Source organism: Paramormyrops kingsleyae, chromosome 7 (assembly GCF_048594095.1).
Source record: "Paramormyrops kingsleyae isolate MSU_618 chromosome 7, PKINGS_0.4, whole genome shotgun sequence".
Taxonomy (NCBI): domain Eukaryota; kingdom Metazoa; phylum Chordata; class Actinopteri; order Osteoglossiformes; family Mormyridae; genus Paramormyrops; species Paramormyrops kingsleyae.
In genome coordinates, this window is record NC_132803.1 from 25911647 (window position 1) to 26463380 (window position 551734).

Consider the following 551734-nt stretch of genomic DNA (forward strand, 5'->3'; position numbering starts at 1 on the left):
GGATGTCACCAAATCTCTTATTAAAGTGATTACATAAAAATTGCTACATGCTGAAAGCTCTGGTAATGGGTCGATTTCGTTTCCTATCAATAAAAACCTTCCTAACACACTCAGGTGGCATAATGGAAAACCAAATACTCTAAATACTCCGCAGATGGGTTAATTGCATTAAAAAAAATTTATCCGATTAATCATGATGATGAATTAATCCGCATTAACCAATTCATTTTGACAGCCCTAATATATATATATATATACATCCTGATTATGACACTACAATTTAATTTGGTTAGCACGTTCTTTAGGGCCAGCCTGGAATATTTTGGGAGAACAGTACAACTGTTTTTTTTTTTAAATGGCTTAATATTCCTTGGCTGTCATCCAACAATGCGGGGCAGTCATCAAACCTAATGACTCCCAAGAGATGGATTAAAGGTCCCTCACGTTGTGCACCGAAGGCGTCCTCTTTTGCTATTTTACTGCATTTTATTTGGATAGAAGTGGTTTCTGAACAATAAACTCCTGCTGTCTGAATTTTTGATGAGGCTATTTGTTAGGCCACATAGATTGATTCAGTTTTGCTTTAAATTTTGCGAATTGTGTTTGTGATTAGCAACTATTGTGTTAGCTGTCTGGCTACCTCTTTCAGTGAACTTGGATTTCCTCCATACATTTAATAATTTCACAGTTTTTGTGATGGATGTATCTGTAATTTCGGCACTGACTCCTTGGCTGCTGTGTAATCTGAAATTGCATTGAAAACTATAATTGCTCATTGTCAGGCTTTTGTTATTGCTGATGCAAATGGAAAGCAACATAATATGGCTCGCCATTGTAGCTGCATTTGTAATTTAGTTGCTTAAATTTAAAGTCCTTTTCCATCTGGTGTGTCGGTCTTGTATAAATGTGTCTGTATTTGGAAATATGTTAATTTATTTTTGCACTACATATGCAGGGAAACTGACAAGGGACTTAGCAGTTCCCACATTATTGTTTCACAGATGTCATGCCTTTTCATAGAAATCTAAGCTATTGAGCAGGGGACCATGGACTCTGGCACCAGTGGTTACTATTGGGTTTCTCTGTGTTATGTCTCATTATCACAATAGAGGTATGTGCTTACAAGTTCATTCAGGTCACCTGACACTCCCCTGTAATTTGACCTATGTCACTCTTGCCAAATAGAAAAGGAAAGAATACTCATTTAATACTGATCTGAGAAGCTCTCATCTGAAGGGCAAATTTTGCACATTATAAATTCTGTGGCTAATAAGAAACCAAATCTGTATGTCTTTAAAAATTGTTCTTAATTATCTCGAAAATGTTTAATAAGTATTTCTGAAGCAATTTTTCTATGTATGCTGAAAATTATGTAATAGTACTAACATTTACATTCTGGTGGCATTTACCTGCTTTAATTTTCCATCATAAATGTTCGTTTTGCTGTCTGGGGGCTGTAGCCTACCACTCACAAAAACAACTTGGCACGCTAAGATGACTGACTCATCCTTAATGGAGATACACCTGACTTGTATCAAATATCGTTGGTTTAAAACCAGGGCAACTGTTATGTGCAATGTTATTTTTCAAGGTAGAATTTCGATGCTGTTTCATTCCCCATTTAGCCTTATGTTATACAATGTTTGATAATGAGCTAGCATTGTCAAACATCTCGAACCACCACCATATTCAACTAAGGTTCGCAGTAATTATTAGCGATGCAACAAGTTGGGCAACTACATTATTATTTATGTCTTAGGGTTCTGTGTGTCTCCAGATGTTCAGAATAGCATAGAGTGTGAATGGTTACACCAGCCATTCAAGGTGGCGCCCAGTTACCATTTATGGCTCGAAGCAGTGTGCCGCCGAAAGCAGTGAGAAGCTACAAGCCTAATTTTAACGAGACGGTGTTCATGTAGGGCTTGAGAAATAACACAGTTATGCAAGGAGAGCATCTCTGCAGAGAAGCAAAGTTTAGCAGACTCTAGGATACAGGAAGCATAAATGGGAGAAGAAAACATATCAATAGCATCAACAGAGAGACACATCAGCAACAGGTCAAAGGTGAAGTGAACAAATGGGTTTTAACATGCCACCGCCCGGATCTGGGGCACGTTAATGCCTCTCCCTGACCAACACCATCCACATTTTACAATATACAATACAATGTTTTTTTTTTTTACCATTTTTAAAAATATGTTTCAAGGCATTCAATACCACCCACTAATAAGAGACCCATATATCACGATTCGGAATGATTCAGTGGAATCCTGCTAGTGTCACACTCCACCTGTAAAAACACCTGTCAAGTACTTACATGAACTGTACGTCTTATTTAACGGGGAGAATATATATATACAAAGTATATATATATTATAATTTCACTTTCATTTTGCCGGTGATTAAATATGCAAGTTGCTTTAAGAAGGACTTCCTGACAAGAATTAGGACATCATGGAAATAGCTGTAAAAATTCTTTCTGTTGACTGTGCAGAATTTAAATTACGCACACGGTACTAGAACAGTATGATTAATAGCATAGATACCAAGGTACCAGCAGATACATCATAAATCCTTCTGAAATATTGCCTTCTAGGCTATGACGAAAATATTGTGCAAGAATTTGTATATAGGACGGAGGTAATAAACATTATGTTTTAATTATACAAATATCAAATATATAATATGTGATATGAAATTATATATACAAATTTTCCTTAAATAGTATTATTATGCTGCCAAGAATGAGAAGCATTTTTTTTTTTTTGTTTTGAACACATTTCCAAAGACATTCTTATGCCTGAAAAGTGTTCCAGCAGCAGAAGTGCATAAATTTTAGATAAATTATCGATTATGTGCTTTTCAGTACAGTAATGAAATCAAAATTTCTGCCTTTTCCAGCTGAATAAGTTAAGGGCATTGTGTTCTGTCGGTTTCAAGGAGAAGAGAGTAATACTTCTCGTTTTGGAGTAGGTCACTTTTCTTGTGCACAGCAATAATATTGTATGCTGAGCAGGTAATTTTTGCAGAACAAAGCCTTGTTCCGTGTGCCCTGAATGAATGGAGAAAAGGGGTATTTAACCATAACCAAAGTCATTTTTGCCACAGCTGCCATCATCGCACTATTATTGGGCAAATTATTGCTGATTGTTATGATGCACACAACTAAGCTGGAACTAAGGTTCAAAATATCGGTTTGTACATCCATTCATAATTACTTATTCAGTGCAGGATTGGGCTAAGAGAGAGAATATTCTAGAAACCACAGAGCAGAGTTCACCTTGAAGGCATGTCTATCACAGGGCACATGCAGTTTAGAAACCAGTTCACCTAACCTGTAGGTTTGGGGGGGGGGGTGGGGGGAGGTTAAGAGAAAACCCACGCAAGCACAAGCAAGATATCTAAGCACACATGCAATACAGAAATCAAGCCATTACCCTGGAGGACACCTAGTGACATCTACAGTTGTTCGATGTTATGTAATAAATCACAAAACGCTTACATTATTGGTTATAATTTGTTGTCCCATCTAGTCTATCTCAGATTTGTAGTCTATTACGTTTTCCGTGATGAAAACCTGGTTTACAGCAGTTGTATTATTGATTCCATAATGTGGTAGTTGCTGTTTGCTAATTGCATTTTGAAAACATTGAATGTCAGAGGAAGGTAGTTTTTAAACACATGGACTTGGAAACTGGAAGTAAGTTTAACCCCTGGGGGAAGTGCTATAGCCATATTAAGCAAGGTACATTGCTCAGGAGAATAAGCAGGTTCATGGCTGGGTAAAAATATTTAAATTGCCAAGTTCAACAGAGCTGTCAGAGCAGCCAAGAAATATTGTTGATGCCAACAGTTTTGGGAGAGAATACTATAGCATTTCATCGAATCTGCAAGTTCATCTTCAATGCAAGACTCAATTTGCACCTACATTTGAATATGATATTCCAATAACCGCCTATAGAGGGGCCTGCCTTTCAGCCAGGGATTGGCATGAAGAGTGCACTGTGTAAACAATGTCCCATTATTTTGCAATAATTGATTGTGCACAAATGATTCACCAGTATGTTAATCCATGGTACATAAACAAAAGCTGCAAACTGTCGGGCTCGGACTCTGTGGGCTGGAGCAGCTGCACATGACAGATGCAAGATGCATAAAGTACAAAAATAAACGGGATGTAACATTCCATGAAAAACATGACTGTTTGGGTTGGAAAGGTGAACATCTACATTTTAGTTTAACCTAAAATTGTACAGGTTCATGGTAGCCTATACATGGTAAAGTGGATACATATGCAGTGGTACCTCAGAACTCGAATTTAATCTGTTCAGAACTCGGGTTTGAATCCCAAAGAGTTCTGATCGAATTTTCCCCATAAGAGATAATTGAAAACCAATTAATTGGTTCCTGGCCCCAAAACATTACACCTAAACGTGTTTTTTTTAGCATTTAAACACAAAATGACCAGGATAAAACAAGAAGAGTATCTTTTTCTTAATGGCTTCCAAAACGATAAAAAATGTACCCCAACACTACCCCTGTCCTGCCCCAATCGTCCGCTCCTTCCGTGTGCCACGCCCCCTGTGGAATCCCCGTGTGCCAACACTAGACTATGCCATGCGGTCCATTGTTTATTTTTAGTATCACTCTGTATTCGTTCATTTGTTTGTAAATCGCAAACTTTAGGTTGCAACATTTGTACAACTATTGCGTAATTAACTTTCTGGTGAGCAATGGCTACCAAAATGATATAAAATACAGTGTATTACCTGATACAGTATTTTCAATTTAAAAAGCACTATCACCAGCAAACAATGCTATCACAGCGAATGCGAGGCTGAGACTGAAGCATTATACCCTTTGTTTCCGCTGTGATACGTGCCGCGTGACTCATTTCCACGCGCGTACAAGTTATCTTAGGTCGGCGTTCACGGTTCGACTTCTGAGATTCAGATCTAATTCTCGATCATTTTTTTTTTCGAACTGATTGGTTCGACTTTTAAGAAATTCGAGTTCTAATGAGTTCGAAAAGTGAGGTACCACTGTATTCTCCCATTTGTTTTTTTTAATACAATAGAAAAGTTAGCTGTATGTTATTGTAATTAGGTGATGCCATTGATTTGAGGTGGCACCTTGATGAGCTGTCAGAAATCATTCTTTGGAAATGTCAAGAGTCAAGTGAAAAAACAATGTATTCCTAAACAAGAATCCTGTAATTTTTTTGTCATGTGATTTTAAAAAAATCTCAAATTTAGGAAATACAGTATAGCCTTCAGCCCCCCGGCTGACAAAACTGGCTCCTCCTTGGATTGCCACCTTATCGTGGTGGAGGGGTTTGCGTGCCTCCGTGAACCTGGGGGCTATGTTGTCGGGGGCAATAGCCCCTGGTAGGGTGGTTTGCCCTCTTCGGGTCCTCAAGTGGAGGAGTTTAAGTATCTCGGGGTCTTGTTCACGAGTGAGGGTAGGCGAGATCGGGAGCCGGATAGACGAATCGGAGTGGCGTCTGCAGTTCTGCAGGCGCTTAACCGGTCCGTCGTGGCTAAGAAAGAACTGAGCCAAAAAGCCAAGCTCTCGATCTATTGGTCCATCTTTGTCCCTACCCTCACCTATGGTCATGAGCTATAGGTAATGACCGAAAGAACGAGATCGCGAATACAGGCGGCCGAAATGAGGTTTCTCCGCAGGGTGTCTGGGCTTTCCCTTAGGGATAGGGTGAGAAGTTCGGATATCCGGGAGGGCCTCAGAGTAGAACCGCTGCTTCTTCACGTCGAAAGGACGTGGTGGTTTGGACATCTGGTGCGGATGCCTCCTGGGCGGCTACCCGGAGAGGTTTTCCGTGCCTGTCCTACAGGGAGGAGGCCCCGGGGCAGGCCCAGGACTCGCTGGAGGGATTATATCTCTCGGCTGGCCTGGGAACGCCTCGGTGTCCCCCCCGAGGAGCTGGTAGAGGTAGCTGGGGAGAGGGAGGTCTGGGTGCCTCTCCTGAAGCTGCTGCCCCCGCGACCCGAACCCCGGACAAGCGGCAGATGATGAGGATGAGGATGAGTACAGCCTTCATATAATGAAATGCAGTGAAAGCAGGCTTAATGAGTCACAGAATTGTCACATACCGAAACATAATCCCAAAATCAGGGTGGAAACACAAGCCAAGTTCAGAAACCCATCCAGACCTATAGAAATACCAAGTTGGAATCATAGTCAACACTGCAAACAGGCAAGAGGTCAGAATCTAATAGATGTCAACCAAAGTCACACCAGGGTTGTTCCACAAAGCAAGATTTCTCAGTTAGCTGGATTAACTTAAGCTAGAAGTCCCATGGTCCCGTAGGAATGCTGCTTGCTTAAACTCTTATTAGACAATCATGACTTCTAGCTTAAGTTAACCCAGCTAACTGAGAAATCATGCTTTCTGGAACAACCCCCCCCCCTCCCCAGCTCTCCACTACAACGGCAAACAGACTCAATACCAGACAATAGAGTAATATCCGAGGTCCCAATGTACCTTTGCTTTAGTCAGGGCGTGTGCTTCAGGTTTGTCTCGTATTTTTGTGCGGCAGGGACCGGTGTGCTTGGACATGGCTTCAGGAGCTACAAACTGCAGTTATGCAATAAATGCTTAATATAAACCCCACCTGCATAATATAAACCCCACATGCATAATATAAACCCCACCTGCATAATATAAACCCCACATGCATAATATAAACCCCACCTGCATAATATAAACCCCACCTGCTTAATATAAACCCCACCTGCATAATATAAACCCCACCTGCATAATATAAACCCCACCTGCATAATATAAACCCCACATGCATAATATAAACCCCACATGCATAATATAAACCCCACATGCTTAATATAAACCCCACCTGCATAATATAAACCCCACCTGCATAATATAAACCCCACATGCTTAATATAAACCCCACCTGCATAATATAAACCCCACATGCTTAATATAAACCCCAAATGCATAATATAAACCCCACATGCTTAATATAAACCCCACATGCTTAATATAAACCCCACCTGCATAATATAAACCCCACCTGCATAATATAAACCCCACATGCTTAAAATAAACCCCACCTGCATAATATAAACCCCACATGCTTAATATAAACCCCACATGCATAATATAAACCCCACATGCTTAATATAAACCCCACCTGCATAATATAAACCCCACATGCTTAATATAAACCCCACATGCTTAATATAAACCCCACCTGCATAATATAAACCCCACCTGCATAATATAAACCCCACATGCTTAAAATAAACCCCACCTGCATAATATAAACCCCACATGCTTAATATAAACCCCACCTGCATAATATAAACCCCACATGCTTAAAATAAACCCCACCTGCATAATATAAACCCCACATGCTTAATATAAACCCCACATGCATAATATAAACCCCACATGCTTAATATAAACCCCACCTGCATAATATAAACCCCACATGCTTAATATAAACCCCACCTGCATAATATAAACCCCACATGCTTAATATAAACCCCACCTGCATAATATAAACCCCACATGCTTAAAATAAACCCCACCTGCATAATATAAACCCCACATGCTTAATATAAACCCCACATGCATAATATAAACCCCACATGCTTAATATAAACCCCACATGCTTAATATAAACCCCACCTGCATAATATAAACCCCACATGCTTAATATAAACCCCACCTGCATAATATAAACCCCACATGCTTAATATAAACCCCACCTGCATAATATAAACCCCACATGCTTAAAATAAACCCCACCTGCATAATATAAACCCCACATGCTTAATATAAACCCCACCTGCATAATATAAACCCCACATGCTTAAAATAAACCCCACCTGCATAATATAAACCCCACATGCTTAATATAAACCCCACATGCATAATATAAACCCCACCTGCATAATATAAACCCCACCTGCATAATATAAACCCCACATGCTTAAAATAAACCCCTCCTGCATAATATAAACCCCACATGCTTAATATAAACCCCACCTGCATAATATAAACCCCACCTGCATAATATAAACCCCACATGCTTAATATAAACCCCACATGCATAATATAAACCCCACATGCTTAATATAAACCCCACCTGCATAATATAAACCCCACATGCTTAATATAAACCCCACCTGCATAATATAAACCCCACATGCTTAATATAAACCCCACCTGCATAATATAAACCCCACCTGCATAATATAAACCCCACATGCTTAATATAAACCCCACCTGCATAATATAAACCCCACATGCTTAATATAAACCCCACCTGCATAATATAAACCCCACCTGCTTAATATAAACCCCACATGCTTAATATAAACCCCACCTGCATAATATAAACCCCACCTGCATAATATAAACCCCACATGCTTAATATAAACCCCACCTGCATAATATAAACCCCACCTGCATAATATAAACCCCACCTGCATAATATAAACCCCACATGCTTAAAATAAACCCCACCTGCATAATATAAACCCCACATGCTTAATATAAACCCCACCTGCTTAATATAAACCCCACCTGCATAAGATAAACCCCACATGCTTAATATAAACCCCATCTGCATAATATAAACCCCACCTGCATAATATAAACCCCACCTGCATAATATAAACCCCACCTGCATAATATAAACCCCACATGCATAAAATAAACCCCACCTGCATAATATAAACCCCACATGCTTAATATAAACCCCACCTGCATAATATAAACCCCACATGCTTAAAATAAACCCCACCTGCATAATATAAACCCCACATGCTTAATATAAACCCCACATGCATAATATAAACCCCACATGCTTAATATAAACCCCACCTGCATAATATAAACCCCACATGCTTAATATAAACCCCACCTGCATAATATAAACCCCACATGCTTAATATAAACCCCACCTGCATAATATAAACCCCACATGCTTAAAATAAACCCCACCTGCATAATATAAACCCCACATGCTTAATATAAACCCCACATGCATAATATAAACCCCACATGCTTAATATAAACCCCACATGCTTAATATAAACCCCACCTGCATAATATAAACCCCACATGCTTAATATAAACCCCACCTGCATAATATAAACCCCACATGCTTAATATAAACCCCACCTGCATAATATAAACCCCACATGCTTAAAATAAACCCCACCTGCATAATATAAACCCCACATGCTTAATATAAACCCCACCTGCATAATATAAACCCCACATGCTTAAAATAAACCCCACCTGCATAATATAAACCCCACATGCTTAATATAAACCCCACATGCATAATATAAACCCCACCTGCATAATATAAACCCCACCTGCATAATATAAACCCCACATGCTTAAAATAAACCCCTCCTGCATAATATAAACCCCACATGCTTAATATAAACCCCACCTGCATAATATAAACCCCACCTGCATAATATAAACCCCACATGCTTAATATAAACCCCACATGCATAATATAAACCCCACATGCTTAATATAAACCCCACCTGCATAATATAAACCCCACATGCTTAATATAAACCCCACCTGCATAATATAAACCCCACATGCTTAATATAAACCCCACCTGCATAATATAAACCCCACCTGCATAATATAAACCCCACATGCTTAATATAAACCCCACCTGCATAATATAAACCCCACATGCTTAATATAAACCCCACCTGCATAATATAAACCCCACCTGCTTAATATAAACCCCACATGCTTAATATAAACCCCACCTGCATAATATAAACCCCACCTGCATAATATAAACCCCACATGCTTAATATAAACCCCACCTGCATAATATAAACCCCACCTGCATAATATAAACCCCACCTGCATAATATAAACCCCACATGCTTAATATAAACCCCACCTGCATAATATAAACCCCACCTGCATAATATAAACCCCACCTGCTTAATATAAACCCCACCTGCATAAGATAAACCCCACATGCTTAATATAAACCCCATCTGCATAATATAAACCCCACCTGCATAATATAAACCCCACAAATGCCTTGTATTTGGAATTTTCATAAGCTGGGAAAAGAGCAGTATCATTTAATCTCAGTAGTCACATAAAGGGAAACATCAAATGCATGAAATTATATCCGTACTGCATCTCAATCTGAATCCTATCAAGATCCTGTACAATGGCTGCGAGGTAATTACAGTTTTTCTCCATTGGTTTGGCTCATTTCTTGAAACCGAGATGACATTCTCAAAATAACATGGACAAATCTCCAAACCACCTTGCAATTGTTCACAACAGAATGTCATTTCTCATTGGTTTCATCAAATTGCAAATGCTTTAGTACATGTCTCAAGTGACTCTGTGCTTTTTTTCAAATGATTATGTACAAGTAGCTACAGTTAGCACAATGAGCCCACATTTAGCACATTTTCCAAATAAATAGATCTTGCTGATCTAAACTGATTAGCTGATTTTCAGTCTAATGGTTGTTCTCTCCAAAACATGTCAGCATGATTTCATCGTGTAAGTCATCACATGCACAATAGTCTGTTCAAATGTCAAAATTAGTCAAGAACATAATACCATGAACATCATATATGAATTTCTTGGAAAATTTGATTTCAACCTGGCCAAGGGCCGCAGACGTGGCCGTAACATCATTGGTCAGCGGGCCACGGTGGATGTCCCAGGCCAGCGAGGGGGCAATTTAACAATGTGTGCTGCCATATCTGAGAATGGTGTGGCCACTCACATCCCCAGTCTTGGCCCATACAACACACACAAGCTCCTCATCTTCTTGGATCGCCTTTATACCGATGTTATCCCAGAAAATGAGAGAGGTCTCATAGGGCCTCACCTACCCATTTATGTAATTGTGTGGGACAATGTCAATTTCCACCATAGCCCACTCATTAGGGGCTGGTTTGCAACGCATCCAAGGATGGTCATGGAGTTCCTACCACCTTACTCTCCTTTCCTCAATCCGATAGACAGTTTTTCTCTGCTTGGAGGTGGAGAGTGTATGAGCATCATGCTCAGGATCAGCCGTCCCTGCTCCATGCTATGGACGCAGCATGTGACGACATTACAGGAGATCAATGCAGGGGATGGTTGCGGCATGCACACCGTTTCTTCCCTCGTTGCATTGCAAGAGAAAGTATCCGCTGTGATGTGGACGAGAATCTGTGGCCAGACGGACAACAGCGTGTAAATAATCAGGAGGGTGAAGACAGTGGACAAGAGCGGGAGAATGAGTACAGCGACCACTGAATAAGTCCTTGTTTTTTGATTTTGTGTTTATACAATTTATTACTGTAATGTACATTTTCTTTTTACATATGTATGAAACTTTCTTTGCATGTGAATAAAAAATGGTTATAATTTCCTTGGTAGTGTGAGTGCAATCTGTGATGTCAAACCTTGGAGGCTACTCTTTTCTGTTGTATATTGTTGGTCCTCTGCCATAGTGACAAAACATCTAAACATTTTGTATGGCAGTACTCACACAATGCCAAAGGGACGATGCATTTTGGGGGCACTGACTAAGCAGATTAGAAAGAAATGTAGTTTTGACACATGAGTGAACTGTTTTAGGAGAGCTATGAGCTTTTGCAGGTGAACCATGTTGTTGTGATCAACCATCCAGGTTTATTTTGACAAAAGCACCAAGAATGATGAGAATGTCCGATCTGTGTCGAGAAATGAGCCAAAGCTATTGAGAAGGATCTTTGCCATTTTGGAGACACTGACTGTTTAAATGAGAAAGGGATTTAGATTGAAGCCTGAGTGAACAGTTTTGGAAGAGATATGAGCTTTTGCAGGTGAGCTATAGTGTTGTGCTAAACTGTAAGAGTGTTTTGCCAAATGATCTTAGAGTTTTGAGAATGTAATTTCTGTTTCAAGAAATGAGCCAAACCAATGGAGAAAAACTGTAAGAAAATGTAATATGGATTTTACTGAAGTACAGATTATGTTGGTAATTTATTAAAGACATTTCTGGTTTCTATCCTAATACAGCAAAATTAAAAATTGGAGAAAAACATTAGAAATGTACCACGTGGCAAAATTTAAAAGTATTTTCCTAGAAATGTTGCTTTTAATATTACTTTAGTCCAAATCATATACTATCTGTCTCACAAAATGTATATGTTCTATTTTCACTTTGATATATATCTGCTAAAAACAGCACACATTTTAACAGATGATTCAATATCTTCCATAGACATACCATACACATTAACCTTCAGAAGCAAGTTGGGGGGCAGGGAGTGCATATGAGGACGGGGGGGGGGGGGGGGGGGGGGGGTAATATCAGCTAATTCCATCTGTCCGTTTTCAGTTCAATAATCTGAAACGGTGGTATGATGATCCTGTCTCAGGAACTACAGGCCACAATGTGGGGGACGCCATGGACAGAGTACCAGTCTCTCATAGGGCACATACTCAGATATACTGAGACATCAAGGGGACGCCATGGACAGAGTACCAGTCTCTCATAGCGCACATACTCAGACATACTGAGACATCAAGGGGACGCCATGGACAGAGTACCAGTCTCTCATAGGGTAGATACTCAGACATACTGAGACATCAAGGGGACGCCATGGACAGAGTACCAGTCTCTCATAGCGCACATACTCAGACATACTGAGACATCAAGGGGACACCATGGACAGAGTACCAGTCTCTCATAGGGTAGATACTCAGACATACTGAGACATCAAGGGGACGCCATGGACAGAGTACCAGTCTCTCATAGCGCACATACAGTACTCAGACATACTGAGACATCAAGGGGACGCCATGGACAGAGTACCAGTCTCTCATAGCGCACATACTCAGACATACTGAGACATCAAAGAGACGCCATGGACAGAGTACCAGTCTCTCATAGGGTAGATACTCAGACATACTGAGACATCAAGGGGACGCCATGGACAGAGTACCAGTCTCTCATAGGGCACATACTCAGATATACTGAGACATCAAGGGGACGCCATGGACAGAGTACCAGTCTCTCATAGGGCACATACTCAGATATACTGAGACATCAAGGGGACGCCATGGACAGAGTACCAGTCTCTCATAGGGTAGATACTCAGACATACTGAGACATCAAGGGGACGCCATGGACAGAGTACCAGTCTCTCATAGGGCACATACTCAGATATACTGAGACATCAAGGGGACGCCATGGACAGAGTACCAGTCTCTCATAGGGTAGATACTCAGACGTACACAAACACTTCTCAGAAGTAAAGCGTTGTGTCTTGAAAAGTGCTATATATAAATCTAACATTCATTCTTTCAAAAGAACACCAACCTGGACAAGATACCAGCTTTGCTTTGTTGATTGCGATTTCTCTGGTGATCAAACGGCTGCTACTTCTACAATGGTCCTTGATATTGTGCCCTTGAGTAATTAAAATGCATCTAAAAATCATCTATACCAACAGCATGATAATGGGCCTGGAATCTGAAACATTATTTAAAACATCCACTTTTCTAGCACACAGAGCTACTTTAAATTTCCAGTAATTAAAGCAACAGAAATGATACAGTTTTTAATTGACCTATCCTGCCTCATTTCAGTTGTTTGGTTAGGTTGGGTCACTGAAAGAAAATATTATATAACATGAGGGTTCTGTAAAGGAAACAATGAATCATAGGAAACTCTGAATCATAGATGGAGTTAATATCAGTGTATCAAGTGGCTCATACAGTTATATAATAAAACATTATTCAATAGCTTTTACAGATATACACTGTTTCACATGAAGTGTCTATGTAACAATAATGCAGGTTCAGTCAATTGTCCTCTTTTCATGAAGAAGCATACAGAGCAAAAACCAGACTAGTAGAACAGTTTTAGTGATTAATGCTCACCATTTCTAAAAAGTCCCATAAACAAGTTGTTTAGTATGTTTTGACAAACTGGCAGACTGTAAAATACAACTGAACCTGGACCGGAATCATCGGGGACCCCTGCTCTAGAGTGTGACACTATCACTCAAAGAAGATCTTACCCTCTAAACTTTAATGTATCCTTCAAAGTGTAAAATAATACTTTCCTGGTAGCTTTTGGTGCTCTGCTCTTGCTATAGGAAAATGCTCAAAGGAGACTACTACACTAAACTATTTTCAAAAACTCTCGAGAAAATTAACTATGAGAAAAGAAAGTGCATGTAATTAATGTAGGCTTTGGACACTATTAACTGTCATTTATAAAAAATGATTTGTAGAATAAAAAAATATTTCTGTTGATTCTGTGAATCAACCTAAAATTGGTATTAGGCACCCAGGCATGTCCAGTAATACCCAGCAGGGTCTGTAGCTTTCGTTTTGACCCACCATTTGATTAACTGAAGTAACGATTTAGGTAGAAAGTAACATCACCTGGGTTTGCAGGTAACTGGATCAAAAGAACTGAGCTACTTCTGAAATGTTCTTATTCAGCAATGATTCACACCTGCAAAAGCCTGGGTTATGTGATTTTTCTATCCAAATGTTGACTTTAATTAATCAAATGGATGCTGAAATATTTTTTACAAAATTGCAGACCTTGCAGCTTTCTCAGAGAATTATTGAAATACCCAGAACTTCCTAGTTTTGATGGTGGTGATCCATAGCTAATCCCCAAAAAACACATGGTGCTCCCCCATCTGGCTTTCAGTTCATCGCACTTAACCTTAGGAACATGTCTGGTAACCAGCTCAACAAGAATTAATTTAACAAGCTAAGCTACTCTTTTTTCATTGTTTTATTGGGGTCATATTTTGCATGCATCATTCCTGTGTATATGCTATCTATGCATCCTAGGAGTGTTTGTTAGCCTCCTCAAATCACCAGTAACAGGTGAAATATATAATAGTTTGCACATTTTAAATATAGTATATTCAGATTGCAGGTTGGTTAACATATAACTAAAATGATCATTTTAAATTTAAATAAAATTATAGGGGCACTTAGTACAAGTGTGTCAATAATTACCTGAACCAGAGCTCCCCAGTTCCGGTCTTGGAGGACCAGAATCCAACAGTTTGCAGATTTCCTTGCTGAAACACACCTACTAAACCTGTTAATTAGGTGATTAAGATGAGTATGGAAATCTACAAACCATGCTGGATTCTGACCTTCAAGGACCGCAACTGGGGATCCACACCTAGACCCTAACGAAGCACAGTTTTTCAAAATTGCTATTTCTTATAGCTTTTCATCATTAATTACAGCTCATTAATGTATTGCTAAGAAATGAGTGTTTGATTAAAAATAAATTCAATGACCACTTGCTCGATGGGTTGTTTCTGATGTCACGCGTTACTGATGTTTTCAGTTCCATAATGTACTGCAAAATAGCATTACTATGAAATTACAATTGTTTTAACAATAACAAAGATGTTATCTTTCTATAGTATATAGATAGTGTTTTACTTGGCCTTTAACACAAATATTACTTTTTGATTTTACCCTAAATTAGTGTCACAAAGGCGGATATAATTCATTTTTTGCATCTGAGATTACGTGCCCAATTTACACGACCACTATTAAGATGACAAAAAAATACCATTGATAAATGTCTATTTTTATCAGCGTTTCTAAGAGTCACAACACCTTCTGTTTCTAAACACAATCCCTTCTGTTTTCACATTGATTCCTTGCAGCTTCACCTGCAGCTTGGCAGTGATGAATCACAACATTGGCCTAGTTATTGTATTGTTATGCTTTATAGCTTATGGACCAAGAACTGTGTAATAGCTTATTATGTTTAAGTCTCCTGATCCTCTGGGCTAACCCCATTTACATAGATTTTTGAGCAGTCAAAACAATATTTCTATTGACTTTGTCAATGGCAGAATTCTGTGAAATGATCTAGAAAGCAGAACCAGCTGACAAAAGAATTGATCAAATAAGTGTTTTTTTTTATTATGATGCTGGGAATGTGATGAGTAAAACACATGCATGAAACTGAAGAAACTGTTTCAGTCAAACTGAAAGAATACATTTATATTTGTGTATAACCTGTTGTTGGGGTTAGTGGCTAAAACAACAAACAGCACCCCAATAAAAATGCATTGGGAATGAGGAACAGTGGAAATCTACGTAACAGTGGAAATCCCACCTCAAGTGACTCTTTCCGGTCCTCATTTGTGTTAATAAAAATGAAGGAAGGTGACAATGGGGTTCACACCTTGGGGTTTAGGGGTTTGACCTTGGGGCATCTGCATGTTCTCTCCATGTTATGCAGGTTTTATCCCATAGTCCAAGGACATGCAGTTAAGTGAATTTATTGGTCTGTCTAAATTGCTCATCATTATGTGTGCATGTGAGTGTCCTGCAGGAGACTGACAGTCCATCCATCCATTCATCCATCTATCTATCCATTTTCTGTATTCACTTGTCCTATGCAGGGTTGCAGGGGTGCAGAGCCAATCCCAGAAGCAACTGGCACAAGGTAGGTAGCAACCAGGATGGGGCGCCAATCCATCACAATTACTGCAAATATGAATTACATGACTCTCTATCAAGGGGCATAGGCAGGAATTCTGGGACCCCTTGTACAATATCAGTCTGGGTCCCCCCACAGGGGTGTTCCAGTCCAGGGCCCAGGGAAACATAATTAATGTCTTCAGGTGGCCTATAGTATATGGGCCCTGTGATGGACTGATGTCCCATCCAAGGTGCCCCCAGCCTGTGTTGCCTGGGCTCGGCCTCTTGGGTCAACCTTTGGAAGTTGGATGGACAAAAAAAACATTATATTAAGGGATGAGAGTTGATGCTACATCAAATGCCGCAACCCTGGAGGTTTGTGGACACCGAGACTGACACTTGACAAAATTATGTTGAGCATAGTATTTGTGCAGACGTACACAAAATGGAAAGACTCTAAACATAAATGCAAAATATGCTGATTCTATTATGGGAAATTACAAGGCAAGATTATACGCACATGACAATGCACGGTCACTAAAATACCTGAAAAAATATTCAATTTACTGCTTTGTGATTTTCAATGGACTTTTTAATTCTGTTTAATGAACTAATTATAATTACATTCTAATGTTCACTGATCGCTATTATGACAGCGTGCCATTTAAATGATACATTATTCTACACTTTCGTTTTTAAGCATTTTCAAATAGAGAAAGGCAATTTTATACTTCAGTAGTTTTAAAAAGAACCTGAAAAGTACATTCAGAATGACATAAACTGAAAAGGGTATATTCTTAGCAAAGTCTTCTGTGAATGTTGTGTTAGTTGGGTTTCAGAGTGATTCAGATACATGAGAAGCTCTAGGTCTTGCAAAAGTACCATGTAATAAACAATGGGATTACTCACCTGCATAGATATATAAATAGAAAGAAAATACTACTATGAATGCTTATGACGATGCTCAAAAACACACTAACTTTAATAATTCGATTAATGACTACTTTCCATTAAGCTCCGCCATAATTAATTAGATATAAACAGCTCATGATTTCTTACGGGGGGGGGGGGACTATATACAATACACTATATTAATAGGAAAATGTGAGTATAAAATATTAAGGTATTATTGCACAGTGGCGAGTACTGTTGTGCACACTGCATAGTAATTACTTTGACATCTAAATAATGCCCATCAAAATCCTAAACCAAAATCCACACAATCATTACATTGCACTTAATAAGGTTGTCAGTTACTCCTACATGGATTGTTCCACTATTCATGAGAATAAAAGCAAAAAAGGAACACATTATTTTTTTAAATCAGATGTGACAGGTTGCACACATTGACATCCAGCCACTAGAGTAAAATTTTCATGTGAAAAATCCTTATTAAATTATGTTCCGATACATGTATGCAAATGTCCTGTTTTCTCATCTAAAGTGACATCTACTCTTTATACTGAGTATAATTATACGTAATTATAAAGGTTTTTGAGGTAATAACATTTCTTTTCTCAATTTCACCCAATAACCACTTTATTTCACCTTCTTAAACCTCTAGATAGCCTTCTCAACTTTCTGCTGATGACTGCAGAAAACGGTGTCATTTTTGCTCTCTCAGGTAATGCTGAAATTTCCTAAGAAAGCCATGCGACATAGTTCTCTTTTGGTTGTTGTTTTCTCTTTCCTCTTCTTTTTTTAGTCCGAATGTCATAGATTCCAGGTTTCTCAGGGTGGTGCCTTGTCACTGGGTAATGTGCTTACAGAAAGTTGTTTGTTTTCCCTGACGTTCTGTAAATAATCAGAATCTTAATAGATTTTTGCAGAAAAAAATGTTCCAAGGAACTACGGGATTTTGCTATTGTGTGCGTTCATGACATGAATGATTACTGAAAAGCTGAGGTCTTCTGTAGTACGCATGAGATATTCCACACCTTTCTTATCAGCGTACACTTCTCACAGATCACATGGGCGTCCCAGGGAACTCGTTATCAGGCAGCCCAGGTGACCGTTTTCCTCATTGCGGAATTAATCCATCTTTATCGAAACAGCTCTTCATGGCTCTTGCTGGGACATCACCAACAGGACATTCAGACCCACACTGTCAGGTCCACTACCACAGCCACCTGCCCTTCAAGGGGTCTCACTTACCCACAGATAATTGTACCTGTTTACCTAACCCTTAGTTTGTGTGGCTGTGTGGATTACATACTGCGCAACTCCCACTACCTCCTGCTCTTTAATTCCCTCATTAATGTCAACGATGTGATGCACAGTATTGCTCATTGCATTTTTAGGCTTTAACGATGTGGAATGTTATTATCATTTACACAGAGCACAATTCAAACCACAGCGCTAAACGAGGATGCTAACCACTGGCATGGTTGTGCAATAGTTAGCACTGTTGCCTCATACCTCTGAGACCAGGGTTTGAGTCTCCAACATGGCTCCATGTGTGTAGGTTGCATGTTCGCCCCGTCTCGTTGTGGGGTTTCCTCTAGGTACTCTGCCCCCCCCCCCCACAGTCCAAAAACATACTGAGGTTAAATGGAGTTACCAACTTGCCTGTAGGTGTGCTTGTGTAACTGAATGGTGTGAGTGTGCCCTGCAATGAGGTGGTGCCCCATCCTGGGTTGTTCCCTGCCTTGTGCCTGTAGTCGCTCCCCCCCCCCCCCCATGACTTTCAATAGGACAAGTGGTTACCAAAAATGCATAGAATGCCATTACATTGTGGACCAAAGATGACAGGGGATATCTTCTAGCATTGTACAGTAGATAGAAAATTAGCAGGAATAACAATTTTGTATCAGCTGATTTTAAATAGAAATCATATATACACGTTAACATATATGAGCTGCAGCCGGGGCATGGAGCCTATTACAGGAGACAAAGGACATGAGATGCAGGTATAACTTGGATGGAGGCCCAGAAAAGTAAAGCCAGCTGTATATCAGCAAGAGGAATCCCCACACAACATACATGTGGACTGTACACTCACACACAAAGAGCAGAGGCGGGATTCAAACCCACAGCCATGGAGGGGTGAAGAGCCAGTGCGGGGTCCAAACTGCCTACACGCTTTGGAAAGAAAAGAAAAATAAAACAATGTTTTCAAAACTTAAAGGTTACTTTTTCAGAAAAAAACACCCAAGCTTTAAAAAGCATTGGAAAGAATTTTTAAACCTATTTGTGATGCAAAAAGCCACAGCTGCATAGTAAAAGGAAAGCACTATGCAGTAGTGACCTTTCTTTAAATGTTTGTCTTATGAGAAAAAGAGTTGTATATTAAGTCATATAAACTGCTTACCTTTTAGACAACATTAAAATTTTTCACATCCATTGGTGGTACTGTAGCTGGACAACTCCAGGGTTGAGGGTTTGAATCCAGTGCTGTGTGAATGACAAATCCTCTTTTTCCTATTGGCAGAAGTACATAGAATTATTCTCCTTGCCTACCCCATCTTGCTCTCCATAGCTTGGGGTCACAGCACAGGCTCAGCACCCCTGGAGCTGGGGGTTAAGGGCCTTGCTCGGGGGCCCACAGACATGCGACTGCTTTGCCAAAGTCGGGGTTGAAACCAGCAATCTTCTGGTCACAGGCACAGAGACTCAACTTTACTGTGTTGAGTTAAGTTGTTCTGGATACTCCGGTTTCCTGCTGCAGACATAGGACACAGTGTGCAGGACTGAAGATAGGTGAACACACTGGACAAGAACCAGAAGTCAGGAACCGACCACATGTCGGGAATAAGAAATCTAAAGAGGAGAAGGAAATCAGGAAAAAAGCAACTAGGCATGAGACTCCAGCAAACTAGGGATTAAGAAAGACAACACAGCAGATTAAAAAGGGCCATATTTATTTAACATATTATATTACTATAGTTAGACTATATGGACAAATGTATTGGGACACACCTCTCATCATTGAATCATTGAATTCAGGTGTTTTCATTCTGACTAATTGCCACAGGTGTATAAAATCAAGCACTTAGCCATGCAGTCTGGTTTATAAACATTTCTGAAAGAATGGGTCATTCTGAAAAGCTCAGTGAATTCAAGCATGGTGCTGTCATAGGATGCCACCTTTGCAATAAGTCAGTTTGTGAAATTTCTTCCCTGCTAGATATTCTGGGTCAGCTGTAAGAGGTATGATTGCAAAGTGCAAGCATTTATGATCAACAGAAACTCAGCCACAAAATGGCAGACCATGTAAAGTCACAGAGCGGGGTCGTCGAGTGCTGAGGTGCATAGTGCATAAAAGTTGTCAGCGCACTGTTGACTTACTGTAATAGCTGCAGAGTTTCAAACTTCCTCTTGAATTACCCCCCAGCACAAAAACTGTGCGCCGGGAGCTTCATGGATTGGGCTTCCATGGCTGAGCAGCTGCATGCAAAACCAACATCACCAAGCGTGATGCCAATCATCAGCTGGAGTGATGTAAAGCATGCTGTCACTGGACTGTGGAGCAGTGGAAACGTGTTCTGTGGAGTGATGAATCACACTTCTCTGTCTGGCAGTCTGATGGATGAGTCTGGGTCTGGCATTACCTGAGAACATTACCTGCATGACTGCATTGTGCCAACTGAAAAGTTTGGAGGAGGAGGGATAATGGTATGGGGTTGTTTTTCAGCGGTTGGGTTTAGGCCCCTTGGTTCCAGTGAAGGGATCTCTCAATGCTTCAACATACCAAAACATTTTGGACAATCCTATGCATCCAACTTTGTGGGAACAGTTTGGGGAAGGCCCTTTTCTGTTCCAGCATGACTGTGCCCCAGTGCACAAACCAAGGTCTATGAAGATATGGTTGGGTGAGTTTGGTGTGGAAGAACTTGACTTGGCCCTGACCTCAACACCTTTGGGACGAACTACAATGGAAATTGGGAGCCAAACCTTTACGTCTAACATCAGTGCCTGACCTCAGAAATGCTCTTCTGGATGAATGGGCAAAAATGTCCTCTGACACATTTCCGAGTGTGTCTGTGTGGCACTACATTGCCATGTCACATGGTTATACTCTGCTTAAGTGATCACCAGGAGACAAGCTGTGTTATTTGGGTTAGAAAAATGTCTGCCATACCAGGGGATGCTGGTCTTTCAATTACCTGATAAAACAAGGATATACCTTGCCACATGAATAGTCCCATGAGCCTTTTAAGTAGTTCTTAGAAGGATTTTAATTTTAATCACATTTTGTGATTTAAGAGCTTTTTAATGTAACAATGCCTCATGTTTACCTGAGGCCTATAACTTTTTATTACGGCAGTCCTATTAGTCCTTGATTAAGAGTGTTTCAGTGTTTTACCAATTACTGTTACCTCATATTTGATTACAAACAAACAAACAAATGTATTTTTGTTTAGTGCGTTATCACAACATTACATTGTCTCAAAGCGCTTTACAGCATCCCCACCCAAAGCCCCCAGTGAGTAAGCCATAGGCGATTATGTAAGAAAATCCCAGAATTACCCCCTTGGGTCAATAAAGTTTATCTAATGTAATCTCATCTAATCTAAGAGCAATAGTTAGTCAGACTATCGATATTGTCAGGCTGATTGAATCTGCAGCTTTTAATACTTATGTAAACATACACAGCCGCTCCCTGGTTACGATGATCTGTGTAACGATATTTCGACATTACAATGGGTATTCAAGTTCCATCCTATTTTATCTTTCAGTACATTATTCAATAAATTACATGAGATATTAAACACTTTGATATAAAATACGCTTAGTGGTAATGATTTTGCCCATCTATAGGCTAGCATAAGTGTTTTAAGCATGTTTAAGTTAGGCTAAGCTAGGCTATGATGTTTCTTAGGTTAGGTGTACTGTACTAAAATGCATTTTTACCTTACTATATTTTTTGCTTTAAGATTATGTGAATGTAACCCCATCGTAACCCGGGGAGCGTCTGTATATATACTGTATATGTCTGTGTGAAATAATAAAATGCTAATACTGAAATATGGCAGCTGATTGAATTAAATAGTTTGCTAATTACTGGTTACTGGGCAACACTGTAAACAGTATCTATAGACTACAGGACCTATGGAGACGGGATGGGGTTTGAGTCCAGCTTCTGGCCTTGTGTGTTAACCAAAGGTGAACATAATTTATTTCTGGGTACAGGCCTGGAACTGATTACTGTAAATTGCCTACGTGTGAGACTGCATGCCCTGCGATGGAGTGTGCATCCCAGCCAAGGTGTCCCCTGCCTCGGGCCCCCTGCTTCCTAGGATAAGCTCAAGGGTCACCGTGACCCCGTAATGGGATAACCAGTTATGGAAGATGGATTGCCCATTCCTTAACAACCCAGATTTAATTTCATCACAGTAAACAATTTTGCACAGTTTATTGCATCAATAAAAACATTACTTTAAACACTGCTAATATCAACGCGTACATGTTAAATAAATGAGAGATTAATCAAAAAATTTTGGGATGTTGTGTAAAATGTAAATAAAAACAGAATGCAATGATTCGCAAATTATACAGACCCATTTTTTATTGAGAAAAAATAACAAAGACAACATAAAATATTGAAACTGAGAAAAATTAATTGTTTTATGAGAAATATATGCTCAATTTGAATTTCATGCCAGTAACACATTTAAAAAAAGTTGGGGCAGAGGCATGTTTACCACTGTGTTGCATCACCTCTATTTTTAACAACACTGTGTAAATGTTTGGGGACTGAAGAAACCAGTTGCTGGAATTTTCAAAGTGAAATTTTGTCCCATTCTTGCCTGATACAGAATTTCAACTGCTGAACAGTTAGATATCTCCTTCGTTGTATTTTTCATTTCATGCACCAAATGTTTTCAGTGGCTGACAGGTCCGGACTACAGGCAGGCCAGTCTAGCACCCAGACTCTTCTACTCAGAGCTATACTATTCTAATAGGTCCAGGATGCAGTTTGGTATTGCCTTGCTGAAATATACAAGGCCTTCTCTGAAAAAGACGTTGTCTGGATAACAGCATATGTTTCTCCATAACTTGTATGTATCATTCAGCACTAACGGGACCTTCCCAGATGTGCGAGCTACCCAAGCCATGGGCACTAATGCACCCCCATACCATCATGAATGCTGGTAATTGAGCTGTGAACTGATAACAAGCTGGATGGACCCTCTCCTCTTTAGCCAGGCGGACACTGCGTCCATGATATCCAAAATCTGAAATTTTGATTCGTCAGACCACAGAACAGTTTTCCATTTTGCCTCAGTCGAGCCCGGAGTTTCTGGATCACGTTTAGATATGGTTTCTTCTTTGCATGGTAACATTTCATTCTGCATCTGCAGATGCAGTGTTTACAGACAATGGTTTTTGGAGTGTTCCTGAGCCCATGCAGTGATTTCTGGTATAGAATAGTATCTGTTTTAATGATAATTATTTTGCAATTTTATGCTGTGGAACATTATTCTTACATTGTTGCACTATTTGCCCATGAGTCCTTCACAGAGTGGTGAACATCTCCCCATCTTCACTGCACAGAGACTCTCCCCATCTTCACTGCACAGAGACTCTGCCTCTCTGGGAGACTCTTTTTATACAATCATCTTACTGACCTGTTGAGAATTAACTTAATTGGTTGTGAGACATTCAACCAGGTGTTTTATTTTAGTATTACATAACATTTCCAGTCTTTCGTTGCCCCTGTCCCAATTCAAATTGAGCGTATATTTGTCATAAAACAAGAATATTTCTCAGATATGTTGTCTTTGTTCTATTTTCAATTAATTATGGATTTATATGGCTTGCAAATCATTGCACTCTGTTTTTATTTACATTTCACACGGTGTCCCAACTTCTTTAGAAACTGTCTTAAGTGCTGTCTTAAGTGTATCCTGTATTCAACACTGATTTTTAATGAAGCTAAAAAATACATAAACTATAGAAAATATATTTATATTGTTTTAACAGAACATCATTTTCTTTATTTTTTCTGGAATAGTAAAAACTTTCAACGTCCTACACTACCTCGTCCTTTTCATCTTGATTCAATCATTGGCCTTTGTCTTCTGTCACACCGGATTCATTTTACTGCGCTCTATTCATATGTAACATCCATCAGTCTTCCAGCCTCTAATCCTGGTCATAGGGAGACTGTTATAGCATAAGACGTTTTATGGAAATGAAACGCAAGAGCCCGCTAGCGCCTGCCTGGCAGAGAAACCGCAATGCACGGGGGGTCAGGTTGTAAAATGCTAACAGTAGATGGCGGTAACCCAAGAAAGCTGATCTGACAGATCCACCAGAGCCCCCTTGTCTCAGTTTGCATTCGCAAAAAAATAGAGGCAGGGAAGCCGAGCAAAGCTGAAGGACATCAAATGAAACGCGATCGCTCGCAGCGGCTCCTCTCGAGTTTTTCGCAGAACCAGGAGCCGGGAGTCGGCAGGTCGTGAAAACATGGAAGACAAATCCAATTCCATCTCCAGCAACAAGGACGAGAAAGCGGACGGGAATAATGTTTTCCAGAGGCAAGACTCGATACAGAAGAATAACACGGGGAGCCAAAACATGAAAGAGCACGCCAATTCGGTGGGCTTTAAGGGGGACAGGGAAGAAGCCATGGTGGGCTTTGAAGATTTGGAAGGGACGTCGAGGCAACACGGCTTCATGCAGCGACAGTTTGGGGCTATGATGCAGCCCGGGGTTAATAAGTTCTCCCTGCGTATGTTCGGGAGCCAGAAAGCCGTGGAGAAAGAGCAAGAAAGGGTGCAAACGGCCGGATACTGGATCATTCATCCCTACAGCGATTTTAGGTAAGACATGGAAAGTCACCTTCTCTCAAGTCTGCAGCACATCACATTTCCATCCAGTCCTCAGCAGGGGTGCGCGGTACCCTCAATGCAGATACCAGCAATCCCTTCTTAATCCAGAAATGCAACATAAAACAATGTCAATGTGCTTCTTTTAAAATCACTCAACTTGGATTTTACGGGTTTAAATCTATAATAATCAATCAGAGCTCCATGCCCTTGCGAAACGCCTAGGTGAATGTCATGTCTGCCCATAATTGTCACATTGTGAAACACTGAACCAGTTGAAATACCTTTATCTCATTTGGTTCCACTTGTAATATCCTTAGGATTTCATTACTTGCACCTTAGATTTTTTATAATCTTACGGTAATATTGAGGATCGTACTCAAATGAAATGTGAAAGCAGCTACATGACGATAATTGTTATGGAATTATTGGGAGAAGATTCAGTGTGACTCATTTACAAAGCTGCTACGCTACAATACATTTGTCTCTGAAACAGTTTAAAATTTAAAGCCATTCAAAGCATTTGAAATCAGCCCGGGAACCATATAATTAAAACAATTAAATTGGAATTTTTAGTGTGGCTTGATGTTTTTCATGCAGCATTTACCATTTGTGTGGAGGACTGCATGGGGAAATGTGTTAACAAACCTGGAAACCAAATAAAATGTTGAATACCATTTTAAACTATGATTTCCAACGAAGCATAAATTTGCACCTGTGAATTTCCTGAAGCGCATAGTATCTAGATTATGGTCGTGACCCAACAAAAAAATAATATATATCGAGCATTTGACACGTTTTTTTGTTATACTGCAGTGAAATTCTTTTGTATAACATACAGTTAAAATCTTTAATCCTGTTACTTAAGTGTTCAGTCAAACAAATAATTTGATAAAACGTGACAGTTCTGCGTTATCTTGGACGAATTCAGACGATTAACTTGCTTTCGCGACCCTTTGAGTCAGCGTTGCATTGCAGGTTTTTGTTAGTGCCGCGGACGCAGCGCTTCTCTTTCCATTCTCATTTCATCAGGCGTAGTTTAACAACCGTTTCACAGTCGTAAAAATTTAGTCAGCTATTTTTTTTTTCAACAAAGTTAATCCGCACTTCGTACAACATAGTTGATAAATGAATGCCTCGGCGTGACGCTTGTGCTGTCGGTGCTGGTAGTGGGGGCGGTCAGGCAGGAGGGAGGGGGGAAGAGGCGTAAGCGTGTCCCTTCACCTGGCCATGAAAATGGAAGATATTTTGCATTACATCTCTCTATTCCTCTAACCCTTAACGGTAAATGTGTTACTATTTATGTCATAAAAGGTTAATGAATAATTAACAGGCATTGATTCCGGCATATAAAAAGATCAAAGCATTACTATAAGAATACAAAGCGCTGTTTTTTTAGATTTACATTTCTCGTGTATCAGTGGTTTGCACACCCATTACAAAACCCTGGTTTTTGACCCTGATCTTACCCAACGCTGTCCGCGGTGCTGAATACATGTCGCTGCATTATGGTAGAATCCATTGACAGGTCGTAGCAGAAAATACAGGATATATAAATAGTTTGCTTGCCTGCTTGCTTGTTCTGTATTTAAAAAAAAGATCAATTTTATGACAGCTATGTACAGGTTTGATACGTCACTGGTTAAATTCAGTCTCTCCTCTGTGATACCATGTCTAAGGTTAGGGTTAGGTACTCTGTCCATTCCTTGACACAACTTCAACTAAAGGCAAGTACAGAAAAGCATTACTACCTAGCATGAATACAATTACTGCAGGCTTTTAAACACCAATGGGCATGTCGTTTGAAAGTGATTTTGACAATAATAAGGAACAGATCTATGTCGAAAACTAATTATGATCCACGAAACATGCTTTAGTCATTTGTATTGATTAAAAGTCAGTGCACCTGCCTGCCAATACTACTTGATGAAGTACACACACACACACACACACACACACACACACACACACATATATATATATATATAGTGGAATTATGTACACTGAAGCTAAATTGAGATTGAGAACAAACAAATGAATTAGTTTGCTTTGCTTGAGTAGTTAAATCTCTCGGTCTATGTATTTTCTGTAATTTCTCTCTCTGCATCACCTGGTGGGTCAGTGTATATGTAACAGGACTGGAGAGTCATCATTGCTGTCTGTATCCAGGCCTCATCCTATAGCCATTCTATTTTTACAGCATATTCTGCAGCGGTGACTGAAATTCAGGAGTTTTTTTTTTTTTGTGAACCAGGCTAAACAGTAGTCATTTTCTGATTGTCAGTCCACCCATGATTTATAATTATGAGTTCAATAGAATTGTTAACGTTTCTTTCGCGATTTCATTTCAGTCTGTTATTCAACATGGTAAAACTCTCCATCCACCAAGCAAAAAAAAAATTGCAACAACATCAAGTTAAAAAAAAAAAACGGAAGAGCAAATGAGTGACAACTGTGTTCACATGTTCTTTGTGTCCAGTTGAAAGCTTTTGAAACTCAATATCCAACAATGTCTTAATACCAAGGCTCCTTAAAGATTAATGCCACGTTAGTAATATTTATTATTCATAGATTTGAGGGCTCCAGAGTAGGTGTGGAGTGTTTTCCGGCATTATTCGTGAAACTCTTTTTGGTAATACAAGGCGTATCTATAATTACTTATGTTATAATTACTTGGAGGGCCCTTTAAAAAGTAAAACCCAAAACTTGATTTCTCTTTTCTAAACTCTTAGGCCTCAAGTGCTCGCTGTTTTTACTAATGTTTAAATAGGGTCATTATGAGTACATACATTTTTTTTGTGATTATATTATCTGTTTGTACCAGCAATAGACAATAGAAAAATGTTCTGCTCTGCAACCATAGATTTACACAAAATTGGTGAAATAGTATAAAACATTATACAGTATAATTATATAGTTCCTGAATTACAGTCTGTTTTATTTTCAACACACAGAACTTATGTTATTGTTTTTGATGTCAGACAGGAAATGTGTGAATAATACAACAATGTTGTCAATGTGTTTTGCTTTGAATTTACTCTGGGTTGTGCCTGCAAGTGTATGTTCTAGACACACGTTTTCTCCTTTACCTGACCTCATTCTGGTTTATGAAGAATAAAAGCCACCATTCAGTAGAAAGCAGTTTGAGATATTAAAATAGAACCAATTAGTGATGCAGGGAATGTCCCAAATGTCTGAAAAAGTAAGACCTGTTATAAAACGACTACTGATGCAGGGAACATTTTATTAAATTAATATATTGGTAATATTAAAATGTTGTTCTGTCCATATGTTTCCATCAAGTAGGCCTATATTCCTGCTATTCTTTGTACAGATTTGTGGTTGTTTACAGATATCTGTTGTTAATACATGTTTGATATTCGATTTATGCATTATTGTGTTATTATTTTAAATCTTTTTAAGCTCGCTAACGAATTGAAAAAAACTTTTATGTGGCGGTCAGAATTTAGAGATATGAGAGGATTCTTAAAAGCATCTATTTTAGTTCATGCATGTACAGTACACTGTTATCAGTGCCTAGGAATTTCAATGAGTTCCGTCTGATTGCTGACCCTAGAAAGACTTGCTTTTCCCCATCGCAGGATGTATATTAGCACTTAGAAAGTTTTTTGGAATTCACTTGGGGCTTAAAATTAAATGGCTTGTCCAAGCGAAGTTTTCATAGGCTATTTTTAAATTGTCCAGAATTAATTCTTATGATTTTTTTAATCAAGCACCTCTGATTTATTTTCTCTTTTATTTTGGTGTTTCATGCATTCTTACATCCTGACTGTCACTGGAATTTGACAGATGTTTCACTGATGTTTATTGATATATAAGGGAAAAGCTTCCCTTATAAACATAGGCATTGTGAATGTTTATAAAGGCAATGTATCATGCACACTCTTTAGAACCTAAAAATCTATTTTTTATTTTAAAAAGCAAGAAAGTATTGAACTTTAATGGACATAAATTTGTGTTTTCAAGGAAGTGTTTTTGTGGAAATTTATGCTAGAAAAGTTATGGCAAAAATGAAGTAATGTACCCCAGGAAGATAAAACATCTGCAGACAAGAAGTGTTCATACCTCATGTTGCATATTTATGAGTAAATTGTCATTTAAGTCGTGTGTCACAGCTGGTTGTGTCGCAGTCATTCAAAGTTTGATCAGATGCCATAACTAACTCTGAAAGTGCTACTTCAGTTCCCAAAGGTAACTGTCCAAGCTGCAGGAGCTGATTACAGTGGTGTATTTAGCAAGCATACTCAATAATGTATGTAAATAACCTCAACATGTTTGTGTTCAGCTGGATATAGGCCAAAATGAAATATCATAAAGATGTTCTGGCTGTATAGTACTGATTTATCAAAACTGACATGGGTACATATGTTTGTGTGGTTTTGACCTCACCTTTGATTAACCTTAATCTTATACAAATGACAACCAACTTCGTTAAATCAGCAATGACCTCCCCATTTAACAGACGGCTGTTTTATGAAAGTAGATTAAATGACGTATTTAGAGAGGTTACATTAGATGAATATGTAGGATATAAGAGGCACGAGGCATCATTCACAAAACTTTGTCTATTTACAATTCATGACTCCGGTCAGTTACACAAAATGCCCTCGCAATTCTAATTGTCTCCTCCAGTGCTGCACGGAAAGTTTTGTATTTATTTGTCAATAATATTTTGGTAACATCTTTTACTAAATTATTCACGAGTATTGAAGTATACTATGGAGTGTACTTCAGGGGTAAAAAAATTATGAAAGATCAAGGGATTATTAAATAGGCCATAAATAACCATAGGAAAAGACTGATCCTGTCATAAATGCTGCAGAAAATTGTTTATCTTGATCTGCAATCATGAATTAGAGGCAGAGAGATGCGAGCACAACAGTGACAGAGAGGAGCGTCACTCACGTGGAGCAGGCAGGACAGTGACAGAGAGGAGCGTCACTCGCGTGGGGCAGGCAGGACAGTGACAGAGAGGAGCGTCACTCGCGTGGAGCAGGCAGGACAGTGACAGAGAGGAGCGTCACTCGCGTGGAGCAGGCAGGACAGTGACAGAGAGGAGCGTCACTCGCGTGGAGCAGGCAGGACAGTGACAGAGGAGCGTCACTCGCGTGGAGCAGGCAGGACAGTGACAGAGAGGAGCGTCACTCGCGTGGAGCAGGCAGGACAGTGACAGAGAGGAGCGTCACTCGCGTGGAGCAGGCAGGACAGTGACATAGACCGTCGAAGAGTGCGACAGGCAATTATATAACTAAAAAATTGAACCAAAAACAAATCAATACAATATCAACACAGCCAATAAAAGAAGGGAACAGCAGCATTGAGACTAGGTGATATTACATCTATATTGTTTGAATTATTCAATGTAGCCTGGGCCACATTTTGTTTGAAATCGACAGAAGCTATATTCAATACTAAAGTCAAAATATCTGCTATACAGGCATAAAATGAAAAAGACTACAGCACACTCATTACCAAAAAACATATTAGTATGGTCATTCAAAATCTAGATCTCCTACTAAACGCACCATTGCCAAAAGTTTGCAAGTGTTGTTCTATGATTTAATAAGGAAAAAATATACATAATACAAAAATAAATAAGGGTTATGATTTTGCTGCAGGATTTATAAATCAGAAGTACAAGTTACACATCCTCATCCTTTTTTGCTTTTTCTGTGAACATTCTGAGCATGAATGCTTTTGTATCTAGTGGATCTATTGCATCCACTCATCATGACTGTGATTCAAGAGACTGAGATTGTAACAACAGAGTAACCTGGTTTAGACTGGTTTAAGAATCAATAAACATCTAAATTCTGTCTGTAAAATACAATGTTGACTTTCATTTGTTGGAGCAACAGTCCCCAAAGCATAAAAAAACCTACAATTCTGTCCTATTAATTACCAGGTTCATATCTCTAAATCTAACAAGAGTCACACAAATGCTACTACTGTGCATTCTAACATAACATTCAGAGTAAAGGAAATAGAATTATACCTGCAGCATATTTTTCCCATGTAGTCTTGTCCAGGGAAAAAGTTAATCAAATTTTATTTAAAAACTGTTTTTGTATTGAGTTTAATGTAATGTGGTAATTATACTGTTTGTGTTTTGCAGCATGCTGGGTTAAAAAATACATCAGGCATAAAATCCAAATAAAAAAAACATCAAATGTAATAAATTGTAATTACTATAAGGAAACTTCTGCCCGATACCAATAGCCGATTATTCCGAAAACTTAATATCCATACCAGTTATTTGGAAGGTTCCGTTCAAATTAGTCTAAAGGGACACTCCACCCAAATAAATAAATAAATAACATTCCAAAAATATGAAAAAGTATTTATTTTTGGTGAGAAAATGCAAAGTCTGGCATATAACAACAATTCTAGATCACTATGTTTTATAACCGTATGCATCTCATATGTTTTTAACATTTATAACTGATACAGGCTGATCATCAAGTGTGATAAACTCCGTAGTTTATTATAGTAATATATAAAAAAAATAAAATATATATAGTAATGTATTTTGATTTTGCACTGTCTGCACTGAATTTTCTATTACTACCAAACGCTTGCATTACTGATGGAGTAGCGTTAGTACTGTGGCCTTCTTTACTGGGATGGATTTGTTTATCAGAAACACTTCATACTCTTCATTGTCTCGCCTTAAGCTGAGCAATCAAATTTGTTGTGTTGTAATGCTTATTAATAGATCGTCCTCGTGAAATTATAGCAGAGCAATGTTTGCAAAATGCATTTCTGATGTCGTTTTCTTTAACATTAAAATAAATTCACACAGAAGCATCTTTATATCTGTTTAGTACATGGGAGTGCAAAGTAATATGGGTCACCATTTTAAAGGGAATTATTAGCATTAAATATTGGCTCGTTTTTAACCATCAACTGATGGCCTATCGTAGCTGTATCGGCTGATACTGATAGTTGCAATCGGTGCATCTTTATTAATTATTGTTGGTCTAGCTTTGATTGTCTTTTATTTGTTTTGCAGTGTGGTCTGTTTCTAGACTGTTCATGACAAAATGTTTATTATTATTCTCTCTTTCTGCTCTGTCTGTTGCAGATTTTACTGGGACTTGATTATGCTGATCATGATGATGGGGAATCTAATCATCATTCCTGTCGGAATAACATTCTTTTCTGAACAAACAACCACCACCTGGTTAGTGTTTAATGTTGCCTCAGACACCATCTTCCTGGTAGACCTGGTCATGAACTTCAGAACAGGGATTGTCAATGAGGAAAGCTCTGAAATCATATTGGATCCCAAGGTGATCAAAATGAACTATTTAAAAAGCTGGTTTGTGGTCGACTTCCTCTCATCTATACCAGTGGATTATATCTTTCTAATTGTGGAGAAAGGGTTTGACTCTGAAGTGTACAAGACTGCCCGGGCATTGCGCATCGTGAGGTTCACAAAAATCCTCAGTCTCCTGCGACTTTTGCGGCTTTCACGACTCATCAGATACATTCATCAATGGGAAGAGGTGAGAACATTTATACGTGTGGCTGTGTGAGAGAGCGGGAGACGGGTGGAGAGTGTGATGTCACGCTACAGGACCCTAATTAACCTATAAAGGTGTGTGAGCACATGTTATGCTAAACTGCTGTTTCTCCACCCAGTCCTCGTGGGACCCCTGCAGTCCACGTTTTCGCTCACACCCAACTCCCTATACCAGGAGTTCGGTATTCATGATTCTTTGGTTTGTTTTTCATTATTTGCTTCACGTGTTTTGGGAGCTGGGAGGGAACAAAAATGTGGACTATCTGGGGGTCTCCCAAGGCCTGGGTTGAGAAATGGGGTGTTAAACCATTGTTATCTGGCGGTGATGTTTTTGAGAAAAGGTAAAAGCAACAATGTATCAAATAATACAGTAAGTAGAAGCTAGGAACTGTGGTTTCAAGAAGGTTTATCTGCTTTTAAAGCAGACATTAATCATTGGTGTTTGCTAAGAATTCTTCATTAATTTGAATGTTGAATTCATAAATTTGTTTTTAAAGATCAAAAATTAAATGGAGTTCTTTATATCTGTAGCTAGCTAGCAAGAATTTTGTAGTAAGGTACATATGAAGTATAAAGATATTTGAAGATACTGGGATTGTTCCAGAATGATTTTTCTTTTCTTTTGTTTATTTGTTGTTTTGCTTGTGTATTTGTGTGTCCATGTCACAACTGGCAGAATGCATAGGCAATATTCAGTGAAGTCTGAACTTTCAGGTTGGTTGGGAAAAGGGACATAAATACCGAAAACTTAAATAAGTCAGGTAGGTAGTGAGACTTATCTGTGGATTAACAAAACCTGACCTGCAAATGTAGTTGCATTGATATTAAAAATCTATGTGAAATAAATGAAGCTATATTAATGTGGTGAACTTAATGCAACATGGACCCTACACTGAATAGATCAGGAATAGTTTAAACACTTAGTTTAATAAGTACAGCCTAATAAAAATTTGATGTAATCTAAGATGACAGGTAATCAGACTGTGTACATAAATTACTGATTTACCATTCTTTTTCAGTTAATTAATGACGATATAGCCTCAAATTTTTATTTAGATTTTTAGTTAATTAGATCATCCTTGACTTGAAGGTAAATTTAATCCCATATGGTTTTGGCGTACATAAGCGTGACGCAACTTGTCTTAAACATATAACTGATTTTACCATTTGTTTTCTTGACAATGAACTGATCATCAGATACAGTAGCTGATGCTCCTCATCCTTTCAGTAAGTTTAGGACCAACATCGCCTCTGACAAGTATTAGCATTAGGAATCTCTTCCAAATAACTGCCCAGGATTAACCGACAACAAGCAATACATTTGAGAATAATTTTGTCTTACTTATTTGCAATGAGTGACTGATCATCTTTCAGGAGAAATGTAAGAAATGCTGGGGAGCCGTTTTTTTCCAACGGTGCTCAACAAGGGGCCTGTATAGTTTTACAGACACAGCAGTAATGAAATTACATTTAAATAAGTTTTGTTTGAATATGAATTATTTTAAGAATTACTTTTTTTGTTAAATAAAGAAATAGGGCTTCTGAGTCCTTGGCACAGTGTATGTGTTGAGAGCCATGGGTTAAACCTGGTGATGTCACAGACACCATATTTACAGGGATATTTATTCTATTTTTGAGCATTTTAGCTTGTTTTTAGACTAAAGGCCTATGATGGATATCAATCTTTGGACCTTTACGGAGATACAAATGCTGAGATCAGTAATCTCTGTGCTGTGTGTGTTATGGTATTCATGTAAACAAACAGGAAGTGCACCGTACCCCTAGTGACCATATTGAAACATGTCTATGACTGAGTCGAATAACAAGGATGACAATTTTTATGATGGTCTCAAAGAGCGCATGCAGAGCTCACACAAAAACGATGAATTTCTTTAACATATACTAGATAATGTTCAAAAGGAATCATCATTAAAATTGCAATGCTTGCAAAAAATTTTTTCCTGTGACTGACCAAATATGTTTTAGTGCAACTATTTGATGGTTTGAACCTAGCAGACTTTTGCAGTCATTGTATGTGCACAAAATGTCATGCCAATATTAACATCACACATTGTGCAAGCTTAGAAAGAACAGCACAGTGCGGTGGGTAAGGCTGTCCACACACGTCCACTTTGTGTGTGTGTGTGCAGTTTGCATGTTCACCTGGTGCCTGTGGGTTTTCAGCAGATTCTCCAGTTTCCTTCCACTGCCCATAAACATGCAACTTAAATGAACTGGAGTGCCTGAATTGACCTTATGTGTGACTCAGAGTGCACCCTGCAATGGTTGGTTGCTGTCTCATGCCTATTGCAATGTGCATATTATATTATATTATATTATATTATATTATATTATATTATATTATATTATATTATATTATATTACATATAATCAATTACTCAATGAATTGTCAGTTTAATTGGTAGATCACTCTTTTATTAATATAATCAATAGTGACAGCCCTAGTCATTAATAATTTTATTTAAATTACTTTATGTCTAGATAATGTTTTTTAATGTTTGGAAACTCATTAATATAATATAATTTGTTATTATAATTAATATAATGCGTAATTATATTAATATAATGTATTAATATAATTTGGTCGCTTTTGGTCAGATTTTTTTTAATGTTACAATGTTTTGTTTTATTTAAGAACTAGCAGTGTTACAGCAGATGGGTGGATTGGAGGCGGGTTGGCCTAACGGAAACTAAAAAGGGAAACCTCTTTCCGGAGGCCAAATATTTGTCTAAGCAGGCCACATCTGGGCCACTGGCCACCATCTGCCGACTTACGCTGCATGTATGTGATAGATAGATGGATAGATAGATAGATAGATAGATAGATAGATAGATAGATAGATAGATAGATAGATAGATAGATGGATAGATAGATGGATGGATGGATGGATGGATAGATAGATCTCATCTGATTATTTCACTGTTCCATGACAAATATTACAATAAAAGCACATAACATTTATAACATAATCAACTGCACCAATTTCAACCAAAATAGAAAAAAGGAAAGAGAGTGTGGGTCCCTAGAATGGCTCTCGGCACTCAGGAGGTCCCATAATGGAGACACTTTCTCTCCAGCTAAAACTGAATTAGCATTAACTGCAGCAAGTATAGCATGGGCAGGGCAAGATTTTACATTTGTCTGTGTTGCACATTTGATAAACATTTCATGATTTTCAATAGTAATCATTTTAATTCAATAGACAATAGATTTTCATATGTCACTCAGTTTTCATCTGACAAAATATACTCCCAGACTCCCAGCGGTCCACAGCGTCGCAGTGTAAGTACCCCGTGAGAGACTGGCTGTGCCCCTGTCTTCTGCCCCTGTCTTCTGCCCTCTGCTGCCCGCAATATCCAGGCAACCTGGACAACCTGCTACTGGAGAAGTAGCTGGAAAATGGGTGGATAAATCTGTCCTGCTAAGCACTTTGCTTATTGTAGGATATATGCAGCATCGTCTATTTTCGTACCTATTCGCATTTTCAGACTGACAGTCACCTTTGAAACGTTCTTGTAATAATATAGCATTATTATATTATATTATATTATATTATATTATATTTACTTGATCTGTGTATTGAAGTAATTAACTGAAACAAATGCATAATATAGCTTTTTAGTTTTTTATTTGTTTAGTGCAACACAAAGGAGCAACTTAACTAATTTTGTATTTATTATCTAGCTCTAGTCTAGACTTCACCAAAATAATTAAATGTTAGTTAGACTTCATTTGGGTTGTGTTTATACTGCTTTGAAACAGAAAATTACATCCAGAAAGTGAGAAAAAAAACCTGCAGTGGAGGCGTCCTGAGTAAACCTGGTATGGATTAGTCCAGGCTGACCTGGGGATTATATTCTTGTCTAATCCCACCTGATGGAGAATGAGTCACAAAGTTTCAGTGGTTTGGCAGACACTCAGCAGTGTGGTGTAAATGATGTATTTGTAGCTGCCTGTGTAGTACTGTAGAGCATAAATAGTATGTTTAGCAGGCTGCTGATAAAATGCAACCATTTGCTGAACTTCTGCTTGAATTTCCCCATTATATTTCAGATGTGTGGCAGTATGTCACCTGTAGTTTCTTTTAGATTCTCAGGCTAATCATACTTTCAGCAAGAGAGAAGACAGGGAGGAATATGTGAATGCAAAACTGGACACTGGACGTTATTAGCAGATGTTGCTGGGCACAACATTGTGGATCAAGAATATTTATTTATGTCGCATATAAATAAGCATTAAATTAATTGTTAATGAAATTGCACGTTGTGTCGCTGGCTTGAACCTGGCTTAATCTTGAATGATCATTTTTAATAATTTTCTTTATCATGTCATAAATCCCCTGTGTACTACCGATTAATTTTTAGTAGGAAAGGTATTCATAGGTTGATTGGTTAAATTTGTGCATAAACGGAATTTGAAATAAAATAAATAATTAGGAATTTCATCGTGTCCTGTGTTTAAACATTATCTGGAAGCAAAACATTAACGTGTAAAAGATTGCTGTAGTTAAACATATAATGTGGATGTCATCAGTCTGTGATAGCACCTCATTCATTTTCAGGATGTTAGAAATGCAAGAATACAAGCAAACAAATACTTTGATATGTATGAGTTTGGCTTTGCAGAGCCTTCTAGAAACTTACCAGATGTGCAGTACCAAGCAATCTGCTTGCCAAATAACTCAATCAATTTCCCAGCTACACATGCATGGCAAACAAACAGATATCAGGTGACAAAGTCTTTCTTGGTATAGACACAGGGCAGCTTCCTTGGATGAAGCGAGGGCAGCCTGCCAAACTCGAGAGTCGTGCTTTTTTTAACACCTCTTGGATAATCATCCCTGGAGCTCATCATGCAAACTTACAAAAATAAGGAGAAAATGTTCCTGAGCGCAAAAGACATTGGTCTAATGTCCTTTACAAAGTTATTTCTCTTATTTTAGGTAAGATCATATATGAGTAAGGTACAGCCAGAGGGATTATTGTTATGGTTGTTGTGGTTGTTTTTGTTGTTGTTGTTGTTGAATTCATTTCAGGAGAAGAGAACTCTTAATGGAGTAGGTTTTACAGCAGAAAGAAGATGGATTGCAAATTGCTGAATAGATTTGCTAGTGTGTAACAGTTAATTAGCAGGGAAAAGACCATTTGAAGGTGATAAGTGGACAGATTAGATTAATCTGGGTTATTTTTACAGCCATGCCTATCAGTGATGAGGTTTGCCAGTGGCAGGTAATCCCCATTAACATGTCATCCTCCAGTGATCTAAGACTCAGACTGCCACTGCAGGCATTCCTGAAGCGGCTTCTGCAAGACACACAAAATGCACTACTGATCATGCCAGAGTGATTCTTTTGAGCTTCATGTTTAATGATTTTCAACTTTCATAAATAATTTAGTGGCACAATTATCTTCACGTCATTAGCATTTTTTTAGCAGATAATTTTGAGAGAGGTACGCCAGACAGGATAACAATAAACACTGTCAGTATGGCACCTCGTGAACGAGCTTAATGAAACATCGCAAACGCTGGACAGCTTGGCAGGTCAAAGCACTGCTGCTGTTTTTTTCCCCTAATTTTCAGTTACCCAAAATCATTACTTTTTGACTTCAGAAATTCTTCAGAGTTCTGGAATTTACACAGGGTACACAATTAAATATTCCTTAGATAACACTTCAAATGACTTATTATTAACATTTGTATGGCTAGGTGCCATACTCAGGCTATTAAGTATAATTAAGTTGTAGAGCACTGCTGCATGTTCCCTTTCTACTACAGAGCGAGTTGCCTTCTGATTATACTTCAGTAATCATAGAACTAGATGCAGCAGTGAAAACATCAGGACTGTCAGGTATCAGATACCTAAGACTGGGGCTCGCTTCCACCAGAGGACACTGTGTGGCGGGGGTTTGTGTCCCCTTGCACGAGTACCAGAGAGGGGGACCCCCACAGTTACCAGAGAGGGTGGTCTACAGTCCCCTACCAAGAACGTAGGTGGTTGAAGTCCCGTGCTTGGGTGGTTTTATTTATTTATTAGTTTGTTTATTAAAATTGATTCTTTTTTTATTTTCTGTGCATGCTTATTTTAATTCCTTTCTTTTAAAGATCTATAAAGCACTTTGTAAACCCTTGTGGTTAAAACAGTGCTATATACTGTAAATAAAGATTGATTGATTGATTGATTGATTGAAAAGCACATATTTTCTGACATAGTTTACGCTGTTTTTCATTATATAATGACTTTATATTTACATTATATAGTGACTATATAATATTTTCATTATATAGTGACTTATATAGTCAGTAAAACAAACACCTATTTACTATGGTGGTCATTTAGCAGGGACATGATCATAATCACTACTGTATGCTCTTTATGGTTAGATACATCACTGCATTATTCATTTTTAATATAGGCTTACTACCTGTGGAAACATTTCCTGATGAAAGCGTGAGCAAAATGTACAGCCCTCCCCCTTTATATAATATGCACTTTTATGTATATTTTCATATGGTAAGAAGTAGAAAATAAGTAGCACAAAATGTTACATTTCCATGTCATCTTTTCTTGTTGTGTGTAAGACAATTTTCAAATGTGTTTATTTGTGCCTAGTAATGTCGAGCATTTTGGTGTGAAGGCTGCTGTCGCACCTCATACGACTCACAGTGTGTTTGTTTGTTCGGACCTCATGGCACTGCCGTTGACGTATGCATACATGCCGTAGGTTGAGGTTTACTGCAAAATTATGACTATTTTTCTGATGACATATTAGCTTTATCCATCCACCCATCAGCTATCCGCTTGTAGTGATCAAAAGGCAGGGGCTAAAGGAAAAGGTCCATATTATTGTTATCAGTTCTGAACATTGTATTATTTTTTAACTCAGTCAGCATTATAATTTCTCGATATTATTTGACACTTTTCAGTTCATCAAAAATATTTACTGTTGCATTAATAAGTAATAGCTAAGTAATATCTGATAGCTAAAAAAATACTAACAGTAAATTTGCAGTCTCTATAATAAAAAAAATGTACTCCGGTTATTATTTGAAGAAATGGTCTTTTAAGATTTTAATACAGATTTGTTTCGTACACACAGATTTGTGTGATTTTTAAAGGGAATTTGTTTGCTTTTAACCTCCCAAGACTGCAGATGTCATCTCAGCAGTGTCTGAGCGGTCTTTAGTGAGCCTGATGAAATGCACAGGTTGTGCAGCAACCTTCCTCAACCAAGAGTGCACCTTAGGGCATCACTGTTCTTCTCAACATGGTCTGTAAAGCTGATTAACATAGTGTAAGGTCAATTTAAAGTCAACAAACGGCTGATTCCTTTAAAAGCCATTAGCCTATCCTTGTATGTGTCCTTCATGAAAAGATGTTGTCTAATGCTTAAAGCATATAGTTATTGCTGTTATGAAAAAAAAAACCATTTATTTCTAAACCTATTCCTATTTATTTGTAGAATTTGTAGAAAGTCATAAAATATTTTCCAGAATAATCATTGTGATTACCAAAGTTGAGTGTACAATTGATTTTCTTTAAGCGGACGTAAAAATGACATTGATTATACACGTAGTTGTAAGAGATTGAATTCACACGGCATAATATGCAGAAAACATTTATTCTTTTGCTTGCTGTGTTTCGAACACAACCAAGCAATGCAATATGGGCACTTCCTGCAGTGTCCAAATCTAAAAGCACAATAATGGTGGTGAGGCGATGAAGAGCCGCTGACCTCTTCATGTGATGGGGGTGACTAACAGCTGAGGATTTACAAAAGAGCGAACATTTTTAGTAATCACAGGCGTGTACACAGATATACACAAAACAAAACCACCTAACATGACAGCAATAAATGTTTTACCTTTTTTTTGTCGCAATTTTATACTAATAATGCCATAAATTAACTACCAAATCTGCAAGCTGAGTTTTAGGAGAGGAAGTAATGTATCTGTATTATGGTTTTTGTTGATTTGTGAAAATATGACTGCATTATTCACAACGTAGTCGATATAACAACCACTGGATTCTCTACTTCCATTGCCAAATAAGGCATATAGGCTAAGTGTGTCATTTGCAGTACCATGCTGAGTAACAAGACACAAATAAAAGGGAAACATACTGCATTTATTTATTCATACTGCAGTTATTTACTCTTGTGTAGATATGTATGTAGACTATAACGTGAACACGGTGTACCTTACTAGTACCAGGCAGAATCCACTTTTGCCTCCAGAACTGCTTCGGAGGCGGACAAATTGTGCTTTCTGAGAATACGTTCTGCACTCCGCTGGTCTGATATTTTTGCCTTATTTTGTATCCTTCTTTTTAGGTTTAACGAGAGCCAGGGGCATAGTTAGGCATGGATGGATGGGGAGGCTAAGCCTACTGGGGGGGGGGGGGGCGATGGCAAATATATATAAGTTTATATATATATAATATAAGTTTATATATAATCTAAATGACTATTATGGCTTAAGCCCATAAATAGACATTTATTTGGGTGGGCCAAAAATCACTTTAGGGAGGCTTTCCCCCCCCCCAAACGTAGGCCTAGGGGCACCCCTGAGTCTGGCCATCTCCTCCGTTTGCTTATATTAACTATCCTGTTTTCACTGACAGAACTTCTGGTAAATGGATGTTTTTTGCTTATTGTGCTTCTCTGTATAAAGTCTAGACACTGTAGCGAGTGAAAATCTCAGGAGAGTGGCTCTTCTGAGATGCTGAGCCCACCACACCTGGCACCAACAATTACGCCGCATTCAGAATCACTTACATCACACGTTTTAGCTGTTAATGCTTAGTCAAACAGTACCTGACCCTCTTCACCCTGTCTGTATTCAGTTGTAGTCAGTGATTTACTGTTCAGAGGAGCAAAGCTGTTTGAGTTAACAAACAGGTGCCTGCAATAAGCTGCTCACTGTGTGTATCTACATTGTAGAGTTACGATCTTTCTTAGATCTTTCATTTTTGAAGTATGACCCACATTTTGAAATAACCTCTGTGTTGAATGGTATGTGAATGTTTAGCTAGATAGAATATTATAGCTTTGCGTTACCTGCAAAAAATTAATTCTGCTTTAAATGGTCATTTCTGCTTTTGGGGCCTGGAAATGGTAAAGTATACGTATCTAATCCATATCATGAGCAGGAAATTCCTATTGCTGGTCAGAGGATTGCATCTTTATATTAGGTTTAACTGCATCTACAATATATTATTTAAATTGATATCCATTGTGCATTATGGGTACTTTTATATGCTACTTTGCTAAATAACCTCTGCTTTTCAGTGTCCCTACATAGTACAGTTACACATTATAAATTATTTATTGATACTAGATAGATAGATAGATAGATAGATAGATAGATAGATAGATAGATTTCTGTAGCCTTGAAATAACTATCAAGTATTTTAAGTATATTATTCAAGGGTCACAATCCAACAGAAGGACATTTTTATCTGTTCTGATCACAGGTGCAATTTTACGTCAAATCATATTCACACAGCTTTTTAATTTAAAATCACCTACTAGCTCAGGGGTGGCCAATCTTATCCGCAAAGGGCCGTTGTGTACACGGGTTTTCGCTGAAACTGCCTAATTAGATTACTAATTAGAGGACTGATTGGCTGAAGAGTTCTCACACCTGGGTTTGAAGAGCTGACCTGCAGGTTATCCCAAAAACCTGCATACACACCGGCCCTTTGCGGATAAGATTGGCCACCCCTGTACTAGCTTATACGAGTCATCTGTCCCTTTGGGTGAGCACAGTTTGCTGATCACATGCAGTGAGTTTTGGGCTGCGCTATAAAATAAATCTGACCAGCCAGCAGTTTTCTTTAATCATTGCAGGAAAGTCTTAATGATAACTTGAATGGCATTTCAAGTGACCAAGTGTTGAGTAAAAAAGGTGACTATTCCCTATAAGAGGTGGGAAGGCGATTGGATTTTTGCTTGATCATCCAGTTGACACTACAATTTAATGCCCTCCTTTTAAATATTTTACGGGTGGTAATTTCAGCTGCTATAATTAGGAGTGGTGGATGGCCTCTCAGACGTCTGTGTCGATGGCAGGACCAGGCGGCGGTGACTTGCATTAGTGTTCTCCATGTAATCCATCTCCTGTCCCCCATTACTCCATCAATGGCAGCAGAGGATTGATCCATTTATGAATAGGCAAACAGCTTTGCTACTATGATAAGCATATGGTTTCACGGTACAAAGTATGACTGTATTATTATTATTATTATTGTTATTATTGTTATTATTAGGTTCTGATTAGAGGGCAAATATTTATGGCAATAGGTAAGATAATATGTATAAAAGATAAAATGTATCAAATATGAATGTGAATTGTTAATTGTGATGTGCAAAAATCTTTGGTAGCACCACTTGAAGCTGTCATTTATAATGCATTATAGATTCCTTCATAGTGAATTATAATGGCCAGTATAATGATTAATAAAGCATGACAGAATCTTCTATTGACATTCATAAGGCATTACAGTGTTGATTATAATACTTCATGAGTTCCAATAAAGCTCTCCATCTCCATCTGATCTACAATGCACTAGACATACCTTCCTAATGTATTATGATTATAGGTATAAGAAAGGATGCTTTGCACTGCATTATGAAGGTAGACTATGTGGACAGAAGTATTGGGACACCAGGCCATTGCACCAACAGGAACTTTTCTGGCATCCCATTCTAAATCCATAGGCATCAATATGGAGCTGGTCCCCCCTTTGCAGCTATAACAGCTGCCACTCTTCTGGGAAGGCTTTGTTTGCCTATTCACCCAGAAGAATGTTTGTGAGGTCAGACACTGTTGTTGGACGTGAAGGCCTGGCTAATCCCAAAGGTGTTCGGTGGGGTTGAGGTCAGGGTTCTGTGCAGGCCAGTCAAGTTCTTCCACACCAAACTTACCCAACCGTGTCTTTATGGACCTTGCTTTGTACACTGGGGTACAGTCATGCTGGAACAGAAAAGGGCCTTCCCCAAACTGTTCCCTTCACTGGAACTAAGGTGCCTAGCCTGACCCCTGAAAAGCAGCCCCATACCATTATCCCTCCTCCACAGAACTTTACAGTTTGCAAAATGCAGTCAGGCAGGTAACGTTCTCCTAGCTTCTGCCAAACATAGACTCGTCCAATAGGCTGCCAGACAGGGAAGTGTGATTTGTCACTTCATAGACACATTTCTACTGCTTCAGTAGTCCAGTGGTGGCGTGCTTTATACCACTCCATCCAACGCTTGGCACTGCGCTTGGTGATGTGAGGTTTGCATGCAGCTGCTCGGCCGTGGAAGCCCATTCCATGAAGCTCCCGCGCACAGTTTCTGTGCCGTGGTTAATGCCAGAGGAAGTTTGGAACCCTGCAGTTATTGAATCAGCAGAGACTTTTGCACACTATGTGCCTCAGCACTTGGCAACCCTGCTCTGTTACTTCCACTTTGTGCCTGAGTTTCTGTTGTTCCTAAATGCTTCCACTTTGCAATAATACCACTTACAGTTGACTGTGGAATATCTAGCAGGGAAGGAATTTCACAAACTGACTAGTTGCAAAGGTGGCATCCTATGACAGCACCACGCTTAAATTTACCAGTCTCTTCAGAATGACCCCGTCTTTCACAAATGTTTGTACACCTGACTGCAAGGCTTGGTGCTTGATTTTACACATCTGTGGAAATGGGTCTGAATGAAGCACCTGAATTCAATGATTAAGAGGTGTGTCCCAATATTTTTGACCATGTAGTGCATTTAGAGCGCATTAGAGCTTCATAAAGCCTTCCTAATGAATAATAAACATAGCTATAATGTGTTATGGCTTTCTTATTAATATTTCTAACCATGTTTATAATCCCTTAAGAATGCATTATAAGGTGGTATGAATGTTCATAGATTCCTATAAACATGACATTCATTGAAAGTGTTACCAAATCTTTTTCTATTGTCTGTTTTGCAGTCTTATGGCTGGGCACAGAAACAAAACACACACACACGCACGTGTCGGGTAAACATATCCTTATGGGGACCACTCATTCATTTCTATGGGAAAAATGCTAACGCTAACTATGACAACCTTAACCCCTACCCAGCCCTAACCATAACCATAAGTAACCTAACAAAATACAAGAGTTTTTGCATTTTTAGTTTTTTCGTAGCAGTCACCGATTTTTATAAAATAGAGTTTTCCCAAGGGAAAAAAAAACGGATATTTATATTCCCCATATGGATAGGTATACCCGCTCGCACACACACACACACACACACACACACACATTCAATGTTATCAAATCTACTGTAATTATACCTATTTTATTATTTTAGAGCTTTGCTATTTTTCACATCAGTATAAGTCCTGTTGTTTCTTGCAATGCAGAAAGTGACACCATCAAGGACGACCCACAGTCCTGTACATGGTCATATGGAGATGCTTCAGAAGGAAATGCACAGATTAGGGAAGAACAGAAGTGTCTAGGTTATCACGCTCGCAGGACAAAAATAGCTCCAGAGCCTGGAGGTTCAGTGTGATGAGAGAATGAGAAGCCTTCAATGAAGTCCAGGAGAATTCACTGGCAAAATCCTTAGTGCTGAAATATGATGCTGATGCTAGCAAACAGTATGAGTGTACAGTTCATTTATCAGTCTGAAGGTTCTGCTTGAGATAGAGTTTTGACTGAGAGTAAACAAAACAAACCTACAAATATGTTTTTTTTTTTGCCACAAAGAGGTTTCTATTAAATTAAAAAGATGAAGCAACACTCAACTGACACCCACTCTAAAATACTGTACCCCTGAGTTTGTGCCAGGTATGTAGATATAACTAGATTTATATAGGGACTGAGCAGAACATAGCACCCCATATTCCTGCAGAACCGCCCACTGTGTGCTGGGGCATGCAGCCTTACGCCTTCCCGTGTGCAGACTGCTTTAGGACGCTCCCCAGTACGCTCCCCAGTACGCTCCCCAGGACACTCCCCAGGACGGTCACCAAGCTGCCTGAGGGAGAGGAGTTGGTTCATTTTTCCATGGGCAAACCAGAATCTCTATCCTGTAGCATAAATCCTAGATGTTACCATCAGGTGGCATCTCCTCCAACTTCACCCAATAGTTGGCACATGCCTTCTGGTTCCGCTTTTTCACAGTTGGGGCCAACATCCCGTTTCCAGTCCCAATGACATCACCCCAAACAACATCCTGCACCTTCACCATCTCTAGGCACATGTTATCTATCCCAGTAGCCTTTACACCAGGGATGGGGAACCTGATCCACGGAGGGCCTGTGCGGGTTTTTGGGATGGCCTCTCAATCAGCCAGTAATAAAGCAGTGGTTCTCAACTCCAGTCCTGGGGACCCACTGTTATTGGCTGATTGAGAGGTCATCCCAAAAACCTGCACCCGCACCGGCCCTCCATGGATCAGGTTCCCCACCCCTGCTTTACACCATGGAGGTCTCCCCCACCACCTTCAACTGCAGTAATAGGTTCTAGGAGTTTTCAGCACGGCCTCTTGAATAGAGGACCTTCCCGCCAGGTTAAGGAATTTCAGAGTATTTTTTTTTTCAGATATGGCCAGACAGTATGCCCAATGTCAGCACTCCCCCATTGCTGCTGAAGAACCCCTGAATAAGGTCTCACCTCCCCCTTATGCACCTTGGAATAGTTTGCCAATGCAATAGTCCCTCCTAATGGCCTCTCCAAACTCGGCCTGAGTATGATTTTCCCCTCCGCGACCTTCCTGGTTTATCGCTCCCTTTTAACTTTCTCCAAAGACCCCTGAGTAACCTTCGTCCTGAAGACCTTCAGGAGCTTGACAGCTCCCCCCTTCCACCGGTGTCCATCAGCGCCTCCTAGGGTTGGCACCATTACGGGCACTGTCCGCTTTCTGACCCCAGCTCTTTTTCAATACAGTGGCCTTCAGAGTGTCCCTGCCCTCACTCAGCATGCAAGAAGTTGAATTGATTTTGTATGGAAGCTTCACCCAGACCTTCTCAGCAAATCCTGAGTGTGCCTCTGGGGCTCGCTGCCCCGTCGCGTGTCCTCTCCATGCACCAAATCTAACTCAGCTCAAAGTGTCTATCAGCTGACAGTCCTGCCACTCTTTTAGCCTGGTTGAGAAGAACCTTTACCCAGTGCTTATGCAAAACATTGCCTGTCAGATTCATGTAAAATATTGGTTGATGGTAAAATTTATACTGTGTGACGTGTGACATGAATGATGACGAGTCTTCTGAAAGAGGGAATTTGCCTGTTATGCCAAGTGTGATTGCAACCAGGCTATTTCTGGGACCTGGGTAGTCTGTGTGATTAGTGCTTATTTCCCTCAAAGTTCTTGGGAAGTGTGAGGTCTTTGGTGTTGAGCTAAAAAAGACATCAATATACAAGGTTTTGGGACAGCAGATTTCAGTATGCCAACAACATTTTTTTATTTTTCATTATGTCTGATGCTGGAGCAGGATATTTTTCAGGTTAATCACATGATTTTAAAGTAATGAAAACGGGGTAGTTTAAACACCATTGAATGCCCTCTGGTGGATAAGTGCACTGGTCATCTGTTAATGCTTGTATAAATGCATGTCATTTCACTTTGCCCATAATAATAATAATGTGAATTATTATTGTAAAATGGTACATTGTAAAACTTGTTTTTGCATCATCTCACATTACTCATATAAAATCTGATTAGTAATGTTTAAAATAAGTTGACAGAAATGTGATGTTGGATGGTATGTGTTATATTACAACCAAGCTGTCAACTTTATGTTGTATTTTTAAGTTTTTTTTTGGATAAGCATATGTCTTTAAAGCATGTTCAGGGTTACTGTCATTAAATACATGCATAGAGCAAAAGGCTGGAATAAAGAACAGATTTAATTTCAGTCCAACACAGTTACCCACTCATACAGATGTGCGGGGAGATGGACTGTGGGAGAGTAAGCATGTTACACCATGAGAACGTGCAAACTGCACACGTATAGAGCAAAAGCCGGGGTCCAGCCCCCAACCCTGCAGATGCGAGTCACCAGTGCTACTGTCATAGAGCCAGTGCTGTCCTGCACAGAATATGTCCATAATAAGTTTAGTCAGGCAGGTAGCTACTAGCATTAGCATTTGGATCAAATGAGAGTTAAACTTACGATTATTTCTGACCGAGCAGAACCAAAATATTCCCCTATATGATCATTTCTATAAAAATGATGTAATGAATGGCAGTAATTAAAAGTAGGTTCAAATTAAATAACAGGCATATCACTTTCCTACTGATGACAAATCCAGCTAAAAATAACACAGCACCTGCAATAGCAGTGGTGAAATAGACCTGAAATACAAAACCATTTCCCCCCATCCACAAAGTGCACATTCTTGACTATTCCATTGTATTCTCGCTTATGAGTCCTCTGGGATCCACAGGAAAACTGCAGTTCTGTAAAACATTATAATGGGGGTGGGGGAAAGTTTTCAATATTGCAGAAATATGGAGGATTTTTTTTTATTATTATTATTATACTTTCCATAAGGCATTGTAAAGCTGCAATACGTAGCGTACACTAAAGAGGAATAAGAGGCTTCCAGTTAGGATGCACTGAAATAGCTGTCCTTTGAGCCAGCTGCTAATTTTAGATGTCCTGCACTATATCTCTCCATAGATTAATGGAGCTAAAACTCCTATCTTCACTGTTCTCCTCCTGCTTCTTCTGTACTTGTACCATTGGTGTGTTAGTCATTGCCATACTATTAAGAAGAAGTGGTTAGGTTGAAAAAAATGACAAAATAATGATTACGAATCATTAAATAATTAAGTCAGGCTAATTGGGGGAGCTGATTATGGGCAAATTCATCCCCTTGCTGCTGTTTTCTTGGTAGTTTTCTTGTCTGCGTTTCTTGGCTCCCGCCTAAAGTGCACATTTGCACACACATCTGTGCTTTTTCTCACAATGTTTTCTATCCATCTCACCAGGCAGAATTTTTCAGCGTTATACTGCATAATCGCCATATCTCATAGGACAGAGTTGATTAGTTCATTTTATTCGTTGTAAATCAGATTGTTGTTGCCGTGTAGTAAAGAGAGAAAAGAGAAAGTTATTGCTACGTCAGTGCACTGGTAATCATAGCACCTCACACCCCAAATAACAGCACAAACGACACACATTTCTTATACTTTACATTGTTCTCTCGCACAAGATTTATAAGATCCTCCATATTTATAGAAATGTTAAAGAAATATTCTAAATTTGTGTAAGTACATGACAATAATAATGCTTGTATTTTACTATTTACTTATTTATGTTGGTCTATCACACTCATATTCCATGGCAAATTAACAAGGTTAGTTTGTCACAATTAGGGAATTAAACATTAAATATTAAACAAATAAAATTTGAGCTGGATGTTGTGATCAAGAATATAATGGAAACTGCAAGTCCACACCTGGCAATTTTCATTTTATAGACAGCATAAGAAACAGCTGACACTGATACCATGTTGCTATGCCTTCCACAAACTACCAAAAACATACTGCAAAAACCAAGCATTGTAACTGATTAGATATTTATTTATGTAGTGTATACTTCACCCAGAATATGCATGTCCAAATTAATAATGAGATTTAATTAAATTATATTCATTTTACAGATATCTTGGTCACATAATATCTTGTACAGGAAGAAAAAATAAAATTAAATTCAAATCAAGTACAGTTAGACATTACTTTAAACATGTGCAGATAATATATTGGTGTTCGGACTATGCATGCTATTTTATTAGTGTTTTTACTTACATTGTGCCCTGTAAGGGTTGGCAGCCCATCCTGGGTTGTCCTTGCGCCTACAGCCTCTGGGATGCCCTCTAGACCCCCCATGACCCTGAATAGGACAAGCAGTTTCAGATGGATGAATGGATTGGGGTTTCAGAAAACTTTAAGCTACAGATGGTGGAAAGAGGGTGGTTTATTTAACTGTAAATCTTATCTATTCTAAAGAGAGGCCTCTAAATGAATTAATAACCTTGTGTTTGTTATTCCTGGGTTTTATTTATTTATTTAAATTGTCTTCTATAAGAGTTTTGTAACTGCATTATTATTATTTACAGTATTGAAGATCCATGTATCAATTGAACTGAAAATGTTTATTTATAGTTATGAATCAATAATGTCTGTATTGTGAATAAAAAAACAATATGTGATGGTAATACAATCATATCGTAATAGTAGCACTGAGCAGACCTTATACTTTTATTGGCTGCATTGGTACAGTAGATGCACAACCCACATGGATCCTGGTTATTGTGAAATATAAAAGTGGGCCAGCTATTTACTAAAGAATTTTTTTTTAAATGTACAGTAAGAGCAATTCCTATCAATATGTCCGTAACGTTTGTTTCTTAAACACAATAAAACATTAGAAAGAAGCAGAAACATTAGTGAATACTTTTTTTCTTATGAATGCCATTAGCCCATTTCATAAATTTGCAAGATACAAATAAAAAATGAAACAGAATTTCACAGTATTTTAAAGTTGAACACACATTGACTCCGAGCACTAACCAAACCCTGCCTGGTGTCTCCGCAGATATTCCATATGACCTACGACCTGGCGAGTGCCGTGGTAAGAATATTTAATCTCATTGGAATGATGCTTCTTCTTTGCCACTGGGACGGTTGTCTGCAGTTCCTGGTTCCCCTTCTCCAAGATTTCCCGCCTGATTGTTGGGTGTCGCTAAATGGTATGGTTGTAAGTATTGTACATTTTTCATGGTGTTTGTTTGTTTTTTTCCACCTTTTCACATTTTAGAGTTCTGTCCTGTATGTCTTAGTGTGTCCTATTTTATAGCTTCCAAAACATGATGTGCTAGGGAAAATTTGGAGATAGGTGACTAGGTGATTGTTTCATCTATTTTATCGTATATGCATATCGTGCTTTGACAGTAAGAATTTCTGTTAAGCGAAACATATTTTAATATGACTCGGTACCATGTGTGTAAAAGCAAGACATGATCCAGGTGAATGAACAGACCATGGCATGGGAATGGATGGAAGGTCTAGTGACTTTATGTTTATATTCCAGGGAATATTTGCCACCCGATCCGCCCCCACACACACACACACACACACACACACACACAGCCATATTTCACACACAGATAACAAGCAGCAAGCATGCTCTTCTCACACCAACATCGCCTGCTCACATCAGGAAGGCATTGACTTTAGCTTTGAAACAGCTACATAATTCAGTTCATTTTGAACATATCTGTTGTTCGCAATGCTGACAATAAGTATGCCAACATATGAGGATCCAGTCTTAAGAAATACATTATTATTTTTTATTATTATTATTATTGATATTATATTGACATCAATATTGCTTACATAACGCAAGCAACAATAATACTAGTATTTTTCTACCAATTTTTCATTGAATGCATTGTGTGGGAGGCATGACATCACAGCATTTATCAACCTTTTTAACAATACATATGTGTGTGTATATATATATATATATATATATATATATATATATATATATAAAAACACACACACACACACACACACAAAAATAGAAAGTAATGAAAAATATTTTTTTTAAGAAATTGACCCCTGTCACTCTTTAATATTTGTTTTCTCATGTAACCTTGGACTAAGTTTAGAGAAACTGTGGAATTCTAAAAATAGAAATGTCTGATTTCAGTTCCCTCTTTAGGAAATTGATGGTGTGTCAGTCTGACTCCGAAGTACAGGGAAAATCAATCAGATGTGGTTTGCTTAGAAGCTGGTGTCCCTCCATGATAGCAGGAGTGACTTAGATTAATCTTAATTTAGCTGGACATCTTCCCGCTCCCACACAAACTGTGAAAAAATGCAAGGCCTTCTAGATTTACTGCTCTAGAAATGCAAAGTGTTCATACCTTTTCATTAGAGAAGTATAAAACGACATTTGTATTTGTATAAAACACTAAGAAAATATGTCATTTTCAAAAAAATAAATATCTATAAATAAGTCTAACTGAGCAAACTCAATTTAAAACAACTTGGTCTGAAAAAACAAATTTGATATGTATACAACAAATGTGTCACACACCTTTCTCATAAGTTACATGCATTTGCTACTATCTGAGTTACAAAATAAGAATAATAACTACGGGTTTAAAGATACATCGATGCATCATGATGACTTGATTATTAAGGTTGTGATTCAACTGCATTGGTCTGTAACATCAGAATCAATTATAATCGATTATAATCAGCAAGGTTCTTCTTAAAGATACTCCTGCTTCGTAAAGATACTGTGCTTCTCACGCTCAAGTGCTGTAGATAGATGTGCTAAGTTGCAGCACTGGAACATGAATTTATGAAACGCAGGATGCAGAGGGGGGGGGCTTTTTAATATTTATAAAGGAAGCACTACTTTATGATCTCTGCATCGCAATGCTTTTGGGACACATTCCCCTGTTTTGCAGCGCAGAAAAGTCATACCTTTTACAAGCTGTGGTAGCAATGGTCAAGACACTGAGGAGACTAACTAAGTAAAAATTAGTTATGGTTTAGAGATGCACATGTCTGTTAACATATTGTTTTCAGCTGATATTCAAAAGTTAAAACATAAAGATATCGGCACTGGTCCTATATATAAGTCTCAACTGATATTTCTGGCCAATATTTTAACCTCAGTATTGAAATAGCAGCAACTGAACTAAAGACAAAAGTTCTAAAATAATGGAGATGATTCCATTGAACAATCAACCATTTTCCATAGGAGAAGATGAGGAATTTCATCTGCTTACTCACCACTCAGAAGTAGCCTCAAAGTATTGGCCCGCAGCATTATATAATTCACTATTAAATCTGGCCCATTGGTCAATTTTTTGTTTTTACTCAGAATAAATAAGTGCAACGTCATTCCACTAATCTGTGCCAGCAAGCTTAGCAATATTCACCACCAGCAAATTTCCACATTGATGCACCACTAGTCAGCCAATGTGAAAGCAACCAATCAGATAGTGCTTCCTTCATGTGTTTTTTTTCCTGTGTACAGTTCAGTAGTTACCCTTTTTGACAGTTTACAGTGACTTATTCTCCCTGTTTCATAATAACAATAAAAATTCATGTTCTGAGGTTATACTTTTTGTATTCCATTAGTAGTTTTTAAGTTTTTATGGTCATATTTGTGATTTTTTTTTCAGCAAAGTTAAATAAGCTATCAAAATAATGAACTAATTGATCAATGAAAACAATTCTTCTTCTTAAGGATTTCCTATGCACCAAATGGTTCCTTAAATAATTGTAATCGAATCGCCTTGTCAGCAAAGATTTACACCCCTACTAACAAACCCTCTTTTCTACTCTACAATAATGCATGAAAGATGAATAGTCACTATATCGGAGTGTTAGAGGTCTGTGTCCGTATTTGAAGGTTGTGGGTTTGAATCCTGTGGCCAGTGGAGTAATCATGTTACCATGGGAACTTTGGACAAAGCCCTTAGCCCTTAAATGGCTCACCTTGTACTCTGATCCCCAAGGTTCATTCACAGCTGTATATGCTTTTGTGTGTGAGTCACATAGGGGTGCTGGACTCTGGCTGACCCTGCACTAGGGGTGGGTGAAAATGAACTATAAATGGATAACAAAGTCCATTGCCATTGATAGTCTGCAGAGTTCATTTGACTTCCTCCGTTGGCCCCCGGATGATGGGCTCCCCCTTTGAATCTGGTTCCTCCCAAAGATTCTTCCTACTAGGGAGTTTTTCTTTGCTACTGTCACATCTGGCTTGCTCACTGGGGGCTTTGAGACAATGTAATGTGAAAATGCGCTATACAAATAAAGCTGAATTGAGACGTTGAAAAAAATCTTCTTGATGGTGGAAAGCTCTGATTTTTTAGACATCAGTTTACATGTAGGTTACTGTAATTGTGTTATGTTACAAATGTTACAATATGTTACAAAATGTTATAACATTTGTTACTGCTAATATATTGGCCTTGCTGTGCACAGGGGTGCACTGGTTAGCATTGTTGCCTCACACCTGTGGAACCCAGGTTTCAGTCTCCGCCAGGGTTCCATGTGTGTGGAGTTTGCATGTTCTCCCTGTGCTGACATTGGGGGGTTTCCTTTGGGTGCTCTATTCCCCCCCACACACACACAGTCCAAAAACATGCTGAGGTTAATTGGAGTTACCAAATTGCCTGTAGGTGTAGGTTGGCAAAGTGATTTCAGGAAATGGATGGATGGATGATGCACACGGGCTGATTTTGTCCCACGCTGTAGTGACAACGCTAAATGGATAATGAAGTCCAGTGCCATTGATAGTCTGTAGAGAATTTTATTTATTTAGTTGATCTTTAGTAAGACAATTTCCAGTTCGCATTTTCAAGTTGTCAGTTCAGACTGAATTTTTATACCCTGCTTGTTCTCAGTAGTGTACATATTGTATACTGTAAAGGTGGTCATTTAGATATGCATGACACGTGCTACATTTTTAGTTCCGAATCCTAAATTGCTAAAAAGCAATAAAAATTTGATACTGCTGTAGGTACTGGAGTTTGTACTGTACTGTTTTATGTTAATCATTTTTTGTTTTAGGGTTTATTTGTTGAGTTGAGCTTAATTAAGGCTCTTTAAAGTGAGAAGATAATTTTTACTTTCAATGTAGACCTGAAATGCTCAAGAGGAATCATGTTAAAAAACAACGAACAAGCAAAGCAAGATTAGCTTCTCTTCAGCAGTTTTTTTTTTTTAAAATTGCAATGTCACTTTCAAAATTGCGATAACTCTTCAAATCAGAATCAGATTCTGGTTTATTTGGCCAAGTATGTTCTTACATACAGGTGGATCATCACTGATTGTCAATGGCTCTCAATCATACTGCAGATGCATACACAGATAAGAGAAGACAGTGGTCAAAAACAGTCCAGATGACAATGTGAATGTGTTGTTGATATATATATATCTCTGCCAATTCTCACCCCAACTGCACTTTGACCTCAAAACCTGATGTATGTGCAAATGACTTGATTTGCTCACAGAATGAATAAAATGCCTGCATTCTGTTCTATTCTACATCAAAATGTCACATAGAAATAGATGACCTGGGTTGCAGTAAACGTAAGAGGTGGCATTTATATTGCAAACAGAAATGAACTACATTGATTTTTTAATATCACTTTATCAATGCATTTCATCCACTATTTTTGCATTTTAATAATAAAAATCAATATACTGTCATCAGATTGTTGACATTTGCCATCTAAATGAATAGATATTTTAAAGCCAACAACAGCCTTGAAGGGATACACCATAAGAGGGGAAAATACATTATTGTAATGAATGAGTCCAATGATCCGAGAGCAGAGCAATTCCTTTACTGGGACAGCTCATCAATACCAAAACGTAATCCACTATTGTTACACAAAAGAGCAGGCTAGGGTCAGACAAGTCTGGTAGACGAGTCCAAATCAAAAATCCAAAAGACGTGGTCAATAGCGCAGGCAAAACTTAAACATGATAGTCAGACACAATCAGGTGTATCAAAAAAGACAAGTGGGGCTGGTCAAAATAAAATTTTGATTAACCTAGTTGTCACCTGTCATCTTTCTTCCCATTCTGACAGGCTGATCAGATGGGCGTGGTCCCTGGTGGGATCTAAGCAGCCTCTTAGTTCAGTTATGCCTAGGACAAACCCTGGAGACAGACAACAGGTGTGACTAATATTCTAATATTCTGGTGAGGCATAAGGCAGGGCATGGTTCCACTTGGCGTAGGTGCAGGGAGTGTTGACTGGCGGAAGGTGTTATAGTACCCAACACCCTGGAACGATGCCCAGGTGGGTGACAACAAGGGCACAGAGCAGGGGGATCTGGAAGGGCACGATGGAAGTGCTTGTTCAGGTAGTGGCTGAGGATGTCAAGTTCTGGAACCCAGGAATATATCCCTCCCAGTTAACTAAATATGCCAACGGTCCCCTGTGGTGTATGGAGTCCAATAAGACATTGAATGAATATGCTGGTTCTCTGCCAGCCTCCGAAAGAGGAAGAGAGGCACAGCTGGAGTAGAGGTCAGGAACATGGGACTTAAAAAACAGGCTTCGGCGGGGAGAACTGATTTTTGATGGCTGGGTAGTATCTGTAAGTGATAGAAAACTGGGTTAATGCATTTAATCAATAGGCGTGCATGCTTTGACCAGAATGGAACAAGTCGGATGGCACCAACTCTCAGACCTTCGAAGTTGAAAATGGGCCGCTTCCCAGACTTATCCACTCCGACAAAACTATTAATACACCCCTAAAACCTCTTCTGACTCCATTTTCCAAGGAAACAATGGAAGGATCCTCACAAAATGCTGTTTGCATTTAAATTGTAAATTGTTGTCCTGATGTGAACTATATGTTTAAAACAATGTCCTCAGGAATTCTGTACAACCTAAAAACCTGATTGAATAAACATTCTCTGAGCTCCATGGCAGAGGACAAACTATGTAGAGAAACAAGACGACACATTTTCGAAAACCAGTCCACAGCTACTCTATTACACTGAAGCTGTGATATAAAGTTCGTGTTAAAATCCATTCTGATAGGCTTTATGAGGTTTTGCCAATGGTTCTAACATACCTGGAGGTAGACTGAGAACTGAGCTCATAGAGGGCAGGAGAAGACATAGTCTCAGACTTCATCAGGAATTGATTTATCTGAAAAGATCTGAATGGTCTAATTCAGGGGTCTCCAACGGTCCTGGAGAGCTACTATCCAGTAGGTTTTCTATCCTACCTGTCTTCTGATGAGCCACACCTGTTCTCAGGTAAATACCAGGGCCAGCTGTGGCTCATCAGAAGCCAAGTGGGACAGAAAACCAACTGGATAGTAGCTCTCCAGGACCGGAGTTGGAGAACCCTGGTCTACTTTATGAAGCACTGAAACACAGAAGGAGCATTTTGAATCCCAAATGGCATTCTGAAAATCTGTAATGCTTCCTGTGGGTGGCACAAGTACTTACTGATGGTCCCCCCCCCCATTTGGGGGGCACACAAGACACTCCAACTAGTGATGTACAGGTTTCCCACAATATAAACACATAGGAAAGGATGCTCAACCCAGTTGAACTGGTTCAGGGTCAAAGAAGGCTAGAAATGGGAAACAGCAACGGACCTATGAATAGTGGGTGAAATGGTTCTGACTCTCCATTGCTCAAGAAGAAGACTGTCAATGGAGAAGGACTTATGAATGTATTGATCCAAACTGGAGATGGAGTGAAGTTCTGAATTTAAACCATGGTCATGTGCTGTTAATAAAGCTGCCTCAGTCCGATAACTACCCTCAGCCAGTGTGCAAAATTCAAGGGCGTTCTCAGCCACAGAATGATTTTCTTGATGAATGTCACAGAGTAGATGTACTGTGTTCCTGCCTGCAGCCAGATGATTAAGCAGTTGGTGAAACAGTGTGAGAAATTGACTCTCTGAATTAAAAAGAGGGCTATTCTGATGCCATGAAGCCTTTGCGTACTCCAGAGCTCTACCAATCAATAGAGAAATGAAAATGAATCTTGTGGTCTCAGATGGAAATTTCTATGGGTAAAGGGTCATATATAGGGAACACTGCGTCAGTAGCTCATTGGGGTTGCCATCATACCTCTCAGGTGTGACAGTTCCAGTTCATGGCTGGGAAATACTTTTGTGGGCTTGAAGGACCAGCTAATGTGTCTGATGATATTTCACGGGGGTTGCGGGAATCAAGGGTGAGTGGACCATCTGAACAAGGTGAGTGAATCTTTTCACTTGGCCTGGCCACTACTCCTGGAGCTCTTCTGTATCTGTCAGGATGAGCTATTCTGTAGTGAATCGATGCAGTGATCGATGTGCAGAGCAAATCTTTTACTGGCACATCAAGGTTCATCAACAGTCATTATTCTGAAGGGCAGGTTATGGTCAGAAAACCAGTCAGATTTCAAGCCTAGATCAGCATTCCGAAAAACAGGGTCAATGTACCAGAGAAAAATTAGAGGACCACAATAGGCAACCAGCACAGGCACAATACTTCACAAAAGCTTATATTACTGTTGACCTAATTAGGAGATAAAGTAATAGGGGTGCCTAATACACAGGTGAGGCAATGTGTGGTCTGGCAGTGTGTGGTCTGGCAGGGTGTAGTCTGACGAGACATGGTTGCAAGGAGTGTTGAACGCTGGCAGGTGTTAAAAACACTGGAAGTGATGCAATGGTTTATGGAATATCAACAGGGAATATAGAAAATCATGCAGTCTAGTTAAGATATTATACCATTCTTTCATAACTAGACCCATAAAGTTAAGAGTACATACAGTAGGTTAAGTAGGTGCTTTATTTTAAGAAACCATAGGTCAGGTATGCAAACAGGCATGGAAATTGCAATCAATTAATTGAAATTTTTGCTTCATGTAGTTCATTAATAACTAACTAACCTAAAAATAGGTTAATATAATTTACAAATGCTTCACATGATTTATTGTGCTTCATTATCTGCTTGTATTGATATTCCTTGTGTCTTGATGTATTTATTGCTTTGACCGCAATTTCATAACGTTCATAATAAAGAACTGTCGCTGAACAAGGCACTTGCATTTGGTGACATCACAAGACTGTGATGTGTCTTACAAAGCAATGCAGTATGCATCCTTCAGGTTAGTGTAGGACAAGTCCATGGTCCTGCCTTCTATTGTCTTGTACTTCACATTCTGTGCACAGTTGCTCAGTGTATTGCAGAGCATGGAGTGTTCAAAGTTAGCAGCGATCTCCATGAATGCATTGGAGTGTCGTCTTTGAAAATGTATGACAGACAAGTGAATGACCTCATAGAGCATCTGTGTCAGCTCTGTCTAACAATTTAATCTGAAATTAAATGGGAAAAATGAGAGTCAAGTACGGTGCAGTTTTAGGCACATCTTTGTAATAATCAGTGTTCTGCTCCATGTGTCAGTGCTGAGGATCTGAAATCACATAAATAATATTATTTTTTTATGCAGCTCTAAAGTATCACATTGTATTGAATTTTTAAAACAATCACATTTATCCTCACTGTTTTTTTCCAAGATATAAATATTTACATTAAATATCTTTAAACTAGTTCATAAGCAAAAAATCACAAGTAGTCCCTTATGCTCTTCATGCTGTTGCAGATTGACATAACAGTATTTCAATAAACAGACTCAAATCCATGATTCTGGCTCACAGGGACAATAATGTTACATACTGAGCTAGCTAGCACACCATTCACCTCACATCGAGCTAGCTAGAGCACCATTCACCTCACATCGAGCTAGCTAGCACACCATTCACCTCACATCAAGCTAGCTAGAGCACCATTCACCTCACATCGAGCTAGCTAGCACACCATTCATCTCACATCGAGCTAGCTAGAGCACCATTCACCTCACATCGAGCTAGCTAGCACACCATTCACCTCACATCGAGCTAGCTAGAGCACCATTCACCTCACATCGAGCTAGCTAGAGCACCATTCACCTCACATCGAGCTAGCTAGCGCACCATTTACCTCACATCGAGCTAGCTAGCGCACCATTCATCTCACATCGAGCTAGCTAGAGCACCATTCACCTCACATCGAGCTAGCTAGAGCACCATTCACCTCACATCGAGCTAGCTAGCGCACCATTCATCTCATATCGAGCTAGCTAGCACACCATTCATCTCATATCGAGCTAGCTAGCACACTATTTACCTCACATCGAGCTAGCTAGCACACCATTCACCTCACATTGAGCTAGCAAGCACACCATTCACCTCACATCGAGCTAGCTAGCACACCATTAATCTCACATTGCTGGAGTGAGGGGCTTTGACTCCCCCCCCAAGACAGTTGAATAGTTGGCGTATCTGAATTTCCCATAGTTTCATACTTTGTGAGTGTGTATGTCCTGTGATGGACTAGAATTCTGTATATCCAGTATTATAATCCATGTATTTTATATAATTCCCCACCCCCCTGACTAGGATATGAGGTGGGTGTGTGTAAAATCAGATTTGTGAGGGTCTATGCAAGAAAATGTGATTTGACGTTTGTCCGGGTCAATCAATAACTATCTGATACTAGAAAGAAAAAAGGGAATCAAAGAATCACATGAGAAAAATTGCAGATTATCCAAGGCCCAGTATGACATAGTCTTGCCTTTCTATGTTTAACATGATTATTAACTGGCCAGATATATAAATGAAATAATCTGCATCCATTTAGGAATCAGTCATTACAATCACCAGAAATGTCAGATTTAAGTAGATTTTAGAAAATGTTTCATGTAAAAATTCCTTTTACCTTTTCTAATTTTATTACCTTTTACAGACCTGTGAGCTATTGTGTGGCTTTACAAAAACAATCAATGTAATGTTTTTTTTCTTTAACTCCGGCATTTATGGACATCTTAAAGAATAAACTCTGATGGTAATACTCTGAACAGAAATAACCGTGTAAGCTAAATTAAAGCAGATGAAATCCCTGCTTTTCTGTGAACAAGCTTCAGATCAAATACTAAATTTGTCCTCTGGCATGTTCTCTAAATACAGTGTATCATCTGCTGAAGCTTTGAAAATCACTGTTAACCACAAGACAAGTTCATGTTAAAAGGATTTAATACATTGTAACATTATAAAACTATGCTAACTGTAATGTGACAATGTACTGTATTTTGCTATTTTACAACCAGTTCCAGAATTTTCCAAATATACTGCAATAAAATATATCTTTAAACTTTTTTTGTTTTGGTAGCATTTTTTCATAATTAGTAATTTATCATACAAGCATCACATTTCATTATATTTTATTAGACTGTCTAACAATATATGAAATGTATTGCTTACATCTATCACATCCTATGTAACATGGCTCCTTAATAGCTTGACAAACAGAATGTCAGTTTCCTCTGTCTATTATATTTCTTTCAGATGGCATATAGATATAACTATATCAGAAATTGGCTGGGATTTTTGTGTACATGTCTGCATGTCTGAGGTTTGTGTAAAGTGCAATAAGTGTCAGTGCAAACTCAGTGGTGCCTGTACTAGAAAGGCTTTGACAGGCGCTCAAGCCCGGGTACTAATAGACTGGTTCTGTGCCAATTCAAGCAGATAAGTACTGTAACTGGTCTATTATACTAGTGTTTCCCAGTCCGGTCCTTGGGGACCCACAGACCGTCCATGTTTTTGCTCCCTCCCAGATTGGGAAATATACTGTATTATCCAAATCAAAAGGAAAATGTACAGGGTGACATGACAAGACAGAACCCCTGTCAACTAGAATGAATGGCTGCTGTGAAGTCAGGTAATAGGTAACTTATTGCTGTGTTTTTAATGAAAGAAACAGAGAAAATATCAATTCAACTCTGATTTTTAGTTGCACCTGGCTGACTGATGGCCGCTAAACAAGTGAAAATTTACACACAGCCTGTTTACTTTTATCATCACAAACAGAAGGCAAGCTTTCTAGTTTATTGTCTACAAAGCCAGTTATTATGGTTTGGCATTGTGAAATTTAATTATTATTATTATTATTATTATTATTATTATTATTTTACAACACTAACTTTTACTGAAGAAAAAACAGGATGATCATCCTGCTAATATCTGATCATTATTATGCTATCAGTGAAAATAATATTAATATTAATAATTAGCTTATGAAAAGGAGACACCATTATGGAACAAATCTATCAGATGCTAGGCTTTAGTACCAGGAAATATTTTATATGTACAGCCTTTGATAACCTAGTATTGTACACTGACAAACTGTGTAAGTGTTTTTGTATATGTATTATTTGCCTATTTTTATCTATATATTTAGGCATATGCGCAAATGTTTGCATTCACATTAGGTAAGATAAGATTAACAACTGTGTTTGATTTATTTTTTTCTATCCCAGGCATCCCATATAGTAGATATAAGATGAACAAATTAATAATGACAGAAATCATGCAGGCATTATCAGAGGTGGAGATTTCAGGTCCGGAGAGTACAAATCCAGATCAAGATTTTGTTTCAACCAAACAGTTGAGTACTCTGGGACTGTGACTCTTTATACTCAACTGGGTGGTTGCAGCCAAATCCCGGTCTGGATTTGTACTCTCTGGACCTGAAATCTCCACCTCAGGGCACAATTCACCCAAGCCATTTTGTTTCTGTCCACTACAAAATCCATGTGTCCAGGGGAAGCTATGAATCAGCTGTCTAAAATGAATGAATGTTAGTGGTGTTTATCAAGGCTTATAACCATTAATTGCTTTGTACATGCCAGAGAAATAAATAATAAAAAAAAACAAAGATTTACTTCATGGACAGAAAGCTCTCAAGCTTGAAGGGTATGTCGGCAGGATGTTTTTTGGGTGATGCGGTGATCCATCAGAAAGCCTCGTCTCGGAGGTTGCACCCGATAACCTCCTACCTCTACTTCTATCTTTCTTCCAGAACGACTCCTGGGGGAAGCAGTACTCATACGCCCTCTTTAAAGCGATGAGCCACATGCTCTGCATTGGCTATGGAGCCCGGGCGCCTGTTAGCATGTCTGACCTGTGGATCACCATGCTCAGCATGATCGTGGGCGCCACCTGCTACGCCATGTTTGTCGGCCATGCCACTGCCCTCATCCAGTCCCTGGACTCGTCTCGAAGGCAGTATCAAGAGAAGGTAAACCTCACATCTTGTTTGTACCTTGCATACCTGTTTTTAGATGTATAGTTCTCACACAACACAGTATACCGTTTCTGAAAGATTTTCAGCTAGTATTTGACATGAATAATATCTGTTTTGCTGCTTTTTACTTACAGCATTATCTAGGCACAGCTATTGTTGATTATCTTACACCTGAAAACGTTTGTGACAAGTGATGTTATCGGCTGAATTTAGGCTATACCGAAGAGAAGATATCAAATTGACAGTCCTTCCCTTTGTGTGAAACAGATTCTGGGCAGCATCCATTAAATGCTTTGCTGTTTTGCTGAGGGAGTTTAATAGCTAGATTTACAGTCATTGCCATCATATATTGTTTTAGCACTGAAGCCCGTCGTGTAGGTTCTTTAAAAGCAATAAGACGATGATGTTTTATAACTGCTTGCTTAGTAGATAACAATCAGTTACTTGCCGCATTTGAGTTTGGCACGAAAATCTGAACTATTAAGCCTTTTACGAATAAGGCAAGATTGTCTGTAATTCTGCCTTATGTTAAAGCTGATTAACCTTGTACATTTTAATTAGACATGACATACTAGAAGAGCCTTTATGTAATGCAGAGAAGATCATTTCTGTGTGCCCGTTGAATGTTTGGTTGCTTCTTCAGCATCAGAAAAGCACAGAATCTGTAGTTTTAATCCCCTGCCGAAATAATCTCCACAGCTGCAACAGAAGCATCTCTGAAACCATCATAGATGCGTTCCAGAGACATGCTGGATTCATGACAGCTGCTCAGGCTGAGGCCAACAGTGATTCAAATATGTCCCATATGCAAATGATCAAGACGGCATCTTAGCAAGTCACTTTCAATGACTGAATTAATATTCATTCATGCATATTCTAAATTGCATTTGCTTTTTTATTTATGCCATGTCATGCTCTTTGAGAGGAATGACTTATGTATGTATTAAAATAGAAAAGTTTTTGGAATAGTTGACTGACCCATGCAGTTAAGGCACTGAATTTGAGCTATGTGGCTGAGGGCCTAAATTCTACCTATTGATTGACAGTAGGGAAAGCGAAGTCAGCTGAGGAACCATTATCGCCTCCTACAGGCAAGGCAGGGAGCAGCACATTTCCAGCTTATGCTGTGACTGCTACACCTACTGATGCTCCAGTTAGTGGGAACTGTTCTTCTTCAGCGACTTAGGGGAAACCCATGTAGGACGGGGAAAACACACAATCTCTACACTCCTCAGAGGAGTGGGATTTACACCCCGAGCATTCGAGATGCCCCACTTTCCTCTGGGTGCTTTGGTCTCCTCCCACAGCCCAAAAACATGCATTTAAGTGAATCTGCATTCCATCGGGGGGGGGGGGGGGGGGGGGGGGTACCTCTGCTTCGCTGCTTGCGATAGGCTGCAGGCCCCAGGGTCCCAGTGCTGGGCAAATGGTTTTAAGGTGGTTGAATGCAAAACGCACTGTTAATACATGCCAGAGGATGCTCAAGCGATGAATTAAAAGAAAAGCTGCTCCTGTTTTCATAATCATATTCTTATCATTTGTTATCAGATTAGTTTCCATCACAGGGTTATCATGACCAATGTAGATAAAGCATCTTACAACAAAAATAGCAACGTTTAAGACAAAGGACTTTTATTAACCCATTTTTTAAATGCAAAAGGTGCAGAATCATGGAGTTACTTTCCAGTGAGATTTTGTATGCCAAATCTTTGTTTCAGGCAGTGGTTGTCATTGTCATAATGTGGCTCAGTTTGTTCAAGATAATCACATTGTAGTTGCGTATGTGTACATTGTACAACAATAACATTTTCAATCAATGTAATTCAAGTAGACAGTATTACTTGTATGCATTATCTTTATCTTAGATGATTAATTCAGTTCATTATAGCAATTAAACAGTCTGTTCTTTCTTTCCTCTACAGTACAAGCAAGTGGAGCAGTACATGTCCTTCCACAAGCTACCTGCAGATATGCGACAGAAGATACACGATTACTATGAGCACCGCTATCAGGGCAAGATCTTTGATGAAGATAATATTTTAAGTGAGCTGAATGATCCACTGAAAGAGGTAGAGTGACTTTGAGAATCCTTTCATTTGGAATTCCATACAAAACGACGTGACATGGAAATCAGACAGGGGAGGGTTACTTAAGGCAGAGTAGGACAAGGAAGGGTTATATACAACACATGGAAGCATGGGGGGGGGGAGAAGCAATGTAGTCAAAGAAGAACAAAATGGTTACATGTTTCTAACCTGTAGCTGGGTTTTTCAATGACACAAATTATGAAACAGTAGTAAGTAGATTTCCTGGAATGAGTGACAAGTGAGACTAATGATCATGAAAACCTCTTTCTTCTGTGACAGGCTGCCCTTTTTCCGATGGTCACCTTCCCCTTGAATGGCATTAATAAGTGTTTTCATTCATGCTTACCTACTTAGCCATTGTGGCATAAGAAACACAAAGAAGAATGCTCTGTATACACATACTCTCAATGGCTCGTTTGCTTGGGTCACCTTCCTCCGCCAAACAGAAAATCATGTCACTGTAACTGAATACATACTGTACAGCCGGGGTCAAGAGGTTCAGTTACTGTTTATCTAAGCATCGGAACGGCTCTGATGCATGATCTAAGTGATTTCACCTGTGGTGCGGTTGTTGCTGACAGACATGGTGGTTTCAGCAACTCTCGGTGTTTAGCATTTTCAGAGAATAAACAATGAAAAAAACATCCAGTCAGTGACAGTTCTGTGGGAAACAAACATCTTGTTAATGAGAGAGGTCAGAGGGGAATGGCCAGACTTGTTAAAGCTAACAGGAAGGCCACAAGTGCAAAAACAACAGCTCAATATGACAGTGGTGTGCAAAAAGGCCTCTGAACTCGTCTACCTTGAAGTAGGTCCTAAACAGTACTACCTACTGTATGTGTGTGGGTCAGATATACAATACATTGTGTGTCCCCTGAATGTGATAAAAACCTATTATTTTGACGTTGTGGGGACCATTTTTGGTCCTTTTTTGGTCCCCATAAAGGGAAATTCAATTTTATAGAAATATGTAAATGCAATCAAAAAACTAAACATACCAAAAGACTTGTATTTTGTTTGGTTTAGTTACTTATGATTAAGGTTAGGACTGGGTAGGGGTTATGGTCTTCATGTTGGGATTAGAGTTTTCCCCACAAAAATGAATGGAGAGTCTCCACAAAAATATAATTACAAAGCTGTGTGTGTGTGTGTGTGTGTGTGTGTGTGTGTGTGCCCGTGTGTGTGTGTGTTTGTAAACACTGAATGGGATGCCAGTCCATTTCAGGGGCACATACATAACTATGGGTAATTTAAAGATATCAGTTTGCCTAATTGCAAAATAAACCAGAGAACCCAGAGGAAACTTTACACATAGAGCAGAAATGAGATTCAGAGCCTCAGTCCTGGAGGTGTGAGACAGCAGAGGTACCCACAGAGCCAAGAGGCCTGCCTGAGAGATGTCTGCGGTGGGAAGAGAGTTAGCTGAGACAGAGCTCATTATCTGCTTAAGGGGAACAGCGGAAGAACGAAGCGTTAAATTCCACCTAGGGAGCAGGACTCAAGCAGCTCTTGGTAACAGAGTCACTTGACTTAATTAGAGGCAGTAATCAGAGACCAGTGATAGGCGAGTTTATTAAGTATGTCTGACCTGTGGTATTAAAACACAACCTGCTGTTCTCTGGCTAGGATCTAGTGGAACGATGCTCTCCTTATACTGAGTATAGCAAACTATTTATGGAATATAAAATCAATTTGGTGCCTCTTTAATGTTTAGTGCAAATCATGTCAACTGAAGTTCATTATATTTTAAAGAAAAGCAACAAAAAAAATCTACATTTTTGTGTTCACCAGTATCTTTTGTCATTGAGATTCACTGCATAAAAAAAATCAGTTTTGCTATCGTACTACTTGCATTAATCATTGTCTATTTTTATTTTACTTGATTATGCTTTAACCTGTCCAGTTGTATTAAATTAGAAGTATTTAATATATAGTATTATTATTGCTTTTTGGTACATAACTATTGATTGTGAAGAAAGTACTGCACATGATATACAAACACTGTGAAAAGTGCAATAGTTTCTCATTTTTTTCCTGTACACTGAAATTAATAATTTAATGCCTGAACTGATTTATTGACAGTCATGTGTATATTTCATTCTGAAGTTCAGGAAAACGCTTAGTAATTAACAAATAACTTCCTTAAATCCATGCGTTTTCTTTATGTTTCATAAAATATATGTTGGAAATCCACATTACACAGCAGATGCACATTTAATCATGACTTACTGCAATGCAGGAAAGGGACTAATGCTATAATCGGTCTCTCCAGCACAGTGACCAATTAGAAATGGTTTCTGTTCATGAAGAGCCCTTTGTGGAGCACAAGTCATCGGTCTCGGTTTCGGTAAATTAAACAGCTAATGATGCAAGGGACAAAAAAGAGTGATGGGGACTAACATTCATTTACTTTTTCCCATTGAGGCTCAGCATGCATAGGTTGAATAGGGCACTGATGACGCAGTAAAAGGTGCCTTGAGAAAGGGTATAAACAATGATTAAATTAAATTAAATCAACGCATGAATGAATGCGTAAATTAATATATAGCTAAAATCTATCTGTCTGTCTGTCTGTCTGTCTATCTATCTAATATGTAAGATGAGAAATAATTATAAAAATACAATTAATCTAGGCTAATAAATCAGATACAAAGCTCTTTAAAACATGAATGTGGATTGAATGATGAGAACAATGATTGTATCATATCCAATAGCATAGTTTTAAGAGTTAATGGTGCAAGGAATTAAACCAGTTATATAAAATTGTGTTATATAAGGCATAGTTTGAGTCATATCCATTTCAGCCTCCCAGCTGTGTGTATAATAATGATGCCCCGTGGTTTTCCAGCAAATAATATAATTGTACATGTAAGCAAAACTCAAAAGGTGGCAGATGACCCCACATATACAAATGACTTCCTCTTCCGCGCCCTCGTGCAATGAGTCTGATTTGCTTTTATTTGCATGAGAAATTATGTCCGTGTGCAATGACAAATTGGATAATTTAGTAGAGACCAAATCAGGGAAAAAGAAAAAATCTTGCTGAAATAGAAATGCTTCCTTGAAGATGGTATTTAAATGATACTATTTGCAAAGTTATGGGAGAGTTGTTTTGTTTTTTTCCATAATGGAAAAATCCATCCATATATCATCCAGCCACTTATCCCAGTTAAGACCATGGGGTGGACAGAATAATATACCATTTAGCCAGATGATGCTGTTACAGCTTTTGTAGACTGCCCGTTTATAGGAGTCTGTATGGCTCATCTTTCCTGGCTCCACTGATAGCTGTTTTCTCTTGCCTAGTAACCTCTGAAAAAACTGTTTCTGGCATGGCATGGAAATTGTCAAGACAAAAGACAGGTGAGAAGGATCAGCTAAAACTGGTGTTTTTCTCACCAAGGCTAGGCTGTTATGACATTTTGGGAAAAATATAGACCGTCGTCTTCTATATTAATGTATAGTGCCCACTGAAAGCTTACCCTGCTCTAATACACGTCCTCTGATGCAAATATTCAAGTCAGCTCTGTAAAGTGGCATCTTGCTTTGACGGCTTTGGGTTTTGTACTCTCTGGAGTTGCTTTTGTTTCGTTTGTTTTGGAGGACCTGTTGATTAGGCAGTGGCTATTTATTACCATAAGCAGTTAAGGGATGAGTGTTGTAAGTGTTTGTGCAGAATCTGCATCTTTTCCCTTTGTTCATGTGGATTACCTTTGGGTATCCAGTTTTCTTCCACGCCCTCGGTTTAAGTGATGTCTCTAAATTGTCCTTATGGTGTATAGGTGTCTACCCCGTGATAGCTTGACATCCACGCTTGGATGCATGTTGTCTTCTTCCCAATGCATCCTGGGATATACTTCAAACTTTCTGTGACCATGGGGGGGGCAGTTTATTGAATGTGTTCAATAGTTATTAAATAGCCTCGGTTATAGATAGTCTGCTTGGTGCCATATTTGTTCATTGATAACAATAATGCAACAAAAACCATTGAAAGTATTTCTGTTCATTATTAAACCCAGCTGTATGGTTATAGAAAATCAATCAGTACTCTATCAATCTGACTCAAGGCTTCTTAAACTGGTTTTCTTGGGATAGCAGCATTTTTTAGCAGCAGTTCCAGAAATTTCCATGCAAATAATGTTTTATTAGTTTTTCATTTATAGATGCATATGCCCTTTTAAGGCCATCGATTTTCCACCGAGCGTAATGGAATTTTTCAGAAAATGACCCTGGGAGAATCAAGCTATTTGACACAATTTGATTAATAATTGTTAAGCCAAAGGAGGAAGCCTAATAATCAGAAGTATGGCAGAGTGCAAGTTAAACATGTGACAAAACATTTTAAAATGAGACAGACTTAATATGCTTGCAAGAAACCTATTAAAATTAATTATTAATCAAATAAGACAAAATTCTTGAACGTTGAACAGAGCGGAAGCAAGAAGATTATCATTAAGACAGAAAAAAAGCTAAAGAAAATAAAGAGGAGCAGAATAATGGAGAGAAAACATGAACCTAACAAACATGTTTGCAGATTTTTTTATGATCTTTGTACAGATCTTTAATAAATCTGAAATATTTACCTGATTCACTTTCAATCACTTGATAATCAAACCAATACACTAAACATTTTGTTGTAAAACTATAATATTGTCTTTCAAAGTGTGTCAGCATAACCATTTCAAAACCTCTCTTAAAGTCACCCCATACAATACAACCATGTATTTCTTGACTCGACCACTAGCGCACCTTGTTTGACTACTCAGTACTTAGTTATTTAACTAATCATTGTTAGAAATATTAAATATTGATTATCAATTATCTGAGCTGGTGGTGAAATTTAATGAGTGTGGCTGCGGTGCCTGTTATGTTTTGTGAGGAATGACATTCTTTTCTACTACTTTTCTTATTCAGACAAATCAACACCAATTTCTCTACATATTCTTCCATTTTTTTCTGGTATTTGGGATGAGTTTACAAAAAGGAATCTCTTTATGGAAAATCAATCATTTAGTGGAATTTATACTTGAACTTTGCACCTTGTAAAGCAGAGGAGGGGAGCTTTTCCATGGAGGACCGGTGTGGATGTGGGTTTTTGGGATGACCTCTCAATCGTCCAATACTGCAGCAGTGGTTCTCAGCTTCATTCCTGGGGAGTCACTGTTATTGCCTGATTGAGAGGCCATCCCAAAGACCTGCACCCACACCGGCCCTCCATGGGTCAGGTTCCACACCCCTGTTCTAGAAAAATTAAAAAATAATAATATTTGATCTATAGGTGTTGTCAGATTGTTTACATGTTTTGTGTTTGTGTTTTTAACTAATTCCGTGCATAACCTTTGTTTTTCCTTGTAGGAAATTGTGAACTTCAACTGCCGGAAGCTGGTAGCTACAATGCCGCTGTTTGCCAACGCTGACCCGAACTTTGTGACGAGCATGCTGAGTAAACTGAAGTTTGAAGTGTTCCAGCCCAATGACTACATAATTCGTGAGGGCACTGTGGGGAAGAAGATGTACTTCATCCAGCACGGGGTTGCCAGCGTGATTACAAAGCACAATAAAGAGATTAAGCTAACAGATGGATCTTATTTTGGAGGTATATGAATCGTCTCTCTTAATAGCATATAAAGAAATGGATACATTATTTTTCAACCTGCTTAACAATAGGAATGCAATGTATGGAACATATTTCCCAGAGTACACTAAGTTATTCAGAAACAATTTAAAATGGACATACTGTACATTTAAACAGTAGACGTAATGTGCCAATCAATGTCATCAATCAAAATGCTGCCAAACCTAACCAATGATTAATAATCATCATAAAAACAGTTACGGCAAATTTAAACTTTATTAAATCTTATTTGAATACTTCCGTATTTTGTTTTTGTGTTTATTATATGCTTAGCTATGTTTTAACTGTTATCAACTTTTGTCCAGTTGTTCTTTGTTCACATACTGTACTTTCCTTTACGATTGTGATTTAGGTATTCTGCCTGTGTCCCACAGTTCCGGGCTGGAGAACTTCTCAGATGTAAAATGTGTCTTTTTTTCCCAACAGGCATTAAAACCAAGACTGGAATCTGTATTCATTTAGCAGGAATTTACTTTTTTATTTGTTTTTTTTTATTATTGTCATGAATGGAATGTCCTTAATCAGAATGTGTCCCTGAATCCTTTTTTTAAAAAATGTAATCACACATGCCCCAATTCATGTCTGATACTCAAGACATAATTGACTTAAGTATTGTGAATATGATTTGTATCAAGACAAATGACAGGACATTTTGGCACATGAGTTGCATTTTTATTTGGCAAAGGGCACAGGCATGGCTGAAAAAATAACACATACATACATAGAAAAAAATCATTATCTGTCGTTATACCCAGTAGACATGAGAGGAATTCTAGTGATGTAATTTAACTGCTAGATAATGGAATTAGATGCTGTTGTTACTGTCAGTGTTTTTAATGTTTGTGTTTTTTATTGTCTTCTCTAAAGAATAAGGAATGCAACTGAAATTTGTGGTTCCTCAAAAAAAGATATAAATGATTTCACTTCCTATTGTTTCATATCATATCTTACCATGTTCTGATATTTTCATTATTGCCATATTACTCAGTACTAGTTCATGTACACAGTTTTACTTAAATTCTACCTGTCTGGTAGAGAGTCAGTGTTTAAATCCATTCACATTCCGTCAAGTGCATCAAAGGATGTTATTCAAAACCTTTGATTCAGTTACGCAGACTCAGTAACTTCAACATTACATAAAGGGACTTTTGTACTACAGTTAGTGTAAAACAACTCTGCATATTGCAAATTAAATTTGGATAAGGTTGTGGCCTGGTTTGTATTGATTTGTTAATTGTAATAATGAAAGGCTTCTGTTATGTCTCACACAGAGATCTGCTTGCTGACTAAAGGGCGCCGCACAGCCAGCGTTCGCGCCGACACCTACTGCCGTCTTTTCTCGCTGTCCGTCGATCATTTCAACGAGGTGCTGGAAGAATATCCCATGATGCGGAGGGCTTTTGAGACTGTAGCTATCGACCGGCTCGACCGCATCGGTAAGCTCGCCCCCCCCCCCCAACCCCCCGCCCTCTGTCATGTTGCCTGTATGCGTCACGTTCGTCCGCCTTCACTGCACCTGTATGCTGTTGCCCCGCATGACTCGTATGCTCTCCACTGTCTGGACACAGAATGACAAAAGACAGCATCAGTCTGTTGATAAAAGGCAGTGCATGCCATTGGCCAGGAGGAGATCGGGTTTCCCTGATTTGTTGTTTACCCCAACTGGCTCTGCGGAGTGGATGGAGGCTAACCTCATCAGCATGTGCATTGGCTCCATTCATGTGCACACCTGGCTATGAGCAGAACACTAATATTGACTCCAGGCGTAAACTATGCAGTGGGCTCTCAGCTGGAGCTGTGATGTCATAGAGGCGTCCATAGTCTGGACCCATAGAAGGGATCTTGCTGTAACCATTAAAGGTCCTTCAAGTTCTGCTTTTTTTGTTATGATGGTTTATGTATTCGAAAATTCTAGCAGAATGGAGACTTGTTTATTGTTATTTAGAAATACGTACAGCATCGTGGCAAGAAAGAAGCACATGTATATAAATCAGGGAGTTCATTTACCAAATTTGTTTTGATTTCATCTTCCTCTTTAATGAGAATTCTGTTCCAACACATTGCACAGCAAATCCTTATATTTCTAGCAAGCAATTTAAAATTGCCCGTTAAAGCACGGTAATTGATCGCTCCAGGCAAAAATATTATTAACTACCCGGTTTTATTAGCTATTTTTCCACATCTAGCATGATCACGCATAAAATTCTGTATCCATTAACATCCACACATAGTCTCATCCAAATCAGTGTTTTGTTCAGTTTTATCCATGTTTCCAAATAAGTAAGACTTCAGAAAAAACTAAACTAGGGAAAATGACATGTAGATACATGTGCTGGATAATTGGTATATAGAAGATGAATAGATATTTATACGTGGGTTCTGTTTTTGTGCATTTTATTACATTACATATTGAGTCTTCAAACTGCCTTTTTGTTACTAAGGAATAATGCTAATTTATTTTGTAATGATAACGCTAACGTAGCTGATACTTTTAACACAGTAACTAATGCGGATATGAATGGAGATCTTGGGCATAAGACAGCAGGCAAGTCACATTTTTGGGGGGATATAAGTGTCCGTAAGAGTTTCAGTCATCCCCAGATATTTAGTTTTTATGTTATTGCACAAGGGATTTTCTACATCCTTCATGTCTTTCTGCACATTTGTGCACGTTCAAAAGTAGAAAAGTACTGTTTTCAGAGTGGTCTCAAGCCAGCAATAAAATTGTTCACATAATTTCACATAATTTGTATAATTAGTTAAGTAGTTAATGAGGTAGACATGTAATTAATCCCATGTAATCTGCGTATTTAATTAAAATAAGCTGTGTCTGTAGTTCATTTATTTGATTTAACATTAATTTTAAGTTGCTAATATTGACACAGTGTCTTTCTGCTATCTTAATACACATTGTTTGATTCGTAACACATTTTTGATGCCTTTTACTGTATAAATTTGTGAATAAGAGGTATTCATAAGCAAAAATATTATCTGTGTAAATCAAAATACAAGATCAGTGAATTTAAAGTTAAGGCTACAGTCAAATTAAGGAGATAGGAGGAAGTCAGTTAGCCCATCTTGCGCATTTAGATATTTAGCAACAAAGCTGATTTTATGTTGATTGCATTGAAGCCAAAGACCATGACTCCAGTCTCCCATGCTAAGTTGATCCCAGATTCTCATCATCTTCCATGTATAGAAATGTTTTCTTTATTGTAAGATAAACTGGTTTCTAATTAATCCCCATTAATGACCATTCTTCAGCTACTAACAACATTAAAACAATCCATGAACCTTTTTAAGTCCTATATGGTACATGATATATCTACGCTTATCTACCAAAAACTGAATGTACTGCCTGTTTGCACATTAATTAGGTAAAAAGCAATATTAAATAACAATGCCACCTTACCATTATTTAAATTTAGATTTTGCTAGATTGAATGCTTCACACATTTTTTCCCTTTCATCTCTAGCCTCCAGTAGCTGATGGCAAATGTCAAGGACTTTATTAAAACCTACAAAAACTTTCAGGTTTCAGGGTTGCACATTTAATGGTCATTTTCATGCCTCAGACCATGACAGCGTTTGAAAGTATTTCTGTGACTGTGACATTGCTTTTCAAAGCAATTAGTCATTTATGTATCATTTGGACTGACTCAAAATGTACCAAATACGTCCTACTCTGAAAAACTGTTACTTCCAAGAACACATAACAAGTACACTAATCTACATTCTCTTAACATTTGAATTAGACTTGTAATATTTCTGTATTGATCTTAATTATTTGAGCAGATTTATAGAGATTTTACATTAGGGATTGTAGAATAGTTTAGGTATTTCCTTAGGTGATATGTTCAATAAAAACAGGTATAGCTGTTAAAACTGGCATTTTGATTACAGTACACATCTCACAACTGGGACTCCACTTACGTTTTCAGAGTCTACCATGATTGTGAGTTCACTGTAGTAACAAAGAAAATAATTTATATTTCCTGTGCCTCATGACTCAGGCACCTTTTGTGCATTTCACATGCAATAGCAATTCAGAATTTCGAGTAATACAAGTATAACATGGTATGTTTAAGAAATTAGCTATATGAAATGAGAAGAAATAATGCTTTTCTGTTTCCTAAATAATTAATGTTCTGCAAATTATTTAGAAAAAATGCTTTAAAGCACTATTTAAAACAAAAACTGCGACAAAAAATACAGGATAATATAATATGAGAAAAATAAGGAAATTTGTGAATGTGTGGCCCTTTCACCCAGGAAAAGGTATACTTTACGCCATTGTAATGATTTGTTAACAAGTCATCTAGTTATGTAGATAACCATGCACCTCTACTTTGACAGTACTTTTGCAAAAATCCATTGTTATTGAAAAAGTACTTATAAATTTAGAACACTGCAAGGAATTACTATGCAAACATTAGTTCAGTGTACTGCTTGGGTAGGTTCTTATTCTTGTTTTTTGAATTTTTCATTTCTACTTGCTTTTAAGTTTTGGTTTTAAAAATGTGTGGTTGCAGGCGTGCTCCTAGAATTCACCACAAAGTGAAAAATTCATTTAAAATTACAATGTAATCAGAAAGTCAGACTCGAGGAAGCTGTACATGTTATTTTAGCTGGACCACTTAATCTGGATCTCTTGATTCTGATCGTCAGTCATGGACATCATCGATCATAAAGGGAATATCAAGGGGGACAGTGAGTGGCCTGGAACTGTAGCCTCACTCCTCTAGTGATGGGGCTGAAATCCTGACCCTGCTCTATATGCGTGGTTCAGATGTCCTCCCTGCATTCGTAGGACTGGGACGCTCATTTTAAAAAGGCATTTGAATTGTTATAACAGATTTATCACTTGAAGAATTTCAAATATTGATTATACAATTATAGTACTGGCCAAGCCCATCATCGTGCTATAGCCTAAGCCAAAATGATTAAGGGGCAATAATGTATATTAACACATTTTTATTTACCCACAGGACAGGGACACCAGCCAACAAGTGGTAGCCTATTCCCAGTTTACTGCTAATAATCCCAAAATCCATGTAAATCTGCAGGAACTAGCAGTCGACTATAGCATATCTTAAATGACCTGAAAAAACAGCAGCAAAAACAAAGTTGCGTGAATTGTGGTGTGAAATTAAAATGAATCAAATGATTGACAATGGACATCTAACATAGGCCATTTATTTAAAATCCAAACAGTTTCCATACTATGCTTTTTAAGTGTTCAGGAGTGACTATATCGTTGCATTCATACATTATTTCACTAGTTTTTTGCTGACTAGCTTCAGCCATTCTGGCTAGCGGAATAAGGGTCATTAGAACAGAATAGAATAGAATATCCTTATTCTAATTGTCCATGTAACTCTGAAGGAAGTGGCTTCAGTTAGGGGAGCTGCAGAGACTGAATGCTCCACCATCGTCCTGAATTAGCCAAAACAAAAACGAGGAAACATGTTAGCTGACTAATAATAACCTACATAAATCTTTTAAAATTAGAGCATGAATATGCCGTTGATAATGGAAATATTTTTCAAAGTAATGAATAATGAAGTTCTGCCTGCTAGGCCTCGTGTTCTGTGACGTTCCTCATGCAGTTACGTGAATCGATGTCTCTTAACCGCCCATAGCTGTACTCATACTCCTTGGGATGCGCGGCAGGATCCCCATCATTCCTTACTCGAAAGCACCTTATACAAAAGATCCTGGTGTAATCATACAGTCAGTAAGCCCGGCTTATGTAATATCCAAACAAGCACAAACACTATTGCCGTCTGTTTGTGCCCAGTGCAGTCCAATCGGACATGCTGAGCATGGGCACTCACTAAGACTTTACAAGGATGAGGGGAAAGAAAATGAGTTTTTGTTCTTTACTATGATTTCTTTTTAATTCATTTAGTAATGCTTCAGTTTTCATTTTTATAAAGTGCTTATTTCAGTCATTTCATTTTTATAGGTTGGCTTTAAATAGAGATGTTCATTGGTTTATTGCTTTATTTGACTGGGACAATGCATATTATCAACATAACTGTCAATATGCCAGAGTTAGCCAAATGGTAAATTTTCACCTGTAGTCCCTATATAAATACAGATAAATATATGCTAATAAAAATTGTGTTTGATCACAGACTATACAGCATTTGGATTGTCTGCATCCCATAAAGAAATTAAAATCACAGACTAGTAAGACTGAAGAAAGGTTTACTCTTTATTCAAATAAACAGGCCGTTATAATTATAATAATCTTCTGTATTTGCTTATGTACAATATAAAACTGTACCATATAGAGTAGTGTAGCACCTCAAACTTTTTCAACATTAGTATTTGCCTACATTGTTCACAATGAATAATCAAAAAAATGCTTTTTAAAAGCTGACTGAATATTGTAGTGGTCTAATAGAATTAACTATGAAACTGGAACTAAATTCTGGTTAGATTTATAATGAATAACACTGTCAACTTACATAGCTACATTTGTACAACCTTAATAATTCCATCATTCATCAAAATTTATTAGATATCATTTGGACAGATGAGGTTGCATGCATATTTTATAATGTTGATCACTTCCTGCATTGAAAAGTGGTAAATGTATGCATTTGCATATTATGGTATATGAACTGTCTATTTATATAGATAAATAGGAATACCATAGTGGTGGCTATGTATGCCATAGAAAGGTTTCAGGCTAATGTAAAGAGACAGTCACCCATCCCACAAAGGTCATCAGTATGACAAGTCCACATTCAGTATTTGGTACTAAGGAGTAGAGGTCACCTCTGCACTCACAGCTCCTTGGCAAGGCAAATCTGGACGGTTGCATGGAACTACTGCTCTTTGAGAAGCCTGGGGCGAAATTATTATGGATTTTTACTGTTTGAAAAGATTAGGGCTTCTAAGTTTCACAATCCATGCTTAAGCATTCCAGAATGATCGGCAACAAAGCAGCACTCCCCTCTGAGACGGCAGCAAATAGAGAACGATTCAATCTACTTAACCAGGTAAGCTGGTGTAACCAAGTTTAAGTCGTGCAGAAACCGTCCTGGGACTTGAAAATGAATCCCCCGCCCCCGCGAAAAGCTGTCTGATGTGGAACAAAACTTCTAATTTTAAGAATGGTACTTTAGCCCTTTTTCGAATCATCAAATGAAATAACCTAAGTATTATTTTTTCAGTTGCACTCTCTTCAATGATTATAATGTACATTCTAATAATATTCTTATGCTATTTCAAAAAGAAAGAAAACATTATAAGATAAAAGATCTTTTGATTTCTTCTTGAAGTAGTCACTATTTTTTTTTTTTAATTCACATGAGCCTTTGGTGGAATTTTTAAGTTGCAGGTAATTTTTGTTAATTCTACACACATTGTTATTGGTTTAAAGTAATTGCAGTTATATCTATAAGGGATATTTCAGATCTGGACATATCTGTAATGGAATGTTTCTGAATAAACAGTTTTTTTAAGCTTCGGAAGTAAAGCAGGGAGAGTGAATGTGCAGTGGTTTACCCCTGTGTATGCCTGTATGTAGAAGGAGACTCTCAGGCAGCTAGTTAGTGAGACTTATGTTCCTAGAGTATGTGAAATGTCATTTTTTATATATAGCATAGTATTGTTACATAAAATGGATTCCATGCAACATCCCTGAACAGCGTCCTAAGTGTGTCAAAGGCCAGAACCTTTGATCGTCATTCTGCTGACTTCCCCGTTTAGCTCCTCTGCCTCCCACCCTGTAAGACGGAATTAGTGCTGATGGCAGGAGCGTCACACTGTACCTCCCCCCCCCCCAAAATGACAGCTGGCAGGGCTCTGGCCGACATTTACTTTGCCACAACGTTTTGTGTACTTCATACATTTTGTTAAAGATGTGCGATGCATGTCCTGAGGGTAACATCTAACATCATCAGAATATGAAATTATCGTGAGGCCGGTGAATTGTTCATTTGTGAAATTATATAATTTTTTACATTCTCCCATGTAATACCTAGATGTCAGTGTCAGTTTTGTTTTACTCAAACCATGCATGATTTTTATATGGGCTGTATAAAAAATCCAAATCTGTATAAATTTTTTTGGTTTTCTGCCCCCTGCATGCCTTCCTTGGGGGGCAGCATGATGTCATTGTGATGCAGTGGTCAACACGGCCATCTCCCGCCCCTAGAGACCAGGGTTCAGTTCCTTGCCTTGGCTCTAGGTGTGCAGAGTGTGCATGTTCTCCCCATGGGCTGTTTTCCGGTCCCACCCACTCCCCCACATTCTAAAAACATGAGTTGGGGCCCAGTAGTCTGTAGGTGAGAATGGTGCGTCTGTGCCCTGTCCCGGGTCGTGCCCTGTCCCGGGTCGTTCCCTGTCCCGGGTCGTGCCCTGTCCCGGGTCGTTCCCTGTCCCGGGTCGTTCCCTGTCCCGGGTCGTGCCCTGTCCCGGGTCGTGCCCTGTCCCGGGTCGTTCCCTGTCCCGGGTCGTGCCCTGTCCCGGGTCGTTCCCTGTCCCGGGTCGTTCCCTGTCCCGGGTCGTGCCCTGTCCCGGGTCGTTCCCTGTCCCGGGTCGTGCCCTGTCCCGGGTCGTGCCCTGTCCCGGGTTGTTCCCCGTCCCGGGTCTGTTGTTTCTGGCTCCAGACCTTTGCGACAATGTACAGGACAAACAGTATGGACAGTGTTTGCCCTTTTTTTATAATATCCATACCTTCAAATAACAATTAATATATTAAATGTAAAATCTCATAAATATTCTTTTATCGCCTATAATAATAAAAAATGCATTGACTTCCATTGGTTATTTTTTTTATTATTATTATTGGTTCCATTGATGTTTGATAAATTGGGGGAGATTTATGAAAGGTTATCATCCAGCAATGGCAGATGGCTTCACATTGTGTGCTCTTCATAATCATCTTATTTACTCTTATTTACGTCTAATTTACGTCTTATTTACGACAAGCCAGCTTCAAAATGGAACCTGACGGCACTTATCAAAATATATATATTTATGATACGCATGTCATTTTTAGTAAGAAATCTTCAGTCTTGGTACGATATGCTGAATTCATCTAAATATTATAACATAAACATAAGAACATATACTGTATTATGTCAATAATGTACTATAATCGGTAGTTTGAAATCTGAATTATTCCTTATTATTGATCGTTAAGCACTAGTAAACTTTGTGCATATGTTTGATTTTCAATTTAAAATGTACATTCTGTTTACTTCATAGTGATTTTTTTAAGAGAACCCTGTTTTAAAATTGACAGTATAGAGTATTGAATTGCTTATTTGCAATTTTTTAAGATTTCCCTCCAAACAGGTTTATTTTATTCTGTGATTGCAATACCTTTGATGCATGTTGTACTCCCAAACTACAGAAAATCAGCATGTGGCACCTGTATTGTTCAGTGACATGTAAGTCTCTAGCCCTGTATTTTCATTACCTTTATTAGTAGATCTAGTAACTGTGACTCTCTCCATGTGCTTCCATTATAGCAGAAGCTATAGAATAAATGACTGACTGCAGGTCAGACTTCTCTGCTTCTAGAACCAATTTGTTCTTATAGGTAGTCCTATAGGTAGTTATAGACATAGTTAATGGTTATACAAAAATATATGTGTGGGTGTGAAAAATGTGTATGTATAAAACAGGGAAACCGCAAAATACAGTTTCATAAATAGGAATCTTTTTTATGATGAAAGTGTGTGTGCATGTATGTGTCAACGTGAAGCAATATACAGTAAAAAATCTCATTGTGTCAAAGAAGCAATCATAATCATTTCAGATATGATCTTTATGCTATTTTAAGGATGTCCTGATTCCCCTGATGCTTCATTTTTTCCAGCCTAACCCATATAGCATGTGCAGATAGACAGTACCATCATTTCAGTTTGACTGGTTTTGTGACTAACTACATACTGTAGATGTGTATGTTTTGGACTTTGTGATTAATTCATTGTCATAATCTGTACTTCAGATCAGTCTTCTATTAATATGTTTTAATAGCTTGTTCTTTACACCAATCGCAAAAGATAACATTAGCGGAAACAAAAATTGTTGTTGTACTGCGGTAATAATTGTTGACCTTAGCAGTAAAACACCCTTAAGGCCTTCAGAGTTTGAACTCCCTTAAGAGGGAAGTGCTATCCACATAGTAAAATAATGAGTTCAAAAACGCCTTCAAATTCATTTCTGGAAAATTTTGAGGGGCATTCAAACTCACGGTTTTACTCTCTGGCTATGTGCCTTGCTGCAGTACGAAATGTTACTTGAAAATAGTTAATGATGGCAAGAAAAAAACTAAAAAGAAACAAAAATGTTTCTTGGATTATATGGCTAGGATATGAATGGCTGTATCACATAAAAATCGAATATTTAGTAGTTTTATTAAAGGATATCGTAATAATTACCTTATATGCTTAAGAATATTTTGCTCCTTTTAACACCCAGTAATTTCTTCATAGGTGAATAAAACACATCACAACTGGTTAAAATAATTTTCATTATCATATTATTCATTGTAGACAATTCTATTCTTATACTGGAATAAATGCCTTGGCTTATTCAATAGCAAACTGAACCAAAATCTCAAACAAATTTTTAAAGAAAAATACATTTTATATTATGTAGTTTTATTGAAATAAAAATGAATATAGAATCAACAATTTTTTGCAAGTAATTTTTAAATGAGCATTAGATGAGCACCATGCACCTGATTTTGAAATATAGTTTTCTGTTGTGGCCAATTGTTTTATTATTGGAAAATATGGAAACAAGTCAATAACGATACATAAAACACTGGTATCCCATTTATGGTGTCATTTTAAGTTACTTAAATAAACCTTAAAAATTTGTTTCTCTCATGATGTCTGAGAACGGTGTACTTTCCATTGTCTTGAAATTAAATTTGACATTATAGTTTTAAAGGGAGCATTTTTGTTCAAAAGTCTGTTCTTTGCAGTAAACTAGAACATACAAAAGTACAAAAGTAGATTATGACTGTCATTCACATTCGATATTTAAGTCTTGCATAGGTCATTTGTTTTCCTTTTCACTTTTTACTGCATTGGACAGTGTGTGGTAAGTAAGGAGAAATGATTGCGTGCGTGTGTGTGTGGGGGGGGGGGGGAGGGGGGTTTGCTTAGATCACATTTGACGACCAAATTGTCCCCAAAGTGTAGTAAAACCTGAAATTTCCCTACTTTTGGGGACATCTTTTGAGGTCCTCATTTGGATAACCTCAGTTTTATAAAGATCTGTGAATGCAATCAAAAAAGTAAAAATGCCAAAAGTCTTGTATTTGGGTTGGTTACTTATGGTTAAGGTTAGGGCTGGGTAGGAGTTAAGGGTGTCGTGTTTGGGATTAGGGTTTTTCCCATAGAAATGAATGGACGGTCCCCATTTACAGTAGATAGGAAGACCAATCGTCATGTTGGGATTAGAGTTTTTTCCCCCCATAGAAATGTATGTGTGTGTGTGTATGTGTGTGAACAAAAAGTAGTTAAGAAAGAGTTAATAGTGAGTGTTGAATTTGATGGTAGATATCATCATTTCATCTGCATGGAATTTATTAGCGATTATTATTATTATTATTATTATATGAACATGTCTTAAACCACATTCATGGCGCCAGATGGCGTGTAACTCAGCAGGTTAAGGATCCGTGAGGTTGTGGGTTCAAGTCCTTTAGCTGCACTTCTTTCAGATAAACAGTAACTCATACTGTACGTTTGCTTATGTGCCTTTGAATTTAGACATTTCTCTTGTTCACCTCTCAACAGGGAAGAAGAATTCGCTCCTGCTGCAGAAGTTCCAAAAGGATTTGAATGCTGGTGTCTTCAACACACAGGAAAACGAAATCTTGAAACAAATTATCCGCCAGGACAGGGAGATGGTGATGATGGTGGACCGCAAACAGTCAGTCACTGGGATGAATTCCACTCCAGCGTCTGGAAACTCCATCATTAACTCACCAGCTCAGCCGTACGCCACTGCCCTGGTCAGCAACCAGTTACAGCAATCTAACCTTTTGACCTCTGCAAGCATGGCACAGCCCCCCCGGGTCCTCTCTGCCGCAGGCCAGGCCATCTACGGCGTCTCCAGTGTATCCCACGGCAACCTCAACTCCACATCCCCCAACCTACAAACACCTCTCCAGCAGCAAGGAGCAATTATATCCCCCTGTTCCTTTACCACAGCCATGTCCAGCCCCACGGTGCAGACGCCACTTGGTGGCGGGCGAACATTTCAGTACGGCTCACCTACTGCCTCCCAGCTCTCCCTAATACAGCAGCCAATGGCACCTTCATCAACACAACAGGCACAGCAAACAGCCCAGTCTACACCCCAGCAACAGCCACAGCAGCAGCAACAACAGCAGCAGCAAGTCTCGTCTCCGCAGAGAAGCGACATGCACAAAAGCACGCAGGCCCTGCAGTCCGGCAGCCTGAGCAGAGACATCCGTCACCTCTCTGCCTCCCAGCCGTCCCTGCCGCACGAGACCACGCCGCTGTCCCGGCCACACCCCACATCCGGAGAATCCCTGGCTTCCATAGCCCCACCTTTGTCCACGGTGCAAGGGCCGGGAGTGCAGAGTGGAATCCGAAACACCGTCCCACAGCGAGTCAGTCTATTTCGGCAGATGTCCTCTGGAGCGCTGCCCCCGGTTCGCGGTACGCCCTCCACAGCCCAGCACAGAGATTCCACAGGTTCTCGAAGAGAGTCCACAGTCTTAAGTAGTACAGAAACAGAGCAAGACAAGATGCGCTTTGCATCAAATTTATGATCCCATTTTCCTTTTTAATATTATGTTTTAATTCATTTTTATGGAGACAAAATAACAGAAAAACAGAATGGATTTTAATATTTTATTTTTTTTCTCCAGTTTATTCAGAACAAAAAAAAATCTATAAATATCCTGTACATATTTACCTTGTATTATATTTTAGACACATTCCCCTACAACTTAAGAATGTATATTCAAATATATGTGTACATCTACTTAAAATATTTGGAGTTAATTAACTTTAAAACTAGAATAATAACTAGTCTTCCTTTCTGAAGTATATGAATAAAAAAAAAGATTTTAGCTTGTTTATTTTTTGTTACTGGAATGCAGTCATATCATCTTTCAGATTTTCCTTTTTTTGTGGGGGGGGGTGGGGTGGGGTGGGGGTGCTAGATAGGAAGGGGAAAAAACGCAGCCATAGCATCACTGTGGAAAGAATAACATGGAAACATTAACACCAAAAAAACTGGAAATTCATAAAGGACACATGTAAAATGCGCTGTTGGGGGAGCAGGGGGGCAGTGACTTTTAGCAATTCATTGTGTTAACATTCTCAAATAGTGAGAACCTGACAGCATTATGGGTGCAAAGGGAATACATGATTTACTTGCTGCTTCAATGTTTTTTAGAAAAAGAAAAAGAAAAATGTTTGCAAGGAGTAGGTTAGCTGTTTTTTTTCTGATTATAATTTCAGATGGAAATGGAGATTATGTAATGTTTAGTAAATAAATATATACATTTGTAATATTTATAAACTAAAACTTATCACCATTATGCAATAGACTGTGATAACAATTATCTATATGTGTGTTGTAAATAGTTTTGTAGATGTAGTGTGTTACAGTTACTCTGTGGTGCATTCTCAATCATGACGTGTCATTTCTGTCAGGAACATAATATCATCAGCGTATGCGTATTAAAATAATAGGGATGTAACAAAAACACACAAAATGCACAAACTTAGATCTTAGTAAACCTTGAAGCAATTGCTCATTTTTGCACATACCTTTTCTGTGTTTGAGGTAGGGCAAGCCTGAGAACAAAAGTCAACATACCTGACAGAAAAGCATCTTCACTCAATGCACCATAAATTAGGCTAATTTGGTCCAATAGTTTCAGTGATATTAGAAATGTGTTCAGACCGAAGTTACATACAACATCTGAGTGAATTATCTTGATAGCTCAACAGCCTTTTCACTGGAAACAGAAACATCTGCTGAATACTGAATGGACCATCACAATTGTGTACAATTGTATAAATAAAAAAGAAATAAAAGATTAGCTATTTTTTTTAAAGACCAACATTTACCAATAATTTACTTGAAACAATGAAAAGACAAGTCTGCTTAATAAAAGGAGCTGGTCTGTATTAAGGTTTATCTCTTCTATCTGTGTATCTATCATACAGTATAATGACACCAAGCTGACTAGTTACTGTTTCATTCTAGTTTGTGTTTTCCATGTTTTGAAGCAAATTACTGAAATCCATACCAAAGAATGGCACCAGTTTGTCCATTCAGTACACCTGAACAAATTAGAACCTTGATTATGACAACCAATTTTGATAAACAGTATATATTAATGCAATTTTTCGGCAAACTTTCTTTTCTGTAAGCAACTGTTGTTTCACAATATTTTAAAATGAGCTTTGGTTATGAAATCATAATTAAACTAAGTCTGGCCATTTTTTCAGTAATATTCATTCCATTAATTCCTGAGACTCAGCAGTGTCAAGTAATCAAATGGCTTTGGAATAATATAATAAGATAAACAGACTGGATTTCAGGGTCAGCTTGTGGTGTCAAGCAACAGAAAGATTTAGAAGATTTCAACCCATGTCAATCAAATCCCATTTTCATATGTTGAAGCATGCATTGTCACAAATATTACAAAATACTATTTAAAATGTTGACGTTAATCGTATTGTGAAATTATGTTTTTGTTTGTTGCCTAGACAATATGTAGACATTATTTGTGTGTATCTGAAGCATTGAATTGTCACAAAGGACATTTTAAGTATTTGTGCCTAAACTTTAGCCATGTTTCATTCTTTTTTATGAGTGTGAGGCATATATATGTACATATGTGCATGCACTCAGTCATATGTGTAACAGTATTTTTGAAGGATGATGGCAAAAAAGATGGCCAAATATATATTATCATTTATAATCGATGGATATTAATGAATATCAGTAAGTGTAAAAGATGGAATGAATCTGTTTAAGAATTCCATTTGTCTGCATGAATTGACATACTTCAAAAAATTACGAAACATCGTGCAGATGACAAATTCTAGTAATTTGGCACTTTATTACTTGTATCTAGTCACTTCAGTGGATATAATAATGTGTGAAATGAAACTGGCCAAAGCAAACCACTTAAAGTATATATTTATTGAAAATTGCACTTTCTTATTAAAAAATATCTGCTGTTATCAATATTTAGTTTAAGATTGTTATTAGAGATATATAATATAGTTAAAAATTCCTTGCCTTACATGCTGAAAGGTGAAACATTTTTTAATTTCAACCAATCTTATGCTATTGCCATAGTGTGTAAAAATAATACACATACAGTACATTCAACAGCAGTGCTATACTGTTTTAACATTTGCCTTCAGGTATCGCCTGTGTTTTCCCTATTTTTTTCACGACTTTGACTACCGCAAGCATTCTGTAAAGGGCATTATGTTATTTATTTATGATCAACTCAGTAAAAACAGATAGTTTCATGGTATGAAGATATTAAACGAACCAGCAGAAAATAAACAGTAACTGGATTACAGGAATACAGTAGATTTAATTGGCATGTTTGGTTTACAAATTTACAGTAGAATGTTTTAATTTATATACCAAGTGGGAAAAGGGGCAGACAGAATAAGTCACATACTCTTCTTAATAACTTGCTGACAATTATTCTTGTGCTCATTGATACAGTGTACACTTGATACAGTGTAAGGACCGATAAATGCTTCTTTCTTAAACAATATGCAGACGAACGGTGTTTGTCAACAATTTTTTTGTTTTATTTTGTTTGTAAATAATAAACCTTTCAAATAGAGAGAAAAAAAATAAAAAGAAATATTGTCATTTAACACTGTGCCTTTTGCATTTTTTAGTTTGTGTGTCTTGTCTTTTGCTCATTTGGTGCATTGGAAAACAGCAGAAAAGATAAAGGGAGGGGGATTTTAGAAAAAGCATTGCCTTAATCATGTAAGGCAATGATGAGAGAGAGAGTCTGAGTGTTTTCAAGCATTCAAGCACATTTAGTTAGGAAAATTAGCATCCCTAACCTCTCCTTGGTGTGCAAATGACACCCCAACCAGACTTTGTGCCCTGTACTTCCTGGGGTATGTTCCAGACTCACCGTAACACTGCACTGTGTAAACAGTTGTACAAAATGATTTACCAACAGCTGAAACTGGAATTATAATCGTTAGAGAAAACCAAAACTGAGAACATTTTTGTAAACTGCCAAAAACTAAAATATGAAAATAAAATAAATAAAAAAAATAAAACTAAATGAACACTATAAATATTGCGTCTGAAACAAACAAAAAAACAAACGTAACATTTCCAATATCCATATAAAATTCCATTTAGCTACAATAATTATTTGTTTACCTTTTTCTCCTTGATAGAAATTATTCAAGGATATATTGCTTTTAGGTGACTATTAATATAATACCTGGAACATGTTTTGCCCATCTGGAGGATGTTAGTACATACTGTACATTGTATATTCATGCAAGATTTTCTAATGATCAGACACTTGAAATTGTCCTACAGCTTTTGGTTTATCGCTAAAAAGAAAAATACTAACTTAAACTAAAATGGATAAAAACTATATATAAATAAATCTTTTAAATAATAACTAATCCACCACACTAAAAACTAAGTAAAACAAAATTGTATTTCAACTAAAAACAATACAAAAAAAAAACTAGATTAAAAAGCCAAAACTAGAAGAAAAAAAAAGATTTGTTAAATAAACTGTGCATGAGTTCAGAATCTTGCATGGATGGTTTTTTAGGCATGAGATATGATGATAGGGATGGTCATTTTTTACTGAACAATTCACAATTCACTCCCCATTAGAATGTACTCCCATCATCACTGAGGTTTGCTCACATACTTTGAACATGATTACTAAAAAGACCTTTGAATTCATTGCCATTTACCTAACCCTCTTAGGGATTGAATGGACTTTAATTTATTCTAAGAAAAAGCACATCAGCACCCAGGACTGTGGAAAACAGGCACCACCAAGCCTGTGTACTTCTTCTGATGTACGCCTAACAAGTACTCACCTGCGTGTTGAGAACACTGTTTATGTACAACAACCAGGCCGTAAAATCCCCGTGTTAGGCTCTTGACTAGACTTTACTTTGACTGTTGCTTGAAACGAACATTTAGAACATATCCTTTTACAAGTGTCTGTTTCATGTTGTTCCTTTAAAATGAACTATAAATGTTAATTTGTAATAGGTTATTCTACAATCAGGACCATCTTCGAGTGGTCTTGAAAATTCAAGATTCGGGCTGTTACATATGACAATCATGCACAAGAATCGGAAGAACTTGGAGTTGCAGGCAATTTCCACTGGAGAGCCATCACAGATGATGGGGTGTATAACTCCTGTCTCTCCTGAAGTCTTTAGCAATCTCCTTTGCTTTAATGATGTTCAGGATGAGGCTGCTGTTACGCTGCTTTATGAAAATGCATCATTCATTAGCACTGTAGAATCAAGGTTATGGATTAGATTTTTGCCTCCAGCCACATGTATGTATAATTTGCATATTCTCTCATGTTTGCATGAATTACCCCTAGTGTGCCATGTGTGCCCTGTGACGGACTGATTCAAGGTGCCTTCTGCCCCCTGCCCTGTGTTACCCGGATAAACTCCGGGATCACCTCAACCTTGCACTAGATAATCAGTAATAAAAAATGGAAATATGGATAATAATATATACCTCAGCATATTTACATTCAGCGTTTTCTATATTACAGTATTTTCCTAGAATGATTTGTATTAACTAAAATAAGTATGGTGTGGAAATACATTGCAAAAATGTTTTACAGAAAAAAATGTGCTTAATTGATATTACAAAAAATAATCACCTGTATCATTTCTATCTAGCCCCCTTATTTATCAGATTAAACGGCGTCATTACTGAAATGTAATGTCAGAGGTGAGGTTCTACCAACACAATGAAAGGTTAATGAATGCTATTCCTGCACAGACTGTATCTCTGGTCACAGGAGACTCCGGTAATGTGTTACTTTTTTAAATGTTACAACAAATCAGATTGTATTACATTTAATTAATTTCCCCTTCATGCCAATGGGGTTACAAAACTTCTTTTTTTGGAGCCTAAAATAGAATTGCACATCGGGTTAAATATTATACAAACAAGCTTGTAAAATATATGACCTACTTCAAACCATTGTACAGTATATGATTTAAATTCTGTACAACTGCCTATTGACACTGAAAGTCTGTATTATTGACCTGAGTCAGAATTTCAGATGACAACATGTGTGTTTCTGACTATCAAGTGAGTACGAGGCAATTTCATGGTCTGGGGTTGCTTCGGAGGTGATAGAGTCTGTTATCTTTATCATACCCGTGACAGCAAAACTCAAAGGCACACAGGCATGAGGATTACAGCTGACTGATCAGGGCTTCATTCTTCAGCGAGATAATGACCCAAAACACCAAAACAACTCAAAATCAAGAATTATCTGCTAAGAGAGAAAGTGACAGACAAGGCAAATGGTGCCTATTTTAAGGAGTCCAGCACTTAGAAGATCTTCTCCTGTTTTCCTTTGTATATTATAATGTGGAACATATTAATTAAAAAATATACACTGTAAAACACTAAAAAAATGCTTGGGGTGTGTGTGTGTGGATTAGATTTATATTGCATTGTTGAGATCAAATGTGATAAAAACCTGTTCTTTTTATGTTGTGGGGACCATTTTTCAGGTCCCCGCAAAGATCTGTGAACACAATCAAAAAACAAAAATGCCAAAAGTCTTGCATTTAGTTTGGTTACTTATGGTTAAGGTTAGGACTGGGTAGGGTTTAAGGTCTTCATGTTGGGATTAGAGTTTTCCACACAGAAATGAAGGGAGTGTCCCCGCAAAGATATATTTACAAACCTGTGTGTGTGTGTGTGTGTAAATATGCCTACAGTATCTGCTTATCGTCTTCTGCAGTATTATGCATCACTTCATTTTATAAACAGAGGGGTTACAAGTATTCAGATTAGATCACAAAAGAAATCCTATAGGAGTCAACCCCTAGGCACCTGGTGTTTAGTCTGTAGTGGCAGCTTGTTTCCTTCAGTTGAGCCTCAGGGTCTTAATCTGCCACCAGGGCTTACAATCTGTGGTTTAGCCCAGATAAAACACAGGGGAGTGGGCTCTAGTACAGGGGTATGGGAGAATGTGCAGCCGGAAGATAAGACTGGACAGAAGGCAGACCAATACCAGAAAGGCAATAGAGGTCCCTAAGTGCAGCTACATTTACATTGCATGCACATTTACTTATACCACTAAATACTATTTTCTTATTGGTCCAGACATGTCACATGGATGTTGATTATTTTCATGTAACCATACAGGTAGTTCTGGCAGCCTAATAACATTTCTATATTAATGCATTAAAATATTTTATAAAATATGCAAATATAAAAACCTGTGCAACATTTTACTCATAAATAAGCAGTCATCCTTAGCATAACTTCCCTTGGTTTTCAAAAGCGCATATCTGTTGATGGTTTCTACGGTAACTTGCCGCTTCCATTGAGGAGCCTGACCAGACGTTCTATACTTACTGTATAGGGACTATATTTTTAAGAGCACATTGGAAACTGTGACTAATTAATTCTATTACACTATTTCTTTTGTTAGCTGTGGTATAAGCCGGGCAAACCACTTCGAGGGGTGTGGTCATGTGAAAATTGCCGTTGATTGTTTTTGTATAACTGCACACCTTGTCATGATTTATCGCTTACGTATTTAGCAGATGCCTCTGTCCAAAGCCATGCACAAGCGAGGCAAATAGCATCCATGCTATCAAGGAGTCTACTGGGCATATGTGCAGCTAGGCTGAACTTCTAATGAAAGCCCAGGAGTAAGCAGTTTTGGAGCAGTAACTACATGACAGCTACACAAAAACACTTAGAACTATTAACAAAGTGAGAACCTAGTAAGACTATTCAAGGAGGACTATTCTCCTCAGTCTGCCAGTTCTCGCCCTCAGACTCCGGAGGCGTCTACCTGAGTGCAGTCACTGAAACAGTGTATGGCCTGGGTGGTGTATTTCATAATACTACATGCCTTGGACCTACATAGTCTGATGTACATGTCCTGCAGGGTGGGCAATTTTGTCCTGGTGATTTGCTGGGCGCACCATATTTCACTCCACAGGGTTCTGTGGTCCTTGGAGCTACAGCTGCCATACTAAGCAGTGACGCTCCTGGATAGCACAGATCCCACAGTATCACGGTGGAAGGTTTATTGTTAGGCATATGTGATCACTTGATAACTCAAACTAGATCATATGGAACGCCAGTAACTATTTTTCCAGCCTCCCTTCTGGCAGACAGTAGGATGAGAAGCACACTCAAAATACTCAGGGACATTGTTAATCTGCAGGCAATTAGTCTGTAGTCTCAACAAAAGATTTTACCCCATATTCTACCTCCAGTGTATCTGTCACACACAAATATGCTGTGTTCATTTGTCGAAGGTGGTGATGTATTTTGTCATATTTTACATACAGATGATCTTCACTTTACCACAGATGAGCTTACGATATATCGATGTTTTAATGTCAAGATAACGATATACAATCCATAGTCATTGTTGAATTGTTATCTATTCCTGGGCTAGTGATACGCAGTGCGATACTTTCTAGTGATGCTGGGCATCGGCCAAATCCACGCAGACATGCTTCCAGTCTCTGTAGTGATTGCAAGCATAAACATTTCATACAGTTTTTAACAACTTATCATATAGTATTTTTTTCTGTGTTATTTTCATGTCACTTACTGTATTTAGTTGCTGCTAATTTTTTTTAATTTACTATTCAGTGACAATAGTTTTTTTTTTTACTTATCGTATCATAGTCATGTTTGACATGATATTTTCTACTCATAATGGACTTGTCAGAACGTAACCCCATCATAAGTGGAGTAGCGCCTGTAGTGGTTCTTTATTGTAAACTGTTGCACTTGTCTTACATTTATTGTATAATTTGGTCTACATAAAGCACACCATTTCACACATGACTATAACACCATGAAACCTTATTGAAGGCCACAAATGGTCAGAGGGTTCAAACATTATGCACCTATCTTGCACCCTGTGGCTCATCAAGTAAGCTCTGGATCGTTGCAACTGTAATTGGTCGAAGCATCCATCTAAATGCAATTTCACCGGGTCTGAAGTTGACAAAATTTCATTAAAATTATTTTTAAATTTGCATGCTCAAGACATCTTATCTGTAATAATATGATGATTACCGAGCTTCAGATTTCCCTGTGAATTATAGAAGTATAACAGTAAGATGTAACACTTAGTGCTTAAAAAGTGCAGAAATATTTTCTGCTCACACTTTACTTGAAAGGACATGAATAATGTAGGAGTACAGGATTACTTAATGCATTAATTAACCAGTAACTAGTAACCAGTAAGTTACGTATTGATCCCTTGCTTGTTCAGCATCAATCAATCATAACAGTTCATGTATTCCATTCAGGCACTGCATTAGTTAACAGTTAACTAATTAGATAATAATGGTAAGACCATTTGAGGGGGCAAAAATTACTTAACTCATTTACTGCTCAAGAACAAAGCATGAATTAATATAGGTTTCCCCATGAAATACATGAACTGTCATGATTATGAATGAACATGGGACCAGTACTGAACACTTTTTTTTTTTATATAAAATCAATGGATGGATGGATGTTGCCTATTTTCCATTAATAAGTATTAACATTTATAATAATGAGGTTCAAATTCCAGGTGGAGGTTGGTTTTTGTATTACAAATCATGGCAGCAGCTAATTTGGCAGCATTACCATAATGTAAGTCTTACTCGTGAAGACAGGAGGGAACTTTCCCTTAGGATCCAATTTGAACGGGCAACATAAACTATTGTCCTCATAATAATGACAGTGCATAATATAACCTTATTATGGAATGGAAGGAATCTGGGTTATGAGCTGGTTGTGGGGCTCAGGGAGAAGGTCATTAGAAGGGTCAATGATCCAGGGGTTTATTAACATTCAGCCTGCTCACTGAAGATATTACAAATCATCCCTAAAGCACTTTGCTACATACAAGAAGGATGTGACTAGACTAATAAAAAATATCCAGTCCAAAATAATTTACTCACACCGAAGGCCCTAACGTACTCTAAATGGACTAACAAACCATGCCTTGAAACAAAGTCAAGCTATCATCAGCTAGCTATACTATCCTGCAGATGACATCATAACTCTGCAACACATCCATTCGTCAGCTTGCTCCAATTTAGCTCGAGATCACAGGCATTCACAAAACACACAACCAACTATTTTTTGGTACTTATACTCAAAATCAAGTTAACTGAAACTTAAAAGATTTTATTGCAGAAATTAAAACTGAATGGTTGCACAAATTGCGATGTCCCTTGATGCCATTAGTCAGTGAACTTCAGTGCTTGCAACACGTGACCTTTATTTAGAAAGGGGAAAAAATGCTCCTGTGTGGAAAACAAGGAGCTGGGGGGGGGGGGGGGGCACTCAGGCGTTCGCTGATGTGGCCCCCAGTAGATCAGCACAGCCAGTCTACACTGTCAGATGTCACAGGAAATGCACATAGGTCCCATTTAATCAAGTACGTGGCTCACCAAAGTCCAAAGTGGACTACATTAATTTTCACTACATCCTTGCGAAAGCTATACAATGTAAGCAATAGGCTCACCTTAAGCACTACACAGCATGGTGCTTCCAAAGGGACGGGACTTCTATGACTCATACTCTGGTCATTAGTCACCCAACAAACACACTGACCTGGACAGAGCGTCGGTCAAGGAAATCCAGTTCATCACGAGTTTGTTGGGTCACCAACAGCACATTTTGATCCATCCTCTGCCACCCAGATGGTAGCTTTGCAGTTGTTGACCCAGCAAACACAGGGTGAACTAGACTTCCTTGCCCTGTCCAGTTCCCAGGTGATCAATGGTCTATCGGTAACCTGATTAATAATGACTTCACTTAATTTCCTTGACTTCTCCTCTGCTTGGACGGTCAGTGGATTGTTTGCATTCAGCTAAACACTGAGAGAAGGGACTTCCACTGACTCCTCTGACTGAGAGCTCAGGGGCTTTCTACTGACCTCCCGAACTATGTGTAGCTCCCCACATAAAGGCTTATCAACTGCAAGAAACTATGGAAATGCCAGGTCAAGCATCTAAGCCAGATGAGCTGAGAGATGCAGGATTGCTTGGGGTTTGTGTTGAAGGGGATCATTTTTGGATCTTTTTTGGAGTTTGAAAGCTTGAAGTGTAGCACCATCACACAGCTGGTGGCAGTTTATTAGGTGTGAAGTCCGATGGCAGCGGCTGGGAATGTTTCAGCTAAGGAAAATTAATCTGTTAGGAGGCATAAATACCAGTGACCTCAGAATAATCATTCCAAGTCATCCACAGCACAATAACTTGCAAGTGTGCTAACCTTAGTGAGGAACTCATGTTGCAGGATCTCTCCTGAAATGAAGCGATCGTATGGATTCTTCTGCAAGATCCCAGGAATTAGCTTCTGGACTGCTGCAGATAGGCTCTTTGGCAGGGTGTACTTCATTCTGTAACATGCCAGTAGATCTTCTGCACATCCCAGCCCCAAGAGGGTGATCTTCCGATGAATATTTCCTACCCGGGTTGAGAGAAACAGCAAAGGTATTTGCATTTCCCTATACGTTTGGAAGAAAATGTTGTACTGGTGAAAATTTCAGAGTATCAAGCATGAGCATGACATCCATTGCCAGGGGAATCGTCAAGCAGAGAAAAATGCATCACAGAACCCACTGTCCAAACGTCTGACTCTGGTCCATTCTCTTTTCTGTCCCGAACATATGGAGTAATGTAGTTTGGGGTTCCACAGAAGCTTCTTTAATGTACACAAAAGGAAAATGTAAAGAAACTCACATCTGCTTTAGCTTGCCGTGTAAGTGACTTGGTAGCTTTGCAGGAGAATCTGAATGAAGCACCTACTTACACCAGCTATTTTCCCCCATTGGATCCAGCTTTACTGCCAATCCAAAATCCCCCACTTTCAACATGTTTTCATCCAACAGCAAATTTTCTGAAAGACCAATGACTTTCCATCAGCTGTATATTCAAATATTTGCTTAAAGCAGATGTTAATTGTGTGTGCTGTTGCCAGGGCACAGAAATCCATATGAATTACTTGTGCTGCTAAAGCACTGTAAAGAGGAGAGGTAAGGAGCATGCGCTGATACAGTAAAGCAGCCACATTAATATACAGAGCACTTAACCAAGCAAAAGCGCATGCACACATGCCCAATTTGAAGTCTGTGTGGAGGATTCCTTTCTTGTGCATGTGCTTTTACCCTGATATGAGCTTTTAAAAGTAATACTGCACTTTGGGGCAGGTCAATTTTTTGTGAGCCTCCACGATGCGCTGCAGAGACTGGAAATGGGGGGGAGGGGTGAAAGGGCAGCTTAACTCATAAAATCTTTGCCTTCGTAAGCAGTCTGCAAAGGCCAAGTACTCTGGGGCTTGCCTCCCTACTGCACAGCTCCATAAATATGTACATGAGTCTCCAAGCAGTGTGAGAACTTCACAAGGTGCTTGTGATGCAGCCTCTTTTGAATTTCAATTTCATACATAATCTGAGAGAAATCGCAGACACACAATCTCACTAAATACAAGGCAAATGCAGCTCAACTGCTTGGAGGTTTGACATTCAGCTCAATTCTGACCATTCACTTGGGGCCACTGCAGGGGGTTTTCAGACTCCCTCTAGGGGAAGAACCTCCATAGCAAACGTTTGGTTTGTGCTACAGTCTGTCATGTGGTAACATTTTCTGAAACAACCCTAAAGAAACATACAAACTGTAAGGAAATGCTGCATTACGAATTTCTCTCACCTGTAGTTCTGACTGACCATATTGAAGGACCTGCTCTAGGGCAAAAGTAAAAACAGGCATCGTGCTGCTACAACATCACATAACAGATACCTTTCCCAAAAGCTTTTCTATGCTGCAGCACATTATGGATCTGGCAGGAGTAAGTATAATTTCCGATTTTTTCCGAGGTTGCCAATTATGGGAGTGAGAAGCACTGAGGTCTATGATTGAGACGCACTGATCTGTACCTTAGTTGCAGAAGCTAATGGTGTGACGTTCGCAAAGGACTCATTTGCAGGGAACTCACAGTCCCTCACTGGAACTCTGCACTGACGTTCACTTCACAATTTGAGCTTTCCGTTCCTCCGCTTGTCCTCAGAAATGTGATTTGAAAGCTGCTTCCCTCCTCTGGTATGGCCAGTGAGATCCAGTGAGGCATGTAAGGGCGTGCTTTAAGCAAGCATAAGCTTCACTGGAAACTCTCTCGTTCATCTATTCACTCACTAATTCAGCCATTCCTTTGGGTCTCCAGTTCTCATTCTGAATGAGTCGGTGAATGAGGGGATGAATGGGAGAGCCATTATAATGTCGCAGCGATACTAGCATTCATTACGGATGCAAGCAGTAAAAGGTGCAGGTATGTTATGAAAAAATCCAAACCCCCCATATAATAGAAGATTTAACTGAATTTGATATAGAACTAGATAACAAACAGAATGACACCAAAATCATTGAAATATCTTGAGAAATAAGGAAGTTATAGCAATTACAGTGCCGGAGATAAGTGGTCATTTTTTCTTTCTTTTTCTTTTTCTTTTTTTTTACACTAATGAGTAAACAAAGGCTGTGATCTTAAGTTGAAGAGAAATTTAAAGAAATTGAATAAATTATGTGATCTTCAAAAAAATTTATCAATTTGTTTTATAAGCTGTTTTAGTGAAAAAAAGCTCTGCAGGAATGCACAAAATATCAGTGAAAGATCTCTCATAACAAACACACTTGGTCATCAACAATGTAAACAAACGCGCTTGACGAATCAGGTTGCAGTATAGCAGTCACGTGACCTCATGAATAAAATCTGGGGCACCTCATTACCGTGACCGCTCAGTTGGGAATGCTTTCGTTCGCAAGCAATATCATTGACTTCGACACTAAGAATTGTCACGAAATTTCACACAGACATGGTTGAATAAATGATATATCAAATCTATAGGATTTTATTAAAAATCTACTTACCTCTAATGATTTTGAAGCGATGCCTTTGAGAAGTAATTTATCGGTAATTTTGCAACGGGAAAACGAAACACTTCTGACCAGTCAAAAACAAAAATTCGAAAACGAGTTTGTGACGAAAAATGTGATCTACGTCATCTATAAGCGTGTGCTCCTGGAACTTTAAAAATAAACCCACCGTTCAACTTTTCCCGCGGCTATGCTATTCCCCGCATCCACCAAACTCTAGATGACGTAAACACACCTGCGCGGAAGAGCGGCGCAGCGGGAATCGGGAGATTGTAACATACCTTTAAGGTGTAGAACTATGTACAGTATTTCATGCATTTGTAACTTGAATTATTAAAATCTGCCCATAAACAGTGTATGGAAATATTTTTTGAGAAAACATAAAAAACATGTCTGTATTACCAAAAGAACACCGGTATGCGTGGCAAAAAAAAAATGTGTCCGTTTATAAAATCTGCATTAAGCCTGTTTTACCCATCAAATATTGCCAGACCTATGTGGTCAATATTAATAAATAGTTCGGTTGTATTGTTTTGCCCTAATTAAAGTTTCTAGATTATGCCATGTTTGTGAATTTTCTATACATGGGTTTTCTGTATAATTAACTTTCAAGGTTGAAGCTGTGATTCTTCTTTTAGTTTGCAGACGTCTGGTGGATGCTTTTATGTCAATAGGCAGATACATTCTGACCAGTGCTTCCATGTAAAAACAACAACAAGCTGCACAGCATCTAGGTTTCTGCTCAAGACCCCAGTTGACATGAACTTTATATAAATTATTATTTTATGGGGGAAAACTCCAAAACAAACAAAAATATCTCTGGAACAATTCCACACATTTTTGCCATGTGTTCCTCTTCTTGAGGGTGGTCTCTAATATGATCTGGCTTAGTTAATCACCATCTGAGTGAAGCTGGCTTAGTTAATCACCATCTGAGTGAAGTGAAGCATCTGCTTGGGATCCATCCCACGGTTTGATAGTTTTTCCCCAAAGGTAAGACAAAATGAAAGTTACCTCTATAAATAAATAGACAAATACTTCGTCCTGCCCTGACTTGATATTCTGAGCAGCTTTTCAAGTGATGAGTTACTGAGTAGACAAGAGTTTATACGTAGTTCATTCAAAAGGTGCTCTCCAGAATGACCCATTGTTTTGCAAATGTTTGTAAACCTGACTGCATGGCTAGGTGCTCGATTTTATATACCTATGGAACTGTGTCCAAACGAAGCAGCAGAATTCAATTATTAAGAGGTGTGTCCCATATATATGTATATACAGTATGTGTATCTGAAGTCTTTGTGCTTCCTCAACATAATTTCTTCTGGCATTTACAAATTCGTAGCTTCACATGAAACACAATTTTACAACTTCCCGAATAAAACATTACTGGAATCATTTCTTAAACCAGCGGTGTTTCTGGGATGTCATCTTTGGGTGGGCATTTGGATTATTTGGGTGGGGAATAACAAACATTTTGCAAAATTTTCAAACTCAGCTGTGAAACTATACGAGACTACTAGTATTTTCTAAGAACCAGAGAAAACAATGAATAATAATCAAAGATGTTAACGGTTTCAGTTTGATTGCTGAGTACAGCTAGCTACAAACTGGTTTTGCCGTTCACTTAACCATGTCTGTACCGGATGTGTGCAGAAGTGTCATGGTTGGGTGATGATGTGAAGGTGGAGCAATAACTAAGCACCCCCACACATTCAAAATGGCCAACAGGAAAGCAGTGCATTTTTAAATGACCAATGACAAAATTACAAAAAATTATGAACGTTCAAACAAATAGCTATAATGGTGATTTTTTTATTGGATGGGCAGATAATTCATCTGGGTGGACAAAGCTTATCTCTGGGTGGGCACTCCTCCACCTTAAACCAGCCCCAACTCTTAAGGGTATCTCATATTTACATGCAGATTTTTTTGATACGTCTCTGAGAAGCAGAATTGGGGATGAAAATGCCTGAGAATCTCTGGCTGGGTTCCTTGAGAGGGTGCCCAAGTCATCAATCTGTGCTAAACATGGCCTGACTCATGGCAAAATTGTCTATAGTTCCCATGTCATGAAAGTAAGACTTTCTAAGATTTAGAGATATTTTGACCTCAGAAGGAGAGATTTGGACCTCAACAAGGAGGTGTATGATCATGAACCAGAAGGTGAATTGTTGGGATTCCTACACCTCTCAGGCCACATCCAAGAGCCCACAAGGGTCTAAGAGAGAGAGAGATCATGAGGTTCCAGTTGCACCCTTCCTTGTCTACCACCCTCCGGAGCATACGTTTGAGGGTTCGGTCGAACCACTCTACCAGGACGTCTATCTGTTGGTGGTGGACCTAGGTCCAGAGATGAACCCAGAGCAGCCGTGATCTAAGCAATTTTCATCAGGGTATAACTTTTTGGGCAATACGAGGTGGTTCCACCATCTCAGAAACAGGCATGATCCTCTGATTTTCACACACTATAGTGTCTTCTCTTTAGAGGGAATGGTGTGATAAACAAGAAACATGTACTTGGTGGCAATTCTGTAGCTGAAAATATCTTGTTAATGAGAGAGTTCAGAGGAGAATTGCTGGAGTCATTAATGCTAACTGGAGGGCCAAAAATAACAGCTCAGTCCAATGGTGGAGTGCAGAATGGTTACTTTGAATATACGACTTGTATACCCTTCAAATGGCTCTGGAGGTGAAAATACTGTAGATCCTATCCATTACTATCTGGGTTTACCCAGTAAAGTGGCCACTACTTGCAGAGTGGCATATCTCATCTGCAGAGATCACATTTTTTCTTTAACAAGTGACAATGCCTATAGAGTAGCATTTATTTTTTCATAAATAGTTACACCTCTGCAACCGACCAATACTTGTCACTCCAACTGGTGGCTGTACCCCCTGTGTGACACCCTGGACACTGGCCACCTGTCAGACCTTCAGGACAGTATTTTGGACAGCTGGTGAGCACGTGGCTACAGGGATCTAACCCTACTACTCACAGCAGGGGGCAGATGATTACACAAGCTTCCCGGGATCCCTGCCTCCCATATCAGAGCTCCCCTGTTAAATTTACACAACGGCAATTAAATAGCTATAAAAATCTGGCCATGACCAAGAGGACCAGACGAATTATACCTTGGCACTACCCTTAGGAACATAATTTCTATGGCAGTGCAGGAGCCCTAAGTGGATATGGGCATCAGAAAGATGTACAGCAGGAAACTGACCTCCAGTCATAGTATGTTATCCGGAACCAAACCACGCAGTGAGAGGCTGGATCTCTGCTACTCTGGATTTCCCAGTGGTGAAGGACCTCGGCTGAAGACTCCACGTGTATTATTAATATTATTATTATCATTATCAATAATAATAATAAATTGTCCATAGTGTGGCATTCCTGCATGATGTCTCAGTCTTACCCAGTACTGGTTGATCACAGTATTCATGAAGGAAAAAATGCAATGTAAATTTAAACTCCGCTTCCATTAACAGAGTTCCATCTTCTTGTGAAAACTTCCAAAATAATTATTTTGCCGTGTAATTAGATATCAACTAACTCTAAGAATAAAGGGCTTAATCATTTCGATATTTCATCTATACCTAAGCGACATGTGACAGATTAACCGGAAAGTTAATTACTAAGAAAGATGAATCACTGTCCTAATTAAACATAACATGATGACAATTTTTGTGCCTATTTACTATTTTATAATATTATAGTTATTTACTCCATTTTGAGAACATCGCTGTACTTATGGATATTTATGTTTTAAACAATCTTTATTAATTCAATTAATTTCCATCACTGTCATAGTACCTGTGGTTTGTATCATTGTTTACACAAGCACTATATATAAAACTAAAATATTTCGCTTTAAATGTCCTGGATATGACGTTAAGCTATATCTGGCCCTGCAAGTGGTCCGTCAACTTGCAGGGAAAAATTTGGGGGTTTGTGTTATATCCAGATACCAGGAAGAAGCGATGATTCACACATTGGTGTTGGTTTTCATCAAAAGAAGTTTTATTAATGCTGGTATAGGCATGAAACAAACATAAACACAGTGACACACAACAATGATGAATCTAAGGAAGCTGGCAAGGACAAACACATATATACATAGATAACAAAGGTGAGATAGGTGCCGATGAGCTTCTGGAAGCACAAGCACTGGCAAAGCTTCTCTGGACCAGGCACTGGAGATGCCGGCTCCTCTGGGCCAGGTGCTGGAGCTGCAGCATGTAGGTGAAGTGGCCCTCTCTGGGCCAGGAACCTGAGACACAGGCAAAATGGCCCACTCTCAATCGGGAACCTGAGACAGGGAAGAGGCATCTGGCGGGGCAGATGCTGGAGAGCTGTCTGGCGGGAAAGGCACTGGAGACACTTCTGGCGGAGGTGGTTTCCTCTGGACCTGGGACTTGCTACCGACGGAACAGCGGCCGGTGGAGCGAGCACTGGAACCAGTGGGGCCAGACCTGTTGATGATTAGAACTGGTGTGATCGCCTGTTGCACAACAGCACTCGGGTCCTAATTAGAGGGCCCATCCGGGTAGATGCTCTCTGAGGTACGCAGACCAGGGAGTGGCCAGATTTCTGGAGGTGGGTACATCTATTATCGGTTTGTTCTCTCTGATGTCTGCCTTACTCTGATGGTATCCCATGTCACTCCTTTCAACAGGCTTACTATGAGACTCAGATTAAGGCTCTCTCTGGGTGTTTTGTCTGTTGCACCTTCACTCTGTGATTAATGGGTGCCCACAAGGTGACACTCCTTTGGTCATGGGTAACTTCAGTGTGACCACCGGCACTGACAGGGCTGGCTATGACGACTGCATCAGTCTCCACCGGTCCGTTGACTGTGGTGGAAGTGGCTCCGTGTTCGTTGACTCCAGGGTCAAGTCAGGGTCTGCGGATCACTGGATCCTGGTTCCAATGCATTGAGCCGCATCGTCGACTTGGTACTCCAGAACTGGTGATGCTGAGATTGATCACATCCTCATGGGCAGGTGCTGGAGGCTCTTACAGAACTGCAGGATCTACAGAAGTGACCAGGTTCTGAATTCTGACACAGACTTGTTTTTGCTACTCTGAAGATTCAGCTTAGGTCCAGTCGGATACAACCTGCAAGGAGAATGAGGCTGGACTTAGCCAGACTCCAAGATCAGGCTATTTCTAATGAGTTTTTATGCGGTTTGTGTGAAAACCTGGGTGCGACTGCTGATCATAATGTGATGTGTGAGACCTTCCGTGATAAGACCCTGAAGGTTACTGAGGGTAGTGTTGATGTTGCTGGTGTTTCCAGAAGGATGTGCTTCATCTTGCAGGGCAACCTGTATATTATTGAGGTGTTTCGCGGCACATAGCTTTATGGAAACTCTAGTCTGGACCGGGATTAGGAGGCGTTTGTTAGAGGAATCTGTGAGCAAGTGACACACCATCTGCGGTCTAGTGACCCTCATCCTGCTTACAGAGGAATTGAAGCACTGCACACATTCAAATCTGTTTCTTGGAGAGTCATAGTCAGGGCAGTTGATGGAATGGCTCTTATGGATGACACTGCTGCTGTGACCCACTGGGCAAGTTAATTTAAGCAGCTGTTGAAGACGGATCTTCCAGCTAGGATGTTGGACTTCTCCAGCTGGGGGTAAAGAAAGTTGCAAGGATCTGTGGTATCCAAAGTAGAGTTCTCAAGGCTGGTGTACGGCTGGCTGTAATCTTCGTGGTGTTAGAAAGGAACATTTGTATCCATTTGGGAGACAGGTGTCATCCTAACCCACTGGAAAATGGGGCCTTGCTGTTCCTGTCTGGAATGGGAAAGATTATTGCCTGGATTGCAGTAGTAGTACCTGAGTTACTACTAAGTATTTTTGCCCTCTCATATAAAGCATTACTGTAGCAATTACAGAAAGATAACACTGCTCTCAGTTTTGGGCAAGGTCCTTGCTAGGGTCATCCTCAAGAGGATCCATGATCACTTACTTGCCCACCAGCAACCGGAGCAGTCTGGTTTTATGCCTCAGAAGTCTACCATTGACCACATCCTGGCACTGAGGGTTCTCATCAAGTGCAAGCGAATGTCGACAGGGTTTCTTTGCAACCTTTGTTGAGCATTTCATACGGTGGCCGATAAGGGCAAATCAAATTAACTTTTCAGAAAACAAAATTACAAAAGTCAAGACAAATTAACAAAGCTAAGGAAAAACGAACACACTTACAAGTGCCCAAACAAATTTACAAGCGCGGAAACAAATTTACAAGTTCCAAAATAAATATACATGCGACGAAACAAATTTACGAGATGAGAAACACTTTTACCAGTCCTCAAAACAAGTTTACAAGTGGAGAATCATACGGAAAGGGTAGGTACGCGCTGCACAGGAAGTGCCTAATTATTGCTTGCCTTTTGTGTCAATCAAGCGGTTTCGCGAGGGGAAAGTTGATTTTATTTCCAATAAAATCCCTTTAACAATAAACTAAGCCACATTTTCCCAACCTAAGTGGTGCAGTCCTACCATAATTAAATTGCAAAAGTATATAGTAATTTTGGTGGCGCTACAATTGATAGGAGCAACGTTATTGCATTTTATTTAATAATAATGATTTTTTTTCACCAAACTAAGTGTTGTAATATGACCATGATGACACCCTAGATGTGTGTAGTGATTTTGGTGGTAGTACAGTTGATAGGAGCAAAGTTATTGAATGTTATTCCTAATATAAATTCTTTAGAAATAGACGTAGGTACATTTCACCAAACTAAGGGGTGTAGTATGACCATGATAACATTCCAAAAGCCTTTAGTGATTTTGGTGGCTCTTCACTCTTTGGAAGCGAAGTTATTGACATTATCCGTTGTCGATTTGCACTTTGTAGACGGTCCCTAAGCTCTCCTCAGACAGCGGACTGCTCATAGGGAGCAATGTTATCCGTATTTCTGTAAATGCATATTGTTTGTACGAAAATCCGGCTGTAGCTCATTGTCTACCTTACCACTGTTAAATAGACCCGTATATTGTATTGTAAGAACGTTTTGTTTAAGATTTATTGAGCCGCGAAGTTCGAATCTGCCAATATCGTTCCAACTTTACCGAACTATTGCAGTTGATCATTTAGCCGATGTACTGTACAGAATCTCTGGTTTAAGCTACTTCCAGGATTGGCGGGTAGGTGCCTCTCTACTGTATCTGAACGTCACCTGCCACTAGACCTGCCACGGGACCTGCCACTACCGGCAGGCACTGTTCCCGAACGGCTCCTGTCACTGTTTAGCGCCACTAGCGACAGCACAATCATTGCTTTTGATCATTTAGCCGATGTACAGAATCTCTGGTTTAGGTTACTTCCAGGAGTGGCGGGTAGGTGCCTCTCTGCTGTATCTGAACGGCACCTGCCACTAGACCTGCCACTACCGGCAGGCACTGTTCCCGAACGGCTCCTGTCACTATTTAGCGCCACTAGCGACAGTAATAATATAATTCGTAGTCATATAAAGATTAAACAAGTTCTCAATTTATTTCCGTATCCCAGTTTATCGTAGCCGTGCACAGCATCTCGGGTTTACTTCCACGAGCGGCGGTGGCTGTCTCTGTACCCCGGCAGGCACTGTATTCGAACGGGACCTGCCACTGTTAAGCGCCACTAGCGACGGACAGAAGTGGCAGCTGCCATTAAGAACTGGCAGCTGCCAAGCTCCTTAGTGGCAGCTGCCGCTACCTTCTCATGATGTTGTTGCACTAATGTTAACTCCTGATGAGAGTTTGTAAATGTGTGCAAAGACTTAATAAAAAAAAAAATAAAAAAAAAGCTGCCGCTACCTGCCTTGGCGGGTGCCTGAGACGTCACTTCCTCCTGCCAGCTGCCGTTTCAAGACTGAACCATAGATGGGCCCAATCCCAAACTATACCCTCGACACTCCGCCTTCATTTCGAGTCACCCTCACAACACGCCATATGCACTTAAACTGAAGGAAACTGTCACAGGAAAGATTTGAGACAGACTTGCCCTCGCAGCGCCTTTTTACAGTCTTCTTTACCGGAAAGAGGAAATGCATTACGTAGTGATTTGACGAAATGGATCCATCAAGAAGCTGTATTGTATTTTCTTTAATGACATATCAGTTATTTTAAAAAAGCACAAAGTTTATCTAATGCGAGAAGACGACGGCTACGTCGTCTTATTGCACTGAGCAATTTTAAGTATGTACACGTCATATTGACGATTGTACAATTTCTACCATGCGTGTAAACTTAATTAGTTTACACGCATAAAACATTACGCATTACTTCTGTACCAAATACCAGATCCAGATCAGTAGAGGAAAAAACAGGCAAATATGAAACATAAATTGTTATTGCTGGTGTGATGTTGATCGAGTTTGCGTACGAATGTTTCTTCGCGTGGTTTCTAGTTTGAAAAGTACACAAAATCTCTCGTAATCGGATCACGATAAAATCAATCTGTACTGACCACCTATAAATAACTGCTTTCCTAATTTTTTTTCTGCAGCGATGAATTATAACATGTAACATAGACTTTCTATATGTATTTCCCAGTGCTGTTAGAATCCAATTATTAAATTATCGCGCTGTTCTGTTTCCTGTGCGCTAGGAATTGTGGGATATGGAAGTGGTAGTGGAATCGCGCGAGCCACCATCGTTGCTGACTCGCTAAAGGAGGGCATAATCGACCACTCCCCCTTAGCCCTTACTGCTTTGAGACACACTTCAACATGGCGACGGGTCTCGGGAACGCGCAAACGAAGGCGGAGTGGTGAGGCGGAGTGTGTAGGGACCAGTTTGGGATTGGGCCATGGACTGAACCCCCTCAGCAACTTTCCCCTCGCGAAACCGCTTGATTGACACAAAAGGCAAGCAATAATTAGGCACTTCCTGTGCAGCGCGTACCTACCCTTTCCGTATGATTCTCCACTTGTAAACTCTATTTTGAGGACTGGTAAAAGTGTTTCTCATCTCGTAAATTTGTTTCGTCGCATGTATATTTATTTTGGAATTTGTAAATTTGTTTCCGCGCTTGTAAATTTGTTTGGGCACTTGTAAGTGTGTTCGTTTTTGCTTGGCTTTGTTAATTTGTCTTGACTTTTGTAATTTTGTTTTCTGAAAAGTTAATTTGATTTGGCCTTATCGGCCACCGTAATTTCACTCAGTTGTCAAGCTGCACTGTGGGACATCCCACTGAAGTTTCTGGATATCATGGCTGGCCTGTACAATGGCACTGTAAGTGCTGTGCAGAGTGGAGGTAGAACCTCTGCATTCTTCCCAGGGGATTCAGACATTCATCAAAGGTACGTTCTTGCTTCTACTCTGTTCAGTGGTTGCATGGACCAGGTGTTGGGCAGGGTTGTGGGATATCTGTTGGTGAGGAAAGATTTACCGATCATGACTTTGCCAATGGCGCTATGATCTATGCGGAGTTAATGGAGGCTCTGATTGGGGCTCTTGAGAGACTGAACAAGTTGAGTCTGAGTGCCTCGGTTTGCAAATGTCTTGGATCAAAACCAAGATGTACGTCATTAATGACCTCTTAGGCAGAGCCGTCAAGGGATTGTGTTTGTCTGTGGAGAGAGTGCCGACCTTGCTGAGATTTTCACTTACCTTGATAGCGACATTCATGTCTCTGGTGACTCTTCCTATGAAGTCATTAGACAAACTGGGAGAGCATGGAGGGTCATGAGGTCGCTGGCAATGGGTGTGTGGCGCTCCTTATATCTTTGCAAAAGGGCAAAGGTCCTAGTCTTTAGAGTCCTGGTGCTCCGTCTTGCTGTATGCCTGCAAGACATGGATGCTATCCAGTGACCTGAGACGAAGACTAGAATCCTTTTTTACTGTGTTTCTTTGGAGAATCCTTGGGTACTGCTGCTTTGACTTCGTGTCAAGCGAGCAGTTGGTCAGGGAGTCCCTAATGAGGCACATTTCCTGCATTGTGAGGGAACTTCAGTTACAGCACTAAAGCCATATGGCACGTTTCCCTGAGGGTGATCCGGCTCACAGGATCCTCATTGCTGGGTACCCAAACAGCTGGATCAGATCAAGGGAATGCCCTCGTAACACCTAGCTATGGCATAGGGGTAGGCACTTGTGGGGGGTGGGGCTGGACCAAATATTGGCCTTGGCACTTGTCAACCAGGACCCTAAGCTGTTTCGTCATGTGGTGGGCAGAGCAACATCTACGAGTGCATGTTCCCCAACCTGACCTGATTGCATGTGGGTAACATAAAGCAAACAATAGGAATTATGGCTCAAATGGTTATGTGTTGAGCAATATTTTGGAATATAGTTTGAAAAAGTCCATTAAAATATAATAATGAGCTTTAACTTGCACTGAAAAACTGATGTCATACAGAAGCAGGGGCGCCGCTAGAAATTTTGTGCCCGATGCGTGACTCAGGAGCCCTTTGGAATCGCCCTAACTGTCCTCTCTTTACAGCACACATTAACATAAGTAATGGAGATTTCTTTTTTAATATAGAATATTAATTAAAACCAAGAAACTACCCATGGGTCTAGTCAGTACTAAAAGTCTAAATGTGTCACCTAAAGTAAGGAGATACCATGACCATATACAAATTAAGTAGTTTTTGTTAATTATAATGCTAAAACTTTTGGTTAGAATTTTTCTGCCAAGTTTATGCACAGCCACTACTGATAGATATTAACACAAACATATTTAATTATTATAAGCATTATGCTGCATGACAATAACTGGCCAGATGACCACTGCAGCTCATTCATGCCATATGACCACATCCTAGGCTGGATGCCCTAGCAGCAGCTCATGCAATCATCAGCCCTGCTTCATGCATCATGGCAGGAGAAAAGCTCTCAGTCGGCATAAATTATGCTGTATTTATTGTAATATTATAAACTCTGCATTTTGGTATTTACTTTATGGTCAAGATACAAACATTAATGTACTAATATTTATGTTAATAATCTGCACTGAACTACTTTGCATTTAAATTGAATTTTTACCCTAGGCTGATTACTTACAAGACCTCTTTTCTTATCAGTGGTCATAATGTTTGTGATGATGAGCTAAAATAGCGTTTTATATTAACAATAAGTACTTGTTAATATGTATTTATTTTATAAAGGCAATAACGGCTTTGAAAACCCAGAACCCAATTTAACATTTACATAAACACTTCATTACTTGTATTGATTATTAGAATGCTTAAATCATTTTAGGTCATTTTAGGTCAGGGAGGAGGTAAAATTTCCTTGCTATGTGAGACACAACCATCAATATCGAGGACACTAAAGTAAAAAATTTCCATTCATTATTTTATCGAACATTGTGTGTTCTGTGTATTTTTGGGCTATACGATCATAAACAAGTGTGTTCTTTGCAGCATCATGCAGATAGGTATACACCACAATGTGTGGTAATTTATGGGCTTTTTACTTTATGGGTGGATGAAATTACCCTTGAGAACCTAACAGTGTTTTTGCAATGAAAGTCAACCTTGAGTCCATAGTATTGAAAGGTATATCGGATTTTTGCCATAACATCACACAGTAATTTCTCCTGCCAGCCCCGATGCTGTATCTCAGCGTTCATGCTGCAGTCAGAGGCAGCACCATCGCCTCCCTGCCCTCCATTTGGACCAAGTTAAACCAGGATTTTGCCATCTTGTTCATTTAACGTCCTCGGCCGGCCCCTGCAGGATGGGCTCCCCCTTTGAGTCTGGTTCCTCCCAAGGTTTCTTCTGGTGCGTTCCATTTGCCCTGGGAACTCGGATTCCGAGTTGGATTCCGAGTTTCAAAGCCGGAAGTGACGACATGCGCGCTCCCGTTTCTCGGAGATCCGAGAATGATCTCGGATAACGCAGAGGATCCCGAGTTCAGAATCGAAGATGGCTGCGCCCTTTATCAACAGAAGGGAAAGTTGTAGTTTTATCCTGTTTAAGCACTACTTCTCATTTCTGGCTCATTAAATCGGTCGCACACACTATACCGTCCAACTTATCTGTGGACGTGTTGCTACGGAGTTTTATACGTGAAGCACCGCGCGTAATGTGTTATCAAGTGATATGGCTAACAATGGCTACCAATTAACCGGTCTAGAATTGGATTTCATGATTAGTCGGATTATTTGTCGGATTTAAGGTAGTTCGGGCTAATTGTAAGTGAACGAAAATAAAGGCCATTTAAACTGAGGTACCTTAAATCCGACAAGTTGTCCGGCTAAGCAAAAAATCTTGCTTTTTCATATGGGTCGATGGTATTGCTACTTCTTTGGCAAATGGAACGTATCCAACTCGGTTTTTCCGAGTTTTTACCGGATGTGACGTAATCTCGGATTCCGAAAATCGTGGGAAACCTGGGGAGGTTTTCCTTGTTACTGTCGCCTCTGGCTTGCTCATTGGGGGCTTTGGCTGGGGATAATGTAAAGCGCTTTGACACAATATGATATTGTGAAAACGAGTTATACAAATAAAACCGAATTGAATAATTAGCTATTTATCTCCCCCAAAAGGACAAAATAGAATGTGCAAAACCAAATGAATTTGCTAAGCTCACATGGGAAGGTCTTTAAAAGTGAAAGACATTCTAGTGACTCAGAGCCTCGTTCTCAGAAGCAGCCAATGGTGTCTCAGTTAGATCAGAGCAATACTGCTAGTGTTTCTCTGGTGTTGTATGACTTTTTTTGTTTGCAATACTTGCCCAGAAGTATGTTTATGGAAAGCTCCCATTAGTAGCTTACATAGTCAGACCCATTCAGTTGCAACTATGCTTTTGGCAAGTGCCCCCCGGGGCAGACAAAAGCGCTCACTGCCTAGCCCTCCCCTGAATGCCCAGCTCCCACAGTACCACGGCTGCAATGCCAGGACCACATCACTTGTTGCATCCCTTCAGCTATCATCTATCAATGGAGCCATCTGTTGCCCTTCTCGGAGTCACCTCTCATTCAGAGTACCTGGAACTGCCCCCCCCCCCCCCCCCCCCCCGCCAACCCCACGTTTCCATAGCAGCAACTGGTCTCTGCCACTCTCCTCCTTTTCTTGCTTGCTGTACATAGTAATCAGTCATGTTGTAGGGAACTGCTGTGTTTCACAGGAGGAGCAAATCGCTTTGAGATCAAACATGGCCCACATGGATAGAGGAGTAGTCTATGATACATGAGTCCTGGTTTTGGGCAAGTCAGACGTGCTGATTTATGGTTATGTCCCCCACATTGCCTTCCTAGCGTGGACACAGGCTCACTCATTACAGACTATAGCAAAGGTTCTCAAACCTTTTGATCAAAGGTCCATGTCGGATTTTTGTTCAAAGTCAGAGGTCCAGAACAATTTTCAATAACAAAGCAGCATTTCATGAACTTTAATGGATTAGCAATAACTTTTGATGTAGACATCCATATTATACACAAATGGGAATTTTTTAACGCTCGCTGATCATTTTGACTCTCTGTAATGTTGGGGGGGGGGGGGGGGGTAGAGTATGAGGAGAGGATGCAGGAGGACGGTCTGCTCAAGAAGAAGTTTCTGGGAATACTGCATTGTCATCTCACCACACCCTGTCCCATATGGATACCATGACATGCTGTTTCCTGGGCTAATAGTGCAACCAGTGTTAGCGCCAGAACAAATCTGACGGCTGGGCCCAGGATTTTCACTGGGGGCCATGTGCTAATAGGGTCATCTTTTTCACATTAGATTACATTACATTAGATGGAATTCTGGTGCGTACAGCAGCAAGGCAACCAGAGCACAGGTGAACTTACCAGGGCTGTGGAGTCGGTAGATAAATGCTCCGACTCCAACTCCGACTCCGACTCCTCAGTTTCTAAATCTTCCGACTCCGACTCCCCGACTCCTCTGTATGTACTGTACTGTATATACTATGCTAATGTATTTTCTACATCCATTGAAGGAAAGGAAGGCAACATACATGTCATTTCACCACAGAACTACTGGCTAGGAAGCCAACACTCTACTATAATGCCAGATTAAAGACAAACACAATGAAAACAAGGTTTCAAGGGTAGCGCATAGCGAAGGGGAGCCGACGGAGCTGAGAACACACCAGATGATTTTTCAGGCGTTTGACGCGTGATGACTCGTTGAACGGCCGAAAAATCGGCAGTGCATCTGTAAATGTATGGGGGGCTTTAGGCTAGGTTCACAGTTCCCTGTAACAGTGGAACACGACACAATGGAAAGCGGTGCCGCACCTTACCTGTGCATTACATCCCATATAGTGACGCATACAGTCAATGAAAAGCATGCTTCATGGTTACTTGACATGTTCGTTTTGTGGTAACATTATGCACTGCATGCATTGGGCTTTATTCTTACAGCAGAGAAGTAGTTCATTATGACTGTTTGTGAATTGGGACATTTCAACTTACTTTTTTAATTCCCATTTAAATTTAGTAGGAATCGGAGTCGGAGTCGGTTAACTTTTTGCCGACTCCGACTCTGACTCCAGGTACCCAAAATTGTCTCCGACTCCGACTCTTTGACTCCGACTCCGACTCCACAGCCCTGGAACTTACGGGTATTTACCGCAAAACAAACAAGGTGCAAAAATGGCACACAGAGTTTAAACAAGTGAGCATATAACGAACAAACATTAAACAGCACACTGCACACAAACAGAATCCGGAAAAGCAGAATATTATGGAATATTTATTATATACATACATTTTAAATATAAATATGAATATATATTTCAATAGAAATATTTTTGCATCTCTCTAGGTGTTTTTTTTTGGGGGGGGGTAGGCCCACCCACTGCCCCCTTTGGCCTGAACATTGTGTGAATCTTGTGATGAAGAAAAGATAAGCTAAAAAATAACAAACCTAGAAAAAGCACCTTTGACAAATAGCTGTAAATCCAACATAATAAAGTTAATAAAATACAATAAAATAGTTTTAATTAACAAATAGACTAAATATACACTTGTTAGCATGTGTATACACTATTATATATACATACATATTGCACAAGAAAATATGCTCAGATACATAAATTTGAGGGAGTGAGAGACGAGGTGTTATTGCAGTGGACTGTTGGAAGTTGAAGTTGAAGCTGAATGCTTAGAGAAGGTGTGGGAGGGGTTGTCAGGACCTGTATTAGCCCCTGGTGTATGTTTGGGGGCAGCAGAATGTTATGGAGCTGAACAGCCTGAAGGAAAAAGCTGTTTCACATGGGGGTGTTTCCGGCCTGGAGGCTGTGGGACCTCCTGCATGATGGTGGGGGTCAAAAAGACTCCCCAAGCAAGGATATGAACACTCTTACCATTCTGTTGGCTCTATGGATGCATGGATGCTGTTTTTTTTTTGTAGATTTTATGGTTGGGAGTTCCTGTGATATGTTGTGCTGTTCTAATAATCTGCTACAGAGTCTTAACATCGATGGAGCTGCACGAGCTGCTCCAGGCAGATATTCAGCTTCTGAGGATGCTCTTTGAGGATGCTCTTTATGGCTCCCCTGTAGAATACAGTGACACTCAGTGGGGGGAGTCTGACTCGTTTCAGCTACCACAAGTGTAAGTGATATCATGCTTTCTTAGCTAGAGTGGAGACATTCCAGCACCCGGTTCAGATTCTTGTGGAGGTGTATGCCAAGGAATGTGATCAAGAGCATAGATTTGGGTATGGATTGTAAGGGCATATCCTTACTAATATTGTAGGAGTACTGTGTATGCTTAGGCAGACAGGCGGTTTGGGGTTAATTTTGTCCCTGCCGGGTGTTTGTTGCCCTGTCTACAGTGGATCCACCAATAAACAGTGTAGGAAGCGCATCCCTTATTTTGTGCAACCTTGTCTTTGGTTTTAGTCACATTCAAGCACAAGTTGTTCTCTTTGCACCAACTTGCAAGCTGCTCCACCTCCTCTCTGTAAGCTGCTCCTCCTCCTCTCTGTAGACTGCTCCTCTTCCCCTCTTTAGGCTGCTCCTCCTCCTCTCTGTAGGCTGCTCCACCTCCTCTCTGTAAGCTGCTTCATCGTTCCTGCTGATGGGACCCACCACAGTGGTGTCATCAGCACATTTTACAATGTCATTTGAGTTTGTCCTGGCCTTACAGTCATGAGTAAACAGTAGTGGAATGTGCAGCCTTGTGGGACGCCCATGCTGAGTTAAATGGTGTTGAAGGTCACCCAACTTCACTCTCTGTGGTCTTTCGTGCTGTGTCCCAATTCGGGGGCTGCATCCTTCTAAGATGAATGCATCACAGCAACAGGACAAGGCTGTCCTATTTCAAAGGGTCCTTCAAATGCTGTCTAGAAATGTGACCATCTTTTGCAGAGTTGCGAAAGATCCATCCATTGAAGTTGTTCAGTTAATGCTTAGATACTGTACATGGAGGAACAATGGCCATGGATGGCTTTTCCGTTTTTCAGGCACATGTGTCTTCCCCAGCCTTATGGGAATATATATTGTTTTTTACCGGTCCACTGCTGCCACAGATACTTTGGTATGCGAGCCAATACCTCAAAACCATTTGATGAATCTTTTTTTAAACTTTGCACTTTATTGGTGAGGAAATAAAACTACTTACATTTTTATGAAGATAACCCCAAAATGTAACTAGTGCTGCAGAGTGATAGCAAAAAACTCCGCTTGATTCTGTCAAAACAATAACTCAAAAAGTTTTTGATGGATCTTTTTCAAACTTTGCCCAGGCATTGTATGGGTGAGGACCTAAAACTGATTATATTTTGAGACAGATTGTCCTGATATTGAAGCAGCACCACATAGTGAAAAATTATACACTTCACTTCGGATTAAAGTGTCTTCAAAATAAATGCAAATGTGCAATTGAGCTGGCAGTGCTGGGGCTAAAGGCACAAGCTTACATGGCAGCCTGCACCATGACACTACAATATTCCAAACAGAGGCTGCCTCAATACTCATGCAAAAAATCTTCCTAAAATAAAACTAATCCTCTAAAGCACAAACTCCACACTTACAGTAGCTTACAGATAAATGCCAAGTACTCTTAGGAATCTGAGCTTGCACAGTTGGATGATTTAAAAGCCCTTCTTTTTATATATGACTAAGTGTGAAACAGCGGTGATAATTTTTCCTAGAATATGGCGCTGTTATTTTTCACAAATAAAAAGGACAGCATGTGAAAGACCTCTCCTCCTACCTTGCATTAGTCCAGAAACAACATAATGAAAGATTAATACATTTAACTCAATTAGTATCTCTCAGCCAAAAGCCCTAATGGCCTCTCTCAGCAGGGTATACGGCAAGGTAAATATGCTGGATAGTATGGTGGGCAAGGAGGCATGGAAGATACTAGTGCAGAGGAAATACCTCTGGAGGGGCAAGGTTTCTATAAGGACACAGGAGAGGATGTAACGAAGGGGCTGTGTTCGCTAATTGAGTGAGGTGCCCTTCTTCCCAAAAGTGGGCAGGCACCCGACCTTTGGTCCCGGGGCATGCTGGTCTTCCTCCAGGCGGTCTAGTGACAGGGGAAGAGGAACGCGTAAGTGTACCCTGGACTTTCTCCCTGACCTTCTCTCCAGCTCAGGCGTTAAGCTGCGCTAAGGAAGATAATCCCACCCCCTGTTTGGGGGCAATTAGCGGCCACCAGCTGCGTCCTGTTAGCATTACTCTCGGGAGCTTCCGGGCTGACCGCGAGGAGCCCGCTGTTGCTGTCCCTCTGAGTGGTGCTGATCGACGGCTACTTGTACATGGCAGATTCCTGGAGGGCCATTGCATCACGAGAGATTATCTCCTTTTGCGAATTACAGTGCATACTACTGGGGTTGCTTTTAGATGATGCAATTAAAAAAATGTATTTATGCATATATTTACATCAGCTGTCAAAATTCTAATTTTATAGGCATAATAATTTATTTGACTGGAACACACCACATCCAGTAAGGAAAAATAGGGTATGCAATTTTAATACGATACACTTTTTGTCAAGTTCAGAAAATTTGTTCTCACAGTCCGCAAGCTGTGCGCATTGAAATACAACCCAGTGTTTCTACTCTGTAAACAGGGATAAACAAAGTGGTTTGGTCAGAGCCACACAACACAACCCATTTGCTGGAATTTATAAATACATCATCTCAGGAAATCACAGGATGACATGCAAATATCTTGGTGTCCTGCTATATTCCATGGAGGTCACTGTCTAGAGAAGAGGTCATGTGAAGGTCACGTGTTTCTGGTGTGGAGTGGGGCTCCAGTGGAGCTCTTATGGAGGTCCTGTGTATCCGGTCTGGAGTGGAGGTCCTGTGTATCCGATCTGGAGTGGAGGTCATGTGTTTCCTGTTTAGAGTGGAGGTCACATGAAGGTCATGCGTTTACGGTCTGGAGTGGAGCTCTAGTGGAGGTCACGTGTTTCCTGTCTACAGTGGAGATGATGTGTTTCCAGACTGGAATAGAGGTCAGGTGTTTCCTGTATAGAGTAGATGTCATGTGAAGTTCACGTGTTTCCAGTCTGGAGTGGAGATCACATGTTTCCTGTACAGAGTAGAGGTCACGTGTATCTGGTCTGGGGCCTCCTGCAGTCTGTAGCCAGACCCTCTCCCTGAAGCCACACCTGCTCCTCCTTTCTGCTTCCCCCATCTCCTCTGGAACTGGAGTTGGAACTTAAATCTCCCTGAAATTCAAATTCAACTCCAATTCTGTTCCCTGTAGTTTTTTTTCCAATCCCAGCTCCAGTTCCATTTCCTGCTTTGGACTGGAATTGATCAATGCATTCCGGAATGGCCCCAACCCTGATGTGCAGTCACCATGTGAAAATTAAAGAGAAGCATATGTAAAATGGGAATTATTGATTCAACGGAGGGGCTCTTTTTTTTTTTTTTAACTCGGCGCAGTTTATTTTGTCAGTTATTTTGTGTAACAGTTGCCGGTGCTCCTTCCTGCGATTATTTTCTCTGCAGCTGAGTGAATTGATCTTGTCAGACTTGCTGTCTATTTCTAACAAGTAAGTGATTCTAGATTGAGGGGTTTTATGTACAGAAGCAATAAATGCACTTTCTTTCACCAGCTGAAATACTGTGTTTGCGCTGGAAAAACATTTTAAAACTTGAACAAGATGATCTCCTTCATTTAATACACAGCATGTCACATTCAGTCAATATCCTGATTACAGAATACATCTATCAACTAATATTTAAATCTTTTGATCAAGTATAGGTCTGCTGCACTCAAACAAAGCTAAACTATTTATATGTATTTATTCCAGTAAAGGCATTGCAGTGTCAGTGTTATGTAAGGTGTGATGACCTTTTCCCTCTTCACTCATGCTGGAACGAGACAGCTTTGATGCTGCAGGTATCTCACAGGCAAAGATGCTTCCATCTCCTTTTTGATGTTGGCTTTGTTAGCAAAGTGTCTTCGAGATCAATAGCTGCTGGATTTTACAGGGAGGATGGACTCTTCCTGTAAACACTTTGTTTCAAATTCTGCATGAAGTATTAATAATATTTGTTTTATACTGAGATATACAATATTCATTTCACACTAATGGACATCTAATGTAATTTCCATAAGACCATACAGAGACCTCCCCAGATTTTTGCTTCTCGGAAGCAAGATCTGAGAAATGTGCCTTGTATCAGAGAAAAAGACTAAGAAACCAGAAATTTCACTGGTTTCGCTGTTGCTCTTAATGGATTAAACTCTTCTTTCCTTTAAATATGACTTTGAATAGATAAATTGTTAGGAAACCACAACTGACTATATTATGTTTATTTTTAAATATATAGGCTGTCAAGTATGATAACAATAAGGACAATTTCCTGAAAATTAAAATGAGTGTGGAAAATTCCATCCATCCATCCATCCATCCATCCGAGTCCAGTTCGCGGGGGCAGCAGTCTAAGCAGACATAGCCAGACCTCCCTCTCCCCAGCCGTCTCCTCCAGCTCCACCTCAAATATCAAAGACGCATTGGTTGTATCCCATCATTCATTGCACCCCGCGTTCGTTCTTGGGGTCTTGGCAAGACAAAGAGTACGATCTTTGTGTTCTTGGTATTGAGAAAAACCCATAATCTCCCCAGCATGTCCTGAGTCTGCCCTGGGGCCTCCTCCTGGTTGGACATGCAGAAGCACCTAACCAGATGTCCAAAATACCTCACCTGGCCGCTATCAATGCGGAGGAGCAGCGGCGCTACTTTGAGGTCCTCCTGAATGTCCGAGCTCCTCTCCCTCTCTCTGCGGCTGAGCCCAGACACCCCTGCGAACGAAACTCATTTCACCCCCTGCCTCCTCCACCTATTGAAGCAGGTATGATGAAATATAATAAAAAAATTGCTATCCTTTACCATAGTGAATTTGAATTGTTTCCATGTTGTTACCATAAAGGAGTTTCCACCCATGGATTTGTGACTGTTTATGATGGAGGTAATTGGACCCACTTTTGTTTTTCTTTCCCATTAAATCAGCTACAAGTTTGTCTGAAGTTCATTGTAGCAGAACTAGAGTTACTTTAATGAAATTAAATTGTATTCGGTGGACATGATTTTATAGGGAACCCAGGTGCACTAGCAGCGACCTCGTGGATAATGACCTAAAGTGTGGAGTCCAGTGGCTCTTCAATGACTAGAAAGAAACTGATTCCTTTTGATTGATCGATTGATTCATTCATTCATTTTTCATACATGCTTGCAGGGTATCGTATCCCACAAGAAGCAAACATATTACAGCCGCGATGAGTTGCCCCCCCATCCTGGTTTATTCCCCGCCTTGTGCCCATAGCTTATGGGATAGGCTCTGGACCCCATGACCCTGCATAGGACAAATCGGGTACGGAAAACTGATGAATGGATGTGTTTATTAAACGCAATCAACAATACCAGTCACTAACTTACGGGTGAAAATACGAAATATCACAAGGCATAAGTCTATGTTAAAAACATTCCGATTACATGGTGCATCCCTCTCTCATAACCATTTATCCAGTACAAGATCACAGTGAACCTTTCAATAGGATATGGCCAGTGCATCTCAGAGCACACACATATAATCACACATACAGGCCAATTTGAAGACAGCGGTTAGCAATTCCATGTATTCCCAAGCATAATTCCTGAGGATGTTATTTCTTATGTAACAAACAAGCAAACAAATAAATAAATAATTAAGCCTTTCTTCTAAACTAAGCTTACCAATATATTGTCATTTTCCATTCAAATATACAATCAATTTTCTACCCAAAAAGTTCACACAGAATGACTAATGGAACACACAATTAATGATGGATTTATACATATTTTCACTCACATCGTCAAATGCTAAGGACTAGTTAATTAGTTACCATTTTGGCTGAACCTGATTTAACTTTATGATGCTATAACATCACTAGTGATTTTCCAGATAACAGATTTCAGCTCTGTTGATACCCATCTAACCATTTTTATTTCTCCCAAGAGAGTAAATTAAATGAGTCTGAGATGCCACTAAATCAAGTGCTTCATTATTTGTTTTCTAGAAAGCATTTATACAACAAGCAGACTTTTCCTTCCTGCTGTGACCCAAGCATTACTATGCATCATAATGAAGATGATTCTGAAATAAATTCTAAAAATGTAACAATTTATCCATATATATATATATATATATATATATATATAGATATATATATATAGATATATATAGATATATATATATAGATATATATATATATATATAGATATATATAGATATAGATAGATATATATAGATATTAGGGCTGGACAATAATTCGATATCAATATATATCGCGATATAATTTTTTTCAATAACAGTGATACGATTTTTAAACACATTTCCGATATTTCGATATACATATATACTGTATCATATAATATACAGTATATGAATAATCAGCCTGTTTTAGTTTAAATGGAAATATATTATTGTTAATAAGCTGAGTCTGAGAGTTTTATTTATTTGATAGTTTATTTCACATTTCTTGTTTGTAAAGGCTAAATACAAATAAAGTGAACCTTATTTTTTTTTGTACTGTTTTTATAAAAAAAAAATATATATAATTTTAATAGGAGGAGCCTGGAGGTATTATAGACTTTGCAAATTCAGTTTGCAGACATCCATTGTGTGTGTCCTCGGCAGTTTTTTCCTGAGTCTTTTTAATATTGTCCATATCGATATCGGAATTATATCGTATCGACCAAAAGTAAGAAATATATCGTGATATAAATTTTTGCCATATCGTCCAGTCCTAATAGATATATATATATATATATATAGATATATATATATATATATATAGATATATATATATATATATAGATATATATATATATATATAGATATATATATATATATAGATATATATATATATATAGATATATATATATATATATAGATATATATATATATATATATATATATATATATATATATATATATATATATAGATATATATATATATATAGATATATATATATATATAGATATATATATATATAGATATATATATATATAGATATATATATATATAGATATATATATATATAGATATATATATATATATAGATATATATATATATAGATATATATATATATATAGATATATATATATATAGATATATATATATATAGATATATATATATATAGATATATATATAGATATAGATATAGATATATATAGATATAGATATATATATAGATATATATAGATATATATATATATATATAGATATATAAACAAACAAACAATAGAGGAAAAAGGTTCATATTGAACAAAATTATAATCCTATTACCTTGTTGTTTGAGAAGATGTAGATGAGTAATTTTGAGGTAATGTATTGTAAATGCATGTTCCTACTTTGCTGTTAATGGCAATTTTAGCACAGGGGGCATAGCTGAAAATAAGGGCAGAACCCCCTCCATTCCTAACGATGCTAGTTTACCATGATGACAGGGGACCCCACTGCCAAGAATCATTAGTCACTTCGAACACTGACTTCAAAGCTTTTAGTCCCATGAAAGCTCAGTGTCCTTGTATGGCTGGTTAGTCATTTGTTTGTTAATCAATCTTCTACTTTGATGAGACCTATTAAGGGCTCTGGTCATGAAAGGCTACCAAATTTGAATTGTTACATCATGCATCCATAGAGATGTGGTAAGCAACAATAAAACCAGTAAGTTTATATTATGAGCATACAACCATTGAAGATGTTATAAATCAACCAATCAACAACAAAAAATTGTTTGTTGAAACATTCACTTTAATGCTTATATAATGTTGCCCTTCACATTAGTGTACATATAAGTTTTTCTCCCAAATGGATTTAATAATCACTTGTCAATAAAGTATACAAGTGCCAACATTATAAGTATATCATTTTTCAATACAACTATTGGACTGATTATTCCCAACACAATTTAACAGCTAATAGTGCACAAGCTCCACGGCCAGCTCCCACACATCCTCAGCAATCTTGGAACAAGAAAAAAAGTACAAAACACACTAAAGATTACTTCTGAAAAACAATCTATATGTTTTACCCAACTGTTATACTGTACAGTAGATCACTGTAGAACATTATTGCTGCCTTTGAACAGAAGCTGGCCTGTTGCTTCTCTAGGATGTCGTGCTTCCACAAAACATTAGCTTTTTATGGACAAACAACAAGCAGACACAACTGCAGGATACAAGTAAATCATAGAAATTCAATAACCACAGCTTATAGCTTTGCCCATGTTAAAATGCCTCAGCACCCCTTTAATAATCTTAAAAGGGTAAAAAAGCACAATATGTTAAATACACTACACTCTGTTCACAGCTGCAGCAAGTTATAATATGAATTTAAGACTCAGTAATACCATTTTTGGCAAATAAAAAATAGCTTTGAGTATTTATGTGCAGGGCATTTAAAGATATACATTCAAAGATACAGCGTATTCTGGACAAATGTCCTCAGTGAAAATGCTTACTTGCAAAAACATGTTCAATATATGTACAGGCGGCAGATATTCTCATCTTCTTTAGCACCTTCTATTGTACCACAAGAAGCAAATACATTACAGACAACGCACTGAAAGTGTCAGGAGACCCTGAAAAAATGATAAAGCTGCCTGGGACTGGTGTCACAGAGCACACCAGTACCTTCATTATTTACTGTGTGAGCCAAAGTCAGGAATACTAGTATTTTTGCATTTGTGCGATCTTGCTTTTTAATTTCATTGCACAATGTTGCCAATTAAGGCATTTATTTCTCTAATATCCCACCATATGAAATGACACACCACTTTCCATTAACATAGTATAATTAGACCTCTACAACTCCATGCAGACACTCTGTAAATAAAGAATCTGTTTTCATTTCTCTGGCTAGCTCAGAAGCCAGTACTAGATAAAAGAACAGATTTAATTCTGTAACAGTGTACTTTTTAATGCACTGTCACCAGCTCCACTCATTTCTTTCCAGACAGAGCTATATTGCACCATAGAAAAATAATAATAATAATAATAAAAAAAAAAAATACAGTGATATCACTTGTGTTTTCAAGTAATTAACCATGTGTAGCTACTTTCTCCTCAGTACTCTGTGTCAGATCCTTCAGCTGCGTCTGTGTTGCGTGATAGCATGTAGTTATCCATGTCAATGGAGGGGCAGTTATGGATGGAGTAACGTAGGCGCTCGGCTAGCAATGCCTGGCTGGTATATGGCGGCAGCCGCAACTGGAAGAAGCAGGTCTGAGCTGTGGGGAGGCCATTTACAGGCTGCAGAGGGAGAAAAAAAATGAAGCATTTGAAAATAAGTCCTCTTTATAATATAATACATTTTTAGAATTAATGTATGTTTCAACAAGATTTTATTAACGTAAGAATTGTGATTTAGTGATTGAAAATAAATCTATTTGAAAAGTTAATGACACCAAAAGTTACAGTAGTGGCTTGGTTGATGAGGTTAAATATATCTATATAATCACTGGCCAGTTTGTTAGGTACCACCTGCTTACTAACACAAATCGACAGGTATTGCAGATGAATACGTGATAAACTGGCCATTCAGTGCTAATCTCTAAACTGGGTGTAGGGCTGCATGATATATCATTTCAGCATAGTGATCACGATGTCTGCATACGTAAAAATCACATCGCAGGACGGGTGATGTCAGGTAAGGTAAATTAAATCAAACACGTCATGCTACAACTTTTTTGCTGTTTGATAGAAATGGAAATCTCATACGGTTCTCATTTTCCATGACTAATCGACAAGAGAAGTCTGTCTGATATAATTTCATGCGATTTAAGGGTTTTTGGGAAAAACAGAGATTGGTGCTAGTGAGTGACATGCAAGCTCTACCCGTTACAGCAAACCACCAATCACAATGAGGCCTGGGCGATGTGTGATGTTAATATTGAGATTGCATGGTACGTACATCACAAGGACCACGATAGTCAGCTGGGTTGAGATCAGGCTGAATCAACCTTCATACTGTCCAGACATTATACTGCAGTATATGGTATTTTCAAAAACATCTTTTTTTTTAGTCTTTCATGGGAAACAAAACTTTGCAAGCTTTGCAATTTTAATGGTTGTTCCCTTTCAAGACCATCATATCTTTCCAAATCAATTTAAAGTTTTCCATTGCTGCTTTTGCACTCTTTGAGCCAATCATAATCATTTCCACCATTGCTGTTTAAATCACTCATAAGTAGGTATGTGAGAAATTAATTTACTTTGAACTTTTTTTTGGTTTATAAATATCGCAATATTTATCACAAAAAATCAAATTGCAATATCTGAACATTTCCAATATCATGCAGCGCTAATTGGGTGTTAAATTTACTAAATTATTTGCACAGACAAATATGATTGGATATATAAAGAATAACGTTTCAGCAATTCAAAAGAGGAAGCAGTAAAAAGAAACTGATTTAAAAAATATTTTACATAGTCTTACCCTGTCCACTTTGATGATCTGAAATTTCTGGGTGATGTCAGCGGGATTAGAGGGTAACCTAGAACGTCCCGAAACAAAGCGCAGGAAAAGCACCCTCTCCTCATTGGTGAATTCCTCCAGGCTCTGCCACAGCCACCCAATAAGCTGGTGGCTGTCCGTGATGTCACGGTAACGGACAACCTTCTTTAACATCTCCACGGAGACCTCTGGCAGACCACAGACAAGCTGCTCCAGCTGCTTAGCAGTGAGGAGGGACAGGAGGGGCACTGGGATAATGGAGGACATCCCCTCTCGTACTGCCATCACCTGGGCACAAAACATCGTGCGGAGGGCAGCTTTTATAAGTTAAACTTGAATTAAAGGAATTTGCTTTCATTAGGGTGATTATCATCCAGTGCGATCAGGTTATAATTCCTTATGAAGGGCAATTGCTACTATTAAAACAATCTTCATCAAGGGATACGTTTTCCTGATGACTACTACAGTACGCCCCTTCTAAAATACTACAGAATGAGCTTCCCAACCCTTAAAGTGAACTACAAACAAATGTGAACTCTGATTCACCTGCTGGTCCATTTCGTGCAATCTGTAGTGAAGGGCATGTTCCACATAATCATTTCTGTTAGCGAAAGTCAATGGGATGTTATTCCCTCCCGGCACCACCGGCACCAGCTTTCCATCGGCACTATGTACTGTGAAGGAGTCCAGAGGGATCATCTGCGGAATGACATGGAATATTTACTTGCATGATCATTTCGTATTCCCTAGTGTCCTTGCTAAAGCGGTTACGCGGCTCTGTTTTAGCCAGGATAATAAATCTTCCATATGTTCTGGGACTACATGCACGACTGTGCCACTCAGAATGCCTCACCACTGAAAAGTTCTCCTCTGTGATTCCACTATTGTCCAGATGGAGGATACCCTGCAACGAGCGGTAGGTGAGGAGGTCCACCTCCTCCAAGTCCTGACCGCTCAGAGGAATGGAACACAGCTGTTTCCACACCCAGGGTGCCAAGTGAAGGTCCAGCGGCTTTTTGGTGCGAATCGCCACTGCCATCAGGATGCCCAGAAATCGAAACTGGACCATGTGATCCTCGGAGACAGCGGCTGGGTTTAGCAGAAACCTGACACAGCAAATCATATTCCCCCATTAAAGCATAGATCTTACCATATCTTCCTTAGTTCTTTACCATTTCTTACCTCAGTTCCCAGCTCATTACAAGTGTCTAATTTCAAGCATCATTTATTTTACACTCCCTGCCAAATAGTGTTTATGAAAGGCAGAGGCACAGGTACCTGTCTGTATTGCTGCCCATATCTGCAGATCTGTTAGGAGTGTGAATGAGAAGATCCACAACCCCAGACTGCAACTCCTGAAAATGGAAAGCATAATAATAGATACAGTGTAAGAACTGCAGAGGAACAGGGCTCTTAGTCATTTAACTCATTAAAAGGTTTCGCAGACACTTTCATACTGGGTTAAAGTTAGATGCACTACCTTTTGGTAGGAAAACCTGGAAGATATTCATTTTATTATTAAGTCATTTAAAAATAAAAAATAGTTTTTCTTAGCATAATTTTAATGAAAATGACCCATTTTTGTGTCTGTATCTGCAGCAGATGGCTTCATATTTCAAAACGGCATACATATTTGGAGACGGTCCCTTTGTAGCCACTGGCTGGCATAGCCCAATGCTATATCTAAACCATCAAAATAAGAAATGCATACACACAATGGCCACTTTGTTAGTTACCCCAATACAGTGCCAGGCTTGACGAGATGTGCACTCAGAGAAGCTATTCTGCACACCACTGTCATACTGTGCTGTTATTTTTGCACTTGTGACCTTCCTGTTAGTTTTAATGAGTCTGGCCAATTCTCCTCTGACCTCTCTCATTAACGGGGAGTTTTTGGCAACCGAACTTGCACTGGCTGGATGTTTTTGCTTATTGCACAGTTCTCTGTAAAACTCTAGAAACTGTTGTGTCCCAGCAGGACGGCTGTTTCCGAGACCCTGGATCCATCATGACTGGCACCGACAGTCACACCACATTCAGGATCGCTTAGATAATACATCTTAGCTGTTCTAAATGCTTGCACAAACAGTAACTGAACCCACTGACCCTGTCTGTGCTGTAGGTATTCAGCTGCATCCACATTATTTGCTGTTTAGAGAAGCAGTCTTGTTTGTGTTAATTAGCAGGTATGCCTAATAAGCTCTACAGAGTATATACTGTAACAGTAATATTGTTTAGCTTCATATAAAATCAACATATTTGTCTGGTGGTATTGACCATGCACTGCATTAGCCACAATACTATATGCAGTGTTTGTATACAAAACATCATTCAAATACAAGTAAGTTTAACCAATTTTTGCAAACAACAGTAACTAAATGGCACATTTAGGACAAAGTCTGCCAATGTATGGAGTCTAACCCTTTCTGTGCCAACAGATGCTACAGAATTCCAGATTTCATTGAAGAAGAATAGAGAAACCAACCTGGCACATTTCTGTAATGGTGTCATCAAATACCCCACCTGCATCATCTGCCCCTTCGCCAATTAGCTTCACCTTCCAAGCACGGGATGGCAGCCTAAGCTCCAAAGGGTTCAGGCTCACCACCTGCCTGGCAATTTGCACAAAGATTGGCTTGCTGGAGCGCCCCCTGCAGGCAGGAAGCAGAAAAACTAATTAGCATTTTAACGCAAATAAATGAAGCTCGTAGCTACATCATACACATAAAATATGCCCCAAGGACTAAAATTCATTCTAGAAAGTATGGAGGACATTTTGAAAAATAAATTTGTTTAACTAGACAATCATTTGTGAGAAGCTCATAAATGGTTTAATGCCAATAATCAGGTTATTTTAAAGATACAATTGAAAATATTATAACAATAATCAATATTACAAAAAAATCTTGTCAATACCATACATACTGTGTGGCTGCCACACTCACATAACAAATACTAATATACTGCTAATAACATCGTAGTCACAATATGTTATAACAATGTAAGAATAGCCACTTTACATACAATAAATGTTCATTAAGAACCAGTAAACCTTGTACCTAGCAGATATTCTCTTGACGGTTATTTGAGGTCCGTAGGTCTTGCCCTGCGTCATGGTCCTTCCGATGGACCTGACCAAGGGCAGCGTGTTCACTTTTGGGGACAGCAGGCCCCGGAGCTGGCCCTGCACAATGGAGGAGGTCCCCAGACTGTAGCGTGAAGCAGGCACCTACAGGGGTGCAGATGTCACAATGATCAATAGTCAATAATGAAAGAGTCTCATGAGCCACGACGCAGTCTGAGGTGCCGCAGGAAAGGCACGCTACCTGGCTTCTGGGGTCGAGGTTTAACAGTCGCCACGACTTATACATCAGGTCAGAGAAATGGTACAGGACTCTGAGGCGAGCGGCGAGCATGTCAGGGCTGCAGTCCTTCAGGGCGTTGTACTGGGGGGGGATCGACTTAGGCAGGCCCAGCTGGACGGTGAGTAAAGCACCTGAGTAAAACCATTTAAAATCTATTAAAGAAGCAATATCACAGACCGATAAAATCAATTCTACTTTGTGTTTTGCATTTTAACTCAATAAGAAAATAAGTGAGAATTCTTCTGAGGTAATACACTTTGAATTACTGCGATTATGCATAGATATTAAATAAATAAAATCTAAGGCCACCAAATTAACAAAACAGGGATAGAAATTATAAAGCAATTAACCTTACAGTCAGATCATTTTCTCCTACAATGACTATTACTACAGGATAACTAGCCCATGCTACATCATTTAATGTAAGCTTGTTTCACTGTTTCATACCAACTAAGAATATTTTATACGCTGAATGCCACACAAAATAATAATAAATAAACAGAAGCTATCTAAGGAAGCTTAGTATGGTACAATATATAAAATTTTATGTTTGAAAGCTACAACAATTAATTGTAATCCCTCAGCTAAACATGTCTGTTTCTCTGAGATTGTATTTAATTGTTTACTCGATTCTAAACTATCTCCCACTAAAATGCCCATTCTTCCCTTTCCCTACGTGAAGCGTAAAGCTACTCCTGCACACATGAGGCTTCATATCCGATCCTTAATCCTATAAACAAGCACATGCACAAGTCTTAAAGGTCCCTTGTATTTTCCTCCTCAAAATTGTGTTCTACAAGCTTAGAAATCTTTCTCAAACTCAGTGTTAAACTGGCAGACAGCAAGTCTTCACGTCCATATTATTCTAGTTTGATTTTTTTTTAAATCCAGATTTTTGCTAATGATGATGCCCATTAACTTATGAGCAATAATTTAAAGGAGGGGCATTTTATGTTTTGCAGGTACTGATTTGCTGTGTGCCTCGCTTAACGAAAATAAACTTAAATGTATTACTGTGCTTCCTGTATGTACGTTTGGCCTGTTTGTTCTGAGCTGTGCAGGCACCTGGGGTTTTGGAGGTGGGAGATGGTGTGGTCCAGGCAGCGTTGTGGCACCGGCCTGCCGAGATCTGCCGGATGTTCCTGCCTTGCAGAGCTGTGACGAGCATGGGCTCCTTCACCGGGTTTGAGTGGCCCAGACCGAGCTGAAACAAGAGATTGCAGAAAATAGACCTTATTTGCTTAACTTTGGTTAAGTAACTTGTACTGCACCAGTGATACGTCACCTGCAACTGCCCATTTATAATGGGGTTTCTTACAATTTCTCAGCACCTCTGAAAATAGGTTTTTGAAAAGTGTATATTTAAAGCTGATTTAAACAAAAAATAGAAGAATGAGATTCTAAATGGTCTCAGGTTATTGGTGCAGTGTTTGTGCAGGATAAAAGCGTTTATAGCACTTAGGGATAAATGTTTTTTAGATAGGTGAAATATTTTAAAAAGTCAAGGCATGTCAGACTACCTCAAAAGTGACTGAGAGGCCTCAGACTCAAGAGGGTTAAATTACCATGGCATTAAATATCTGGATGGAATAATTGTAGCTTGTATACCGATAGTCACCTATTTGCATAAATACGCAAACAGATGTGAATAATGAAGTTAATACACAGCATAATAGACAGTATACTTAGGATACAAAATAGATTGTGTTCTATTGAAGTTCTGTAGTCAAACAAAATTCAGGTCAACAGCACAGGTGGGATCCTTCACTCCCCCACCTGTCCTTCACAGTTGCAGCCCCAGGCATAGACATCTCCAGTGGAGGAGAGAGCCAGGACGTGCTCCGAGCCGACAGCAATGTCTTCCACAAATACTCCCTCCAGAGCCGGAACAACCTGAGGACGATTGTGGTTCTTCAGCAGTGAGTCCGGGAGACCTATTAGTCTCTCTGAAAGGGAACAAGCTCCGTGACTGACTGAATCTTGGAAGAAACGTATAAAGACACATTACAGCCATTTTCTACTACCTTGTCCAAAGGTATATACACGTCCATCCATCGCCAGGGCAACAGAAAACTGGGTTCCACAGGCTACTTTCTTCATGCCTTTGTTGCAAATGTGGTCGATTTTCTGTAAAATACATAAAGATTTGAAGGTGCAGGAGTGATTTTAATTCATTACTTTCGCTTATCATGGAATAATAAAATGATTTGTAAGGAGGATACCTGAGGATAGCACTTCATAGTGCAAGGTCCAGTGCCAAGTTTCCCATAATCTCCATCTCCAAAGGCCCAGATGGTCATGCCATCTGAGGACAGCACCAAAGTGTGGTTGACACCACAGGAAACCTAGGTAGAATGTAATCATATTTATTTTTCTAAACCACAAATCCTGTTGTGAGTTCTGATAGAGTGCTGTTTGTAATAGTAATTATTCTGGCTTTAGGGAAACACAGTTTTTCCCCAAAGATTATGCTTGAAGAGGTTTTCAAATTTAAAAAAGTACATGTGGTGAGGTACACAAATAACTATTTACCCATCTAAAAGAGGCCCCTTTGTCATTGAGTTCTGAGGCTGAATCACTTACCTGCCCTACACTGCAAGTTTCTAGCGCCATCACCCTCTCTGGCAACATCTTGTTTGATGTTGACCTTTGACCCAAGCGGCCATAATCTCCACTCCCAAACGTAAAAAGCTTCCCATCTGCTGTGACTACAGCTGAATGCTTGAATCCACAAGCGAGCTGGAAATACACAAAAATAGATACACAGTTTACCTTAAAAAAATGTAAAGAAAAAAACTAACATTTTCATGCATTTGACCTGGAATTAATCTAATTGCCCACTATCAGAGTAGTGAATTACTGTAATCAATCATTTAACCAATCAATTGGCAGAGTGGACCTCGATGAGTTTCTCTGATCAAATCAGCGTACCTGCACTACTTCCTCTCCTTGGAGTGCTTCGATTTGCTTGGGCCTTCTCTGCCTCTCAGTGTTTCCATGGCCGAGCTTGCCATAGTCCCCATCTCCCCAGCTGAAGACCTCCCCTGTCTCAGTAAGGGCTAGGGAATGACCATCTGACCCACAGGAGGTGGCCAACTGGGTCACCACATACCCTGTGAGCACCCAGGGATTACAGAATGACATGTTACCCATGCAAGCAAATAAGCCTATGCCATCATAAACTGATTTCTCTGTTAAGCTTGTTCATACCTTGTAAGGCAGAGATGATAGTAGGGGTGTATAGATCATCTGAATTGCCCTGACCCAGTCGTCCATAACTACCTTCTCCAACAGCCATGACTGTCCCATTTGCTTGGACAAGAAAAGTGCAATTTTGTCCACAGACGACCTAAACCAGGCATGACAAACATGTCACACTTGCAGCTGGCTTCATAACATGCAGTCTGTACAAATACAACATGCAGCATATATTACCAATTCAATTCATAGTAAAATCATATTAAAATACAAATGACAGCTTGTTAGAAACACTGAGAAATCCCACAGAGCCAGGAACACTCCTTCTTCCAACATCCCCATATAGCTTTATGGAAAGGTTATTATAAAACACTCATCTTTATACTGTTTTATCATCTGTATTACAATGCTTCAATTGAGACTCATTCTCTTAGTTCTCAATTAATCAAAAAACACCCAAATGTCTACCCAACTCCAAAAATGAGTGGTAGATTCGGCTTCAGAGTTGTTCTGATAATATTCCAGTATAAGACTAAACTACATGATACAGACCTGCTACTTATAATCATTCATTTGCACATCTGACATTGGCGATTTCACACACCAATTTTATGGTGACCGGTTTGAACTTTAAATCTTTTTTTTTTTTTTTTATCAATCTAACAGGATTTAGTCTCAAGGTTTTGAATTCTGATATGATGCTTTTGTAACTGATACCAAAAAAATAATCCTGTAGTTGCTAAAATGCAATATCAAAGACTTAATTTTCAAACTGGATCAAACCAAATTTAGCACCTACAATTCAACTACAGTGGTACCTCAGAACTCGAACTTAATCCGTTCAGAACTCAGATCAAATCCTAAAAAGTTCGAGTTCTGATCGAATTGTCCCCATAAGAAATAATGGAAAACCAATTAATTGGTTCCTGGCCCCCCAAAAAATTACACCTAAATATGTTTTTTTTAGCATTTAAACACAAAATGAACTGGATAAAACAAGAAGAGCATATACTGTACTAAACACATCTAAGCACATTTATCAAAACAGTAATTTGTAAAGTAAGAAAATAAATGCATCCAAACAATGGATAAAGTTTAAAAAAAAAATGTGTCCTGCCTCGATCGTCTGCTCCTTCCGTGTGCCACGCCCTCTCGTTAACCCCGTGTGGAATCCCCGTGTGATCAGCTGTTTCTGGTTCTTGTCATTAGTCCTCTGTATTTCCTCTGCGTTTCAGTTTGTTTCCCTAGTCCGGTCATTGTATTGTCCGTCTGCGTTTTGCCTGCCTTACCTTTAATTAAACCCCGTATTCCCCGATACCCTGACATCTGTGCCTTTGTCCCCGATCCGTCCCCGCTCGGCACGACAATATTATTGTAATTAAATGTATTAATGGTTTATTATTAATATTAAAATTATGAATAAGAAATCTTTATTTTTAAATGTATTTTATTATATAATAATTACTGTTATTGTCTATCATTGTCTAAATGTATTTTTACTGTTTAAATATATGTATTCAGCTAGTGTAAACTTGCACGATGTTGTCGCAGCGAATGTGAGGCTGAGACTGTAGCTTTACCCTTTGTTTCCGCTGAGAGACATGCCGCGTGACTCATTTCCCCGCACATACAAATTATCTTAGGTCGGCGTTCACGGTTTGACTTCTGAGATTCAGATTGAGCTCTAGATATTTTTTTTTCGAACTGGTTGGTTCGACTTTTAAGAAATTCGAGTTCTAATGAGTTCGAGAGCTGAGGTACCACTGTATTTACAAAAAGAAAAAACTAAACATACTTAGCTAGCCAGCAAAAGTGTGGGTATGCTTTACTGCAATGTTAAAATAAATGCAGACACTCTGCCTAATATTTTTTAAAAATAGACCATCAGGGAATTAAAATAGCCTACATTTATATATGTAGTATTTCATTACTCCACTCTCCAGGCTATTAAAAAAGAACCAGTCGAATTGAAAAATTAAACATTAGTATTTCATTTATTAGATACACAAGTCTATACAATTTATTTTATTTCGTTAAAATAGTCAAGTCCCAGGGACGTTTTCAACAAGTAAGGTTAATAGGCTGCTAAGAATAACAGACACATGATGGTGGAATAATGTGCTAAAATTCTGTATCACTAAACAACAATGTAACACTTTATGTTATTATGTTATGATATATTTTACGTTGATATATTGTGCCGAGAAGGTAAAATCGCTAGTGTCACATGTCAAAAGCTTAACATTCAACTGAGGAAGCACAAAGCAGGAGAGGCCAGTCCATGGCATGGCACATGCACACACACACACACACACACACATACATTCATTCATTTCCATGGGGAAAACACTAAAACGCTAAAAAGTAAGAGGTCTTACTCTGAGTAAGGTACCGCCCCCAAGCCCTGCTCCCCGGGCGCTGAATTAGCTGCCCCCTGCTATGTCACATTGTCACATATGGGTTAAATGCAGAGAACACATTTCGTTGTTGTGCACTGTGTGCTGTGATGTGTCAACAATGACAGTTATTCACTAAATTCTAAAATTCTAATTCTAAATTTCATGATGCTGAAATGGTGGGTACTTGCTAGAGTGTTTCTGTGTGTGTAAGGCACAGTCTGCACTGAAATGGTGGGTACTTGTTAGACTGTGTTTGTGTGTAAGGCACGGTCTGCACTGAAATGGTGGGTACTTGTCAGAGTGTTTGTGTGTAAGGCACGGTCTGCACTGAAATGGTGGGTACTTGTTAGACTGTGTTTGTGTGTAAGGCACGGTCTGCACTGAAATGGTGGGTACTTGTTAGACTGTGTTTGTGTGTAAGGCACGGTCTGCACTGAAATGGTGGGTACTTGTTAGATTGTGTGTGTGTGTAAGGCACGGTCTGCACTGAAATGGTGGGTACTTATTAGACTGTGTTTGTGTGTAAGGCACGGTCTTCACCTGCTGTGTCTGAGACAGGGACGGAGCGAGGGTAGGCACAGTCAGGTTGGTCCCTGCGTCAGCCAGCTGTCCGTGCCGTCCACTACCCCAGAGGAACACCTCGCTCTTCCCCCCCTGCTGCCAATCCTGAAATAAAGACGCCACTTCAGTTTTCAGAGTTAGGAATTACCAGTGCAACTCAATTTCCATTTAAATATTTAAATGTTGTGGATCCCTCTTTCAATGACCTGAACACCAACTGAAATTCAGATTACTGTATTAATCCCCATAAGACAGTGTTTCCCAACCCGGTTTCTGTGACCCACAGACAGTCCACATTTTTGCTCCCTCTCAGCTCCTGGCCAGATAGGCCACATTTTTGCTTCCTCCAATAAAAACGTGGAGTGTCTGAGGGTGTCCAAAAACCAGTCTGAGAAACACTTCCATAAGAAAAATAATATGAAGACACACAATTTCTTTATATTACTGCTTACCAGTTTTACATGAGAAAAGGTTTGATATGAAAGATTTCATATTCAGGTTTTTTTTTTTTTAATTAAATAGCAAATCAGAGCATGGACATAGTGGAAATGTGCATTCATGCAGTAGTCCTGCCAGTTATTTACGCATTGTGTACTGTGAGTTTGTTTTATTGTCCATAGTCAAATCCCCTTTGCGGTGCATTAACTGAATGAATACACAAACAAAGTCTGGCTAAGCCTACAGACATATTTATTACCTCAGGCCTGGACGTCGCCCATGACATGAGCTGTTCATCCATCATGAAGCTCCACTTACTGTTATCCTGGAAAATAAATATGCCAAAGGCACTGCTTTGTGGTTACTGAAGTTCACATGATGTTGGAGAAAGTTCAGAGGATTAATTTGCCTTAGTTTTCACCAAAATGATACATATCAGTATTCAGAATATACTGTCACATACAGCAGGGACTGGTGACTCCATTATTTCGGAGCTGCAGGGTGTCCTGATATTGACTCTACCTTGCATTATTGAAGCAATTACTGACAATATGCAGACGCATCACTTGGGGTAAATTAGTGAGAACCGTGTCTCATTAACATCTTCCAAGTCATCTTCCAAGTTCATCATAAGTGCAGTTTCTAAAAGTGGATTTGCCAACCTCTGCTCTGAAATGACCCGTCTGCTTTGCCTTACCAGAGGACTGGGGATCTCGGTCATTCCGCTCTGCTGAAAGCCGGGAACAGCGAACGACTCTGGGAACATGGCTCCTTTGGCTAAGGCTTCGGCACTCTTGACAGTGGCAGCAAAGGTCGCCAGCCAGCTCCACTCGGGTGGGCAGGACCCTGATTCAGCACCGGTATGGTGGGGGGGTGTGGGGGGGCGACAGAGAAGCTGGTCCAGGGACAAGCCGACTGCAAGCGAGGCCAAGCTCTGCAGGAAGGCACTGTGGACCAGCTGGTCACCACCAGTCACGTGACTCTGCAAGCAGACGATGTCATTGCAAAAGGAATGACAAAAAATATTGGGCACGCTTACATTTTGTTAAAATGACAATTTAAATTGCAACTGGCTTTTATTTATGACTACAGAATGGTGTGTCTATAGTTAGATATACCTTCTCGTAGTTATACTGCTCTTGCAGGAGTGAAGGTAGCCTCTCTAAAAAGACAGCCATGCAGGAAGCCCGGTTTAATCCTGTAATTCCCTGACTTCTGAGCACCACACGGCAGGTGGCCAGGATGTGGTTTTGAGAAATCCACTCCGGACAGCAGCGGATCAGCAGCACGTCCTGGGAACAAGGCATTAAAAATGTATTGCTGTTAACTAAAACCCAGTAAAATGGGCCAAAAAAAAACTACTTCATGGAAGAAGATTTCTACTATGAAAGTTTATTTGTGTCAGGTCTAGAAGACAAAAACTTTTTCAAATTTCCCGAAAAAATCCACAGAACAAGTTGGTGTGCCTATCTAAATGGGGACCTTCCATTCATTTCTATGGGAAAAACCCTAATCCCAATCACGACACCCTTAACCCCTACCCAGCCCTAACCTTAACCATAAGTAAGCTAATAAAATACAAGACTTTTGGTATTTTCACTTTTTTGATTGCATTCACAGATTTTTATAAAATTGAGGTTATCCAAATGGGGACCTGAAAAATGTAAGGAAGTTTCAGGTTTTACCACACTTTGGGGACATTTTGGTCCTCAAATGTGATCTATGCAAATCCACACACACACACACACACAGACCTATTCACCAACTCATCACCTACCTTAGACCTCCCCGAGCAAGCAGCGACCCCCACATTCTCTATCCAGGCGGTAGAGACCACCGAACCCAAGCCTGTCACCACTGTCTGCAGGACTGATCCATCCTAATACAGAGGGAAAATCTCAGATACAGTTGACATAATGTGAGGCTGCTGCCTGTATGCAGCCTAAAACTGGGGACGAGTCAATATTGTCGAATATGCGAATATTCAAGATGGTGCAGAAAATCAAAATAAAAACAAAAAAGAACAATAAATGATCTATTTTAAAAATTACTTGGCAACAATATAATCCATTGCACTTTATCCATTCTCGAATAAGTCTGTGGTTTATTCGTTCAGAGCCCAGTCATAATCACTTTCACCCTTGCTCACTCCTGATCACCAGAAGACATTCCTCTTTCACTGAATGGAAATATTTCAGGATCAGGATATTTCAGATTCAACAGAAAAAAAAATGTGCAAAAGCAAGTGTTGGCACTGCTTCGTATTTATTTGCACAACTTGAGGCAACAAGTATAAACGAATCTGATTAAAGCTGCTAATTTTTAATGTACATTTAGGTTCTCATGGTTAGCGTTAAATATGTTCTCGAAATTCTCATTTTTTAATAAAATTTTAAATAGGGGATTTTTTTTTTTAGCAAACTGTGAGACTTTTTAGTGAGTTAACCAGAGTGTAAACTATTGACCCGCCTTTCCCAGTAAAGGCAGACTCTATTGCTAAATAATAACAATGTCTATTTGGCCTCAATTTGGGTAAATATTTATAATTATTTTTTCAGTTTAATTTGTTTTCAGTTTCAATTTAATTTATTCAAGCTACTTTTTTATTGTTTTACGTTATCCTTTTGCACCAATGAGTAATACCTCATTCTGTATGGAAGGAAACAAATATTTGGATCCATATTCCATACATGTTTCTCTGTGTGTGTGGCGAGGGTGGGTGGAAGCGAGGTTAATCTAATAATATTCAGACAATGAATGAATGTACAGCGAAATTCCACTAGTAATTCTGCCTGAAATGCGCATCCCTGTAGAGAACCCAAGTTTTCCAGGAGTCTAAGAGATACCCATCCATACACATTTAAACCAACTACCTTAAAAGCATAATCTGTGACACTATTATTATTTAATACAAGATTTAATACCAATGAGATTATTTCTGTCTATATATGACTGAAGTAATGCAAGAAGACACTGAAGTGCCTCTTCAGTCATACTGAGCGATTACTGAGTGTTGCAGAATGACGTCAGCTGCCCAGTCAGCTTGAACCTAATAATTACCATTACTATTAAAGGTAATTAAGGTTGCGATAATATTTTAATTATTTTTCTTTTCATCTGCCCCCCATGTGCTGAGCTGTGAAACAGCTGTCCTTTGCTGCCATTCTTTGCCACAATTTTCTCATACCAGTACATTCAAAATTAAAATTCCCAAGTTTTTCTCAGACCGTTTTCTTGAAGCAAAGCTGGACTGACACTACTTGACTTGTAAACAATGATCTTGAAGCGTGAAACCAATGGGGAAAAATGGGAAGAGACCTTTTTTAGCAAAATACTGTAAAGGAAACATGTCTGTACATCTCTGCTGTTGAACTATCTATGAGGACTGCTGTAGATATCACCTCGCATCGATTTATTTGAAAATTACTTTGCCAGTCCTCTACAAATAATACCTTCAGATAACATTAACAATAATAATAATTCTTATTCCTCCTTGTTATTAGTATTATTATTATAGCATGATAATAATCATCGACCATTTGAAATGCCAGGAAAAGCAGATGGCACGGCTATGATTCCCTCCTACCACACAGAATGTAATTTTACTGTTATTTGATATAATGGGTGTATCCCTGTATTTTAAAAATCCATTATCATATTAAATATAACATCAACAGATTTATTTCTTTCACTTAGAACTGTCAGCTTATGAAATATTGAAATGAAAAAGAAGCCTTAGTCATGTTACACGCCGTAAGGTGACCCCTAGACTGGGACGGGTAACACTCACTTGCAGTGACCAGATGTTCAGAAGCCCACCAATCCCTCCAGACAAGAGCGCCATCCCATTGGGGCAAAAAGACAGCGTCTTTACTGCGGTGACGTGGCCGTTGAGTCTGAACACACATTTTGCGTGTCCACGCTTAACAGGAAAGACAAACCGCATATACACATATCAAGCTGTGAACCAAATTTTTGAGAATATACTGAGTACATTAAGCTAATAATTTCACAGTAAAAACCAACAACAATCTGTAAATTTTAAAATAAAATATTTTACTTTAATAGAAATTACCTTCATATCACTCATCTTCTCTTGGCTAGAAGTGCTGCTCAAAATATTGGGACTGGATACAATGGTGCCCCCTTGTGGCACAGTCCACACACAAACCACACCATTTTGGCACCCTCTTTTAGGAGAGAAATAAAGAATACATAACATTTGCTTATCCTGTATTCCAACTAACAGTACAATTATAATCAATTTGATTTGAATATTTATACATATTGATTTAAATATATTTTACATATTTTATTTACATTAATTTATATGATTTATATAATAAAACTGTTAATGTCTCAAAATGACAGCCTCAGCTTCAGAAGAAAAGTATGTTGATTTACAAAGAAATATTACCAAGGTCAAAATGCATCTGTTAATTTTAATGCACTAATTCGTAAATTTTGCATATTTAGCATATAAAATATTTAAACTGCAATCAACCTATATTTAAAGAGATTATAACATTTTTTAGAAATAGCTTAAATTTTAGGTACTATCCTGTCATTTTATAGCAACTCCACTTAAAAATGAAAAGAAAAGAAAAAAAACTTTACATTTAGCTGCAGGTGCTCAATGTTGAACGTTATACAACAGGGGAGGGATGACAGACTGTTCAACAGGGGGAAAATGCCTCAGTAACTAGCACTTTATAACATTTGTTGTATTGCTGGCCTTCATAAAGGTGTGAGAGGTGTGATGCAGCCCCTTGCAGCCTGACACACTGTACTCACACAGCCATCATGAGATGAGGCTCTGAGCCTGTCCCGGGAAGAGGACACCACTCTGTCACATTGACAAGGCTGGTGTGGAAGAGCGAATAGAGCGCAAGCCAAGAGCTCCCAGCACGGCCCCACACTTTCACCACGTCCGAGCGCCCTGTTGACAGGAGCAAGTGTCCTGTAGGGTCCCACTTCAGGCCATTCACGCTCTCCTGAAAAAGAAAGTCATCACGGGAGGGGGACGCTTAGAAACACCCATGACAACAAACCCTTAGAAATAAAGCAGTAAAAGCATTTTTCTTACAGGAAAGGCAGACAAAATGAGAGGCTGTTTTGTGTCACTGGGCTCCACAGTTCCCAACAGGATCTTTCCATCCGAATACCCTACGGCAAAAGGCTTGTCCGAACTGTGCCAAGCAATGCATTGAGGTGCTAAATGGAGAAGAAAATGACCAAAAGAAGTTACATTACGAAGCATTTGGAAATGTGGAAATAGCATACTAGAAACAAAAGTTACTTCATACTAGAAACAAAAGTTACATCTAAATCTACTGACTTACAAGAACCAGTAAATTTAACAGCATGAAATGTTCTAATGAATAAATGAGAAAAGTAGAGCTCACCTTCCTTTCTCTGACAACAGATCAGCTCTGTGCTTTTGACTTGCAAATCCTCAGTGACCTCCAGCCAGCAGAGGGTGCCATCGAGCCTGCCCACCAGCAGGCTTTCTGAAGCATTGGGCTGGCTGGCCACACACGGAATGGAGTAAGGAGTGAATGTTTGAACCCAGGACAGGGCTGTGACCCAGGATGGCTGCATTGCAACATTAGCCTGGGGGCCTGAAACACAAAAATAACATTTAACAAATTTATCAGACAAAATTGCAGTAGCAAAAGTACCAAGCAGAAGTACGATTCTTCACTGCCATACTCATCTAAGATTTAAAACAACTAATAACATGATGGCAACATATATGTTACTCACCATTTACTGCCCAAATGTTGACCAATCTATTCTGGAAAGCAGCAAGAAAGGTTCCTCTTGCACTCCAGCCAACTGGAGATACACAATGAAGATTTCCTGTGCCCTCTGAGTTTTTGCTGTCGCTGCAGAGAATAACAGCAAATCACAATTAACCTGATAGAAAAAAAAGCCAACAACAGTGCAGCACGGCGGCACAGGAACTGGCCCTGTGGTGCTCACCTTTCGATGCTGGTATGAGCACTGTGGAACTCTGCTGCTGTCTGTGAAACATCCCAGATTCGCACTGTCCCGTCCTGAGCTCCAGTCACCAGCAGCCCTTGCTCATTGCTCCAGCTGCAGCTCGTCACCTGAGACAGAGTTCAGGAGTTTCACCGTGAGCATGGTCAGCCCCAACAATTCTGGGCCATGAAGCTAAATTTGATTAACCAAGATGATTTTTGTCATCTTCCTTCACATTCTGACGAGATGATCAGATGGGGCGTCCCCTGGTGGCCACTGGGCCATAAGCAGTAGTGATGGCCAAACGAAGCTTCATGAACCATTTTCTGTATTTTGTGACCCCACTAGATGTCGCTATTGGTTTGCTTTGGGGCATGCATTGAGCGCTGTTTTGAATAGAGAGCACCATCTAGTGGTATCAGAAAACACAGCAAATGGTTCATGAAGCTTCATTTTGCCATCACTACTAAGCAGTCAGTTAGTTCCATGATTACTTGGGCAGGCTCTGACTGAGATTTAAGAAACCGTTTGTAGCTAAAAATATCTTTGGATTATACGCAAAATCAGAGTAATACATGCCGCAGACATTTAGCCCATTATTACGAACACATTAGTTGTGTGTTTACCCTGCTCTGGTGTCCCTCTAGTTTCTTCACTGGACACTTGCGCAGGTCTCCCGTCATGTCACTGTAGGTTTGCGGCCGCACAGGGCTGTCGCTCTCGGAGGCCGCGAGGGCCTGCACCAGCTGCTGGGCAGCCCACTGCCGGTGCCTGTTTGTCAATCGGCCTGACAGGCAGCAAGCGGCAAGGGCATTTGCCAGCTCCAAGGGTCCTACTCTTGGCACAGTTGGGGAGGGTTGAGGGCCCATACCCAATGAACTTTCATTGTCTGAAACAATCAATAATATCAGTAAAAACGCATTTATAGTAGCTAATATTTTGCATGCTACCACCCTCTACTGGATAATCGGTGATGGATGATGGATGGATGAACAATAGGATGCAATTTTTGCATATAAACTACCATCAGTTCAAAAAAATACAAACATTTTAGCCGAACTCTTCATCAAACACTTCCATTAAGAAGGCTCATCATGTTCATGAGAGTGTTGTAATAATACCTCTAAGAAATTTATATTTTAAAATTATACATACCCTTCGACTCGGCCTCCACTCTCTCCAACCTGTACCGATAACGGACGCCCTTCTCTGACAATAAGGACACCAGGCTTTGGGTAACCAGGAAGGTAGGGGACATGGGGTCCTTGCAGTCCTGTTGGGCTGTCTTTGCCGTGGAGTTGAGACATCTTCTCTGCTGAGGGTCACTAATCGCCCCAACATTCATACCAGTGGCGGCTGCCATCAGATCCTGAAAATGAATCACAGAATATCTATTTACCAGTATATTCCTCAAAATGATCACTTCACCCAATGCAATCTCTAGAGCATATTTACTAGAAAGATTAATCAAAAACATGTTAGCACCTGTGGCCTTAAATGTGTGTTTAGAATGACAGGGAGAGGAATATGGCACCTACCTGGGTACAGATGTCCACCAGCTGACGGTAGGATACAGGGCTACTGGAGACGAGGCAGCCAATGGCGGAGCTGAGGAAGGTGAGGAAACCAAAGCCCGTCCTTTCTGCTGTCAAGCTAGCGTCGGAGCCCAGCTGGCCCATGACGGTGTGGACCCGCCCTGCAGCTGCCAAGCACATCAATCGCACCAGGATACGAATGTCTGCTAAGCCCAGGGCTTCCAGTCCACACGACTGGCTGCAGCTAGAGGTACTGAGAGAAAGATGGTGATCAAAAGGCATCCAATCAGAAAGCAGCTCCATTTGGTATCGATATCAAACCTTTTAAGCAAAGATACCACCTTAAATAATGTATGTCACACATATACTGGCATAAATATAATGTCATCTATACCCCATAACCAAAAATTATCTAAATATATTACTTTTATACTATAAGTACCCTCACAAGATTTTCCTAAAGCGGTTTGCATTTTGATAATGGACCAAGAACCAAAAAAGAACACGAGAAGATTCTTCTTGGCCTTTTTTATTCTACGACCCTCTTTAAAATGTGCGCAAATGCCTTGTGCTAAATACAGATGACAGATTCTTACAGTAGCTTAAGGCAGCTATACAAAGCGAACTTCCCATAGCTACAAGTATACTATATTATCTGCACGTAACTATACACAGAATACGGAAAACTGCAGTGTCCGGTTATGTCTGGCCAGTATCACCTTGAGGACGTCTGAGAAAGGGCGTTCATCACCATGCTGTAGGCCAACAAAATCTGTGCTGTCATGGTGACTCGTCTCAGGGCCTGCAATCGGTCCTGAGGCTCATGGAGGGAAGCAGCCTGTTCCCCCAAACTGGGGCTAACAGGCGGACTTTTCGCTTCAAAAACAGGGCCTCCTGCCGAGGAAAAGTGCCGTGTACTTTATTCCCGTCACTGTTATGGTGATACAGATGCTTGCGTTTAACAGCGGCGCAGTATTGCCGGCGATACGACCGCAGGAATCGGTTACCTTTACAGAAAGCTGCCTTGCCATGGCTGACGGCACTGGTGACTAGCGCCCCCAGGGGGTCGTTCTCTATGAAGGGGATGGGGTCTGGGGTCAGCTTCTTCTCACTCAGACCCAGGGGTCGCAGTAAAACCCCAAAGTCCTCCAGACCCGTCAGCTTTTCCGTGTCACACTCTTCGCGCTCCCAGTCGTCTACACATAACGAAACCATAAAACCGTTGCATAAAGACATTTACACAGACATAAATTAACCAAATCTTTATAATGACTGATTGAACCACCAATGGGTAGTAATGAGGAATTAAGCTCAAACCTACCATCAGAAGTGCTGTCTAATCTTCCAATCAAACCAGAAGCCACACTTTTAATTCTGAAAAATAGTGGAATATCGAATGAAAAACATACATCTATTTTGATGAAATTACGCATTACGCATTGATGAATAAGTCAGAAATTCAGCTAAAATAAAAATTCATAATTGTGATTTTTTTAATTTTGCCATTCGGAAAACTGAATGAAAAATTATGAATTTTGTAGTTAAACATAGTTGGTGGATGGTTGTGGAAGTATGAGTCTCTGACATAAAGAGAAAAGTAATGCTTTACATACATGTGTACACAGACATAATAGACCTGCCCTAGTATAACTGGTGAGTTGCAAGTTAGCTGTCCCCCATTCGCTACCAAGGATTTCAAAACTATATCTGTGTTATACAGACCAAGCTTTCTCAACGGGTGCGGACCGCAAGCGGCCTGTAAGTGGGCCACGGAACAGTGGCACGTAAATGCGGCTCAATCCTGAATGGGCCAGCGCACGGACGCAAACCCGATCGTTACCTGCGAAAATTCCCCAGTCAGCGAAATTTAGCGACGCGATTGGGCTGGGAAATATAAACGATATATCGACTTACCATTAAGCAAAATTTAATTGACAAAAAAATGGAAAAACTCTGATAAACTGTCAATAAGAAAAAATGATTGATAGCACACATCAGCCTATCACAACGCACCAACTAACGCAATTACAGCATGCTAAGAATTTGGTAACATCATAGAAGAGAGAAGCGCTTCTTCAGAGGAAGCTTCAGTTTTCAGTGAAGAAGATGACAGCTAAGCAGCCACAGCAGCTTTTATTTTGGGGATATTGTAGATGTCTGTGTTGTGGCGATACTTTTGCAGTTTAAAGTCTGACATGCAGCAGCTTGTTTTTTTGTATGAATTATTTATTAAAATTAGATTTCAGCTTGTAGCCTATTGATCTTCTCACCTTTTTATGTTCTGAATCTGTTTAAGGGCGATGTTAAGGGAATCTTAAGCAAAGAAAAAAGTAAAAGAGTGACTATCAGGAGAAACTGATAAATGATGAACGGGTGGAACGGCTGAGAAAGTGTGACATGGGCTGCAAACCTGCAGGAAAGTCCACATCCTTACCTGTCGGATTTGGAGCCCAGCTCACCCGAATTGGCAGCCAGGTGCTTCTCGCGGCACGAGCTGCAGAGCAGGTAGTAGGGGCTGCCGGAGCCGCACTCCCCGCCGAACCAGCCGTCCACGTAGGCGCCGTTGCTGCGGTAACCACGCCGGCCGGCGCTCTGGCCGCAGCCGGGATGCTGCCGCTTCATGTGGTTGTTGAACTGCAGGGTGAGGGTGCTGCATAGCTCACACTCCACCATCTCATGAGGCTCCGGGTGCTCCGCCCCACTCTGACGGGACACCACAGCCTTTAATTATTAATTATCATTCATTTAAATAAGCAGGAGACAAAAAGATGACAAAACACCTCATAGCAAGACTGCACTGAAAACTTCTGAAATATCATTCATACTTTCACTGTTGCTGGGCGGTATACCGGTTTTCATTTCCCGTACAGTATTAATTTTATCATAAAAAGTGCCATCGATCGTTGTGCAGAGCGTAATGAGAGGGGAACCCCTGTTAGTTAAATATACCCTTCTTACTAACAGTTATATCTTTATAACGCAGCTATTCTCCATGTATAACTGTTCGAGTTATATAGCATATATAGCTCCTGCTTTAGTCTGTGCCTGAAAAGTTGAATTATGTGTAATATAATTAAGTCTGCAATTAAATGCATATCACTAAAGCAAAGTCCCTAGTGTTATCGATTTATCACATAATGATTGTTAAAATCATGCTGGTTAAGCAACCGTGTTGTTACCAAGCTAAATATACGGTAATATTTAATAAAACATGCCGCTATATAGCTAAATGTACATCATTAATCTAACAAAACAGCAAAACAATTTATTTTGTGCTAAGTACATGGTTATAATAAATAAATCAATCATATAATAAATATTCAAATCTAGAATATTGAATTAAAAAACACCTTTTTAAAACCTTTTTAAAAGCATCAGAAACATATTTTATTCATCAAATTGCCTGCTGCTGCGGTAAAGGTGAACTTGAAGGAAAAAATACTGTGATATACCGTGAATCTGCCAGAGTATTGAAAAATACCGGGATACAAATTTTCAGTCATATCAGCCAGCACTACTTTTTTACAAAAAAGAAAAGGAAAAATACAGCAGAAAGCATCTACAGTAAAATGCACTGCACTCAGTTTTGTATAATAAATCTGCTAAATAAAAGAAGAACCTCAAACAAAGATGAAAAGTTGCAAGAGCACATAACATAAAACTACAGCTAAAACTCGAAATATCATCCATACATACAATTTACACATAAAACACCGAAAGAAACAGAGATAGATAAGAAACAAAGAGAGGCAACACCTCTACCATCCAAAGTGTATCCCTCTCAGAGCCGATGAACTCAGGGGTTAGCAGATCTTCATAGGGTTCCTCTTGGTAGGTGTCATCCATGTACCCCAGCTCAGACTCCTCTTCTGCTGCAAAGGGGTGCGTCTCTGCCCGCTCTGCCCAGTCCAAAGCCCCAGGGTCCTGCCTGTACAGTGGAGGGATTGGACTGGGCGAGGGTGAGTCTGAAAGAGAAATGTGCGCATTTAACAGGACTGGAATTATAGCCATACTGCCCAACTCTTAAAGATCCATCCATCCTACGGACTTTTTACGACACAGTAGTGGCCTCAGTAGTTCTCTACGCTGTTGTGTGCTGGGCGGGGAGCAGCTCGGACAGAGACAGGAAAAAACTTAACAAGCTTGTTAAGAAAGCTGGCTCTGTCCTGGGCTGCACACTGGACACCATCGAGGAGGTGGCGGACAGAAGGATGATATTAAAACTGTCATCCATTATGGATAACCCCTCCCACCCCCTGCACCACACTGTGGAGGCTCTGAGCAGCTCCTTCAGCACAAGACTGCTACACCCTCAGTGCAAGAAGGAGCGCTTCCGTCGATCATTCCTCCCCACAGCTATTAGACTTTACAACACATCACTGCAGTGACCACATAATCAGTATATATATAATCCCTGTATATGTACATATGTGTGTATATATATGTATATCTGTGTGTGTGTGTGTATATATGTATATATGTATGTATATATATATATATATATATATATATATATATATATATATATATATTTCAGCAGCTGTTATCCATATACCTAGCATTGTGTATATGTTTCTTTTTTTCTTACATTTTTACTTATATATTTTTACAGTTTTAGAATTTTTTTTCTATTGTTTTTATTATCTGTATTGTTATTTTTTTGCTGATCATATCCTGTCCTTTTTTGTACTGTCTTTTTTCATTATTGCTGCTGTTTCTCAAAGAATTTCCCCATTGTGGGATTAATAAAGTCTAATCTAATCTAATCTAATCTAATCTAATCCAATACGCACATCCATCCATCCATCCAACACACAAATCCATCCATCCATCCATCATCCATCCATCCATCACACACATCCATCCATCCATCCATCCATCCATCCATCCATCCATCCATCCATCCATCTATCTATCTATCTATCTATCTATCTATCTATCTATCTATCCATCTATCTACCTTCTAACTGCTTATCCTGATAGATGTCAGCACAGGACACACCTTTAAGGTATACCCTAGATAGTGCCAGTCCATGCTCACACATGCAAGCACACATTACCGGCATTTCAGAGATGCCAATCAGTCTAACCACACATCTTTGAACAGCAGAAGGAAACCTGAGTACCCAGGAGAAACCCACACAAGACAGGGAAACCATGCAAACTCCACATAGACAGAAGGCAGAGGCGGGATTCAAAACACAAGCACTAATGCTGTAAGACAACAGTGCTACAGTACCTAGTGAGCCGGCATCAGCAAGAAGTCTTTGGGCAAATTCCTTATTATATCACACTAAGAAAGAATATTTAACATGCACAGTGTAAAATTCATCACACAACCCTCTACTGGAAAAATGGCTGGAAGGCAGATGGATACGTATAACTCATTTTAAAACCATAGTGAATAAATACCACAGAGAACTCTATCAGATCAATGCCTGTCATGAAAAGTGCCTCACCAGCTCTTCTGAAGGATGTCCTCTGTCCGAGACAGGAGCGATGGCGGCGGGCAGGGGGGGGCCTGTTCCTGGTCAGATGCACATCCAGGAAGTGTTCCCTTTCCACCAAGTCTAGGCCAGCTAAGAGACTGGAAAAAAAAACACATTCCTGACTCTCATTCTGGAGATATCCTCCTTCGTAAATCCATAACTTACATCTCACAGGTGCAATAGATCACCTTGGAAATGCATATAATGTTTTTACTGATGTCCTGATATGCATATACCTTTCACTAGGCTCACTCGTCTCTGGTAAGGGCATGGTGACTGGTGATTCCGGGCACTGCACGGTCTGGGGCCCTTCGGGGGACAGGCCGTTGGTGCCGCCACTCGGGGGGGCCTCCTCAGTCTGCTGCTCCGCAGTCAGCGGGTGCTCCAGCATCCAGCTGGCCAGCATTTCAATGGTATGGGAGTCCACCTCCCCAGTGACACCTGAGGAAGACCAACCCTGAGGTCAGAAATCCTGACAGCCCGGCAGAAGGTGCAAAACCTCTGCAGCCACTGTGAATCTGTGTCAAAGTTACGTTTGTAAAATACAAAGAAAGTCTGTAAAGCATCAATAGTTATTATTTGGACTTATTTCCAAAATTAATACTTAGAAGCCCAACTATCGCAGAATTATCACACAGTCCTTTGCCAGGCATTGAAATCCCTGAGTGAATGAATTTAAATGAATTGCTGGGCTGTAGGTTTGGCTGTACATTTTCACAGAAGCAATCTGAATGAGTCAATACCATAGTAAGAAACTGAGGACCAGAGACGATTATGTTAATTTACAATTATAGAAACTGCCATCACTGTTAACAAATGACACAGAGAAAAAATAAATAATAAGTTACACTACATTAAAATGTTTTGTTTTTATAATTTTTTTAAATAAAGGAATAACAGATAAAATGCTTAATTTATATGAAGATGTTCACAAATTAATACAGAATAACAGGTTTCTTGTCTTTTGTATATAGCTGATTTTAGATCAGTCCTTGACTGATAACATAACAGTGCCATATGTCATGAGACAACACAGGCAGGACTCTGCAGGACACACCTACAGCTATGCACTGTGGGCAATTAATAAGTGACAAATGATGTAAACCACATGTTTTTGGGCTGTGGGAGGGAATTGAAAGGCACTTTTGCGCGCGCGCGCGCGTGCACACACACACACACACACACACACACACACACACACACACATGCACGCACACACTCACGCACACACTCACGCACACACTCACGCACACACTCACGTACACACACACGCGCGCACGCACACACACACACGCGCGCACGCACATACACACACGCACACACAGAAAACCCATAGAGCAAACACATCACACTTATTCAAGCAATCAGTCAATTTGTGCTACTGTACTGTTACATTTTTGCATTGCATTATGAAAAACCGATAGTAATGTTCACCATACTTTTTTTTGTTATTAAAAGTTTATCACTGAAATGTTGCTGTTTATACTAACGACTGTAATACATATACAGGCATCCATCAACTTAGGTCCAGGTTTCGTCCCAGAAGAGGATATGTCTCAATCTTTATATATACGATATAACATCACATGCAATTAACTAAATCACTACAGCAGCAGACGCCTCTCTATAAATGTTTTAAGACTCTTATGGAACGTAAGCACGACCAGATGTTACTCGATAGGACATGAGTCAATGGATGACTGTAAATTTGCCCAAACTGCCAAAACAGTATCTTACTAGTACTATTACTACTACTGAGATGATCTAATGTTGAGGTACCTGCTGCTTCCATGGCTTTGTAGATATGTCTCATGGAGAAGCCCATTTCTAGTAACCGTGCCGGGGCAAACATTTGAGGACACTCTGGAATTTTAGGAAGAAAACAACATTCTGAATATAAAAAACAAAAATGTATTAGCAGTAATATTTCCTCATATATGTTTTTCATAACAGAACTGGTCCCAGCAGTAAATAACATCTTGCTTTACATGAACATCTCAATTAATGGCAGTGAGTAATAACGAAAAAAGGTTCTGTTTTGGATTTTTGTGGAATGCAGTTGTTAAAATAACATGTAAATATTGACAAATAAGCTTGACCCATGCATCAAACAGCACAGCATAACTACCTAAGGCCTGTCCAAGCACTAAGCTTTTCACAAAGCACAGAGTAACAGACAGCCATGGTACGCCATGCAACAGAAGACATTACCAGTGAGATATAATCCATATTGTCCATGAGCTAATCTTTTGCAAGATTGACTGTCCTACTTTATCATTGGCTAAATGCCTTACCTGCTCGATTCCTGGGGCTAGATGGCTCCAGGAAGATAGGTTGAGGCTCTGTAAAACCCTCACAAGAAAGAGAGCTTGCCACATTAAAGCCTGGATGCAACACTGGGTTATTCATCAGGCCAGTCAAGGTGGGGAATCGTGCTAAGACCATCTGCCTAAAAAAAGCCAAGACAATAGAGGGCTAGATTCACCTTCCAAGACAGCAGAGACACCCCAATTGTCCAGTCGTTTGGAACCTTTTCAGTAATTGGACAGGACTTCCAACTGCAGTCTATTGTTTGGGATGGGATTTTCAGAAATATTTCCAACCGTTATACCGGAATCTTGCAGATTTGAGACCATTGCCAACTAGTCATATTGACCTGTATGAAAAGACTGAGGTTTAAGCACACTCCAGGCTCATTATAAGAATAATGATAAACCAAAAATATATATATAAAAAGAATCATTTAGACTTGTGTGTATATCTGCTCTTCGTGGAAAGTAGGAATAGCTGTGGTTAGTCAGGCAGTGCTGCAGGAGGTACCAATCAGTGCTGCACACACTCACCTGTCTTTCCTTCAGATGAGCTGTTGACTGACAATGATCTGGAGCAAAAATTTCCCATACAATCATTAAAAAGCTGTGCTGCATGTTTTGCACAACTAACTATGAAAGCACTGCATTTGTGCTGGTACGTACGTGTGGTGTTTTTTTTTTGTCTTTAAAAAAATCAGCTACATCTGTAAAATGCTTCTGTTTATAGAACACCATAGGTTTTAAATTTTAACTTAATTTCAGAAAATCTTTATGGATGGACCTGAGATTATTGGAAGCAGTGTTAAGGACCAAATCATGTGTTCAAAGCATCCAGTCCTTGACGTTGTTGGATTATCAACATGAATATAACGGACATGTAAGGAACAAAGACTCCCAGTACATGACTTTGCATCTGTTAATACATAAATATACATCTAAAAAGATCTGCCACTGCCAATATCTAGTATAAGGAAAAACATACATCATACATGCATACATGATGTTCTTCACACTCATATTAACAGATCCTTCTCTCATTCTTTATGCAGATAAAACTCACTGTAAGAGATTGATTGGGAGAAATGGGTTGAAGTTGTCCAGACCATCAGCTTGCAGTGCAGACAGCAACGAGGCAGCCAAGTCGTTACTGGAAGACGATGCAGTGGCTCCGTTTGACGGGCAAAATATGGTGGTGCCTTCTGAGCCATTACTGTACAAAGACATGGTGCTCGAAGACTTGGACACGGGCTGAGATACAGGATGATGTGCAGACTCTGGGTGGGAAATGAGAAGGTTTAGTATAAACTCCTTAGTACAACATCACGAGAGCAAAACAAACCGTGGCGGAAAATAACCGATTTGTATTTTACCCTTTGGTTCTTTAGCCCCAGAATCTTCTTGCAGCCTGTTTATAGCCCCTTTGAAGATCATAATTTGTGCTCTTTCCAGATCGGCCAGTGATGCTTCCTGTTTGATGGGGCAAGTCCGGACGGCCCACTTCACCATGCTTCGGACAACAAACTGGAGGACCAGCCTCAGCTCTGCGCATTCCTCCATGCCGGCGCTGCTCCTCGCTGTACTGGGGCTTCCTTGGGCTGCGGCTTTTGACAGCAGGAGTATATCGGTAAACTTCCCACTGCTCAGGATTACTGACAGTGACTTTAAGGCACCTAATAAGAGGTAGGAGACTCGGATGGCATGCAGCTCTAGTGCAAAGATGTCAGCCCTGGCCTGCTGGCACGTCCCAGATGGCAAAGGGAGGACTTCCTGATACCCAAAGAGGTCTTTGGTTGGCATAAGAGAATCTGTCGCTTCAGGGAAGTCGCACTTGACAGGAGCACTTTGTCCGTCAATCAGGCCAGTACCGTCCACCCCATCCATCACGGCGCGAGCGATGTCCTCGTCCAGCCGACGTTCCAGCTCACTCTGCTGGCCGCCCTCCGTATGGCCCTCCCTGTGTGGTGGATGGCCATGGTGCTCTTGCAGCATCCCAGTCAGAAACATCAGGTCTAATAAGACAGAGGGTTTGAGGCCTCTGAGGCGCGTTAGGTCCACGGGGGGCATGCCGGTGGGCTCCAGGGAGGAGAGCGGCGTGTCGCTGGGTGACCAAGAATTCAGGAAGCTTGATTAGTGGAGTGGGGAAGCAGAACATGCAACACACAGATGGAGGTAAAGAAGGTGGATGGGGGGGGAGGGAAAATAAACAGAAGGAAGAAGGAAATTAAAAAGCAGGAAAGTAAACATAGAAAGAAAACAAAAACTTAAAATTGAAAAAGGAAATGTTAAAATGGCAAAAAATATATATACATGTATATACATGAATGAAGAGAATACACAAAGTTGATCTATACAGAAATACACTTTTGCTACTATAGTTTAGGCTTGGACAGCATTACAGTAATGCAATATACTGTGGCATTTAGGGTACAACATGGTGTTTTGAAGTTAGGTGAGTGGTGGGGCGGGGAGGGGGTCTATGAAATTTATCGTGAAGACTTTCCCCTACTTGGGAAATTCTGAAAAAAATTTCAAAATACTGTTATAGTGTAGCTTTTGAAAATACCGCCAAAATACTATATACCGCAATATAATGTCTGGACAATATGAAGAATTAGATATCACCCAAACCTACTATAGCGTATATATGTGTTTTATGGTTTTTAGACGTAGGACACAGTTAATACAATGATAAGATTCTACAGGCTTAGCTACGTGAGTAACGCGGCGTCGGAGAGCCGTGGTACCTGACAGTGAGGTCGGCCTCCTCCCACTGCAGCTTGGCCAGGGGGCTGCCCTCCTTCAGCACCCCCAGCAGGATGGCTCGTCGGCCGCTGGGCCGGTGCACACACAGCCCCCCGGCACGGAGCCCGTTGTCCACGCCACCCAGCACAGCCAGCACCGGCCACACCTCGCAGCTCAGCGTGTCCAGCTGCGCGCCGGACAGGGCCGACGGTCCCAGCGGCACGTCCCCCATCCTTCCGGAAGCACCTTCAGGCTCCCCTCGCACCTTCTGCTTCTCCTCTGGGAGCCTCTTACCGAGGCTTGTTCCTGTTCGACATCAAGCCACACAGCTGAGCGCTACGGCTTGTGAAGACTGGATCTGCATGTGACTCATCTCCCACAATGTCCAAAACTCAAGTGCTGCACTGCACATAAATACAGCCATAAAGGCAATGCCATGTTTTCATCTATACAGGACATATAATTTTTATTATTAAATTACTGATTTGCATGTAGCATACAGCTCTTTATACAATCTGACTTTCAAGAATAAAGGGCATGCAAGTGTGCCTGTATGCATTCCTTGTTACAGTTTAATAAATTTGTGTATCAATAATTCAGGCTAATACTGTTCTCAGTAAAGCGCAAGGATACTTTGCAGCATATTTTACAGGATGTAATTCATCATTAATACACTAAGGCTAACCTGTCCTGGCTCCGTCCTGGATCAGGGGTCCGATCAGTTCCAGCTTGGCCACCATATGCTGATTTATGTGGGCCGTCCAATTCTCATAGTGATGCAGGCGCCTGAGCAGCTGAACAGTGGCCTCCACCATAACCGTAGTGCGGGGGCTACACAGGGGCTGCCCAGGAAGGAGGTCGTTGGGCACACCTCGCATCTGAAGGTCACAGATCGCCACCTAGTGGAAGGCAGAAGCACAACATCTATTATTATTCTAAGGTCAACAAAATTAGCAAGACAATTCACAAATTCTAAAAACGGTCAAGTAAAAACTAGAAGCTAAAAAAAAGTACTTTTTCTCCAGGGTTGCTGCTGTAGAACAGCACACAGGGGTAGAGCTCTGTAGCATCGACACCTTCAAATGCTAGCTTTGGCTCCTGTAAATCAAAATCCGAGTTAAAACATCCATGGACATGCTGGATAGGAAGACAGTCTTAGTATTTGCCACAGATGTGGCCTTACCTTGTTGTTCTTTGCAAAGGAAATGGTTCTAGCCTCCATGTCAAGAATGCAGGTAATGGTATCTCCCTGGGTAAAGGAAGGCAGGACCCTGCCCAGTTCCCCCCCATGGTACAGGCTACCACTGTAAGCCCGGTACAGCCACATATCTGTGGTAGTACGGTGATTAAAGTCCCGGACAGGCCAGCGGGACACCCCAACACAGGTGCCCTCGTTGCCTTTGTTCTCCTTCATAATGCAGAACTGTGGGGAAAAGTTAACAGTAATAACAGCAACAATCTTTCACTTCCAAATAATAATATCAGCTACAAGCTGGGCCCTTCGAAGAGTTCAGCCAGAAATAGTAAGACGCTTTTTAACTGCATGACAATGGGCTTATGAATATCATTTCAACAGGTGGGAAAATCTGCTTGCTTTGCTCACCTTCCAGGTGAAACACCCGGACGTTATAGATGTCGTAGCTAAGCCGTAGCCTTTGCCCCCAGATCCGTGCGAAAGCAGGTTTCCACTCTCGAGTGAACAGCAGATCAGTTTGTGTGGATCAAATGAGAATTCTCCGATCGGAACGCATTCATCTTCACTTGCGGTTCCCTGAACAAGGCACAACGTTATATTCAGCCCACGTATGTCCAACGCAATATGTGGAGCAACAATGGAAATGTGTTTAAAGTGAATTTTAGATTGACCTCCAAGGGGTTTTCAGCATTCTTCTCTGGAGTAGCTTCCAAAGCTAGAGGCTCCTTCCACATACATTCTGACAGGAGTCCAAATAATTGATCAACAATCTGAAACATAAAGACAAATAATAATAATAATACTAATCAGTAAAATATTAAAACAAACATTCAAGGTTCCTGTACCTAATAACCGAAATATAACTAAAGAAAATGCCTAATATAAGAGATGATTTATTCACATTTAAATTTATTAACAGAATTCCAATTATTCCAATTCCTAATTCCAATTATTCATACAAAAATATATTTTAATCACAGGGAGGCATCAGCAGTTACCTTCTTCACTTGTACCGGGTCAGAACAGGTGGGCAACAAAGCTTCTAGAATGTGGAAGGTAAGCAATTTGGACCGCAGGTTCCTGAACTGAGGGAAGCCTGGGACGCAAAAATATCAAAACACAATATTACAAACATTCACAAAGGATTTTACATCAGTTAATGATCAAAAACCCATCAAAATGCTTCAAAGAAAATAGGTACATGACAAACACCTGAGGGGCTTCTGTGGGTTAGGATGGCCATAAGTGGATCAATCCACTTGATGAAGATGGAGACACTCTTAGTCCCCTTTGGGGACACAATGCGTCGCAGGAACACCAAGAAGTCAGCCAGCTGAGACTCCACAATGCACCTGTTTCTGGCCAGATGTGCCTCTGAACCAAAAGAGATCCACAGCAATAAATGCATTGCAATACAGTACAGAACTGTTGCCGCATTAAAGCTTTTTTTGCACATTTGTATTAATTCCCTGTACACAGTAAGATTTATTTCTAATTCTTTATTTTTAATGTCCAACTTTCTTTAGAAGTGATTTTTTTAATCTCTTTGTCTTTCTGTTTGCTCCTGTGACACCTGGATTTCCCTCTGGGGAATAGCTGATTGATTGATTGATTGACTGATTGATTGATTAATTGGTTGATTGATTGAGACTGACTAAATATAGTAACAGTTGACAGTTTCCTGCTTAGATCAATCTAAACATGCAGATTTGAAGACGGTGCATCTTGTTTATTATTTTTTACAGTTCCCTCCAATTTATTTATTTTTCTTTAACTGCAGATATATATTGTATTAACTGCCATTTAACTACGTATTTATCTATACAGTTCATTTTTATGCAAGTCCCAATGGTGATATTATTGTTTACGAATCAGACAGTATTGCTGTCATTAGGCTGACTCACTGTCGTGTTTGGGCTTCTTGCCATCAGCAGCAAGGTCAGTGCCATCTGTAGTGCTCCTCTCCAGCGCCTCCTGCTGGTGCACCATGTGCAAGAGGCCCTGCAATTGCTCAGACATGACGTCCATGAGGGCCTGTAGCACCTCCCAGGGAAGGGCGTCCTCACAGGAGCTGAAATCAAAGACAACTGAAGTCAAAGTCGACAGAGGCTAACAACAGCTATACTCACATTCATACGTATTAGAATCCTGCAGAAGGTTCCAGAAAGGCCCTCTTACCTTGCAGCAATGGCTAGTATCTGCAGCAACCTGGCACTAGCCAGTTTAACCGTCCCACTTAGCAGCATCTGTCCAGACACAGAGGCAGCTAACCAGCGCTGGTTCATCAGAACACAAGCGTTGTCTGTCAGCGAGGATAACACGTCGAGAATACCACACTTCAGAATGACATCCAGGTCCAAGGGCTGGTAGTTGAAGTTTAGTGCATATATTATTGCCAGAAGTAAAGGCTGATATGATCCTGGGCAAAGGACAAGAAAATCCTAATTACAATAATTATGGTTCACTTGTAGGAACATTGCGTAATGTCGCATAATGCTCTATGACAAACCTGTTTGTTCCTTCTCTATTAGCACTTTATGCCTCAGCAAACGGACCACCTGCTGGTAGAGAGTGTGAGCTGCAACTTGAAGCTGCCTCTGCGTTGATGTCTGTGCGGACTGCGTACCTGACTTAGAAAATAAATAAACAAAGCAATGTTATGCCAAGCAGTTATAGAGGCTGTTAGTCATGGATAAAATGATGCTTCATGAACCATCTGCTGTATTTTTTGATCCCACTAGATGGTGCTCTTGGTTTGTTTTGGGGCATGCTACTGTATGTGCCGTTTTTCAGCAGAAAGCACCATCTAGTGGAGCCAGAAAAATACAGCAGATAGTTCTTTGTCCATCACTAGAGTGTGTAAATCACAGCATTCTCAAACACATAAAACATTAAAATGTCCTGATGGTTAAAATGACCCCCTTCCTGGGTTGTTCCTTGCCTGATGCCCATAGCTTCCGGGATAGGCTCCGGACCCCCCGTGACCCAAAATGGATAAGCGGTTTGGAAAATGGATGAATGCATGGATCTTACATCACCAGAGGAAGAACAGTTTTATGCTACATACAAAATAAAAGTCCCCCGAAAGTGTGTGATGCAAAACTGAAGCAGATGGACATATATCTTACGTTGTAGTGATGAACTTTCTCATTGCGATCTAACGGGCTGCTGGTTGTGGGCATGCCCAAACCAAAGCAACCAGCGACGAATTGGAGCTGAACAGACTGCAACAGCCCTGGGAAGCGAGGGGGCACCAGCGAGCAGCTGCTCTTCTGCTCCATCTCAGACAGAAAGGAGGAGATCTGACAGAGAGCCTCCAGGCGTTCCTACAGAGAGGCATAACATATATAGTGTTTAGGAGCTCATACATCTCCATCAAACCTTCTCAATGTTCAAATTAGGGCTGCGCGACACCACATCGTAATATAATCCCAATTATATGATGCATGTATGCACAATAATCACAAGGGCTTTAGATGATGGACATAACATATTTGTATATTAAAATATTAATGATGATAGTGATGCCCAAAAATTAGTAATCTGTATAAATTCGGCGTACACTTATGCTTATTAAATTCGGTTAGTGGAGCACGCCACATACTGCTGCTTTGGTAAATCATGAAAGCGATAAGCACTGTTGGCGAAGAAAGGGACAGCTCAACAGCCACAACATCTTTTAAAAGAGGAGACACACTGAATATACACAGATTACTAACTACCAGGCATCACAATACACATCTCGAATAAAATTTTAGGCATACTGCTAATCTGCTTACCACACTGTGGGCGAAAGTAAATGTCCATATAGTAACGAAAAGCCAGCGTCCGGATAAATGTTTACATCCGTCATCTGAAGTCCAGAAGATTACTGCGCACGCGTCATATAATAACAATGCAACACCATGCAGCCCTACTTCAAGTAATGGCATTAAATTTCCCTGGCAACGGTTAAATGAATCCATTTTTATCTCCTCTTTTGCATATGCCCTTTGATGCTCGCAATAAAAGCAGTTAGTACTGAGCACTATAGTAGTAGAGACACCTCGGCCCTCTGCTGCTGCTGCGCCATGGCTTGGGTGATGGCCTTGGGGTCAGCGTGGTGCACTGTGTCCTGCTCCATTAGCGAGGGCATCTTGAGGAGGCTTCCACACAGGAAGTGGAAGACCTGGATGAGCACGGGGGAGCTGCTTCCCTGACAGAGCGGGGTGGTGGGACTGATGCACTGGCGCAGCCTTTCCCAGGCATCCTTCATAATACCCAAGGAGCAGAGCGGCAGGCCTGGGAAAGGGACACAAGAGAGGATCCTTTAATAACCAGCCTGGTTTAGGGAGCGTCACCAAATCACACACACATGCTTTGCTATCATACTCCTAGAAGTACCCAGAGGCAGGTACTGCCGTATCTGCGAGGAGGGAGTGTGAATTACAGAAAATATACTATAAATATATATCTTGAACTCCTTGGACATGTCTTACACACATAATTAAAAATAAAGCTTTATTTGACATTTATTTTTATAGGGGCAAAACAATGCTTGGAAAAAAAGTGAAATTGTGACTGAGTTGCAAGGGGCAAAAATATCACCATTCAATCAAATAATGTAACATGACAAACAGCACAATTATTTAGAAAATCTTTTAAAATATTTTGGGAATTACCCATCGTGTTAACACAGCCAGATGCATTTCTTGACTGGTGTGGCACCTAAAGGTAAAAAAAAAATGCAACATTCCAATGAGATGAAACTCGTTAACTCAACCTTAACTGATTATGCTTCTCATTAATAAATCAAATGTCATTAGCCAAAAACAATATAAAAATTTATTAGAACATAAGAATAAAAGTGTAATAAAATGTTTAATTTACAGAAAAACTCTTGCATTTTTTAGTGTGCATTTAGTTACTTACTTCTTTATCCCCTTGTCTTCTAGTTTCCGAGGCGAGACCAAAATCTGTCTTTGGGCTGAGCATGTATTGTGCTTCTGATTTCCTAAAGTAATAAAGAATAAAGAGATAATTATGTAGATGTTCATAAATACGATGCATTTAGAATTGAAGAGGGGAAAAAAAAAATTCTGCACTCAGACACACCGAGATCCAGGGTTTCTGACTTGCGTGTCTTGGGGTTCGTCTAGCTCCTGCCAAGCCGCCCGCACACCGAGGAGCAGGAAAACGCAGCGGGACACCACCAGGTGGCAGGCGGCAGGGAACGAGAGGCCCTCCTCCAAACCCTGCTTCCGGTCCCAGTACTGGTGTGGAGGCTCCCTCTCGGGGGTCCCGGGACTGTCGGTGCTGCTGGGGAGAGTGCTGGTCCCCGACGACTCGTACACCGTCTCATTCTGCTGGAGCTGCATGGCCTCACGGGTCGCTAGGAAGCACTGGAGCACCTCTAGGGGGCAGCAAGGGGCCAAAGATGGGTTCATTGCAGCCCAAGTGGTCAAACATCAACATCTGTACCACCGTGATAGAAATAAAAAAAAGCTTCATAACTACCAAAAATGCACAGTTTCAAATTGTACTGTATTATGCAAATACAATGTTTTATAAGGTACAGTTCTGCAATGTTTATAGGTACAATTCTGCAATATAGGGATGATTTAAAGCATACGACAGGTTGGGAATAGGTGTACATGCAAAGTAAATAGCCCCTTTTATAGAAGGGTCGTGAACGTGTGAGGTTTCGTAGTATCGAGGCGGGTTGTGGGAACAATTAACCACGTAAGATGCGGGAGCACAGTATTCATAATAAACTGATACTCTGGGGATAAAATTTGATGGTAAAATTCATGCAGAAGTACTATTCATTATATGCTGTTCAGGTTAATGCAATGCTCAATCAAAGAGAATATTTTTTAATAAAAAAGTAAAATACATTAAGTTGCTACTTTGTTAAATAAATGTAATATTTAAATCAAAGAAACATGCTTAAAATGTCTTTTGAAATGTATTGTAAAAAGTGTGTTTTTACCCGGAAGGTACATACTGCTGATGGCGGGGGGCTCCTCCTCAAGACCTTCGTCCTGGTTGTGCTCAGACACGACGCTTGGACTGTCCGTCTCTGCGTCCCTTACTGTGCGTTCCTGGGAAACATTGGCACAAGCTTCTTTTCTGTCTTCACTGGGACTCTGTGACACTAGGGAGCTCTTATAAAGGCAGAAGTAAATCACATTAGTCACATAAGAAGTCTGCGTTTAAACAGCGGTCACATCCATTACACCTGACGTGTTCTAGCAGAAACAACAACACTAAAACTACATTTGTCTATTTATAATTTTACAATAAAAAAACTACATATGAAACACAGAACTATATTTAAAATGAGCTGTTATACTGAACAATGTAACAAAGACAAAGTACTAATACAACAGCATAAAAAACAGGTTTACCTGCTTAGTGACAGATGGGGTGCCGATGTTTGCACTCATCCCAGGAGAGTCCTTGTGTGACAGTAAAGTACTTCGGATTTTATACACCATCTGATAGATCTCAATCAGCATTTCACAGGGTTCGTATCTTAGAAAAAGAGACATTATATTCAAATACTTATAGATGCCATATACTTATTACATTGTCTCGAAACGCAATACATTATCCCTGCCCAAAGCCCCTAATGTGCAAGCCAGAGGCGACAATGACAAGGAAAAATTGCCTGGTAGGAAGAAACCTTGGGAGGAACCAGACCCAAAGAGGGAGCCCGTCCTGCAGGGGGCAGCAGAGGAAGCCCTAACCCTAACCAGACCCAAAGGGGGAGCCCGTCCTGCAGGGGGCAGCAGAGGAAGCCCTAACCCTAACCAGACCCAAAGGGGGAGCCCGTCCTCCAGGGGGCAGCAGAGGAAGCCCTAACCCTAACCAGACTCAAAGGGGGAGCCCGTCCTGCAGGGGGCAGCAGAGGAAGCCCTGACCCTAACCAGACCCAAAGGGGGAGCCTGTCCTCCAGGGGGCAGCAGAGGAAGCCCTAACCCTAACCAGACCCAAAGGGGGAGCCCGTCCTGCAGGGGGCAGCAGAGGAAGCCCTAACCCTAACCAGACCCAAAGGGGGAGCCCGTCCTGCAGGGGGCAGCAGAGGAAGCCCTAACCCTAACCAGACTCAAAGGGGGAGCCCGTCCTGCAGGGGGCAGCAGAGGAAGCCCTAACCCTAACCAGACTCAAAGGGGGAGCCCGTCCTGCAGGGGGCAGCAGAGGAAGCCCTAACCCTAACCAGACTCAAAGGGGGAGCCCGTCCTGCAGGAGGCAGCAGAGGAAGCCCAAACCAACATAGATATTTTCTTTTTATTAAGTGTCATAATTTTTTTGATTGGCTCATTCAGTGTTGTTGCTGCCATTTTGCTATTAATGGCAACTGTAGTTACTAGCTCCCAAAGATTATTAAAAAGCACCCAGTGAGACTGTTATCAATGAACTATTTAACTCAGAACAGCTCATTTAGCACTACAATTTGGGTTTCTGTGAGCACTGTGTATTTTACCAATAGTCTATCCCCAAACTGTAAATCAATTCAATCGGGATGTTCATTAAAAAGACATGAGCAGCATCTTGGGGTCTGGCCAGCTGGCTGTTACTCACTTGTCCTGCCAGAAGGCCTCATCCTGCAGGTCGGTGTGTTTGAGCAGAGCTGCCAGACTGCAGCGGCACGCCGCCTCCAGCAGCGGGTCTCCTGATGGACCATCGCTGTCCCACTCTGCGGGGTAAGACAAGAAACGAAAGAGACAGAGTCAGAGAGACAGGTCAGAGAGACAGGTCAGAAGGCAGGGTCAGAGAGACAGAGTCAGAGAGACAGGTCAGAAGGCAGGGTCAGAGAGACAGGTCAGAGGGCAGGGTCAGAGAGACAGGTCAGAAGGCAGGGTCAGAGAGACAGGGTCAGAGGGCAGGGTCAGAGAGACAGAGTCAGAGAGACAGGTCAGAGAGACAGGTCAGAGAGACAGGTCAGAGGGCAGGGTCAGAGAGACAGGGTCAGAGAGACGGGTCAGAGGGCAGGGTCAGAGAGACAGGTCAGAGGGCAGGGTCAGAGAGACAGGTCAGAGGGCAGGGTCAGAGGGCAGGGTCAGAGAGACAGGGTCAGAGAGACAGGTCAGAGAAACAGGGTCAGAGAGACAGGTCAGAGGGCAGGGTCAGAGAGACAGGGACAGAGAGACAGGGTCAGACAGCGTTCCAGGACCAACTCGGATTAAAGGTCCCATTGCGAAACGATTCTGCTGATCTTCCAACCACAAACAGTCCTACTCCTCAGAGCCATAAGCCACCCCTAAAAACAAATAGGTTCCCGTTTGACTATGTGATGTAACAAAATAATAAAAAGCCTGTAATCACTCAATCTAACAAATTACTCCACTAAAGTTTTGCAAAGGTAACAGAAGTCATTTATCAGAACATTATTACAGACAAAACTTAATCTGGTACCAGCTTGTTCAGCTAAAGCCTGCGGGTTAAGCGGGCAGCCTCACCTCTGCTGACCGCAAACTCCTTCATCCTCCTCCAGAGTCCGCTGGCCGGCTGCCGGGGTGCGCCCAGCGCTAGCTCAACCAGCCTGCCGTTCTCCTCACTCACATTAAGCTCACACAGTTTGGTATCGGTGTGACCCGAGAGCACTGCCTCGGTTAGCCAGTTCATGGTAAAATCTACAGATGGGGCAGAATTGCGAGAGATGCTGCTTCCATAAATACAAACACAAACATGGTAAGCAGGGGAATCATTGGGGGACTTCCATTCAAATTCCATTTCTATACTGACATTAAATTAAAACCGATATAATTATTGAGATTTGCCAAAATTGACTTGTGTCTGGTGGCCACGGTCCCCAGTGCAGATGCAAATCGACAAATACCTGTAATGCACCAGAACGAATTAAGGTGAAATATGTTAAGGACACCCATTCAAATGCAGTCCAACTATACACTGGAAATAACGCAGGATTGCGGTTTTGTACCCAGTTGTTGAAGGTCCATCTCCAGGCCGTTTCTTAGGAGGGGGTTCTGAAGCCAGAACTCTGCAGAATTCTCCTGGACAGAAGGCGCGGTTCCCTGCAGCATCCCCCCAAGACAGCGGCCAATCACCAGCGCCACGGATCTTTCCAGATCTAAAAGCCACACCCAGCTCTCTGTTTCCATCACCATAGGAAGCCCTTCGGAGGCTTCTGAAATCACAAAGGCACCGTAAGAACATAATCTGTACACATACTGTACATGCATACTATATCTATCACACGTGCACACATACATACATACTCAATTACAGACACCAACCATTTTAGAAAATAACAATTATTCAGCATCTGTGTTTTTTATCCAGTTTGAGAGAGATCGAAAAACAGTTATAATCAGTTTTACCAAATAACTAATGTTCTAATTCAAATAAAAGGCATTTCTTAAGTTTTTTTTAACCCATCAAAAGGTCAAGGTTAGATAGTAATATACAGTGATTCACTGGTGTTCTCTCTACTTGCCTGCACAGAAAAATTCTGCATTTATTCCAGAAGACATACAGTTAAACAATATTGAAAGTAAACCATATGCTATCGTTATCAATATGCTAAATGCTAAAATATAAAAATGCATTTTTTTAGCCAGAATATATGAATTTTTGGAAAATATGACAATTTTGTATGCAGGGATAGGCAGTATTTACTGTATGATACACGCATTTAGAATAAGTATTTCAAATACAAAATTTTATTTTACTATTTGTATTTGACTTGAGTTCATTAAAAGAATTATGTAATATGAATCAAAACACTTTGATGTTCGGTATTTTCAGAACTTTGAAAATACAAGAAATATGTGTGATATGTGTGTGACGACATTATGTGTGCAAGACACTTCTGCATAAACAAGGGGGAAGTTTAGTTTTCTCAGACATTTAAATGAACAACAGAGTCAATAGTTGATCATTTGTGGAAAACCAAAAGACTAAAAGGTTCATTCAGGCCTATTCATGTTAAAAGTTAAGATGTTGCTCAGTGAAGAGCTTAAATTATGTTTGTCATTTTTCATTTTAAATTAGGTTTTTGCATCAGTGGTACAAAAAAAGGAAGCAGTGAAGCCAGTAGTTTATTCTGATAAATCCAGCTCTACTTGATTTTGATACTTTGTATGTTGGTTACATTTTGATACACTTAAAAATTGGACATTTTGTATTTTTCATCAAAATACATCTTGGTGTGTTTAAGTGCATCTCTGATTGTATGTTTTGGTGCTGCTCATTGGTTCCCTTCTGCAATCCCCATCCTCCCCACCTGAGGACGCCCCTTCGAGCTCCAGCTCTTCCAGCAGCCCGGTGTCTGGCAGGAAGCAGTTCAGTTCATTCAGGTGCTCCAGCAGTGAGAGCAAGTGTGACAGCAGAGGACGGACCACCTGCAGGGGCAGCAGCAGGAGCGAGTGCATCATCTGGCAGAGGAGACTCCCAGCCACTGAGCCATATAACACCACTAGATGAGAAGGAATGGAGGAAGAAGAAGAAGAAGAACAGGCTCATCAAACAACACCAGCCATTAGCTATGCTTTCAGAAATTCAGTACTAAGGTTGCCAACTTTGGTCAGCTGGCTGGCGTAAGATATTCAATTCGAGACAAGTCTGCACACGCATTTACATGTATGTAACAGTTTCACTACCTCGTAAATAGACTGTAGGGTTTGCAAACTACCCCAATGCTTTAGAAGTAGCGAATTTTAGGTTTATAATGGAATACAGTCATACCCCGGTATTCGCTAATTCACTATCCACTGATCCACTTAAAATTAAAATAATAATTTTTAAAATCAGAAACGACTTTTAAACTGCACGACATACCAAGTTTTAACTTGATCACAACAAGGTATAGGCCGAGGCTCGTTGGCCTGCCTAAGGTTTGTTTGCGCCACTCTACCCGTGGCTAAAATATTTTTTTCTTTTACAGGGTAATTTAATTGCTGTACAGAACATTTACTTTCTTAAGTGTTTAAACTACAAAAAAGGATGGAAAACAATAAACTTTGACAATACCTGGTGTTTATATGGCATTAAAAAGCAAATAGTACAATTATATAAGGTGTTTGCTACTATCCGCAATTTTCAGGATCCGTGGGGAGGTCTTTGAATCTATCCCCCGCAGATACCGCGGTACGACTGCAATATAGATTCGGCGTAAGATTTCTTGTGTGAGCGTGACAGTCTGAAAGCATCGGTGTCACACCACATATGTGAGCGCTGGCAACTCTGCATTACACACAGAAATGGTAGGAACATTAACTAGCCAGAAATTACAAGAACATTAAAGGGGGCATAAGAGCTTACTGCTGACAGCTATTATAAAACATTAATTAAGTGACTGGCTGTGGTTATTCTGAAGACAGCAAACTCTAAAGCAGAGTAATACAGCTCTTACTGTGCAACTTCTTGATGACATGCTTGTCGAGGGAGCTCTCCTCCAGCAGAATGGTCGCTCTCCTGAAGGTCTCAGCGGCGTACGGTAACAGAAGACAGAGGTGCTTGTGGAGCAATGTCACACTGCTGTCATCCTGAATGCAAAATGATGGACAAACAATGATAATCCATCCATTAACAGGGCAATATAAATATCAAAAGTCATTAATGTACTTTATAAATACACTGGCCTCTACTGATGCCAAGGATAACAGGAATTAGAAAACACATCACCCTTTAATTAAACAATAAATACATTTTCCAAATAACCATATATTTAGCTTGGTTGCAACATTGTAACGGTACATGCTGTATTATCAAACTGCTTGGTATGCCCCAATTGGTTCAATACCCACACATGAACCATGGTATTGCAATATGCCTGTCATTTTCCTACATGTTTTGACAGAAATATGACAGTGTTTCCCCCCCCAAAAAAACTGGGGTCGTCTTGTTTTCAAGGGCTAGAATTTAAAAATCATTATATAATAGCAGAACCGGTATACCGAATGGTTCGATAATGTACCGTGGCCCCAAAACCACATTCCATGACACATACCAAACCATGGGCAAATGGTATCGCAACACCCTTAATAAGTATCAGTGCCACCTTGAAAAATGAAGTTTGCTGATGATGTGTACTGTAACACCAAAAATTACCATAAAAAATACCTGCTATAGGTAGTCGAGGTGGGAACTGGCAGATACCTCATGTTATATAGATACTTGTTTGCTGACCTAATAAGTATCGAGGTTTTTAAATAGTTTCCGCTGAAGGGATTTTAAGGGTCTATATATTAAAGTAAAGACTAGGGCTGTGATGGTACACATAGTCACTGTGGCCTTTCGTTTACGTCGTATTCAGTTCAGATCACACAAGGAAACTAATCCGTTTGGTGGGGAATCTGGTTTGCCCACCGGGGGGTGGGGAGAGGGGGGTCCCCTTCCATAGATTCCGCCAAGGCCAATTTATTTGGGAGGATAGATATTTGCAGAGGTACATGTCCCGCCTCTTAAGAACTCAATAAATGTTTTGCCCCCAGTCCTAATGGGTAGAACTGCTACTGCATTTTTACACTGTGAAAAATTAAAAAATTTAAGATTAAACACTTTCTCTCTACATTAAAAAAGAATATGCATCGTTCCTCATGGTAATAACGAAATAATAATTAATGACTGGCTAAAAACAGGTGAGAATATATTTGACCTCTAACAACATCTAAAAACAACCTAAATCATTTCTGTTGGACTCTAATTGTGTTAAGATTTCAAGTTATTTCGGCACATTATGACAATTCAGCTTCGGCAGCTTCCTGCTTCCCACTGGAAAAACACTAAATGATTTTCCTGAGCGGGGAAGACAAACAGCACAGGAAGTCAGAACACAATCAGAAATTCTGTCCCACCAAAGGCGATCCTAGGAGATCCTGGGGTAGCTAAAATTCCCAGGCTGGGCGGGGGCAGGTATGCTATGCTGACTTGGTAACCATAGTTTCAATGGACAGTTTCAACTAGAACTGTAATCAGCAAAACTTTCGAGATAAGTACCATCACTAATTAAGTTGCAATGAGCCAATACAGGGTTCATTGCTACCTACAATTTACACTTTACAAATACAGTAATCTTATTTATATAATGCAATGTAGCTATTAAAAGCCTTTAAAATGAACCACACTGCAGTACTTGAGCAGTTTTAGGCCCAAAGCCTATCAGAACACACTTCTATCCTTGGAGACTGTCATCATTGCTGACCTTATTTTCAGATCCGCGCTGATATGTACACAAGATGGATTCAGGCTTTTATGCAAGAAAATTTATTTTCAAAGAGTCTAGAAGGACACATGTTAAAGTAGCCAAAAAACAAGCCTCAAACAAGCGTTCTGCAACTGAAGTCTGCATGAAGTCTTATCTTATGGCTATGGACTTGCCTTATACATTTCCATATATGTATATGGATTAATAAATTACACCAAATAATATTTTTGGCAAAATAACAGATGCCATATGTCTCCATAATGCAAAACACTACCTTCATTTACAATATAGAACATTTTTCACTCGCAATAAAAAAAATATTCTTTTTACTTGCATACTTCATATACAAATTAATAAAGACACTCAGAACAGTTTGTTATGGATTTATTACTCATTCACACATATGTAAAGTAAAACTGGTGCAAATATATATAAACGTAAACTTTAAAAATATAAAATAATTTAAATATATCTATATACAATGATATGAATCTAAACTAAGTAAAATATAACTCAAAGATGCAGTCCATCATTGTCCTACTGCGAGAAGCAATTCCGTTTTTGGCAGCAGATGCAGTGACGCTTGGCACCTCACACAGTACACAGGGACGGACTCTTTACTTTTTGACCGTTCCTTTGGCAGAGCTCACAAACTCCTCTATCAGCAGTGCTATCCCAAGCGTAGAAGTGTGGAGAGCAGACTTCGGCACTTCATGGGGACTCTAAAGGTCATGCCGGGGTATTCATCTTGGCCAAACAGACACAAGAGTGCCTGAACTGCTTCTGTGCAATAACGATCTGCCCACATGCCACAGCCAGCACCTTGAGCAGTGTGAAGATGTCCAAAATGTCCACAAAATGGTAGAACATTTTAATATCCTATGATGCATCTGAAACATTCACACCTCCCATATTTTTGTAGTAGTCCCTGACCAGTGCTGGGCTGGGGACCTGCCTTATATGGCAAACACCATCCTCTTTGATCCTCCTATTCACCTCGTCACTGTTACAGGCTTTGGGAATAGTGGAACACGTCGCCACCTCCCAGGTGTCCTTCCGCCTCACGAAGAGGCCGCTCCCATCACTAATCCAGCTCATTGAGACACTCTGCACATTTTTGGCAGGGTACCAGGGCTGCAACAACTAATCGATAACAATAATAGGTAATAAAAATAGTTGCCAGATTTTGTCATTGATCGGTTGCATTTTTGCGGTTTGCTGCGTAAATTGCGTATGACATTATCACCTAGCAACCTTAACGTCGGTGTGTTAAGCCTAGTTCATACTTCCCTTTTCCACATGCCTTTACTGCATATGCGTGCATAGACTCTTGTGTACATACTGCATTTGTCCATGGGCGCAGATGCCATGTGTCAGACCCATGTGAACAGGAATTATATTCTACCTGACCAACAGAAGGCAGATGTATTGCAACAAACACAAACACAAGCAGTGTACTGAAAGAGGTAAACTTCTAGGAACAGTTGTTAAAGTTGTTACTAGGCTTGGGCGGTATTAAAGTAACGTGGTATACTATAGTAAAGTATACTGACATAGTGAGAAAATTATCTGGGACTTCTGGCTTTGATTCTGTGCCACTTTGTCACCTTTAATAGAGATTCTCTACAATGTGTTTACATTTGTTTAACAACTAGCTAAATCAATTGATCATATGATTAATCGACGATCAAAATAATCGTTTTTAACACCCCTACAGGTTCCACACTGTGTCTGTGGAAAGCCCAGTCAGCTTGTGTTAATTGTCCAACAGGTAAGACGCTGTGCACTCTACAGGTCAGCAAAAAGGGTTGGACTGGTGTAAAAATCATCCATGTACTGTTTGTATCTCCTGGCAAGCATGGGCAGTCATTGGCCAGTACTTTGCCAGCTGCCATGGCGGTTTCCCAGGCCCAGAATCTGCCATCACAAGAGGCCTGCTACCCCATTTACTGGACCTGTCCTTCATGTTCTGCTCGAGTGCTATATGAGCCTTGGTGAGCACAATCCTTTCATCCACTGCTAGATGTCTATTGGGATGAAAATGTATGATGCAGGACGAAACAATATCTTTATAGAAGGGCTTGATTTTGCAGGGCCGGTCATAGTCTCACGTCCCCTTTCTTTGTGTTTTCTCCAGATCCGTGTCTGGGTCAGAAAGATGAAGGTTCCATGCGATCCAAAATCTGTCCCTGGATATCCCACGGCACAGAAAGACTACATTTTGCAGGCAGTTTTTCAACCAATTAGTAAGCAGTCGTATTCAGTTTGAAAAAGGCACATAAGAAGGGCAGTGAAAGCATACAGTTAGTTCATGGTGAGAGGAAGCCACTGGATTTTTTCCCCCAGCTTGTACTCTTCCCTCGGCATGTCTAATCGTCCACAATTGCTTTTATCTGGAATGAGGGGGGGGGGGGGGCAATCTTCGGTCCTTATGAGCTGCACACCTGGATTCCCCTTTAGTTGAGACCAGCAGAGGACAGGTCCGCTGTCACAGAATCTCTCCCACTTGACTGTGCGCCTGATGCTGTCTTTGATGGAGCACGTTACCCTTTTAAAATAAAGGGGGTAGTTTGTTTCCCAGACAGAGAGGCTTTAGGTGTTCACTGTCCTGCTGTGGGGGTGGAGGCAGACAGGCTGTTTTTCTTTGTATAAAATCACTCTCCTGACTGTAAAAATGAAAAAAGGTGAGACATTTCACATGTGTAACTATAAAACATTACACTGCATTAAAATGTCAAATTTTTTTCTGATTTGTATATTTATATTTTTGTTTGATAATTTGTGAATGAAAAATACATCCACCATTCAATTAGCAGAGCTATTTTAATATCACTGTAAAATATGTATATAAAATTATTTGATCTCACATGCAGATAAAACAATATATTTATACATACCGATCAAGAACAGGATCCATTCCTTCCATAAAGGCATAGTCTTCATCCAGGTCAAAAGAACACTTGCTTTCTGATTCTGTATTGGAATCACTGTCAACTTCAGGGTGTTTTATTGTTTCGGTAGCCGTACTTTTCTCTATTTTATTTTTTTTACAGATTATGTGCAATTACTATAGTAAAGAGCAGTGTTCAGTGTCCTTTTCGCTCTCCAAGCTTGAATTGCATGCAGACAGAGACTGATAGTTCAGATCGCAGCCCTTGATTATGCCGGGACATTTCTCAGGCTCTGATTGATATACAGCTTTCAGTGTATTGCCAAATAATCAACACTACTGCTAAGTGGCTTCACTTGAATCCACTGACAAAAAAAATGCTTATATCTCATACACACAATGTCATAGAGAGAAAAAGTGACTGCATTCCAGAGACTGTACACAATTGAACAACCCCATTATATGTATCATATGGGATACACATTTATTAAATGGGGTACACAGTGCATAACTTGTAAATCAGAAGGTGCTAGAACACGAAGGGCTCACGAGAGAGGAGGGGTGACGAGGCTGTTGCAGGTCCCGGAATGCGTATAAAACACGATGCTGAAAACATGCTATGCATGCTTAAGGATAAAACTAGTAAAGTATATGAAATTGCGTGAAAATTACATTTGTAAATTAAAATACATACTTAGGTTTTTTTTTTTTATTATTATTTAACATTTTTGGTCTTTTTAACCAGAGGGCTCGATCCGCGAAAATGCAGGTAGACAGTCAAAAAACAGAGGGGTCCCGGAACGAGTTCCGGCAGGGTCCAGCACAACTTAAGCACTGGAGATACACATATACTGAATGGGATACATATAGTGTAATAATATGACATACAGTTGCAAAACATAACACCACTGTTATACTGAGAATAACAAGCTAGATCTTGTTCCTGTTGAATTTATCAATAGTTTGGGATAATTCGCTCCCCAAAACGGAGATTCATTGGATTTTTTTGTTCTCTTTCACAGGAAGAAATGATGCTGATGAAAAAGCAACAGATGCTGCAATCATACCTTGGTACTGGTGTGGATGTAGCAGTGAGCTAGCAGGTGTTTATGCATGGCTGACAGAAGGTGATGGAAGTGAGACGGAGGCTCCGTTTGGCTTTGTGCTTGGCTTAACTGCTGCTTGTCGCTGTTCTTCTCAAGCTCACCAAAAGCACGCTCCTGAAACAACAGTCAAAGGGCCCATTGACATTGTCAGCGGAAAGAGAGTGTGGGTCGGGAAGGTTTGCAATCCGCACAATAACCACTCATAAAGTAGAATTTAGTGGGTTCAGGATTAAAAAAATAACCAATCTTTCAATCTTCCAAGTCAAATGCAAAGTACACGCACAAAGTAGGGGCAACGGTTGTTTGATGAGTTATGCATTTTCAAACACTGACCGTGTAGAAGCCAATGCTGAGTAGTAGAGTCTTGAGCAGAACTTCAGCCAGGTGTAAGTGGTCGTGTGTGTCTGGGCTGCCTGAAGATCGGTCACCTTGAGGAGCCACGAGTCCACCGGTAAATTCCCCCGGAGAGCTGTAGCCCAGCAGTGATGCTACATGTGACTGCTCCTGAAGGCTGCTTAGAACCATGTCCAACTGCAAGCGCTGGAACATTGCAGAGACACTCCTGCGTCAGTCTGTTAAATTAGCACATATTCATTCATGTATGCCTACTTACTGATGACACAAACAGGTTATTCATCAATGTCATGGTCTCAGACTACACACCTAGACCTATATGTCCAACCATCAACCCCTTTCTAAGACATAATGCTGTTTCATTTTCTTATATGCTTCCTTTATACTGAAACAAAATGGCTGCCAACTCTTTTCATTCCTCACTACCACTTTAACTTGATTGACTGACTTATTGATTGATTGATTGAGAAACACACATTAAAACACATGGTTAGTGAATTAATTGACAAACGGAAGGTAAAATCCATGGTTTAAAGAAACAGTTCCTCAGTTGATTTGCCTTTTTTTAAGTATCTTTTAAATTCAGCTTCTGTGTACTGCTAACACAATGCACACCACTAGCCTGAAGGGGGCGTCTTTATCACCTGGCCCTTTGAGAGGTTCTCCCAGCTCTCAGGGCCCTGAGGTAGAAGAGAGTGGAGGAGCTCGGTCCTCTCCCTGAGAGGGGGCAGCAGCAAGGACGCCCCCATGGACAGTGTACTCATGACAGCCTGCAGAAGACATGCTCTGGTGACATACTGACTCTCATATAAATCAGCATACAGATGCACAAACCACACGTGGAACACTCACCCAGCAAATACCTTCAAATATTAATTTTATGGTTTTCCATTAAAATTTTCCTTTACAAACCATTAAATGTTAAAGAGAAAGGTAAATTTATGACATAACCATTTATATTACCTAATATATAGGGCTCCTATAACTCAACAAGCAGAGCACTGTGCTAATAATGCAAATGTCATAGGTTCAAATCCCAAGCACACATAAATTGTACCCCTTCCATCTACTGTAAGTCACTTTGTGTAATAGTGCCATATAAATGCAAATATACACACTTCTCCCCCCTGTACCATCCTCTACTTGATCTCCATTGCCAACAGAGTACAGCCTCTCTTATCCCACAACACTGGGCGAGCAAATAAAGACGACTGAAGATACGAAATACGAAACGATGCTATGAGATCCCTCTGGAGGTTCCTGTTAGAATCAGCCACCAAAGCACAAAAGCTAGTCTGAGATTGCCAGCAGATGAGCACCGATTTGCACGGCAAGAGAGAATGCAACTATATTTTACCATACCTGCTGTATGGAATCGGGAATGCTGGAGTCAATAAGCCGGAAGAGCAGGTTTCGGAGGGGTCTTCCCTGGGAGCCCAAGACTGCAGCCCCCGTGCCGCCCGCATGGGCCAAAGAAAGGTGCACAGACAGCAGCTTCATGCAGAGGAGGAGGAACTGGTGAAGCTCCCTAAACAGCATAGGGATCACACAGCAGCCGAATGAACTGCACGCCGCACAGGAACAGGGTGCTTAAAAGCATAAAAGCGTATATTCTGCAGACATTATCCATCTGTGGTACAGTTTGTACTGCATGGTTCTGATATTATGTGCATAGCAACTAAACAATAAGGTAGATTCGGTGGGATTTACAGTATATGCCACTGCAGCATGGAGATAAGACAGGGGACTAGAACCTTCCTTACTTCCCTGGAGCCTTATTATGTTTTTTCTTACGTTGACAGGTTAAAAAATAAAAAATACCGTTTGGCTATTTTTTGATCTTATCGCATTAAATGGAATTGAAAATTATGTGTTTGATTTTAATGCTTAACAGAAACTTCATGGACATAAACAAAATTTGACAGAATATATACTCCGAAAGTATTTTAAAACACTAAAAATGTACTTGGTTAACAGTTTAAGTTATTAGAATTAAAAATGCTACGAAAGTGCTTTAAAATAAAACAGGAAAATACTAGTTTGGTTAACAGGTATTAAAATGTACAAAGTTATTACAGTAAGTCCAAACTAAAGTCTGAGGAAGAAAACAACAAAAAGACCCTTGAATTGGGTAAATATGTATAAGCACTGTATATGTATAAGCACTGTATATATAAGCACTGTATATGTATAAGCACTGTATATATATAAGCACTGTATATATATAAGCACTGTATATGTATAAGCACTGTATATATATATAAGCACTGTATAGCTTGATGGGCCGAATGGCCTCCTCTCGTTTGTAAATTTCTTATGTTCTTATGTTCTTATGTATAAGCACTGTATATATATAAGCACTGTATATGTATAAGCACTGTATATGTATAAGCACTGTATATATATAAGCACTGTATATGTATAAGCACTGTAGTATACCTCTTTGAGGGGAAGGGTGTGGGGGGGGTGTCGGAGCTTATGTCTTCAGAGTAACGCTCTAAGAAACTGCGCAGGTAAGTGAAGGTGCTTTCCTCAAGATCGACACAGAAAGGTCTGTGCCAAGCCACCAGCTGCCTGTGAAACCAAAGACGACAAGAACTGAACAACAGAACTGAAGACTGAGCTGCGAATGGATTTTCAAAATGAAGACAGTGCAAATTAATCCGTAGGCCAGAGTAAGATCTATGTCATAACAGCACAACACTTGCTGCATGTACAACAAATATCTGCGGTTGATGGCACATCAATCAGCCGAACATCAGTAAAACGTCACCTGAGACTGTTAGTACTGAGTTTGGCTGATGAATGGAAGGGATTCAGAAATGTATTTGCGACAACACTATATGGACAAAGGTGTGTGGACACCAGCTTGTCCAATATCTGGCAACTAGACTCAAAAACAAGCATAAAAATGGATTGATTCTTACAGGTAGTGCTGCAAATAGAAGAGCAAACAATAACATGGAAGAACACAAATATTTTTCCCTTTATGGTTGAATGGGTGGGCGTGTGTCTGCCATTCAGGTTGGGTATCGATGTTGGGCTATCAGGTCCCTTTCTCTAGAGACTGTGTGGCCACTTTGCAAATGAATTTGATCCCAGATCCTTTCACCTTCACAATCACTTCACTAGCAGGGCCGAAATGTGGCAAACTGACTTACTGGAAGGATGGTGTCCTCCAACGGTGCCAAGCAGAAAGTCACTAACCTCTTCTGTACAACCACCCATTTTGTTGCTACGGTTTCTTGCAAGAGATTGCTTTACTATGTGCTTAATTACACTCTTATCAGCAATGGGTGTGAATTAATTAGACAAATTCCTCTAATTAACTAGGCTGTCCATACACTTTTGGCCATACGGTGTAGCTGAAAATACCGGCATAAAAAATTTATATTGTTTTCAGCTTGCATGTATTTTGTTAAAACTAAGCAGCAAACATACCTGTCTGTAGGTACTGCAGTCCAGGCCAGGCTGTGCGAGGTCCCGGCTGTGATTTGCTGAATCGACACGCCCTCCAAACCAATCACCTTCTTGGGCTTGTTGACTGGTGTGGAGGTGTGACCCTGGCCACACTGACCCATGGCATTGTTGCCCCAAGCGTACACTTCATTTTCTACAAGATGAGCAAAAGAAATATTAGCAGTAGCCCAGAAGTGATTCCAAATTAAGCTAAATGTTTTTCCTTAAAAGACTGCACAGCTAAGTAATTGTCTTCAGATTTCCAAAATCAGAAGTTTCCAAATTAAAACATTCTTGAAACTCAAGTAAAATGCTGGGAAACTGCTGTGTTAATTACTTATTATGCAATGACTCATTGAAGCTCAATTGGACAAAATATATATAAATGTTCATCAAAGAATTAGACATATTTTATCCCACTCTATCTTCAACCGAGTTGTAACAAAAATCTTGACAACTAGCTATAATACAAGATAAAGATAAAGACATTCACATGCAGTAAATTTGACAGTGAACATTCTTCCAAAGTCATCATAAATTAAGAGATTCTGTGTTTGCTTTCTTTTTTGGTTCAAAGGACATGTACCACAAAGCAATTATCACTTCCTGCTATCGGCGTTTAGCAGACAGAAAAACATAAGGACTAGAAAATCAAAGGGATTTCTCTCACCATGTGAAAGGGCAAGACAGTGACTGTCACCACAGGAAATGTCGATGATCTTGGTCACAATGAGCTCTTCGATGACCCTCGGTCTCAGCAACGTCGTTTCGGAAGATCCCAACCCCAAACACGAGCCACAGCCCCATGCAAACACCTAGAGGAGAGTACACCATGGCTCAATAAATAGAATTCTGAGAAATAAAACTGAATTTTGGCCCTTACATGTGTACATGTGTAAATACAGGCAGTCAACAAAATAGCAGAAACACCACATTAAAAAAAGACTACCTTTGAAGCAACTAAATTGAAATTATGAAGATAGTTACAAAGGTGAGTCATATGAGGTCGGATGCCAATTTGGCCTTTAAAAAATAGGTCTAACGTGAGTTTTCAAAACATGACGCAACTTCAAGTTCATGAGAGGCGTACAAGTCAGTGCCTAAATTACAGGTGCACTGGTCACCACAACTGCAAAATAATTCAACGTGTCAAGGGCAAATGTCTCGAAAAAAATCACAACAGTACATGCCAAACATGGACAAAGAGGAGCAGAAGCTGCAGGCCAGCATACGTCAGTTTTTAGTAAAAACACCACAGAAGTACAGTCTAAATATACTGAAGAGAATCATATAACTATAACAAAGTTGTAATAAAAACTATACATTGTGAGTTTCACACAGCTGGAGTTGATGCGTGTCCAATATTTTGTTCACCCTCCCTGTATGCATGCATACAACCACATATATACTGATAAAACACTGCATCATATAAAAGCAGGATTAGTGTGTCTCAAGTTTTTTTTTTTTTGTATTCCAAATTTCTCTGCTTGCATTATTATTGAACGATGCTCTGGTTCTGTGCCCACCTGTCCTGCAGAGGTGAGAGCCAAAGACGACTGGCTCCCAGCACAAACCTTCCGGATGATGAACCCGTGCAGAGCCTCGATCACCTTTGGCCTGTACACACGATTCGTATCCCCATGGCCGAGTTTACCTGCCGCACAGGTGAGGAGGAACAGTCTCTGAGTGAGCATGCCGCATACGCCAGCTAGCACGCAGTAGCAGCGTGGCTTCGGCACACCCACCGTTGTCCCCCCCTCCAAATGACCACACGGTGCGCCCGTCCTGGGCCACCGCCACGGTGTGGGAGCTGCCACAGGCCACCTGGCCCACGCCGCTGATGTCCTTCACCAGAGTGGGGACGTTCCTGCTGTGGCTGTCACTGTGACCTGAACCAAAAGCTCAAAAGTCAAACCCTCAGCTTTAGCCGCCTTACTGCTAAATTTTAATTAGTCAAACATCAATCCATTTTTAATGTAGCGCTTCCTTATTACCGGGAATTAATAAAGTCTGTCTGTCTATCCACCAATCCATCTTTCTATTGCTAATTTTATCAATTAAATTATTAATATACAGTGCTCACAGAAAGTCTTGGGACGCTTTAATAATGTTGCAAATTTACTGATTTCATACAGTAGCAAAAGTCCATTGACAAGGAATGTTTAACATACCTGCACAAATCTTCCACAGAGACATGTGTGTATGTGTGTGTGTGTGTGTGTGTGTGTGTGTGTGTGTAAACAAATAACATAAAGATTTTTGTCGTAAAACCAATACATTTGTAACCAATACATAACTGTAACAATGTTTTATTAGTAATAAAAAATGTTTTATGCATGTACAGTAACAATATAAACTTCTGTACAGCTCAGGGGGGCAGAGAGGCAGCACTTACCCAGCCTGCCAAAGTCCCCCTCCCCCCAGGTGTACAGTTCTCCATCGTTAGTCACTGCAGCGCTGTGTCTGTAGCCAGCTGAGACACAAACCACCACCTTTGAGGAGGAACAGTAGCAGTGAAGGTCTTGGAGATAAAGCACCATCTTTAACAAACACCACATACCGCACATGCAATACACAAAAAGAGCCACTTTATTTATTTAGTGGTCACTTTTGGCCAAAGCAACATTCAAGTTAGAATCGGAGAGCCTGATCAGGTAGCATCCCAGGAGCGACTGAGGTTAGGGGCCTCGCTCCAGGGCTCAATGGTGGGAATACGCTACCAACCACAAAATCTGAACCAATGACATTCTGATCTTGGGTATAAGCTGCAAAACCACAGACCACCTCAACACCACTTACACTATAAGGACAAAAGTATTGGGACACCTGTAGTAACCACAGGAATGGGCCACATAAGCCACACCCACTGCTGACATACATGTGTATAATTAAGCACACAGTCAGGCACCCTACAGCATCAGATAATAGCAGCAGAACTGGTTGTCATACAGAAGAGGTTAGTCAGCCTAGTACCACCATTGGACACCTTTCCATGAAGATTGATTCTCCACATTTCTGTCCTGCTAGAGCTGCCCTGGTCAACCGCAAGTGAAGTGATTGTGAAGTAGAAACATCTGGGAGCAAGTTAAGCTACAAGGTGGGGGCCACACAAGCTCACAGAACCAGACCTGATCTCCCAGCGTCAATACCCAACCAGAATGGCCACAAATCCCACCAGCAATGTCCCAGTATCTAATGGAAAGCCTTCCCAGAAGAGTACAGGCTATTATAGCAACTAAGGGTTAGTCAACTTCATATTAATACCCTTTGATTCAGAGTGAGATGCTGGACAACTGAAGTCCCAACACTTTTGTCCATTTAGTGTAAGTATAATTACCTGGCCAGTCATAACAGACAGCAGTTATATGCCTCTTCTTCATACTCACCTTTCCCAGTAATGGGCCTTGGATTATTTTGGGGTATTTTTGAGTGGCACTGTTTCCATGGCCCAGTTTGCCATAATCGCCATCGCCCCAACTGAAGACCTCGCCGTCCCCTGTCACAGCCAGCGTGTGACCATCAGAGCCCTTGGAGGAGGACACCTTGCGCATGATGCGGGGCGGCTCCAGGACCAGTTTCTTCGGCACGGACTGATTGTTGGAGTCACCGAGGCCAAGTCTCCCGTAGCTGCCCTTCCCGCAGGCTTTGATTGAGCCGTCTGCTGACACGGAGAACGTACAGTACTGACCTGCTTCGATCTCGAAAGAGAAAGGACACGAGAGTGTCACAAAATGATAAGAGTCTCAAGTAACATTCTCAAAACACATCATTCCCATTCCCTCCTTCTCTTCCACGCTGTTAGGCTCCAACCCTAGACTTTCTTTCCTTTTCGTGTTTGTCTGGCGGATTTTTTTTGTGGCGGGGGGGGGTCTTGTGGTAGTGTTAGTAATGGCCCAGTTTGACCTCATCGCTTTCACCCTCTACCCCACACTCGAACGATTTGATAAGTGTCGTAAGGATGATCTGCTAAAAATTGCAGAGTTCTTTAATGTTGTGGTTCCCGCTGAGGCTTCTAAGCGGGTTATTAAGCAGATTCTGCTCGACGAGCTGATTCGGGAAGGTATTCTGCCTGAGTTGGGTGGGTCCCCGAGTGTTGCTGCCACCCCGGTTCGGTTGTCTGCTGCAGCGGAGGCCAGCAGCGACGATCTAGGGGTTGGACACCACATGGATCTTGGAGATCCGCGCTCAACCAGGGAGGACCTTTTGCTTACAATCAAGCTACGGGAGCTTGACCTGGAGATTAAATGGCAGGAGTACCAGGCTCAGCTTCTCCGTCTCTGGGCTGCGGAAGTCGAGGCTGATAAAGAGCTGGAGTTACGGCGGTTGAGCATGAGTGAACAAAAACCGGTGCCTCTTCCGCGTAAGGTACCCACACCAGGTACGACTCCACAAGCAGGAGGTTTGTTCCCCAAAATTTCAGAAAACTCAGTAAATCCGCCAGTCAAACCCACGTAGAGTTGGCACGCAAGAAAGCGGCGTTATTTGATAAGTGGTGCAGCGCAAGCAGGGTTTCCGATTTCGACCAGCTGAAAGAGCTGTTATTGTTATTGGGAAAGACCCAGTAATAGTCAGGACATATGACAAACATTTTTCTCCCTTTGAGCCTCGCCATAGCTAGTTAGCACAGCATGAGCACGACACTCTGAATTCCGTGGCGCGGCGCGAGTGGTGCCCACACCATTTGGGCATCATTAAAGCCCTGTGCCAGCTTCGGTTGCAAGATCTTCTCCAGCGTGCCCTCTGCTAGCTGGTGACTGCTGTTGCTACCCCACACGTACACCATGATGGCGTCCGTCTCCACGCCAGGCGAAGAGGAGCCTGTGCTGCAGCAGCACAGGCAGTTGGAAGCGAGGTTACAGATCTAAAAGACAGAAATATAAAAACATCACACCACAGTTGCATTTCCTCCAAAAAGTGTCTCACGACAGTTACACAAGATACTGATCCGACACTGCAAGTCCACTGACTTTCACAGTTTCTGACGTCTGCTAAAGACATTACAATATCCATTAGTTAGTATCAAACTGCGAATTTGCATGTAGATACTGAATAATGTCCTGTTTTTGAATCACGAGTATTATAGAGACATTCATGATACAAAGGATGGACTAAAGGCACGTTACAAAGTGCATTAAGGTTGTGACATAAAAAAAATAAATAAATCACCAACCTCCTCAAAGAGACTCAGAGTTGCATGAGTGAGACTGCAGTGTCCGTCCGCATCCTTTTTTGGCAACTGAATGTTCCCTGAATCACCACGGAAACCCTGATAGAGACAAACCCTTTATCTACATTTCATTAAGAATGCATTAATAGTCATTTCAAAGTCTACTAATTAACAAGGTCAACTATTTATTACATTGGTGTATTAATATCCACATTAAATAAAAACATGTAGTGCTGAAGGTCTTCTCCCAAGGATATCTCTACAAGGACAAATGCTCATGGGGGGTGGGGCTGGGGGGGTGAGGCCTATCCCAGGCAGAAGGCTGAGGCACAACCTGGACAGGATGCCAGTCTATTGCATGGCAAACACACAATCATACTCAATGGACAAATCAAACCCCAGTTAGTCTAATATCCATCCATCCATCTAATTATTTATTTATAGATATTACTAATCATTAGGACGCCTAGAATCAATCAGCATAACCAACACACTGATTATCTGCAACAGAACCAGCCAGAAACTCCACATTATACTCACTACGAAAATGGCAGAAACAATACATACCGCGTACTGCCTCATTTGGACCAGCGTCTGAAGAATGACCTCGTGCCCGATCCCAGCTTCAGCCAGGGGCTCCGATGACTCCGAGCAGGCAAAGGCCGAGGCCGCTAGCGCCACCTCTATCCACTCCAGCATGAAACGCAGGGATCCTCTCTGCACCGCTAGGCCAAGCAAGAGCTCCAGAGCCAGCCGGCGGCCCGCCCGGTCCGCTCCCATGCCGCTCACGGACGTCCGCTTCAGGAAGTCTGCCACCTGCGTCAGGCAATCCAGGCCCACGGGAGGGATCTTGTTCTCGTTCGCCAGGGATAGCGGGGGCAGTGAAGACAAGACGGAGGACGCAGTGGTCAGCACATCGTTGCACAGGCCCAGGCTGGGGTCCAGCCGGGCCTGGTGCCAGTTCTGTTGCAAAAGAGCAAAAAGCAGGCTGAGGCCTGTCCTGACGCCCATCTCAATAAGGACGTCGGTGCCAGACTTGACTCTCGACCCGGGCATCCAGGGTTCTGAGGCAGGTTCCAGGACCCCAGACTCGGCGCTGGTCGTGGCCTGGGGTGGAGGCGGAGCGTGAAAGCGGTTGTGGTATTTGCTGTGCAGGGCAAAGTAGATGCGCTGAAGAACCACAAGCCGGTGGTGCAGAGAGACGGCGTAGGGCGTGCGGGTCAACATGCGCTGGGCCAGGCAGCGCTGGCTGTGCAAGAGCGCCAGCAGGTACCCCTCCCGTTCATCCAGGGCGTTGGACTCATACTGAAAGTCTGGCAGCCTGGGGCCAATCAGGTCCTGCACAGGCTGAGCCAATCCCACCACCTCCTTATTCTGAAGGAGCTTGGAATAGAGGGCGGCGGCTCCGGGTCTGGTGGCGGCCAGGACGCTGTCCTCCGCCGCCCAGGAGCTGTTCAGGTGCTCCTGCCACTTCAGCATTACATGGGTCTGGCAAGGTACCATTTCTAATCATTATCATGTAGCACAGCAGGGGAGGGCTGTCAGGATATATAACAAAAGCATTATTAAGGGCTTTTCTAAGGAGGCGCATAGAAGGCAAAACACAATGTTCCTGGGATACTCTAACATCAATGGCAATAGTCAAAATCTAATACATAAAGTGCTCTCTAGGCAATTTCTGCCTCTCTTGGGGACATCATAAAGAGAGAGAGAGCAATTGTAATCATAGACAGCATATGCATATTAAGGGTAATGTTAAATGAGAGCGTAAATAATGGTAACCCCACAAATTAGACGAAGATGTATCAGAAGAATATTTTCTAAAGGCTAAAACTTTTAAAGCTGTTGGCGTTTTCAGTGTTTAAGCTCAAACAGATATACAGAAGTAGTGGCTTCATGTGTTTCGGGGCAACAAGTTCCCTGAGAAATATAATAAGTTTTTGACAAATAAATAACTGAAATCATATTTATCACAGTGCTAAATGGGATCCCTAGTTCTACACTGTTAACATTCAAAAACAGGGGAAAAGCAGCATTTTTATCATTTTCAGATTTTTTTTTTCCTAATTTGCCTCACACACACATCGCTTTAGACAAAAGCATGTGCTAAATATGTTAAAGATTACAGGTAAATTTTAGAAAGTGTCTGGACAGAATAGAAACCTTTCCTCCAACCATTATTAATTAAAATAAGGGCAGAGTCTCAGAAGTTAGTCTTCTTCAGCAAGTGCCAGCTTTGGTCGCTTAGCCTTTCACGCTGGGGCATCATTACGCAATAATCAGCAGAAATAACCTCAAGTCTCAGTGATTAAACTCCCATCATTAGTTCTAGTCAAAGTCATTTTAAGAACCATCTTCTCAATGTATCTGTACATGAACAGAACCACTTTTACAAAATACAATGAATATTAGCTACCTGATGTGTAGCTTACTGAGTATTTACACCCATTCTGCCATGATACATTTTTTAAAAGCTTTTATGACATGATCAAGTTTCAAGAGTATAGAGACTAGAGTGAGTAATATTATGGAAAGAAACTCTCTGTGAAGGACTAATGGAGATGGCAAAGCTGTTTTAACTTATAAATACTGTAATACTGTCTCTGCTCATGTGATCATGCTATACATCATATTCTCTGTTTAATTCCCCCTATCCTTGTGTTAACACTCTCAGTTAGAAACATTTATTTAATGGGCTTGTCAAATGATGTCACAAACGGATCATGTTTATTTACAATATAATCGCAATAAAATTTCACAGACACTTATTTGTGAGTTGGCAACTGCATGACAAGGCATCTCAAAATGGAACCAAAACCAGGCAACGAAACGATTTCCATAAGATATAATATGATAACCAATTTTCAGCTAGACAAATGACATGCACATTTTATATTTTATATTTTGTATTAAGGTTGCAACATCAACTCATTTTTCAGAGTCCTTTCCAACCTGTCACACACTCACTTATGTGCAAGCCCAACGATAAATATAGCTTAGGTTACAGGTTACTAAAAATACACGCAAATACTAGTAACTATCAAGCTGAACAGTGACCGACGCTGTACTTATTTCTATTCCAAAACCGTATATTAAATTACCAGATATAATAACTAAACTGGTTGTTTTGGAAGCAATAATACATACAATACTGAAACAATTTTACCACTTCTAAACTAACTAAACGATTTCTTGATGTGATAGCACCAATTGTTTAATCCCACAATGCAATGCTGGAACCTACAGTATGAATGATATACATATATGACTGGCCCTGTATTCGCCCTACGGTTTAAGAATGCCTGCAGTAGTAAAAAAGAAAAATAACAGTTAGAAAAACAAAAAAGCAGAAAAATACACCCACATATAAATATATCAATAAAATCTTTCAAAAATATCTCATCTATCTCAATTTTCAGTTCGGCAATTTCCAGACATTTGCTCATGTTTGTTGTTGATGGTTCCAATGCTACAGTATGATAATTATGAATGAAACTAAATAAATTCCACAGTGAAACAGATTTAATGGTACCAGGTACAAAATGTTAATAGCTACAATGAGACTTTTAATTTTGTTTTATGAATACTGCTTTCAGGATCCATAAACATAAATTTAATTGTGGAAATTCACTGATCTGTAGTCAGCACAAAGTCACTGAGCATTGCCATCCATTCAGATGTACCAGAGGTATTCTGAGGGCTATTTTAAAGTTATTCTTTTCCTAGAAGAATAAAATTATAGTATTATAATGCAGATGTAAATGAGGATGACAAGTGTGAATGATAAAGAACTAAATCCCTAACTAAATCAGCTAAAAGCCCTAAATCTGCAAGGCAGGGACAGGTGCATCATCTATGAGGTGGATATTTTGGAGGCTATTGCAAACAACTACCTAGAAAAACATTTAATTTAGAAATACTATTAAAATTAATTATTTACTATGTCCCTCTACTTCCAAGACAAGTGTACAGACGTTCTATCTACAAAGCAGAACATGTAACATCCTATACTCTGATCAGCATTAGGCAAGTATTACCTGCCCTGCAGAGACAGCCAATGTGTGACACCCAAGATAACCTTCCAAGTGTAAATCCAGTATATTTCTCAATCATAATGTCATGGATTGGGTTCAGTTTCATTACACGTTCCACGTACTAAACAAACCACAGACCCACCATATGTCAGTCTGAAGAACTGATTTTTGAAAACACAGAGAAGGCAATTTCTATTTTAAAATTTATATCCTAATATCTAAATTCATGACTTAGGTGACATCATTGATTTCTGTATTGGTGGACTAATACTAATTTTTTTCGTGAATATTTCAGATTTTGCAATTTAATTTAATAGCAGAATAAATAAGTGTCAAGATGGCCTGTGATCTTCTGTCAAATATTTCATTAGAGACAAATAATACGAGATATATTATGGAAGTAAATTATAAGCCATCTACCGTAGAGGTTACTCAACGTACGTCAGAATAAAATAACCGAGCAGAACAATTACCATGCATATTGGTACCGCTGTGCCACAATTTTTAATACAGCAATCGCTGCAAAAAATGCATACAACGATAAATAAGAAATAAATCATAGTATCGTACCTCTCTTTTTGTGTTATTCACATCCAGCGTGGAGATAATGTTACTGCTGGTGGTTGTCCGCTGGCAGCCTTTGACAGTACACTTTGGGCAGCAAACTAGAAAGCTAGTTAGCTACTGTAGCAAGTTGCTAAGACGTTTTAGAATGCCATAAATAACTATATGCATTATAATTATATTGTACTAACGAGATAAGATGACATTTAAAGATGTTAATCATTACAAGAAAAAGGCTGTCAAATTATTACGACATACCGGCGTGGCACTCAGTGCGCTATAAACGGCACAACTGTTCTGCCGACTGTTGCCATGAAAAACAACACAGCCCATCACGCATTGTACGTCGGGCTGCGTACGATCAAACGTCATGACGTTGAACCGGGCGAGTATTTAATGTTATACTGTGGGGGGGGGGGGCGGAGGTGGTGAATGTTATGCTATGTTTGGTTAATGTCATGACGTTACGACAGATGGAACACAGCTCACTTTAATGCATGAATATGATGTTGCAGCATTCAAACCGGCAGACCCAGGGAACACTGATGGTATTATAGCTGCTAGCCATCTCTGGAGATCCCCAGAGATAGATAGCACTGTCGCCTCATATCCATAGAGTTGTAGGTTTGAATCCCATCTCCATTATGTGTATGAAGAGTTTGTATGTGTCTCTAAAATATCCATTAGAGTATGACTGTGGATGCATGCATGTGCCCTGCAATGGACTGACATTCCATCCAGAGTGTACTCCCGCATTGTGCCCTAAGATGCCAGGGATATGCGCCATGAAAAGAAACTGCTCCCAAAGAGGTGTCCATTCTTTCTTACACAATTCTGTTCTTTCTTCAAGCCTCCAAACTATTTGTCCTTGTGAGGGTTCTAGCAAACACAGCAAATAATTTAAAGGGATACATTTTACAGTTTGACAGATTCAAATGTGAATATTTTATCATTCATCCTCAAATCGCTTATCAAGTACAGGGTCAAAGAGGGCTGGGAGCCTTGTCCCAGTAAGCCCAGGACACGAACACCATGAATGGGATGTGGCAGTCCACCACAGAGTACACATCCACACATTTTGGGCAATTCATCTACTCACATGTCAGAGAGTGTCTGAAACCAGAGAAAATCCACACAACACAAAGAGAAGCAAACAGCACACAGACAGTATGGGTAGGGTTATTTTAACATTGCGCAATTAGTTACCCTTAAGTACAAAAAATGGGACTACTCCCAATGGTGCAGTGAGAAAAAGTATGAACTCCTTGAAATTCTTGAGGACCTCTCTTGGGATATGCAACAATGCCTTAATTTCCTGGAGACTCGACAAGGCACAAATAATATAGTAGTACACTATCACTTAATGTATTACTTAACTAGAAACTAAGTGTTAGTTACGTACTGATCCCATGCTCGTTCATCATTAATCAGTCATGACAGTTGATGTACAGTATTTCATGCAGTTACTATATTTGTTCATGATTTATACATGAGTAGTAACTGTGTTACTATGTTACCAAAAAGCTTGTATGGTCACCGGTGTTTTCCCAGCTACTACAGGTGCACTAAGGAGTGCATTCTAGCGTGTGACGTCGCCATCTGGTAAAATCGGTAGTCCGCTGAAGTCCGCTCTGTACATTGCTAGAGTCAGTCTTCCTCCCACTGAAGACATTCACAGTCTTCAGTGCTTAAACAGGGCCAGTAAAACCAGGAAGGACAGTTCTCACCCCCTTCGGGTCCAGTCCAGTCTGCAAAGGACAGATCAGCTAAATACATGTCTTTGCACTGCAGGAGGAAACCCAGTCAAAGCAGAATAAACATGCACTCACATTTACAGTTACATTACATTTACAGTTACATTACATTATGGATTATGGTTACATTAATGTAGCAGATGCGTTTGTCCAAAGCGACATAGAAAGCAGCAGGGGCAGAATTTGAACCTTAGAGGTATGAAGGAAAAGTGTTACCAATCTCACCCTCACACATAAATATTAGAATACAAACATGCATTGCCTTTCCCGAAAAATGATAAATCGAAACACTTGCATCTTTACTACCTTAATTTCAGGGAGAACAATGTTCCTTTTCCATGATTATCTTACCATGTAACAATGGAAAATGCTGATTAAACTAAAACCCACACTCAGGTCATGTCCATAACTTAATTTTTCCTCTACTGGAAAGAAAATATAAAAACTCAATGGACCAAATAAATATATCATTAAATAGTGGCTAATTAAGATTAAATATCTTCAAATATATATGGTTGTATCATGATATGTCCACTCTTTTTCAGCATTAATTACCTGGTGTTAGGAAATCTCCCCAGATTAGGGACTTTATGCATATATTTATAAGATATTAGATATTGGCTTATTATCGAAATAACCAACAAACGTGTGTAACAAAAACCAGATGTATTAGTAACTAATAATAAAATTATTGTTATCATTCAATCTTTTCACACTTTTAAGAGCAATATTCCACATCGGGTTATTATTATTATTATTATTATTATTATTATTATTATTATTATTATTATTATTATCTCTGTAGGAAATACCCATATGATGCTGAGAGAACTAGGTATTGGGGTTCTTCGCGATTCAAAGGTCAGTTAAGGAACCAGGAATTGAGGGTCAAAGGAACACCCTCATATCGACTGCAACAACAACCTTAACATAACCGATGACATCACTTAGCACAAATTTCAATTCCTGGATGGCAATTCAGTGCTAATTCTACTTCCAAGCCGGATTTCTAAAACAAGGGGACAGGCTGGCAACTAGACAACAACACCGGATTGAGGAAATTGACGCGGGCAAACCATGTACAAAACAAACTTGTTTAAAACTGGAAAACATGCAACCTGATGCGATAACTCAGACATCCCAAGACTTCAGCACTTACCAGGCACCTGCTTCCCGTGCTTTCTTTCACAGCAGCTAGAGAATAGTGAAATAATTCACTTTAGTCATGCATGTGTTCATTATCAATATATTTCTTGTTTTGGTGCTACGAGAGGTGGAGCCTTGGGGTGCTGGTCCCAAATACCCCGCCAACTGCCCGTCGCGCTGCAACGTGGGGCTGTGCGGTGGCGCCCAGCGCTGTAAGCGGACGGTCCTCGATGACTGCAACTGCTGCCCGGTGTGCGCGGCGGCCAGGGGCGAGCACTGCTACCGCACCGTGTCGGGGATGCACGGCGTGAAGTGCGGCCCGGGGCTCTTCTGCGAGTTCTACAAGGAGGAAGATGACTACGGGGATGAGTACGGCATATGCAAAGGTATATCTTACGATGTGACCGAACTGCTTTACCGGCATCTTTGTCAATGTTGTTTTTTTTCCCAGCACGAATATCGTTAATATAGCCAACTTAAGTATAATACAGCGCATACAACACAATCCCAAACACGTATGGTATATTGCAAAATATACTTGAAATATTACTTATGTATTATTTAAAGCTATGTAACGCGTATACAACTTAATGTATGGAGAGCCTGCAGGTAAGTGTCAGCATACGTTGCCTCTACAGATTTGACGCTCCCAATATTCTTTGTTAATCGTGACTGATGTCAGTTTCTAACTGAAATACTTCAGAAGTATGTATGGTCGCTGAGGACATTTAGAATTGTGGCCCCTGGAAGAAGCAATGACAAGCATTATAATTACTTATAATACGTATACTGTCGCTTAATTGGTTGCCAGCTGAAAAAGCCTTGCCTTTATATATATACAGTATAGGTGGCATTTATGATACAGTCTGTTTACGGCAGTTCCCTAACCGTGTAAACCAAACGTTTAGGATTTTTAAATGCCGATCGATAGGCTTATTTCTCAGGACTGTATACAACTGAACGTATTCCACTGACAAAAGAAGCATGTAAATGTAATTTGTGGTCCGTCTTTGGTGATCCTTTAAAAACCTGCATGACCTCTTGATTTATCTATGTTTCCCACAGACTGTGTGTATGGAAAATATGGAGTTGAATGCCGCGAAACATGCAAATGCAAATCTGGAGGCATTTGCGACAGGGAAACTGGGGCTTGCCTGAATTTCAATTTCTTTGCGAAAATAGCATCAAAAAGAGCCAGTAAATTAAAAGAGCAGCCCGACTCCGGTGAGTCACTATACAGACCCAAATTGATACGTCAATGCACTATTGAGAGTGTTTTCTTATCATGATAGCAACGTATAAAGTAGTATTCCATTATGCGTCAGTCACGGAAATTGATAATATTGTAATTACTCCGTAAACAGTTTATATTCTTTGCTTATATAGTAAAGAATAGTTTGTATAACATAGCGAGCATAAGAATCTTCACATTATGTAGGTCTGTGTAAAGGAAGGATTCTCTTTAAGAGCATCTGTAAGGACAGATTTTCTCTTTCTTCTCATATATAATATCTGTTCTGTTTCAGGGACTGAGATGGGTTCTGGGGATGGAACCAGCAATCAGAATGCAGATTTGCCTAAAGAGAGACCCCCTGGTTCAAAGCGACTGAACCCCCGCTGACACATGTTCAGTCTATTCAGTGTAACTGCGGCAAAGTAGTAAATTAAATCCAATGGATATATTTAATTGTGTTAAAAACAAGAGATAATTATATTAAGTTTTATACTATGAAGATGACTTCTGTGTAATACTGTATACCAAATCTGCAGTTCTGTATATTATTTAAACATTATTGTAAAAGTAATTTAAAATAAATCCTGTCTTTTATTTTTTGTGTTGCTTGTTTATTTAAAAGCATCTAATAAAGTTGGATATTAGAAAAACATCTGGATGTATTCAGCATGGATGTAAAACATGTTTGATTATATACCACATGATACCATGCAACAGAATGAACTTGATAAATAATGCAGTCGTTTTCCCCGTCAATACATCATGGTCTCATGCATCTGCCCGTAGAAACCCCCCAAAATCATTAAAGCTGTACAAAAACAGAATGCGAAAATTCTAGTACTGATATATAAAACAAAATGAACTTTTTTTTTCTTTTTTTTCTATTTCCAGAGGAACTGATTTTTTTGGTGAATTGACATTGTACTTCAACAGGGAATTTAGTTGCTTTTATTTTTTTGTCTCAATGTACTGTAGCATTTTTGCTTTGCATACATTTAAAATCTGAAATTTCCAATTCATCCGTTTTCTGATGGATTAGCTAGTACAGGGTCACAGGGAGACTGGAGCCTGAGCTAATCAGCAAAGGGCACGCGGCAGGGGGGCGACCTGCAGGGGGTGCCGGTGACTTACATTTAAGTCATAAATCTACTACCGAAAAGAATTTTCTTCTTTTTCCTTTATCTAACTTCCGCATTTTTGTGTCTACAACATCACATGTTTATTAATAATCTCCACATAACAAGTCCTCTGTTAGTGTTAAAAATAACTCTTATCACCTTCACCTCAGAGACTTCTCTGTACAGTGTTGTTTTCCAGCGTCCAGCTTGTTTATTTCCTGTGTTTCCTGACACCTGTGAAATGGTCACACTTCCTGTTGTTGTTGTGTCTGCAAGGGACAGGAATTTAACAATTTGGAATTTATCAAGTGACAGACGTCACTGGAGGAGTCCTGGCAGCAAGTGATGCCATTTTTTACTTGCTTATTTGAATTCTTCCCTGATGGAAAACTCCAAAGGACACAACCATTGCTGACAAAGTTTAGCTCTGTTTTTGAATTCTTAGTTTAATAGTGTTGACATTCATTTGTATTTTTGTCACGCAACATATTAGTTATCAAATGCAAGACATCACTTATAATCTTAATTGTAGTTGCATAACTGAGTGAAATGCAAATACTGTAATTGTGTTAACCTTAGATGAAAAATCATAGTTACAAATTTTATTCCAGTTACTTCAAAAGCATGGTAGAATAAATGCCTTCCTGTCAAGTTCCTATTTTTAGGCATCTATTCTTGACATCTTATTTTTGACCTTCCTCGACTTCCTTTGACATTTCCTATTTATGACACTATTTAGTAGTCTTAAGTGTTTTCTTTTCCACCCAGTCTAACTGATTGACAATCATTAATTTTTTAGCACCGATAAACCATTCATAATCATTTAACAGCTTTCTGTCAAGTATCAAAGACAAGTGGAAAGTGACTGAAAAATGTAATAAATACTATTCAGTAGAATTAGAAATAAGATGCTTCAAAGATTAATAATACGCTAAATATGTCATTGTGACATTTAACTGAATGAGGTGAACTAAAACTGTAAAAAATATCCGTAATTATAAACTCAACGTAAAAAAATTGTTGCAGATGTCCAGTGAATCATTGGCCAAGAAAAAAAAAGTCAGCATGTGACTGAATTGCTAGAAATGCCATGAACACGAGGGACAATTTAAAATTTAAGTTCAGCCATACACAGGGAATCCCACCTGTGCTGATCCGCAAATCGTGATATAGGATGATGGGTGTTGATGAGAAGGATATTAGGCATCAATTTAACATTGAAGGTATGGCTCTGCAAGATGGACATCCTTGACATGGTCGAGTTATGGGTGCTAAACAGCAAGTCTTAAGGTCGCTAGGACAGGTGTAACGTGACAGATTGTCTGTGGTACAGGGAAAGGTGGGTCTAATAAGGTTCACGCCTACTTGTCCTTATCATTCCCTTGAGAACTGGGTTGCAGGGAGTTTGCAACCAAACAAAGGACCACAAAATAACAGGAAAGCGCTGGTGAGAAATACTCTTTATCTCACTCCCGAAGCACGTCAGCACAGCCCTTCAGAAACAAAGGTGCACGAACGCCATAGTAAATAGCCGTGATTTATGGCAAAAGCTCGCAGTTGTATTTATATTTGACCCAATTCGACAGGTTGTTTATCGACAGGGTCTAATGGATAAAAGGACCTACGCGCACTGACCTTCTAGGAAATTAAGTTATGTCTGGGTCTCTTACTAAATTAACAATGAATCGGAAGACTAATTCAAGTATTAAAAAAACTGATTAGGGCTAAAATGTAGCGACACCTAGCCGTTGCTAGCTGGGATATAATTCCTGAAATTCTTTGAAGTGACAAGCCACATTTTCGCACGCATATGATGTCGACTAGCTTTTTCCCAAGTGAAAACATCTACCAGACATGGAACGTTCCACTTTATGTGCAGGGGCCATATTCCATGGCCCTCTTAGAAGCACTGCATCATGGAAACAATTACAAAAGAAACCTTTAAGATAAAAGCACAATCAGTTGATTAAGACCATTTAAAAATTTTAATTAACACATTTTTCAGGTAAAGCAAAGTAAATAATGGAAGTTATGCAGCATAAAAAGAATGTATATATTTGTCTTTCATATGTATGCATTACTCAATAAACCTCAGTCATGCAAACTCTGGGACCACTGAAGATTAGCACTGCCAGACATACATTTTATTATTATTATTATTATTTTTTTTAATCTATTTTATAGGCTTCATAGAGGGACGCATAAATTATTTTTCTGGATTTTTGTTTTCTTCAAAATTTAGAGAAGTAATTGTGTGCTGGATAATTTTTTAAATAGTCATATTTAAAATAAATGACTTATTAACCTTTTTTTCAAAATCATTTCTGGCCATTCATTAAAAACTAGCCAATCAAACTTATTAGCCCTAAATTTAAACTCCATTAGCACATTATGATTTTCTGAGAAAAACAATGAGGAATAAATATATCCAACACAGACAAGAACTATACATCTTCCAGCCATGTATCCTGGTGAGCATGGGTGTCAATAGGTCCGATTATTCGGGGCTATAGCCCCAAATATTTTAAGCCACACCCTAAGTATTTCAGCCCCAAAGCCAAAAACTCAAGCCCCAGGTAAACAGCTATGCTAGTGAGGGTCATGGGGGTGCTGGAGTCAATCAAAGGTGGGATGCAAGGTATTTACAGGGCACACACACACGCACACACACACTCAGACACGCTTGTATTAATATCTTTGTGAAGACCGTCCATTCATTTCTATGGGCAAAACTCTAATCCCTTAACCATGCCTGGACTTGGTTTCCAGGTATATACATCAACGTAAATCCCAGATAATGTAACAAGAGTAGCATTTTTACAATAATTGAAAACAATTATGTAGACAGTTGTATGTTTTCTGCCCTGTGCATTGCGTGATAGTACTCTTACAATAGCACAAATAGCAAAATATGTTTGATTTGTTCTGATAACTGTCAGATTCATTCATGAGTGTCAGCCAGCGCTTGAGGGGAAGTCCATCCATTGCAGAGGCTTACTACTGGCACTTTAGGGACCAAAGTTCATCTAACTCCATGATTTGGAACTGTAAGTGGAAACCAAAAAATATAGTGAGAACATGTGAAGGTCAGGCTAGGAAGCAAAAACACTGCCCTGGGGGGGGGGGGGGTAAAAATGCAGTGCTGCCCCTTCTGGCACTGCCCCCCCCCCCCCCAGCAGGTGACATTTTAAGGCTTCAAGTCATCACTCCTAGATTTCTAAACTTATGATTAATAAAACCAAGATTAAGATTAAGGTCTATAAATATCTCTCTGTTTATGAATAATAAATTTGTGCATTGTTTTAAATATCAATGAATAATTCATTGTTCTAAGATCCTCGACAATTAAAGCCAGTTATTTGGGATTTTATCTGGATTTTTCTTTCTATAGTTTCCACTAAGAATCAAATAATAGGAAAATATTTCCATGAGACAAGTTTTTTCTCACTCTTTAGATTTATATATGAAACTCAGCTAACATAAATCTACTTTAACAAAATGTAAGATTAATATTAATCAAACCAGTATGTAAGTTTTTAGAAATAAAATAAATATCGTGCTCAAGAGAATAGCCCAGTTTTGTTTCTGCACACTGGTATTAGAAGTATATCGGGAGTATGCTGTTTCTGTAATTAACTGTTTGAAGTACATTAGGATAGTATTAGGAGTATGGGGAAATGGTCATTTAAAAACCTATTATCCAGTAATACGTGATGCACTGGCATCTGATCCAGACTGCACCACAGTTTTATGACATGTGCTGTCTGGGACACCGACACTGGGCCCCTGCACAACCCTGGACAGGATAGGCAGTTGGAAGATGGGTGAACAAGCAAATTATGAACCTTACTTAAGCTAAAGTACAGCTGCAAAAATCTACTGTTTAGCTTGTCGTTTTAGTAAAGTACCTTTGTGCTACCATATGCTACCTTTGCATCTGTCATTTTCACTTATAATATGTAAGACATACAGGGTGTGCTTAAATTGCACCATGATTTAGTGTGGCCTTTTAAAGAACTGCCATCCATGAAGTATAAAGGAGAATGGAAACTGGACCTGTGTGATGGCTAGATCTTCTAGATCTACTAGAGTGGTGACACTTTGAAGTACAGTATGTCTTCTGTAGTTTCCTGCTATCTCCCTGAACTTTGCAGCCCACCCATAATGCAGTTCTGCATTGTTTGCAGCCTCCACAAATATGCACAACAGCCCCCCCCCATCTCTCTGGTTGTTGGCCCTTTCTGGCTTGTAATGCTTTGGTTCTGGGCTGGTATTCATGACGAGTATCAGAATAGGAAATTAATTCTGAGTAAAAGTAATGCATTTTACACATACAAAGTACAACATATTTATATATATAAGAGAGATGGATAATGCCGCTTCTTTCAAAAAGATTTATGACCTAAAGGTCAAAAGGTTCACTGGGGGGGTGGGGTTGGGGTGGAGCCAGGTGACGTCACGACTAATGACGTTGTTGATTATTTGCATATGTTGGGAGAGGGGTGGGTTTTTTATTTATTTATTTATTTATTTATTATTTTTATTTTAATTATTTATTTTATTTTGACTAGTTTGGAGAGTGAATCAGCTCTGAATCAGCAGATATGGACGGAGTAACACCCCCTCCTAGACCCGAAGCCTTATTAGATGAAATAGACAACATCAACAACGCTACTAATGAAAATGATGCGGTTTATCAAAACTGCCTCGCTCAACATGACTCGCCACCCGCAATGTCTGGTGAAGCGAGGGTCAAAGACCCCTGTTTCCTACTGTCCTTAAAGACATTATTAAGCATTTTACATGAAAGGGGCTCTGAATCAGCAGATATGGACGGAACAACACCCCCCTCCTACTTGAATTAATAAAATTAAGAATGTTAACTAAACCGAATGAGCCTTTAACTGTTTTACATTAAAGAAAGCATCCATGTTTGTAGCTATACTTAAACACATGTTGGCATAGGCGCATGTAGTTTACTGTCCCCACGACCGTACGCTTCTCCATCACCTATCAAACACTAGGCCGACTGTGCTTAGGCAACCATACACAACATGCAAACCAGAAAAATATGCACATGCTTCTGGGGGATTTCAATAGTTTTATACGTTTATTTATTATTTTTTTTAAGGGTGATTAGGTTTTCTTCTAAAGCGTGTATGTACTGAATAAAAAAGACCAGCTAAAAATGTTATTGCTCGCCAGCTCCCTATAAGACTCAACAAAACCCTGACATTGACAGCAGCATTAAGCACAAATATACACAATCCTGGCTAAAAGTGTCTCGGGGATAGATAGCTGCACCTTAAGAATGTCAGAGCCCCCACCGTTCGCAGCGTTACATCAGCTAGCAGCTGGCGCGTCTCGTCGCGCCGCACCACGGACTCCCTCGCGCTCAGTGCCATTGTGTCCGACATATTATGAATGAATGAAATGCCTTTTTATTGTCACTATACACATGTACAATGAGAATAAAAGCAGCTCCTCCAGTGGAAACATGTATGTAGAACACGCAATAAACAAATAGTGCAAAAAGTGCAAAGCATTCTGCGGTGCTATATACATATGGAAGGAATAAATAACTGTATAGGTTACTGCCGCCTCCATTTCCCTTGCTTACCGATAGGTGGTAAAGAAAGAAAATGAAACTTCGTTCACTTTTCGCTCAGAAATCTCACTGCAAAGTGGATGACGACTGGTTCTGGTGAATTAGGCCTAAGTTTCATTAAGTGTCAAACACGGTGCAGCTCAGTTACTACTGTTAACTTAACATACCGTCCTCAGTAAACATCTCAAATCAGGCGCCCGGATGCCTTAAGCATAGGCCGCGGGGTCACCTTGTAGGAAAACCATTTACTGAAAAGGCATCTTTATTAAATAATAACTAAGGCTTTATTCTTTAAAGTTTTTAATGTGTTTTAATGTGACTGCTAAATGCAGTTTACAAGCTCCGACTGTTATAAAATAAAATGCTATTAACCAGGTGCACTCGAACTTACAGCTTTTTATGCTTCAGCTAAAAAACAATTTTGGAAAAGTCAGCATATAATGAATGGAAAGAATGGCTACAGATTCGTTGATACAGAAAATGCTGCTGGATTGTTCTTTCACAGTGGAGACATTCTCTTGCGATGGACCTGACCCTACACTGGGTCCATTGCTGAAGTAAGGATCTAATGCGTAGGTGTCGAGTCTCACAGTTAAAAGCCCCAGTCCCCATGTGGCTCAGGGTTCAAAAGCTAGTAAAGATTGGTAGATTCCATGAGAGATACCCCTTTAAATACGCTTTATTCCCACAACCCCCCAAAAATTATTACATTTTAAAAACATGACCGTGCTGCATACATTAATAATGTCTCTAAGGACAGTAGGAAACAGCCCAGACAGCAATTCCCTCTGTGCCGGATCCGTTTTCGAATCACTAGATTCGCGTAGCAGTCACACTCACTATGCACCTCTGCGCCAGCTTTGCAGCATATTTGTCCACAAGCTCTGACTGACAGTCCGTCAGAAAGGTCCGTATCTGATCCGGAGCAGCAGCGCAGACCGGACCCGCGCTTTTTTAAATCTCGCAGATGCGCGTGTACGTGCCTCAGTAAGAGGTAACTGAAGAGTCACACAACAACCAGTGAAGACCTGCTTGTGGTTCTTGGTAAGTGCATTATAAAACTATATTAAGACTGACATCAGATTGACATATAGCTGATAGTTCCATCCATGCGATTAAAAAACATAACTAATGCGAAAGTAGGCTTAAAGTAAGAATTGGCGATTGTGGTGAAAGCCTGTTATCAAAATTGGTGAATATCTCCGTTCGCGTGGATGTTATGTGCAATGAGATGCGGGCAACATTTTTGTACGTCTGCGTAAAATTCTAATTTTGGGTTCAGTGTCACCAACTTGGCAGTAAATATTATCTAAGCTCATTTCCAGCCTGTTTGTGTCTTCCAGTTCATTTATCTGGTTAGCATGCAAACGTTACTTAAAGTTGCTCAAACTTAGTATAGGCCCAGTTGATGGGACCCTGTTTACACGGTTTTTGGATAAATCAGCAAACATCGTTTAGTTAAATGTTTGCATAACGTTTATTGCTAGTGTTAGCATAAAATCTTTTTCAGATTTAATTTTGATAGTGTTTCAACAAATGTTTATTTAGATTTGAAGTGTATTTTATCTATTAGGTGAAACATTAAGTGTATTTTCCCCCCTTTTTTCAGTTTCTTACTTGTTCATTTCAAATTCAGATTCTCATTTTTGCAGCAGTGTTAGAGTTTTTTTTGAGTAGCTAAATATCTCCTATTTCTTTGAACTGTGCTCCATAGGTTTTGTTCCATTCCATCTGCTGATGCTAGTCAAGTTGAGGTCAAGCTGCCCATCATCTCTTGCAGGTAACCAGCTATATCACATACATACAGTCACATTTTGAGACACATAATGCACCTGTACCCTGATTTTGAAACTTGTTGCTTGATCTTTATTTCCACCTGATGCCCTGTCGAATAACACATTAAGATTTAGAAATGACACTCTATAGGCACCACCAATATCATCCAGCACAAATGTTGAATTCCTTTCCTCCTGAATAAAGTCTGAAAACTGTATTCCCAGTATACTTTCAGACGTGCTACTTCCTACTCTTCAGTGACAGACCAAGTAAGATACCACCACACACACACAAACACAGATCAATGTATATTCAGAGATTAGTAAAATAAATGTACTTTTTTATGTTCAGACCTGTACCCGGTTCCACTGGCTCCAACTTTTGCTGATCACCTGTTTTCCTTTAACCATCCAAACTATCATGTAAGTTGACTGTTATTTTCAATGTCTTGCTATTTGACACCTGGTCTCCGCACACACGTAAATTCGTTATTTTTTTTTATTATTATTGCATGATGCATTATTTTTTTTATAAATACAATTGATATTGAATTGAACAATTTATTCCACGCAAGCTTGTCACAGTGTTTTTGAATATATTTTTTACATTTTTCATATGACTGGAGTTTTTGTAATGACAAAAAATGTTATGTGTTCTCTGGATGAGATTGAGATTCAGAAATGTAAAATAAATAAAAATAAACTGTTTTGAAGATGAGAAATGCTTGGGGATTTATTTGGGCCATGTCTGGCCCAGGTGGTATGGGAGGTATTTTCTGCAAAAAATAAAATGAAAATGAAAATGATAAAAAGAAAATACAATCTCCACTTTGCCATTTAGTTTCCATAGTCTGTGCGCAAAAATCCTGCAAAAATGAAAAAGAAATCAAAATAACACCATTTGCATTTTCATTTTCCACTCAGGCACGAGTAATTTGTGCAAAAATTAAGTATAAAATTAAAAGAACACTTTGTCTTTTCATTATCTCTTTTGCATTTTCATTTTCAATATACTCGCGGTATTTTAGTGTCATAATTAAAATGAAATCGCTAATCGGTAAAAGAAAGAGCAATATCGACTTTGCATTTGCTTTATCTTCACAGCATGCACATTAACTGCTAAAATTAAAATGAAAATGAAATCTTTTCATCATATTTACTTTTCTGAGGCTTATCGGTACATCTATGACAATATTAAAAAGAAAACTCAAAATGGATAAACCGAAATCAAAGTGCCCGTTTGGATTTTCATTTTCAGCACAAACAGCACTGAGGCTGTAAAAATGAAAAGACAAACACAAATGAGTTACAGCGCCATCTACTGTACTTTGACTTTTCGTTTTCCATTTAGCATTTTCGTTTCCTACTTTTCATTTTCGTTTTCAAGTTCACATTATGCAAATATATGCTAATAAGGCGGGTGGGTCGATGGGCGTGTCTACGACTACAAACCAGTAAGGGTTCAGTCCCAAAAAGGCAGCTGGCAGGAGAAAGTGACGTCACAGGCACCCGTCAAGGCAGGTAGCGGCAGCTGCCACTTCTTAGCGGCAGCTGCCACTTCTGTCCGTCGCTACAGTGCCTGCCGGGGTACAGAGACAGCCACCGCCGCTCGTGGAAGTAAACCCGAGATGCTGTGCACGGCTACGATAAACTGGAATACGGAAATAAATTGAGGACTTGTTTAATCTTTGTATGACTACGAATTATATTATTGTTGCTGACTGTACATCTCTTTAAGATAGTATTTGAGAAAGCAATGATTGTACTGTCGCTAGTGGCGCTAAACAGTGACAGGAGCCGTTCGGGAACAGTGCCTGCCGGTAGTGGCAGGTCTAGTGGCAGCTCTAGTGGCAGGTGCCGTTCAGATACAGTAGAGAGGCACCTATCCGCCAATCCTGGAAGTAGCTTAAACCAGAGATTCTGTACATCGGCTAAATGATCAACTGCAATAGTTCGGTAAAGTTGGGACGATATTGGCAGATTCGAACTTCGCGGCTCAATAAATCTTAAACAAAACGTTCTTACAACACAATATACGGGTCTATTTAACAGTGGTAAGGTAGACAATGAGCTACAACTGGATTTTCGTCCAAACAATATGTATTTACAGAAATACGGATAACATTGCTCCCTATGAGCAGTCCGCTGTCTGAGGAGAGCTTAGGTACCGTCTACAAAGTGCAAATCGACAACGGATAATGTCAATAACTTCGCTTCCAAAGAGTGAAGAGCCACCAAAATCACTAAAGGCTTTTGGAATGTTATCATGGTCATACTACACCCCTTAGTTTGGTGAAATGTACCTAAGTCTATTTCTAAAGAATTTATATTAGGAATAACATTCAATAACTTTGCTCCTATCAACTGTACTACCACCAAAATCACTACACACTTCTACAGTCTCATTATGGTCATACTACATCACTTAGTTTGGTGAAAAAAGCCATTATTATTAAATAAAATGCAATAACTTTGCTCCTATCAATTGTAGCGCCACCAAAATTACTATATACTTTTGCAATTTAATTATGGTAGGACTGCACCACTTAGGTTGGGAAAATGTGGCTTAGTTTATTGTTAAAGGGATTTTATTGGCAATAAAATTCAATAACTTTCTTCCTATGTTACTGTTAAATAGACCCGTATATTGTGTTGTAAGAACGTTTTGTTTAAGATTTATTGAGCCGCGAAGTTCGAATCTGCCAATATCGTCCCAACTTTACCGAACTATTGCAGTTGATCATTTAGCCGATGTACAGAATCTCTGGTTTAAGCTACTTCCAGGATTGGCGGATAGGTGCCTCTCTACTGTATCTGAACGGCACCTGCCACTAGAGCTGCCACTAGACCTGCCACTACCGGCAGGCACTGTTCCCGAACGGCTCCTGTCACTGTTTAGCGCCACTAGCGACAGTACAATCATTGCTTTCTCAAATACTATCTTAAAGAGATGTACAGTCAGCAACAATAATATAATTCGTAGTCATACAAAGATTAAACAAGTCCTCAATTTATTTCCGTATTCCAGTTTATCGTAGCCGTGCACAGCATCTCGGGTTTACTTCCACGAGCGGCGGTGGCTGTCTCTGTACCCCGGCAGGCACTGTAGCGACGGACAGAAGTGGCAGCTGCCGCTAAGAAGTGGCAGCTGCCGCTACCTGCCTTGACGGGTGCCTGTGACGTCACTTTCTCCTGCCAGCTGCCTTTTTGGGACTGAACCCTTACTGGTTTGTAGTCGTAGACACGCCCATCGACCCACCCGCCTTATTAGCATATATTTGCATAATGTGAACTTGAAAACGAAAATGAAAAGTAGGAAACGAAAATGCTAAATGGAAAACGAAAAGTCAAAGTGCAGTAGATGGCGCTGTAACTCATTTGTGTTTGTCTTTTCATTTTTACAGCCTCAGTGCTGTTTGTGCTGAAAATGAAAATCCAAACGGGCACTTTGATTTCGGTTTATCCATTTTGAGTTTTCTTTTTAATATTGTCATAGATGTACCGATAAGCCTCAGAAAAGTAAATATGATGAAAAGATTTCATTTTCATTTTAATTTTAGCAGTTAATGTGCATGCTGTGAAGATAAAGCAAATGCAAAGTCGATATTGCTCTTTCTTTTACCGATTAGCGATTTCATTTTAATTATGACACTAAAATACCGCGAGTATATTGAAAATGAAAATGCAAAAGAGATAATGAAAAGACAAAGTGTTCTTTTAATTTTATACTTAATTTTTGCACAAATTACTCGTGCCTGAGTGGAAAATGAAAATGCAAATGGTGTTATTTTGATTTCTTTTTCATTTTTGCAGGATTTTTGCGCACAGACTATGGAAACTAAATGGCAAAGTGGAGATTGTATTTTCTTTTTATCATTTTCATTTTCATTTTCATTTTATTTTTTGCAGAAAATACCTCCCATACTGGTGTAGCTGAAAAAATTAATCACCAATCACAGACCAGGGCCAAATGAGCCCCAGATGTAAAGTTTGAGTCACGGATCTGAGCCAGATCCACACCAAATATCATAGCATTAATAACTGTATCGGGCCAGTACTGGCCAAGGTCTGTTCCTGATCCCCAATCCAAATCCGTGCCGGTATTGGGCCGTTGGAAAGAAAGACCCCGGCGCAAACCCGTTTTGCGGATCTGCACCAAATTCTATCCAATGTCTGGCCCAGATCTGCCACAGTTACCTTTTGCTGTCTGGGAGGGGTCTTTGACCCTCGCTTCACTAGACGCTGCAGGTGGCGAGTTGTGTTGAGCGAGGTAGTTTTGATAAACCGCATCATTTTCATTAGTAGCGTTGTTGATGTTGTCTATTTCATCTAATAAGGCTTCGGGTATAGGAGGGGGTGTTGCTCCGTCCATACCTGGTGATTCAGGTCTTTCGTAGATTTTATCTTGACCGGTCCGCGCCGTTTCTCGTAGAAAAAAAACCGAGAATACCTATTATTGGAATAAGTTATTTTAATGTATAGCGTTTATCATAAAACATGTATAAAAGAAATAATATACTCACTCTATGGAAGTCCCGTGTAGTTTTCTTTTTTTTCTTCTTTTTCCAGTGGGGTAGCCTACTTGTGTTTCTTTACCAAAGGAGGAAAACCCGTACGGTGACCGCTCTGCGGCTGGTTTTTAACTTTTATTTAATGAGAAATATACAGCCTGTCAAGTTTTAGGATACCGAGGAATATCTTATTTTCTTAAATTATGTCTATTTGATGTACGTTGCGGTGTTTTTCTTTTAACTCATATTTGTACTTACAGTATGCGCAGACGATACGCTCGACCCGGGATGACCTACCGGGGTGTAAATAATGGCTGTATCAGAAAAACCAAAACTTCAAACAAAAAAAAAACATGTTATATTCTGTAAGACAAAATGTCCGATTTGATGTGTGGCCCATAAAGTTGACCGGGATGACCTACGGGGATGTAAATAACAGGTGCATGAGAAAAACCCAAACTTCAAATAAGAAAAAAAGCGGGGACACCCTCACTCCCTACCACTTTCACAGACACACGGCCAAACTGCTGCTGTTAAGCGTTTATTGGAGGATAGCGTCAGACCCACCTCCTCCTCCTCCTCTCATTCTTAGCTCCAACTTTCTCATTTTCACACAGTTTCTTTCAGACTCGCGCAACACAGGTATAAGCTCCAACATCGCTCTCACAATCTCCGAGTCCTTTGCACAATGTCCAAAATCCTTATCTGCAACATTTACACGCTCCGGACCGACCGGGACCTTCTCACAGTACCGCACCACAGGCAGACCCAGCGTACGCTCACACTCCATCAGGTAACCAACCCGCTCAGCTCCGCGCTCAGCACCGTCAGCCATCACCCTCATAACACGGTGCTGTTTGTACAACTAAATAAAAAGATCAGTGTAATGTATTTATTGACCTCTGGAGGGCACTATTGAGCAAGAAATCGGGGTCTTCCATTTAAAAAATGAATAAATGTATCGAATTGCGGAATTGTACTGGGGTGGTGGAGACACTTGCCTAGGGCATCACATGGACTTTTGGGTTGGCACCCCTCCCTGGGTTGTTCCCTGCCTTGCATAGCCCCTGCGGTGGGCTATGCCCCTTCCCCAGCTCTATTCATAAATGGGGTTGATGTCTTTTCCCACAAAGTCCCATCCATCCATCTATGTCACTTACTGAACTTGTTTCCCAGAGGGACCTAAATGAGTGACCAATTCAGCTGTGAAAATATCCTGTACTGAGCTGGAAGGTCAGGAAGGCTATGCTGCAGATGTAACTGTATACAAACACGGAGACCTTCTGGATAAGGAGCTGTAATACAGAGCTGTTACTAAGCTTTGGAAATTTCCGGTGAATACTCCAGAAGATTGCACTGAATGTGAAAAGAATGGAACGAGAGTGCATTTGTAAAAGATCATTTTAAAAATTGCTAGATGAGCAAAACATTAATAAAATAATGTAAGATTATGGCTCTTCACCATTTCAAACATATTCATGGACTAAATTTGTTGTTGTACCTACAGTATAACAACAATCGCCAGAACACACTCCTATGTACTGTAGCAAAGCCTGTATGGATTGACTACAGAACAACGTAACACTGGGATTTGGATGACTTGAGCAGAATGTGGGATAAGATCCCTTTTCGGGCCATATCAGCGTCCAGGGTTACTAAAGAAATATGTCACATCCATGCAAATTACCTGCAACAAGGAACAGGTTCACAAGGTAAACAGTAATGGATGCGTATCACACTCTCCTGACCCTCGATGGCGCTGAAATGTAAACACGGAAGAATTAGCACAATATACACATGAATTGGAACATTAAATACATTATTTGATGCGTACATTCATAACAGTCGAGGAAAAAGTTATTTAGGCCTCAAATATATGATGCCAAAGATAACGAAAGGATAACAGATAAATTAAAAACATAAAAAAATATGCCTTGGGCATCACATGGACTTTGACTAGTGTTGGCCAGGTATGCTTTATGCGTTAGCAAAGACACACAGACTCACACGCTCATCTGAAATGCAAGTAAGATTGGTTATTGATATATTTTATAGGTTTATACTGTATGTATATGGTAGGCTGACAAAATAACAAATGTTTAACATTAATAATATTAATTAAGGAATAGGGCCAAGGTACTGTGCATGCTCTATATGTTCTCTGCGTGCAGCAGCAAAAATGCAAGAAGAAATTTCTTGCACGTGGCACTTCAGTCCTTCTCAGTAAGATGTCCTACACGTCCAGAACTGCACACAGTGGGATACTGGACCATGTTTCAAAGCAAAAAATAGCCTCCCATTCTGTGCTCTTGAACATGCTCACTGATGTTTAGATCATCATTGAACTTTTATGTGGATCATAGATCATCATGCTGTTATTGAAACCACTCCTGAATTTGTTTATTCATGTGAATGGGGGGATTATCTTCTTGGGTTATATGAAAATCATAGTGCAGTGTTTGCGTAAAGGGATGCATTTGGTCCTGTAAACATGGTGTCCTATTTCGTGGCCATTATACTGTATGTCTGTACAATGCTATCATACAGACCTAATGACCCCTATAGTTGACTTTCTCCAAATGTAAACCTGTCTAGTTGTAGGAAATGAATGAAAGATGATCATATCTCTTATTTGTGCACCTTTCACTAGGTTATGTACCCTTCTGTACTGGCCTGGAATACAAGCCGTTTCCTAATGGCAGATACTGACAAAAATTCCAGCTTTCTGAAGTTCAGTTTTTGATACTAGTTGATAAAGTTTCTAAATCATTTCTTTGTTTTTGAGGTTGCACTTTTGAGGAGCTTATCAGCTATCCTGTTACATACATGTCTGTCCCTGTTGGTGAGCCTCACCTTGATTGGCCTTATTTTTTCCACATTATCATCTTTCAGCTCATGGTTCAGCTTCATTGTTTATGTACTTGTGGAGATTATTGCTTGTCTTTTGCAAGCTTTAGTCAATGGCATCTCTCTGTAGTCCTACAGAAACTTTTTAAGGTAATTTCTGCCAAGATGTCTTACGTTGTCTTCCAGATCTATTTAACGACCGTGACTTGTATGATACGCTCAGTCTGAACACTGTTCCCCTCCCCACATTATCCTACCTGTGAAAGTAAAATACTGCTAACATGAGACACAGAAGGGCCAATGGCATAAGACTGTGAAGGTGGAGCCAATGGAAAAGCATTTTCCCATAATTCATCATTATCTCACCATTTCACTAAGTACACAGGGCACTAAGGCCACCTGCATGCGGATGAGGAGGACTTTTAAATGGGCAGCACAATGACATCCAGCTTTCTCAGAACTCATATCCTATCCTGGGCCATCCAAGCCATGCATCCCCATTCATTTTGCAAATGAATACCTCCTTAGAGGTACTTGGCACAGTTTTAGCTTAAGTACAGTCTGCAAAAGAGTGTATCATAGACACTGCAAATCACGGCTTAACTCCATTCAGTATAATGGAAGTCCCTGTGCCACAACAGGGATTTATTTTTTGCACTGTAGTAAGCTATGGTAGAGAAACCGAGGGTCTACTTTTTGGAATTTTTGGAAACGCTTCAGTAAAAATCTATGGGAAGATGAAAGCTTTCCCGGATTATATTGCTAACGTTGAAGCCACCATATTTTTGAGTTGGTCATTTTTGAATAAGTGTTTAGTAAAGGAAATGTCAGTGTCTGTGGTCTATCCTGGGTGCCCACAGACAAAGTGAAAAGTCCCTGAATGTCAGCTTCAATAGTGGTATCGCTGTATCTGAGGAACCAGGAAGAATTCATTTGAGCCTGACAGCTATGCGTAGCTCTCTAGGAACTGAGATCATCCCCGTGTTGGGGTAGGTATAACGGCTTTTGCTAATGACCCAGCCATCTGCTCTTCTGTGGGTCATTTACCAAATATCCAACAGAAATGGTGCGAGGCCTCGGCAGTGAGATCATTGCAAAGGTAATGGGGCAGATGAGAGTTGGAAGATGGCCTTTTCGTTGGCGTTGCCCTGAAGGAAAGGCACAGCAGCTGACTGCACTGCCAAAATGTCTTTGCAGAAAGATGTTTGACATGTTGCATATGTACATGCTTATTCTCCCCCACGATTATACACTGCAGCACCACAGTCTAACACATGTACAATTGTAGTATTGCCTTAGCACAGACCGTCATTTTCAGTTCCAGAATGTAGTCTCCTGCAGTTGTCGTGCTTCCCAGGACATCTCCACCACCACAGGTGGGTAGTCCAGATCCAGAGAGCAAAAGTCCGGAACAAAGTTTTGTTTCAACCAACCAACAAAACTCTGTATGCTTGATTTTATGAGGAATATTACCATCCATCTTCCAGCCCCAGGGGCCCAGGAGTCTATCCAAGGTCTAATAAGACACAAGGCAGGGGAACATAAATACCGTCTGATGTATCACACCGACAATAGACTTTAATGCCACATTCCACTGTCACTGTGATTTAACATATCACATGTTAATAAATCACAGACATGCAAGTGAAATGTTATTATAAAACCACAATAGTCATTTTATAATAAGAATTACTGACTCATATGTGCACTTTAATTAGATTATAGTTGAAGGCAGGCAAACTACACACTACAAAAATAACATATATTACAAAAGCCTAATTTCATAAAGGAATTGTAGATAGCATAGAAGAAATATAAAATCAGTACCACAGCTAAGAAAAAAATAGATTTTTACTGTTTGCAAGAACATTTCCTATTGTGCACTATACAATAGTGGTTGGGATGCACTTCAGTGGCTATGGGCTGCTGAGTATTTTAGGAGAGACATACCTCACAATGAGACCGCAAATCACTAGGGTAAAGCTCCATTCCAACTCCCTGCCAGACAGTCCACATTTTTGCAAAAACATGGACTGTCTGCAGGTCCCTAAGGACCGGATTGGGAAACACTGGTGTAACGTGTCTGTGGTATAATGATGCAGGTCTTTTTCTTGGCCAGTGTCTTCAGCTGAGAAGCATTTGCCAGGGTGCCGACCCCAGCGGGAGACTCAACCTCCCTAAATACCCGACCTTCTCAGCTCTTAACTTGATCTGCCCCAAGAACACCCTACATCAGTGTTTCCCAATCCGGTCCTCAGGGACCTGCACACAGTCCGCGTTTTGCTCCCTGGGAGCTCGGAGAAAGCAAAAATATATGGACTACTGGCAGGGAGCAAAAAAGTCAACTGTATGTTGGTCCCTGGGGACCTGGTTGGGAAACACTGCTCTACATTATGAGGTTTCTATCCTTAATGTTACTTTATAAAAATGCATATTTTAATACATAATTAAAAATAAGAATTTATCTATAAAAAATTTAACTTATCAGAGAGGTTTTGAAGTATACTGTATGTTGCACATTTCGTAGTGTTTTCACAATCATTTACCATTAGATTTAGTATATTTACATAACATGGCATAGATCAGTGGTTTTCAACCTGTGGGCCGCGGCCCCCTAGTGGGCCGCGACGGTATTGCAGTGGGGCCGCCAATTATTATTAATAGAAATTGTAATATTGTTAATATAATAAAAAATGTCTAGTCAAAATCAAATAAATCATAATTTGATATATAATTAAATAATGAGAAATTAAATAATAAACTGTTACTATGCGTTCACTATTCGAGCTCGCTGATTGGTTTAATAACAACCCGCCAACTTAGACTATCTAAAATAGTTTTGATTCATACATGCTGAAGCAGATTTAAAAATGGATAAATGGTTGACAACAGGATCGCTGAAAAGAAAAAATACAGACGTTTCTTCAGCAACAAGTAAGCCTGACACTGAAAAGCCTCAAAATAAACCTAAACGAAGGTTTTTTTTTGCCTGCTCTCGATTTGCGCTTGTCACTCGAGTCTGACTCAAGTCTTGCTTTGTCCAGTGCTCCATTTCTCTGCCGGTTTTGACTGCTCGTTTCAACCCAGCTCTGCCTGTTCCCTCTGACGGCTCTTCGGCTCGCTGACGTTCTACCCGCTGCCGACCTCTGCCTGGATTTCGTTTTCCCGTTTTCGAAATGTCAACCCGAGCCTGTGGGGGCTTGCTGATCCGTTATGTATATTTTCTGTTTATTCAATACATTACCAGTTTATTCAATAAAGACAATTAACAGCCTTGCTTCCGAGTACTTAGTTAACCCGACACAAAAAGCGGGATCGTTTAAATTCTTTTGCAGTGGGCCGCTGAAACATATGTGTTTGGCTGTGTGGGCCGTGAGTTAAAAAAGGTTGGGAACCACTGGCATAGATACATTAAATGTCTATTGTTATTTGTTCGGCTTCTAAAGACATTTTGCCTTCACATTATATTTAGCCATGAGTGAATATTTTAAATGGTTTATCTAGAGGTTTGATGCAATTCTAATCTATTAGACTCGGGATTGCAGATAGTTGCACCTTTACGTTTTATCAAGATTTTGTTTGGCCCAAAGTGTAATTTTCATAAACCTTGTTTACATATTGAGGGAGGATGCCCAAATTAAAACACCCAACGACAAAACAAAATTAAACAAAAATCACTTTCCTTGCTTATTTATGGGTGTGCGCAGCTGGTTTAAGACAACTGTGAAAATACAACAAGTTGCCGGCTTCCGGCTGTCTTTCCTGGCGCCACTTCCTAATGAATTACCTTGTTAAGTAAAAACCGGAGTTTGTACTGGGAAAAGAAATACCATGGCAGAATGTGTGCAGAGGTACAGCACAATTCGAAATCTGCATACAGTATAAGGCGAACTGCTTTTATTAGTAAAACTATAGTTTCTGGAAATTTAAGGTATCCTAAACACAACACTCTAAGTGTACTAAGTCAGAAGCTGGCATCTCTTGAAAAACTTTTTGAAAAAAATCTTTTTAGTGCGTAAAAAATTATACATTTATCTGTAAGTAATTTACTCTTCATTGAAACTAATTAAGGTTGCATGCTTACGTACTGTACCTACACCATGCCTACTCCACGGCCCCTCAACAGCCCTTTCCAAATACAAATTAACAAAATATAAACGTTTAATTATAAGTTATGTCTTCTTATAGCCTACTGAGTTGAAAAATCTTTATAAGTAATGTGAAATTTGCATAATATGCGACCAATGATCCAAGCAGCCTGTCCCAACTAAGTTAGCATGCTCTGAGACGAGGCTCAGTAACCTCGAGATAAGTTTCAGGAAAATTAAATTAAAATTGGTTTCTTTATAATATTTTCTTTATAAGGTTCTATTGAAAGGTGTATGATTCTGTACATCCTTTGTTCTGTTCATTATTCTTAAAAAAAAGTTTGTCTTTCTCTATGAGGAACCTACACAATGAAACACGATTACACTGTGGTTGGATTACAGATTAATGCTTTTAAGAGAAACTCGGATAACAATCTGATACTTAATTTCCATTTATAGAGCTGAAAGTACTTAACTGGCCTGTTTTCTCAAGTTGGGGGCAGGCGTGAGTAATGACGGCGTACTGCATTGTCTGGCACTGGATAGAATGTACTGGAAGCAGCGTCCGCGCGAGGCGCTCACGTGGCCTTGGACGGCAGAGCAGTTCGCTTCGTTGGCTGAGTAAATGAGAGCGAATTTAGCCCTAGTGAATTTAAAATTAGTCTTTATTCCAAAACAGAAGTTTGTTTCTCAAGGGGGATATTCCAAGAACTGGGAAGCGAATTGCTGTTATTTCATTTTTACCGTGGACGGATTCAGAAGCTAATGATTTAGTATGATTTTCTAAAAAGGCACCCAAATTAACTTTAAATTTTTAAAGCAAAATAGCGCCAGTCTTTATAAATTCCAGCTTCGCCTCTACGCATATTTAATATATCAACACCAGAACACGAGTAATACCTTCAGATTTTTGGTAACAAAATTATGTTTCTTTAAACGATTCGGACGTATACCAAAAACAGTGCATTACATAAAAACAATGGATAGTGTATTTAACAGTATATGTCTGTTTTTGTAGTTTCTTTTGTGATATTTGAAGTGTCTAAGGAAGACTAAAACATGAGCACTTGGATAAATAGTGAAGATTTAAATGTTTATGGCGTAATTTTAAATGTTTATGGCGTACCATAAATGTCGGTGTGAGTCCACACTACGATGTACAAACAAGATATGAGTCATAAGTGCACCCAAACGTAACGGGGGCCTAGTAGGGGCCAGATACTGTACCATAAGTGTAAATACACCAGATATTTACATTTATGTATTTCAGTAGCATAACTGCATTTGACATGTCATTTTGACTAAAAGACAAATAGAGTTTAAACACTTTTGTTAACATTCACTCCCTAAAAGTGAACCTGGAAGTTATTAGTTTACCAGTTGTACAATACAGATCTGCTATAGGCCTATAGAATTCTTTAGTCAATATATCAGTAGCATTAGTTTCATGTGAAAGGTTAGGGAGGGTTCAGAATTTCAGTAGAAGTGGCTGGCTGTTTCACTCGGTCTCTGTCACCCTTACTGAGGTTCTGGCTCAGCATGTACTTAAGAGCCAGACAGAGAGAGGAAGAGATACAGTGAGAGACAGAGAGAGACCGGGAGTGAGAGGGGTGTGTGTGTGTGAATGAGCAGGCAGTGTGGCAGAGCTGTCATTTGCCTGTGTGGAATCTGAAACCTGAGTCTGCAGTGCCAGCCCCGTTTGAACACTCCTCCGCCGACTTCCCCAAACACGCTCGCACTCACATGCACTCCCGTCTGCTCCGTGCACGTCGCCTGTCTGGTGCCTCTGCTCTTCAGGCTAAAGACGGACGTGTGGAGGACACTGCTTGCTCCTGAACTCCCAGCCGGATCACGGACAAGAACCACCAGCTCCCCCCCCCCCTCCCCAGCAACCCCCAGTCTACAGATGGTCTGACCAGTCAAGAGAGAGGTTTATGACAGCCTGTGTCGACGCCAGACTCCAGTCCCAAACAAAAGCAGCTGAACAGCTACATGGAGGTGACAAAGGCCACATCTCACATGGAGTGCAGCCTCTTTACCTTGGATTATTACTTCTGCTTTGAGTGAAGGGGCAGTGGATAGACTGATATCCATAATCTTATTTCACACCAACTTTGACTGCTGGAACACCAGGACAGATCTTAAGGGTAGGTACACAGATGATGTTTTGTTATTGTGCGTGTGTGTGTGAATGTGTCTGTGTGTGTGTGTATGCGCTCTGATGTGGAAATGTAGAGGTCACATTTCTTAAAACAAATTGTGTTTCTCCCAATACAACTGATATAAGCCTTCATCCTTGAGATGTGTTATGAACTTGTTCAGTCAAATTATTTTTTAACTTTTGGCTCAGTTAGAATACATTTTCTCATCATCTGCCTTGCATTATTGTGTAAACGTTTGCATGCCCCTTTTAACTAGACTGACTGTCAGCTGCAGCTGAGTCAACTGATGTAAGTCTCATTTCTGCAGATACACAATCTGCGTTTAGTCTGTTGAAAGCAAATTTCCTGTGTGTGCTACTTCAGTTCTGCTATTTAATAGCATTTGAATCTTTATGTTACAAACATAATAATTCTTAGCTGGCTTATATGACATGATTTTGAATAGATTATCTCATACAAGAAACATTTTTCCTCAAGTGTTAATTACTCAAAGTTGTTGCTATTCAAGAACTGAAATGTGGATTTTTTAATCATTAATTCTAAATTCTGCCCTGACTGACTTCTCATCACCAATCTTAATATCAGAACAGATTTTAATAATGCCATGTTTAAACATCTGTTGCACATTAAAGTTTTAATGGCTAGGAAACAGTTTGGCAATGGCTGTAACAATTCATCGTCGAGATGATTGAGTCCATCCACCTTGTTGCTAGTCTTCCTGTTTCACCTTTGACTTTTATATGCATTAGGTCATTTCCAAGAAGAACAAATAGAAACTACTAATCATATCCTACACCTACATATTGTTTATAGTTAAATGTTTTCACAGAGCAATACACTATCAAACTTCCATAATTGGCAATAATGATTCAGTTTGATGAGCATCAATGAACCGTGAATCATTCTTTTTAAGTTTGGCTGAAGGCATCACTGATGGCTACATGATCACTTACTGCCTAATACATAATGCTTATTATTCCCAGTGTGGATGTTGTGTTAATGAATGTTTCTTTTGCCTGGGCTCCACAGCAGTTATGAAGAATGCACTTGCTACCAATAGCTTTTGGCAAAGTTTTGAGTCCTATATTTTCTGTTAAGCGAGAGTTTCAGACAAGGGACAACTTTATCGAAAATGAGAAGCGCTGCAATGGCCAGCGAAATGCGTGTATCAGTTGTCTTTTTATTGTAGCTTGATAATGAAACATTTTAAGAGCAAAAATAGTTTTCTTGAAACCAAGATAAGGTCAATATTATCAATATTATACAAAGGTAAGTTTAGGAGAAAAGTTTCTTTTGCTGGCAGTGACGTTAATGAATGCTTCATGGGAATTTGTTGTCTTGCTAATGGCAATAATTCTGGCTCACGTCAAGCAGATAGAGAGAGCAGATGGCACACTGGCCTCCCACATGTCTACTGGAGACTCTCAGTCTTGACCTGTGAATATCCCATTAATTACTGCAGTGCAGTAAGCCAGATCCACTGCTTGCTTATGAATAGATGCTCCCAATATGACAAAATTGTGCCCTCAATCATCAAAGAATCGAACTGTTTGAATTTAATGATCATCATGCCAACCGTATATTTTTAGGGGTTTAAGTTTTTCAGCATATAAATGTTCAAATCAAGCATGGCTTTATATTTCTTTCATATAAAATACATAGTATTACAGTATCAAACATATTTGTTGGGCCTAAGCCATGTTTGTTGAGCCTAATTTGTATTTGGAATTCTGATTCGATCCAACACTACCTATGTCAAACAGACGTTACAGGTTGCGTACATATTGATTGCGCACAACTTTTTTTTAACAAGATCTTAAATAAACTTTATATTAACAGAGAACATCTCAGGAACATGATGGATTTTTTTTCTGCTATATCTGAGAGAAGGAAGTGAATAACAATGAATGATTTTAGAATACGCTTTTTTTCTTGTTTTCACATTTCCCCATGCAGCATTATACTGTATATTTATAGAACTTGCTGAGATCAGGCTTGACTAGTAGTAATCCAAGATGGAAAGTGAATAAATAGACAGCTGTACTGGGTAAGTGCGACGGAACAAACCTTAGAACACCTCCCACAACAAAAGCTGTTTTTTGTAATCTCCCGGTGAGGACCCTACGATGTCTGACGGATCTTGTCAGACGTTCTTGTGCCCTCTTTATGACCTCAGTATAGGCGCTCATTTCCATGGAGGAAAACGCCCCCACCTTGCACTCCAGTGTCATTTCAGCACGAACCCTCAATCTTGGCTTGTGTTCCTGCCAGGTTTTGAATTGCGATGCATGTTATATTTGTCTGAGTATTTAGACTTCCCCCGTGGAAAGACATGTAGAAACTGAAATGTTTCTAGTTCCTGAACTAAAGGCTGCTCGTAAAATCAATATGCTGATATTATCACTCTTTATTGAATTTTCCTGGCATTTATTCATTGTGAGTATCTGGGTTTATACTATTCTGCTGCTGTTTGACCATTGCCTTTCTAGTTGGCAGCATTTTCTCCAAAGTCTCTCTCGAATGTTTGACATTGTCAAGGAGATAAGTCTTAGCTTGCTGCTATTTCTGCACTGTTTGAATATGGTGGCTTCACTTAAACAAAGAATCTTTGACTTGCTTTGTACATATAGTCCGTCAGAAACAATGTCCAATGGAACCTCATTGACAAAAGTTCTTCTAAATGCATTAGATGCATTTTTAGTTATTTCACAATATAAATATCCTTGCTCCAGCATTCATTCATTGTCTTTAAGGGTTTAAAGGTATTTTAGTTACCTAAGGCTGTATTAAACATACTGTATCATTCTACTACTTCTGACTCTCATGCTCATCAATGCTTGTTGATGGTTCTATTCTTGGATTCAGTTGAAGTATCGCTAATATTAATGCTTCATGTAAAAGAAAGATTTCATATATTGAATTACTTAGTCTGAAGTATAAATATTTATGGTGGAATGATTTGTGAGATGAAGCCTGAATCAAATCAGCTTGCTTGTATTTTATTGCAATTTTTGCTCTGAGCTGGTACTGTATCTGTTTTGTTAAAGGAGCCTCTAGGAGAGAAAAAGGGCAGAAAAAGACAGTTGAAGTTGAGATGTTGAAATAACGAACAATGTAATGGCCATTCGTGTAATGAATGGATTTTGTATTTTATGCATCAAGTGCCACTACTACAGAAGCTTTGAGTGAACAGACAGAAAGGCAGATGGCTGAGCTTTCTGGAAATGAAAAATTATTCATATTGAAAATACCCAAGAGAATAATTAATAGGGTTTGTATGCTGCATCTGACAGTGGATTTAAGAGTCTGTTATCTTGCCAGGTGTTCATTTGTCAGAGGCTTTACAGAATTAAAAAAAGACTTTAAGATTTTGAAAAGATGCCTGTTATACAGTTTTCAGTTTCCTATTCATAGAAACTGATTCTGTCTTTTTAAGAATATAACTTTCTGAATACATTACGCCAAATCTATATGGTACTGTATCTACAGTATATGGAAAGCACAGTGGTATCACAACCCTGGGGCATCGATTCCTGCCATTTATGTTGTTTGTGGGGTTTTCAGTCTAAAAACACACACAGTTTAAGTGAATTAATGTGCCTTAATAAGCTCTGTTGGTGTCCGGGGGCAGGGGCCCAGTAGGGGTGTGGATGCCCTGGCAGATTCTGGGGGCCCAGCACTTTATAGGGGCCTTTGAATACGCAAATTATAAAATCATATAATGTAAGGGGGCAGGGGGGGCTACGGTGACATTTTGTCAGGGGGGCCAGAATTTCTAGCTATGCCCCTGGCTGGGAGTGTGTGAAATGGCCTGACATGTTGCCCTGGGGGTCCTCTGCCACGTGCTCCATGCTTCCCGCATTTGGCTGCAGGTTAGCTGTGACCTTGCGCTAGACAAGTGATTATGAAAAATTAATGGACTGTGGCAGCAAAAGCCATTGACATGTACAATGAGATGATTTTTCGGATCTCGCTTTCCTCGCGATTGCATATGAAACCAAAATGCAAGTGAACGCTGGAATTCAGTTGTTCTTAATGTAATAATGTTCTGCTGTTTATTTAGTTTGATTAGGATCGAACTAAATAAACAGCAGAACATTATTAAGGTGAGAAAGACAAGGATCCTTGTCTTTCTCACCTTAATACTTTGACAATAATTGTGCTTGTCTCCATATACCTGTTTTCTTTATATTTTATAGTCCATTTTAAAGTCAAACAACTGTGAAAGCCATGTTCCAATTGAAGTCTTAGTAAAAATTAATAACATTGCTAAGTGTAATGTAGCCCGTATTGATTATTATATTTTCTGGGCAACAGGTCACAATGATGGAGTTTCTTCCCCTTATATTTAACAAAACAAAGCCAGTGAATTCCTTTTTTTTGTTGAAATCTCGGAGGAATAAATTGCTTCCTGTTTATAAACTCGTGGTTCATGTGAAAACTTTAGACTTTCGTGCTTCCTTTAATGCATATTTATGGTCACTGTCATCTTTTCCCACTGACCCTGTAACTGTGACTCTGTAAGTTATATCCTGTGTGAGAAACAAACCAAAACAAACACTTACAGACTTACAGAACTTACACAGACCTCTGTATAAGAAGTTGAATTTATAAATGTAGGATTGCATTTTGACAGTAATCGTGTCATTTTGAAATCTGCAAGCTTCCCCATAGAAGGCATATTGAAATGTTGCAGCAAGCTACTTTATAGATATATTTTGTCTGTTTGGTAGTTGCATCCTTGAAGAGTCGGATAATATTTGTGTTAAAATGTTAGCTTGTGTTCACAAAAGAACAATATTTTTTCAGAAATGGCACGATACGCGACTAGCAGAAAACATTGTTGGCAGACAGGCAAGAGGAATAAATCAGGGCCTGCAGGTCTGGCATGAAGACGGGACTCTGCCACAAGGTGGCTAATGTTCTGTTCTTCATGGGCTGCCTCTACATGCTCCAGGGTATTAGCACATGTGTCATAATCCATATGGGCAAATGCCTACAGAGATGTGCATGCACCTGAAATAGCACTTAGACTAGCTACCAAAAGTGAATATTGATGTGTCCGCAGACATTCTGTTGTGCATGCACCTGAAATAGCACTTAGACTAGCTACCAAAAGTGAATATTGGTGTGTTCACAGACATTATGTTGTGCATGCACCTGAAATAGCACTTAGACTAGCTACCAAAAGTGAATATTGGTGTGTTCACAGACATTATGTTGTGCATGCACCTGAAATAGCACTTAGACTAGCTACCAAAAGTGAATATTGGTGTGTTCACAGACATTACAGTATGTTGTGCATGCACCTGAAATAGCACTTAGGCTGACTACCAAAAGTGAATATTTGAGAGTTCAAAGACATTCTGTTGTTTAGCATGTAACTACAAAGGAAATTAGAACTAATTTGGATATAGGCTGATCTTGTGCGGAGTCTACACCTGCCTTGTGCTGCCTAGGTTAGCCGCAGGTCTTCTGTGACCCTGAACAGGATGAGTTGTTCAAATATGGACTTAGTGGATGGATGGTTATAGGATTATGTTGTGCAGAGTGACCACCAGCCTTGTACTGCTTAGGATAGGCTCCAGGCCTCATCCTATTTGTGTCAACTTGAGTTTTGTGCATGTTCATTTGTGTTCCAAGCTACTATTTTTACTAGGTGTGTTTGAATACTGAGCCTGCTCTGTGGTTGGTGTTTGTGTTATTTTGCATTTTCCCCCATGTCACATGGGTTTCTTTTGAGTACTTTGCTGTCCTCTAGCAAAGGTAGGCAATTAGGCAAATTTACATCTCGAATGTCGCCCATAGTGTGTATGTCTGTGTGTGTGCATGTTCTCTGCCCTGAGAGGCTGCACTGGATAAACGGGGATATTCTCTCAGATTCTCTGAAGGGGGAGTCTAATAACCCACAGTCAGGCACTTGTTCAGGGAAAGACTCCAACAAGAATGAAAGTACATCTGGAGCTCATCTGCATTTGAAAGTCAATGACAGAAAAGCAGCTCAGCTTATGACAACGTGGCAATGTGAGAGCTACGGCTATGAACATGTCAGTGTCACGGGTTATTTGAGCACAGAGAAAGACATACTGTAGAAGAATGAGAAACTAAAACTCTTTACAGAACATTTTCCAGTACTTTTCCTTTTCCCCCCCCCCACGTCTGACAATGCAGTAATTCATGCAGGCAAAGTTAGTAGAGGACAGTGGTAATTTTGGAAAAATACATGTCTATTGAAAAGCAGAAGATTCTCACAAAGAGCTCTGGTAAAAAACGAATGGGTCAAACTAGCATAATATTACCTAACATCTACTTTTTAAACATATACTGTACTACATACCAATGAAAAATCCAGGATAAAAAGTCAAAATAAAATGCTTTTTGCAAAAGCACAAAAGCTCAGGGCAAAAAAAAAATTATGTTGGCCTGGGGAAATGACATTTTCCTCAAGTAACTCTTCCTGTATTGCTTGCCTCTTTATAGTAAATAACTGTATCTCCATATTCTGGGCAGAATGCATTAGCATTTACAGCAACTAAAATTCTTTTTATAATTTCACCGTGTACTGATTTTCAATGAGTGAATTATACAATGACATTAAATGTAAATGGAAATGCTGGGGACGACTTGCAGCTACCTACAGTACAGTATAGTTTTCAGTAAAGATGAAAAAAGTTTGAATGTGCCTTGTATTTTACCCATAAATCCTTCCCACACACATTTGTATCCCAGGCTTCCAGTCCCAAGAGAGGCCAACTATGCATTTTACAACCCGTAGCATATTTGTTTATCTGGAAAGAGGCAAATGCACGCTTTACCACATGCAAAGCAATTCTGTGTCAGATGGATCTATTTCATTTCCTTTTTCAAAGTGTGCCAAAGAGTTACCTATTCAGTGCTTGTTATGAAAGCACAGTGTAAGGTCAGTCACACCGTTGTGGTGTAAAGAAATAAAATATGTGACCAGAATTCACGTGTTAGCAAATTCCACTTAAAAAGCCTGGTATAGCTATCAGCAATAAAAAGGTGATGTTTTCGGTTCATCTTCTCTTTAACAGACATGTCTCTTGGGCAGAAGATGGAAGAACCGGTGGATTCCAGCACCATTCCACAGCACGGACACAGTGGGCAGCATGTCATCAGGTGTGGGTGGTTGAGAAAGCAAGGAGGGTTTGTGAAGACCTGGCACACGCGATGGTTTGTCCTCAAGGGAGAGCAGCTCTATTATTACAAAGATGAGGATGAAACAAAGGCCCTGGTGAGTACTTATTTAATTATTTTCCATTTTTTTAGTTGTATTTTTTTTTTTAAGTTTTCATTTAGGAAGTTCCTAATTTTTTATGTTGTGACTTTTATGACTGTAATGTTACTTTGAGTTTTTGTAATGTGTTTTTACTTGTTGACAATTGTACACATCAAGAGTTTTTTTTTATTTAACACAGCTGTGTAATTTACAGTTTTTTAAAAATATAAACAGATGACAGAAGCCATTATTTACAAATCCAACGCAAGAGCTTAAACACTGGTTTGGTGAAATATTTTGCATGAAATATCACCCATAATATAGATTAACCATTAATGGCTACTCAGCAGTCATGTTTCAGGTATAAACACCTTTCTAACTAACATACAGTGTACATTTTATATATTGCTTCAAAAGCAAAGGGAATGAACTCAACCTGTCCAGGCAACAATGCCTTCTGAAATTTTTCTTGCGAAAATATTTCATTTCTTGATTTAAGATGTGATGTAAATTCCATACTACATTGCACTCGCAATCGGTGGTCCTTGCTGTGTGACAAAACTCCACAGGGCCAGGTCTGAGTCTATATGTAAGTAGGAATTGGAATGGCTGTTCTCAAAACCATTAATTTCAGAGAAGAATAATAGCGTTGTACAATTTAGCGGGGCCAGTCTCATAGGGCCCCAAACAGTTTTGCAGTGTCGCAAACCTCTAAAGGGGGCATGTGATGCAGTATTAGCATTTTATCCTGGAATCTTGTTAACTTCCTTTTTGAAAGAAAGGAAAAGATAGTCTCCATTTCAGTCCAGCACGGAAGACAAAGAAAGGAGGGCAAGCGAGGTATTCTGTGACTGGTTCAGATTTTTTTGAAGATTGCATGAATAATAAATTATGCTCAGTAGAAGCTCAGTTATAGCTGTAACTAAAAATGAAAATGGGAAACAGATATGATATTGATCATTCATTCTATCTTACAAATTGTATGCTGTATACTTTTATATGTTTGCATTTATTTATTGTTCATATGAAATTTCCAGCTGAACAGTATAATTTAAAATTTCCTTGAGATCTAAACGTCCCTGAAGAGGATAGATTACTGTAAGGCTATTGTTCTGTTTCCAGACATGCGAGGGTTGCAACTGCCAAACCTGAAAGTGGGTGGCGGGTGTGGAGAGTAGCCCTTGCCAGATAATACATTTGTTGTTCCTTTCACTGGTGAAGGAAAGCTTTACATATTTTCAAAAATTGATTATTCTATTGTGCCGGGTGCCCTAAAACTGCAGGTTGCCTAATTACACCTTTTAGTTACTTTTCTGAAATAACACAAATGCAAAATGTCCCGTTATTATCGAACATTTTCTGTAAGAGTTGGGCCAGCGTTAAACTGAGTGATAGGCATTTACTTCATGTTTGTGTGAGCTTACACCAAGAATCAAAGGCAAACTGTTAACATGAACTGATCATTGTGTGTAGTTGTGGTAATGCTCTGCAGTGCAGTTATAATCTGTAAGTATCCATGCTTTGTTGGTAAAATTAGTGGATCACAATAAAATGAGCAATGTCTTTGGGTCCCTTAATGGAACAGTATAGCTATCATGAAGCAATTACTTTTGCTGTTGCACAAGTAGAGCATAGAGTTGGATTGAACTATATCACAATAGTGAGCAGACAGCAGACAGCTGCACCAGTCTGCCTGGTCAGAGTTCTCCCTTTCACCTGTGGTCCAAGGCAGAGAGGTTAACTCTACTGGAATGTATCGTTAGGCAGGTATGTCTGCAGTGACGCATTATTACCTACAATCAGCCAGAATCTACAGTTACAGTCAGATAATCACTCAAGTTGTGATAACTGATATCTGTTTACAGTTGCCAATGTCTCTTTTTTATAATTATCAATGCAGAACGTATTATTCATTTTTAGCGTTCCTTCCCGGGGATAAATAAAATCTAATATTCTTATATTCTTGGCATAAAATATCAGATGCTATTGAAAGCGTAACTGCTGGGTTATCTGTATTATGTCTAAATCATTGAACGAAAGCTTTTCAGACCCCCGGGCATTATTTCACTGTCACCAGGGGGAGTTTCGTTTGTGCAGTGGGTATGAGTTCTGCTGCTTTGGGCAATGTGTGGAATGTGAGGAATGTATGCTGGTGGTTAGAGGTCAGATTATGTGCGAGGGGACACGTGTGGGCATGGCGATGGCGTAGAGCGTGCGTGTTCTTACGCACCCAGCACGCCCAGATCAACATCTCCACAACAGTAATGCCTGTATGCTGGAATGATCTGCATATGAGTATTAATTCACACAGTGTGACATGTTATAATGTATATAATGAAGACTTGTTTGGCAAGGAGTGATTTATACTACAGATACTTTTTGATATTGTGTTCAGTAGTTGACCATTACACCGTGTCATCAGGGGCATAGGGATCATGGGGGATTGTGAGGAAATAGACCCCCCCCCCAGTATTTAATTTGGCTTCATTTGTCCCGTACAATCAAAAGACCTTTACGTTTCAATTATTAAGCTGTGCCCCCCTAAATTTCAAACTGTCTCGAATGGCATTCTTGTCTTCACAATATGGAAAACATTGAATGATAGAATTTCTCATGGATATTTCATACTCTTGATGAAAAACAGGATTAGACTGTGACAGCTGAAAAAACTGGTGACAAAAATAATTCACACCTGTCCACAGATAGGTTGTGCCACCCTGATCAAGTGAACAATTGAACATTGGGTTGACTTTTTTTTTGCACCATTTAAATGTCACCCCTTCAGTGGAATGTGGGATGTTCAAGGTCATGTGCAGCCGTAAACAGCATATGTAAGAGATTCAGAAAGGTTCTGATACAGCAGCAGCAAACACAGGAAATGAGAGAAAGAGGACAGTCTGTTAACCACCGAATATTACTTATGTCATTTGCTGCCATTTGTTTCCAGTGATTATTCTAGATATTATTATTCTAAATATTTTTGATGACCGTATGTCTTCATATCACTATGCATGTATAGGAAGTAAAGAGCGCTTACTGTACACCCATGTCAGGCCACATTATCATACAGCTCAGGCACATCTCTTCTCATGAACTGTATGTCTATGAAACACAAAACCAGTGCAATTGCGAAGAGATCCCAGTAGAAACCCAAACAAGCACAAACAGAGACCTACAAAGATACAGAGAACCTAGAAACAAAAACACAACCGAAAATAAGAGGGAACCCAGGTGAAATGAAAGGAAGCACACGCACACCCACACACACACGCACGCACACACCCACACACACACGCACGCACACACACGCACACACACACACACACGCACACACACACACGCACACGCACACACACACACACGCACGCACATGTAGGGTAAACATATCCTTACGGGGACCGCTCATTCATTTCAATGGGAAAAATGCTAACGCTAACTACTGTATGACAGCCTTAACCCCTACCCTGCCCTAACCATAACCATAAGTAACCAAACAATATACAAGAGTTTTTGCATTTTTAGTTTTTTCATAGCAGTCACCGATTTTTATAAAATAGAGGAAACCGGTCCCCATAAGGGAAAAAAAACCGGATATTTATCACGTTATGGGGACATTATGTCCCCATAAGGATAGGTAAACCCGCTCACACACACACACACACACACACACACACACACACGCAAGTTGGTCTTCCTATCTATTTCTATGGGAAAAACCATAATCCTAATCACAACACCCTTAACCTCTACCCATCCCTAACCTAAACCTAAGTAACCAACCCAAATACAAGACTTATGGCATTTTTAATTTTTTGATTTCATTCACAGGTTTTTATAAAACTGAGGTTATCCAAATGGGGACCTCAAAAGATGCCCCCAAAAGTAGGGAAATTTCAGGTTTTACTACACTTTGGGGACAATTTGGTCCTCAAATGTGATCTATGCAAACACACACATACAGACACACAAATCGAGATTACTCTGAACAAGAATGCAAAAAAACTAAAAAAATATAGCTAGAGCCAGATTTGAAATGATAACACTCCTATAAGGCATTGATCGAACGTGCTCAAATGAATTATATCTAAATGTTTGACTTTTGACAGTATGTCATGTCCTCTGTAACTGGAAATTAAAGTTTTCAAACTACTTATGGATCAAAACCTGTTTTACTATTTTATTACTGGTTTCAATTTGTAATAGTAACTGTCCTACAAAATTACCAGTTTTATTATTATTATTTCTTTGGTCAGAGAATAAACCCAAAAGTGAAATAATCTAAAAACCATAACAGTAAATAATGAAATTCAAATTAAAAACAACATTGTAGCCACAAACTGTAATAGTATTGGCGAGTAAGGGCTTAGCTAAAGAGCACAATGATGAAATCACCCTGCTGAGCGTGAGATTTAGAGCCACACACTGTTATTCTTTTCCTAAGCAGTTAAAACCTTGACACTTCTGTCTTGTCTTGTCATGACATAAAATAAGTAGATGTATTTGTAGATTCAGTGTTCCTTTAATCCCAGCAGAAGGATTTACTGTATGTGTTCCTCTGTGTATCACATAACTGGTACAGTACTGGTACCACATCGGAATAAATAGATATATAAATAATAAATTGCAAACAAAAACCTTTGCAAATCCATGTACAAGCATGCAATGCAAAATAGCACTAATGATATTTTAGTGAATAATCATTAGGCAGCAACCAATGTGACACCCATTCCATGTTTCAATAAATCACATGTCATTTCAAGTGCATTTAACATTCTGTTTACAAATCCCTTACAGGATTGCCTACCTAAAAAGTAAAAATTGAAATAAATTTTCAGTAACAGCAGAGAAAAAAAATCCACATGTGTAACAGGCATGTAGTCAAGCACTTTACAGAGCTGTTCCACTGAATTCATGCTGTAAACAGCAACGTCAGGCTCTCCCAGAAACTTCATCAGCTGATTGTTATTGGATAGAATAGCAGACCCACAGAAACTGAAAGTCACTGACCAGCTACAAGTTCAAACAAGTGTTTATGGCAGAAGGATCTTATGTCAGAAGAATCTGGTTCAGTTATCCACCGCTTCTAATTATCTTTCAGATATAGTCTTCAATTCAGCAGCTATGAAATCTAAACCCTAGTCATATATAAAAGCAAAACCTCAGTTTATGCAGATGATCATGCTAAGACACCACACATAATTAAAGGTAACTGGGCTTTATTTAGTTTTCATCCAAGTTGCTTAATCATCCTTTAGAGATGAAATTCATATAATTTTGAAGGACTATTTGAAGCCCAGATGCTTAAGCTCTGCTGATATACATCCATATTCCAACTGTTTATTCTGAGCAAGGTTGCGCAGGGGCTGGGCCCCAATCCCTGGCACCAGAGGGCACAAGAAGGGATTAACAGTCCATCGCAGGATTCCAGTCCATCGCAGGACACACACACTATCATACACTGAGACGCCAGTTAGCCTGAGTGCATGTCTTTGGACTGTTGGAGGAAACCCACATGGTGCAGAGACCATTTGAAACAGCACAGACATGCAGGGGCACTGCAACAGGACAGGCAGGGCTGGCAGTAGCCTGGAGCCCCCCCCCAGCCGCCCCTCCTCCAGGGTGGCCGATTAGTACATCGCGCTGACAAATATGCGTTATCTGTGTATTCTGTTTAACACAAAAGTAGGAGTAACGAGTTGTGTTTATTAAATTCTCCTTATTCGTATTATTAATTTAGACTTCAGGCTTAAAAAATTATAGTAAATCTTACCACGGTGAGCTGGAGGGCCTCACGGAGTTTATTTGCCAGAATCCCTGGAAGAGCCTCTGTAGACAGAGAGGAAGCCTGAGGTGTGAGTTTGCCCGCTGACCTGCTGCGGTGCCGATCTCTTCCTCTGCTAGTTACATACCAATATCATGTTCTCAGAAACTTCCCATCTCTTTGTTGTCCTTTGTTGTCCTCATTTTCACGGAGTAAAAGAAAGAACAGACACGTTCCTGTGTACTTGGCTGGCTTTGGAGTGACAACCAGCCAGGACACAGAGTGGGACGAATTAAAGATTCATGCTAGGGTTAAAGCATATGCAGTCCAACCACCTTGTTTATTTGAATACAAAGTAGAAAATCTTACGTAAAATTTGTAAGGCGGTGGATGTGTCTGACGCAGCAACAGAACGCTCAGGTTAGCTGGTCTGCATTATGTTGGAGTGAGTTCAGGCAGTTGCACTCAGGTCCAATCATCCATTCATCTTCTAACTGCTTATCACGGTCAAAGGGAGTCACAATTATTTGTACCACGTTATTAATCTGTTCCTCGAGTGGTAAGAAATACCCTGGGACACCCGTAATAAAATCTCGTGTCATTGTGCCTATTTAAGTACCTTGGTGTTATAAAAAACAAGCAGATGTTGAAAATCTTAGAAAGCTTCAAGTTACTTTATTCATTTATCGCCATGATCTCTATGTTTAAGGCTGAAACTAGATAACTGCTTCCTGTTAGCGAATTATTGCCTACCGCAACCCACATCAAACCTGGTCATTCAAACCCTTACTGAAGAAGCAACGCCAGCTTTATGAGTCCGTAATACGCATAGGTATCGCTCCCTTTACCACGTTTTACAGTAAAGATTTAAAGGTCCATTTTCACAGTAGGAATTCACTTTCAAAGGCAGTAATTGCATAGTGGATCAGCTCACAAAAGTGCATGTAGTATGCATTAAAACATACTTTTTTAATGATAGGCATTCAGTGTTTAATGTTGACTTAATTGCTATCAATATTCATTTAGTTCACCTTCACATTTAGAAAAATTGTGCCTTTACATTATACTGTGCACAATTTCAGCATTGTGATAGAAGATAGGCCCTAGCATTTCCTTGTTTAGTTCTTGGGTCCTATAATCAGTGCTTGAAGTGGGCCGGAACGCAGCGGAACACAGTTCCGGAACTTCTGTATTTTCGTCTTTTGGGTTCCGCCACTTTTTTCTGCCTTCCGGTACTTACTGAAACTGATCCGACGCAGCGACAGTGGCCCGAGAATAGACAATATCACAAGACCGATAAAAGACTACATTACCCACGAGCCACGACAGTGCCCTATCATATACATCCACTGAGTCCCAACCAATCGCATCAGCTTTAGCCCTAGTCTGTTAGGCCTACAAGTATCACACTGGTCTGGTTCATGTTGGTTTAATGGTTTTTCAGTATTCCATTTGTGAATTAGAAAAAAGTAGCCTATGCCTATAGGTTATTGCTTGGAAGAATGATTAAATTAAAATAGTTTTTGAACCAACACATCCTAAAGACTTGATTTCTTTTTCACTGCACAAATGTCAAATGTCGGAAAATTAGAGTTGCTGCACTTATTTTTTCCCACTTCAAGCACTGCTTATAATAAATAAGAATTCATGTTATCGATATCTAATTTTGCTGTCCTTAGCTGCCCAGCCATTGACCCCAAATTTTCCAATGCTATTTCTATACAATTAAGATACACAAAAACAGGGGAAAAAATGGATGCATTTTTGCTTTTTGGGCCTTGAGCATTGAGCGGCTGGTCAATATGAGGGAAACTGATCAGCAACACAGTTTGTTGGGGCATCACAGCCCAGTTCTGTAGAAACTGTAGCACAAAAGCGGAAATGTAAACATCATACAGTATAACTTCAGCAGACTGTATTGTATTAATTAATAGTGATAGAGTAGATAGAGCTTTGGAACATGCTGAGGCTATAATTAGAGCAGGACCGCAAAGGATGATCTCTTAGTTAAACATAGTCAAACCAGCTGAAGTACAACTTCTGCTGTTATTAACCTACTTTTTCATCTTTTATAAACACTTGTCTTAGTTCTTTAGACCTCCAGGGACCAATACACAACCTGGTTAACACAACTGGCTTTAACATATAATTAAGTATCCACAAATTTTCTCTGGTTTTCAACCTGCGCATATTTTGTGATTGTACTTTATTGAAAAACTGAAATATTGCACTTCCACATGTAATTAGGAACTGAGCGGAGACTACAGTATAAGACTGTTAACTTATTTTGATAACTTAGTGCAAGACTTATTGTGTTCTGTTACATTTTATGATTGTTGTGTCTTGATTTTTATTTTTATTTTTTTTACAGGGGACAATTGCTTTGCATGGTAACAGAGTCACGGAACATCCAAACAATGGCGATGAGGCAGGAAAATTTCTTTTTGAAGTGGTACCAGGTAGGAAGCAGATTCTAAGGTCTAAAGTACTTGTTCCTTCCATATTGATGTTTTCCAGAATTTATTAAATAATCTTTATAGGTGTTTCCAGTCCACAACAAACCCCACATCGCAGGTACATGTCATCTGTAATTAATTGTCTGAAAAGGTTTCCTGTTGTTCTAACTATCCGTACATTTACAGGATGTTTAGTAAATTGCATTTTTAAAATAACACCGTTAATAACATTGAATTATGTAAAGATGCATTTTCCTGTGTATAAAGAGTTCGGTTGACAAATATTAAATGTCAAATGAATTTAAGAATTTTCAGACTGATTAACATGCAAACAGCTGAAAATCTGTAACTATCAACCCACTGGGTGACCTAGATGACCTTTTGCAACATCTCATTTATAGTCAGGGTTTGATCCTACTGTAGGTGTTCATGCTTTCGTTTGCTTAATCTTCATAATAGATGCAGAGGCACTGCTAAGAATGGATACACGTAACAAACAAACATGCATACATAGCATTTTTATATTAAGATGTGAGAAAATTTTGCCTAGATTTAAATAACAAGACATATTTTACAATTAGCTGTTGTTTTCTCGTTTTGGTTTGACCGCATTTATGAGCTCAGCTGGATTAAGATGCCCAGACCTCGAGTGAACTGGCCAGGAAACTCATAATAACACAGGGAAATTGCAAACATTTTCCAGTTCTAAATTGGATATACTGGATTTTTTTTAATTTAATCAACCAGTTATTCATAGAAATGTTTACTATAATCTACAGAAGAATTTACAGAGTATAACCCAATATAAGGATAGTATTTGTCTCTATTTTTCTTGACACTTTTTCTTGACTCCTGCTAGATTTTCAAATTAATATTTGTTGGATTTGTTGCAGTTTTCCCCATTTTTCTATTTTGCCAGTTCATTTTTTGTATTTACATCTAATTTAAACATGATTTCCGTCTGAAGGAATATTTTTATTTCACTCCTGAATAATGTGTGGAAATCATTTCAACATAGCCAGATTATTCTTTTTTTGCAATAAAATCATGAATGGTAGGTTTTATTCCTGACTTTATTTGTGATTCCAATTCCATCCCTTGTTTTGGAAACTGGGAAATTCATTACTCCAGGCTGAATCAGATGAATATAGGCAACTTAAGAAAAGCGGGAACTGGTTTTCCCAGGAAGAGAAATGCTGGGAATGTACGTCCGGAGACTCAGTTTCAAAACAGATGGACAGCTGTGAAACGAAGCTCAGCTGGTCTGCAGTTGTAAGCATGACCAAATGATCTGTTTTTATGTTAACATAATACTCCCACTTTTTATACGCATGATGTTTAGGTTTTGAGACAACTTATGAATAGTTGCATGCAAAATTGTACTTTCTGTGTAATTCCTTGCAGATACTTTGCCTTTTATTTGCCTAAAATTGTTAATGGACTGATTGAAGCCCACATCAGTAGACGTTCATGGTAACATTTGCCCTGAAGCAATTTACACTGACGGACATATGTGTGCTTTTGTACTGTGGAATGATGGGAAAGGCCTATATGCACCATATATATCCAGATGCATGTTTATATGATTTTATATATAATATACTGTAATAACATGTAAAGTGACACATGTAGTTCTAAAATAGAGCGACAGTCAAAAAAACAAAACCAGTGCGGGATTCTCACCAGCCTCCATGGGAAAAGCTGGCAACAATAGCAGTTAAATGTTAGACATCATTTTACGTACTGTAATTAACAGAATTTTGACTAATGGGTTCTCCTAAAATATATACGCTAAATATACAGTTTAAATATCCAAATATTACACTGGGAGAGTAATTATGATAATATGACATATACAGTGTTTTTACTGCAGTGTTTATTGCAGTTATTTGAAAATACCAGCTTAAGTTCATGTTGAGACAAGAACATTCCTTGAATGTTCTTCCATTGGTTATCTGAACAAGGCAGAACATAATAATGTTTTCGTTTACAGATAAACCAAGTTTTTCTTTCTCTTTGTATATAAATATTTTGGCATTTTGGCATTTAATATTTAAACTAGTAAATTTACTAAAATCGAAGCAAATGCAGTTTCTTTTCTTAAACTTATGTTGCATGTAAATTATGATCTACCTTGCCATCGGTATTTATTTATCGTAAAATTACCACAGATCTGCACATTCCATAGGCAGCAATAATGCAATAATTAATAATTGACGATTTCATTTCAAATGAGATTTGTGAAAGATTGTGAGAAAAAAAAAAATTTGCTAATGTGTACTGCAAAGTCTAAATGGCTTTTGAAATAGAGACCGGTAAGATATAGAAATATAAAAATTAAAACGCACAGCATTGATAGACAGTGAAAACCTGATATACCAGAATAATTTCAACGAAAAACATGTAACAACTGTTTGTACCGTTTGCGGTGCATAACGCAGAATAACGACAAGGGACAGGTGTAGAGGCCTGGGCCCTCGGGCTCAGTGGGAAATGTTTTTCCGAAGTGATTCATTTATCCCCTTGGAATATCTGGCATATTTTTTGGAATATGACACTGATCTTCCTTAAGGCATTGGCTGAATGTACTAAAATTAAGAGGACATATTACCCAAACATAAAAGAAAGCATTCAGTACAATAGCTTATACTGTACACATAGTTTTCTTATTCAAGTACTGCATATTAATCTGCTTCAAAAACAGTAAATACTTCTGTATTCTTGTTGAACAGATTTTTTTTCACAACTTGGACTTGTACAATAATTTCACCTTTAGGAGTGCTTTTAGTTTCTTTTTGTCCTACAGTGGTACCTCAGAACTCGAACTTAATCCGTTCAGAACTTCGGATCGAATCCTAAAAAGTTCGAGTTCTGATCAAATTTTCCCCATAAGAAATAATGGAAGACCAATTAATTGGTTCCTGGCCCCCCAAAAAATTACACCTAAATATTTTTTTTTTAGCATTTAAGCACAAAATGAACCGGATAAAACAAGAAGAGCATATACTGTACTAAACACATCTAAGCACATTTATCAAAACAGTAATTTGTCCAATTTATCCAAATAATGTGTAAAGTTAAAAAAAACAATGTGTTCTGCTCCGATCGTCCGCTCCTTCCGTGTGCCACGTCCCCTCGTTAACCCCGTGTGGAATCCCCGTGTGATCAGCTCTTTCTGGTTGTTGTCATTAGTCCCCTGTATTTAGTCCGCGTTTCAGTTTGTTTCCCCAGTCCGGTCATTGTATTGTCCGTCTGCGTTTTGCCTGCCTTACCTGTAATTAAACCCTGTATTCCCCGATACCCGGACTTCTGCGCCTTTGTCTCCGTTCCGTCCCCACTTGGCACGACAATATCATTATAATTAAATGTATTAAAATAATTAATAAGAAATCTTTATTTTTAAATGTATTTTATTATATAATAATAATTACTGTTACCATGGGCGACATTTGACTCTTGAGTCAGGGGGGGCAAGAAAAACATTTTAACGAGTAGGCATCAAAACAACATCCTACCATAGTGAAGGGCTAAACGTCGTCCACCAGGCGCGGCATCAAAGCGATTAACGGTCTTATCCAAATCTACGTGAATGGTCCGTTCAATGTTAAGTACTGCAATGTCCGAGAGTCTTTCCTGGCACATTGTGTTTCTCATATAAGTTTTCAGTCGGCGCAAGCAAGAAAAATTTCTTTCGCACGATGCGCTGTTCATCGGCACAGTTAAGAAGAGCTTAAAGAGATTGCCAACGTTGACAAGACTGTGGACTAGCTTTGACTCTTTGAACAGTGACAATCGTTCATCAAAACTCGCTTGTCCTGTTGACATAGCGTTGAAAAGTGAAAGTTCTGCACTCGCCATTTTGGCACTTAGCCATTTTGCCCGATCGATTGTCTAGTTTTCTCTAATTTTCATACCAACAACAAACTAACTTAAAAAATAAAGACGCAACCTATTGCTTAATTTGCTGTGTCGCCCCCTATCAACACGGAGACCTACAACACATAAAATACATATTCTGAAACAGTATTTTAACAGTGAATTCTAAAATTCCATGATCGGGATATAGGGGGGGCACATGCCCCCCCTTGCCCCCCCCTAATGTCGCCCATGACTGTTACTGTCTATCATTGTCTAATGTATTTTTTTACTGTCTAAATGTATGTATTCAGCTAGTGTAAACATGCATGATGCTATCACAGCGAATGCGAGGCTGAGACTGAAGCATTACCCTTTGTTTCCGCTGAGAGACGTGCCGCGTGACTTATTTCCCTGTGCGTACAAATTATCTTAGGTCGGCATTCACGGTTTGACTTCTGAGATTCAGATCGAGTCCTAGGTAATTTTTTTTTAACTGGTTGGTTCGACTTTTACGAAATTCGATTTCTAATGGGTTTGAGAACTGAGGTACCACTGTACTGTTATCGTGTTTTAGTCTTGTTTTGGTTTGTGGCATATGAAGAGTGTAATTTTATACAAACAGATAAGGCACTTAGGTAGAATATTGAGAGTCAGGCCGCATGACCAAACTGATTTGTTCCCTTGTTTTAGTTAAATCATGGCCACATTTTATTAATTTATTCTCATGATAAATTAAAATGTGGCCTCAATATATTTATGTAATTTTTATCATTACATCACCGGGTTGTCCTGTTAAACTGATTTTTAAAATAATAAATAGCTCTGAATGTCTGCTCTTGGTTTTTGCCTTGGGTTTCACCTGTGAAGACTATATTTGTTGTCAAAATAGATAAACCAAACTGAAGACCAGAGAGTTGTCTATAGAAAAGAAGAAGCATAGGAGAAAAGCAAGCCATTTTGCAGATGAGAAAAGAGGGAAAACCAATCAGAGACAATGCACAGGTATTGGACATTGACAATACAACGAATTGGAGAAAGAAAGAAACCACTGGAGTACTGAGCAGCAGATGCTGAATGGGTCAGAAATGGAAAATAACAAATGTACAGAGGTCTTACCACAAGATGCAAACCATTCATCAGTGGTAGGAATCAGAAAGCCAGATTTGAATTTGAAAAAAATACGGTTTCTGGACTGATTAGACCAAGATTAACCTCTACCAATATGATGGAAAGGCCAAAGTGTACAGGAAGAAATGATCTGCTCATGATCCAAAGCATACAAGCTCATCTGTGGAGCACGGTGGAGGTTGTCATGGCTTGGTCTTGGCATGGCTGTTCTTGGAACAGGCTCACTAATCTTTATTGATTAACTCATGATGATAGCAGAAGAATGAATTCAGAAGTCGTCAGAAATATTTTATCTGCCAATTCACAGGAAAATGCATCCAAACTAATCTGGAGGAACTCAATCATGCAGCAAGACAATGATCCTTAACACATGGCCAATTCAACACAGGACTTCATCTGGGGGAAAATGGAAGGTTTTAGACTGGTCAAGTCAATCACCAGACCGTAGCCCAGCTGAGCATGCATTTCACCTCCTGAGGAGGAGACTGAAGGGGGAAACCACCCGAAACAAACAATGGAAAGAAATGCTTTTGGGGGAGTTTGACCAGAGAATGAAGCAAGAGCAGTGCTCAGTGTATATATGGGAGCTTCTTCAGGACAGCTGGACAAGCATCCCAGGAGGCCACCTCATCAAACTGGTGTAGAGGAGACACTTGGGTCAGCCAGTCCCTGGAGCAATTGAGGTTAAAGGCCTTACTCAAGGGCCCAGTGGTGGGATCATTCTGTTGACCGCAGGGTATGAACCAGCAACCTTCTGGGTCCCAACCCATACAACTGCCCCCACCAACAGTTCTTTTTTGTTTAATACTTTTTTGGTCAGTGCATAATTCCATATATGATATTTTATAGTTTTGATGTCTTTATAATTATTCTAAAATGTAGAGAATAGTACAAATAAACATTTCTATGACTGGGTGTTTCCAAACTTTTGACTGGCACTGTGTATTTGCTTATTTAATTATAAAATAGTATATTGGTGCATAGCATTTTTGAGCAAGGAACACTGAGAAATCTTTTATAAAAGTCTACTTTTGTGCATGAGAAACTCGTGACATCACAAGTTTTTCCAAATTATTATTCATTGAGGTATAAATTATGAATTGACCCTGGGTGCTCAGTTGTAGCACTATTGACTGAACCTCCAGGTTTAAGGGTTTGAAATCTGGGGACTGTCTGTATGTGCATGACCTGCAATGGACTTGCATCCTGTCCAAGCTGTCCTCTGCCCTGTGCCTTAGGCCACCTAGGATAGGTGTCAGGCCCTCCTGTGACCTTGCACTGGATAACATTAGGAAGATGGATTTATAATGTTACCTATCTAGTATCATATTCTTAATCAAGTCATTTAAACCACATGAAAAGCCAAAAGCCATTTTTCACAGTAGGATTCTCAGCATCTTCTCCTCATGAGAAAAGAATGTTTGAAGCATTTTTTTGAAACTCAAAGATAGAAAGAAGCTCTTTCTTCTGTGGTATTTACTTCCATATTGACTGAAAAATAGCAGGTCTGCACGACCAACCAAATAAAGAACCCAAAGAGAATGAGAGAAACAAACTGGGAGGAAAAGTCAAAAACAAATTCCGTATGGCTAAATCTGGCCAGTGTGATGGCTAAAAGCAGTGTAACAAGACTGAAAGGATAGAGCCATCTGGAGCTCTTTGGCTGGACTATACACAGCAATACACAGCCTTTCAGTGTCCAGAAGCCAAATAGCGTTGACTGGACAGTCGCCAGGTATCAATGCACTGCCAGCGAGCAAAGTGGAAGCAAGTTCATAAATGAGGAGAGATCCTTATTCATGGTGTGTCACACACATCCTGCTGTAAATTAATATCTACATTGCCTTTTACCTGAAGGATGCTTCAGGCACGTGACTTACAAGCAGATCTTTTTTCTTCAGTTTTTAGCATAATTGACCCAGCAGTGACAGTCATTTTGAAAAGCAAAAATTGACGGCACTGATAGTTAAGAAATAATGGATGTACAGGGGTTAAACTTTATTTTTCAGACATAAAGAATGATCTAATACAAAAAAAAATATGACTGCTAGATTTTCTTTGTGTATTTCAAATACCTCTAGAGTCTGGTTCAAAATAGCAGTCATTAAGCAATTAAAATGATCAGTCTCTTGCAGTGTTTTTTATGTAATGACAAAAACTGTGGAATATTTAAACCAACAGAGGATAAAATGACAGCAAAGTAAACCATGTGTAGAATACACATTAAGATTATTGTTTGCGCTATAACACTGTGAACAGTGTTTTTATTTGAACAATACCTTACAGATCGACTATTTACCAGCTTGGATGAACTTTACAGATACATGTATGTACTGCCACCAAGTGGTGTGAATGCTGAAGAACATTTTTATTTAAATCTGCTTTCAGGTTTCGAGTTTAGTCACATGAACTTGTATGCCTCTAGTGAGATGTTTTTTTCACCTGCTTCATGGATTGTGGTCAAAAGGAAACATAACAGAAAAAAATCTAAGAAGAAAAATAATGTTTTTAAACAAATTTAATATAGCAGTAAAATAAGATAATAAAAATGAGGGAGGGATAACAAAGGGCACAAAATGGCATCTTAGGTAGGAGTCCCCTACTACTCTGAAAGGAGATGTATATTTAAACTACCCTCACTAATGGTATTACTAGGTTACAATAGACATTTCACATTGCAGTTAAGTAAAAGCTTACACATGTCTTGGTTTGGAAAAGTCCGATTTTGCTTATTTAAATAAGCATTTTAATTAATTAGCAATAGCAAATAATAATAGCAAATAGCTTATCAACTAAATTATATCTGGAGCCAGTTGCATTGCAGTTCCCTTTGCAAGTAAACTTGCTCTCTAGCACATACATTCACACACATCCTGCACTGTCAATGAACATTTTGAAAGAAAAAAATCTACAGGACGAATGAATGCAAGTAACAGATTGACCCAAATTACTGTCATTCTTTGAATGTTATATTCTTTGTCTTTTATTCTTTATATAAGGTTCCTGCCTGAAACAGCTTTAACTTCTTCATTTTTGACATACTGTACTAGCCTATTATTCTGGACACTCGGAGTACAGTTATCATTAAAGATACTCTTCTTCTTCATTGATTATTTTGCGATTTACATCACACCTGAAAAAAATTTGAAATATGAATTCTTTCTACACTTCAAAGTATATAAACATAGATATTTAGTTAAGATCTTTGTTTGTTTTGTCTAATCCCACCAATAAAGACATTAAAAATAAAAATTTACCATCAGTGTTTGTAATGAATTTCATGAAACCATAATGCTTTACTTCTCCTTTTGCCCTTTCAGTTGTTGTAGTATCATGACCTAGCTTAATAGAATAAACCATTGACAGCTTGGGCATTCCACTGTGCCAGAGACACTATCAATTATGATTTTAATTCTCAATCAAGCTAATTTACATAAAAGAAAAATGGAACAATTTACCGATATGGTAAATTCTCTAAACATTGAAAGATTTTTTAAGGTCAAATTTGTAATGATTCAAGTATTATGTTGGAGATAACTTTTGTAAAGATGAATATTATATCAGAACAGGTAATGAAAAAGATTATTAAAGATCTTTATGGTGGCTTTAATTGATTTAGTAGGCCAAATCAATTAACTTTTTATGAACCCTAGGAGCTGTCTGTATTTATAGAGCATGGTGAATAAGTAATTTAGTCAAGTGCCTAGACTTCAGTTGTAAGATTTACTGGGCCTTTCAGCCCCCGGGAGCCCACTCAATGATTTACTAAAGACAGCCCATCACAAATCAATTGCTCTCGTCAGCTCCATATTGCATTTTCACCCCTGTACCACCAAGCAAGACACTTGAGACTATCATAGTGATTGTTGACCTTACTATGACTTTGTGACAGCTTGTAAGTCCATACTAAGCTGCACTGCAACCACAGTTCAGCATGTGGGCAAATCTGCCAGGTCGAGAGGAACATGTGGTAAGGTTTGTTCCTCATGGAGGGCAGGTTTGTCATAGCAGCCTACAGACAGATGAGTGTGCGGCTGTTCACACAGCAACTTACTCTTTTATTCACTGTGTATTTAATCAAGGTGGGTGTTGTCTCCTTCTAATCGCTATGTTACTTTTTCCTATGGAGTTTCCTCACAAGGAGAAAAAAAGAAAAGAGATGAAGCGATACATCAGTGTTACATATCATTAATGTGTTGTTTTAATATATTACAAAAAAAATAGATTTAGTTTATTTTGAGAGAATGAGGTTTATTATTGGCCATGTAAGGAATTTGTCTTGGCATAGTGCTTGCAGTAGTATATAACAAACAAGAGAGTACAGATAAGTGAACGGTGAAACATCTCACACAGCAATCAACTTTCAAAGACATAACATTATGTATGTGCAGTACAGGATACCGTGGGCAGTCAGTTGTTCAAGAGGGCCGCTGCTTAGGGAAAGATGCTGTTTTTGTGTCTTGATGTTGAAGTTTTTTTAGAGATTGGAGTCTTGTTGTCTACGGGGGAGCTTGGAAGGTGCAGCGGGCAGGGTGAGAGGGGGTGCTGATCTCCTGGGCCTGGAGCTGTAAACTCCTGGAGGAAGGTCACAGCCTCTGAGGATCACATACAGATGATCTTTTGAGCAGATTTGACGATGCCTTGGAGTCTGGTTTTGTCCCTTGTAATGGTTCACAGTCTGTGATGATGTAAGGGTGGGCTCAGAGATGGCCATGTTGACTTCAGCCATCATAGGATGTGGAAGGTTGAACTTATTCAGCTGTGGAAAGTACGTCACCTTTTGTGCTTTCTCCTGATCTGGTCAAAATTGTGCTCCCATTTCAGGTCTTGGGAGACTATTGTTCCTAGGAATTTGAGGGGGGGGGGGGCTTCTCCTGAAGTCTACAATCATATCCAATGTCTTAGAATACTAAGCACAAGATTTTAATAACTGCATCAGGACACCAGCTAACATACTTTCTGTTTATATGCAAACTCAAACTCATAAAAGCTATAGAGCTCTATGGATTATAAATAGAACCAATGTTAGTGGCCCTATTAGTAGTCGGTTTCCAACACTATGGTTAAATGAAGCATCATATGTATATCATATATATGTTTATTTGTACTATTTTCTACATTTTAAAATAATTATAAACACACACCAACACAAACGCACACACACGTTTGTATTCATATCTTTGTGGGGACCGTCCATTAATTTCCATGGGCATAACCTTCATCCCAGCAATAACAACCCTAACCCCTACCCAGCCCTAACCAAACAAAATACAAGAATTTTTAGTTTTTTGACTGCGGTCACATATTTTTACGAAATTGATTTTCCCTTGTGGGGACTGAAAGGGTGGTCCCTGTGACATCAAAATAGCAGGTTTTCATCACAATGTAGGGGCTTGACCACCCCCCCAACAAACACATGCAATGTATGTTGCTAAATGTTACATTTCAGCACTGATATTAGGTCTTATTTAAATGAAGATTTTAGTAGAAGTATATGCCATTGTAACTCTTCAATCTGAGAGAATTCAAACATCTGATTGACCCCCTAATTCTTTGTTCCTTCTGATCACCTGGTGATATTATTCTGCGACTATAAATAGTCTGAGGAATCATTTTCGTTACCTTTGGAATTACAGTGAGGCCGCAGAAGTTATTATGCATAATTTAAATTCTCCAAGTCCTCCAACAGATGACAAACCTAATGTTTCATTGGAGCAGTTCCCCGATGTTCCCCTGCAAGCAAGGCTCTCAAACCAGGTCAGATGAATAAAAACAGCAATCAGCCTCCTTGCCCAATGAATTTCCCTGTACTTTTTTGCATTTTTGTGCATCAATAAATGCTGCCTATGTAATAAATTCATTTTTGACCGTGAAAATAAATAATGTACAAAATACTTTTTGTGGAAAGGGGTAAATCAATAATAAATAAATGGAAAAATTAATAGTATGCAGCATTCATAACTAATTTCAGAGCTGGAATGTATTTATTGAAGTTGAGAAATTATTGCTTCCCACATGCTAAAATAAAAAAACTGAATCAAGTAATTGGTTAGTTGTAAATTTACTTCTCAGTGTCTTTTAGTATTGCAAAACTAAAATGAAAAATAATCAGTAATGTGTCCTGATTAAGATTATTGATTATTTTGTTGAAAGTGGTTGCAGTACATTTACATTGACAAGGTTAAATAATGTCAATGATTTCCATCATCAAAACATATGGAAAATCTTGAAACTCATATAAATCGTATTTAGAATGTCAGTATTTTTAGTCCATTTAATTCTGACAAGTCAAGCTTGTGTCTATGTACCATTATGATTTATGATCTACAATGCATAGACTAATAGGAAAAATAATAAAAGTACTAGTCAAAGCTGTAAAACAAACCAACTACATATATATGTATGTATTATGTATAGTTGGTTTATATATTCAGCGTATATACATATATATATACTGTTCTTCATGCAGGTATTTTAGAGGTTTCGTGATGGAAACATGTGGAACAGTGCACATCTTAATAGTATATGCAGGTTATTTTATGCATATCACCAAAATTACTGAAAATCTGCAAATACTGACTTCAAATAATAAAATAGCATTAACATGTACAAGTACAATGTAATGTGTATTTATGTGTAATTTTTGGGTACTGTGCAAGCAGGATGATGTGGAAACACTGGGACAATGTGTGAAGAGCAAAACTTCCAAACAGGTTTTTTAGTAGAGGTGGGGATGACATCATTGAGAGCGTCTCAAAGTCAGCACATTCTGGGCCCTCGTATTACATTCCACACAGTCCGCTTGACTGACAAAACTGATTAACCTCAAAGTTCAGAACATGGTAGTTCTTTGCACAGAAGCTTAGCCTGACAAGACAATGGGGCTGAATTTGTTGGAGGCGAGGTGTAGTGGAGCGTTTCCAGCACCAAACAAAATGTACGGACTGGAAATAACTGAAATCAAGCTGTTCCTGCTGCCAAAGCAAAGGTGAGAGAATGTCAAAATAATCGTGGTGTTACCAAACACTGTGTCGGTGGAGAATCGTCTGAGGTTATAAGCATTAGGTTAAATCTGTTATTAAATTACCTGTCTCTGAAAGGTGATATGAACACGCGAAATTATATTTTAAGTATGAAAAAGATTTGTAAAAGTCTATTGCTTTTTTTTCTGAAGAATATTTTATGGTCTAATGAGCTGTGTGGGCTCTCCTGACTGAGCTAACAAAAATGTAGCAGTTACAATACAGAGCCTTACTGTAGCTCTTATGCTTCTACGTAATACGTTTTGCTTTATTGCAATTTTTTCCCCATGGAGGGAAATAACTTTCCTATAGAATACCCTGTTATGACCCCATTACAATATACTATATGGCCCTCGCAGTTGTGCCTCTACACTGTTAGTTGTGAAAAACAAATCAGCGAGAGATATGAAGTTTATTTGAATACTAAACTAATTCTGTAGGTAACCTTTCCTGCTGTTCTTTCCTTTTTCCCTCCATCCATTTTCCATACCCTTGACTCCAGTAGAGGGTGCCATTGAGCCTGTCACCGATCCCATGCACTACAGGGCATAAATGTTACATAGGGATTTCCTGTGCAAGAAGAAAGGGACCTTCATAAGAGGTTTGGATGGTTGCAGGAGCACGAGAAGGGCATAGATACCCTGGCAAGTATCAGGGGGCCTCAGCACAGGGGCCCCTATTGAGGGAGCCCAATGTCGGCAAAATCTCTCTAGGGGGCCCCCACCCAGTCGGCAAAATCTTCAAAAGGGGCCTAAGGTGATTTTTTGCAGGGGGCTCCAGATTTTCTAGCTATGCCCATGGATGGATGGATGGAAAGATAGATGAATGATCACTCTTTTCCATGCATGATATTTAAGGGTTAATTTTCAGGGCAATGTGCCAAATGCGACAGGAGCACATTTATTTAGTAGGCAATTTCTGTCACATTTGCAATATATTATGTCGCACTCAAGGTACAAATAAAGAATTTATCTGTACTCAGTATTCAGGGGTTGTGCAGTCACATCAGATCACACCTCCAGGGTTGGCTCAAATCCTCCTGCGCAGTCTTAAGCGTTTAGTTAGAGTACGAGTGCCCAAAGTTTTAAAATTATATTTAAAACTTCTCTGTTCAAATTAACTGCTGAATTTTTATATTCAAATTAACCCCCAAATCTGCAAGATCCACTGAATAGGTACTGTTATTCCGGGGGGTCCATCTGTCCATTTTCTGTAACTGCCTGTTCTATTCAGGGTTGTGGGGGGTCCAGACCCTATGGGCACAAAGCAGGGAACAACACAGGATGGGGCACTAACCCATCTCAAGGCACACGCACACACCAGTCACTCACACATGCACACCTACGGGCAATTTGGTAACTCCAATTCACCTCATCATTTGGGGGGGGGCACCAGAGTATGCGGAGGAAACCCCACGGCGACACAGGGAGAACCTGCATGCTCCACATAGAACCATGGTCTCAGAAGGGTGAGGGAACAGTGCTAACCAGTGTACCACATGTCGCCTGATTCTGGGAGTCATGTGGTAAAAACTTTGGGACCCTGTGAGTTACAGCAATGAGTATCTCTAAATTGTCTGTTGTGTGTTTGTGTCCTGTGATTAGGGTCCTACCCAGGGTACTCCCAGGGCTTCCAGGGAGAGGCACAGTCTCAATGTGATCTTGTACTAGATAATTGGTTGGATGAAAGACAAAAACAAAAATATTAAAGAATGCTTAAATAATAAAATTAAATAGCCTTTTTCAAAAAGTATGAAAAACTGAAAAAAACATTTACACTTTAGAACTACACTGTACATTACAAATAATAAAACATTGAAAGGATTTTAAATTAAATTTAAAAAATGCATTTTATCACCCTTACACTGGTTTTCTAGAGCTTAAGGCAGGTATTTACAGTATGAACATGTACTTTACTGTATTTCCAAAACTGTTTAGACACAATATGAAACCTAAGCATGTCCTTACATGAGAAGAACAGAATACACTTGCGTGTAATTACCGTTTAGCCCAATTAGCTACTCCACTGCAAAGTATATAGCTTGCCATTGGTATTCTCTATTTATATGCACACTAAATAATAAATAATTTAGTAAATTATAAACAACATTGCCTTCCAGTCATGCTGGTGAATTCTAATAACTGAAATGTGTGCAAGAAACAAAATGTATGAGAGACACCTTTGTTTGTGCATGCTTTTCTGTACTTACAGTAAGGATTATGGCAGATGTGGGCCTAGAAAAATCTCCTCTCTATTCCAGATTTGTGAGGAAGCAGGATATTTGTTTTGAATCCAAAATGAACAATAACGAACAGCTGCGGAATGCTCTGCTTTCCTGCGGTGGGGCCTGTTTCCTTCATACTTGGCAGGAATAGTGATCAAAGTTTGCATTTAAGCTATTCAGTCACATGTGATGTTAATACAAACTTAATCAGTTTGACAAAAATAGTGTTTTTCACTTTTGCCCGGTGCAACTGTTTTTTGCAAGATATTAATGCTCAAGCTTCTATTACAGATAGATGGTTAGACAATTCCATACTCTAGCATAGCATTTCCTATGATGTTTCTGCCTGTTTTTCATGTGAAATAATACAATATTATTCCAATAATATGCAAAAGTGCTACATACACAGTAACCTTTAATGATAGAAGTTATGAATTTAAGTACTTTTCAAGTGCAGTGGATGGAATTCTTGGGATCTGGAATTGAATATTGACATCTGATTAAGTGATAATATGATTAAATCCTGCAGGTTAATTATAGTGTGTATTGCCCATGGATCCAGTGCTGTTGTGATTCCCTCCACAAACTGCACGTCAAAAGAAATGCGATTGGCAAAGCAGTTTTTAAGGGGTTCCATGGGGGCGCAGTGGTTAAACCTCACATGCCTAGAGACCAGGGTTTGATTCCACAGGTCTGTGTGGGGGGGGCTCCCATGTTCTCCCTGCGCTGTCATGGGCTCTCCTCTGGGTTCTTTGCCCGTGCCCCCCACGCCCCCCACCTCCCAAGTCCAAAAGCATGCTTGCCAAATTGTCCGTTGGTGTGACTGGTGCGTGCCCCGTGATGGGTCGATACCCCATGCTGGCTTACTACTTGCCTTATGCCCATTGTTTCCAAGATAGGTTCAAGGCCCCAGGTGACCTGTATAGGGGAAGTGATATGGAAGATTCATTTAATTCATATAGACACATATATTTTTAACAAACTTTTTCAACAAAAAAAATTTCAAAAGAGGAGTAAAAATATAGTTCGACTAGCATCCCACCTATATGCTTTTCTTATCATTTAAAATGGAAACATAAAATCCAGGTATCTGTTTCAAACTTTCCTGTCGAATCTTGCCTGGTTGCAACAATTACCAGAGTTGTTCACAAAATCTCCCAGACATGCCTCTGATGGGATGCAGTTATTAAATATATAGATTTGATACAAACACTACTCCAACATCGGATGTGTATATTTGCCGGCTGACATTTCTTTGCAGGATGATCACAGTCAGCCCTATCATAGTGATCTGCTATTGCTGCCAGAAATAGCTATGAACTGCGTGTCCAGGTTGCCTTGACTCATCTGTGGAATGTAATCGGCTGTATCGAGTGCCCTTGACGCAGAGGAAGGAAAATCTATTTCAATGAAGAAAGCTTCTCTCTTCTGCAAATCGCATTATTAGGCATAATGTTTTGCTCTTTTTTAAGTAAAGCTAGTGCAGTTATCTCAGTCTTGCTCAGACATATATATCAACGCAAGGATATTTGAAATAAACAGCGTCTTTGCGTGTGGCACTGTAGCCTCTCACCTCTGGTGCTGACTGCTTCAGTCCCACCCATATCTCGTTGTGTGTGTGGAGGTTGCATTTTAAAAACAAGAGCTTCAATTGGGAGGTAACTGGAGAGATACATAATGAGTAATGCCCCGACTATCCAGTAAAACCTGCAACGGTTTACCAGTTATGCTGAGCATTTGATTCACAAGTCCTGTGCTACAGTCCACAAAAATTACCCACTGAGACCCCACGTGGTACAGCTCCCCGTTTTCACGTGTTAATAAATCAGTTAAAGGTTTTAGGTTTTAAAAAGATTTTTTACCGTGGACGTGTGAGAGCACTTTGGGTCAGGAATGTGAAAGACATGTGTCGTTGTTGATAGTGAAAAAAAAGTTCAAATAATAAATAAAAACTGCTGAATCGAGGCAGATTCCTTATGATGAATTTGACACATTCAGATCTGTATTTCCAGAGTTTAGTGTCTGACCGTAAAATTAAGCTTGACAGCAAATGTTGCACGTAGCTGGCAAATCTCTCTCTCTCTCTCTCTCTCTCTCTCTCTCTCTCCCTCTCCAAATGGGAGGGGCTACAGCATTAACACTATTGTCTAACGCTCGCCTGTGAATAACTTAAGCAGTGTATAAAGCGCGCTGTTTGCGGCGTGTGAGTGTCTTTGCGTGGTAAGTGGGGATATGATGCGCTATTACGGATTTACTTTGGCAGCACATCTCACGTGACGTATTCACTGCTTCAGGAAGGGTCAGTAGGTGCATCACTTGCACTTCGCTCTTGCGTGCATTTACTTTTCCTTATCTTTTAGCTTGGAGAAAAAGGTGATCTGCAAAGGTTTACTGTACATAAAAATGAGTAATGGCGTTTTTGGTCCAAGTGATTCTCAGTAGGCTATTTTAACAGAGGCGTCGTATTTGAGGTCAAACCTAAAGAAATGTTCTGGTGTTTCGTATTTGCACTTATACAGTTTTATCTAATTTTGTAAGGGTGAAAAAACAAGCTGAAACATAAGAAATGTTATTAGTGTTAAATGTTAATACGATGAGTTCGCATTAGAATAAAATACAAAAAGAAATAATGTATTATAACTCTTTTTTGAGAACTTGCATGATGTACAGTAGGCCTACTTAACTATGTATATTGATGTTTATGCTTCAGATGCACCGTTACAGGCATTTAAATGACCTAATTGTATTGTATAGCCTATGTATGTTATAGTAATATGCACAAAGTGAATGATATGGTGCAGTTTAGTAATATTGCTTTAAAAACTGTATGAGGGTAGTAGAAATATAGCATTTTTAACAACATTTCCGATGAGTTATACCATGAAGTATTTATACAACGTCCGTTTTCACGTTATATCCCGTACTTTTAGCGCTCTGCGGCATCACGTTAAAATGTCAGTATTGCAAGGGCACCTGCTGAATTAAGCCAAGTGCCATAAATTGAGATAGCATTTCAATGGTCACCGCCTATATGCGCTTTGAAGCATTTTCCCAGTTATTATTATCAAAATATTTTCATTGTGTCATCCCATACGATAAAATTATAGTTGACACGAGGCTTATCTGTAAGAGTTGAAATTTGTTACGTACTCAAAATAATCCTGAACAGATCTGGTATCCGTCTGGTGTTTAAGAAATGAGAGTAGAATAATTTTAAGTGGTTCTGGACGTTTTAAAGACTTTTTATGGGTTTGTTTCTGGATAAGTGCCTTGATCAAATAGGTTGTCTTTGTAATGGTGACAAAACACTAATGAGAAAAATATCAGACCTGGTCATTTTAGCAGTGGTCAGAATTGACCAGATGTGCAGACATACTGTACAGGTGTGAACCCCCGGATGGTCTCTCAAACGGCATGACTGAGATCAAGGGTGTGGGGTGTATTTCAGAGCAAGCCATGGCAGAACATCCCGTTAATGTGCAGGAATGTAACAATTCCCATGCACCTTCGTCCATTACTATTATTTCTGTTATTATTATCAATATTATTATTATTATTATTATCTCACTTAATACGTAAGAGTGATAATGTAGGGAATTGTGTAGTGGCAATTTTGAGATTAAAAGGAAACGGTAGCTGTTGGGTTAATGTGGGGCTGTACTCCTCAGGCTTAATATATTGTTGAGTTAAATAAATAGGATTCTCTTTATTAACTAAAAGCCCCAGTCTCTTGACTCAGCATTGGTGGGAAATGATAAGCACTGTGCTTCTCTTGGGCCGCAGAAATGACTCTGATCAGGGGGCATGCAGTTAAATTGCTGTCTAGACTGCTGAACCTTTTTCCCTGTTGCCAGGCTACCCCCGCCCCCCCAGACAGCCAAGCTAATGAAAGAGACTCTAATAAGCATTTGCTGACAGCAAACTTATAATGTTCAGTGACAGAGGGAATGTAAAATCTTTTAAAGAAAAACAGCTATTGTCTAAATTAAAGATGTGTGTGGATTATTTTAATATTCACTTTTTTTATCTACTTATTTGTGTCTCCAGAGGGTAAATTTTGCTCAGATAAAGGTCACATGGTCTTTATGTGGTTCATATACACTTTTTAAAGAGGTATTGTCCCATATACATAGTTCCTTTATTTAAGCAGGCAAACCTCCTTAGAATAAGCACTTGTAAGATTGATGCATGTATGGAAATTACTGCTTATTTTTACTTTATTTAGATGTGTATTTTACCCTACACTATCTTGCACACTATTTCATCACAATCTGTGTGTGTGTGTGTGTGTATATATATATATATATATATATATATATATATATATATATATATACACACACACATACACATAATAGATTAGAACAGGAGGTGCAGGTGACTTTAACTCTGTCTCTGTTTGGTAACTAAGGACTTGGATTCATAATCCAAGATCATAATTACGATCATATTCCCAATCTGAACTGGAGGTTTGTGTTATGTATCATAAATATGAGTAGTTCTACCCGAATGCAGTAAGCATTATGCTGTGCTTCATAGTGTAGAAGAAATAGAAAAGCAAATTTCAAATACACTCAGCGGCTTCATTCGATTAGTGTTACTGTATTAATGTTTGGGGGGAAACTCTCTTTCCACCTGCTGCCACATGCTCTCCTTGGGACACAGGCAGACATACAGGTGAGAGTTAGCTTGGGGGGGGGGGAGGTTACAGCACAGGCTCAGACGGCATGCAGCATCCATGGAGCTGGGGGTTAAGGGCCTTGCTCAAGGGCCACACACGTGATTATCCTGCCAAGACCCGAAATGGCAACCGCCACAATCACAGACACAAAGACTTAATAGTCACCATTTAGACATTAGTAGTACTACTACTAAACAACTAAACTGTATATAAAAATTGTCTCTACATGTGTATACTGTAGTAGTATCATGTATACTTAATATAAAGTCACTATGAATGTTAAATATAGTAACTAGTGAGGTTACTTGGTAAAAGGTCTACATCATCCCCCCAACATATAGTGCAAATTATTTACAGCTTACTCAGGTTTTATTTGTGTCAACTGTTAAAGCTGCATGCCAGAACAGAAAGAATGCCTTCATACTGTATATGAAACGATTTGTAATGGTTAGGCTGTTTAAAAAACGTTTTTGAAACTCAGCATTATCTGTGCCTCGACTGGCATAGACCCTGGAGTGAATTATAGTTTTGGTCCAACCATTTAATCACTGATTACAAAAATACTTCATGACAGCGAGGTGTAGATTACATGAAAATGTTTGCTGTGTGCAAATGCGTTGTGAAAAAAAAAACTGCCACCTATCTAACAGAAGGCTTTTATTCTTTGTTTTTTTTGTCTTGTTTCAGTGCATCATCAGTTTGAGACATGTTTTAGTATCTGTTGGATCTTTGAGCAAAGCCCTTAACCCAAAAACTTTTTAATACGAATGGCTGAATCCAAGCTTCCCTCTCACTATATGTGTGTATCTCATAGGAGAGCACGATGGGATAAGCAGAATCAAAGCATTCTTATGCAGTCACGCCAACGGAAAACGAAAGTGTCAAACATTGGTGTTTTTGAAGGCATACACAGCCATTTAATCTTCTTCAAAGCCTCGTCTCAGTAATCCTGTCTTCTGCACAGGGGGAGACCGAGAACGGATGACAGCCAATCATGAGACCTACCTCCTCATGGCAAGCACCCAGAATGACATGGAGGATTGGGTGAAGACCATCCGCAGAGTTATATGGGCGCCTTTTGGTGGAGGTGAGTTACTTTGTGTCGTATTATATGCAGTCTGAGTTGGTGTGTTTGTATGTTAAATAACCTCAGGATCCTTTTTAATAGTATCAGATATAGTCTCTCTCTTTTTTGTCTTGTCTTTTCTTTCTCTGCTGTTCTATTCTTTTTTTCCCTCTTCCCCATTTCCCTGTTTCGTGCCCCATTTTTTATATATGATGGTAGTACTGAATTGCCACCCTTTCTTTTCAAGTGTCTTGGGATGACTGTGTTGTGAAGGGTGCTATATAAAAAGAAATTGAATTGAATACTACTAAGAGGTACTTTAGATTAGCATAGCTGTCACTTTCTAATGACGCTCCTTTGTAGATCCCTCGTATATTTAGGGATTACTGATGACCGTCACTGCGCGAAATTCCAGATGAGAGATCATTTCAGTCCCTCCTCTGCTTGAACTGCAGTGGACATGACAGGAATGGATTAGTTGGCCCCAGTGTTTGCAGTGTGGGCAATCTGATGTCTATTTCAGCTGACTGCTTTTCAAAAGGCAAAGCCTTTTGTTAAAGATGTGAACAAGAGATGTGGCTCTGCTATTAAATGACCCCGCATACATTCTGCTTGATATTTTTCAACCCTGTGAACACATGTATAAGGAAAAATGTATATTCATAAAGATAAAACTGAGCTACTGGAGATGGATTTGTCTCAAATTTGTCCACAGGAAGGGAACATCTATACCATTCAGTTCAGCAATATAGTTCTGTGCTGTTCTGCGTTCTCTATTATATCTTTATTATATGAAAGTAGGATACTCTACATTTGAATAAGTAGGATACTCTTTGTTTCTAAGGATAATTTTATGTGAAATAGTGGTGTATGTCCATTTCCAAATCTAATCCCAAAACACATGCAAATTATGTAAAGTGTTTCTAATATCAAAATGCTGAAATTTATAAAATTCAGTTGCTGGGTTTTTGTATCTGCCTACTGATCCAGTGTTGCAATATCTTATTTCGCAAACATTACATTACTGAATTACTGCATTGTTTTCAGTTAAATGTTCACATGTACTAAAGGCTTTTAAATGTCCCAAAGCGGATGAATGTATCGCTGCTTGTCTCAGGTATCTTTGGACAGAAGTTGGAGGAAACAATGCGCTATGAGAAGCACAATGGGAACAAACAGGCGCCCATGCTGGTGGAGAAGTGCGTGGACTTCATCCGCCAGAGGGGCCTGCAGGAGGAAGGGCTCTTCCGGCTGCCTGGCCAGGCCAACCTGGTCAAAGAGCTGCAGGACGCTTTCGATTGCGGCGAGAAGCCCTTCTTCGACGGGTATGACAGCAAAACGCCTAAATAACTGGCTCTGCAAGGACCTCATTACAATCACAAAAGCTAAATATTAAATGCCACTTTTACTGCTTTAGAGTAACAATGACACAAGTTTTTTGGGATGGTGAGTGGCTTGCTGTGCCTGTGACCAGATGGTTCCAGGCTCAAATCCCAGGTTCTGCAGAGTGATGTTACCATTGGGCCCTTCAGTAGGTCCCGTAACCCTGACGCTGCTCCGGAACAACACAGGATGGGGTGCCAACCCATTACTGGGCACACTCACACCTCTGGGCGATTCGGTAATAGTTAACCTCAGCATGTTTTTGGACTGTGGGGGGAAACTGGAATACCCAGAATAAATCCCACCCCAGAGCAGGGAGAACATGTGAACTCCACACACGTGGGACCCTAGTGGAGACTTGATCCCAGGTCCCAGGTAATGATGCTAATCTCTGCACCACCAAGCAACCCTCAGAACACTATTGTTCTTAACTGAAATATGTAGGTACTGACCTTTGAATTTTTATTTAAGAAATTTATTGAGATCCATAATCCTTTGATATCTAACTAAATTCATTATGCTAGGTTGTTAGTTCTTTTAATTTTTATGAACTGATTCATGAAATGATTACTTCGCGTAGTGAACTTCACAGAGAACAAAGTGCTTGGGTATTAAGTCTTTAACCTTGAAAACTGGTGTTGGATCATGTGCCTAACGTTTCGGTTTTTGCTTGTATATTACTGGTCGTTGCATTATCTTAATGCTCAGCACAGCTGAGCTTCAACTGAGAAGAGTTAATGAATATGCCAAGCTTGCAGTCACCTGTGGGCTCATGAAAAACACAAACTTCCTGCAGTTTGCATGTTGTTAATCATGCAGGAAGCACACATGTATTGACGGCAGTTTTGGGATAAGGAAACAGTGGACTAACTATGCAAATGTATTGAGTCATTCTGACTGATCCCTGATTTCAAGTAATAGAGAGTTACTAACAATTTGAAGTTTTATTGCATAGTAAAAACAGCAAAGTTGATTTTGAATGCACTTGCCAAAAATATTTAGTTTAGTATTTTTTTAGTATGTCTTAAATGTAATGGCAGTTTTATGGAAATATTTATCAATGAACCAAGCAGCGTGACATTTGATATTTTTGCTAGGTGTGCAAATTTAGGTACAGTAGGTTGATTTTGGCCTCTGTGGTTATTGGCTTTTAATGTGGTTCATCTGTTGTTTGATTTAGAAGAGTGATGTTTCATGTGAATCTAAGCAGTGAATTAAAAGCTTCTGTGAGTAGAGAAACATAAGATTGGCTTTTACCAGGAGCCAAAAAAAGATACTGATAGTAATCAACAATTTTTCACTTAAAGATGATTAAAGATCTTAAAGATTGTGCACTTAATAATTATGAGTGTTCACTTATGAGTGTGCACTTCATTCATTCACACTTAATTGGTTATTGCCAGCCATCTTTTAGTGAATATAACTAATAAAAAACCCTTACAAATAAAACGAGGTGTAGGGAAACCTCGGTGACTGTTAGCTGTGAATTGTGGGTAGAGGTGAGCTAATTTGGCCAATGTAATGATTGTTTAATTTGTGTCAAAGGATCTGTACGATGTTGCTATTTCTCTCCTCCTGTGACTAGCAGTAGCACAGATGTGCACACAGTGGCCTCCCTTCTCAAGCTTTACCTGAGGGAACTTCCAGAGCCAGTTATTCCCTTTGCCAAGTACGAGGAGTTTCTTGCCTGCGCTACGCTCCTTGGAAGGGAGGAAGAATCAGTAAGTATCGCTGAAATTTGCACCATTGCAAGTTTCTTTCATCTACAGTATCTATCTATCTATCTATCTATCTATCTATCTATCTTTTTATGAGGTTGTTGATGTCATATAAATCTTTATAACAGCCTACACAATTCTTTGCAGCTTGATATAGCATTTGACAGGTAATGTTGTGATAATACAGTTGGTTACTACATGTATACACCTGTGTATTTTAATTAATGTGTGGGTGGTATGGTGGCCTCACAGGACAGTGGGTTTGATTCCCCCTCCTCTGTTCTTTCCATTTGTGTGTGGGTTTGATTCCCCCTCCTCTGTTCTTTCAATTTGTGTGTGGGTTTGATTCCTCCTCCTCTGTTCTTTAATCACGTTTTTTAATCAGGTTTAATGTTAATGTACATTTATAACTGACCAAACATTCAGTTCTCAAGCAGATGAGGTATTCCTATAAGACGCCATGATTATCTTTCCTGTTATTTTGTATTTTGACTGGCGGGACGGAAGTGCAGCTTATTCAGGACACCCCCCGTGCCCGACGGCGCTCCCCGAGAGCGGCTTATTCACGACCCCCACCGTGCCCGACGGGCTCCCTGAGAGCGGCTTATTCAGGACCCCCACCGTACCCAAAGGGCTCCCCGAGACCGGCTTATTCAGGACCCTCACTGTACCCGACGGGCTCCCCGAGAGCAGCTTATTCAGGACCCCCACTGTACCCGACGGGCTCCCCGAGACCGGCTTATTCAGGACCCCCACTGTACCCGACGGGCTCCCCGAGAGCAGCTTATTCAGGACCCCCACTGTACCCGACGGGCTCCCTGAGACCGGCTTATTCAGGACCCCCACTGTACCCAACGGGCTCCCCGAGACCGGCTTATTCAGGACCCCCACTGTACCCGACGGGCTCCCCGAGAGCAGCTTATTCAGGACCCCCACCGTACCCGATGGGGCTCCCCGAGACCGGCTTATTCAGGACCCCCACTGTACCCGACGGGCTCCCCGAGAGCAGCTTATTCAGGACCCCCACCGTACCCGACGGGCTCCCCGAGAGCAGCTTATTCAGGACCCCCACTGTACCTGACGGGCTCCCTGAGAGCAGCTTATTCAGGACCCCCACCGTACCCGACGGGCTCCCCGAGAGCGGCTTATTCAGGACCCCCACCGTACCCGACGGGCTCCCCGAGAGCGGCTTATTCAGGACCCCCACCGTACCCAACGGGGCTCCCTGAGAGCGGCTTATTCAGGACCCCCACCGTACCCGACGGGCTCCCCGAGAGCGGCTTATTCAGGACCCCCACCGTACCCAACGGGCTCCCTGAGAGCGGCTTATTCAGGACCCCCACTGTACCCAACGGGGCTCCCCGAGAGCGGCTTATTCAGGACCCCCACCGTACCCGACGGGCTCCCCGAGAGCGGCTTATTTAGGACCCCCACCGTACCCGACGGGGCTCCCTGAGAGCGGCTTATTCAGGACCCCCACCGTACCCGACGGGCTCCCCGAGAGCGGCTTATTCAGGACCCCCACCGTACCCGAAGGGCTCCCCGAGAGCGGCTTATTCAGGACCCCCACCGTACCCGACGGGGCTCCCCGAGACCGGCTTATTCAGGACCCCCACCGTACCCGACGGGGCTCCCCGAGACCGGCTTATTCAGGACCCCCACCGTACCCGACGGGGCTCCCCGAGAGCGGCTTATTCAGGACCCCCACCGTACCCGACGGGGCTCCCCGAGACCGGCTTATTCAGGACCCCCACCGTACCCGACGGGGCTCCCCGAGAGCGGCTTATTCAGGACCCCCACCGTACCCGACGGGGCTCCCCGAGACCGGCTTATTCAGGACCCCCACCGTACCCGACGGGCTCCCCGAGAGCGGCTTATTCAGGACCCCCACGGTATCTGACAGGGCTCCCAGTCCTCTCTGATTCGGATTTACCTCCTGCCTCCATGTGCTCCTGTTTCCTCCTGCAGTTAGACAAAATCTCAAAATTGGCCATAGGGTGTGATTCTGAGTGGAAGATGGATGAATGGAAATGATCACATCAATTATTATTTCAGCATCATATATTCATCATTGTTCTGATTCTAAATGTTGCTTGACCCCCTGATACTGATACTGCTAAGGAGGCTCTTCTGCAGTTGTAAGAATTGCAGTTTCTACCGTGTGAGTTTTCTTTGTTTCTTGTGTCTTCTTGTGACTCGATTGACTGCTGATTGCAGCGCACATTTGTAGTAGAGCTCAATGACTGTGAGAAAGAAAAAGTAATTCTGCGACAATCATGATGTCACCCCCTCTAAGAGATTGACTGGGTCCCTGAGCTTGGGGGTCTTTTGTTCAATAAAGTAATTCCTTTGCCAGTTAAACTGTGCAGGTTCTGGATACATTACATCCGTTAGCCTTAACCGCTAATGCAGGGTCATGGGGTTCTTGGAGAACGTACAGACATACAGTATGCCACCCAGGATGCCAATCCATCATAGAAGACACACAGACTCCAAGGGCAATTTACACTGTAATCTAGGTTTATAATAATAATCAATACTTTCTTAATCCCCAAAGAAATTGTCTTTATACCTCCCTCAGCTTGCTCTTCGTAGAGTAAGTTGTCTGCGAAGGGCAGCCACCTGTAGCGGCGCCCAGGGAGCTGGGGGTTAAGGGCCTTGCTCAAGGACCCACAGACTTGCTGAGGCTGGGTTTGAACTTGTTTGAATTCTGATTATAGGCACTTAGGCTTAGCCCACTGAGCCTCACACTGCCCCTTAAAATTGAGCTTCCCCACACCGGGAGTCGAACCCGGGCCGCCTGGATGAAAACCAGGAATCCTAACCGCTTGACCATGTGAGACAAGTTACAGATGTTTAAAATAATTTAAGAACTATGCAATGTGTAGGGTCAACATGTAATGAACCAGTGAACCTTTGGACTTGCCAAATGAAGATCCTAACCCCCTCTGCAAACACAGGGAGAATTCTGTGACCCAGGATCCACTGAGCCAATGGCAATGCAGCTCTGCCTGAACAGGATACCATAAGTGTAATTGTTCAGAGACCTGAATTTTGTGAGTAAATATTAGGGCTGTAATGGTACACATATTCATCACGTACCATTCAGTACCACCTTTTCAGGTAGTACATGCACTGAAATGAATGAATACGTTTCTTGACACGGGCGGAACCTAAATTCACAAGTAGGCTAGATGTTCGGCACAGAAAACTTTTATGGTGATTATGGCTGTGTGTTGGTTAAGACTAATGCTGGTTACAGTCAGCCATAATCAGCGGTTGGGGAACATTTTGCCTTCCCAATAACTTAAGCCAACACTGGTGAGAGAGAGAGTTCAGTTATACAGGAAACGCATCCAGCAACCTCAAATGCTAATTCTGTTGAGATGACACCATCGCAGTGTATGTATGACTGAAGCAAGGCAGAAACAGCCTCTGCAAGCTAGTCTCCCTGTTGCATTTAAGGCATTTTTCCCAGGAAATTAATACATGGCTAAAAAAAAGTAATTAGGCCTATAGAGGTGTTTATGAAATTAATACAAAGTATTAGTGAAGTAATACAAGGTATAAAATGCAATAATTAATACCATGTATGACTAAAATGATGATACATTAGCAGATGGTAATGCTTTGCTTTATTTGTTCACTTAAAGGGCATGAAAGAGCTAAGAAATCAGGTGGAAATCCTACCTCAAGTAAATTACAACTTACTGAAGTACATATGCAGGTATGGCTCTCGCTATTCAACATTTCTGACTGAATCTCCTGCACTGTAAATGTATATACTTTAGCTGATGTTCCCCAGATAAACTCTTTCATTATGATTATATTCTAACTTAATTCTCAAGGTTTCTAGATGAAGTGCAGTCCTATTCAGATGTGAATAAAATGAGCGTTCAGAACCTGGCTACTGTTTTTGGTCCGAACATCCTACGGCCAAAGATAGAGGACCCTCTAACAATTATGGAAGGTAAGTTTACAAATTTACGAATGTCCTGTGTGTTTAAACTCACCTCACTGGAAAAAATGTTTGCTTTATTTTCCCCAGTGTGGTTTACCTGTGTGTTAACATTCATGGGGCTTTTACAGGTACGGTACTGGTCCAGCAGCTGATGTCAGTTCTGATTGGGAGACATGACGTGCTGTTCCCAAAAGAGGAAGAGCACCAGACTGACCTGCAGATGTGCAACAACAACAGCGAGTCTGAGCAGACGCAGGCGACAGGCCACCTGCAGAACGAGGAGAATAACAACAACGTGGCAGCCGTACGGCAGTGTTCCTGGGAGATGCCTGAGTCACAACAGAAGACCACAGCAGAGAATGGCTCTCCTACGCCTCTGGGAGGCCCCCAATCGGGCAGTCCGCCTCACAGCCTGACTGGAAAATTAGACGTGACTCGCAGCCCGCCTTTCGCGGTGAAAAAGAACCCGGCATACAGTAAGGGCAGCGGCATAGTGACCAATGGCTCATTCAGCAGCAACACCGCTGACGGCCACCAGGAGAAGAGTGAGATGCTGTCAGGTGGTGGCATTCCTGCCCGCCGCACCAGCTCGCTAAAAGGTTGTGGTACTAAGATGGGCACCAGCGGTGTTTCCAATGGCAGTATACGGCTTGGCGTCTCTAGCACCGACGCCGTTAACGGGACCCTGAATGGACGCAGTGGATTGTGGGTGGCTAATGGCTACGTCACCATGCGCGATAGCAAGACCAAAGACTGCCTGAGCGAAAAGACGGCCCAGCAGCACCGCCTGTCCACATATGACAACGTCCAGCAGCAGAACTCATCAAATAACAGCTGTGAGGACAAGCAGAGTGTGGACAGCGCCACCTGGTCCACCTCATCTTGCGAGATATCCCTGCCGGACAACTCTAACTCCTGCTGGTCATCCAGCACCACGTGCCCAGAGCAGGACTTCTTCGTGACTCCATATGACGAGCCGGTGCTCTACGACCCCTCGCACGACGAGCTGGGCCAGCTTGGGGAATTCGAGAGCAAAGCCAGCAGGCGGGATGCGGGCGGCCGCAGCAGCCTCGTCACCAGCAGCAGTGACAACAGTGACACACGTGCGGTGAATAACGGCCCAGGAAGTCACGCTGCTCTGCATAGCCTGGTGGGCAGCCTCAAACAGGAGATGCTGAAGCAGAAAACTGAGTATGACGCCAAGATCAAGAGGTAAATCACTATTAACAAACATACTTTTACTGGGTTTCATGACTTTTCATCATTCATTGGATTCCAAATTAAATAAACTAAAAATGCGTTTGTATTTTGAGTGCCAATGTAATAGGGTTACGGAGATAATGATGTTCGTCCCTAAACATGGATATCTCTCCTTTATCTCTAGCTGACGTCTGTAAAATTTACTGTATATGTAATGTTAAGTTATAGTTCAGTTGAAATACCAAATCACCTCTGCAGTGCTTTATTCAGCACGATACATGAGCTGGTCATTGATTAAAATCAGCTATAAAACTGTCAATGCTGAGTTTTAAATTTCACCTAAAACATGCTTTTTTTATGCCATGTTGTGTGATATGATAATCAAGTGCTAACATTTACACTGCTTGTATTCGCATGTGCACGATTAAGTGTAAGTTTACTAATTAGTAATTACCACAATTTAGTTTCGACTTGTTGGAGATGCTAGACTGAAAAGCATGCAAGGAGTAGATTCCAGGCTTCAGCATTTTGAATTTTTAATTTTGAATCATTATTTTTTTTCCAAACATGACACCAGAAAGTTCATTGTGCATTGCTCTCAAAAATTCTTGGAAATGTAATTATTTTATCGTATGGGAAATGATCATCGGTATGTTAATTTATTTGTAATTTCTCATGTCTTCATTTTAAGCATTATGATGACTTACACTTAGGGAATTTCTCTGAAACACCAGTACAGATGAATAGATAATGATGCAGAACAGAATGTCTGCGTCTCCTGCCAGTTGTGGAAGGTTGTTCCAGTATCCAGAGACATTTCCTCTCCTTCTCCTCCTCCAGCCTGGAGCAGCATAACCTGCAGCTGGAGGCTGAGATGGTGAACCTCCACGAGGAGCTGGACCAGGAGCGAAAGAAGTACACTATGGTGGAGATAAAGCTGCGCAACGCTGAGAGGGCGAAGGAGGATGCTGAGAAGAGGAACGAGATGCTGCAGAAGGAGATGGAGCAGTTCTTTTCCACATTTGGGGAGCTGACGGCAGACCCACGCAGGCCAGAAAGAGCGAATACTGTCTGGATCCAGTGAAGGACCCCCTCATAAATCTAACTCTCCCATTGGTGGTAATGCAGAGGGTGGCTGGTCCCCTGACAGGCAGAGACCAGCACTCTCCTCTCATGAACTCCTGAAGGAAAACAACCTATATAAGTGGGTTGTGCTATAATTCTTTAATGTGACCTTGTCAAATAAATAGTCCACCAATGTTAAATGTTATCCTGTATCTGGGTGTGTGTATATAGATGTTTATATATTCAAGAAAAATATATTTGTAAAAATAAACTAAAATGTTTTTCTGAATGATCAATGCATTGCATTTTTTTATTATGGATTTTCCTTGCACTTACTTGTCTCTTTTTTTTTCTCTAACTGCGGTACGGCATGGATTTGTGTATGGTGGTGCTTATTTTTACATATGCTGTATCTTAATTTAAATAACTTTATGCTATTCTTCATGTGTAACTAGACTTTTCCCATGACCAAAATGAAAAGATATAAATATTTTATAAAATATTCTAAATATCATATCTGTTTCATTGTTAGTGCTACATTTTAAATAACTGTTCAATATTAAGTTTTAATTAGTTATAAACTACTGTATATTAATTATATTTAATTAGTTATAATTAGTTCTAACCTATACTTTTGCATTGTCTATGAATGTTTTAATTTATTGATGGTATTTATTTTTTAACAATTTTATTTTTGTTCCCAGTTCAAGTATATATGACAACAACATCCTTGACTAAGCTTAGATGCATTATTCCAGATGATTTTTAATAGTATTTAAATACATTTCTTTCTCACATGATTATTAATACAAGCCAAACTGTTTTTTCCCAATTATATGCTATTTGCCAGCTGTTACCCCCTGTGCTGCTGACCTTGTATGGCTCCTTGTAATCTTATCTGGATCGAGGGGCATGAAGGTCCATTTAGACCTAGGATTGGTTATGAATTTTACATGTGGGTTTGCGGGGCTGTTTTTAATCTGTGTTTCGGCTCAGACTTTTTGTCCTGTTTCCCAGAAGTTCACAGCTGTTCTGTAGAGCTTGTCGAGAGGCTTGTCATGTGTTTTCTTGTTTTTGTATTTCAGCCCCATTTCCAAGTCACCGTTTCCTGGTTCCTGTCCTTTGTTTCTCCCTGGAGTCTCGCATTCAATCAGCTGGCTACTTATTTCCTGTGTTGTACTGTCCAATAGTCTTGGGAGCCATCAGGGGGGACAATGTTATTTTACAACAGTTTTACAAGTAGAATTGTATAAGTTTTTTGATAGATAAATACAGCTTACATATTTCATATATGTAGTAATGGTCTTGTCTTAGAATATACGATTAGTATTCACATAAAACTATACATTATGGAATGTGAGCATCATCAATGATGCATACCTTACACATGATAAATTGCGTTATATAACAGAAATCAAGAAAATAACAGGACCATCTACTTCTGTATAGCTGCTGTTTCCTCATTCTTCTGCTGAATGTCAGATTTGCACGTATTCGCTGTATCAGATATATACCGGAAAAGAGTGATGTATGTGATGTCAAAATAGAATAATATTGTCACACCTTCACTTACTGCAGTCTTGCCCATATTGCAATTACCTTGCCTGTGTAATCTGCACCCTGATAGCTGTTTAGACATTTAAATCCCAGTGCATCTGACACAGATGCAAAGTCTCATTTCTCTCTCGCAAGTTGTACTGTGATTTGTGGAAGCCTGTATATGACGTACTGCTTTAAAGCTACCATTCTGGATCATCCTTTGTTACTCCATTTACAGTACATCTGATCGACTTTAGCCTGCTGCACAACACTGATTGTGGGACTTTGTGTGTTGGCTCTAAGAAATAAAACGCTGTACATCGCTCCCTACCATTTATTATTTTTTTCAGTTTTACACGTATATATATTGCCCTTAGCTGTCATCCTAGTAAGAAAGAGTTCTAAATTCGAGAAATGTCATATAGTGCATTCAGTGCCGCAGTTATCAAGAAAGATATATTTTCTCTGCCCAAAACTTTGCTTGACCACTTCTTTTCACTTAAATTCATTTCAATTTAAGAATCCTGCATATTGCAACTTACTAATCTTGCATCAGGAACTTAGAATGTGCTGGAAAGTAGCTCCCAAAAGGCAATCAGTGAAAAAACCTTTTGCATCCCATTTTCCCCACCATTAAATAACGAGCCTTAACATGAAATGATGATTTAATATGTGTGTCAAAATATGCTGTTTGCATATTTTGTGAATTACCCATCTATCTTCTGGAGCCTTTCCCAGACTGCAGAGGGCGTAAGGCTGGGGTACAAATTAGATGGGATGATTTTGGAAATTATCCCCCTGAAAATCACAACAATAAATTATCCACCTATTAACATGCAAGGACTATAAAGAAAAACAAGTATAAATGTCTTCGGTTTATAGCAATGGCGAAATGCATTTAAACTTTGCAAAAAAACATGCTGAGGCATTAAAAACACACACCCTGCTCCAAGGTCAAAGATTTTGTTTATTTTTCAGTCACAGACATATATTTAATTTACTTATACAGTACCTTCAAAATTTTGAGTGTATAACAGTTTTCAGTTGTTGTTTTTAGCTATTTATTTTCTTCCATTTAGTTATGGGATCCAAACACTCGCCTGGAGCTGAATATCTGACTACCATCAGACTTGACAAAGCATTGTGGCATGAACCACGGACAGAGATTTCAATGTAACATTAACAGAATGGCCTTTCCACAATACAAAATGAGCAGAGTGAAAAAAAGAACAGGAAAAAAAATCAACATAATTTGACACTATTGTTAACATTTATTTTCTCTGAGAGAAAAAAATTGGTTTACCCCCTGTTAAAGAATTTTATTGCACCTTTGTGTATTTTTGAAAGAAATTAATTCTTGTAACTAGTCCTTCATATATTGCTGTATGGTGAGTATAGAGAGAATGGCCTTGTTTACACTAAATCAATCCTGCCAGTTAAAAATGCTTTGATGTTGAGGTTTGACATAGGATCTCTGATGTGATCTTAAATTCATTTATTTAGTGAGAACTATATACAAAATGTTCGGGATTATAATTCAAGCAATACAAACAAGAGCTTTCTATAGTATACTTATGATTGAACTGGCTGTCTTAAAGTACACAAGTACATATGATTTTGCTATGAATTACTAACCAGGCTAGTAAAAGAATGTGATTTGTTTCACACTTAAGGCCACTCCTGGGTGCTTCCTGGTCGAGCTTTTATTTTCAATTTGTGGTGCTTAAATTACACAACAATAGGTTTCTCAATCTAATGTCAAAATTAGGTTACTGCATGTCTTTTTTATTCCCGCTATCGGGCTGCAGTATTTCCGTACTGTTGTAAACAACTACAATAAATTTGGACAACAGTACTTATGAACATTTAAAAGTGAACTTTTTCAAATGAGTTAAGGAACTCAAAAGTTACAATTTCAATTGTCGAAAACACAGATGAACATACACACAAAAATATATAATTAGCCAAGGGCTTTACAGACATTTGCCTTGGTTATTATAATACACGGCATCAAATTTCATTCCTTGGGATGTCTGTTTTGTAGAATGCTGGTTTGGGTTAAAGATGGTCTGAACTCCACTTTAATTATGCATGTGAAGTGTGAATTATCTGATAAGGAATTTTAATCTAAAAAACACATTTTCCAAAAGCACTTCAGTTAACGTTAGGGAAAACATCTGGAAAATATATTTTTAAGAAAAGAAAAAAAAACAACCTTCCATATTGTAAAACAGTCCCCATATACTTAGCAATGTTGCTAAAAGGTTGAAACCTCATAATGTAATCTGTACTTTCTTGAGATGCGTATTCTACCAGTTAAAAACTTTCCGTATAAAATACACAACAGCACATTACACTCAACAGTGAATTTCAGTTCTAACTTAAATCAATGACAGTAATCACACATAATCAAAATGAAATGATAACAACATTTAAATGTGTGATGACCTTATCCCTCTTTCAAGATCTCTTCCAGTTCCTACAGATAAAGGCCTGTCAGCTCTTTGGAACTTCTGATTGACCCCTGATTGTTCTTTCAAACATTGACCGTCTGTATTTTGTACTATATTAGTTACATTGGTTGTAACGAATTTCCCTCATTTTGTAAGGACCATGGTTATGTATGACTCTCCGTATACTGTAATCCTTCTGTTAGTGTTTCTTTTGAATTATGAAAATATTATCTACATTGTCGTTGTAAAGTTATACAATGTTTCAGCTGTTTTCCATGCAAAATTGCTATAGAAGGTAATGGACAGTTACTTTAAAAGCAGGTCTGAAATGATAAAGCGGAACACATGAGCAAAGAACCTGAGCTGTCCACCTGACCAACCCATCAGCACTGACTGCCCCTTGCCTGAATTTATGTAAATAGAAATATACTATTATATCAGAATTATTCATTGTGAGCATCATAATCACATTATTAACTTAATCATCCAACTGGTTAGAAACAGAAATGATGTGCTCGGGGAAAAAAAACTTGTGTTGGGAAATTACATATCAATCAAATATTAATTCTGTGTCAGCTCATTTTGTGGGGCTGCAACAATTTGAGTAAGAGCTTCTCTGATTATATCAAGCTAAAGATTTCTTTATGTATAACTGATCGCATTTTTTCATTTTATTTCACTTTTTTAGTGCCTACCTGTGATTGTCACTAGTGAAAATGTTATTAATTCACATATGTGATGCTTACTAATTCCAATAAAGGTAAAAATGATTAGAAATTTTGAATCCAGCAGAAGAGTGTAAATGTGTATTATATACAGCCAAAAATGCTGAATTTTGTACGACAGAAACAAGTTTATGTATTTTTGCTCAGGACTACAATACTCTAACTTGATTGTCAAAAAAGCCAACAAACAAAAAGACAAAACAAAAAAATCTTCTTTTGCACCATGTAAGTCAGAAATCTATGTTCCCAAACCACATCTAATCCTTTAATGATATTTTCATTCTATATTTCCAGATGAGTTTTAAAAGCATCACATTCTGATGAAGTTCTGAGCAGCGAATCATTTCCTTTTAGGATTATTTCATGTCAGGGAACTCTGAGACGTTCCCGAAATAGACATAATCAATATGCAGTGAAAAAGACTGAACTATCATGAAACTGATCAACAATATGGCATAAAAATGGTAATTTTTAAAAGATAATCAGCCCAACTGCAACTGAGAAACCTCTCCCAAACTATCTATCCAGTACAGGGTGACATATCTGTAATTATCTGATAATGATCCTTTCTAATCAAGAACATATCACAAACTGAACCAAATTAAGTCTCTCTATCTGATTTAGATTCAAAAACTAACTACAATAAATAACTGGGCTGAATTGCATTTTTGATGTAAGAAAAGACACTAATAACATAAACATTCATTCACTATGAGAAATTATATTTTAAAAAAAAACATTAAACATGAAGTGGAATATGACAAAAAAAACAACAAATCAATGACAGTAGTAAGCCTCACTCTGCACAGAGCTTCCAAGAATCAGTATGTCGTTAATTTCAGTGTTCAGCAGAAATCCAAAACAAGATCCATTTGGAATAAGTGTTTTCATCCCTTTATTAAAAATGTTCAATAGTACACTCATAAAATGCCCATAAATTATATCTATATATCTGAAATCATACAACTGAAGTATACTACCAAGACCCCAAATTAAATAACTTACACATTTCGATTATGACTATTACCCATTATTATACATAAGATTATGATAAACACAAACAGAGAGTGTACTTAGATGCTGATGGAATAGTCTACACTAAGACTTAAAATACTATGATTAAATGCAAAGGTAGTATATGTCTATTCTGTAGGTGTGGGTATCAATTCACAGAATGTACCAATGTCAGCAGAGAGAGGTAAATTGCCATTGTTGAAGTTGATGGAGGTTTAATATATGACTCTTGTGTGATTTCAACTTTCTGGTTTCAGGCTCAAGTCTTGTGTTTCATACAATGTTGCCTTTGTATTTGGGATGAACATTTTCAAAGGCACTAGCCAAATTCAAAATACAAAAATAATAAGACCAACAAAAAAGTATCAATAGAATTCTAGTCGTGTGCAGTCAGTATACTCTATTTGTATCCGTTTCAACAGACTAATATCTACAAAAATAAATGAGATGGATTCAAAACTTTTTTGACCTGATTTAGTTTTATCATCACTCATTTATCCACAGAGGACGACTGACGTCCAAACCACTTTTGTTTCTAACCACAGGCATATATGCCACATCTGCCTCATGTCATAATGCGATGGCATGCGGCGCAGCAGTGCAGTGATGTGGAGGAATGCGTGTTACAAAACCAAAAGCTATAAACCAAGGAATGAGCTCAGCGACAACAGTGACGGTAAATTCACCTTCGCTTCCTGCAGCTAACGCACATCCGATTTTACAATTTCAGCGTTTGTGACGCAGCTCGATACATTTTCCCCCCCTTTTTTTCTTAACTGGTATATAAACAAGATTCTTTGTACTTACTTCTCATAACTCGCATTTTTATAATCATGCAGAACTACAGGCAAAGGGAAACAAAGATCAAAGGGGTTATGCGGCAAGGTGTGCTAGAGGTTCTCATACTGGCCGTTAGTCCCACCCAGTGTGCCCTGCAGATGTAGATGCAGAATTACATATATACAAAATAAGAAGGGCACTGTACAAGCATTCCCCAGAAGAATCACAGACAAGCAAGCCAATCTGTTCTTAGATCCAATCTGTAAGATTAGAAATTAGTAGTACTATAACTTTGGGGAAACGAGGGGAGGATTTTTTTTGTCTGTTTTGTTTTTTTAAATAATTAACACAAAGACCCACCTTGCCACACACACACCATAGCACAAAAAGCTTGCAGGGCGTTGCTTATCAACCAGTAAATTTACACTATACAGAATGATGTCTGTCTAACTTTAATGCCATATGAAGGGAGATACAAGCAAAGCTATTATAAGTTTATAAATATACATTTCAGCATGTGTTTTTACGTAGTACTTAGAATGAAAATGCAGGCTTTTATTTGATCTTTTTTCTGCTTCCTTATCTTTTTCGTCATTGTTTAGATTTCTGATGCACTTTACCTTCTGAAGAACATTGGGTGACGCAGGCAGGCGGCTAGTCACCTGCAACAACCAAGGGGTCCTGCAGAAGTCTCCAGGCTGCTGTCAGTGTCGGAGGCCAGGGTCTGATCGGTGGACGTGGAGGAGATGTCATTGAAGGAGGAAGAAGGAGGGAGGCTCTCACTGCTATTCATGGCTGCACCTGCGCTAAGAGAATTAACATTAACAGGGTTACATTGAAAAGAGTGTGGATTCTAGCAGCATCAGTAAAACATATAAACATCAGGCATGGGAAATGTATGGTACCACTTTACAATAAGGCTACCCATATAAGGAGTTTATGAATGGTTTATAATCTGGTTATTAATTAGGTTGTAACACTTTGTAAATTATTAATAGACAATTTTAAACAAGTCATAACACAGTTTTCTTTTTATTATTGAGTTACTACCATTTACAAGTGGCAAAAGGGAGCCTTATTGTAAAGTGGTAAATGTGTAAATGTGACTTATGGATGGAGTCAGTGGTTTGCATCACTTGAGCCTTGAAACTACAAACACACACTGTTGTCAGTAAAATCAAGCTATCCTTAAGGATTAGCAATCCTTATGCAGAACACGTATGTCCACAAATGTACAATGCATATATTTCAGTCTTATGTACATCAGTGTGTATAAATCCCAAATTATTAGAGGCAATTTTTTTCTCATTTCATCTAGACTTATGTATATTAACGGTATCATTAATATCAGTCTGGAAATATCGCATGTTATATTTTTAAAAATCAACATGTATGATGTAATTAAAAGACTGGAATAGAAAGATCAGCGGAAGTGATGTCATTTCTGAATGTTATAGTCAGGGGCGCCGTAAGGGGGAGGAAAGCTAGGACGATTCCAAGGGCCCCTGAGTGACAGAGGCCCTAAAAAATTAGGAAAATAACTGGATTGGTTTGGACTGGGGGGCCTAATATGATATGCTTTCATGGGGCCCAAAATCTCTAGCAACGCCCCTGGTTATAGTATACATAACGCTCAGTTTGTAGTACAGTATTACTGTAAAACAACACGCTCTAAAGGCCGTGTTTAGAAATGGAGATCTTCAGGATCTGATCTCACTTTCTTACATGTGTGTTGCACATTTATTAGTCTTCTTCCCATTTTTTTCTTTTTAAATGCTGAATCATTATAAATTCTCATGTATTTCTACACTGTAAACCCGGATTTTGTTTCAACATAAACTATTTAGTAATGATTAATTATTCTTTCGTGTTTTGTAAAAACAGTGTCTAATTACTAAACCAGAATAAGCTGTTTGTAATACTTTTCAACATTGTGCAGTGCAATAACCATTAGCAAAGATAATTCAACATGTTACGTTATTGTCAGAGGGGGCGGAACTCTTTCAAAACTCAATGCGTCTCGAGTCACGTGTTCACGAACCGCGCTGAGGAGTGAGCGCTGGAGTTTGTCTGGGCGGGAATCTGAAGAAACCTGGTGAGTGCTAAATTTTCTTAATAGAATCTTAATAGAGACTTAATAGACCCATAAGATCAGTCCAAATAAGGACTTAGCTAAACGCTAACCTCAGCTATGTCTTAAGAAGACGGTTATCTGTCGGTTCAGTCAGTGTTTACAATAACGTGCGTGATTGCATGAGCTTGTAGCTAATGCTAACCGCAAGCTAGCGGGCTATCGCGGTTAACCCGTGTTTGGTGTCAGAGGTGATTCTTGCATTTATATCAATACTGTTAATGTAACTTTGCAAAGGACGCGACCGTTAGCAAGGCTACCATGATAATATTAGTCGGGTGTTAACACGGTGATTCGTAATTTACCGACTACATTTCTTTGTTAGTCAGGTTAACGTTACTGCATCTTGAGCTAATAGTTTGCTAATTTTCTGTTTTTCAGGTTCTTGTGAAGATGCTGTGGAAGTGTAAATGCTGTATCTAAACTACACCAAGTCTATGAAGCTCTCATTTCAGTTCATCCAACAGGTTCTTCTCACGTTGGGTCACAGTAAACTGAAACCAAGGCTACAAACACTGAAAAACCAGCTTGAAATTTAAAGAAATGTGTCAAGTATGCTGTGAACAGCCATAATTTTATCATTTTCAGTCACTTTCAGATGTGGCCAAAGTCAAGGTGTTGCATGTAGGTTGTTATACAGTTTGGTGTTCCTAAAGGAGGCCTTTGCCATACAAATAATGTTTAATGTGCCTCTTGCAAATATGCAATTGTTTAGAAATTAGTTTTTTTGTTTGTTTTTTTGGGTTGTGCAATACTGTAGAATATTATCTTGCATTATTTTGTGAAAAAATAAATGTTTTTCTGAATATTTAAATGTTTTATTGCTTTTCTTCCATACAATTTTGTTTAAAGTATTTAATTAATTACATTTGAAGAAACCACATTATTTATATTAACAAATGAATATAAGTAGTGATATATACAATGTGTATGTAAGTTTATCTTAAGATAGTTATTTCAAATAACTTGGGGATGCAAAGAAAATTAGTTAAGTGAACTAATTTTTCGTAAAGACTAATGATTGTCCATCTTAACTTAACTTAATCTGTTTACTTTCAGAATGTGTAAAAACTAAAGTGGTGTAAGGGGAACAGGTTTACATGCGAATTTCTAGTAAACTCAACCAATCTGGGATTACAGTGTATATACTGCAGATATCTTCTTGGATTTGGTAACTTCCTCTGCTTTGTCTCCATTCTGGACTTTGGATTAGTTTCTTTTTGTATAACCTCAGCCTTTTTTTATAACCTCAGCCTTTATATATAACCTCAGCCTTTTTGTATAACGTTAGCTTTTATGTATAACCTTAGTCTTTATGTATAACCTCAGCCTTTATGTACAATCTCAGCCTTTATGTATAACCTTAGCTTTTTTGTATAACCTCAGCCTTTATATATAACATTAGCCTTTATGTATAACCTCAGCCTTTATGTATAACCTTAGCTTTTTTGTATAACCTCAGCCTTTATATATAACATTAGCCTTTATGTATAACCTCAGCCTTTATTTATAACCTTAGCTTTTTTGTATAACCTTAGCCTTTTGTATAACATCAGCCTTTATGTATAACAAACATCAGCCTTTATGTATAACCTCAGTCTTTTTATATAACCTCAGCCTTTTTTTTTATAACCTCAGCCTTTATGTATAACGTTAGCCTTTATGTATAACCTCAGCCTTTATGTATAACCTCAGCCTTTATGTATAACCTCAGCCTTTATGTATAACATTAGCTTTTATGTATAACCTTAGTCTTTATGTATAACCTCAGCCTTTATATATAACCTCAGCCTTTTTGTATAACCTTAGCCTTTATGTTTAACATTAACCTTTATGTATAACCTCAGCCTTTATATATAACCTCAGCCTTTTTGTATAACCTTAGCCTTTATGTTTAACATTAGCCTTTATGTATAACCTCAGCCTTTTTGTATAACCTCAGCCTTTTTGTATAACCTTAGCTTTTTTGTATAACCTTAGCCTTTATGTGAAGTGCTGCCTGTTTTTTTGCATAATGATTCTGGAAATGACACTTGGGGCTTCTCCTGCCAGTTTATTACAACCACTTCAGTAAAAATAAAATGGCTTTCAGGACTAAGAAGGCTTTCAAGAAAATTACTTAAAGTACAAGCTGTAAGGAAGTCAACAGTGTTACAGCAGTGATTCTCAACCAGGGACCCGCAGACAGTACATCATATATACTTGTACTGTATACCTTAAGAATATGGACTGTCTGGCAGGAAGCTGGGAGGGAGCAAAAACGTGGACCGTCAGGTGGTCCCTGAGGACCGGGATATGAAACACCATGTACTGTACAGAACCTTCACTGGTCAGTAATAATGAGGTCATTTGTTTGGGATACTTGGGATAATATTGAAGATGTTTTTTTTTTTCCTTCTAATTTCCATCGAATTCAATCATCACAAAGTGCTCTCTCTACAATTCAGACTCCATTTAAATCCAGGGTTTAAGTTGTGCTTGCAACACATTGCAGTGCTGCCATGACAATATTTTGCTCTCCAGTGAACGCTGACCAATGACTCCATCCTCAACATTATGGCATACGCATGCACAAATGTGAAAATGCAATGCAGTGCACACAATCTTTAGACTGCCCCTCCGCCTTGTCTTTACAAATGTAACAGTTTTTAATTCGATTAAAATTGCCAGAAAAAAAGTCACATCTGTGTATCTATATTAGTCTATATTAGTCTACATTCGAACGATGGGAAACAAATACGAATGAATTACGCACTATGGAATTCTTTGTCACAGGAGGACCCAGTTAGGTGTTAAATTCACTTACAGAGGATTAGGTTATGCACTGAGAGTACCTGAAGGAGAGGGCTGTCCCTTCACTACACCATTTTTTGTTTTCTCCTCAAAGTTCATCACTTCTTTGTAGATGAGCTCTAAGAAAAGAAAAAAAGCAGAGAAATACTTTAGCTAAAAGCATTCTAAGTTGTACTCTTACAAAGTTCAGGACCTTGTGGAATAATCGTTTTACACTCAGTCTGTGAAGAGATGGCATTGTAAAATAGCAGAATATTAAATTTAAGTGTAATATCTTCTTTAAAAAATAAGTATCACTTCACGAGAAACAATAATCAGTATTAACCATAAGTTAATGTTTTGTAAACTCCATATTTTTCTTACGAGAATTATATTTCATGTAATTCATGTCCCATACCAGATAAGCAGTTATGGAATAAAGTTGAATATTACACGGATAGTAGTTTTATTAATCAGTATTGGTAACACTTTACTTGTAGGGGCACAAATACCTAGTAATAGTTCAGTTACTACTGAAATACAAATCATGAACAAGTATAGTTGCGCAAGATTAAACATGCATCACAGTTCATTAATGATGAATTAACATCAGATCAGTATATAACTAAGACTTAGTTTGTGGTTAATTAATACATAACTAACAGCATAATACTATACTATTTGTGCCCTGTCAAGTAAAGTGTTTCCCAAGTATTTAACATGATGCCACTTTGATAGAAGAGCTAATGATGAAGCATATTTGCACAGGTAGACAAGGTTTCATCATTACAAAGGTGATGAATAAAAAGCATTTTGACCCCATATAAACACTTTTCCTGCTCTGTTATGACTGAGGCAATAGACAATAACATCTTAAATATTATGTATTATAGTTCCCCAATCTAAAATATCAACAATGAATACACTGCAGCTTTTAAACCTTACTTTTTGCGTGATGAAATAAATAAGAATCAACCTGCAAAACAGATGTGTTTCCTATATGGAAAAGGTCTAAACCGGAGAAGGTAGAATAAACATACTACTATTATCTATGAGAATAATGAAATGTCACCTTTCCACTCATCGATAGAGTGTTCTCTCTCATCCAGCTGCTTGTCATAAATCTGAGGAGGAGGCTGCAGGGAAAAACGCCAATTAGCTTTGACACTTGACTGAAATGCTGCCCAAATGAACTGATGTATGGAAAATAAGAGAGTGAATTGAAATGCAAATATGTTTAGCCCAGAGAATATGGTGTATCAGTGCTATTGGTTAGAAGCAGAAATTCCAACAACTGGGACCTTAAATATAACATCATTAGTCAATTATTTTAACGGTATAAAAAAATGGGTCTCAATAAGCTTCCATTAATAACAAATACTACTTTAAAGCAATAACTTGTAGTAGATTGTTTAGCTTAATAACTTGTTTAGACACAAATCGAGGTTTAAAATAGAATGCAGATTTATTTAATTGCACAGTGCAGTTGTGTGGTGGGAACAGCGTGTATATATATATATATATTATATTATATTATATATTATAAATACAAATCAAAGCATTTAAAAATCAAAACTCTTACTGAAAATTCATGGCAGCTATAAGGACATTCAGATAATTCAGATAATTCTATAGCATTAGCATACGGCAAGGTGTTTGACAGAAAAAAATGCATCTTTAAATGTTTATAAAGACTCCTCAACTATCCCATGACACTGTGATTTCACACAGGTATTGGTATAAATGAAGGGATTACAGACATCGCACATGAAGCAGTATCTAGTTTGAAGAATTTTTATGGTACAAAGGAAAAGTGTTCAAAGTTCCTGGGGTAGATTATACTCACAGCCATTTACAATGAAGATATTAATGATCTTGCTCTCAAAGCATAGATATTTCGAAACATATGTTTTACCAAATATCATGCAACAAATAAGCAGATTATGACTGTATTAATGGCCTTACAGTACTTAATATACTGGGACACTTCGCTTATTTTTTGCCTTTTTTAAGGAAGCAAATGTGCATAATCGAAGATTTTAAAAAGCCGCACTAATGGTTTTAACATTTAATGAGTAAACCGGCACAAGTAAGTTCCCAGATGGTGGAAGCTGCTGGCGAACCACATCCGGCCATCAGACCACTTTCAAGAAACACCTGAAGACCCATCTGTTCCAGGAATACCTCCACTGGCCTCCGCCACTCCATGCACCCTGAATGTTCTTCATATTGTGCTTTTGCTGATCTGAATAATTGTCTTATTAGGTTCTTGCTTTGTTTGGGAGATGTTGTGTAGCTCCTACTCCAATACTGCTCACACTTGTACCTGGGCTTTCATTGGAAGCTCAGCCTAGCTGTACCAATGCTTAGAAGACTCATCTACAGCATATATATTTATAATGTGCTATTTGCCTCACTTCTACATCGCTTTGGACGAAAGCATTTGCTAAATAAAGATAAATGTAAAGGAACAGCCTTAAAGGACTTTGGTGAAAGCTATGCAATGACAAGCACATTCATGACCAGTAGGTGTCTTAAGGGCTTCAATAATGAGACTTACTGCCTCCACCTCTGCCGGGTCATACCAAACGTTGATATAGGGGTGCTGTAAGGCCTCGTCCACAGATATCCGCTTTGCAGGGTCAATGATCAGCATCTTTGATAACAGGTCTCTGGCCTGACTGGCTGCAAAAAAACAAGAGTCACATTCGGCACAAGTTAATTAACAATACAGTCGAGTAGAAAAATATGGAGTCACAGACCAGATCTCATACAATCAGTTGCCATAGCACACGGTGTAATTCGACAAAAAAAGTCTTTCAGAAATAATAAAAAGAACTAATAATACCTCACAAACATATAGAATTCAAAACATTTTTTTTGCCTCTTCTTCCTTTATGTAACAAATATTAACATATATTGCCAATTACTCATATTACAAGTAGTAAGAATATTAAAGCTATAGCATTTTTAAATACAAGAGGCACCATCATTTTAAGCCTATGCATTAAAAAATGCTACAAGTATTCCATTAAAAATCTACTTCCCTCACCATGTGCAATTGCTACAGCTACTTACTTCCTGTAACAGACGAGCTTCATGCCACATACAACCCCTGACAACAGAAAACCAGCAAACTCCAGGATGGTCATCTAACACTTACACATTCAGTATCTTTGCAGACAATATCACCTCGGTCAATTTATTGCATACATGAGTTTATATTTGAAATATGTAATTTATATCTGACACATATTTTATTCCCAATTACTTTGATACATCTGTAAAATGACATTATGGCTATGCCATCTGGAAGCTAAAGCAAATATCTCTGAGATATATTGCGTGTTCGCATTACAGTCGTACTCTGTATTAACAAAATCCAACACACTCAGCAGTACAGAAAATGTAGACTCTCACCCTTCAGTTTGTTGTGCTCCGAATCAGCAGGAAAGAGGCAATCGGGGAAGAGTTTAGGGAACGCCAAGCCCGCGTACTTGGGCCGGTTTTCCACGTAATTCCGCACTGTAGGCTGCAGCTTCTTCATGAACTCCGGCGACGGCGTTCCGAGCTGCTCGATCACTTTGTTCCACTGGTCAATGTCTGAGAGAAGCTTAGTTAAAGAAATCTGCTACACTGCATGCGACTGATGCCTTCGTGGTATTGATATAAACGTGGGGGAAACCCCTTCAGTATAAGACAAATAAAGACATAGAGTTAAATCATCTTAATGGGTCCTTTTTAGAATTTAAATCTTTTAATATGAATGAACCAAACAGAGGAAGCAATGTGGACCCTAAAACCCCTTGAGAAACCTATCTTACTATATGAATTTCTAACATGAATAACCGTTAAAAGAAGCTGCATAGATTCAGTAGTGACTCCCACTATGTATGCCGTGTGGATTTTATCCAAAGGGAATTATTCGATGCAAAGGTATAGATTTGGGTATGGATGGTAGGGACGTCCCGACCAATACTGTGACAGGACTGAGTGTGTATGGGGGGCGGAGGGTTCGGGGCTGATATGGTCCCTACCAGTGTTAAATGAAATGCCCTCGATTCAATATTAATAATAGTTCATTGTGTGCAAAATGCATAGCATTATTGTAAAACTAACAAAAAGACATTGCCTTAGGTAATCCTCATTTTAGTACTGCAGGTGTACATGCCCCGATTTGCCTGCGGGGGGCAGATCACAGGTGAGCATCCTGAGGCTGGGGCACCCGTTTAGCACCTGGCAGCAAACGGCAGTGTGAAACAGCGGCAGACTCACTGCAGACTAGGAGATGGGGGGAAGCTCTGTGCAGAGCCAGATCAACACTAGAGAGGGGCCATGCAAACATACCAGCCATTCTTAAGGGGACTGACGGTGGAAAACAAAACTTCACAACAATTGCAGTCAAAAAATTGGTGCTAGAGTGTGACATGGGCGCAGCACATCCTCGCTAAAATTACTCTCTGTCATTCATACTTCTGGAATAATTGAATAATCCAACCTGTAGCATAAAGGCAGTCACAAGCACCTGGATAATGGAAAATAAGATTTTCAACAAGGAGGAGATGGCAGTGTTGTTTTTTACTGCACCATTTTACAAGCCATGGTGAAAATGTATGGATTCTAGCCCACGTAAATGTCAAGTAAGAATAAAAGGTTACACTTTACAATGACTGCACCTTCGTAATGCATTCATAGAACATTCATAAGCAGCATGTAAATATACCTCAACATCCTAATATACCTTAGCAGCTTTAATATACTTAAATACCAAACATTATAATTGTATAATCATATAATGTTTGTTTTTAATGTCAATTAAAGCTGTTAAGGTATGTTAAGATGTTAAAGTATATTTACAAGATGCTTATGAATATTATGTGTGGAGTATATCGGTTTAAGATATGTAAATGTAATCCTCTAACCTGTCAAATGAGATATGGGAAAGCGATTCTCTGTTGAGTTTTACACGTAATACTCATCCATCAAGTTTACACTTCATTCCTCTCTATTTGAAACAAGATCCATGCTCTGTCTACCCTTCTAGACACTATTAATGATTTGCATTTCAAGCACTGGGTTGTTTGAAATGATAAGATACCCCACCTGAGTACTTAACAAACCTACTGTCAAAACAGTACAGTGGGGTACAAGTATCCATATTAAACTTAGAAAACTACATTTCATAACCCCTGACACAATATTTTGTGTTATATTACTAATATGTGATCATTTTGAAATTTATGCTGAGGAGTATGAGAGCATTCATCTACAGATTCATTTGCACCCACTGCGGAATAAAATTAATCTGAAAATGAAAGTGAGAACCGTTCTGCTGCCTGGAAAACCAGCCCCTACTGCCATATTGGAAATTAAAGGTTATTAAAGGAGCCAGCTAGGTGTGATAGCTGCGACAGTGCAGTAAGGATACGATCAGTTCCGGGAAAGAGCACCGTTCCTCTTATCACCTCGCCAAATATACAGCCCACTGACCACATGTCCACTGCAACCAAAACCACACACCGTGAGGGGAAGGAAGTGAAAATCACTGTAAGCCTTCACTGCATGCGGCAAACACGCAGTGCTGTGTGTCACTTTCTGCTAACTTCATTTACATTACAGGGGATGTTATAAGCACCACTGTCTGAGAGACAGACTGCTGAGGGAAAAAGTAAGAAAATAATTCATTGGCACTGACAGCTACAAAATGTTAAATATTAGCTGCTAGGGAAGTGGATTTGGGTAAAGAATTTGCTTTATTCTGTCAGGCCATGTCTGTGCATCTCATTTTTTTTCTATGTTCCAAATCAGGAGTGAAAAGGTTCTTCATTTCCATGGTGGACATACAAGCATTACTTTCAGTTTTGTAATGATCTTAAAATTTCTTGAACATTTTGTTAATATTTCTTTCTGTTTCCATTGCCCCTCAATAAATTGTCCTTTGAAACACCTGTATATAATTTCCCTATCATGCATAACAATGAAAGAGTTTGTGTATGAATAAATAAATATGAATTTTACGAAGGTTAAACTGAGACATTTAGGAACAATTCCTTTTTTTACAATATACTGTTTTAAATAATATCATAGCCAATACGATAACATTGTTGATATTGCATTAATGATTGTATTTCATATAAGCTCAGTTACACATCACTTGAGCCTCCTGTGTTTCACTCTGAATATTGTCAGTGGTTCTTAAATGATCATTCTGGAGACTATTCCTCAACTCAAAATACTCTCAGAAGCACAGTAACCCAAAAAGATGAAAGTGAAATAAATCCATTGCCTAGCTGTAATTATAACTATTTCAGGTGATGCATTTTGTATATAATTCTTAAAAGCAAATATGGTAGTTTAAAGAAAGTACCCTTACAACTCATTGTTTCATATCACCACAGACATGACACACAGACACAGACAATAGAGACATACCAAAGGAAAAAAAACATTAAAAGACTGTATTTGAGAGAAGCATAGCACTGAAGCATTGTTCCACATTTGCAATGTCATTTCCGCAAAAAGCAATTCCTCTAAGCTGACTATTATGAGTTTGAATTTCTCCATCAGGCAAAGTATTTCAGCCTTAGAGTGAATCGCACGCCTGGTATGAGTTTTCCATCACTGTGACAGCATTTCTTAAAGCTTTTAACAACTTAGGGTGACCTCGGTCAAGGTCGCTGAAATATAATGAGCTACATCATATCAAGGCTGAATCGAAACATGTGGCACTTCGGCCTAGAAACCAAAACAGGAATGACAGTTAGAGTAACATGGAAGCGATGAGGAAGCTTCAAAGGCATGATAAGCTACTACTAATAGGACAGGGGCTGTCATTTGTTATCAAATTAGGTTAGTCCATTTGTGGTCTTGGAGGACTTCAGTACTGTGAAAAATACGCAATAACATACACGCTGAAAATATAGTCAGTTAATTGATATGATGTGCCCTCCGCTCTATGCCTAGCTGTAATGATATAATGGGCCTCCAGTTCCAGGTTTGGACATTATAACGTTAAAATGTACGACAGAGATCAGAATATAGAAAGAAATGGTACTGCTGCCACAAAGAAATAATTATTAAAAGTGTCGAAATGAAGAACCATGCAGAAAGTTCTTAACAAGAAGAAATCCTTCATACTCTCTCACATTCAGCATAGCCGGGTCAACCATAAAGATTATTGACTGATCAATATCGCCTGTCTTTCGCCTGTTTGAAACAGCCCTCATACGCATTCCACGTGGCGCTATGATGGTACTTTAGGTTACAGTCGCAGATTCTGCCTTATATCATTCAATGCATGTGGACATTTGCTACAAATTTAGTTACAACTACTGTAAAGAAGAATTTCATGAAAAACATATATATACTTTCCCATCCAACCCATTATTTCTTTGTTGGCACTAGAATTAGCAATGATCAAACAGTATGACATTTCAATTTAAAGGACAATATTCACTAATAATAGCCAAATTGGACTCACACACCTGTGCCTTAGCTGTTGCTCTTTTATTTGTTTTTTAAATAAATTGCAAACACTCAAGCAAGGATACAGTCCCTTCCTGGAAACAGGATTTTGTGGCGAACCATTTCTCCCATAATGCACCCAACAGACCATATATCCACTGTCAGCACAAGGAAAGAGTGGAAAGGGAAAGAGATTAGCATAAATGACACACTGCTGACAGAAATATAAGAGTGAATGCAGAGTGTTATTCTGAAAAAGGAAACGTTAGTCACCATTATTCTTGCACACACTCATGCAGTGCTTGAAGGTGCATTTAGGTTTGACATAAAGTCCACACCCTCCCTTATGCACTAATTTCTAGTGTAATAATGTAAACTTTTGGAATAATAGCAGACAGAGATTAGTATATAGTTACATGATGTACAATCAGTGATGAATTTCAGGAAGTATTAGCTATACTATTTCAGTAGACTACATTTTTATTTGAAATAAATTTACTGTACTGCCTCGACTAGACACTGAAACTCACAGAGAATATAAGTGCGTACTAATGTATGTGTATCAAACTTATCCTCATAACTGCGTAATCACTATACTTACATTCCCACATTGTATGTACACTGAAGTTGTGTTCAACGATAAATTCAAGTACATAAACTACAAAGGTCCAGTCATACCGTTCTCTTTGTAGCCCATGCCCAGGATGACCTCTGGAGCCCTGTAGTATCGTGTCACGACGTAGGGGGTCATCATGAAGCTGGTTCCTGCGGTTCGTGCCAGGCCAAAATCTAAGATCTTAAGCGTGCAGTCCGATTTAACCACTATATTGCTGGGTTTCAGGTCCTGCAGATGGAACAAATGTCAAGAGGTGCAAGATCATCAAGAAACTCTTGCTTCTGACAAAGCAAAATTTTATTGATAATATTTACTCATAGTAGTAAATAATTAATGAACTAATTTAATATTATACTAATAGTAATTAGTAAATAACATGATGCAATATTACGTTACACATATATCAAGCTATTTGTGCTTCCGTTTATGTTTTCAAAGTTAAAGTTTTTTTTTTTGTCACATGCAGTAATACTCATACAAAGGCAAATTCAAATACAAACACACTAGTGGCCAGAATTGTAGAAACACCTAGCATTTTTGGCATCACGCTTTAAAAATTACTACACAAATACTTGTGGTAATGTTTATAAACAATCGAAGGATGTTACAAATATCATACATTGGACAATTAAATAACTAACAGGAGCAACAGTTGAATAAAGTTCTGTAATCTCTAAAAATTGGATGAATTTTGGCCTCTAGTGGACAGCGACATGCTTTTGTTTATGAAATACAACCTGCTTCTGAAAGCCCAAACAGCTAGAACTGGTCTTACTGATCGTTCTCACCCTGTGAATGATCCCAGCGGAATGCAGATGTTTGATGCCACACAGCATCTGGTAGAGTAAGTATGACATTCGTTCGTGGTCCAGCTCCATTTGAATCACCTGGCACAGGTTGGCATCCATTAGTTCCATGACCAAATACCTGAGAAAGACATCCCATGTTTTCAAAGTAGCTCACGTTTAATTCTACCAGTGTTTTGCAATGCTAAGCTACAGAGGGATCAGCAACGCCATCATCACAGATCTTTGGCTGCCAGTCTACAAATTACACCGTTAATCAGTCAACCTCCAATCAACTAGTCAACCTTTCCTAATAAACTAAGAGGCAAAAAGCCCCATAAATTTGCATAACCAATCTCTTCACTGCAGTTGAGAACATCAACTATTCAGATAAAAATAAACAGCACAGCTCCTACTAATGATTCTAAGAACTGTTTCATTTCCGTTGGCTTTAATGACAATCTAATGTAATTCATTCATGTTCAAGAACCATTTACCCAGTGCAGGGTCGTGGTGGACCTTAGCCCTGTCCAGGAAGCACAAGGGGGCAGTCCATTAAATTCACCTGCATGCTAATGCTCTGTTACATGACATACTTTCAAGTCTTTCAAGCCTGGAACCGAGAAAGACCGAGAAAAGGTAGGCTTTGAGTCAGGGGAGACCCTGGATGAGATGCCAGTCCATTGCAGACCACGCAAACACAATAGGTAACGTAGAGTCACCAAACTGCATGTTTTCGAACTCAGACCCCCTGTACACAGGGTCAAAGGCAAAACTCCACCTTCCCACCTTGTACGTCTGAAGCTACATTGATTTACAGTTTAGAGGAAATATTTCTAAACCCATCATAATTATCTGAATTTCTACAGAAATGGGCCCCATAGCTTGATTTAATCATCACTTAGTCAAAGTAAATAAAGCTTTATTTCTAATATCTAACAAATCACACAACATTTTATGTACATTACTTCCAACAAATGTAACATGAAAAATGGTTTGACCACACCCAATTTTTCCATTTCCTTAAACATTTACACAGTTCAGGGGTTGATTAGCCAAAAATCATCATTTACCAGATAGCTAGACTTCATTTCCCTCTGATTTACTATTAATCTAAGATAAAGGGTTCAAATTAAATTAGCTTGGGAATTTCGGCAGAAAGTAATCTGAATGATACAAAATTTGGATTTGGATTTAGACTTTATTAAACCCAAAACTTTTTGTTTTAAACTATTTTCAAAGTGTCAAATTTTATTTGTTACATACACAGTTATACTCAGAGGACAGTGAAATGCGTTATTGGCTAGCTGGAGACGGGGAACAGGGTACATACAGGTATGTATAAGGAACATAAGTATATAGGGGACAACAGGAGGAGAGTTTGGTACAGAAAGTAAAAATTGAGACCAAGATTTTGTTTCCATCAACCAACTGGGTATAAAGAGCCGCAGAGTACTCGACTGGTTGTTTTAAACAAAATATTGGTCTGGATTTTAATTTTTTGGACCTCAACTATTCATCTGTGTAGGGGACAGACAAAGAGACATGAAATTAGAAATTACACACTAAATGTAACAATTAGGGATGAGTTAGCATTGTTGAATATTCCAGAACAAACATAAAATTGAAAAAACTATTAAAATTGAATAATAAATGAGCTATTTAAATATCATTTGAGGTGAACAAGCAAACAAGAACTGAAAACCTGCTGACATTAGTCTTTTGGATTTCTTAGGGACCATGAAGAGTAAAAGCAAGAGATTTGTTTGCACAACAAGTAACATCTCATAAATATTTTAATGTATACTCCATACACACATCTGTGTGTGTGTGTGTGTGTGGATTATGTTTATAGTAATTACATTGTGGGGACCAAATGTTGCCCACAATGTAATAAAAACCTGTTATTTTGATGGTGTAGGACCATTTTTCAGGTCCCAACAAAGATGCCAAAAGTCTCATACAGTATTTAGTTCAGGTACTTACAGTATGGTTAAGGTTAGGGCTGGGTAGGGGTTTAAGGTCGTCATGTTGGGATTAGATAAGAAATCAATGAGAAATGAATGGAGAGTCCCCACAAAGATATAATTACAAACCTGTGTGTGTGTGTGTGTGTGTGTGTGTGTGTGTGTGGTGGGGACAAGGTAGATTGAATATTATTTGAATAATAACTAGTAATTCTGCCTGAAATGCATATCCTTGATAACAGTAACCATAAATATCCATAGTGCAGATGGCAGTACAGTGGCAGGCAGTGCAAGACAGAATATGCATCTACATATATAGAGTGTGAATGTGTAAGCTGAGTAGGCTGGAGCGCTGGTGTGCCGGTCCAGAACACTGTGCTCATTAAGGATTCCTATTGTCTGGGGAAAGACGCTCTTCCTCAGCCTCTCTGTGCTGACCTTCAGTCAGCAGCACCGTTTCCCTGACCTCAGCACAGAGAGGAGACCATTGCTGGGATGGCTTGGATTCTTAATTATTAGTGGCCCTGGACCTGCATCTTCTGATGTAAACATTCTGGATGTTGGGAAGTGCATGTCCCATTATGTGTTCGACTGACCTAACAAGCTTAGTTCTCCTTAATAGTCACATGTAGTCACGTCGAGGCAAGCTCTAAGAGTAGCACACATGTCGGTGCTGATGCAGAGTAGGGCAGAAAAGTTAAATTAAAAATGTATTGGATAATTAGTTTTAATTGCGCATTTGCTTTGATATTCATATCTTTATTAGTAAAGAAGTCATCAAATGTCATGTAATTGCTTAGGGAGGTGGAGAGTCACAGGCAGAGACTCTGATTTCCTCAATAGATGAAAGAAATGCTTAATATGAAAGAAAAAATGAAGCACTGAAGTGCCTTTGAACAGACCTGCAAGTCTAATGCATTTTTCAAACTCAACAATGTCTCATGTGGATGTGAAACAGTCTGCTGCTCCAAAGACATGCAGTGAACAGCAGGCTCAGGGTCAAAAGGACAGTGCAGGTGTCAAAAGATCTATGAGAAAATGCACAGCTGCACGCACCTCCACACAAATGGGTATGGAGTGGTTGCACAGAAGCAAGAAATTACAATTGGGCTCAACTAAAGTAACAAAAGGACTAGACTGAAACGTATTTTTTGCAAAATGGACTGGGCCCTTTACCTAGTAAATAATTTAGTGGATTTTGCAGACGCTGCACCTGCAGTTCAGGCACTGGCTGTTTGGCCTGTTTTGCGCTGCAGTTCAGGCACTGGCTGTTTGGCTGTTTTGAGCTGCAGTTCAAGCACTGGCTGTTTGGCCTGTTTTCAGCTGCAGGTCAGGCACTGGCTGTTTGGCTTGTTTTGAGCTGCAATTCAGGCACTGGCTGTTTGGCCTGTTTTGCGCTGCAGTTCAGGCACTGGCTGTTTGGCTGTTTTGAGCTGCAGTTCAGGCACTGGCTGTTTGGCCTGTTTTCAGCTGCAGTTCAGGCACTGGCTGTTTGGCCTGTTTTCAGCTGCAGGTCAGGCATTGGCTGTTTGGCCTGTTTTCAGCTGCAGGTTAGGCACTGGCTGTTTGGCCTGTTTTCGGCTGCAGTTCAGGCACTGGCTGTTTGGCCTGTTTTCAGCTGCAGGTCAGGCACTGGCTGTTTGGCCTGTTTTGAGCTGCAATTCAGGCACTGGCTGTTTGGCCTGTTTTCAGCTGCAGTTCCGACACTAGCTGTTTGGCCTGTTTTCAGCTGTGTTGTTGTCTCGTGCTCCTTTGAAAAGTCACATATCAGAGGTCTGACTGCAAGAACGCTGTCACATAACTGACATACACTGCTCACCTTCATACCTTAATTGTGATTTAGTTACATCAAAATTAAAGTTTTTTTCACATGGTGTTCCTGTTACTTTGTCCACCCCTGTATAGCAAATATACAGAGAAAGAAGTGGAGGTGTATATGAATGATTAATAAATAATATTGTACTTACACATCCTGGAATTCCTCTAAAGACTTCTGTGGTGTAAAAACATTTAATAAGCTGATAATCTGAAAAAGAAACAAGCGAAACAGAGTTATAGTTGCACATAATAAAAAGTAAAAAATTAATAACAATAAAAAGCAAATGGACTTCATCACCTTCAGGTGTCGCTAATTTTACAGAGGAAATCGACTGAATTTTTTACATTTCAGAAATGAAATCATATGTAACTTCTCACCACTCTTCCACATTTTCGACACATTACTTGACATCAAAACAAGTAGCTAATCTAGCACTAATATGTGAATTTAAAAGGTGAATTTAGTTTTGCTCTTTTGTCCTCCCCGTGTCACTGTGGGGTTTCCTCTGGGCACCTTGGTTGCCCCCCACAGTCCAAAAGGTTAATTGGAGTTACCAAATTGCCCTTAGGTGTGCCTGTGTGTGTGAATGGTGTGTGAGTATGCCCTGCAATGGGCTGGCGCTCCATCCTGGGCTGTTCCCTGCTTTGTGCCCCCCCCCCCCCCCGTAACCCTGCGCAGGACAAGCGGTTTCAGAAGATGGATGGATTTTCAACATTTTAAATTCTGAGACCTGTCAGATAGACACACTGGAAAGTAGCAAATGCACATTATTATGCCAAAGCAATTTCCCCAACGATCAATAAAGTTTATCTTAATTTTAATTTTGTTTTAAATGGTGCATATTTACTGTAGTTTTAAATTAACTTGCATAGCATGTATAGCTTGTATATGTCAACCAAAATACTGCACTGTTTTTAATACAACCTTACAAATTCTATAGCACTTATTTATATGTTAATGAAAAGTAAGAAGAAATATAAGGCCATTACGGAATAATGTGTAATGTTAACTTAAATATCCTTTATCCAGTAGCAATCATATTCACAAAAGACAACAACTATTAGGGATGCATGACTGCATTTCCTTTGGCCGATCGCGATTAGTGATGTTTTAAAGTCAACAGCAATCCTGGCCGATTACGATTTTCCTGGTTTAATAATAATCAGCAGACTAAACATTTTTTAACGCTTCTTTATTGAGAAATATTTTAAATAACCTTCAAATAAAAATGGCTCTGCATGTGTCAAATTAAGTCAGTCATTTCAAATGTTTTTAGGGTAGTTCATCCATGGATAACATTTTCCTCATGTGTTACACACTGTGAGACGCTGTAAAGCATCTCCAAGCAACAGACATGTTTCCCAATAATGTTTCACCTCACCTATCATACAACATTAGTAAGGGGATGGAAGGGGAGGGGAGGGAGACATGATTGTGGATGGAAACTAAAATGACTTGGGACAAAAAGTAACATTAGCTGATAAACTACTTGATCTCCTCATAAAATTGACCATATTTAGACTGATTGGCCAATTGGCAGTCAGTGTCAATCCGGGCGAAAAACAGCCATTTCCAGTCACTGGCCACCCTTAAGGCTGTACCCTTAACAAGTGTAGTAAATAAAATTTGCGTATGTTCATTCTAAATATAATAACATACAAAAGAGTCACCTGCTGTGGTTGTAAATACACAGAATAGATGCAGCAAATCATTCGCCTTCGTGCCAACATGAAACCACAGAGCCAACACTACAGGCAGTGAAAGGAAACTAAAAACTAATCATTCGGCAAGTTCCCTGTCGGGTTAGTACACGCATTGACGCAGCGACACGCTCCCCAGCAAGCGACAGAATGGGCGCGCAATGTGAGTGGAATAGAAGAGAGGGACTCTGGCACTCAGAAAGGAATGACCCAGCTCAAGGACACTGCTGGCAGTGAGAGAGAGAGAGAGAGAGAGAGAGCGAGAGAGAGAGAGAGAGAGAGAGCCTTACTGTAGGTAGGAGAGCTGCAGCACTAGAAGGATTAAGATCTGTAGAAGCACTGCAATTCTGCCCCATCGCATCCTCAGAGAGCTTCATCATCTATGTGGTGTCATTCCTAAGACTTATTGTATTATTATTTAATTATTAAACAATAATAATAATAATAATTACTCCTTAGTGGCATCAGCAGATATATTGGGGTGGCCATCAGTGGACAGTTATTTATTTTGAATATTTTATTATTATTATTTTGGTGAGGGGGGCCACAGAGGTGGCCACATATTTACTGGGGTTGACAATGCCTATCCCCCCCACCCCCCACCCCCCCGGCCACCCCTTACATCCACCGCATTACCGTTTTTTTTTTAAATTCACCATTTAAATCCTCTGCATTGCTATGCAGTAATAAACCAAATGAATGTCTATACCACAAGTCACTGCCTCCACTGACCACTAAAACAAAACCATGTTAGCCATATGCTAATTGGTATTATCATAATCAGATATAATGTATAATTAATTTATCACTGTGTAATAGGATATTATAAAGATAGGGCTGACATTTTGTCATGTAGGACATTCAAATTCAAAATCATTTTATGTACTATTGCCTGTGACTCTTTCACTGTTAAATTGTCTTATATGCTTTGGTTATTTAGCACTGTGAAGTGCTCCCACTCATATCTTATTGCAGTGTTTCCCAACCCGGTCCTTGGGGACCCATAGACGGTCCATGTTTTTGCTCCCTCCCAGCTCCGTGCCAGACAGTCCTCATCTTCACTCCCTACTGGGAGCTGGGAGAGAGCAAAAACATGGACTGTCTGCGGGTCCCCGAGGACTGGACCGGGAAACACTATGTTACAGAACAGGATACTCACGTTTTTGTGGTTGACACACTTCATCAGCACCAGCTCCCTGTACGCCCGCTTGGCGTGGGTCTGGTTCTGAAACGGTCGGCTGAGTTTCTTAATGGCCACATTTCTGTCAAGGACAGCATCGTACCCAGCACTGCAGAGTGAATGCATGCAGAGCACAAAAATAGGGTTAAAAAACCTCAGCACAGAAAACTGATTTCAGCCTTCATGACATGGGCGCCGTCAAAACGGCTCCAAGGGAATTAACACAGCTAGAAATTCTTAATATCCCTCCCCTGCAGGCCTGCAAACAGGCAGCAAATTAAAAGACTCATCAAGTCATTCTGATTCCACATTTTCTACTGAAATTGTACATAAAAGAACAAGTGATTCATCTTCAAAAATGCAATTAAATTTTATTACATTCATTAATCAAATTAGCTTGGTTTAAAACATAAATCAGAGCAAAATGTAAAATAATTTTCATTCACAAAACTGTGTTAATTTCAAAATGACATTCAGAGCCAGTTTGGTATTTTCGTTATTTCCAGTCAAGGATTGCAACTGACACCATAAGCGTCTCACACTTTTGTTGTAATAGCCAATAAAATAACCAATTGCAAGAAAATCACACCAGTAACGGTAACCAGTAAGTCCTCCGGGATTAATAAAGTCTTCTGATTCTGATTCTAAATAAAATCCAGCATTGACATTGATAACATTTTGAGGATTCTGAATAACCATACAGTGAGCAATATGTGGTTTCAAAACTGCAAGTAGCCATTTCATTGCAACTTCTGTAACAACAAAACAAAAACAGCACTACATTGCATAGCTACTGTTATTGTGCAGAGGTTCTATTAATATTTTTTGATGAAAATTCAACATATGGCATAGTCTAATCCTAATGAATCCATTTTGTATCAGATCTGGAATCAGAGATATTTAAGTTGCACTACAGGATGACACAGGACACTGAGAGATTGTTCAACACCTAGAGCTGGTTTGAGTAGAAACGCCAAGTTAAGTGGGCTTTACTGTCACACCATCCACATACAAGTATACAGTGGTATGATAATGTTTCCCCATGGCAATGGTGTGACATGCAGACAGTAAATGACAAAAGGAGGGATTCACAATAGTTTAAAAAGTGATCAAACAGAGGACAGAGCAAGACAGGAGGGACTAGACTCAAAACACGTGTGTAAATAGACAGTTCCTTCGATGGATAAGCAGTGATAATAATCAGTGTAGCAGCACACATACAGTTGGTAGATTACATGTGAGACTGAAAGTTAATCTAACTCGTTTCTTGTTTATAAAAATATTAATATTCAAATATGAAAAGAATGAATCAAACAGAAGTCCCAAACAAAATCAAGACTGAAATTACTGAAAGCCTGTCCTTGTGGGGTTTCCACTGGGTACACTGGTTTGGAGTCCAAAAACATGCTAAGGTGAACTGGGGTTACCAAACTGTCCATAGGTGTGACTGTGTGCATGACTGGTGTGTGTGCCCTGTGATTGGTTGGCGCCCAGTCCTGGGTTATTCCCTGCCTTGTGCCTGTAGCTTCCAGGACTGACTCCAGATCCCTGCAATCCTGAATAGGACAACTGGGTACAACAAATGGATGATGAAGTATTTTCGCCCCATGGACAATAAAGCAAACAATGCAGGACAGTTTAAATGTCTAAACCTAAAGGAGTACAGAGTGTGAGAGGATAAATGAGAGGTCTGTTGTTACTTTCTGCTTTGATCCTATTTTCTATATTCTAACGTTAATATAAACTGAACTGCATTCCGTATTTTTATGGGAGATTTCTTTTTGGAGACCAGCGTTTTCAGTTTTAATGTGGCTTAGGCTCCATTTAATCAGCCATAATAATTTCATGTATTTACTTGTTTCCAGTTACTTTTGGATGAGATAAAATCTAAATTGCTCCAAAAATACTTTCATAGCTCTAATCACGTTAATGCAATCTAAAAGGCACGTTTCTAGCTTTTACAGAAAAAGCCTTTCCGAGAAAAAGAGTAACATTTCTGCTCTATTTTTGCCATTTGATCCATCGTTTCAGTCATTTGTTCAGTCATTTGATCAGTCATTTTTCCAGGACCACTTATGCAGGCTATGGTAAGACTAGAGTCACTAGACCCTGTCCCAGAACGCAGAAGTATATCTGTAGGGGGGGGGGGGGGGTAACTGTTTATTGTGGGGTCCACATAGACACATATCAATCGCAATCCCCCCTCAACACCAGTTCACCTAAACTGTCTTTGGATTATGGAAGGAAACCAGAGGATGCGGACCAATGGAAAAAAAGGAGAATATACAAAATCCACAGACAGACACAAAATCAGGTACAGAATCAAAGCCAGAACTGAGGACTTACAGTATTACTCTGACTAATATTTGTGATTTTTTTCTTATGAGAAAACGTATCTCTTTCCAATGCAGTGGTCCATCTCATTATATAACCAAAACATGACCACTTCATCAGTTCCTACTTCAAACCCATCAAAACACTTCTGCCCTGATTCTTAATTTTCAAGCTTTTGCCCAGATCTTGGTACAATTGCAATCTTTGATCTTAGCCAAGCCAGTAGTCTGATTGCAGTTTTTCCAAGTGCTGGTTTCCAACGTCTTGACTGCTGGATCCTTTGTTGCTGATGATTGTTACTAGGAGATAAAAGCTGTCTGTGGCTTCGATGTCTTCACCACCCACACGAAGGTTACCTGCCATTCCTGTGGTTATATTGTCTGCGTTCTTCACATTTTTATTTTTTACATAACTTCCATTACTTTATCATAAGCATATTCAGATCTTCCTCGTATTCTACTTTAAGGTTTAGACGTATGGTGTTGTATAGGTGTGTATCCTTGTCTGTCTCCCTTGCTGATCTAGAAAAAGTTTCTCCATCCAGAACATGGCTTCTTGTCCAGAGTAAGAATTCTCCTTCAAAGCAATCAGATGCTCTAGGAGACCCATTTTTCTAAGAACATTCCATAGTTTAACATGGTCATCACAATCATGTAGTCACTACTGTAGTCAGTAAACCCCAAGTTCACCTTCTGGTATTCCTTGTTTTTTCGATTACCCATCATGCATCAGCAATGCCATCTCTTGCTCCTCTTTCTTTCCTGATACCAGCAAATATTTTGTGTGTAGATTTCTATGTAGATTCTATGTATTTCTATGTGGATGTCCAATCAGTCCTGAATGAGTTCTAACATCTTGCTGACATGTAATATGAGGAATATAAACAAGAGCTTGCATACTCTGTCAGGTCTCTTTTCTTTGATGTCAGAATATAAACCAATCCTATATATCCATCCCTTTACAATCGACAACACTCAAAGTCAGCAGGATTGTGGTGTCTCAGCACTGCTATTATAATATCTCAGTGAAGAACGTCAACTACAAAAATATTACATAAACTTATTCATTCTCCAAAATCAATTTCAGAGGAAATAATGCAGGTAATCTGTTTTACCCATTGAAAAATAAATAGTCATTGTTTCTTTCAACAATAAAAACACAAGATTTCTATGGATACTAATATTATACATCCCGTATCCTGATTATTAATGCAAACAGCCAGTTCCTCCAAAGAGAAAATCATGTGGTTACAGCTAAACAGAAAACTTATCCAGACAAGAGGTTTGACCAAGAATTAAAATGGGCAAGAAGCATAATGATTGTTGATAATATTTGTGGAAGCATTTCAGAAACACGTCTTGGATTTTCATGGACTAAAATATGGAGAGTCTATGGAAAATGCCATTACGAAACAAAAAACATCCAGTCAGTGACAGTTTTGTTGCCAAAAACACAATGTTAATGAAAGAGGTCAGGGGAGAATGGCCAGACTCATTAAAGCTAGCAAGAAGCCAGAAAGTACAAAAAACATCTCAGCATGACACTGTCCACATAATATACATAATAATATGCCTCTAAAATGAATCCATGCCTGAAAGATTTCAAGGTGTTCTGGAGCCAGAAGCATGTCCCAAACCAGTATTAGTTAATCATGCCTAATAAATTGGCTACTCGGTATGCAACCCAAAATAAACAAAAAGATTTCAATCTATTATTCAATTTCTACCAAATCCTGCCTCTGCTCTGTGTGTGAGAAGTTTGCATGATTTCTTCCTGCATCGCCTGTGAATTTTGTGCACACTCCAGTTTGGCTCACTGATGACTTGAATTTGCCTATAGGATGTGTCCTGTGATGGACTGACATCCACTCCAGAGGTGCACAGTGCGCTTATGCTGCCTGGAGTAGACTCCAGCACTCGTCCAACCATAACCAGGATAATCAGTCAGAAGAAGGCTGGATACTCACCAGACGATTCCCTGAGCTCCAGAACCTATAGGCTTTAGATTCTGGTACCGTTTGAGAACTGTGAAGGTAGAATCTCCAACTTCGACACTGTAGAACTGGTTGTCCACTTTGCTTTTGCTCATATTGTAATGCTTGGCGATGTATGACACATCCACTTGTTTTCCAAATCCCTGGGGAAGCAGAGGAAAAATGTAAAATATTACATTTTACATATTACAAATATAATCAATTGGTCGACATTGTTAAATAATCCTGAGACCATTGCCTAACAACATAATAATGTTATAATATTACAATGTACAAATGAAATCCAGAATATACCAGAGTAATATCATACATGTTATGGCAGAAAAACCTATGTAGGCAACAGAAGGACATCCCTCGGGTAATGATTCACAGGTGCCAAGTAATCAGGAATAATGACAGTGATGAACATTTAATAGGCTATAATATTGGCCTAAGTGTCTAAGTTTTGTAATCTATTATAATACTGAGTGGAAACTACTGCCACCAAGGTCACCTATGAAAAGCATGAAGTTGGTATAGCTTTCAAAGTCAGGAGAACAACGGAAAGACTGAAACTAGTCCAATGTTGTGCATGACCCAACAATATCAGTTCGATTTTGTGGACACCCCTTCAATATGACAGTTATACGGATTCATGTCACAAAAACCTATATGGAAAAAGAGGAAACTGATGAGTTTTATGACCCATTTTATGTTGACAGAAATGCAAGCAAGCAAAGTGCAAACAAGATATATTCCTGGTGACTAGAGACTGGAATGCCAAAGTCAAAGAAAGGTGGACAATGAAGGAGCAGGTCAGGACGAATATTGATACCTTAGAACTTTGGTGCCGGAGAAGACTGGACCACAAGGAAAACAAACACGTAGGGAGTTGATTAAATCAAGTCTGAGCTTTTACTTGGACCACAAATTAACTGCCTGAGCTGTTTTATTTTGCTATATTATGAAAATGATCCAGTCTATCGGAAAAGGTTGTAATGTTCAGAAATTTGAAGATAAAAAGATTAAGTAAACAGTCAGAAACAAGATATGGATGGAAGATTTCAGATATTTCTCATGGAAAGCCTTTCATACAGTTGCTAGGAGTCATAAACTCGATGACATCTAATAATGGTAATAATATTTCTTTACAACAGTGATTCACCCAACACATTGTCTCTTACAAATCAACAAAAATGAGAAAGTTACTTTTTGAATTTTTGAAAATGAACTTTCTGTTACCGGAAATGAACCAAAAATAGTTAATGACTTAAGTCTACTGAAATTGTCTGCATAAATGAATGGCAGCCATAACAATAAAGCTGTCCATCAAAAGAATATGCAACACAGAACTTTTGTCAGCCCATCAATACTTGTATACTGTGTATTCATTATTTATACAGAATTTCATCCAGAATTCATGTGTGGGCATTTCCTTTGTTAACTTCTTTGTTCATCAGTCATCCAGTCTGTCACTTACAGCTTATGCTTCCTTCATTATTAACATCTTTGCTGAGTTTCAAAGAGGAACACAAGGCATTCCATTTTAGAAATAGTTTAGCTGCAGTGAATGTTTGATCTTAAAGGGGCCACCGAACCAGGAACAAAGGGATTAACTCAATTGTAGTCATACATTTGGTATGGTGGTTCGATTAAAATATACCATTCCTGTATTTGGTTCTGTACAGACTTTGATGATATTCGAGGGCTTATTTTCAACATTTCATAGCAGTATAGAATTACATGTACACATAAGCAAAAATGATACTCAAATGGAGAGCATTAACATTTTACTTAAATAATCAAAAGCATGGTGTATTTTTGAAATGGGCTGCAAATATAGTAATTTTCTGCTTGAGAAACAAAGGCAGCTATTGCCACTTTGGCTGGAGCCCTGTCCAGGCAGCAACACAAGGATGCGGCTCTATTTATTGGTGGAAGAACTGGATCCAGCTTCAGCTGCTTGAATGGTGCTGAAGACGCTGCCTTCCTGAAACGGAGAATGAATCTAATGGGACTCACTGCCCCATCTGTGGGGGTTTCCCCACGGTCAGCATCCCAATGAAAGCTGCTTTGATAGGCTGCGATTTGATAGGCTGCGATTTGATAGGCCGCGACTTGATAGGCCGTGACTTGTGTGCCAGGTCCTAAGAAGAGGACGCACGGTACTTGACCTCTATCAGACAAAGCATGTATTTCTTTCTTCAGCCCTTATTTTCTGAAAGATGGAAAAAATCCATACAGAAAAATCTGCCTTACAACTGCCTGTCCTGGAGAGGGTCGCAGAGAGAATGAGACCTCGTCTGAGGCAGCATAGGGTAGTCTTTGGATGGGAAACCAATGAATTGCATGTCTTTGGTGTGTGTGGGAGATATGGGGAGAACGTGGACAATCCACATGCACAGATAAAAGATTAAATTTTAACACAGAACCCTCAAGCTAGTGCTAGTCACTTCGTAAGCCCACAAACAAAAGAATATTATTATTTTCATTGTTATTGATATTGTTGTTGCAAGATCTATTAACAAATATCTTCATTCATTTCATTATTTTTATCACGTGTTACGTGTAATTTTCAGTTGATGCTTATAGTACAGTACGCGTCATTAGGTTATGCCTTTTTACGCACTAATTAACATCACCAAAACCAATACGGTTATCTCTGAACATAGACACATTTTTAGGAATAAAAGGAAATGGAAATGATGAATACTGTACCTTTTTTTACCTGTAAGGAACACACACCTGACAAAAGGCAATCTTTACATCCAGGATTGGTTCACTGCAGTAATATAAGAAATGTCGGCTCATAAATACCTGCAAGAGGAAATGACAAGAAACATTAAGTGAGTTAGATTTTTTTTTTATCTATAATCATTAACCCCAGTGAATTATGTTTTTTTTTTTCATTGCACAACTTTTGCAGCACTTGCTATATAGCAGAAAGGCTGCAAATGGAAATTCCTATTGGGAAAGACATAACATCCAAGTAAATGAGGAAATACTGTATTACTCTGGGATGTACCAGCAGATACGTCTGTCACCTAAAGGACAAACTGGCATGCTAAACATTAGTATTGATATGATGAATCGATTTTAAGTATCCAGAGAGCTCAAAATTAAGTCAGAGTAAATAAAAAATGCAAGTAGTTGTAATAATAACGCCAGACGGAAATGAAACCCACAACCCAGGAATCAAACTTCCTGGTGCTATCCACCACACAAACCGTGTTGGCAATGTATCACTGTAGATAAATTACTCAGATATTTAAGACTCACAAGCCGCTACTGCATGTAATACACTATTATTTACCCTCTTTTTATTACAATATTGTAATAATCAAATAAATGTTAATCAAACTAAGAAGAATGTGTTTAACTATTCCAAAGGAAAACCGAAGACTAAAGGTGCTGCTATAGTTAATAAGCCTTGTGTATGGCAAAATAAAAAAAGACAATGCAAAAACAATTCAAATGAAACCAATAATGTCCAAAAAAGCATATCATACATTTAAAGAGATTTTTGATGATGGTGCTAAAAATGTCAAACATGTGTCAGATATTCAGTGGACAGGAGATATTCAGGATCGTGCATTTGCCATTCTTCAAAACATTTTGAAATTCAACAAAACACAATAATTTTTTTTAAATATTAGAAAATGGTAAGAAGACTAAAATGTGTTTAAATTCATATTATAAAAACAAATGAATATTTTAACATTAAACTTTTAAAAAACACAGGCCTAAGATTCTTGCAAATCATAAATATAGTTAAACATTATGCAATGGTTAAATGCTTCTAGGACAGATAATATAATGAATGATTAAAAATCAATGAAATATTTCTAAAATAAATTATAATAATGACTTATTACTGGCTATGTTACCGGAACATTTTATGTCTATCCCTAGCAACTGCCAGTCCTTCTACATAAGGACTGCCATGGTCTGCGGAATTTACTCTCATTTGGGAAATTCTGATAATGAGTCTTTTAACAAGGCACTCAATCAAGCCCCTAATGCTTCACTGCCAAGGAGTCGTCACACTAAATCTCAGCACTACTCCAGATTTATTCTACTAAACAAACAGTTCCATCCCATTCCATAAGAGATGTGCATATAAAATCAATATAGCGCCGTTAATTTCATAATTATAGACATAAACTGAAAAAACTGAATACATTTCCACTAACTGCCACTGTCTACATTTCAACCCCAATCAAAGTGAAGTTCATCAATTAATTGTTACACACAACAGACACAATAGGACTGGCAAGAGGCCAATAAGATAAACCTACAGAAACAAAATCTGTGGCAATATAAATTACATATTCCAATAAACAGAATCAAAAATTAACCATAAACATAAATGCATATTACTTAATAATAATAATCGATTTACAGAGTGCAAATAAATAATAAAAAGAGAGTAAAAACAAAATAGAACTTCACGTTCATACAAATCATCCAAAATGGCCATCGTGCAGCTTTGTTCAATAATATTACGCCCAGAGCAGCCAAGAAATTTTACTGTCTTTATAATCTTGCATTCTCATTAAATCGAACAGTCTGTTCCTTTTATTTCAGTCACTAAAAGAGTGCATCTGTTGCAAATGTTTTGCAAATTCTTCAAGTAGTGTGGCTGCCACAATTTAGTCTTTTGCTAACTAATTAGATGGTTTTTGGATTTCAGTTGAAGTTTTCGCATACTTTTGGAATGTGGTATAAGTGCCTGAAGGAATCATGGCGTTATTGGAGAAGCAGCCATTGAAAATTAATCAGCTGCAATAGCATCATTATTTGTTATCAAGCTATAAGACAATTGATAAGAACTCAGATGACTTCACCTTGTTTAAGATCACCAACCAGATGCATAATTGCACAGGTAGGGAAAGAATTGCTGATCTTAAGTATGAAATTTTGTCAGGTTGCAATTTAATAGTCCTGGAACCTCAGGCATTTTTCGACATTCTCTTTTTCTTTGTTTGTTTTCACTTCGGTAAATGATAATATATCCTATCCTGTGGATAACCATAATTTGAAGGCATTTCACTCAACCCCAAATAAATTCAATAATACAGACTGAAAAATAAGTATAATTCAGCATGATTGTGTGACAAATACAAACGATTTACAACACGCAGAGTTTACAAGAGCATGACTATGAGTTATGGTACTGCTGAAAGTTCTCAGCAACATATTTTGCTTCCATTTTATTGTCTAAATGAGACAGTATTATAAATCTGTTACCAAGTTCACCTAAACTTGTCTGAAACAGATATTTTCTAAGGTAATGGAGACAGATGGTACAGATTGCAATTATCCTTGAAATATGAAACTTATTAAGTGTGGCTATCATTTCCAATACAAATAGACCTATCCCTCTCCTGAACTGGAACGCTGACTGCGCAATTTATGCTTCATACCTCCCATGAAGTCTAACCTAACAGACAAGCCAGCTTAATACACTTTGAACTTTTTATGAGAAAGATATTACATGTCATTTCAAACATCACAGTTCTCCTCATGCTTAATTAAACAATATGCATCCCCTTCAAAAGGGGAAATTAAATCAAGCATCTGCAACAGTCATATGAAAAGAAATATACATATCAAGAAAAGAACATTTAATCAATTAATCACACATACTTTTAAGTAATATTAAAGTCAATTAAAATGTATTCAGAGGTACAAACATGTCATAAGGCTTCTGCACATTTATTGGGTCAATAGACCTAACAGGAGTGAAAAAGGGAATAAAAATAAAGAATTTAGAGAATACAAATCATTTTGATTTTTAAAAAAGCAACATGGGTTACAAATGCTATGGAGGTGTTGGGAATCTTTTTCGTAGAAGAAGGTGGTGAATAATTTGCCCCGAATCGAGCCTGTCCTTCCAATGCAGGGGCATGGTTCGCCTGGAGCAGCAGTGTGTCGCAGAGCACGCGCTCAAGCTAAGGGAAGTGACACAATAGCAGGCGCCTGTGGGACGAGTGGCCGAGCGGCGACTGCAGCACCACAGACAGCAGCCACCTGCCGAAACTTCTGCACCACTGCTCTGGACAGCCGGTCGGCATACGGCCGTGGGGCTCCACTCCGGACGCAGCACGCCTGTCGATGACTGATTGCACCAGCTGCACGATTTTTCTAAAACTGCTCCCTAGACACGGTTAGGGCAAACCGGCTTCTACTGTCTGACTCACAGTCTGTGTTCATTGGTGCTGTGCCGGATCTTATGTTATTCTCTCTCCCCCTTTTTTCAGGATAAAATCGCAATTTTTTTTTATCTCTCCCTCCTCCCAACTGCATGCTTTCCCCTTCTTTCGTGGAATAAAATTTGCATCCCAGGGGCCACGCCTCATGAAGCTACCTTCGCTTGTGTCTGTTTATGCTCACGCCCCACCACAGAAGTGGAGAGTCACCTAATGTCATATTTTTGGACTGTGGCGGATACCAGCACTGCAGGACGCAGGAAGAACAGACATACTTCGGAGGAATGGCGCCCGCCGTCCTGTGGTGCTATTCGCCCAGCTACTGCGCTACCAGAATTTAGTGTTTTTGACATAACGATGATTTGAAAATTCATAATAAAAACAATATATATAATATACTGCATAGAAATAAATATCTAGCTAATAGATACTCCCTTAGCGTACTCCACGGTGAACAGAAGGGCAGCTGGGCGATCACTTCCCCTGTCTTCCACTCCGACTTCCATGCGAACATAACCGTAGCAACTCTTCCTTGTTAGTTTGGCATTTACCTGTATTTAAAGTGATTGCTTTATTTCTGTCTGTGGTGGATTTTCTGATTTTAATTAACTGGATTCTTAAAAATCTGACAGCAGAAACAAATTCGGCAATATTTTGCTATTTGATATTTATTTGCAAAGTTCTCATGCTGCCAGGAGAGAATGCAGGGTTTGGACAGACGCTTGGTTTATCGCCTCGATCTGTATCCCTTCCAAGGTTCAGAAATATATTCTTAATGAACTTAAAGATAATTAAGTACTTTACATGTATGTGACAAGGGGGGGGGAAATGAATTTTCCATCAAAATATAAGACAAGACTTTAATATTGGTTTTAATATTAGAGTGACCGAGATACACACTAATCTAATGTTATTTCATGTAATCTAAACAGATACTAAATTAATACTACTGATTCATTTAACCAACTTTCATCAATGCCTACTGATCTTAGTAAAACAAGGGGCACAAGCAGGAGCTGGAGTATTACCCTCACCGGGATTACGGGCAATCTCTGGGAACATACACTAAGGGCAATTTAAAGATGCCATCTGACCAAACTGCATGTCTTTAGACTGGGGGAGGAAACCGGAGTACCCCCAGTAACCCACAAGACATGGGCAGAGAATAAACACTGCAAACACACAATGTGGACTTTTTCTCATAATTAAAGTCTGAGATGCTTCAACAAACCATAGTCTGTCTGTTGTTATACTGTTTGACCTTTAATGAAATATGACACACCCACATACAAAACTGCACTTTAATATTTGTAAGCAAATTAAATTTAAACAACAGACCACTCCACAAAGCCATGCATCATCCATTCGGCCCTACACAGGCAAAACATAGTAGCTATGTTAACCCTAAATCTAAGAAAATAGGGCATCGTCATTTTTTGACTGTCCACACATATGTATAGCAAACCGAGCAGCGATATTTTGTCACGAGATCCAATTTCAGTCAAAACTCAATGCTGAAATGTTCAAATGTGCAGTTGCGATGTTTTGCCTTTGCATGGCAGTATTGACAGGAAAAAGACAGGTATTGAACTACACTTAAAAGTCTTTAGGCGTAATTCTGAACTAATCAAGCACTGTGTGTATTGTGTGCTACTAATTTGAATAAAATTTGTCTTAACATGTGCACACCAGTAGTCTCAAACATACACCACATGCGTTTGAAGACATGGGCTATACTTTTATAACATGCCTGGATGATAGTTATTAAGTTTACACTGCAAAGACACCTCAAAACTTTCAGTAGAGCCTCACTTACATGACATTTGAGATAAAGAAAATGAATTCATGCAAATAATTCTGATATAAACTTACTTCTCAATTAGAATTAAGCTTTTACTAGAAGGAACATCAGTGTTTTCGCTCATATAATGTTAATACTCATCAATATACTGAAAATTATATGTACACATCAAGCACAGATTCACATAACTATCTTTCATTGCTTACATATTACAAAATTTGAGACTCTAGTAATGGAACTACTGCTGTCCATTTATTTACATCTAAATGAACTAATTGAACTTATTTTTCAAGTATTTAATGAACAGAAACAGTTCTGTTTACACAGAATGATTGAAAGTAACTGCAGGGTTAAGTAGCTGTAACTATGACATAATTGCTTTTATTAAATTTTAGGATTCATGGCAGTTTTTACATTCAATTAATAACTGATGTTATTAACAACAAACATTATATTAAAATCAGTAGTGAAGCTAAGTTGGAGTAACCAGCCCTCTGGTACGTTTCTGAATGCAACACTCAACATGACCTTCTGTATTATGAGAGCAATGTTTTAAGAAATGAAAATTGGCAGAAATTAATATTACACCTTCTCAAATAAGCCTGGACTGCAATCTGTAATCTGTGATTTTAACTCTATAAAAGCGTAACGTTCACATTGCGGTGAATATGAAGTTATGGCGTCAGTGGAGACTCGATCTGGCACTCAGCCAATCACTTTCACAACGCCCAGTTCAGCTTTCCCATTCCTTTCTTCAGTGAAATATCGAGATCACCGGTTTCTAATTAATCCACAGATACATACGCCCTCTTATTCCCTTAGAACATGAGCAGAGACAGAGAATACAATGATACTTTGTTAAGATTCCAGGGCAGCATGCAGGAGGGATGCTATCTCCACCAGGCCGAAAGTTCCCGCATTTCTTAATGGAAAACAGAACAAGTTCACTTCACCAGTCAATATCACCAATAGGACCTCCACTCTCTCTGCAGCATTAATTGACTCAGGACCTATTGGGGATTTCAGAGATGTTCATATTGCTAAACAGTGAGGTTGTCCCCCTCAAATGATCAATTCCCCCTTGAAGGTCATCACCCCGGATGAGCATCCCCCAGGAATTGGTAAGATTACCCATTGAACAAATCCGCTAAAATTTCTGGTAGCGGCTATTCACCCAGAAGCAGTCCAGTTGCTCGAACTCTTGTCACCCATAATGTCAGCATTATGTCAGCAAAAACACTGAACATGGCGCCCCTCTGTTTATGCCTGGAAAGCCCTGACACAGCACTAGTGGATAATGTACCACCTGAATATCAAGAGCTCCAGGGCATTTTCAGTAAAACAAAGGCTGCTTCCCTACCTCCACACCAACCCTGGGGCTCCACTGAATGGCTCCCTTCTCGCTTCCTCAAAGCTGAATTTATCTATTGTCTCATCCGGAATCTCACTCTCTTGAATAGTATATTGATGAAGCCCACAGACCCACGATAATCTGCCCCTTTACCTCTGCTTCTGAATTTTTCTTTGCAGAAAAGAAGGATGGCGTCCTTTGTCTCTGCATCAATGATCAAAATCTCAGTTACATCATGGTAACATAATATTACCCACCGTCCTGATCCAAGCAGCACTTGTACAGGTCCATGTTGTTACCATATTCACCAAAATGGATCTCAAGAGTGCATATATAAATTATCACCATTAGGGGGCACTACAAATATTTGGTAATGCCATATGCACTCAATAACAACTCCTTTGTGTTACAGTCATTTATGAATACAATATTCTGTGGCCCAGATGACCGATTTGAAATAGCAATAAACAAATATCTTGATTTACTCCACAAACTTGTCTTAACATCGACACCAAGTCAAACAGGTTCTCCAGTTTTAGTGACAATGATGTGTACATAGAGGCTGAAAAGTGTTAGTTCCATGTGAAGACAATGCCGTTCCTTCATTATGTTCTACGCCTGGAGGCAGTAGAGACGAAGGATAGTAATGTGCATGTGCTTTTTTGATAAGCCCATGTCAAAGACAGTCAAGGAGATGTAGGGCCTTGTAACCTTCTGTTGGAGGTTCATATGGAACGTCAGTAATGGCAGGACACTTCACAGCGCTAATTAGGAAGTACCCTAGGACAGTGTTTCCCAACCTGGTCCTCAGGTACCCACAGATGGTTCACATTTTTGCTCCCTCTCAGGTCCCTGCCAGACAGTCCATATTTTTGCTCCCTCTCAGGTCCCTTCCAGACAGTCCACACACTGATCAGGACAAAGTCCACACACAAAGCACAGACTCCACTGAGAGCCATGTTCACTTCAACCCAATCAAACGCTTCTCTTAGGAGCAGATGTGGACATTCCTGATGTAGGAGTGGGTGCTGTATTGTCTAAACAGCAGGGTGATCCTCCTAAGCTACATCCATGTGCACATTACTCACCAACTTGCATTCACAGATACTGCTTGCTATAAAATGGCATTAGAAGACTAAAGGCGCCGGCTGGATAGAGCTGCCCATCTTAGTGTTCACCAGAACCTGAATATATATCCGGACACTGACAAACTTAACCCTTTTATCATCCTTATTTCACCGTTTCCAGTTCATCTAAAGACCAAGATCCAAAAATGTAAAAGTGCACTCTCCTTCACAATACATGAACCCCATCTGAGTTCCTCTGAACCAAGATTCTGACCTCTTCCTGTGTTGCTACTCCAATTAGACAAGCGTGAACAGAAGTACTCCCTGACGCACTAAAGACAGACACAGATCCCCCAGATATGCCACGTAACAAATCATTTGTATCCGCCCCAATCCATTCTCAGATTATGCAATAGGTCCACACCTCCCTCACCTCTGGCTACCCTGGGATAATGACACATTTTACAGAACTGGTCTAGAAATTCTTTTGACCATCTCTTGTCAATGACATAAGAGAATACATTCTATCCTGTCCTATCTGTGCCCAGTCCATCGTGCTAAAACCATTACATGTACCCTCCCGGCCCTTTTGCCACATAACAGTGGACCTTATCCTGGATCAAGCATCTTCTAAACTGTGGAGATTGATTCCCTTTGTAGGTCTCCCCACAGCTCTGGAAATGACAGAAGCTCTCTTTAAACAGGTCTTCGGATATATATATTTTTTTTGGCTCACCGCAAGACATAGTCTTAGATCAGGGTCAATAATTTACCTCTAGGAAGGCTTTCTGTGAGTGTTTGAGAGCGAGGCTGAGCTAAAGTCTGATTAACAACCTCAAACCAACAGGTAAAGAGAGTGAGTGAATCTGAAGATCGGGTGTTACCTGTAACAGCACTGTTCAGGAAATCTGGCTAATTGAAATAGGTATTTGCCTTGGGCAGAACAGGCTTCAAATTCACTAGTACACACCTCTTTGTAACTAACCTCAATCCATGTGTTTTAGACTACACCCACTCTGGGAGGTGGAGCCAACAGACACCCTAACGGTGAATGACTGGTTCAGGTGGAGCAACCCAGTCTGGGAAATGGCCCACATCCAACTACAGGGAGCTGTTCCCAATCAAAAGAAAGTTGCTGGCTGCAGATGTCAACTAACAGCTTCATTCAACAAGGTCACCATAGCTGCCTGTTCACCAGGGACATCAGACTTTGTCTCCCTTCATCTCAGCCCAGGGATCACCACCCCCATCCAGATCCCTCAACTCAGTAATCTACCAGTTGAAGCTGCCTCTTCAATATAAAATCTCCCCAACATTTCATGTCTCCATGCTGAAGCTTCCCCCCTATCGTCACACTGTCCTCCTAAGATACCTGCTGAGTCTCCTCTGCAACCAAACTTTAGTGGGAGACTCAATCACTCAGTTCTATCTTTGCAGAACTCTAGGTGAAGGAGAGATCAACAGCAGTACTTTACGGAGCGGGAGGAGTATGGCCCAGAGGAGCGGTCATAGGTGAATGCAAGAGAGGTCCTGGACCCTTCCCTCATAAAGGAATTTCACTGCATGCATCCAAATCACCATGGTCTCCATGGTCAGCCCCAAGGAGAATGGTGTGGAGGTCAAGTGTCAACTGCGGAGAAGGCAGCCCCTGGGTCAAGAACGTCAGACTTATAGACAACTCGTACAAATACCAAAATACTGGTCTCACTCCACCTTTTTGTTGCGCCTGACCCTAGACCGGGACGTAATACTACGAACAGCCTATTATTAAAGAATAGCATTAAATACAATGTTTCGTAATAACAAACGGATACTTAGTGACGCTCATGAAAACATTGTGGCATTTTGTGTGGTGATACAGTACCATATACAGTTGCTTTTATTATGACTGATTATTATTATTATTATTATTATTATTATTATTATTATTATTATAGGTAGACTCCAAATCTGACTCCACTATGCCCAGATCTTCCGTGTCTGGCTTCACCTGTTTCTAACTGGCCAGCACATATATAGACCTCCACTCTCTGCTTCCCTCTGAAATTCTGTGAGGTCTTGCACGATTGCATGACCATTAACGGGTCTTGTCAGCTTCGCTTGACTGCCTGTCCACCGATCTGTTTCCATTTACCGACAAATTTTTGATTCCGTGCATAACCTGCTCTGCCTGCCGGTTTCCTGACCGCCGTCTGTTCATTAACTCTGCTTTCGTATTACCGTTTACATTGTTTGCCTGCCCGGATTGATCTGTTTTCTGGATTTTCACTATAATTGTGGATTGTATTACAAAAGATGGGTCAATATGCATCTAATTTTGGATCCTGTCTTCTCATTACAGAATTTTCATTTTTTGTTAATTATACATTTTCACCCATAGAATACCCTACATTCATACTAAATGAATGTTTATAAAAATTAATTCCATTTGAATGACAGTTCACAAAAACTACAATTTGGGGTTATTTAGTTAAAGAAATTTTATAATTTAGTCCACTTACAGCCTACAATTAATGTAAGTGTCTGTATTTATATATTACATATTTTACTAAAAAAAAAGCTACATAACATGTAGTATATTGTTTGATACCCACCTATTAAAATCCCTTTATTAGCTTTATATATATTATAGGTGGCACAGTGGTTGGCACTGTTGCCTCACACCCCTGTGTCCAGGGTTTGAGTTTTTGTCATGGCTCCATGTGTGTGGAGCATGGATGTATGCGTGGATGTTCTCCCCATAGCATCGTGGGGTTTCTTCTGGCTGCTCTGGTTCCCCCCAGTCCAAAAACATGCTGAGGCTAACTAGAGTTACCAAACTGCCCAGAGGTGTACGTGTGTGAGTGTGCCCTGCGATGGGTTGGTGCCCCTTCCTACTGTAGGTTGTTCCCTGTCTTGCGCCCATAGGCTCCGGACCCCCTGTGACCCTGAATAGGACAGGCAGTTGCAGAAGTGTATTTGCCATGGCCTATTAGTAATTTAGTACAGCACTGTAATTCAGGAGTAGTCATGTGTTTGTTTCCCTCCTCTGCATTAAACAGAACGCAAAACTGAAAGAAAAAAAAAAAAACAATATTTAAATGGTGAGTATTCATTAATTCTTAATTCCACCTGTATTATGGTCGCCAGAAAAAAAACAAGTAAACACCAAATATAACACGTAGCAGTGGGGAGTACTGTGAAACATAATGTACTCAGTAGAGCTTGCTAACAAATACACGAATTAACAACCATCAGGTGACGACTGCACCTTTGCAACGTTAGAAAAAGTAATTATTTTATTGTACCGTATTACCCTTTTAACGTTAGTTACAATTATTTACACGAGGACCATATAAAACCTGTTATCAGTTACGAAACATATGAAGTGCTTAATTCAAGTGTTTAGTATTGTAAAGCTAAACTGTAAAAAAAACCCGTATTGCGTTTCACTATATACGATCGGCAAGGCATTTTCGAAAATCTAAAATCAAATATTTCTACATCTGGATAATATAACATTATGCAACCATGATAATATAAAATATTAATCTGTAAGATGTAGCTAAATAATCCAAGCACGCAAAACATCAGGGAATCTATAACAGAGGAGGGAATGGGAAAACTGAGCAATCCTTGTATTAGATGTTTCGAGTTAAGCATGCATGAAAGGCAAATAATACATTAGCCAGTGTACATTACTGTGTGATGGACAAATGTTATTAGGTAAAGAACTGCGTGACGAAATCCAGTCACAGCCGGAGTCACCATTATCCTCTACATAATTCGAGTATGCTTTAAAATAATTTCATAAAAAATTATACCTAACGGTTGTATTATTCACAAATGCCCACGTTTGGTTGTTAATATAAACATAACTAGACTTAAGATGAATTAATGCTATCATACAAAATTACTCAATTTGCAATATCGAATGGTATATACTTATATAAATAAAAGGGAACACAAAAAGCAAAATAATACCACTCAGTGTTTATATTTAAGCAGCCATTATTTTTTGGCGTTCTGATGTTAACATAATGAATTATATTTGTGAAACAAATGTAACAAAATGCTAAATTACGCCTGGGTTGTATGTGAAATATCGGTGCATGAACATGGACTCGACATAACAAAAACAACGGCGATGGATGCTTAGCATGCAAACCTTCACCTAAGTATAAAAAACGAGCTAACTGGCCAAATGTATTCATCCTATACGAGACGCTGGTCCAACCTCTTTCTCGTGAGAATTTCACTGCACACAATGGGGGAAAAAATCTCTTTTCCTGCAACTGCCTACTTGCTACAGCTGCATCGCCATCATTCGACTTCATTAACCTTCGCAGCGATCAATATTCATCACCCCACCCTTTAGCAGGTTTCCCGCATCAACATCACCCACGGACCTACCATTCCGTGCCAGTTGACGACAGTCCTAAGCCTTGTGACAGTCCGCTTCAAAACATCCCGGCGAGTTACAAGACCCCCGTATACAGCAAAGACGATGCTTTTTTAGATAAAATGGGAAAAAGCACCAACAAGCGAATGCCGATGTTAAATAAACGGGGTTTAAAAACCGGAGACTGCGATGCTGAATCACCCTCCGCTTAGCGCCTTGCAACCATTGTGCTGCAAGATGCTGGCTGTACCATTGTGGAAGCTACCAGGAGAGGTAGAAAAGAGGGGTTTAGGGAAGCGGGTTGCTGTAGAAACCGAAAGGAGCACACGTGACGTCATATCCCAAAGCAGCCACTGGGAGGGAGGAGGAAGCTGGTCTGCTCTCGCATCGTCCCCATCCAGTATTCCTGGCTTCATGTGCGGCTGTCCGATCTTTAAGAGGCGGACCTACATCGCTCTAATATTTAAAAGCATCACGCCTGACCGAATTCTTATAGGAGAAGATTAATGCGTAATACGTCTACGTGATATGCGTGGCAAAATAAAGGCGCTGCTCATTTTTCAACGACAGACATGGGAATGAAATAAAACACTTCTGATATGAGTTTTTTCTGTTTGTCATTCGTGTTTCACTGTCATTTACGTTTGGAGAAATTATATCTTTAGGTTGCTGGTGGAAACCAGAATAGGCAGCCTGGAGAAAACCCATGTGACACCTGGAGGACATGCAGTCCCTACACAGACAGAGAGGTAGTGCATGGGAATCGAAAGCTCAGCCGATGTGAACAGATTTGATTAAGATACTGTAGGATACCTGTAGTATTTTCAGAAGATTTCCATAGATATGCGTGAACTGCACATAACTTAAAGAGGACTGTGACGGTATAATCTATACACACTAACATCATATAAAAGTGGACAGAAGTAGAGTGTATTTTTCAAATGTACATCCACCTCCAAAACCACTATCCACGAGGATTCCTTCTTCTTGTGGCTCCATGCATCGGCTGGTAGCATATTTAATAATCCGAAACATCTTGACCAAACAGGGATTTCTGCTAATTTCAGGTGTAAGAGACAGGGCATTCTTTGCCAATGTATTTTCCTTACATAAAATACCTAATAAATGTGTATGCAGCTTGACTCCTAGCAAGAAAAGAAACATCTTATGGGTGCATCCATCACAACTGCTGATCCAGAGGTTATCTGGAGTACAGTATGGGCAGTGCTGGCTTAATGGTTAGGGAGGTGCACTTGTAATAAACAGATTGCAGGTTTGAATCCCCAACCAGCAAGGCACCACTGAGGTACCCTGAGTAAGGTACTGCTCCCTGGGTGCTGAATTAGCTGCCCCTTGCTATGTCACATATGTGTTAAGAGCAGAGGACACATTTCCTTGTTGTGTGCTGTGGTGTGTCAACAATGACCACTAATCCTTAAAAAAAAAAAATCAGTATGTAGTATGGGTTCCCAAACCTTTTAGTAACCCCTGTTATACACCACTGTGAAACACAGAGATTCAAACTACATGGTTATTAAGACACAGCTGTCAGTCTGAACTGTCACGTTCAGGCAATAGGCGAGCCGGGAAGCAGGCGAGCGAAGCCAGGAAGTCCGGTAAAGGGTTTATTTGTACGAAAGACGAACAGGCACGGACATCCACGGACAATACAATGACAAGTCTGGGGAAGACTGACTAAATACAAAAGACAAGCTAGACTTAACAGGACACAGGCGATCACAATTAGGGCTGAACACGAGGTAACGAGGTGGGCGTGGCACACATCAGGAGCGGACGGAGCGGATCATGAATCCACAGTCCTGGAGTAAGAGGTGACAATGAGCACAAGCAAACTGTTGCACATATGATAACAAACAATAATAATCTATTTCACCAAACAATATCACTTCTACTTTTGCCACAAGGGCAGAAAGTATTTAACGTAGATGTCCACCCAGAAACCTGAGAGGAGACACGCTCTTCATATGAAGGTACTTAACGTGGACGTCCACCCAGAAACCTGAGAGGAGACACGCTCTTCATATGAAGGTACTTAACGTGGACGTCCACCCAGAAACCTGAGAGGAGACACGCTCTTCATATGAAGGTATTTAACGTGGACGTCCACCCAGAAACCTGAGAGGACACCCGCTCTTCATAAGAAGGTACTTAACGTGGACGTCCACCCAGAAACCTGAGAGGATACCCGCTCTTCATATGAAGGTACTTAACGTGGACGTCCACCCAGAAACCTGAGAGGAGACACGCTCTTCATATGAAGGCACTTAACGTGGACGTCCACCCAGAAACCTGAGAGGATACCCGCTCTTCATATGAAGGCACTTAACGCGGACGTCCACCCAGAAACCTGAGAGGACACCCGCTCTTCATATGAAGGCATTTAACGTGGACGTCCACCCAGAAACCTGAGAGGATACCCGCTCTTTATATGACGCTTGACGAATACTGAACATGGATACAAACTATATTTCCCAGCCTAAACAAGCTCAGTAGAAGTGACAGTAGAATGTGTCATTTTCATTTAGAATGTAATATCCCCTGTAGTCCAATTATATTGGGTGTGTGTGTGTTCTTTCAGGTCCCCACAAAGATCTGTGAATGCAATCAAAAAAGTAATAATGCCAATAGTCTCATATTTTGTTAAGGTTAGGGCAGGATAGGGGTTAAGGTCATCCTGATAGGATTAGAGTTTTCCTCATAGAAATGAATGGACGGTCCCCACAAAGATATAATTACTAACCTGTGTGTGTGTGTGTGTGTGCGTGTGTATGTGTTTGAATCTGCTGTCAATAGTTGCTACTGCCCCTGCTTAAGCATGGATTTCCTCCAGTTTTCCAACTCCACCTAAAAACATGCTGCTTGGTGCTTTGCTGTTTCTAAATTGCCCATAGTGTGCGAGAATGTGCCCCTGATCTCTGCTGGCATACCGCCCAGCCTGGGCATTGTGTTTGCTTGCATGGGCCAATGACCCTGCCCTTTACAAGCGGGTAGGAAAATGGATGGATAATATCGTATTATATACCATAAGCAAGTAAACAAGTGAAGGTGTCAGTATTTGAAAAAAACACACATGTTAGATATGCATGAGAGGAACAGTTCTGAAAACGGTTATGTGCCATGCGCAATATGGAGAGGAAGTTAGGACAGGTCTGAACATTACCTATAAATTTTAATGCCATCATGCAAGTACGTTTTGTTCTTTTACTCCAATTGGAAGAAAAAAAAACAAAAAAAGCATTTCTATTTTTTTTAAAACGGTTATGCTTTAGCTTTACCATGAAGTGAAATTTGAGGCTTGTGACTGCCTTTTTACAGAATCAAAGGGAATCCTTCGATGCAGGCTTTGATTTGTGCATGTATGGTCCTTAACTGGGATGAAAGGGTCTACGGAGGTTAAGACAAAGCCTGGGATCAAGGGGATTTGTCCTTGGAGTCTGTGTCTGGAGGTTAGACTTAAGGGAGAGCTGTGACAGAAAAAGAGACCCAGGAGATGTCGTATGTAGAAAGATTATGAAAGGACCCAGAAAGAGTTTCTTTGATTACAGAATTACATAAAGCAGTACATCAGGTCTGAGATGCAAGTAAACAGCATCCCTAGCTCACTTGACAAGACGCACCACAAAAATGCAACACCATATCGCGTCCGGTAAATAAAATGTAATTATTTATTCATTAAAATTGTGAATTAAATTCGATTTGTATAAAGAAGGTCCTCCCAGCAGTGGATTACCAATCTACCATCAAAATGGTCAGTTGGTAAATAGACCTATTAATAGATTTAAATAACATAAATTGCTGCCCCCAACACTTATTTAGATTAGATAGATAGATAGATAGATAGATAAATAGATAGATAGAACTTGCAGCAAACACATGCAATTTAACACTACTTTTGAGCCTTTCACAGAATTTCTGAGTCATTCTTCACATGATATTAAGCAGTGAGGGATACCAAAGTATATAGTACATCAAAAATTAGGTGTGGTTTCTGAGATAATTAAGAAATGAATGTCTCGTTATGCTTAGAGTCATGTATAAAATTGCTCAGTCAGCCCAGTTGCAAATTATTTTTCGTACTGTAACTTGTAGAAGTAATAGCATTCATCACTTAAGATCATTGGAAAGAAGCTTTGGTGGAAAAAAACACTGATGCTTCCTGGTATTTCATGGAAAGCAGTGGCTAATGCAATAAAAGCATGGACACCCGAAGGAAGGACAGCATGTAATAGTCTGAGTTTCAAGACAAAGCAAGTAAGTAGATGTAAATCAGTTGATGACAGACCTCAAACTAAGGCTTGGGCAGATGGTTTAATCAGTCATAGTTTGTTGAGAACTACAGTGGCTCTTTTATGGTGTGTGGTGCAATTTCCAATCCAATACTGTACTGCGCCGAGAATTACGGGCAATTTATAGGGAAAGGTACAGAAGAGAATGTGTAGAGTAGTATGGCATTCATTGTTCAATATGAGGTTCTAATATGCAAACCCTTGCATAAGAAGTCAGCTTGAGAATGCTTATGGTTTCTGAGAGTTCCATGCTAACAGGTGGCATCCCTAGAACCCCACACTTTAATAAAATAGGTACTGAAATGTGCACAGCAGCCTACCTATCAATGTGTAAAGGTAGCCACATGCAAACCTATCAGTGTAACTGTGTCCTAGGAAATGGGTTTTGTTAAGTCAATGAGTGACTACATCTGAAAAGATAGTATGGTTTTATTGTTTGAAGTAAAAGATTTTTTTTTCCTGTATAGTTTACGTCTACAGGGTGAATTCTAAGATTTGCTTTATTGCCAAGTATAGTACTACTGAGCTTATAGACAATTGTAGCCAGATGTAAGTAAAAAGGTTTCAGGTGTGTAATACTGCTGAAATAGAGGCCCTTTATACACTACACTGCAATTTTAAAAATAGCAGCATTCACAGCTTTTCACGCCACACATGTTGTAATAATATATTTCACCACAAGAGGGCAAGTTAAGCTATCGCAGCATCAGTTTGACACGGTGGCAGCATGGAAGGAAGTAATCAGAACTGAATTAGTTCCTGGCTGAGCAGAATTCTTTTTTTCTTCCTGGAAATGAAACTGAACCCTTGGAATCCTGTTTGCTCCAAATTGACCTCGTGGATAAAGAATATATGAATTGTAAGGCATGCAACGTACAATCACCCTTCGAGGTTTTTGGGCTTCCTTCATTTAATAGGAGCAACAAGTCATCTTAACTAAGACTTGATTGTTTGGAAAATATAATTGTAAAAACATAATGTTTATATTATGAGATCTTTCAGGCTTCCCTTGATAGCTATCCATTTACATATTTACATATTTACATACCTGTTAAGAGGAGTGTAAAAAACAAGAAACCAAAAAGCACAAAAGAAAACAAGCTTTAAAACAAAAAACGTGATAAATACGGAAGAACTTATACCATATACCCTACGAACATATGAGCTGAACATGAGCTTTCCTGTGTTTGACTATATTTTACTAAAGGATATTCCTTTATATAGTAAACTACAGTACAGCAATTTCCATGGCACATTTTAAAAGTTCCAGATATTGTAGTCTAAGAATTTATATGCAAGTACATAAGACAAACAACAGCTTCAGTGTAACTTGTTTTCCTCCAGTCACTGCGATTTGTGGTATAAAACTTCATTTCTTTCTGATTACGCACAAAAGTAATGCAGATTGGATTCACAGAGAGAGCTCTCTTTTCATTCCTACAACATTGGCCATGATTTACTAACCAAGCAGGCCACAATCTGACGTCACATAATGGAAAAAAAAAATCCAAGTAATGCTAAAATGGGGTTAGCCGTCATGTTACTGTAGTTTGTGGTCAGGTTTTTGTTGTGTATCCTTGTATAGCTTTGAATTACATTAGATATGGTATTCCGTGCAAAGAGCTACAAATGAGATTTTTTTTAAAGTATTCTTGATCTTAATGCCCAAAAACCCAAACATTTTGAGTATGACAATTCACTGAACAGACCACTAGTGCCAGGAAATGTACTGTGTGAGCTTCTCTCTGACAGGACAGAACTTGCCTAAGCCACAGTGTGGTAAATTCAGACTCTACCAAAGGATCGCAATCGGGCAAAGAAAAATATATCACTCACAACTCACAACACCTTCGCATCACTGAAACCATGCGAAGGACGGGCACAGCATCTCCCCCAGGTTCTGCCCTTCATCATGTCCTGCGCATCCTGACAGAGGCTATGGGTTAGCAGTTGTAAGACAGATGTAAATATATGGATGGAAAGATGGACATTGTGTTTAGATGGGGCGTGTGTGTGTGTGTGTGTGTGTGTGTGTGTGGGGGGGGGGGGGGTACCTGTGCACCTGCTTCTTTTACATGGACGATTGGAAGTGTCTCCCATCTGAATCATTTTGTGATTTGTGATTGTATGAAGGGAAACCCCTAATCCACCCCAGCGGAAACGTACCCTGCTCCACACTGTGTGTGTGTGTGTGTGTGTGTGTGTATATATATATATATATAAGCATAGAACAATCTTTTCAGCAGAAAACTGTATGATGTGGACTAGATAGATGATAGATAGATAGATAGATAGATAGATAGATAGATAGATGATAGATAGATAGATAGATAGATAGATAGATAGATAGATAGATAGATAGATAGATAGATAGGACTATCAAGGTGAATGGAATCCTAGCTTGTAAAAAGACAGGATGTAGCCTATTATGATCTTACTCTTGTCACATTTTTCTAATGAACCACTTTTTGTACCACTTTCCATTTCTGTGTCACACATCTTGCCACCTGTTACCAGCAGTACATATGTACAGTCATGTTTTTGTTCACAGTCAAAGAACAGTGACGCAAGTGTACAGAGACCCAGAAATGTTAATTTTGAATTACAGCTGGATTACATATTTACTAGAGTAACAAATCAAAGACCGCAAGAAAGAGCCACATAATATGATGCGGCAGCTAGTACATGATAGGTAGAATGTATTTCAGCAAATGTGTCAACAAGATAATCTGGCAAAGATACGTCTTATCATGATCTGTGGTTCTTTTGTATTATTAAAACTAACATGCCACGACTGTGAAAACTGCTATTTCCAAGGAACATTTCTTACTCTAGAAACTAAGAGAGAAGGCCACTCGTATAATAAACGCACGGAAACACATGCCTACAAAACATCAGTCTGCGAAGTGACTATAAAATTCATCTAGCACAGCAACACATGTCCATAGAAAACTATAATAAGTTCTTGCGGTATTTTCCTCCCGGCCGGGGGTTTCTATAGAAACGCCCGTGTTGGTTGCTTATGTGACGGTTCCTGCTTTGCCACATCGGGCCAATGAGCTGCAGGAGCCGGGTGTCTGGTTACTCCCAGCCAGCTCCCGCTAGCGTAGCCAAGGAGGAGCGGAGCCGAGCCGAGAGGAGAGGAGAGGAGTGAGTAAAGCCTCTCGGCAGTAATGGTTACTGTACTGCGCCGAGAATTACGGGCAAACGGACGACGTTTAAAGGCGTAGAGCTGCCCGACGCTTAAGGATGTTATAAGGCGGATACATTAAGGTAAAGGAGCCCCGCGTTTCTGTTCGGGAAGCCCGCGCAGATACCCTGGTTATCGAGGGGATACTTTGTTTTAAACCTGTTGCCTGTTACACAACCCCGCTCTTTGCATTTCATAGATGTTTCACTGGGACAGTGATGCTGAAAAGGGGCTGGTTTCGGTCGCGTTTGCTTTAAGTTGGCTCCCTAACCCGCTTCAGGTGGTCTTTTAAATGTAGGTTAAGTTCAGGTAAATTTGGTTTCTTCTTACATATCGCGGTAATGTCGATAGGAGTTGGGTAATCCTGCCTTTATCTGAAGTTTGGCGAACTAGCTAGCCCCTTTTCGCTTTATAGTCGACGGAAACGGGATAATTGCTGTTTACTGCGAGCAAGTAAATATTGCGCTGCTTTGCTTGTAATGTTTAGAGAAAGAGCAACTATTTTGTCTTTTTGTTTAGAAGCGACTGGATATTTTAAGCTGTTTAATGCTGGAATATTTGGCTATAATGACTTAATACAAGACGGCAAAAAACTCCAGAGTTGCCAAATGGTTACTGAAGTCAAATGAGTGTTGCAACCGTTTAGTAAGCAGGAATCTCAAGTCAGGGGAGGAAAATATGCAGCCGAACGAGATTCCGCACTAAAATGCGTCCAAAGAAATTCGCTTTAGTCGATTTATATATACGTCAGTCATAGTAATAATTTCAGGCTGTTCACTTAAGTTATATGGGGGATTTATTCACGACGCAACAGATTTAAAAATATTGCCAGAGTGGATGCGCTGGTGGTTACAGTTTAAAACGAATCCAATCGCCAGCGCGGTTTTAGTGGTGACGTTTCCTTTGCAAATGAAATCTGCAACTTTAATTGAATTACCGGGATAATTAAAGAGGGTCTGGCAGAGTGCTTAAACCAGCGACATAGCTGACTTTGCTGAAAAGGGCTTTTTTTTCCATCTGACAAAAAGCACCACGTGACATCTTAAGCTGGGCTAGTTTGCGAATTTGGCATTTGAATTGGCTGAGCTGGGGGGGGGAGCATGGAGTTCCAGGACGGGGCTAGGGAGACGCTTTCCTAACTCATACCGCACGATCATATTATCATGTAATGTAAATATCTGTAGTTTTCATTTTCTATGCACGTAACACAGACCATGTTTTTCTTAAACTCACAGGTGCCATTCGATTTCTGACGTAACCAGAGGAACGGATAGTAAGCAAAGTCAGTGCGAAACTATATTTCCCCGGGGTTTCGAAAAAACAAACTAATCGTAATTGCGTCATTTGTATAAACAGGTAAAGTGGAAAACAAACAATCATTGAGGAAGCCTATGCAAAAATTATAAATGTTAGGGTGTAGACGAGGAGAGGAAAATGTCAGTAAAAAGAGTTTTAAACATGGAATTTTCTAGTTTGACTAATTAGGTGCGAACCTTGCACTGAGCAACACCGAATTATGCCTCTTCGGTCATATTTTAGTGTCAGTTTTCGCGATACTGTACGTTTACCCTCAAATCAGATTTATTTATATAAATGTGACTCGTAGAATTTCTACATTCTTTATAAACAGACGGAATATACCTAACACTGGCACAATTTTGTATATACATATTTTCTTATTACTGATGGTAAAAAAGCTGTTTATATTTATGTGGTCCTATCATGGTTGGGCTGAATTAGATTTGTAAACTGATGCTGGGGTCATTTACATTACAATCCTTATTACTGCCTAAAGAACTCCGGCAGAATACGTAATGAAGCTGGGTACGTTAATATAGTACATTGGGTGGTTCACTTACTTATCCAAAAACCAGTTCGTTTGTTTTTTTTGTTTTTTTTTTTAGCTGGCAGTTATTTAGCAACTTCACATGTTATCAGAAAGAGTCAACTTATTAATTTTATCACGAAAGGGCTATAAGACCAAGTACACAGATTTAATATAAAAAGTCTAGAACCTTTTAGGATTTCTTTGGATTATGCATTTCTTCTCAAAATTATAGTAATCATGCTGACCACTGGAATCGAAGGACATTTTTTTCCCATGCTTGGACAAAAAAAAAATCATGCCTGTGTTCATAATTTGTTCTTTTTTATGGCTTATTTTGGATTTTTTAGGAAATGGCCTTTCCACTTCTGCTGTGGCGTCCTGCAGCAGCAGCTCTTAAGCTAATTTGTTGTAATTGCTGGTGCCTCAGAGAAGTACTTTAATTATAGGCTTATATAAAATCAATTTTGATAGTCTGTTAGGCAGCCATCTGTCTTTGAAAGTCTTACTTTTTCAAGATGCAGCACACATGGGTTTGAATGTATTTTGTGTGATATGTATGGGTTTCAGCAAAGCTGAGCAAAATATAACTTGGAAAGCAGAATTCGGTTACTCACGTTAGTATTTTGAATGATGATTGTGCCGTCCTAAAGCACTGTGTTTGTGATAGAAGGGGCTGTGAGCTACAATTATATGTGGTTCAGGAAGTCCATTCTGTACAATCCCCATGGCAACTCCCTCATTTGCAGCAAATGGGTAGGAGAAGCAGAGACTTCACCAGCAGAGGACCCAAGGGTGCAGAAATTACACCTGGAGAGGATCAAAGGGCCGGCTGATGCAGCTCAGTCGCTCTCTCTCTGTCTGTCCGTCTGTCTGGCACTTTATAAACTTTATGGCTAAACTTATTTTTGGAAAAGTAATTGCTGTGGGCTGTTCTCCCTCAATTTCCACATCATTCAGCAAATTGCAATAGAAATGCTTTAGTTCGTGGTACGAAAACACTAATGTGTTTTTTTTTTTTTTTTTTTGGTAGTTGGGAGTGTTAATGAGAGATGCATTAAAGATTTGCTTGACACTTAGACCTTGATCTAGTTATTCGGCCATATTTTGCTGTCATCGTTTTCTTTGACATTTTTTTAAATGTAGGTTTTTTTCCCCCCAAAACTTTTTGTTGTTAACAGAAGTTATTAATGCAGCTGTATATAGCAGCACATTGTGTTTTGCCAGTCTGTATTCTGTCTGGTGATTAGTAATTATATGTTAATTTGACAAGCCATAAACCCTCTGTCAGAAAAGGGTATTTCATAATCAGTCACCTTGCTGGGGGCATATTATCTAAATATACTATTGCCAGTTCATGTTTACAGGAAAACTTCTAGGTTTATAATCAACCTTCAAATGTATTAAAAGTTTTATATAATTCTTTATTTTCTGAAGTCCAAAATGTCTCCCTCATAACGTTAGGTCTGTTAATGCAGGCACGCTCTTCTCTACAAAAATGTAAGAGACAATTTTCTCCATGTGCATATTTCAAAAAGTTCTTTTGTTAACCTATTTTAAATTGCATTACTAGGTTGAATTTGGGTGGAGATGTAGGAATTGATGGATTTGAATATGCATGGGCTGTTTGAATGTGATTATGGGAAAATATCTGTGATGAGTACTGCTGCTCTACTTTTTCCTGGCAGGAATGTATCCTGAAATATTTTCAGCTCAACTTGGAATTTCAGTGCTTTTTCTCCTCCATGAATCCAAATGGTTTTAACAGCCCAACTTCATCTTTACACTCCGATGAAATTGTTTCAGAATTTAAATGCTGGAATTTTCATTGTTTCTACAACTGAAATTAACTTGGGATTCCTCAAACACTGACAAAACAATGGAAAGGACTCTTAAAAAGAGATTAATTTGTTCTTTGCAAAACTGATAGGAGTTTGTTGTACCCAAAAGTGCTTTCAGTTTTCTGTTTTTGAGAGTAAAGTGAAGCACGTTCATACCATCAACTGCATTCACATATTTGAGAAACTGACAAAATACTACAATTTAGGTTAAGATTTATATGAATTGCTCAAAGGTTAAAAACTAAGAACAAAAAGCGCATGCCAACTCTTTGAGTGGTTTCTTGAATTGGTGGCTGTTTAGCTTGTTTTGTTCTTTTAACTTGCGTTGTTTCCTGGCTTGTATTTTAACTGTGCACATTTTATGACAACAATATTACATTACATAAGGACCATGGCAGCATATTTTTGTGTTACTTGGTATTTATCCTGCCAAATGAAAGCTTGTATTTTGTATTTAAGAAATTGTGTTATGGAAGTTGTTGAATGCATCTAGCAGAACTTAATTTTATGTAGATATCACTTCATGATTAATCTTGTAAATAAGACAAATGCATTGCACTCTGGCGTATACACCTGCCTGCCAGATGTCAAGCTTATTAAAACAACGGTCAATTCTCTTATCCACTTGTGTTCTTCTCTATTTTATGGCATCTTAATCTTTACAGAAGGGGATCAATCATAGTGCTGGTTCTGACAGGGCATTAGCTAATTGTTTTTATGATTATACTAATTACAGCTTCATTCGCATGCTGGGGTTGTTACGACTTGAAAGCCCGCATTCATTGCAGCCTTTCAGGGCTGGGAACCTGGTCCATTTCTCTGTAGACTAAATTTGCATAACAGACCCTTGATGAATGAATTTCATTTAAATATCAACTTATCTGTTGCACATCTAATAAGGAATATAGCTCCTGTCTTTAACTTTGCTTGGTCCTCTTCTTGGACTCCAGTCTTCCTGCATTTTAAAATAAGGCCGACATTCTGTTTTCTTCAGTTTGTAACTTGCATCACAAATACAGCTATGTTACAGATCTTGATTCTTCTGTATTTTACTCTAAACATTTGTTCTTAAATTATTGCATGTACTGTCATTTAATAACAATCATTATGACCATTATCCATTTGACTAACAGTAAGTAAACATTTTTGCTGCTATTGTCCTTTGAAGAACAGAGGGGCCGAGTCTCCCTGCCAGCCAAACCAGGAAGCACGAGATTGGTTCAGCCTACTTTAGCTTCTCCTAAGCCCCTGCATAAAGAGCCGGCTAGGGTACCACTGGGAGTAGTGCTGGTCTCCAAAGCAGCCTGTCTACAGAGAAAAACATTCCTCTCTTTCTCTGTTGGGGGACAAGGGGTACACAGCTTGGCCAAAGGTCTTTGCTGCTCTGCTCGTTCGGCCATTTTGGTGTTTAATGAGCCAGTCAGTTTATAACCCACACTTTCTTTTGTTCAATTGATTAATGCAAGTATATGCAATTTGTTGTGACTGCATTTTGAATGAGATTGCTTAAAGGTCTTGTGTAGATTCAATTAATGATTTAAAGTGTGTATTTGTATTTTGACATCATTTAATAATAATTCTTTACTGCCATAATGACAAATCAGTAGAATGACAATTGATAAAACCCAATGAGCTGCTATATATAGTTATGTAAATTTTAAAAACACAAGCTGGACTGTCTTGTTTGGCAGGATAGAACTAGCACCTAAAATTGTAAGCGTTTGTATGTGGGAGACACTTTGCCCCACCACACTGCTGGCTTTTACTTCAGTTTCTGTTTGCTACATTTTTTTTCTTTTCTAACCGTCACATAAATGTTATAACTTGTACTTGAGACTGCAGGTACGTAGGCATTAGGTGACACTTTACATTAACTGCACCTTCATAATACATTCTTTATGCTTTCATAGAACATTCAGTGCACCTTCATAATGCATTCATAGAACATTATAAGCAGCATGGAAGTATACCTTGACATCCTAACACCATAGCAGCTTTAATATACATTAATAAAACATCATATGATTATGCGATTATGATGTTGTTATTATATGATGTTTATTAATGTATTTAGCACCTGTTAAAGCATGCAAGGGTGTTAAGGTATACATGCTGCTTATGAATGTTCTGTAAATGCATTATGAATACATTATGAAGGTGCAGTTATATCATATATTATATCATTATTAAATGTATAGTATATTATGTGTACAGTAACAAATTTCTATCTGGTGCACACATACACACAGCCACAGTCCTTGGTTGTGTTGGTAGGTGACATGGCTGCAGGGGTGTTGGCAGTGCTGGGCATTGCAGTGTGGCAGAGTCCCAGTGGCTCGCAGCTGGTTTCAGAGGATGGATCGATGGATGAATGGTCGTTAATAACCAGCCGGCTGCAGGCCCTTTCAGGCCCTCTGCCTGCTGCAAGGAGAGATGCGGGAGCGAAGGGGAGCAGCTGCTGCTGCGCTTTCTCCCTGACGAAGCCCACCAGTCCACTGGGGCTCTGTGGCTCCGTGCAGGGCATTTGCAGAAATGCCCTGCACCCGAGCCTGTTATCTTGCAGACATAGATGGTAAGAAAACATGCATCTTAGGGTTTAGGGTTTTTAGCTACAGATATTCCCAAAGTTGTGTGTGTTTCACAATTAATAAATGCATTTTGTAGCAAATTACGCAGTGATAGGATAAAAATAAACACCTTTCTTGCTGAAATAACAATAAGCAAATGAAGATAACAAGCAAACACTACAACAATAGGAAAATAACTGTGAATAACTACAGTCTTCTTGCAATCTGTTACAGCTACAAGTACTTGATACTTCTCATGCGTACAGCCAGTGAGCCTCAGAATCTGAACTTCCTGCAGAAAGGCCTCACAATGCTGCCAGCCATTGGTAGACAGAGGGTCGTGACTCTGGGTGTAGCGATCTAGGGCATCCTACTGGTGCTTTATGGGGTTATGGTTCGGAGAGACGACCGGCCAAGGCAGCATCTGCACACCAGCTGACATCGCTGTTATGTAACCTCATCTAGCCTGCCCGAGGTGAAGTGAAGCTGCATGCAGTCTGCATGGAGAATGCAGACCACACCTTTTGCACTGCTTCCACCCCAGGGACACAGGCATCAGTATATCTCTCTCTCTTCTCCTCTACACTGTGTCTCACATCTTTTTGGATCAGGATAAGGCGTGACTCATCCGTGAAGGGGACCTGATGGAACAAGTCCATACCAGGCTCTGTCTGAGCCAGGTTAGGGATGTGTGAAGTAAAGGCTTTTGACTGGTCACTGTGTTATAAGGGCAGAAGCATGCAGTCTGTGCCTGAGTTTCCTGTCACTGATTTGGGCATTGGGTTGGCTGGTAGTTTCAGGAGCAGTACGGGTGGCCGATATGAAGCGACTTATCAGATGGACGAGTGTGATATGTCAGTCATCCGGGGGAAGCCAGATATCGGGCGGTCACCTTCCTGCTAGTCTGCTGAAACCTTGCCTGCATGGTGATGGGAGCAGCTAAAGCCATAGAAGCTGTGCAAAGTGGACATAGGATACCTGACCAGGGCAGGCCAGTGACCTTTGCACCTGTTAATGTTCGAGGCACACAGAAAACCATGCGTGACCTTTGTCTTGCTGGGACCTGAACTTTTGATTTAAGGCCTGTATGAAAGTGACTTGATCAGACATTGTTTCACCTGGACCTTGCTGGGTAAAAGTGCAGTTAACAAGCTTCTGTGTGTATCTGCCGGTTCGTAATGCCTCACTGCACAAGCACCCAACACCTTTTTGTGAAACTACACAAGCTATAATTATAGTTGTCTCTTTTCAGAAAATGTTGCATGTTTTATCATTGTATAAACTTGATTCCAAATGGAAACTGGAAAAGAATAGCAAAAATGTGAATAGTTATATATTTAAAAATTATGCATCTTCTAATTCTGTGTGTGTGTGTGTGTGTGTGTGTGTGTGTGTGCCTGTGCTTGTGCCTGTCTGTCTGTCTATACATTTTTAAATCTGATTAAAATCACATGCATTTCTGGTTAAGCTATGATTGAATAGCACAAAACTATAAACTGAGCAATAAAATTATAACTATAATCTGGAATTTGATGTGGGATTTGTTTTTGTTTTGTTGCCTAGTCCAATCTGTGGATGTTGGTCGACTTCAGTGCTAAAAGAATTCTATACTTGTTTAAAACTAATGACAATAGTATAAATATAGTTGTTGTCAGTGTATGTGAACATTTTTTCATAGTCTTGCCTTGTAGAATAATATACCGTAACCACTATTTAATTCACACTAGTACTGCAGAGGAGCTTATCTGTCAGTCTGGCAACTGCATCTTTTTAGATAAGCATTTTACTATATTACTATACTATGTTGATTGTATATTGCTAAAACATCTGACCTGCTTGGCTCTTAATCTCTTATCAGAATGATTCATATGTTTAAGTATTTATAGAAGAGGGAATGAGCAAAGGAGAGGGATTACAAGAGGTGTCCCTTCTGACACAGAGTCCACTGGGATACTGGGGCTCCATGATTTATTGTTAAAGGCTGTTGTACCTGAACCTGGCCTCCTGTGTCTGAAGAGTCTCGAATCTGGCAGTTGTGTGATTTTTTTTACAATCTATCCTTCATGGTTTTTACAGTTTTAGATAAATATTCCTAAAATGTATTCATTTGTTTAAATATTTTTCTCTTGATCCATTTTGGAAATAATTTTTTCAGCAGAGATGATGCACGTGTCTTTGGCGGAAGCTCTGGAGGTCCGGGGAGGGCCTCTGCAGGAGGACGAGGTCTGGGCTGTCCTGAGCCAGAGTGCCGAAAGTCTTCATGAGCTGCTCCGCAGAGGTAATAGTCTTCAGCATGTCAAAGCATTAGCATTTGACTTTTGAAAGTAACTTGTATAAGCTGGGATACTATGTGCATTTATTTCCTTCAACGTCTGTAAATGCTTGTTAAGAATTGCTCCCAATCTCTTATGTCTTCCCAGTAGATGTCTTCAAACTCATAAACGCTTTCTTACTCATAATCGTTTCTCTTAAAATTTTGCACCGTTTCCGGGCAAGTGCTTTCTTGTCATGTCCATGTACCTTCACTGTCTTGATCAGTGTTTCCCAATCCGATCCTTGGGTACCCACAGACAGTCCACATTTTTGCTCCCTCGCAGGTAAACATGGATTGTCTGGGGTCCCTGAGGACTAGATTGGGAAATGCTGGTCTTGATTTTATGTAGTTCAGCTTCTTGTTCCCATGTTTATACAAGTATTTTCTTCTTCCTGTCACAACATGCGAGACCTCTGGTTATGATGCTGGCTAATTAATAACTTAAGTGAATAGTCATGCTGCAGAAAGTTCTACAGGTGACTGAGGATGCTGTTTATATGGCTGAGAACTTTGTTGATGGATTTTCACAGAATGATTTACATAATAGTGAAGTACTCTTAATGTAGCAATGAATGAATAGCAGTGGGGAAAAAAGCTAATTCTTTGAAGTAATTGTAGAAGCCTATAATAGAACTACCACTTGTTTGAGAAATTGTCTATACGGTATTTTGTGCTGCAGTTTCAGTGAGCAGAGTATTTCCTTTGTGTTTTCATTCATATTTACATATAGACATTGCATATTCTCTCAACCTCAGTTTTCATTGAGGTCCCAGGATGTATGCCTGGCCACCTCTACTGGAGACATATCTTGAGAATGCTCATTTTATTTATTTAAAAAGGGTGCACTAGTTAACATATAAATGAATCATGGTGATCTTACTCCTATAAATTGAAAGCCCAGATCTTCACTAGGATAGGGATTATTTTGTTCTAATCAATATGATTTTAGTTCAAACACATTCTTCTGAGGTACTACTTTGTTGATATGTCTAGTCATGATTGTTTCGTTTTGTATTAGTAAAATAAATAACTTTTTATGACTAATAAAGGAATTAGCACGTTTTCACCTAACATAAAAACAGGGCATTGTAGAACAGTCATTTTAAAATGAGTTCAGTTGTAAAATGTCTGCAGCTTTAATAGCACTCGTTACCAATATATTTTATAATTTAATGTGGAATTATAGTCCGGGTTCACTGTACACATCAACAGTTCAATATGATGGGTGTCAATTGGCATTTTGATTTACCCTCAAGTTCATAGCACATTTGGTAGTCATTGAGGTTGGTTGTGCCATGGAGGAACTCTCTGTACTAAGAGTACATTCTGCTTGAGTATTATGTAATTAGGTTGTATAAATGTATTTTATGGAAATTCTTTTATTTTTAATATAAAAAATACTGCCAAATACCTATACTGCAAGCAAAGCAAGAAATTATAAGACTAGTGTTGACCTTAGTGAAAAGAGTTTATGTCCGGGAGCACAGTGTCTGTGTTGTTGCAGCGATAAGGATATGGGAGTCGTGGTACCATTGGCAGACAAAAGCTGTATTATAATCCAGTGTCTGCTTTCATGGTGGATGTTCAAAGGCCTGCTTTTTCAGTTTGAGCTGGTGCCAACCTCCTTGACCACAGGCAAGAAGAATTTGACATCTTTATTACAGTGGACTGTGCTCTTTCGTGAAAAATATTTATTTCCTTAAGTTCATGGTGGAAAACTTGCTTCCAGTGTCCTGGATTGAAAATTGTGACATGTTAATATTCAACATTTAAACCAAGATTATATTCTATCATTGTCAAATTCCAACGTTGTCAAGTTAGTAATTAACCATTGCTATGCAGTATAAATCTCCATTCTAGCTTCTCTGTGAAAATGTACGTCTTTTTGCTAAGCCATACATAAGTGTACCATTTTTGAGGGAGGATTTCAGAGAAAAAGGATTTCAGTGTCATATACAGACATCCTGTGATCTTCAACCTGGACTTGTAATGTGCAATAACCTGGTAGATTCATGCATTGGGTTTTCGCTTCTTAGAATGCACAACTCATCTAACCTTTTAAGTAGTTCTGGAGTCCTGCCCAGTGCTAGCTCAGTGTACCTAATAAAGTGGCCCTTGAGTGTATATTGTCATCTTTATTTGCATCCATTTGGGTGATGTTTAAGCTAGAATCTAGATGCATCTTCATACGTATTCAGTGTTAAAGTGATACTGAAGCTGGCTGCTTTGCTGCCTTTCTGTCTCATTTTGCATGTCAGACAGCATTAATGTCTGTATAGTCAGTCTCTCTCTCTCTCTCTCTCTCTCTCTCTCTCTCGCTCTCGCTCTCCCTTCCAGATACCCCAGCTCTCAGTTTCACCATCTCCCCATGGTCCCTCCTGCTGATGCCTTCGGGAAACATCTCCTTCACAGATGAGAATGTGACTCAGCAGGATCTGAGAGCCTTCACTGCCCCAGAGGTCCTCGAGGGCCTCACCCTGACTTCTCTCTCTGATATTGAAAAGGTTACGCAGTGTTCAGTGTTTTTTATGGCACAGGCCTCTCATTGGTAGTTACCAGCTGTCTGTGCTATTTGGTGCCAGTGTTATATAAAAAATAATAGTTAATATTCCGATTTTGAAAATGCTTAAGCATTCGTTTGCGAATAGATAAGAAAAATTAGCGTGTAGCCCGGGAGCCAAGACCCGATTGTTGTATTTTCAGTGCAAAGGTGGTAAAATGCAGTCGTCTTCTCTACACTGTGTCACGCCTTCAGAATCGCCACTGAATGTTGTATTTGAATGAAACTTGTCAGTTTAACTCCCTTTAACGGCCTCCAATTGTCAGTGTCACATGATTAGCAGGAGCAAATTTTGGTCTGCATGACGTAATCTTCTCTCTGATCGCTGCCAATGTCATTCTCTGCAGATGCACATGTACTCCCTGGGAATGACCCTTTTCTGGGGGGCAGATTATGAGATTCCTCAAAGTCAGGTAAAAGTTCTCAGTATCTTACAACTGAGGCTTGTGGGAAGTTTTTTTTTTCCCCTTCTAAGGTCACTTTTAATAGTCTTGTGATACAAATGTTAAACTTGAATTTGAATTCACTGTTTTAGCTAGTGTTGTGCCACTGTTTGTCAATCAGTTATTTCACAAGTACATCAAATTAAAAATTATATTAAAAGTATTGTTTGTGTAGGTACTGCATGTTATGTATATACATATGGATGGATGGATATAAATGCATATATATGGTTTTTGTGTGTGTGTATTTGTGTGTACATAAAATTGCACCTTACATACAATCTTTTTTTGGTTGCTGTCTTACCTTTTCTGAGATGAATGGGGAAGCTTTAACTCCCTGTTCCATAACCTAATGCTTCCTTGAATAAGGTTTGTGTTGATACATGCTCTGCTTTTTGCATGTCCAGCCCATTAAGCTGGGGGAGCACCTGAACAGCATGCTGTGCAGCATGTGTGACGCCGGGACCCACGGCCGCATGTCGGTGCGCACCGTGCTGGACGCCTGCAGCGCGCACATCCGCAGCTCCAACTGTGAGCCATCCTTCGCCTACGTCAGGAAGCTCGTCAGGCTGGTGCTGGGCAGCCTCTCCCAGGTGGTCCTGTCTCTCACACAGCGCGGCCCTCAAACAATAGAAACACACTTGCAGATTGACAATTGTGCTAAAATAAAACTAAGAGCGTTATTTTACATCCAAAACACAAGTTGTGTGTGTAGTTAAGGTTTCGTTTTTTTTCCCGGGGTCATGTGTGTGTAGAGTTAAATTGGAAATGTTCTATACCATTTTTATAAATTCAACTAATCTGTTTTATTGCTTTTGAGATTAAGATGTCAGCTTTTCTATGTTGAATTGTACAGTGCTTCAGAAGTCATCTGGAAAACATATTCTGGTCTGTGGTTATAATAGGTTCTTGGGTGAAATGAGGCAACAACAGCTGAAAGGTTACGGTTAGGTTGGTTACAACCAAAAACCATCAGCCTGTGAAATCAGTTATTTCCAGAGGTGGAGATTTCAGGTCCAGAGAGTGCAAATCCAGACCAAGGTTTTGTTTCAACCAACCAGTTGAGTATAAAGAGTCACAGTCACAGAGTAACTGCTTTGTAGAAACAAAATCTTGGTCTGGATTTGTACTCTCTGGACCTGAAATCTCCACCTCTGGTCAGTTGCCCTCCCACCAGCTGCTTGCTGTCACAGACAGTATGTTAAACATAACAGCCATGATGATGATGGTGATGATATCACCTCAAGGTGAGAGAGGAACGTTTTCTCCAGATCTGTTAACCCAGACATCTTTATTTTCTCTTGTGTCGTTTTAGTTGGATGGGCTGCTGTCAAAAAGTGAACGGGAGTCGCTTCCAGAGCGGAGCAAGGAGATCAGGGAGCGGCTGCGGGGTAAAGGCCTGCCCACAGGTAATGCAGAACCCATGCTCCTCCCGAGACTAGCATGCGCTGTAGCAGCGTTTCCCTACCCAGTCCTTGGGGAGCCACACAGTCCATGTTTTTGCTCCCTCCCAGCTCCATGTCAGGCAGTCTGCGTGGACGGTCTGTGGTACCCCGAGGACTGGTTTGGGAAACACTGCGCTATAGAGATGCTACAGATAATCTGTGGGCTAGGTGATTTGCCTAATTGATGTCAGGGTCAACAGTGATGTGAACTTTTTTCCAGCTTTAAGCTTGTCAACTGCTGTGTCCAGCATATCTGAACATCTACTGAAATCTATTAACCATGAATCATCTTTTTTTTTTTTCAATAGATATTTAAATTCATATAATTGAATGAATCATGTGTAATTGGCATAGTCCTTACGGTAATGAATGGAAGTCCTAAACAGTGTTGCAGTAATATAGAAGCAGTCGGTCAAGGTGGGTTTCAATAACACCTCTCCTAAATTATTTTATGGTTTTACTCTCTTGGATTTTTTTTTTTCGTACACCCTCTGTTAGCATGAATCTGGATTCGTTAGGTTAAGTTTTGACAGACCCCAAGCTTAGCCTTCTCTGCAGTGATCATAAATCTTCTGGTGCTTCCCGATTTACTCGTAGGTGGCACATAAGCGCTTGCGTCTTTGTCATGACATTTTTTGTTCTTTTTTGTTGTTTGTTTGTTTGTTTCTCTTGTGCTTTATATAACAACAGTGACTGTGTTGAGCACAGAAAATTACATTCTGAATAAGAGGTCCATTAAACAGACTTATTTTTAGGAGAATGGAAAAAGACCATTGCATTTCCATTCAGTCTAGATGTATTGTTCTACTACTCAAGATTCAGATGATTCTCTTGTTCTAGTAATAAAAGTTTTTTTTTTTCTGTTTGCGGTTATAAACAGCCTGAAAATAAACCTTTCAACCAGGGTTCCTGAAATTTCAGTCCTGCAGGGCCAGTCTGCAACACAGTTTGCAGATTTCCCTGCTCAGCCAATCACCAGGTTTAGTATCTGTGTTTTGAGCAGGGAAACCTGCAAACTGTGTTGCAGACCTGCCCTCCAGATTTATGTATCGCCTAACTGCTTCTCTTGGATGTGGTCGCAGGGGGGACTGGAGCTTATCTCGGGCAGTATGGGGTATAAGGCAGGGGGGACTGGAGCTTATCTCGGGCAGTATGGGGTATAAGGCAGGGGGGACTGGAGCTTATCTCGGGCAGTATGGGGTATAAGGCAGGGGGGACTGGAGCTTATCTCGGGCAGTATGGGGTATAAGGCAGGGGGGACTGGAGCTTATCTCGGGCAGTATGGGGTATAAGGCAGGGGGGACTGGAGCTTATCTCGGGCAGTATGGGGTATAAGGCAGGGGGGACTGGAGCTTATCTCGGGCAGTATGGGGTATAAGGCAGGGGGGACTGGAGCTTATCTCGGGCAGTATGGGGTCTAAGGCAGGGGGGACTGGAGCTTATCTCGGGCAGTATGGGGTATAAGGCAGGGGGGACTGGAACTTATCTCGGGCAATATGGGGTATAAGGCAGGGGGGACTGGAGCTTATCTCGGGCAGTATGGGGTCTAAGGCAGGGGGGACTGGAGCTTATCTCGGGCAGTATGGGGTCTAAGGCAGGGGGGACTGGAGCTTATCTCGGGCAGTATGGGGTCTAAGGCAGGGGGGACTGGAGCTTATCTCGGGCAGTATGGGGTCTAAGGCAGGGGGGACTGGAGCTTATCTCGGGCAGTATGGGGTATAAGGCAGGGGGGACTGGAGCTTATCTCGGGCAGTATGGGGTATAAGGCAGGGGGGACTGGAGCTTATCTCGGGCAGTATGGGGTCTAAGGCAGGGGGGACTGGAGCTTATCTCGGGCAGTATGGGGTCTAAGGCAGGGGGGACTGGAGCTTATCTCGGGCAGTATGGGGTATAAGGCAGGGGGGACTGGAGCTTATCTCGGGCAGTATGGGGTATAAGGCAGGGGGGACTGGAGCTTATCTCGGGCAGTATGGGGTATAAGGCAGGGGGGACTGGAGCTTATCTCGGGCAGTATGGGGTATAAGGCAGGGGGGACTGGAGCTTATCTCGGGCAGTATGGGGTATAAGGCAGGGGGGACTGGAGCTTATCTCGGGCAGTATGGGGTATAAGGCAGGGGGGACTGGAGCTTATGTCGGGCAGTATGGGGTATAAGGCAGGGGGGGACTGGAGCTTATCTCGGGCAGTATGGGGTATAAGGCAGGGGGGACTGGAGCTTATCTCGGGCAGTATGGGGTATAAGGCAGGGGGGACTGGAGCTTATCTCGGGCAGTATGGGGTATAAGGCAGGGGGGACTGGAGCTTATGTCGGGCAGTATGGGGTATAAGGCAGGGGGGGACTGGAGCTTATGTCGGGCAGTATGGGGTATAAGGCAGGGGGGACTGGAGCTTATCTCGGGCAGTATGGGGTATAAGGCAGGGGGGACTGGAGCTTATCTCGGGCAGTATGGGGTATAAGGCGGGGGGGACTGGAGCTTATCTCGGGCAGTATGGGGTATAAGGCAGGGGGTACATCCTCATGGAATGCCAGTTCGTTGTATGGCACAAACACAGACAGTTTATTGAAGCCAGTTAGCCTGACTTTATGGTCCTGAACTACGGGAGGAAACCAGAGTACCCAGGGGAACCGTACCCAATAGAGGGAGAGCGTGCAAACTCCACACACCCAGGAGACGTGAGACAGCGGTCTGACTCACTGGACCTCTCTGCCTCCTTTAAATTATTGATGCCACTCTGATGTTTTCTGTTTCTTTAAGATCCCAACAAAGGTAACCGTTTGCGTCTTTGCAGTGAATTTATTGCTTCTGAATTTATCGCTAAACTCATTGCAATTTAGGTTTAAATTTGTTTTCTGTGATAACATTACTGAATGTCCCTTTTTGCTGTCATCTGAAGCTTCTCTTGAAGCACTTCCTCTTAGGGGCAGATATTATTTGTGTGGTAGGGTTAGCGTTAACTGGGCCACTGAGAGGCTGAAGGTGAACTCTGAAACTTCCTATTCCTTATCTTAAACTCGATATCGAAAATTTTGGAAGTGGGTTCTAGAGCATGTTGTCATTTTTATGTTGGGCACGAGAACAGTTGGCTTCTTTGTTTAATTGTCATGCGTCCCTCTTGAAGTCTCGCATTTTTGTCTCTCCACTAAATGCGGGCATTGCTTTATGTTTTATTTAGCTGGTTTCCATACCCAGTCTGTTCCGTTTGGTTTCGCAGGACGAAGTGCCGCACCGCGAGTTCTGGAGCGCTATCGATCCCGGACCCAGGAGCAGGCACCCCTTAGCAGAGGCCTCAGCCGCTCCATGGGGTCCCTGTCCATTAACGACCTCCTCCAAGGAGAAGATGGCATCTCCCATTATCCACCTTCAGAGTACCACCTTAGAGAGTTCTTCTCTCAGCAGCGTGGGAGGCCGGTTGAGGCTGAGAGGAAACCCCCATCGTACCGCAGAGATCCTGGCCAGTACAGGAAGAACTGGGCCTCCTCGATGGATTTGGCCTACTTTAATTTGGATACGGTCCGAATTGGGGCACTGGAGGAGGCTCGTAGAGGCAACAGTGCCCTGAGCCAGAAATCAGGGGGCAGACACAAGTCCTCCACTCGGGCCAGGGACACCAGATACTCTGATTATGGAGCACCGCAGTCCCAAAAACCACACCATCTCTCAGCCCCGTCTGTTAGCTCACAACTCAACAGTGCATACGACAAGATAAAAGAGAGACAACGGAAGCTTCACGCCCTCAGACAGGCCATGGATGCAGCGGAGGGTGAGTGATGTCATCAAGGTATCTTTGTTAAACTATATGGGAGAGAACTTGATTTTTGCATCATGATCTAAAAGACATTTAGGGGTATACACACACACACACACACACACACACACACACACACATACATACGCACACAGAATCCCAGACTTAAGTGTGTTGTGTGAACCTGGCTGGGTAATTTAGGGGTTGAGGAAGTCAGACTTTGTATAAAAGAGGGGCTAGACGGCACTGAGTGGCCTTCAGTGGTTTCTGAGAATACTCTGCAACTAACCGAGAAGTTAATTCGTTTTAAAATTTTATGTTTTGCCAGTATGTATGAGTCACCGTGCAGCAGCATGCCAAATGTCTGGTTCTAGTTAGAAACATTGCAGATGAAAGAAAAGGAAAGTTGTTTTCTGCAAGGAAAGGGTTTCCTCAAAAGTGTTTAAACACTGTTCTTGAGTTCTTTCCATTGCTTGATTATTTATGGAGGATTTCCAGGTAGTTTTCTGTTAAATGATGGCAAAATAAATAATACATTAAAATGCAGTAAATAAATAAATAAATTAAAATTACTTTTTATGAAAGTTTTTATAATGATAGCTCCGCATGTCATGGAGAGACAACACTCTCTGTGCACCTCGCTGTCAAGCCTGCCTCTGGAAGCTTAAGGAAGAAAGTTATGAATGGCGTCAATATTTACAACTTTTGAACCTCCTCAAGAACTCCAAGTCATATTTTTTTTATGTCATTGGATACTTGAAGTTTCCTGTGCTGCTGTGCGTTTCCCTATGCTTTTTGACATTCTGAGTGTTTTCTTTTTATATGGGGTGTAAAGTTCACGCCTTGAGATTGCTGGGTAAAAGTTCAGGACGTATATCAGTGAGTTTTATGTTTCTTAGAAAATGGGTTTCTTGTGATTTGCTGTCCATAAGGGTAATTATCAAGGAGTCAAATGCAAAAAAGGCATCTCATAAAATAAATGAACTAGCATTCATAACTGCTTTTCTTTAGCTTAAGTTGTACAAATAATGAAGTTATATATGGTATAGCCTGGTTCATTTATTTCAATGTCAACTGAAGACACTTGAGTAATTGCAATAAGGTTACATGACTTAATGGTTTTACCATCTTCATTCTGCTGTGATTGGTGCTTTCATTTCGGGGTGGATGATGCGTGAAAAATATATAATGATTTTTTTTCTGGCAGTATCGATCCACCATCTTGTCACGATTCTTTTTCATGTTGATTTTAAGATTATTTCTCAAGTTACTGTACCATGCAACCAAAACTAATTTCCTTATTTTTAAAAACATAGACCTATAAGATAAGCACGTAAGAAAAAATAAGAGCATACTCTTTTTTTATTTTATGTGGTTAAAAAGGTTTGTCAAATTGCCATCCAACATGCAAGCTTTATTTGCATATTTTGCAAATAACTTGGTTTTTAAAAATATAAACGTCACGTATTACCGATGTTATTCTTTATGAGAAGCATTATTATCCTACATGCCATCAGTGCTGCTACATTGCCTAACAGAGAATGTGTTTCATGTTGCCCATTGTATGTTGGGATGAGGGTGTGAATTTCAGTTTATTGGTGTGGTGAAAAAGATTTGGCTGACAAAACAACTTCAGATGCATGTATGAGCAATAGAATTGCAACTGATAGAATATGCGCTGTTACATGATACTAACAATCTCTTCGTGAAGTACGGCTGGGCAATTAAACAAAAATTTAATCAAAACCAACATTTACAACCTCTGATGAATTGCTCTTGTTGGTTACTCAGTGTTTTTTTTTTTTTTTAAATTCGGTTAATACTTTAACAATTTTGTGTTCATGTACTGTCCCCTTAAATCATACTACCACGTGTGCTATCGCGTGACTCCACCCATCCAGTCTGCGACAAGGAAGGAACATGGAGGGGAACTAAAACACAGAGCAGTTTGTACCAAAGAAAAAAAAATTGTCCGTCATTTGGACACATTGTGGCTTTAGTGAAGACGACACTGAACAAAAAGGTCAAACACTGCAGAAAGACTGTCGGCTTCCAAAAGTAATAGCACCCATCGCTTTCAACACTAGCAATATTTTAAAATGCAGTTGAAACCACTTATAGTAATCAGTTATAGTGATCAACCACTTAATGGATCAAAAATGGATCATTCTTGTTCAAATACTGGTTAATTTGCTTATCAAGTTGTCTGCTTACAGTGCTCATTTTGGGGCTTTTTTTCAAAGATGACAACATATGGAAAAAATTTTAATTGTAGTAATTCTTTTTTTTTTTTACTTTTGATCACCCTACTTTGCCTTGCAATGACCCGTCTGCTTCTGGCTAGCTACCTGAGGCTAATACTGCATGCACAGAAAACATGACGAGGAAAAAAAGTAATATTCTCTCAATTATGAATATAGACTTATCAAAGTATGATAAACTGCCAAAAATGGGCCAACGAGATGCAGTAGCAAAACTACAATAAGCTATATTTCATGGTCTGTACTGTATTATAGCATATTTAAATTATACACTTTTCAGTAATTTGTACAGTACTATAATTTGAGAAGCATTTGAAACGGCTGTACTGTATTTTGAAGATGTCAAAATTCAGTAAATAGCGACGCTATCCATTTACCACTTTATATTCATGTAATAAATATGCAAATGTCAATTAGATGGTAATCTGCCTGAGACATAAAGAAAATGAAAAAAAATGTTAATTTTACCCAGACAGACATGATCACTATAAACAATGTATTTTGTTTGCAAGAAATTCAAACTCTTTTTTTTTTTTGTTACTTTATAGGGAACTTGCTTTTGACATTAAAATGTGACCTTTTTTCATAAGATGTTTTCATTTCCAGCGATTTGTACTTTGATTTCAGTTGCTCAAAATATTCAATGAATAACCATAAATGGTTAATCTGTGTGTTTCCTTCAACTATTTTAAAACCATAAAGAAATACAATCTTTCATTAGGAAAAAAATCCCAGCTTTTACAGAGCATATACAGTAGTACAAACCTTGTCAGTGAAATATGAGGGCAAAAAACAAACAAAAAAAGCATTCATTGATCTTAAGGAAAATTTTCAATTAATCGTGATATTGATTTGAGGTCATATCGCCCAGCCCTATCGTAAAGACAGACCATGAGGACGTTTTAATCACTAACAATCTAATATCATCAAATGACACCCCCCTATTTTCAGCCTAGGTCCTACCCTGCGCCTACCATTCCAAGGTTACGTAACTCTAGTCATGTGCAGCAGATGAGAGGATTCCCAGCATCACTGGACATCTCTGCATTTGGGGTTGTTTCGTGGTTAGAGGCCGAGCGGCAAAGTGATCTTTTGTGTGTGTTGAGTGAGATGTGTGCATAAAGCAATAGTGAATGGAGGCCTGAGCACAGACAGGAAGTGCTGAAGGGAAAACTGGAATAAAATTAGGAAAAACAGCGCAGGAGGAGCTATTCCTGTACCTCATACTTAAGATGGCTCAGTTCCACCATTAAGTCAGCATCCCCCTTTGCTCTGTCAGGCATACTATACATTCATTGATATATTTCAGATGTGAATATTGTGCTATTTTAAAAACACGTGTCCAATGAAAAGAACACTTTGAGTACAGAAATTTTAAATTCCACAGAAATGTAAAAAATCCAGCCCATAGACATTGTAGGGCACAACGAATGGGAAATTACTGAAAGTGATACTAAGCCATTTCAGGCCAGGTAATACAGAGATGAGACATGAAGCAAACGTGATGTGCTGAGTCCCCATCAAGCAGACACTATTAGCTAATCTCTTCCAATAACATTGTTGTTAAGTTAAACTTCTATGAAGAATTTCGGGGATCAGCAGAGAGTAAATTACGAGTTTAAAATGATGCTTGAAAGATGTAACTGGAGAAGACACTGAAACTAGATGTCTCTGATTTAAAAATATCAGCTTTTTGGCTGTTTTAAAGATGGGTAATGTCGACATCATTCACTATCCATATCATTCTTAGTCATAACCACATTAAGTACTTTGAAAAATCCCTTTTTAATGCAAAAAAAGCACGTGAATTGGATTACCCAAGCATTTCATGATTGACTTAAATATTTCTTTACTATATTTTTTACATTTTTGTGCAGCATGATAGTGGTTTTCACATTACCACCACTGCACTCTCACAAGCCCCGTTATCAAGACTCTGACGTAATCAAGCAACTCATCAGACATTTTACATAGACGTAGCATATACAAATGTGTGGTAACTGAACAGTTAAATTGCATGAAGTGCATATATGTTGTGGATATTCAGACCAAAACTGTGTTAGTAGCATCTGAATAGAAAATATGTTTCTCATAATCCTAGCAGCACTCTGTCCTCACCCTGCCATGTTTGGGGGCTCAGATTCTGCCCCCGCTGTGTGTGTGTGTGTGTGTGTGTGTGTGTGTGTGTGTGTGTGTGTGTGTGTGTGTGTGTGTGTGTGTGTGTGTGTGTGTGTGTGTGTGTGTGTGTGTGTGTGTGTGTGTGTATGGAATTTGCATATTCACCAACGTGTTGAAGCTTTCCTTTGGTTACTCCAGCTTTCTCCCACAGTTCAAACACATGAGGTTAGGTGCATTTGCATCAATAAGTGGCCCATATGGTGTGATTATGTGTGTGTGCGCACTTGTGTTTGTCTGTATGCGGGGTTTTCCCCTGTCTAGTGCCCTTCTTGCTGTGATATGCTCCAGGTTCGCTGACCTTAAACTGCATTAAAGGTAGAAAGATGGATGGATAGATTCCTTACTCTATTTCACTGACCCAGAACTGACAGAAGTAGATGCATGTTTGGAAATGCATTGTCTCAGATCATTTCGGCTTTGTGGCAATGTTATTCATCAAGTGGAACTAGTGTAAGCGGTAAGTATATAAAACTCATACCTTTCCCATGCAGATTCACTGTACTGCCATGTCACTACTGTAGGTATTGATCAACCACACTACCACACTGACATAGTGAGTGCTCAGCTTGGCTATGCATCAGTCACACACACCCACGTGCAGCCATCACTATCGGCCACGTAGTCTGATTAATCGGCTGATTGCTGTGAAATGCTTAAAAATCAGGCGTTTTTTTCTCTTCACGTTGGCCAGTTACTCAGTAGACCTGCTTACCTTGACTTTTCTTGCAGCAGGTTAGTTCTAGACCTGCATGATATGAGGACAATATACGATGTGTGATAACGATGTTAAGTTTTACAGTGACGATACGACTTGCGATAAATATTTAAGAGTGCGTATTAGCTGTACAGTTCCAGTTTTTTTCTGCTTTGATAGGTAAACTGCTAATTCTGACCCCAAACACTGAATAGCTTATGGTCACTATATAAAGAAAAGGATTTTTTTTTTTAGAATATTCTTTATTGGACAAATTGTACATGAATGTCCAACCAATGAAACGGAACATAAATTTTAATTTCTTATGTCTTATTTAAATTAATTTCTCCTGCTGTCTTTAATATTTACTGTGTAATATTTCTAAGCATCTCTTGAAATAAATAAACAAACGTTGGGGGGAAAGCAACTTCCATAATTAAATATAAATTACACGTGTCTCCCATTACAATGATCAAGGCCCTTGACTATCAAGCTGCATATGCACTGGTAATCTAATAAAACATCAGCTAAATCATAATAAAACATGTCAGTTATCAGGCTAAATGTAAATGATTTTTAATAATTAAATGCTGTTTTAAAAATGTTCGTAAAAAGTATTTTATATGCAGTAATCGATAAAACATGCTGTAATTGAGCTAAATATTAGCAATCTAATAAAACATGCAAGTGAAACCCATAGTAAAACGTTGTTTATACTATCAGGCTAAATGTAAATGATTATTTTATAAGGATTAAAAAAACACCTTTTTTAAAACATTCATAAACGTATTTTTGGTGTAAATGCTTGCTACAGAAAAGGGTGAACTTGAAACTTGTGGGCTAACTGAAAAGTCACGATTGCATTATCGCGATTGTGTCATCGGCCAAACACTTCGCACACATCGCAGGAGGAAGGAATTTGTACGCTGGAAGAGATTTCGCAGGACAGCTCCATCTGATAGGTCCAATGTTTGCATGCTGAGTTTGAGTACATGATGCATGTAAATGAAATGATTTCTTTTTCATTGCAATTTTGCATTGTGTTTATCACACATGATCATATCTCAACAATGATGAAAATACGATTTATCAGTCCGCTCTAGTTTATCAAAAAGAGTAAAGTAAATGCTGCTTCATGACAATTTAAACATTTGTCGCATACTGTGCCACAAAGAAGAGCATAAATCTGTTTCCTATTGTTCTCTCTTGAACATCTACCAACCAAGTGAATTATTTACACTTAGTATACTCCTGTTTTCTGAGATTCAGAACCGAAATGGTGGACAAATGGCTGTAGTGATAAGTGTCCTCTAATAACATTAATAATTCATTGTTTTGTTTTCGTCATCACCAGGCAGCACTTTGAGTCAATTTCCTACTTCAGTGATAGGAAGTGAGGTTTAATCTCCCAGCATCTGGCACCTCAGTATTGGCACATACCTGGCACAGGAATGTGTGAATAGCCGAAAAGTGATTTTTCTGATCGAAAGACATGATGCTGTATGAACAATGCTATATTATACTAAAGTGATACAATTTAATTGTTTGATTGAATTTATGAATAAGATACTTTGATTACTGAATCTGTACTATATAACCTTGCAGGTTTTACATCTAGTACTTGCTTGATTCCTGCTTTTTGTTATGGATGAATTTTATATACATACTGTCCTAATAATGAACCTGAATTATTTAGGTATTTATTTGTAGCTTAATATGTAGATTTCCTAGAAAAGCTTTACCTATGATGATAAAATCTAATATTCTGCAGCACCTGTCCATGAATAATCCTATAGAGTTGTTTCTACATTCATGGAGGTTACCGGAGGGCAAAATGAGAACACCAGCCTAATTCAGGATTCAGTGTGTGCTCTGAGTCATACCACCTTGATGAGTCAGACAGGCTCAGCATGGGCGTGAGTGGGCTGGATCCTATTTGAAACAGAAAGAAATGTGTCTTGACATGTTCCTTATTTCTCAGATGGGTTGTCCCTCCCTTCTTGGACCAGTTAAGCCTTTGGAGCCATTTTGTGTTAAGAATTTAAAATGAAACTTTTTGACTGATCTTTTCTAAGAGGCAAAGGGAAACGTTCTGGATGGCCTGGTGGCTTAGTGGCTTGCATTGTTGTATCACACCACTGAAGTTGAGGCTTTGAAACCCACCTGTGCTTTGTGTGTGGAGTTTGGATGTCTTCCCTTTGTATTGCATGGGTCTCCTCCAGGTGCAATGAAGTTCCCCTTGTAGTCCACAGACATGTAGTTAAAAGTATCTGCCCATTCAGGGTGTTGCCCCTACCTCGCCCCCTAAGCTCCTGAGAGAGGCTTCAGGCCCTCATGACCCTGCCTATGACAATATCAACTATATATTTTTTTAAATTTTGCATTAAATGTTCCAGGTGCGGCAAAATGCATTAAGCAGCTCCCAGATAAATGCGGAAAGTTGGGCCTTGACTTCTCTCGCCGTTTGATGTATACATATTGGGCCTGTCGTTGTCAGATGCAGGAATTAAGACCAGTATAGTGTTTGGGCTATAAATAAACATTGTGTGTATTGAACAGAAGTGTCATTTAACTTAATTATGAGGTGTGTATTTAATTCTAGTTAATTAGCAACCACCCTAGAGAAGAATGCTGTGGTTGTTTTATAAACTTCCATTTTTGGGGGGGGCACACGATGCAGAGCAAAAACAATCAAATACTGGTCCTTATGCTATAACCCTGCCTTAAAGGTGCTATGGAGCTACTCAAATTTGCATTATCAGTCACTCTGGAGATGCGATTTAAAATGTCTATCTGTAAACTTTTTTGTGGACCTGATTTGTTGAAAATTAATTACTTGTGTGATTTTTTTAGGAGTATCCCTATGCTTTTATGATTGAGAGGGAAAATGTAGCTGTGAGTTTGACGAAAAGATTTTTATATGATGTTTGGCTGGTTGTGTCCTAGAATGTAATAAGGCAGCTCAGCTGATCAGTGGTTCTTGGTATCAGTATTTTTTTGTTCTACAGAGAAGGGTAAACCATTTCTTGATTGTGTAATGAGTGTGAGACTGTTTTTCCACAGATATAGAGCAGCATATTTAAGTTAAATGTTGACACAAAGCATCCACAGGGTGAAACCCATTGTCTTATAACAAGGTTTCAAAAATGTTGCGATAAATGGTACCTAAAGAATGTGTTGTATTCAAGGTATGTGGATGGAAAATGTCCACACTGGGTTTTCTGGTTTGTCTTAATTACTCCCAGATCTTTCTGGTCTTTCAATGTTTCAGGAAATTGGTTTGACACTGAGCTTTGTTTGTGGTAATGAATTGTGAATGGACTTATCTCCTGATTTCTTACTGAAATATGGAAAATGTACTTTGCTCATCTATTATTAGTTAGATTAATTACAATTAAGGCAGTATTTGTTTTAATATCTCCAGTTATGAGCACAAAGCACGACTTAGTTGAATGGGATTTAGGTGAAATTAGTGATTCAGTCTTATGCAACAGTGTACACAGCTATGAAGTCGGGTCACTTTTTATAAAAGTCAACTTTTTGGGAGATTTTCTTGTGGTGTTTCTCAGTCACTTGCAAGTAAGATTGCAAAAACAATGCAATTTCCATGAATATTTTACATTATGCATATTCTGTGTGTTGTAATAATAACATAGAATTTATTCTTTCATAATGGACAATTGCTTGTATTTTGAATAGATGAATGAGTGTGAATTAACTAGTTCTCAATGCTTTTGGCTTTAATAAGACTTCCTACTTGTAGGACTAGGTAATTTAATATAGATTTCGCACCCGGAGTAACATGGCAATTAAAAAAATGAATCTTACAAATTGGCTTTAGGCATCTGTGTGGAATTGGCAGGCCTTGTTCCTGGATGGGTAATTTTACAGTGGTGGAATTTTGTTGGTTTTTTTTTGTCTTGCGTTAGAATACACAATGCAGCTGATTATTCTGTGTCAAATAACCGTTTACTTCCTTCTTCCAGATTCTTTGCACACACACAGAAGGTACTACAGTGATTATAGCTCATCTAGCGAAAGTCCGTCTGTGGCTTCCTCAGATCCGGACTACCGACAAGGTACTTCCACACCACTCTTATTTGTGAATAATAGATATTTCCTTATGTGATCATATATTTTAAGGTAGCAGGTAATTTGTTTAATACAGGCAGTACTTTGGTTAAAGATGACAACTCCTACTTAGGAATGGGCTCCCATGAAGCCTGTGGTATTAAACATTTGGGTTAAATGTGATGGTTCCTAATAACAAATGCACACACTTCTTGGTGACACTCATGAAAACATTGCACGGCTTCAGTGCTACATCAGTTCAAGGTACAGTACAGTAACCTAGGTTCTTTTACTGTATAATTATTATGTACTGTTACATTTCTGACTTGCCTACAAATTCGACTTAAGGCAGATGAGAACTGATCTCGTTCCTAACTTGGGGACTGTTTCTTCTTTGACAAGTTTGTTTTTTATTTTGACATAAAGTAACCCTTTCCTTCGCAGTTAAGAAACCAGATGATGAGAGAAGATACAATTCCCAGGCAGCCTTGTCTGAGCATGAGGAATTGTCTCTCGGCAGTCAGGCCGCTCACCGGCACAGGTTGGATGTTTTGCTTTGTTTTGTTTAATGGTATTTTCCAAGCCAAAACTTAACAAGCATTTTTAACATTTTTTAACCTTGGCTAAATTATGATTGGCTGTGTTTTCCATTGAGGGCTCGTGAGTTTCTCAGATGGTTGTTGTCAATTATACAACAGTTCTATGGTGTTTGACATCACATTTGGTTATTCATTATCTGATGCAGCACATTCTGTGTGTCAAATGTCTCTTCAGGATTTAAATATACATATATAAGTAACTATTAATGCAGGACTCTGTGATTCAAATGTCTGTTTATTCATTTGCCATACGTCCTGTTCGATACAACAGGGGTTTTCAAACTTTTTTACCAAAGGTCCGCATCAGATTTTTGTTCGAAGTCTGAGGTCCAGAACAATTTTCAATAACAAACGGCATTTCATGAACTTTAATGAATTAGCAATCTTTCCGAATGAGACATCAATGTAGAACAATAATGGGATCTTGACGTAAAGACTGGTTTAATGCTCGTTTCGACTGTTTGTCAGTGGGAGGGTGTGTTGGGTGTGTTTGCAAAGTTTGGTGGTTCTAGTTTTGTACTTCAAACCAAGCAAAACCTTTTCACGTTAACTATACTGATTTATGAGGTGCATTAGTGGGTCCAATGCGGTCCGGACTTGGAGAACCCCTGCAGTACACACTGACAGGTACACACTGACATGGTCATGATGCCTGTTTCAGGCAGTAGAAGGCATGGAACACACTGGGCAGGATGCCAGTCCATCACAGGGCTCGGAGACTCACACAATCACACATGCATTTTCAGAGGCACCTTATCACATGCTCCACTAGGAATTCCACTCAAACCTGGCACAGACATGCAAATGCCACAGGCACAGAGCCAGAGACAGGAATAGCACTCCTGACTCTCTATGTACGGGGCCACACTGCTGGCCACAGAACTTCCTGCTGTGTAGTACAGTTTCAGTTCAGCTACAATTACATTCGTATAGATCACTCCCTAGCATAGCTTCACCAAAGTCCTTAACAGAAGATTAACCAATAGAGGGTTAACAACAGATTATCTTACGTGTGTGTGTGTGTGTGTGTGTGTGTGTGTGTGTGTGTGTGTGTGTGTGTGTGTGTATTTCTATTAGCTTTTATTTAAACATTTTACTTTTGAGACATTTCTTCTGAAATACATTCTGAGTTTTGTGAATTTGGCCTTGAGAATGTTGCTTAGTGTTATCTGGAAGCCCCGGCATCTTAATAACAAAATGTTGTGGCTGTCGACGGAGTTTTGGCATTGCTGGATGAAATGAGTATTTCCACCCTAAATAAATGGGGAGAGATTGTCCTATGATGGTGGGCATGCTGTGTGTCTCTGTCCCAGGCTTTATGAGGGCGCGCAGGAAGGAGCACTGATAGGTACGCAGAGGATGCTACAGCGACACGAAGAAGAGATGCAGCGGTTGACCAGCAACCTGGCCCTCCAGCACTCCCACTCGAACCTGTTCGCTGGCGAGGAGCCCTCTGTGTCCCTTGCAGATCTCCCAGACCCACGGCGAATTAGCCTGGCGGACAGCTTGCTCCCTCACAGGAAAACCAGGGTAATGAGGGATCCCTTACGATTTTCGTTTGTTTTTTCTTCCAAATTTTTGTTACAAATATATATATATTTGGGTATAAAATTTATGGAGCATAGGGTGAATATATATATATATGGGTATAAAATTTATGCACAATATACTTTTGATTTTCACTTTTATTTTCTCTTCGTGTTGCAGAATTACTTTGGTCCAGAATTCGCTAAGATGGCCAGTGAGCCTTGTGTTGCCTTGACTGTTCCTTCGTCAATCATGGTAGAGTCTCTCCCTCAAATATCAGCATGTCTTTAGGTTTTTGTTTGTCTCAGAGAATATAAACCATGTATAATACAAAAAATATATAAAATATGATAGTCAAGAACTTCTACTTGCTCTTGGCAACATGTATATTCCCAGTCTATTCCAAGAGAAACAAAGTCTTAATGTTCATGCACCACTCTAGTCTGCTCTGAATCTGAGGAAAAAATAATAAGATTTAATAATGTATGAGCTGGGAAGTGTGTGCATGTGTGTTTGAGAAGGTGTGTTTAGTAGCACGCAGAATAGAGAATAGCCGTAAAACATGTAATACTGAGTGTGTGTTTGCCCTGTAGAATAAGAAAGGGAAGCCAGATGAGGTCATGAGAAAGGTGGGGGTTGTGCTGTTGAACGGACAGCGTCTGGAGGTCAGCTGTGACATCAAGGCCATGTGCAAGGATGTCCTGGACATGGTGGTGGCTCACGTGGGTCTGGTGGAACATCATCTCTTTGCACTTGCCACCCTAAAAGGTTAGTGAGATGCTGACACAAGTTAAGCTGCATAATGCATCTGCATACTGCTGTTATTGCTGCATGTAGGTAGCTGCTGGTGAACTTAATGCAGCTTATGATACAATAAATAAAAGCATATAAAAACACTCAAAGCAAAACGTAAATTCTTAGGAGCACATTAACATGTAATATAAACAAAGATGTGGTTTGTCCAAATATTTATAGTTTTGTTTATAAATATTTAGAAAATATCTTGAATTGTAGATTTGGATTGAGTAGTAAGTATTCTTCCATGACATTTTATTTTAGTGGTACTAACCAGATTAGCAGAAAGCAATATTTAAAATTGAAATATTTTGAAAGTAAAGTTTTGGTAGTATTGTTTTATTCATCAAGGAATAATCATTTTTAACAAAAATTGCAATTGCATTTCTGCACTACTTTGGATTATTTTCTATAAACAATCACTTAATGTTGTTAAATGCAGTAAAACCCAATGTGGCATTGCTCAGTAATCAACATATTGTGAAGTACATTTCTTTTTTTTGTTTTGCAGAAAACGAATTCTTTTTTATCGATCCTGAGGCCAAACTCTTGAAAGTGGCCCCAGAAGGTTGGAAGGACGAGCCAAAGCGAAAGAAACCAGACGTTAACTTTAATCTGTTTTTTCGAATCAAGTTTTTCCTGGATGATGTTAATCTCATACAGTAAGATTCTAGTTCATTCCCTCCTACAATTAACATGCATGCTTAGGACATGGGTATTATTTTCGTTTTTCAAAAAGGTAAGAGATTGGTGGGCAGATGCATAGTGTCAAATAACGTAAACATTACTTTATTCAGGCACACAATGACAAAACACCAGTACTACTTGCAACTGCGTAAGGATATCTTGGAAGAGAGAATGAGATGTGACACCGAGAATGCTATGCTGTTGGCGTCGCTGGCACTGCAAGTGGAATTCGGAGACTACCAGCCTGAGGTTAATATGATGACGATGATGATAATGATGTCCAGTTATTTCACTCATCTCACCAAGGAATTCTGAAATGCGACTTTTAACGTCAAGACTATTTAAGTTTTGTCAGCCGGGGATCGGACCGCCAGGGCCTCCCTTGGCCGCCACCCGATCCACAATGCACCGAACCCCTGACATTCCCCTTGTGGGTGGTGGGCCCACCTGGGGACAGTCCCGCGTGCCTCTTCAGGTTGGGGAAGACGTACTGCCTCAAGTGGAGGAGTTTAAGTATCTCGGGGTCTTGTTCACGAGTGAGGGTAGGCGAGATCGGGAGCTGGATAGACGGATCGGAGCGGCGTCTGCAGTTCTGCAGGCGCTTAACCGGTCCGTCGTGGCTAAGAAAGAACTGAGCCAAAAAGCCAAGCTCTCGATCTATTGGTCCATCTTTGTCCCTACCCTCACCTATGGTCATGAGCTATGGGTAATGACCGAAAGAACGAGATCGCGAATACAAGCGGCCGAAATGAGATTTCTCCGCAGGGTGTCTGGGCTCTCCCTTAGGGATAGGGTGAGAAGTTCGGATATCCGGGAGGGCCTCAGAGTAGAACCGCTGCTTCTTCACGTCGAAAGGAGCCAGTTGAGGTGGTTTGGACATCTGGTGCAGATGCCTCCTGGGCGGCTACCCGGAGAGGTTTTCCGTGCATGTCCTACAGGGAGGAGGCCCCGGGGCAGACCCAGGAAACGCTGGAGGGATTATATCTCTCGGCTGGCCTGGGAACGCCTCGGTGTCCCCCCCGAGGAGCTGGTGGGGTTAGCTGGGGAGAGGGAGGTCTGGGTGCCTCTACTGAAGCTGCTACCCCCGCGACCCGAACCCCGGACAAGCGGCAGATGATGGATGGATGGATGGATGGACTATTTAAGTTAATAGGAATAGGTTATCGTACAATAACAACTGGCGAAATGTTTTTATGCCAAAACAGTTTTGCGAGATACAATACGAGATACGAGATTTTTATTTGCCATTTGTGCATAAAACCAGCATTCCCGGCACATTGGAATTATTGTTTTAATTTTAAGTTTTAATTAATAAAATGTGAATTGTGTCTTTTAGCTCCATGGAAAAACATACTTCAGACTTGAGCATTATTTGCCAGCAACCGTGCTGGACAAAATGAACCAAACATCCCTTAAAGAAGATCTATCCCGGCTACACAGCGCATACTTTGGGGCTTCTGAGCCCGAGGCAGAGTTTGAGTTTCTGAAGGTAAGTCCACATACCTTAGCTGCTCACTAGTGCATTTTTCTTGAAATATGCTTAAAAACATGCAAGGAATGAAGTGGACACTATTTTTAGGAAAGCAACCATTTTCTTAAAATATCTTAAATGTCTTCTTTTTTTACCTTACCAAGGAGTATCCCTCTTCCCTGTTTCATACACCATTCTGTATAGATGATGAAATAATGGATTGCCATTCATTCTTGTCAAGTACCGTGGGGTGACTTGTGAAAGGCACTATATAAAAAGAATTAACTGAATTGAACCCTACATATAATGGTGGACTCAGCTGTAGCCAAAATGTAAACAGTAATATTTTTGTTTTTCTTCTGTAACTAAGTGTCTGTCACTTTCCTTTGAAGACTAAATTTGTAAATGGACTAGGCACAACTTCAGCGGGAGTGTGTGGGTTACGGCGCCTTAAATGGCCGCCTACTGCATTGTGTTCTTGATGGATGTTTTTCTGTTACGTAGGTCAGCCAAAGGCTAACCGAGTATGGGGTCCATTTCCATCGCGTTCTTCCAGAGAAGAGGTCTCAGACAGGCATCATGCTGGGGGTGTTCTCCAAGGGAGTGCTCATCTTTGAGGTGCTAAATGGAACTCGAACCCCAGTCTTAAGGTTCCCTTGGAGAGAAACGAAGAAGATTTCCTTCACGGTGAGACATCTCTATTTGCTATTGATAAGCATGTATGTGTGTGTTTGCGGAAATTTTGCTAATTATGGTTGTGTAGTAGCAGCAGATGCAGCTCCTCCTTATACCTTCCTCTATCTCCTGCAGAAGAAGAAGATCAGCTTGCAGAACACCTCGGATGGTATTAAGCACCACTTTCAGACGGACAACAGCAAGACTTGCCAATACCTACTGCACCTGTGCACTGGCCAGCACAAATTCCATCTGCAAATGAAAACCCGGCAGAACAATCAGGAGCTACAGGACATGGGTAGATAGTATTTCAACATATGAGAATATTATCATTTATAATGATTCTGTCATGTCATTCCTTAAAGCAGTGTTTTCCAGTTCGGTCCTTAGGGACCCGCAGACAGTCCACATTTTTGCTTCATCCCAGCTCCCTACTGGTAGCTAAGCAAAAACGTGGACTGTCTGGCAGGGAGATGGGAGGGAGCAAAAACGTGGACTGTTTGTGGGTCCCCGAGGACCGGGTTGGGAAACACTGCCTTAAAGAAAGCATCCTTTTCATTGAATGTTCACTTCTTAGTTTCAAATGCTGTCTGCCTTGCAGAAAATTGCCCTCTAAGCAACCTCCAGTTGTCCGGAGGCCCGATCATTGAGCGGGCAGTGAGCACTGCCAGTTTAGCTGCCACTTCAGCCAGCAGCCCAGACTCCGACCATATGAAGCGGATTTCCTACTCGGAGATGGCTCTCAACAAGCCCTCACTGAGCCGGCCCCTGCTCACTGGCGACTCCCCGTATTCCAGCTTTGGCTCCAACTCAAACCCCAAACTTATGAGTCGTTCCCACCAAAACTTGGGCCAAGTGCCAGAGTCCCCAGAAAGTCAGGCGCAACTGTACAGCAATCAGTCACAGATGAACCTCAAGCAGACCCAGGTGCCATCCTCTCATCACCGTGCCAGCTCCGATACAGAATCCATTACTGTGGCTCGCAAGCAGCAAGGGTGCGTCGCTCAGTTTTGTCTGTATGGATTTCTGTATTAAGGATTCATATATACAGCTCTTACTTCCTGTTTCCCTGTATAATTTTGTTTTCCTGCTGCTGTTTTTGGAATGTTTGTTTTTCATTCCACTAGCTATGCTTTTATGCCGATTTTTCCCTGTCTTTTCTCTTTTTTTTCCCCACAGCATTTTTGTCTCCAAAGCCCACAGCAGCCCCAGCTGGAGTTCGGGAAGGTTAAAGAAGGAATCAGACTGTTCCTCTTTTGAAGAAACTGGACACGCTTATGTTGAAGGTCTGGATTTTCAGTTAGTTTGCACTGCATCACTCCAGCATGCACCCAAACGCAGCCGAATGCTTGTAAGGTGCACTTTCTGCACCAGTTATGGCAAAGGCTTCCTCTGCTGGCTTTTTCTCTTTTCCCAGTCAGCTTCCTTGTTTTCTCTAGCAACTGGTTAAAATTTACGCTTGTGTTTATATATTTGTAGACACCCTAATCTAGTGTTTCTCAACCCGATACTCAAGGACCCCAAGACCCCATTTTTGCTCCTTCCCAGCTCTTGGGTAGGGAACTAGGAGGGAGCAAAAATGTGGACTGTTTCAGGGTCCCCAAGGATCGGATTGAGAAACAGTGCACTAATCCACATTTTGTACCAGTACGCAGTTTCTTTCAAGGTCAGTTTTAACTTGTATTCCAGGAGTAAGCATGCGCACGCCTGATCTATCATCCTCACTGGGTTGCTTGGCAGTCAACGGTACGTTTGGCCTGGCTCTCTCTTTCTTTATAAATCTGAAATTGCATGTCCTCTGAGTCGGTAGACACTAGTCCTAGCAGGGCACAGATTATGCTACTTTTAGCTCCCCCCAAATTATTATTATTTTTTTTGTTGTTGTTGACCTAATGAATTACGTAATGCTGCTGCAAATCTGGTTAAAGTACACTTCTAATGATGAGACTGGGGAAAAATTCTTTCCCGTTAAATAAATGCAAGTCATCACTCATTGTGCTGAAATGTCAAGTACCATTTAGCTGCTGAAAAACTAGGCTATAAATTATTGAATAAAGTGGTACCTCAGAACTCGAATTTAATCCGTTCAGAACTCCGGATCCAATCCTAAAAAGTTTGAGTCGTGATCGAATTTCCCCCATAAGAAATAATGGAAAACCAATTCATTGGTTCCCGGTCCCAAAAAAATTACACCTAAATGTTTTTTTTTTTTTTTTTTTTTAGCATTTAAACACAAAATGAACCAGATAAAACAAGAAGAGCATATACTGTACTAAACACATCTAAGCACATTTATCAAAACAGTAATTTGTAAAGTAAGAAAGTACAGTAAATGTATCCAAGCAATGTGTAAAGTAAAAAAAAAAACAAACAATGTGTCCTGCCCCGATCGTCCGCTCTTTACGTGTGCCACGCCCCCTTGTTAACCCCGTGTGGAATTCCCATGTGATCAGCTGTTTCTAGTTGTTGTCATTAGTCCTCTGTATTTCGCCCGCGTTTCAGTTTGTTTCCCCAGTCCGGTCATTGTATTGTCCGTCTGTGGTTTGCCTGCCTTACCTGTAATTAAACCCCGTATTCCCCGATACCCTGACGTCTGCGTCTTTGTCTCTGTTCCGTCCCGCTCGGCAAGACAATATTATTATAATGAGATGTATTAATGGTTTATTATTAATATTAAAATAATTAATGAGAAATCTTTATTTTTTATGTATTTTATTATATAATCGTAATTACTGTTACTGTCTATCATTGTCTAAATGTATTTTTACTGTCTAAATATATGTATTCAGCTAGTGTAAACATGCACGGTGCTATCATAGCGAATGCGAGGCTGAGACTGAAGCGTTACCATTTGTTTCCGCTGAGAGACGTGCCGCGTGACTCATTTCCCCGCACGTACAAGTTATCTTAGGTCGGCATTTACGGTTTGACTTCTGAGATTCAGATCGAGCCCTAGGTAAATTTTCTTCGAACTGGTTGGTTCGACTTTTAAGAAATTTGAGTTCTAATGAGTTTGAGAACTGAGGTACCACTGTAATTTGAGAATCTGAAAAACTAATATATATAAATAAAATTCCATAATAGTTATGCACATGTGGATATTCAGACAATAGCTAAAGCAGTTTAAAAAAGGTTAATGGAGACCTCAGCTAGGAATAAATCCCACATGCAGTGTGGCCTCTGCAAGGACTGGTGTTTGTCACCACAAGTCTAGGTCTGTGGAATATAATTTGACTTCATTGCCTCCTTTCGCTGTCCCTTAATTCTCCTTTTCTACCAATCTTGCAGACACCTACTGTCAGGTAAAAGCATGATTCTTTGAGTTTTTTAAAACACCTCACATGTACTCACATGCACTTCTTTAATGTGCATTTCTCCATGCTGGCCAGTTTTTTATTCTTCAGAGACTAGGAAGGATTTCTTAGATCAGTCGAAGGCCTCGTTTGCTGCCTTCATGGCAGGGTCAATAAGACAGAGAAAATGACTGATTTTATTATATTTGCATGTAGTTATGCATGTGAACACGATACAGCAACAGACCTTGCACTACATGCTGCTTTTCCACTAGAATTACTTTTGTTTTAATGCTGTCAGTATAGACAAGGCAGCCTGCATGAAACATAGATGCACATGATGCATTTGTACTTTTGTGTATCTTTAATTCCCCAGTTTATATTCCTGCATCTAGATGTGATTAACTAGGTACGGAAGAGGATTAGGGCCACCATGAAAATATTATTTGAATTCTGACTTTAATCTCAGAATTCTGACTTTAATTTCAGAATTCTGACTTTTTTCTCAGAATTCTGACTTTAATCTCAGAATTCTGACTTTAATCTCAGAATTCTGAGTTTAGAAAAAAAAGTAAGAATTCTGAGATTAAAGTCAGAATTCTGAGATTAAAGTCAGAATTCTGAGAAAAAAGTCAGAATTCTGAGATTAAAGTCAGAATTCAAATAATATTTTCATGGTGGCCCTAATCCTCTTCCGTAACTAGGAGATACTGTGATAAGATTAAGTAGTTTTCAGTTTTGAAAGTGTAGATTTATTATTTTTTTTTAACTATACTGGATTAATTATTCCCAGATGGATATACAACAACGAAGGTGCTATGTTTAGAAATTTTTAAAATAGCTGTGTAGTTTGTTGCTATAGGGGCATTATTAATCAGCAAATTACTGATATATTTGTCATGAGTCTATACTATTTGAATGGAAAACCCTTAGCATTAAATCTCAGGAGCAGATGGCAGGTGATTCAGCCTGTTAATCTAGCTAGCATTGTGTGTACTTGCAGTGTTTATCGAAACTTTAGCTGAAGATATTTGAATGCTATTTTGTGAAATTATTTAGCAATTAAACTGATGAAACCTTTTAATTTAATGGTTTTTCCATGATTGGTTCTCTCTGAGATTTTATTGAAATCCATTTTATTATAGATAATGTGTTACCTGACATTAAGGGGACATTAATCAGTCTGTCATTGTTGAGTGTGTATATTTTGTATTAAAACATAGGCTAAAATGCTGTAAATAGTCTAACGGGTCACTAGGTAAATAGTTTACTAGTTTGTCGTTCTATCTACGGTTAACACCTTTTTTTTTTAGTTGTTACCCAGAGATGTTTGGTTTGCTTATTTTGGATACAAAATTGGATACAAGATTGTTAGCAGATGATTGTTATACTGAATATTTTAGATTAGTGTTCTGGGAATAGTGATAAATGGTTTATCAGATTAATGGTCAGATTGTGGCCTTGTGACCAATATAGCCTCGATCCCCTCAAAGTTTCTCTGCCTGTTTTCTTAATAGTAGCTGAAAAACCAGCAGAACTAGCAATTCTTTTTCAGTGCATAAAAAGCCTAGCTTAGCTTCTATTTGGTTTCAGCACACTAGTGGAAAAGCAGCAAAAAGAGTCCCAATTCGGATTTGTCTATGAAACATATTAACGGGAAATGTTCATGTCATTTCACAAGTATCGTTCACTTGTTGAGCATTCGATTTACCTATCCATGAGTCACTGCAGTCCACCTCAGTCTGTGCAGATTACTGAACATGTAATATTTGGAAAAGGAAGAGGAAATGTTTCCTTTCCGTGTTTACATTTTTATGGTGTGAAAAGGCGTAATACACAAACAAGTAAACAGAATTCGAATGCAATCAAATTTTTATATTAAAAAAATTCCTTAAGTAGTTTTAAATTATCCCCAGCCATGGAAAATTTGAGACCACAGCACAATTTTTTATTTCACTCATTTCTCAATTTATGGATGTGTGTCTGTCAATAATATTTAATTTTTTTTCTTTGCAAATTCCAGCCTGGCTCTCATTAATGAAGGCGTTCTTCATTGTTTTACGGGACTTCAGTCCTGCTTGTAGCAGCCTGATCTAAACTGTCCCAGTAGTGCACTTCACACTTGCACTTAATGTTTCCGATTCCTTTTGAAGGTCACTTGATGTCATCCTGTGATTCTTGAGAAACTGTCGGATAAGTTAAGGGTCATCTCTGGCATTAGAAAGTCGCTTCCCCGCTCTACCTGGCTGGTTTCTGGTCATTCCCAGTGTCTCCTGCTTCACCTCATTCTTGTGCACTGCTGTCTTAGGAATTTTGAACCTGGAAGCATCATGCTGCTCAGCGTAACCTTCTGCCAGCAGAACCATGATTAAACCAGGATTTAAAAATGTGCTCGCTTAATTTTTTCTGCGGCTGTATTATCTGGATTATTTTTGACTGCTGTAGGTACCAATGAGGGAGATTCAGTGAGATGATACATTTAAATTTGTACAACACATTAAGTCCCTTTAATGCTTATGATCCCTTGCAATGTTACATAAAACCTAATATTACATTTGGCCATGCTTTATCAGCTAGTTTGATAAATTTGAAGTAAATGACAAGTTTCATTTTTCAAAGTGTTTTGTAGATATAATGATTAGTAAACTTAAATGAGCTGCACAACTGAAGCCCATATATAATCAGAACCAAAACAGAGTGTTTGAGTTATAGTGTTCATTTGACCACTAAAAAGCTGATTAACTGATATGAGTATTGTTTGAAATGTTAAACTTCAGTGGACTTCAGCAGCAATGGTTTGTAGGTTTGAAGATGACTAACTTTAACATTTGCATGACCTCTTTCTTAATGCATTCAGCTTGAATTTTCTTTTCCTGGTGCATCCCTTCCTTTGTACACAGCAGTTTACACATGAATTAGATGCCTTATCTGCCGTTCCTGTTATGCTGCTGTTCCTGTTTTAAATTCTAATGCTTTTTCCTTGTCCTGGGACCTAGGTCATCCATGTATACTAGTAGACTTGACTACATATATACTGTAAACATCACACCTTTTAAAGTTTGCTTTGCATATGGGTGTAAGAATAAAGTCTCATGTAGATAATGATGATTGAGTTTTCTGTCCATTTTGAAACTGGCTATAGGTTCTGGTGCTCGTCGCCTTTATTGAACAGTGATAAAATTGTAAATATGTTGCATTCATTTTGCATTAATTATAGATGAAAGATTGTATCCATTTGCACATTGAACATGATGGCATGCAACACTTACTAATTTACATTCTGTAACAATGTTTCTGTTATTCCATCTGATAAATCCAGGTTAATATGATTTTACTAACTGCTACTTTGGAATTAAAAGCTTCAATGATCACCTAGTGTTTTCTCTGTTCCTAATGAGTTCACATTTCTGAACAGATTCTTTAAAAAAGAAGATAATTGCGTTGCCGTCACCTGAAAGAGCGATTACAACAGCTAACCTGAAGAAGGATGTAAAGTATGGCCTGGGTGAGTTGGTAAACAGACTGCTTATCACACTGAAATGTTGACAGATGACCTACGATAACCAGTGAGATAAAATTCATTTTCTTGTCTAAAGTATCCAGCATACTTATAGCATAAAAAATACAGGTAAGTACTACTTCCTCTGATTGTAATTACTTTTTTTTAATGAAGTTACTTGACTGATTTTATAAATGTTTGGCAGTTTATTGAACACAAGTTATGCAGTTAGCATATTTATATTAAATATCCTTTCTTGATCTACTTACATTTGGGTAATGATTTTATAGAATGCCACACACAGCCCTCAGGAAGGAATTGCAGAGTATTGCAGCTGGATATTTAATCAAGTTTTTGAAATCTCTGTAATCAATTTTACTTTGCTAAAATTATATTAAATATTTTTCTGTGCGGGGGGAGGAAAGAATAGTTTAATCTGAATTTGAATTCCCCCATCTCCAACAAATGTAATGATCTGTTTGCATGCAGGTTTCCAGATAGTTGGAGGAGAGAATTCTGGGCGTGCAGATCTAGGGACGTTCATTAGCTCCATCACTCCGGGGGGGCCTGCTGACATCGACGGCACCCTGAAGCCAGGTTCTTCCTTTGATCTCATCTTGGAATGGCTTGGCTAATGTTACCAACACTGAAGAGCGAGCTGCTCAGACAGTTTGGTTGTGCAAAATGGGTCAACTAAGCCGGTGTTTCCCGATCTGGTCCTCAGGGACCTGCAGACAGTCCATATTTTTGCTCCCTCCTAGCTCTGGGGGGAGCAAAAATGTGGACTGTCTGGAAGGGAGCTGGGAAGGAGGGGGAAAAAACGTGGTCTGACTGTGGGTCCCCAAGGACCGGGCTGGGAAACATTGAGCTAAGTTCTGGAGTTGCAATGCATTTTGTGTGACTGAAGGTGTGCTCTTTCCAGGGGACCGTCTGATCTCGGTGAACAGTATAAACTTAGAGGGGATCCCACATGATGCTGCAGTTGAGATCCTCCAGAACACACCAGATGATGTCACGCTGGTCGTCTCTCAGCCTAAAGAAAGGCTCTATGATGGTATCCCATAAGCCTTTTTGCTTTGATTAAAATTAAATGCTCATAAGTTTGCTACTGTAAATACATTTTCCCTGAGCACATTTTCTTTAACTGTGGCATCTGTAAACTTAGCCTCTTCTTTTGGACTCAAGTCAGATGTTTAGCGCATTTATTTTGCAAAAAATTAGATGCATAACAATATTCACAATAGATGTTTCAGACCAAAATAGATTCTCCTAGGTAGCTGCAGATATCTATCTAACCATGTACGTACGACTTGTTGTTTTTGTGGTCGTTGAGGTGCAGGGCTTGTTAATTTCTTGCATTTTGCATTCTTCAGATACTTCAGCAGGTTTGGCTCACTTCAGAGATGGTGGCCAGATTCCATCATCACATGAAAGACAAGAGGACGACACAGAGTCGTCGTCTGAGGAGCATGTGGATGGGCGTGGCTCCCCCGCCCTCATTCAGGCAGAGCCGCCCGCTCTCTCCCCCGGGGGACGCCAGGAAAGTCCGATCTTCCCAGACTCCCCCACAGCGAGCACCAGCCTGTCGCCGACACACCTTGGGCGCTACCTTCGCCACCCGCTAGCGGATCCCACGGCCCAGCCCTCAGCACAGAGCACCTTCTCTGATGTTACGCCCCCAGCCTTGCCTCCTAAGATGAGGAAAGCTAAAAGCCCAGAGCTCTCCAAGGATCCCGATTACTCAGACAGGGGAGATTCGGACATGGATGAAGACACATGCTCAAGTAGTCAGGAGAAGAAAATGCCTAAAACAATAAAGCCACCAAGTCAGGTCTGTGCATAGATACCACTGAATAAGTACATGGTCTGAGTTCTATAACTTTTGAAATAACCTTTGTTCCCCCCCCCCCCCCCCTTTATATAAATGGTATTGAGGTGTGTGTATATATGTACATACAGCTCTGGGGAAAAAAATGAGACCACAGCAACACTTTCAGTTTCACTCATTTCGCCTGTGAAAAATATACATTCACTCCAGCTTGGCTCTTCCCTGCTTCTCATTGATGATGGGCTTCTTCCTTGCTTTCTGGGTCTTCAGTCCTGCTTCTAGGACCCTGTTATGAATCGTCTTAGCAGTGCACTTCAGACTATATAATGTTTCCCATTTTTTGAAGGTCACTTGAGGTCATCCTCTGATTCATGAGGCACTGCTGGATAAGTAAAAAGTCACTCCCCCCCCCCCCCCCACTACCTGGCTGAGTTCTGTTCATTCCCAGTGTCTCCTGCTTCATCTTGTTTCTTATTTACTGCTGGCTTAGAAACTTTGAGCCTGGAAGCAGCCTGTCGCTCTGTGTAGCCGCCTTCCAGCAGAACCTGAATTAAACCAGGATTTTAAAAAGCAGATTTTGAAGAAATCTAGAGTGGTCTCTTCATTTTTCCAGAGCTGTATGTCTTTATCAGGACTGTGTAGCATCTGATCTGAGGAGACACCAGCACTTCTTCTTTTAGAGCTTTCTGTGGCCTTCATATGGTTGTGTGTGGACAGAAGACAGTAATTGAAATTAAATAAGTAATTTATGGAAATATTTAGATGAAGTTTTATGAAACAATCAATTGTCTTGCTTAAGCATTACCACTATATACCACAATACATTTTGTCTAGACGAAGGGTAGGCAATCTTATCCAGAAAGGGCTTTGTGTGTGTGTGTGTGTGTGTGTGTGTGTGTGTGTGTGTGTGTGTGTGTGTGTGTGTGTGTGTGTGTGTGTGTGTGTGTGTGTGTGTGTGTTGGCTACAATTCCCTAATTAAATTACTTGGAGGACGGGTTGGCTGAAGAGTCCTCACACCTGGATTTGAACAGCTGACCTAAAGGTTAAAAAACCTGCATACACACTGGCTCTATGAGGATAAGGTTGGCTGCCCCTGCTCTAGACTGTAAATGGATATTACAGTCCAACACTGAATACTTAATGAATGGGTGCCCAGGTTCTTAAGTTTTTCTTTTACTTTTTTTTTTTTTAAATAATTTCCATCAAATAATTTTTCAGTCACAAATTGTAGTGGGATGTGAGATCGCAATAGATCTGAGTTACACAGAATTAACTGACTAATACTGCTGAGGCTGCATTACCTTTCTTGCTGCTAATCGTATGATTTCTACACAATTGCATTTGGGATGTGAATGCAATTTTTCTCGCATGTTATCTTTCATTGACTCCTGCCTGTTTATCTTTGCATGTTACTTGTGTTAACGGCAGCCAACTTATTCAGAATTTTTCTGTTCACAGGAGTTAACTCCCAACTGCGACATGGGAAAATTAAGTGATAATGACCCAGATGTCAATAGTCTCCTTCCTGGAGATCTATTTGACGTGCAGTTGTCCAAAAAGGACAACAGCCTGGGCATAAGTGTCACGGTACTGTTTGGCAAGGTTTTTGCTTTTTTTTTTCTATTTTCTTTACATTTTATTTGATCCTACTCTCACTGCTTGTTCTTGATTGGCTTAATCTTAGTAGAAAGTGTGATTTGCTTTCCAACAGCATGCAGATTTTTGGAATGCAGCATTTGGGCATCACTGTCTAAAGTGTGTGTGTCTAGCTGAGCATGAAACCTCAGTGACCTTAGCACATACTTTACTTAAAAGTATGTGTTAAAAATATCACTAATAAATTATTAATCCTGCTATTGGCACCTTCTGTAAGTTTGTTTGCTGAGTATTGTAGTTTTAATAGGTTTCTCCTCCTTTGACATAAATTATTTAAACATGAAATAGTAACATGATTGCTTTTATTATAATTATTCAGTTGTAATAATAGCTTATTAGTGAACTCATACCTGAACTGTCGGCAAATTTAATGTGAGAAATTAATAGTCCCATTCTAGCTGGATGTATAATAGTCATCTCCCTTTCATTTGTGTCCGTGATGGTAACTGTACGGTTCATTGCAGGGTGGGGTAAACACTAGTGTGAGACATGGGGGAATATATGTTAAAGCCGTAATCCCTGACGGAGCCGCTGAGCTGGATGGACGGATTCAGAAGGGTAAGTATCTGCAGTGAAGAATAAAATACGCAGGGGTCATGTGATGTGAATACTGCAGTGTTTCCCAGCCCGGTCCTTGGGGACCACAGACGGTCCACGTTTTTGCTGCTACCCAGCTCCAGCAAAAACGTGGACTGTCTGTGGGTCCCCAAGGACCGGATTTGGAAACCCTGCCATACAGGGTACCCTCTCCTTTACCCTTCCTCCTCCTCTTTCTGCCGTCAGTGATTGATACTCTTTAGCATGTCTGTACGATTGAAATAATGTGACCTGTAAAAAAGCACCGCAGCTGCACAATAAATATGACGGCCTGTGATGGTCGTTTAATGGCAAATTGGAGTTTTCGTGGTTAACGTTACCGTGGCCTTTTCTTTCCATAATTGTCAGCCATGTGCTCTTTCCAGGAGACCGTGTCGTGGCTGTTAATGGGAAAAGTCTAGAAGGAGCAACTCACAAGCAGGCAGTGGAAGCCCTGAGAGATACTGGGCAGGTAAGTCAAATATTTAATAAAGATATTAATTCAGTGGTTATATACTGTGGATGTGAAATTACTGTACCTGTAGTTACTTTTATAATTCATTTTATATTGCAATGTATTAGAAATTCATTAATACTCCACAGTTTGTTTTCAGCAACTACCACAATACATTCTTCCCTAATACTTACAGTACAGGGAAGGATTACAATTTATATGTGCTCTGTGGGATTTGAACCCGTGACCTTGGCATTGTTTTGCATTGCTCTCCTTGTTGAACTACAGGACCTGTAGGTGTCTGTCTTTTTTATCTGGATTTGGTGTGAAGCTCCTTGTCTTGGAAGTACTTCCTGTTTTTCCTCATTTTATAGTTGGTGCATCTTCGCCTGGAGAAGGGTCAGCCCCCCCCTACCAGAGTGCACGCCCCCCTCACCCCAAAGTCCACCCCGCCCTCAGTACCCAGCCAGGAAGGCAGCCATGACGGGAAGCCTCCCGCACAAAAATCAGACCGAGAATATAGCTTTGTCACTGATGGTAAGCACTGGCATCAGCTTGTATAGATACTACCTGGGAGGGAAATGCGTGCTGCAAATATTCAGCATACGAATCACTAAAATCATTGAAGTACTGTATTTGGTGTTTATCCTATGGGGAAGACTGCCTTTCATTATACCTATGTGCAAAATCTATTCCTTATGTTCTTTTTTTGTGCTCCTAGACAATGTGTTTGAGGTCGGTCTGCAGAAGAACTCCTCAGGCCTGGGTTTTAGCTTTAGCCGTGAAGAGAAGCTGCCGACCGAGCCCCCTGGAAGCAGCATGGTCAGGGTTAAGAAGCTCTTCCCTGGACAGCCGGCTGCAGAGAGTGGCTTAATCAAAGTGGGCGACGTCATCCTCCAGGTCAACCAGACTTCACTCAAAGGATTGTCTCAACACGTATGTCTTGTACATATTACCTTATAGCAATTTAATTTAATTCTTTATTTTTAAAAAACTGTGGGTATTTCTATAATATTCTTCCAACATATATCCAGTCAGCTGTACTAAAGGTAAAGGTAACTACTAAGACCTGTAATATCTAGTCAGTGCTGCTCTAAATAGCCTTTCTTCAGAAAGTTAATTTTCTGAACAACTACTGTAATTTTCCACTGGCAATAGTTTTGATTGAATTATGTATGGTTTTGTTTTATTAGTCATAGTTGAGGTTGCTTGTGTTCGACTTGGATTTACCTAGTAGCTAATCAGTGCATTTTTTCCCTTGGTGGTGTTACCCGGAAATATTCATGCTGAAGTTATATGTGTAATACAGTGAACTTGGACAAGTACAGATTGCATGTTGTGAAAGTCCATATCTGTATGTGTTTGATTGATATTGTTGATGTATTTTTGCTTGTCCCAGGAGGTGATTTCAGCGTTACGAGGAACAGGTCAGGAGGTCACCCTGCTTCTCTGCAGACCCGAGAAAGGAGTTCTACCTGTCCTGAGCAGTACTTTGGTAGGAAGAAAAAAAAATACTTCATAGCCAGTCTGCATTATTGGCTGCGTTTTGTTTATTTATGTGATATTGACCAGTTGACTTGACTGTTCCTCCTCTAGACTTCAAAAGCATCGCCTCCAGTAGAGCTCACTGCCCCAATGGACTCCATCTCTGCCAAGGCTGTCGGGCTGCAAAACGACGACCTATCACCTGTGGGCTCCAGGCAGTGGGATGCCGATCCAGTGGAAGAGGCTCTGGAAAGGCTACTGCTGAAATCCCCCAGGCGGCGCGACTCCTACAGCGACAGCACCGACAACGAGGAAATCGAGAAGGCCTTCAGTCAGTCGCAGGAGCAAAGCCCTCAGTGCTGGGATCCAAGCATCTACCACATGCCCAACAAACAGCCCGTACCAGGACTCCACCCCTATGAAGCCTCCTGTGATGTCGACAGCACGATTCACTCTGCATACTATTCACCCAACCAGTCGCCCAGTTTGCCTGAGATGAACAGGAGGTATGAATATTAACTAATATTATTAATATTAATTATGTCTATGTATCTGTCAGTGTACCTAACAATTTGATTCCAGTCCTTACAATGTTTAGAAAGTAAAATATAGCTGGATTTAATCAAAAACAGTTCTATGTATATGTTAGTTTTACTTCAGTGAAAACATTGAATAAGACTGACACCTATACTCATTTTAGGTAACATACTCTTTCTTATGTGTAGTAACACTGTAACCAAGTGTAACTTAGCAGACACGTGTTTCTCTAGAATTGAAGCTAAAGTGATTTTAGCCTTCTACAATTATCTGTTATGAAATGGCCCTGTTCAGTCTTGCCTTTCTTCCACACTGCTGAGCCCAGTACAGAACATACGCAGTCACAAAGGGTTTTATTCTGTGGTTTTAAGTATTGCACAGTGAATAAGGTAATGGCACAACATCCATGTGTATTCTTTGTTTGTTTGTTTGTTTTTAAGCACGCCCACCTCCCCAGAGGAACGTGCCTCCCAGCTGTCTGCCTTCTCTCCTCACTCCCTGCAAGACACTATGTCTGCTGACAATGCTTTGGCGTTAGAGGACTTTGTGCCTGTGAGTCTTTAGCAGTCATTTTGCGAACAACTTGAGTTGCTAGTTTTTGACTTACTCTTCGCTCAGCGTGTAGTAGTCATGGTTTAATACACACTTGATAGTAATGAAGCAGAAAATAGGTAGATCTGTTATCCATGCGCAGATGCATTTTTTGTACTGAAATGTGCCCTTTTTACAGTAATCTCTCACTGCATTTTCAATCAGTGCCCTCCCCCTCCCCAACAGGAAGTGGAGCTGAACGTTTCGCTCGTCAAATCAGAGAAAGGAAGCCTGGGGTTTACGCTGACCAGGGGAAATGACCTCAGCTGCTACATCCATGATATCATACAGGATCCTGCAAAGAGCGACGGCCGGCTGCAGCCGGGGGACCGGCTCATCATGGTACACCGATAAGCGCGAATCACCAACGTCTTATGCTTTCCATTATATAAAATGAAAGTAATAATAATGAAAGATGAATTGGCTGAATGAATGAATTCTAAACATAAGTGATGCTTTAGTACGTTAAATGATATGCTGTTATCGTCCTTTTCAGGTTAACAACATGGATGTGTCCAACATGAGCCATACTCAGGTGGTGAATCTGGTTCGTGCAGCACCCAAGGTGGTCGATTTAGTGGTGGGCCGGGTCCTGGAGATACCCAAGCCCCCCATAGAAGCCCACTTGCTGCCAGATATTCCCTTTCAGTGCCAAGCAGAAAATCTAGGTAATTTGCACAGATTCTAATGTCTGCTGAGGGTATGTATGTAGTAACACAGGATTTGGTTAGAACCCATTTCTCAGGGGCTTCAAGCTTATAAGTGTCATCGGCTTTCTTCAAGATGTTTGCTTTGAGTATTTCTGTATTCTGTTAAAGTTCAATACCATGGACATTTTGTGATTTTTTTTTTCTGGGCTTTTACATGTCTCAGGGCTGATTTTGGGTGGTGGCAGCGATAGTCCATTCGGAGTGCTCTACGTGAAGGACATCATTCCTGATTCTGTGGCCTCGGAAGAGGGCAGCCTGCGAACCCTGGACTTGATTCACTACATCAACGGAGCGCCTGCCCAAAACCTGACACTGAGCGAGAGCTACAGACTGCTGGAGCTCTCTCAGAAGGAAATCGTGCTCAAGGTCACAAGGTGACATATCACACATGAGCGTGAAGGGCAGGAAAATCCAGAAAGTCAGTATGTAAATCTCAGTTGCATCAGCTCAAAGAAGACATTTACTTTGCTGGTGGTGCAAGGGGGAAATGGTACTGATATAGCTAAGCATGTCTAAGGTCTGTCATCTTTTAGAAATACCTGTTAGTAGTTTCTCTAGACCATCGATTAACTTAGTCAACATTTTGTTATCATTTTATTGGTTTGTGTTGGTGGTGTTAATGATGGTGGTTTTATTATTTTACAGGGATAGAAAGCCAGTCACACCAGGACAGAAAAGTTCTTCATTTCTTAACAACGTGAGCCCAAACATGAATACTCCAGCTAGCATCAATGGTATGTTTCGCAGGTTTATTATTTAATCGTGTTAAACAAATGTACAGAATTGTAACATTCAAATTGTGTGTTGACATGTTATTTATAATGTTGCCATTTTATCATTCTCTATTCTTTACTCTTACATTTTGTATTGTAACTGGTATGTCATTTCTTTCACATGCATATTGTTTGTCAGCCTATTGAAACAATTTCAATGTGTTCATCTAAAATATGTCCCACACAGACATAGATGTGGAAAATTAATTCAAAACACGACACCTAGTGTCTTAACTGGCTGTGAAAGGCCTTTTTGTGAAGCGTGTAGCTGACTGTGTCCCCCTCGCCCTGTCTAAGGGTGCCTGCATGGAGGAGAGGACTCCGACACGCTCGCTGCCATCTGCCCCTCTGAGGTAACGCCCTCACCTCTCGCTTTTCCACTCCTCAGCTGTCCTGCTCTTGGACGTTTACATTTTCTCACGCCCACATTTTTATTTTTTTTTCCTTCCTCCTCACCCTCTCTCTATTATTGTTGGACCAGTATTCAAGATTTATAGAACGTATTTATCATAAAGCCTGCTTTTAATGAGAATCAGTATTACAGATTTTTGTTTTATGGTCGTGAACATCTGCTGCGCCCCCCCCCCCCCCCCCCCCGTTTCAGGAGCAGGTCATCCATGTGGAGCTGCAGAAGCCAGCGTCAGGAGGCCTGGGTTTCTCCGTCATAGGCGGCGAGAGGGGTATCTTCGTCAAGTCCATCACGCCGGGAGGTATCGCGGACACGGACGGAACTTTACAAGTAGGCGACCGGCTGCTACAGGTTTGTTTCCCTCGCCACAGCGAAAAGGCTTCGATACTCTGACTCTCTCAAGGTCAATCACAATTCTTCTTTTCAGCGTTTCTTTCAAGGTTTTTGCACATTGCTTATCGGCGTGTCACATGGTTTACCCAAACACCTGGGACACTTCCTCCTTCACTTTACAATTTGTTGTATTTTGATTTCAGCAGCAAAGCTCTATTACTTTAAATAAAACACACACTTTATCGAAAACCTGTAAAATATTTAAATTTAATATTCATTGTATAAAGCTTTTTGCAAAACCCAATGCATATCTGGGTTATCCATTTATTTAATACGGACACAAAATTTGTTGGTGTCAAAGTGTCATGATTTCAGTTGTTTTTCCTGCCCAAACAGGTAAATGAAGAGCCCATGACTGGGGTATCGCATGCCAGAGCTGTCACCACGATCCGCAAGACCCAAGGCCTGGTTCACCTCAGGGTGTCCCGGCCTCCTGACCAAACCCCCAGCACCTATCTGGATTTCCTACCTGTTCCCACTGACAAATGCAACGGAAACACAGGTGAGCATGGCTGTGCTGGTAGTCTCCAAGATGATTGTTGTATTTTAGTTATAAATTCTGTTACTGAACAAATGGTGAATAATTTTACAATAGATCTAAAGCAGTGGATTCCCAATCCAGTCCTCAGGGACCCGCAGACAGTCTACGTTTTTGGTCCCTTCCAACACCCTCCTGGGAGCAAAAATGTGGGCTGTCTGGGAGGGAGCAAAAACTTGGACTGTCTGGGGGTTCCCAAGGACTGGGTTGGGAAATATTGATCTAAAAATTTTATATTTACTTTGTGAGCTGTAAACTTGAAGAGCTTAATGTTTGTAATAAATTATTTTTAAAAAATACTATGAACATTGTGTGCATTTTTTGGCCAATGTTTGCTCACCTTTGTGATTTCAGAAGCCAGTAATGAGACTGGGCTGAAATCAAAACGGGACTTTTCTGCTGATGAACAGAATTCCAACACCAAAAGAGCCCCACCCCCTATCCCACCAATAGGTACACACACTGTATTCAAGCAGTTCTTCAGTCAATATATAGTATAATATTTATGCATTTGGTTGCTTTCTACTTTAACTTCTTGTAGCAATTTTCTGTACTGAATATACATGAAAACTATCTCTGTATGAGACATTGCACATCTGACATTCTTAATTTGTCAAATATCCTTTCGCCTCTTCCCAGATTATGATCCAAGATCCTTAAACAGGCAGAAAACAGAGGGTCAGGATATTGACCTCTCTGAGGACACTGACTGTGATGGTTCCTCACTTCCTGAGGATTCCCCAGAGGTACTGCTGTGAAAGGAACCATTATGACACTGTGTGAACATACTGAATAAATAATAAGTGTCTGAAACCATATGTCGTGTGTGATTTTAGACGTCGCAAAAAACTGCCTGGAAAGAGGAGTCTGTTGATGAGATTCAGCCAAAAAGGTAATTAAAGCCCTGTTACCAATTTGGACATTAAATCAGTTTGCCATGGCTAATTCATCACACTGAGTATAATGCCTCCCAAAAACATAAAGGCATTATTATAATTGTATAATTATTTTATGTTCTTATTCAATGATTTTTATTATTGAAATCGTAGATGACCTATAGTGAAATAAATTACCAAAGCTGATGCAGTAGCTGTGCAGTAGATTCTCAAAGTCGCTCATTAATTTTGTATGTATGTATTACCAGTATTTCCCCCTGGGATCAATTAAGTCAATCTTAATCTTTCAACAAATGTGATCATTAATGCAACATTTACACTGAGTGTTTCCCCTCCTACAGCCACCTGCAGACATCGGGGGATGGCCAGCATGAGGATGAGGATGAAATCACATGGGGCAGTGACGACTTGCCCATAGAAAACATCAACCCCAAGCGTGATGGAGGTGAGAGTCAGGGCGGTATTGTGATCTCTACAGCCCACAGCTCTGCATGGTGACGCTCCTTATCGCGGTATATTGCGGAGTCGGTATAAGAAGTTCAATGGGAATTTTTTGGGAGACACCTACTGTAGCATGTTCTATGGCAGCCTTTCACGAGATCCTTTTTTTGGCTTTGCTCCACTCGCATGCTCACTTTGTTCGTCAAGGTGTGACCATAAACATTTACGTGATTTTTTTCCCCTAGATCACGGGGGGCTGAGCCACAAATCCCGTGATGCAACAGGGTCCGACTGTATTTTATCCTCTGTGATGTTAGTTATCATGAATTTGCTCCCTGTCTTGATTACAGCCATTTCAAAAGATCAATATTTGAGAGGCCATTACATTTTTTTATGCGTCGCTCATAGAGTATATGCAGTATTACAAATATTTTAAGGCAGAATTAATAGCATCCTCTAGTGAGAGAAAAATGGTTTGTTTTCAGGAGATTATAAAAGTAGCAGTGCAGCTAAATTGTGAACTCAACATCAAAGTGTAAGTATAGCAGCTTCTGGCTACGTCATAAAATGTTTCACATTTTAACTTTTTTTTTTTTTTTACTGCTTAATTCAGATGGGCCAATAATTACTGAAGAAGAACTGACTTCACTGCCCCTGGTGAAGGTGGTCCCAGGCGGCCAGTATACAGGGAGCCAGCTGAACTCTATCGTGCGGATGCTTCGTGGGCTGCTGGAACAGAAGATTCCCCTGCAAGAATTTGAGGTGTGCATTTCTTCTGTATCTACTGTGATATGTTGTACAGTATCTAGAACCATAGCAGAACTGTCTGTTTTAACTGCAGTGTAATTCTGATTTCCTTCTATTGCAACAGAACCTCCAGAACTTGCAGCCATTGGATGATTGCTTGATAGGGCAAACCAAAGAAAACAAGAAGAAGAACAGATACAAGAACATTGTGCCCTGTGAGTGGAGCAACCTTAATTGTCTTTTTTTGTGTACTACCTTTGGAACCTGATGTCTCACTGGGGACAAATGTACAGTCATACATACACATAGATTTAAAACAATATGAAAAAGTCCTGCTGTCATTTTACACAATGCAAAACATAAGGGGTCTTTATGAGAAAATATAAAATAAGTTAGTGGAGATTGAGTTCTATCGGTTGATCATTTTTCCACAGTCTACTTTCTAGTCTTGTTTGTAAAATTGCATTTTTCTTTTAGAAAAAAAAAACTTGGCCATGTCATACTTTTGCAGAGCATTAGTATTTAAGGCTTTTGTATTCATAACATTTCATTTTAAAAAAACATGTTCTGCATGTTTCTTCTTAGTTGACACTACACGTGTGGTTTTGGGCAAAGACGGGGGCTATATCAACGCCAACTTCATCAACATGCCAGTGAAGGATGAGAACTTCATGTATATTGCCTGCCAAGGACCATTGCCAACAACCCTGGCTGACTTTTGGCAAATGGTGTGGGAACAGAAGTCAAATGTCATTGCTATGATGACACAAGAAGTAGAAGGAGGAAAAATCAAATGTCAACGCTATTGGCCAGATACACCCAGGACTGCTGAAATGGTGGATGACAGGCTACAGATCATGCTGATCAAGGATCAACATCTAGATAATTTTACTATTCGACTTATTGAGGTTAAAGACGTCCAGGTACCTAAATATTTGTATTTAATTGACATTACTGCTTTGTTTTCTCATATGCATCTCAGGATTCACTTGTTTATATATCTTGTTTTCCTCAGACCAAAGAGATCCAGCGGGTTACTCACCTGAACTATACGGGTTGGCCAGACCATGGGACACCTACACAACCAGAAGAGCTTTTGACGTTTATTTCCTACATGAGGCATATCCATCAGTCTGGTCCCATAATTACCCACTGCAGTGCAGGAATAGGTCGTTCTGGAACCCTTATATGCATTGACGTTGTTCTTGGTCTTATAAGCAAAGATGCAGATGTAAGTATGAGTAAATTTCTTTAATAAGTCTTTGATTTCTAACGGCAGTAAGTGGCCATGCATCATGAAGTGTCTCTCATCATGTTTAGCACTAAGTAAACCTCTATCATATGTTTCACACATATCCAGTATAAACATATTTGCCTCAATGAAGTGAAATGTCCACTGATTCAAAGAAAGAACAATTCTCACAGGATAGTCTGGCTTCATCTTTCTAATTTTGTTTCTTTTTTTAGTTTGATATTTCTAACGTTGTTCGTACAATGAGGCTGCAAAGACACGGAATGGTTCAGACTGAGGTGAATCCTACTTTTCTATCACAATTTTAATTCATGTTCTAAACATGCATATGAATTTTTCTTGTACTGCTTATAGTTCCTTTTCTACTGGTTAGTACAGTTGTGGCCTAATTGTATTAAAAAAACCACATGTTAATTGCATGTTCATGTTGCCCAATTATTAGTAGAGCAATTAAATATTTCCATTTTTATTTATTCCACAGGAGCAGTACATTTTCTGCTATCAAGTGATCTTGTATGTACTCCGATGTCTTCAAGCTGAGGAGAAAATCTCAGGATAAGGAAGTGCTACCAGGTATCCAGGTGGTAATTCTCATTACAAGAGCAACATATTTGCGTCGATATGCACAGAGTTTTATAGAGATGGATTCACTTGTTACTGGACGTTTACATATGTTGTAATTTTAAAACTTTCTGCTCCATGAAACTGAAGTCCTGCGGGACAGTGTGTTCGCTTTTTTTTTCTTTTCTTTTCTTTTTCTTTTCTCTTTTTAGGCTGCTGCTCTTAAATATGAAATAAAGTAGATTCATACAGTAACTTACATTGGCATTTGCATTAATAAACCTAAATGCATTTTATAAATTCTTAAGTGAAATTCATACATGGCTTAATATTTTATGTGGAACAATATAATGACATTTTTAACATGTATGGGGGAGAATGTGCCTTGAGGATATTTACAACAGTATTTACTTTGTAAATCTATTATAAATTGTTGACTGCCTGTGGTAATTGATTTAAATAAAATGTATATATTTATCCAAGTGAAAACTGTTTAAAATGCTGTTTACAGGACATTTCTTATTTGTAAATAAAAGATTATCTTGTGCTTATATTTGTTGTATTTGAGTATATTTTTATCTCATTCAACTTAATATTTTCATTTTAAATAAGTGAATTTTGGATATGTTGGCACTTTGCATGTTGTGGTAAATGAAGTATGATCTGCTTTTATACATATTTTAGACACACTCTTGAGTGAAGAGAGTAACTTCATTTTTGGTCTATCATACGTTTTATCCTAATGCTGTTTTTATCAGCGAACGACAAAATAGCTTTGCCAATATTTTTCATTTGATGAATAGCTGCCTATATATAGATGTAAACTTGAATGATATATTGTTGAAACAAATAAAAAAAAAATCTGGAAAGACATAAAACTGTTTTCTTATTTCTTATATATAAATGTACACGAGAATAAAGTTCAGCAAGATCCATACAGGACAATGTATGGTGAGATTAGATGGAGAAAAACATGCTTTTGTTTCTCTAACACCCATATTATAAAAACTTAATCATCCTATGTGAACTTATTTGAGGCCAAATACAGTACGTCCAACTGAATATGACAAACCCCTATTCATATTGACAGAGAGGCATTTACTGCTACTCTGTGGTCACTATATGTACACACTCATACATTTGTAAATCTACCAATAATTCTTATTACCTTCTAAGTCGAATGTAATGATTTTACATTAACAACGGACCTTGAAAAACCTGCAAAACATTGTGTCTACTTTAATTTCTTCACAGGTGTTAGTCAAGGTAATGCTGCTCCTGTGACATACCAGTCTTGGTGTTCATTGTCACCTGTAGTATTACCATTCTAAAACATCATTCTTTTTGGAAATGCAAAATAAATTAAACTATACTACTGACATGAGCATGCTACTGTAAATAGACCCCAGATCCTTCCCTGCTTTTCCAAACGTGCCAAAATTATGCTAGTAGACCACATAAATGGAAAGAGAGGGAAAACGTCTATAAAATCAGATAAATTAGTGCGGGAAAAAGTTAGTGTGTGTAAATTTATTTATGCTAAGACCTGTTTGCCATCGGTGATCCTATCAACCTACAGTAAGTGTTCGCTTCCCCAATGCAGGAGGGTCATGTAAAGCACAGTACTGTAAGTACTGTAGGTGATGCACACAATACTTTTCCCAAAACTAAAAGAAACGCAAGTGCAAATCAGAGAATGAATAAATTGTATACAAGCAAAAATCTATCAAATTGACACATATCGGAAATATGTCCTTTCAATGTAGCCATGCCTTCATTATAAAAACATAAAACAAGTCTTTGGAAAAAGAATATTACAATGGTCACTTCCTGCTCAAGATGAATCATTTCTGTAATGAGCCAGGGTGTAACCTTCCTTATACACTTTTATATTCTCCCTGTATTCGTTGTTTTCCTCCGGGTGCTGAAGACGACTAACCTTGCGTCCTGTCCAGGGTGTCGCCTTCCTTGAGGAGTAAAGCCCAGCCTCAGTACAATCTGGATGAAAAGTTACAGAAAATTTATTTACAATTATATGTTAGGTTCTCAGAATCAGGGCTGCCATATCACATATGGGGAGAGCTGGGAATGATAGTAGGCACTGCTGTTATTATGGAAAATTAACTACCTTTATATGCTCTACAGAAATCACAAGAGTCAGCAAGGGTACCTCAGTCGGGTTATTGAGCTTTTAATTATTGTGTAGACATGTTTACATCATGTGTGAATGTCAGTACATTGTTTTTGGATGTTTAGTGCATGCTGGTAGCCTTTAAAAAATTAATCCTTGATGGTTCCGTAGTCGTACACTTTTTCACTTGCCGGATGTCTCTGCATAAATTTTTTCGAGCTATATGCCGAACCTCCTGAGTCTTTGGCGCCTTTTGAGCACGGTCTGTGTGCTACAAAACCGGATTTCGTGACAGGTTAAGCCCTTGTAAATATGTATCGTTTAGTAAATTAACACAATTTTACAATAAGAGTAATGCAAAATATCAAGCAGTTAAAACTATAATGACGTAAGGCCCATTTGTAAAACGCATGCGCCTACCGTTCTGTTTGTCCTTCAACGCAATCCGTCGATCGGTTTTTCTAACATGGCGACCAGCATCTAAGACACGCGATTGAAAGTTCTACGGTATTAGAACTAACAATATCCGTTTTTTCCTTGCTAAAATTTGTGGAGTCAACAAAATTCAATCATGTCAGGAAGACATAACAACAAATTACCAACAAATTTACCACAACTGCAGAATCTTATCAAAAGAGACCCCCAGTCTTACACGGAAGAGGTGAGTAAGATGATATGTAAATAACATAACAATAACAATTCTCAAATGTATATGTATACACCAGTAGATTCTGTAAAACATTGTCGATTTTTATATGAACAACATAATGTAAAAATGTGTTCACTTATATTGAAACTTTCCATATCCTCTCCATTCTCATTTCGCCAGTTTTTACAGCAGTACCGACATTACCAGTCCAATGTTCAGATTCTAAAACTTCAGCCTGACAAGCCCAGTAAAGAGCTTGGAGAGCTGGTTATGTTTCTATCTCAGGTACGACAATTACACATTTCTGTGTTTGTACTGGGGCACAGTGTTTCTGGAATCGGTGTGACGTAAATGTTCCGTGCAGCATCCCTAATTATCCCATAACCTCCGTTATTTTTCTCCAGGTTGCACATTGTTATCAGCAGCAGATGTCCAGTTTTCCGCAAGAACTGATTGAAATTCTCTTAAATCATCATACAGTTCTTGATTCTGACCTACGCATGGTAAAGACCAGCCGTCATTAGAATACTGAGCACTTAGTTGTTGAATGAGTTGTCGGTGTACATTCTTGAATATATATTCTAGTTTGTTTCTCAGTTTTAAAATATGAATATTTCAGAAAGTGTGTGCATAAAGAAGATAAATAGTGATTGTTTGTAATTATTTGGCGGTAATTGACTATAACAATTGGGGGGAAACCAACCTTAAATGTAAGCCAAAATGTTTTGTGTAGTTTAAATTCAATTTCTGTTTTCTGCTTTGACCTCCTTTCACCTCCAGACTTTGTGTAAGGCACTTATCCTTCTCAGAAACAAGGACCTCATTAGTCCAACTGGTTTACTTGAACTATTTTTTGAGCTGCTGCGCTGTCATGACAAGCTTCTTCGTAAGGTAAGCCATGGCCTTCGTTTAACTGTTAGTTGATGTTACTTTTCCAGTAAATGCTTGACTTGTGCTATCTTTTTGTAGACACTGTACACGCACATTGTATCAGACATCAAGAACCTTAATGCTAAACACAAAAACAACAAAGTAAATACGGTGGGTGTTAGTCCTTTCCTACTTGTCACTGAATATGGTTTAACAGCTGCTATTCTTGGTAATATTATGATCTTCTGCATTTTGTTAGAGTCTGCAGAACTTCATGTACACAATGCTTAGGGACAGCAATGCTGTGGCAGGAAAGATATCGCTGGACGTCATGGTTGAGCTCTATATGAGGAACATCTGGTGAGTAACTTTAGTGCTTTCATTTTACATAATGTACCACTTTTCTGCAATTATTAACCATTGACACCTGAAGAACTTTTGCAATTGCGATTTAAAATCGGGAGTTAATACTTGATGTGTGATTAATTTCTCCATCAAAGGAATCTCACATACACATGTCAGTTAAAACATCAGAAGTCTTTGAGGATTTCTTGAGTATTTGAGAACGGATGATGTTGTGAGAGTTAAATTGGTTACTATGTTTTCATTTTAGGAATGATGCCAAAACTGTAAATGTCATTACAACAGCATGTTTCTCCAAAATCACAAAGGTAGTATGCATTTTTACACAACTCATTACTGAGTACTTATATAACTTATTACATAAGTATACCAGTATTGAACCTAGTACAGTACTGTTCATACTGTTTTTCCCCATTTAAAATTTGTATTCCATGTAATATTTTTAAAATGTAATTGTAACTTTAATTGTAAGAATTAAAGTTTGTGTTTGGTGTTTAAATCATATTATATAGATTGATTATATAATCCTGTATGGATTTGAAGGCCTTACTAGATTTAGCTTGAAATTTAACACACTTTGGGGGAAAATGAGAACGTTGTTATGAAAATTAATCAGTACCATTAACAGTCTTAGACTGTCACAAGTGCAGTACTTACAGATATGGGTCCACATTTCTTATGTGTACTTGGTCATTCAAACAGATTTATGGCCTTATTCTTCATTTGTTTTTATCAATGCAAAAATAAACAGCATGATTAGAGAGGACTGGTAACCATTTATATGGGTTCCTTTTTTGCATAGTGCAGTACTTGACCGGGGAATGAATTTTGTACACACTTTAACATGATGAAGTACACAGGCTTCATTCTAATGTAGATGGCTTAAATTTTGAAAGTAGGTCTAATGTGTATATATCACAGCAATCATTTTATTTTCTATTTGTTAGATAACATCAACACAAATATCAGTACAAATAATATACAATGTTGAGGTGTGCTAACTTATAATCAGAGGTGGGTAGCTGAGGTCCAGAGAGTAAAAGTGCTGGCCATTCTTTTGTTCCAACCAACCAGTGACACTTTATACTCAAAGAAACAAAATCTTAGTCTGGACTTTTACTCTCTGGACATAAATTACCCACCTTTGGTTTTAATCAGAAATAAAATCAGAAATTAGAAATTAGGGATCCCATTAGGCATCTAATGGGATCCATAAGATTATATGGACAAAAGCATCTTTCTGAGATCAAGACTTGTTCTTGAGTGGCTCATGCATTTAGACTTTTCGTGCCATTATTTCATAAAAAAGCACCAGTCTCATGTTTATAATCCTTCATAATGTCCCTATTAACATGCATAAATTTCACTGCAGTGTTTTAAAATGATATCACTTGTCAACCATAAATAGACCTCTGATGTTTTTAATTTCTCTGACCAGATTCTTGTGGCAGCAATGAAATTCTTTTTGGGCAAAGATGAGGATGATAAGAAGGGCAGTGATTCTGAGTCTGAGGTAAGTGAGGAAAAATGCAGGTCCTGGTATTTCCAGGCAGGCCTCTGGTTGATCGTAATGGTGATCTGATCTGTCAGAATGCAAACTAGTTTACACTCTTTACCAGGACGAAGGACCCACAGCTAGAGACATAATTATGAGATACTCGACAGGCAAGAAAAGCTCAAAAAGCAAAAAAAAATTGGAAAAGGCCATGAAAGTTCTTAAGGTAAGTGCAAGATTACAAATCCATTTCTTCAGTAATTCTGGTGATATCAGCAGGCCCATTTATTTTGCACCTTTCTCCACGGAACAGAAACATAAGAAGAAAAAACGTGCCGAGGTCTTTAACTTCTCTGCAATTCATCTGATTCATGATCCTCAAGGTATAGTTCAGTTTCAACTTCAGCTTAGTAAGAAGCTATGGTTCTGTTCCTAACCATTCATCAAACCCGCCACAGATTTTGCAGAGAAACTTTTCAAACAGCTTGAGAGCTCTAAAGAACGCTTTGAGGTGAAGATGATGATGATGGAGCTTATTTCTCGACTCGTTGGGATTCATGAGGTAAAAGCCCCTGTCGCTGTTGGACCTGCTCTGGTCATGAGCCATATGTCACCCTCACTGTGGATCTTTTGTTTGAGATCTTCTATTTTTGGTGGAGTTCTGATATTGATCCATAACAGATCATTAATATGGATCATTGCTTACATTTCTAAAACATTAATGTGTTTTTCTTCTAGCTTTTTCTCTTCAACTTCTACCCATTCATACAGCGTTTTCTCCAGCCACATCAGAGGGGTAAGACAATTTTTTCTAAGTACTTTCTTGAGCAGAATCTTCATTAATTTTTCATTCCTGTATGAATTTAAATTCTGTATTATCAATGGGTTATAACTCATGTTTTGTCACTTGCGGTGGTCATTTTAGGTAACAGGTTTTGAAAAGTGCTGGATGAGAGTGTAGCCATTGAAATATTTAAATATTTAATGTACATTCCCACTCCAGAATAATAATACCTTGCTTACTGCCTCACCTCCTCTGTCATTCAGTGTTCTAGCAATGCCTAAAATAAGAAAAAAGGTTTGCTCTTGCACAACAGACCATTTAAACGTCAGGAATACCAACCGATAAAAAGTCTTCTTTAAGCAATTATCAATTCTCCATTACAATGACATTGGCTAGTTAGTACTATCAGGCCTCCATGTAATTGCTCATGTTGTAAGTGAAACATGCTGATTTGCAAAGTCCAAGGATTTTTACTTGCACATTCTTAATCCTGGGCTTTAAATTTTTTTTGCCATACTTGTTAAAGTAATGTATCTTGTACTTTGGAAATATTTGTTAATTATATATCATTGTTTGATTATTAGCACAAAAGTATCAATGCTCATATAACTAGGGATGCAAAATCCTGGGAATTTTCCCGTTAATTCCCATATATTCCCATTAAATCCCATGGAAAATTTCCAACTTGGACTATTTTTAAAATCTCCCAGGTTAACTTCCCATGAAGTGGAAAGTTTCCAGAAGTTTTCCACTGCTTTGGAACCCTATTTATAACAAAAGTCAAAATCATAGGAATCTGAAGCAGTTCTGTTTGCACAGCTTGTTTTTTCCCCTCATTTAGAAGTCACTAAAGTCCTGTTATGTGCTGCACAAGCTTCTCATCAGCTAGTCCCTCCAGAGGTAAGTCGTCGTCTTTATTCATACTGTATGAATTACTTGGTAGCCATGTGATAATGCATTCGTGTCACTTTCTCAGGTTATTGAGCCTGTAATCATGACGATAGCTAACAACTTTGTCACGGACAGAAACTCGGGAGAGGCCATGACTGTTGGGTATGTAACATTTATAGCTATAGTGCTTTTGTGGGGTAGAAATTGGAGATGATCTGTCATGTAGAGCTATGTTAGGCAAAAACTACTATTTGGGGGGGAAATTCCACATACATAAACACATATTAAAGGTTCGAAATGTGGTTATGACAATATGAAAAAGGGTTTTTCTTGTTCTTATTCTCAGAACAAGAAACCAACTTTACTGTGTCTATCATCAAAAAACTGTACTGTTTTGTATGAGGTTAACTATTGTCATGGTTAACGATTGGGTTTTACTTCATACTTACAAGGCAGTGATTATGTTCACTGTTCTCTGGAAACAGGAGATGTTTCCCTTGCCTAAAGAAAGAGACAAAGGGAAATTCTCCTGTGTTAGTCTTTCAGTGAGGCCCACTAAGAACTTGTAATTTCCACAGCTGTCGATTTTTTCATGGTGGTGCCATTAGAGACCGATTCTGAACCTATTGATAGTGAAAATTGTGTCCTGTTCTTTCTGTCTTTGCAGCATAAATGCGATTAGGGAACTTGCAGCTCGCTGTCCCTTGGCGATGACAGAAGACCTGCTGCATGACTTGGCTCAATACAGAATGCACAAAGACAAAAGTAAGGTGGCTTTTTAGAAGAAGCAATGGAACTTCTGCAGAAGGATAGAAGTAAACATATATAATGAAACAAATATAAGAGTTTGGACAAAATAATGAAATTTTATAACCATATATTAATGTCATTGACTTAGTAAGGTTTGGGATCAACTCCCTCAGAATATTTGTAAACTAGGTTATGTCAAATCCTAAACTTAGAGTAATTGGATGTAGGAACATTCTTGTAGGAGAAAAGCCTCCATTACTTTAAGGAATGAAGGAGGAGGAATCTTCCTGAACTTTCTGTAATGGTTCAATAAAGATTAGATTGGGTGATTTGGGAGGCTGTGAAACTACTCTTAATTTTTTTTGCAGTAACTATGGGGGCATAATTATCTTTGAATATGGGGACTCCATGTGGGAACAGTGCTTGCACCACACGGTACACCTTACCCTGTGAAGTGTCTCTGCGGTCCTTGGTCTTCATCATGCAGAGCGGTGGTCAGGCATACTGATTACTGACTTTCGCTAGATGGCCTCCCACCATGATTAATTGACATTTGAGACCCCTGCTCTAAGGAAGCTAAGAAGACCACGAATGATTTGAAAATCATTTGAAGATGAAATCTTTAAAGTCTACAACCTAACAGAACACAGTACTATTTCAGCGTAAATGTGGGGCGTAGTATTTATGTGCTTATTCTCGAGAGTCACATAGTTTTTCCCCATCTTTTAGATGTGATGATGTCGTCCAGAGGGCTGATTCAGCTTTTTAGAAATTTGAATCCCAAGATGCTGCAGAAAAAGGACAGGGTAAGAATTAAAGGCCCAAAAATATATTTCTCAATTTTGTTTCAGATCATCGCACAGTGTGTTGCAACCCTAATATTAATTAGGTTAAAATAATGGAAATATTATGAATACATGTGTTTTTTCTATTATAGTAATGTTGCCTAGTTCTGTGACGTGTCATATGCCTGCTGGTGTTGACAGGGAAAACCTACAGAATCCTCCGCTGAAGCCAAGATCCAAGACTATGGAGAGCTGGAAGCCAAGGACTACATACCTGGAGCTGAGGTTCTTGGTCTGGATGAGGAAAATCATGAAGCTGAAGGGGATGAAGGTGAGAGAGTAATTTCACATTGATATTCTGATGTTTTCTAAGAATGGTTGGGGCGTTTCTGTGTTAAACGTTCTTTTTATCCACAGAAGAGTGGGAGAGTGTCAGCGATGATGACGAAGGTGACGACGACGACGGAGAGTGGGTTGACGTTCATCACTCCTCAGATGAGGAACAAGGGGAGATGGTATGATTATGAGGGTTAACCTCAGCAGCACCCTGCGTATGTGACAGGCAGCATCAGCAGTCTGTGAGCCATATTTCTGACCCAGGCAGCGAAGCTGGAGAACATGCCAGCAGATGAGAGGAAAGCCAAGGCGGCCACAGTCAGCATGAGCCGACTCCTCACGCAGGAGGACTTCAAGAAGATCCGCGTCGCTCAGATGGCTAAGGAAGTCAGCTCTGCTCCCGGCAAGGGCCAAAAGAGGAAAAACGTGGACAGCGATGAAGAGGAAAGGTATGGTGTGTGTGTGTGTGTGTGTGTGTGTGTGTGTGTGTGTCTCTATCTGTGTGTGTGCCTCTTTAGATTTATACAATGCTTTCAATATGAAAAGTATATATTCTTGAATTTTAGCTAAACAAACAGTGTCAGTAATGGTGTTACCCCTATTACATGTTGGAGTGTTTCGTATTTATCTGTTGTAAGTGTAGTTTACTACTGAGTTAAGGTTAACACTTAATTTTAAAGATGCATTACTAAAAAATGTTTTGTTCAGTTGTTTTGCTTAAGTCTGCGCTAACATTAAAGAATTAACTTATTTCAGAGGAGAGTTGCTTAAATTGAGGGATATTGAGCGTCTGCACAAGAAACCCAAAGCTGACAAAGAATCACGCCTGGCCACTGCAATGGTACGAAATGTCAAAGTCAGATTTACTTGAGTTTTCATTGTGATGCCTTTGGGATTGAACCCCAAATTGTAGCTGAAATTGTAGATTGGTAGAGAATGCAAATTTAAGTGGTTTGGTTTGCTGCGTTGTGGCTCTCAGGCTGGGAGAACAGAAAGGAAGGAGTTTGTCAAGAAGAAAACCAAGCTGAATCCCTATGCCAGCACCACAAACAAGGAGAAGAAGAAGAAGAAGAATTTCATGATGATGAGACACAGTCAGGGTGTTCGCACCAAGAACAAGCGATCGTTCCGAGAAAAACAGGTGAGGGATACGAGAGAACATTGTATAGTGTCAAAAACAGAAGTGCTTCTTATTTGTAAAGGGGCTTGTGTGTGTGTTTTATGCATGCGTGCGCTGCATCACGATGAGACGTTTCTGAAACAAGTTATGGCGTTCAACTTTTGGTCAGGTGATCTGTGCAACTGTTTTGACTTACAATCTGATGAATCATTTGTGGTTTCCCAACAGTTGGCCTTAAAGGATGCCCTTTTGAAAAAGAAGAAACTACTGAAGTAGTAGCTGTTCAGAAGTCTGTCGGCCTCTTGTGGAGTATAAGAATTTATCCCCAGTGTAAGATGTCCTGTAATACAACTTCTATTAAAATGTTATTCAGCCTTTGCAGCACAAGTCATTTCCAAATGTCACGCAAAACAAACAAAGCATTTGACTAATAATGAGAATTCTTAACACTAATTTAAATGTCCTTTTGTTTCGGTCAGTAAAAACATGCATTTCCCCTGTTTATTCGGCAACACTGAGCTGTAACTGGCTCAGATTCCACGAATTCCAGTTATTCAGGACTTTCACACGTGCACAAATAAACGCAAAATCACATTTTGAAACCCAGGCAGAGAACGGTGTTAGCCCCCCCCCCCATTTTTTAGTTATTATAAAAGCATAAATCCAACATTTTGCACTGTTCTGAACTATAGCCAGTGGGCGTCTTCAGGTTATAATAAAGTGTTTCATGTCTGCAGTCCACAACCCCTCATATTCAACATCTGATGCTTTTCATTTAAGGTGAGGTAATTAAGGTTGAGATTACTTAAGCTACTAACATGTTATACATGTTATAAATATATCTGTTTTTTGTGAATTCTGAGGTCTATAACTGTTTATAAATGAATAAAAAATTCATAACCTTGGGTAGATAAGGGTGCTTCGCTACTGCACCAGCTACCATACTTTTGGTATTAAAAAATTGTACTGTCCTTTTTCCATTGATTTCCAGTCTAGCACCGAACTACCAAAGCAGCTTGGGTACTCACTTGGTTTTGTGGTACTTTGGGGTGTGACACCTATGTTTGTCGTCGATTGCTTATGCAAATATCCTGCCTCGCAAACGCAATATACTGAATATATTGAAAGTAGTTATGAACTCAGAAAATTAAGATATATATATATATATATATATTTTATTTTTTTTAAGTAATAATAATGGATACATAAACAAATGAGACCCAAGCTTTAATTGCAGCCTTGTCTGAAGAACCGATTCAACAAGAACTAGAAACAAAGTATTTGCTATTATAGCAAATGGGACCCACAACACAGTACATAGCTGCTTGAAAATGTAAAAACTCAAGCAGGATTATAGAAAAATTGAACACCATAACTAAAGTCACCAAACATCTAATTGCAAGATGTAACCACATCAGTCTTGGCATATCTTCCATGTTTGAATTCAGTAAAATACATCCTGCCATGCATTGTGATGATGTCATTCTGCACCAGTACCAGTTTTTCTTGCCAATGGGAACACAAATATAAGGCGTACTGTTGACATTGGTACTGTTTTCAAGTACCAAAATTTCAGTACCTAGTACAGTGGAAAAACACCCTAAATAATCACCATTTCTATCTAGTTGCTATGGCTGCAACTAAGAACTTCTTGTAGTTCCTTACCAAGTCTCAGGCTGTAGAGGAAATTTGTATCATTCCTCCTTTATCGGCAAGCAATAGATGAGAACTGTTGGACGCCACAGAAGGTGACACTTGCTAACTCACGCTGTATTAAGCAAGACTAGACAAGTGCTAACCAACACTTGGGAGGTTGTCGAGTGCTGTGAAGGAGGGTTTAAGAAGATCCTGAAGTCAGTGGAGATTCATATTTACCAAGAGGCAGTGTTGGAAACTTCTAGCGTATCACTACACCTGGATTGGGCATGTTGGTCAGAGGGCTCCATATGTGGAAAGGTTGTGGGGGTACAGTCTACCAATCACGGGATTGAACTGGCAACCTTCCAATAACAGGTACAATGTTCTAACCCATTGAGTCACACAATGTACCATGCACTTATGATACTGCATGCCCCAGAACAAGAATAAAGGGTACCAAGCCAGCATTGCATGATATCTAATCCAGGGTAAGTATTACAGGCCAGAAGATACACCAATGAGCCTAAAAATCTTGTAAAAATGATGAGTGTCAAGATCTGGGATATATTACACTGTAAGGTAACTTTCGGTCCTCGCAACCGATATGTTGCATCCAGAAGAAACGGGCAGGGATGTACATCTGAGTGACTTTAACAAGAGCCAAATTATTATGGTCGCAGCATCTCTGAAATGACGAGGTTTGTGGGGTGATCAGTGATCACAGTCAGCCGTGGTGAGTAGGCCTACCTACTGAGAGAGGTTGGAGGAGGGAAAAACCAGGAACGGGGTTCGGCAGCCAAGACGTGTCAGTGTGGGATGTGAATGAAGGCTACCCAATATGGTGCAAAGCAGGAGAAGAGCTACTGCAGCATAAATAGCAGATCATTTTGATGATGATCATGGGTAATATGTTTCGATACAGAGTGCATGAAACCCTGCTTTTTATTAGATAGTCTACATCGTTCGCTTCACGTGGGGGCGATCATAATATTTTGGCTTATTTTGGATTCAGAACGTACTCAGACCCCGTTACTTTGTCCACATTTTGTTACGCTGTAGCCTTATGCTAAAATCATGCTAAAGTCTACACTCAATACACAAAATGACAAACCGAAAACAAGTTTAGAAATGTTTACAAATTAAAAAAAATAATAATTGAAATACTGAAAATATTCAGAGCTTTGGCTATGATGCTTGAAATTTAGGTCAGGTGCATCCTGGTTTCACTAATCATTTCTGAAATGCTTCTAAATATTTTTTTTCTGCCTGTGGTTAATTTAACTGATTGGACATGATTTGAAAAGGCAAACAACTGTCTTTATGATGGTTCTACAGTTGACAATATATATCAGAGCCGACACCAAGCCACGGGGTCAAAGCAATTACCCACAGAGCTTAGATACAAGATTGGGTTGGGGCATAGATCTGAGGAAGACTACAATTTTTTGCAGCATTAAAGTATTCAAAGACCATAGTGGACTCCATTATTAATTCTTAAATGGAAGAAGTTTGGAACAACCAAGACACTTCCTAGAGCTGGCTGCCCAGCCAAACTGAGTATTTAGAAGGGCATTGGTAAGAGAGGTGACCAAGAACCCAATGGCCATTCTGGCTAAGCTCCAGAGAACCTGTGTGGAGATGGGAGAAACTTCCAGAAGGACAACCATCACTGCAACACTCCACCGGTCTGGACTCAGTGAGAGCCTCAGTAAAAGACAGATGAAAGTCCCCTTGGGGGTTGCTTAAAGCCGCCTGAAGGACACTCAGGCCATGAGAAACAAGAATGAAATGTTAGTCCTCAGTTCTAAGCGTCGTGTCTGAAGGAAATCAGGCGGCGCTCGATACCATCCCAGTGGTGAAGCACGGCAGTGACAGCATCATGCTGTGGGGGTGTTTTATAGTGACAGGGACTGGGAAATCTGGACTAAAGGTTTACCTTCCAACAGGACAATGACCCTAATCACAAAGCAGAGACAATGCAGGAGTGGTTTAATGATTACTTTGTAAATGTCCTAGTAAAGGGTCTAAATACATAATTCATTGTGATGTTTCAGTTTTTTATTTTTAAACAAATCTGCAAAAAAAAAAAATCCTATTTTTGACTATTGAGCTTAGACTGATGACAGAAATTAATTTCAATAATATTAGCATAAGGCTGCAACATAAAATTTGAAAAATGTATAAGGGTCTTTCTGTGTCTGAATACTTACTGTATATTGTATGGTATACCATAACAAGGACAGCATGCTCCGTCAAGTCAAAGCTGTTTTAAGTGGCTGCTGGCACCCAGTAACAATGCTTCTAGTCGCCGTTCCTGTTTGTGATGTTCCTGGGCGAAGTATCGATAGGGGTGGTTAAGGTGACATTTCTTCTCTCTGCAGATTATGATGTTCTTTCAGACTTGTCCAACCAGCACCTCTGATACACACTTCCTGTCATTTTCCCTGCTGAATTACCAGATTATATTACCTTGTCTAGTTTTGTGTTGGTGTTGAAATTTAACCATGTTATAAAGAATATGGTTTACGGTGAGTTAATGATTATAATTGCAAACTTCTTATTCTGGGCACGGCAGTAATATACTAAGATGGATGCCAATCGCACTCTAGAAGTGTTTTTTAAAACAATTACCTGACTTATACCAGCTATTTTCAAAAATACCAGACTGTTAATTACATAGCGGTCTATGGGAAATGTTAATTCCTTTACAATCACATAAACACTGAAGAAAACAAAGGAAGTTGACATGAACACAACATATTTCAGTTTGTTTCCCAACAGTGAAGCGACACGGTTCATTGGAAAAAGTAAACCTCAAATTGCATTGTATAAACCTGTACCATCTGTACCCTCTCTGCAACCTCTGTTCTTCAGGGAAAATATTCAAGGTGTCAAAAGAGCTCCACATGCCTGCTGATCCATACTGTTGCTTGTTTGTTTTTTGTTTTTTTGGCAAGAAAAGGTGGAATAGGGATGTCAGCTTCCATATTCTATTTATGTCAAGGCACATTGTGTGTTGTGCATTCTTTTATGGTTCTTTTGGCACCAAGTTGTACTGTATTGTCTCACATGTGCAACTCGTATCAACCTGCTTTCAGGTCTTACTTGAATGAGCCATTTTCTGCCTCTGACCCGCTATTGAGTGGACGCACAGGGGATACTGCTGATCCTGAAAAATCGGCAGTACTGTAGTTCCATTCAAAGGCAACTAAATATTTTTTTACATGGACGAATTAAATGACTCGGAGCATTGCTTTCACCTGAATGCATCTATTTCAAGCATTTCTGACTTAGGTGTCAGGAACCATTCAGACAACACTTCTGAAAAAAAAATCTTTGTGCTCTGGATTTACCAAATCTGCCGTTGCGACGTGTCAGGATATAACGCCTTAATCTCAGCAGCAATTACCATATTGTTTGTTACAATTCTGAAAACAAGCTTCAAAACTGAATTTCCCATAAAGAGCACTACAAACATCTGCATCTCATCTTCTAAAAAGACATGCTCTAAAAACAGTTTATGTAGCCCTGCTCCTATAAAATAAAATGTAAACATGCACCTTTACTAATAAAATCTGCTTCATGTAATTCAAAGCTACTTCACACTTTGTTACCCTAGTTAGTTCATTAATTCATCACCTCAGATGCACCAAAAAACATCCGTCTTGGGACAAAGATGATTGGAGTACACAACTCAATGGCTGATGATCAAGTTCCTTTGATATGGTGCTTCCCTGTGTCTGTATGTACTTGTTTGCCCAAGGACATCAGCCTGGTACACATTACATAAGCCATTGTCTTATTTCCTCCTTGCTGAGCATGAGGAATGTGTTGCTCACTGAAGTCTTCCTCTATTTCCATGGCTCCCTGAGTCTACGCCTGTCAACCTGCCATGTTTGGACCAGCTGGTTTAGGTTGGATGCGCCACTTTCTCCACAAATTTGAACAGAATATGTGAAAGCATTGTTTTATATTATGAATATAGATCCTGTAGTTCACGCAATGCAGGATCATGCAATAGCTTGAACCTAACCAAACCTTGTTGCTAACAATTATTCTTCAGTTATAATCAAAAGCACTACAACCGAATTCTGTCAGTGACTAGTATGGTCACTACCTGCTAGCTCTGGGAGAGCAGTGGGTTCTATCTATAAGCAAACATAAGCAACAGAAGCCAGTCGTGCTAGTTTTTTTTTTCTTTTTTTGGAAAACTTTGACAACATACGATTAAATGTTTGATTAAAATGTATAACCACACCAACAACCTGGGGATGTGTAAAGAGTGGTTCTTATTCTCTTAATATCTAACAGCCCATAACCTTGGTTAAGAATGAAACTCATAAAGGTTGGGACCACAGTCAGTAAAAGCATCTATAGCGATTACCCAGCCATAACCTCTGGAAACACCTCAGGGTGTCTAGTTGCAAAACCAAAGAGAACAAAATTTGGTTTCTTGATTAACTTATCTCCATAGAACATACAGTATCCACTCGAGTGTGTTCAAGTAGCATATTCAACAGTGGGATTGTGTGGTAGCTCTACTTGCTGTGACTCTGCACTTAGTGTGATATATATGATAATCTTTCATATCCATTTACATCTCAGTCCAGTAAATCTTTTTACAGGGTTCCATGAATGTTTCCATGAAATTAGAGTATCCACATTGAAGAATAGTCTGTCCCAATTCTCATACTTCCTCCTGACATATTTCCTATGTAAGGGAAACCACTTTCACCTGCAAAGCACTTCCTCTAGCACTGGAAAACCACCTCTAACCCCTTCAGCAGTTTAAAACATTCTGCTAAACAGTAATTTGTGTGCAGAATAACAAAGTCAGAGGATGAGATTACACCTTAATCCTTTTTGGCATGAAGTATTACATAATCAGTTGACTTGTTCTAATTCTTTCTCATTCACACCTTCACCCAGCAGTACTTAATCCTTGAATCAAGAGATAAACACAGACGCTCCTCTACTTACGAATGAGATACGTTCCGAACAGCCGTTTGTAACTAGAAATGTTCGTAAGTCATTATTCAACATCATTTTAAGGGTAAATGCAAGTACTAAGAACTAGGATGCTGGGAGTTCGTACGCTATGCTGCTTTGCGGTGGGAGTAGCGGGCAGAAGTCGTACTAGGCGGAATTGGTGCGTAGAAAAAAAATTGATGTTGCGGACAGGAAACAGGAGCCCAATTAACACAATTTGGACTTATAGTCCTCTTCGTTCGTATGTTTATAAGTTCATAAGTTGAAAGTTTGTAAGTAAAGCAGTGTCTGTATATATGTATATATAAGTAATATGCAGTATTATCATATATATATATGAGATTTACAGTGTAAGACATCAATATTAAAAAGTAAAATAAGTAGAACTACAACAGAAATTAAAAACATGTCTTGTTACAAATGCATTTAATTCACTATATTAGAAAGACTTTCTAACATTATTTAAATTTTCTTTATATTTGGCTTTGTGTGCAAGGAATTTTGCTTACCAGAATAATAAGGTTCAGAATGAAATTCACAGAACCAACATCACAATCAAAAATAAAAAACCTGTTTCTAAGGAATTGAGCTCTTTGCAGGGTTCTTCTTACAATGCACCACACCCACAGAATCTACAGAAGGTGACAGCATGTTTCCAAGAGATCTGATTGGCCAGGAGGCGGATTTTATATATGGTTTTCTCTTTGTTTCCAACAAAACCTGCTCCGGAGCAGGTTTGTCTTGCAGAGTCTTTTTCCTTAATGACATATCCAGTGAAGAACCACTTTAATTGTGAGCCGGCTAACCCATTGATCTTGCCTTGTGATATAAATCCTATGTCAGTAATCGTCATCCGTATTTCCATCGTCATAAGGTGTCTTTTATGTCACGGCGTCATTCCACCACAGCCACTGCTATACTGAGCCCCCTTCAGCCTGTTTTCCAGCTTCCGCATTTTCAGATTTATAATGTGTGTGGCAATAACTTTCTATCTGTTGTAACCTGGTTTACACAAACAAGGGCTGATTTCAGTAATGAGAAGTGAAAGTCTCCTAACTAAACAGATCAGTGTTGTGTTGTGAGAATAACATAAAAAGACCAGAATCTATAGCCAACAGTCAGAACTGTAGGTAATATGCAGTTAAAAACACTGCTGCTCAGTCAAAAGTAGAATGGGTTTTCACCAATTTCTGTGCTCACTATTAGTATTTATAGTATATTTGTCCAAATAGACATCTCATATAGTACCGTGTGCTGAAATCCTGTGGAATATAGTATAAAATACATATTGAGAATGCTTAACAACTGTATATATGGAATTCATATCAAGGTCTGCCTTGTGCCCAATGCATTATGGGATAGGCTCTCCGTGATGTTCTACTGGATAAGCAGTTACGGCAGATGGATGAATGAAAACCTGTCTGGGAGATATAGAAGGTTGTCAGACAATTTTTCTTCACAGAAAATAATGGTAAATATTATCCACATTCCACTGCAATTTTGACTTCCATCCTATTTTGAATAGCTTTTTTAAGAACTCAAAGAAAAAACAATACCATTTTGTGTATCTGAGTGAGACACATAGTATCATATCAAGAGACCTCTAAGGGAAAGTTATGGGGTGTGAAGAATGCTTTCCAATGTCATGCACACAGAGATGCTATCTCGCACACATCTGGCATGACACTCACACTCAGACATACGCTCACGCAAGAAATCTTACAGAAAATCTATATTATTCCATTATAAACCTAAAATTAGCTACATCAAAAGCATTTGTGGGACTTTGCAAACCTTACAGACTATTCACAAGGTAATAGAAATCTAACATACATGTAAATGTGTGTACATACTCATCTTGATTTGAAAATCTCACGCCACCCGGCTGACCAAACTTGACAACTCTGTATGCATCACCTTACAAGTTGTACAGCCTGGGAGTTTTTTGCTTTTAATTTAAAATTAAAATGTAAAGTTTAAAAAATAAAATTAAAAGGAAGTTTTTTTTTCCAAAAGAAAAGCTCTGAAAATTGCTGAAAATTCACAGCGACGCTCCGTTTGAGAGCTTCTCACTCACATGGTATCCTACATAAAGCACTCAGTTTTTCCCTGTCATTCGTAACATATTAGGCCATATTTATGCGGTGACCTTATGTATTACTGTTATAGAAGTGTCAGAGTAATTCTTTGTTACATTTTGAATTTTTAGAGGCTTGCAGAAGGAAAAGTACATAAGATACAGCTGATCTGATTGATTTTTTTTTAATTCTACAGAAAAAGTCAACTCTAGTCACAAAATTTCAAAGCTTTACATGTCACATCAAAGGAGGTCTGAATGTCAGAAGTTGGACCAAAAGGCTTGTTCAATAAAATGCATAAAATTAATTCAAATTTCAAAGGGCTGTAGTTTCAAAACTATTAAAGATACAGATCTAATATTTGAGTTTTTCATATAGATTTGGTATAGGAGCACCTGTGGATTTTTCCAGGAGAATCTGAGAGGGTGACCTGGGACCCTCTAGGTCAGAGGTGGACAATCTTATCCGCAAAGGGCCGGTGTGTATGCAGGTTTTCGCTGCAACTCCCTAATTAGGCTACTAATTAGAGGACTGATTGGCTGAAGAGTCCTCACACCTGGGTTTGAACAGCTGACCTAAAGGTTATCCCAAAAACCTGCATACACACCGGCCCTTTGCGGATAAGATTGCCCACCCCTGCTCTAGGTGATTTGGCCCTTACATCCATTTTACAAACAAAAGAGTTGTAACGTGTTTGAAGTACTGGGCCTTGAACAGCTTTTTAACATGAGGAGTTTGAAATCAGTGCACACTTACTCCAGCTCATTATGTAACTCCAAACTGACATACTGTTGCAGTATGGCAGCTGTCATTCATCCATTCATATTCATACACCAATAAACAGGCTGATATGAATGGTGATATCATTTCAAAGCTCTGGGGTTCACAGAATGATGCACAACAAGGCTTGAGGTTATGCCAGTCCAGGTTAGCACACAAGAGAACAGCCAGGTGATCTTTGAACCCTCCAGCAGTTTTCTCTATATCAAACTTACGCTTCAAGAAAAGGTCAGTCTCATACAAGTTTTAAATTTGCTTGAGTGAACTTACAACCTCATTGATGGTAACTCCAAGCATTTCTGAGGACTGAGCTGGAGCCTCATGTTCACAAGATGCTGTTTCTTCAGATACTTTTAGATGGTGAAATCAAAAACACTTAGAGGAATTTGCCAAACAGCCAAATCTGACTGTGAATAGTTTCTCTTTTCCTTCCACTTCAAGTTTAAGCTTGACATCAGTGCTCAGACCATTCTCATGCATCTAAAATAACCTTATGTTGATGTGATTTTTGCTCAATTGTTTTCCATGTTGCCAGTATTATGTCCAGTGTTGCCAAATTTGCTCATCTGGCTGGTGTGAGATTTTCAATTTGAGACAAGTTTGCACACTTATTTACATAAATGTTAGAGTTTTATAACCTTGTAAACAGTCTGTGGGGTTTACAAACAGCCCCAATGCTTTTTAGGTAGCTAATTTAACCTTTATAATAGAACAATATAGATTTGCCATAAGATTTCTTGCATGAGCCTAAGAGTCTGAAAACATGAGTATCACGCGAGATGTGTGAGTTGGCAACACTGACTTTGTCCATGCTTTCTGTCACTTTAAAAGTCTGATTTTAGTCGGACTAACACAATGATTCGATTCTCTTAGTGTGCATGTAAACATACTGATTATTGAGTACATCACAGAAGTGTACAAGCTTTAACAGGCCTATTATCACAAATTATGCTATCACATACTCTGCTTCAACACCATGTTACCTATCAACCTGACTTAATCCCTGATAGAGGGACTTTCTTGAACTGTTTTAATCACTACCACCACTGTCACTCTCTGCAGGACCCCAGCCAGATAAAACTGCAGGTAAATACTGCATGAGAGTCAACTTGAGCATGGAACAGAGGGTTCTCAATTCACGCCTGAGTGGAGTTTTGGAAACGTGGGCTTATTTAAAATTTCACGTATTAAAAAAAAAAAATTAAAAATGAAATTTAGAAATAAAATGAGCGATTCGTGTAATTCAAGGTGTTATTTTAAAGTGGTTTTTCATAACTTGCGCGAACTGGGCCCCCCTTCTATTATTACCTTTAGGACTTCATTTCCCACAGTTCCTCTCTCCGGTAATTATGTGTACTTACGCAATTGACGCACGCTCGTTATTTTTGTTCAGCCTAGTGGAAGTGCGTGACGTTGTTGGAGCCCATAAAAAGATGAGGTAATTTAATTCATGTTTAAATCCATATAATGATGGTCTTTTCGTTTTCGTTCAGAATCAGAGGATATTTCCCATTTCCTGGCATATTTAGATCGTGCGGTTTTTAATCGTCAAATATGTTTTTATGTCGTCTACTGAAAGCTACGTAGCGGTCTTTCATTTGATCGGGGAAGTTTTGATGAAAACTCTGTCATTAATGTGGCAGGTTAACCAGACAGCTGACTAGCTGTTGGATACTACTGGTATGCAGCTAGTTACTGAGCCAGCTAATACAAGTTGAGCAAGCTGAGCGTGGAGCCATATATTTTGCAATAGAGGGGTTTGGTTACTTGGTAGGAAAAAGTAGCTAGATCGGTCGTATTTATTTTTGGTAGTCATGAAAATCTGCTCAATATAGATTAAAGCGTAACCATATGTAGCTAGGTAGTTCGCTATTTTAGTTATATAGATGATTTTTTAAATAAAGGATTTAGCTGCCTACTTAAGCTAACGAGCATAAACATGAAATACGAGCTATGTTAGCTGCAGATGATGTTACAGTCCCTTAGTCAGGCTGCCTCTTACAGCTGAAATATGTGTGGTTAGAGAAAGGTGTCTATCTCTCTGAATTGCTCATCTTGTATGATTGTATGTTGAGTGTTAGCCCTGTGACGTACTGTCCAAGGTGTCCCCTGCCTTGTACCTTCTGCTTCTTGGGTCTGGCTTCAGGGTCAATGCGACTGAATACGTGGTAATAGAAATTACACCAATGAATATTAGCTACTATTTTATACATGTATGTGTAAAGTGGCTCTAAGCTTCCCATGACCCTCCACTGGATAACCAGTTTGTAAGGACAGACAGCCTTTTGAGTATTAATATAAAATTGTGGTCATTGTCGTGGTCAGTGGCTTCTATTCTTATTTAGCAATTTTCTCCAGTTTGTTTATTTTGATACTATATAGAGCACTATTTCTAAGTTGGTCCTTTGTGACCTTAATGTCATTCCGGCTTTTTCTTTTGTCTGATGGCTTGGTTGCCGTGCAGGTCCTGAGTGCTTTGGACCGGAATGGCACCAGGGGACATGGTCCCGGAGCACGGCAAACAGCAGAAGCCCAGGGAGAAGCGGCAGCCCAGGAGCTCTGAGAGCGAATGCCAGGCCGACGGATCATTCATCTTCGAAGCCAATGAGGCCTGGAAGGAGTTCCACAACTCGCTTCGGCAGTTTTACGCAGCGGGAGAGCTCTGTGACGTCACACTGAAGGTAGGCAGCAGGCATCGTGGCTTGGTTCCTTCTGTGGGTCTCCCAAAGGTCAAGCACGAGTCTCCTTTCCAGCGGAGGCAGTTACAACCACCTTGTAGGCAGTTTTATTTTCATGAACTCTGTTGCAAATTTGCATTAGCCAAATGTAAAATTGTTCCCAAACTGAACCCCTGACGATGTAAAATTATGCTCCCGTGGTGTTTAGCAGCAGCAGCACAGTTGCATGTTTATGCACATTGAGTGATGTTTTGTCAAACTTTGGAAAACAGTGAGAAGCAACATTACTGCGACTACATCTTTTGAACTGGCAATGGCTCTGGGCAGCCTGGAGTAACCAATGGTTGAGGAGAGGTTAACAACTCCTGTAGAATCAAGGCAGTGTATATAAGTGAGCTATTTTACACAATTGTTGCACCCTCCATTGTCTACTTTTTTGTTCCCTTCTTGGTAGGTGGGCAGCAAACTAATACCATGCCACAAGCTAGTGCTGGCTTGCGTGATTCCCTACTTCAGGGCCATGTTCTTGTCGAAGATGGCCGAGGCCAAGCAGGAGCTTATTGAGATCCGGGACTTTGATGGGGATGCCATTCAGGACCTGGTGGACTTCGCCTATTCATCACGTTTGACATTGACGGTCGACAACGTGCAGCCGCTGCTGTACGCGGCGTGCATCCTGCAGGTGGAGCTGGTTGCACGGGCCTGCTGCGAGTACATGAAGGCGCACTTCCAGCCCTCCAACTGCCTGGCGGTGCGCACCTTTGCGGAGAGCCACAACCGCGTGGACCTGATGGGCATGGCGGACCGTTACGCGTGCGAGCACTTCTGCGAGGTCGTAGAGTGCGACGACTTCCCCTGTGTCTCGCCGCAGCATCTGTGCACTCTGCTCTCGTCCAGTGACCTCAATATCCAGTCGGAGACCCAGGTCTATAATGCTGCTGTGAAATGGCTGAAAGCCAACCCGCAGCATCACGACACCTGGCTAGACCAGATCTTAGCCCAGGTGAGTTCCTCATAGTACATGGATAATGAATCCCGTTGTAAAAGTGAATTCAGACTAATATCAAATGTTGATATTGCAGTTTTTCTTCCGTTTTTGTCCTATTTTTTCCCCTGTCTATTCAAATATCAACAGCAAGTAGCTGTTTTACTTTTTAATTAGTTTTCAGTTGAGCTGAAGTATTTCCACCACAAATTAAATTCTTCATGTTCCCGTGGTTAAATTTACTGTATATTTCATACTGGTTATAAATTGTAACATAACAGCAAGAGTGAGATTGTCACAGGATTTGTGACAATGTTGTTGTACTTGTTCATTGAAAAATTTTATATAACGCATTGTATGGCTCATGAAAGGTATAGTGTTAGTTAGTAAGTTTTTGGTTGTAGGTTTCTTGTACCTAACCACTGGTGAAAGTGCAACTTAATTATAAATTTGTGACGGGCATTAAATGAGAATTGTCACCTCAGTTTTTCCTCTAACAAAACCCATGTAGCGGCATGTCTGCGTAAAATGCAGGTGCGTCTTCCACTGCTGCCTGTGGACTTCCTGACGGGAACTGTGGCCAAAGAGGAGATGATCAGATCGAACTTGAAATGCCGTGATCTGCTAGACGAGGCTCGAAACTACCACCTGCATCTGAGCAACCAGGCCGTGCCTGACTTTGAATATTCACTCCGCACTACGTCCAGGAAGCACACAGCAGGTGAAATGATACCACATAAATATTCTGCTGTAAGACTGAAAAAATAACATTGCCGTGCACATTATATAATTCTTAGTTTATTAATACTGTCAAGTGTGTGTGTGTGTGTGTGTGTGATTTCCTGCTGTTTGAAACTATGAATATACACTTGGATGCAAATATTATATCCCTGAGTGTCCCTTGCTTTGTTCCCCGTTCTTCCTGGAGGCTTCCACCTTTCTGTACTGGATAGGTGGTTGTGGAAGAGATGGATAGATGAATGGCTGTATACAGATAGTCAATTAGATTATAACTCCTACTTTAAGCAATATAGGGTCACAGACGGAATGTTATTTCCACAAGTCTGTATGCCAGCGCCACGTTGTTCAGTTCAATTCAGTTCATTTTTATATGGCGCTTTTCGTAACACAGTTGCATCAAAGCACTTGACACGAGTGTGTGGCAATCCATTATTGCATCATTTATACAATGATGCTTGAAATGAGGAAAAAAGGGGAAGATGGACAGAAATACTGCTAGAAGACAACAGAGGAGAGGAACCAAAAACTCCTAATTAAGGAGGAAAAAACTTCTGGGGGTCCAAGGTCAACTGGCTGCCCAATCCAATATGCAAATATTATAGAATACAAAGAAATTGAGCCCAATTTAATAAAAGCAAGGTGTAAACTCTGGTCAAAGTTAGTGGCGTTCTGTGTTAGGTGGCAGCTCATAGGCCGCGTCCATGATGTCACACTTCCGAGGGACTGACCTAGCTTTTCCTGACATTTCTGCAGTGGAAATGTCATTTCTCCATTTTTGGTGTGGCATTTTTGGTCTTGCACTCTGCATGCAGACTCTTTCAATGGTGTGATATTTGCTTTACTCAGGGCAGTAAACGGGCCTATGTGAAGGGAGGACGGTATAGAGACTGGGCTTTGGGGAGTGCGATATGTGGGAAAGATGGCCATTTTGACTTTAGCACAGGAAAAAAAAAACATGTTTCAAGGAAGTACTACCTGGCTTTGGCTGTCAGCAGTGAGAAACAAAGACTGCTTTATTTTATTAGGGATTGGCTTCAGGTTAATGAATGGCCCCACCCACTCTCCCAGGTCCACACCCATAGTCTTCCTTAAATACCTTGTAATTGTGTAATTAGAAGTGTTGTTGTATTGTTTGCAAAATGACTGCTCTAAGTACCTACAGAGGCACTTTTAGTGCTGCAGAATAGGCATGGGCTGTACCGTCCAGACACAGCACAATATACGGTATTTTGACAGCATCTTCAAAAGCAACTCTCAGTGGACAATTTCAAAGTACCGCAGTACACTGTAATACCTTGATGCCTTCCAGACCTACTGGAGTGTTGAGTGATGGCCTACTGGAAGCAAAGACGGTCTCTAACGCTGAGTGAATATTCCCAAGGTGTGCTCTTCTGCGTGGGTGGTCGAGGCGGCTCTGGAGACCCCTTCCGTAGCATCGAGTGTTACTCCATCACCAAGAACTGTTGGTTCTTTGGGCCGGAGATGAACAGCCGTCGTCGCCATGTCGGTGTCATTTCTGTAGGAGGTGAGCATGGGGTAGGGATGAAGGAGTAAATGATACTCAAAGGCAGTAGTAAACCTGCAGAGGTTTAAGTAATGATTGTACTCCACTGTTTTATGCTATGGATCAGTGTTTCCAACCCAATCCTCGGGGACCCACAGCCGGTCCACGTTTTTGCTCCCTCGCAGCTCCCTGCCAGACAGTCCACGTTTTTCCTGGTCTGTCTGCCGGTCCCCAAGGACCAGATTGGGAAACGCTGCTATAGATGATCATATTTCTTGATTTAGCCTAATTTTACAGAACGTCGCAGTTTTGTTTTTTTTTTTTATGTTGGGTCTGCTGTTTACGATGTCTTATTTGTACATCTCTGTGTATGCCATCACTTAACTAACTAACGCTGCAAGTTCTGCAATCAGGGGATATATGTATTTCTTCCCCAGGAAAGGTTTACGCTGTTGGAGGTCATGATGGAAATGAGCACTTGGGTAACATGGAAGTGTTTGACCCACTTACCAACAAATGGATGATGAAAGCATCCATGAACACAAAAAGGCAAGTGAGGGCACATTTGAGACGGGCAGTAGTACAGGAAGAATTACGGTATTCAGACATTGGAATTAAATTTAGAAGTACCACTTTACAATAAAGCTCTCTTTTGCCACTTATAAATGATAGTAACTCACTAATAAAAAGAAAACTGTTACAACTTGTTTATAAATTGTATATTAATGAGTTACAGAATGTTACTGCCTAATTAGCCTGATTTTAAACTATTTGTGAACCCTTTATAAGGGTAGTCTTATTGTAAAGTGATGCCAGTTGAGAAGTATCTGGTGAGTTAGTATTGTCTTATGTTTCATTAATGTAATTTGAACTTGTCCCTGTTTTATATGAAGGAGGGGAATTGCTCTTGCTGCTCTCGGGGGTCCCATCTATGCCATTGGTGGCCTGGATGACAATTCGTGCTTCAACGACGTCGAGCGCTATGATGTTGATGCGGATCGATGGAGTGCAGTGGCCCCCATGAACACCCCCCGTGGAGGGGTGGGCTCCGTAGCCCTAGGGGTATGTCCCCTGCCAAACTCAGTGGCAGTTTTATTTTTATTTATTATCTCTACGTTTGAAGAATGTCTCCGAATTGTCTTTTGCTGGGTAAGAAAAATTGTTCTATTAGACTTAATTTTAACAGGATTATTTTGTTTCTATTGCGTGACAGTTAAAATGTTTTTCCTTTCATACCACCATCCAAAATTGCGTAAACTTCTGAGATGTAGTTATCAATGATGCACACAAAATTTGTGAATGAAATGCAGTACTCCTGGATCTTATGTGCTTAATTGGTTCCACAGCCCACCGCGATATCCAAAACCAGGGCGTACATTCAACTTTTTACTTAGTATTTCTTAGAAGTGTGTATTTAACATTTTCCTGTTTTATTTTAACCCTCTGGGTTCGAGTGCATCGTCAGCGACGCAGCGTACTTCTCGCGTCTATTTTAGTTTATATCTCGCTGAAATCTTCATGTAGAATCATGAAAAAACGCTGGCTAAATCCGTAATCTCTCTTCTTTTCAAAACGTCCATTGTTGGAAGTATTAAAGTTCTTAAAATTAGGTTAAATGTCACCTTACTTTGTTTTACCTGCATCGGGGGCGTGTAGTACCGCTGTCACCCGAAGATCGCTATTCACATTCTAAATACCGCGTATTCAAATCGCATTCGCATGGTAATTTGATGAACAACGCAGCGGTGAAACATTCCCATCAGCGCCATAAAAGGGGAGGGGGGGGCGCTATATGGCCAGGTGTGAATGGCTCATGCATACACATAGGAGCTCCTAAATATTCAATGGAAGGAGACCAGAAATAGTGACATGAATTAGCTTTTTTTTTTTTTCAAAAAGCAGAGACCAAATCCTGAGTTCACCAAACCGGACACCCTCAACACCCTGGCTACGCCTAGAAATTCTGTCCATAAAGGTTATTAACAGAATCAGTGATAAAGGGCAGCCCTGGCAGAGTCCAACCCTCACCGGGAACGAGTATGACTTACTGCCGGCAATGCGGACCAAGCTCTGACACCGGTCGTACAGGGACCGAACAGCCCTTATAAGGCAGCCCGGCACCCCATACTCCCGGAGCACTCCCCACAGGACTCCCCGAGGACGCGGTCGAATACTTTCTCCAAGTCCACAAAGCACATGTAGACTGGTTGGGCAAACTCCCACGCACCCTCTAGGACCCTGCCGAGAGTATAGAGCTGGTCCACTGTTCCACGGCCAGGGCAAAACCACACTACTGCTCCTGAATCCGAGGTGTGAGTGTCAACCAAGACAGCCCTGCAACATCCAGAGCCTTGAGGAACTCCGGGCAGATCTCATCCACCCCCGGGACCCAGCTACCGAGGAGCTTTTTAACCACCTCAGCGACTTCTGCCCCAGAGATAGGCGAGTCCACCCCCAAGTCCCCAAACTCTGCTTCCTCATTGGAAGGCGTGTGGGTGGGATTGAGGAGGTCTTCGAAGTATTCCTTCCACCGACCCACAACATCCCGAGCTGAGGTCAGCAGCGCACCATCCCCACCATAAACAGTGTTGATGCTGCACCACTTTCCCACCCTGAGACGCCGGATGGTGGACCAGAATCTCCTCGAAGCGGTCCAGAAGTCGTTCTCCATGGCCTCGCCAGGCGCTTGCCATCGAGCCCCTCCCCCAGACCTGGCTCCAGAGGGGGGCCCCGGTGACCCGAGTCCGGGCAAGGGAAATCGTGGATCCAATATTTTGTTCATCATTAAGGGTCTTGTGAGCCGCACTTCGTATGGTTCCTTTCCCAGGACCTGTTTGCCTTGGGTGACCCTACCAGGGGCATAAAGCCCTGGGCAACTTAGCTCCTGGGATCATTGGAACACGCAAACCCCTCCACCACGATAAGGTGTCGGCTCCAGGAGAGGACATCAAGGCTAGTGGAAACGTTTAAGAAGCTTAAAACAGTTTTTTATATAAAGACTGCTATGTTTCTAAGCATTTTGGATTGAGAGTTCAAAACCGCATAAAATGAGAGCTGACGGTATTGACAGTTAAAGTGAATAATTAATGCAAAATTTGTAGCATCGGTTAGGCAGATGTTTTGTCAGGAATTGGAAGCCCTAAGAGTTTATATCGATTATCGGCAGAGCCATGTGTATGCAGTGGGGGGCAATGACGGCGTAGCTTCGCTCTCCAGTGTGGAGAGGTTCGACCCGCATTTGAACAAGTGGACAGAGGTGAAGGAAATGGGTCAGAGACGCGCCGGGAACGGTGTCAGCGAGCTCAACGGATGCCTCTATGTCGTGGGTGAGATTTCTGCGCTCCTAACAAGTCGATGCACCGCTTCTTGTTTGCCTGAGACAGCGCTGTCACTTGCTATCAGTTTGATTGGAATAATTTAGATCATAATTACCTGTAAGTATACAGCTACCTGTCAGCCAGCTGTCTAAACTGACTGTTGATCCCTATGCACATATAAAATATGAGTTACACATTCTGGGAAAACTTGCAAATAAGTTACCAATTATGAAGTGTAAGCAACATTTCTTAATTGCATCCACCAGATTTATTATACAGCTCTAAACCATATTGTTGAATTGTTTCTGTTCATTTGCACGGTATGATAAAAGTTAAGTAGCTGTGTTTTTTAGGCTTCTCGCGCTAACTAAATGAAATGGAAAACATTTGTGACATATGAACATTTTAGTTATGCTATTAAGGTTAGAAACAATTGAAGATATTAATAATCTGAAATCTGAAACATGCATCATTGCCCTCCAGTGAATCTGGCAAAGCAAATTTTTTGTCTCGAATAGTTTTGGTAAAATGTGATATTAAAACTTTCATGTATTACCAGGGTCAAGGGGTTAGCAATTAATTAGTGTGTTGGGCTCTATGACTTATTAATTATTATTATATATATTTTTTTTGTTTAATGCAAGTGCCGGTGTCTTAATGATGTGGCAATCTTGCTCTTCCTTCATTTGCTCTAGGGGGTTTCGATGATAACTCTCCTTTGAGTTCTGTGGAGCGCTTTGACCCTCGAGTGCATCGCTGGGATTATGTGGCTGAGTTGACCACCCCCCGAGGCGGTGTTGGTGTGGCCACTGTCATGGGCCGTGTCTTTGCAGTGGGGGGGCACAACGGTAACATTTACCTCAACACAGTGGAGGCCTATGACCCGCGCATGAACAGGTCAGGTTGATGAATTCTTTCGGTCGCTCTACTTCATGTCTTTATTGTTTGCTATTAAACTTAAGATGATAAAGGCTTTACGTTTTTAGGGTTGCGTGCTCTACAGCCACTGATTTTTAAAAAAAATTTCCATTAGGTTCTATAAGGTAAAGGTTATGAGGTCAGCTTGAAGTAGATGCAATCAGTCATATTTCTGAATTTGTTGAAACATTTATTAATGTTTGCATGTAACATACTTTTTCTTGGGGAAAGTTGTCCAGGTGATATTAGGACTTCATGAATCAGACAGACTAGAAACATTGTTTCATCATGTTTTGTTTTTCTTCAGGTGGGAGCTGGTGGGCTCTGTGTCACACTGCCGTGCCGGCTCTGGGGTAGCCGTATGCGCTGCTCACGTCAGCCAGATTCGGGATGTCGGCCAGGGTTCCAGCAATGTGGTTGACTGCATGTGACCTGCTCCTTGGAGAGGGGCGGAGCTTGTGTGTAACAGCTGGACCTGGCAGCAACAGCGCTGTCATCCAGCTGCTTGACACGCCCTTCACAGAATTTTTATTATATAACTTTTTTATTTTTTTCCGTTTTCGGTGTTTGCTTCAGGTTTCAGGTCGTGCCACACAATCTTTAGTAGTAGTGTAACTTCAGTAATCCTAATAACCTGTGTTTCCTGGTGAAGCAAATGTGAGATTACCATGTCTCCAGAATAGCCCTCAAACAGTCTTCAAAATGGTCTGAGCTGTAATACATTTGGAGCTGAGTGAATGGTGGCATTTAAAATAGTGAAACAGCAGGTTCTTATAAAGACGGACCGCCACGTCAACATTTCAGATGCCTCGTGGTTGGCTTGTCGTGGCAGTATCCATATGATTATTAGTTACCAGCTTTAGTTAGGAGACAAATGACCGTAGGAAATGGATGCAGTAGTGTCATAATATTAAGTTGTCTATTATAAGTTCTCGATTTTTTGAATGTGTCAGTGTTTATACTATTATCAAATGTAACAGATTTTTACTTTGAACAACTATTAAGTGGAGTTTGATGTGCTTTGCGAGTGAACAATCATTCTTAATCTGCGTCTGATATTAGAAACGGGCAAAATTCAATGTACTGTACACAAGATGCGTATAAGATATTCCATCATAGAATGATCTTGCACTAGAGATTTCTTTACTGTTTTAGTGAATGGAGTTTTATATTTGCGATGACACCACTATCCTTGCCTGTTGGGTTAATACAAAGTTCTGTGCTGAGCCCCCCCCCCCCCCCAATGACTTAAAGAAATGTTTTAGATGTATTTTAATATGTGTTTTGTTTAATCTTTATCTATCTTTGAAGTGTTGTTCTCGTTACTGGAATTTGTCATGCTGTCTGCCTAATTAGAATTGGAGAATATTTTTGTTTGCAGAATAGTTTGTTATTGCTATGTTGAAACTTGAGGTCTAACTTGCTTTTTGGAATCTTATGGTTTTCGTATTGATGTGCAGTTACTTAGTATTTCTCACCATTTGCTTGTGAAATAGGCAGGTTGTTAGGTCTTTCTATAGAAATTCAATATTTTATTATCCCTGGCAGTATACACTAAAAATAAACTAAACAAATTACTTGACTAAAGACATTACGGCATTTATATTTGTGTAACTGAAATGTATTTTTGTATTTGCTGCTTAAGGAATAAGTCCTGGCTTCATTGTATGCTGTGCTGTGTGGTTAATTTCAGTTTTGTGTACCTGTGTAGCCTGAACATTTTGTTGTACATGTTAGAATTTGACTGAATATTTTATGTACTAATAAGTGTGTAATAGGACATGCATACTAATACAGGTCCTGTCAGACTTGACACAGTTCATGTTATGTGGCTTCACCTACTGATCAATGGTAATAACAGCATTAATAAGGACATACACTAGATTTAAGAACATTTTTCTCACTGCTGTAGTTTTGCAGTTCCTGCAGCTGTGAAACTTTTATGTGACTAAACGCATTCTCTGTTGCTATATTGTACAGTGACTCTAGCTGTCGACACAATCGGTGAATTTACCTCCCATGTAAGACTTCAGTTCCCCTTAGAATATCATAGTTTGAATATCATTTGTATTTTGTGCCTGTGTAAGGGACTTTAAGCAACATGAGATGCAAGAGTGATTGAAAATCATATTCAGAACTCAAGATCAGGGTTTATATTTTCCTTTTATTTTTGGTTCTGTTGTATTTATTACCAGCAGTTGTATTAAAAATAAACTTCTGTGCTGAGCAATTGGGCTCTTTGATGTTATTGACATTACAGCTATTTTATCTTTGAGGTCAGCCAACTGTGCATATATATGTAAGTACAGCTGATTTCAGCTTATTACAGTATTTACTTTTATTGTTGTATCAAATATGTAGCTAACACAGGTAAAAGTTAGCCTGAACCAGGTTAAAAAGTAACACCATAGTAGGGTATTTGTTGTATAAGTTTACAATCTCTAAATATGCAGAACTGTAAAATGAATAAAGTAGCAGTTTTTGAACTTTGGCTCCATTTAGGTTTTATTTTGAAGAGAAACATTTGAGGTGGTGCGAAGGTTAACACTTGCCTCACACTCCTGAGATTGGGGTTTGAGTCTCTGTCCTGTCTTGTGTTGTCGTGGGATTTCTGGTTTTTCCCATCAGTCCAAAAACATGCTAAGGTAAACTGGTGTTACCAAATTGCCTGTGATTGGTTGGTGTCCCATCCATTCACTTTCCCTTCTGGGTTCTGTGTTTTTGGACCGTGGGGGGAAACCAGAGAAAACCCCACGATGACATGGGGAGAACATGCAAACTCCACACACATGTAATCCAGGCAGAGAGCTGTGAGGCAACAGTGCTAACCACTGCACCACCATGCCGTGGTTGGAGCACCAGCCTGGGTTATTCCCTACCTTGCACCCATAGCTTCCAGGATAGTGTCCGGACCCCCACAACACTGCATAGGACAAGTGGGCACAGAAGATGGATGGATGTGAAATGAATAGATTTCTAATATTTTATTTTTGCAATACAACTTTTAAAAATAGAATTTTCTATTTTAAAACTAGAAGTTGTTCTGGAAAGTTTGGTCTCTATTTTGTCTGAGGTGAAAATACTATTACAGCATTGCCTTCTAATATTAATTGGACATTATTTCAGGTTTGTAGTTAGTCGTGTGAAATATTTAATTCTTTATTAAGAAATATCAAAATATCAATATTAATTCTTCTTTCAAATTATATATAGACAAAGCTGATGTAATTGCATCACCTATGCAAAAGCAAGAAACAAATTGACTTATTTAGCAAAGGAAATTAACTAAAATGCTGATCCCTACTGAGGAAAAAGTAACCTGTGTTAGTAACCCTATGCCCTAATAGCTAGTATTTCCCCCTTTGGCTGAAATAACTTCAATGAGACGTTTCCTATAACCATCTATCAATCTCTGACATCGACTGGCAGAAAGATTTCCCCACTCTCCAATGCAGAATTCCTTAAGCTGTGTGATATTTGAAGGGTGTCTTGCATGCATAGCCCACCTCAAATCACCCCACAGCATCACAACTGGGTGAGAGCATCTCTGAAACAAGGCTTGTAGGGTGCACAGTGTTGGAGAAGTAACTCTCAAAGGAAATCCATTACAGACAGAGGTGGAAAGTTTAGGTCCAGTATAAATCCAGACCAATGCAAACCCCGCAAGCCTTGCTGTTTCAGAGATGCTCTCACCCAATTGTCTGGCCATAATGATTTGGCTCTTGTCAGATTCACACAGATCATTACCCCTGCCCATTTCTTCTGTATTCAACATGTTCCAAATGTTAGCTTACTGTTTAATATATCCCAGACAATGACACGCACTGTCTACGAGATCATCGTTATTCACTTCACACGGTGGTGGTCATAATGTTTTGGTTCATGGGTGTATATTGGTATACTTGTCTGGTTTGCGTTTGACACAGTATAGTTTAATCTGATCTTTGGCTATTCATTACAACATAATATGCATCCCTGTGGCACAATTATGACTTTGAACTAACTGCCTGGTGTTGAGAGCTTTTTTTTCAGGTAATTTTGACAAGTGCCTTACACTTTAACCACTGTCAATCTTTGTACCTTTGACCATTTAAGAAAAGTAGACAAGGCTCATTTTCCTTCTCAGAATCATCTGGAGCAGCAGGGTGAACAGATGCACCTAGCGCATCCCAGGTAGCTGGCTTAGGACATCATGTGCACACCTTGCTCTTAAGAAGAAGATAGACAAAAGATGCTGCTCCTGCTTTTAATCGTTTGTGGCTTTTTCGGTTCTGGTAAGTTTCACAAATTCTTGGAAACGTGACCTTTGGTGTAAATATTACTGAAGCATCTTTATAAACTGCAGAACTCCAAGCTGGTATTATTATTTATTTGCATTTCTTGATAGGATTAAAATACGTTCATGCTACTTTTTGTTGTAATGTTATGACCATACTAGACAGTCATCAGTATCTATGAACCTGTTGCAAGGTGGTAGCTGACATTTTACAAAGTTGGGGGTTCAGTTCTGCCTTATTTGTCTGTATTTTATGTTTGAATGGGTTTCCTCCAGAGACTGGGCCACTCTCACTATTCTAGGACGCTTAAAAGAATATGCTCGTTTCTCCTTAGATAAGCATTATAAAGGCTGGAGTGAAACCTTTGAGACATCTTTAGATGCTATAATAGTGTCATAAGATAAAACACCTTTTTATGTCACATGTGACAAGTCTGTATTGTGGTGAATCATTATAAAACTTCATGGCAGTTAAATGACTTTCACATGACATGAATGTGATGGATATGAACTTTGCTGGAAACAAGTATTTTTGTGCTTATTCTAATGTCTGTGAATAAAACTTCCCCATGCAGAAAAGTTGTTAGATTTTCTCAGTTGTAAATGATGAGAATGACAATATTGTAAAACGTTTTATCACGCCATCTTTACCCCTTTTTTTGTGCAGCGTTTCCTCAGTGTGATCCAGGCTGGCGGCCATATGAAGAAAAATGTTACTTTTTCTCTGTTGATACAAAATCCTGGAGTGACGCGCAGGCAGACTGTGAGGGAAAGAGCAGCAACTTAATGAGCATCCTGGACATTAATGAGAGGGTAGGAGAAACCCTGAGTATAGCTAGAGGTCTTAGAATATACCGCTTGAATTCATAATTGTACATCCTGACACAATGTGTTCATTGTTGAACAATTGACAAGTAATTGTAAGTAAACCTCTGGCACTAGGAGGTAATACCATGTACTCCATCTCTCAGGCCCAGTCTTACCAATAGGTCCCTCAGCAGATTTTGTAGACCAGGGGATAGGAGCTGATTTTGGGGAGGGGAGGGGCTCATTAGCATCCTTCTCATTAGTCTTAGTGCTTCTTACAGCCACCTGCCCAAATGTCAGTGCTGTTACTTTTAAAGCTGTTATAACAACTTAAAAAAAACTGTAATTCAAGTGATGATGTCAGCTGTGGCCTTTGTCCTGTCCCTCTAGACATGGGTACGGACTCAAGTTGGGACAGACATCTACTGGATTGGGCTAAATGATATCGTTTCCGAGGGTGTGTGGGAGTGGACTGACGGCAGTGTCTACTATCCCTATCTAGCGTAAGTAATGCAGAAATACAGAAGTGAGATCACTAGCTAACTATATTCGTCTTTACATACTATCATATAGACAAGGAAATATTTTGCGATTGACTGTTTTTTAAACCAGAAGCCAAGAGTCCTTTTCACATAGAAATCTTGTGTAGGTATTGGAAACCGGGGCAGCCTGACAACTGGGGCGACGATGAGGACTGTGCTCAAATTATTGGGGCAAACAATGGCCAGTGGAATGATGAGCCGTGCAGTGTCAGACGGCGTTACATCTGCAAGCGGCCCAATCGTACGTTGCAGTCCCAACCCTTCCAGAAGATGGCGACTTAAGTTACATTTGGATAAAAAGTAACGGGAGATATACCAATGAATGTATTTTGTGTTTATTGTCCTTACCAAGAATTCTCTCCATCTTAGCAAACCCACCGATAACCTGTGACACGACCCACGGATGGCACCAGTTTGCTTCCAGTTGTTACAAGTTGAAACATTCCAGGGAGAGCTGGGCATCAGCGAGGCTCGAGTGTCTGAAAGAAGGAGGGGACCTTGTGTCCATCCTGTCTAACGAGGAGGAGCAGTATGTGATCAGCCGTTTGGATCCCAGCCGCTTTGATCTTTGGATTGGCTTCTCAACTATGGTAATGGCTTCATGACGATTCAATAACGAAAGTATTACTGGACTCTTTCATAAGTCACAGTGTTATCAGTGGACATGGTTTTACTGATTTATGCAGTATTATTATACTATGTTATGTTATGTTATTATGAGCATATATCAAACTCCTAATTTAAGGTAAAAAGTGTTAAATCAATTTTCATGTGTTATTTTTTTTTTTAAAGTGTGTCAGCTGCAGCATCCTTTGTATGCAGTCATGTAAACTAATATTTTGAATGATACATCACAGAATGAAATCATAACTATAATGGTCCTATGATGCTCTTAGATAATAGTAAAAACTCTTGTGTACCAATGTTGCAGGATTGCACAGCAATTTCATGTGCTGTTCAGCCTGGCAATGAACAATTTCATTGGTCGGATGCTTCGTCAGCTGCCTATCATAACTGGGGAGACAACGAGCCCAACCTCGGGTAAGACTTGAAAGCTGTAAACTGCACATTAATGCTACATGCTAATGCTAATGAAAATTGTCTGCTTCATTTGCTTCACAAAAGCGATAAACAGAATGGAGTGTGTACAGCCGTCATCAAGGAAGAGGGACAGGAATTTGGGAAGTGGCGGGCTCATGTGTGCCGTGCTGAGCGTCCCTATATGTGTAAAAGGGGACTGAATAGTAAGTTCACTTCAGTAGCAATTCGTTTGGATTCCTCTGTGAGAACTGTTTGTGAAATTTGTATGAAGCAAATGAATTTGGATTAAAAACTACAAACCTAATACTTCATTTTCTAGCTTAAATTATCTGGGATTGTGCATTACTAGAAATTTATTATTAAAATGCTCTTTTATTTTTCCTTTAAAGCACTGTTTCCTAATCCGGTCCTTGGAGATGCACAGATGGTCCATGTTTTTGCTCCCTCCCAGCTGTCTCCCAGACAGTTCACATTTTTGCATGGACTGTCTACGGGTCCCCGTGGACCGGATTGGGAAACACTGCTCTGAAGAATCCAAACTGCTGCTTGGGAATGAAGGTTTTTGGTTGCCCTTTTCATTTCAGCCATATGTCCTGTGGGATGGCTGAGCTTCAGCGGTAACTGTTACTGGGTGGTCAGTAACTATGGTTTACTGACCAGCTGGCATGAAGCTCAGACTAAGTGCTCAAGCTATGGGGCAAACCTAGTCACTATTCAAAGGTAAGGATGGACATTTTTAAAACAAATGGTGACATTCACACAGGTGAATTATGTTAAAATATTAATATAAGTTCATATTAGTGATGGACAAAATAATGCTTCATGAACCATTTGCTGTATTTTTTGACCCCACTAGATGGTGCTCTTGGCTCACTTGGGGCATGCTTTGTAGACAGCCCCATCTAGTGGAGTCAAAAAATACAGCAAATGGTTCATGAAGAAGTATTTTGACCGAAATAAAAAGAGTTTATATCACTGAATATAAAAGTCATATAGCACCATAAATCTTCTGTGTAGATATGTTTTGATGACTTTTAAAGCAATATTTATACATGGAATTTTTTTATAATCCTTCTCTAACGATAATCTATTATATTTCTATCAGTGAATCTGAACAGTATTTTATCAATGCTCAGCTACCTGATATTCATCTAACTGATGTGCCTGATATCTGGATTGGGGTCTCAGGTAAAGATTTAAAGTTTGACACAAAATATATGCAATTTCCAGCACCATTATTCTCATCTATTATCAATTGTATAAGACACCAAGGTTGGGGCCATTCCGGAATGCATTCATCAATTCCAAATCAAGAAATGGAACTGGTGTTGGAATTTAAATCTCCCTGAAATTCAAATTCAATTCCAATTCTAATTCTAATATTTTTTTTCCAATCCTAACTTCAGTTCCATTTTCTGATTTGGATTGGAATTGATGGATGTATTCCAGAATGGCCCCAACCCTGTAAGACACCTGATGATAGAAAACAAAATTGCTTATTCCTGCGGTTCTGTATGGAGGGCCCAATGGTGATATGATTACTCTGCTGGCTGCAAGATTTGAACCTATCACCTTCTAGCCATGAGCACAGATCCCAACATACTCAGCAATACACCACCGATTCCTGTCCCTGGTTTGTGTGTGTGGAGCATGCATGGTAGCCCAGTGTTCTTGTGGGTTTTTAGTGGGTCCTCTATTTCCACCCACAATCCAAAGACATTTAAATTAGGCAAACTAGTGTCTCAAAATTTCTAATAGTATACGCTTTACGATGTGCTAACATAGCAGATCCATACCCTCTGCTTCCTGGGGTAGGCTTCAAGCTCAATGTGATTCTGCACTGGCATTTAGGAAAACGGATTGTCTGTAGTGATGGTCACAGCAATGACACATGAACCATGTGTGGTAAATCTTGACCCCAATAGATGGTGCTCCTGGCTTGCTTTGAGGTATGCTTTGAACCCTTTTTTGAACAGACATCACCAACCAGTGGGGTCAAAAAATACCACAAATGAGTCCTGAAGTGTCATTTTTGTAATCGCTAGTTGTGATATTCTTTATCTCATTAGACATGGATCATGATGGCAGCTTCACCTGGGTGGACAAAACTCCAGTCACCTTTTCAAACTGGAAACCTGAGTACCCCAAGGACACAAAGGGTCTTTGGGACTGTGGTCAGATCTTCACAGGTTAGAACAGAAGGTTCCACCAGGGTTGCCTCACACACATTTTATTCAAGACCAATGTAGAGTCAGTTTGAAAACAGTTTTCTTATCCTAAACTAGGCAATTACAATGGAAAGTGGGAAACTACCAACTGCTTTAAAAATCTGGGTTATATCTGTAAAATGGCCGGAGGACAAAATACGAAACCAACTGCGGCTCCAGGTAAGATGTATATGAAATCTTAAATTTCTACCATAGCGTTCACTGAGCGGCTTGTAATCAGGGCCCTTGTCCATATGAGATTCTGTTTCACATTTGATTCAACCTTTACAGCTGTGTGTCACTCTATCATGCTATCATGGTTCCAGTTCTTGTTGTATACCAAGTAATAAGGAAAACCCCTTTGTTACCATGAACATGTATAGATATGTAATACTCACATTTAAAATTACAAATAAAAATGGCAGACTATTGCAGTTTATACTAAGATGATACTTTGCTGTTAATCTGATTAATCTTTCATCACTTTCGGGCCAGAGTCCCATTGTGATGTAGGATACCTTCTCTTCGGAGACTTCTGCTACCACTTTGAGGCTGAATCTGTGAAGACATGGCAAGACGCTGAAACATATTGTGCCAATCAAAATGGACATCTGGCCAGCTTCCATTCTGAAGAGGAAGTCAGCTTTTTGAGTGGTAAGTTCCAGAATCTTAATTAAAAAAACAGTAAGCACTCCAGAATCACCAAAGCCAGATATGCTGAGATACACCCTTGCGAGTGAAATAGTACTTTGTTACATTGAGCCAACAGAATAGTCATATTCATTGATCCTTGTGGGGAAATTTTCACCTACCCCATCTTGCTCTCCATGAGACACACATTTAGGAGAGATTAAGCTTGACTGGGGGGGGAACACAGCACAGGGTCAGCCAGCATTCAGCACGCCTGGACCTAGCGGTTAAGGGTTTTGATCAGGGGCGCAGAGGCTTGCTGGCCCAGGATTGAAACCAGTGACCTTCCGATCACAGACATAATCTTATCCCTCTGAGCCACTCATTACATTGTACCAACTGTCAAAAGAGCAAATATTCCGTTCTTGCCTTATCAACTTATTTTGACGTTGGCTCTCAGCTCATATGACAAGATCCTCATGGCTCGGCCTGAACGACATACAGACGGAAGGAAATTATGTTTGGACTGATGGAACACTAGCAGTAAGTTATGATGTCGGCGTGTTTATGCACCATTTAATTGCCTAAGTGATGTCATCTACAGCAATGTTTCTCAACCTGGTCCTTGGGGATCCCCAGCCAGTCCACCTTTTCGCTTCCTGTGGACCATCTGGCAGGGAGCTGGGAGGGAGCTAAAACGTAGGCCGTGTGGGGGTTCCCCGAGGACCCGGTTGAGAAACACCGATTTACACTGAATGGTTTGTTCCCGCAGCTGTTGTTCTTGATGGAGAGCTGGTGACTGGGTAGCCCATTGCATTAGGCTGCATTTTTTACACTGAGCATAGCTGTCAGGGTTGACACACTGCATGATGGAAGCACAGACACATACAATTCTCCGTAATCTTTTTGTCATATCAGTGGAGAACTGCATGGACTGGGATTCTTCAGCTGTCAGTTGACTAGCTGTTGGCAACCCACTGATCCGTGAGCCTGCCATTGGCTCATGTCTTTTGGACGGCTGACCATCCCAGACACCCAAAAGACATGACCGAGCTTTTGAAGAATTGAGTAGTATTGTTGTTTCATTCAACACGTTTTTAGTTGCTCATTTCGCCTCTATATATACTTCTCAGTTATCTTCATCCTTGAAAGTCTTACCTCTCTCTGTCCCTTCATGAGTTTTTCGATGGGTGAAATCAATTAGGTACTACTGCTTTCATCTGGATTCATCTATTTCACAGAAAGAGCTGGTGTCCCACATGCACTGGAGATGTAATGCATATACACAAAAGCATAATGATGCATGTAGATGGAGATTTGTGACCAAAAAGCTGTTGATTCAAATCACAAAAGGAGCTCTGTTACCTGATTCTTTAGAGATGTTTTTTTTCAGTTATGATGCATTTTATGATCCATAACATCATATTATTTGGTTAATATAAATATAATTTAATATATGTATGTCAATATATAAATAACAACAAACATATCAAAACAAACAGTGAACTCTTAATACAGTAGTATGCAAAAGTTTGGGCACCCCTCGATAAATAACATATTTTGGTCTCTGTAGGAAATGGAAAAAATGCACAATATTTTCACCAAACATTGATGCATAGTTACTTTTTATGTCATAAATTGAATAAAGATAAAAAAATAAAAACATTATTATGGCACTCTGCAAAAGTTTGGGCACCCTACATGTGTTTACATCTTTTCCATTAAAAAATGACCAAAATATGTTATTTATCGAGGGGTGCCCAAACTTTTGCATACCACTGTATTAGGAGCTGAGATCTTAAACTCAGTTCATTGCGATTGTTACTGTTTTCCTTCATTCCCTTGCGCAGAGTTTTCTACCGTGGGATCACAACCAGCCAGATAACTGGCAAAACAATGAGGACTGTATCGCCATGCGGGGCGTGGACCACAGCAACCCCGGGTATCTGAACGATCAGTTCTGCACCACAACCTTCCCTTTTGTCTGCAAAAAAGGTGTGTCTGATGCTAACACATCTGCAAAATGCTTGTATTACTAAACCTATTTTATTGCTGTTTACTCCAGTTTTTAACATCCAGGTACCTTCATCATTTTCCTTTATTGGTGATTTTTTTATTTTTATTTTTTTTCTTAGCAAAAGGCCAAGGCCCCCCACCTATACCTCCAACTTCTGGACCAGGTGAGGATTGTCTCAAAAAATACACAGCGATATCAATTATTTCTTCTGCTACCCATAATACGTCTTGTTTTTACTTGCCAGATGATTTTAAAAGCAGTATACATAGCTAGCAATACTTTTATGTTTGTTTGCTGTACCAATACAATTTACTCTGTAGAGCCATTGTTTCTGTTTCTTAAATATTTTGCTGGCTATATTTTTCTCTGCAGGATGGAATGAAAAGTGTGGCTTCTGGACGCCCGATCCCTTCAATGACTACTGCTACTTGTTCAACTATTTGTCCATGAGAAACTGGGCCAGTGCTCACGCTGACTGCGTGAACCAGGGGGGCAACCTCCTCAGTATCACGGAGCCGTTCGAGCAGGCCTTCATCCAAGGTTCCGACCTTTCGACAATAACGTCGCCATCATTTCATTGCTATTGTCGCATGCTACTTAAATTAGATTGCGACGGCTGAAGCATTTTCCTTTGTTGAATTTGAATTAAAGCTCAAATCCAAGTGATCCCCATTGGAGTGGCATTGTGGATGGGGGGTCACGACTCGGTTACGGAGGGAGGTTGGGAGTGGAACGACGGCTTGCCCTTCCGCTACGTGCACTGGGCAGCGGGTAAGAGACTCAGAACTGCATTAGCTAAACCACAGCGTTTGGTGGCAAGGAATAGCTGTATGAATATGCTGAGCGTCAGTATACAAATAATAAGACTTGTGCCAATTGACAAGATATATTATTTATAAAAGAATATATCATATTGTATTTATTTAATTATTTCTATTTTTGGGATGTCATGCTTATGTGCTGTGTACATTTTAAACTTTTTAAAAATATTAACTTGTCTACACTATGTATGGTATATTTATTTCTCCTGCTACCCATAATACATCTTGTTTTCACTTATGTAGTTCCTTGCCAGATGATTTTTATAGCAGTATACATAGCTAGCAATACTTTTAGGTTTGTTTCCTGCAACAATGCATTTTATCTTGCTTTTGCACTATATGTTTGCTTGGTAACACTTGAGGACACAAATACTTAGCAACAACTCAGCTGCTACTGAAGTACAAATCATGAACAAATATAGGCTCTACGTGAGATAAATGATGCATCATGATTCATTAATGATGAACAAGCATGAGATCAGTATTTAAATTCTGTTATTCATGACTTGTTCCTTCACTCACAATGCTGTACAGAATAAACGGATGTAGTAACATTTAGTAACTGCTTGAGATAAAACAGGTAATGATTCATTAATGATGAATTAACATGAGATCAGTATGTACCCAAAACTTAGTTTGTGGTTAATTAATACATAAGTAATAGCATAATACTATTTTATTTGATCCCTGTTGATTTTTGTTATCGTTATCGTGCTATCGTTTTCCTCTGCACTATAGCTACTTTACTGCTGTACGCAAAGTACAGGAATCCATAAAGTTTATCTTATCTTATCTATGGATATTTAAGTTACATGGTTCATTTCTCAGCAGCACAAATCATCACCTTTTAATCTCGCTGCCTCAGGCCAGCCTGATGACTACTTCGGTGAAGATTGCCTCTCTATCCTGGTGAACACGGGCTACTGGAACGACGATAACTGTGATCATCAAAGGGGTTATATCTGCAAGCGACGGGGTAACCTCTGCCTGTCCTTTTCTTATGCAATGAAAGGCAATATAAATTGAGTTCAGGGAATGGAAAAGAAAATAACATGAGTAAAAGTCTGTATTGTTCTAATTATTGTTGCTGTGTGAGTGAGCATTTCCTGTCTTTGCTCTTAGGAAATACTCCTGTTCCCCCTCCTCCTCATGAAGGTAGTGTGGCATCCGCAAAAATCTAATGGCTTAATAATTCAGCTATTATTCTGCACCCTGAAGTAATCCCTAATGGTACTTCGTAAATAGTAACACTTATATACTGATGACTACCTTTCAGGATATTACACCGTTTATGCCTGTGAAGACTTCAGCTCAGTCATCACCTGTCCTCACAACAGCGTCATAAACATTCAGTCTGCCTTTTTTGGACGCAAAAGTGACAAGATCTGCCCCTACGAGACTGGAGCCTCAGGTATTGGGCCAATTATGCCTTTCTGGTTCAGTAAATTATACAATGTCACTTGATTTGTGTAGCTTAATTCACTGTTACATGGTTACCTTATGCAAGGCTTTGCCATGTGCAGCCAAATTACCACTCGTATTTATTAGGTAATCTTCTGATCACAGGTACAGAGGCACAACCGACAGAGCCACCCTCTAATAGTAACTATCAAATCCCCCAGAGGACAGAGTAGCTATATCACTACTGGACGCTTAATCGAGGCCATAACCCAGAAACGTGCCCCAGGGCTGCTGCACGTGTATGTCTCAAAGGCGAGCAAGACGGGATACGCGAAAACTAAACAATTAAAATGCAAATGGAAAATAAAGTTTAATTTCATAATATTGGCATTTGCATGTATATACTTATACTTCTAGCCGTCATAGTAAAGTTAATGTTTTTCTCTCTCTAGGAACTTGCACGGTGCCAGGAATATTGCCCCTGGTGCGAAAGTCATGTGACAATCGCGTTTTCTGCTTCTTGTATGCCCACACTGAACAAGACCCCTGTCCTACCATCTCTAAATACCTGGAGGTAGTTTACAGCTGTGAACAAGATGGTAAGTTTGAGAACCTTGAGTGTTAATACAAACAAGTAGTGCGTGAATGGGCCATACCAGTACCTGTTTGTTTTTCTCTTAAGAGTGCCTAGGACATATCTTGCATATTGGCACCACTTATAATCAGAATTAGAATCCTTTAATACCACTATCATTTATATAATTCATTGTTTATAATTTTATTATCAGTATCTGAATAACAAGGGGGAGTACTGAATAACTGAAAACTGAATGCAAGGAGAGTAATGAATAACTGAATAACAAGGGGGAGTACTGAATAACGGAATACTGAATAACAAGGAGAGTAATGAATAACTGAATAACAAGGGGGAGTACTGAATAACTGAAAACTGAATGCAAGGAGAGTAATGAATAACTGAATAACAAGGGGGAGTACTGAATAACAGAATACTGAATAACAAGGAGAGTAATAAATAACGGAATACTGAATAACAAGGAGAGTAATGAATAACTGAATAACAAGGGGGAGTACTGAATAACGGAATACTGAATAACAAGGAGAGTAATGAATAACTGAATAACATGGGGGAGTACTGAATAACGGAATACTGAATAACAAGGAGAGTAATGAATAACTGAATAACATGGGGGAGTACTGAATAACGGAATACTGAATAACAAAGAGAGTAATGAATAACTGAATAACAAGGGGGAGTACTGAATAACGGAATACTGAATAACAAGGAGAGTAATGAATAACTGAATAACATGGGGGAGTACTGAATAACGGAATACTGAATAACAAGGAGAGTAATGAATAACTGAATAACATGGGGGAGTACTGAATAACGGAATACTGAATAACAAGGAGAGTAATGAATAACTGAATAACAAGGGGGAGTACTGAATAACGGAATACTGAATAACAAGGAGAGTAATGAATAACTGAATAACAAGGGGGAGTACTGAATAACGGAATACTGAATAACAAGGAGAGTAATGAATAACTGAATAACAAGGGGGAGTACTGAATAACGGAATACTGAATAACAAGGAGAGTAATGAATAACTGAATAACATGGGGGAGTACTGAATAACGGAATACTGAATAACAAGGAGAGTAATGAATAACTGAATAACATGGGGGAGTACTGAATAACGGAATACTGAATAACAAGGAGAGTAATGAATAACTGAATAACATGGGGGAGTACTGAATAACGGAATACTGAATAACAAGGAGAGTAATGAATAACTGAATAACATGGGGGAGTACTGAATAACGGAATACTGAATAACAAGGAGAGTAATGAATAACTGAATAACAAGGGGGAGTACTGAATAACGGAATACTGAATAACAAGGAGAGTAATGAATAACTGAATAACAAGGGGGAGTACTGAATAACGGAATACTGAATAACAAGGAGAGTAATGAATAACTGAATAACAAGGGGGAGTACTGAATAACGGAATACTGAATAACAAGGAGAGTAATGAATAACTGAATAACAAGGGGGAGTACTGAATAACGGAATACTGAATAACAAGGAGAGTAATGAATAACTGAATAACATGGGGGAGTACTGAATAACGGAATACTGAATAACAAGGAGAGTAATGAATAACTGAATAACATGGGGGAGTACTGAATAACGGAATACTGAATAACAAGGAGAGTAATGAATAACTGAATAACATGGGGGAGTACTGAATAACGGAATACTGAATAACAAGGAGAGTAATGAATAACTGAATAACAAGGGGGAGTACTGAATAACGGAATACTGAATAACAAGGAGAGTAATGAATAACTGAATAACAAGGGGGAGTACTGAATAACGGAATACTGAATAACAAGGAGAGTAATGAATAACTGAATAACAAGGGGGAGTACTGAATAACGGAATACTGAATAACAAGGAGAGTAATGAATAACTGAATAACATGGGGGAGTACTGAATAACGGAATACTGAATAACAAGGAGAGTAATGAATAACTGAATAACATGGGGGAGTACTGAATAACGGAATACTGAATAACAAGGAGAGTAATGAATAACTGAATAACATGGGGGAGTACTGAATAACGGAATACTGAATAACAAGGAGAGTAATGAATAACTGAATAACATGGGGGAGTACTGAATAACGGAATACTGAATAACAAGGAGAGTACTGACACCTGTTTTTCCCATTTTGAGCATTGCATATAAGTAATCAATATTTGGCTAAAAACAATTAAATAATTTGTTTTTTGTAATGAGAAAATACCGATATAAAAGACTAATTGAATATGTTTTGACATATTACAGTGTGTGTGAGGGGACTGGGAATTGAGGATGGCACTATCCCAAATTCACACCTCTCTTCTTCGTTGTCGGGGAGCGGACACGGTCCCGAGAAGGCCCGTCTAAACGGGGACTCCTGCTGGATGCCCTCAGATTCTGGTATGAATGCCAGGGTACTTCCAGGGAGGTGCCAAATTATCATTTATTTATTATTAAACTATCTTTCAGACATCTCGTGGCTTCCATGTCTCTGTAACTGAAGGCTTACCTATAGTTTTGGCTTATATATTAAGAATGGGTTAGAAATCTCCATCCTGTGATCTAACTGTGTATTACATCTTGCATTTGATCAGAATAATGATTGGTTAGATCACCTAATATTTTGATCCCTTTCAATAGCTAACAAAGCAACTAATGTTGGAGTAACAATCTTAATATGCATTCATGTCAATGTGCAGTTAAAAGTTTGCAAGCGTGTTTGTAATACTTGTTTGTGTTCCTTTTGCTTCAGCTAATTCCTGGTTCCAGGTGAATCTGGGTGAGGTCAAGAAGGTTACCGGAGTCGTAATCCAGGGATGTCCAGGTGCAGATCACTGGATAGAGACCTTCAGAATCCAGAGCAGTACCGATGGCACCCAGTGGACCAACTATGACGCTGATGGAGGAGTTCAGTAATCTGATATTTTTTGATGTTTACTTCAGTATATAGTCAGAAAACTCTGTCAGAATATATGACATGACAATGTTTTTTATTATTATTAATGTGCAGTATGTAGTGAGGCTCAGTATGGTTAAATTTTTATCCAATAAAAATTTATTTGTGGCAGAAATAGCAAAATTAGATATCATTAAATAATATATTGAAAAATAATATCAAAATATGTATTTTATTGTGAAATATTCACCAATATTCAGATTTTTAAGACAATTCAAAGTTTGAACAAACCTGTAGTGGAATGTAAGCTGATCACAAGTGTATGGGTCTTTAATATTTTATATAAAGTCTTTAATATAGTGTTTATTGTTGCTGGCATTCAGATATACCCTGGAACCATGGACAGAAACACTCCAGAGAAACATCTCTTTGGAACCCCTTTGGCTGTGCAGTATATACGGCTTCTGCCTTTGCAGTATAACGGGCAGATCGGACTTCGCCTTGATATTCTCGGCTGCAAACCTGACTGTAGGTAGATCCTTCTAGCCTTTTAATGGACAGTAAGCTGTCAGACGCACAGTGTTCGCTGGTGATGGTACTGAGATCCACGTGTTCATGCGTGCAGATGCAGTCACCTGCAGCTCCAAGATCTCCTTCAACTTTGCAAGCGATCGAAAGACGTGAGTCAAATTAAATTGTAGATATACTGCATTCAAGCTTGAAGTCTCATTCTGTTATTATGGCTTCCATATCCATGACTTATCATTCCCATTGGATGGTACCAATGAACTGGACTGCCTTCAATATGCAGTCTGAAAACGATGACTTTGGCCATGTTAGCAGGCAAATGATAAAGTTGGAGTCTTGTGAATCGTTTTGTACGGTTGACCTGTGTGAATTTTTTCAGTGTTCACTGCCCTGCAGGATGTGCGGCTGCACCTTATGACGTCTATGGGACGATGACATACCGCGGTGTAAGTGGACTGATGCTACGAGAAAACTCAATTAATACTTAAGGGGCTTCTCATGACAGTATTTATGTGCCTTCATGTTTGTGTTCAGGACTCTTCGATTTGTGCAGCTGCCATTCATGCGGGGGTTATCCTGAATGAGAACGGCGGTGACTGTACTCTGCTGAAGATGCCAGGACAGTCCCTCTTCCTGGGATCAACCAGAAATGGCATCACCTCCAAGCAGTAAGTCCCTACGGAGTCCCGCCAGGCTCATTCCCTCCTTATCATACAGCCAAGCGTCGCTTAACGATACGTTCTGAGAAATATGTCGTTTGGCAATTTCGCCGTTGTGCCAGCATCATAAAGTTTACAGAAACAAACCTAGATGATACACATCTAGGCTACACCAAATTTGTTTCATATAAGCAGAAAGAGTACACTCTATAATAATGATAAAAAGTAAATACATAAACCAGTAGCATAATTGTATATGACTGGCAGCACAATAGGTTTGTTTGCACCAGCATCACCACAAACGTGCGAGTAATGCTTTGTGCTATGGACAACACTAGGCAATAGTTTTTCAGCTCCATTATAATCTTATGGGACCAACATCGTTATGTGGTGCATGACCGTAACACGTCACTGTTTGATTTTTGTCTTATTAACCATACATTTTTTTATTCAAACCTGGCTTCTTGTAACTTCTTGAAGGAAACTACTACAAAAGTACTAATCTTAATTTGCATGTATCCGTTCCATTTTAGAGCATCACTGTTTAGTCCGAAGAAATACCAAATTCTTTTGTTTTCACAGATATGATGGACAGTTTCAAACTTCTTTCCAGTTTGCAGATGGAGGTATGTTGGATGCAACAACTGTATTATATAGAAAAAAGTGTTGGGAGACCAGCCTGTCCAACATCTCACTCTGAATCAATCAAAAGGGATTAATATGAAGTTGACTAACCCTTAGTTGCTATAATAGCCTGTACTCTTCTGGGAAGGCTTTCCATTAGATACTGGGACATTGCTGGTGGGATTTGTGGCCATTCTGGTTGGGTATTGACGCTGGGAGATCAGGTCTGGTTCTGTGAGCTTGTGTGGCCCCCACCTTGTAGCTTAACTTGCTCCCAGATGTTTCTACTTCACAATCACTTCACTTGCGGTTGACCAGGGCAGCTCTAGCAGGACAGAAATGTGGAGAATCAATCTTCATGGAAAGGTGTCCAATGGTGGTACTAGGCTGACTAACCTCTTCTGTATGACAACCAGTTCTGCTGCTATTATCTGATGCTGTAGGGTGCCTGACTGTGTGCTTAATTATACACATGTATGTCAGCAGTGGGTGTGGCTTATGTGGCCCATTCCTGTGGTTACCACAGGTGTCCCAATACTTTTGTCATAGTGTATGTCATTGACGAAGAAGTTGCAACACGGTAGCTGTATGTAGCATGTGCGTTCAGAATGAAATTCAGTTGTAATGATCTTCCAGAGATGCGGTGCCCAGATCCTGACTGGTATGAATTTGGAGACTTCTGCTACAAGCCCTTCACTGACCAAAAAACATGGCATGCTGCCCGCACAAGCTGCCGAAAGCTGGGTGCTGACCTCGTATCCCTGCTGTCACTGAAAGAGCAGAGCTGGCTGGAGAGTTACCTCTTCATGGGTGAGGTGTCACCACATCATCGTTTCCTGTTAATGTAACTAGATACCTGAAACCTAAAGGGGGGTTTATTTTTTTTTATCTTATAGTCACCAGTGATATGTGGATTGGCTTGAATGATTTGGAAATTCAGGGCTTTTTCACCTGGTCTGATCATCACGAAGTTCGTTTCACATACTGGGCACCCGGTGAACCCAACAACCATGCTGGCTTTAATGAGGACTGTGTGGAGATGCTACATCAGGTACAATCTCTGTCCCCAGGGAATGATGTTTAAATATCTACATGAACATAGTCATCCACATAGTGTGAATATGTGTTTTGCATGTCATATCCAAATCCACAACTGGGCACATTTTTTGTAACTCTGTGTTATACAGAATGGCAGGTGGAATGATGTTCCATGCACAGAAATGAATACATACATGTGCAAAATGCCGAAAAACCATTACCCAGCTCCGTCAATTCGCCCGACTATCTATGGCTGTCCAGCGGTAAGTTAGCATATAGTGAAAAGCACAATCTGTCTGCTTCTGTATTGCTTCGAAGCATGTTCTTGATGTTTTTTTTTTTTTTTGGGTGCCTATTATGGCACAGGGCTGGGATGTCTATGGTTATTCCTGTTATTGGATGGAGGATTCCCCAAAGACATGGTCTGAGGCCAAGGCTTTCTGTGAAGAGAAAGACAGCAAGCTGCTACACATTATGGATATGTAAGTACGCAAAAAAAGTAATTAGAAATGATGAAAGATGGTCATGACAAACATCAGCATATAAAATGCTACGTTCATTACATTTTTCTATGTCATTAATATTGTACTTAGAAAGTCTGGCTAACATAACCAAAGAAAAAGATTGAAAGAGCTAAATAAATTCACATCAGAAAGTATCAAGCATATATTTAAAAGTCAACTGAAATAGTCAAATGGGCAATAATCATTTGCATTTCCTTTGTGATGTGGATCAGCTATGAACAGGCTCACTTCACAGTCACTATGGCCGGATACACCGGATTTTGGTGGATTGGACTAAGAGCAAAAGGCAGTGATTTTGGCGGAGTCGATTATATATGGGATAATGGAGCCCCTATGACATTTTCCCACTGGGACCGGAACCAACCAGGTGATTTTGGTCTTCATAATAGAGTAATAGAACATAGAAACCCTGGTTTGAGTTAGTCTTGTGAAAAGCAGCACTGCTAGAGCACTGAGCGCTGTTCATGAGAGTCTTCATTGTATGAACTGTCCTGAATTTTCCAGACTCTGGAGATGGCACCTGTGTTGCCATGACAGCAGGCCCTGGAGGTGGTTTCTGGGATGACAAGGGCTGTTCAGAGTCCTTCTCATTTGTGTGCGAGAAAGTGCGCAATGGCATCTCTCCCCCCACCCGCGTCCCTACTCCACCCCCCACACAAGGATGTGAACCAGGCTGGACAGCTGAGCCTGCCTTCAGAAACTGTTACAGGGTAAAATAATAATTATTATTATTAATAATAATAATAATAATAAAGTGAAAATTATACAATGTAACCAGAAAATGTTCCTCAATACAGGTATATTCTTATGAATGCTAACCTGCTCCCAAATGTTTGGTATGAGTTGGCTGTATGAAACTATGTTATCTAATAGCAGGAACTAAGAATTGTAGATTTATACACAATATATGAAAATATCCTTTATTTGCCATTTGTACATAGGAATTCATTCTTTTTCACATAGCCCATCCTGCTCTCCTTTGACACATGCACAAGCTTGGGGGTAGAGCACGTAGTTGGCCATTTATATGGCATCCCCTAGGGCCTAGAGCATCGTTCAGGGTTTAGGGCCTTGCCCAAAGGCTGAACAGCAGTGATGGAAAAAATGATGCTACATGAACCATTTGCTATATTTTTTGATCCCACTAGATGGTGCTGTCTGTTCAAAAAAGGGCACAAAGCATGCTCCAAAGCAAACCAAGAGTACCATCTAGTGGGGTCAAAAAATACAGAAAATGGTTCCCGAAGCGTCATTTTGTCCATCACAACTGAACTATTCTGCTGACCATGGGATTCAAACCAGTAAACTACCACTCACAAGCACAAAGGTCTAAGCCACAGACCAACATACCATCCACTGATGTTTAATGTTACCACATCAGTAAGGTTACATGCTAGAAACTGCCCTTCTTTGTAGCTCTTTGTGGTAGAATTTGCAAAGAAGAAGAGCTGGCAAGCAGCACGGGAGGACTGTGTGTCCCGGGGAGCAGAGCTTGTCAGTATTCATAACGGGAATGAAGAGCAGTTCCTGTCTACATACTCCAAGGGCAAAACGAAGTGGATTGGCCTGCAGCACAATGCCATAGATGGAGGTGCGTGGGAGGAAATGACCTGTTGGTTTTTTATGTAAAAATCTAAAGATTTTCTTTATACATGGCTTTAAAGAGTGAGAATTGGTCCAGCCCAAAACTACTTTAAATAAAATGGAGACAACACAAAAAGCATTAGGGAAACCCAAAAATAAATGAAGAAATTTCAGAGAGTGCAAAACATGGTCATTGGCGAGACCTATCACGGTCCCCGGGAATAGGATGGGTTTATTGGGGCTTGAGAGTGTAAAAAAGACAAGGAACTTACAGATGGAAAAACACAATGTTCTGAGGCACCTGACCATACCTTCCCTCATCAGATTTATGAGTGTTTCCCACTATGCATACTTGTGTTGTCACATACCCATTTTACATCATCTTCCAATGCCGAATACAAGTTCCTATACTCAGAAATATGGAGGAAGGTAAAAATCCCCGGAGGTTGTTCTTGTCCCACCCCAAATATCAAGGATACATTGGTTGCATCCTTGCCAAAGGAGACCACTGTCCTGATTTATTGCACCCCAAGTTCATTCTTGAAAGGAAAGTTAGGAAGACTGGACCAAGACCACAAGTTCAATCCTTGAATTGTTTGTAGTGAGGAACACCCTAAAACTTTGCTGTAGGTCAGAGGAAAATTCTCAAATTTTACGTTTGTGTAATATCAGCTCACTGGGGAACTGTTTTCCATACTGATCTTTTTGCCAGGTTACCAATGGAGCGATGGCAGTTTCGTCAGCCACACTAACTGGGGCTACGGTGAACCAAATAACCACGAGGGCCGGGAAGACTGTGTGGAGATGGTGACCACCAACAATGGCTCGTCCTGGTGGAACGACCTCAACTGTGACGCGCATCAGGATTGGATCTGCATGATTCCCAAAGGGAAGAAGCCCATCATCCCTCCAGAACCGCCTTCCGCCATTCCAGGTCCGTGCTTCCATGTGGACAAGTGCAGGAATTAGTGTAGCGACTGACACCACAGAGCAAACATGCTATAGAAGGTGATGCAAATAGTTAAGGAATTATGAGATTTGCACAAAATGCTTCAGTTATGGATACTGTCCTTGATAACACATGCAGCGCTAACACACTAGTGACAGGATAATTTCCATTCTAATCTTTTATATAAGATCATAATGGAAATTATCCAGTCATATATACTGCATATTGTTTAAGTAAGTCATTTGTTTTATTTGTTGTTTTTCTAAGCACCGGAATGTGGCACCAATCCTGGCTGGAGAAAGCATGAAGGCTTATGTTACTACTATAATGACACAGACATCGTTGACTTCCACACCGCTCTTTTGCAATGTTGGGCAGAAAAGTCACTACTTGCATCTATTAATAGCAAGGCAGAGCAGGAGTTTGTCAATACCATGGTACGTTCTCTGTGTCCTTTCATTCACAGCATTAATGTCCGTAACATGCTGCCATTGCAATTTTTACCTGCAATATTTATTTTCATATCATACTGTTTTAACTTCAGCTAGAGACATAAAAAAATCACACACTCAAATTTTCAGCAACACAAAGTCTTGAGCATATTTTTGTAATTACTGACAAATTTTCCAAGACAATTTAACACACAGAGTATTTTACTTTGCATGTATTCAGCTACCCCATAATTATAATTACCTGCATACATACTATCTTGTATTTACTATATCTTATCCTAATGTTATTCAAGCCACTTATTTCCAGCATATCTCTGACAATTGTGCTGTGAAAGGCCCCGTTATAAATAAAATTTTGCCCAATTTTGTTTAGTGTTAAAAATGTTGGTGACACAGTAATTCAGGGATAATGTTTCCTGTGTCTTTCTTCCGGTTTAAATAAGTTGCTACCAGGCACATAGCCGCGTAGATAAATTATGGGTTTGAACCCCCCCTCTGAATTCATTTCTGGCTACGGGAGTGGTTGCTACTGTATACCCAAGTGTATGACGATGCTTGCCTGGTGCTGGACCTATCCAGGAAGTATCCTGCTTTGTCCCCTATATTTCCTGGGACGGTCTTAAGTCAGTTATGGAAAATGGATGGTGGATCTTAACAGTATCTCCAAATGACTTGAAATGGCAGGTGGGGACTGGTCAAGTGGCTTCAGCTTGGATTGGACTGAGAATGTTTGGAATCGCAGACGGGGAGTACATGTAAGCTTGTTTTATTTAATCGTTAGCATTAACGTTGTGGTGATAAGTAGCCTTCTGCTCGATTTAGCTGTTGATGTGTTTTTGTCTGACAGGTGGCTGGATGGTTCCCCTGTGACGTATGTCCACTGGGGACCAGGCGAGCCAAACAATGCTAATGGTGAGGAGGAGTGTGTGCAGATTAAAAGATACCCAGGTATGACTCATACAAGCACAAGGATTCAGACTCCTGTCTTTTAATACATTTTGTGACATCATAAATACGATTCCTTTTGTTGGTTCTGGCAAAACAGTTCACACTATGGATTTCTTTTATAGTATAAATAAAATTAACTCAGCCTCTGTGTTTTACTATAACTATGTACAAGCTTGATAAAATCAGTACTTTCCAGTAAATGTTTACAGCCAAATGCAAATTGTAGCACTGCGACCTGTACTGACCAAGTAGTTCTGTAAACAGATGTATGGGTATAAATACTAATACACAAAATGACAAGGGAAAACAAATAAATTGCCATGTAGCTGTGCTGTTGAAATTTGCACTTGTGTGGCATTAGATTTTAAAATAAATACAGCAGCTACTTCTCACATAGCTACTTCTCACTTCAACAGCGCAGCATCCAAAACTGCTTCAGGCTCCAAGTCGGCCTCCAGTAGCTTAACATGAATGCGACTTGTATACCAATAGTACTTGGCTTTTTTAATAATCTCTTTGGTGATTTGTTTCCTACTTATATAATTATTATATGATGCAATAAATTACATATACTATATTGTATTATTTAATGTTATATAATTCTGCCAGTTTATTTAGTATTTAGTTCAGTTTGATATTTTATTGCTCAGGTACCTGGAATGATGAGAACTGTGGAAGGGCTATGGCCGGGTACCTGTGTAAGAAGTACCCTGGAGATGAACACACCATGCCTCCGCCCACGCAGCCCTGGACCGGGCACTGCCCACAAGGTAAACTCTAATTTGCAGCAGACACTATGTGGGCTCTGCTTCCCTGTGTTCCCAGCTTGCCCACACACTTTACATTAAACTACTCAACTGTTCCAGGGTGGATGCTTTTCCGGAACAAATGTTACCTGTTTAAGGGAAACCATAAAAATCAGAACGAATTCCAAGCCAACTGGACTTTTGCCCGGAACTGGTGCAGAACCCAGGGAGGAGACTTGGCTGTTATTGATGACCAGTATGAGAATGGTAAGAGCCGAGAAGACCACGGGTTTGACTGAGCAACAGTAAGACACAGCAATTCTGTTTCTTACACATGCTTCTTCTGTGCAGACTTTGTATCTAGCTACATAATGGACATAATCCAGCCCGTTTGGATTGGCTTGTCTGACACACTACACGAAGGACAGTTTGCATGGAGTGATGGAAGCCCAGTGCGATACACAAACTGGGCTGAAAAAGAGCCAAACAATGGGGAAGAGGGGGTGAGACCTGTCTTAAGACACAGTATACAATCTGTATATATACAGTATACGCACACTGAAGTCAGACTACAATGCTTACCAAGGGATATTTAGAACTTACCCAGCTGGATTCTGTAGTTGACATTTTCTTTCTATGAAATTCCATTTGCGAGACTTAAGCATTTTTGTTGGAGAAGCCCAACTCACAACTGGCCCATTCTGACATTTTTCCCTCAGTGAAGCCGCTTAGGAACTACAAACATGGCACCGTTTACCCAGAGCTAGGAAGGAGGGTCTTGGCTCTTTATTGGTCTATAAATGTGTCAATCAGAGCCTGTAAAATACAGCTGGGATCCTGTATCATGAAGCAGGATTCTTGTTTAGCCAGACAACTTGTCAAATTTAGAGCGGTTTGGGTTAAATATAAGTGAATGAAAACAAAGCGCATTTAAACTAGGGTGCTTAAATCCGACAAGTTATCCAGCTAAGCAAAAAATCCTGTTTTGTGATACAGGCCCCTGTTCTCTGCTTAGTTTAGGGTACCCCAGTTCAAATGGACTTTTCTTTTTATGTATTATTTACATTCTATTGCTTACATTTATCCCCGACTACCTTTAATGCGACAAGTTATCGACCAATCACGTCTTCTGTCCACACCTAGTGAGCCAACAACATGCCAGGTAGACTCCTGCAGACACATTTACAACAGACATGAAAAAATGTGCATGATTTTAGGGTATCCAAACTTCGATGGCTAAACTTTATTCATTTTAACTTCAAAAGAAATGTTGGTGGATTTAGTTAGCAGATCCAAATGTAGCAAACGCTAATTAGTCTGCTAGCGGTATTTCAAAGTTAGCGGAAACTAATCCGCTAACGAAAACGTTAGCTTTAATAATTAGCAGTTCACGGATTAGTAGAACCCTGCCCACCACTTCTTAATGAGGTGCTTTTATACCCAGAATATTTTGAAATTTATTTAATTAAATAAGAGAAAACAGAACACGTTGGATTAACTGAAGATGTTCTGTTCTTAGGAGCACTGCACTGCCATGACTCACAACCATCTGGTTACTGGGCGCTGGAACGACGATGGTTGCCACAGGATGAGGGGCTGGGTGTGTTACATGAAGAAATGTGAGCCACCTAATATTTATTTCATTTTTATATCCATTCTTCACAGACAAAAAACATCTTGCCTGCAAACCGTTCAGAAGCTGGATGTTTAGTGTAAAAGTTTGCAGTCTCTAAATGTCATAACAACCAAGAAAAAAAATACTAATTTACATTCTATGGCCTGAAATTTAATGCTCCATATTTGATATCGTGAGTCTTCAAAACATATTAAAGGGGAATTCTATCAAAATCATGTGTTGATTTACTGTACTACAAAGCCAGACTATACAGCAAGGTGCAAATGACCAAGACGGAAAAACGCCGATATAGACTACTGAGTGTGTTTTTATAGCTCCATGGATTTACTCGATAGTGAGGAAAAGAAATCAGAAAGGGAACCAGAGGAAATGTTTTTTGATGCAGACATTAAAATATATTTATACTCTCCACTTACTTTCAATGCACATACCATAGAACATACTACAAAAGAACCACCTTGTATTTTGTAATTAAAAATAAATATCGTGTTTGGATGCAGTATAATTTAATATAAAGAACTTTATCTGGCAGTAATTTCAGATGATGAGTATCTGATTTTACCTTGGGTAAATACCACGGCTCTTTGTTAGTGAAGCAGTAACTGATCTCCTTGGCATTACACAGCGAACAGCATCCCTGAACCACCTCCAACACGCAGCCCCTGCCCGGCAGGCTACACATCATGGTATAAGAACTGCTACAAGTTGGTGGCGGAACAGAAGACATGGGAGGAAGCGCAGGCTCTCTGCGTACAGGAAAAAGGCAACCTAGCCAGCATCGACCACAGCTACGAACAGGCGTTTGTCGCTGGTGCAGTTCTGCAGGGAAAATCAGATGCCTGGATTGGACTTCGGCGTAACGTAAAAATACTCATATCTTTATCGGAATTAGCAAGTGTTATGGTGGCACATTTTACTTGGAAAAGAACTTGTAACAACCAAGAAAGATGTTGATGCAGTGGCTATCATGCAGCGTGTTTAATATTCTCTCTATTTTATTCATAGGAAGACGGCTCATACAAATGGTCAGACAGCTGGCCGGTGTTCTTCACTCACTGGGGTCCTGGTGAACCAAGCAACCATAAGGATGAGGGTTGTGTGAGTATGCACAGCAGCTGGCATCTCCACGGAGTATGGAATGACACGGCCTGCACCACTACTAAACACTTCATCTGCAAAATAACTTCAGGTACTAATCATTCCATCTGTCATTATATAGTATTATACTGTTGAAACTGTAAATTGAGCAGTTTAAAAGATATAAATTATTTTATTAATATGTTGTAGTTAAATATGTACAGTACCAGTCAAAAGTTTGAACACACTTGTTCGCAGAAAGGTTTATTTGTACCATTCTATACATTTTAGAATAATAATGACAACACCATAACAAATGGAATTATGCACAGACCAAAAAAGTATTAAGCAAAAAAATTTGTTTGTTTGTTTGTTTTTGGGGGGGCAGCTCCTCTGTTGGTTGAAACCCAGAAGGTTGCCGGTTAAAATCCTTGGGTCAGCAGAGTGATTCAGCCATTGGGACTCTTGAGCAAGCCCCTTAACCCCAACTGCTCCAGGGACTGGCTGACCCTAGTGTCTCCTCTACACCAGTTTCATGAGGTGGCCTCCTGGGATGCTTTTCCAGCTGTCCTGAAGGAGCTCCCACATATACACTGAGCACTCACTGGCTGCTTTTCCTTCACTTCAAGAGAGTGAAGGAAACTCAAAAACCATTTCTGCCATTTAGGTCAGGTGGCCAGGTCATGATGTGACACTATGACTCTCCTTTGTGGGTAGCTTGGCATATCCAAAGCTTTGACTGGTACTGTATGTCTAACAGGAACGTTACCTCAACTCCAGGACTGGGGATTTGAATCCTGCTTCCACTGCGTGTGCTGTGTTTGTTCCCCTGTGTTGTACAGTTTCCTCCAGTAGTCCAAAGACATGCAGTGTGGCCTACAGGACACTATAAGTTACCCATAGTGTTTGTGCTCCAACTTTGTGTCCTTTTCTCCCTGGGAAAGGCTACAGGTTCCCCTTCAATTCTGTAGTTGAAATGCGGATGTATTTATACATGATTAAAGAGATCAGTATTTCCTCATGGTGAACATCAACTTTTTTTCTATTTTCTACAGAAAAACCTCCCGCAACTCCAGCTCCTGGTGACGGAAAATGTCGTCCCGAGTGGTGGCCCTACGGCCGCTATTGTTACTTTGTTTACAATGGAAAGCAGGGCTTTTCTTGGCCTGAGTCACGGCACTATTGTCAGCTAGCAAAGGCAGAGCTGACGTCCTTGCATAGTAGGGCAGAGGTAGAGTTCCTGAGGAACATCAACTACACCAAGTACCATAATATTTGGATTGGACTGACAAGAGACAAATCTTGTACGTTCAGATATTTTTATTTGGTTACTGCTTCTTTACCAGGTGTAAAAGATTCTGTTCTATCATTTGTGCTGCTACTAAGAGTGTGTTACCAACATGATTGTCAGAATTGTCAACTATGAGGTGATTTATAGGAGGGTTTGGTCTGTGGCTTTGAAGTCAAAAATGTCAATGTGGATTTATTTTTAGTTGGCTGGGCTTGGACAGACCGCTCATCTGTGGGGTTCCTGAACTGGGCACCAGGAGAGCCTAATCTAGCCTTCCATCCTGGTGATGTGGGAACTGAAGATTGTGTGGAGATGTATCCTGATGGGAAATGGAATGACAACAACTGCCTGCAGAAGAGAGGATTTGCCTGTCGTCACCACCAGTGTAAGGACCTGGACATATTTTTTTTTAACTGTACTGATGCTGACTAAAATGTAAAAATGCAAATGGATAAATTGATGTATATTTTGATATTTTAAAACATAAGGCCAATTCCAGTTTTCAAAAGCCTGAGTGCGTACTAGTTTTATTCTGAAGTCACAATGGCTAATGAAAATGAAATGTAGACTGCAGGACATTTCACATCTGCTGCATAGAAAATTAGTTCCCCCCCCCCCCAGTATAAAGTATTAGATAAGAATTACTTTAGCCCACCTGCAAATTAACCAGGGTGATGTGCATTAGCCTGCTGGAAAAATGGCAAGTGAATTGTCATCTGGATTTTAACTTTCACTTCCAGCTTTTGTAAAATGAGTTTCTAAGCATTATGTATATAAGCAACAGTACCAGGTATTCTGTGTATAATTGTATATTATTTCTTCTTAGACTATACAACAGATGACAATGGAATAGTTATTCCTACAGCCTCTTCAGGATCAGGCAAGTTAATCTCTGTACTACATTACACGTTACAATTATATCATGCACTATGGTTATGCATAATAAAATTTTGTATATCTATCATTATCCCACCCAATCACCCAGATGGAGCCATTGCAGGAGCCGTCATTGGTGCCCTGATTTTGATCGGCTTGATTTTTGGAATCATATACTATGTTTTTTATGTGCGAGGTGTTAAACTGAGTGTTCCAAGTTTTCCAACCATTTCAAGAAATACTGATGCGGTAGGTAGCATTCAGAACACAGCATACTTTAAATATACATTTTACTACTTGAAATAATATTTAACCTTTTGCTTTTTCTGTCTAAATTTGCAGGTCAATTTTTCCAACCCTAATTTTGGAGGGACTTCCGAATCATGAGAGCAGCTGATATTTTCTGTACATTTAATGTTCCTGCCAAGATGTCGGTTTCTACCATATAAATTTGGAAATGTGATTTCCTTAGTTAATGGTAAATATAGTTGCACAAACATGTAAAAAAAAGATCCCCTAATCAATGCAACATTTCAAGAATGTTTTCATACATTTTTCTCAGTTTTATCTACAGCAAAAGTACATGTAACATTAAATTGGTTCATTGTAATGGAAAAACCATTAAAGATTTTCCATCTTGTAGACTTGACACCTTCTTTGACAGATTTATGAAGAAGTGTCCTCAAGCATATGTCAATTATCCAACATGGTGATTATATTAAACTATGTACTGCAAATATGTTTTGACAATGATACACAATTTTAAATTCAAAATACAAAAAGTCATTTTACAAATTAAAATAGCTTCACAGGGTGGCATCAGTCCCCTTAATTTTATTGCTCCTTTGAGTATATTACATGGCAAATTATCAGTCACCAATTTTCACCCACAGTCATTTGTGGAGGAGTGTGACCGAGCTTAAAAAGAAATCTCAATGTCAGCCAGTCTTTCTTTATAAATTCTTATACAATCCAGTTGAAACTATTTACATGTTCACAAAGTTCAGAAAACTACAATTCTGCACAACTAAACAGAGGACTACATGTTTTCAAAATATCTAAAAGGAATTTGCATAGAAGAAGGAATATGAAAAACAGCATTTTAAAGATCACATTTTATATAGTAAGTTATCCTCCTCAAAAACCCTGAAACAGCACGTAACAGAGTACAAAAAATATTTTAATACAAATACAGAATACTACCAAGTACCAAACAGGGTACATCTGTAGCCGTTTACTTCACTTGCCGAGTTGCCATTCTGCATACAGCTAATGAAGCAGGGGAATACTCTGCCTTGTCATTCTACAAGTTCAGAATAAAAAAAATAGTAAATCTGAAAGAAGTCAATAAAACTGACCAACCAGCATGCCACAGTACCACTGTCCTCCTCCATACTACATACCAAAGTTATGCAGTAAAAGTACAGATATCCAGAATCCCCTTCTGTGCATCACTGCAGCTAAGTAACAATGTATTTTCTTGAGAAGATAATTTTCAGTAAGCCATTAAGGGCTTAATATTTCTTAAAAAAACACAACTGATCAGATACAATTAAAATTAAATACATTTTAAAAAGGACTATAAGACAGCCTTCGTTAAATAATATGTTGCAGGAACAAGAGAAATAATCATACTTGCTGCAGCTGGATCCACTGTACAAGTTTCTTTGAAATATTAATGCTATCTTAAACATAGTATTGAAACTAACTGAAATAACATGGGCACTTTCTATACAAATGATACTAGGAGAATAAAACCGCTGCAAATTGCATAAGAATTCCAGCAATGAATGCTTTATAATAGTAAAGTCATGTCACTTGACGGTACGTAAACACGAATTGGTAACAAACCTGTTAATGTGCAGCAAACGGTCAGAATTTTGGACCCTTGAAATCATCTTAACTGCTTGACAAACAATTCAACAAAAAATAAAATGCAGATGCACCACATATCAAAGCGAGTGTGTGCAAATAGGCACAACTGTGAAAGAGGAATGGCACTCGAAAGCAAAGTGGTCAGTTATGCCCAACACAATTAACCAGCATGATTTAACTATCAACACCTCTGAAGTCTCACAATTAAGAGAGCTACACAGCACAGCACAGCAAATTTCAAATACAGACAACTTGTTTTAAAATGTATTTATGGTGTAATTGGCAATTTCACTTAGAAAATAAAAGGTATACCAAAATAATTTTAGTAGTGCTGTGTTCCAGTAATGCTTTTTGTGAATGTCATGCTTAGTAATAGCATCCACTATCTGGTCTACTTGCACATAGAATATACAGCTAGAAAAGGACAGCAGACACAAGTATATCTTGCTCACCATGGAAATATCATGATAATACCATGAAAAAGCCCCATAATCATACATAAACATGCAGTGTGGCTGAAACTTTCAAATACATCCTCTAGACTTCTAGATTTCAAGCACTACCTAATGTTTTTCATGGCATACATCTTTAAAGGAGCAATTCTGGCTCACTGATATATACAGTCCATTCAGATTTTAACTCAAGGCACTCATTCATTTACCTAAATAAATGTCCACTACCAAAAAGAAAAAGGAAAAACAGCAAGACATCTGTGATTAAACTACGGTACCTAAACAATCAAGAACCAAGAATCACTATCCTACCATCAGAAGTTGGCGTCACATACAAATCACTCCCGTTTTATATCTAATATCTGGCATTCCATTATCACTGAGGTAGGAATATTTACGTCAAGACAAGGACTTCATGGTCACTCGAACGAATGGTGTGCAATTTCTACTTTATTGCAGTTCACTTTTTGATCAATCACTTGATAAAAAAAATGCATCTTTCCCAAGTGGATTTTCCGATGAGCAAGGTACACACTCACCACATCCGTCTACCTCCGGATCTAATATAAATGCTGACAATTCCATGGGACTAGCTTTTCCTGATCACTAGGTCTCAACAAGGAAAATCAAAACACTCATATTCCATTGGATAAGTTCTCCATAATCAGGTTTGGCATAAATTAAACACAGCAATTAAAAATACCATAACAAAAGTCTCTACCTTAGCTTCTCTTTGATTATGGGATTTTAATCCAATTAGTGATACATAATTTTTTTCAAATTCATAATCTGTTTGCATTTAATGGTAGCATAGACCACATCCCCCAATTTAGTCATACATTCATTACTAAAAACCTCCATTCAGGTGGGCAAATATCAAGAACTGTTTTGCTGGGTTTAAACATTTTAATATAATCTCCAGTTTATCAAAATCGATCATCTTATGAAAAAATATATTAATAGCGATAGACTATAAACAAGAATAAATAAACACGAAATAAATCCTCAGAGCCTGGCAATAATGCAGGAAAATATTGGCACCCAAAAAAGCTTGAATGTGGGGGAGAAAGCCCCCCCCCCCCCCCCTTATCGCACCCAGCATTCCCCACTCTGACATATGCTATCAGAAGGCATATCTAAGTGGCTTCTGCATTGGGTATGTTCATCCTTTTTTTTGGGGGGGGGGGGGGGGAGGCAATATCCAAGAATCTCCAGCTCCTACATTTAACCCTCTAATAACAGAAGTATATCTAAAGAACTGGACTTAGCTGAAGACCATGTACATTTATCACCAGTGGTTGTTTTGCCGTAACAGGTGTGATTTCAAGAGCAGAGATTTGCTTAAGACTTCAAAATTAGGCTCTTTGGTAGTTACAGAGAGCGTCCCAACACAACATTCATCGTGCAGGGAGATTATAGTGAAAAAATGCTGGGGGGGGGGGAACACATGTATCAGAATGACTGTGTTCCTGAAGTGGTCAAGATGGAACTCACTACTTTAAGTGGTAAGTGGTCAGCTGGGGGTGGTGAGAGGGGCTGATGTACTAGCTGGTGTTGAGCCTGAGCCAGTGCAGACCCTGCCGGGTGTGACGCACCAGCAGGCTCATGCTGGAGGTCAGGGTCAGCGGGCCCAGGGCAGCATCCAGGTCCTCCAGCAAGCCTGACAAGGGAAGAAGGAAACCCTCAGGTCGTCAGTGTCAAACGGTCTGTGGGAGACATTCAGTGTTCCAGCTGTTTACCAGCACTGACAGTAAAAGTGAAGTGCTGAATAGTGTAAAAAGCCAAGTCAGAAAATATTTCAATAAGTTACAGGACTCTTCTTAGCTAAAGACATGTAGGTCAATGGTCTGTACGATACAAAATAGGACCAATATGTCTATGACCATTTTAAGACCATATTTAATCAATAACACTAGCGAACAATTTCTGGCCATACAAAATTTTAAGATGCTGCTACTTTCACTTAAACGTTGCTCTACTGACTTAGCTCAGAAGATACAACACTGGAATTGGCAAACCTGCATTAAACTTCAACTTCTCTGACAAGATCACATTGCTGCTTAAATATGATTAATATTCATATTTTATATATATATATAAAAAAACCCAAAAAAACCCCAAAGGCAAAGGTTTGCCAATTCCAATGTATACACACATATACAGACATATATGACACTGATACAAAAAAATTGTACGGGTAGGGTGGTTATATATGGCGGGGGGGGGGGGGGGACAATGAAAATGTCAACTGCTTCCAAAGAGGGGCATGACAGAAAAATCTGTATGAGGTTGAGAACCACAGCCATACCTGATTTATAGTGCCATCTAGTGGTAAGAGCCAGAGTAAGAAATAAAACATGAATTCCATATAACAGATATATAAAAGCAAAACCTTACCACTGCCTGTCTTTGCCAGGGACTCAGCCTGCTCCCAGGTGTCATGGGCATTGAGGAAGTGGGCTGTGATGTTAACATAGGATGCTGCCACCTGCTGGACAACCTGGGGAATGGCAATAGTGCCAGGAGAACTGAAGTTCCCTGAACTGCCTGGAGATGGGGTTGGTGACATTGAAGGTGTGCCCATACTTCTGATAGAAGAAGAAAAAAAGAGAGTGAGAGAAAAGGTGGGAGGACCAAGGAAAAGCAACAGAGAAATTAAGAAGCAGAGTGGATTGGGGGAAAACCGGTCGAGGTTCAGTATATCAAGAAGGGGGAGAAAGTGGAAATTCTCAATATCAGAGAATATATAAAATACAGGCTGAGTATTCATCACGGCAAAGAGAAATACACTTACTTAGAGACATAGGGTGAGGGGGCTTTTGCAAATTTTGAAGAACTCTGAAGGTACAGAGAAAAAAACATTGTTAATCTTTCTCATGTACCAAGAATCAGTCAGGCTAATATATCGAGGCTGCTTCTTTAGCATGTTTGACTGCACATGCTCCAGTTACATCCTCACATCAGTGTAAAGCATCGTGGCCAGTGATGCTCCAGTTACATCCTCACATCAGTGTAAAGCATCGTGGCCAGTGATGCTCCAGTTACATCCTCACATCAGTGTAAAGCATCGTGGCCAGTGATGCTCCAGTTATATCCTCACATCAGTGTAAAGCAGGGCTATTCAATTCAGGCCCTTGATTCTAAATCCAGGCCGTGTTTTTGGTTCTCCCAGGTAGTTAGTTTAATAATTACTGATTCTGATTGGTCAGAGGCTTCACACCTGGCTCACAGGTGAAGGAAGGCTGGAAAATCAGCAGTGCTTGGCCCTCGAGGACCGCGAGTTGAATAGCCCTGCTGTAAAGCATCGTGGCCAGTGATGCTCCAGTTACATCCTCACATCAGTGTAAAGCATCGTGGCCAGTCTGCAGATCGTTACCACAAATCTCAAATAGCGTCCCATCAAGAGCGTAAGAGTCGGACACACTCTAGGATTTACGTACCGTCTGCAATATGTACATGTGCTAAAATGTCTCCCTATTAATTACGATTCATAAAAATATGTATAAATGACTACTTTATCCACACATTTGTCATCCATTTCAGATGAACAACACAGTACTGCAACTGAATGAACAACTATGCAGTTGACAATAATAATATATAATACTACCCCATGGTTTCAAACTCTACATGAGATATTTTTTGTACTGTTGATTTTTCTCCTCTTATACTAGATTATAAGCAGTAGTGTTGCATTTCAAATTGTATATTTTGGCATTTCCTTACGTTTACACATTCTCCTAAGAGCCTTTAAAGTAAGCATTTCATCATGAAGTCCACGAATATACCTGCTAACTCAAAACATTAGCACATACCTATCAAAAAAGTGTATATAGATAACATTAAATTATTGTTTATAGTCAATCATGTTTATTGTTTTCCCAAATTAGGTGATAATTATTCAACAATGAACAACTCAAATTTGAAGTCATGTCTTACATAAAAGCAGGCAAACAAAATCGGAGGAAAGCAGTGAACTCTTAACGATAACTAAGGGAAATTAAATTACGAGGATCTACTTTTAAGTGTCCACATTTTTAAATACATTATTAAATTACTACAAAGTGTATTATAGAATACTGTTCTGCGTTTGTGGGGCATGAACCAACCTTAAAATGTTCTGTAAGAGTTCTTGAGTATTTGAGTGCCGTGTCCCGCTTGTGTCGAAACATTGCCATCTGCAGGAGGGACTGACATCGCAAACTGAGGGCAGAAACAACATTACTGGCTTCTAACTTGGTTTTCCAAATTGAACAACTTTATCTGCTTCGGGTGTTCAAACGTCAACACTGCAAATTGTAATGAAAACAAAAATTGTGTGTACTAGCCTACAATGTTATTTTTTTGTGCTTTTTCTATGATACGCACCATAAAATTGTAAAGTCTCTTTCTGAGGCAGGGCCAGCTGGATCTAGACAGTTCCTCAGCTTCAGTATAAATCTGCAAAAAAAATTTAAAAATTCCCCATTGTGAACTTGTTGTTTATACGAAATAATATAAAAACAGAATGATACAAAACAGATTTAATATGATAACCAGAAGTTTAGAGTCGACCCAGACTACCAAATGTCAGTTTAACCAGAAATGTAGGACAACACTTAAGGCCATGGTTTTGGTCATTTATAAACACATGCAGTCATAAAGCATTATAAACATGGCTATAAATATTTATAAAAAGGCATATCACATCATAGTCATGTGTATTATGCATTATGAATGCTTTATGACGCTCTCATCTATAATGCACTATAGATACTTTCATAATGCAGTACAAAGCAGTATCCTTAATACTGATGCATTATAATGGTATTAAAGATACTGCTTTGTACTGCATTATGAAGGTGTCTATAGTGCATTATTGATGAGAGCTTCATAAGGCAGTCATAATGCATAATAATATGGCTATGTGTTGTGCCTTTTTATAAATATTTACAGCTATGTTTATAATGCTTTATGAATCAATTAAAATGCATTATGCATGTGTTTATAAATTGCTAAAAACATGGCCTTAAGTATAATCAAATGTAGTCATTTTAGAAAACCTCTATATAACTGATGGCATTTGTGGAGGGGGCACTTTTTTATTGCTACTGTACAGATCAAAAGCCTGACCGCCATATATATCCTAGGCGTCCTGAAAAGGCCCCCCCCCGAGCCCCTAACTGCCACCCCCCTAGTGTGGTTTAAGGTACAGACGAAGAGGGGAGCATATCATGCAGAGGTAACATAGGAACACAGGGGTACATGGGATGAGCAGAGTCCCTAGCATGAGGGATTGTGGCCGGGTACTGAACCAAATATAGCGGATCTCTGCGAGCAAACCTGTCCTGCATCTGTTTATACAGAGGTGATGCGGCTGATAGGTCGTCCTCCCTGCCAATCCACTTCAGGAGTCCCTGTGAGTGAGATTTCTCACCCTGCCTCTGATATGGACTAACCATGGATCTCCTCCCCACTGGTACACACTATACAGACACCTGCTTTTCATGGCTCATCAGAGAATGATCAGGGTGCCTTGTGAACAGTAAAGCGCACACAGTTCACTTCTTGTTCACTTCAGTGTCTACACCAGTAAATCCCAACAGCATGATAATTCGTTTTTTTTTGTCTTTTCAAAGATAAACTCAGTGATGCAACTGAACTTCAGCTTTATTAATATTTTATATGTGTTGTACATGAACAAAACATTACGCACCACACAAGAGGAGGATAACAAAAGGGTATTTCTCTTTATCTGCGCCATGTAGTTTAAGTGCAGAATTATACGGAAAAGCACATCTTACAGAGGCAAAGGGAAGATCCTTCATGGAAGCTTTCATGTGCATAGATCTGATCCAGTACAGGATGACGTCTTGAAAACAGAAGGAAGAAGGAAGAACTCCAGGCTGAAAGAGTTTACTTCCTACCTGATCAAGTCCACAGTCTCTGAGAACATGGTATATGCAGACTTTGGGGTCTGAGGATCCGTTTCCATGGCAATTCCACTTTCAACAAAGGACATGGCCGCATCCAAATAGTTGAAAGCTTTTCCAACCTTGTCCATCTTAATGGTGGGGCGGGGGAGGGTGACAAAGAGCACTCTGAGTTTCACATGGTTTTCCAGGCCGCTCACCACTGGGGGGGCTCCTCCCAGCGAGGTAACATACCGTAGCGTCCGCTTTGTGCTTTAGCTTCTTAGCTTCCTTCATGTGATACTCGACAGGGTACTGCCTGCAATGGAGAGGAAACCAGAGACTGCATAACCACAAGCCAACAGAATCAGGCAGCTAAAACAAACACTGCATTGTTCTGAATCCTAAGCTGCAGTCGTGATATTAGAAACTTCAACGAAACATACGAGTCCTACCTGTCGTGAAACTTCAGTAAGGGCCGACGTGGGAGAGGCGTTCTTGCTGGCTGGGCTGTCACTGGACAATTCAAGCTGTTCTCTGTGATTTTCTGTCAATTACATACTAATAGTCACATTAAAAGTGTCATGCTAATTAGAGGTGGGCCAAATCATATCATTCACGATAATACCGGTAAATTATTTTTGCCCGAGAAAAAAAAAAATATATATATATCATGATATACTAATTCCATGCCATCACACCATTACGTAGCGGATTACGCTCACGTGCAGCGCAAAGTTATTAAAGTTGTGATGGTGAAGGAAAACATGGCTGGAAGCAGTACTGCTGAAGAATTAATTCCCCCTACTTGAGTGGTGTGGAATTATTTTAGATACAAACAAGCAGATACAGAACAGACGACGGTAATATGCAAGGAGTGCAGGAAGCCTGTAAAACCGAAAGAGGGAAATACATCTAACTTATTTCACCATCTGAAACATCAGCACCCGAGTCTATACCACGATTGTCTGAAGGCCCGGGAGAAAAGCTCAGGAGCTAACGCTACGAAACCAAAACAAAGTAAGTTGGTTCAGCATGACATCACCAAGTCTCTCGCCAATTGTACTCCGTATGACAGAGACATGTATGAAGAATACCGTGAAAAGGTACAAGCCTCACTGTCATCTGCGGATTACTATGCATCGACCACGGATTTATGGTCAAGTAGAACAACAGAGCCTTACCTCAGTCTGACTGTGTACTATATTAACAGCGACTGGGAGCTGTGCAGCTCAAACCTTGAAACCAGCTACTTTCCCCAAGGATCACACAGGTGAAAATATAGTGACTGGCTTAAAGGAGTTTCTCCAGTTGTGGCATCTCGACGAAGCAAAACATGTGTGTCTGACAACAGATTGTGGGGCTAACGTTGTCAAAACTCTCAGACTTAATAACTGGATGCAACTATCCTGCTTTGGGCATACTCTCCATATTGCCATTGGTAGGTTTCCTTTATTTATTCCATAATTACCTAGGTTATTAGACGTTAAAGTAAGCACAAGTATCTGAATCATCACATAATGCTAACTACTTCCTATAGCAGGGGTGGGGAACCTGTTCCATGGAAATGCCAGTGTGGGTGCAGGTTTTTTGGATGACCTCTCAATCAGCTAATAACAGTGGGTCTCCAGGATTGGAGTTGAGAACCACTGTTATATTATTGGCTGATGGAGAGGCCATCCCAAAAACTCACAGAAATATTCACAGAAATATTGCAGATTGTGCCGAGATTAATTAGCATGTCCTTGCCAACAATAAGGCTACTATTAATTGCATATTGATACATCACTGTAACATTATGGAAAATATTACAGAAATGTTAGTACTTTCTCACTAGGGAAGTACATGACCTGATTATGCCTAGCACTCAAAATGCTTAAAATGTTAAAATTTCATAAATTCTGTAGTGAGTTACGAAATAAAAATGAAATGTATAAATTATATATTTGTGTGCTAGGATGATATTAAAACTATGATTTAAAACTGTCTCTCTTCCACCTTCCCTCACCCTCTCTGCAGAGAGAAGTATGAAGCATCCCAGGATTGACAGAGCAGTGACAGTTTGCAAAAATATTGGGAGTTCTTTCTCTAACAGTTGGAAGAGGTAGCAGGCACTGCTAGAGGCTCAAAAAAGGGAGGGTATGGCTCAACGCAAGCTCATCACGGAGTCTCCCACGAGATGGGGGTCAAGACAGAAAATGCTCCAGCGGGTGTTGGAGCAAGAAAAGCCTGTCACCCAAGTCTTAGCTGCTGACCGGTCAACAAGGCACCTGGTCCCCACATGGCAAGATCTACAGGTACTCGATTCTGTGAGCAAAGCCCTGGGTCCTCTGGTGAAGTTCACTGATGCTCTGTCTGCTGAGGACTATGTTATTGTCTCATGCTTGAAACCTGTCCTTCAGCTGTTCAACAGTAACATTCTTCTTGTGAATGAGATCGACACAGACCAAGTCCATGAAGAACTCAATACTGGAGTACTTGAACAGTAAGTATGAAGAAGACCCCGCTGTTTGGTGAACTAATAAATTTGGTAACCAAGCTTCACCCACGGTTCCACATTCGGTACATGGACCTTGAAAAAAGCCAGGTAATCAAAGACAGAGCAGTTAGCGAGATGGAATCATTCCTGCCAGGGTCAGTAGAAGCTGAAAACCACAAGCTTCAGGATCAGCTGAAGACACCCCAGGCCCAAGTTATGCAAAGGTGCCAAAGAGGACCCTCGGAAGCTTTTTCAAAAGGGCAGCAGCAAGTGACAGAGTAGGACCAGAACCATCTCCAAGAGAGAGAATTCAGGCAGAGTTAAACAACTACTTGGATTGTCCACCAGCAGATACTGAGAGTGATCCCCTCAAATGGTGGAAAGTGCACAAGGTTAACTTTCCTCATGTTAGCCGTTTAGCAAAAAAAGTACCTCTGCATCCAAGCCACTAGTGCAGCCTCTGAAAGGTTGTTCAGCAAAGGAGGGAACATTGTCACCTGCCATAGGTCCACACTGAAGCCTGCTTCAGTGAATAGGCTTGTGTTCTTGTATAAGAATCTGAGACAGTGATAACTGGTGATAAGCAGCTAGATGGCTATGTTCTGATGACTGGCAGCCTTTTCAGGCAGCATTGCAATTGAAGTTTCAGCATTTGTTGCAAGTTTTGGAAGTTATACCTCATTTAAAGACAGCATTTTTTGTTGATTGTTACTCAAATTGTTTGAGCATAAATGTACTTTCATTTCATTGTATTTTTTGTAAACTGCACTTTATATTTTGTAGTGGATTTTATTTTGCTATACTATTTATGTTTTATACAGACTTTTTCAATCCAAAGAACAGAGGGAGAATTTTTCATTTAATTTATTTTACTTTAAGACTAAATACTTTACTAAATAAAGTTATTGCACTAAAACTAACCTGTGCAATATATTTTAAGTTTTTACAGAATATTTTAAGGTAACCTGCTATGTTTATGCTGTCAAATGATTAAAAACATTTTTTTCTGTATTTTGTTATATCGTCAAATTTATCGTTATCGTCAGAATACTCGGAAATATCGTGATATTATGTTTGGGTCATATTGCCCACCCCTAATGCTAATGTCAGGATAACTATGTAATTATTAATATCCAACTTATGTCCCTCTTGGATGTTTATTTAATTGAAAATCAGATATGTATATTTTATATGCTTATCTACTCTGCTACTTTGTTTTTTTTTGTTGTTGCAGCATTCAGTGGACTTAACAGAATAAGTGTTGCACTATGCATTGCATATATGACTGCAATTATTGATTTAAATTCTGAATGTGAAGTTCAGTAAATTTTCACTCGATAAATCAGGTTGTTTTGACATGCTGCTGGTATCCTCTCACTCAAATCGATTGAGTTTTTCAAACTCAAATTTTTTCATTTAAAATGCTTTTTTGCCTATTGTACACACCGCTGCCGAATTATAAATGACAGTTCATGTCAGTACGTTACAGTAAGGGTTTATAAGGCTTCGACTGAACTCAAAATCAAACATAGCATCAGGCTGCTGAGGTAAACATACACTACCCCCAAGACTCCTAGTAAAAACTGACATAAGAATGAAGAAACAGGTTACTTCCTTCCTTTGAACACGTGAGGAGTAGAGTTTTTTTTTCCAATATTTAAGTTTTACGGTTTAAGTCATGACCCTATGAGTAGGGAAAACATGGAGTAAAGGAACTCTAAAGGGCAGCTTCTCTGAAGTTTTATTTTTCCAAAAGAAAACCTGTTCCCTGTTTAAGACATCTCTACCTCTAACTTCTGAATGGAAAAAAAACACAGAGAGCCCCAAAGTCCCAGTAACATGCTTCTATGCCAAAATCACTCAATACAGTGGATGGTAGACGCATCAGATCCTCGCAGCCAGACCAGGAGAGCGCCTGGAGCACACACCTTGCTGTGCTTGTTCTGCTCTGCATCTACATTCTTCTCCTTCTTCTTCTTGTGCTTGGCTGGAGGCTGGCTGCTGTCCTGGGGCACACCTCCTCCGCCCTGGGGCACACCTCCTCCGCCCTGGGGCACACCTCCTCCGCCCTGGCCACCACTTCCCCGCTTGCCCTTTGGCTTTTCTTTGAGGTCTTGAGGAGCAGCTTCTATGAGGGACGGCTTCCCTTTTTTCACTTTCTTCTTCTTCTTCTTCTCCTGCTCCACACTCTTGGGCACTCTGTTCACAATGAGATAAGTTCAAGTGGAGTAACACACAGGAGGTAGTTACTTTTTTCTTTCATATTTTGGTGTATGGAGTGTTTTAATGAGGACAATTCAGCAGTATTAAAAGTAGCAGGAAAAAAACTCCAAAAAACTCAATGGAATTCCTCTATGACATCAATTAATTCAAATGCAGACACAGTGAATATGAACACAAGGGGGTGTAACAGAGTCAGGGAGGATGATAAACTAAGAGGAGTGGATGTAAAGTGAGTCTTATTACTTACTTGGCTGAATTTGCGATATGACCTGATGAAAGCGGCTTGACTTCATCAAGTTTATGTTTTTTTCTTGGTAGAATTTCTTCATGCTTTTCTGCCTGCAAGAGAAAACAGTCAAATTCATTTTCTGGTCGCTCAAAATTAAAAATATTAACACTTACATTTACCGTGAGTGGAATGCTTAAAAAAAAAATGCTCATCTCAAATACTCAGACAACACAAACTATTAGTGCTGAATATGTGATGCACCCATGAAAATGGTGGGAGTTCCGTGAAACAGTGGGATGTCACTAAATTGTGTGCACAGTTGTGCTCTTGGCAGCATCCTAAGCCTAAGTGCATGTGATATACAAACTCACAGCTTGGAAGGTGACCCGCAACCAGCTTTGTCATGCTATGGATTACACTGAGCATGTATGTAGGCTGATGGGATATGGTTTGTAACAGTTTTATGTAGTGATAAATTATGATGCTTGAGTAGTGATCAGTACAACATAAGCCAACCCACTGGTCTCTTTTTGGATTCTTTGCAAGGAATCCCATCAGCTTCTCTCTTCTTTGTCTTCTGCTTTTTCTTTTTTGGCACTTTTTTGGCTGGCTCACTGGGGGAATTAGGGACCGGAAAGGCCCCTGGTTGGGGGACCCTAAAGAGCCGACTGAGCTCAATCTTCACTATCAAAGAACAAAGGGAACCCTGGGAGTCCCTTCGCAGGAGCGCCTGCTCGCCCTCTCCTGGAGGGTGACGGCTCTCGGATTTCTTTCGCTCCTTCTGAACTTTCCCCAAGCTGGGACCGTTTGAACGCACTGGAAGAGTTTGCTCTAGGCTTGGCGGTCTGCCTGTGTTCACCTCCATCTTTCCTTCCGGTTTTAAAATTGCCTTTGGAATGGACTGTTTCACCTTTTTTTTCGAGCTGTGTTTATCGGCCTTCTTGCCATCTGTTGTAGGTTGGGACTTCTCGGGTATGCTCTTCTTTTTGACCTTTCGTCTATCTGTGTGAGCCTCACTCTTGTCACGCCGAGGTACTTCTACCCTTGGCTGTGCATGGACGACCTCAGGAGACGGGGCCTTGTTTGCCTTTGATGGGTGCTTAATCCCCACAGTCTTTCGCTGATTTTCAGCTTGTACAGGGGATTTTTGGGGACTAGGCTGACAGGCCAAGGTCTCCTGAACCACTTTGCCATCGTTTTTGATGTACTCAGAATGCACAGTAGTAGTCTGGGAAATGCAGTCATTCTGGTAATTATCTTCCTCTTGCTGCTTACTGATCACCGGGCTGAAGCTCTGCGATTGACCAGCCAGGCTCTCTGCAGCTGAATTTTGCTGATTGACTTTGACCAACCAGTTGTCCAGCTGCCATTTATTTGCAACAGATGAATCATCCTGTAACGAAAAGAAACATGCATATTCAATTGACAAAATTATCATACATTCGCAAACAATTCGTCAAAGCAAAGTGACAACCATGCAACTGTGCCATTGCTTCTGAACCGAAGACCAGGTGTGATACTGATGTGGTTGTTTGAATACCAAAAATATCAAGAGGGAAAGCAGGGGAATCTGAGCTGTACCTTGGATACAGATGGGGTGTTGCGCTTCAGGTGGGGGACTTCCTCCTTGTCGCTCTCGCTGCTGTCACTGTCTGACTCAGACCCTGAAGAGCTTTCAGAATCAGTGGAAATGGAGGATTCACCACCACTGGAATGTGTCAACACCACACTGCCCTTGGTGACCCTGGACAGGGGTGACATTTCAGAGACGGGGTTCAACTGGGACACTTTTCAACAACAAGATGCATGTTTTTGTCTATAACATACACCAAATATACCTACATATAGACCTTGACCAGCTGACAAAGATTCCACCATAAGCTCACTAAGTAGTGTTGGAACAATGCATCAACATAACAAATTATGAGGCACTAGAGATTTTGTCTAAATTTGCCGATGCATATACCAATAACCAGCTAACCTTTGAGCTACTTGCGGATTGCAGTGGTACTTCAGAACTTAAACTTAATCCGTTCAGAACTCTGGATCAGAAATTTCCACTGATCTATCGTAAGGGAACTAAATATTTTGACAATGACCACTGGCCTCAATCCTGTATGCATAGCGAATCAAAGAACATACTGGAAAACTGGGACAAATGCACACTAGTACAGGGAAAAATAAAGATATAAAACTATGGTGCTGCAATTTCATTTCTGGCACTTCACAGTTCTGAGGATCTGGATAAAATTATGCATTGCGCTATTCAAAGTAGAGTGAATTTACAACCTGCTAAGCACACACAGAATAATAAAGCACTGTAATACCTTGTTTTGCGAAACATAATATTAAGACGTACCCGGTTAAAAATGCCAGGCTGATTTAAGGTCACCATTAAGCAAACATCAAAGATCAGACAATGAGAATAGAGAGGAACATCAACAGTGAGCAAGTAGGCTCTTCATTCACTCCATTCCCTTCTTCCAGCAGTAAAGCCCTACATAGCTGATAAAAGCAACGATCAGCTACAAACTAATATAAATTTTCATATCTCTCTACAAGATACCAGATAATGATATATGGACAATAGACCACACTCAAATCCTAATGAGTACATTCACCGAACTGTCCCATAAGATTAGTATGGTCTATCGTGTTGCTTTTTAGGACAGAACTTATATAAAAGTGAAACACGTTTTGCAAAAATGAAGAATGTTATACTTACAAAGATCCCTGATGACAGAGTGCTTTTGCAGATTCATATTGATCTTCTGAAAGGGGGGGTATGCTGGTTAAACTGGGCTGACAATGAGCTAAAGGCAGTGTATCTTAAAGAAACAACTGTTTCAAAATGACTAATTTTATGTTTGTACTTCAGTCAGTACAGTACCCATCCATAGCAGACAGAATGTGGGGCAGATTAACGAAAACTTCACCATGAGCTAGAAGGTTACAGGGTTTCAGGTTCTCTAACATCCAGCTGCAGTTAACTTTGAAACACAATTTCCTTTGATGTTAAAAGCCCACAAGTGGGGAGGTGTGTCCTCCCTCTCTGCTGAAACGTAACAAGAACTGACACCACTGCCCCGGCTGCTCTGTGGTGACAGAGCCGGCGAACAGCTAGTATTACCCAATAAACTTTCCCTTCAGAGGACTTTTGTAGAAGTTCTCTCCCAGCACGGTTCCCCACAAAGCACTCTAAATACAAAACAAAGCCTTATATACACAAGCGTCACTTACTTTGTCCTGAAATCCCGCAGTTGACATTTTGTGATTCCTGCACAGGGAAGAGAAATAATTTATTGTCGGCTTTTGCAAGCTGTACCTTGGACATTCAGTATGTTATATAAATATCAAGGACAAAGCAATGTTTCGTTATGGGTTACCTTTTAAGAATTAATGTATCTGGGAAAATGTAACAAAATGGATGTACGATCCATAGACTTTCTCTAATACTGAATAAGTGGGTGAATGTACTTGTTTGAATGTTAAAATTGTCTACAAAAGTTGCTCAGCTGTCATCGTGGATAACTGATGTAAAGAATTTTTCAGCACACTGCACATCTGACTGTGATAACCTGACAGATTATATCAAAGAAAAAAGTTACTGAAATTAGTCCAGTGTTTGGCCAAAATCAGGCTAAAACAGAAATCTTTCAAGACTGAGGTTACTGAGTTTGCAAAGCAAACAGGAAAAGTTCACTCAAAGTTCTGTATGTATTCAAATGTGATTGAAATGTGTGACAAACTGGAACCAAATAAGTGTGATGTATTGAATTAAAAACAAATAACTATTTCATCATCAACTCTGTTAACATACTTTAAGAATCCTTTCTTGTTTTGAGCCGTACCCCTGTTAATCAAAGGGTAAAATGTTTAAAATGTTCCTCACTTCTGCATAATACACTGTATATCATGGGAACAAGAATATAAACATCTCAGATGCGTTATGGGACATTATAACAAAAACAACACTGAAAATGAAAATCATCCACACGGTAATTTGATTTAAGAAAAGGGAAATGGAACTTTATGTGGCATACATGTAAAAGACAACTCAAGTAGGAACTCATCCATCCATCCATCCATCCATCCAGCTGGGTGTCGTGATAAACGGAGAAGCAGTCTCACCTTGGCCAGAGGGAATTTGGGAGGTTCGGGCATGCTAGGCGTATGAATAGCAGTAAGTGGTGGAGGCCACGTGTGGGTCATTTCCTAGGAACAACCAAATTTAAAATCAAAGTGCAAGAACACAAGTCTGTGCCATTCAAAGTCAAAAGTACTAACTCATTTGAATCATTCAAAGAACTCATTACAAAGCATTCTTTAAAATCACAAAGAATAACCTAGGTAAATAATTAGAATTTGATGAATGATAATACAGCACACTTACCCTAAGGATATCTTCAACACAGTGTACATCATTTGAGGTCTAAAGGGGAGGCAATTAAAACTATATGTGAGCTTAAGGAGTCATTGAGGATAAATGCAGAAACATACTTCAGAGGGAATGTATCCATTGTGGCAAAGAAAGACATGTTGTTCTTGGATGGTAATGATGAAAAACCACCGGCCAGACAGAAACAAGAAAACCTAGAGTGGGAGAGAAACACACCACAGTACAGGAGAAGGAAGGGCTGAGTTCAGTATGTGTTAAGGCTGGATACAGTCAAACCGGAGAAAAAAAATAAATAAATGGATAGATGGATGGATGAATAATGACGACAGTAATAATTACTTAAATGAATACTAGAACTGGCAGGAACAAAGACAATACCACCAAACATGTACTTTGCATTACTGTTCACCTAAAGTCAAGTTTGCAATCAAGCTGAAGGCTGCCTTTGAAGAGACCCTGATAACATTCGGCTTTGCCACACCTACAGGACGGCGCAGGTATTTTGCTGAAGGCGGCCTGCTGAAGCAGACCACGGAAGATGCCAGGAAGACTGCTATTAGGAGACTATGCTTGTTCAAGGGAGACTTTAATAATTTAATACTAAAAGCCTGGAAGCCTAGCGGAGAGTAAGATAGGTAGTGCACCAAGAATTTTCACCTGGCACAGCTTTTTTCCAAGCTAATGCAATACTGTACACATTATGCATTTTCCACATTTGTGTAATTGCAAAGACCAAAAGGAGCATGCAGTTCTTAAATCCCTTCTGTATTACAGAAACAGAAAAAAGGACATGGATTCAGACACTGGTTGACTAATAACTGTTACAATTGAACAAAGACCGGTCTATTAATAAAATACAATCAAACATTAAAAACCAACAGAAAGCACTGCTGTTATAAGGCAGAGGTGAGCCTCAGACTATTAGCCTGCAATTAGCTGACTAGCCAGTAGATGGGAGTAATGAATCTTTAGCTAACGTAGTTCTAGCCACCAAATCCATAAACACTGTCATGATGCTAATTATGGTTTTATGGATTCACTTCAAGGGCATCATTCACACCATGTGTGATTCTGTAAATCATATGAAGTGACATTCTTTTTGATCACACTGTAACAGATGACAGTTTTTGTGCCCATTTATTTTTAGTACTGTTACTCAAATAATTACTACCTTTTAATACATATTTCCCATTGAAGGATTTTTTTTCCCTTTTAAAAAATAATAATAATGTTCTATTTCAGCCTTACACTGCAGTACTCTAAATAGTAAAACAGTACTTTAGAGGTTCTGGGAAATTATTAAAATGAATAAAACGAATGATCTGTGCACTATGGAAGAAAGCAAACACAAGGGTGCTAATTTCATCACCACTATATATTATGAGGCAAATTGGAATCCAACATTACAAGCAAAACATTTATGCAGAGTGAAGATTCCAAACATGGGTGTCTACTGCAGTAAATCAGAGATACAGATAAAGGGGGCGTGAGTCACCGTACAGCAATCCAGTGCAGGATCAGGCAGCTCTCAGGGAAAATGCCCATCTATTGAGTTTCTGTTGTGGATTACACGTGTGCCAGGACTGTGAACAATAAGCACCACATTCACTGACGCGCAGCTGCTGGGCTTGGGCCCACAATGAGAATTTCACCAGACAGAGGCAGCTACCAGAGAGCATTAGGCTGGCTTAAGTTATTGCTTAAATACTTAAAATTTTTGGACACTATGCTAAAAACCAAAATGACCTAAAAATTACAAACATTACTGCTTCAGGAGTCTCAAGTGACTGTTTTGAGAGAAACTGATTTTAATCAAAACCGTACTGAGAAATTTTGTTTGGTACCGTGTATACATTAACAGCTGTTTTTGATATTACTGGAACCTTACAAGCTCAATACTAAATATAAAAATCATTAAACTGAATTTAATATAACTGATTTGGTCTTGGCAACAGGTGTTTGACATGCCACTTGTCACGTCGTGCTTAATTCTGTCCGTTCTAGGCACATATTTTGGGGGATACCTTAAAGCAAAATATTAAGAATCCCCATAGGATAAAGATCAGATATACATTACGCATAAAGGCAGGCAATCAACATAATTCTGGCAGCGTGTAGGTGAGACTATGAATATTACTACAGGGTTTGTAGAAATCAAACCAGCAGGTTGAGAAGCAACCAAAAAAAATTATATTTTGCAGGGTTGAGGATTCAAGTGATTTTGAAGACATGGCTTTGGAAAAAACTATCAGCTAAGAACACAAAAAATAAAGGGAGACTAGCCATAGTGAAAACTAAATACAGTAGTTTTTAATATTAGAATATTATAAAATATAATAAGAATAAGACTAATATTAGAAATGTAAGCATTCAAAAACTCTTCATTTTTACAATGAACAAATTCTGGAGTTTACTGATAAGGTTCATACCCATTCATTTAATATTATAGGTGTAATAAGGAGGAAGGAAAAAAACCCTTTGCTCTTTCACTGAATAATAAATAGGTGTGACTGCTGACATGACAAGTCCCCACATCTTCTCTATCTCTGTTGAACTCTTACCACAAATACTGTATTTGTTTTCTTTGAGAAGCTACTCACAAACAGCGGAAATAACTATGACGTTTAAGGTCAAAAAGAACACAACTGGGTCCAATAGCCAGTCTTTAACGGACAGAAAAAAGGCTGTATTGTTATACCAAGGAGTAACAATATTACTTCATGCCAGTATAAGAAGTATACAGGCAGTGTAATTTTGACATATTTTTGCTTGATGATTAAACCTTTTAATGGCAATACTGCATTGTTACAACCTATAAAGTCATTCAGGGGAAAAAATACTTCCATTTATATTTCAAGGGTTACACATTTATCAGATTTAGCAGATTTTCCTTTATGAGTCGAAAGGGCTGACAACAGTTAAGAAAATTAATCGATATTTACATCCCTATTTTAGAGGCTAGTATCTTCTGTAAGGTTTTTCCAAGTCTCATGCGAAAGTAAGATAAAGGATTCTGGATATAACAGTACGGTTATTAGAAATCTTATGTTACACAACAGATTTTCACAAATGCTACTGAATAATCTGCTGAAGTTTGATTTTCACCAATTCTACCTGTTAAACTGTCACAGTTGCATTACAGTGAGGGCGTCCTCAACAATGCTGCCAATATTCAGTTTAATGAATATAATTTAAATAATTGAACCAACAATGGTAAACTCATTATTTAGAAGAATGACATTATTAAACACACTTTTATTATTATATTGTATCTACACAATTCATGTTTTGACTGTCCTGTAGGCCTATTTCAGAGGCTGGCCCAGGGATTCAATAATGAATAAGAGAGCCTCACGGTAGGACCGGGGTTAAAATGCTGTGTGTGCGTGTGTCTGTGTCTGCGTGTGTGTGTCTGTCTGTGTGCGTCTGTGTGTGTGGGTTTGCATAGATCACATTTGAGGATCAAATTGTCCCCAAATGTAGTAAAACCTGACATTTCCGTACTTTTGGGGAAATCTTTTGAGGTCCCCATTGGGATAACCTCAGTTTTATAAAAACCTGTGAATGCAATCAAAAAAGTAAAAATGCCAAAAGTCTTGTATTTGGGTTGGTTACTTATGGTTAAGGTTAGGGCTGGGTAGGAGTTAAGGGTGCCGTGATTGGGATTAGGGTTTTTCCCATAGAAATGAATGGACGGTCCCCATTTAGATAGGAAGACCAACTAAATTGTATGACCGCATGCCCTATGACATACTGACATTCCAGCCTTAGTGTACTTTGTATGACCATTGCAATGTAACAAAGTAAAAAACACTGTAACCAACCATGATCAGTCCATATGTGTGCAAGTTGTGGAAATACTGCTCGCAAGCTGTCACCGACTTCAAATCCCATTTCGCATTTAAAGACTGGCTTGTCCTTACACCATGACCTTCCACTGGTGGTACAGAAGATTGATCGATGGGTGATTTGCCCTACAGTGACCAGTTTTCAAAAGTGTATACATCTACAGTCTGCCACAAGCAGTTCAAACGTAAAGAAACAATATGCCTACCTCTTCTGAATGTGGAGAGATTTTCAGCTTTGGGAAGCCAGCTTTTGTGTTGGTCTTTAAGTCGGGCAAGTTGTCATAAGACTGTCTGTGAAAGCCCTCTGGAGAAGGCTTGAGATTTGGAGACTCAAAGGGCACTTGATCCTGTCCATCCATGGGTCTGACGTAGGCCGTCGGCTTCTGAGGCATGACAAGATTGGGCTTGGAGGGTAAGGGTGGAGGGAAGGTTTGGGTTGGAAGTAATGCTGCCTCATTGAGCTGAGAAGGAATGTCCTTTTGTGTCTCCAGGTTGGACTCTTCCTTACAGCTGGGATACCTGCACTGTCTCACAGTCACTAGGTTGGCAGGCGGCGAGTTCTTTCCATCGGTATCCTGTGACTCAGAATCACTTGTACCACTGGAATGCAATGGAGACAAGGGTTCTGCTGGAGGGGACAGGACAGGCAGCGCAGCTGGGAGGCTGGCATATTCTTGGAGCCCCGACCACCCCCCACTGAAAAGGGGGTCAGGGCTGCTTTGCCTAGGAACCTGGGACAATGAACTGCAGCTGGAAGTAAGATGGCTGTACTCTAGGGCGGAAAGTGTCTTATGAGGCTTGGAAGTACTTCTGCTTGGTGTCTCAGCTTGGGAGACCCTACACTGAGGGTTTGGGGGAGGTTGTGTTTTGCCCATGTTGCTGGAAGGGTTGCACAAAGCTGGGGTCTGAAGGCCTTTTGATGGATTGAATACATTCAGTTGAGAGTCGCTCCCCACAAGTTCCCTCACGTCTTCATAATTACCAAGCATCCTCTGAATGCGGCTGGACAGCTCATCTCCTTTGTTGGTCTGGAAACAACAAGAATTTAAAACATGAGAAGCTGTCATATACCTCAGATAGTGGCATTTAAATATTAGAGAAGTCCACTAAGTTTTAGTGAAAAAGGCATATACAAAACTCATACATATTCAGAGGGTTTGAGATGGTTTTCATGCCTATAACAAATTAAAACAAAAAACATCTGACAAACATATCAAACTATAACCAACCTATAAAACATTCTAACGTATGCAATTCCAGGGAACACAAAAGTCAAATGAACATCAGATACAGGCATTTTATTCACTAGCACCAAAAGATCTTATTTGTAGATTTTATGTGTATCCTTAAGTAAACAGGTAGCTTAAACGTGTGCAGTGATGCGCAAATTTGTGTTGTAGACATTTAAGACATTGACCTAAATTATCTTACATTTTAAAAAGAACCCTTCTCAACAGTTAACTGAAAGCATCTCAAACAGAGGCAGAAACATACAGCAAACTGCAGAAACAGAAAGAACACAAAAGAGGAGAAAGAAAAAAAAAACCTTCCACTGGACTAGAAGGCGATGACCCAATAATGCAGACTTATGCAGACCACAAGGCCGGTAAGAACATGCTAAACATGAAAAATCATTGACAATTTTCAGTATAGAGGCTATAGGTTTGCCAAGAGCAGTGCCAGGTATTTTACTGCGCAAACATAGCAAACATCAGTTACGCAATACAGATTTTCTTTAGTTTTTTGCTCATTCACTACACGATAGTTTTCCACGACGCATGATACAGAGCTGCAGTACAGTAGAGCTTTTGATAGAGAAATGCCCACATTAGGGCCAAAGCAGCAAAGAAGCAGATAGACGTCCTCCTTAAGCCAAATCATATTATTAACGCTTGCCTGCACAAGAACGTGCCTAGCTAGTAATCTTGTAAAACAAAACTGTAAAGAAGATTTTACATAATACTGAAGACTTCTCAGGATGTATAAAAGCAGACAGATTATAACTGCAAAGTGTAAAGGCTGCCTCTACCAACAGCTCTACTGGCATATCGAGCATGAAGGCCTCGCTTACTAGAGGCAGTACAGCCTCACTTACTAGAGGCAGTACAGCACAGCTAACAGGGGAAACCAGCCCATCATAAACAGAGCTTACAGCCAACCTCAATAGTTGTTCGGGATTTTGATTCACTGTACTGGAAAAAGTTAGTGCCACACGGATTTGTGTTTCAAATGTGGCAAACAACTGTTTTGCTAAAGCTAAATGGAGCGTTCTGTGCATGATGGGAGACTTGCAAACGTGAAACTGAATTGGGAACGTATAGCTGGCTACAATACAGACAACTACACAGTGCACCCTGTCATTAACAATAAAGAACCATCCATCTTCCAAAAGCTTTTCTAATCAGTGTCACAGGGGGGCTGGACTCTATCCCAGACAGCAGAGGGTATAAGGCTGGGGTACACACTGGATGGGATGCCAGTCCATCACAGGGCACACACACACACATCCAATCATATAGCACGAGCAATTTAGAGATACCATTGAGTTCTACCGCACATCTTTGGACTGTGGGAGAACGTGGTAATTATGGAAATGCGTTCTATACCTTAACTAATCAGGAAGGTGATTTATTCGTGATAACTTCAGTATGCAAGCTACACAAAATCAGAATTTAAAATTTACCTAAATGTAAATTGATTAACACCTGGCCAAAGTTACCTAGGGCAGATCTGCAACCACACAATAAGACCTACAGCACATCAGTGGCTCTGCATGTTGCACAGAAAATGTATTCTCAAATACAGTTACCTTCAGTAATGTTACAGCCATCTTCAACCATTTTGTTAAAATCAAAGTATGTCTATTGGCATTTTTTTTCCTTTACTTTATTAGCTACTCTCACATGTCCTACCAGGTAGGGCCCCATTTTATCTCCACAAGCAGTTCAAGGGAAGACAAGTCGTGCATTCGGAGCAGGTTCGGGCGGCAGTATACCAAGTATTTTGGGTATACCACAGTATTTATAAATCTATAAAATTAGCCAAGTGGGGGGGAGGGGGGCATATTAAAATGTGTCATATGTCAAACTTTATTATGCAGGAGCAATTTTTATGAATTCACAGCTTTGCTTTTGAAAATTTATATATTGTGGTGTGAAAAATGCGGCTGTATGTAAAATTTCATACCACCCAAGTCTAGTTCTGTGCACCACGGTTGTACTGAGCAGTTATTTTTGTCATTCTCCTCTGACCTCGATCACCAGCAAGCTGTTTGCGTGCACATAGCTGCCACAATTTTAACCATTTACCAGTCAAGATTACTAGATATTTGTAAATATTTAACTACTGCCAATGGCTATGCAAGCTCAGAAACAGCTTTATAAATTTGTCAGTTTGTAAATATATGATGAAAAAGGCATTTCAGTTTTGTTGACCACAAAAAATATAAATACATGCATTCCACTAAGCTCCAATTCTCTGGTTGATTTCATATCTACATATAAAACAAAGGCAAAAATACAGGCTATTTTTAGCTATTCCCAGTTTTCCAGTGAGTCTAATTAGCTGCATTTCCCTAATAACAGGCTGTCAGCAATTAGAGGTTCTGACTGGAGTGCTAAAGGGTGAGGTGCTTAAGCACCAGGACCTGGGAGTCCCCTGGGTAGCTCTTTGACAGGGGCTCCGTAAGGACTAATTAAAGCCAGACAGGTCTCTATACACAACAAGATGTTCATCTGACTCTGAAATTATACAAAACAGAACCACATTTATGAGCAAAAGGTAAGAAGTATTGGCTTATTCCTTTTACAAATAAAGACATTCCTGGTAGATATGCCCATGTAACCATGACACTAATCAGATACCAGGTTTAGCAACAATCCTTAATCTGATAATAGAAGAATTCCCAACCATCTCTTCTATACCACCATTTTGATTCGTCATCATAACTACGAGGCAAGTTTTATGATTCTTATGCAAATATGGCTACAAGTCAGCAAGACCCAAAGCAAAATGGCAAGCGAACGCAACACCCAGAAAAATATATAAAATGTATATTTAAAAAAATATAAAATAATAATTATATTATTATAATGATATTAAACAAATTACTTTTGGCAATTATGTTCCAGAGAAATTTATTTATCGTAAGAAAGTAAACTGTAGCTTTGACAAGGATCAGCTTATTAATAAAAATAGAGTTTGACGATTCTTATAGCATGCTGTAAGGAATGAGCAGCAGTTATGCTAAAAAAAAACAGGGAAGTTTGATAAAACATAGGAAACCATCAGCAGAGATCTAGGCAGGAAAGTACTTGCTCTTGCCATCCGATTAGAGGATAACGAAGTTGACAAAGGCCTTTCATGATGCAGACAAGCCTGGATTTACCTTGTATGGCTCCCCAAAGAGAGGTGTGTTCTCCAGGTAAGGCTCCTTCTCTGGCTGCACCTCCAGATTCCTGCGCTCTCGCTCTCTGATCCGCTGCAGATTTCTTTCTTCATTGTGCAAGCTGTGAAAAGGGAGCACACCGACAAGTAAGCAGATCCTCTCAGCCATAAATTCCACTTAGTTGTACCCCAATCCTCAACATCACGCCCAATAATGTCGTATGTCAACCATGACAACCAGAGATGCTCTCATGGTCCATTTATGCTGCTGCTACTCAACATTTCTTAAGCACTTTTGGACAACCATGTTGGTAAGAGCACTATAAAAAAAAGCCTAAGCTGAATTATGGGTGTGTCCTGAGGGAATTAATATAATGAATTCAGCAGTTTCAGAAATGTTTTATTGTTTTTAACGCTATATGGCTTTTAGCCTTTTAGTAGTACAGACGCTCCTTTACTTACGAACTTTCAACTTACGAACTTTCAGACATACAGCCGTTCAGAATGTAACTCGTTCATAAGTAGAGGAGCACATGAGCACGGACTCTATTTAGGAAACAGCAGAGAAACAGCCAGAGTGTGGCAGGATTTTATATGTGTGAATTCACAAATTTTTTTCACCCAGTTTTTTCCTGAAGAGAAAGACATTACATATAAGCGAAACAGTCTGGAAGTCTGTTTACCTAGGTGTCAGTGTGGCAAGTCTGCTGAAATGTTTCTGAATTATGACAACATGCATACCAGAAAAAAAAATATCCAAGAGGATTTACATTTAGAAATAAAACATGCCATCAATTTGGCAGCTTCAGAATGAATATAAATGCAGGTATTTTTAAAAAGAAGCAGACCCAGTGGCCTCCAAACAAAATGGAAAATTAACAGTTGATCAGCTGGGTTTAACTCTTATTGGGAGTTCATCTACTAGTCCAAAAACACAAGAATCACAATGAGTATTAAAAATAAATTTTAACCATATATTCTAACTAACATCTGCAAGTAATCAGTACTATATTAAAACATACATAAAATGTATCATCATGTCAAGTTAATGGCAAAGTTAAAAAGATTCCCTACATTGTAAGCGGCACTGTAAATAAAAGGAAAGGAGTTTAAATGGGAAAAACAAGCTGTGGAAAAATGATCTACCACAGTAGGGAGGATAAATATTGGGTGGGACCAAATGCACTTTGCATATTAAACCATAACACTGCCATAACACGGTTACGTATTAACGTATGAAATGCACCACAGAATTCTATCGTCTATTGGTTTTTTTCCCCTGTTGACAATGTTTTATTATTTGCTCTTAAGATGTAATGTTTTCATGAAAGGCAGCATTTTCAGATTTCAATTGACTTTGTAAACTGTAAAATGTTACCTATCTCTGAAATAAAAACCTCTAAATTACATATAAGATTGTTTATTTAAGACATATATAATTTCAAGGAACAAGGGAATCCTATGCTGCAGACAGGTAATTATAAGTCACTTCCTCTGGGATTACTACCAAAGGGTACACAACAGCTGGCATAAAAAGAAAAAGATAGTTATATCTTCTGACTATTACTGGTTGTGCCATCATTCACTGCAATCAGTTGTCTTCTACTTCAGAAGCATTGTGTAAAACGAAGTGCTTAGACATTACGGTCTACATAAATAAGCACAAACACTAACATAAGTTGTCAAGGCAATACCGATTACATTCCCACACACAGAAAGGACATCAGTGACACAAACACTAAATATTTTACGCCTTCACCTGAGGCACCTAAAATGGTTAAGACTGAATTCTACTTTCACTAAAGAGAAATGTACAGACCGACTGTTTGGGTCTTTCTCTGTTCAATATCATTTGGTAGATCCAGTTTTGCAGAGGTGCCAATTGTCAATGTTCCCTGACAAACATTTCAAGATGACAAAATATTGGTTAAAAGGGATAGGAAGGTATTACCAGTAGTAATTTCTAGTCAACATTTCACTTAACAAGGTTTGTCACAATTTCCACAGATTGTAATATAACAAACTTTAGAAAAATTGGCAACAGAATCCATCATAATTCTAGCTACCAATTACTCTCTTCAATCTTAAATCACACCTCACTGCTACGTACCATCCTACCATGTGGAATTATCCTTAGAGTAGAAAATGAAGACAAGTCATTTCTAACAGAGCCAAATATATAAAATACCAAGAAAATGCTGAAAAAATCTCAAATCCACTTGAGGCAAACAGATGAAGCAGATAAAGGAAATTCTTTACAATCTATTTCTCAGATAGCAACAGGGATTTTATAGATCTCTGACCTAAGTAATAATGTTGAAGTAGACCTATTAAGCCAACAGTATTCTATTAGTTTCCAGTATGCAGCTAACCAACAAAGGTCACCGAATAAACACTGCCAAAAGAAACACCCCTTAAAAGAAAGCGCAAAGACATTTTGGCACTTAATAATGCAGCTGTGCAAAGTTGAAAAAGCTGATTTGGAAGATAACATCTACAAGTAAACTATTTTTATAACTAACCCTAATTTAGAGAGAATTTAAGGGTTTGTTATTCTTATAATTATTGTTTTGTAAAGCTACTCAAATTCATTTTGGTTGTTTCTGGGTTATGACTTATTAAATGTGGAGGCTGGATACAGTTTTTTTTTTTTACATCTAAATTTTAAAATGTATACTCTAGGGGTGGGTAATAGGGCCAAAATGTCATATCACAAAAATTCTGCTTATAATCCTGATCCACAACATAGATCACAATTTGTGATATATATAGTTATCTTAAGCAACCATTTTACCACTTAACCAGTAAGGTCTACCCTTACATGAAACACAATTTGTGGCATTATAACAATCAATGTGTGTGTGGGACCTTTGGTCAATAAATACGCACTTCTGAACTCCGTTTACAAGAAATACAAACAAATAATGGGTAAAAAAATAATAAAATGTTCAGTTTTGAATGTTTCGCATCAGTAAGAAGCATTATCATCTGTTTGGTTACTTCGGATGGTGTGGAAGACTTTGTGGTTGGGCAGGACATGCCTGCACATATACCCATAACCAGACATTCTGCGTGTTTGCGGCACTAGTATTTCCAGTGGTTAAAAACAGTGTTGCCACCTGTTGTACAAATGGTATCTTTACGAAATATGGGCTGTGTAGCTAACCAATCTATGAACTGTGTGTTTACCCATGTGACAGAAGAACAATATTTTTAGCAGTTCAGTGGTATATATATTTTTTTTTAAACCAAGAAAGCTAACTGGTTAAAAAATATCAGTTAAATTTTTAGTTCAAGATCGAGTAGCAGGCTAAGCATGGCAGGAACTTCATGGTTTGTTCTGTCATTATAATACTGGTAATAGTGTTAAGTAGTGCACTTCTGACTGGGCATTCGGTGAAATGTCAGGCTAGTCGACTCCTCGACATCATGTACACAGACCAGCCTTAACATTAAAACCACCTGCCTAATATAGCATGTGAGGTGGAGCCTTCATGGATCGGACTTTTGTCCAGCCCATCCCAGAGATGCTCGACTGGATTGATATCTGTAGAATACGGAAGCTAAGTCAACACCTTGAACTCTTTTTCTTGCTCCTCAAAGCATTCTAGGGCAATAATAATCAATAATCCAGTAATCCACCGATTAATCTAATGATCTACTTGAATAATATAATATAATATAATATAATATAGAATAGAAAAGGCAAAAGGCTTGTATACCATTTTTTGAGGAACATAGAGGTATAGTTTCTTAAAAACAAAACCAACCTGTCTCTTGAAAATAAAAATTGGCAAGGACTCACAGGCCATATTTCAGAAGGACCAACTTAAAGATATGTGACAAAAATTAGAGTTTGTCATTTCTGCTTGAAGGGGTTGGCACCAGTCCAGTACCAGTACATCCGGGTGATGTCTTATTAAATGGTTATGTACGTTTTTCACGTTAAATATATAACTTGCGTGCTTAGCTTTTGGCATTTTAATCGTGTTTAGGGTAGCTACTAGCTAACGTCTGACATCTGCTGACATCAGGGCAAGTAAGGTGTAGTGATGCTTCCGTTGCCTGAGCACCAGAGGGTGAAAATTTCAATTGACAGGCACCAAAATCTGTGCTGCAATATGGTCTGGTTTCATGTTTAACCACTGTGGAAAAGAACCTAGAAAACTTGGGGAAAAAAATGCACATTAGCCTAAAAGATCGATCCATTAATTTCACAGATCGATATTGAATTGGACAAATTAGACAATTAATCGAAAAACGATATTTTTTGCAACTCCCAATAATATATACATTGCAATTTCCGAGAGGCAGGAACTAATTAACCAAGCAGCCATAGGAGGGTGCACACTCAGTCATTCACCCAGTCAATTTAGGACAGTGGAAGGAGAGTGGAGGAGAACTTGCCAAAAAGCCCCACACATACAGGGCAAACATGCAAACTCTGCACAAAGAGGCAATGTGCAGCAGCAGTACTACCCACTGCGCCACTCTGCTGCCTTCAACGGGCCTGCATGATGTGCAATGTTAAAATCGACATGGGATTTCATGAATATGCAATCGTCATATCACAAGGACCGTGACAGTCTGCTGGGTTCAAACCATTAATAAGCTGCACTAATACTTGTTACTCAGACACAGGAAATACAACTTAGTAAGCTATTTTTTTCCCCAACATTAAGTCCTGCAAAAAATAATAATAATAATAATAATAATAATAATAATAATAATAATAATAATAATAATAATTTAAAATCAGTCTAAAGTTTATCACCTCTGCTTTGCATGAGTTCTGCATGCACTCTCAGACAATCATTCTCATCATTGCTGTCGGACTCACTCATAGTCCAGTGTGGTGCGTCTGAGAGAAACTGTGAAAAGGATAAATGCAAAAAAGAACTGTTCATGAAAAGTCCACCACGGAAAACTTAAAATGTGAACTTCTTCCAATATCATTCAGCCCTACTCAAAAACACACAATTCGTTCACAAAACTATATGATTATATACCGTATTATGTAGGATTATATGGATAGCCAACAAGCTAATCTAGTTTTGGCAGCGATTATTTTTCATATACAAAAATTGTAGAAAGTAACTCCATGAGGCTAAATGGCGCATATCTTTGGTTAACCGTGCATTACTGGGGGAGCCAGTTGAAACTGTCTTCTTTTAAGATGTAGTTGCAGTTGTGCTGTGATGATATTTAAGTTCTGCTTTGCAATACTGACAGGTGACTGTATTTTCATTCACTTTTATTGTGAAGTGCTTCCACACAACTGCTGCTTTTGCTCTTTATTTTGACCCTCATCTGTCTTCCTTCTGCCATTTTGCCGAGTAGTAGAAGGACATTTTTTAATTTTTTCCTTTTTATAATCAAGTAATCATGACACCTCTAAACCATTCCTGAACAATTGCTTTTGGAGTGTGCATTATCCTTCTGGAAAAAGCCACTGCCATCAAGGAATACTGTTGCCATGAAGGGATGCACTTGGTCTGCAACAATGTTTAGGTAAGGGCATGGCTGGACGATTATGAAATCGATATTATATCGCGCATGTGCAATAACCACCAGGGTTTCAAGTGACAGGCGAAATATTGGCAGGATGCCAGCTTTTCGGTACTATACGAACATTTATTCATGCCTACAATTTGATAAACAGATTAATAGTACAGCTAAAATATTAATGACATCCATTTTGTCTCACCTAAAAGTTAGTAATCTGTATAAACTTAGTGGGGCTTTAAATTCGTTTAGTGATGTACACCACATAATACTGTTTTGGTATACTTCAATGAGATATGCACTGAAGTGACGGTGAAGAAAGGAACAGATCAGCAGCAATAACATCTTTCAAAAGAGGAGATCCTGTGGATAAACAAGGTAAATAGACGTCGGTGGTGTGCCGGTATTTTTTGCAGTTTGAAGTCTGACATGTTTATTAAACATAAAGAAATGCCTAATTTATACTGATTACTAATTTTGGGCATCATAAAATGCCTCATTAATATTTTAGGCCTTTCGAGGTGAAGCAAGCGTGGGTCAAGGTAGCGTGGGTCCTCCTCTTCTGGCATCATTATATCACCGCGCAGTGCCGAAAGCGCCATAATGATATCAGAACATGGGGAAGCTCGCTGCAGAACGAGAGCAGCGGCTAGGAACAGGGATTTAATCATGCTTGTTTGTATGTTTCATTTTAATTTTGGGTCTAAAGTGAAAGAAAAAAGGGCAATCTTTGTTCCAACAAAACACAACCTATAGTTTTTAAGGTGTTATAAAATGTTAAAATAAAGGGCAGTATGGCTGTTATTTTTCTGAATCTCACAATTTAGATTCCTTACCAGGCTACAGACGATTCAGCTCTTCTGCCAGCTGATCCCTCCTTACCCATGCTGCTGCTGGCTTACACTCCTTTGTTGGCATCAGCACATGCAGTTCAGCATCACACCTTGTAAAGTTCTCTAATGTGTCCTCATTTATGTCCAACAAACTTGCATCACACGTGGAAATGCTACGCAACATACAACATGCCGAATGCTGCGACCTTCTGAGGGCTGTGTTTTTAATGTTCCAGCTGACTTACCTAAATGTCCTTTCAATTACAGTACGTGCTTAATTTTGACAATGAAATCAAAAGGTTTTTTAATGATACGGTTTATTCTTTACTTGATATACAGTTTTTCTTTTGGTGTTTTATTGAACAGTATGATTACATGAAAGGACCAGTTGTACTCTAAAATAAAACATATATAAATCAAATTAAATATAAAACGTATATAAATTAAATTAAATAACATACCATTATTGAACTTCAAGCGTATACCTGTTTCACTGACTTTAGACGTAGTTTTTGTTGGTCAAAAGCACGATGAAAGTAGCAAAATCACTTTGCATTGTGCTTTGCGTAGGTGGAAAATAGAGCCCCTGGTGGTTATTGCGCATGCGTGTTATATCGGTATATCGCCCAGCCCTAGGAAGGAGATACATGTCAAAGTAACATCCACATGAATGCCAAGACCCAACGTTTCTCAGTAGAACATTGGCAAAAGCATCACACTATGTTTGTCAGCTAGCTTTCTTCCCATAGGGAATCCTGGGGCCATCTCCTCCCCAGGTAAACATGCAGGCACCCAGCTGTCCACATAATGTGAAAGAGTAGGTGTCCTGTGGGATCATACCAGATGGGCTAGCCTTCGCTCACCACACACATCGAACCTTGGACCTTGGCCTTCCTTGGACAACTTTTGGAAGATACTGACCACTACATACCAGGAACACTTTACAAGACCTGCAGTTTTGGATCCAGTTATCTAGCCAACTCCATTTGGTCCTTGTCAAAGTTGCTCAGATCCTTACGCCCATTTTTCCTGCTTCCAACAGGAAGAACTGACTGTTCACTTGCCTAGTATGTCATAGTACCCTTCACAAATACCACAGTAACAAGAGAACCCGTCCGTGGTTTTAATGTTATGGCTGACCGGTTTATTCAAAATGCATCCAGAAACACCATCTGGACCAGCAGCTTTGTGACCTCATGCCTCTCAGAGACAGAAGCCAGTGTCCTCAGGTGCCATGGGTGCCCTGAAAGATTCACTCAGGTCATCAGAGAGACAAGTTGCATTAGACACAATCAAGTTTGTTTTTGAATGTCTCTGGTAATTCACCATTTCTGGTTGGAAAATATCCAAATTGTTTCCATGGGCATACAGTTAGCAGTACACTTTTTAAAAAAAATAAACTGATTACTGCTGCATATTCTTCTTCAGACCTGGTGGAATAGAGCCTAGTCCACAGACTCAAAATGATTCGGCAGCTTCCCTTCCATTTCCAGTATCCAGCACAGCATCGATCTCGTCCCAAGTTGCTTACACTTCAGCTTCAGGAAGAGACCAATTGGCCCAGACACAGGATGCGACACTGAGACTTCCTTAACCGGAGTGTAATTCAGATCCAGCTTGTCTGTGCTCCTAGTGGGACAGGAGATCTGTTGGTGGCACTTTGGATGGAAAAGAAAAGGTTTACTTTTCTGAAGTTGCCAGCAGTGATGAATGTTTCCTCTAGATGTGTGTTTGCAGCTGATGCTGTGATCCAGTGTGGTGGAATAATCCACAATGTTTAAAAACACAGGGAAAAGTCCCTTGGCAGAGCAGGCGAAACTTCATCATTGAATATTCTAGATCAGGGGAGCTGTACTGTGAATCAAGATACACATCTGTGTGCTGCTGTACTAGCAGTCAGCCATGTGTTCATAACCCAGAGACACAGCAATTCTTAATGTCCCTCTGCAAGGTAAATCGCAGATCATCAAGTTTGTTCTCCAGTGATTAAACATATTGGGCCCACGGTGTTTCATTCTCACCTGAATCCCACTGTTCGAGACCTTTTTTCCTGTTTGACCATTACCAAAGAGTCAGGGCATCCACGTTTGCCACAGACAGCAAATGGATCCAACTTTATAGTATGAAAGTGTTGGCTCCTTTTTCCAATATTTAAAACTGTTGTAAGTGATGAGTGCACCAGATTTGACAGACAAAAATTAAATGAAACAAATACTGGAGTCCATGGCTCACAAAATCTCCATTTTCTGGGATACTCAAGTTCCATCTTGCAATTGAAAAACACTTCAACTGCATATGCTGCAAATTAAGTCCTTTGACTTCAACTTGCCAAATTAAAACAAATATTTTTCAAAATTAGGAAATGTCTAGATCAGGGGTCTCCAACTCCGGTCCTGGAGAGCTACTATCCAGCAGGTTTTCAATCTTACCTGGCTTCTGATGAGCCACACCTGTTTTCAGGTAAATACCAGGGCCAGGTGTGGCTCATTAGAAGCCAAGTAGGATAGAAAACCTACTGGATAGTAGGTCTCCAGGACCGGAGTTGGAGACCCCTGGTCTACATAATAAAGTGACTTTAGCAGTCATTATGATAAATTATTCATGCTTATTAAAATATATGACCTACAATATCAAAGGCACCACTTTTTGTACAATTACCCAGATATGCATATTTACCCCTCACAATCATTTTAATTATCTAATTTAAATAAAAAGACAAATACTAATGCAAGCTGTACGTTAAGTTCTAACACCTGAGTAATTTCAGTAGTTTTTTTCTGGGCAAGAGCATTTTCCTGGTGATGTATCCCTCTCATTAGGGGATCGCTTAAGGGAAAATTTAAACATCTGCAATTTGACTGCCAGTCAAACCTGTAACGCTGATTATGAATGTAACTTCATAGGTCTTCAAAGTGACCTGAACTGCCTGTCGAGAAGCCCAGTCTATTTATACATTTGTGAGAAAAAAAACAATACAGCTTCTCAGTCCCCAGGGAAACATGTAGTTACCACATAGCATGGATACATAAGTGAATGATCTTCTAGGTATGTGCTTCCATTCAGATTTAATGCTATATTAGAAAAACTGAGAAATACTTCATTCTTAAATCTAGTGTAGAACTACAAACTAACGTAGAAGCATGACACAATGGGATTTTATTCTGGATTTCAATGCTGAAAGTTCTCGTTCTTGAAACAGTAATGTATTGTGTTGGTGTGTTTCTGATAATTGTCTTGTTGGATGAACAAGCATTTCAGTTACAGATTAAGAATGGGCAGCCTGCAATTCTGAATTCTCTGGTAGAGAGGATAATTCATTATTCCTTTATAGATAGAAAACCAACTGGATCCCAATCACAAAACTATCATAAGAAAGCCTGCTTCCAACAGCCCCTGGTGGGGTAGTCGGTATGAAATTCTCACTGTTAAACAGAGTTTGGTGTTTTTGTTTGGAAAAAAAATGGGGGGGGAGGGGAGACACAAAATGCTGAATCAGGCCTGCCCATGGGACAGCTGGAAGCAATGCGTCACTAAAGCATGCTGCTCCACTGTTCGGTAGTTAAACCATCAACTGGGATTAGCATGTTGCTCAAAGTTACAGTTGCCTTGATGATCTTACAATCCAAATTGGACCCAATTATTAAGTAACAAGAGGAGGGGAAATAAGAAGCTGGTATCTAACAGAAGTCAACGGTCAGCAAGTTTATCACCAGTGTTGTTTTTCACATACTACTGCTCAAAATGAAAGATCATAGTGCAGAAATATCACTACATATTTTTCAGTTTTTACTGCTCCCCCTCATATAAAATATTAATCCAAAATGACAAGCACAATAAAACAAATGCTGAACAGCAGTAAATTAATTCAGCAATACACATTTATTCGGTATATCATCTGACTAGGAGAGACCGGGTACAAGGTTCACTCCTTCACATTGATTTTCTCTCAAAACTCCGGAACAGGCACAATAACCCTGCTTAAGTCACTACAGTAAATTTCAGTATTATACTTCAGTACAAATTTGCACTTCATCAGAAAGTCATACCACTTTTTTTTTTTTCCAAACAATGTTTTCCCATTGTCAAACAACATTTTTTCTATTCTATTCTTATTTAAATGGCAAATTGAATTGATGATCTTTTGAAAGATTCAGACCCAAAACGTCTGGTCTTTAGTGGATGGGAGCCTTCATACAACACAGAAATGTGAGGACTGTAGATCTTAAAGAAACTGGAATAATAACTGTGAAAGTACACTCTGCTGGGTACTTGTGGTTTATTTTTCTCCCGTTTATATTTGGAACTATGAAGAGAATGGCTATCTATGGGACTACAACCGAAATATTATATCTTTGCAGAAACAAATTTAAACTGAAATTCCTACTTCCTCATACTGTCTCATGATAAAATATTACAAAAAGGTGATTCATATACAAACTACTTTGGTATACATGCACATATCAGAGCATTACTTTAAATGGAAAAAAATACACAGATGATCCCCTGTATGCACCCATCATATGCTGAAAATATTGTATGTCAAATAGGATATGATAAGTAATTACAGTCACCGAATAAGTAAATATTTGCTTTAACACAGGAAAAAAAAACAACATACAAGCTGTTGTTAAACACTGCATAAGATGTTTATGCTCAGGATAACTACAGAGACTGGACGCATCAGTAGAAAGTACCGTACAGCATATCGCTAGACCAGGGACAGATAATTCAAAGCTTTATCACTATTGAATGTGCATCGTTAGCACCAAGTCGAAATATCTTAAGTTGAACCATCATAAATCAAGGAGCATCTGTATTATTGTGCAGGCCCTGCACACTGAGCCAGTAAGTCGTAGTCTAAAGAATGGCTGTTATTCAGCTGATCCTTCAAGCTCTCCCCAAACTTTTCTCAAGCATTATATTCAATTTAGAGATCATTAAAAACTTACAAAATAGCATGCTTTGAAGATTTCACAATAAAAACAAAACAACAATCAATGTCCTGAGTTACACAGAAAATAGGGGTGTAACAGTACACAAAATTCATGGTTTGGTATAAACCTGGGTTATGGGTTATGGGTTCATGGTTCGGTGCAGTTTCAGTACAGCGGGCAAAACAGAATTTATTTTCAAATTGTTTATCATTAAAACTGCAAACAAACAAGTAAGAAGAGTTGTAAACCAAAGGCAAAGTGGCTGTCAATGTGTCTGAATAACAAAACCTAAGTGACACTTATTTGCTAAAATTAATGTAAATTAAAAAAAATAAAAAATATAACATTATCATAATGAACAAAATCCTGTCTACATCCCATGTTCTCTACTACTGAGTATGGCAGTATATCCAAGGCAAGAAACACTCCTATAGTCACAATTAATTTAAGAATTAAAAAAAAAAAAGTTATACTTTTCAACTTCTGTGATACTAGCATGCAAAGCACTTAAAATATATAACAGAATTTATGATATGAATAAATGAACCTTTTCTGGCTATGTGAAAGTCATAGACAAATTCGGATTCTTTCCAAACACATGGAATAACTGTTTTGATTGATATAATCACCAAGGTGCAATTCTTTTGATACCAGGGCAGAAGGTCAGTCAAATGAATATAGTTATTTACTACATAAAAACATACGCCACACTGCACTGGCTTTAATTTACAGCTGCGATGTTTGTTAACCAAGACCCATAAATACCATCCCCACATTCCCATCAAATGCAATCACTGCAATCATGAAAGTTCCATGCAAAGAGGGGGAAAAGCAAATCAGACACCATCTGAAATTCTTCAAATGCATCAGTTTCAAAAGTCTGCTGACCTCACAGGTATCATTCTCATATTTATGCCACCACTATGGTTACTTTTTTCCCCTTCTTTGGTCAGAAGATCTATCCTGAACGACTGTCCAAGTATTAAGGATGCTGCAACTTTAGACTACTATATGTATACATGTTCCAATACAGCAGCTTTTATAAATAAATATAATATTTCCCCATGTTGACACTACACAACTGTATCCACAAAAGCCCTATTGGTTAATATGCGGTTGGGGGAACTGATGTGTCAGAACTGCCCATAGAGCTTGATTATGGGCCCAACAGACTGGCATCCCTTCCACGGTGCTTCCTGTTTTATACCATTTGCTTCATGGGACAAACTCGGGGTCACCGTGACCCCATACTGTAAGAACACTGTGGGTAATTGATGGATGTAATTCCTTCATGTATTGCATGCATAACTGAGTTTAAAGAAATTTTTTAGAGATTAAAAGGTAAATGCAAATTCAAAGTGTCTAAAACTAAAATTAATTCCATGCATCCCAAGTACACATTTACAGGTAGTACAAAAACACAGCATTTTCATACTAACTAAATGTATAGTTTCAGACAATACTCGGTGAAAAACTCACCAACATCTAGACAAATGTAACATTTCACAAGATTAAGAATTAATGGTAAATTCAAGCTCTAAAGTAAATATCATCACAGATAAATCTGTTCAAAAGATAACACAACAAAAACAATCAGGGAGACAAAACGGCTACAAAGTTAATGAATATCAGGTGTCTAATAACATGAAACAGAATTGTTTCCTAGTAATGTGAGAGTATTAACCCCTGCAAGGTGCCAGTTCTCAACTAAAGGAATTACTACAAAAAATGTGTAATGAACATTTGATTATTATCAAATGATCAGTGATTATTATCTGGTCAAAACAGATCCTGTTTAATTTCCTCTTTCCCCTAAGGCAATTAGTAAACGTTCTTGAATCATACTGTGTAATCATACTTTATGATCTTTGGTCTTGTCATTGCATGCAACCATGTAAATTTTAAATAGTATATTGATTTGTATATCAATGTGCTTTTGTTGTACATTTTGTCCATCACATATATTTAAGTGCATAACTTCAAAAAGTGAAAGCAAAGACTTAAGGTATTGTAATCCTATACTTACCCATTTAATCATTCAAGTATATCTGGTGGAGTTTAATATTACTTAAGTATTCTGTCAATGCTACAACTTGTGTGTCATGTGTGAAAAAAATCACTTCAAATCATATTTTAAATCATATTACTACAATGTACCTAAAATGCATATTATTTTACAACACAGACAATCAACAGATCAGATAATTCTATGTAATTCAAAATAATATACCAACAAACCGAAAGGCTTTATAAAATGTGTGGAATATCAAATAAAAAAGACATGTAAATGCTTATGCAAGTTAATACATATTTTCTCCAATTCAGGAAGGCCTGGCACTAAAAAAAACTTAACTATGACTACAGGGTAACTATGAACGAGGTGTTTGTTAACCTAGCATAATTTTATATTCATGTTTGGCTCAAAAAAATCCCAAACTCATTTGTATAACAATTCCATCACAAGTTTTCATCTACAATTCATAACAATTTAGTCAGGTGTTAACCAAAAATGCAACGAATGACGTCATATTAATATAAAACACATAGCATTTCATGATTAATAATAATATCCATTGTTTTCATTAGAAATGCTCAAAATTGACGTCTCCTTATTCATTTATAGAGTTTTTATGTAGGTAGTGAACTGGAAGACTATTCACCGAAGTACATCCCTTGGCCAAACAGCTGTTCGGAGTTTAACCAGCTAGTTTCCAGTAAACTCTACCCAACTAGTACCATTAAACCTTTTCGACAGCCACGGCTAACACTGACTAATGTCGCTTTGCTGTAAAACATATACAACGGTAACATACTTAACGTCGCCTGTTAAAAGGACACTTCACCATTACAAATTACCACTTAGCTCCGCGCTAGCTATCGGCTAGCCGACTACAGTACTTACCTTGGTCGAGCAGCCATAGTACGCTTTATAAGACCAGTTTAAAGTTGCTTGCCATTGATTTCTAAACAGTCATGACTGGACGACTCCTCCTGTTTTCACATAGTTCCCAACGCGAAGTGAATGTCATCAAATCGTTAATGTCCAAACTCGGACATTCAACGTCGACCTCCCATCAGGTATCAGTACTTATTGCAGGTTTTCCGTCTAGCCCGTAAGCAGAGAGGGAAGCTCCAACCGGGCGATACGACTCATCCGCAGGACCCATACTGACCAATCAAACTTTATACAAGTAAGAAAACTAAGCTTAACCTGCAAATCAACAGCAAATAAAATAAACCTTTCTTTTTCATGTATATTATTAAGATGTTATATAGTCGGGTGATTTTTTTAAAGTACATTTTGAAACGGTTTGGTAAAATGACACCCCTGAGGGTAACAATGGTACAGTCAAGCCCTGTAGCTTTATTGACGTGTTTGTCCCAGCAAGCGTTTTGCTTGCTTGGCGTCGGAGTGGAGTGTATCGTTTTGCTTGATCATAGTGGAAGTTTTTTTTCTAACTCGGAAACGACACGACAGTTTTTAGCAACCAACAGATACCTGTCAATACATGAAATACTTTTATATGTATGTATGTATTATGCATATAATCTCAGATATTATAGTCAAGATTTTTCAAAGGAAGCTTATTTCGTTTTCCCACCACTTCTACTGAGGGTTACAATGAAAACTTGTGCATTGTTGATTTGGTTGACTGTTTAAATTATTAACTTTGCATTATATGGCAACATCTATTAGTCTCAGATATAAGTAGGCCACAGTTTTTCCAGAAATATTACATAAAATCAGCCAGAGATGAGTAGAGGAACAATCAAGGCAGAAGTACGGTTTAGTCGAAATATATATCTTACTGTTGTCCAGGCCAGAAATAACAAAAACTTTTTTATATAAGTTTTCAAAATAAAATGTGTGCTATAATTTATCCTTTGGGCAAGACTTTCTATCAATGCGTTGTGGTCATTTTGCGCATGCGTGGATCTACCTTTGACGCTGATTGTAGAGAGCATATACCTCATTACAAGCAGCTTGAAAAATTAACCTATTTCACTGCTTCCTTAAAACAAGATACATTTAATGCAATATTACCAATTACCAATCCCTGTATACGATAAATGGGTTAAATCTCCTGAACATGTTTTTTTTCCCCCAGAATGCCTTTATTGTTGTTGTATTGAGGACAAGTACTAAATTTCAGTCTTCGTATATCCTATCTTGCTGTTCTATGAGAAACATTTAGGCTTGAAAAGAAGTGTTGGTATTCCAAAATGTAAAAAAGTTGTAATTCTATTCTGCAAGCGTACACTGTGGATGCAATGCCTGTCCATCACAGCGCACACGCTCCCCCTACAGGCAACTTAAAGATGCCAGTTAGTCTAAACGTATATTGTTGGACTGCAGGAGGAAATCCGTGGGGTAAGGGGAGAAATTGGGCAAGCTGCACACGATGTAGGGTGTGAATTCAAACCCCCAGCCCCGGAGGAGTAAGGCAACTGTACCACCCACTGATCCATTGTGCCACCTAAAAAATGCCATTCATAAAACATTCTGAAATGATGTCCAGCTACCCTACGGAAAAGCACATAAACAGACTTCTTCTCAGCATGTCTGATGAAAAATATGTTGCACCACCCTGCAAGAGCAAGTATGGGGAAAGGATACAATCTGCTGGTGATTCAGCAAATGAACGTTAGACATTGACCACTATTTCTGACACAGCGAAATAGAAAGCAGACTTCTGGATTCTTCTAAATCCCCTACTGTCCATTTTACTTAGCCTGATTCATTACTGCCACCTTCCAGAGTATACTCAACCATGCAAAACAGCTGTGGCCTCAAATAGAAACTGTAACTTTACTGCCAAAGAAGAGAGTCGGGGGAAGCTTTTCTCCTTTATCTACCTGAAATATGATCCTTGTTTTATATCCTCGTATTGGCACCACATTTGCTTCTACATGGAAGATCTGTCATTGCCACCAAGACCTTTATTTGTTTCCAGTTATTATTGGAATGGCCATTGCCAAGCCTCATACTCATTCGTTTAAAGAATGATTCATTTAATCCTGCTGTACTCTTTGTTCTTTTATGAAACCTGCCTTAAATCTCTGTGGATTCCCTGTTCCTGCAACTCCAGTACATGCCCCAGTGCAACTAATTTCTCCCGTCACTGTCTTTGGTGTCTATTTTGGGCTTACATCTCTGTGGCCCCTTGGCACGGTTTTCATGTCACCCCACAAAAAATGTTTGTTCCCTTGCCTCTGAATGACAGGTTGGCCAAACTTTACACGTATAAAATCTATATATCTAGCTATAGAGATATTTTGCATAACTATTTAGTCCATGTGCATTTAGCAAATGATCCGCATTTACACACATATATTGAATAGTACAGTGGTACCATTACACAGGACATGTGATGCATCAAAGTTATAAATTCAAGAGAATATATTATTTATAATGATGATATTGCTCTAGTGTTTAGGAAAAGGGAGTGTGTTGTTGTTGCTGGAGTGACAAGGGACTAGGCATTTTGTCCAAGGTTTAAATGTTTTACACATTGTCGTGCAGCTGAACATTACATTATTTGAATCTACTATTTGTTTTAAATTATAATCTGTTAACTCAAGTGAGTATTTACAGGTGACAAAGTCATTATATTTTGGAGTATTATCACCCCATGGATGTAAATAAAGTTAACCCTGCATAGGTAAATTTTGTATATATAAGTTTATTAGGCTTATTGTTAGATTTGTTACACTTATCAAGCAATCAGTGACAAATTTAGAGAATTTAAAAGCAAAACTACTTTGTAGAAAAATGTCTTCTTCATTTACACTGATATATTTGGTAAATATTAGTAATTAAGTATCCCAGTGTCTTACTACCTGTATTTTAAAAATATTAATAATTTTATATGTTCAGGTGCTTCATCCTTGCTCAATTTAGCTTTCTTTGATCTATTATTAAGTCATTTAAAATATTTAATGTATAGCACCATCTTGTGGTCGATACAAAACTGCAGCAATTAGAAATCGCTTCATGATGAGAAAAAATAAGGTGTCACTTGCCTTGTGTTTCCAAGGAAAGGAAGAGAAATAAAATAATTAAAAAAAAAACATCAAAAAGAATAATCTAAAATTTGAATGATATGTATACAAAATAATAATGAAAAAAAATATTCGTGTATGCCAGGATGGCATGATGTTGTGTCATTGTATTAAAACAGGCGTAGACTGCATGCATGGTGGAGCAGTAAGTGTCATTCTTAACTCCAAGGTTTGGGGTTATAATCCTGTCTATGCTCGGTGAGGGTCGTGTATTAAAGGTCTTGTATATGATCACATGATCGTATTTGCTCTGCAATGGATCGGCCTCCTATCCAGTCCAATGCAGGGCAAACACCAGCCCTGTGCCCTATGCTGCAGTGCCCCCCAATCCCACCCCCGCGACCGAGGATAAGTGGGTCGTACGAGTATGTGTCAAGTGGTTGTAGGCTACGTGTCAACTGAAGGGAGAAGTCTGACATTAAAGGCAGTTTTACAGCATCTAGCGCAATGATATTCTGTATTTTGTGACTTGGAAGGGTGCTACTTTAATTTGACGCTTAGAGATACTTTAATATTTCATTGATCGGATTATCACCACATCACGTGAACCAAAATTGAGAGTAAACATGTCAACGCAACCTACAGAATAGTTTTGTCCTTTAACAGAAGAGTTATCTTCTTACTTAAGAACCAATCCAACCCCTGCCACGCATTATCCTAAGCTACTCATGGATTATTATTTTGATTAAGTGATCACATGCTTGGAAGGACAGAGCAGAGCAGGCAGAGACCTGGACAGCTACTTATCCGTGCACGCAGCATGACGGTGCCAAAGTTAAACTCAAGTTCACGTGGGACGCACCTTCTCAGACGGATGTGCATAATTATTTACTAGTATTATTCTCCAGTTTCATCTCCGTGTCAGTCATCGTTTATGGAAAATTACGGAACTGGAACTAAATTTTTGAAAATGCTTAATCACTGAAGATCAATATAATTTCTTCTCACCCATAAACAAAAGGGCCAGCATTAAGGTAAGTTTTACTTTTGACTAATGTGCAGTGCTGAAGGAAGTAAATTTAACACAAAAAGCATTATTTAATAAACGACAGACTGATGAGAATTTTTATTCAAATTGCAATACTGGTGTAGAAGAAAGTATTTGACGTATTTAAATGAGCATAGCCTACCAAATTGTAGGATTTTTTAAACCAGATAATACAGTTAATTAAAAGAGAATTTTGTAAAAAATATATATTAATAAAATAATATTTAAAATAAACATAATATTAAAATTTTCATAGCCGGAATGGAGTTGAACATCTATAGGGAAAATGTATTTAATAATCTACGAAATAAACAAACAGGGAAAACATAATAAAATAGCGTAATTTCGAGGAAAGAACCAGTCATTTGGGGGGACGGAACGGTCGCTTCACGTCTCAGGAGACTGGTTTCAAATTTCTGGCCCGGCTCTGCGTTTGTGGAGTTTGCATGTTGTCCCCGGCCAGTCGTGAGCTTTCCTCCGGCTTCCAGAGCTCTCCCCCCACAGTCCAAAAACACGGTGAACAGCCAGGAGCTGCTGAATTGTCCGTAGGTGTGACTGTGTGTGTGAATGGTGTGTCTGATTTGGGATGAGTTGATGCCCCATCCTGGGTTGTTCCCCGCCTTGCGGCCATTGTTTCTGTAATAGGCTCAGGACCCCCCGCGACCCTGAATAGGACAAGCAGGTATGAATAAATAATCAATGAATGAACCAATCATTTGAAATACACTGCTCAAAAAAATTAAAGGAACACTTTTTAATCAGAGCATAGCATCGAGTCAATTTAACTTCTGGGATATTGATCTAGTCCGTTAAGTAGCAATGGGGGTTAATCGGTTTCAGCTGCTTTGGTGTTAAAGAAGTTAACAACAGGTGCACTAGAGGGGCAGCAATGAGACGACCCCCAAAACAGGAGTGGTTTAACAGGTGGAGGCCACTGACATTTTTCCTCCTCATCTTTTCTGACAGTTTTTTTTCACTAATTTTGCATTTGGCTACAGTCAGTGTCACTACTGGTAGCATGAGGTGATACCTGGACCCTACAGAGGTTGCACAGGTAGTCCAACTCCTCCAGGATGGTGCATCAATATGTGCCATTGTCAGAAGGTTTACTGTGTCTCCCAGCCCAGTCTCAAGGCCATGGAGGACATTCCAGGAGATAGGCAGTTACTCTAGGAGAGATGGACAGGGCCGTAGAAGGTCCTTAACCCATAAGTAGGACCAGTATCTGCTTCTTTGTGCAAGGAGGAACAGGAGGAGCACTGCCAGAGCCCTACAGAATGACCTCCAGCAGGTCACTGGTGTGCATGTCTCTGAGCAAACAATCAGAAACAGACTTCATGAGGGTGGTTTGAGGGCCCGACGTCCTCTAGTGGGCCCTGTGCTCACTGCCCGGCACCGTGGAGCTCGATTGGCATTTGCCATAGAATACCAGAATTGGCAGGTCCACCACTGGCGCCCTGTGCTTTTCACAGATGAGAGCAGGTTCACCCTGAGCACATGTGACAGAAGTGAAAGGGTCTGGAGAAGCTGCGGAGAACATTATACTGCCTGTGACATTGTTCAGCAAGACCATTTTGGTGGTGGGTCAGTGATGGTCTGGGGTGGCATATCCATGGAGGGACACACAGACCTCTACAGGCTAGACAACGACACCTTGACTGCCATTAGGTACCGGGATGAAATCCTTGGACCCATTGTCAGACCCTACGCTTGTGCAGTGGGTCCTGGGTTCCTCCTGGTGCACGACAATGCCCGGCCTCATGTGGCGAGAGTATGCAGGCAGTTCCTGGAGGATGAAGGAATGGATACCACTGACTGGCCCCCATGCTCGCCTGACCTAAATCCAATGGAACACCTCTGGGACATTATGTTTCAGTCCATCCGACGCCACCAGGTTGCACCTCAGACTGTCCAGGAGCTCAGTGATGCCCTGGTTCAGATCTGGGAGGAGATCCCCCAGGACACCATCCGTCGTCTCATTAGGAGCATACCCCGACATTATCAGGCATGCCTACAAGCACATGGGGGCCATACAAACTACTGAGTACGATATTGAGTTGCTGCAATGAAATTTCGGCAAAATGGACCAGCCTACCGGATCTTTTTTCACTTTGATTTTTGGGGTGTCTTTGAATTCAGCCCTCTGTAGGTTTATCATTTTCATTTCCATCAAACGATGTGGCATCCTTTCATTCCTAACACATTGCCCAGTCCATATCAGTATAGATATACAGCATGATTTTTTCCCCCATTGAGATCTGATGTGTTTTCAAAGTGTTCCTTTAATTTTTTTGAGCAGTGTATAACTAAACGTGATGTGCTCATTAACCCCAAATGTTTATTTACAGGCATGCCTTTTTCCTCGACCAAATTTAAATATTGGTGGGACACGCCCCCAACCCCCCCCCCCCTTTCTTTCTGTATGTTCTACAGTGTGTAATTAGTAGCAAATATATTATTTATTGTACATTTTATCTTTTCGTCAATCAATCTATGACTCAACTATTTACCCATTTGAGCGTGCAGTAAAATATCAGTTTCACATCAGTGACTAAGTTTCATATGATACCTGCTATATATAGATGAATTGCACTTAGAATTAGCTGTAGAATTAGATTTAAAATTTAGAATAATAGCTCTGTACAATGCAGGAAATATTATAATGTGGTGTTTCAGATAAAACTGAACAGAAGACAGAGGAATTAAGGACAAATATAGAGGTGAGTAAAACAGATTCAGTTGCAATAGGCTAATTTAAGAGTGTAAATAAAAGTAATTTCTTGTTCCTGTTTCCATGCACATCATTCCCTTTCCCCCCTACAGTCTGAAGAGTGAAACAGAATGGGATGTGGGATCACTAAATCTAATGCACAAGAGCTGAAGAAATGCCAGAGAGGTTTTCTTCATATTCTCTTATCAGTGCCTTGCGTTTCATTTTTTATTTGTAGCTATAAAAACAGTTGGTAACACTTTACTTGACGGGGCACAAATAATGTAGTATTATGCTATTACTTATGTATCAAACCACAAACTAAGTTTTAGTTACATACTGATCTCATGTTAATTCATCATGAATGAATCGTGATGCATGTTTTATCTCAAGCAGTTACTATATTTGTTACTATATCTGTTAATTCTGTAAACCGTGAAATACTGATCTCATGTTAGTTTGTTCATGATTTGTACTTCAGTAGTAACTGAGTTATTGCTATTTGTGCCCCGTCAGGTAAAGTGCTACCAAACAGATTTTAATAGTTTGATAATATACTTAAAATAAATTTTAAAATCTAGTTTTTAAAAGTAGAAGTATATATTGAATTTTAAGAAAAACAAATCCATTATTCAATACCCATATAGTCTAACTTCTGCAATAATGTTTTTTTTTTGCAAACTTTAGGAAGCCTCGGCGTCCCAGGTAAAATTTCATTCTACACGATGCATATGATCAATGCCTTTTGGTGCGCTTGGTCCTAGGCGGGACCCCAGGCGGCCGCCTATATCGCCTGATGCTGCACTAGATAGCTTTTCATTTGTTAATGATGTTATCATATTGATGTGTTTTAACATTATCACATTATTGTTATTGATAAGTTTTTATTTTGACAATTCAAGGAAATTAGAGATAAAATTGAAATCTTTTTTTTTTCCTCGTTCTGCACCTTCTTTTTTAGCCGCTACAGGTACGTTTATTCATAATTGAATTTAAATTTCTTTTATCGGCACTTAGGTGTGCATGTATGAGTAAATGGCGTGTGAGTGAGCCTTGTGATGGGTTGGCGCCCCATCCTGGGTTGTTCCCTGCCTTGTGCTCATAGAGATATAGAGAATGGATGAGGATGGAATTACTTTTATAGGTTATAGTTTGTGTTATTGGGAAGCTTTTATCGATTCAGTAATATGTATTTTTTTCTTCAGTCTTTATCTTGATAAACCTTCTTCTGGGAACTATCAAAACCAGCTGCTTGAGCTACGGTGATCATAGAGTTTTCTTCCCCTAAGCAATAGGAGCCGCTCTGCTTATCCAGCGATGGTACCGCCAATATGTGGCCCGTATGGAGATGAGACAGAGATGTACATGGAACATTTTCCAGTCTATAGAATACGCAGGGGAGCTAGACCAGATCAAGGTACGATCTGGACCTTCAAAATTACAAAAGTACAAAATTAAATTAGGCATATTGAAGTAGAACACTGTGCACTTTGGTTTTTGCGCCTGCAATCACTTCACCCTACTTTCATCTCGTCATTTCTGTATGATAATATACTATTGATCAACATTTCTCTGTTCCTTTGCAATCCAGAATCTGTACACTATATGTATGCCCTTTACAGCTATACAACTTCTTTGGTTACCTCATGGATCACTTTACACCAGCTAGCAGTGAAAGTAAGCTATTTTTTTGTATTGTCCACCAGCTTTATGTTTTCCTGTCTCCCAAGGTGATCGGGCTGTGCTGTTTGTCCCACTGCAGGAAACTTGATCTCCCACATCTTCAGGGAAAATGAAATGTGTCATGACACAGAATTGGAGATATACTTTTGCTATAAGAACATGGAAGTATCTAAGCTGTACTCTGGACCCCACCTCAGCTTCCCGCTCACTGTCACTGGTGCAGCTGAGTTAGTTGAAGCATTCAGGAACAAACAGGTAGGTATTTCTATCCACTGTGACCTATTTGAGGGGGGGAGGGGTAGGGGTGTATTAATGAGTATAATGATGTAATTTGTTTTAAAATGCAGTGGAAACCGCTTATAGTGATCTTGTTTATAGTGATCAACCGCTTATATAGATCAAAAAGCTTGAGACAGAATCATTCCTGTACAAACACTGTTTAAATAGTTAATTTATAGTAAACAAGTAGGCCGCTTACAGTGTTCATTCTGGGTCCATACATCATATGTAAAAAAACGGTGGTATTTTTTTTTGTTTTGTTTTTTACTTTGATCACCCTACTTTGCTGAGCGATAACCTGTCTGCTTCTGATTAGCTACCTGAGGCTAATGCTTCATGCACAGAAAACATGAGAGGAAAGTCATTTTCTCTCAATGACAAATATAGACTCATCAAAGTTTATGACAAACCACAGAAAACGAGCCACGGAGATGCAGCAGTGAAACTACAATAAGTGCTTTGAGACAATGTAACATTGTGAAAACTGAGTTGAATTTAATTATGTACAGTACTGTACTGTATTATAGAGTATTTGAATTATACACAGTTCAGTAATTTAATTTGTACAGTACTGTACTTTGAAAAGCATTTGAAACAGCTGTACTTTATTTTGAAATCATCAATAAAATTAAGCAAATAGAGACGCTGTCCATTTTATTACCTTATATTCATGTAATAAGTATACAAATGTCAATTAGAGGTTCAAAACAAGACACAGCATTTTACTCCACTAGTAATGTTAAACCGACCCCTCCCTGTAAGGAGCAGCGAGGCAGTCAGAGGGGAAAAACACATAAAACTTTATTATTACTAGTGTTACGCCCTACAACAAAAAATATTATTGTATGACTTATTTATTAAAATTACATTTGAATTTGCAGTCCATTCAGTTTGTCATCATTTCCATGTTCTGTTTAAGAAGAATCCTAAGGGAATTTTAAGCATAAATAGAGCCTCAAAGTAAAGAAATTATGAATTATTATTGAAAATAATGATTCATGAATTGTATTGTGATAATTATCTATATCGACTGATATGATTTTTCTTATCTCGATAACATTTTTGGTCATATTGCCCAGCCCTACAGTAATGTTTGTTTAGTAACCATCGTGGCTGTTATTGAACTGTACAGTATTCTTATCCATTGAATACTGACTCTCCAAAACCAAATTTCCATAGTTTTTCAAATAAAATTTTCCAGTTTACTATATCAAATGCTTTTCTGCATCTAACAATACAATTATTGTTTCCATTTTTTTTTTGTTTTGGTGCATTAATTAAGTTGAGTAATCTGTGCATGTTATTTGATGAGTGTCTTCCTTTGATGAAACCAGTTTGATCTAAATGTATTAATGAACAGTTATCAGTACCCAGATGGTTGGCTAGGCCCTTACTAATAATGTAGAGCTCTGTGTTGATGAGTGATTGGGGGCGGTAACTGGAGCAGAGAGGAGGGTCTTAATTGGGTTTCAGTAATACTGTAATGAGTGCTGTGTTCATGTGTTGTGGGATTATTGATTTGTGTTTAATATCAAGTTCATTTCTGAGAAATAGCGGCAAGATTGTGTTCCAAAAATGCTTATAGTACTCAGCAGACATCAAGTCCTATAGCTTTATGTTTTGGCATTGTACTGAGTGCTGTGTAGAGTACCTTCTATGTTAATGGTTTGTCCATTTCATCTGATTATTCCTTATTAAGTTGGAGTAACTCTGTATTACTTAAGGAGGAATCATTATGTATTGGACTAGGTTCCTTTTCAGGGATATACAATCTACTGTAAAATTCCTGGAATACATCATTGATTTCTTTGGGTGATTGCATAGCCTTCCCTGCTGTGTTCCTTATGACTGGTATAATTGATTTTTCTTTGTTTCTCTTGACTTGATTTGCCAGATACTTTCCTGATTTGCTATTGTGTTGAAAATGATCATGTCGTAATCTTTGTATCAGAAATTGGGTTTTATTGTTTATATTGTTAAGCTGTGATTTATTTTCTCTCGATTCCTTCTAGACTTGCTGTGGGTTTTGTGGCATATAAGTCATTCAGTTCTTAGATTTTTTTTTTTGTCCAAGAGTTTGTTCAAGGTCCTGTTCCTTTTTTGTACAGATGCTCCTCTACTTGCGAACGAGTTATGTTCCGAACGGCCGTTTGTAACTTGAAATGTTCATAAGTAGTTATTCAACATGATTTTAACGGTATACACAAGTACAAAGAACTAGGATGCTGGGAGTTCGCACGCTACGCTGCTGCGTGGCGGGAGTAGCGGCCAGAAGTCGTACTTGGCGGAATTGGCGCGCAGAAAAAAAAATCGATGTTGTGGACATGAAACGGGAGCCCAAGGAACACAATTAGCTCTTACAATCCTCTTCGTTTGTATGTCTGAAAGTCTGTAAGTTGAACGTTCGTAAGTAGAGGAATGTCTGTATATTGATTTTTTGTATTTTTTTACATCTTAACACCACTTTTGCTGTTTCCCAGAGTAATATGGATGAGATTCCCGGAGAGTCATTTATTTCCACAAAGGACGCCCACTCTTTTTTTAAAGAATACGTTGAAATTATTCTGTGTTGAATTATTGTGATGGTTTTATTATGGTTAATAATTTTTAGTGGTAGGAAGTAAAACAAGCTTAGGATATTTGACGTTTTATTTGTTCATTTGTGTTTTACTTGATTTTCACTGTTTTTCCTAATAGCATCTCCATACACGATACGTTCTTCAGCTTCTTCTGGAAACTTGGAAACTACTAAGATTATTGCCAAATATAAATTATGTCTCCACCTGCCAAAGCAAGGAAATCACCGTCTGTGGTAATGACACCACTTACATTACATTGCTTATTATTAAAAACAGGTCAATGTCAAACTGTAGGAAACTTTTAAAATGTCTCGATATTTTTTATTTAGGTAAACAGCCAAAATACGGGACAATATGGCGTATGGATAAAAGAAAATGTTAATGTGTGCTGTTTATTTTAAAATAATTTCAGGCGACTTACATGGGCATCTGGAGGACCTGCTGCTCATTTTTTACAAGGTATGGATACAAATGCAAAAAATAATCACTGTGAATTACGGAATAAGGAAGATTGTGTTTTTGACCTATATTACTGTGATTATGCTGATCCAGTTTACCAGGCAGCCAAATATTGTTTTTGACCTATATTACTGTGACTATGCTGATCCAGTTTACCAGGCAGCCAAATATTGTCACATAGCCATATGTATCCCTTATGTTTGTACATTTTGATATTGGGAATGGAAGTTGTCATAGTTTTCATTTGTATGGTTTTATAATGTTCAATTTATTTGTTAGGAGTTCTATGTAAAAGTTTAAATTAAATTATCTATTAAGTTTGAGGTGGTTTTTACCCTTGAAGACATTCCAACTATTTGCCACTGCTATGTTTCTGGATGGGTTTGTGCAATAGTACTGGAGAGTTGTAATGGATATAGCAGGGGTCTCCAACTCCAGTCCTGGAGAGCTACTATCCAGTAGGTTTTCTGTCCCACTTGGGTCCTGATGAGCTACACCTGCTCCTGGTATTTACCTGAGAACAGGTGTGGCTCATTAGAAGCCGGGTATCATAGAAAACCTACTGGTTAGTAGCTCTCCAGGACTGTAGTTGGAGACCCCTGGCATATAGTAATGTAGGAAAAATTTCATTCCCATAATTTTAAAATGTTAATTATGAAATCAAGTTTGGGGAGATTGTTCTGAATTACAGAGAAATTGGGGTGTAACTGGAACCAAGCTGAAGAACTATTTTTGTCTCTTTTGTTTTCTGGATAAGAGTCGGGGAGTCACTTTTAGCAGTCGTCTAATTTGTATTTTTTTCCAAAAACAAATAATTCTTTTTTTAAAAAAAAGTTTGACGTTTTCAAGTTTGAAAAATGAATAAGTATTTATTTAACCTCTGTGTATGTCTTTGCCTAACCCTGTACAGAATGGCTTCCCATCGTTGGAGAAGCCTTATGTTTTTAATGGTGACTTTGTGGACCGTGGCAAGCACTCCATTGAGGTTCTTCTTATCATTTTTGCATTCATGCTGGTGTATCCAAATAATGTACATCTCAACAGAGGAAATCATGAGGACCACATTGTGAATCTGAGGTACAATACACTTGAAACTCAAAATTTCATTATTTAAATGCAATGCAAAAGGTAAATTAATTAAAAAAAAATCTTTTTAATTTTTATAGGTATGGCTTCACCAAGGAAGTGTTGGGAAAATATATGGTATGTCTTTTTGCATAGTGTTTGAAAGCAGATTTAAGTAGAATATATTTAGGGTGATTTGGTACATTTCCTTTGGTAACTGTATTTTCACATACCACTTTGTATAATTGTTCATATGTCTATGTAGTCAGTTAGTGACTCAATCTAGATTAGTAAAGAAAATGTACTTAATTAAATACCTATCCAATAAATTCTTAGAGCCACTGACTTTATTGCATAAAGTTTAAATAGGGAGTGAAGTAGAGAATTTAATTCCATGAACTTCATGATTACAGATTTTGTCCTTGATTTCTATGGAATATTACAAGTCAGTAGACCTGAAAGTAATAATTGTTTTATCCCAATATTAAGAGGAAAAATCAGTGATTTTGTTGTACATTTGTAGGAGGATTATAAGGATAATATTCTGCATTGCCTTTAAAGACCACATTCATGCTAAAAATATATAACATAATTGATTATAAAGTACTATGGAACTCGGTTTTGCACAAAATATTAACAATAGTAACTATTTCCATTTAAGAAGCCATTGTTACTCCATAGCTCCATGGCAAGAAGATACTGAAACTGCTTCAGAAGATCTTCAGCTGGTTACCACTAGCAACTGTGGTTGATCAAAAAGTCTTGATTGTGCATGGAGGGATCTCTGATACCACTGACCTCAGTCTTATTGCCAAACTGGACCGACAGAAAGTATGTAGCTGTTTTCTTAACATGATTATCTTTAATTTTTAAATTCTGAATCATTGTGTCTATTTTAACTTAAATTTTAAAAAGTCTTATCTATAAACAAATATGAACGTCTTCAAAAGTATTGGATCTGTACATATAGGGTTTGAAGAGTACTTATATCATTAGTAAACACCTATTAAAGACTGACTTAATCATTTGAAAGTTTACTCTGTAGAAGTCTATGTTTTTATTTACTATTTATGATGCATACTGGTCCTGCAAACCCAGTACATATATTGAAGCAAAATTATGATTGAATATTTTAATTTCCTTGTAAGTTTTTTGTTAATAAAGCATCGTTCATCTAAGTTTGCCTCCCTCCTCTGACCAGTCTGACCACAAGTGGATCATAGAATTATCTGTAGGGGCTGGAAGGTCATAGTTTGCGTGTCATAGTTTATTAAGTCCATCCTGGCTTGCTTCCTTCTTATTTACAACAATCAAAAAATAATATTTGATTGGTTGGCATTTGCTGGGCCATTGGGTGGGCTGAGATTATGATTGGGTGGACCAGATCTAACCAGACCACTGTGGAGTTATATAATAGGTTCCATAATTGATTGAAGCTCTTAATGAAATGGAAAGTCATCTATTGTAACCAAATGGTGAAGGATCAGTCACAAGTTGCAATAACTTTGTTGTTCTAGTCTTGTAGAGCTCTGTATGATGTATTTGATCTTTGCTTGTTTACTGAAATACATAGTCCTGTCTCAGTATGTCTCAATGTTCAGACCTCCCGAGAAGAATCCGCCCTCTAGTGGAAACCTGTTTTTGGACATCAAGCCCCACGCCAGGATGGGCACTAGTTTGAAGAGTCACTGCACCCTGACCTACAGTGCTCCAGTCAGCTCCCATCAGAACCTCCGTTGCAGCTCTCCGCAGGATCCCTCCAGTGAAGTAAATCACTTAGTGGAGGATAAGCTGAAGGAACAAAGTTGTACGGCTGGACTAAACCCATCCTGTAAGGACATCCATAATACACTTTCTTCTGACTCCAAGACTTCTGGGACAGATAATGACAATGACAATGAATGGAAACAGGTAATAATGCTTCATAATGATTCCGTGCCTGTCAACACTTAATAATCAAAGATTGTAATATACTTGTGTTCTGTAACCGTGATGCAGATTGATGACGTGCTGTGGAGTGATCCAATGTCCCAAACTGGCTGCATTCCCAACAAGATTCGAGGAGGTGGATGTTACTGGGGTCCAGATGTAACAGAGAAGGTCCTGAGCAGACATAATTTGCAGCTCCTTATCCGGTCCCATGAGTGCAAGCAGGAGGGTTATGCGTTTTGCCACAATCGCAAGGTGAGGAATTGATAGAAAGACTGTTGCTTTCAGTTCTTTAGCCAGGTCAGATATGATATTTGACAAAGAGAAAGTTGTACTGAATAAGTGAGAATTATAATCTTCTAATCCCCTTTAGATATGGGCACCTAAACCCATATGTCACGTGACTTTAATCAGCGACTATTACTATCATTTTATTAAAGTATATATAAATTCATCCGATATTCAGCTAGTGTAAACATGCACGATGCTATCACTGCGAATGTGAGGCTGAGACTGAAGCGTTACCCTTTGTTTCCGCTGAGAGACGTGCCGCGTGACTCATTTCCCTGCGCCTACAAGTTATCTTAGGTTGGAGTTCACGGAGTGAATTCTGAGATTCAGATCGAGCTCTAGGTAATTTTTTTTCAAACTGGTTGGTTCGACTTTTAAGAAATTCGAGTTCTAATGAGTTTGAGAACTGAGGTACCACTGTACACTTATTTATGGTGGTCGACAGCACACAGATCAGAAGATGTCTATGCTATCTTTTGTCTATGCTGAGCTGGTATCCCCTAATTTGTTTTTCAAAAGGGTGTGTTTTATAAGAAATCGGGTAACTGATCATTACAAACATTTATATATACTTAACAATGGGTAGTGATTTTAGTCATTTTTTCCAAAACACCTAAATTAGGTTATATAGGCTAATTAGTTAGTAATTTCAATGCATTCTTCAGAAGCAATTTTACTATACATGTTTCTGAGTAGATGAGCATATTCATAGGTTTAGGAAAAACGAGTGATAGGTTTCAATAGCTGCATGTTGTAATTTTTATGATTTAGTTTTATTATCTAATTAGCTTTATAATTGTAGAAATAGCACTCATACTGTAGGACATCTACCCTGACAATAGCATTTCCCTACTTTTCACAATTCACAATTTTAAAAACCATTTTCAATAAACCAAAAGTATATTTTATCTTTTAAATGTAAGTTGCTGATTATTAATAATAAAGTCTATTACTGATTTTTAGATAAAAGTGTTCATTTCACTGCTTATTCATTTTTCATAGGTCCTGACCATTTTTTCCGCATCAAACTATTATGAAGTGGGCAGTAACAGAGGAGTCTACCTCAGACTAGGTCCGGATTTGGTACCGCATTTCAATCAATACCAGGCAAACCGTGCAACCCGAGAGCTTACCCTCAGACAAAGGTAAAGATTAACATGCTATACATTGTACAGTACCCTGTCCAGAGAATTCTTATTTATTGCATTTGAAAAGCTTCTAAAAATGTAGGTTTAAACCTGTAATATATCAGCTGTACATTTGAAGTAGAGCCAAATGTGCTTTAAAGTTTCAAGAGTGTGACTTTAAATGTCTAACTTAAATTTTAAAATGTTTTACTTGTAAATGAATTTGAATGTCTTTAAAAGTATCAGGTTTTGAACAGTTTCTAAATCATTAGTAAACACCAATTAAACACTGATTTAATAATCTTGTGAAGCTTTATCCATATTAACATTATTAATTTATTGAAGTCAATTAAAAAAATTATAGCAAATATAATCAACTGCATTTATCTCTTTACTTTTGAGATTCACTGTTTGTTGTCTTTCAATATACTTCAGCGCAGTGTTTCTCAATCCAGTCCTTGGGTGCCCACAGCCAGTCCATGTTTTTGCTCCCTCTCAGCTCCCTCGGAAGCAAAAATGTGGACTATCTGGCAGGGAGCTGGGATGGAGCAGAAACGTGCACTGTCTGTGTGTCCCCAAGGACCGGATTGGGAAACATTGCTTTAGCATGTTGTAGTCAAGGTGAAATAGAACATTTTCGTCACATTGCATTTGCAGTGTGAGCCACATGGAGCGATCAGCCCTAAGAGCCCTGAGGGAGCTGCTCTTTGCCCACAAGTCAGACCTCATTAGAGCCTTCCAAGAATACGACAGTGGCAACACAGGTATTTGAGCTGCTAACTTAGGCAGTCAAATATAGCCTCCAAAATCAACTAACAAAATGTTCGCAAAGATTTGGTGTTCTCTGGTTAATTACCCATGGGCTATACACTTTTTATTTATACAACCTCTGTTTGATTTAACCTGTATAATGTGCCTTTGAATGAACCAGTATCAAATTAATATCTCTGCCTAAATATTGTGTTACCATCAGTTTACCAAAGTCTGTTTAACATTGCTGTTCTTGTACATTTTGTTCTCCTAAATTACATCATAACACTGCACTGCTATCCTTACAAATAGGGGTTGCTGTGTAACTACTTGAATTCTTCATCATCTATCACCTTTCTTCTAAAGTCCGACTAATATCGTAATTGTATAGCCTCGCTCAAACAATCAAAATTGATAACTGCATACATGCTTTTTAAGATAACCATCTATTTCATTGGACACATAGTCCACTTCACACAGTAGTTACAGTGTTGGTGGCATGATGGAGGGACACAGCAACAATCAGCATCAGCTGGTAAATTTTCCATGACTGCATTTAAATAACTACTGGATTAGAATTGATCTGACCTCTGGTTTTAAGGCAGAAAGGTTCCATATTTGATGCACAGGGGCAAAGAAACCAAATATAATTCTTTTTTCATTGTGATGATGTGATGATGGTATGCTGATTAATCCAATTAGGATTAGGCAATGAGATTCAACAAGCAAACTTTACTGAATAACATTGCTTTAATTTTGGGGTACACTGCACTTCTGGACCGATATACAGTGGTACCTCGGTTCTCGAACTCACTAGAACTCGAATTTCTTGAAAGTCGAACAAACCAGTTTGACCTAGAACTCGATCTGAATATCAGAAGTCGAACCGTGAACCCTGACCTAATATAAATTGTACGCGCCAGGAAATGAGTCATACTACAATGCAATTCTTACTTGAATGCCTTCTTCACAGACTGGACGATTAACCAAATAAAGCAACGCAACATTAGAGTAACTAACAATAAATAAACCACTAACTTACGTGTACTATTAGAGCATTTATGTCATTTATTTAAACTTTATTTTATCAGGTAAATTAACTGAAAACCAGTTCTCACTGCTTTACGTGATATTCGGAAGAAATAGCAGATTACGCATCGGAACTGCCTGGGATACAAACGTCATGCATGTAACTAAACGCTTCAGCCAATAAGGGCAAAGGTGTGTCGTCACGGACGATCGGGGCAGGACAGGGGTAATGTTGGGATAAGATCTTTATCGTTTTGGAAGCCATTAAGAAAAAAATGCTCTTCTTGTTTTATCCTGTTCATTTTGTGTTTAAATGCTAAAAAAAAAAAACAACATATTTAGGTGTAATTTTGGGGGGCCGGGAACCAATTCATTAGTTTTCCATTATTTCTTATGGGAAAAATTATATCAGAACTCGAACTTTTTAGGATTCGATCCGGAGTCCGGAATGGATTAAGTTCGAGAACCGAGGTACCACTGTACTGGCTTTCCAAATGATACATAAGGACATAAGAAATTTACAAATGAGAGGAGGCCATTCGGCCCATCAAGCTCGTTTGGGGAGAACTTGACTAATAGCTCATAGTTGTTAAAATCTTATCTAGCTGTGATTTAACTGTTCTGTCAAGTACATATGTATTATGACAAAACAATAGGAGAACCTTGCTTTGCAATAAATCCACCAACCGAGTCGATACATTCCATGTACATTCCAGGAGCAGGAATGTATTTCCATATGCTGTCACTCAGACATTAAAAACGCCTTACAAGTGACTGCATTAGGAGTGTTATGTTTCGTTTCACAAATTAATATGAAAAGTTGAAGAATATGGAAAAAGTAACGACCCAGCATTACGTCAGGCAGTGAGGCTGCTGAGGGATCGCGGACTGGTTTTGTAAAAGGAGCTGGGGCTGAATTCATACGCCAGACTTTGTCAGATAAGTCCTCAGGAAGCAGCAGCCCATGTTAATCCTCTCTGCAAGGCCACGTGTTGGTGCTGATCCCCTGTCATGTGTTTGCCCACCGCAGGACAGATCTCCCTGAAACACTGGTCCGCTGCGGTAGAGGCTGTGCTTCAGCTGGGCCTGCCCTGGCGGGTGCTACGCCCCCAGCTGGTGACCAGTACACAGGATGGGTTGCTGGACTATCAGGCGTGGTTTTGTGAGCTTGCCATCACTGAGCCGAGGACTGAGGTAAAACAAATGGGGTCCACCATTCCATCTAAAAGAACTAAATATTCACCCCAACACAGAATATTTCTGATTTACTGGGCCAGCTATGCCTATTCAGAAGTGTCAAGATGCATACCATTTGCACATACTGTTTCTACTTTTTAAAACAGCTTGTTCACCAGAATCTTCTTGAGACTATGTACAAGCATCACTCCAACCTTGAGACCATCTTTAGAATCATTGACACTGATCATTCAGGTAAGAATAGCAGTTATTTTCCAGCCTATTACATGGCCATTGCTAAAGCTTTTAGCAGAAGTATAAATATTGTAATGCGTGGTAATGTGCAATGTCGACAGGTGAGCAGCAGTTAGGTGGCTAGGTTGTACCTTTTGCTGGTCTTGTGTATTTTTGCAGTAGACTTGATCATGGCACAAGAGCACGTAACTATCCTTCCCTCCATCTTATGCATATCAGTAACACCATACACAGACTGGAGGTACGATTCAAACGTATTATTAACTTTAATTGAATCGATCAAAACTGCTTAAGTATATTTCACTGAGCATTCGCAGCACATTCATTTATTCATTCAACAATCCACTCAACAAAATGCTCAGTGCAATACAGCTAGAATGCTTAAGTACTGTATGTGCAGAATGTTTTATTCAAGTCATTACTACAGTCTTATGTGCAGTGCTTTCTCTTACATTCTCTGCCCCGTCACTGTTTATAATTTTCTAAATGTCTTTTAATGAAATGAAAAGTGTCCTTCTATCCATATGTCGTCAGGGTTCATCTCCTTCGAAGAGTTTCATCAGACATGGAAGCTGTTCAGCTCCCATTTAAACATGGGGATAAGTGACAAGGCAATCTCAGACATGGCAGTCAGCATTGACTTCAACAAAGATGGGAAAATTGACATCAACGAGTTCATGGAGGCCTTCCGCCTAGTGCACAGGACTATGAAGCACCCAGCCGAATGCGAAGATTCAAGTGCGAGCCTTTTGCAGTCTACATTTCAATAAATGCGTACTTATTGAAACACATGGAGGTTTATAAGGTTATAAGCTAAAGGACCAGCATAGGTTTGCTGAAAATCCTTGCTTAAAATGAAGTGAACCCAATATATCATTTTCACAGAATACTGAAATAGACACATTTCCCCCCATTTCTACCTCTGCTATGCCAGATTTACCAATAAAAAATACAGGTGCCACTGTACACCCTCTGATTTTTCAATATTGGGCAGATTTATACAAAATGTATACTTGCCTCAATTTCTAGTTGGAATCGTGTGCTGGCAACTGTGTCAAATAATCCTCATAATGATTTGGAAACCGATTTACTGGAGCATTGTCATATTCAGCTAATCTGCTGAATATGACAATGAGTATAAGATTTAAACAAGGTCATTTGGCTAACTTCTGGATTAGAATTGATTTGGGTTCTGGTTTTTATGCAAAAAGGTTCCATATTTAATGTAAAAAAAAGTCAAAGATTATTCTATTTTGGTTGTTATGATGTGATAATTGCATACTTATTATTCCAAATAGGCAAAGAGACTCAGACAAACTTTATTGAATAACATTGCTTTAATCTTGGGGTACACTGCACTTCTGGACAGATATGTTGGCTTTCCATATGTATTATTACAGAACAATAGAAGAACGTAGCTCTGCATTATATCCATCAACAAATCAACACCGTGCCAATTCCAGGAATAGGCTGCCTAATGCTGAAAATGATAAAAATGCATATTTACATGTTGACACTCGGACATTAAAAACACCTTACAAGTGTACATTTGTACCCACAGAGAAGTGCCAAGTCTTATATTAAAAAAACTGAAGAAGCTTCCTAGCACTGCAGTGAGTCTTTACAAATGTTTGATCACTTTCCAGGAGATAGATTTCAATTAGGATAAACAGTTCAAGGCCTCAGGCAGGAGCCATCGATGCACCCTGCCAGTCGAGGTGAAACGTAATTCCCAGCAGCAGCAGCAGAAGGAGGAGGAGGACAAACTGTGAGAACATCACATCAGCTGAGCATGCCACCCCTGACATGGACGCCATCCTGTAGACCGTGCTCGATCAGTTTGATATCCTCCATATCATCCTTGATAACACTTATCAGGTGAGTCAGGCCCTCCTGCTCCTGTTTTAAATGCTGTAACACAGAGGAGAGGCGTTTCCCACCAGCGACACAGGACTGCGAAGCCAATGCGCGCAAACAAACAAGACATCCGGAAGCATGACTGAACCTTCACTAGAACTTGCCTGCTTTATCTCCCTCAACAAGTCTGCATCGACGCTGTAGCGCTCCTCCGAGCGGACTGCCCCGAAGTGGTTCTGCATGCGGATCTGAGACATCAGCTCATTCAGCCGACCCTAAGGACAGAAACAAAATGGTCACACCTCATTAGCATATAACTGTCATATTAGAATACTGCAGGGCTCTAAGTCACAATATCATCGAAATCCGAATAGTCTTCTATCCATTTCCCAGAATGGCTTATCGAGGGCACAGACTCATACACAGCACACATCTGGCATCATAAACCGGGTGCATTCGGTATTGAGGCTACAAATGACTTGCTTAGCTCAGATGCTCTAAGTTGAGCACCGGGAAGTAGTTTGAGAAGCCCCTGGTGTCTGAAGATCTTTGCCACAGTACTGGCTTATACAACTCACATTTCTGGACTGTATAAATGTAAAGTCAGTCCAGACCATTTTCCCACGACTCAGGCACACTATCATTCAAGCCTGTGCTTTAGAGGAATGTAAAACAAAATAAAATTGTCTGCCAAAGTTTGAGTTTCCATCCATCCGATTTCTATAACTGCCTGTCCTATTCAGGGTCACGGGGGGGGGGGGGGGGTTGGAGGCTGTCCAGGCGGCTATGAGTGCAAGACAAGGAACAAGCCAGGATGGGGTACCAACCGATGGCAGGTCTCACAAGCAAACAAACAAACACACACACACACACACAATTTGGTAACTCCAATTAACCTCGGTATGGTTCTGGACTGTGGGGGGATCCAGAGTATCTGGAGGAAACCCCACAATGACACAGGGAGAACATGCAAACTCCACACACATGGAGCCATGGCAGAGACTCAGACCCTGGTCCCCGAGGTAGCATCCCGTCCAGGGTGTCCTCCTGCCCTGAGCTTCCGCGGATAAACTCAACACCCTCTGTCAGCCTGTGCTGGATAAGCAGTTATGTAAAACTGATCAAAAGTAAACACCAGCCAGCCAGGGCGTCTATTAGTAAAATGTCCAAAATCCCTTTAACTAAAGACAGGTAAAAGTGGAGATAAAATGTTAAAGTTAAACCTTGAACTGGGTGGGAGCGTTGAGCTCAGACTGGATGGTGTCCAGCTGCACGCGGAGATGCTCCTCGTCCACCTGGATAGCGTAGCCGCTCTTCCTCTGAATCTCCTGCTTGATTAACACCTGAAAGGACACAGATCAGGCAGCGAATGTCAGGAAAGACACTCGGTGACGCAGGATGGCACGGAATCGGAACACTCAAAAATTTTCCCCAGATAAATTAATGATGACTGTTTCTTCGCTTTACACCATTTCGGCTTAAGAAAGGTTTCATAGGAACGTTCTGCTTTCATAAAGGTGGATGTGTTTATACCTGAAGCACTCTGTGGGACAAGGCCATCAACTTCCTTTTGTACTGAGCAATTTTGGCCACTGTAGTTGCCTGGTTCTTCTGTAGTTCGCTTATGTCATTAGAGATTATCTGTTGAATAAAAGAATAAACCAAAGATTAAATAAAGGCGCAAGAACCTTCACTTCATTTCAAATACTAAAAAATCTTTAGCAAGTACAACAAAATCAGATTTTGCACAAAAAAAGAAGCACAATTAATCTAAAACTTACATTTAAAAATGATATGTGCTACAGTAACAGAAAGGAAATTGACTGAAATGTTCAAGATACATTGTCAAGATACATGAGGCCTCAAAATCCAGTGGTGGACTGATGCAATGTTGATGATCTGGTTTGAATAACCTGAAGCCAATAAATGAATCAGAAGCAACTGGATTTGTTTCTCCTATCACTACTTTAATGAATTTACTAAATACAAAACGGTAATTTCTCACATCAACTCGAGTCTGGTGCTGTTTTGTCATTTGGTCTTGGATCTTGAGTCTGCGGAGCAGCTCTTTGAAGCCAACCATAGGTACTGGAATCAACCTGTCAATCATTATAATACTGTCAGATTACGATGGAAGCATGTGGAACCAAGTATGTTACCAAAATGGTCATTTTAAATTCAAATGCAGACCTATCTGGATCGGGGTTATCAACTTTGGCCTGCTCCCAGATGATAGGGTCCACACCTGACAGGCCGGAAAAATATTACCGTTATTGATTTTGAAGACTGACAAGATTCAGCACGCAGGGCAAAGCGGAGACCAGCAAAGACACTGGTAATGACTAACCAGCAGGTGGATTCTGCAGGAGCTGCTTCAGCTGCGCAGGCGAGAGCTCATTGCGGGTGACAGACATGACCACACCCAGCTGCTGGAGCTGCGTTTTCACATTGACCTGCTCCACGAAGCCAAAGAGCGAGGAGGCCGCTATCCTCTTGGACGTACCATTTGGGGAGCGTTCGACTACATATATGATTACCTCCGTCCTGTTAAGAAGACATTAACCACCAGTCATTCCCACAGAAAACTATTGCGTGTCAGAGATATTTTAAGGCAGCGATAAGGAGTCTCGAAAAGTGACACGGCTGTACTCACTGGTCATCAGGCAGGGCTTTAACGCCCTCGATGTTTACGGTCAGAGTCTGGTTCCCTCCGAGGACCTTGTGCAGAGACTCCACCAGTTGCTGCTGCTGACTCCGGACATCCTCCTCCTTCTTGTTCAGAGCTAAGACCACCAAGCCGTCCTCGTCCTTACTACCTGGGATGCAACTGTAACCCACTGCCTACGGTCACAAAAAATGTACATCAAATGGATTGCTTAGCCCTACACATGCTACATACACTCCATGAACAAAAGAATAGGAACACCAGGCCATTACACCCATAGAGACTTTTATGACATCAAATTCTAAATCCATAGGCATCAGTAAGGAGTTGGTCCCCCCTATGCATACCAAGACATTTTGGACAATTCCAAACTTTGTGGGATCAGTTTCTGTTCCAGTATGACTGTGCCCCAGTGCACAAAGCAAAGTCCATAAAGACATGGTTGGGTGAGTTTGGTGTAGAAGAACTTCACTGGCCTGCACAGAGCCCTGACCTCAACCCCATCAAACACCTTTGGGATGAACTAGAAAAGAGATTGCAAGCCAGGCCTTCAGGTCCAACATCAGTGCCTGACCTCACAATTGCCCCTTCTGGATTAACAGGCATGTAATTGCACCACAAACACATTATAAACTTGTGGAAAGCCTTCCCAGAAGAGTGGCAGCTGTTACAGCTGCAAAGGGGAGACCAGCTCCATATTGATGCCTATGGATTTAGAATGATGTCATAAAAGTTCCTGTGGGTGTAATGGCCGGGTGTCCCAATACTTTTGTTCATATGGTGTGTAGGTTCCAGTCAAAATTAAGAAAATTAAGTGGGTCCCTCCGCATGCAGAAGAAAATGAAATCAATACTCCACCATCTCATGATCATTCCCATATATTATGTCAGAGGTCATCCTCAGTGTCAGAGGGTCCTACCTTGAATCTGCAAAATGGGTTCTCCTGGGTGAAATCAACAGGGGCGATATTGTTGTTGAAGTAACCCTTGCCGGTACCCCAGAAAGCCTGAAGCTGATTCCACTTGGCCAAGATGGCGTCACGCTCATCGCCAAGAAGAGTGGGTGCAGAGAGAGCGCTGGCTGTGTTGATCAGCTGGTTGGATTGCGATGGCGCTTGTCCAGGCTGCCCAAACAAGCCTCCTAAAGAAATTTAGAAAGCCTTTTCTTGCTTAACCATAATTACTTCCTCACTTTATTATATCTACATGTTGGTATTTTTAATTACAGAACTTCTATACATAAAAATGTGGGTTTCGTATAGAAACTATCCCATTCATCCATCTATGTTCTGTAACCACTAGTCTTATTCAGGGTCACGGGGGGTCTGGAGCCAATGACGGATGTGCAAAGTGCAAGGCTGGGATATAAAATTTCCAGAAAAATATTCCAAGACCGTACAAAATCACTGACCCAAGAATAACGACAGAGCTTTAGGATAAGCGCAAGGCAGCCTGAAGTGAGCAAACAGCAGGCGGTAATCCCAGCATGGCTCACAATCCAGCTGACTCACCCTGTTGTTGTTGTGGTTGAACATTAAACCCTCCGAAGTTTAGTCCTGTTCCGAGTGCAGTGCCAAAACCAGTGCCAGTGGCCGCGCCAGTGCTCAAGCCAGACGAGAATCCAAATCCTTTATTCTGAGTACTAGCAAACAGGCCACCTGCAAAATGCAAACAGAACACACAAATAAAATAATTTAAGCTAATTTTCCATAAATAAAAATTTATGTTTAAAATTTGGTTTCATACAGCATCAGAAGTTAATTATTATCACAACAATTAAACTATTGCCAAATACCCTGCATAATTAGGACATGTAATGTGAGTTTTATTGATGAAACTAAACGCCAGTTATCATCATTCATTCAGGCTGGTTATTTTTATAGTATGTCTTTTCCCATTTAAAACAAGTCCCAAAAATTCTTAAAATATCAAATGCAGGTAAATTATAAGATGTATTCTATATGAGGAAATGGCCAATGAGCCCCACACAGTATTATAAAGGGTCAATAATTATAAAACTGCTTATTAACGTACTGGCAATACGACAAGCAAGCCACGACATAAGTCTGGCCACTCATGATTATGTCATCATGGTCATACCACCAAGGAAAAACAAACGAAAGATTGATTTTAAACGTCAGCATATTCTATCATAAATGCCTTGGCGTGACCTATGAATTCCGTCAGACAGGAGATCCGGGTTCTCACCTGTGTTTGTAGGAGCAGAGAAACTGAATGATGATCCAGGAGCAGTTGTTGTGGTCGCGCCAAACCCACCAAAAGCACCTATGAGATGCCCACGATACCATAAAAATAAGACACAGACAACTCGGAAAAGCTGAAGATTAGCAGTTCGCATACGACACTTACATGATTAACTCAAAGATGCGACATGTACAGGATTATTAGAATCTCAGAAAAGCAGACAGGTGAATCAGACTGTTCCTACAGTACTGATCATAATTTACATAGATTTCAAATCAACAGGCATCATGCAAATAGATATCTAATGTAAACACTGGATATGTGAAATATACTAAAATGGACAAAACCAAACATTACCAAACTTGAACTCACGCCACAAAGCAATTTCAAATGATTAACCAAGAAGACGATGACAAACCTCACAAAATGAAAAGAAATAGTGGGAAATGTGTCTTTGTTGCCAAAAATAAAAACATGGATGGTGGAAAATGTGCTTGAAAAGCAGACTTAACTGATTGATTTTTAAAAGCATCTACCTGAACTAACCAGGCTACTACCAAAATTGAAAACGGTAGCTGTAGTGGTGGGTGCACCAAAACTCCCAACATTAAAGCTGATAGCGGCCGCATTCGCATTTAATCCGAAATCCCCAAAACTAAACCCACCGGTGGTGGTGCTGGCAGCTCCCAGCCCCCCAAATCCTGCAGAGAGGGGACAGGGAGCAAGCAAGAGGCACAGAGGGTTAGGAGAGAATGCAATACGGCAAAAGGAGAGGAATCTAGCAAACAGAAAAACTGTAGATACACGACACTCTACAGAGAGACTGAAGCTGTCATTTTAACCATTATAATGGAGGACAGTGATGATGTCAGTTTAAAATGAGCTATTTTTGGTAATCATGGGTCCTCATTTTTGGTCTTCTCACATCAGCAGTTGGTCTGTGTATATTATGGATATCTTATTATGATTTAAACTTGTACTCCATAAATATGGTGTGTGTTATTTATGAGTCTACTATTAGTTGGTTATTAGTACTAGAAACTAGGGGTGCACCGATCGATCGGCGCACCGATCGATCAGCCTCGATCACGTTAATTTGAGGGGATCAGAAATCGACCATATTCCCATGAGATCCACCGATCTTAGTTATATGCTTTTAACTCTTTGGGGTCGAGTATGTCGTCGACGACATCGCGTACTTTTCGCGTCCATTTCAGTTTATAAATATCTCGCTGAAATCTTAATGTATAATCATGAAAAAAACGCTGGCTAAATCCGTAATCTGTCTTCTTTTCAAAACGTCCATTGTCGGAAGTATTAAAGTTTTTTTAATTAGGTTAAATCGGCAAAAAAGTAAACCATGTCATCTTACTTTGTTTTACCTGCATCGGGGGCGTGTAGTGCCGCTCTCACCCGAAGATCGCTATTCACATTCTAAATAGCCGCATTAGCGCGTATTCAAATCGCATTCGCATGGTAATTTCATTAACAGCGCAACGGTGAAACGCGATCCAGATACATCCCCTTCAGCGCCATAAAAGGGGGTTGGGGACGTGGCCAGGTGACAATGGCTCATTCATACACATGAAAGTTGCTACATATTCAATGAAAGGAGCCAGAAATAGTTACATGAGTTAGGTTTTTCTTATTTATTTATCCAAATTAATGTTGCATCTACACCATTTAGTCATCTTCATGTAGCCAAGACTTTGGTGATCAGATATCTGGGATCAAAACAAACTGCCAGCATTGCTTACTATGTACTTTTATAATGTTTCTGCAAGTGTTCCAAACTGCATTTTGCAATGTCTATACTTTGATGTCAAATTTCAAACTTAACAAAAATCTGACATATTTACAATATATATTAAAATAAAGATGAGTGTAATGGCAAAACAAATATATAAGAAATAATTTATTTGCCATGAATTAAGTGTGATGAAATGTGTGATCATGCCCCAGTCAGTGAAAGTGTGTTTCCTACCCCTAGGCCACAGAGGGTTAAATCAGCCTTTTCTCCCATTCCCGAGAGAGGTGCAGTGCAGGCTGCCTCCCTCCCTATTTTTTGGACAAGTGTGTCATAACAGCTATATATATATTTTTTTTTTTACAAAATTAGAGAAATTAAAGTCTGGAAGAAAAAATATGATTTTGTAGTTCAAACAGCAATGCTCATTTATATGTTCATTTATATTTGAGGACACTACCTCATGTTTTGTGAGTATTCATATCAATTTACTCAATAAAAATGGAAACATTGAAGTAACTGTCTTTTAGTTATGAAAGAAACAAGATCGGCAAAAAAAAATCGAGATCGGCAGGTAAGGTTGCCTAAGGATCGGTGATCGTTGATCGGCCAGAAAACTGCAATCGGTGCACCCCTACTAGAAACGATTTAAGAGAGTACTCAAACCAACATTATTCTGAATAAATAAAACTATCTTTAACTAGGCTTACTATTTTAAGTCATCATTAACACACTGAGGACAAAACCTTCATGTCAGTTGTCCCCAGGGACTGGTTTGTGCTTGAGGAACACTGCTTCATGTTATGGACCAGAAACACACTTAAAAAGTCCAGGCTTCTGAGATTTTATAAAAATAAATACTTCAAAAGTCATTAGCAATGATTGAATAAGTAGAAACAAAAAGTGTCAAATTTTATTCAGCAATCAGCAGCACCACACCACCAACACCTTAGTACCTTGTGTAGGCATTATACTAATTTGCTTATTGAATTGTGGGAGAAAATAATGTCTGTATAGTGCTGAAAAGCCAGCATCCATTATCTAAAGCCCCGCAATAACATACAGTTTGTTGCTGTCAAAATCAAATTAAATTAAATGGTCTATTTGATTTTTCTGGAGGAAAATTAATCATTTAGATTAAGCGACCAATTGGTAAAAGTCGACAAATTAATCCTAGAAAAATAGTCGTTAGTGGCAGTCCTAGTCATAAATACTCAACGTTCCAAAACAAAATACATCTTTCACAACAGCAGCTTATATTTACCAGGGTGAAAATATTGCCAGCCATACAGAACACATTCTCCAAAGTAGTACTACAAAGCACATATACTTTCTAGGCAGTTAAACCATTAACAGGAATCATGCCACAATAACAAAGGGATGCATCTGATGATGCCTGTTGGTTTGCGGATGTCTGTCTAATGCTAATAAGTTTTACACTGCAGAACTACCTCAGCAGGCTAAAGAACAAAAACAGCAGTGCGTAGTTTGGGCTCAGCTATAAATGAATTTATGCATAATCATAAAGGCCGTCATTTAATGGAACCCAATCATTTTCATAATATCGACACGTTTGAAAAGTGCTGTTAATTACTAATTTTCCAGAGATATAAAAAATGCTCTTATTCAGAATATAGTAGCCATCTTAAAGCAGAATTAAGGCCTGTCATTTCAAATGCTAATTATTTTAAAAAGCCAAACAATAAAGTCATGTCATTTTAAATACTCCTGGAACACCAGAAATCAGCTAGAACTGTGAGAGATCTGATGTAATGGGATATTAAAGGTGCAAAACATCACTTTGTACCTGTAGTTGTAGATCCAAATCCAAAACCAGTAGTGGGCGCTGTTGTAGTGGTGGCCCCAAACCCAGTGGCTGTAAGACCTGTAACAACAATTTTACTGCTTACAACACTGTTTCCCAACTCAGTCCTTGGGAACCCAAAGACAGTTTACGTTCTTGCTCCCTCCCAGCTCCCTGTCAGACAGTACATGTTTTTGCTCTCTAGGGAACTGGGAGGGAGCAAAAACATGGACTGTCTGACACTGGGTCAAAAGGACAAACGACACATGGTGTTGTCACATAAACCAGGTCTGCCATCATAAACAACTGGTTAAATTCCTTCTGACTTGATAGTATAGCATGATATAAAGTGAGAGGTAGGTACAGCATGCCAAACCAGCAATATTAGAGTATTTTAACATTTCTGCTTAACACAAAGGGAATTCACAGTTCTTCACCTGAAACAAGTTTTGATCAGGCCATATTGCACTTGAAAAGAATTCTTTTGTGAGTAGCAGGTAACTATACTGCATGATTTTTAAAAATATGCAGCATGCTATAAAACATATGCATGCTGCTTCTTAAATAAGTACTTTTTATTGACCATTTATGAGGCATTCATGGGAAAATTCTGACACTACAGAGACAACCTCTTTCTCAACTCCGCAACTGTAGAACATAAATGAAACCAAACATGAAACTACTTCTTCTGGAAAGGCATTCATCTTAACAGCTGAGCAGATTTCCCATATTGATAACTCAATCCCTAAAATCTGATATCATAAACCAACCCATTAATTTATATATTTTGGGTGATATTCCCATTTTATTTGAAAGTAAAACTAAATATATATAAAGGGAGCATCAGAAAAGTTGGAAAATCTGCACAGATTTTTTCTCAAAATTATTTTAAAGTATAGTACTTAAAAACCAGCACCTGTTCTTAGGGTTGCAACGGTGTACAGATTTCACGGAATACCACAGCAATAAACTATATTGTCTACTGCAACATTAAACTACAGTGATCACTTTACTTTTTAGTGTGAACTGGTGTTAATGACTCCGCTGGCTGAAAAATATCTGTTTTCTTTGCTTGATTTCAGAACTCACTCTTTTAGTCTATTCCTAGTTTTTCAATCAATACTATTACCTAAATATCCCATATCTAAAATATTAGTTTACATTTTCTTCAGTTGAAATTGCTGCTATCCAACAACATGGTTCTTTGGTATACTTCGATTCACTCCAGTTCACTCTGAACAGAATTATGAAGTTTTATGTATTTTGCGTGAAAATCTGATGCCATTGCAACCCTACCTGTTATACACCATCCTGCTTGCTATGAGTGTTATGAAAATTTAATGCAAACTAGATAATTCAACAATGAACAATTACAACAAAATTAATCACTTGTTTATAAGGGAGTTAAATATTCACCATACAACTGACCCTTCAATACAACCTTTTTTTGCTGGATTGAGCATTTATCCAATGACATAACCAATCATGGAAAAACAATGTCATGTAGTACTAAATAAATATGATAAAGGGAAAAAAAATCACTGATTCAGTATCAATCAGGGTACAATAATACTGTAATGAGAAAGAAGGTCACCAAACTTGTGTATGAACTTACTACCAAATCCAGATGAGGCGGCAGTGGTGGTGCTGCCAAAACCAAAACCAGTTGAGGCTGTTGTTTTGGGGGCAAATGAAGAAAATGAAAATCCAGAAGAGCCTTGAGCAATAAAAAGAAATTTTAGTGCCAACAGTAATGGACCAGGATGTGTGAAATGGGTTGTTTCCTGTGGCAACCAATCTAACAACTGAGAATAAATCATATGGCTCTTCCCCAGCTCAATAACACGACAAAAAAAGTCACAATATTGCGATTTTTTTGTGAAGACAATGATGGTTATGAGACTGACAATGGAATAATATATTGATGAGCAAGAATAGCCATTTATCTAGACAAAAAAAGGAATACCAATAGTGAATCTGAAAAGCAGTAGCGTGTTAACGTTAACTGCTTTTAAAGCTAATTTATAAACTAAATTATATACGAAACTGACAGGCAATTCACAGGATACTTTAAACGACGGTTCGGGCCGAATACAAACTCATTCCAAAATTTATTTTAACCAAGTTAGATTTTTCTTGTCACACAACAAGAAAAAATCGTTCTGCTTTATTTTCAATATGCAACATTAAGAAAGTTAATAGTAACGAGAAAAATACATACTTGGAGTATTAGTAGTGCCACCGCCAAAATTGAACGCCATGGCTCAGTATTTCCTGTTTCCCTGCTGTTCGCTGCTTATTTTCGTCCTCCTGAAACAAGAGCTTAGATGATGAGTTCCTACTAAGCCGGAAAAATGCATTTTCATTATCTTAAAATTTCAAGTTTACATTAACAATTAAAAAAACAGTCTTCAAACATTTAAATATTATTTTAATGCGGCTGCCATGAAAGGAAACCCAATAAAGCACCAATGGAAACCCTCGAATGCGTTCGGAAAAAATATTCTAATTGTGTGATTTAATATTTCGGCATTTGCAGTACGAAGTTTTAATACTGTAGGACCATCAACCATGTGGAGAGGGATGTTAGCATGCATGCTTGTCTACGATAAACGTCGTGGAAATGGTCATAATTAAAATGTTAGTAGTAGATAATGCTTGCGGTTTTATGTTTGCAGCTAGTTGCAGTTTAAGACACAAAGAAACACGGTAATCTGCTCGAGAGGACCCCTTTATGCAGGGTTGCCAACTTTGGTCAGTTGGCTGGAGATTTTCAGTTTCAGACAAGTCTGGACATACATTCACACGCATTTACATGTATGTAGCTGTTTTACTACATTGTAAGTATTCTGTAAGGTTTGCGAACTACCGCGACGCTTTTGATGTGGCTAATTTTAGGTTTATAATGGAATAATATAGATTTGCCGTAAAATTTCATGCGCGAGAGTGATACAGTGTCACACCAGATGCGTTAGAGTTGGCAACCCTGTTTAAGTATCTAACTGTTGTATTGAGCTAATATTTTCGCACTTCCCATATGAAAAAACAGCATGGTTCATATAAGACTATGAAGTATTTTTTCTTATTTCAATTGTATATGACATCAAATTACGTTTTTTTATGTTCACTACAACTCAGTATTTTTTTCTTATTTGGTTATGGCCACTTTCATACCAAAATACGCACAAGGGAAAAATATATAGGAAAAATATGAAACGTTTACATTAACTGTACATTTAACCATATGTGATAACATGTGGCTGAATAGAAAATACGTGTTTATTGTCTGTTTCTTTTTCTATTGGGAAACGGTGTTATACGAATACGAAATACACTACAATATACTATGTTTCACACGTTTTCTGTTTTTAATTTTCCCCCCATATCCCCTTTCTCTCCCAAGGGCTGTTTAAACCAAGTCCACCCCCCAATATACAACAACAACAAAAACTGAGTAGTCAAGATGAAGTAGGGAGGAAAATAAAACAACATGTATGCACAAAAGTGTATGCCTGGAATCAGTTCGGGTCCAGAGAGGCAAGGGTATTCACATATACAATAATAGGCTGCCACATTTTGTAAAAATTGGCCAACAAGCCTCTTAGGGAGTATTTCACTTTTTCTATTGAAAAGAAAGACATTAAATCAGGATGTAGCAGAGGGTGGATTTGGGCTCTTCCACTGTAACATGATACATCTACAGGCTATAAGGGAGGCAAAAGCAACACGTCAGTACCTTTTTTGGTAAGATTAAGTGGGCATATGAGGTGTCCCAAAAATAGCTATCAACGAGCAGGGTTCTAATGCGATATTAAGGGCCTCGCCTAACATTTGGGGAAAAAAAAGGAAACTCAGATAATTTTGGACAAGAATAAGACATATGAGTATGATTTGCTGTGACAAGCCACATCTATCACAGGAGTCACTCGTATCTGGAAACCGTTCATGAAATGAGTCCTGTGTAGGACCTTAAAGTGTTAAACTAAGGCGGGCACATGAAGGTGTGGAATGAATCTGTAACGCCTCTTCCCACCCCTGTCTGCCACATCAAGCTGAAGCTCCATTTCCCAATCACTCCTAATCCCGGCCAGAGAGAGACCACCTCTAAGGACAGTATGAGCTCATATAAGATTGAAATCCTACCATGAGCCCTTGGGGAGAGAAAGTCTCTTGGTGGCAAGTGGTTCTGGCAGAGGCTGAGGGAAAGATGTTAAATGTGTCAGGGGAAAATCACGAGCTTGAAAATACCCAAACATATGAGATTACGGTAAACTATACTTCAAGCGGGGATCATTAAAAGAGGTGAATAAAGCCTCTAAATATAAATTAGAAAAGCGGGCCAAGCCACCCCCCTCTCCATAATGCAAAAACTGAACCAAGATTAGAGGGGAGAAACAAGTGATTAAAACAGATAGGGCTGCTTGGGATGGGGGCGGAGAGTTTGAAATGTTGCCTAAATTGTTTCCAAATTTAAAGAAGACAGCACAGCAGTGTTTATAATACATTCAGGGTTAGAAGTCAGGAGGATACAAACCAGCACAGCCAGACGTGATGGACGAGAAGAATTGTCCTCCATCATACACCAGTTATACATAATACATAATTATACATCATTACACCAGTATACAGCCTTGTTTGAAGGAATCGTTGAACATGTCCAATAATAAGGGAGCAAGAAGGTGAGAAAATTCTATGTAAAAGTCAGCTGGAAACCAATCTGGACACAGCGCTTTGTTATTTCACATTAATGTAAGACAAGTGGTTTTCTCTTCCACCTATATAGGCCTGTCTAAGGTCTCCTTCTTGCTAGAGTCAAAAGTAGGGATATTTAAACCATCTAAAAATATATCCATTGTAGTCTTATTTACAGGGGTTCAGATTTTTAGAGACTAGAGTGAAAGGAAGCAAAGGCAGAGTTAATTTCGGCTGGGTCCGTAGTCAGGGAGCGGGAGGAGTCGTACACCTGAGGTATAAATTTACAGGCTGACTGACATTTCAGTTGAAGAGCTAAGAGGGACTTGGCTGTTGTTATATTGAATTTATAATATTCTAATTAAAGATGTATGATCTCTCCAGATTCAGTTGGTTTAGATAGACATGAGAAAATTCAATGAGATTAACTCAACAATGTTATGTTCTCTAAACATAAAGTGAATGCGTCAACTGTTGCTTTTTTAAAATATTCATTCTAGTTCTGTGGAACCACTGTTAAAGATTATTCAAAGAGTTATGCATAAAAGCTTATACTGACAAAACATTGATTTAATATGCATTGTGCGTGCATATAGAACTTACAAGTCTGACAGTACATTAATGTAACATGTCTTTAACATCAATGTATAACATATGTTTGATACAATATAAATATTTTATATGAATAAAGGGCATATATAACTAATGATACATTCATTTAGTATGGACTGTACATGAATGTAGGACTTAAATGTTTGACAATACATTTCACATGTGTTTTATATGAATAAAGGGCATAATGACACATTAAGTAAATATGCATTGTATATTTATTTTGAGTACCATATAAATAGCTTATATAAGTAAAACACAAGAGTCATATTGTATTTAATATGTATCCTTTTCCATATGATGAATCACCAAACGAAAAGGAGTGACGGATCATTTAGTTCACAAAGAAAGTCTGTTTACGAGTTTGGCAATTCTCCATTGACCTCTTTAATTATTAAGGTGTCTTATCGGCAGTCTCAGAACTAGCAGTCTCTGTAAATGCTAAGATTAATAATATGATTGACATTGACTTAACTAATCCCAGAGGGAAATTCTGTTAACGCAGCAGCAAGAGCATAGTGCACAGAGGAACATACATATAGAACAAAACTGGCAAAGTGCAAAGGTAGAGACGATGCCCAATAGTGTTTTTTAACACATTGCAGTGGAAAGAGTCAACTAAATGTGCTCCAGGATAGGGCCCTCTGATGTGGATGGTAAGAATTGTTCATATTATTAACAATAACACCCTCTCATCTGCTACTAGCTTCAGTGTGTTCCACATACACAGCAACTTGATGCACATGTTAAAAGACCTGAGTCTCCTCAGAAAGCAGAGCCTGCTCTGGCCTGTCCTGTACAGCACTGCTGTGCTGCCCACAGAGTCCAGTCTGTTGTTCCTTGTGGAACCCCCAGGGACTTGTACGGCTGAACCACCTCCTCTTCCTCCCTCTGGGGGTGACTGGGTGCAGGGGCTTCCTGTTACATCAGAAATCCACCACCAGCCACTGCAGTGCATGAAAACACCCCCAAAAAGTGATTGTTTCAGACATGTTGTTATCACTATGTCAAGCACCTTGAATCACACCACGTTCATTATCGCTTAGATCAGGCATATTAGCTGCTGTAATATTTTTACAAAAATAAATGCTAGTCTCTTCTAATAACATTCTTTCCAATACTGGCTACTGGGGGCACACAGAAGTAGCCCCATACATTAATTTATTATAATGCCTATACAGGCTACTTTTATGTCAGTCACTCTGTATGTGAGTCACTCTTGTTTGCCTCCTAATGTTGCACCACCTTTGGCGCCTTGCACAAATGTCATCCACCATCCATCTTCCATGCGAAACACACAGTTCTAATAAAATCCTTGGTAATGGAATTTCTACAGTGTATCTATGATTTGAATGTTAGGTAGAGGCTTAGGCTGTTATTTTACAGGAATCTGCGTGTTACGGGAAAACATGCAAAGTAAGGATGTGAGTCAAAGGAGTGAAATCTGTGTTGTGATGAAAATGAGAAATTGCTAAGAAGGGAAGTGAAGAAAATAACTGAAGATAAATAAGGAACCGTAACTTGCTGTACACGCACTGTGTCACTTGATCTGATTGTCACTTGATGAGTTCGTTGAAGATAATGATAATCTTTATTGTCATTGTCACTTGAACAATGAAATTGAAAATGCAATTCGACTCAATGTGAGGCATAAAACGAGAAATAAAATATATTTAAAATATACAAATTGCACGGAATATTGCACTGAATTACAAATTGCACTGAATACTGCATTGACTATACAGATTGCACTGGATATACAGACTGCACTGATGAAATATAAAAAAATTAACCATTCTGTTTTGCATTTAAAGCCATGATTGCTTTGGGATAAAAACTGCTTTTCAGGCAATTTGTCCTGGTTTTCATGGCTCTGTATCTCTTGCCTGATGGCAAAAGCTGAAAGATACAATGACCGGGATGTGATGAATCATGTAAAATGTCCATGGCTTTTTTCCGGCATCGGGAGGTGTAGATTTGTTCCATGGTGGGGAGACGGCAGCCAATTGTTTTCCCTGCTGCCCTGATGACCCTGTGGAGAGCTTTCATGTCTGAGGAAGTGCAGCTGCTGTACCACACGCAGAGTCCGTAATGTAAGTACGCTCTCCATGGAACAGTGTAAAAGGCAAGGAGCAGATTTTGGGGAAAACTCTGATTCTCAGAAAATACAGTCTCTGCTGCGCCTTCTTCAGCAGCTCCTTGGTGTTAGCACTCCAAGTCAGGTCATCCTCCAACTCCATACCCAGGAACCTGAACACCGGGACCCTCTCCACAAATGCCCCGGTGATGTTGAGTGGCTGGATGTCAGTTTTATTTTTCCTGAAATCAATAACCAGTGCCAGTTAACGGTCACTGCAAAATCTGCTCCTGTCTCTCAGGACAATCCCTACTCCGCCTTAGAATTCTTGTGTCTCATGGATGACATATTGTTCTGGGACAAGTAGTCATTTTCCCCATAAGATTTACAAGAATTCTTATGAAATCCATTTGACCCCCTTAAATCTGTAAAAGGTTGCTTGTACAAGAGCCCATAGTGGTAAGACAGCCAGCAACTCGTAATGTTCCAAATATGAACACAGGTCCCTAACCCAGTGATTGAAATATTAATTTGTATACAGTTTAATAGTAACTTGATTAAATGTAATTGATATATTAAATACTTTCATTCGCAATAAACTTGAAAATGACTTTGGCATTATTTAATGATAGAATGAAATTGTATAAATACAGGAATAGACCAATCAGATACCTACCTAGTGAAATTTAATAAAGGCAAGCAGGTCAGTTCATTCATTGTAGTAATTAGAGATTCTGCACAGGAATGTAAATATTTAAGATGTGAAATTAATAATGTCTTTAAAGAATATTACGAAAAACTTTATAGCTCACAAGGTGGGGGCTCTGATGTGGTAATGTCTGAATTCCTTAATAAAATGCAACCCCATATTAAACAAGTCTCTGCAGAGGACCGGTGTTTCCTTAATGCCCCATTCTCAGAAGCAGAGCTGCTGAGGACCGAAAGTATTCTTCCCAATAAGTCCCTGGTGCCAGATGGGTTCAGGCGAAATTCTATAACGTATTTATTAAAACATTGTCCACACCCATGCTGAATATGTTTAATAATGCTTTTAAAGAGGGCACCCTTCCCCCATCCATGAAATGTTCAAACATAACACTCCTACCTAAAATTGGTAAAGATCCAGAGGATTCAGCATCGTACAGGTTAATTACTTTAATACCTGTCGATACAAAGATCTTAGCTAAAATTGTGGCATGCAGATTGCAAACTATACTTCCCCAAGTAATACATCCAGATCAAATGGATGTATGGAACGTGCTCTAAACCTTTCGGTCTGGAGAGAGGCACTAAACAAGGCTGTCCATTATCTCCTTTGTTATTAAGTATCATTATTGAAACTCTAGCTATGGCGATTAGGGGACACCCACAAATTTCAGGTGTCCTCGTGGGAAACACACAACATCTGCTCTCCTTATACACAGATGATGTCCTTTTATTTATCACTAATGCACAGCTCTCAGTTACTATTATCTAGGCACTCATTGCGTCGTTTTATATCAGAGACATATAGTGCGCTGTGCGCAGAGCATGAGGTGTCCTGCAATGCCAGTAGAATGGGGTGGGACCTAGATTTCAATGTTCAGATCTCAGATGATGTCTGGGCTGATATTATATGGAGGACACATGCTAATTTAAGTAGTAACCAATTTGCAGAGAGGCAGTTTAAAATTGTACACAAATTGCACATTACTCCCTTTATGCTATACAAATAAGATTTTACTATCTCTGGAAAGTTTAATAAGTGCTCAGTGCACTCAGGTACTGACAAACACCTTATATGGTCGTGTTGTTTTATAAGGGCATTTTGGGTAAATATTTGTACAAAGAAAAGAAAGATTACTAAAATGGCTCTTCCACTCGATCCCAGAGTTCTGGTACTTGCTGCTTCTGTCGGCAATATTCCCAACAGAAGAGACACTTTTAAGAGGTGGCAAGGAAATACATTCTTGATAAACAAACCTCCACAGTCACATACTGGTACAGCACTCTGTTCAATTCGCTTCCCTTAGAAAGGCTAAGCTACCTGGAGAATAATCCTCTGGACAGATTCATAAAAATTTGGGACCTTTTCTTGCAATATATAGGTGAAGACATATCCAAACTATTTAAACGTTGGTTAAATGGGTTTGGGAACATTTTATTTCCTTTGTCTTATCTTGTAATGTGATTGATGAGCTGGTATACCTGTATTCAATGCTGAACTGTATGCATATGTTAAAGCTCTACTGAGTCAATGAAATAAAATGTTAAAAAAAAATTTTTAAATGAATGGGATGCTACACACACACACTCATTTCATTCTTAGCAGAAATGTGCTACATGTTTTTTCCACAGTTAATTTATGTACTTAATACTCTGACAGTGTAAAATATATCTATTATAACATGAACATCTATTTCTATGAAGAAGATTTTGTTGGTTGCACAAGTTACAAGTCAGTACTTGCCAGAACCACCTTTGATTGCAATTCCAACTGCAAGTTTTTTGGCATAAGTCTTGACAAGCTTTCCACATCTCGATCTTGCAACTTTTCCCTATTGTAGGAGAAGTCTTGCCACAGATTCTCAGTCGGAATGAAGTCTGGGCTTTGACTGGCTATTTTACAACATTCGAGTTCTTGATTTTAAAACACGCCAGTGTAGTTTTGGCTGTATATTTAGGGTCCAGCTGCAAGGTGAGCCCCTACCCCAGGCTCAGGGCTGTTGCGGACAAACAGGATTTCCTCTCCAAGTATTTGGCTCCATTGACCTTGAGAAGAAGCAGCAGGGAAACATGAGCATTTTGTACCCAGTCAGTAGTGAAGGAGTTTAATGTTCTGAACCAATCGTGCTGTCCTTGATAGTGGATTCATGTGTAGCCCTTATACATGAATCTTCACGGGACAAAATAAAGTTCAAGAGTAGTTGGAGCCACATAATGATTGGCTACAGTATATGACATTATTCAAGGGTAACAATGGAGATGTTAAGTGTCTGTATTATACATTATCATTGCCACCGAGTGTACAGTACTGTCCATTCCTTACACCAATCAAATAGCTCCCCGTCTTCCTCTCCAGCTATATCTCGCAGTGCCAGCTCCACGGGGAACCATAGCCACAACAGGATGTGGCTAATTCAGAAATAAACAGGCTTGTTCAGGAAGCAGATATCAGCCCATGGTATCATATAGAGATACCTCTTTAAAACTCTTTAAATACCCAGTCGTCCAACTGACCTGTTGCCAATTAGCCTAATTAGTTGTGAAATATTCAAGCAGATGTTTCTGTTTTTGCATTACACTTTTCCAGTCTTTTGTTGCCCCTGTTCCAACTTTTTTTTAAAGGTGTTGATGGCATCAAATTCAAATTGAGCGTATATTTAAATTTGTCATAAAACGCTACAGTTTCTCAGGTTCCACATTCGATGTGTTGTCTTTGGATGTGCAATGTGTGTATTATTGATTGAATAATGAAGTGTCTGAAATAGAAACTATATTCCATTTATATATTTAATTTTAAACGTGTAGCCAGGCACTCGTGGGTTCTGGCCCAAGTGGTCACATGTGTGGACTATATGCTGAGTGAACGGTCCTAAACCTTTTTTTTTTACAGCCCCATTTCCAAAAAAGTTGGGACGCTTAGTAAAATGTAAATAGAAACAGGATGCGGTGGGAAGCCAGTGTAAGCCGGTGTACTAAAGGAGACTCACACACAAAGGCCACAGACGGTGGGAAAAGACACCAATGTACCATCATGCGATCAAAGTAAACAGAAAATGGGCAAAATCAACAAATTGAAGATCAAAGGGCACAAAAAAACAGAATGAACCCAGAAACCAAAAGGCTGATACTTCAGCAAAGCGTATACTTTTATTTAACTATTTGTATTACAATGTTTTTATGAAAGCATAAAAGAAAACGTCTTAAACAGTTCTTAAAATTTTAAAACCATGCTGCTACTACTAATTTTTGTTATATCTAAAGATTTTCAATATGATGCCTCACTTGAATAACAAAGAAAACAAAGTAAATATGAGCCAGATGTGGTACATACTGTAGCATCAGTGCAGGAGGTTATCTACATGTTTGACCATAAATAAGTCTAACTTACATATAACTTACAGGTCATCTGCAATTAATTATAATTTACATCCAGGTACTTCCATAATTTCAAATTATATTACAAATTATTATAAAAAATAATACTGTCTTATAGTCTGTGTTGCAACATAATTTTTATCTGATTCTCAAAGCTCCAAAAAAACCAAATCCTTTTTGCCAGCATTTACCCCAATGCTGTTATCGCTGCATATGATGAAGGCGAGAGCTGTAGATATGTATGAAATATTTTCTAGTTGTAGTCAAACTTCCTCGCATCACATAGAAAAAAAGATATATGTTGCTCATACAGGTGGGAAAGAAAACAATCACACAATCTAATTTTTTTAACCTTCCCAAAGACTGTAATCTAATACTCAACAAACAGCACACAGGTCAACATGTGAAAATTGACTGACTGCAAGAGAAATACTACATATTGATGTCTGTGGATGTAGCTGTGGTGTCACAAGAAGGAAAGAAACACAGCTCAGCTGTCCTAGCCAGTGCAGTGTCCTCTCTGCCACCATACCGCAGACACTCAGTGGTGTGGCCGGGGAATGAAAGCAGACCCCAATCCCAGCATGCACTCTGCTTTGACCAGTGTACCCCTTTTACAGTACATACATTGGAACATTATTCTTAAACTCTATTTGACATGGCCTGGTACTTTCAATGAAGCATGGGTACTTGCTTTATTTACTTCAGAGGTCAAGAATAATCTCTCTGTGAAGGATGGATACTTGCTTTGTTTAACTTAGAGATCAAGAATAATCTCTCTGTGAAGGATGGGTGGCACGGTGAGTTGGTAGGTGCTGTGCCAGGCACAATGTTGCAAAGGTAAAAAAAAAAAGTCAACATACTACTCTAACAGCCCTAGATCATTAGATCAGCTACTATACATGCATATCGCAAAGGCAACATGGTTATTTGTCAAGTTGCTGAATGCATAGCCCCCCACTGCTGAGATGGTAGCACACATTAGTAATTTACTTGTAAATGCAAGGCTGTATCACATTTATTTATAGTTTTAGCCATATAATTCTACTCTATCATTTCTTTAAATAATATAGGCATAAAAAGTTATTTATCTCACTGTTTATCACAATTCTGCAGAAGAATTTTAACTCTAGAAACAGCCCTTCCTGTCATGCGTATGTAAAGTTGGTCACAGCAAGTATAATATGTACAACACATAGTGAACAAATACGAAGCTAAGGTCTCAGTTACCTAAGCTGATAATGTAATGATTGTGCTCTATGAAGTTATACCATTGAGGAAACAGATTAATGAAGAACTTGTGTATTCAACTTCACTTGTCAGAATTGCATAATAGCCATTATTAAAATGCACAACAAAACCTACAAAGGGGTTAAAATGATCATGAAAAGAAGACAATGTAATGCCAATAGAAAAATTCACATTATAAACCTGGTTAAATTATGTATTACTGATATTCCTGATGATATCATAATATGATTCATAATCAAATCATTTTTCAGTGTAACTGTAGTTTTCAAACATTGTCCAATACAACTACAATAGGGAGCATGGGAAAAGAACCAGTTCATGACCAATACATGGACATTATTGTCTTATAGTTAGATTATAGCTATGATTCTTATAGAAACAATTCAGTAAAGGGAATGTAAATGGTTTAATTGATCAAAAAATAATGATAAATGCTTGTGTGTAAAAGCCAACAAACACTGTGCTTGCTCTTTAGCCGAAAGTTTTTTAGGAATTTCTGCAGTGAGAACATGTCTACCACAAGAGAGACATTGGACACTTATCAATAAGTGCTCTTACTTTTACAAGCAGAAGGTACCCATGAATGTGTGTGGCATGTTTCAGGAAAACTGATTGTACATTACAGGGTATCCATCCATCAGTCCATCGATTGTCTGCTTATTTAAAACAGGATCGTGGAATGATGGGATTGTAGCATCACTTTGACTACACTGATAGTGTGGAACATTGAAAAAGAGATTGCACATCCATTTACAGTGTATATTCAGATCTTAATATTGTGTTTTTATATCAACATATCCTTGTAACCTGGGTGACCATGCCTCAGTTTGTACACTTTTCTAATGTCAGCTGTACACTGTCCATATGCTAGGAGCCCAGTCCTGTTTCCTGATGAACACGACATATGAATAGAACACAGGCTTCATGTGTTCCTGGGCACACAAATGACTGCACTGGCTCAGGTCACGTCATCTGGAAGTGCAGCATTTAATTTGACAGTCCTGAGCAAAGGTATGACATGAACCACTGCGTAGAAGCTTTCATTACTACAGTCACTGTATCCCGCCCCACCGCCTCCCAGTCCCCCCCCCCCCCCCCCAGGTCGTCTCCGTTTCAGGATTTCTCTCCATCCACTGTGGACATGCCAATATGGGAGCCATTTTTTAAGGGCAGAGTCAGATCACTTTCTGCAGGATCTTCTGTTTTATAATTGACCGGAGTGTACGCTGCATTGTGCTTTGTGTTTTTCTGTGAAGAGAAAAAAAGTAATCGATTAAACATATATATAATATATATATAATAGATTAAATAAAAATATAAATCACGGTAGCTTAAAAAAAGTTTTTTTTGTGACCTGATTGTAACGTTCGCTAATGAGATTACCTTCTGCTGATGGAACCTGAAGACAAGGATAATGAATACCAGAAGCATGATGACCCCCAAACCAATAATCAGCAAGGGGAAGTTGGAGACCAACTTCTCTATAAGCAGTAACTTCTTCATCTTCATTGATGAAGCATCATCGATCACCACTGACTGGAAATACATTAAACGATCGTTTAAAAAAATATATCATGTAAAACAGTTACTACAAGATGAAGAAATAAGGAACTAAGTACATTGTAGTGCTAGGGAGAGGTCCAGGGGAAGTTAAAATTAAGACAAAGATGGTATCTTACCTCATTTATAAACATAACTGGGAAGATAGTCCGATTCAGATATTTTGTTGCCCTAATAGAAAGTAGAAGACATTTTCAGATCAAGTTTTTAAACGGGCATTAATTTTTCTAGGTTAAGCAAACTTATTCCACACTTACTTCAGAAAACCATTATCCAGTAAGGGCATTTTTTATTTACAACCACAAAGGTAACACTTTATTTGACGGGGCACAAATAATATAGTATTAGGCTATTACTTAGGTATTAACTAACCACAGTTTAAGTCTTAGTTACATACTGATCTCAGGTTAATTCATCATTAATGAATCATGATGCATGTTTTATCTCAAGCTGTTGCTATATTCGTTACTATATCTGTTAATTCTGTAAACCTTTGTGCACTATTGAAGGAACAAGTAATGAATAACACAAGTGAAATACTGATCTCGTTTTTTAATCATTAATGAATAGTGCCGCATGTTTTATGTGAAGTAGCAACTATATTTGTTCACAATTTGTTCATGATCTGTAGTTCAGTAGTAACTGAGTTGTTATACTTTTTTGGTATAATGAAGTGTTACCACATTGAATAATGACATAACTGATTATGTGGTGCAGGACTGGGGCACTATAAAGGGGGGAGATGAGTATCAGGGGCCCTAAAAAATTTGAAACATAACTGAACTGGTCTGGGGTGGGGAGCCTAACATGATACGCTTTCACGGGGCCCAAAAACTCTAGCAACACCCCTGCTGCAGAGAACCTGGAGTCCATCTCAAGAAACACAGGACAAGAGGCTGGGGGAACTATGGAGGGGAGTAAAGTCCATCAGACACACTCCCCTTGGGCCATTTAGAGAAATCAATTTACGTAACAGTCTGTGAGAATCAAACCTACTGTCCCATAGGTGTGAAGCTTCAGTGCTATCCTTCAAACCACTGCGTCATGCTAATATTGCATTCGTTATTTGTACTTGCTGACACTAATCGGTACAGCATTTTTCTGGTAGGAGTACCTGCAGAAAAGGAGGCCTATTTTCTACTTACGGGAAACCGCTGATTCTTTCCAGAAGGATATTTATTTGAGCTCTTTTGGAGGCACGAACAGGAATACCGGTGGTCTGCAATATGAATATAATATAAAACAAATACCTTATATAGAAAGCATAACATGGTACAGTATATGGAAAGCATTCTACCACTGGTAATTTTCTGTGTTTTGCTAAGTTTAAATCTCATTTCTAATTCTTATGACTACATCTATTCTATGAACACTCGATGGTAATGTGCACACAGTGGCCAGTTTATTACGTACACATAGTTCTAAACACAAACAACCTGTTCCTCTGAATAGCAAGTCATGTGGTTTGCAGCTGAATGCAGGCAGAGTCAAGAGGTTCAGTTACTGTTTGGCTGAGCATCTGAACAGCTAAGATGCCTGATCTAACCGATTTTGAATGCGGTGTGTTTGTTGGTGCCACTTGTGGCATTTCAGAAATTTAGCAGCAGCCACTTTTCTGGGAACTTTCGCATAAAACACTTTCTGGAAATCACAGACAATAGTGCAATAACTGGGTTGGGGAAAGAACAACAGTATAAGTGGCAGTTTTGTGCATAAAAAACACCTCATTAATAACAGAGGAGAAATGCCAGGCTCGTTAAAGCTAACAGGAAGGTCATAAGTGCAAAAATAACAGCTTGGTACAACAGTGGCATGCAGAAAGGCATCTTTGAATGCGCAACTCATACCCTTGACATGATTATGGAGGTAGAAATGGCACCTACACAGTGCTGGCTAGGTGTACCTAATAAAGGGACCGTATATAATACATATATCTGCCAGTCTATGTCTCTGAGTGTCTGAAACTGCTACAGGTACAAACCCATATACTCCTCTACCTTTGAAGCAATTCTAAACGAAAGAGTCCTACTCAGACTAGAGAGGTGTGCATAATAAGGTGGCCATTGAGTGTATATTGTCTTATTTGCACAATTATTTTTAGGCATAAACAAATAAAAAGAATACTCTATAAGGTCAGAACACATAAAGTACACTGTCAGAAAAAAGGTACCAATTTGTACCTTTGAGGGTACAGTGACTTGTCACTGGAGCTGTACCCTAAGGGGTCTGCCAATTGTACCCTAGCTGTAAGTTAATGTACCATTTAAGATACAGAAATGGACTCTGAGGAGCATTTTTGTATCATTAGGGGTACATTAATGTTGTTTGTACCTTGGGGAACAAACCTGTATGAGGGCTGCACCATTTTTTCTGACAGTGTGTACCATAGAATCATATAATAAAAGGACTCGCATATGAGGAAATTAAGGTAACTTTTCCATTGTATTGTTAATTACCTGGGCCAAGTAATCAAATTTATACAGTATTAAAAAATGAAATGAGGTACTGTACACTAAAATATGAACACTGGATAAAATGATACTCCTTTGTTAATTTATTTAAGTTTGAACAAGCCCCCTGTACCGGATTAATGTCAAGATATGTTTGATGGTCCTCTTGGTTTGGAGACAACCCGTCAATGGCCTGAACATATTTCCTGTCTCCCAGGTAGAAATGGGGAAATGAGACGATGACAGGGGCCCCTGTAGCGACAGGAGAATGACATGTCACCCTGTTTTCACTGATAATGCACAGGGGTAATATTCGCATATACATCTGTCAAAGCAAAACTCATGGCACACAAGATAAAAAAAGTGCAACAGTCTAATAATAATCCTCTTTCTCTTCTGTGTGAGAGGCCATTTGTGGGAAAGGAAACACCATCTGACCCCAATCTTGCACTCTGTATTCATTTGAAATGCTGTGGACTCCAAGAACACGATGTATTCATCAGGGAACAGTTTTGAAAAAGTAACAATACTTTCCAAAGCCAGTATTTAGGGCTATAGATTATTGGGCCCCAATCCTGAACCGAAAATTCCTACTTTGATACGTGTCTTGCTGTGTTCAGACTTGGCAGATGACATGTTTGACTGGACTAGGGATGACCTTTCTTACCATCACGGCAAACGCTGACATCAAGCACGCCCGTGCCTAGGCAGTTGCCAGTGGTCACACAGAACCCAGCGTTAGCAGGGTTCTCCTCAGCGCTGGCCAGAACTTCTCGAGGAGGTGCGAAGCGGTACGCAGGGATCCCTTTGACCTCCACATCTTCTATGTACTCCATATATATGGACCTTCATGTAATGTGAGACAGAGCAGAAACTCAGCCAACGCACAGACCCTCATGCATGTGCAGAGATACATTCCATCACAAATTCATACTCATATATATGCTCCAAATGAATCTTAGCTTAATTTACAATCAAAGTTTTGACATTGTCTAACTAGACGTGACAGCATGAAACAGACCTGGGCAAAAGCCAGCATATGGGCCGTATCCAGGCCAGAAGGAGCTATTCTTACTGTTAATAAACTTTAACAGGTTTTATGTGTAAATCTAAAAATATCTGTATAGGTGTTTGCCCACACAGTATTCTTTGAATTAATAATAAAATATAAATATTCTTCACATGAAATATATGCCTGCCTTATCCTGTTCTGTCTGTTTCCCTGTTTGGCCAGCAAGTGTCGCTAGCCATCCTGTTCTTTCCCCAGTTTTTAGCTCTGTCCTGTGCCTAATGTGTTCCCCTATTCCCCAGGCCGCCATGTGGCTGAATGGGCTAAGCGGGCAGCTACAAACCAAGCCTTGTGCACTAGGGCCTATTTGTATACTATGCTAATTATGTTTTCTTGTCTTTCTGCATAGCTCCTTGATTTGTACCTTTGTTAGTTATCCTTACTTGTAGTCACATCATGTTTCACCTGTGTTCTTTGTACCTCCTAGCATTTGATTCCTGAGTGCCTGTTAACAATCCTCACCTGTTCCCTATAGTTCCTAGTCATTTGTATGTAATTGGTAATAACCCATACCTGTCTCTTGTTGTCATGTGTGCATATAAGCACCTACCTCTGCCCTGTTCTTCGGTTGTGAGTATTGTTACTGCTGTGTGTTTGCTCTTGTGTGTTCCCTGTATGCACAGAGAGTTGTTGCTAGCCTGCATATTTTCCCCTCTATGTCTATATGCTTTAGTTCTACTCTTGCTGGTTTTGGATAGTCCCTTTTGGTTGAGTTCAGTTTGTAATAAATGAGACCCAGCTGGTTTTCTCAACAGGCAAAACATAAGTGGTATACAGACAGAGTAAAGCAGTTATGAAGGAAATTGCTCTTGATAAAATTGTTTCTATCATAGCAGCCTTGTGTGCCAAAATATTCCCATGGCATCAACATGACAATAAGAAGACGTCGCCCATTATAGGTGAAAAGTCACAGCCATAAAAACATGACCTCCATGCAAATGCTGGGGTCAAATTTTCCACTGCAGGAATTTTTAGCACAGTAGAGCTGTCATTTCCATAATCACTTGTTTACTTCAGTCAAGGTTGTCCAGATAATTTTAGTACATTGTGTGTGTGAATGTGTGTGGTTTCATGGTTACACAAACATGAATTTAATGATCTACAATTAATGGACAGTGAATTATTTATAAAACATATTGTCTTCTAACCCAGAAATAAATCCACATACTGCTTAGATTTAAAGTAAACATTTTGTGAAATTGAAAAGAAATGTTTTTTTCATAACAGTTTTATGAACATTAAATAGATGTTTGTTAATTTACTGTAAAGGTTAGGTATCTCTAAAATGAAGAATGCTGCATTACCGAGAATCTTCCTCATTTGACAATATACTTTTGTTGGTTAATAATTCAAATTAAAATCCTAAACAGTAATAAATAGTAGATTTTTTTTCAATTTTAATTCATCGAATGCAGGAGTCAAAGCACAAAAGACTCACCTTAATTGTATGGATTTTTTTTTTGGGATTGGTCATTAAATCACAGAAAATCACAGAATAAAAATGTATTTGAGCATTGAGATTATTTTAATCTGGCACATTGTGGTTCGTAAAGTATGATGAAAATGGAACCAGTGCTTGATAACTTTTTACTACTGAGTGCTATTTTATTGTTCATTTATTAAAGTTGTGCATAGTTCAGTGGATTGAGTGGCTTCATGACTTCTGTTAGAAATCTCTAAAGCAGTATTTCCCAACGTGCTCCTCAGGGACCGATAGCCGGCCCATGTTTTTTCTCACTCCCAGCTCCCGCTAAAACGTGGACTGTCTGTGGGTCCCCAAGGACCGGATTGGGAAGCACTTCTCTAAAGAGTTTTTACTGGCACTGACTTTGCCAACCCCGCCTACCAACCTGCAGAGGTCGGGAGAGAAGACATCGAGGCGCTCCTTCCTGGACAGAAGTGGGTGGAAGGTGCTGCCGTCGGTGCCGTTGATCATGTTGCTCTGGTTGGAGGACCACCACGTCAACCGGCTGCAAAGAGGACAATGCTGGAGAAATGAACACATCCTGCTCCCAGTACATGCATTCAAAAAAAAAAAGTGTGTTAAAAATTCAATATCAGGATGTTTTCTCTTGACATATGATCATTAGAGAAACTGGGTTAAAGGGTATACACTATGACTCACTAAACTCACATATACATTGTAATTGCTAATATAACTTATGAAGTCATTGGGACACACATTTTGACTCAGAGACAGTTTTCTTTGCAGCTATACAAATTTCATTTTTCTTTTCTTTTTGCTTTTCTCTTGCTTTTGAATGATCCTTTATCCTTCCTGTTACCTTTCGCCGTTCCATGCAACTACTTTGGTGTAGTCCAAGGAGTCACTTTCACCCGTGAGGAAAACAAAATGATTGTCTAGGCTTCCATTTTTCTGGCAAGAGAAATAAAGAAAGTGTGTTTTTTTCCAGGTCCTAACAGCAACTATTATAATGCCAGTATATAAAAAACAATAATCAAAAATTGTAGATCTATATTCTATTGAAGGAATTGCAGATCATTAGAGTCAAATAAATATTCAGATTATGCCTTCACCACAACCTTGCTGAACAGATAAGAGATCGAATGGTAAAACACACCAAAATAGTTTTCAGGACTCCGTCATAGATCTGTGAGTTAGCAAGAGTCAGCTTTGAGCCATATTGAATTAAGACAAAAAGTCAAGATGTCCATAATATGTACGTGTACTTTATGTACACCCTCGCACACTCATATACCCTCACTGCCACTTTATTAGAACACCAGTATAGCTGCTCGTTCACACAAATATCTAGTCAGCCAATCATGTGGGATCAATTCAGTACTGTATGTAAAATCATTCAGACATGGGTCAAAAGCTTCAGTTAATGGTCAGTTCAAAAATGATAATGAGTACAAAGGTGATTTATGATTGTGGCATGGCTGTTGGTGCCAGGTGGGGTGGGCTGAGTATTGCAGAAAGTGCTGATCTCATGGGATTTTCACACATTTGAACAGTTGAATGGCATACATCCAAGGACCCAACTTATGTCAACAGTTCAGGCCAGATGATGTAGAGATGTGGTGTGTCATTTCTTGGCACACATTGAGGCCCCTAAAACCGACATCATTTAAGAGCCACAGCCACATCTGAGTATTGTTACCTATCACGTGTATCGTTTATGGCCAAAATGTACCCAACTTCCACTTAAAGCAGGACAATGCGTCATCTCACTAAGCAGAAGTCCTGTCAAGCCTAGTTTCATGAACATAACATTGAGTTCAGTGTAGTTCAATGATCACCAGACCTAAATCCCAGAGCACATTTAGGATGTGGTGGAACTGGTGATTCAAAGCTAATAAATCTGCAGACATTGCAAGATTTAATTTTGTCAATATGGACCAGGATCTCTAAGGAATGTTCCCAACTCCATATGCAGTCCATGCCACAAAGAATTCAATTCTGGCTGTTCTGAGAGCAAAGAGGCTCCCGCAGTATTAGAATGGTGTTCCAAATAAAGTGGCCAATGAGTGTATAAGGTACCAGTCAAAAGTTTGGACACTCCAAGTCACCTACAAAGGACAGCGATAATGTCTCATACAGTAGAAATTATTTTGGAGGAGTTTGACCAGAGAGTGAAGGAAAAGCGGCCAGTGAGTGCTCAGTGTATACTGTATATGGGAGCTTCTTCAGGACAGCTGGACAAGCATCCCAGGAGGCCACCTCATCAAACTGGCCTAGAGGAGACACTAGGGTCAGCCCGTCCCTGGAGCAGTTGGGGTTAAGGGTTGTGCGATGCTGGGATCACTCTGCCGACCCAAGGATTTGAGTCCCACCCCAAAGAGCTGCCTCCCCCAGCAAATTATTTTTTTTGTTGAATACACTTTTAGTTAGTGCATAATTCCATATGTTATTTAGCAGTTTTGATGTCTTTTTGATGTCTATAGTTATTCTAAAATGTAGAGAATAGTACAAATAAACCTTTCTATGGGTGGGTGGGTCCAAACTTTTGACTGGTAATGTATATACATAAAAAATATTTTAATATTAGACACTGGCATTGAATATTTGTCTGCCTTTGAATCATCACTGTTTCATGAATGTTACAATGAACATGTTTCCTTTGTCTGTCCCCACACAAAGAACATACGCCCGCCTGTGTGATGGGTCATACCTTGTACATGAGCCCAAAGTACTCGTGAATCTCAGGCTTTGAGGTACGAAGGCGTGTCAGCAGCGGGTCTTTGAAACCCCACAGCAACTCATGAACAGGTCGTGTCATGAAAAGCCCAACGCCTAAGGACTTCATCCAGATGGACACCATACTGCTCGTCCAAAAGCTGCCCTTCACTTTGTTCATCACTGCCTGTCATTAAAAACAATAACAATTAATTAGAGACAAAGAATATTTGGCCATGGCTATTTGTTACCTTGTAATCAGAGAGTGTGATCTGGAACCATTAACCCCTCCTAAATGTACAGAACAATAAAACACCAAATCTAATGTCAAATCAATACAGAAAACAACCCGAGATGGTGTTTTTTGAAAAATTACATCCATTATCAAATTGATTACGTATCAAAATGTGCAGTTTATATCAAACAGCATCTGTAACAGAGATTTTTTTTTTGTTGCTGTAAAGCTATGTTTTGCTGAGAAAAGTCATGCTGCAACGATTAGGTAGGCATATGGATGTTTTTGAAGTTGATATTGGAACTGACATCGGCAGATTGAATTCTACATTCCCAGACATGCTTTGAGTAGAAAACAGAACAGGTGGTAAGGTCTCAGTTAAGTTCAGGGGACTCACCACTGCAGGGATGTTAACAATTGTCACAAGGTCAACTTCTGGGTCACCGGCTGACATGTCCCTCTCAAATACAAAAGTCTTTGGACTATAGGCAGAGACTTTAGTTCCATTCTCCACAAAGGTCACATTCTCCCTGGGCCTGTATTCCCTGGTTAAATTAATTAAATTTTTAGTTCATCAATTGCTGAAGAATCAGATTAGAAAAGATGTCATTATTAATCTGATGATTGTTGTATTTTCTTATTGCAAATTTGTTCTCGGTTTGAAAAATGGGATAAAATTGTGTATCTAAATCCCTTTTGCCCAGACGTTGGGTAATTGGGTGTTCAGGTTCAGCATCTTTACGATTAAGAATAAGGATCCTCTTCATTTGACAATATACCCATAAATGAATAATAATTCAAATTAAAACCTTAAATAAATCCAAAAAAAAACTTCTATCTTTGTTCTAGTCTTGAAGGCCACCCTTTTGCTTTCCTGCTTCTGCACTTGCTGGGATGTGAGAGAATATCTTAACATGAAATACAAAGAGTTTCACGAATGCAGCCATGTGCAGTAATCTGCTCACCTGTATGTGTACGGTCCCATCTGAGTAACCGCTGCCCTGCCCCCCGCCAGAAACTCCTCTGGATTTGTGACATTATAGAAGTAATACTGCATATACACTGGGGGAGGGGGGTTCTTCCAAGACTCAAACACTCGACTCCCCTCTGTCAAAGTTATCTCCTGGGGATTAAGGGAAGACACAACACAATGAACAATAAACATTCTGTAGCTTAAATGAAAGAACAATAAGGATGTTTGTTTATAATGTTTCCTATAATAGGCAAATGTGTAATAACACGTGTCTGCAAGTAATTTTGTCTGCGGGTTTATTTACATACATTAAGATCAAAAAGAAGAATCAATCAGAATAATATTACAACTATCTCTGTCTGTAGGGGTTTCAGTTTTAGAAAACTAAATGAATGCCACTGATCAATTTTATTGGCCATCTCAGCAAGGCGTTTCCTTTGGTTTAACCACAGGTTGTGCAGAAAGTTTACAAGGGCACAACAGACAAATCATCCTCTTGGTTCCCACAGTAAAAAAAATAAAATAAACACAGCTGTCATAATTTCACGAAATCAGTCCAACTTCAAAGCACCAGGGAAAAAAGTAGCAGAATTGCTTTTATTCCCAACAGATGTTCTGTGAGCAGCGAAAGGTTGATCGTTCAGTTTTTGTAAATCTGTGGTAGTATGTGACAGGAGACACAAATGCCATCTGTTCTGGACTGTCATGAAGACTGCAAATAACAAAGATGGTTTTTTTTGAAGATATTACATTTATCAAGCTGCAGTGTTAATAAAGCTTTCTGGGAATGAGCCGCTTCTTTGTACTTATTTCACAACATTCATGAGTTACAGCTACAGCTGGAAAACAGCTGGAAAAGGATCAGCCATGGACCTTACACAAGAACATCATTTGATGTGTAACACATTTCATTTGTCCCAGAGCTTCCAGTTTCTTGAAGAATAACTACTAGTGTAAAAAATGATAAACATATAATATAAGGCTGATTTATTCAGGAAGCATAAACTTGTCGTAGGTGAACAGGTATCATTTCAACATCAGTAATAACATTTCTTGTTTGCTGTCATCCATAAGGACAGCAACTGTGACCTATTCCAAGATTAATAATGTTGTTATTTATAGAGCACTGATAATTACTAGAATTTAGAAGTAGATGATCAGCGGTCATTGTTGACGCACCACAGCACACAGCAACGAAATGTGTCCTCTGCATTTAACCCATATGCGACATTGTGACATAGCAGGGGGCAGCTAATTCAGCACACAGGGGCAGTACCTTGCTGGCGGGGCAATCAAACCATCAATCTTTCAATTACAAGTGTGCTTCCCTAATCATTAAGACACCACTGCCCACATGATGCTACCCACTACTAATTACTAATTACAAAGCAACCAGACAGTACAGTTTTATCTCCTGTAAATGTATTGGTGTGCTGGGTCAGAGGTGAAAATTTCAGGTCCAGAAAGTACAAATCCAGACCACGATTTTGTTTCAACAAACCAGTTGAGTACTCTGTGACTGTGACTCTTCATACTCAGCTGGTTGGTTGAACAAAATCTTGGTCCTGCAAATGCTCCTCCAGGTTGTTGGGGACAACCATGTGGTCACATGAATGCTATTTCATTGGAAAATACCTCAATCCTCAATCCACATACCACTGAAGCAAAAGAGGCTTACAAAACAAGGTTTTATTTGTTTTATCTTTGTTCACCTCTAATAAGAAACAAAAGTTTGGCTATTCTGACTAAAGAATGAACAAATAAGGTGATGAAGTAGTTTAGCAAGCATCATGGATGATTTTTTTACTGTATTTGTGAAGCTGCATTAGAATATTTGACCCAAATTGAGAAATGGAACCCGTGTACCAAGCAGATCATGCTGTCAAATGGGCTGAACAAATTAGCTGACAGTGTACTTTAGATGACAGAGAGACTAGAAGCACTAGCACAATTAATCAAATACAAAAAGAGGTTAAATAAATATTTAAGTTAAGTAGACCAAATGCTTAAATAAAGTCCAGAGATTATGTTTATTCTAGGGCAATAATAAGGGAAAACCAGCTGCCTGACAAACAATATATAATTTTTCATTCATATTAAACTTCCATAAGTAATGCTACAAGCTGTAGATCGTTTTAAAACAAAGCACCATTAAAAACATATACCATGCAGACTATACACTCACCTAAAGGATTATTAGGAACACCATACTAATACGGTGTTTGACCCCCTTTCGCCTTCAGAACTGCCTTAATTCTACGTGGCATTGATTCAACAAGGTGCTGAAAGCATTCTTTAGAAATGTTGGCCCATATTGATAGGATAGCATCTTACAGTTGATGGAGATTTGTGGGATGCACATCCAGGGCACGAAGCTCCCGTTCCACTACATCCCAAAGATGCTCTATTGGGTTGAGATCTGGTGACTGTGGGGGCCATTGTAGTACAGTGAACTCATTGTCATGTTCAAGAAACCAATTTGAAATGATTCGAGCTTTGTGACATGGTGCATTATCCTGCTGGAAGTAGCCATCAGAGGATGGGTACATGGTGGTCATAAAGGGATGGACATGGTCAGAAACAATGCTCAGGTAGGCCGTGGCATTTAAACGATGCCCAATTGGCACTAAGGGGCCTAAAGTGTGCCAAGAAAACATCCCCCACACCATTATACCACCACCACCAGCCTGCACAGTGGTAACAAGGCATGATGGATCCATGTTCTCATTCTGTTTACGCCAAATTCTGACTCTACCATTTGAATGTCTCAACAGAAATCGAGACTCATCAGACCAGGCAACATTTTTCCAGTCTTCAACTGTCCGATTTTGGTGAGCTCGTGCAAATTGTAGCCTCCTTTTCCTATTTGTAGTGGAGATGAGTGGTACCCGGTGGGGTCTTATGCTGTTGTAGCCCATCCGCCTCAAGGTTATGCTTCACAAATGCTTTGCTGCATACCTTGGTTGTAACGAATGGTTATTTCAGTCAAAGTTGCTCTTCTATCAGCTTGAATCAGTCGGCCCATTCTCCTCTGACCTCTAGCATCAACAAGGCATTTTCGCCCACAGGACTGCCGCATACTGGATGTTTTTCCCTTTGCACACCATTCTCTGTAAACCCTAGAAATGGCTGTGCGTGAAAATTCCAGTAACTGAGCAGATTGTGAAATACTCAGACCGGCCCGTTTGGCACCAACAACCATGCCACGCTCAAAATTGCTTAAATCACCTTTCTTTCCCATTCTGATATTCAGTTTGGAGTTCAGGAGATTGTCTTGACCAGGACCACACCCCTAAATGCATTGAAGCAACTGCCATGTGATTGGTTGATTAGATAATTGCATTAATGAGAAATTGAACAGGTGTTCCTAATAATCCTTTAGGTGAGTGTATATCGATATGTTGCTTTTTATTGAACATATTCAAATACACATAGGCATTGCTTGTCAGCAGATTCTTGTATGATAATATGTAAGTAAAAGAGCTCCAATGCCAATTAACCCTACTGACAGTGCCAACTCAAATCAGCTAGGATCAGGAATGAGTGGGAAACTCTAATACATTCTATGTACATATTTACATGCTTTAAGGATGACATTGCATACTAAATGTGAATGTTACAATCACAAAAGTAGCTAATATTTTCTAAGACATTAAATGAGACGTGAATACCCTAAATGAGACATTGTGGTCAATTCATGTTATGCAATTTTGGGTGGAGTCACTGGACCAATAGTTTACAGTGGTGTAACCTCACATTTCTCCCAGGCTTAACTCTTAACTGCATTGGCAGACATGTCACATGATATAGGCAAAAGGCGAGTTGAGCATGGAATTCCGGAGGTTTTGTAAAGGCTACTTGCTGTGCAGGACATAATCATGAACTCTGAACAAACACTTTAACCCTGTAGTGTTTTGATTCACTCTACTAATTGTTACTCAGCTAAATGAAACTCTTTGATGATGTGTGCCTGAATACCTTACACAACATGCAACCCAGTACAGGGTTAGAAGAAGCCTTGAGCCCATGCCAGAAATCACAGAGCACAGGGCTGAGGTACATCCTGCATGGAATTGCCAATCCATTACAACACAGACACATTTACAAACATACACTCTGGGCAGTTAATTTGGTCAAAGAACAAGCAAGCACACTTTGTAACATATTTTGTGACAGTGAATGTCTAGGAATGTCAATTCTCATTTATGACCACTGAATTTTCACAATATCCTAAATTAGGCAACTGCAATAATTGTTTAGTTAACCATTATTGCCTTAACATCTAAAACCAAGTGCAAACAACTGGCAATTCACATGGTTATTACAACTTTAAAAATAAGTCTCTCTATTTTGGTGTCTCAAAATACAAGTAACAATGCATACAAGACCTTGAACACTATTTCAATAAAAAATTAAAACGTCGCTACCATTATTAGTTTGTAATTTCTCAAACACATGCTAAATAAATGTACTACCAGTCTGCTCAAGTACATTCAGTTACCAGCCGTCAGCATCTGGCCATAAAGATATTCTCCATAATAATATATGTATTATGTCTAAAATCTCTTTATATTGTATCACGATGCAGTGATCCAGTGAGTCAAACACTGAACAGATGGTAAACTGTAACTGGCCAGCATTACACAGCAATAAGCTTCACCTCAATACCTAGCTAACTACTAACCCCATACTGTGAATGTTAGAACGAAGGAGCCCAGTCTATTTATAGATTTACAACATATAACATGTGTGTTTATATATAGCAGGAATTTAAAGTCATACTCTACTAGAGAGTTAGGAGCTGTTAGGTTATGTTAACCCCCTGGAGTTTCAAGGAAACCTGCAAAGAGACATGCACAATAGATTTTTTTTTCAGTTTATTTATATTTAACTTCGAAGGCTATCCAGAAAAGAATATCAGTAGTTATTGTTCTACAGGAGTCATTTGACTTCCCAGCTAAAGAAAACCATAGTAAATTAAAAAAAAAAAAAAAAAAAAAGTTGTGTCAAGACAACAAAAGGATATAACATCAGACATTAAAGTTCCTGTAATACTTTCGGGCTTTAAATTGACCTGCACCTTGTCTACATTCATGCAGTTGATCTCTCATACTTTAACGACTAGTCTTATTTAAAAATAGGTTTATAAATGCGCGCTGTTTAATTAGCGCTTCATTTCAATAGATGCATATTGAATTCTCTGGAGAACACTTACTGCTTACGACTGATGTGACATTGCCTATGACTGCTGCAATATAACGCGGACATTAGGCTCTTCGAGTCGTATGTTTAACGTTATATTTCAGTTAAGCGTACTGTAATTTCACGTCAATAATATATGTACAATGTAGAATATGAATAACTCACAATTATTTCATTGACAAGGACAAGTGGAACAAAGGGCGCCAGCTCACATGGTCAGAGTTAACGGTCTCATTGGTGACCTTGAAAACTTTAAAAGTTTCTCTTTTCATATAACATAAAAAAAATAAATGAATCACTATGCTTACCCAGTGATTTGTTTAACTTCATATGCTATACATTAAAAACAGCGGTATTTTCGTTAAATGAGACCCAGTTCCATAACACCTCCATGTAAATACGCTTACCTTTTTTAAGCGGCTATGCACCAGTGTCGGAAAGACCTGCGCGAGAAGCAAACCGATCCCGACTGTCAGGAGATGCGCGCAGACGATTCCCGTTGTGTACAATGCACACGACTTTCTTGTCATGATGTACGGATGATAATTACCAAGAAAATTACTAAATATAATATGTCGGATATTTTCCTATTGGCCACTTGTTTTTTCTTACAACGATTCAATCAATAATGCACCAATGAAGGGCTTATGAAAAGGCAGCTTTTGCTCTGCTCTCCACAGAAGTTAACGTGCAACGGTGAGTCTTCCACAGAGCTAGTAGATTTGACAGACAGTACTTCAACTATCTTGAATGGCCTTTACTAGCCGAAATAATTCTTTTTGGGTTTTCACGATGGGGGTGTGTCAGAGGGGGCGTGATTACACGCAAACTGTCCATCTGCGACTGTCACCGTTAGTCACGCTTTTGCTACGGTCCTTTTTATAGCCTCCTAAGATGTCATTTGTTACTTTCAATAGTCCCTGTTGCGAAACATCTGGTTATTCTTTTATAATATTACTTATTATTATTGTTGTTTGTTTTTGTGAATAATAGATAATAATAATAATAAGAAGAAGAAGAAGAAAAAGAAGAAGAAGAAGAAGAAGAAGATGAAGAAGAAGAAATTAAGAGCTTGTTTCTTGTTTCTGCGTTTAGGAAGTACGGAAGACACTATCAGAATATCGGCAGTCCTCTAGTCCAAACGTGTATAAAACACACTTACCTTACATATTGTATAATTGATAGACATACAGTATACTTTACTACTTTTCATTTTTAATATATAATTTCTATTTTATTTTTATTATAGGCAAAATAAGGAAAAGTAAAAAATAATAAATTTTAATATAACTTTATGAAAAGTACAAGTTCAAACTCCCATATGAGAAAAATACTCAGGGTGCCTGACCTGTCACCTACATTAGCTCAAGGATTTTTATCTCAGCTATATATAAACATTTTAGCTGTAGTTGAACAAATTAACACATTGCTGCCAATTTCCTTTCACTGATCAAAACATTGTACATGTCTGCTATTTGCACCTTCACCGCTAATTTATGTAGCGTTACTAAAAGCCAGCGTCCTTATGATCCAGAATCTACAGGTGTCATGAACTCAAGTGGTTCTGACACAACATGGCATGGTGCAGGAAGGAAGGCGGGCAACCCACTGGCGGCTCACAGGACGAACAGGGTTTATTAACAGAACACTAGGAACGCTACAAAAACAAAATGGACAATGAGGGGTCAAAAGTAAAAGGGGAATAAAGAAAGACTAACTACAAATGGAGCAGGGAAAACAAGGGGCAGGTGGGCACTTAGGCAGGTTACAAATCACACAATATTCAACATACATCAATGACTTCAGAAGGAACAGAAGAGGAACTTAAATACAAAAGGTTAACAAGGATAGGATAGGACAGGTGTAAACAATTAACCAATTGGGGAGTGTGCAGGACAACAAGCAATCAGGGTAGAATACACAAGGACTGGCACAAGAAAACAGGCAAAAGGTAAAACTAATAATTAACCCAAGCAACACAAACTAATTAACAGAATCTAACACTAGGGAATAACAAAGACAAGTAACACAACCAAGGCACAAAGAAAGAAACCAAAACCGTATACAAATCACAGGAACTAGAAAACTGATACAAATGAAACACAAGGGAACAAAATCTACAAAAATACAAAAACAGAGGAGGTAGGATTTGAACACAGCACTAAGGGGTACACAAGTTGCTACATGCTCAGCTGATTGAGCCAATCAGGGAACAAGAGAAACATTAAAGACTATGGGGGAAGACAGGAGAGACTGGGACAAGTAGACGCTAACCCTGACTACAGGCTGCATTTGAAATTAAATGAATTTTAGGTGAAATTTAGGGCTGCATAGCAAGTAATAGCAACTTTTTGTTTAGAACATAAGAACTATACAAACGAGAGGAGGCCATTCTGCCCATCGAGCTCGCTTGGGGAGAACTTAACTAATAGCTCAGTTGTTAAAATCTTATCTAGCTCTGATTTAAAGGAACCCAAGGATTCAGCTTGCACTATGTTATCAGGAAGACTATTCCATACTCTGACTACACGCTGTGTTGTTTTGTTGGCTAGTCAAGAAAGTTACAATTGTTCCCTGCTTTCTGAACATATGGGGTAGTCGGGGAGGGAACTTAAGTCACTGACTTGCAGGGGTAGTCACAGGTGGGGACGTGAGTTATTGATCCAGAACTGATGACTTGATCCCCTCCCTGGGGGTTAGTAAACAGACACCTGTTCTAATCAGACAACTGAAAGTGAACATGTAGTAAAGTCTACCATCTCCAATGAGCTTCACTGGAATGTGACAGTCAGTGGAATGTTAAAATTTACATGAGCTTTATTTTCTGTTTTGATAATAAATGCATCCATGATCAGTTACATTAAAAGCACCTCACCGGTATTGCACTGATTATGTGCTTTAGGTGTCACCCCAGCAAATTAGCTACTGTTTTTTCCATAATCATTCTAACCTTGATTTAGAAAACCTTAGAAAACATTTATTTCACACAACTGCGTTATGCCACATGATGATGTTAGCAGTGTTACAGTGAAATGAACTGTCAGGTCCACATTATAAGAAGGGTTTTGCAAGTCCTCACTTCTCCTTGTTGAGGGGTCATGAACCATTTTTTGGTTCTTTAAGACCTAAACATTGTCACCCTTGCAATTTCTGTTAAAGGCAGAATAATCCATTGACATCAGGAGGTAGCAGGGTCCGGTTTACTTTTGCCGCTGTTTTAATCCCTTATGTGTAATCTCAGTATTATAGAGCTTTCGATGTATTGAGTGTCTGGAACACTAGGGGTGTGTGCTCTTTGCTTGAGATGGACTGACTTGATGATTCCAGATTGTGGCTATGAACCGAACTGACTCGATTAATCTGAATGGTGTAGCTATGACCCATAACTGCTTTCACCTACTACATCTACTTTAATTATTCTAGAATGAATGGAGGCAACAAGTTAGTAGCTTGAGGCTACTGACACATGCATTGTGTATTTGAGGCAGAATGGGCAAGAAAAATCCTCCACCAGCCTTTGGATGGAACTGAAGTGCTCTTGTGTTTTGAAATGTTTAGCAGGTGTCAGGAATGTACCCCCCCAACAGCCAACAGCCTGCTCATGGTGGAGAGCTGAAAGGAAGAATATGTAAAAATTTATACATAACGCTTTGCACTGAATCGCATGCTGATAGATATATTTGGCCTGACATTTAAACACATTAGACTGTTACCTTTATTAAAGCAAAGAGCACCACTCATTTCTGTATGATTATGCTTGTTCCTCATTTTTAATATTCTGTTACATGACTCACAGTCTTACGCATCAACCCATGACCTTCTACCCGAATCACTAAAATTGTTTGAATGCGGAGGTGTTCAAACTGTGGGGCACACCGCCCTGGGGGAGCATGGAGGAATTGTGGGGGGGTGGGAAGAGAATTTGGAAAATGAAACCTTTAGAAGTATTTAACATTATCATAAACACACTATAAGACAATGGCAAATTAAAATAATGAAATTTTGATTAATTGTATTTAAAAATTAAAGTTTATTTGGGGTCGCTTGGTGTATATCTGTGGAGGGATCATCCCTAGATGGGCCCTGGCAAAAAAGGTTCATACCACTGTTGTAATGGATAGCTTCCATGACTAACTCAAGTAGCTGAGTCCTGTCATATGGCATAAGATACATGTCACCAGACAGAGGGTAGTTATTTAGGGGATAATAACTAGTGGCACACAGCAGTGAGCAGACCCCATTACAATGTTTTATTTTCCTGTGGAATCTGCCTGGCTTTTACAATTTGTTGGTGCTAAGTGCAGTAATATTGACTTAATTGCTACTAGCAATGTTGGTGGAGACAACGTTGATCCTGTATTTTGACTTTGCAGGACAGCAATGCGTTCATTTTTTGCTTATTTGTTAAAGATCGGGGTAAATTATTTTCCAGGGGTTGGAAATTTCATTAAATGCTCATATTGAGCAGGTATAGGGAGCTGAACAGTCTAACAGAGGACGTCATATCGGAAATGGGGATTCTTGTTGTTCTTCCCCTCTATCAGGAAAGGATGAAGAACTTTCCAGTTGTTATTCACTGTCAAGAGGAGAGTCAACAGTCCTTACAGTACTCAGCACCAGATAAAGTTGTTTCCTAGTCAGATGAGGATCAAATTTGTTTACAAGACTGCTGTGCGATGGCTCAGAACATGGTGCTATATACTGTATGCATCACGAAACCGCCAGTTTCATGTGTGGTTGAATTCTTCCCCAGATGTTGCTTGAAGGGCTAAAGCTACTTCAAAGCCCAAACTAGCTAATGTTATCATACCATAGCAACTACACAGGAATCTGGCAGCCCATTTGCATGCAAAATGGATCTGAAACTGTGCAAGATGATTTCTCAAGAAAATGAGCCAAAACAATTTACTTGATGGGGCACAAATAATGTAGTAGTACATGCTTACTTATGCATTAATTAAAAAGTAACTAAGTGTAAGTTATGCACTGACACCATGTTTGTTGAGTTACATACTGAAATCATATTCGTTAATCAGTCATGATGGTTCATGTATTTCATGCAGGTACTGTATTAGTTGATTTGTTCTTGAGTAGTAATTGAAGTTATTTGTTCCTCATCAAGTAAAGTGTGACCAAACAAACCTGTTTGGTCTGATGAGGATAGAGACAGAAATTTAACACTTGCTAGTAAGAACAAAGGGCTTTCAAGTACTCCGTCTCTTGCTCAATATACTCTTCTTATAGTGAATGACTTGACCATCAGAAACGGTGGCGGCAAAGGCAATATCACATGCTGTTTTCGCAATGCCTCTAGCTCAGGGGTCACCAACATAGCACAACTCACCAGTGAGCAGCATCTAAAATTTTATTTTATCCTGTTGCTATTCTTCTTCAATCACATTTGCATTTACAGTATATAGGTTTGAAAATACCAATATCTAAAAAAAAGCATTTAAAACATGTTTATTATACATGAAGTTTAGATAAGTTTAGGGGGCGTTTCAAACTGGTAGCCCTTCGTATGGCTCAGTACCCGTGAAGTAGCCCTCAGTTTCAAAAAGGTTGGTGACCCCTGCTCTAGCTCTACTGTAAATGAGAAACTCCCACAAAAATTGCCTAATCATCAAATAGCTGACTGGGTTATTGTGCATGCAAACTTGAATAATGTTCACAGGACACACTTCCAAACTTCATGTACAAAAATCCAAACATTCATTTGGCATTCAAAAAGGTCATATTCATTAGTTTCCATGGAAACTGCATCTTGAAATGATTCAGTTTGATTGACAATTTCCATCTGTTATCAAAGTTTCGCAATCTTTCGAGACCAGATAGCCTCCTCCTAAACAGAACTGGAGCGAGAGTGCCAACGGAAAACTTTCGGTTCTCCTCCTTCACCCATCTTCCCCTGTGCACTGACACACCGGCCAATCAGGATACAGGGACCTTCCCAGTTTTGAAATCCTTCTGGTGTAATTCTGCATGACACATCGCACCCACAATGCGAGGAACATGGTGACACTGTTTAGGGTCAGGATAAATGACAAAAAGGGTTCTGCTATACTAACAAACAGGAGCAAATGCTCAAACTCTCAAGTCTGTTCTTTCCAATTATTTATTTACCCTGAGAATACATTTACAAAGAGAAAGTAACCCAGACTCCAAGCTAGCAATAGTGGTGATGATAATGGCTGGACGACCGCGGGCAGTATCATGTGGAAAAACGCTGCTGAGCTCCAGAAGATGGCCGCTTAGTAAGCCAGGCTTCGTTTTAAAGACGACGCGCCGGTTAGACGGCCAACCAGAACAACGACCGGGGTGACAGTCATCAATCTTCCAATCCGGTCCCGACGTGTCTGCCTGTTAGAAGAGAAAAATAAAACACACGAAAAGAGCCTACAGCATCCCCAATTTCGTCCCAATCCGTAACAGACACATCGCAGCCAAAACATCAGCAGCACAAAGACTCTGGCCTGCTGCCAATCTACCCCTGGCCTGCTGGCAGCATGATTAGGGACTTAGCCTCCAGTAACCCATCTGCTCCTAACCTGCCCACCACCTGCTCAGAAACATTGAACAAGCATCTACCACCTCAAAAACGGCACACGTTTGCCCAGGCTCAGGAAGATGACCTGCGAGGGTGACAGACTGCAGGAATGTCTGGAGCCACAACATCTACAAACCAAGGACTTGATCCGGGGCCAACTATCAGCCTTTGAGCAGAAGTCACAGTGACCTATATCAGACGGCAGAGAAAGATCTGGTTACAAACTTCAGCCACGAAATTCAGCACAATCATAACCTCCCTCCTCCCCCGCCCACTACCCAACACCCCATTGTGTGTTCACCAAAAAGCATGGAGGATCTGCCGAAATGCTATATGCACTGGCACTTAGCTCTCTGTCGTCACATCAGCTAGTCCTTAAGTGCCATTCCAAAAGTTTTGCCCCCCCCCCCCTCAAAATCCTATCACCTCTATCCACCTGTGACCTCAGTGGGTTCCCACTATGATAAGTGACAAGCTGACAACACCCATGGCTGTTCTCAGAGTAAGCAACAAGCGAAACTGCCAACAGGACAACTGCAACTTAATCAACTCATGCAAGGATATCTACAAGGAACAAAAATGAACACTTAACGTCTACTCTCAGATCCTTTCATTGGCTTCCCGTACTATTTGCTTATATGTTGGCGCAGGATCAAAATACATTGGCTGACATGCCCGGAGAGTAGACGCCTGGCAGGCCTCTTAGATTACGAGGGAAAGTTCAGTAGTGCCTAGAGTTAGATCTAGACTCAGTAAGGCTTTTAGCCACTATGCTACCAACATGAAAAGAAAATATGCTCTAATGATCTTAGATGTGCCCTAACTGTAGCCACGTTTCAGTTCAAACTAGACGACCACATGTTCTCTTGTGCCTTTGATTAGCTTATTTACTTAGTAGACACTTTAATCCAAAATGACATAGAATTGAGAGAAGAGGACAGTCATACAGTCCTGGAGCAATTGGGGCTAAGGGTCTCGCTCAAAGGCTGGATCACTCTGCCAACAACAATCCAATGACCTTCCAGTCCTGGATACAGAGGCTTAACCAGAGCCGCACATTGCAGATTAAGCACTAAACTTTTAAATGTTCTGTAATTTGTTCTACATCTATCCATCTTCTGACCAGTTATTCGGGCCAACACAGTATAGCCTGGATGGGATACCAGTCCCTCACAGAGCATACATCCAGACATGCTCTACAGGACATTTACAGACATCAAACAGTCTAAGCACATGTCTTTGGAATGCAGGAGGAAACCAGAGACTCCGGAGGAAACCTACACAACATGGGCAGGAGATGCAAACGACATGCAGTGAACATACACAAAGAGAGGAAATGGGGCTCAAACCCCCAACCCTGCAGGTGAGACGCAGAAGTGGGTTCCTGTCTCTTTTATAATATTGCAATTTTAGGTTGACCTGTATTTTAATATGTTCATGTTAAAAACTTTGAATTACCCCTGCCTATGAAATCAGCTATACAAATAAACTCAGTCTGCCTTACTTTAGATGAGTGTTTTCCAAACCGGTCCCTGCCAGACAGTCCACGTTTTTGCTCCCTCCCAGCTGCCGGCATGTGGACTGTCTGGCAGGGAACTTGGAGGCAGCAAAAATGTGGACCGGCTGTGGGTCACTGAAGACCGGTTTGGAAAACACTGCTTTAGGTATTTCATCCAGAATGAAATGTGGCAGACCACTGAGTGATAGCAGCCCCTTTTATTACTTTAACAGCATGTGTGTCAACAATATCTCAGAGTCCAAACACATGATTAGCAGCGAAAAGCCACCTTAACTTAGTATACGTGGAATCATCCTAATTTCCAGGATGCCCTTTGATCACTGACCTGTGGTGATCAGTGTCCTTAACAATTATCAAGAGATAATCTTTTGGAATATAAAAGCTGGATACCTTTCTAATATTCACAGTGCTCAAAGCTCAAGGTATCATCAGCATTTTTCAAACATGAAGACACTTGCCACGTTTGCCTTACTGTTCCTGTGCCTCGTTTCTATCCTCCGGGTAAGATACTTCTAGAAATGCTTCTAGATAATTAGAAATATAATCTCTGCTTATTATCTCCAGTGAGTTCACAGTCTTACATATTTTAATGACATTTCTTTCATAGTCATAATTGCAACTGCAATAATTTGTTTGTATTCATTGGCTAAAATTACCAAAAATGCTGTAAAATGAATCACTTGCAAGGATATTGCACTTTTTAAGATATAATAATCTGCCTTATTAAACCAAGATAGTGACATTACTACCATGCCTGCCTATCGGGATTTTTAGCCTGCTAATGGAATTCGGATACAAGTACTGCATGCAGAAAACAAATGGTAGCATACAAAATTTTGCTTTGCTAAATTAGTTTTTTTTTTAATGGAAAAAACCTAGGGAGTTTCAACAACTGCATTGCTGAATAAAGAGAAGACTAAGCTCCAACTAGAATGAGAGCGGCATACATACAGTATGTAACTAACACAAGTAACACAGCAGGAAGATCGGCATCTCTCTGTAAGTCGGAGTCAGACGCATGAATGACCCATAGGTGTCTGCTTTAGCAGGTACAAACAGCTCCAATTTCCCAAGAAGAGAGTGAAGGCCTCATTCAACGAGCTAAGCGATCGTTGCTATGGCGCTGGAACACTCTCAGACCCATTGGAGCCAGTTGCCGCGACCACTCTGAGTGTGGGACCAAATTTTGCAGGTTAGTGTAATTGCACAAAACTGCTGTTCTTGCCACATAAAATATTAGCATATACAAAAGGCCGGACAGTATGAACAATTAAAATGTGTATTAAAATAATCTAGAATGTTAATTTCTCCAATGGTCATGCAGGTTTTTTCTTTAATTTCTCCTGAAGCTGTCTTGTTAATCATCCTATCAGTCCCTAATGTGATATTTATTCACTTATATTTCTTCTTTACAGGGCACAAACCTGCTCTTTCCAGGTTTTTTCATCATAAAAAAGGGAGGGAAAAATCCTGCTTGGGCCTCCCCCAAACAAGAAATTCACAAACTGACCCTTTTTTAATGGCTTCCCGTTTCAAACATCTTCGGATATTTCTTTATCATCATTCATTAGAGATCTACACATTGTTTTTCCAACATCACTTAAATTTCTGATTAGAACCGTAAACAAAGACAGCATAATTAAACATATTAATATACCATTTAACAAATATACATATGTGACAGAAAAACAACCTAAAATGTCTGTCAAAGTACTGATGTACAATCAACACATTATTCTGGATTCCTGGAAACACTGAGATATTAAATACACTTCAATTTGATTTGTAATATCAGAATTTTCTTGTAAATTAAAAGGCAATCCTTTAGTGAATATTCAATTTATCACCATGCATACAAAACCTTATGCAATTCTAAATAAACAGGACATCTGAATTGATGTGATACATTAGACTTCTTGCTAAGTGCTTGCTTGTACTCAATATACCAGAAAAAATGTAAATACAGAGACAAAGTTTTTATTTATTTGTACATAGTTTTGGCAACTGTACGCTAACAATGTAAGTACTGTTAATATTTCAGTGTTTTTTTTCAATGAGTATTATTGTTGCTGAAGATATTTTGCATAATGAATCAATACACAGATTTTAAATGCAATAAATGATGGTTTGTCGAGTCAAACTCCAATGACTTGGAAAGGGAAATTACCACAATTAATGCACAAATATAACTCATCATTGACACACCGGTTCAAAGTACACCTTAAATGAAAATTATTATTTTCAGTTACCATACAATCCACAGTTCAAAAGTTCAGATGCTTTTCATTCCTGGATCTGAGTTCACAACATCGAACTTCAGTGTAAATTAATGCATTATATGTGTAAGTAGTAAGCTGTAGAGTCAATACTGGGCATCTTCATATTTCTTTTAGTTCAGTTTTTCTATAATAAAAATAGCACAATCAAACCTAGCGATTTTACAATTTAAGACTATGGAGCATATCTGGTCATACAAGACAAGATTTATTTTTCATATAATTCATGGAAGTGATGCTTTTTTTAATAACAAACAGGAGGAAGTTGGATGGCCTTTGGACAGTACATCTATCTTCCAACTGCTTTTCCTGGTCAGGGTCACCTGGAATCTATCCCAGGCAGCACAGCGCACTGGGCTGGGGTGGGCACCAGGCTACGTGGAGGAAAGCCATGGAGATGCACGCAGAATATGCAAACTCCACATAGAAACACCACCTTTGTGGGAATCAGTCATTGATCTCAATAGGAAAAACCCTAATACAAACTATGACACCCCTACCCAGCCTTAACCTTAACCATAAGTAACCAAACAATACAAGACCTTGGCATTTTTAGTTTTCAGTCAAAACATTAAAAAAATGTCCCCAAAAGGTCAAACCAACAGGTTTTTATCACACCGTGGGGAAATTTGGTCCCATACACACACACACACACACACACACACACACACACACACACGCACACACAGGAGGGAGGAGCTACCAATGGAGCCAGATCTCTATGTTGCCTCGGGGCTACAATATTTACAATAGAAGTTCTCACTGACTATTCAAAAATCTCACTGTGAAGGTTAGAGGAAATTTAGCAGTTGTGAGTAGTCTTTGTTAAAACACAGAAATCTTCCCATGCATATGATACAGACTTTGCATTACAGAAATGCCATCATGCATCTATAAATTAGTATATAAAAATGGAATCAAATCATTTACTAAAAATGTTCCCAAAGCACACAACAGATGTTACTTTAACATCAGAGTGCTTACATTAGCCTCCCTTTAGTGCAAAAATTCCTTGAAACCATGCTAAAAGGTGAATAAAGCAGATTTCTTCAACAAAACCATTGTTTGTTATGAAAAAGCAGGATTAGAGTTTTAAAGTAACACATTCGATACAAGCAGCTGATTTTGTGACTTTTGTCGTCTCATGATTCTTTGTGCTGCTGGAATTATGACTTCAGCAGAGGCTCCTGTTCTGCTGGAGTTGACTGAGAAGAAGAGCAAAGTAAAGTCAGTATGTTCTATAACAAACTGAAATCCATTCCGTATCAGGTATACACCACCTAATTAATATTTAAATATCTTTGTGCCATATCAAAACAATTAACAGTCATTTACTAAAAGAAATCCACTCAAACTGCACATTGCAAAGTTTAAAACGTTTAGATTAACTGTACCTATCTGTGAGAGTACATTTAGGCTAGTTAGGAAGGCTGGATTTAAACTGAAACCCTGAAGATACAGTAGGGAGCAAGGATGCTACTCATATTATTATTCTACAAAAGAAATAAAAATGGGTGGAAATGTAATAGATCGGCTTTTGATGCACTAGATCATCATGTATACCAGGTACTCGCATGCAAAACCTACCTCAGGTCCTCGCTGCTTGCACACAAGTATGATGAAGATGACACCAATTAATATCGCTAGTCCCATTATGAAGAAGGGGATGTTAATAACTATCGCCCCCTTAGTGACCACCTCCCTCACGGTTCTGGCCGACCCTTCGTCGATAATTATGCTCTGAAAGAGAAACATTACTATATGAAGCAGGCAGCACAGATCAAAGAGTGAAGCAATTTCCCAGCTTCTCCACTGTAAATAGCTCAGAGTTTTCAGCATGTTTCTGGTAACGTGGCCCTTATCTAGAGGTCTGTGTTTTAACGATGTGGTCGCAGGGATGTCAGGACCAGGGTGGCAGCGAATGAGGGAACTGGCAGGTTTGTGTGGTCTATTCCCTGCCAATTAACCTATTCGGAAACGCTGGAGAGCGACGAGAGGTAAGGAGACAGAACAGACAAGATGGAAAATGGAAGAGGGAAGTACTGGCTGTACTCTGGTCTTCCTATAAATTGCCACCTGACAATCCCATTAGGATGCTGGGGCCCCACCCTTCACAATGCTCAGCCTGCATGCACTCTGACCTGATTCTGAACACACCCTCCCAAAGACATGCATTTCCCCCACTGCTGGTGTTTCATTCATTGGGTTTTTGGTAAATAAAGTGCCTCTCACGTGAGCCTGCCCCTAGCTGCTCTGACTCCACCCATCTTGTCATCTTATCGAAATCGGCAAAATGTTCTTAGATGATGTGGATAGTGACAGTTTCTGTCTATTGTTTGTATAATTTTAGCATACATTGTTCTCATTCTGATTGTGAAGGAACAGGTGGGACAATGAGTGCCAAAAAACAATACAAAGGTATAAGGTTTCAAGGACTTACTTCATTGAGATACATCACAGGAAACACTAAGTCATTGACATTACCGGTCTGGCTGCAGGAAAAAAAAAAAAAAAGAAAGGAATAATGTGTTAACTGACCTTTCCCCTACAAAACATCAGACTGAAATTCATATTAAGACCCCATAAACTGCTTCTACACATAAGAAAGCAGTTGTCCATTTTAAAATAGTGTAAACGTGGGGGCACAAAGAACACACCAGTGTGAGAAGGAAAGAGCGAAGATAATGATAGTTAAGCTTGAAATAAGATACCAGATCATTTCGGTTTAATGGAAAGAGTATGAGATTCTGATTGCTCGTTCACATACAGAACAACATATTGAGGCACATTTCAATATAACTGTATAAACAGGCAATTCAAATAGAAAATCATGTTGGGATCTACTGTTTGAAATCCATTTAAATTAGACTGGTCAACTTTGTTATATTTATATAATTATATTTTTTCCTTGTGCTGTACAAGATTCCCAAAGCATTAGATCACATTATTAATTGTGACATATTTATCAAGGATGATCAACCCTCTATTGTAAGATATTTTCCCACCCTTTAGGATGTTTGCTGTAGAACATTCCATGAACTGTTTTTCCATTCTGCCAGTAATAGCTACAAAATGCTGGGGTGATTAGGAATGCCTGAGCAAAGAATGGATTCCATCTTGCTACACGCAACAAAGCCATAAAATTGTGGATGACTGAAAGTCGAGGAGAAAACTATGAAGATTTAGCTCTAGCAGAAGTTTTGGCACAACACCACAAATTAAACACAGGGCTTGAAATGAGATTGTCTGCTTCACTAAAGCTAGACATGCTCTTCTGAACACCACTGTAGTACTGTAGTCATTTAAAGCTTTCTTTTCATCATACTCCTCTGACGCCTCTCAGTAAAAAGGTGTCTTTAACCTACAGAACTGCTGGTGACTGGATTTTTAAAAAAATATATTTATTCACTTGTAGCACCATAAACCCTTGACACTAATGCAAGAAAATTCTGGGAGTTTGGCTTTTTGAGATGCAGGGACCAAAAATCAAACTATATATGTTCAAAATCAATCAGATCTCGTCTTGCCTATTCTAATGCTTCGAACAGTATCTGGTAGTTTGCTTTAATGAGCAAATACCAAGACGGTGGCCAAAGAGTGTAAATGCAATTTATGATGATGGTAACTGTGATAAATAATAATTGACTTTTAAAAATAGCTACAACAAATGACATGGCTATGTTATTGCAGGCGCAGTTACACATTTCTTTAATTAATTTCTTTGTGCGTGTGTGTGTGTGTGTGTGTGCGTGTGTGTGCGTGTGTGTATATATACACTTGACACAAGTTATCCTACAGCACAAGGTCCCAAGGTTATTGGCTGACAGAAATCTTACCTGAAAGCTGAATATTTACGAACAAACACATTTACTTGTATTCGCTTGGCTGCTCTCAGAAGAAAACCTGTGAGCTAAGAAAAGAAAATGGGTTATATTTTCCCTTAAAATTATCATTATGTCTGTGGTTATATTACAGCTAAAAGCTTTTTATTTTGGTAAGGGGCCTTGTCAAAATGCATCAATGAATTTTACAGTGAAATTACTTTTCATATTGTTGCACGTTACAAATGAGACATAAAATAAATATTTTTGATCCATAGCATAACGATGTTAACCATTCAAACAAGGGCAAGAAAAGTTGTTTTTCTGTTTTTATTAGCAGTGTAAAGAGCACGACTTAACAGCCACAACCTGTCAGAACAATATACCGAGATAAGAGATCATCATGCTTGGAGGACTTTGACTCCTCTTTAGTTTATTAAATGAACAAGCTACTGAAATAATCAATAAGGAAAACTGAAGTAATTTGTCATCATAGCCAACAGTATGGCCTAAGTATAGCAGGCTTTATCAAGAACAAATAGTTAATTAGGCTTATGCCGTACCAGCTCTCGCCAAGCACTATTGTCTGGGAATCTGGCTCGATCCCAACTGCCAACGTCTAAAGACCCCTGTTACAACATGATAGAACATACTGCAGCTTATTACTCAGGACTTTGGCCTGCCTAGGCAGGACGAGATGAACTTCCCTCTTTAAGGAAGCCACGGCCAGGACTAGAGAATTCTGTTTATCACTAATAAGAACTTTTCTTATCTAAGAAAGCTGTTTTCTCTCACACTTAAGAATTCAAGTCCCCAAACCTAAGAGCATAATAATTACCCTTGATTTATAATCTTTGTTTTCAAAGATCTACTTTAACTATTCGTTAATTTTGGAGTTCCTGTTTGTGCTAACAGATTTTTTTCTTGTCACCTAACCTTTTTGGTAAATTAAGAAGAAAACAAGTATAAGATAGTAATGCGTAAAAAAAAACAATAAATATAATACATAACAGTTCATAAAGACTAAGTGTTTATTTGTGTTTTGGGGTACAATAATAGTATTTAATCAATTGCTTCAACGCATTAAATAAGGAGAAATGTTTTTTTTTTTCTTGTTGCCACAAATCTTATCTTTAGGTATATAAGGGAGTCTTGCATATGTGTGTAATGAAGGCTTTCAACTCCCATAAATCTCAAAACTGAGCATCATGCCAAAACTACATATGGAAATTACTGAATGAATTCTTCAAGTATTAGGAAAAAAATTACATTTTAACAGTAAAACCTGCTGGTGAAAAGGAATACGACATATCACAAGACCGTCAGGTGACATCGGAATTTGAGGAAGGGCTGTTAGGTATACAACAGAACTAAGGTAGACCCTAACAAATTAATTCAGAGACACTGGCATTTTCATCAGCCCTATTCATATGTGAGTATTGCTTAAGGGTTAAATTCCACATTAGTATTTACATGAAAATGTGTTCAGAAAACACCAGAATCAGCTGACCTAAATTTAACAAGCAGAGCATTTAAAATGAAAATGCAAGAAGTGAACAGGTAACTAACCAACATGTTTTGCTTATCCAAAATCAAACTGCACGTTGCGGTAATAGCATGGTTTCTGCAGCTGCAGCAAATCAAAAACTTGTCTCTACTGTACTATACCAGTGGAGGGAAAAGTATGGTTAAGAACTTTATAATAATTATGTAAAGTAATTGCAGCATTCTTTGATTTCTGGATTTGGTTTTGACGCTTCCTTATCGATGGTTCCCTGGTTTCCCAGTGGCCTACCCACTGATATGACGACTAAGTCCAATCCAACCTCAGGCCGTCCTATTCATCTTTTACTTTAAACTTTTCCCTTAATTACAGTCTTCTCATAATACGTCCCAACTGATACAGCTTCAGGCCAAGTCATTTGTGCTTCAAGTGAAACGTCAGGCTTGAATTGCTCAGGAATTTACTTCTTTGTTTTCTGTCAGTCTTATGAGTCTTTGCCAGCACCAAAGTCACAGAGCATCAATAGTCTTTCTGTCCAGCTTCTTTATTGTCCAATATTCACACACATTGTGTCACAGAAAAACAAAATATTATGAACAATTCTGATCTTTGTTCTTAGAGATACAGTGCTGTGCAAAAGTCTTAGGCTTTCATACGAAATGTTTAAAGCTATTTATCTGGGTAGTATATGCACTTTTGCTATGAACAAAAAACATTATGAAAAAAAGCATTAGAACATATGCAAATAAACAAGAATTTCTTCTGTTCTAAAAAAAGTCACTTATGAGTAGTCAATGATGACTATTGTGATGACTAGATGAATACCGCTTCAATTCCCAAACCTTTTCTCACGGGCACCTCAGCCATTCCATTTATTCATTAAATTTCAATGCTTGCTCTATTAATTAATTAGCTGATTGATTGACTGATTAAATTAGTTATTAAGGTCTTGATTAGCCATACAAGGTGTCTAATGACCAAGTAAAAAAAAAAATGCTGCAATACTGGAGTGACTTTAGGAGAGATTTTGAAATGGCTAAGCTCACAAACTTTAACAGACATAATATCATAGTTTTATAGCAACATGAACATCATTTAAACATCATTGTATTTGATCTCCTAAGACTTTTGCACAATATGGATCGAAAGATCCAAAATCATTCACTGCAAAACAAGCTTTAGTTCTGGCAAAACTCTGACATATCAGCGAATCAAAATTGTACAAAAAAAGTATCCTGCACTTTACTTACAGGGTTGACATCGATAACGGTCTCATGGTCCTCCTTAACTGGATTCATCCCAAATATGTCATCGACATATTTCTTATCAGCTTGATAGAAATGAGGGGACGACATGATTATTGGGGCCCCTACAGGTGGAGAGAAGAGATTTCTCAGGCATCATGTTTGTATCATTGTGCAGACTTCACAAGACGTCTAATGTCATTCAAATAAGGATCCCAGTTTTTAATGTTTCATTCATCTAATAAGAAGCTCAGTTACATACTCAAGCCCATGTCTTTTTGGCCTGATACTATTTATAGTTATCACTGATATCAGACACAGATGTGCAGATTAATGTACAGAAACAGCTCAAAAACTGATCCGGCCTTAAAAGAACAGTAAAGATTTCTTACTCCCTGTGGTCCTACTTCTCCCTCTTAGTCCATGAGATTATAAAAGGTAAAAACTATTGCTCACATCAGGCACATTAGTGAGTGCACTATCACTGCTGAGAAATGTGATCGGCTATATACATTTTTGCTAATTTGTTCCATTAATTTGTTGCGTTCATTCTGATGGCGAATGCCTTATCCTTCAAAGGCATACGGGGTGTGATACTTTTATTATACAATTAAAACACTGCTTTAAACATTTTCCTTTTCATAAACTGGCCATTAACTTCACGTCTCTGAAAGGAATAAGTTCCGCTGAAAGGATGCCAGTGCCTTGGCAATGGTGCAAAGCAGTGCTACCAATGACAAGAAACATGTGAGGCTTCTATACGGTCTGCTGCAGCCCTGCCTGAGATGGAAGAGCTGCTTCTTCACAACAATAAAGAATAACCACTGGCTGATGCAACATGTTTACATTTGAAAATTATGTTATTTAACATTATGATACAAAGATAACACTGTTACGCTCTGAAACCTGTTACTTTGTTGTCCTGATGTGTCCTCATGTCTCAGTCCCTGCCATACCAGAGTCTATGTTCACCACTCAGATGAATGTTAAATCACAAATCCAGTGGTCTTTGAATCAGGTCTTATGAATTTCTTGATGCTGAATTAAATAAATCAGGTGCTGTTTTCTATTCAGAATTTACTTTTTTAAACAATATGGTACAGAGCCCCTAAGGGGACAAACATGAATCACCTAGAAAAAAAAATTATCGGTGGAGCAATAAAATGACGAGTATTTTTGCGAGACCTTGGAATACTTTTGTTGGAGTCATTTTAATACAGGAGATGGCGGCTCTTTTAAAATGAGTTACTTTCTTTTTTAACAGCCACTATTGGTTTAATACTAGCAGAAGCACAAACAAGGAAGCCAACAATTTACTCAACACTCATGGTTGCACGGTAATGAATTGTAGTATTTCTATAACAACCATTACACAGGTATGGCATTTACTATTACCATAAATACACAAATACACATACTAATTTACGCTACTTAAAGATACGTAAGGGGACGGTGCAAAGTATGCTGGGAACTACATAATTAGTCCTACTGACCAACCCTGCAGAGTCAAATTATGTCAGCTAATTGTAGACAGTAAATGGGATCAGAACAAATGAAAAACTTCGCCTCAGGGACCCTAGACAGGGAGATCGCTGAAATGGTGATCATTCCTGAAATGACATGGTATCGCTAAAACAACGTTTGATTCCTTCGATTATGTTTGAAGTGTTCGGCCAGGAGGCAGACAATTTATGCCATCTGCTGTCACATGTGTATAATGACATTTAAACTCTAGTCCTGGAACAAAAGATGATCACAGTTTTTCAGATGTCATTTTTTGGGGAAAAAAAAAAACAGTGTCTTATATTCGGGCCAATATGGTATTTAGGGATTACTCATTATTAATGACCAGTGTCCACTCACTACCAGTGACCGTTAGTGAGCAAAAGCTGTTTTCTAGATTTCTGAATGGGTGGATTTTAATTAATATTAAAATTTTTGCATGAGCACTTCGCGTTCAATAACTGCCCCTCTTACAGTCTCTGGTGGTGAATGGACAATTATTTGTCCACTGGCAATTATTTATAAATGCTGGAGAATGCCAGTTATTTATAAATAAAGTATTGTGAGATCTTGCAAAAAGACTTCCATTAATTATTTTCTCCTCCCATGTACGTTTCTGTATGTCGCTTTGGATAAAAGGGTTTCCTAAATAAATTAAATGTACAAAATTTATTAAAAATGCATGCATTTTTCTGAATTGTGGTTACCTATCAACCTGAAAAAAATTTGGGATGGGCCAATCCACGTTTTCGTTTCTGATTCGATTCCGATACACAACCTCCAATACCGATACAAAAAATATATATATTTTTATATTAAAGATATAGATAATATGTAATATTAATATTTATACCATACATATTGTTTTTTAACTAGTAAATACAAATGAAAAAATGTAAGCCAAAAAATCTTTAATTAGGCTACTAGAAACATACATAACGTACCGTTACACCTCGTTTGTCTTGTTTTAAGGGTTTTTGTGGCATTTGCAGTTCAATTTCAGTATCTTCCAAGAGAGTATACACAAGCAACGAATGCTTAAAATGGCCCACAATGTCCCACTGGGAACGGCGTCACTTACACTTCACAAGCTGTAGCGATTGCGCAAACAGCCCAAGCTAGCAACTCCCAAATCATATATTGCTTTTTTTTCATATACTTTCATTTTTCCATACTCGTGTTGTCTCGCACAATTGCATGTGCTTTCTTTAGTGCAGGGCACACACTAAAAACTACTTCCACCTCTCAAAACTTTGTAAAACTGATTTTACAAAGATTGCAAATTGCTGTGCTACTAGTTGCTGTTAAAAGTGTAAAATACGCCTAGATCGTCACCCAACCTTATCTGATCTTACGCTCCTCTTGCTGCAAAGGGTATGCGCATGACGTCACCGCAGGCAAAAGTCACTGCGCTCACACCCACTGAGTGGCAAACAGACTGAGAGGCAGCGTTAGCATTTAGCTTGAATGCCGAATTAACACGTCTAAAATGGGAAACAGCTGTCGTGCGATTGATTGTACAAATAGATTTAACAAGAAATAGGAGCTACCTTTTAGGAGACTGTAGAAAACTAAATAAGTATCGAACATGGATCAGTCACGTATGGCCGATATCCGATCCATCAAATAGGTCTGGATTGGCGCCAAAACTGATCTGAATATCGGATATGTGCATCTGTATTATCAATGTTTACGTTAAATTCTCATGACCGTCCTGTCTACAAAATGTCACATTTACCTTGCTTACAAACACTGACGTTGAGCAGGCCAGATCCCAGGCAGTTTCCAGCCGGCACACAGAATCCTGCGTTGGCTGGGTTTTCAGTGATGTTGGCAAACACCTCTCTGGGAATCGTGAACCTGTACGCGGGAATGTCCATCACATACAGCTCCTTCTCAAACAGGGCATAGATCGACCTGCCGTCATCACACAAGAGACAAAAAAATAAATAAATAATTATTTTTTGTACTCTACCAGTGCCGACAATTCAAGTTAACTGAATTGATTTCCCCTCAGTATGAATCATTTGTCAAAAAATAATCTTAACATTCTATCAAAAGTGAATTCCATTAATAAACAACCCCAGTTTAAATTTTACGGAAACTGGAGGGAAATTAAATGCCAGCATAAATGAGAGCCTAATCTGTTCAGCCTTGAGCAAAGGAGACAAAGAGTGGACATGATCTAGGTATATAAGACTAACAGGTCTGGATGCTGTTCAAGCAAATAGTTACTAGTTCTACAAATAGTTATTAGTTAAAATACAAGGTGGAAATTAGCAGGGTTTGAGAAAGCACTTCTTCACACAGCCTGTAGTTAGAGTATGGAATAGTCTTCCTGTTAGTGTAGTGCAAGATAAAACCCTGGGTTCCTTTAAATCAGAGCTAGATAAGATTTTAACAACTTTAAGCTATTAGTTGAATTCTCCTCTTCTGTTTGTAAATTTCCTATATTCTTATGAAAAGGCCAGACAGAACCAAGAATCAACAAGGACTAATTAATAGAGAGGTGTATCTCCATCTCTGAGGCTGATGCGATACACATCTTGATGTGTATTGCACAATCCGATACGTTAAAAATATATATGAAGCAACTACTAATACGATACAGTATGATTCACCCCATTGCGATTCAGAGCAATTCAACGCAATTTGATTCAACACAATACGTTGCAAAAGAATGTGAGCTCATGCAATTCAATATGATAGAGGTACAGACAGTTCAGAGAGAGGGAATCGATAAAAATACAAAATTACTAATCAAAAATTATTGGTCACATTTTGAAATGATAGAGGCATAGAGCCTCTACTAATAATTCTATATTAATAAATTGGATTTTACAGATGCAAAGATGTTAGAGATATCGCAAGTTCATCCCAACTTGTATCCAGTGCACTTTTTAAATCAGGGAATATGAACCGGGAACGTTTGTGCCGACGCACCGACGAGAATCAGTGAATCTTGCCATTCCTACTAAATAAGAATTCTTTCTTACACATCATACCTTCTTCATGAAGTAAATCATTTAAAATGTTTCCCAACATGAACTCTCTGAGGGTCCCTGAGGACCGGATTGAGAATCACTGATTTAAAATGCAATACTAATTGCTTCCTCATTCAGGATGAAAATGATTATCTGGCCTTGAATTGGCCCTCAAACCTGCAGAGGTCCGAAGAGAACATGTAGAGCATCTCGTCTTTGGAAATTATGGGATGGAAGGAGGCCGCATTGGTTCCATTTATCATATTGCATTGATCTGTACTCCACCATTCCAGATTGCTGTAGGCAGAAGATACAGATTCAAGATAAAATGACTGCACAACATCCAACACCCAAACGCAGAGATTATGCTCAGACTGACTGTACCTTTCATTGCGCCATTTAGCCACTCTGGTAAAGTCTGTATAATTTTGTTTTCCAGTGAAGAATATGTATTCGCCATCATCAGTTCCATTCATCTAAAATAAGTACAATTTAAAAAATGAATCATAAAGAATGAAACCAGCGGCTCATTTAAGTGAGCAACAAAACATTTTGATGGTTCATTTGAATCGCAACCTCATTTACACATATTATGGCTTGTTTCAGCTACATTCCAAATCGGTTGTGTGCTGACTATTGAGGCAACTATTTAAAAATTATTACTGATGAGAAGAAAAAAAAGTGTAGATTTGCACCAGTAAAAATGTGCTACAATTACAAACAGGTACCCGGAGAACAAAATTTTTATAATATTATGCTCATTACCATAAAACCCATACTGTAGTGCAATAATGCCAACTAAAATCTAACAATACAATTCTAGCAGGAAGAGAAACCTACCTTGTAGAAAAGGCCAAAATTGGGATCTACTTCTGGAGAAAATGTATGCAGAAAATTGAGAACATCATCTGTGTATCCCCACAGCAGATCCCCAACCTTACGAGTCACAAAGAGTCCTTCGTTTTTTGATGTCATGTATGCAGAGATAAGCTTGCTAATGGTGGAATGATCCTTAAACTTCTCCATTACAGTCTGCCAAAAGGACAACAGGAAATCATTTGAACAGTCATGGAATAAACCTACTCAAAGTCAAAGTGAACGTTACTGTTATTACGCAAATGCACAATGAAACAAGGTTATACACAAGAAACAACAATACAACTGAAATCCAGTTTTCATTATGAGCCCTTAAATTGGTGTAATTTACCTAGCCATTTTCCAAAACGGCAATATGGAAAAATACAGAACTTATTATAATTCAATTAAGATAAACTGCCTCTGATGTTTAGAAATATTACAATATTATACTGCTATGTCAAAATAATTATACATGACATGTGACCATAAAAATAATGCAAACTGGCAAAGTAAGCTTATATTTTCATTCACAAGATGTCTACAGCACTTCAATGCAAAAATGTATCGAGGGGTACAGGAGTGAATTACAGAGCCCAGCCTACCACTGCAGGGATGTTCACGGTCCTGATGAGGTCATCTTCAAGTCCTCTGGACATGTTGGGCTCAAAGATGTAGGTTTTGGGATTGACTGCAGATATTTCATTACCATTATCTAGAAAAGTGACTTGCTCCATGGGACGAATTTCTCTGCAGGAAACATAACATTCTGAGTGAATGAAGCATCAGACAATAGGGTCGCGGTGAGTGTGGAGCCTATCGCAGATGGCACAGGGCATGAGGCAGGGGCCACCCTGGACGGGATGCCAGTCCACTACGGTACACATATTTACATACATGATCACACAAGGCCAATTTAAAAATATCATGACCAAAACATGTCCACAAGCCCAATTAATTCCCAAGAAAATGTCATGACGCATTTATCCTGCCAGAATGAGTTTCAGAATCCTACTGGAAACTTAGTTCTATTTCCATGCATCATCCATCTTCAACCAGCTTTTCCTGGCGAGGGTCAGTAGCAGCACGCCTAGTAGGTCAGGTGACACCTCTGTGCCATCATATTCCCACAAACCCCAAGCAGCCATGTGAAGGAGAAGGGTCGAGTTAAAGGGACGGGATGTGCTAAGCTAACGTGATGAAATGTTGAACTGCACTGCGGATTTAGTTGAGAGGTGAATGGAACTGTCTCGTTTCTCAGATTCACAGATCATGTTGGATGGAGGCAGTTGGGTCTTTTTGTATATTAATGAAAGTCTGAGTAATGATGTCAGTGTCCCCTTCCTTACACAAGTGCTTAAACACTCCCGGAAAACCTGCCTTTTTTTCTGGTCAGTGTTTACATCCAATCACATGCCTCTTTGCTCCATGCATGCCATACCCTAGCCCAAACCAGTAAAGGATACTGACACTACACCTATACTTCACTCTTACACATTTTTTACACTTAGTGCCCTTGCACCCATTTTTATACTTGAAAGGCTAAGATTTCAGAATCAGAAAAACTTTATTGATCCTGGAGGAAATTGCTCATGTTACTACTAAACAGTCACACAGAGACACAAGACAAGAACGTAAAAATATAAGATATAAGAAACTGAAATAAAATTATAAAAGAGAAACTCTGCGCTATATACACCATGATATATACATAAGCGAAACAGAAATACGATATATTAATAGAATAAATACTGCTGAGTGATTATTGCACGTAGTAACACATAAATTACCAGATGAGTATTGCACATCCGAGTAGCAGCAGGTTTACTGCACAGGCTAAAGTATGGGCGTGTGGCAGGATGGAATTTATGTTTAGCGTCTGAAGGCTGGGTGTGAAAATGTGAAAATATTTTAATTTGAATGTGTAAATATTAAGTTCTGTACATATCTGTATATTTGTGTTGCTTTTCTTTAAAATTTCATGTATAAGAGTGAAGTATCTACCATGTCAACCTAGTTGGCCAAAAGACTGTCTTTATATGTCCAGCAGCACACTGACTCAATGGTTAGCAGTGCTGCAGGTTCAAATCCTGCTCCCTCTGTGTGTGTGGCACATGCATGTCGCCTAATCACCTCTGTGTGCCCTGCAGTGATTACCCCAGTACCGTGCTGGGGGGGGGGGATAGGCTCCATGCTTCTGACCAATAGAAGATGGATGGATATATTGAAGGCTCACAACTATTTTCACAAAACTAATGCGCTGCATTTTACTTTTACCCAATCAGCTAACTATTTTAATGCAAATCAACCATATAACGTACCACCATTTACATTTGAATAATATTCAAATAATTTAAATAATAGTACATAAATAAATTGTCCATGTTCAAATTTTCAACATTAAAGAGAATGTTATTCAGATGCTGAATTCTCAGTGAAATGACCATTAAGAACAAAGCCATTAAGTCCAGCATTTCACACTGTGACGTGATGCGTGAGCTTCGAGAAAACTATGTAGACATAAACTTCTTAAGCACGGAGACTTACTATCGTTCAGTGATTACCTACACTGACACGAGAGGGGTGGACCCGTGACAGCCCTCTTGAGAGTTACCTGTAGGTGTAAGGCCCAACCTCAGTCACTGACGGATTCTCTCCTTTCAACACCTCCGATGGGTTGGACACGTTGAAGAAGTAAAATTGCATGTAGACCGGGGGCGATGGATTCACCCAGGCTTCAAATACATCCGTGCCATTTTTTAGCACAATCTCCTGCAGATTAAATCTGAGTTAGTATAAAACCACAACTGTATGCAACATGTAAAGATCAAAATAATTTGTTGCACTCTAGCACAAAAACGGACTTCCGCCCTCTTCCATTTTTTCGTGAAAAGCTGTTTAGCACCCTTTTCATGGGGAACTCCTCAATTCGCCTGACATTAAAAGACATTTGCATTCGCTATAGCTTTCCTATTTCGGTAAACATAAATATTTAGAGTACATTCAGATGACCATTAAAGCTCATTATAAACTTGATTCCTTGCTTGTTACAGAACGGCAGGAATGATTTGGAAATAAATCATTTGCCAAAGTCTGAGCAGAACAATCCTATAATTTAAGAACGCAGTTTTAAAGGTACACTGTCCCGGAAAACGGATGCGTATTTAGTTCATGTTTTACTACGCATAAGTAACAACTGTACAACATCCCCAAACAAATACCTTTTTCATCGTTGAGTGCAGGAAGTTTGGAAATACGTGAAACAACACCAATGCGATGGAGACAATTAATAACAATACAGAAACTACACCAGTACCATACAGACAAATTTTTGGCGGCATCGTGTAAACTAAAACTAAGTCAAGGTTCTTAATGCCGAAAACAGAATACAATAAAAAGATGACACCTTTGGCATCATTTACTATCTATCGTGTGACACTGGTTTTGTGTTACGTCAAAATTTAACTAGGCGAAACGTATAGAGCGTCTATAACATCAAACTCGATCGGCACGGAGAGCGCCGGCGCCGATCCCGTGTCAGCCAATCACAGAACGGGATCTAACGTCCCCAGTCCCAACCAATCGCAGGGATTTTAACTGAGAATGAAAAATGTAAAGAAAAATGGGAGATGTAATTCCTGATTGTTTTCATTGATTTGAGTCTTTGGAGTTCTTTCAGCTAGAATATACACTCATTGGATTGTTCACTTCCCCCCTCAGTATCTTGTCACTTGTCACTTCCGCATTTTATGTTATAGTTTTGTTTATTGATTACATCTTGGAGATTTCGTATGCACCGGTTTGGGAAGTCACCGACGTAATCTCGTTCTGTTTCAGTTGTATTCTTGAATCTTTGACTCTTTTCCACTCGCAAGGGTTTGCGGGGTGGGGCAGGGTTTTGATTCCCTTTCATATTTCATATGGGAGGTTAATAAAAATATTATATATGAATATCAAAATTAAAATCTAATCTAATGTGTATTTGTAGTGTTTTCTTGGAACTAGTACATCTCATAAGGTTGAACGATAATATCTTTTTTAAAATAATGTACCATTAACAACATATTTGATAAATGTAATTTCTGTATTCTTTTAAAACGTACCATTGTATTTTATTTAGAAAATTCAGAACACAGTTATCTGGAGTCTAGCCTCTTCGCACTGCTTTTATTTTAGAACGGGAGGCTTCTAAAAACTTCCTCCGCTGGATGATCATTTATACCGTTAACCAAAAAAGGGGTGAAACGAATACCAAAGCAATAACCGTTTTAAATTTATATATTACTGGCTCTTCTGAAATCAAGGTCACGCTGGCAGTAGAAATTGTTTCCACTTCGTTTGACAGTGCAGTGCTTATTAAAGACTGTTGCTGGCGTTTGTTGAAGTGTTGTTTTACGTGTACATAGGTCACAGGAAAATTGACTCGCTGATAAGCAATCTGGTTGAAAATAGAACCAAGTGAGCACGTGCCTCATCCAGAAGTTTCTCATGGTTTTTTTTATTACAACGATAAGTACACATTGTTAAAAAAAAACATATTCGCAACACATGCAACTATATTAATAAAGGGAAGTTGTGCAGAAGTAAAACTATAAACTTGCTTATCCGCTAAAAACGATATAATAAGCTTCCCAAAAGAAGCCAACATGTTAGATTAGCTGACGGCACCGTTAGCTGACTCCTGCAGTCCTGTGGTTTTAACCCCCCTCCCCCTCCTCCGCTCTGCATGTGGCGTGCCTTTCAGTGCTATGCATGAACATTCTGAACATTCTCATGTCCTCCTGCAGTCAAAGGACATGCAGTTAGGGTATGTGACATCTCTAAATTGCCCTCTAATAGTGAATGACTGTATGTGTGTGTGGAATAGGTTTATATTACATTGTGTGGACCAGATGTCCCCCACAATGTAATAAAAAACTGTTTTTTACATTGTGGGGACATTTTCAGGTCCACACAAAGATCTGTGAATGCAACCAAAAAAATAAAAATGGCAAAAGTCTCGTATTTAGTTTGGTGACTTATGGTTAAGGTTAGGGCTGGGTAGGGGTTAAGGTCATCATGTGAGGATGTGTTTTCCCCAAAGAAGTGAATGAAGAGTCACCACAAACATATAATCACAAGTCTGTGTGTGTGTGTGTGTGTGTGTGTGTGTGTGTATGCACATGCACATGTCCTGTGAGGGACTGGAGTCCCACCCAGGGTGTACCCCAGCCGTCTGCCTTGAGTTTCCTGGGATATGCGCTGTCAGCCCCACTGTGACCCTGAATAGGATAAGCAGGTGGAAAGTCACATCATGAAATCTCATGGAGCTTACAAAACACAGTTTGCAATGTCTTATTCATCGCCAGCATTGCTGTGCTGTTAGGTAGGTCACATTCTTAAGCAGTGATGTTGAAAGTCCTCCCTTCTCCAGGCTATAAATAAATCTTTTGCTAAATTTTACAGAAGTTGTGTGAAGTGGAAAAAAACATGCTTATTAATTTTGGATAAACTATGAACTATATACACATTGTTTTAGAGCACACCTTTCATTAATGCAGCAAGTTTAATTAAATCATTATGCAGCAACTCCTGAAAATGTTCAAATTATCTGAAGTGTACACTGTCCTAGGATAAACACCGTGGTGTTCTGGTTGTGTACATTCTGTGGCCCTGATGACACTAGGTTTTAAAATGCATCTTAGGGAATCTAATCACAAAACACACTTCACCATCTACACCTGTGTCTATTATGTGTCTGCAGGATGTCCAACTGACCACTTGTGATTAGATTTTGTTACTGCTTATGCCACTTCCATTAGAAAAGCAAATAAAGTTATTGTCACACCTTCACTGGGAACGCATCAGGACACTACAAAAACTATGTGGTCCAATGTGTTCCAGACCACCTTGACAAGTGGCTTTGATGACTGGATTACAATGCATCATGCTGGTTGTTTAACCTTGAATTTAGTACTGTCCACTTGGGATCTGATCCCCCAAGATGTATTTTAAAAACAAATGTAAACAGAGCTTTTGTGATATTTAAGGGGTGACTTCCTCCACCCTACAGCGTCACATGGACAAGAGTAAGACTTCAGAATGATCTGGATGACTGATTTTTTTTTCTATAGGAACATTATTAATGTGGGTTTAATGTCTCAGTAGGTAGCACTGTTGCCTCACACAGTCAGGACTGCAGGTACAGCTCTTAACCTGACTCTTCTCATATGGTGTATGTTCTTCCTTTTATAAAGAGTGCTGGTCCTGGTGGGGGGGGGAGGGGGGCTAATGCTCCTGTGACAACAAGCATGGCCCCCCTGTGGCTCCCCTAAATGCATAAGATACTTGCATCTGAAATAAACATATGTGGCCTAAACTTCTTATGAACTGAAAATAATCAGTTCAGCCCAAGTCTCCAGAGCCCGAGCCCACCAGCACCCATCTTGCCAGATCCAGGCTCACCAGGGCTTGTCTCCCCAGACCGAGGCTCACCAGGGCTTGTCTCCCCAGACCCCGGTTCACCAGGGTTTGTCTCCCCAGATCCAAGCTCCCCAGGGCTTGTCTCCCCAGACCTCGGTTAACCAGGTCTTGTCTCCCCAGACCCAGGCTCACCAGTTCTTGTCTCCCCAGACCCAGGCTCACCAGGGCTTGTCTCCCCAGACCCCGGTTCACCAGGGTTTGTCTCCCCAGACCCAAGCCCACCAGGGCTTGTCTCCCCAGACCTTGGTTAACCAGGGCTTGTCTCCCCAGACCCAGGCTCACCAAGGCTTGTCTCCCCAGACCCAGGCTCACCAGGGCTTGTCTCCCCAGACCCAAGCTCACCAGGGCTTGTCTCCCCAGACCCAAGCTCACCAGGGCTTGTCTCCCCAGACCCCGGTTCACCAGGGCTTGTCTCCCCAGACCCAGTCTCACCAGGGCTTGTCTCCCCAGACCCCAGCGCTCATTCAGTGTTTGCAGTTGTCTCAGGCTCTGGTCCTGGTATCGTCATTCTGTGTCCCTGAGAGGTCTGGGGGGCATGGATTCCGGTGATGCCCCCCAGACCCACTGCTGATGACCTTCCTTGCACCCACAGGCTATCCCCAGATTCCCTAAGGGCCTGTATAACCTACTCCGGTCATTGCTGTTCCATCCTCGCCAGCTCCCGTCGGGCTGCCGCTCAGCCCAGTTGAACATCCTACCACCAAGCCCGCGGCAGGCTACACCACTACCCAACATCCTTCGCTGTCCCATTCCCAGTCCTTCCTTAGACCCCTGATGACCTACAGACCACAATCTGAACCTGCACATTTCTTCCTCTTCCATTTACACCCATTCCTCTTAATGATGTCACTTTAGTTGCTTTAGTTACCCTTATCAATTAGGTCCCGCTGTCATTTCCCTGGTTCTGTCCCTGTTGGTTGTCCTCCTGTTGCATGTCCTGTCAGTCTGTTGCCTGTGTTTTCCATTCTGCCTACCTTGTCTCAGTTTGTCACATTCCATCTGTCTCGCCTGGTCCCCATCTGGTGTAATACCTTAGCCCAGTCTTTCCTGCTGTCCCCCAGATGGTGTTACTGTTTTGTGGTCTCATGTACCCTGTCCCAGTCCTGTCAGTGCCTTTTGTACCCGGAGTGTGCACATAGGAAAGGGGGTACTGTCAGGATCGGCCCCTGTCCTGTCTGTTGTTTCCCTGTTATGCCCACTAGTGTCGCTGGCCATCCTATTCTGTGTTTCCATAGTTTCCTTAGGTTTAACATCCTTCATAGGTCTTAGTGTGTTCACCTGCTTCCTGAGCCGCCACATGGCTAAATAGGCTAAGCGGGCTTCTCTGATCCAAGCAAGTGTACACCACACCTGACCTTCATCAAGTTCCTGTTCATGCTTTTTTCCTCAGCTGGTCATTGCATGTGTGTTACTGGCTATTGGTTTTATTTTCAGGGTTGTAGATGTTGGCTTGCGTTCCCTTCCCATTCCTCACATGCAGTTTTGGCTCTTGTTTATCGTTTAACCTTCCTGCTTTGCTTTGGCCCCTCGTGGTTCCCTTTTGTTTCTGGTTTCCCATGTCTTCAGTTCCCAATAAAATCCGTTTGTCACGCCTGGCTCGTACAATCCTCCGGTGTGCCATGCCCCCCTTGTTAACCTCATGTGACACCCCAGTGTTATCAGCTGTTTCTTGTTGTTTCATTAAGTCCTGTGTATTTAAGTCCACGTCAGTGTATGTATCCCCAGTTCTGTCATTAAAGGCATGTGCCTGGTTATGCCCTGTCTACTCGTATCTTCTAATGAACCCTGTGTTCCTGAAGCTGAGTGTCCCGGATCCTGATTGTCCGTTCCCTGCTCTGCCTACTGGCGTGACACCGTTGTCACCCAGCTGCACCGTGGATTGTCCCATTCCATCATGCCCTGCTGTAGCATTTTTCAGTTCCCTGCAATATAAACCTAAATTTTACAAAAAATATAAATGTCACCAAAAACTTAAAGAGCCAAAAGTCTTCCATTTTGTTTGGTCATTTACGGTTAAGGTTAGGGCTGAGGTAAGGATTAGGGTTATCATAGTCAGAATTAAGGTTATGTGCATAGAACTAAATGGAGAGTCCCCACAGTGATAGGACTATAAGAGCTGTGTGTGTGTGTGTTTGTGGGTCATGAATGTTTACCTATATTATATTGAGCGGACCATAAACCTGTTATTTTGACACTGTTTGGGACCATTTCTTATGTCCCTACAAGGGTAAACTCAATTTTATAAAAATCTGTGACTACAATCAAAAGACTGAAAATGGCAATTCTCGTATTTTGTTTCATTACTTATGGTTAAGGCTAGGGCTGGGTAGGGGTTAACGTTGTCATTGTTGGGATTAGTGTTTTGATAGGTATGAATGGATGGCATTCTGTCTGAGTCATTGTGTCTAGTACTTCAGGGTCACCACAATATAGAAACAAACCAGCAGCTATGGATGGATGGTTAATTATACAGATCAGCTTATGAATTTAATTTTAGGAGTTTACCTATGTGAATATTGGGCTTTAATCTTTCATCATATTTTCATTAGACTGCATGGGCACGTGCTAAACTAGGAGGTCAACTAGGAAGCGGAATGTAAATCTGGATCAAGGTGTGAAGAAAACTGAGGATGAAGGATGCAGGAGCTCCAACAAAGGAGGAGTAAACCGGACGACTGGAAGTAGGACAAAGGGCAGGCCGAAGGGCCAGAGATCTGGAGCCAGGGATTGGGTGTGACTGTACACAAGGGATGAATCACAACACAGGAACCAGGACAATCATGGGCTGAAAAGTCTAAAAACATTTATCTGGGCCAAAGTGCAAAAAGAGATCTAGGACAGAACAGAGAGAAAAAACCAGGAAATCATGGGAAAAGGAAGTCTACAACACAATATGAGGCTTGGGACTTAATAGTATGGAACAAAAAACTGAAAGTCCTCCAGACTGATTATATAACCAGCTGAGCTGATTGACTTTCCAGATCAGGTGACAGATCACAGGACCACACACAACGACCAAGAAATTGTAAAACCAGTTCCCCCTGCAGGTCATCACAGAGCACATACTATTTATTCACACATTTTGTGCAATTTAGAGACACCAGTTAGCCAAACTACATATCTTTCGATTACAGGAGGAGTCGTGTGCAACATGTAGAGATCCACTATCCTCTGTGTTCACTATGCCCTCCAAATTCTCATTTTCTAAAACATATCAGCTCAGACCAGTCCCTTCTTTTCCAAGGCAACAGGCTGCCAGTTACATAGCACAGACTGGCTCCACCAGACCAATCTATCAGCCAATCATATGCATCTTCTTACCATCACTCATGAACAATATTCTGAGATAAACTCCTTCAATAAGGGCCAACTCTACCCCCTTACCTGAAAGGAGTAATTCATTCTTTTCCAGAGCACCATGGACTTGGATTTGGAAGTTTTGATCTCTTATCCCTGCTGCCTTGGCAGTTGACTGCTCAGATACATGCAGAAGGTCTTAAAAGGTGAGGCCAAATAATCTCCAAATAGTACATATGTGACATCTAACCCACTTTCTCTGTCCAGACACAGCTGTGTCTTATAATTCTTTGCACATAAGTTACAATCAGATGCAGAGACAAGGTTTTGTGTCAACTACATGAACACAATTCTGACTGCATTCATACAAGAACTGAATATTGGCCCCAGCACCCTATATTTGTGCACCCCCCAGTATGTTACCTTATTCTCAAAAACCCTTACACCATTGTGAAATGAAGTTTAGTCCCCTGTGCCAGCCTAGAATCTGTGAATTTCCTCATGCCAAAGTGTGGAATCTTCTCTCTGGTACCCTGGCTTAAGTTTTCCCAGTATCAATAGTTTGAGAATCAGAACTAGAACTCACTTTATGGCCAGTATGTATGAAAATATCAGAATGGTCCAGTGTGGTGCCTGAAATAGGCCTGCATCCACAGGTACACAGTACCAACATCTCTGTTTTTCTCTTCAGAGCATTGGCACCTGCTGGTACTGAATAACAAGGGGAGTACCAACACCTGGGACTGAACAACAAGAGCAGCACCAGCACCTGGGACTGAATAACAAAGCGAGTACCAGCACCTGGTTCTCAATACCAAGCACAGTACCAGCACCTGGCACTGAATAATAAGGCAAGTACCTGCACTTGGTACAAGGTGAGTACTAGCATCTGGTGCTGATTAACAAGGGGAATACCAGCCATCCATCCATTTTCTCTAATCACTTGTCCTATTCAGGGTCACAGGGAGTCTGTAGCCTATCCCAGAGGGTACGGGTGTAAGACAGGGAACAGCAACAATAAATTAACATTAGAACATTAGAACATTAGTGGTACAAGTTGAAATGATATTGCATGCATGCTATGAAGGGCAGATGTCAGACAAGAGGGAAATTGTCCCTGGGTGATGGATTACTGAGGTACTAGTTGAGAGCACTAAAAGCTGAAATCACTAATTTGCAGGATAGTAAGGGGCTTATAATTGATAACGAAATCGATATGGTAAATGAGTTTAATGATTATTTTTCAAGGGTGTTCACAATAGAGAACACAAGTAACTTACCACCAATTAATACGAATGCAGCATCGTCTATGACCAATATATGTATAACTGAGGTTGATGTGATACTAAGCCTAGCTAAACTCAAAATAAATAAATCGCAGGGGCCTGATGGCATCTTACAGTACTGTACCTATAGTCTTAAAAGAGATGAGGGATATTATTAGCCAACCTTTAACTTTAATATTCCAGAAATCGTTATCTGCGGGTGTGGTACCATCAGATTGGAAGCATGCTAATATAACACCCATATTCAAAAAAGGGGATAGAAGTAATCCAGCAAACTATAGGCCAATCAGTTTAACTAGCATTACTGGAAAAATAATGGAAGCTATAATTCAAGTGAAAATGGTAGATTACCTAGATGCAAATAACATTATAAAGGATAGCCAACATGGATTTAGGAGAGGTAGATCCTGCTTAACGAATCTACTTGAGTTCTTTGAGGAAGCTACAAGTGAAATTGATCACAAAAAGGCCTATGATGTGATTTACTTAGATTTCCAGAAGGCCTTTGTTGTTGTCCCCCACAAACGGCTCTTGCTAAAGCTTAAAGCTGCAGGGATTTTAGGAACTGTGGCAGCTTGGATCAAAAACTGGCTAACTGACAAGAAGCAGCGAGTAGTTATTAGAGGCACAATGTCACAGTGGGCCTCCGTTCATAGTGGGGTACCGCAGGGTTCAATTTTAGGACCACTATTGTTCCTAATTTACATTAATGATATTGACACAAATACATACAGTAAACTGGTTAAATTTGCAGACGACACCAAGGTGGGCGGGGTAGCAGATACTAATCTAGCAGCAGAGAGGCTTCAACGGGATCTGGATTTAATTAGCGAATGGGCTGATACTTGGCAGATGAAATTTAACACAGATAATTGTAAGGTAATCCATGCAGGGAGCAGAAATATAAAGTACAGATATTTTATGGGTTCCACTGAAATAAAGGTAGCTGATTACGAGAAAGATCTCGGTATGTATGTTGATGCTTCCATGTCCCACTCTCGCCAGTGTGGGGAAGCAATAAAAAAGGCGAACAGAATGTTGGGTTATATCTCTAGATGTGCGGAGTTTAAGTCAAGGGAGGTGATGTTACACTTATATAATTCCTTGGTAAGACCCCACCTAGAATACTGTGTGCAGGTTTGGTCACCATACCTCAAGAAGGACATTGCTACCTTAGAAAAGGTGCAACGAAGAGCTACGAGAATAATTCCTGGTCTTAGAGGAATGTCTTATGAGGAGAGGTTAGCGGAATTGAATCCGTTTAGCCTTGAGCAAAGGAGACTAAGGGGGGATATGATTCAGGTCTATAAGATTCTAATGG

At 39.5% G+C, this 551734-nt stretch overlaps 15 protein-coding genes and 5 long non-coding RNA genes across 48 annotated transcripts; 11 read left to right on the forward strand and 9 right to left on the reverse strand.

The window, feature by feature from the left end:
• Positions 1 to 24555: 24555 nt before the first annotated feature.
• Positions 24556 to 83334, forward strand: hcn1 (hyperpolarization activated cyclic nucleotide-gated potassium channel 1). The gene is made up of 8 exons (XM_072714625.1): positions 24556 to 25230; positions 32342 to 32765; positions 50371 to 50532; positions 62234 to 62452; positions 64381 to 64527; positions 69901 to 70141; positions 71452 to 71616; positions 81961 to 83334. Exons 1-8 carry the CDS (start codon positions 24875 to 24877, stop codon positions 82962 to 82964), a joined length of 2718 nt encoding a protein of 905 aa, XP_072570726.1. The 5' UTR covers positions 24556 to 24874; the 3' UTR covers positions 82965 to 83334.
• On the reverse strand, positions 48150 to 52610 carry LOC140592127 (uncharacterized). The gene is made up of 3 exons (XR_011992414.1): positions 52587 to 52610; positions 49581 to 49665; positions 48150 to 48227 (listed from the first exon to the last, which is right to left on the reverse strand). It is a non-coding gene; the product is annotated as an uncharacterized lncRNA (long non-coding RNA).
• A 7447-nt stretch (positions 83335 to 90781) lies between the features above and the next one.
• Positions 90782 to 96568, reverse strand: LOC111852620 (uncharacterized). Its single transcript, XR_002840271.2, has 3 exons — positions 96352 to 96568; positions 93701 to 93894; positions 90782 to 93603 (listed from the first exon to the last, which is right to left on the reverse strand). It is a non-coding gene; the product is annotated as an uncharacterized lncRNA (long non-coding RNA).
• Positions 96569 to 105290: 8722 nt separating this feature from the next.
• LOC111852588 (uncharacterized) lies at positions 105291 to 128316 on the forward strand. 3 transcript variants are annotated; one of them, XR_011992415.1, is made up of 5 exons: positions 105291 to 105407; positions 105519 to 105656; positions 116354 to 116579; positions 116964 to 117098; positions 123121 to 128316. It is a non-coding gene; the product is annotated as an uncharacterized lncRNA (long non-coding RNA). The 3 variants fall into 3 exon arrangements; XR_002840266.2 differs by having other exon boundaries at positions 105358 to 105656; XR_002840267.2 differs by lacking the exon at positions 116964 to 117098 and having other exon boundaries at positions 105358 to 105656.
• On the reverse strand, positions 119505 to 182504 carry LOC111852587 (probable E3 ubiquitin-protein ligase HERC1). 5 transcript variants are annotated; one of them, XM_072714628.1, is made up of 79 exons: positions 182181 to 182504; positions 178144 to 179114; positions 177580 to 177675; positions 177088 to 177270; positions 175796 to 176107; positions 174805 to 174901; positions 174155 to 174298; positions 173936 to 174063; positions 173080 to 173224; positions 172392 to 172563; positions 171390 to 171524; positions 170313 to 170478; positions 169595 to 169720; positions 168930 to 169136; positions 168558 to 168710; positions 162807 to 162939; positions 161679 to 161870; positions 160374 to 160580; positions 159892 to 160065; positions 159014 to 159128; positions 157837 to 157963; positions 157434 to 157593; positions 156542 to 156839; positions 156359 to 156440; positions 156109 to 156154; positions 155493 to 155728; positions 154576 to 154773; positions 153957 to 154077; positions 153626 to 153866; positions 153352 to 153518; positions 152660 to 152821; positions 152446 to 152543; positions 152119 to 152217; positions 151856 to 152023; positions 151436 to 151675; positions 151267 to 151350; positions 150938 to 151151; positions 150255 to 150558; positions 148881 to 149632; positions 148571 to 148784; positions 147493 to 147647; positions 146978 to 147061; positions 145435 to 145639; positions 145169 to 145296; positions 143466 to 143674; positions 142144 to 142412; positions 141031 to 141083; positions 140717 to 140905; positions 140429 to 140603; positions 139713 to 139962; positions 139330 to 139543; positions 138801 to 139063; positions 138175 to 138302; positions 137956 to 138077; positions 137595 to 137810; positions 137276 to 137403; positions 136984 to 137183; positions 136265 to 136379; positions 135980 to 136111; positions 133967 to 134068; positions 133308 to 133481; positions 132887 to 133171; positions 132449 to 132514; positions 131731 to 131856; positions 128804 to 128942; positions 128525 to 128706; positions 128177 to 128332; positions 127816 to 127938; positions 127618 to 127720; positions 127370 to 127539; positions 126659 to 126797; positions 125555 to 125724; positions 125288 to 125457; positions 124714 to 124879; positions 123507 to 123583; positions 123082 to 123334; positions 122775 to 122927; positions 122211 to 122516; positions 119505 to 121024 (listed from the first exon to the last, which is right to left on the reverse strand). In XM_072714628.1, exons 2-79 carry the CDS (start codon positions 179077 to 179079, stop codon positions 120839 to 120841), a joined length of 14313 nt encoding a protein of 4770 aa, XP_072570729.1. In that variant the 5' UTR covers positions 179080 to 179114; positions 182181 to 182504; the 3' UTR covers positions 119505 to 120838. The 5 variants fall into 5 exon arrangements, with proteins under 5 accessions (XP_072570729.1, XP_072570730.1, XP_072570727.1 ...); XM_072714629.1 differs by having other exon boundaries at positions 148881 to 149608; positions 157419 to 157593; XM_072714626.1 differs by having other exon boundaries at positions 143472 to 143674; positions 157419 to 157593.
• A 2330-nt stretch (positions 182505 to 184834) lies between these two features.
• esm1 (endothelial cell-specific molecule 1) lies at positions 184835 to 186902 on the forward strand. 2 transcript variants are annotated; one of them, XM_023828731.2, is made up of 3 exons: positions 184835 to 185460; positions 186140 to 186271; positions 186601 to 186902. In XM_023828731.2, the coding sequence occupies exons 1-3, from the start codon at positions 185154 to 185156 to the stop codon at positions 186693 to 186695; spliced, it is 534 nt and encodes a 177-aa protein (XP_023684499.1). In that variant the 5' UTR covers positions 184835 to 185153; the 3' UTR covers positions 186696 to 186902. The 2 variants fall into 2 exon arrangements, with proteins under 2 accessions (XP_023684499.1, XP_023684498.1); XM_023828730.2 differs by having other exon boundaries at positions 184841 to 185460; positions 186140 to 186298.
• Positions 186903 to 208011: 21109 nt separating this feature from the next.
• On the forward strand, positions 208012 to 255049 carry arhgap24 (Rho GTPase activating protein 24). 3 transcript variants are annotated; one of them, XM_023828662.2, is made up of 10 exons: positions 208012 to 208402; positions 215473 to 215672; positions 223790 to 223877; positions 243752 to 243874; positions 244971 to 245178; positions 246825 to 246957; positions 250608 to 250681; positions 250803 to 250924; positions 251044 to 252127; positions 252956 to 255049. In XM_023828662.2, exons 2-10 carry the CDS (start codon positions 215475 to 215477, stop codon positions 253197 to 253199), a joined length of 2274 nt encoding a protein of 757 aa, XP_023684430.1. In that variant the 5' UTR covers positions 208012 to 208402; positions 215473 to 215474; the 3' UTR covers positions 253200 to 255049. The 3 variants fall into 3 exon arrangements, with proteins under 3 accessions (XP_023684430.1, XP_023684428.1, XP_023684431.1); XM_023828660.2 differs by having other exon boundaries at positions 208013 to 208402; positions 246822 to 246957; XM_023828663.2 differs by lacking the exons at positions 208012 to 208402; positions 215473 to 215672; positions 223790 to 223877 and adding an exon at positions 240298 to 240405 and having other exon boundaries at positions 246822 to 246957.
• LOC140592128 (uncharacterized) lies at positions 238489 to 240198 on the reverse strand. Its single transcript, XR_011992416.1, has 3 exons — positions 239969 to 240198; positions 239680 to 239768; positions 238489 to 239024 (listed from the first exon to the last, which is right to left on the reverse strand). It is a non-coding gene; the product is annotated as an uncharacterized lncRNA (long non-coding RNA).
• A 619-nt stretch (positions 255050 to 255668) lies between the features above and the next one.
• On the reverse strand, positions 255669 to 299658 carry mapk10 (mitogen-activated protein kinase 10). Of its 7 annotated transcripts, none has more exons than XM_023828668.2 (13): positions 299255 to 299658; positions 287177 to 287248; positions 284426 to 284595; positions 280105 to 280234; positions 277394 to 277452; positions 273463 to 273601; positions 272737 to 272902; positions 270023 to 270094; positions 268015 to 268197; positions 267155 to 267279; positions 265667 to 265730; positions 264657 to 264734; positions 255669 to 260492 (listed from the first exon to the last, which is right to left on the reverse strand). In XM_023828668.2, the coding sequence occupies exons 1-13, from the start codon at positions 299255 to 299257 to the stop codon at positions 260350 to 260352; spliced, it is 1404 nt and encodes a 467-aa protein (XP_023684436.1). In that variant the 5' UTR covers positions 299258 to 299658; the 3' UTR covers positions 255669 to 260349. The 7 variants fall into 7 exon arrangements, with proteins under 7 accessions (XP_023684436.1, XP_023684435.1, XP_023684439.1 ...); XM_023828667.2 differs by lacking the exon at positions 270023 to 270094 and adding an exon at positions 272145 to 272216 and having other exon boundaries at positions 299255 to 299655; XM_023828671.2 differs by lacking the exon at positions 270023 to 270094 and adding an exon at positions 272145 to 272216 and having other exon boundaries at positions 255669 to 260497; positions 299255 to 299655.
• LOC111852586 (uncharacterized) lies at positions 261691 to 262630 on the forward strand. The gene is made up of 2 exons (XR_002840264.2): positions 261691 to 261786; positions 262204 to 262630. It is a non-coding gene; the product is annotated as an uncharacterized lncRNA (long non-coding RNA).
• Positions 299659 to 306614: 6956 nt separating the features above from the next.
• On the forward strand, positions 306615 to 359629 carry ptpn13 (protein tyrosine phosphatase non-receptor type 13). 5 transcript variants are annotated; one of them, XM_023828651.2, is made up of 49 exons: positions 306615 to 306823; positions 315129 to 315251; positions 317625 to 317791; positions 318195 to 318260; positions 318698 to 318883; positions 319606 to 319699; positions 322947 to 323495; positions 332600 to 332692; positions 333129 to 333225; positions 334597 to 334813; positions 334991 to 335065; positions 335404 to 335578; positions 336117 to 336267; positions 336403 to 336541; positions 337629 to 337781; positions 338268 to 338450; positions 338574 to 338736; positions 339040 to 339433; positions 339618 to 339724; positions 340128 to 340184; positions 345147 to 345236; positions 345720 to 345827; positions 346153 to 346284; positions 346604 to 347061; positions 348518 to 348661; positions 349180 to 349273; positions 349678 to 349763; positions 350120 to 350282; positions 350467 to 350681; positions 351145 to 351240; positions 351342 to 351736; positions 352208 to 352319; positions 352545 to 352700; positions 352855 to 353026; positions 353232 to 353442; positions 353714 to 353802; positions 354139 to 354194; positions 354446 to 354601; positions 354980 to 355145; positions 355536 to 355634; positions 355821 to 355927; positions 356018 to 356073; positions 356419 to 356522; positions 357132 to 357280; positions 357390 to 357480; positions 357851 to 358188; positions 358281 to 358496; positions 358733 to 358795; positions 358999 to 359629. In XM_023828651.2, exons 2-49 carry the CDS (start codon positions 315134 to 315136, stop codon positions 359074 to 359076), a joined length of 7584 nt encoding a protein of 2527 aa, XP_023684419.2. In that variant the 5' UTR covers positions 306615 to 306823; positions 315129 to 315133; the 3' UTR covers positions 359077 to 359629. The 5 variants fall into 5 exon arrangements, with proteins under 5 accessions (XP_023684419.2, XP_023684421.2, XP_023684420.2 ...); XM_023828653.2 differs by having other exon boundaries at positions 348518 to 348646; XM_023828652.2 differs by having other exon boundaries at positions 315132 to 315251.
• A 1978-nt stretch (positions 359630 to 361607) lies between these two features.
• On the forward strand, positions 361608 to 369627 carry sdad1 (SDA1 domain containing 1). The gene is made up of 22 exons (XM_023828657.2): positions 361608 to 361870; positions 362039 to 362143; positions 362263 to 362361; positions 362639 to 362749; positions 362828 to 362899; positions 362988 to 363088; positions 363342 to 363399; positions 364530 to 364604; positions 364711 to 364812; positions 364900 to 364969; positions 365045 to 365148; positions 365325 to 365382; positions 366212 to 366270; positions 366347 to 366423; positions 366929 to 367026; positions 367741 to 367817; positions 367998 to 368127; positions 368214 to 368311; positions 368397 to 368581; positions 368889 to 368973; positions 369112 to 369273; positions 369481 to 369627. The coding sequence occupies exons 1-22, from the start codon at positions 361781 to 361783 to the stop codon at positions 369526 to 369528; spliced, it is 2064 nt and encodes a 687-aa protein (XP_023684425.1). The 5' UTR covers positions 361608 to 361780; the 3' UTR covers positions 369529 to 369627.
• Positions 369628 to 380111: 10484 nt separating this feature from the next.
• klhl8 (kelch-like family member 8) lies at positions 380112 to 391110 on the forward strand. Its single transcript, XM_023828744.2, has 10 exons — positions 380112 to 380175; positions 381202 to 381418; positions 381870 to 382418; positions 382935 to 383121; positions 384523 to 384666; positions 385083 to 385194; positions 385539 to 385707; positions 387812 to 387971; positions 388658 to 388859; positions 389188 to 391110. The coding sequence occupies exons 2-10, from the start codon at positions 381224 to 381226 to the stop codon at positions 389309 to 389311; spliced, it is 1842 nt and encodes a 613-aa protein (XP_023684512.1). The 5' UTR covers positions 380112 to 380175; positions 381202 to 381223; the 3' UTR covers positions 389312 to 391110.
• Positions 391111 to 392860: 1750 nt separating this feature from the next.
• On the forward strand, positions 392861 to 419706 carry LOC111852595 (uncharacterized). 2 transcript variants are annotated; one of them, XM_023828694.2, is made up of 50 exons: positions 392861 to 393154; positions 393824 to 393969; positions 394354 to 394466; positions 394613 to 394746; positions 394875 to 395095; positions 395437 to 395546; positions 395631 to 395749; positions 396131 to 396266; positions 396652 to 396734; positions 397616 to 397735; positions 397832 to 397933; positions 398249 to 398407; positions 398844 to 398926; positions 400234 to 400378; positions 400519 to 400563; positions 400773 to 400940; positions 401052 to 401171; positions 402087 to 402197; positions 402344 to 402376; positions 402498 to 402632; positions 403075 to 403221; positions 405497 to 405631; positions 405984 to 406138; positions 406511 to 406655; positions 406753 to 406807; positions 407035 to 407101; positions 407190 to 407323; positions 407897 to 407940; positions 408575 to 408748; positions 408835 to 408989; positions 409126 to 409239; positions 409343 to 409458; positions 409713 to 409867; positions 410005 to 410210; positions 410917 to 411091; positions 411797 to 412018; positions 412301 to 412470; positions 413170 to 413240; positions 413333 to 413433; positions 414084 to 414203; positions 414300 to 414446; positions 414531 to 414682; positions 415699 to 415798; positions 416441 to 416676; positions 416821 to 417004; positions 417948 to 418196; positions 418386 to 418568; positions 419010 to 419063; positions 419169 to 419308; positions 419402 to 419706. In XM_023828694.2, the coding sequence occupies exons 1-50, from the start codon at positions 393112 to 393114 to the stop codon at positions 419444 to 419446; spliced, it is 6477 nt and encodes a 2158-aa protein (XP_023684462.2). In that variant the 5' UTR covers positions 392861 to 393111; the 3' UTR covers positions 419447 to 419706. The 2 variants fall into 2 exon arrangements, with proteins under 2 accessions (XP_023684462.2, XP_072570731.1); XM_072714630.1 differs by having other exon boundaries at positions 419169 to 419706.
• A 154-nt stretch (positions 419707 to 419860) lies between these two features.
• On the reverse strand, positions 419861 to 459222 carry aff1 (AF4/FMR2 family, member 1). 3 transcript variants are annotated; one of them, XM_023828695.2, is made up of 20 exons: positions 459016 to 459222; positions 444843 to 444963; positions 440662 to 441483; positions 436602 to 436640; positions 436340 to 436423; positions 436029 to 436061; positions 435449 to 435485; positions 434934 to 434979; positions 433790 to 433952; positions 432729 to 433601; positions 432227 to 432318; positions 431685 to 431955; positions 427733 to 427824; positions 427533 to 427596; positions 427293 to 427429; positions 425755 to 425826; positions 425496 to 425589; positions 424181 to 424224; positions 423784 to 423974; positions 419861 to 423046 (listed from the first exon to the last, which is right to left on the reverse strand). In XM_023828695.2, exons 1-20 carry the CDS (start codon positions 459030 to 459032, stop codon positions 422931 to 422933), a joined length of 3408 nt encoding a protein of 1135 aa, XP_023684463.2. In that variant the 5' UTR covers positions 459033 to 459222; the 3' UTR covers positions 419861 to 422930. The 3 variants fall into 3 exon arrangements, with proteins under 3 accessions (XP_023684463.2, XP_023684466.2, XP_023684464.2); XM_023828698.2 differs by having other exon boundaries at positions 433119 to 433601; positions 459016 to 459221; XM_023828696.2 differs by lacking the exon at positions 436029 to 436061 and having other exon boundaries at positions 459016 to 459221.
• Positions 459223 to 462920: 3698 nt separating this feature from the next.
• LOC111852610 (serine/threonine-protein phosphatase with EF-hands 2-like) lies at positions 462921 to 479998 on the forward strand. Of its 2 annotated transcripts, XM_072714631.1 has the most exons (19): positions 462921 to 463150; positions 465841 to 465884; positions 465988 to 466060; positions 466562 to 466579; positions 467164 to 467291; positions 467497 to 467551; positions 467637 to 467812; positions 470534 to 470648; positions 470828 to 470874; positions 471785 to 471951; positions 472041 to 472077; positions 472621 to 472770; positions 473524 to 473850; positions 473938 to 474123; positions 475162 to 475304; positions 475944 to 476050; positions 478096 to 478259; positions 478409 to 478496; positions 479031 to 479998. In XM_072714631.1, exons 3-19 carry the CDS (start codon positions 466006 to 466008, stop codon positions 479264 to 479266), a joined length of 2199 nt encoding a protein of 732 aa, XP_072570732.1. In that variant the 5' UTR covers positions 462921 to 463150; positions 465841 to 465884; positions 465988 to 466005; the 3' UTR covers positions 479267 to 479998. The 2 variants fall into 2 exon arrangements, with proteins under 2 accessions (XP_072570732.1, XP_072570733.1); XM_072714632.1 differs by lacking the exons at positions 462921 to 463150; positions 465841 to 465884; positions 465988 to 466060; positions 466562 to 466579 and having other exon boundaries at positions 467235 to 467291; positions 467466 to 467551.
• On the reverse strand, positions 479815 to 491471 carry nup54 (nucleoporin 54). 5 transcript variants are annotated; one of them, XM_072714636.1, is made up of 15 exons: positions 490995 to 491471; positions 490389 to 490445; positions 488777 to 488854; positions 485888 to 485923; positions 485226 to 485303; positions 484529 to 484675; positions 483938 to 484158; positions 483007 to 483194; positions 482701 to 482897; positions 482544 to 482598; positions 482359 to 482452; positions 481887 to 481994; positions 481577 to 481696; positions 480518 to 480628; positions 479815 to 480407 (listed from the first exon to the last, which is right to left on the reverse strand). In XM_072714636.1, the coding sequence occupies exons 1-15, from the start codon at positions 491032 to 491034 to the stop codon at positions 480279 to 480281; spliced, it is 1659 nt and encodes a 552-aa protein (XP_072570737.1). In that variant the 5' UTR covers positions 491035 to 491471; the 3' UTR covers positions 479815 to 480278. The 5 variants fall into 5 exon arrangements, with proteins under 5 accessions (XP_072570737.1, XP_072570735.1, XP_072570738.1 ...); XM_072714634.1 differs by having other exon boundaries at positions 490389 to 490490; positions 490995 to 491469; XM_072714637.1 differs by lacking the exon at positions 490389 to 490445.
• Positions 491472 to 499987: 8516 nt separating this feature from the next.
• LOC111852608 (lysosome membrane protein 2-like) lies at positions 499988 to 517885 on the reverse strand. Its single transcript, XM_023828726.2, has 12 exons — positions 517523 to 517885; positions 511906 to 512063; positions 511338 to 511485; positions 510701 to 510892; positions 508850 to 508941; positions 508415 to 508534; positions 506163 to 506341; positions 505629 to 505747; positions 504191 to 504264; positions 503165 to 503216; positions 502869 to 503021; positions 499988 to 502733 (listed from the first exon to the last, which is right to left on the reverse strand). Exons 1-12 carry the CDS (start codon positions 517643 to 517645, stop codon positions 502599 to 502601), a joined length of 1545 nt encoding a protein of 514 aa, XP_023684494.2. The 5' UTR covers positions 517646 to 517885; the 3' UTR covers positions 499988 to 502598.
• Positions 517886 to 525552: 7667 nt separating this feature from the next.
• Positions 525553 to 527093, forward strand: LOC140592129 (liver-expressed antimicrobial peptide 2). 2 transcript variants are annotated; one of them, XM_072714640.1, is made up of 3 exons: positions 525553 to 525682; positions 526231 to 526373; positions 526597 to 527093. In XM_072714640.1, exons 1-3 carry the CDS (start codon positions 525626 to 525628, stop codon positions 526631 to 526633), a joined length of 237 nt encoding a protein of 78 aa, XP_072570741.1. In that variant the 5' UTR covers positions 525553 to 525625; the 3' UTR covers positions 526634 to 527093. The 2 variants fall into 2 exon arrangements, with proteins under 2 accessions (XP_072570741.1, XP_072570740.1); XM_072714639.1 differs by having other exon boundaries at positions 525554 to 525682; positions 526228 to 526373.
• A 49-nt stretch (positions 527094 to 527142) lies between these two features.
• Positions 527143 to 542896, reverse strand: scarb2c (scavenger receptor class B, member 2c). Its single transcript, XM_023828728.2, has 12 exons — positions 542590 to 542896; positions 541983 to 542140; positions 539974 to 540118; positions 539354 to 539545; positions 538898 to 538989; positions 538691 to 538810; positions 537268 to 537446; positions 534033 to 534151; positions 531294 to 531367; positions 529898 to 529949; positions 529045 to 529197; positions 527143 to 528662 (listed from the first exon to the last, which is right to left on the reverse strand). The coding sequence occupies exons 1-12, from the start codon at positions 542707 to 542709 to the stop codon at positions 528624 to 528626; spliced, it is 1443 nt and encodes a 480-aa protein (XP_023684496.1). The 5' UTR covers positions 542710 to 542896; the 3' UTR covers positions 527143 to 528623.
• Between the last annotated feature and the right edge of the window lie 8838 nt (positions 542897 to 551734).

Bases quoted from the DNA above. Each gene is read 5' to 3' on its own strand.
- hcn1 (XM_072714625.1), top strand. From the start codon at position 24,875: ATGGAAGACAAATCCAATTCCATCTCCAGCAACAAGGACGAGAAAGCG. The intron at 25,231-32,341 runs GTAAGACATGGA...TGTCTGTTGCAG, and splicing joins CATCCCTACAGCGATTTTAG to ATTTTACTGGGACTTGATTA. The intron at 50,533-62,233 runs GTAAGTATTGTA...TCTTTCTTCCAG, and splicing joins TGTCGCTAAATGGTATGGTT to AACGACTCCTGGGGGAAGCA.
- LOC111852587 (XM_023828679.2), bottom strand. From the start codon at position 179,079: ATGGTACCTTGCCAGACCCATGTAATGCTGAAGTGGCAGGAGCACCTG. The intron at 174,902-175,795 runs GTGAGTATGAAG...TCCTCCTCAAAG, and splicing joins AAGGCCCATTACTGGGAAAG to GTGGTGGTTTGTGTCTCAGC. The intron at 174,299-174,804 runs GTAAGTGCTGCC...CTTTTGGTTCAG, and splicing joins GGGGGACTTTGGCAGGCTGG to GTCACAGTGACAGCCACAGC.
- esm1 (XM_023828730.2), top strand. From the start codon at position 185,154: ATGCATGTGTTCATTATCAATATATTTCTTGTTTTGGTGCTACGAGAG. The intron at 185,461-186,139 runs GTATATCTTACG...TGTTTCCCACAG, and splicing joins TGAGTACGGCATATGCAAAG to ACTGTGTGTATGGAAAATAT. The intron at 186,299-186,600 runs GTGAGTCACTAT...GTTCTGTTTCAG, and splicing joins AAAAGAGCAGCCCGACTCCG to GGACTGAGATGGGTTCTGGG.
- arhgap24 (XM_023828660.2), top strand. From the start codon at position 215,475: ATGTCTCTTGGGCAGAAGATGGAAGAACCGGTGGATTCCAGCACCATT. The intron at 223,878-243,751 runs GTAGGAAGCAGA...TCTTCTGCACAG, and splicing joins TCTTTTTGAAGTGGTACCAG to GGGGAGACCGAGAACGGATG. The intron at 245,179-246,821 runs GTATGACAGCAA...TCCTGTGACTAG, and splicing joins GAGAAGCCCTTCTTCGACGG to CAGTAGCACAGATGTGCACA.
- mapk10 (XM_023828668.2), bottom strand. The intron at 268,198-270,022 runs GTATCCTTACTG...AGCTTCTCTCAG, and splicing joins GCTCTTTCCCGGAACTGATC to ACATTGACCAGTGGAACAAA. The intron at 264,735-265,666 runs GTGACATTTCAT...TTCTTTTCTTAG, and splicing joins CTCTATCGATGAGTGGAAAG to AGCTCATCTACAAAGAAGTG.
- ptpn13 (XM_023828651.2), top strand. From the start codon at position 315,134: ATGATGCACGTGTCTTTGGCGGAAGCTCTGGAGGTCCGGGGAGGGCCT. The intron at 333,226-334,596 runs GTTGGATGTTTT...TCTCTGTCCCAG, and splicing joins CAGGCCGCTCACCGGCACAG to GCTTTATGAGGGCGCGCAGG. The intron at 336,268-336,402 runs GTAAGATTCTAG...TACTTTATTCAG, and splicing joins GATGATGTTAATCTCATACA to GCACACAATGACAAAACACC.
- sdad1 (XM_023828657.2), top strand. From the start codon at position 361,781: ATGTCAGGAAGACATAACAACAAATTACCAACAAATTTACCACAACTG. The intron at 364,813-364,899 runs GTAAGTGCAAGA...TCCACGGAACAG, and splicing joins AGGCCATGAAAGTTCTTAAG to AAACATAAGAAGAAAAAACG. The intron at 366,271-366,346 runs GTAAGTCGTCGT...TCACTTTCTCAG, and splicing joins ATCAGCTAGTCCCTCCAGAG to GTTATTGAGCCTGTAATCAT.
- klhl8 (XM_023828744.2), top strand. From the start codon at position 381,224: ATGGCACCAGGGGACATGGTCCCGGAGCACGGCAAACAGCAGAAGCCC. The intron at 381,419-381,869 runs GTAGGCAGCAGG...CCTTCTTGGTAG, and splicing joins TCTGTGACGTCACACTGAAG to GTGGGCAGCAAACTAATACC. The intron at 383,122-384,522 runs GTGAAATGATAC...AATATTCCCAAG, and splicing joins GTCCAGGAAGCACACAGCAG to GTGTGCTCTTCTGCGTGGGT.
- LOC111852595 (XM_072714630.1), top strand. From the start codon at position 393,112: ATGCTGCTCCTGCTTTTAATCGTTTGTGGCTTTTTCGGTTCTG. The intron at 396,267-396,651 runs GTAAGGATGGAC...TATTTCTATCAG, and splicing joins AACCTAGTCACTATTCAAAG to TGAATCTGAACAGTATTTTA. The intron at 406,139-406,510 runs GTTCAGTAATCT...GCTGGCATTCAG, and splicing joins ACTATGACGCTGATGGAGGA to ATATACCCTGGAACCATGGA.
- aff1 (XM_023828695.2), bottom strand. The intron at 433,953-434,933 runs GTAAGTATAACA...ACCCCTGTCCAG, and splicing joins CTCTGTCATCAGGGATCTTT to GGTCACCAAGGGCAGTGTGG. The intron at 423,975-424,180 runs GTAAGTGTATTT...TTCTTCTATCAG, and splicing joins CCCTCACCCTATGTCTCTAA to AAGTATGGGCACACCTTCAA.
- LOC111852610 (XM_072714631.1), top strand. From the start codon at position 466,006: ATGGGATGTGGGATCACTAAATCTAATGCACAAGAGCTGAAGAAATGC. The intron at 476,051-478,095 runs GTATTTGAGCTG...TGCCCACCGCAG, and splicing joins ATACGACAGTGGCAACACAG to GACAGATCTCCCTGAAACAC. The intron at 478,260-478,408 runs GTAAAACAAATG...TTTTTAAAACAG, and splicing joins TCACTGAGCCGAGGACTGAG to CTTGTTCACCAGAATCTTCT.
- nup54 (XM_072714634.1), bottom strand. From the start codon at position 491,034: ATGGCGTTCAATTTTGGCGGTGGCACTACTAATACTCCAA. The intron at 485,924-488,776 runs GTACAAAGTGAT...CCCTCTCTGCAG, and splicing joins ATTTGGATCTACAACTACAG to GATTTGGGGGGCTGGGAGCT. The intron at 483,195-483,937 runs GTAGGACCCTCT...TTGTGACCGTAG, and splicing joins ACCCATTTTGCAGATTCAAG to GCAGTGGGTTACAGTTGCAT.
- LOC111852608 (XM_023828726.2), bottom strand. From the start codon at position 517,645: ATGACAAGAAAGTCGTGTGCATTGTACACAACGGGAATCGTCTGCGCG. The intron at 511,486-511,905 runs GTGAGCAGATTA...TAATTTAACCAG, and splicing joins ATGGGACCGTACACATACAG to GGAATACAGGCCCAGGGAGA. The intron at 506,342-508,414 runs GTTGGTAGGCGG...CATTACATGAAG, and splicing joins TTCTCTCCCGACCTCTGCAG to GTCCATATATATGGAGTACA.
- LOC140592129 (XM_072714639.1), top strand. From the start codon at position 525,626: ATGAAGACACTTGCCACGTTTGCCTTACTGTTCCTGTGCCTCGTTTCT. The intron at 525,683-526,227 runs GTAAGATACTTC...TGTCTGCTTTAG, and splicing joins GCCTCGTTTCTATCCTCCGG to CAGGTACAAACAGCTCCAAT. The intron at 526,374-526,596 runs GTTAGTGTAATT...TCTTCTTTACAG, and splicing joins TGTGGGACCAAATTTTGCAG to GGCACAAACCTGCTCTTTCC.
- scarb2c (XM_023828728.2), bottom strand. From the start codon at position 542,709: ATGCCGCCAAAAATTTGTCTGTATGGTACTGGTGTAGTTTCTGTATTG. The intron at 534,152-537,267 runs GTAAATGTGACA...CTCCACCTGTAG, and splicing joins CGTCAGTGTTTGTAAGCAAG to GGGCCCCAATAATCATGTCG. The intron at 531,368-534,032 runs GTAAGTAAAGTG...TTCTTTTCTTAG, and splicing joins CCGTTATCGATGTCAACCCT to CTCACAGGTTTTCTTCTGAG.